Here is a 493,848-nt window from a genome sequence, read left to right on the forward strand (position 1 = left end):
TCAATAGGCCTTGAGGCAGTTAGCTAACTAATCCTTCCATTGCCCTCTGGCGACCCACCAAAAATCAGATTGGCAACCAACCAGTGGGTCCTGACCCACAGTTTGGGAACCACTGGGCTAATGTGTTTACATGTAACAGAGAGCTGGCTTAGGGCCCAATCCTATCCAATTTTCCAGTCCCAGTGCAGCTGTGCCAATGGGGCATGCACTGCATCTCGCGGTGGGGCAGCAGTCACAGAGGCCTCCTTAAAGTATGGAAACATTTGTTCCTTTACCTTGGGCTGCATTGCAGCTGCACCGGTGCTGGAAAATTGGATAGGATTGGGCTCTTAGCCACTGTTTCTTTTGTTCGAATCAGTGTGGCCACTTTCCCCCATGCGGCGATGGTCGAAAAGTTGATTTCTGAAAGACTTGCAGATGGTGCAATATAATAATTGCATCGTTCCAGACAAAGCATGAAATAGTAATGCTGCCCATCTGTGAGCAGCAACGTTAAGTAGGTAAGCACATCCACTGGAGACTAAGAAGCTGTTCATTAATTTGGTTTAATGTGTCCTTTCATTCTCTGCAAGAAAGAGTCGAGATTGTGTGGGGATTTGGCCTGCCCATCATTTATCAATGTTTTTTTCCCTGCCATTCTGGCTACCTTCCAAGCAGAGAAGTCATATTTTTTTTCCTAAGATATACACAAAGATAAAATCTTTGTGTGTAAAATTGGGTACAAAATTGTGATAAAATCTCACCGTTCTGTAAATGTACTACCCAATTGTAGATTTCTTTTTACCCAAAGAGGACTTTTGTTAAATAGTCTCTTTCATGACCCAAAGTAGCAGCGTGGTTGGGGCTTGCCCCACCCCAGGTGCTGCCCCCCCCACCCAGTAGCATTGGAAGTAATTGCAGTGACGTTATGACATCACCTCGGAGCTATGTTCTGCCTTCTCGGAAGAGGGCAGCATAGCTCCAAGCAACTGACTGCTGTGAAGGCGGTAGGCAGGTCTTACTGCCCACTGCTGCTGCATCCAGTGGCCAAGGGCTCTGTGGGATGAATCTCTGGGTGGGCAGTGGGCAGGAGGACCTGCCACCCCCCAGGGGAGATCCAAAGTGTTGCCTGGTACCATGTAGTATTGTGTGGCTCTATGGAGGTATGCTACTGTCCCAGGGAACTTGTCTGTGTTTTGAATGGTTATGGGTAGAGATAGGAAAAATTTTTATTTTTCGTTGCGGCTTTTGGTGTTTTCCAAAAGTTAGAAGTGCAGAATTATAATCATAATTATGAAGATTATAATTATAAATTATACTTTAAAAGTGTACTAAGTAGGTGATATAGGTGGTATAGAGCCAGCAGATGCAGCCACAGTCATTACCTATGCCACCCCCCCCATTAAATAATAAATAAAAACCTAATAAAATTGTTTTAATTTTTTTCACAGGTTTTGGTGTTTGTTTATTTGTTTTTACAAAAATGAGAAGCACAAAAAGCAGTGTTATGTATTTTTATTTTGTTATCACCATTTTCTCTCACCTCTAGTTAACAGGGAAACCATCTCAGGGTACAGTGAATTAGGCATCGTCCATGGTCTTCAGTCTACTGTGTTGTTATGATGGTGAAGAATGACCACTAGTGCTTACACATCAGGTTGCTGCCGTTTATCATGTATGTTTAAAAAAAACAAAAGAAAAAAAAAACCACTCATCTGTCATTTTAAGAACTCAGATGAGCTCATCGTCTTCTCTATGGCACCTTCTAGAAAAAGTTCTCCAGGGCCCACTCAAGTACACTGGCCAGACTGCGTGCATGGTGAACAAGACGGTTTTCAGAAAATCGTCATGGGAGAATGAAAAGGAAACCCATACATCTCCAAAAATGGGTCGTTAACAAGTCGAGCAGAAAGTTTGTTCCTTGGACGCTTCCCAGAACTAAAAAGATATTTTTCAAGGAAGGTCCTGGTTTTTACAGCATTGGAGGGCTCCTTGTGTTCACATCTGGGACTCTGTATTGGAAGTCGAAGAGCTGTAATCTGATCCATTGCCAAAGCCAGAAATATGGTAAAACTCAACACAAAAGCCTCGCTAGACAACATTAGCACCAAACTGGACAAATAGGCTTCCTTCACCTTAAATGTATGGGGGGGGGGGAATAAATATCCACATGATGAACTGCGTGTACACACACATGCTAGAATGGCTGATTTATCTTCTTCAAGGCCTTTATGTATATACCACAAAGCAATAAAAATTGATAGCATGTTCAGGAAATGTCTCGAGGTACTAAAAGCGTGACCCAGACTCACTTGTAAAAAGTTACAGCTTCGAATAAAGGAAGAGACAATTCCGTTTGCCTAACCTCTGTCGCCGCTACAGTATTTTTATTCAGCTTGAGCTAAATTTAGGGGTACGGAAACCAATAAGATTAGATCAGTGGTCTTCAACCTTTTTCATGTCACGACCCCAATCAATCAATAAAATAGGAGGCTGAGAATCCACTGTTGATGACACCCCCCTCCCAGTATCCTATCCACCCGCACTGTCACCGCCCATTCCGCGCCCCAATAACGCCCTCCCCACATTGTTCACTGTAATAAAATATTCTTATTAGAGAGAGCAGAAAAAAGTTACCATGAAGCCTAGTACTAGTGAAAGCTACGTCAGCACAATTGCTAAGAACCTGGACTAGGACACAATCTCCAGGTAGCTAACAATCTCCAGCTACCTCTTCCTTTACTTGGCGGTGCTCTGGTCTTCAACCTTTTATATTCCTGTAAGTTGCCGTGACCCCACAACAGAGGCTTCATGATTCCTTTGGGGTTGAAAGCACAAGGTTGAAGAACACTGGGTTAGATTATTGGGCATTTGTTTTGGCATGGGAAAGATGGGCTATCAATTCCTTAAATAAATAAATTAGCGAGCTTATCATCAAGTGGTCTAAATGGTTGGATAACACAGGAATCCATACAGCTCAATCTATTTCCCTATTGGCCCTAACCGAACCACAACCAGAAAGCCAACCAAAAGCCTAGCCTTTGATTCATTCTCCAAGCAGCACCAACGCTGTGGAAGAAACTTCAAGTTTTAAATTGTTGTCAAAATGATCTTGCGGAAGGAGGCGGCAAACAAGGGATTCAATCTGCTGAGCCAATTTAGCAACACGGATGATAGTTTTAAAAGCTTAGCTAGGAACAGCAAGAATATTCCCTTGCAGGGGAAGCATTTCTGCTGCTCCAGCTACATCCAACTCAGATGTTCTCTTTCAATCATGTTTTAGCTCTGATATATTTGGTGCATTTGAACAATGATGACTATATTCATTATTAAATGCTCTGCAATGCTTATTCCACACACTTACGGCTATGTGAGCCCACATTAAAAACCAAGCCAACATAAGACTTCATGATCTGAAGCAATAGTCTCTACAGACTCTGACGTAGCATTGCAACCAATACAACCATCGTGGGCACTGAAGTCCATTCAAAGTGCCACAATAGATCTTTGGCAATTACTCTTTAATTCAGATTAAATCCAATGTTGGCTGCCCTCCAGAGAATGAAGTACAAACATGTTTCCCGACAATAAGTTTTGTACGATGACAAGCTTGCCGTTATAAGCGCTGAACAATCCAAATCCTCCTGCGCAAAACCTCCGCCGCTGTCCAGAACACAGTGATGTCACTAGGTTTTCTGTCACCTGATGGTGGAGGCCAGCGTGTCACCCCCATGATGGGCCTCCTCCCATGCAGTGGGCGGGGCAATGCCTCAGTTGGTGAGCATGGTGATGTACCATTGGCCCGACACACTGGTTTTTTGCCTATAACATTTGATAGAACAGAGATATTTTAATATGGTTTGTTTCATTGCATTGTGCATGAAATTACACATCAAATGGTGTATAGTTAGTTGGCAACCTTCAGTCTCAAAAGACTATGGTATCGGGCTCTGAATGGTGGTTCTGGAACAGCGTCTAGTGTGGCTGAAAAGGCCAATTCGGGAGTGACAATCCCTTCCACACCGGGAGCAAGTGCAGTCTGTCCCTGGTCTGTCTCCCTGCCTATGGGCCTTCCTTCTTTGCCTCTTTGCCTCAGTCTGTTGGCCAAGTGTCTCTTCAAACTGGAGGAGGCAGGCCAAGTTTTGGCCAGTTGTGGTGTCTTCCTCTGTGTGCACCCCCCCTACACTCCCCTAATGATGCTACTGCCTGAACTGCAAACTTTTAATGTGTCAGGGTGAACGAATGCAACATTCGTAAGAAGTCACAACTTTAGCCCAAGTGAGTTGTGAATGACGGCTCCACGATTGCAACAGCATCGCATCCCCCAGTGATAACAACCAAGAGGAACGTACCTTAGGACCTGTATGGTGTACCATGTCTTAATGATATTTGTATGTCTCAAAAACTTCAATTAAGCTCGGAATGAATCACGCCGTGCTAATTCACTAATGAGTTCATTAGTACAGACTAATTTGCACAAGAGATGGGGCTCAACTGCTTTCTCCTCCTGGTGCCTTGCAAACAGCCCTCATATTCCTGACAGTAATTACACCGAGAATGCCATGGTTAAAGAATCTTAGAACGCTTGTTACAGGCAAATGGAGGATAATGCGTTTTCATTAGCAGCTTTGCACGTCCCACGCCGGCAGCTAATTAAAACCTAATTGAAGTAACAATAAGAAAAAACAAAAAAACATTTCATCCTAAGTTTAAATACTGTACTTTCCTCTTTATTATTACAACAGCGTTTCCCCCCCCCCCTTGAGCTTCAGTTGACTAAACTGTAGGCCATTAAACAGCGACATTTTAAACAGAAACATACTTCAGTCTCTCCAATCTCCATGATGCTTCCCCCACCCCTCCCCAACTCTAGGCTGGTTTTCTAATTTTCTCTTGTTTTATCAAAAGTTCCGTTTCCTAGGAATAGAAGCACCATGCACGAAAGAATAAAGAAAAGGCACATGAAAACTTCCAATAGGAAAGTACATGGCCAGCCTATCTACAAGGCCAATGGAGGTAGTTGAGCAGCAACTGTTACCCTGCACATGCCCGATCTCGTCTGATCTCAGAAGCTAAGCAGGGTCAGGCCTGGTTAGTACTTGGATGGGAGACCGCCTGGGAATACTAGGTGCTGTAGGCTTATACCATAGTCTTTCGAGACTGAAGGTTGCCAACCAACCAGATTGGAAGGGGGTGCCTACCTCTACTAGTGCTCCTCCATCTTGCTCTCTTTATTTGAAAATGATAAGAAGAAAAGGGCAAAACAGGAAGTGTGGAGAAGATAGCGGTGAGCTAGTCTTTGATGCTCTAGCCCAAAGGAGTCAAACCTGTTCCATGCAGTGGCGCCGAACAGCATTCATGATGCCTGCTAAGGTGCTATCAAGCAGGAAATGATGTCATTAAGCGGGTGATGACCAGAAATACACCCTTTTTTTTCTCACTTAGGAACTCATTTGCTGCAAATGACAGAAGAGAAAATATGCAAATCTTGATCATATTTTCATGATATGGGAGAGTCCAATTATCTTGCAGGCTGCTCTTTCAGCAGTGACACCTCAGCACAGCTCAGCAGCTCAGGGTGGTGCTGGGAGAGCCTGAAGGCTAAATAAAGACCTTCTGTGGACTGCATCCATCCCACGGGCTTATGTATGACACCCCTGTTCTAGCCCATAAACCATACTTACATTTTCTTTTTCTTTTTAGAATTCAGAGAATGGGAGGAGGGGGAATGGCAGTAATTGGTCACTACCAGGTAAGGGTGTGGCATGTGGCATATCACTTTGGGGGCTAGGATGACTTGGGTTGGGTCTGGAAGAACTAGATGCTTCTGCAAGAGAGGCTACACATTCTTTTAATGTCTGTAATGGAAATCTAGAGCACTGCAGAGGATTCTTGGCTGTTCAAGCAGGTGGGCTTCATCATTGTACCACATATAATCTAGATAGAATATGCTCCCCTACTTTCTGTGATGCCCAACTGCATGAGAAATCATAGTGGTGATCACAGCTTCTCTTTCAGGGAGCTGGTCTGCCATTGCTGATTGATTGATGTAGTTATTCTAGGATCCTCAGAACCCCCAATCCTCCTCCTCCTCTTCCTGCTCCTCAATAAAGTGTGAGATTGTTTTATTAGACAAATCACTCTTGCACAGTTGACCCAGATTTTTTGAGTTTGCAAAGAATTCTCATCCTAAAAAACTGTCCTGTCTAGCTCCAAACCAGAAGTTTCACATTGATGCCAGTCTAGAATCGTGAAGCAGTATTTGCCAGAAGGTCATCAAGGGGAGCCCCAGGTAGAATGCATCACAGTAGTCTAACTTTGGTATAACCAATGCAACCATACTTAAGTCTGATTGACATAGGAAATGATGTCGTTATCACATCAGCCTAAACCATGAGCCACAGCTTACATCTGGGAACAATGCTGGGTCCAGGATCACTCACAAACGATGAAGTGGGTCCTTCAAGTGGTGTGTAACCCCACCCAGAACAGGCTGATGATCCATCATGTGCTGAGGAGCAAGCCATTTTTTTTTGCTTCTGAAAAGCAACCCATTGTTCCTTAGGCAGTTCCCCAGGGAGCATCATTCAATGAATGAACAACTTTTGACATTAGCAGTAGTCACTGCAAAAATGAGGTCTGAGATTTATAGACACGGCCCTTTCTTGGGCTGCATAGTTGAGCAGCAATATATACTTCTGGATAGCATTGATCCGTTCTGATGATAAATATGCACCGTTTCCCAGGTTCCATCACAGGGGATTTGAGACTCAGCCTTCAGGCTTTTCTGGACACACTATTAAAAGAAAGAGGGATTATTTAAGAATAGTCAGAGCTCCAACATGTTAGCTTGGGTGTCATTCTAAACCAGACAGATTTATTTTTTTTAAATAATTCTCGCTTGCTCTCTCAGCCTCCCCCCCCAACTTCCTTCTTTTTAGCGCAAATTTGATCAGGCCCCATTTCAGCGCATAAAACACAACAAGAAAGGAAGGCAAAGCATCACAGCCAGAGAGATCTCAAAGCACAAAAACCACTGACTTGAGTTGATCAGACTTTGTTCCACTTCAAAGTGTTACAAAGCAGAGGTGGTCAGACGAGCGAATCCCAGGGAATTATTGCCGCAGTACGAAATGCATTGTGCAGCCACCACTTGAGAAAGCAGGTTGCCTGGTGTGTGTCAGATCTGACTTAGGATTGGCAACCTGTGACACCACTTGTGGCTCACCAATATGCTGCCGCACATTGGTTCAAAAATCGCTGCTCTAAACCACTGCACTGTACCAGGTAGTCAGCCCTTGTACATATTATATTTTCCTGATACATTATATTTTCTTTATATAGATGGAAAATATTTATTTTTCCACATTTTATACCACCTTCCTCTAAGGAGTTCAGGGTTGCATACATGGTATCCCCCCTTTGTCCCCACAACAACCCTGTGAGGTAGGTGAGAATGAGAGAGAGAGAGTGACTGGCCCAAGGTCATCCAGGAAGCTTCGTGGCTGAACAGGGATTTGAATATGGCTCTTCCAGGTTTAAGTCCAACTTCAGAACACCAATAACAGCCTGGCTCCCTCCATCATTAGAATAGCGGACGACCCTATCCTCCATAGCCATACACATACAGAGAGAGAGAGAGAACTCCTCAGCTTCTTTGTAAAACAAACTTCTTCCTTCTTTCTCTCACTCAGCTTGCAGAGAAACTCTTTCAGGACTGCAGATTTTCCCTAGAGAGTGAAGCACGTATGTCTCCTAGGGGGAAAAAGAGAAATCCATTTTCCCCCCTCCTCTGGTTTGCTCTTTGTTCAATGCTTCCATAAGTAATGGGTTCATTAAGACCTCATGAAACAGTGATTTTAGTATTCAAGGCCATTTTCCTTCATTTTAAACACCTACTGAATTTTGCCGAGCTCCACGGAAAATTTTTCCAACTGCTTATCTCAGAAATAATCATGCAATTTGGCATTTAAGTGGTAAGGAGGGTGGACGAGGGGATTCATATCATACTTTATGATATTAAATAGCCCAAATGCCATCACTGGAAGGGCTTGCTTGATGAAACTCAGAAGGCTCTGGGATTCTGTGACTCGGCAAAATGGATAACTTTACAGCAGCGTGTCTCAATCAGTGGTACTCGTGCCTCTGATGGTACTTGAGGTGATGTCTGGTTGTACATGCAGGACCCCCAGAAGCCAGATGCCTGGTAGTGAGACCAACACACAATGCAAGAAGCAGTGATAGTAGGAGGCTCGGCTCAGCAGGCAGAGCTTCTGTATTTGCTTTTCATGAAAAACTCCCCTGTCCGCCCTGAGCCTCTTACTGGTGTTGGATGAGTCGCATCTGGCCTCCCAACCCAGACGTCATTGCTGATGATGTCATCATCAGTTACTTCCAGCGGTACTTCCAATAAGTGGACCATGCAAGAGGACAAACGTTGAGCAACACTGTTTTACAGGGATGAAACTTTTCACTAGTAGCTGAACATATAAAACATATAGGTGGACATATAAACATATGTTTATATAGGTGGACATATAAAAACTGTGTTTCACAGGTGCATTTTTACCACACACAGGCCTTGAGAATGGGTGTTTCTTTGAGACAAATACTGTTCTTCTATGAGGGGACATTGAGGATCAAGCTAGACGTGACCATGAAAGTATAAATGTATTTCCTTACATTTATTTCTTCTTTTTTTTAAAATAGTAACTATAAGGGGATCTGGTCCACAATATGGGGAAAGGGGGCTGCCCATGCTGAGGTCCTGATCCATATTGGGCCCCAAAGCTGCTCTTTAGCCCAGGATGAAAGATAAAAGCTCAGGGCTGACTCACAAACATGCACTGCGCGAGGAGGTACATCAAGTGTTGCCCCTTCCTGGTGGCATGTCCACCACTGGTCTTCCTTATGCTCTCTGGATTTGAAAAGGAAGAAGAGAGTAGAGAGAAGAGGAGATGCGGAAAGGAGGAGTGCACTGTTACCCTGCACATGCGCAATCTCGCCTGATCTTGGAAGCTAAGCAGGGTCAGGCCTGGTTAGTACTTGGATGGGAGACCGCCTGGGAATACTGGGTGCTGTAGGCTTATACCATAGTCTTTTGAGACTGAAGGTTGCCAACCAGAAGTGGGCACCCCTGTCAACTCACTGCCGTCAGTCAACCGCATGCCGTAAATCACATTTGTACCCCCCAGGGAGGACACACTGCAGGTAGGGAGGCCTGCGCCACCACATGGAAGCCACAGTTGGAGACTGGGCTGCCGGCAGAGACCGAGTAAGCGCCAAGTGGCACGGGGATGTGGGAAGAGTGGTGGAAGGGTGTGGGGGAAGCATTCCTGGGGTGGAGGGTGGAACAGGGATGCGAAAGGCCTGGGAGGGCATGGGACTGGCGGAGGCCTCCATCACTGAATCCTATCACCTCTGTCAGGCTCAGAAGCCTGACACAGGGCTTTTCAAACCTGCACCAGCTAAATTATTGGCGCAGCTCCAAGAAGCCCCATTGGGCAGTCTCGTCCTTACTCTGAGAAGACCTCCAGCCTGCTCAGATTCAGTACAGGTTGCAGGGATAAGTTGTTTGGAACCGCTGTTCCTGTGCTGGATAAGACCGGGCTCTTAGTTATAGCAGTGACCGATAAAAAGAAATTATGGGCTAACTTGGTAGACATAAATAAGAATTTGAGCAGAGATGTGTCAAATGCTACTTTGTCAGCATTTGGACAATGCAATCCTGGACAATCGAAATGGACAAGTGTGTCCCACTGTCATAAATAAAACACATTTAGCCAGCACTATGATTAGCGGTGCTCTGGCCAAGAGAAAAATGCAATGTTTTTAAAAATTAGAAGATTGTCACTGGGGCGGTTACTACAGTAACAGATGACAGTCATTCAGTTGAAAGCCCAGGACTGACTCTAAACAACAGAAAAATCCCCGATAATGGACATTTGCAAACTCTCCATTCCAATCACCAAGAATGGTTTTATTGATCTCCTGGTGTCTCATTTTGGCTAAAATGTGATTGCTTGTGATTTTAAAGCTTTGTTTCTACCCTGCATGAGGACCAGTTAGCATTAGCAGTCTCTAGTTTAAAAAAGGATGGACTCATTTTGAATTTAAAAGGAGAGGCCATGGTCAATAACCAGTTGGTACATCAGTTGCAACAAAGAAAAAAAAAAGGGAGAGAAAAAGTTCTCAGACCTGAGTACGAAACTACTGTAGGATCTCCCTGCTATCTTTCCTAGAATAGCAAACTCAGCTCTTGTCTGCCACTATCAGACTATAGCCAAAATGGGATCACACACAAAGAAGTTGGGGTTTTCCAGTTGCTTCTCACACCCCAGAGGTTTGCAGAAATTTGAAACTTTAAAAAGCTTTCAAAGAGACAGCCAAAGGGGATAAAAAGCTCCAAATTTCTTTGCTTCCCGTGGAGTCAAAGGATTCAAGGGAGAAAGAATAAAGAGGGGTCATAAAGAAGCTCCATGTCTCCTGCTGGGAACAATGGCCGGGAGAAGGAAAGAACTTTCAGCTTAACTGAAGGAACTGCAGTTGAGTGAAGTAGAATTACAAAGTTGGAAGGGTCACGTGATGACATCACCACCAATGGCTTCTGAATTCAGAGCCGCTGAAGAGGTGGAGGAGAAGGTGGTGGGTGTGGTGGGGATTTTTGTTCTCCCTGCCACACTGTTCCAGCTTCTCCTCCAAATGAGAAGCCAGAACATCATGGCAGGGAGATTTTAAAAAGCTGCTGAAGCAGAGGCGGCGGTAGATGATGGCTGTAGTGGGGCTTTTCAAGGGCTACCAAAAATGACCTCACCAGCTTCATGCCGCCCATGGGCCTTGTGTTGGACCGCCCTGTCTGAAATCATCTCCAGCAGGTGTTTGTCAAGGCTCTGCTGGAAGATCTCCAGTGAAGGAAGGAAGGAAGGAAGGGTGTTGAGAGTTTGCAAAGTTTCCAAACAAGCCCTTGCAAAAACATGATCTGAATGCTTGCAAAGCTTCGTTGGTTGGCAACCTTCAGTCTCGAAAGACTATGGTATAAGCCTACAGCACCCGATATTCCCAGGTGGTCTCCCATTCTAGTACTAACCAGGCCTGACCCTGCTTACCTTCCAAGATCAGACAAAATCGGGCATGTGGGTGCTAACAATGTCTTGACCAAATTACTCACAAATGCTCAATGCACTCACCCTGGCCACTGAAATCTGAAACAATCCTCCCCCCCCCCCCCAATGCATAGAACATGTAGAGATAAAACCACTTAGGGTGAGGGTAAGAAGTAGGATGGTTGAAAGCCCATTAGTGTGGCATTAACTTAGATATCCTGTGTCTTTGTTTGGATCATCCTTCTCTAAAGAAAAAAAATTTCATCTGTGAGTCATCTAATGATTTCTCTGCATGTGTATTATGAGAGAGCAAGAGAGAGAGAGACAGAGAGAGAGAGACATTACAATGTTTCAGCTAATTGCATTTGCTTAGCTATGGACTCCTGCTTGAGTACAATAATTAATGTATCTTTCTCTGTTCATCATAGTAGAACAAGTCTTCAAAGCAGATCAGCAGGATTAAAAAGAGCCACAAACACATACACACAAACAACATTAGAACTTGGAGTACCACCCAAATTGAATTTGAGAGAGCCAGCCCAGAAGAGGCACACTTGTCTGTGGCTTTCCGAATGAAGTCGGCATTAGATTTGCCCTTCAGAAATTTAATTTCAAACTGCCAGGGAAAGCTGGAGGGATTTCAAATGGAGTTGTCTGTCTGTAGGCCCATTTCTACAGGACTGAGTTCATTAGGCAGTAGGAGATTCTGGCCAGGCACCACAAGCTTCAGTCCCCCCTCCAATTTTTTTCCCCATCATCGAAAACATCTGAACTGAAATGTCATGGGCCTTCCAGAAGACAATGAAAATATATTACATATTTTCACACATCACAAATGACCCTTATTTCAGCTTAAATTGATTTCTCTTTATCATAGTGCATGCATGCCTTTGTTTATATACAGCGCACGTTCAGATTGGCAAGGAAGTACATAATCCAGCTCCTGCAATACCAAGCAAGACATCAAAATTATTTTTAAAGGCTAGTTTCTATCCCTTATTGCCTGCAGAGCAACATGTGCCATTATATCAGCGAAACCACTGAAATTTCAGAAGCTAAAGGGAAGAAAATGTAGTCAGACACCAAGTTTCATTTCAGAAGAACTGATTTCACTGGGAAAATGACTAGAGTCAGGATTTATGGGAGTTAACTGTAGGTTGGTATGTTATGTTATTAGTGAATGAATCTTTAGATGTATGAAAGCATTTAATGATTTCTAAACTGTATGCCAATAAAGGTACTGAAACTGAAACTGACTAGAGACAGCCTATCCTTAAGACTGACTGAGGTAGTTGGTCTCAGGCAAATTGGTGTGGGCTGCTCTCCTCCATCTCCTCACCCACCTTCACTACCTTTTCTCCTCCTCCCGCTTCCTGGATTCAAAAAAGAAGAGGGGAATGGAGCAGAAGTTTGAATGAGATGATGGGCTAGAACTCTAGCTATGCTCTAGTTCACTATTCTATTGCCCTCCTTCTTTTCAAATCCCAGGAGTGGGAGGAAGACTCTAGAGGCAGCGGCTGGCATGCCATGGGGGGGGGGGTGGTGTTGGTTGGTTGGTCCATCATCTCAGGTGCCAGGAGTTCTTATTCTGATAGTTTTGGAGATGACACTCAACTCGTAACACACCCAAGCATCACAATTTGGGCAATGTCATATTATGAAGCCGATAATTACAAACTTCAACACCATCTTGACTTTTATTAGGGTTTAGTCATGCCTGTCTACCATATTGCCTTTGTTAAATTGCATGTCCCTAGTAGAGGAGTTATGTTCTGGACTATTCAGGAGGCACAAATGGAAAATTCTACTATACCGAAAACAGGAAAGAATCCATTTTAGGTTCTCAGGATGTACAATGTGAAACATTTTTGACGTTGAAGTTTTGGACAGAATTTCAGTTTGGGCAGAAATTCAGCGAAGTATTCTAAAGATAGGAAATTCAGAAACATTCCTCTATTTGGGGAATTTAATTAGTCTGCAAGTTAACTTACTTGCAGGCATCTCAACAGCATTTTTTTTTTAAAATCAGCCAAAAGACAGATGGTGAAGCTTTTGTATGTTCATTTTCCAAATTTAAGGATGCAAACCTGAAGCTAGATTTTTCTACAGTAGTTCCCCTACTGATTTCAGAAAGTCTCCTCTAGAGTAGCCAAGAAGAAGACTGAAGGTCAGGTGTGAACAAGTCCTTTAACCCCAGGGGTCCTACAGGTGGGCTTCACCATGTGCAGTGTTTACCTGCAGGAGCCCAGCATTCTGGGAGTTCAGGGGTATAATGGAATCATGTTTTCTCTGACCTTCTAGGCTGTCACATAGCTTTTAATGAGAAAAGCCCACCTCCAGACCTCCTCCATTTGGCAATCTTCAGCCTACTCTGGCCCCAGTCACTTCATCTTTCTCACTGGTGAGTGGCTGGGCCCAGAGCAGACCACAGATCGTAGAACTGAGGACTGGGTGGTGTCACCCTCTCCTGAGGGTGCACCACTCGCACCCTCACTATGGCACCACTGCCTTCAACATCACCAAGTGATAATCTTGCCCTCACCAAGGTACACAAATTCATTTCAGAGTTGCACTGCTTTAGATTGCAAGTTGAGGTTAAATACCCTTCTCTGAAAAATATCCTTCTCTGTGGAAAAGTAGCTTACCCTGACAGCTGCTGTCAGAGTGGGGAAAGGGCTGCCATGGGGGCAGGGATGGGCAGATCATGCCTGGGAGAGAGGGTGGCATCAGCAGTGCTACCCCTCTTTCCAGACCCAATTCATAAACATGGCGCAACGATGGAGCTAGTGCAGGTCCAAGTTGCTCCATTGCGGCTTCTGGGGCTTATCCTTGGGCAAGCAAACCAATGTCCCCTTACTCAGGGAGAACTCTTGCCTGCTAAATTCCCCCATGGGATGCAGCACAAGCCATGCCAGGGCTGTTGCATTGGCATGGGGGAAGTTGTGCAGGATTGGGCTGTAAGACTCTTTCAGATGATCATACGGGCAGGAGGTCTGGTCTAGAGGGTAGAGCCTCCGTTTGCCTGAAGATAACATCCGAAGGTCGCCAGTTCGAGGCCACCGGCACCGTGAACGGCGAGACCGTGAAGCAGCTGACAAGCCGAGTTATGCCGAGTTATTCCACCAGCTCTTTGGCCACTGTCAGTCTGTGTGGGAGCAAAATGGAGGCCAGAATGTGATACCAGATCATAAAAAGATCCATCTGAAATGTGGTTCTTGAAAGACAGAACCTTCTTCAATTGTAAAAATCCCTACGGGGGTTTAGAACAGCCTGCCTATGTAAACCGCCTTGAATTAAAGTCTGAGGAGAAATCTGACGACCAAGAGAGGTGGTATATAAATACCTGTATTATTATTATTATTATTATTATCTCTCGACTTTGATTACAACTTAATTAGGATCATTATCTATAAAAGGCCACACACACCCCCACCCCCCTACACATCAAATTGCAGTCCTTACCAGCAAATATTTCTCTTTTCATACATCCTGAAAGCATGTGTTTGGAGTCTCACAATGCAAGAGAAAGATGATATTCCATGTGAAATTACCAGAAAAACCAATCCCTTGATGCTCAGCTTTATGTTCAGGTATGCACAGTAGCATTGCTAGGAGGGGTGCAGGCCACACTGGCTGATGTGCACAGGGAGGGTGACACCACTACTGACCAAAATTTTTAAAATCCCAGTATTTTTGAATAATACTATCATGTCATACATCAATCAATGTGTAATTTCATGCAGAATGCAATAAAACAAACCACGTTGAAATATCTTTATTCTATTAAAAGTTATAGCCAAAAAACCATTGGGGGGCAAGGCAAGGGTACATCACCATGCGCACCACCTGGGGCGTTGCCCTGCGCACTGTATGGGATGAGGTCCATCATAGGTGCTGGCCTTCTGCAACGGGTGGCACAAACCCTCGTGACACCATTGAATATGCATAAGCAAACAGACAGAGAAGGAAGTTCTTAATTTAAGGTGTAACTTAGGTAATTATTAGACAAATCATCAGAGGGAAAGCCTGTGGCCCTGAGTAGACTAATTACTGCTATTGTATTTAAAAAGGAAAACTGTAATTACTGCAGCATGTCAGATCTTTCCCAGGCAGGTGCCTCATCCTTCCGTGTGACTTACACTTCATATTGCACCATGGAACAATAATTCTCATTTAGAGAGGGAAAAGAAAGACGAGCCGACTTTGTCATAAATGTAAATTCCTTAGCAGAGGAAGAACTCTTCAAATCACTCTACCGTAAATTGTGTTTTGGGGAGATTTCAGTTGTAATACTGTCAGAACGAACGCACGCGCTAGTGTAAAACTTAAAAGCTTTTTCCACGTGGGTAACCTTTATCGCATCAGAGGCACTTCTATCTGGGAATGTGATCGTGGTTTAGACATGATGTACCGTGTGAAGAAAGGGAACAGAGAGATTTTTTCATCCTCTCCCTTAACATTTGAAAGGCGGCGCAGACTTGCCTTACTGCACTTTTGTGGCACTCCTCGGCCAGCAAGGAACTTGTGCCAGCCAATTAAGCACTCAAGATTGCACACTTAAGTTGACTTCACCCTGAGCCCAGAGCACTCTCCTTTTTCAGCCTTGCTTGTAGCAATGCACGCCCAAAGTCTTCCTTAGAAAAGTCACTTCTAGGTCTCATGCGCAAAACCAAAACATCTGCCTTTGGTGCCAGAGGGGAAGCAGGAATCTCTAGATCGCTGAGTCAGGTTTTGATGTGCGGTTTCGCAAGTCACACCTCACCGTAGCATTAAGAATGTATGGAAAAACCCACATCACCCAATGCAGGAAGGGCATGTTCTCCTGAATGAGCTAATGAAAGAGACTTTAGGAACTCAATATACATTCACACTGATGTGTGTGACCTAATTAACTCGGAGTGAATCTTTTATGCTCGCTCAGGTTAAGCCTCAGTTCAAGTAAGAATGAAAATGTCAAGAGATGACCTCTGCCCATGAGGGCAGCATTCGATAGGTTGGTTCTATATTCCATTATTTTTCTTTAGAAATAAATTGGCAGATGTGCAACAGATGGCTCTTTGCCTGGGGAAGAAGAGACATCCATTGTACTAAGAGAGGAACCTAATGCAATGGACCCACCTTATCCATGCATCTGGCATCTATAGATTTTACTAATCACAGATGCCCCCATTAAAAAAACATTTTTTTTTAAAAAAGTAAGAAAATAGCCTTCCCTACCACTGCACTGCAAAATCATATCACTTGCAGGGCTGCAGGGCAGTCTTCTGTGCTCCTGTAAGCAACTTCCAGGTCACACCATGCATTCTAGGGCAAGCCAGGACCAACGGAAGGGCTCACACGACCCAGGACTGGCTTACAGGAGTGCAGAAGACTGCCCTGAAGCCTTGCAAATGTTACGATTTTGCAACAGTAAGCTTAATGGTGTTTACTTTTTTAAACATGTCTCAAAGGGACTCCAGTATCCGTGGATATCAGTATCCAAGTCCCCCACGGAACCAAACCCCTGTGGATGCGGAACTGTATTTGCAATTGTGTGTCCAGTTGATTTATAGAAGGTATAAGGCCATGGCAGCTAAACGGAACCTCCATGTACAAAGGCACGTTATCTTTGAATACAAAATACTTCAGGCCTGGACAGATTAAAAGCCCGGTCATGTCAATCCGCTTCTAGAGAGCAGATCTTCAGTTTCCTGTCACCGGGACCCTGAACAAATATGCCAGAACAACACTGACATCTTTTGGAATCCATTCTTTGTGCTCTCCCTTGTTAATTTGTTCATACATTGATGCGCTTTCCGACAAGGGAAACTGCAGAGCTGTAAAAAGAGCCATGTGGCCGCAACTCCTCCGTGCCACACCCCCACTCCCCAGCTTCCTGCCCTCCCGACAAGCTGTTATTTTGTTGATCTCCTGGGTTATTTGCTTTCAGAATAAGTCATGAGGACACGGGATCATTTTGCCATATCGGCCTCAGAGGAATCGGTGTGCTAATTCTCCAGTAGCAGCTGCCTGCTCTTGACATGTGGCGTGCTTTGATCCTTCTGTCTGAAACTGCCTCTCCAGACTGACTGGGTTGTGAGTTTGACTGCTGGGTTGTAAATTCCGCTCCAGGGTACTGGCATAGCTGCTACTTCAATTGGCTTTTGGAACCAGGCAGGAGGAAAGCGCAGTGAATATTCTCCACTTTTGAGTTATTTATTTATTTTTCCCTGTGCGGGAATGAGCCACATTGATGCGGTGGGACTACTGGGTGCACGATCAACGCGGCGCGCGACATGAAAACAAGTTGCACGCTGCGGGCACACGTTCCAAGCAAACAGCCGCTGGTGCTCGAACGTTCACAAACCTTCTGTTGCGCAGGCTTGAACGTGCCCATAAATGGTTGGAACACTGAGATCAACCATACGAGGCTTGCAAGGAGAAAGGACCTTTGCAAGCATCAGTGGACCGCACTGGGTGACGTGCACATGGGGGTGATAGCAACGCTGGCCAAATTATTTAAAATCTTGGTATTTTCAACTAATGCCATCACGTTATAGATATTGCTTGAATGGATGATGGACGGATCCCAAAGGATCTCCTCTATGGAGAACTCGTGCAAGGAAAGCGCCCTACAGGTAGACCACAGCTGCAATACAAGGACATCTGCAAGAAGGATCTGAAGGCCTTAAGAATGGACCTCAACAAGTGGGAAACCCTGGCCTCTGAGTGGCCCGCTTGGAGGCAGGCTGTGCAGCATGGCCTTTCCCAGTTTGAAGAGACACTTGGCCAACAGTCTGAGGCAAAGAGGCAAAGAAGGAAGGCCCATAGCCAAGGATACAGACTGCACTTGCTCCCAGTGTGGAAGGGATTGTCACTCACGGATTGGCCTTTTCAGCTACACTAGATGCTGTGCCAGAACCACCTTGCAGAGCGCGATACCATAGTCTTTCGAGACTGAAGGTTGCCAATACCAGTAATTTACTGCAGAATACCGTGAAACAACCCATGCTGAAATATCTCTATTCAATCAAAAGTTATAGCCAAAAAAACCAGTGAGGTGGGGCAATGCGTATCACCACATCCACTGCCCAGGGCATTGCCTTGCCCACTGCATGGGAAGAGGTCCATCACGAAGGTGATTTATACTGGTATTTATATACCACCTTTCTTTGGTCGTCAGATTTCTCCTCAGACTTTAATCCAAGGCGGTTTACATAGGCAGGCTGCTCTAAACCCCCGTAGGGATTTTTACAATTGAATAGTTCTACAATTGTCTTTCATAGAACTCCTCGTTCCAGCTGGATGCCTTCCCAGTCTGACCTCTCTCTGGCCCTTCATGGTGATGCACTAGTCTCCTGCACTGGGTGACGCCACTGGCAAGCATCCAGTTTGCTCACAGAAGTTCACGATTTGGCAGGCACATCTGTGCTCATCTTGCTTCTGTGTGCAAATATTTGAGCAGGGTGGTTTAATATCTCAAGCAACCATGATAGAATGCTTGCAACACCGCTCTACTAAAAGACAGGTTGAGCATCCCTTATCCTGAATTCGGAAGTCCAAAGTGTACTGTAAACCACAACTTTTGTTGTGTGCCAACACGACGCCACAAGTGGAAAATTCCACACCTGACCTCGTGTGACAAGTCACCCAATATGCACAAAATGATTCAAAATTATTTGAAAAGGTTATCTAACATTGCCTTCATGCTAAGTGTGTAAGGTGTACGTGAAACATAAATGAATTTCATGTTTAGATTTGGGCCCATTCACCAAAGAATCTCATTAGGTTTATGCAAATATGCCAAAATAGGGAGAAATCCAATATCCAAAATGCTTCTGGCCCCAAGCACTTTGGATAAGGGAGGCCCATCCTGAACTTAAATTGTGTCTCATCCCCTTTTTCAAAATCCCATGTTTTGAAACATGCTCCTATGTTGCTCTTTTCTCCTCTGGCTATTGATCGTTCCTTCTTCAGGTCCACCTTCCTAGAATGCAGATATAGTAATTGGATCAAACAGTGGGACCCCAACCTTATTAATTTGCACATCTGATCTGCATTAAGGGACATGTTTGCTCTCACCTGAGCACATTTTGCTCCAAATGCGACATTGGCCAAACTGGGGAGTGATGCTGTGCTCCTAAACTCTGGACAAAGTAATGCCGTTTTAACATCCGCACTGTGTCTGGTCATAAAATGCTTGTTAGAAAAAAAGCTGTGTTCCACCCCTCGCTTTTGTTATAGCGATAAGACAGCCTCAGGAACCAGTTTCCAAACCTTTAGCCTTCATGCCATCACTCAGTGCTCTTAGTCCCAGTTCCCCAGTACCTTGGTCCTTGAAGACCAGACAGAGCCTGTCTGTGTTATCTCGAAAAAGCAACAACAAACGGGAGGGTTAAAGGGGGTGTTTGAGTGAGGCAGGGATGGAAATTTACTGGACTTTTTGCCTGTTTAATGTATTGCTTTGAACTGAGTATAAAAGGCTGGCTGCGTCCAGCTGGCCCTTGCGCACGATCTGAGGCAACTGGCCTCCTTGCTACCTTGCTTTGGTAGCAGCAATAAATAAAATGTTTTCTGCCAGACCTTTCCTCAGTGTCCTCAAATTAGTGGATTGGGGCATGCTGGGTAACTAACCTCACACTGCCTTTGTGGGTTCAAGGGCAACGGGGGGGAGTTGAACTTGGAGGTGATTTCAAGAGTGGTAAAATTCTGGGGGGAAAAATGGGATAAAATTATGCAGGTTGGTCAATGGTAGGTAGGAAAAGTCTTCTGCCATTGACCGTAACAGAGGACTCTTTCCTAACAAAAGAAACCAGGCAACTCTCAAACTTTCCTCATTGCAAAGAAACCATTTACTAAAGCCCAAAGCACCCCCCCCCCAACCATCAGGATTTAAAGCTGCTTTCCTCTGCCATCTCTTAGCTGCCCTGATGCTGAATACCAAGCAAGGAAACAGGCAGAGACTGGAGACATACAGTGCCTCGACGCTCAACATCAAGGCATGTAGTGTGCCCGCATATGGGCTGAGCCACAATTTCATGTCATGTGATGTGAACAGATACAGAGTTCACAGCAAGAAACCAGCCAGAAGACCATAAGAACATTGGAAGAGCCCTGCTGGATCGGCCCCCCAGGCCCATCTAGTCTAACTTCCGGTATCCCACAGTGACCCACCAGATGCCTCAGGGAGTACACAAGGCGCTTGCATCTCTGTGACACCGGCATTCTATTTACCCTCGCACTCCCCCAATGATGACACCAGACTGCTGCTTATTTGGGCAACTTTATGACTTGATTCTGCTTAGTTAGGTACTGGCTGGAGAGCAACAGTTGTCACCAATGTCCCCCCCCCCCATAGTCATGTTGCCTTGGCAAACATGGGTTCAGTAAGTTAACGTATAATTGCGCCACCTTAAATTGATGGTGATTTGGAAAGCGTCACTTTATTGCACAATCCTATACGTGTCTACTCAGACTTGAGCCTCGTTGAAGTCAATGGGGTTGACTCCCAGGTAAGTGTGGAGAGGATTGCAGCCTCAATGGATGAATGAAAGCATTTCTAGTACACCTTTTTTTGGCCCAGCTGACTCTGCAAGGTTGTTAACAGATGAAAAACAATAAGTGAATAAAAACCACTTAGGAGGGGATGAGCTGTGCCAAAATCCTCCTGCTCTTTTCTTTGCAATTCTTGCAATCTCTTCTCTAGCTGTGGAAGAAAAACTGTGGAGTTCAGTTCCGTCTCTTAATGATGGTTTCACCTTCTCTTTTGCAGCAACTTTTGACAGCAAAACAATCCTCGGAGATGAAAAATAGCTGTATTTTTGTCGGTATGCAACAGTGACACCAAATGGCAGGAAAGTTATAGCAGCATGAAGTGTGTTCCGTGAAATATGGGATGGGGTTTTGTATGTGAGAAGATGTAAACACACACACACACACACACACACACACACACAGAGTGTTTTTTTGTGTGTGTGCGTCCGTGTCCCCAAAGGTCAATACCGTGACCAAATATTTACATTAGAAAGAAAATGGATTGTTTCTGTTTTGGAAGGACTGTGATTACTAAAGGGACTAAAGGACATTTTCCCCATTATTGAATGTCTTCCTTTACAGGATATGACAAGGACAGAGTTCGGGTGATTATTCATTGGTTCTCATTCCAGAACGTTCCATGATGGGTCTGTAGACAACCCAGATTCTAATATCAGCATTATATTATTGATGTTCAATTTGAATTGCTATTCAGATTAGAGTTTCCACTGAATGGCCCTCAGGTAATGCTTCAAGGTGAATGCAGAAGATCCTGGTTGGATTAGTTTTGAGGAGTGATAGCAATTTTCTAAAAGACAAGCAACCTATCTGAGGGGCAGTGCTGTAACTAGGGGGGGTGTAGGCCGCACCAGGTGACATGCACAGGGGAGTGGGTGACACCACTACTAGGCAAAAATTTTTAAATCTTGGTACTTTTGAATAATACCTTCATGTTATATATCATTCAATGTGTAATGTCATACAGAATTCAATGAAACAAACCATGCTGAAATATTATTAACAGTATTTATTATTAACAGTATTTATATACCGCTTTTCAACCAATTCCAGGAGGAGGATGGGATCCACTGGATCCTGAGCCCCATGTCAGGTCATGTGGCCCGACATGCTTCAGATTCCGACTCCTATCTCAGATTTTGCAACGGCTCCAGAACCATCACAGAATTGAGTAGCCCCATTGTGGGACTACTTCCCTTATCCGGGGGGAAGGGGATGGAAGTCCTCTTCCCCAAGGAGTCACCGTGAGCTGCCTGGTTGTGCACAGGATACCACAGCAGCCATTTTTGGCACTGCAGCAGTCTCATGCGCTGGGCAGCTCAGGATTGGGCTGCCCATCATTTGTACGATGGGTGGGGGGGATTTGCAAACCACTTCTTGTAGGGTTCGCTACTATCCACTGTTTCCAGTATCCATGTTGACAGTGGAATCAATCCGTAATATCGACACACACTTCCAACTTGTAGCGATTTCTTGGGGGAGAATTAAGTAGCTGCCAATATTTCTTCTGCTGGAATCAGTGAGACTTGAATATGTGAGTCATACGCAAAGTCGCTGGGAGATGAAATGGAAAGAGGAGCCACAGATCTAATCCGATGCACCGCTGTCCACATCTGAAATGAGCCAAAATCTATGGGAGAGACGACCATTTATGTAGGCATCAATGGAGCAGAGTTGAGTCCTCAGCAGTTTCCAAGGACAGGAATCCAATTATCTGCTTTCAGTTCAGCAAACAGCTGCATCCAACTCAAGCCCTATCAATTGTGTCACATGAAGAAAAAAACAAAACACAAAACCTCGAGACAAGGCCAAAGACTTGGGCTGTTTTGTGTGTGTGTGTGTGTGTGTTGTTGTTGTTTTTTAACCACAGCTTATTGGAAAGTAAAGATTACTGCTTTAAAATATGTGTTTCCAATGGCAAGGATAATTAAAAGAGAAGAAGTTGCAAAGCCGCAACCTGATGAAACTTTAACCAGAAGAAGTTGGGGCAATCAAAGCTGCGCCTCCGTTTTAGTGAACTATGGGGCTGTATCCTTGAGGCTGAGCAATTTCCATACAAATAGGGGAGCGACTGTCCTAGCTTGTGAATGGAAGTCTTGGAGTAAGCGACACCTTTTGTCCTCATTGGCCCCTTAAGTTTACGATCCTAGCTTGTCCTTCAAAAGGAGAAGTACTGCTCATCTCCCTGCAACTTTTAACTGAAGCAAACATGGAATGGTAGGACACCCGTATTTTAGCAGAGCTCAGAGAGTGAGGGACTCTTGTTAGGGGGGATGATGGGGTAATGTAGAAAGTTGGTAATAACTACATTTTTAAATGTTGTAATCTGTGCGCCATGCTTTGGTTCTCTAAGAGGCCAAGAGGGATCCATTTAAGAAATATCCAATTCAAAGGCATAACTTGAAGCCCCAGTGCCCGGGGTAGTGGTGTCACATCACATGATATTGTGACGCCATTTCCGGTTTTCCCCTGGAGGAGGAGGTGCTAGTGGCTTCACACCCCTTCATCTGTGAAGGCTCTCCTTTGAAGGGATACCATCTTCAAAGGGGAGCCTCCAAAGGAGAAGGTGCAAAGCTGCGACAGCAAGCACTCCCCACCTCCAGGAGAACCGTAAGCGGCACTAGGCAGTCATTTCTGGGTTCTTTCAGGAGGAGATGCTGGTGGCTTCATAACCCACGTGCGCCTGGATCATGTGCCCCTAGTTGCAGCTCTGACCCCATTTAAGGGATCACCAAGATGACTTAAAATTGTGGTCTTCAGCCTTTGTTGTGCTGTGACCCTGTTTTGCCAAATTCCCTTTCCAAACGGTCTAGAGAACTGATGCCCACTTTTAGCTAATTAGTTCCCCTCTTCATTCGAAAAAAGTCCTGATCCTGAAGGAAACACTGCTGGACCCCCACCACTAGGGTAGCTCACCTGTTCAACCTGTAGAGTTCCTCCACTCGCCCACCAGCAGCTTCTCCAGCAACACCTCGGTTCCCAACAGCTCTTGGGCGTGGCAGCCACACACCAATCTTCAGCATCTCCAGCAGTCTCTGTTCCAGCAATCTCCAGTAGTCTCCATTCAGACCATTTAGTCAGTCTGTCCTCTTTCCTCCAAGCTCCTTTCTTCTTTCTCACTTTCTCCAACCTCCTTCCTTCTACAACCATACACTTTTTCCTTCCTCCAGGTGCAACTTTTATCCCTGTCAACCTTTTTGCCTACAAGTGGCTACACAGTGAGTGAGTGAGTGAGTGAGTGACTAAATAAATAAATAAATAAATAAATAAAGCGACTGTGGACGCACCCTTGATCCCACCCCCTCCCAGGACCCAATCTGCCCACCCCTGCCGTCCACTCCCTGCCCCCCATAGGCCTCAATGGGGAAGGCTCTTTTTGAACTTAGCACAACCATTGTTGCTCATCAAGGTAATACATCCCCTTGGCTTTTATATCAGTGCCAGATAGACTACTGCAGAGTAATGTAGGATGGCATGCAGCAAACAGCAAAGTCTTACAGTGGAGCAAATCTCGGTGACAATCATATGTCTGCAAGCAGTGTGTAAATACTTTCCCATGTGGAATGTTTGTCCGTGTGCAAACCCCCCCCCCCATACTGCACCATACCACATCAGTGGCGTGATTGGCAGTCATTTTGGTTTCCCTAACTTGCCACGACCCCACAAATGTGACTTTGGGTCCCCATTGCAGGCACAACCCCAAGGTTGAAGAACACTGGCTTAAAATATCTAACACCAACTTAAAAACGAGTTAACTACAGAAAGAGCAAACAAAGCCAACCAGCAAATGTAAACCACTGCCACATCTTAAACACAGTGCCATATAGGTGTCCCTGGAGGAGGTGCCAGGCATAAGTAGAGGCAGCAAAGGGAGAAGAAGTAGACTTTAATTGAGCAGGAGATGGGAGATCAGCTGAGCATGCAAGAATGAGAAGCATGGAAAATAATGCAGAGATGTTTACTACCAATGCGGCTCAAAGACAACCATGTTGAGGCTTACACGCCTGTGTGAGAGGGAAAATGGATCATTTCATGTTTCATTTCACACTGAATTTATTGTCAGAATGTGGCAGAACAGGTCTTGTTTTTCCACACAAATGTGAAGCCTTGGAAACATTTGCACATCCAACATTATTGCATTGCATAGTGAGGCAGGAAAGGGGGGTGTGTGATGGTGGGTGCTTATTTTGTGTTGTTTTTTTTTTTTCCCTTTCAATTTTGTAAATGACCATGTAAAGGCTCTGGAACTGTCAGCTGTCCTGCCTGATTAATGAAACCATCATCTCGTTATTTCACGGGAGCTGGATTGTCTTTCTCCTTTATTTGTGCTCCCAAGAAAATTAAGGTAAGAGTTTTGTTTGGCTTCTACGCTCACGACCAAAAACTAATTACGCTTCATTATAGCTTTTGACCTAATGCAGTATTCCGAGTGAGTCAACAGTCAGGCTCTGTCTTCATTTCCATTCATTTCTGTACGAAGTGTGTGTGTGTGTGTGTGTGTGTGTGTGTGTGTGTGTGTGTGTGTGTGTGTGTGTGTGTGAGAGAGAGAGAGAGAGAGAGAGAGAGAGAGAGAGAGATGGTCTCCGGGGACACAATGAGAAGAACCATATCCCCCTTTGTGAATCTGGGCTTCTCCCCCACCCTGAGATCATGGCAATACCACACATATGTGTGTCTATCACTCTTGCCAGCTTTGGAAATTAAGGTCATGAGGCTCAATTCCAAGCAGCTGGAGGTCTACCTGCCCACCAACCACCCACACATTGAGTTTCCTAAAAGCCCCTATCACTAAAAGGGCTGGTTGGCAACCTTGTCCGTCATGCCTGGTTTTCTTACAAAGAAACTAATGTTGAACTTCAAAAGATCTCTCAGGATTCCAAGAAACACACTTCACACATCTGTTCTTTTGAAGAGAGGATCTCATGTGTGTTCTACCAATCAGATCCTCAATGGCATCCCTGGGGGTGGGGGGTGCGAACTGCAGCAGGTTATACACTTGGGAGGGTGACACATCTAATGGCAAAAATTGTGAAATCTTAATATTTTTGAATAATGCCATCATATATTATTCAATGCAGAATTTCATGCAGAACGCAATGAAACAACCCACAATGAAATATCTATATTCCATTCAAAGTTATGGCCAAATAACCAGAAAAGGAAAACACAGTTGCCTTATGTAACAAAAAGTGGATTTCCCTAACTCAAAACTGACCAATGATTGTTCCAAGAACCAATGAGCTGTTATTGTGACACAGCAGGAAACAAAGTAGGTGTTAGCATGAGTCAGTTCTCATTTCCATGTATCAGAGCTAATATGAAAACTCTTGTTCAGTCATGTGAGTCTCATCAAGTTGGCCACTGTTTTTTGGGGGAGTGACTAATTTGTTAGACAACCCATGTTGTCGTATTAATTAATTGTCTTATTCTTAATTGGAGGTGACACCAATCTTAGTGATGCCATTGCATTTATGTTGTGCGTATGATATTGTAATTTCTTCTGTATGGTCTGTTGTGGGGGGAGTTCCATTACGGGGGTGATGCAATTTGCTCTCACACTGGATGGCTCAAACTCTTGTGATGCCTCTACAGATCCTCACAATTTGTGGGTTTCATGTGCACACCTACACATGTGAAATTTCATGTTCATTTCCCCACACAGGAAACCTTTCATAGAAATAACAGATCATTGACTTTAACCTAATGCTAGCTAAGTCCCTTCTAAGGGCAAGAGGCACTTTTTCAAGTGGTACTCATCTTATATTTAGCAGGGGAGAGTAACTTCACTCAAGTGGAGTCTCTTTTTTTGGTGGTAGCTGCTGGTTTTTATTCTGCATCTTTTTAGCTTGTGAGCCCCTTTGGGTCATTTAATTCTTTGCTTTTGATTTTGTCTGTAAACCACTTTGTGAATCTTTTTGTTGAAAAGAGGCATATAAATATTCTTAAAATTCTTAATAATAAAAAACACTTTGAAGCAGAAGGAAAGAGCCCACGAACAGAATTACAGGTGCAAGAAAAGGTTTCAAAAGGATGAAAAAATTCCATAAAATCTTTTTTTCTGATTGGGAAAAAAAAACTCCCAATTTTCTTCTGTGCAAGTGAGAAGGGGGAAATTGATCTTTGATCACAACGTTGGATGAAAAATTGATCTTTTTTTGTGCAGGAATGAAAATTTCATGGTTAACCGTGTTTTACATGCACTTTCAAGTGTTTTGAGATCGTTTGGATGAAAGGCATAGTTCAGCCAAGGGGAATGCTGAAATGCTGCTTTCCTCGCTCTTCCCAACAAGTATTTCTTTAGCTCTAAAGAATTTCTAAGAACAGAAAGAGCTTCTGCACTAATTTGAAAGTGATCAGGAAATGGGCTTCCTGGAATCTACTTGGTTGGTTGGCAACCTTCAGTCTCGAAAGACCATGGTATAAGCCTACAGCACCCGGTATTCCCAGGCGGTCTCCCATCCAAGTACTAACCAGGCCTGACCCTGCTTAGCTTCCGAGATCAGATGAGATCAGGCATGTGCAGGTACTTGGACTGTTGTCATTGGGATCCACTAGGCATTCCCACCTCCAAGCCTGCAATACCTTCTCAACATATCACATCCAGGGCAGGGAAGTCATGATAAAAAAAATTAAATGATTAAAAAATATATATTTTTTTAAAAAAATATATTTTTAAAAATCTTCCACTGGCTTGATGTTCACACTTTTTTTTCCCCTTCAAAGTCCTCAAAAATGCCTCAAGACTTCTTCTTGAGTGTTCTTCAATTTTAAATCTTAACCACTGACAGCCCAATACTATCTTGCACCTCCACCAGCAGAGTAGTCCTTGAGCCAGTGGAAGGTGTCACAAAAGTGCCGTAAAGAACTCTGTGACACCCGGCAAGTGAGCAGGACCAGCAGGCCTGCCTGAGCCATGCCACCAGTGCATCATCCACATACACCCCTGGTAAGTTGTTGCAGCACTGTGCCACAATAGGTCCTGCGGATTTTGGTATCCGTGGGGGATCCTGGAACAGATTCACCGTGGATATCAAGGGCCCACTGTAGCTGTTGATTGCCTGCATTGGTAGGGATTGGGACTCAATGATCTTGTAACTCCCTTCCAACCCTGAATCTATGAGACCTGTGGCAGCAAGGAATGGGTACTCTGTACCACTTGCTTACCTGCTGCCAGTTCACTACCTGAGACCGCCACTTCACTGGGCTCCGTCAGCAGGCTGGCCCCGGTTCGCACACTATTAAAGTCATCAGGACTCGCGTCATTTTATAATTGCTTGAGTATCATCTTTCCAGCGGAATTGTGGGTGTGGTTCAGCTGTCGGCGTTTTGGATTCCATTCCTTGCTCTTTAGATGTTAACAAGCAAAATGCATTGAAGGATTTCCATACAGAAAAAACAAAATGAGAACAATATCTGGCACGAGGTCTTTACACAAGACCTTCCAGCTGACTGGGTAAAGTGCTCACCCTTTAGAAAACATTATGGGGAAATAGTCATAGAAGCCAACAGAGAAGGTTCTTACGCTGATTTCATTCAAAAATGTTGCTTTCTGCAGTTACCGATATGACTTTTGGGTTCCATGGAACTTTTCTTTACTGCCTCGTTAGGTTATACACAAATCACAGCCTATTTTAAAAAGCATCCATTGAGTCATATGACAGCAGCACCCCAAAACTCTTGATGCCAAGGTAATGAAATATTTTACTGAGTCTAAAATTTCCCTCTTTAGTCAATAGTTCTTTTCACTTTAGACCAGTTCTAAAATCTATTTGAATATATTGTTGGAATCAAACCTGCTCTGTTACACATACAATTCTATATGTATTTACTCGGAAATATCCCCTCTGAGTTCAATGGGACTTAGGGCCAAATTCTATCCAATTTTCCAGTGCTGGTGCAGCTGTACCAATTGGGTGTGTCCTGCATCCTGTGGTGGTGAGGACAGTCACAGAGACCTCCTCGAGATATGGAAACATTTGTTCCTTTACCTCAAGGTTGCACTGCAGCTACACAGGAGTTGGAAAGTTAATAAGAACATAAGAACAGCCCCACTGGATCAGGCCATAGGCCCATCTAGTCCAGCTTCCTGTATCTCACAGCGGCCCACCAAATGCCCCAGGGAGCACACCAGATAACAAGAGACCTCATCCTGGTGCCCTCCCTTGCATCTGGCATTCTGACATAACCCATTTCTAAAATCAGGAGGTTGCGCATACACATCATGGCTTGCACCCCATAATGAATTTTTCCTCCAGAAACTTGTCCAATCCCCTTTTAAAGGCGTCTAGGCTAGACGCCAGCACCACATCCTGTGGCAAGGAGTTCCACAGACCGACCACACGCTGAGTTGGATAGGATTGGGCCCTTACTCCCTTGTAAATGCGCTTAGGATTGCAGCTTCTAATTTATTTCTTGTGCTTACTCATATATGGAGAGCTAGTGTGGTGAAGCATGTAGAGCGGTGATTTTAAACCTTTTTTGTCTCACAGCACACTGGCACGGTGCTAAAATTGTCAAGGCGCATCATGCTGTTCATGGGGGGGGGCTCACATTCCCCAAAGGCCCTACTAATAAATGACCCTTCCCCCAAACTCCCACGGCACACCTGCAGACCATTTGTAGTACACCAGTGTGCCATGACACAATGGTTGAAGATGATTGATAGAGTGTTCAACCAAGACTGAAGAAATAGTCATCCAACTCTGAAACTTCACTGGGTGAACTGGAACAGCCATGTCCTCTTTCAGCTTAGACTAGGCTGTGGTAAGGATAAAATGGAAGACATATATGTCTCTCTGAGATACTTGGAGAAAAGGAAAAATATTAAAATTATAATAAAGAATAATTACATGTTACATATCGTTCTGACCATCCATGTGGCAAGGTGATGTGCCACAGCAGTGGATTTTGGGGAGTAGCAGATATAGGGTTCCCTTCGCCCTGAGTCTACTGCCACTGCCTCCTCCTCCTAGCCCACCATAGATGCCCGCCATAGATGTCCGCCATATTGATCTATTTTGTGTAAGAATGAAAATATCATTATTAACCTGATTTTACATGCACTTTCAAGTGTCTGAGACAGTAGTTATAGAAATACTCAAGTAGAAATTAAAAACTAAATCAAGTTTGGAAATTTGGAAAACACAGAGAGAGAGAGAGAGAGAGAGAGAGAGAGAGTGAGAGAGAGAGTGGTTAAATTAAGGTGAGAGTCACATACAATAAACTTCAGATGTTTGAGAGCAGCAAGACAGATGTTTGAGAGCTGCAGTATTAAAGAAGCATTTAAATTCTTAGATATATTTACTCAGCATGAACATTAAACTTGCGCTTTAATCTAGTGTACTGTCAATTTATACCTGGTGAATAATTTTAAAGTTTGAATTACCTTCTATATTAATTGTGGCAATTAATTGTGGCAAAAAGGAGCTCGACCAACATATTTTTGAGAGCCACACATTTATATGTCAAAGAGCTGCATGTGGTTCATGAGCCATGGTTTGGCCACCCCTGATATGTATATGAGAGGGAGAGAGATTATTAATTTTCTTTGCAATTTGCATGTTTAACAAGGTGTGACCTTAAGAATGCCGTTGGCGTTAAACACAGGGATTATTGCAGTGTGCGGGGCTCCCAGGCAGTTTAGCAGGGATGTATCTGAACTCATCAATGACAGTGACAATGTGCCAGCAGCTTACATGATGCAAAACGCCAACCCTGCAAGTGGTCCAAAAATGAAAATAGAAGCACTTGTGCTGTGACAAAGGTCACCTTTGGAAAGGTGGGTCAGTCCCCACCAACCTCTAAGGCCTTCACCTGGTTGCAAGGTAGGGGGAATCCGGTTGTGGCACAGACAAGATAAAGTCGTGGTGATGTTCCCGCTTGGTCAAACTCTACTAAGACTATACAGCAGCAACAATAGCATCACCTTTCAATGACTTTCTTAGGGTGTTTTCTTATCTTGCCATTTATTTAGACTTTGGAACATACTGAGTTCCTTCTTCATAAGAAGTGCATTTTATCCCAGACACTTGGAGTGGGCTATAGTAGTTTAAAACAAATGTATTAAAGGTAGAATTTTCAAAAAATCCCAGATAAATACAAAAAGTATATTATTAGAGCATGCAGTCCTTTGCATGTTTCCTCAGTGTCTTCAGGGGACCCTCATTCCCATTAAATCAACCCAGAGCCCAATCCTACGCCTGTCTACTCAGAAGTCCCATTATAGTCAATGGAACGTACTCCCAGGAAAGTGTGGATAGGATTGCAGCCCCACTCTCCTATTTGATCCAAGATTACCTTCTCCCCTCCTTCATCCATCTACCCATCTGCACCCCTTTATCTACACCTGAGAGCTGGGCACCCTGGTGCTTTTGACCCAGGGCTAATTTCTCAGTTTGCCCTCCTGCTGAGCTAAACACTTCTTCGCAGCTAACAGACTTTGACAACGGTTTCAGAGGCAGGAACATTCCTGCTGACGTAATCTATCTGAGAAAAGTATGGTGCCAGAGTCTTGCGGCCTATAAGTTAACTAGGCCACTTGTGAAGCAGCAACTTTCGCTAAACGGTCAACAGTGTTAGAGGTGCTTCTTGGCCTGCTTTATGCCCCATTCATTTACACTGAAAGTAAATGAAAGTCCCTTCTTGACAAGACATAATTCTAGGGCCACTACACAAAAGGTCCCCTTCCTGGTAGGGGAGTATCCTTCAATTGATCAGGTGACCAGTACTGCAAGTGCTTCAAACTGGAAAGTCAACCAGCATTACCCTACCCATTTTGAGGTTGGGAAACAGCAGCTGCTATGGGTCAACCTGGACCCATGCCAGCAATATTGCTGGCACAAGTCCAAGTTGATCCTTTTCGACAGATCAGACTGAGAAAGGAAAATAGGACAAGGTGTGACGCTGATCCCACCCCCTTCTGGGCCTGATCCACCCATTTCCCACCCCTGTCACCACCTGCCCTATTCTGCCCCTGTGCCAGACTTACCTGATCCAGTAGGCATCCCTGAAAATGCCAGCATGCACAAGAAGGATCTGGCTTTCCCATCAGCGTACCAGCTAGCACTTTGCTGCACTTGTGACAGCTCACACTGGTGATGCACCTCTCCACTAGAACACCAGCTCAATAGGATTGGGCTGTGAAACTTCAAGGGTAGCAACTCAGCTATGGCAAGAAATGACACACACATGACGCGCACATTTAGCTACAAAACACGCAAGGGAAGTGGTGTTTCTGTAATTTCTTTATTTCTTTCACAATAATAAAAAATAAATTAGTCATAAACAAAAATATCAAACTTTTTTCCCATTAGAGAATATGTATACAATATGAAAAAAGGATGCTGTACAGATCTGGTTCAGGTGCATTGCCGAGCATATATATTCCTGAACTAGTCCATAAGTATTTTAAATTTTGCATCTCCCATTAAAAAAAAAAAAATCCATTGGCAGAAGTGGATTATTAACCAGGAAATAAAGCAAACCATTAACTATGGATTTACAGTATGATACTTTATATAAGTCAATGTGGTATAAAAGAAACGCCAGGCCAAAGGCTGGTTAGCATTGCCAAAAGAACTGGACAGTAATGTAAATGGCATATATAAATAAATACATTTTTAAAGTCCCTTTTTTTTTTTTGTAAAAACAACAGCAAACATCTCATATTCTAAATAATAGAACTATTTTGATGCAGTGGCTTGTTCCATATAGACAGCTCAGAATACATATTTTCCTATAAACATCTTGTATTTACAAATATAAAAAAATAAGTTATAACAAAGTATATCCTTCCTTGTAATGAGTGAACTGGGTTAATATCTGGTGTATGGCATCAGGAGGTTATTCTACAACATGGGTGCATTGGCTTAGTTTTTTGCATCTTCATGGGCAAGTTCCTCTACACTCGACTCAGATGGGCTCAGAATAAACCAAGCTATTGCCCTGAAAAATGGGAGAGAGCTTAGAATATTCCCAGTCTGAAACAATTACAGAGCTGGGCAGGTGGGAGGGAGAAGGAGTGGAATTCTTTTCTTGGCTGGAATTAAAATCAGAGCCAGAGAAGAATTCAGGGGTGTCGTCATTTATTGCTGAGGTGAGCAATACGAGGCCACGAGACACAAGGCTCAGAGACGTACCACCCATAAAGACGTGCTTCTTTTGGTGCCTGTGTCAAACATCAAATGCAAGCATTGGGCACAACCATGTGGTGTTGGAGGAAGTACCTAAAATTCCTGCTTCCATTAGCCGCAGCACATCCCTAATTCGCCATCCTGTTCATCGTCACATGCTCTAGTTGTTTGGCAACCTTCAGTCTCGAAAGACTATGGTAGAAGCCCACAGCACTTGGTATTCCTGGGTGGTCTCCCATCCAAGTACTAACCAGGCCTGACCCTGCTTAGCTTCCGAGATCAGACAAGATCAAGCATGTGCAAGGTAACAGTTGCTTTAGATTTAAAAAGGAAGTGGGGAAACAAAAAAGAGAGGAAGTGTGGAGAAGCAATTGTGATCCTGGAGCCTGTGCCACCTGGGGCAGGACTGCAAAACACCTTCTTCCCCCCCCCAACCTAAAAACATCACTTTAGACCTTGTTCTTAGACCTTCTGAGGGCAGGAGAGGTCTAATAAGTTAACTTTTGATTTTCACTGAAAAACAAATGATGTTTTTCGCCTTCTGGAGGCCTCTGAGCATTTGCTCCTGAGCATGGCGCCCCTGAGCATTTATTTGCCCCCTGGACCCTCCAGGTACACCACTGTGGAGGAGAGAAGGATGGTGTGCTACAGCAACTCTAGCACTTTACAGCCTGATCCTACCCTTTTCTCTCCCCTGCTGACGCAGCGGTGCCAAAATGCTACCACTACTTCTATGGGGGGGGCTGTTGTGGAGGTCTCCTTTGAGTAAGAGAACAATTGTTCCCTACTCAGACCAGTTCTAGAACATCCCTGACACTCCTCACCCCATCCCACCCTCCCACCTCCCGTTGACTGACTTGCTCTGGTGGGCAGCGAGGGGTGAAGCGAAAACACAGATGGGAAAGTGCAAGCCTTCCTATGAGCATGTTGTGTAGTGCACCATCAGAGCTCCTTTTAGGACAGACACTGAATGCTTTGTAGCAGTCAGCAGCAGAAGAGGAGCACAGGCAGCAGGAGGAAAGTATAGTATCTAAGTCCATCATTCTCCTCTTTTCCTTTTCTGCTTAGTCCTCCTCTTCCTTTTCAAATCCAGGAGCCACAAGGACAAGTTGCAGTGGAGGCATGTGCCCCTATCAGTCAGCCACCTGCCAAAAGATGGGCTGGCACTGATAGGTATTGTCATGAAATACAAGCATGGTAATATTTGAACATTTTTATCCCCCTTATTAGAGGAGACTGGAAATGGTGAGTTAGATGCATGTATAGTTCAAGCCACTATTTCCAACATCGTCTAATAGCGGGAAACAGACGAGAATGAAAAGCAAGTCTGCTGGGCACAAATGGAAAATGGTAGGGTGGCTGATTCACACAGAAGGCTGTGAATGAAATAGGGAGACCATTAAAGTGTGACCGCTTCACTTTGCCACATCACTGAAGAAAGGAATGTAGTGATTCAGAATCAGAGCACTTAACCTACTTCTTCATTGACTACAAGTGGATTGAGGTAATTGAAAAATAAAATTCTGCAGAGCATTTTGGGGCCTGGGGAGTTCCTTTCCATGAAAATAGTCCTCTGCCACATGGTCCCAGAGATACTGGACTGCATCCTAAGTCTAGCCAATCATAGCTAGGGAAAGTTAGTCATGATTAAGACCCAGGGATTTCAATGAGGCATAGTCCTGAGAAACATCCTTAGTCATGACTAACGGTGCAATCCTAGGAATGTCTATTCAGCAGTAAGCCCCAGTGAGTTCAGTGGGATGTACGCCTAGGTAAGTGTGACCTGCAGCCTAACGAAACTAGGAACGTCTAACTCAGAAGTAAGCCCCCATTAGTATAGTAGAAACTTACTCCTAGATAAATGTGACTTGCAGCCTAACTAGGATGCAGCCCATTGTCTTTTAAGATACAAAGAATGATACATCAATTGCAGGTCCCGTCTCTGTATACGCGGCTTTGAGACCTGTGGTTTTTAACTAACCGTGGGTTCCAAACCCAAGGTGGTGGCTGGCCTGAGCTCCTGGATGCAACCTGAAGTGCTCTCCAGCTGCATCCAGGAGCCTTTCTGAACCCCATAAAGGCTGAACATGTTTAATAGGCACTTCCAGTTTCTGGCAAACCTCTACGGTCCCCTCTGGAGGTCCTATGAACTGGACCCGTAGATTTGTTTATCTGGAGGTTTCGGTATCCACAAGGGGTCCAAGAATGGATCCCTGCAGATACCAGTGTCCCATCTGTGTTCTGTTGGGAGCTAGATTGTGTGGTCAGAGGCTGACTTGGTCAAAGGGACTGAGGAATTGTCTGTACAACCTTGAGCTTGCCATGACTGGAGCTCAGTTACACATCCTTGCTGTCTAAATGTGCCCTGCCTGTAATGCTGTGATTTGCAGAGAATAAAAGAAAAGAAAAAAGATTATGTTTGCAAAATGATTATGTTCACACCCAAATAATAACTGTTATCTTTTGTGATCACAAAAAATCCCCCATCTTTGAAGGTTGTCCAATCAATGACGCTATTATGAATACAGCTGTATGCACATGTGTGACTTCCTGTTAAGTCAGAATAGATGGTGCTCAGTCACAGGGGTCACTGGTATTCTCCAAAGTCTAGTTCAGCAATTTTCAACCTTTTTCATCTCATGGCACACTTCGAAGGCACTAAAATGATCAGGGCACACCATCAGTCCTTTGACAACTGACAAGGCACACCATGCTGCTGGTAGGAGGCTCACATTCCCCCAATGGCCTTACTAATAAATGACCCTTCCCCAAACTCCTGGGGCACACCTGTAAACCATCTGCAGCACACCAATGTGCTGCGACACAGTGGTTGAAAATTGCTGGTCTGGTCCAAAACAGGGACTGTAACTAATAATTTTGAATAGGTCCCATTCAGAACTACAAAACAATGAGCTAGTTTGCAGGTGTCCCCAGAACCATTCCTCAAAATCAATACTACATACAAAAATAAAGGTGGGTGAATAGAGAAAGATACTGTTGGTGTAGAATTTGGTAGATAGCCCACAGCCCAATCCTAGCCACACTTTACTGGGAGTAAGCCCCATTGATCTAATGGGGCTTACTTCTGAGTAGACATGCATAGGATTGGGCTACCAATCTGCAATATAATACAGTCCAAGGTGGTCTTGTTAAGGTTGCAGCTCTGTTCACTCTGACTTGGGAATAAACCACATGGAACTTTTTGGGACTTATTGCTCATGAGATGTGCATACAATTGCAATGTCAATTTGTGGGGCAGTGCAAAAGATCTCAGGTTCCAGCAAAGTGTACAGGGAAGGGCTATGGCTTGTTGGAACAGAACCTGCTGTGCATTCAAAAAGTCACATATTCAAACCTTGGCGACAGCAGGTAGGGCTAGGAAAGACCCTCACCTGACACTGCCAGTCAGTGTCAACAATACTAGGGCTGCAACCCTAACCACAGTTTCCTGAGAGTAAGCCCCATTGGAAAAAAAAATAGGACTTACTCCTGAGTAGACCTGGTTAGGATTGTGCCCTAAGTTAGCTAAACTAAGGCAGTAATTCCCAAAACCTACCACTGCTGCAGCGTCATGACACGAGATCTTGTGAGAATACTGTGAGATCTCAGGAGATCTCAGCCTGGTGAACCAGGGGGAAAAGACCGTGTGACGCCGCTGAGAGTGCACCACGGCACACAATTTGGGAACCGCTGAACTAAGTGGGTGGCTTCGTATGAAGTAGCTTCCTACAGCAATTGCTACCCCCCCCGGCCGTTACATATGTTTCTAGTACAAATTAGAAATGGCTGGTTCCTTAGTAAGGCAGAGATCAGAACGAGTCTGAGGAAGAACTCAGTGAATCCCAAAAACTAGCTTGTTGCTTTAGGATTTTTCGATGGCATTTTGAAAAAGAAAATTAAAAAAAAAGATTTGTGATTGTCCCTAGATGGATTTTGTAAGGGGCAGCTCCCTATATCTCAAAAGACATATTACTGGTGTCTCAGTGGGTTGAGCCCCCAGACTGTCTAAAATGTGGTGGTATTACAGTGTACATTTCAAGAAGAGAGTTCCTATACAGTGTGTGTGTGTGTGTGTGTGTGTGTGTGTGTGTGTGTAAGTGATATAACACCAGGGTGCATTCATCACACCCTCAAGGCACTCCCCAGTACAGAAAGCCTCTCTTTGCAAAGGCAGAATCCGTTGCAGTCCAACCGTGCAGGAGTCCAGCGCCGGCAATGGAGCCGCTGTTATCTGCGTCCCAGAAACCCCGACTGCCTGTTGGCCACTCTCAAGCAGGACGCGCAGCAGGCCGTCTTGTAATAGGTGTAGACACAGAGCCGAGCCTGCACCACGACATTGCAGTTGTAGTACTTGTCCTTGCAGTTTTCATCTGGAAAGAAATACATGGACAAAAGCCTTCCTTACATTCTCCACATACGGAACAGAATAATTTCTCAACAGTCCATCGCTTGGGTGGAACCAAGACACTAGAGCCAGGAAGGGGCTAAACAGATGAAGGGGTGGTGCATATGCTGATGAAGGGGTAGAAAGGAGCAGGCTTGGGCTCATTGCCTAGCAGCAGCCAAGGGCAAGAAGCAGCATGAGCCTCCTTGATTGCCCTCAATGTACCCTTTCACTTTCTCCAGTGTAGATGAATGGCTTTCATTGATTTTGGAGGAGAAATAAAATATGGGGACAGTATTGCAGCAATGGCAAAAACCTCCCTTGGGCAAACTTTCCAAGTTAGCCTTCTGCATGAATGCAGTATCTGTGGAATTAACATAAGAACATAAGAAGAGCCCTGCTGAATCAGGTCAAAGGCCCATCTAGTCCAGCTTCCTGTATCTCACAGGGAGCAAGGTACCTGTATCCTGTGTACTCCCTCTTGCATCTGGCATTCAGTGATCGCCTACTACCAGAAGTTTGCATATACCCATCAAGTCTTGTAACCTGTGATAGAATTTTCCTCCATAGATCTGTTCAATCCCCTTTTAAAGGTATCTAGGCCTTCAGGTGTCATGACCACATCCTGTGGCAAGGAGTTCCATAGATTGAATATAAGTTGGTTGACCTTAAGAAGTTGTCTAAATCTGCTCCAAACAAAGCTTTGCCATAGTTAAGGTACGATATGAATTCTGGGGAGAAACAAGACCATGTGCTAAAGACCATGCAAACAAGACCATTCTTCCCAGCACTGAGCTATGCTTGGCGCATGGGACATAGTAGATTGGACATTGGGAGATCAGGATCAGATCTTAGGCATTTATTTTAATAAGGCAAACATGCTGCATTGCACTGGCCCCAGGTTGGTGAAGGCCTTAGGGCAATGGTCTGCACTTTTCAATCCTCTAGGAAATAGGGAAGGCAAGGGAAATTGGCAGTGGGTGGTGACAGTGGGTGGTGACTTCTCACACCTTCCCTATCAGCAAATGTGGGAATCTGTGGTGAGCTGTGTAGTGTTGGGGGCTTTGGGGGACAATCCAGTAAGGTAGACAGTCTGATGGGCATGGATCTGATGCTCCATGATGCACCTGTAGAAGGGAGGATTCAGGTTCAGACTATTGTGCTTGGGGAATAGAGGCTTAAACCCTGTGTCCTTATGGGGCAAATAGCTGTGGAGGGCAACTCTGGGGAAACTGATGCAGGAATAAACAGGTTAATTTTTCCTCCCCCAGTGCCACATTCCAAATCTGAATCCTTCCGATCTGTCATGGCTTCACCTGCCATTAAAAATAACAACCATGGGAGATCGAACTGTGGATTTCATACTGTCTCAGTTGGTTGAGCCCCAAATCTGCAGGTTTCAGTGGATCTATAAGATTCGTCTATCTTTACGCCACTAGATATAGTCAGATTTTGTTACAGAAACTTTGGAGGGGAGTGAAATGTCTAATGCCCAGATGAGTTTTTAACATTCACCGCGTTGGCTTTTATCCTTTTTTTTCTCATTTCGGCGCCTTGTGTTGTTTAAATAATACATCCGCCCAAGCCACATGGCTTGAATAATACATATGTCCAATCACTTCTGTACGAAGTCAAGTACAAATCAATTTCATTTTCCCCGATTCCCAAACGCAAGGTAGCATGCAGCTGTGTTTGACTGGCAGGCATTGGAGCCAAACATTAGTTGCTTTGTGAAATCCAGCTGTTAAAAGTGGAAGAGAAATTGTGTGCACGCACATACAGAGCCATCTCCAACAACTCCATTTATTATTCATGCTCGTCCAGGGTTTTGCAAACACCCTCGGTCTGTCAAATCCCGCATGGAAGGCACAGTCCTGAAACTGTGTAAATGTGTGTTTTCTTCCATTCAATCTCAAGGGAGCTTCTTAAATGGCTAAGGAATTGTGGGCTTGCACTAAACCTGATGGATGGGGGACAAGGGGGAAAAAAAGCATTGAAATTCTTCTTTGACTCTTGCTTTCTCAGCTGTCATTGAATAAATGGGTGAAGAAGCCTTACTGAAAACAATTCCTCTTATAGCTGCAGTCTATGGTTTCTTGTGGAACCTGTAAGGTGCATCACACCCTCAAGAACCTCAGGTTTTGTTTCAGAGCAGACTCCACCAAAGCAAACATTCAAGAAGGCAGAAAATTCTCATGAAAGCGACTCCAAAACAGGTGCAGACATGGCTATTTTGGCAGATGCTAATGATTCCTCAGATTTTCGGGCACTCCAAAGCAAACTTCATTTTTATCTAGCTCAATACAAATACTCTTAAGCCCCACTTTAAAAAAAAGTGCACTCTTCTTTAGAGATTTGTTTCACTATATTTTGTTTCAAACAACCGTTAGACAAATCGCATACACACACACAATTCTGACCTTTGATTACCTTCATGAGATCCATGGCCTGATACCCCTTTTCTCCACTAGATGGAGTACCATGGTTAGAATAATAAATTTCCTACCTATTTCGGGTATACAGTCCTGGGGGTTGCATTGCTCTTTTTCTTCTGGTTTAAGCTGGGCATCGCACTGGATACTGGGCATCATGTCATCAGACAGACATCGAACCTCTCGAACTCGGAAGCCACCTTCACAGGTTTTTGAGCACTGAAACACACATGCAAAAAATTGTGATTCACTACAGTAGGATCTGAAATGAAGAAAGCAGGACCACAGGAAGCACTGGACTTTGATGCCATTATTATTATTGCAGTTATGATTTTTGTGTATTTACCCCAAAACCCTAGGACGCTGCAGCTGCATTGCTCCAGGGAGGTCGTGGAAGTTTTATGCTCTGTATTTTAGTGACACCTTTTGATTCCCTAAAGCAGGGGTTCCAAAAGTGTGCATTGTAGCACTTCAGGGTGTTATGACACACTCACAAGGGTGCCACGGGATGTCCCCGGTGGCCCCTCCTACCTGTTTCTCTCGGGCACCGCCATCGTGGATCTTGCAAAATCCCACAAGATTTGGGCACCACCATCTTGGATCTCAAGCAATTTTGTGAGATTTCGGTGCCACCATTTTGGATCTCACCATGGGAACCCCTGCTTTAGGGAATCAAAAGAAGAGGCTGTGGGGTTATTGTGACCCAGGTAAGTTTGCGAACTACTGCCCTAAACATATTAGCAAACTTCCAAAACTACATAGGTTGTGTCATTTGCGCCAGTAGTAACATGATACCCAGTCTGGCTGACCTCAGATGCCACAAATGGTTGGCAACCTTCAGTCTCGAAAGACTATGGTATAAGCCTACAGCACCCGGTATTCCCAGGCGGTCTCCCATCCAAGTACTAACCAGGCCTGACCCTGCTTAGCTTCCGAGATCAGACGAGGTGAGATAGCAGACTGGGCAGTGTCAGATAATGTCATCGGGCGACCCCCTTCCCCAAGTTCCAGTATTATGAGAGGGCAGAACATTTTTGCCACTCACAGATGTGCATCATACCTAACATATCATCCTTTGGATTGTGAACCCTTTGGGGACAGGGAACCATTTAAATGGTTTATTTCTTGCGCTATGTAAACTGCTTTGTGAATGACTTTTTTTTTTTTTGCTGAAAAGCGGTATATAAATATTCTTATAAATAATAGTAATAATCTTTCAAAGCCACAATTGTAGATCCTGTCCATGTCAGGATGGTGCTCCAACATACTGATCATTCTGCTTGCTCTTTTAAATCTCTGTGATAGATAGATGAGAACTGGGCCCAATATTCCTGATTCTCAACCATGAAGAGGTAGGATCTGGGCTAATAATCTCACCCAAGATTAACAGGTTTTGCAAGGGTCCAAAGACTATCAACAGACAATAGTAATTTTGCCCTAGATCTATGCTTCTATTGAGGGGGAAAAAAAATGAATTTAGTGTACTGACACTGCAGAAAATTAGCCATGCCTTCAGCCAGGTTCACATAATTTCATTCCCTTTCCTAAAACAAGGGTGGCCAAAGTTATTAGCCTTTCCCCTAGGTTTTCTCAAAAAGCCATCCAGGAAGCAAAGTAATCAAACAGGGTGAGTCGAGGGGAAGCCAAAACAATTTCCACACGTAGCAGTCTGTGGGTGAAGAATCTCAGAAGGGATTTAGGGTCATATGACTTTAAATTGCTCGCGGCTCAGCAGGGGAGGTGAAGGTTGCAAAGAGCAAATCAGAAAAGAACGAGAGAGTGCGCCATATAGAGCCTTGTCACTCTGAATTTCTCAGTGGTACAGAGACATTTTTCCCAGTTAAACGAAATGATGCTGGGGAATGCTGAGAATCACTTGATGAAGAACAGTCCGCATTACTGGTACGTGAGAACATAAGGATTGCCCTGCTGGATCAGACCAAAGGTCCATATACGTAAAACACAGCATCCTGCTTCCCACAGTAAATAACCAGGTGCTTTTTGGGAAGTCCACAAAAAGACCATGAAGCCAAGGGCCCCCTCTCATCAATGCTTCCCTGCATGTCAGTTTCAGAGACCATGTGGTATGGAATCATCATCATGACTAGTCACAACTGATTGACTTGTCCTCCATGAATTTGTACTAGCACTTTCTCAAAGCCATCACCACTTCTTGTGGTACTGAATTCCACAGATTAATTACATGCTGACTGAAGGACTTCCATTTATTTCTCCAAAGTCTGCCAATCAGTTTCATTGGCTGACTGCTAGTTTTAGTGTTGCAAGAGCAAGAGGTGCGGGGGAGGGGGAGGAGTTTTTTCCATCCACGTTCTTCACACCATGCCTAATTTTATAAGTCTTGGTCAAATGCCTCTGTAGTCATCTTTTTGATGAACAAAACAAGGCACTCTTTCCTTGCAAGGAAGCTTTTCCAGCTCCCTGATCATTCTGAAAAATATCATTTTAGCAGATATCTCCAATTTCTAACATGAACATAATCATCTCCAATTTAAATTCACATGAACATAATATACTTACTGGTCTACAATCTCTATTTTCTTATCACTCTGCTTTCTGTGTGTGTTAACTATCAACAACCTGGTGAGTGTTAACATTCATTCATAATGTTTAAGATTTGAAGAGACCCAGACTGAATATAACTTCTTACTCCTACTAGGACACCCAACTGAATACATCCAGTAAATGTCCACATGTCACTTTCATTTTAATCATGTACAGGTTGGCCCTTTTTATCTGCCCTGGGTGGCTTCCCTGAGTCGGAGAGTGCCCTATTAGGGCATAAAAACATCATTTCCAGTCTGGCCGAGAAACCTGAAGTTGCATTTTTTTTGCTTGAAATCGAGGGTCGGGGAAGCCACACATAGTCTCCTGGCCTTCAGAACACCCTCTGGATGTGGGGTTTTTGTGGGGTTTTGGTGCCCTAATTAGTGGGTTTGATCCACTAGTGGGTTTGAGGGGGTTTGGTGCCCTTTGGGGTGTGGAGGTGGTGACCGAGTTTGATGCCTAATTCTAATGGGTTTCAGTGCCCTAATTAGTGGGTTTGATAAATAATAATAATATACAGTATTTATATACCGCCTTTCTTGGTCTTTATTCAAGACTTTATTCAAGGCGGTTTACACAGGCAGGCTTATTAAATCCACGCAGGGATTTTTACAAATTGAAAGAAGGTTCTCTCTTTCAAGAACCACCACATTCAAGGTGTTACACTCCGATCTGGTCTTAACATTCTGGCCTCCATCCTCCCACGCTCCGAGCAGATGGAACAGCTCAGCTGCAGCTTGTCAGCTGCTTCAAGGTCGCACGGTGCCGGTGGCCTCGCACTGGCGACCTTGTGGATGTTAATCTTCAGGCAAATGGAGGCTCTACCCTCTAGACCAGACCTCCTGCCCATCCACAGTTTTGATCATCCACAGTTTTCATCATCTGCAGATATTGGTATCTGGGGCGTTCTTGGAATGGAACCCTCGCAGATAATGAGGGCCCACTATATATGGGTGCACCTTTTGGGGCAAAAGCTGTACTTCTGTGGGCCCTGATATATCTTCTGAAAAGCATTAAGGATATTCTTCATTTTTCCTGCCTGTTCACAGCCTTTGTTCTATTGATTTGTTGCAACAGCAGTGCTATTTTTCTCCTTTTGCTGTGGCTTCATTTTTTCTCCTTCACTAAGTGATCCTAGCCAATCAGGGTTTACTGAGTGAACCTGAAGTTGTCATGAGGGTAATGCTTATTGGGTCAGTCACAGTATACATTTTATTAGGGTAAGTTATGTAGTGAAATTTGTATTAGTTAAAGAAATTTTTAAACGTTTCAGTTGCAATAGATTTTGATGTTTAGGTGTAAGTTATATTTGAACTTGTTTCCGTAGCTAATTTTGTACAGCAAAATTTTCCTAATAATTTGCTGGTGAAGGACATTTTCCATACTATGGATTTCCTTGAAAACCAAGTCTCATAATACTAATGCTCTTGATATTTGTTCTTTGGTCTCTTAAATTCTTAACAAAGACCAAACTTTAAGCAAACCTGTTGCACCCCTAAGCACTGTTGAACACTTTGTGACCCAAAGGTATTGTGTACCACAATGCGGTGGTGATGAGCTTGTTTCAAGGACTCACATGCTTTGGTTCAAATCAGGGCTCCTCTTGGAAGTTCCAGGAGGGTTGTCAAGGCTATGATAAAGTCCAGGGACCCATTCATGGAAAATCACCGCTGAGAAGAGCGGGCACCCTGGGTGAACAGGGTGCTCAAGACTTGGCCAGATGGGTTGCTTGCCTGAATAGGTTCTCAGTAGCTTCTGGGAACTAAGCTAACCAGACAGTTCCTGACTTGCCTTCCTGCAGTGTTAAATGTCACTGCGCAGATTATAGCATTAGGTCAGGTCCTGCACAATTTTTTGCTACACATTGAAAAACTTGTCAGGTCTAAAGGCCTGGAGGCAGGCAGGCAGATGGCCCAGCAAAGACAGCAGCAGGCGGATCAGTGAGGAATCAAGCAGGAAGTCCGTCTGGTAACTGCTCAGACTGTATCTGAATGATGAATTGCTCCAAATGGGAATTCAGGCCAGAGACACCAAATATATAGGGCCAGATTTCTTTCTTTCTTTTAAAATGGTAACATTCCACCAGGGTGTCTCTCCACCAGGAGAACGCTCTGGTGGGTTGTCAGAGCATTGCTTGTTAGGGCCAGTTCAAGACCTCCAGGCACCTGAGACAGAGAATCAAATAAGGCCATCAGCGCCCTTACTTAATGAGACACTAACCGCCACTGCCACTTCTCCCACTCACTGAATTCTACAATGAAAAGGGGAATAAAGTGGAAGAGGAAACGTAGAGAAGTGTGGTGGGTTAGAGCGTCCATGACATTCTAACCTGTCACTCTCCTCCAATCAGGGCCTGCTTTATTCCTTGGGAAACCAGAAGTAGCTTTCTTGAGGCCAAAATGGCTATTCTGAAGTCCGCAGAGGCTGTGGGCGGAAACACACAGCCTCTGCAGGGGTCAGAACACCCTCTGGCGGTGAGAAAGTGGACAGGTTTGAAGGGCTGGGGGATGTCCTTGGTTATCCGTTGCTGTGCATAACTGTGGGGGGTTCTGGAACGGAAGCCCTGCGGATAGCGGGACATGCCTGTACAGTATTGACACTGAGCACTATGAGGCGATGAAGCTGTGGATAGGAACCCTCCAGCATTTGGAAAGAACAGAAATCCTAACACTGATTGATTTATCATTTGTTAAATGAGGTCCTTTCCAGGGTAGCTTTCGAACCAGAGTACGTGACAGTGAAAAGTAAATCACAAGTCCCCTTTTATTACTTTGCCCTTTTTTCTCTGACCTTACAAGGAGTTATTTTTCCCAGATGTGCCTTAAAGACCAAATATTATTTTCATAGTTCCTTACTGGGGACTCCACCGGGTTGGCCATCTCGTAAAATTTCTGAGACACTTTAATTGAGAAATTTAGCTCTCAGATGTAACTGTTTTCTGTCCAACTAGAACTTCCCCCTTCTCCTAATCAAATTATGTATGAATATGAGTAAAGGCCATTGCCTTGGGGGAGAAGGTGGACCCCAAAAATATTTTTCTAAGGGCCAAATGACATTTCCAATCAAGCATGTTTAACTGTCAAATGGGTTCGATTTAAAACAACCCTGGACTGTAGATCAGCTTTAGGAATTGCCTAGGTCAAGACTGGTTCCAGGTTTGGGGAAGGACTGAATAGGGCTCAGTGGCTATTCTTCCCTTACCTTAGAGACATAGTGGGCTTACATATCTTTTCTATTATGAAGGCAGAAGTAGAAGCAACATCATCACTCTCAATCACCTTGCAATTGGCATGTCCCCCATTCATAGTGTCCCCCAACTGTTATAGTCCATCACCACCATATGGTAGAGGTCATTGTGGGGAAAATGGCTAGAACCAGTGGCAGACCTCCCATTCACTCTACGGGGCAAATGCGCCAGGTGCGGAGCCTCTCTGAGGCTCCCAACGGGGTCGGAAACTGTGCTTCTGTTTTTCTGGAAGCACAATTTAAAGCATCAGGGAACCTCAGAGAGGCTTCCCCAATGCATCCTGGAGTCGTGCGAGGCACTGTGCACTCCAGGTATGTGAGGGGTAGTAGATTCGCACATGGAGGAGTGGAAGTATCCTGTGGGGGGCACATCTTGGATCTTTGCCCTGGGGTTTGGGGCTGGCGAGGTCTACCACTGGCTAGGACAACATGGAAGCAGTATAAGAAATAATTTCTTTAAAGCGCCTATCATACCATCGAGATAAGGGAAGGAGGGATCCACACGGCTCTCAAATGCATGTTGCTGGCAGACCCATCCTAACCATGAGATGCCACCTTGTGATGGCAGTCCTGAATGATGTGTAGATAGTTAGCTGATTTGTGGAGGGATGCCAGGTTCAATCCTTGGCAGCATCTCTAGGCGGAGCTGGAGTGAAAAATCACTGCCTGGAACCCTGGAGAACTGTTAACTGTACTTTCAATCCTATCCTAGCCTATCATCAGGCTGCGCTACTAGAACTTGTGTTCCAGCTGTGCAGCCTGACTTACGGCACTGCAAAATGAAGCGCACTGTTGCACACTACCTGCTCCATGTAGGAAATGGCATGGGGAGTTAGCTATGCAGCGGCAGCCCTCCTAGATCCCCTGGCACTTGTAAGTCAGTGGCAGGAGCAGGCCATGAGAGGGGAAGGGGTGTTTTGGGGGAGGAAACTGGGATGGGGAGTGGGACGGAGGGTGTGGGTGAATCCAACCGCAATCATACATGCCAGATTTTATCCCTTCTTTTTAAAACCTCTCCACCCCTTTTCTCTCCTTGGACATATGCCACTAAAATGGGTGGTATATGTCCGAGGAGACCAGTAGGCAGCCTGAGGGCTTACATAGATGTGTTTAAAATCTCCTCTAGTTCCATCAATGGAAGGTCCTCTCCAGGGGCACTGCAGATGCAGCAATGACATGCTCAATGGGACTACCAACGCGAATGGCTGGCAACTGCACATTGCACTGGCCATTGGAATGCCCAGTTTTGCTGGATGAGGTACATTGATGGTCAGTGGGAGGGAGAGTGTTTAGGGCAAGGAAAGGGGACATTTTCAGGGGAGGGAGGGGTGCATCTAATAGCAGGTGCGGCTCTGGATCTTATCCCTCAATCCTCGGCATGCCCTGCCCTTTACACACTACTATATAGCTGGTGCAGGAGACCCATAGGCCATCAGGGCGCTTATTTTTCCTTATCTCTCATAGGCTTCCTGATTGCCGCCCTCTACCCAGCATAACATGCAGTAGGCACCTCCACAGTGGGCCTGCATGCTATAGTGTGGCGGGGGATAGGATTGGACACTAAATCTCATTTGAGGCTCTTAGCTGAAGCTGTGAGCATCAGTTTTAATACGTTGCAGAACTCTCCCTGTACTGACTACAAAGACAGCAAAGGCACAGGGTCCTTTCAGAGGAAAGGTGTGCGTTTCGTATAAAGAGTGGGAAGAAGGAAAAAGAAGACTTACTGTGCTCCATTCAGTGCTAAACCATTTAGCACCACAAGGCTTGAGGTAGCAGGTCTGCTGGCTGGGCGGCCTCTCCAAAAATGAACACTCGTAGGGATTCAACATGTCAAAGCCATCCTCAGTCTTTCTAATACAAATTACTTCTCTCTGCTGGGCTCCACTGCCGCATTCAACCGAGCACTGTATCAGATGGCAAAAAGCAAAGACGGATATGGAACAGCATAAAAAAGCCTTTACTATGTTTACGTTCTCCCTAATACACACAGATAACGGAATATGTGATACCTTGTATCATAATAGTTGAATTCTATTCAACTCACCCCAGCACTGTCTGTTTTAGTGGCTGTCTGCTGGTACTCATTTGCATCTTTTTAGATTGTGAGCCCTTTTGGGACAGGGAGCCATTTAGTTAGTTGATTTTTTCTCTGTAAACCGCTTTGTGAACTTTTAGTTGAAAAGCGGTATATAAATACGGTTAATAATAATAATTAATAATAATTCTGCTGTATGGATGTTCTTAGTAGAATGGGTCCTGATTTAACTGTATACACACATACCCACCCTGAGCCTCCCATGCATAAGAACTCTTCATGTGTCACATTGTACAGGCATGCCCCATATCCGTGGATCCAGTAACTGCGATATCACTCATCTGCGGTTCTCTGTGGGGTGGGCACCCATGCAGGCAGATGACATTCAGGCAGGAATGCTTAGACAGACACAGTCAGAATGTTAGCAAGAAGTAGAAATTGTCTTCCTGTTAACACGAGTCTCCTCCCTCTTGCAAGCAGGCTGCCTTTATGCCCCATTCTTCAGTTCAACAAGAAACGGTTCCTCTGTTAAGCGAGAAAATACATACTTCCACTGCTAGTAAAGAAAAGCAAAGGTAATGGGTGGGGTGTGTAGAGTACTGTACTTTATATACACATCTACGGTTTCCGTAACTATGGGGTGGTACGGAAACCCTATGGATATTGGTAACACCTGTTACCCTGCACATGCCCGATCTTGTCTGATCTCGGAAGCTAAGCAGGGTCAGGCCTGGTTAGTACTTGGATGGGAGACCACCTGGGAATACCGGGCGCTGTAGGCTTATACCATAGTCTTTCGAGACTGAAGGTTGCCAACCATTGTACACATGTCCACTTTTGTGTGTGAACAACTGTACATGTGTCTGTTCTTAGAAGTCGAGACAGGTCCAGATACTCTCAGTTGTGTGGAGTGCAGATTGCACATTCTGCTGTATGCAAACTGAACACACCATGTGCGAATAACTGAATGTACGTACAGATGAACCGCCGCATGTATATCGTAAACATATGGTATGCGTTTTTAACATGCTGTGTGAATGAGGTTATAGTTTCCCTATAGCTGCTGTTTTGGGCCAGGAACCATATCTACAGCAGCTATTTTCAAGTGTAATCATCCAGGTAGGATTCTCAGTTTCTAAGTGAAACTGTCCCAGTCTGGGTGAACATTTTTGCGTCGCCTCCAGCATTTGAGGTGAGACTTCAGCTTTGCACGCTTCCAAAATCCTCATTCTGTGTGATATTTGGGAAGGGTTTGAAATCCGCCAGGGTGTTCTTTTCATCTCCATCATGTGCTCCTGAGCAGGGGTGTTGGTTCCATTTCTGAAATGCTAATTTTGGCTCAGGGAGCCCTGGACTGCTTCCTTAAAAGGTTAAATACACACACACTATACTGTTCCTGGCACTTTGTAAAAAGGGTCTTTAGAAGACAAATCCAACAATATATTGGTTTCTATATCACTTAAAAGGATAGGCTCTCCAAAGGAGTTTTTACGCCCCACACAATTGGCTGTTATTTAAAAAGCGGGGATGCTTACACTTGGGGTAGAATTTTGTAATAGCTGAATCAATCTTTATCCTTCGCACTTGGGACAAGTACAATGTTCTAAGGAATATCAATGTATATTTTACCTAGGATATGCCTGGGGGCAACTAAATGACACAGCAGGAGACATGATTGGCTCACTTGGGCTTTTGCTAAATGGTAAATACAGCTGTATGGAGGATGAAATTCTGACCAGGACCATTGTACTGGGGAGTACACACACTACACATAACCTTTGATCCTGAACCATTTCCCTGACAAAAACTTCATCATCTCCTGAAGACACTATTTGCCCTGCAGGGCAAAACATTCATGAACTACGCTGTAGAGCTGTTGCAAATATTCCATTAGGGCGACTCAAAATATTGAACCCTCCCCCCCATTTGAACATTTGTAAGCAGAATCAAGGTGAATTGAGACAAATGTGCTGCAAAAGTTTGAACAGTTGCAAGCAAATAGACCATGAGCAAAAGTTTGTTTGAAGGCCTGTGAGCTGTGCAACTCACAAAGATTTGACCTTTGGTTGGCATATTCAAGCCCGTGCAAATGATGAAACCAGGGGTTCCCAGAGACCCAAGATTTTTGCGGATGTTTGATTGGAATGCATGCAAAAGCTCAATGTAATTTCAGGGTGAACATTGTAGTCATTCGTTCATCTCTTCAGCATGCTTGTGTTTTGCCCTATTTGGAAAATAGATGCTGCAGGGTAGATTTCAACTAAAAAAAGCCCACTCATAGTTGAAAGATATTTCTGAGCTATGAAGATTTATCTGTGGAATAAGTGCCTTTTTTTTGCATTGGTAAATCACTGCGTAAGAAATCAAGATGCAATTCTACAAGATTTTTTTCCCTACAGTGTTTTATCCATGCGTACTTGTGCATTTAGTGGGAGAGAGGGAAGGTGAGATGCAAATGAAATGAAGGAGCTAAAAACTAAGGTAAACAGTACATGCCCAGTATTTTTAATAAAATTCAATTTAAAAACAAAACAAAAAACAGAATATAGGGCACCCTTCGGTATCCATGGAGGTTCAATTTCTGGAACGCTCACAGATACCAAAATCTGTGGATGATTGAATCCACGAATTTCAGGCCCCCAAACCCTCCAAAACTCAACCAGAGGAACTTTGGAGGGCCAAGTTGGCTCCTTATCCCTGAGAAGGCCTTCTGAGGTCTCCAGAAAGCTGAAAATCACAGCTCCTGCATCCTCCAGAGGGTACAGATTAGACTCATCTACAGGTTCAGATGCTGTGGATGACTGAATGGAGAATTCCTAAAGTCACTTTGAAATTCACTTTACAAGACCAGAACTCAAAAATCCAAGAAGAAATTCAGATACAACGCTGAGAAACATGATTTTTTTTCAGTGAGTCGATGAAACTGCACTCAGTTGAAGAGCTTCTCTTCCAGCATTATTTATGACAAGGCAAGAGATGCCAAAACCTGCCCCACAGTTTGCCCAGTGCATCCTAATGAGGTGGTAAAAACCAGCACGGACACCCAGGTCATGTTTGGGAAATCACAAAACCTTTTGAAATGGAGATCTTGGAAGCAGACCCTTTCCAAGGACACTTCTGAACAGTTTCTGGGTTGGACTGTGTGTACTATGGCCAATCTCTTAACCAAAGCTAAAGAATCATTTTCTCAAAGAGTGCTGAAAATAACTGAAAGGGGGAGGCGTTCTTTGGCAATGTCAGAAATGTTCAATAAGCATAGTGAGAAGTTTTGGCTCACAACACTTATGGAGGATCACGACCAACTCAGTTAATTGCACCTGATGGCTTTCAGATCTGATACTATTCTATGGTTCTTGCTTCAGGTGAGTTATCCTTTATAAAGGAAAACCGGAGAAGAAAGTGTTTCCAAATGTAAGGACATCTTGGCTTTAAGGACACTTGCAATTCACTTCTGAAACCACAGCTCTTTCAAAAAAAAAATCTACATTTATGGAATCACATTTATGAAATCAGGCCACTACAAATTGAAGAACCATTTCTATGTTCTGAGGTGCTTGAAATAAACTGCCAAAGTCTAGAGACTAAAGTATCAAAGACTTTTCTCCTGTCTGAACCAGAGAGGTTTCAGGAACATTGTTCTCCTAGAGCTTCTGCCTTATACAAAGATTGAGGGTGTATATAATCTGTTGACAAACAGACCAGTGTTGCTCAAACAGTGGTACTCGTACCACCGGTGGTATTGGAGGTGGTATCCAGTAGTACATGTGGGACCCCAGATTCCTGCTGCCTGGCCACAAGACCAGCAGCACAATGCATCAAGCAGCAGTAGGAGGTTCAGCAGATGGGCAGAGTTCCAGCAGGTGCTTTTCCTGTGCTCAAAAAAGCCCATCTGCCCTGCGATTCTTACCAGTGCTTGTCATGTTGCAACTGGCCTCCCAATGTAGATGTAACTGGTGATGTCATCATTGCCAGTTACTTCCAGTAGCATTTCCAATAGGTGGACCATGCAAAGTGGTACAGCAGGGGACAAAGGTTGAGAAATGCTGAAATAGACCAACTCTCTGCTGGACTTTTAAAGAAGGGATGAAGAAATGAGAAGAAAGAAGCCATCAGTGGAATCTAAATGGATCTCAGTGGTGGAGGAACTCAGACTGTTGGCTTTGATGATCTGAGGCACTCTTGTTTCATAATCAACCAATACATGTGGCTGATTGTGCCAATTAACTCATTAGTCCAACAAAATGACTGATAAATTTCTAGGAGCCCTGAGCCTCATGCAATGAAACTTTTATGTCATTTTTTTTAAACTCCCGACACAGATTGTTGGGAAAGAGATCTAAATTAGATTAGCAATGAGTTATGCAAACAAAAGCAATCCAAGACAATAAAAACGCCAGCCGTGAATTTCACAGAAATCCAAGCTAGGAAACAATAATGAAATGCAGCATGTCTCATGTCTCCACCAGACCCCAAACTCTGAAGAGAAGCAGCCTCAATTTTAATGCCCTCTTCCCTGCAAATAAAACCCCCTTTATGATCTTAGAGCTCTGCTTGGTATTGAGATTATATTTGCGTTATAATAGAGTCTCAGTTCAAACCATCCTGATGCAGTTACTTCCAAAGATATATGTTCACGTTTGGGATTCGACCGTGCTTGCTACATTTACTACTATGCGGAAATCCTTTGTCAAATGAAAACAATTAAGGGCCCGATCCTATGGGCCACGGCGCCGGCGCTTCTCCGGCACCCCTGGCCCAACTGTTGCAAAAAGTGCCATAAGGCACTTCCACACCAGCAGTACTGGCACTGGGTCCAGCGGCAATCTGCACAGGGCTGTGGCACCAGAGGAAGAATTCCTAGGGCTCCCAGGGGTAAGTACTACCTCTGGCTGGCAGCAGGCTTTTCGGGGTGGGGGAAGGGCAGGAAGGGGGCAGAACTGGGCAGAAGGAAGAGAGGAGTAGGCCTGGGAGGGGGGCAGAGATGGTGGCAGGCTCTGCTGTCATATCCTAACGCCCCTCCTGGGCTGGGAAATCTAACACGGATCTCCTTGATTCTGTGCCCACTGAATAGCGGGTGCAGGTCCAAGAAGACGCATTGGGCTTGTCGGACCACTACATGGGGGAAAGGAACACTTCTTTCCTTACCCTGAGGAGACCTTGTTCTGCTTCCCAGCCCCACAGGATGCAGCGGCTGCCATATCAGCGCCACTGCAGCCCTGGGCACTAGGGAAGCATGGGATTGGGTTGCCCAAGGTCTTGTGGCACCTGGTCTAGCGGGACTGGATCACTGCATTTGAAACATGCAGCGGTTCAGGAGTCTGACTTAGACCTGGAAGATCCAGGTTCAAATCCCCGCTCAGCCATGAAGCTTCCTAGATGTTCTTGGGCATCTATCTCTCTGCCTTGCCTACTTCTCAGGGTTGTTGTGAGACCAAAAGGAGAGGAGGAAGTATACACACCACCCTGAGCTCCTGGGTGAATAAAAATGTGAAAGAAGAAATAAATACAACAGATGAAGACAAGCCTCTTGTAGGACCACACTGTCAATTACAACGAAACCGTGTGGGGAGGGCAGCAGGGCTGAAGCCAGTTCTTTTCTAAACACAGGCTTGCCATCACCACATCTGAGAGTCCCTAGGCAATGCTGAGCACCAAGTCCTTGTTCTTCTGGTGTGAACACCCTTCCAGCAATGCTCTCTAAATGACAACGGGCGAGCTGTGAATGGTGGAGCTGCTCCATGGTTTTGCTTTGTTAACTGGTATCCCAGGAGTTAATCTCCTCCAGGGCTAGCAATTTACAATGCTGTTAACAGGAATTATGTCTTGAACTCCCAGGCACCCACACAGAGTTTATCCATAAATCTATCATATTGCTTCAGGCTTCTAATTTATTTCTCTAAAGTAATAAAATTTTTTTTTGAGAATATGCACCCACAGACATTTTTAAACCCATAATACTTTAATTCTTCACTGGTCAGCTACAATATGCATCTACATGTATATCGTAGCTGACCAGCAGAGTCAAATCATTTAAACAATTTTAAAGATCTCTGTTTTGCTATTTGTATAATGCAGATGTGTAGAAACAAATACATGCATAAGAACATAAGAACAGCCCCACTGGATTAGGCCATAGGCCTATCTAGTCCAGCTTCCTGTATCTCACAGCGGCCCACCAAATGCCCCAGGGAGCACACCAGATAACAAGAGACCTCATCCTGGTGCCCTCCCTTGCATCTGGCATTCTGACATAACCCATTTCTAAAATCAGGAGGTTGCGCATACACATCATGGCTTGTACCCCGTAATGGATTTTTCCTCCAGAAACTTGTCCAATCCCCTTTTAAAGGTGTCCAGGCGAGTCACCATCACCACATCCTGTGGCAAGGAGTTCCACAGACCAACCACATGCTGAGTCAAGAAATATTTTCTTTTGTCTGTTCTAACTCTCCCAACACTCAATTTTAGGGGATGTCCCCTGGTTCTGGTGTTATGTGAGAGTGTAAAGAGCATCTCCTTATCCACTGCATAATGCAGTGTCCAGAGGGTACAATTAGTCCATCCCCTGCATAATTTTGTATGTCTCAATCATTTCCTCCTCAGGCGTCTCTTTTCTAGGTTGAAGAGGCCCAAACGCCGTAGCCTTTCCTCATAAGGAAGGTGCCCCAGCCCCATAATCATCTTAGTTGCTCTCTTTTGCACCTTTTCCATTTCCACTATGTCTTTTTTGAGATGCTGCGACCAGAATTGGACACAATACTCCAGGTGTGGCCTTACCATAGATTTGTACACTGGCATTATAATACTAGCCGTTTTGTTCTCAATACCCTTCCTAATGATCCCAAGCATAGAATTGGCCTTCTTCACTGCCACCGCACATTGGGTCGACACTTTCATCGACCTGTCCACCACCACCCCAAGATCTCTCTCCTGATCTGTCACAGACAGCTCAGAACCCATCAGCCTATATCTAAAGTTTTGATTTTTGCCCCAATGTGCATAACTTTACACTTACTGACATTGAAGCGCATCTGCCATTTTGTTGCCCATTCTGCCAGTCCAGAGTGATCCTTCTGGAGCTCCTCACAATCATTTCTGGTCTTCACCCCTCGGAAAAGTTTGGTGTCGTCTGCAAACTTTGCAACCTCACTGCTCAACCCTGTCTCCAGGTCATTTATGAAGAGGTTGAAAAGCACTGGTCCCAGGACAGATCCTTGGGGCACACCGCTTTTCACCTCTCTCCATTGTGAAAATTGCCCATTGACACCCAGTCTCTGTTTCCTGGCCTTCAACCAGTTCTCAATCCATGAGAGGACCTGTCCTCTAATTCCCTGACTGTGGAGTTTTTTCAGTAGCCTTTGGTGAGGGACCGTGTCAAATGCCTTCTCAAAGTCCAGATATATAATGTCCATGGGTTCTCCCACATCCACATGCCTGTTGACCTTTTCAAAGAATTCTATAAGGTTCGTGAGGCATAACATTGATTTGAACTGAAAATAGAAGCAATGCAGTTCAAGCAATTGAATTGGTAATCCGGTTTAAAGCAGATTGCCAGTGTCTTTTCACATTTGTTTTATCAAAAGTTCATACCGATGTCTAGCCATTCTTAGAAAATCTTTATTTCACAGTCTCCACAATATATACTAGTCTGCTTTCACAGATGTGGTTTGGTCAAGCATGAAGCCAAGATGGGCTCACTATTTCAGAGGTTGCCAAAGTGTCTATTGTGGCACCCAGGGGAGCTGCAGCATATTCATGGGGGTGCTGCAGAATGCCCCTGGTGGCCCCTCCTACCAGCTCTCCCAAACACCACCATCTTGGATCGCTCACAATTTTATGTGATCCAAGATGGTGATGCCCAAATCTTGCCAGATTGGATCACACAAGATCTTGTGAGATTTGGGTGCTACCATCTTGGATAGTGTGAGATTTTGTGCAACCCAAGACAGGAGTGCCTGGCTGAGCCAGGAAGAAGAGTTGGGGGGGTCACCATGACCCTGGTAAGCTTGGGAACCACTAGTCTCTGCCCCTCATGGAACCCACATCTGCACCAACCCAGCCCATATATCTGCTACAGCCTTTGCTCCCCTCAAGTCATTTGGTAAGGATCACATGGCTTACCAGGTGATGGGAGGAAGCTACAGCCACAGCCCCACCCCCACAAGCCTGGCACCCAGCTTGGCCACGTATCTGTCTTTCAGAGTAGCCATCATTTTGCCCCAGCTGAAACTTCAAGGATACTGGAGTGATTTCTACTTTGGTGAAACTTTTGAGCAATCTCGAAGGAAACCAGATGACTTTCTAATCTAACAAAACTACTCCAAAGGGTTCAACTTTGCCCCATTTTGGCAGAAAGTTTTGCCCTCTGTGAAGCTCAAGATGAATATGGAGGTTCCACCTCATGTAAGAAATCTGAAGACTTTTGAGTTATACTGAATGTGTGTTGATTAGAGTCTCTTGTAACCCAACTTTCATCTAAAGCAAAATTCCAAGAGCATTTGGAGGTGGTTTCTCCTTGTGCAACATCTGAGTAGTTTTGAAGGCAACTGAAAAGTTTTCAATACTCCTCACTTGCATAGGATACATTTGGCCTGAATTCTTTGACTTGGGGTCAGTCAGTTCATACACATCAATGTAAAGATACAGGAATATTCTCACAAGTCACTTCTCTGTGCATACACAAACTCTTCTTGACCCTCTACCAAGGTTCTCCCCATCAAAAATTGTACACAGAGTGCAGTTCACCCACAAAGAACATGGGGTCTCTTTGTGTTTGGGTAGATTACATTTGCTTTCACCCCTGTGCTTTGCAATGTGATGGAACTACAAACTCCATGGTCGGCCAGCAGGTTCACCTCTATTAGCTGAAGAGCATACTGGGTCAAGCAATATGCCTCCCAGCCTCAAGAGGCTACTAAAGAATTTGTGTAAAATGGGAGGTAATTCTTTGGACTCTAAATGACAGCAACTGAAATTCTTGCACCGCAGGGAGTTATATTTTTTTCAATTGGAATGAAAACAGGTGCTGAAAGGTTCGATAAAAGAGAAAAAGTCAACTCAGCAGAAGAGCCAGATATAAAAGCCATGGGTCCAGTGTTGTGTGCTGACTTTGCCAACTAAATTTAGTATCCACTTCTGGGAAACCCATTTTAAGCAGGACATTGAGAAACTGGGTTCAGAGGAGGACCACGACAAAGGCAGGAGAAGTGGAAACTAAGTTCTATAAGGAATGGTTAAAAGGGTGTGTTTAGCCTGTAAAAAAGACTAAAAAGAGGTGATAGCCTTCTTCAAATATCTGTAGGGAATATCTGTTGCACAGAAGAAGGGGAGGGCTAGCCCCTCTCTTTCTCAACCTCAAAGAGTTGATGTGAAGGTGAAAGTACATGGAGAAAAACAGGGCTTCTGAGAGGGGATGTAGGGGGTACCCGGAACCAGGGTCAAACGGGGTCCCAGGAGCCAAAGGGAGACTGAAAGGTGCCCAACAGCTAAATTCACATTTTAAAAGGAGAAAGGAAGGGGCCCAAAAGAAACTTTGTAAACCCTGATAAAAGTCCTCTCAGTGAAGACACATATGCATCACCCTGAACTCTTTGGAGAAAGGAAGGGGGCTTAAAATGTAACATTCCAGAATCTATTATTATTTATATACCAGTTTTCTAAAAGAAAATCTGCATATATGAGACAGGTTGTTGGACCACTTAACCTCTTATAGTCTACTCTGACCAGTGGTAACTCTCCAACAGAGGAACTTCTCGTCCCTTATAACATTAGCCTTTCAGCAGGGAAACATGAGCATCCTGGCATCTGACTTGAAATCAAATCAAGCTTTAGCACACATTACAAGTGAGTGCCAGCCAAAGCTTGAGCCTTCACAAACCATCAGTTTGATCTCTCACAGAGATGAGAGCATACTGCCCCCCCCCCCAAGAAAGTAGAATCTTTGCAAGCATCAACCACTTATAAAAATTTGCACGAAAAATGTGGCCATGGGGCGGATTGGCGCAGGAGGTTGCTGGAACATTCCTTCTGCCCTCAATCATATATTCACAGAATATGCTTGTAATGTCTGATTACAGTTATTCTGAGGGGGAGGGGATGTTGGACCATAGTTTATGTCAGCTGTTATCAGTTCTGATTACAACAGAGCCTCATATTGGTGAGAACTAAAAAAACACCTCCCATTTCTGGCTACCTTTTGACACTCATTTGAAACATATTTGTGCTGTTGCAACATTGTTTGGCAACACTTCCCCTCCCCCAAGTTGCTTCTTGGTCCCAGATGTTTTCTTGCTTATTTTCAAGCAATGCCTGCAGGCGCTTAAGCCCTCACTGCTACTGAATCCAATCAGCTGTTCAAGCAAGACCGGTTTATCTATAGAGGCTGCATTCTGTACCTTGGAAGAAATGCAGCTCTAGGTGTATAGGAACAAAGCAATGTTCTTTGAGTTGTCATGCACTTTTTCTTAGTAATGAAACACATAAGTACAAGGGACACTGAAAACAGATGGTGGAACTAGAATCATCCTGCAGAAAAAAATAAAGCCAAATGTTCTGAAACATAACAATTACCCCAAATACTTTCCCTTTATATTGGAAAAAAGGGGACTGTGATAGATACAATGGCAGTCCTTCAACAACGTCATGTATTGTGTATGTGATTGAGACCTACATCTTAGAGCAACATTTTTCAATGCTGCTCCCTTGATGCACCACTTGCTATTGTGCTGTCCTTGGAGGAACCACTGGAAGTAACTGGCAATGACGTCATCACCAGTTACTTCTGGGTTCAGAGGCTGTGATGGGAGCTTCCAAGGTCAGTAAGAGGCCCAGGGAGCTCAAAGACTGTGAGCTAGAGTTCTCCCCGTCAGCTCTGGCTTCCTATTGGAAGCTACGTTGGAACCTCTCGTTGCAATATCACTGCGAGGCGGTGGGTGCTCTGCGTACGACCCAACACTGACCAGTATACCACTGTTGTACATGTACCACCAGTTGAGAACCACTGTTTTAGAGGCATGAAGTGCAGTTTGGCAGAGGTGGCTGTAAAAGCTTTGTGAAGTCCAGCTGTTAAGGCTGCAATCCTAGTCACATTTACCAGAAATGAAATCTCACTGAACTTAATGGGACTTGCTTCTGGATAGCTATGTAGAAAGTTGCACTGTTAGAGAAAGGTGGAGTGGTGCCCATTTAAGGAGCCATATCCCCCATGAAGAACAGCTAATACCACAGCAGGCAATTGTCTTCTACTGAGTCAGAACTTTGGGCTGTCTGGATGAATGCTACCTTTGCTGGCTTGCTGGCAGCTCTCCAAGGTTTCATGTGGGGTCTTTCCTCATTCTACCTGGAGATATGAGGGACTAAACTTGGAACCTTCCTCAGGCAAAGCATGTGGCTTTACCATTAAGCTACAGCCCCACCTGCCTATCCATCTTCTGCCAGAAGACAACTTCGATTAACTATAATTTGGCTCTAATTCTGAAGTATTATTATTATTTAATTCTATATTGCTGTGTTTCTCAACCAGTGGTATGGGTACCATGAGTGGTACTTGAGGTGGTGTCTGGTGATACGCATGGGACCCCCAGACCCCTGCCGCCTAGCAACATGACTAGCAATCCAATGTGACAAGCAGGGGTAGGAGGCTCCAGCATGCACTTTTTCTGCATTTGAAAAAGCCCTCCCATCCACCCTGAGCCTCCTACAGGTGTTTCTCATGTTGCATCTGGCCTCCCAAACCAGAAGTAACTGGAGATAACTTCGTCACCAGTTACTTCCAGTGGTACTTCCAATAGGTGAACGATGTGAAGCGGTACAGCAGGAGGCAAACATTGAGAAACGCTGGGCTAGATCACTCCCAAACGTTCTCAAGAGGACACCTACCTGGCTCCAGCTCCCTGCAAACCATTCTGCTTTCCCCAAACATGGCCCGTTGTCACAAGGGGTGGTTTCTGGGGGCCTGTTATGCCCACAGCCCTCCAGTGGCAAGCTACTGATGTGGTTGGTCATGCATACGACAGAGCGTGTCCGGACACCAGAGCCACAATCTGCAGAACACTGTGAAAACAAGAGATGACAAAGGTATCCATTAGTGCCAAGGCTGTTTAGTGAAATAGAGGGGGGGGGGGACTGGGAAGAAGGTGGTATACAATCTTATGCCAAGTATACAATCACTTGGCATAAACAGAGAAATTCAGATTCTACATCTAGAAAGGCGACATCAGGGGTGTCAAACTCATTTCTTATATAGTTGGCTGAATAGCATTCGTGGAGCCTGCAGAAAGTTAGCGATGACATCATTAAGCAGGAAGTGATGCCATTAAGCAGGTGATGGCCAGAGAAAAGCATTTGGTTCTCACAAAGAAACTTATTACTGCAAGTGACAGAGGGGAAAATGTGCAAATTTTGATCATATTTTCAAGGTATGGCCGAGCCCAAGGAGCATGCCACCACAAATCACAGGAGACAAGGTAACCTGGAATAAAAATTGGGCAATGTTTATTGATTACAACAACCAATCAATTTGCAACCACAGCAGGTCCTATCGACAACACTCCACCCTTTTAAGTGCGAGCACCTACCCTTGAGGAGACACCATACCAGTCCAAACCCTCTTGGGTGAAACCATTCTGCCTCCAAACGGAGGTCGCCTCTCAATGACCACAGCTTCTCAATGCCAGCTCCCAGAATGGGGTCAAGGAATCCTTATTGATCCATCTACCCCAGTTAGACATTGCAATTCAAGCTCAAGGGATCACCAGTGTGCATCCCTGAGCCAGACAGTCCCTTGAAACCAGTCCATTCTATTTCTTACCTGAGGGTAGGCACTACTCCTGCAAGTCATGGCCACCCTGGCTCAGTTCACCTTAAGGAGAGACTGAAATACTTGGAAAAATTCCATTCCAAAAGTCAATCAGGAGTGAAGTGAGAAGCTCCTATTCTGCCCCAAATGGCGACCAGCTAATCTCAGACCGCCCTAACAGATGCTCACATGCGCCGCCAACCTCAGAATGCTAACAACAGAGGCTACAGAGAACCCAATGCACATTCCCTGGCCCTGCACTATGTGCTTCAGGCACCAATCAGGTGACCAGCCTCAGGAAGGTGAAGTTCCAACACAGAATGCCCTTATCCATAATGTTCGTATGGGCCCAATAGCAAAGGTGTCCTCGGCCAGTGCAAGTCTCTTGCACTGGCCAAAGAGTGTTGCAAAAGTGCCATAAGGCACCTGCAAAGGCCCAGGAGGAGGGAGGACGGCACATGGATGTGTGCCAGCCTCCACAAGCTGGCCCAAACCCCACAGCTTGGTGTAAAAGGTAAGCCCAAGCTGGCCAAGCCAGGAGGAAAAGTCCATCATGGGTTGCAAGTCATGATAGATGTGCAATCTCCTAATTTTAGAAGTAGGCTACCTCAGAATGCCAGATGCAGGGGAGAGCACCAGGATGCAGGTTGTGTCTTGTTCTCTTGTGTGCTCCCTGAAGCATTTGGTGGGCCACTGTGAGATACAGGAAGCTGGACTAGATGGGCCATTTTTTGACCTGATCCGGCAGGGCTCTTCTTATGTTCTTATAGCCCCACACACCTTGGCATTTATAAATCAGGCAGCCACCTCTAAGGAGACTAAAAAGCTTGGGAACCACTGAACTACACCAATGTTTGATCGATTACGTGGATGATCATTTTTAAAGTTCAAAAGCTGAATGCACACTGCTGACACCATGTTTGCCACGGGGAAGCACTAGTGTAACACTACCGTTTCCCCCTCTCTGAAGCAATTGCAAGGTGTGAAGCGAAAAATATTAGAGTATGCAAAAGAAATGTAGAAACTATATCGAACTGTATTCCAGCAATGGTCCACCAATTACACAATAGTCTTCAGTGGAGGCTCATCTGGAACACAATTGAGGCAACAGAGATAACAAGCTTTATTCTTTTATTCTCATCTTCTAATGACCTATTTTATCTTGTCATGTTGCTTGTGCACAGCTGTGGCATTTGCGACACTGCTGGAATTTGAAATGATCTGGTTCAGAATATGAGTTTTCCTTGCTAGTAACACTCGGAAACAGGATTAATAAAGGATTATTTTCCTCAAAGTTTTTTTAACCCCCAGTTTGAAATGGAATACAGCAAGTCTTCACTTCAAGTTGTTGTTAGGTTCTTGGAAACTGCAACCTTAAGCAAAACGACTTATAACGAAACCAATTTTCCTGTTGGCTAATTGATATATGTTAAGAAGAGTTACATTCCTACAGCGTATTTCTGGTCACAAAAACACCACCAAACTTCTCAATACAGACCCCAAATACTTCCAATATTAAAAACTGAAAGAAATGTGAGTTTTCTGGACCAGAGAAAAACCCCTGTGAATATGGGGAGAACATGTAAACACACAGTGGCCCTGGCTGGGAATCAATTTTTTTTCTCGTCAACTGTATAATGAAACGACTTTGAATGGAATGACTTTAAGCGACGACTGCATGAGATTCTGCACATGTGCAGAGAATTTTTTTCTTTAACTTGAGTCTAAGTCCTGGTTGCCAATCGCTGCTAGCGAAGAGCTAAGAAAATACCCCTCCTAGGGCAGTTTTTTAGACTCCAACTGTTCCCAAACCTTGGGGCCAAACAATCTGTGCACCCATCTAGTGCCCAGTTTAGTTATAGGAATTGAATTGAACATCACGGCCTCTGGGAGGAAGCCTTCTGCCATCACTCTAAGCTAAAGAGGTCAAAGAAACATAGACTAGGGGTAGGCAGACAAGTCTGTAATAAATGCCTTTTTTCTATAATTGCCTGGGAAAGCACAATTTTTAGTTAGCCAAGTTCCAGGGACTACAGATATTCTCTCCCCAGCCACTCCCAAGACTCAGAAACGCCCCTGGGCTTGCTTTCTGGTCCACTGAATCGTTCAAATCCCCCTTCAGGGTTTTTACTGAGCTCTGTTTGCGCCGAGATTAGTATCCCACACATGGACCAAAACCAAACAAAAAGAGATGAGATTTTAAGACAATTTAATCAAGTGCAATATTATTACGAGCCGCACAAAGCCAGATCATTGGTCGATCTGACTCAGTATTGGCAATGCCAAATGGCAGCGGATCTTTGGGGTTTCAGACAGGAATCTTCTCCTGTCGTACTTGGAGATGCAAGGGATTGAACGGAGGGCCTTTTGCATGCAAAACACAGCAATTTGGCCACTGCTAATTGATGCGGCGAGGTGCGGACCACATTGAGAAGCATTGCTAGCCTTTGCAAATGCCCTTTTTGCTTTGCTTTCAATTCCTCGGATGTTTTGCCTATTCAGGAACCTACCTCCACATGCAATGTTTGAAATCTGGTGGCTGCTCTAGAACTTGGGCCAGATGCTCTGATCCTTCCCTCTTTTGAAGTCTGTGAGAGCAGGGATTAAATGCACTGTGTTGGGTTTCAACCCTATGGCAACTTCCTAGAACTCAGCATGGTTCTCTTCAGAGTATAAATATGTTTAGTCTCACGCCGAGAGTTACTGGACACTAACACTTATAAAGCTGCATGAAAACAAATTTTAAAGTTTGTGAGCCCATTTGCTATTTCAGTGCCTGCATCTTTTACTGTCCTTCCAATGTTCTTGTTGGTGTTCTTTTCCCTCCAACAGCCTCTTGACAAAATCCTCATGCAAACTGTGAGCTAATCTGATGTGCATTCAACTCACTGGTGACCATCGCCACAATCCCCGACTATAAGTAGCTCCAGATCTGATGCTGAAAACATATGTACATTTTCCTGGGAGTAAGCCCCACTGAGCATAGTGGAAGTGGCATTGCTAAGGGGGTGCAGGGCACAGTGGGTGATGCACACAGGGGTGGGAGACAACACCACTCACAAAAATTTTTAATTCTTGGTATTTTCAAAAAATACCATCATGTAATACAGGGGTGCCCAAACCCCGGCCCTGGGGCCAATTGAGGCCCTCAAGGATTCTCAATGCGGCCCTCAGGGAGCCCCCAGTCTCCAATGAGACTCTGGCCCTCCGGAGATTCGTTGGAGCCCACTCTGGCCTGACACAACTGCTCTCACCGTGAGTGTGACTGTTTGACCTCTCATGTGAGCTGTGGGATGAGGGCTCCCTCCACTGCTTGTTGTTTCACATCTGTGATGCAGTAGTGGCAGCAAAGGAAAGGCCAGCCTTGCTTTGTGCAAGGCCTTTTATAGGCCTTGAGCTATTGCCAGACCTTCATTCATTCATATAAGTTCATCTTTAACATATTCATTTATGTAAACTTATGTAAATTTATTCAAATTTTAAATGTAAATTCATTCTTTTTTTTTCTCCCCGGCCCCCGACACAGTGTCAGAGAGATGATGTGGCCCTCCTGCCAAAAACTTTGGACACCCCTGATGTAATAGATCATTTGATGTGTAATTTCCTGCAGAATGCAATGAAACAAACCACGTTGAACTACCTCTATTCTATCAAACATTATAGCTAAAAAATCAGAGGGGGTGGGGAGATGGTGGATCATCATGCCCAACGCCTGGAGCATTGCCCCACCCGCTGCATGGGAGGAGGTCCATCATGGGGGCAACGAGTTGGCCTCCCACATCGGATGGCACAAACCCTGGTGACGCCACTGCATAGTGGGACTTACTTCGGAGGAGAGACATACAGTGGGCCTTCAGTATCCACAGGGGATCCATTCCAGGACCCCCTGCAGATATTGAATTCATTGAATAATGAAATGAGCGAGGGGGGGGATGCAGCACTCCTGGCCTCCTCCGCAATCTCCCAGATGCAGAAGTCCCCAGATGTGCCTTCTAGTCACTTCTGGGGGGTTCTCAGAGCCCTCCGATAACGGGTTCAGCATTCGCGTATATTCAAATCCACAGACACCTGGCCCATGGATATGGAGGGTTCCACTGCACAGGCTGGCACTGCATAGCTCTACACCAGGGGTGTCCAAACTTTTTGGCAGGAGGGCCACATCATCTCTCTGACACAGCGTTGGGGGCCAGGGAAAAAAGAATTAATTTACTTTTCAAATTTGAATAAATTTACATAAATGAATATATTAGAGATGGAACTGACGTGAATGAATGAATGAAGGTCTTGCAATAGCTCAAGGCCTTGCACAAAGCAAGACTGGCCTTTCCTTTGCTGCTGCATCACAAATGGGAAACAGCAAGCAGTGGGGGAAGCCCTCCTCCCACAGCTCACGTGAGAGGTTGAACAGTGAGCCATCATGCTGAGAGCAGTTGCATCAGGCCAGCAGGAGGGCCAGAGACTCATTGGGGCTCCCTGAGGGCTGGATAGGTCCACAACTGGCCCCAGGGCCGGGGTTTGGGCACCCCTGCTCTACACCACACCATTTTCTCAGGGTTGGGGAATGTTCTTTGTACGCTTCATGCCCTGTTCTGAAGCAACTTCGGCTCACGCAGAGCTGGCGCTCTACGCGCCGTCACCCACAAATATGCACTGGAGCCGCAGGGCACGTGAGTCTAGTAGGCTTCCCAAAAGCAGCGTTGCCAAAGACGTGATGGATGTGAAGAACAGGACCGACTTCCGTGTCGATCTCTCCCTGTGTGGTGGGAGAAAGTGGTCACGTGAGCACAGTTTGGAACTGTTCTCAAACAGGGGTGAAGAAAAGTCACTTTCGTACAGGCTCGTCCCAGTCCAAAACCCCAAATGCGATTCCATCGCCTGCCAAGTCTTTGAAACAAAACCAAACCCTGAAGAATGCTTCAATTTGGCATTTCATGCATCCTTGTCCCTATGCTTTGTTTTCTTTCTTCCTTGCCTTATTGCTTGGCTCACTTTCCCCCCCCCCACCCCACCCCCTTAGGCAGAATAAAAAAAAGCTGCAATTGATTTGGGGGTGATTATTAAAAATAAAGAAAAACCATGTGCTGACTGCTGAAAGATGTGTGCGTAATTGAATTTAAACAGTTACAAGTGGTTGTATTATATTTCACATGGAAAGAAAACCACAAATAAGCATTTGTTACATGGTATGAAACCTGTGCTGGATTGGGATTTCGCAATTACGTGAATTTTTTTTTTTTAATATGTAATTTTATTAGTAGCTGCGTAACGCTGCAAAAATATATATTATGGAACATTCTTCAGAGATGAATGGATGGCTCTGTACTAAGTACTGTTTCCTTTTGGGGCGGGGGAGTAGTGATTCAGAGAGGTGATAAAAGTATAGAACTAGCTCAGGGACTGAAATTTGCCCTGGGCCAGGAATGTTTAGGGACTCATCCAGATAATTCTGATATCTGGGATCAAGAGCTGGACAGATGAGAACTTTATTTGTCTATTTATTAAAAATGTCTATTTTATCCTTTCACCCCCACACAATGGTCACCAGGGCAGCTTACACCAAATACAATACTTGAAATAAGACAATGCAAGTAACATGATCATAAAAAAGCAATATTTATTACAGGTCTTAAAAAGCATATGAATCGTGTCAAATGCTAAACACAGGCAACCTTGTAAGCAGAAGCAGTGGTGCTGCCAAGGGCCCTGGTACCCTGGATGGTGATGTCATGCTATCATGCGACGCCATGATATCACTTCCAAGTTCTCCCTAAGCAGGGTCAGGCCTGGTTAGTACTTGGATGGGAGACCGCCTGGGAATACCAGGGGCTGTAGGCTTATACCATAGTCTTTCGAGACTGAAGGTTGCCAACCAACCAACCATTTCTCCTGAGTCAGAGCAGTGGGTGGAACATGGGTGCAGTCATAGTGGTGGCTTCAGCAAAATCCAGGCATCGCCAAAGCCGTTGCTGTGAGTATGTGTGTGCTTCACCCTCTGCTCTGACTCAGGCTGAGGAAGGAGGTGGAGCACATGCAAATGCACCCACTTCCGGTCCAGCACCTAGGTATACTACGCTACTGAGCAGAAGGCTAGCTGATACAGAAAGGTCTTTCACCTTTGTTTACAAGGTGCCAGAGAGGAAGCCATCTGTACCACCCAGCGAATGAGTTCCGTAATTAGGTGCTGCCACTGAAAAGGCCCTACTCCTCAATCACTTCAGTTGTGCTTCATTGAAAATTGGAACCCAAAGAACCACCTCAGATGGAGAACAAAGTGTGTGGGTAGCAGAGATGTGTGCTCTGGTAATTTGATGCCTGAAGCAGCCACTTCAGTTGACCTGAGTGAGAAAGAATCAAAGACACTGTCTTCCTAGTAGCTGCAGTGCAAGGCACACAGAGTTATCTGAGAGGGGGTCAGGGGCTGGAATGGACTCCAAGGGCGAGTGCAAGCTAAGAACTGAAGCCCCTGGAGGCATAGAACTACTCTCAGGAGAACTGATATAGCCTGCTGTTACTTGTAAGGAACACTCTGCAATCTACCTCCATCCCATGCTCAATCCGCACATGTGTAAATAAAGAAAATATGATGAAGACCCTACCAGCCTTGAGCATTCTCTCCCCAGGGAAACCAGAATCTCATCAGCAGTGAGATATTTCACCCCTCAAGGAAGTGGGGGATGGTGCATAATATTGTCTGGTAAGTTCCCACTTCACATCTTCAATAGGTAGAGGTGGCAGAAAATGGTTTTCTTTTTTTCGTGAATTTCAGTGTTTTCCAAAAATGTGAAGAAAGTGGTGTTATGTGTTTTTATTCCATTTGAATGAATGGATTTTCTATCCAGCAGGTAGATCTGGGCTCCAAGTCTGGACGGGAGCCCAGGTCTACCTGCCTGGAAGAGGTGGCTCCAGAGGGCAGTCAGAATGGGAACCCAGGTCTACTTGGCAGGTAGATCTGGGCTCCAAGTCCAGACGGGAGCTCAGGTCTACCTGTCCAGCAAACTTTGGCCACAGAGGCCAGAGTTTGACCAGGAGCCCAGGTCTACCTGCCTGGTTGACCTCGGCTCTAGAGTTGGTAGTGCTCATACACTCACAACACTAACACTGGATTCACCCCTGGTGTCACCCCTCCAAGGTGTCACCTTGCTAACACTTTATTGGTTCCATGCTGTGTCATAATAACATCTCATTGGCTCTTTGAAAAATCAGTCTCATTGATCTGTTCTGAGTTAAGGAAATTGTACTTTTTGTTACATAAGACAGCTGCATTTTGGCTTTCTGGTTTTTTTGGCCATAACTTTTGGTAGAATGGAGATATTTCACTTCAGTTTGCTTCATTGCATTCTGCTGTAAATTGCAAATCAAATGATAGATAACATGATGGCATGATTCCTAACAACCGCGATTTTAGTGATTTTGGTCACTAGTGGTGTCACAACCCTGAGGGTTGCACCTGAGGGGGACTGCCCCCTGCCCCGCTAGCTACACCACTGTACAGTTCAACCACTGGTTGAACTGTACAACTTTAAGTGAGGACTTACTGTACACAGATTCATCAAAAGAGCTGTGGGATTTCAAAAGACACTGAAAGTTTGGGAGTATGTCCATTGGTCTGCATTCTTCCTCTGTCAAAATTGCATGCATGGAATTAAATCCTTCACCATTTTTAGTGTAAGCTACTCTTTGACATTTCACAATCTTTACGCACCTGCTAAACATGGTAACCTGCCAACTTCTGAAAACATTAAATGCTTAACTGAACTCCCAAATTAATTATACTTCAAAACCTGACAAAGATAATATTTCATATGGGTATTCGGCAGGTTATATCCCTGGGGCTGGGGAGAGTGTAACAGCAATCCATTATTTTAGGATTTTGATCTTGCAAATAATTTTCTGCTTTCCAGGTAATTTCCATTTGAAGATCCAATTGGCTTTTTTGCTTCTCAAAAAAGAAAGAAAAAAATTGGGAGCAAGAGGACTTTTTTAAATGAAGTTAGCCAGAAATTCAAGTGTGTGATGTTTTAAACGGCTGCATGTGAGCTGAGCTGATACATCAAATTTCAAATCAAGTGCCAAAAATGAAAATCCAGGCCTGCCTCAACCTGCCTGGTGAGATTTCACAATAGATTTGTCACTTACAAAGGATTTTAAATGGCTTTAGTGGTGGACTTAAAGACAGAATTTTTTTAAGGACTTCTTCCCATCTTTTAAAATTAAAAGAATTTGGTGTGAAAACCAGGCCTCCAAGAGCACACGCCAACATTTAAATATGATCTGGGTGGAAATCTGAAGCCCCAGTTGGCTCTCTCAATCATTACTGTGGAACCGCCCCAACTATAACTCTCCTGTGGGACAAAATCCTAGTAAGAATCAATCTAGCAGGGCTGGTCTGTCCATGAGGTCAGCTGAAGCACTGGCCTCAGGAAACAGGTTGGTGGGGCTACATTTGTCTACGTCTACTGCTTCTCCTCCTCTCACTCACTTGAAAAGGAAGAGAGGAATAGGGTGGAAGAGAAGGTGCGGAGCAGAGAAGAGTGATCAAAGACAATCTAGTTCAGTGGTCTTCAACCTTTTTCATGCCATGACCCAGATAGATAGATAGATAGATAGATAGATAGATAGATAGATAGATAGATAGATACCGTATTTTTCGCTCCATAAGACACACTTCCCCCCCCCCAAAAAAAAAGTGGGGGGAAAAGTGTGTGCGTCTTATGGAGTGAATACTGGGGGCAAGGTCCGCACCGGGGGCAAGGTCCTCATTTGCACAGGCGCCACAGGGGGAGGGCAGGCGGAGAACAAAGGGGGCAAAGTCTGCACTGGGTGGGGCAAGGTCCTCATTTGCACAGGTGCCAGAGGGGGAGGGAAGGCGGAGAACAAAGGGGGCAAGGTCCGCACTGGGGGCAAGGTCCTTATTTGCGCAGGCGCCACAGGGGGAGGGCAGGCTTACTTTAAAAGTAAGTTTTCCTCCTCTAAAAACTAGGTGCGTCTTACGGTCAGGTGCATCTTATGGAGCGAAAAATACGGTATATAGATTTGACCAACCGCCAAACCTACCCCCTCCCAGGATCTGATCTGCCTACCCCTGTCCCATTTGCCCCATCTCCCCTCTGCTTGTGTTTTCACAACAACCCTGTGAGGTAGCAGCATAAGCAGGTCTAGCCCTAGGAGCTGTGGGGCAAGACAGCAAGAAGAGGCTGTGAGAGATTATATCAAGAACTCAGTTTTGATAAGGCAACAGATTCACGTTTTTGCTATGAAGGTTGGCACAACTCCCAAATGAGGCTTCACAACCCCACTGAGGTAGCAATGCACAGGTTGAAGAACACTGACCTAGCCCACCACCCCCTTCTCTTTGACATTTTCTCTTCCACTCCCTTCCTCTCTTTTAATAGAAGTCGAAGAGGCGAGGAATGACTAAGGCAGTGGCTGCTTCAGTGATGGGTAAGGGGTGGCAGTTGGTGCAGCAGAATGTCTTGGGCTGGCTCTAAAATCTAGTACAAGTGGGACCTTGATATCCACTGATTTGGCAACCACTGATTTGATTCACCACTGATACTGGGGTCCACCTTTAAATGCCTTGTAACAAGGGGGGGGGGAAAGCACCAAAATCTAATTTTCTACCTTTGGGCTGTTAAGCTACACCAGTTGCAAGCTTCTCAGGGTTAAAAATAGCTTCAAAGACCCACTTCCGAGTTTCTTGCTCTTCCCAAACTCTTCCCAAACTATGTATTGCGACACCCTGGGGGACAGTAATAGAGCTTCAAATAGCAGTACGTGGCTCAGCCTGGTGGGGTGAGCTCCAGCACGCAGTTTTCACGTAGTTTGGAAAGCCTTCCCACCTGCCCTGAGTCTCTTACCACTATTTTGAGACCTATCATAGGTCTCTAAACCCAGAAGTAACTGGCAATCATGTCATAGCTGGGAAGGGGTTTGTCATGGACTGAAGAAGATTGAGAAGGGCTGGGTTAAAGGATGCACAGCATAAAACCTGTTAATTCCCCACTGCCAGCTCCCAACCATAAAGGCAGCTGCTTCTTCTGGTTTATCACAAAGAAAGAGAAGAATACAAAAACATTCCAAAACAATATTCAAAATTCACAGCCTATCCCTTGGGCATACAGCAAAAATGCCTTAAAAGCCATTTCTCTAGCGTAAGAAAAAATGAAGCTGTATTTTTAAACCGGTGTGGGCACACTTGGAGCAAGAAAGAAGGATCAGCCCCAGCTAATCTCAATGTTCAAGTGGGTGGATTTACACCAGTCTTGGCTCTCATCCAGAATGCTTTAGTAGGTTTATTTATATTTCACTGTCTTGGAGGATAATTTTTTCTTGCTCCCGACACATAAAATATCACTCCAATAAATTTCTAAAGAGACATTCATTCCTATGTAAAAGAAAATAAATAAACACAAAAATACTTCACAAGTATACATTAGAAATGAGATGCTATTACAGGCAGATTCTTTGAGGCTCTGCCTTGGCAAACAAGCTTTGCGGAGCAGAAGATTCTGGCAAAACATTGCAAATTGGCTGGCAAGATTGAACTGAAAGACAACAGGGAACAGCTCCCCCCATTCCATAGGCAGGACCATCCACTCCCCCCCTTACGAACAACTGAGGCAATGCAGACCACAGGGTGTGTCCCATAAAGGGAGCAGGTGTACTGCAGGGAGCTGGGTGCAAAAACACATCTCTAGATTACTCAAGCAGATATCCAATGCGGAAACGTGAGCAGACCAAACAGCCACAAGGGATGGGGGCAAGTATTCAAAATAAAAGGGGAGGGAGGTTCAAAAAAGGGTGCACCATTTTGGATCAGATCCACACACATGCAAGCCTGGACTGGACTTGAAATGTGTCTTGCTCTCCTTTCTTCCTCTAAGCTGCCAATTCCCCCTTGCAATAAACCCCCTTACTTATGAGAAACTGAGGTTAACCAGTAACAGAAGGGTGAATTCACTCACAGGCGGGCTAGCCTGATCAACTCCACAGTCTGCAGTGATGTTCATTTTCTACCAGGATTATGGAATTATGTGTTTTCTGAAAGGGGAGGGGGAAACGGCAAGTCACGGAAACTGAAACAAAGGGGTCTTACTGCAAAGAGAGAGAATGTAGGAAGGAATGAAGACCATTGAGATTTTTCAAGCACAGGGCATTCCACATTATCTGCAGAGGTTCTGTTCCAGGACCACCCTGCAGATAACAAAATCCAGGGATGATAAAATCCGCAGGTCTCTGGACCCTCTAATTCCTCCAGAGGTGATGAGAGCTGTGCTCCCATTGTCTCTGGACAACGTTTTGAGGGCCAGAAAGGCAATTCACAGTCTCCCTGACCCTCAGAATGCCTTCTAAGGCCTTTAGGAGACTTTAGAAGGTCACTTCCAGTTTTCAGGGTGAAACCGGAAATGATATTTTAGGCCCTTCTAAGGCCTCCTGAGGCCTGGGGAAGCCTTGCTGGGCCTCAGAAGGCCTTATAAGAGCCTAAAACATCACTTCCAGTTTTCCCTTGGAAACCAGACCTTCTGAAGTTGCCCAAAGGCCTCAGAACACCCTCCATGTCAGGACAATCCCGTGGGTTTGGGACCCATGCATGATCAAATCCACAGGTCCTGAATCTGTGGGTAATGAGGGCAGCCTGTATTAATCAGAAATTCTATAAAAACCCTAATGGTTCTCAAGACATAGTGGGTAGTGTACAGCAAGTCCTCACTTAAAGTTGTCAGTAGGTTCTTGGAAACTGCAACTTTAAATGAAATGACTTATAATGAAACCAATTTTACTGTTGGCTAATTGATATACATAAACAAGAGTTATATTCTTGCAGCATAATTCTGGTCACACACAAAAAAAGTCACCAAACTTCTGAATAAAGAGCCAAAACTCTTCTCAACTTTGAAAAAAAAAAAAGTGAGTTTTCTGGGCCACAGACACACATATACACACATATAGAGACACACATATGGACACATTTCTGAACAATTGCCACAGAACTAGAAAAGGGTCAGAGTTTTCTGGGCCAGAGAAAACTCACACAGACATGGGGAGAATGTGCAAACTCCACATTGACAATGACCCCAGCCAGGAAACAACGTTTTTTCTCGTCAACTTGATAAGAAAATGACTTTGAACGAAATGACTTTAAGTGAAGACTTGCTGTACACCAGCCCTACCATTACAGATGAAAATGACGAAGAGTGAAAATTTCATCTTCTCAATTGTGGATAAGTATACTCAAATATAGACACATTTCTGAACAATTGCCACAGGACTAGAAAAGGGACAGAGATGAAGCCAATTACACGAAATGGAGAAAATGCACCAAAAATGGGTCCATCGGGAAATGGCAAAATGGTCAACTATTTCATTGGGGATTGATGAGCAAACCATTCTAGAACAAGTCAGCCAGCTACCTGAATGTGATCTGGCCCAGACTTCTCAGTGTGATCAGGAAGACAAAGGACACCTTACCCGATCACTCCATTCTGTGAGAAACCAGCTTTTGGCACAAGGTCCCATATCACAGTTCTCAATGTCGTTTGGTTGTAACTTCATGTTGCATTCCTCATTGTCCACCACATCGCCGAGGTTGCTGACACACTTCACGTCTCGGGTCCTCTGGCCCACTCCACATGGCACAGAACACTGAAAAAAAGAGCGACAAAAAACAGTTGGTGAGGGATGCTGCGTTGTGATGGACCTTCTAGAGGGGCTAATGCGTTCCATGCCAAGAAGATGAAATCTGCATTGAGACACCTGAAATGTGATCAGAATTGTGCACCTTAACCACCATGCGTCTATCTTCATCGGCTACACCCAGCAATATGCAACCATGCACATCTATGGTTCAAGATCACAGATAAAACAGAACCAATCTATCCATGAGGCAAACTGAGGTAGTCATCTCAGGGGGTGGACTGTACAGGGGGGAGGGGAGTACTTCTGTCCCACTTCCACTGTGCTTTCTCCTTCTCTTCCCTGGATTTGAAAAGGAAGAAGAAAGCAGAGAGGAAGAGCAGCGGCGTAGCTAAGGGGACCAGTGGGGTACATTGCCCCATGTGCCACACCTTGAGGTGGTACCAACCTGCATCCCAACAGCAGATCCCAAGGCAGGAGGCCCTCTTGAGGCCTTCTAAGGCCTCAGAGGGCCTCCTGCCTTGGAATCTGCTGTCAGCATTCAGGTTGGTATCCCCTCAAGGTATGGAACCTGGGGCAATGTACCTCAGAGGTCTCAGAAGTCCTCCAAAGTGTACTTCTGATTTTTGTCAAAAACTGGAAGTGTCTTTTGGATGCCTCCAGGAGGCATTAAGAGACCAGAGGTGGTGTATGTTGGGTATGGGGGTGCCAAGAGGAAGTGCAGTAGGCCATTCTCAACATTTTTTTGGCTACAGTTTGTTAAGAGCACTTCTTCAGTTCCAGCCCCCATCCCCCCCTCAAACAAGGATACAACACAAACAGATAAACATCAAATTCCCTTCTCACAATTTTCAGTATGTGGGCCCCTTCAAATGTGCCAGGTGTCCACCGGGGACCATATGGCCCCCATTAAGAATGGCTGGGAACATTGGAGACATTCTGCTTACCTGAAATAACTCTGCTTATATTCTCTTTCAAAGAGCTGATTAATAGAGTAGTATCATTGTGAGCCAGTTAAAATTAAGAACGCCATCTTCTTTCTTTGGAATCCAAGATCAAAGGGAATTCCATTGATAGCTTTTAATGCTGGAGAAAGTGTTCCCCAACCACATACATTTTTAACCCATGTGTTTGCTGTTACGGGCAGGAAAATACTTCCAAACTGGGGTCCTCCTTGAATTCCAAAAAGAACTTGAAAATCAATGTTCTCTTCAATAAGCAGAATGTTCCACTCCAATGTCCTCTCCCTTTTAATGTCATTTTTAATTTTTCCCCCCAAATTCCTCTTTGAAATGAAAGGTTTTCATTTCTCTATTTGTCCTGGGAATAATATTCTAATCACTGGGAATTACAGGGCTGGATGAACCTAAAGGACATCATGTTCACCCACTGATTTGAGAATGGCTCCCTCTCTTGAGACTTTTCGGCGAGGCCTGAAGACCTTTTTTGTTTAAACAAGCCTTCTGAGTTCATGGCCTTTTTAAACATCTTTTCTATATCTTTTAGTATTTTTACAGGCCTGATTCCTCTATGATTTGCTGCATTTTGCTCTTTTTATCTGACTTTTTATCTGACTACTGTTTTTATGGGTATCTGTTAATGTGTTTTAATATGTTTTTATTTATGGTTAAATTATGTTTTTAATCTGTTTTTAATATGTTGTAAGCCGCCCTGGGTCCCTTCAGGGAGAAGGGCGGGATATAAAGTTTATTATTATTATTATTATTATTATTATTATTATTATTATTATTATAGTCGCAAGGGAAAAAAACCCTCCAGACACAGTCCCACCTCTCTACCCATAGCCCCTAATACCAATTGGATGAGCTAACCCTCCAATTGACAACCAATTGACCTCCAAACCCTCATGCCACAAAGGGGCAGGGAAGGGTTGCGTACACAAAGTTATTGCTAGCAGTTCAAAAACAAAAGGCTATCATGCATTACATCTTTCCTGGATAGGTTCTGGATCCTCCCACTTTCAGAGGTGGCCATGTCTATATACGTATATATGTTTAAAACTCAGCTTTGGTGCAGAAATATTCTGGAAAGTTCTACCCTTCAATGCAGTGTACTGTTGTATTGATTTGCATTGTGTTTGCTTTCAACTTGTAAGAGTAAAACGCTCTTATGGGGCTGGCCCAAGTCCTTCCACTTCCAGAGGCAATATGTCAAAAGGCTGTGCCCACATGCCTGGTGATGTGCCAGCCTCTGCTCCTCCCACTCTCTAGACTGGAAAAGGGAGAGGAGAGTGGTGGCAGAGAGTGTCTCGACACTCTGGCCCACCACTCTCCTCTCCAGCTCCATCCTCCTCTTCCTTTTCCAATCCAGGGAATGTGAAGAGGAGCAGCAGGTGGATGTGGGTGGCCCTCACCAATCTGCTATCTGAAGCAACCACCTCGGTCGGCCTCATGGATGGGCCAGCCCTGCATTCTTGTAAGTTGTCAATCACTCTTAACGCATGAAGCAGGTTCCAGGTTCACTTCTCTGTGACTCCATATAGGACAGAGCTGCTGCTGGTCAGAGTTAACAATGCTAACCCAGGTGGACCAACAGTCGAACAGTAGAAGGAAGCCTCCTACGTTCCCCAGCCAGCCAGGTTAGGCCTCTGCAGCAAGCCGCCTTTGCCTAATCCTGGCCACTTGCCACACTATGGCTGCAGGGCTGGGCCTGTGCAGTGACAGCCCTCCTGGGAAGCCAGTGCCTACTGCTCCTGAAAAGAAGAAAGCTGTGGGTGTTGTGTTTCGAATTGTTCCTGTTTACCGATGTCCATTCTGTCCGAATTTGCCATTCGCTGCAGATCTTCAGCTGGCACGTACTTGTTGTCTCCGGTTTCTCCAGGTGGTGGCAGCGATGTTGCTGGACCGTCAGGGTCCGGTTGGCATAGATCTGACGACACAGGACTTGTCGATGCTGCATTCCCAGGCCACAGGTCTTGCTACACTCGGACCACTCCCCTATATCCCAGCTAAAAGAGAAAAGAGTGGGGGAAAAGAAATACCATTACGTTTCTCTCTCTCTCTCTCATCGTTCTATCTATGATAGATATCAAAATACCTGCCGTGTGTTCAATGCTTTTGGTAGTTCCCTTTCTCACCAAATGCCACTCCTTTACTCACCGTGCACCAGCCACTGCCTTTGCGTCTCCGTTTGCTCCCCCTTCTCCTTGGAGTTGAAAATGAAGAAGGGGAACAGAGGGGATGGGCAAGTGTGGAGGAGAGGAGAGTGGTGGGCTAGACTCCCTCTGACTTCCTATTCAATGCCAGGGAGCAGAAGGAGCACGTGTCACCCTATTAAAGACATCCCAGGGCACAATCCTACGCCTGCGTACCCAACGGTAAGTTCCACTGAGTTCAATAGGTCTTGCTCCCATGTAGGTGTGCATAGGATTGCAGCCACAGTGTATAAATCACAAGACATCTTACTTTGAGGAGGCCTCCGTGAGTGACACCCAACTGCAGGATGCAGCACACATCCCATTGGCACGACTATGCTAGTGCTGGAAAGTTGGTTAGGATTTGGACCTTATACAAGCATCTTACGTAGAGGCATTTCCTCCCATGAGTGAAAGAAGGGAAGACGCTTCTAAGATGACTCTGGTCATCTGCAATTTTCTCCTTTGTAATTAAACATAAATTTAAAAAATGTAAATCTGTTGCCTGATTAACTGGGAACATTTTCCAGTCGATTGTTTATCAATGGGCAGCTCAATCCTAACCTGCGCAGGAACAAGGAGGCCGGCTGGCCTGCCCCGTATCCAGAGCAGGATTGGGGCTGGTTGCAGCTCAGCCCAGGGCAAGGGGAATTATGTATCCGCACCCTGGATAAAGCCACAGCAACCCCAATGGGACCGCTCAGATCTGTGCCACTTCAAGAGGTGACGCAAATCCAAGCAGCCCGGAGCTGCTCCAGATCACCTGGGATCAGGGTTAGGATCTGGCACAAAGTGCCGGATCCTCACCCTGTTCATCACTCGCCCACGGGCCTGCCTGCAGCCCGCCCTACCCCCACCCCAAGAACACCTCCTTCCCACCCTCCCCACATATACCCCAGAGCCCCCACACTGGCATGCCTTAGCTGGTGCAGGCTTACCTTTGTGTTGGCCCTCAGAGAGGTTGTGCACCACCTCATGCCTCTCTGAAGCTCAAAAACCCACCTGGAGCAGTTGTAGTAGTAAACCTTTAATGGCATAAAACCTGGAGCAGTTTTTGGACAACTTTCAGTAAAGTTGTCCAAAAACTGCTCTGGCCACCATTCTGAGCCTCAAAGAGGCACACGGCCCCTCGTAGGCTCAGAATGGCTCTAGACACAACTGGAGCAAGGCTCCACTCACGTTCAGAGCAAAGGTGGACTCTGAAAACCACAGATTTAATTATCCGTGGTTTTCGGTATCCTCAGGGGGTCCAGGATCAGAACCCCTGCAGATAAAGAAGCTCTACCTGTAATTGTTTCAGCTCTGTTTTTCACCTTTTTTTTTTTTTTTTTTTTTAAACTCAAGGAAATGAGTTTAAGCTTTCAATAGTATCTTACAATGCTGGGCAAGGAAAGATGTTGCAGGCCTCTTCCTCCGGGGTGGGCTTGGTACTGACATCACAGTAACTCTCGGACACCTCCTCATGTGTATTTCTGTTCACACAGCGGAAGATGGGATACTGTGACCCTGGAGTGATAAAGAACAATTGAAATGGCAATGCAAAACCTATTTAACAACAGGTAGTGATCAACTGACTAAGCACAATCCATATACATGTCACTTCCACATATGGGTGAATCCAGGGGGACCATGGGTGCATGCCCCCCCAACTGTCACGTCCATGGGGAGCATAAGAACATAAGAACAGCCCCACTGGATCAGGCCATAGGCCCATCTAGTCCAGCTTCCTGTATCTCACAGCGGCCCACCAAATGCCCCAGGGATAAAGCCACAGCCACACCAGATAACAAGAGACCTCATCCTGGTGCCCTCCCTTGCATCTGGCAAAGGGATGCAAAGTCAGGCATCGGGGGAACACCCACTGGGTGGAACTGAGTTGGAATGGCAGCCCAGGTCTACCCAGCAGGTAGATCTGGGCTCCAAGTCCAGGCAGGAGTCCAGGTCTACATGCCCAGCAAATAGCCATGGAGGCCATAAGCTCAACTAGGAGCCCAAGTGTATCCGGGTGGTAGATCTGGCCTCCAAGTCCAGACAGGATCCCAGGTCTACCCACATGGTTGACCTAAGCTCTGGAGTTAAGGTAGTGCTCATACCACCACCACGCCCCAAACACAAACACTTGATCTGCACCTGCTTGCACAGCAGGTCTTTGCCCAAGAGGAGCTTACAATAAGTGTCAACGTGACAAGCATTGGGAAGCATCCAAGTTCAAATCCCTGCTCAGCCATGAAGCTAACTGAATAACATTGGGACATGTTGTTGATGTTGATGTTGCTGGTGGTGGTGATAGTAGTAATAGTCGTCGTCGTCGTCGTCGTCGTAGTAGTAGTAGTATGGAAAGGCAAGGCTATTTACCACTACTCTACACCACCTCTAACTAGCAACAGCACTGCACTGTGGGTTAAAAAAAAGAAAGATGGTGGCTGCCTCATCCCCTATGACAGCTAAGGAGGCCTGCAAAGACACTTGGCCCAGCGCCTCTACAAACCTGTCACCAGCACTGACTTGATTCATGCAAAGCATGTGCCCTACCACAGAGCTAGAGTCCCTACCTTTCACAGGTAGGCATCAGGAAGGATTATAGCTTGAGTCTCTCCATTACAGCCACAAAAACATTTTCCCCTCTGCATAATACATGCTCTGTTTGCCTCGGACGGGTGCACACCATACTTTAGAGTTCTTGTAATCCCTAATATATCCCTTTGCTCCCAGCAGATTTTGCCTGTGTTTGTTTTTCTCTCAGTCTGAGGGGAAGTCTACACCACTGCTAAGCCCTTTCCTACCCATGTTTTGCAGACCTGGCAGGCCGGGATTCTCCAGGGTGACATATATGTGTAACCGGCACACATAATCACAAATACGCACACACCACAAACCACTTACCTTTCCCACACGTGGTGGTGCACTCAGTCATCCCAATCTGTTTCCAGTTGTGCTCCCGGGTGCGTCTGGGCGGCTGACCAGCAGGCACCTGGTTATCAGGTTGATGAGAAGGGAATCTCCCTGGCTGGATAACTGGGAAGGTCCCCACAGGTTGTCCCATGTGAGTGCCTGTCTCCCTGCGCAAATCCTCTTCCTCATAATTCACGGTCTCTGTCACATCCAATTGGCCATTAAATGGCTCCCCTGGGAAAACAGAGACAAAAACAATCTCAAATAATGAGTGTTTCAGTGATGAGCCAAGCTGATGCAAATATCGCCAAAGCCCCACAATGACCTAGGAAGCTGTGCGAGTTTGGAAATGTGTCTAAGTAGCCATGCACAACACTGGAAAAGTTATTTGCCACTTACCCTCAAAAAGCAGCATGAGCCTTAGGTACAGGGCCAGCCTTAGGCCCTGCCGAAATTGGGTCAGAACCTCAGGGCGGGGGACCCTACACTGGGGCGGTGGGCAGTGTGCCCACAGCCACCCACAGCTGGCACCTTGCTCTACAGTTGACATTCCAGCATGGAATCTTCCAAGATGAGGCTTGGAAGAGTACAGCATAGTGAGAAGAGCACTGCTGCTAGATAGCCCTCCCTCTCTCCCAGCCCTGGATCCAACTGGCTTGAAATCCCTCCCCCCTCCTAAGCAGTTGGTGGTGCTGTCACTCATCTTGGTGAGTGGGGGGGGGGAGTGCAGGGGTGGAGGGCCCTACTAAAATGTTTAGCGATGGGCCCTATAGCTCCTAAGGCTGGCCCAGCTTACCAAGCAACAAATCTAAGAAACAGTGCTAGTCTTGAAGGAGTTAAACATCCTCTCAGTCCTTTCCTATACTCGCCCTTCTGTACTTCTCCATAAGCTGCCCTGCATGGATGACATGCTTTCAAATGTCACACGAGCAGTTGTAAAAGTGAAGCTGAATGTAAACACACACAGTGGGCGTGCTGTGTATTTACGTTCTAAAGTGCACAGCATGTGCTTTTGCGGTAATGTTTCCAAACAGTGCTGCTCGCTACGGGTTGATCTGATAGTACACAGAACTGTAATCTAACTCTCTCGTTTTAATATGGTATCCATACACAAGCATACCATAGACACTGAATAAAACCTATCAGGGTAATGGAAGACTCTCCCCCCTTTCCACAGATATAAACAATCCTTAATGCACTAATTTTCAAATCAAACAATCCCGTGTTTGGCTATAGAAGTCAACTTGATCCTATAAAAAGCACTGAGGCAGAGGTTTTGCAAAGCAAACAACCCGATTTTCACTCACAGAAGTTAATGGGATCCAACAGGAACAACCAGGCTATAGGGCCATTGTAAGGAAGGTAAGGGGCACTGGATTCAGGGTGGTGAAGTGGGAGAGGAGACGAGGCCCATCTGACTCCTTGGCAGTTCCTCCTGCTTCCTGGATTCAAAAGGGAAGAGGGGAACAGAGGGAAGGAAATGTGGAAAAGAAAGGTGTGGTCCACCACGCCCCTTTCCTCCGCACTTCCTGTTCCTCTCTGGTCCCCTCTTCCTTTTCAAGTCTAGGCAATGGAAACAAGAAGGAGAGCAAAGGGGGCTGTGGCTGGCACGCCACAGGTGAATGGCTGGCATTTGACGTCGCGAGGGGCAGTGCATAAGGAGAGGCATTTAAGAACATAAGAGCAGCCCCACTGGATCAGGCCATAGGCCCATCTACTCCAGCTTCCTGTATCTCACAGCGGCCCATAAAATGCCCCAGGATAAGTTAACCCCATTTGGTAACTGCTTTAGGTGATGGGATCATCTTAATCTGATTTTCTGTTCTGAGATTTGAAAACACAAGTCTAATAAGCAAGAAGCTGTGAAGTAGAAACATAATGCCCTGGGTTATTGGATACCCAAGATTTCTGCTATCCTGGAGTCAACTAACTGCGCAATCCTGATTAACTTCCCCACGCTGTGATACAGTGGAACCAGAATGGAAAAGGAGACTGCATAGGTCTCACCTCAAGGTAAGGGAACATTTGTCCCCTTGCCCCAGGATAAGCCCCAGCAACCATAATGGGGATACTCTGGCTTGTACCACCAAAATCACTGGTGGAAGTCCACACAGCATTATGACAGGAAATAAGGTCTGGGAAGGAGGAAAAGATACGGTGGGAGCTGGCCCTGGCCATCCCAGGACTTATTCTCCCTCCTTCCTGACTTCTCCCTGCCCCATAACACCCCTTCCCTGCCTTTGTTCCACCCTCCCCTTACCCCTCTGCCAGCCAATGTGAAGCTTACTTGTTCTGGTGTGTGTTGGTCTTCTGTGGGTGCTGGCAGGCTGGTGCAAGGCTTCCTGCCCGCATCACGCATGTCCGCGCCGCTGCAATGTGCTTTACAACATGTTTGCGACAGCACATGCACCCGGCTCACCAGCACTAGCATGTCATGGATTGGGTTGTAAGTTAATACCATCGCCCTTCTGACGTATCATGTTCACTGAACGAGGGGAGGTGGGCCATTAACTGCTGGCCCCGCCTCTGACATGTACAACTGTGCATTTAGCATTATGAACAAGGAAGCATTCCTACATGCTCCACCCTAAAGAGAACTCCAATGTCTGTGTCTATGCCTCTTTGCGCCAGATGTACACTGGAGTATGGCCAGTCCCATTCCCTTTCCCCACGTTCAATGATTTCAGGAAACACTTCTTCATGAGAAGAGGGCAGACAATTGTAAAAAATGCTTGTAACAAAACAGGCTGACTCACCTGGACGTCGATGAAGAGGCACCTGAGGACTAATGACGTTGGGTCCGGGAATGATGTACTCATAATGGATGCCTGGGTTGGGCTGCTGATGGATCATCTAGGACAGAAAACAGCTCCATGAGCATCTGGGGTGGGTCTGAAAGTTCTGCCTTCCACAGCAAATAAATGGATGAGGCACCTATGAAGCAGGCAGGGGAGCTGATTTTTTTCTTTTCTTTTTCAGTTATAAAGCAAAGGATTAAGAAATTCCAATGAAATCAGGGCTTGAGTGCATATTTAACTGCATAAGGCTGAAATTCTATGCACACTTTCCTGAGAGTAAGCCCTATTGAACACAATGGGGCTTACTTCTGAGTAGTCGTCATATGATTGTGCCCTTCAGCTCACTGATGTCAATGGCAGCAGAGTTGCATGTGACTTTTCATGAACCGTGCCTGGTATTAGAACCACTACATGGAAACAACCTAGAAAATTACACATGCTGTGGAATGTAAACTCAGGGCTAAACTTTTAGATTCTTGAGGAAGGATCTCCTGGCTATCCTGAAGCAGTGTCAGAGGCCAACCAGGTTGGGTGCTGGCTGATGGTTCATGTGCGTCTGACCTAACTGCCCTTCTGACCTAGTCAACTGTCAAAGGTTCTCCCCATCTGTGAATGTGGAGGTTAGAAGGAACTGCTGACTGCTGCCATTGCCCATCACCAATAAAGCATGAGGATTATGCTTCAGGACCTCCAGCAGTATGGGGGTCTCCTGCTCCAGTGCCGGATTATGCTCCAGGGCCTCCAGCGATATGGGGGTCTAAGGATATGATCCCATCCTTGACTTACCTCTGCCATATGAATAAACCAATTTATTATGAACGTCTGAGGGAGCCTCGGCCGTATGGGCTATCATTGGCAAGGCTCAGTTCATCTGCACATGGAGCAAGACTTTCTCTGTGACGGCTGCCTGGATGTGGAACTCCCTGCCTTATGAAAAAAGTCGGTCTCGTTATTTTTTAAAAGGCATGTAAGATGCACCTGTTCATATTTCCGAGTATACATTCACAAGGAATTGGGCTGCAATAAATGGTTGGCAACCTTCAGTCTCGAAAGACTATGGTATAAGCCTACAGCACCCGGTATTCCCAGGCAGTTTCCCATCCAAGTACTAACCAGGCCTGACCCTGCTTAGCTTCCAAGATCAGACGAGTTTGGGCATGTGCAGGGTAATGCACAATATTTATCCCACAATAGAATATGGTTTGTGTGCACTTAAATGTTAATGATGGTTCTCTTAGGCACCAGTACTATACATACTTACCTGGAAGTCAACCCCACTGAACATAGTGGGATTTACTTCAGCATAAACATGTATAGGATTGCAGTGTATGAAATGGATACAATGAACTTATGGTAACTCAACGGAAAAGTTTATATGTTGAATATTTGTATCTTACATAAACATCCAAGACTTCGTTGGTTGGGCCATCTGCCAAGAAGGATTCTCCAGCAGTACTTGAAATTTCATTGGGACGTTTGTATGTGAACATTGTTCCTCCTCCCTCGTATCTCCCAGGTCGATCGATTGCCCAGTTTCCATTGATAATGGATCGCCCTGATCTACTCCGCAGCGCTACAAGAAAAAACACAAGAGGTGACTTAGGGACAATTAGGAGTTTGAGAAGCTCCAATTCATAGGAGTAACCAGAGGGCTCAAGAATTATATGGAACGTATCCTTAGAAGGAGGTGGCGATAGTTGAAAAACACACTTCTGCAAATTCTACCACCTGAGATGACATATCACTCGCAGGGACCACGCATACCCCACCAACAACCAGTGGGATTCTTTCCTTTCTAGCATTCTCAAATGCCAGTTGATCCTTTCCAGAACTTTCTGCAGCTCCTGGCATCCTGCCTACATTGCCACACAGTATGCCGAGAAATAGACGTTCCCAGAGTTAAAGTGATACTATTTTAATTATAATAACTTTCCCAGAAAAGTGGTGTTTGAGCCACACACCACTCTATAACAATATTTCAGGTTGAATAGGCTGTTGACTGGAGCTGGAGCAACCCTGAAAGAGATCTGCTTGTTGCCCTTTGTAATGCATCCAGCTGTCCTGTGATCTGTCCATGGTCCTGCCACTTTGCCAGCCATTTCGCTCTCCATCCCTTTCAGCTGTTTGCTTAGACATTTTTCCTGCCTGTTGAGATAGGAATCCACCTATGAATAGTTATCTTCATGGTCGTACTCCACCACTAGGCAACAGCAGTTCCACAGGCATGGGACCTGAACAGGCCATCAACTGCTACAAGTCATTTGCCTTCCAGTCATCTGCCTTCCAGTCATTTGCATTGCACAATCTATATTTTATGCTCCAGAACTGCTAGCCAGTGTGACCTGACCCCAAGAGTGCAAGAGTGAACAAACACTGTGAACATGCCAGGAGGCTTATTTTTCTATTATGTTGGCTTCTGCCTTTGTCAACCAACAGAAGTTGCCTTCTGGCTCACACCGTATCCCCTATTCCACATACTGGGCTTGATCCACCAACATGGATCAATGTAGACTAGTGCCAGTTGGTGCAGGTCTGAGTTGACTCGTTGCACAGTGGCATAGCTAAGGGGGGCAGGAGGGTACATTGTCCCGGGTACCATACTTTGAGGGGGTGTCTTAGAGGTCCCCAAAAGGCACTTCTGGTTTTCAGCAAAAACCGGAAGTGCCTTTTGGAGGCCTCCAGGATGCCTGGAGAGGCTGTGTGCAGCCTCCCTGGGCCTCCAAATGTCTCTTAGAGTATGTGGCCTCCCTGGGCCTTAGACGTCTTTGAAAGGCACTTCTGGTTTCCAGCGAAAACTGGACATGCCTTTTGAAAGCCTCTAAGACATCCTATGGGAGGTGTTAAAAATTTTGGAAGGGGTATTAAGGGGGGAGGTATGGGGATGCTAAAAAATTTTGTGCCACAGGGTCCCAGATGTCTTAGCTAAGCCACTGCCATTGTGCCTGCTGGGGATTACCTGGGGAAGGAGACAAATGTCCTCTTACCCCAAGATGACCTCCAGGAGCCAAAAAACCTTAGCGGGAAGCAGCATAGACTAAGCTGGTGGGGGAATTGAGGTAGGATTGGGCTGTAAAATGGGAAGAGAACATCAACTGCATTCCTTGCTTTTTCAACTTTAAGATCCTCAAGTTGTTAAAAAAGAAAAACAGTAAACACAAGATTCGCCTGAGACAATCACTTACAGTCAGTATATTGTTGCTTCTATTCAGTCCAATTCCATTTGAACACCTGCCACGCAGTTCCCCTTTGCATGTTTTTTTTTTTGCTTGGAATGGATTTAAGATCATTTTAGCATGAAGTATTTAATTTTCTTTTTTCTTTTTTTCCTTTAATAGCCCCTAATACAGATTCTTATTTAAAATGATCAAGGATGCAGACATATGGAAAAATACTGGGAAAGATTAAATAGTTAATAATGAAATTTTTCAAGGTCTGCATTTGGAAACTGGTAAATCTACCAAACTCTCATTTGAATGAAGATTGCCAGTGGCTTGTAGCCCTTTTAATTAAACCAACATGATGGGAGAAATGTGCCTGCTTAAATGTTTATTTCATCTTGCGATGGGTTTCCACCAGGTGTTCCTCAAGGATTTTAGGGTATTCATATTTTTACTACAGATGGAACAGGTCTAGATTATGATATGCCCCATTAATGCAGACCAAAATGGAAAGACACAATGCAGAATGTCAGGGGTTGGACTTACTCAACCCAGGGACAGGGTGAGGAACAGACCAGGAGAGGCTAGAAAGGACTCAGCAGGGCAGGGTACAGGATGTAGGGTGGTGCATGACTGCACATGCTGGAGTAGATATGGAGTAGATGTGGAGCATGGCAAGGGTCTGCAGGAGACTTCTAGCCGCCCAGGAGAGGAGGCTTAGGACCGAGAAGACGACCAGACCAGGTGGGTGGACTGGATACTAGATGGAAGGGAGGCTCCAAAAACCTGTGAGGCTGGGGAAGGCCCCAAGGTTGAGTAGTGTGCTGTAAACCCTCTCTCTGCCTCTGCTCTGAGGTGGGGAGAGGAGTAAGAGGATGGAAGCCCCAAGAAGGCAAGCAAGGTGGGCATGGGCATGAAGGCGCAATATAGGCTGATGCCCCTACACAGGTAGGAACTCAGGTGATGGGCAGGAGCCCAAGATCCCCCTTCTCAGCACCACTAACACATAATCATGAAATTCATCAGGACACAATGCAATGATGGTTACAAAATGAAACTACACCGAGTGCAGTGGATTGATGGAAACCCCATGTTGCTTCTCTGCAAAGCTTCAGGGGTGGGTACGTTGTTTTCAGTGACATGGTGGGGAAGGAAATCTAACCCTCCCACCATTTTGTTCCAAGCAACCCAACCATCCCTTCTGATCTATGACTCTTCTGTCCTCCTGTTCTGCTCCGTCCCTTTTCCAGTCCAGGGAGGGGGAAGAGGACAGGCAGTGGGAGATGAGTGGGTAGATTGGGAGATGGGGGCTTCATCAGGCTACTGCATGACACAACCACTGAGCCAATGCGCCTCATGGATGAGTTGACCCTGTAGCCACCTTGCTGGTCATTTTTAGGATCCCGTGTGTACAGATTCTGTTCTATAGCAAGTTCAACTCCCTTTTGTCTTTTCCTCCCTCCCCTTTTCCTCCTGCTTCAGCCTTGGCCTTCAGAAGAGTGAATGAGCAGAAGAACACCTTGTAAGTTGCTTTCAGTTGCCAATACTGGGAATGCCAAATGGATTTCTTGGGAGATGCAAGTCCGTATGTTGGATTCTCCATAGGGAAGCTCTTCTGGAATGTATCATGTGTGTGTAGTTTGCAGTTGGACAGAGAAATGAAGAACTGGGGGGGGGGGAGGCTTGCTGTTGTTCGTTTCTTTATAAAAAATTTAAAGCATAATTCCCCCAACACACACACACACACACACACACACACACACACACACACAGAGTAACTTGCAGTACAAAAGCACCGTACCTTTTTCAGGTGCCAAGCTGCAACCAATTACATGTCTGCAACATTTAATAGCAAAGCTAATAAATCTAGCAGGGTGAAAGGGATTCCCATCTCATACGTTTAAAATTAAAATCTTGATGGGTTTCACATTGTGGAGAAGTGGTAAAGTTAAATTACTTATTTGCTCTCCACATTCCAATAAGAACTGCATATTGGATGAAAACTTGGCTGGCTTTCCAAGCTGGAAACCAGATCGAAAGTCAGACCAAAAAAAAAAAAAAATATAACAGGTAGAATCAGGCCCAAAGAAGTTAGAGCCCAAAGTTTATGTTTGTATCTATGGAAACTTAGAATATCTCACCATGCGTGCTTTCGAACTAAGATCTCACGCATGTATTAAAATCAAGAAGTCAGATCCCATTGGATGTGTTTCCGTATGTTACACGTATATACAGAAAAGAGTGCCAGCATTGCAATCATAGGGTAGAACTCTCTCATGGGGGGGGGGGGCTGGTTGTATGTAAGCATGGTGAGGGTGGGCAAGGTCAAAAAATACACAGGCATCAGGGCAGGACTTCACTGGGGGGTGGGTGAGCGTAAATAGAATGCTAGAATCAGGGAGGTGGCAGCAAGATGGCAGTGTCTTGTGTGTGCTCCCTGTGGCATCTGGTGGGCTGATGTGAGATACAGAAAGCTGTACTAGACGGGCTATGGGCCTGATCCAGTAGGGCTCTTCTTATGTTCTCATGGTTTTCCTTCATCTCCATAGGTCTACAGCGGGTCTTGCAATCTGCCACCCCTGGCCAGGGGAGCAAAAGTCATCCTACTATGCACACCAGTGCCGCTGGCACAAACAGCTGGAGACCCTTTGTGGGCAACATCGCCTCCCTGATTCCCTGTTGGAATAGGTGGGTAGGTTGGCAGAAGCGGTTCAGGGGAGGCTCACTCATGGAGACAGGGATTGGGACAGGCAGAGGGTGGGAAGGGGAAGATCTTGGTGGCACTAGTTCATCCCAAACATTGTATCCCCTTTTTAGAAGGCACTGAAATAATTCAATAATTGGGGGTGGGGTTGTTCAAAGTCAGAGGACATAATTTAGAGGGGTAAGGGTGAAAGGCATAGAAAACAGACCTACACATATTTTGTTTTCTTAAATGTTAGACCTATTTTGGGGTATATTTGGGGTACTGAATCCAAAAATGGCATCGGTTCTGTCTAAGTGGCTCTAGTTTGGGAAGTTACAGCATAGCCGCCTTATATGCCGATTCAAGCAGTTTCTTTGTGAGGAAGCCATGGTGCCAGCTTCCTCACAAAGAAGCTGCTTGAATCAGCATATATGCCGTACCCGCCAAATTAGAGCCAATCAAATGGCAAAATCAGTGCCATTTTTGGATTCAGCACCCCCAAAATATCCTAAATTCATTCAAACATCCTTGGCAACTAAAAAGAAGGGGGGGGTGGTAGGCCTATGAACTCAGTGAGAAATAATTGTGGGGGAGGGAATAGATCCACCCCAAAATGGACACAATCAAGCTCCCTTCTCAAAACTGGTAAGATCTTAGATTTGGCTATATGAAAAGGTGAGCGAAGCGGGGGCCTCCTGTTAGAAGGGGGGGGGGTGAAAGCCAGAATCAAAGTTCCAATGTTTCTTCCAATCATATTTACAGCTGAAAACTATTCTTTTGCAGAGCAGCCAATCTCTGGGGATTTACATATTTATGATAGGAATAGAGCTTACAAAGGCATATTTGTTTTCACAGAATCTCCTGCTAGAGAACAAAGCCACTCTAATCTTCAGCGTTGCACATAAACTGGCCCTGGAACAACTTAAGGGTGAGTTGCTTGATTTGGATTAGAGAGGCTCTCAGAGCCCAATTTAGTGTGTATCTATTTGGCTGCTAGATTAACAGTTCATACTTTGGCCAGGATCCATACCACAAGATCTGCAGGTACCTTCTTAAGCAAGGAGTAAATCCTGTAACATCTGGGGGATGTAAAATGCTGTCTATAAAATAGAAAAAAATGTTTAAAAAGAAAGAAAGAAATGAGCTATCCACAAAAGTGGACCACATAGGGATGCTAGAGTTATTAGCAATCTTCCACTTCTCAAGTGAAAAATCACATATTTCTGATTACAGATAAATGTCCTGCACACGCAACCAGTTTGTAAAAATGATTGGAAAAAGAAGTCAACTATCCATTTATTATGCAAAAACATTGGCAATGTGTTATAGCCCAATCCTACGCATCCCCCCCCCCACTGATACAGAGGTCCCCAAATGGCAACCACTGCATCCTATGGTGGTGCGGGAAGCAGTTACAAGGGTCTCCTGTGGGTAAGGGAACAATTATTCCCTTACCTGGGTATAAGCCTCCATGGCACAGAGAGTCTACTCAGATTGTACCAGTTAAGGAGCTTTCAGTCACATCCAGGAGGTCAAGTGAGGCCTTCAAGCATGGATTAGCACCCACAAGGAGTCAAATTCTTGGGTGCTAAGCCCATGGATAAGGATGGCCCACTGTACTTCAACCATCAATAGATTTAATCCATATACGAAGTGCACACACAAATTAACTAACAGCCCAATCCTAGCCTCCACCCCGAAGAGCAATGCACCAACACCAAAACAGCCTCCACTGCACCCTATACAGGATGGACGCTGCTAAAGATCTCACCGAGGGAACATTTGTCCCCTTCCCCCTGGGTAAGCCCCAGCACTTGCTCCTGGTAGCGTCTGGAGATCTGATGGCCCCTGCCCATGAATTTAATTATCAGCAGGTTTTGGTATCTGTGGGGGGGGGATCTGCAAACGAACCCCCCAAGGATACAAAGGGCGAACTTAACTTTTTGTCTTTTTCTAATAAAGCTAATGAACATTTGACCATTTTTGGATCTGTTAAATGCCCAGCTCTGCACTAGATTGATCAAAAAGGCTAGATTTCCACTGTCACAACGCAAGCAATATCCCTGTATTTGGGGGCATGAAGGAGCTATTGGTACCCATTTGAAGAGATTAATCTGCTTTGTCAGCACAATGAAGCTCAGTGTGCACTGATTTTTTTTTTTAACTTGTTCACTTACATTTATTTATTCGTTTACCAGGAGACCCTTTGCCAGAGAGGAACTGCGTCTTAGAAGATTTTAAAAACATAAAACCAAATCACTGGGAATGTTCATTTTTCACTTTTATGAAGTGTGCCTGCTAACTAGGGCCAGAAAAGGATTTGTGATGGAGATGACTGTGATCTTTTCGGAGGATGAGGGAAGATGGCTGGAGGCTGGCCTGCCTTTGTCATTAAGCCTGGCCTTGGCAGGTTCTATCATTAGGGGATCTGATTAGTGATTTCCTTGGCTGGAAGAATGTGTTTTCAGTGTAAGGTGTGCCTCTATAAAGATGTCTCACTACAGAGACAGGCAGCAGGTCTGCATAGGAATATGACATCATAAATCAGACTGCCCTCCCCCTTAGGATGAATGAGACACAGCAAATTGCATGAAATTGATTGTTCCAAGCCTTCCTTCAGAGCCTGCCAAGTTCATTTTTTTCCCCTGCTTAAGCAACTGGGAGAGACAAGACATAGGATTCACAGTGAGCATCTGCAGTATGGTTTAGGAATGATCTAGCACTACAGATACCTTGATAAAACAGACCTATTAATGAGTTCGCTAAACCAACCATTTAGATTACAGTAATTTTCAACCAGTGTACTGTGGCACATATGTGTGCCACAGATGGTCCATAGGTGTGCCACGGGAGTTTGGGAAAGGGTCAGTAGGCCCATTGGGGGATGTGATCATCCCCTCACTTGCAGTGCAGTGTGCCTTGTCAATGGTAAAAATCTGATGGTGTTGCCTTGACAATTATAGCACCTTGTCAGTGTGCCTTGAGATGAAAAAATTTAAGAACCTAGATTTAGAACATGGTCCCAAACTGTGACTTGACAGACTCATGGTTCAATCCTATGCTTTGGTTTATGGAAGCTGAACAGTGTGCTGCCACTGTAAATCGATCGCTGCTGATGCGTGGAGTGCACCAGCCATTTTTGCCATGCTGCCATGGCTGACAAACTGGTCCAGTGCAGGTAACCTGGCACGGGGGGGCATATTGTGGGCAGAGAGGAGAAAAGAGGAGTTCTGGGGCAATGGACTGAGACACTGGATTCTGTGCAAAAATTGTGACTACAAACAGATTGCTGCTGAAGACAATAGTCTCACCCCACCCGTGGTCCACAAGCCCCTGATTCACTGGCACGCCTTGTTAGTGAGCTCCAGTCCTTTCTTCCCTGTCCTTTGTACACTCTTTCTTCTGTCCTGACAACAGAGACTGGAAGTCTGTGGCACATTTGCACCACCCAGGGAAAAAGTGATGCCAGTGGGGAAGACTGTGCCACAGCAGGAGCCCCAGCCACTAGAGGGAAGCAGATAAGCGCTAAGTGTTATGGGGGCAGGGGTGGGTGTCAAAAGGGTGTGGGAGTTTCTGGGTAGGGGGAGGACGGAACAAGGGTGGGACAGGCCCAGGAGAGGGTGGAACCAACAGAGGCCACTTTCGCTGAATCTCTTGAGTCTGTGCCAGCAAAATAGCTGGCACAACTCAAGTAGCCCCATTGAGCAGGCTGGGGCTTTACTCAGGACAAAGGGATAGATGTCCCTTTACTCCAAGGAGAACTTCAGCCTTTTCAGTTCCAGTACAGAATGCAGCGGTAGCCATTTGGCACAGCCGCTCCTATGGTGGATAGCATTGGGCTGTGAAGCTGTTTCTGAGCATGAGGAAGCATATGGAGAGGCCTCTGACAACATCAAGCCAGAGGTGGCGGGGGGAATATGATCACCCCTGGATGCAGAAGCTGACAAATGATTTGAGATAGGAAAAAAAAAAAAAGAGATTTATCAGTTGGCCACGAAATCCCACTTTGAAAGTGGGTGCTGTGCTGGGATTGAGAGATTTGGCAGGTGTGCCTGTAACTGTGCAACATTTTTGTGGCTTGTCCTACAGCCCATAAAACTTTGCAAGTCCTGCGCATCTGTCATGCTGAATGGGAGTATTGTATCCATTCATAGAAAAGTGGCGATTTCTCCCACTGTCTTGTTCAGAAAGATCGGCTGTGACAGGATTTATACTCCCTTCTCTGTTGAAGTACAGAACTGATGGGCTCAAAACAAATGGACTGAGAATCAAGTCAGCCCTGAAAACCCATTCAGGGCCATTCAGCTAAGCTGCACGTTTGGATAAAAGCGGTATATCAATTTTCATCTCTCCTGTTACTTTGCATGCGCATCAATGAGCAGCTCATCAATGATGTTGGTTCGTCAATGATACTTCTTTGCATAGTAAGGTTTGGTCTACAGCAGGGGTTCCCAAAGTGTGCATTACAAAGCCTTAGGACATCACAGCACACTCACAGGGGCATCACGGGATGTTCCTGATGCCCTCTCCTAACTGTTCCCCCAGGTGCTGCCATCTTGGATGTCATGAAATCTCATGAGATTTGGGCACTGCCATCTTGGATCTCATAAGATTTTGCAAGGTCTGAGATGGCGGCAAGATCTAAGACAGCAGCACCCAGTTGAGCCACAAAGAAGAGGCCGCGGGGGCATCATGCCCCAGGTAGGTTTGGAAACCACTAATATACAGTGACAGGTATAAATCCACTGTTTGGACAAAGTGGCAGAGAGCATAGCAGCTTTGAGTGCCCACTTGGAAGATAAAGCGGGATATAAATTTGTAAGTAAATAAATAATAAATAACCTCAAGTATCATGCCAAGCCCAGTTCGGACCAATTCCAGGTCTAAGGGGGCCCTGGAAAAAGTGTTGTCCTAATCATTCCCCCTCCCCACAATTTGGAAGAGACCTGAGTGGGGAATTGCACTAACCCTTCTCATGGCATGTAGGCTGCTCCCTCAAAAGGCTGATCAAGCTTCCAAGTAATACTGCTTGGCACATTGGTTATTCCTGCCAGAGCTGTGCAATGACACATTCATAAGCTCAGTGTGTACTTGGCACCAACCCCGAATGCTGGATCAACACAACCAAATGGTTTCCTAATCCAACCACAGCATGGGCTATTTGTGTTAGCAAGCACAGAGGAGAGAGAGTTTGATGTTTAGAAAATGAATGGTGGAGGTAAAGGAGAAGAAAGATTTGGTATCAGCTAGAGACATGCAAACCCAACCACCCAGTATCAGGTTGTGCTCAGCAATCAATGGGTTCAGGCCCTTGCTTGCCTTTGTACTTCCAGGCTGGGGGGAGCCAATGAGCCCCCCTGAATGTCACCCCAGAGTCTTTCTTTCCCAGGAAACAACCTGACCTGTAGCACCAGTAGTTCATTTGTAGCAGCCCACATGCTCACAGGCTCTGGCCTTCACTTCAGTAGCTCCATACAGCCAGCCAAAGATTTCTCCCTAAGGCGAGCCCACCAGTCAGCCTTGATCTTACACATGTTGTTGCATTTTACTGGGTTAGTCCATAGGTCCTTCTAACTCAGTGATTTTGGCATTGATTGGTAGTGGCTTCTCAGGGTGTCAGACTAGGGTCTTCCCAACCTGAAAATACTGAGGACCAAACTGAGACCCTCTGCATGCAGATCATAGACCACCTCCAGCTTCAGTGACTAGTTGGTCTCCTAGGATAGACACCTAAAGGGGAATGTGCTCTGGCAGCCACAAAGAGAGATTTTTCCTCCTAATTTTTTTTTTTTTTTTAAAGACTGTGAGCACTTTTGGGACAGGGAGTCATTAGTTATTTGATTTTTCTTTGTAAACTGCTTTGTGGACTTTTAGTTGAAAAGCAGTATATAAATACTGTTAATAATTCTGTAGCTCAGCTGCAGGGAAGAGAATAACTCAAGTCCTGATCTCCTAAGAAAGGGAAGGGCTGGGAACACATCACAGGAACAGAGCAAGATAAATGCCTTTTGGGCTGATGTAGAAGGTGCAGGTGAGCTCTCATGAACTGGAGCCCAGGAAAAAGTGCCAAAGAACAACAGCTCCTATACAGGAAATACATCAAGCACCTTCTGATGACAACTTCCTGTGTTCCCAAGCTGTGGCCTGTCACACACAGTTAGAAATGTGTGCCAGGAAAACCAGTCACTAGGGATGCCCAAAACATCCCAATGTTTGACCTCTCATCAAATCAAACTTTTTTTGCATCTCTCTAGGGAACATTTGCAAAAGCTGAAGCCGTTGCAAGCCACCCAAGCATTGCAAAGGCTTGAATATTCCCACAAAAGGTCTAAAACAGTGATGTCCAACTTTTTCATCTCACAGCACAGTGACAAGTCACTAGAATTGTCAAGGTACACCATCAGCTTTTTGATAATTGGCAAGGTACACTGTGCTGCCAGTGCGGGAGGGATCACATCCCCCAATGGCCCTACAATAAATGACGGTTCCCCAAACTCCCGCAGCACCATTTGCAGCACATCAACAGGTCACAGCACACGGGTTGAAAATTGCTGGACTAAACCAGGGGACTCCAAACCCCAGCCTGCGGGCCAGATCCGGCACCCCCAAGTTACCCGATCCAGGCATAGCACTGCTGTGGCAAAGACTTTCCGTTCCACATCTCAGCCTCCACTTTTCATACCAGATCTCTGCAGCAACCCACACCAGGCAGCTGCTTCTGCTCCACATCACCCCAGAAGTCTCTGCACCCCAATTTCCAGGGGGAAGTAGCTGCCCGGCGCAAGTTGCTACAGAGATCTGGTGCGCAAAAAGGAGAGTGTGGCACAGAACAATAAAGCTTCGCCACTGCTACAGACGAGATTATTATCATGATACAATGCAGGCCTGAGCTTGGAGCCTCCTGGTCTAAACCCTTGCAAGGCCTGACCCCTCACAAAGCTCTGTATGAAGAAAGATCCTTTGTGGACCATCAAGCTGCTTGGTATATAAGCTGCTTGGGATAAATATCAAAACTGGCGGACAAATTCATCGTTGTCTCGATTTTGCTCTGCATCACTCAAGCCGAGGAGTCCAATATTTTGAGCTTCCCCGGCTGAATGCTTGTAGAATCTCTAGCAGGTGATTTTTCTTGGAGACACTTTTCCTTTGGGACTGCCTGTTCAATACACACTTGTCCTCCCAATGACTTCAGTTCGCTACATGTCATAGGATGCGCCCATCAGTCAGAGGGAAGGCAAGGCAGTAACAAACGGTTACTCTACAGCAGGGGACTGTAGGAAAATGAACCAAGCAGAACAGAAGTGAGTCAGGTCCCAGTGGCAGCAGTTGGCAAGGCCGAGTGGCCAAATCCAATTAAATGGAGCTCTATTTTTAATCTGTAATCAAGCCATTAATTAGCTAACCAAGGGATTTATTTAATTGAAGCCTTCATCCATAAAATGCTGTATTACATTTTTTTTTCTGCAGCATGCTTTCTTTTTTTCTTTTAAAGCCTCCCTTGATCTGAAATCCCTCTCCTTGTTTTGTTACACAACTCAGGTGAAGAGCTTAACAAAATTCAAAAGGAGGATTAAAGCATTTCTCCGGAGAATGGGAAGTTCCACAGTAGCACTGGACACGGTCAAAGAGAGATTTAGCATACAAATTAACCAAGTCACGCCATTAATGCTCTCCCCCAGAGCTCATTCCATCTCCCTCTGTACAGATGACAGAGGTCAGTGGACTTAAACTCCATCATTACTTTATGGCAGCAAATGTTGCTTGTCCTTCTTTGTACAGACATTGTATGGAAATCTCAGGCCAAGAAAGGGGCTGGCACAAGAGCCTTGTTATTCTAGAGATTGATTGTTTTGACCTTCAGGATTGTAGGATGGTACTGAGAGTTCCTTGCTGGAACAATACAAGAGAAAATTTGTGATCAGTTGACGGTATTCTGCCATTACAACACCTTGAAAACAAGGACCTCTGTGACAATGGAAATGGTGGTAACCACATGTATAGCCAGAAAAACCCTGGCCAGTCATGAATCTACTGACTCCCCTATACATAAGAACATGAACCTTGCTTGTTCAGGCCAAGGGCCCATCTAGCCCAGCTTCCTGTATTTCACAGTGGCCCACCAGATGCCTATGGGAGTGTATAAGACAACAAGATACTTATATTCTGTTGCTACTCCCTTGCATCAGAGATAGGGCCCCGGGAAGGACTTAAGCTGATGATAGAGCACAAGCTTTGAATGCAGAAGTTGCTGAGAATGACTCCTGTCTGAACCCCTGAAAAGTTTCTTCTAAGTGTAGGGGAGAGTGAGATGGACCAATTGGCTGATTCCACGGAAGGCAGCTACAATGGTTCACTCCCACAATGGGAATGAATGGGAGGGGTGGTCACTGAATGCCTGAACTGGACCTCATTCCCAGCACCCGATTGTCAGTACTGAGCATGTATCTAGCATCACCAAAGTGGTATTAAAGTCTGACGAACACAGTCTGCTTCCACTTTAATGGCATTTCTCTCATGCCACTATTTATCCATAAATATCAAGACGGATTAGCTACAGGGCACTGGGGCCTCTTTAAATCAAAACAAATGTGGGGTAATCTTTTGTCAGCGTTTGAGTCAATATTAGTTGTATGGTTCCGATTTCATTTGGAGAGCTGGAACTTCACTATTATCATCCTTGAGGGCTTGTATTGTGAATAGATGGGTTGAAGCACAATCACGTAGGCGTTAAACGAGCGATGCTTCTCTACACGCAAGATCTAACCCCAATTGCATGTTTTCATTGGGTCTCCTCCCCCCTTTTGGAATTCTAAGACAGAAAATAAGATTGTCATTAGAAACAAAAGCTGGGGTGGGGAGGTCAAAACTAACATCAACTAGCCAGGCATTATTAGCAAAGGGATAGAGACCACTGTTATATAGAGGTGGGAGAAAATGGTGATAATGAAATTTTTTAAGAAAATGTAACACTGCTTTCTGCACTTCTCACTTTTGTAAAAAAACAACAAAACAAATCTGCAAAAAAACACCCCTTTTTATTTGATTTTTATTTATTATTTAATGGGGGGGGGGTGCATAGCTAATGACTGTGGCCGCCTCTGCTGACTCTATACCACCAATATCACCTGCCTAGTACATGTTGAAAGTGATTTTAATTTATAACTATAATGTAAATTTTGAATAAAAACTCATAAGGCTGCTTTCTTCACTTCTAACTTTGGAAACACTGAAATCTGGAAAAAAAATAAAGCTGTTCTCTCCCAGCTCTACTGTTATATTAATAACAAGTTGGAATGGAAAGCATATTGTGTTAGAAACTGCCTTCGTAACAGGTGATGAAGGATGGATGGCTGTATCTAGATTTGGGTATTTTAGTGGCTAAGGTGATTGACAACGCAATCCTAGACATGCCTATTAAGAAAGAAGTCCTATTCATTGAGGCTTACTCCCAGGAAAGGGTGTATAGCGGTGGTCCCTGAACCTACTGCTTCTGTGACACCCCATCCTGCTGCCAGGGAAAAACTACCCAGAAACAGCCAGTGGTGTTGCATGATATGTGATGCAAGGATGTCACTGCCACTTCCAGGCTCAGTAATATAATGGGACCCTAAAAACAGTGGTAACAGGCTCAGGGAAGGCGGGTGTGCTGAAAACTGCACACAGGAGCTCTGCCCACCGAGCCAAGGTTCTTACCACTGTTTTCAGCATTGTGTCAGGAGTTCACGGTTGGGTGGCACCCGCAATGCCCCTGCATATTTGTTGCACTGCCCCAGGGAACCACACCTCACAGACTGGGGACCACTGGCGTATAGGATTGCAACTTCAGTTGTGAATCAGAACTTCCCCAGCTAAAATCTCACCTATACAATGAAGTCACTAGGTGGTCAAAAAGAAGCCACTCCCTCTCAGACTGAGCTCCCCTGCTGCTAAATGGGGACTGGAAAGGTTGTCATCATGGATTTGCCCGACTGGGCACTGCCAGAGAGTTCATGCCCGTCAGACAGGCAACCTAGTTGGGCTACCCCCTGAATCCTCATAACTGATGGCAATGGTTCAGCCCAGTTCACTATTAGGTTGGTAGGTTGCTAAGGACAAAGGGAGCCAACTGATTAAAAAAAAAAAAAATCCAACTTTGGTTCCAAAAGGGTTACATATATATGTATCAAGTATCAAGCATTTCTATAAAGAACTATGTAGAACCATGCATAATGAAATTATTTAGCAGTAAAACTACTGCTTTTCCCCTACCTATTCTTGAGATATGCCAACATACCACCACATACACATACACCACCTGTACAATCCTGCCACCCACCCACCAAGGAACTCACCAGGGATGCCAGCACAACATCAGAAAAACACTGCGCTGACATAGCTCAGGTGACAGTCAAACACCAGCGCAACTGTGTCAGTGGAGAGGCCTGAACAGGGAGGAGATTGGGGGCTGACATGGGAGGAATGGCGAAGAGCTGACGTCAAATCTTAACCCAGCAATTTTCAACCTTTTTCATCTCACAGCACACTGACACAGCACTAAAATTGTCAAGGCACACTCAGTTTTTTGAAAATTGACAAAGCACACCATGCTGCTGGTGGTGGTGGGGGGGGGGCTCATATCCCCCAGATGCCTACTAATAAATTTCCCTCCTCCAAATTCCCAACTTCTGGAGATTCAAGGCGACTTACAAGAGGAATGAAAAAATGCAATTAAAATATATTGCCAAATATTAGACTAGACAGAAACGTCTCTTTGTGATTATGATTCTGACTTGTTTTGTTCTGGAATATCAGCTGGTCTTTTCCTCCTGTTTTGTAATGATTTATATATCTATGGCAGTTGTTCCCAAACTGTGCATCTGGGACCCACCAGTGGATAACAGCCTAATTCTGGGTGGATCATGAAACTGACAAGGCAGATTAGACTATATGCATCAAGGGTTAAACAATCTGCTTCTTGGGGGGGGGGAGGGGAGCACTTCTGCCCAATTCCCATTGTAGTCACAGAGGCTTAGGCTGCTGGTATGTTGAAACTTTTTTTTAATGTACATCCAGATGCTAAAAAGTTTGGAAACCACTGATCTATGACATTGTTTGGTCTATAATTCGGATCAAAAGAGCAGATGAACCTTAAAAATAAAATTAAAAATATGGCTTCTGTTTTCTGCAAACGACTGCGCACGGGGCATTAACACCGTTTCCTCGTAGCTACTTTTGGGATGCTTTGAGACTATGCAATCATGGAAAAAAAAGGAACCACAGCTTTGTACGATCTCCTTAGTGAGATGTCTCAACTAAGTTGAATCCAACAATGGCCATTTGATTGTTCTATGTATTGATTCGGAACGTTCCATACTCAGGAGAGCATCGGTTTGAAGGTTCATCTGCTCTCTTGAACTGAATAACCATACAAACAAGACCCCAAACCTGTCAAAACCCAGGACAGAGATGATAAAATAAACTGAAACAGTCTTTCTTAAATTCTGCCATTTTTACAAGCAGCTCCACTAACCATGCTATTTATGACTCCTACCTGCTTAATTTCAACCACTAAATTGGAAGCATATGATACACCCATCCAACTGACTTATTTTTACTGAAAGAGCAAATGACAGAAACGGCTCAGTTGTTGGAAAGGGACCAGTGAAAACAAGTGCAGCACAGAAGGGAGGACCTGCACAATTTGCTCAGGGTCCTAGAGGAAGCCATATCTAAAGGCACATGGAACAGATTGCCAATAGCCCAGTGCAGGCATTCCAACACAAGAGACAAACAACCTGTGGAAGGAAGAAACAGAATCATATTCATGGACCTGCTTCCTCCGCCCGCTCCTGAGGCATGCACACATTGATTGTAGAGCTGCCGTCACGTAATAAGAGACGGAGCTGCAAAGGAAGACTTCACTTCTCTGCCACACACTCACTTGCCGGCCTTGGGCATGCCACTCCTCAGCCACAGCCGCATCTTGGGCATACAACTAACCTTAGAAGGCTGTTGTTAGGACCATTTCAATGATACAAATTAGCTACAAATTGTAAAGCCGCCTTGCGTCTGCTTCCCCAGAGGATTTATCTTTTCAGTTATTGATTTATTAGAGAAATGATTTATCATTTAAATAAATAAATAAACACACAAACATATGCAAAGAGTTCTCGATAGTCAGAAAGCACCATACAAATGAGAAGTAGGTGCTATTTATTCCTGGATATTTCTTTCTTGCTTTTCAATTAAAAAAAAAAAAAATTCAAAGCGGCTCGTGAAAGGTCTTTTACAATGGGTGAAAGGAACTTTCACAGCAATCTTAGGGACCAATCCTATCCAATTTTTCAGCGCCGGTGCAGCGGTGCCAATGGGGCATGCGCTGCATCCTGTGATGGGGAGTATACCTTAACTCCTTAAGGCAGGGGTGTCCAAAGTTTTTGGCAGGAGGGCCACATCGTCTATTTGACACTGTGTCAGGGGCTGGGGGGAAAGAAAGAATTAATTTACATTTAAAATTTGAATAAATTTACATAAGTTTACATAAATGAATATATGAAAGATGAACTTATATGAATGAATGAAGGTTTTTCAATAGCGCATGGCCTATAAAAGGTCTTGCACAAAGCAAGGCTGGCCTTCCTTTGCTGCCGCTACTGCATCACAGACGTGAAACAACAAGCAGTGGAGGGAGCCCTCATCCCACAGCTCACGTGAGAGGTCAAACAGTCGCCCTCACTCTGAGAGCAGTTGCGTCGGGCCAGTGTGGTCTCCAACAAAACTCCAGAGGGCCAGAGGCTCATTGGAGACTAGGGGTTCCCTGAGGGCTGCATTGAGAGGCCTCGAGGGCCACAAGTGGCCCCAGGGCTGGGGTTTGGACACCCCTGCCTTAAGGTATAGAAACATTTGCTCCCTTACCTTAGGGCTGCAATGCAGTTGCACCAGTGCTGTAAAACTGGATAGGACTGGGTCCTCAAGCATGTGTGCTCGGAGACACATTCCATTAATTTTAAATGGCACTTACTCCCAAATAAGTGTACATAGGATTGCAACTTTAAGCTAATGGTCTACGAGCCCAATCCTGAGCTCTTACCGCCAGTCCTCCACTGGTGCTGAGCATTGTAAACATGCCATAAGACACATCTGCGGCTCTCAGTGCTGGCCTGGTGCTGGGCTAGCGAAGGTGAAACACCAGTGCTCCGCTTCTCAACAGACGCGTGGGCTGCTGGGCGGCAGAGAGGTAGATGGGGACATGGGGGAGGAGGTGTTTCAGGGCAGGGGGAGGTGGGCAGAGGGCAGGGAGAGGGTGGGAAGGAGGTGCGCTGGGGGGGAGTGAGGCAGGAGGGAGTTGGGACCAGTGGAGCTCTGCTCCACCACATCCAGAGCCTCTGTGTCGGATCGCAGATCCAGCATGGAGGCTCTTAATTCTAAAGCAGCCCAAGGGCTGCCGCAGAACAGAGTAGCCCTACTGTGGGGCTACTTGCCTTCCCCCAAGGAGCTGCCCTGTTGTGCAAATGACACTGTGGCAGCTATTTCGGCACTGCAACAGTCCCGGCACAAAGGGCAGCTCAGAACTGGGCTGCCCCTCTGTATCTGGCAGCTGACTATGTCTTAAGCTGCGATCCATACACACTTTCCTACGAGGAAGCACCACTGAATATAACTGGACTTACTTCTGAGTAGACAAGCATAAGACTGGGCTGTTAATAGCTTTTCCCTTATAGAAGTGTTGAAGAGACATGATCTAGTATATTTTCCTATCATCCCACTAATCCCTATTCTCCCCACCCCCCACCCCCACTTTTCCTCTTCAGTTTTTCTTTCCTCCATTTGACATTTGTAAGCACCCAAAAATTCCTTAGGACAAGTCAGTCCCTACCCAATTCAGCCCAAGAAACGAAAACCAGCTGATGCAACAATAGTCACTTTCGCAGGCAAGCCAACGAAATCAGAGCGCACATCTGCAGCGAAAACCTCTCTTCTGCGCTTAACGCATTAAAGGAGAAGGGAAAAGGCCTGGACTACTACCTCACAGAGCTGCAGTATAAATAATGAGTTGGCTGAGCAGTGTACATAAGAGCTGTGAGTAGCAAATTAGATGCTGCCAAGAACCAGTGAAAGATCTCTGAAGCTCGCTCATGTTTTCCAACTAATCAGTTATCCAAGGTTCCTCCTCTCACCAGGGAGAAATGCAATACTCTGCTTCAACACACCCTATGCGCACATGCTTGCTTTGTTCTTCTTAGAGAACAATGGAAGAGTTTACTCCCCCCCACACACACACACACAGACACACACTTTTACAGGTAGCAATGCCTTCACAATATGAGGAGGGCATAAGAACGTAAGAAGAGCCCTGCTGGGTCAGGTAAAAGGCCCAACTAGTCCAGTTTCCTGAATCTCACAGTGGTCTACCACAGTGTTTCTCAGCCAGTGGTATGGGTACCATCAGTGGTACTTGAGGAAGTGTCTGGTGGCACTTGTAGGATCTCGGGACACCTGTCCCAGCAGTGAGACCAGGAATGCGACACAAAAACAGTAGTAACAGACTGGGGCACCTTCCTTATGAGGAAAGGCTATGGCGTTTGGGCCTCTTCAGCCTAGAAAAGAAACGCCTGAGGGGGGAAATGATTGAGACATACAAAATTATACAGGGGATGGACAGAGTGGATAGGGAGATGCTCTTTACACTCTCACATAATACCAGAACCAGGGGACATCCACTAAAATTGAGTGTTGGGCGGGTTAGGACAGACAAAAGAAAATATTTCTTTACTCAGCGTGTGGTCGGACTGTGGAACTCCTTGCCACAGGATGTGGTGCTGGTGTCTAGCCTAGACGCCTTTAAAAGGAGATTGGACAAGTTTCTGGAGGAAAAATCCATTATGGGGTACAAGCCATGATGTGTATGCGCAACCTCCTGATTTTAGAAATGGGCTATGTCAGAATGCCAGATGCAAGGGAGGGCACCAGGATGCGGTCTCTTGTTATCTGGTGTGCTCCCTGGGACATCTGGTGGGCTGCTGTGAGATACAGGAAGCTGGACTAGATGGGCCTATGGCCTGATCCAGTGGGGCTGTTCTTATGTTCTTAGTAGGAGGCTCAGCTCAGCGGGCAGAGCTCCAAAAAATGCTTTTCTGTGCTCAAAAAAGCCCTCCAGTCCACCTCCAGTCTCTCACTGGTGTTTGTTGCATCACATCTGGCCTCCCAAACCAGATGAAACTGGTGATGATGTCACTGCCAGTTATTTCCGGTGGTACTTCAAATATGTGGACCATGTGAAGTGGTACAGCGGAGGACAAACGCTGAGAAACACTGGTCTATCAGATGCTTCAGGGAGCACGCAAGAAAACAAGATACCTATATCCTGTTGCCACTCCCTTGCATCTGTCATTCAGTGATAGCCTACCTCATGGCTTGTACCCTGTTATGGACTTTTCATCCATAAATCTGTCCAATCCCCTTTTTAAAGGCATTTAGGGCAGATGCCATCACTGCATCCTGTGGCAAGGAGTTCCACAGATTAAGGTGAAGAAATAGGACAGCAATGACAACAAAGGGTTAAATCAATCTGTTAATTGTACACATTACCAACCATTGTAAGAGCACAAGACGATGCTCAAAGCCTTTCCTACGTAATTTCTGAGATGGTGGAATGACCAACATCAGTATACTCTTAATATTTTTGTATCAGTGGCTGCTGGATCTACAACCAGAAATCTGTATAGTTGCATGCTGTGGTTGCCTTGTGATAAGCCATCAGATTGGAGTATCTTTCTGGGCTGTGAAGGATTTATATGTACTAAAATGACTATCCAGGCTGAAAATGCTCACAGGTGCTTCAAGGTTCCTTCCTTGGAAGGAACTCGGAAATTCACTACAATTTTTTTTTTAAGTTCTGGTGCCAGCCAACCCTCATTAAATGGCTCTGACAGCCCAGTCCTAACCAGTTTTCCAGCACCAACACAGCCCTGCCAATGAGGTGCACACTGCATTTTACAGTGCAGAGGGGAGTCATGGAGACCTCCAAGTGAACACTTGTGCCCTGACCTCAAGGATGCATTGGTGCTGGAAAGTAGGTCAGGATTGATGTGTGAGTTCCCTCAGCCATGGCTAAAGTCCATTCATGAAGGTCAACCAACCGAAAAATGATATAAAGTAGCATGCAAAAGTTCAGATAATATCCTTCTTTCCATGACTGTGTAAACTGGGATCTTTCCTCCTTTAAAACAGGCCGTTAGTACCTTGTGTTTGCTCCTTCTTAAGGAGGAGTGGTGCCAAACTTGGAGAAACAGCAGTTAGATTTCACAAGGGAAGCTTGAGACCAAAGCTGACCTGGGGTCCCATCAAAAGTCTTGTGCCATTGTTTCATGCCAATTTATGCATAAGTGGGGGGAACTTTCTTGATCCTTATCTTGAAGTCATCTAATGCAACTTGAAGGCTAGAGTGGTTCTTCCAAAATGGGTGTTATTGCAGACTGATCCAGGCCTGACAAGCTGAATGATAGCACCACAAACCACCTGCCAGATATGAATTCAGACCATAAGGAAAGATAACCTCTGTCAATCAAGGACATTTTTTCAGATGACGTATGCCTTGTTGAAGAGCTCCAGGGCTTTGATGCGGTTCTCACAATTCCAAAACAAGATCCAAGTTCTTAGTTTCAGGTCCAATCAGATTACAAATTCTGCTGGGAAAGATCTCTGAACTCACAATGTGTTTATAGTACGGTCTGGTCAGTTCATTACTGACTCTACAAAATATATAAGATTAACTTCAGTACAAATGTCAACATTAGTGGATCTTGTTGGCACCCTTCAGTCTCGGAAGACTATGGTATCACGCTCTGAATGGTGGTTCTGGAACAGAGTGTCCTCTCCAGTGCGTGAAGCCTGGGTAAAGTAGGTATGGAGGATAGGCTGTTACCCATGCAGCAAATCCCCCCTCTCCACGTCGCTGAAATGGTCCAATGGAAAGGCAGAGGCCAATATGGTTGGTTCCAGTGGCGTCGCAGGAGTTGCCAGAACGTGACTGTGTTCAGCCATGAACTGCCTCAGGGACTCCGGCTCCGGATTTTGCCTCGAGGTTGACTCCTGAAGCCTTTTCCGTAACTGGATGTAGCCACAAGGCAGTGGAGGTTTGGGATCAGAGTTTTCCTTCTCTCAGATGAGCTGCCTTCCCAGGCTGACGAGTCCCATCTACCCGGTGGCTGTTTAGTCGCCTCTTACGACAAGTACAGCCAAACTGAGGGCCTATTCTTATCCCCAGCCCCCAGCGGAATTAGTGGATATGTTTTTAAATAGGCCTCATGTCTCAAAGTGAAAGACAAATAATCACAATCAGCTTAATCTTGAATTAGACACTAAAAATTAATCTGCCAGAGAGCTCATACAGGCTCTCTGTGAAAATATGTAATATATTGTAAAACCCGCATGACTTTCTTGCAGTGCAATCCTACAAATTGTCTCTTTTTCTACTAGCTCCTGCCGTACAATTTGTTACTACATACAGTTGCCCTAAAAACAGAGCTACAGAACCTGGAAGAATCTCCCGGAAGCCAGAAGTGTCATCACAAGAGGCAAAGACGATGGAAAAGACCATAGAGGTCAGTGCACTATGAGAAGAAAAGCACTGAAAATATGCTCCAAGGCAGGCTTTTTGCATTAAAAAATGCAAACTCTTGGCAACTTGGAAGTGTTGGTGATTCCGGGTGGCATTCCGCAACCCACCAGAAGTTGATTCTTGACCCACTTGTGTCCCACAACCCACAATTTGAGAAAAGCTGGCCTAGAGCATCACCTGGGATTTGTTCTCCCACACACTTCCTGTTTTTTAAAACCAGAGTAGCGGGAAGAGGAAGTGGCTATGGCAAGGGCTGTGTGCACACAAAACCAAGGAAAAGCAGGGTGGCTCCATTCATCTCAAGTGGCGGGGGCTGGCCCTGATCATCTGAGATCCTTCTGTCTCAGGGAAGGGTCTCAGATGATCAGGGAATAGTTGGGTCCTGTCAGAGAATAGGTGGGTTGAGTGTGAAGAAAGGGCTGTTTCTCTTGTGATTTCCCTACTTTAGAATGATCACAGGGAATCTTGCCTGGTCCCAATTTAATTTGCCTTAGGCACTAGGTTAAGATATTTTTCCCCCTTAATTTTCCCAAGAAGTTAGTGTTTTATAGCAAAGCATATATCCTTTTTATAATAAAAACCTAAATAAAACAATATGCAGCCCTGATAGGTACATAACCTATTACAGCCCAACTCATAAGCTGTTGTCCAAAGTATATTATGTAAAAATATGTTTTCCAATATCAGAATTTTTTAAAAAATAGTCCAAGGTGAAGAGTTTATTTTTTTTAAAAACAACACCAATTCCAATGATGAAAAGCACACTTTGATTTGAAATAGGTTTCATTTGGTTAGACTAGGAGATTGATTTAACATTTGGGGGGGGGGAATATGTTCCTGTATCTTAATGTTATGGTCTGTTCACAACTGATGAAGCATTAATTGAATGAGCGCCATGGTGTTGTCTCAGGTGTCCAATCAACCTTTGCTGTTAGACACGGAGAGTCATGCACAAAATGTATTAGATGTATAGTTGCCATGGGCAGGGAAGCAACTCTTATTGAGCTCTTTAGATATTTATCCCCCTCCACCCTTTAGGCAAGTTAGGGCATTTTATAAATCAACTGCCAACAAAAAATATAACCTACACATACCCTGAGATCAAACAAACCACAAAATCCCAATGGGATTAAAGTATCCCATCCAATCTCCTCCCACATGAAGGCACTTTTGGAATGCTAAAACCAAGGTTAATATTGCCTTTGGAGTCGCCACAGCCAGATTCGAAACGTCTTTCCAGTTTTGAAAGAGCAAACTATTACAGCCCTATCTAACTTTTGACCCACCAAGTCTGGGAGGGGAAGGGGCTGCAGCTAACATAAGAACATAAGAAGAGCCCCACTGGATCATCTAGTCCAGCTTCCTGTATCTCACAGTGGCCCACCAAATGCTTCAGGGAACACACTAGACAACAGACACAACCTGCGTCCTGGTGCCCTCCCCTGCATCTGGCAATCAGAGGCAGCCTACCTCTACCTTGCACATACCTACCATGACGTAACCTGTGATGAACTTTTCCTCCAGAAATTTGTCCAATCCCTCTTAAAGGCATCTGGGCAAGATGCCATCACTACTTCCTGTGGTAAGGAGTTCCACAGACTAATTACAACTCAGTAGCAAAGTCATTGCTTTGAATGCAGAAGGTCCCAAATGAGAGCCTGGATGGTGTAGTGGTTTGGGAGTTGGACTTAGACCTGGAAGATTCAGGTTTAAATCCCTGCTCAGCCATGAAGGAACCATGTACACCACCCTGAAGGAAGGGTGGCATAAATATGTGGAAAATAAATAAATAGATTCAATCCATGACAGCATCTCCAGATAAAATCCTTGGAAGTAATACTGAACTAGACGGACCAATGGCTAGCTAAGTAGAAGGAGTTTCCAATGTCTGCCCTTATCATGGCTATCCAGGTGATGCCAGTAGTCAGACTGGCCAAAAGCAGTGGCATTTCTCGGGGGTGTGGGCTGCACCAGGTGATGTACACGGGGGGGGGGTGATAGCACTACTCACTAGAATTTTTAAAATCTTGGTATTTTCAAATACCATCATGTTATTTATCAGTCAATGTGTAATTTCATGCAGAATGCAGTGAAACAAACTGTGTTGGAATAGCTCTATTCTATCAAAAGTTATAGCCCACTGCATGGGAGGAGGTCCATCATGGGGTGACACACGGGCCTCCCATACCGGGTGAACAAACCCTAGTGACGCCTCTGGCCAGAAATCAAACTTAGTCCTTTAAAGCAGGAGGGAGGGTGGAAATTCAGAAATGGTGTGGAAGTATGGCAGTTTATAGTAAAGGCTTGCTGACCAAAGAGAAGAGAGGGCTCCTGCAAAGGTCCTGCAGGTGATGGCCGCTAGCTTTCAGGGGCCATATTGAAGCCATGGTACTAGGGTACTTGCATCATGGATGACTGTGTCCTGGTCAAATGCTTTCCAGTCACTGGCGTCCCTGGACACTTGCATCTGTTTGTTTTTTTTGCTTTCGCATCCCAGTTATTTGCATCCTACTATCTGTTGGCATCCTTCAGTCTCGGAAGACTATGGTATCACGCTCTGAATGGTGGTTCTGGAACAGAGTGTCCTCTCCAGTGCGCGAAGCCTGGGTAAAGTAGGTATGGAGGATAGGCTGTTACCCATGCAGCAAATCCCCCCTCCACATCGCTGAAATGGTCCAATGGAAAGGCAGAGGCCAATACGGTTGGTTCCAGCGGCGTCGCAGGAGTTGCCAGAACGTGACTGTGTTTAGCCATGAACTGCCTCAGGGACTCCGGCTCCGGATTTTGCCTCGAGGTTGACTCCCGAAGCCTTTTCCATAACTGGATGTAGCCACAAGGCAGTGGAGGTTTGGGATCAGAGTTTTCCTTCTCTCAGATGAGCTGCCTTCCCAGGTTGACGAGTCCCATCTACCCGGTGGCTGTTTAGTTGCCTCTTACGACACGTACAGCCAAACTGAGGGCCTATTCTTATCCCCAGCCCCCAAGGGATATCCTACTATCCTACTATAACCAAGCAACAAACCTCATGTTATATATCCTAAGCCTCTCATCTCAGCCCTAACTGTATCCCTACCTTGGAGTTTTAAAAATAAAAAAGAACATCCAATATAAATGCTCATATATTGGAACACAAATGCCCAGGATACCAAAAAAAAACAAACCCAAAAAAACAACACAGAGGCAAATGTCCAATGCCAGGATGCCTTTGAGTTGGACACAGTTGTCCAGGATCCAGTGGTCCTGACACCCGAAGGAACTGTCTTCTTTTGGGCCTTTGTGAAACCTCTACAGCACAGGCCGTTCAGCAAGTGTACAGTTTCTGGACAGCGCTTCAGATTTCCAGACAAACTAATGGAAGAGGCCACTGCACAAGCACGAGCAAATTGCAGAAGGGCGGTTGTGGCTTATTTGGGTATTTTGTGGTTGTTTTCTTAATGAGATTAGCCTTGATGGGAATCTGCCATGGCATTTCAGAGAAGGAATGTTGCATCAAAATAGTCATGTTCCTGTTCGAAAAAGCATGCCCACTGGCATGTATGGGAAAAGCACCAGCCTCTAGTTTCCCAGGCCTGACACAATCCCTAGAGTTCTCACGGCTTTGCCTGTGCCAGCGCCAAGGTGGATGTTTTAAAAACCTGTCACACATCTGGTTCGTTTTAAAGTGGATGGTCTGGCTGTCAGGCCTCTCATTTCACTGAATCAATCTCCTCCCTGCTTCACCCCTCCTACACCAAAGGTTCTCATGGCTGCTGCTTCGTCCAGCCAAGGACCAGACTCTTTGCTTACCCCATCAAGGCAGGAGCATATTTCCTGTTTGCACAAGGGGGAATCAGTTGATGAACATCAGGTTTCACAGTGGCCACATCTGCATTTTGACTGCACTGTTGATTGAGACAGGGCTGGTTTACGGGATTGCCAAGAACCTAGGTTTTGGGGTTTGAACCACAAGTGCAATGCTGGTAAGACCCCAAAGAGCTTTCCATGTGCAGAAAAGAGGAGGGAATCATGTCCACTGTCAGGGCATTAAAGTAAGTCCCACTGTTTTCAATAGGATTTTCTTCCCAGGAAAGTATGCATAAGATTTCAGCCTTCATTTAGTTGTAATTTTTTTTTTTTTGGGGGGGGGGGAAGTGTTTTTGTTTGCTTTCATTCAATGCAAATATCTGAATGAATTTTCATTTGGTTGAACTGTGTGTTTTAGTGGAGGGATGCACAACTGACCCAGTTGTGGCTGAAACTCTAAGGCTGGCACAAAATAACTCTCTTCGGGCACAATCCTAACCCACTTTCCAGCACAGACGTAAGTGCAATGAAGTTCCAAGGTAAGGGAATAAACATTCCCTTACTTTGAGGAGGCCTTCATGAGTGCCACCCAGCTGCAGGATGCAGCACATGCCCCATTGGCACTGCCAGTGCTGGAAAGTTGGTTAGAATTTGGGCCTTTTTTTCCAAATGCCACTCAAAGCTTTTTTTAAATGGAAAAACAAGAGAGAGAGAGAGAGAGAGAGAGAGAGAGAGAGAGAGAGAGAGAGAGAGCAAGCTTTTGTTTATGTGAAACTTTGGTCGAACTCTTAACAGCAAGTTTCTTTTGGAAGGATTCACGCTTACCTAAGTAGTTGTTGCTTTTTGACATTTCTGTAATGTTGATCTTTGTGGCGCCCTCCGGAATTTCGACTATTTTGTGGTAGCCAAGATTGGTCAGGGTGTGCTTGAAGACTCCCGAGATGACTTTGCAAGCTGTGTTGTCCCCTCCACATATTCCGCATTTGTCCACCACCTTGTCTGAACCAAGAAAGTCATCGCAGCCAATGCTCTGTGAATAAAAACCACAACAGGAAAGCAATTACTTAAAAAAAAAAAATCTTAATATATGTTTTAATTTTGTTCAAGAAGACAAGAAAACCAGTGGGAAGGGCAGCATGTCACACAGGCTTTGAAGATCAACAGTAAGCCCACCCTCCAGCCATGTTATGTGCTACCTCCAAATGAGATGCGAACGATACAAAGAGTCTATAGCTCTGTTGTAGAATGCAAGGCTTGTATGCAGAAGGTCACAGGTTCAAACCTTGCTGTTTTCAAGTAAGACTGGGAAAGACCCCCATTGGAAACCCCAGAGAGCCATAGCCAACCAGTGTACACAATTCCGAGATGGCCTGACTCCAAAAGCGGCACCATGTGTAGAATTTTTATATACCAAACAGAGAATGGGTAGATTACAGGAAGTGGTGGCAGGGCCTTAAGCTGCATGCAGTTGGCTCTTTTTCATTTCAATGAGCCAGGATAGGAAAGGATGCGCTTGAGCTGAGTCTTGCAATCACTTCTGGGGCAGTGACCGCTGGCATACTGGAATCATGTGCTGATGCATTTGCAGAACTGCCCAGGGGTGCCATGCAGGCTGCTACCTGGGTTGGCACTTTTTCTCAGATGACAGCAAAGCTTAACCTCAGACCATTTGGGGGATTCTGCTGAGCTCTGCACTTTTACCACAAGGCTTCACCCCTTCACTGTTGGACCTTCTCCCTTTACTGCCAAGCTCCACCCTATAACAGCCAGACTCCAGCCCTTTACCATAGTACAGGGGTGCCCAAACCCCAGCCCGGGGGCCACATGCGGCCCTCGAGGCTTCTCAGTGCGGCCCTCAGGGAGCCCCCAGTCTCCAATGAGCCTCTGGCCCTCTGGAGATTTGCTGGAGCCTGCACTGGCCCGACTCAACTGCTCTCAGCGTGAGGGCAACTGTTTGACCTCTCGCATGAGCTGTGGGGTGAGGGCTCCCTCCACTGCTTGCTGTTTCATGTCTGTGATGCAGCAGAGGCAGCAAAGGAAAGGCCAGCCTTGCTTTGTGCAAGGCCTTTTATAGGCCTTGAGCTATTGAAAGACCTTCATTCATTCATATAAGTTCATCTTTAATATATTCATTTATGTAAACTTATACAAATTTATTCAAATTTTAAATGTAAATTAATTGTTTTTCCCCCCGGCCCCTGACACAGTGTCAGGAGAGATGATGTGGCCCTCCAGCCAAAAACTTTGGACACCCCTGCCATAGTATCACAGAATGCTAAGGTTGGAAGGCGATGTAGTCCATTAGAGGCATTACCTTAGAGGCAATCTAGTCCAATCTCCTGCTCAGTGCAGAGAACTACAGCAGTATCTCTCCAACAAAGGGAGGGGCATTACTGTACTACTGCAAACTGTCCCAGGGCCAGACAGCTCTTACAGAAAGGATACACCTTCTCATGTCTAGCTCAAATATACTCTCATGTAGTTTCAGCTCATTGGTTATAGTCCTGCCCTCATGAACCACAGAGAATAAGACCTCCTCCCCTACTGCATGACAGCCCATCAGATAGCTGAAGATGGTTATCATCTCTCCCTTTAATCTACTCCAGAGCTATACACACCAAACCTTTTAAATTGTTCTTCACAGAATGGTTTCTGCTAGGCTCTGTCCCTCTACCAAATTCTAGCCAATTTCAAGCAGGAGGTATGCATGCAAAAGAGATACAGTCAGTTCTCTTTATATGCTAATTTGCAATCTACAAATGGCAGAATTGCCACCTATTTCTTGTTATCTGCTACTCGGTTCTCGTTATCCGCTAATGCTGTGCCAGTGCTAGCTAAAAGTTGTCTGGATTGGGTTAATTTTTTCATATCGAATTGACCCATGGAGAATTGCTGGACATATTTGTGTCCGCTTCCAGACTTGCCTGACCATCTTGGACAGCATCACAGGGACTCCAGGTAAACCTTCACAACCCTAGTGATGATAAGAGGCCAATGATGAGAAATCTGCGGAAGGCTACCTGGGGGCTGCCCTGGGGTTGGCTCAGGAAAGGAGTCAAGAGACAGGTGGAGCTCACTGCTGAACTCTGAGGTCTTGTTATTGGGCCAGCAACCCTCAATGAGTTGAGTCACAGCATGGAGAAATCACCATCACCATAACCTTCAGTGCATCAAGGGATATCCAGCATGGAGGAGGAAGCATAAGATGTTGGAGATATTGATGAGCCCTCGATATCACCCATCCCCATAGACTCAGGTTCAGATTCATAAAGTTCATAGAGTGTATGGTGAAGTGGGTTCCCTGGAACCCAACCCTATTTTCCTCATAGGTTCAATGATTCAGCATCTGCTAATTTGGTATCCACTAGGTTTTCTAGGAAACTAACCTTAGCGGCTAAAAGAAATGATTGTAGGGGAAAATCTGTGTAGCTAAGAAGCAAGGAAACCCAATGAATGGTTTTTCTAGAATTCACAGTGCTGTGCTACGAAAAGAACGACCTGAATGCAGTTCTTCAGAACATCTTCAGGGTGGGGGGGGGGATGGGGAAAAGTGTCAGCAAAGTATCAAAATTCTGTCATTCTAAAAAGAAATCATTTGACTTCTTGTTCAAAGTAATCTGCTTTAAATCTTCTACATACATATGCATTCAGAGACACAGAGAGAGGGGGGAGGCACAGAAAAACATTACAAAAATACAGAAAATTCTCTCATAATTTATTGCTTGTATTTATGGAGCTTGTTCTTGGCGCAATGCAGAGCACTGGCATTGACCTGGAACATTCTAAGTCACTTTTGGCCCTTCTCTTCCAAGAAGGCTTCCTCCACTGAAATGCATGTCCCAGTTTAACCTCCAGATTAGCCGAGGACCACCCCTTAGCTATACTGCGAGCCAAATCAGTATTCCAAAGGCAAATGAGGAGTTGGTCTCAAGAGCTTTCAGAAATTATTGGCACTCTCAGCCTTGGGAGATGGGATCCCACAGAGCCACAGTCAGAGGGCGGCTTTGGCAATGGCGAGAGGCAGAAGTAACAGCGTCCACTGTTTCCTTTCACCCTTCCTTTCACTGCCATGGCACATCTGAAGCTCCTATGATAGAGGCCTCTTTTTCTTTTAGAAAGGGAAGGCAGAATAGCACTGACTTAATAAAAAAAGAAATAAATTATGAGTTGTATCTTAAAATCTTATACTGAGATAGCACAAAACTACATATGATAAATGATAGGAAACGCATCAGGTGGGAGGGTGGTTCACAAGGCTTAAGCTCTGTGGTGATGAAAGGCATCTTATATAAAAAGATCCATACAGGTTCTTCATAAATGACCTGGAGACAGGGGTGAGCAGTGAGGTGGCTAAGTTTGCGGACAACACCAAATTTTTCCGAGTGGTGAAGACCAGAAGTGATTGTGAGGAGCTCCAGAAGGATCTCTCCAAACTGGCAGAATGGGCAGCAAAATGGCAGATGCGCTTCAATGTCAGTAAGTGTAAGGTCATGCACATTAGGGCAAAAAATCAAAACTTTACATATAGGCTGATGGGTTCTGAGCTGTCTGTGACAAACCAGGAGAGAGATCTTGGGGGTGGGGGTGGGGGTGGACAGGTCGATGAAAGTGTTGACCCAGTGTGCCGTGGCAATAAAGAAGGCCAATTCTATGCTTGAGATCATTAGAAAAGGTATTGAGAACAAAACGGCTAATATTATAATGCCGTTATTCAAATCGATGGTAAGGCCACACCTGGAGTATCTCAAAAAAGTCATAGTGGAAATGGAAAAGGTGCAAAAGAGAGCAACTGATGATTACGGGGCTGGGGCACCTTCCTTATGAGGAAAGGCTACGGCGTTTGGGCCTCTTCAGCCTAGAAAAGAGACGCCTGAGGGGGGACATGATTGAGACATACAAAATTATGCAGGGGATGGACAGAGTGGATAGGGAGATGCTCTTTACACCCTTTACACTCTTTACACTCTCACATGACACCAGAACCAGGGGACATCCACTAAAATTGAGTGTTGGGAGTGTTAGGACAGACAAAAGAAAATATTTCTTTACTCAGTGTGTGGTTGGTCTGTGGAACTCCTTGCCGCAAAATGCGGTGACAGCATCTGGTCTGGCTGCCTTTAAAAGGAGATTGGACAAATTTCTGGAGGAAAAATCCATTACGGGTTTGTATTGGAATCGCGGAAGATCTGTCGAGGAGGCAGATGTGGTGTCAGCAGTGGCCCCTTTAAGGGTAAGGCCTGGGCATCCAGCAGATTGTGCTGCACAGCTGCAGCCACTTGAAGCCAATAGGGCCCTTAGGGATGTAAGGAGCACCTGAGGCAGAAAGGGTTTGTGGGCAGCAGAAGGAGGAAAGCTTGAGGAAGGGGGAGACTGGACTAAGGAATTGATCGCTATTGGACTGCTGATGGACTGATTGGTGAATGGACTTTGGAGACTGCTGGAGACACTGGAGTTTGGTGTGTGGCTGCTGTGACCAAGACCTGCTGAGGACCAAGGGGCTGCTATAGTGGTAGGAGGCTGCTGGCACGAAGGAGGACCTCTGTGGGTTAAACAGGCGAGCTACCCTGGTGGTGGGGTCCAGCAATACTGCAGGGCAGAACCAGGGTCATTCTTGGGTAAAAAAAGGGGTGCTAATTAGCTAAATGTGGGCATAATTCTCCAGGCAGAGCTTGGATTGGGATTTGGCAGAACAGGGTTACAAGCCATGATGTGTATGTGCAACCTCCTGATTTTAGAAATGGGCTATGTCAGATGCAAGGGAGGGCACCAGGATGAGGTCTCTTGTTATCAGGTGTGCTCCCTGGGGCATTTGGTGGGGCCCCTGTGAGATATAGGAAGCTGGACTAAAAGGGCCTATGGCCTGATCCAGTGGGGCTGTTCTTATGTTCTTACATGGGTTAACCCTGAAAAGTCTTAACTCCTGCTTGGACATGGAATATTTGAAATTCTGTTCATACAGGACATAAAATAATGACATAAAATAATAAAATTTATAAAACTTCTGGTTTAGTCATTCTCCTTGAAAGATAAAACTTGTGTGTATGGTTTTCTGATACGGCAATGGCCCAAACCCTCTTGTACCATCCAGTTCATGTTGGATTCAGTCAAGCCTTCCAACAAAGCACCTTTTTCCAGTCTTGGCTCAGTCAATGAGAGATTAGCTCTCCAATGACCACGCAAGATGAATATGTGAGTGAAAGGGCCACTTTAATTAATGGTAATGTACAGAGAGGGACAGCTTGAAATTGGCAGCAGTTAAGCTAAGACTGACTAGTACAGATGTAATTTGGTGAAGGGGAGTACAATGGTAGTCCAACCCCAGGTGGGCATTCCCCAGCCTGACTTCAAGCTGTACCCCCTTGCCAGGGGCAAGGGAGTGCATCATAGTCAAACCCATAAGGCGCAGAGTCTGTCAAACCACAAGAGCCTGGTCCATGCTGTGAGAATTTGAGGTGATTCAGGCCAGGGACTTCCTGGCCAGCCCCTTGCTTGGGGGGGGGGGCAACTGAGGAGTGGGAGATTAGTCATGCCCTGCCTTCACTGACATCAGGTGCACACCAAGATCAGTAAAACAGCATGCAATTCCATCACAAGCAGAATGGGCTTCCTTGGGAGGTACAGCTGGCTAGGTATGCCCAGACCCCACCTCCCATGGCCACCAATAAAATCACAGGTTGGCAACTCTCACATTATGGAGAGACCAATTAGAGCTGATCCTCATGCAGGAGGCCGCAAGAATTAACCAGAGTTGCTGCCATCTCCCACAGAAGTGGCTTCTGAATCCAGGTGGGAACCACTGCTGCTGTCCTAGACAGAGGCAGACAGTAGACCATCTTCTACAGAAGTGGCTTCTGAATCCCAGTGGGAACCACTGCTGCTCTCCCAGACAGAGGCAGACAGTAGACCTCTGTATTCTGTGGGATTACTGGGACCTCCCCCCGTTCTTAGCGCGTGAAGCACATATTTATAACACTGATGAGTTATGGCATATTGGACCAGACACCTGTAATTGGTCCAAAACACAGTATTACTGGTCTTGGGCCAAAACAATTTTAGGAGTGAAGAAGAAAGCATCTTTTTCTGGCAGGCAGAGTTTTTGGTGTGTGTTTGTTTTAAAGGCAGCTGCTTCAAACTGCTCAATGCTTTGGAATGTTCAGCGACACGGAGGAAGGAAAGAGTTGGTTTACTAAAGCTCAATGGGGGAAGGTGAGTTACCCTTAAAGGAAGGACTGGCAGAGCAAGCCTGTGCCCGACTGTTCTGTTTCTCTCTTGATCGGGATAAATGGTGACCAGGTGATTAGAAACATGAGAGACAAACAACAGGAAAAGGATGCCAGGGAACGACAAGAAAAAGGCAGGAGAAGAATATACAATGTTCTTTGCATTGCATACAATGCTTCAGATGGTTCAAGATGCTTTTGTACACATGCTTCTAGGTTGGGTTAACATAAGGACATAAAAGAACCTTGCTGGATCAGATCAAGGGCCCACCTAGAACAGCTCCTTGTATCTCACAGTGGCTCACCAGATGCCTCAGGGAGCACACAAGACAAGAGACCTGCATCCTGGCATCTGGCATTCTGGGCACCCTACTTCTAAAACCAGGAGGTTGCATATACCCATGATGACTTGTAACCTGTGATGGACTTTTTCCTCCACAAATCCATCCCATCCCCTTTTAAAGGCATCGAGGAGAGATGCCATAACTACATCCTGTGGCAAGGAGTTCCACAGACTACTTACATGCTGGGTAAAGAAATATGCAGCATTGTTGATCCTGCAGAATCTACTGCAGTGGTCTAGACTGCAAGTGAGCCATAGGGCTACTGAATGGTTCCCCATGGAACATACTCCCTTCCTGAAAATAGAAAACTACCACACCAGACTAATGAGGTTCTAGCCCAGAATTCTGCCTGCTGTGCAAGAATAGGGGAACATTCTATAATATGGAGCAATCTGCAGTGTGGTGTGGTTCATAAGGACTGCACCGCCTCATTCTGCTACATATGGGGACCAGGACTTTATAACATTTCAAAGTGCTTTTTTTTTTTTTTTAGTTCTCCAGCTTGTGGGACTCCATACCCCCCTTATAGTTTGGTGGTTTCCACCCTCGTGGGAGTTACACTGAGTTACATGTTCAATATTTTAATTCAAGGTGCGCAGGAGACATGCATATAAACATGTGGACTTAGCACCTGGTGCTTACCTGGAGAGCAAGGGACACATCAATAATGTGGACTGACATCAAGTGGCCACAGATCCATAGACTAGGAAGACCACACCTTTGCTTGAACCAGATTACCATCACCCTCCCCTTCCTTAACTGATGCATGGAGCCTAATGCTGCAAACTGGAATGAAGACTTGTCTACTTATTAAATTTAAATGGAGTTTTCACGCTTCCAAAATTCAGACAAAGCTTTCCAGCTCCAAATTCTGCTGGAAGCGCGTATTTGGGGTCCTGTGTCTACAGCCACCTGCCTAGACTCCTTACTTGGGAAAAGAAACAACTTTTGTAAAACAAAGAAATATTTTCACACTTCCAGTGGTCCTCAACAACGCTGCGATTCAGCTCAAACTAGGAAAATCTGCTATAGTTCTAGGAAAGTATACATAGGATGGCAGCCTTAGGCTTAGTTTAAGGGAGAGGTTGAGAGACGGGCAGCCCAATCCTGAGTTGCCTGGTTGATGCGGTGCCAAAAATGGCTGCTGCGGTATCCTGTGTATCCTGAGCTGCCAGCGGCCCAACAGGCATATGCCACATGGCCCAACATGGGACTCTGGATCAGGCACAACTTAGCTCCGCCGGTCCTGCACCTCCTAATCCACTCCCTCCCCTGCCACGCCTTCTCCCTGCCTCCACCACCCTGTCTTACCTCTCCGCCACCAGGAGTTTTGAAAAGAGTGTCTGGCAGCAGATCACCAGCCACCCACCAGCACTGTCCAGGCACAGGCTCGCGCTGGGCCAGCTCTGGCTCTCAGCCAGTGCTAACCCCCGCAAACATGCTTTACGACACATTTGCGACAGCGTGCGTTAGCAGTAAGCCGGCATGCGAAGCACAGTTTCAGGCCCTAAGGCCGTGCTTTACCTCCGTCACGACACCCGGAAGTAAGTGATGATGACACAATGGCCTGATGATGTCACTGCCACTTACTTCATGGTTGGGAGACCAGATACAACCCTACAAACCATGGTAAGAGGTTCAGGGCAGGCAGATGGGCTTTTCCAAAACTATGTGCACTGAGCTCTGTCTGCCAAGCCAATATTCTGCTCTGAGGTCTTCAGTGTCATGTCTGGTCTTGCTGCCAGGCAGAGAGACTCCCGCAACACCCCTGGGTGATCACCGCACCACCCCTGGGAGCCATGATGTCCACTTTGGGAACTACTGGACTGACGGGTTGTGCCAAGGATAAGAAAGTGGGTTTTGAAGAAAGACTTGAAAGAAGAAAGGCAGCATAACAAAGATGTTCAAGGAGGCAGGTGTGGTATGGAAAATGACAAAGGAGAAAAGGACAAGGTGAGCTCTTTGGAGTCAACAGAAAAATTTCATCAGGAGAAATGAAAGTCACTGGCTGGGACATATCTGGATAAGAGAACAGAGAGATCAGTGAAGGCCATGGAGGGTTAAGAAGGTACAGTCAATACAGCTACACATGCTCCAACTTCTTTTCAGTTGTGGATGAGCAATGAGGGGCTGTGTGTCCTGGGCAAGGTGTATTTGGAGGAAGGAATCTGAAAGGACCACATGTGTTCCATGTGGGATCCCAAGTCTGTGGGATAAGAAGAGAGAATAAGCAGAGTCACTGAAGAGAGGAAAAGATCTTTAGAAGACTGATGGTGCTAGGAGAATAAAAATTTACATGCAGAGAGACATTGAGATATATTGAGACAAAATGTCACATTCATTCATTCATTCATTCATTCATTCATTCATTCACTCATTCATTCATTCCACTTTTCAGTCCAATATTGCGACCTGAAGCTCCTCATAGCAAGTGAAAGCCTGACAGAGATAATTCAATCCCAGAGCTGGTCCCGACACAATGAACTGGTAAATGGGAGTCTGCTATTTATCTCATTTCCCTCTGATGACCTGAGAGACAGCTTTTGCTCAGCAGACTGGAGGGTGGGGAGCCAAGGTTTGGTTGGCATTAGCTTTCCCTCCCTCTGACATACATTCTTAGCAATGACAGTTGTGGGATGGGGAAGAGGGGTGCATGCATTCATGTACAATGGAGGGGTGCCAGGTTGCCACCTTCTCTCTTTTTTTGATTAAAGCAGAATTTGATGACTCTTAACTGGTCTATAAGATATTCGAAAATTTGACTTTAATTCATCTTTCAGTTTGGACTTTACAGTTCCAGAATTCATTCTCTCTCTCTCTCTCTCTCTCTCTCTCTCTCTCTCTCTCTCTCTCTCTCTCTCTGTGTGTGTGTGTGTGTGTGTGTGTGTGTGTCATACTCCACGCCAAGCATCTTCTGGATCCACAAATATACCCTTCAACACATTTCCAAAAACTTCACATGCTGCGTGTTCCCCACTGGAGAGATGGTTCAAGACTTACACCCAATTGAGTGCAAATTTAATTTCAATAAAACCCCTTGAGAAAAACAAGGAGCGGTCTGGATGAAACTTACAGTTGTGGACTTGACAGGGATTTAAAGGCAATGTACACAATGGAATGGGGCCGGTGCCAGGGCATTCAAAGAGATGAAGTGCTGATTCTCCAAATGGAAAACAGATGTTAGCGTTTCACTTGCTAAGTGAATACATTACACCAGTGCGGCTTCGGTGGTACACATAATACAAAGTGACGATCATTGGCGTTCACTGATGTAGTGGCACTGGATTGGGAGCAATGATAAGAAGAATTATGGGTTGATCCCAGTTCGGAAGTGCCAGGATTGGCCTGGCAGCTGCGGAAAAACTACAAGCAACAGCTCATTGAGAGATGGACATGCCAAGGACTAGCAATCAGGGTAGCAGAGCTTCACAGTGGCTAGAGTAGAGTAAATGCAAGCACTCAGATGGGGAGTCTGAAATATTGCTCAAATGTTTGCAAGCAGAGTCAAGGCGACCAGGACTGTGACCACAACCACTCGAGCCTTTGCAAGTGAGCATCTTTTTGCTCAGGAAGGTTCTTTTTCATTCAAACCCTCTGTAAGTGGGTGATACAAAGGTTCGATGATTTATGGGCACATTTGGGCATTTGCAGAGCTCAAATGAATGGCTTGCAAGGGTTTGAGAATGTGTGCGAAAACATGACTCAGTTTCAGGTCTAACAGTGGGATGTTTGGGCATTTCTAAGCTGGTGTTTTAGACAACCCAAGTTCAAATCTAAGGCTAGCCCCCCAAAGAGGTGATAATTGGATGCGGGTAGAGGAGTACATGAGCATATGTGAAAGCACCTCTGCTTTGTTCATGTTTGGACAGTGATTTGGAAAGGGAAAGAGGGTAACAGGCTAGAATGGTTAGGAGCCATTGTAATGCATCTCCCCCTTTATACATCTCCCTTCATTATGTAGAAATATATCATGAGCTAAATACTATAAATACTAATGAATACATAATGAAAGACATTATTTCATGTAAAATTGGAAATAATAGAAGCCCCCTGGACATGTGCACACACAGACACACACAGTCTGCCTTTCAGACATGACAGCTTGAATTGCTGCTGAACTTTGCCATAACTTTAACGTGAACTTACAGCCCAATCCTATTGGGCAACTCTGCTAGCGGCAGGCAGGTGAAGCCCTGTGTATGGTTTCTGCTCCACGAAGGCCCACCAATCCAGGTAAGTCTGCAGGGGACGAAGGACGCGGTGCAGGAGGATGAAATGGGGCGGAGACAGGGATGGGAAAGAGGGCGGATTGGGCCCAGGAAGGGGAGTAGGCCCTTATGCACCTTGGAGACTTACTCCCAAGTAAGGAAACAAATGTTCCCTTGCCCAGAGGAGACCTCTAGGACCTTCCCCTGCCCCGCAGGATGCAGCACAAGTAGTTTTGATGCGCTGGCATCAGTGAGGGAGCAAAGCATAGGCCTGGGTTGTTAGAGGCAAAAGACAGTTTTGCTAAGAGGATCACAATGGCTCAGCAATGATAAACAATCCATTCATTCTCCTTGTTTCTCCATGGCCACATAATGTCCCACAGAAACCAGGGAGTATCAATATAACAGTTCAGGCATTTTGCAAAGTGGTGATTGCAGTGATGGTAAAGATACAAAGGGAAGGAAACAGCTGTCTCAAAAGTCATCCCACCCGACCCTCAAATAACCTCAAAAGTGGATCCATCTTTAGTATTGTCTCCTGCAGTGGAACTGCGTCCATCATCACGTCACAATAGCTGTGAACAACATATTTTCATTGTTTCCTAGTGACGCCTCCTTTCCCCTGACATGCCCACATGTTCTTTGTACATTTTGTAAAAGAGGATTTAGACCTTTTGTTCTGTGTTTACCCAGATCCTAGTACAAAAGCACTTGACCCCAGAGTTAGGGTTTCCTGAAGACTATTACAGCAAGCACATTAAATCAAAGCCATATTTCAATCTAATACTTTATAGAAAACAGGACTATATTCTGAAAGACAACTTGGGGCAGTGGTGCTAGTGATGGTGGGAAAGTTGGATCTATACTATGGCATGAAAGTTTGTGGATAATGGCTACAGCAGCGGTTTCCAAACTGTGGGTCCGTGGCGCACCAATGGGTCATGAACTAATTTTTGGTCGGTCACGAAACTGACAAGGCAGATTAGACTATGTGCATTAAGGGTTAAACAGCCTGCTACTTGGGAGTGGGGAGAACACTGCTGTCTAATCACCATTATAGACACAGAGGCTTGAGTGGCTCATAAAGTGAACTTATTTTTTAGATAGATCCCGATGCTAAAATGTTTGGGACTACGGGCCTATAACATTCCCTGTTAACTGGACTCAGTTACAATCCTTACCTGCAGGTGTAGCAAAGGTGTTGCAAAAGTGCCTTAAGGCACTTTCATGCCATCATGCGAGGTGGGAAGCCAGCGCATGAACTTGCGCCAGCCTCCAGAGGCTGAAACAAACTTCACAGCAGCGATGGAACAGTATGGCCACACTGACTGAAACAGGCTGGTGCAGGGCTTGAGGAGGGCAGGAGAAGGGCAGGTCCATAGGCAGGCCATGGCCAAGTTGGGGGGGGTGGGACAACCCAATTTATGACTGCAGAACCAAGTTCCGCTGTAATAAAATGGCTGCCAACAGAGCACACGGTGCTCCCTTGCTAGCCATTTTTGCGCACAGCTGCAAGAAGCAGCAGTGCTCCAACCCCACCAACAGACCCTGCCTTGCCTGACGGAGAAGGTAAAGCAATAGTGGGTGGGGGTAGTAGGGAGGCAGAGAGACTGGGCGGGGAGTGGGAGGAACGGGGTGAGGAGGCTGCGAAAGGGGTGGATCCGGCAGCTATGACATGCTCCAGATCCTATCCCCTCTTTAAACAGCTTTGCGCAGACCTACGCCAGCTAAAGAGCTGGCATGGGTCCAAGGAGAGCCATTGGCAATCAGGAAGCTTATGGAGAGGTAAGGGAAAATATTTTCCCAAGCCTTCTGATCCTCAAGTTATTGAGTTCTTCTCATCTTCTTTTCTAAAGACAAAACATAATACTACAATTACTAAATTGACTTGCTCCTTTGTGTTCACAGCGATGCAAATGAGCGCTTGCTGCTTTTTGCCTTTGGCCATTACCTCTCTCTGTGGTCAGCCAGTGATGTTGCTTCATTGAACCAACTAGAGCTAGGACCTAGGAGCAGCTGTCATTGGGCTCCGGATGGAGTTGGGAGCAGTCATAGTGGTAAAGAGACTGGAAGCGAAGGAGAACATAGCCAGAACAAACTGAGATTGGGACAGACGGATAAAAGAGTTAGAAACTGAGAGGGTGCCAGGGTTGAGTCAGAGCTCTGTCCTGCCTGCATGGCTGGAGGAGGGTCATCAACTAGCCAGACAAGGGTGCTATAGACCCCCTTGTACTTTGAAGCATCCTCCTTCCTTTCCATAAATTCCTGGTTCTTGGCAGGGAATTGTTTGCAGCCAGGCTGCAATTGGTGATCTCTGTTTTGTTTGCACTTGGTGTCCAAAGTACTGGGCATCAATACAAAACAGTAGACACGACCAAAGGAATTTCTCCTAATTTCCAGGGCATTGTAACCATTTCACTTTAACCATTGACCAATAAATAGTGCGGAAAGGGCAGGGCTGGCTTGTGTCATTGAATTCAAGGTGATGCCTACCAGATGTGATGTGATGTGATGTTGTGCATTTGTGATGAATGATGTCAAAAAGGTCAGGGGCTGAACGAGTGTAGGAAGTGTCATTTATCTCTCATCTGACACCAAGGGTGGTGTGGAATTCCAGGTTTCTTTCTTAATTGGATATAGGCACTCCATATGTATCTGTAAGATCAGCGTGATGGAATTCCTTGTTTAGTTAATCTGGATGCCGTGAAAGCTGTCCATATGTAGCCACAGGTTTCTGTACGTGGATTGCTTTTGCCAGGGTCTGGAAATACACCAGGTTGCTGTACTGGGAAGAAATCCCTGCATAGTTGGGATTCCATATCCCTACCCTAGGGTAAGAAATTGCTACCATAGTGGTCTGAACATAGTCTCTCTGAGCCCTCATCAACTCACAGATCCAGTGGGGTAGCAAGAGCAAGGCGGGGGGGGGGGAGACCACTCCAGGTACCAGCCCTAAGGGGGGAGCTGTGTGGCCCCACCACCTCCTCCTCTTTGTGTTTCAGTGGCTTCACAGCCTGGTTGCCATCCCCTTCCTTCTCCATCTAGTCCAGCTTCCTGTATCTCACAGCGGCCCACCAAATGCCCCAGGAAGCACACCAGATAGCAAGAGACCTGCATCCTGGTGCCCTCCCTTGCATCTGACATAGCCCATTTCTAAAATCAGGAGGCTGCACATACACATCATGGCTTGTAACCCATAATGGATTTTTCCTCCAGAAACTTGTCCAATCCCCTTTTAAAGGCATCCAGGCCAGATGCCGTCACCACATCCTGTGGCAAGGAGTTCCAGAGACCAACCACACGCTGAGTAAAGAAATATTTTTTCTCAAGCAGCAGACTGCAGAGGAACAGGATATGGTGTCATCAAAGTGATCTTTGTTATATCAGTGCTGTGAGAAGCCCCAAGACCAAGAAAGGCCAGATGTTTACTCAAGAGATACTAGTAGCTCTGGCTGTGACCTAAAGTCACTCCTGGACTGTCTGCCAATCCCATGCCTGTGTGACTTGTATGGTTTTCTCATGTCCTTCCCATTGCTCAGAAACCCAGATTCAGATCTCAGCCCAGGCTTGTTTGGAACATGACAGGAATATCGAGCAGAGAGCAATCGGAGGGTTGACAGTGGCCTTGCAGGTCAGAATACATTGCTGGTGAGTTACTTGGCTCAACACATCACAAGTGGTGCAGACCAATTGTCTGTTTCCAGCCCTGTGCTTCAAACAACCTTCCGAGTTAGTCGAGGCTCCGACACAAGGAAGAGAATATTTATGGGCTGTCTCTACACTCTTTTATAACACACACGGATGAGTCAATCACAGAAAGGATGGAATGGTTTTTCACAATAAGGCTGGCTATCAAGTGGTTCCAATCAGACGTCTTGGAAAAGGAATCTTTGTTTTATCCTTTAAAATTGTTTTCCATTTGGCTGCACGGATGTGCCAATCGCAGGATCTTCTCATCATCTCCATTTTATCCCCTCTTTGTCAGTTTTATGAGGTGAAGGCTTTGTAGGGTAGATAGGGAACTTGATTAAAACTGGATAATGCTAGATAGGCAGCTCTATGCCGCTAAATGTTGTTTGGGGGGGGTCAGAGGAACCCAACCTCCAATCCTCCTGTGGGGGGGAGGGGTTTAATTCATTTTTCTAGTTGGGTCAGAGACCGTCAATAACTTAAACCAAAACAAATGCACATGGAACAGCAAAGTACCCTTGTTTCCATTGGGTTAATCAGGCAAAACTCTCTCTCTCTCTCTCTCTCTCTCTCTCTCTCACACACACACACACACACACACACACACACACACACACACACACCTACCTCTTTTCTCTATTCCAGAATCTGATTTAATGGTCAAGGAAGTACCATTCCTGAGAACATCCACTGAAAAACTTGTCATGACTGTATAACCTTCCTTTCTTCTCATGTCAGAACTCAAGAGGGTATAGTCTCCCACCCTAGCATGGACTGGTGCATAGTTTGTTTCAGTATGGCCCGCTTGGAGGCAGGCTGTGCAGCATGGCCTTTCCCAGTTTGAAGAGACACTTGGCCAACAGTCTGAGGCAAAGAGGCAAAGAAGGAAGGCCCATAGCCAGGGAGACAGACCAGGGACAGACTGCACTTGCTCCCGGTGTGGAAGGGATTGTCACTCCCGGATTGGCCTTTTCAGCCACACTAGACGCTGTGCCAGAACCACCTTTCAGAGCGCGATACCATAGTCTTTCGAGACTGAAGGTTGCCAATACAATACAGGCAGCTCACCATATACCTTTGGACCACACACCTTCTTGTACAGTATCTGACATTTTGAACATAAGCAGCTTTCTTAGGTCACATCAGACTTTCACTTTGATCAAACATCCTCCATCTGGAGCACATGTACAATTGCTAGTTGGCTGATTTTTGAAATCTCTGCACATGAATCTTGTGTTTTATGGCTAGGTGGGGTGGTGGTGAGGAATAAGATGTAACAGAAAATGACAGTCCGAGTTCATGTAGTTCAATCCAACAGATTGGAGATTAAACACCACACAAGTGGTGTGTTTTAAGAGCATGCTGGAGTTATTTTTTATTCCTTGTCACACCTAGTGGGCATGCTATTTCATATTGGGAAAGGTGGGCTTGAAATGCAAAACCCTCCCTGCTCCCAAAATCTAGGCCTTGTTTAGAATGGTGTCCAGTCACGTCCCCCCATCCCCCACATCAAGCAGCTGGCTATGGTGGCTACACTGCTCTCCCTTGCCAGTTCTCTCCCTCTCCCACAAGCAAAAACCAGTCTTACTTTGAAGGAGGAGGAGATTAAAAGAGGGGGAAATCACCTTAAAGATGGAACAGTTTATTTCAACATAAGCTTTTGGGTACTTTGGTCCACTATATCAGATGCATGAAACATCCTTAGTTGCCAGGCTGGGAGGACTCACTTTGCCATAGGAGAAGATCTTCGAGGTCCCCCTTTAGCTGAAAATGGCATGCAGCGTGTCAGGGGCTTACAGTTTTTTTTAACAGAAGCTTCTTGAATACAATAAATGCTTCCTCATGGTGAACACTTTGAAAACTGGACACCCTGTTTTTCCTCAACAGCAACTGACACAGCCTCAAAAGAAACACAAATTACAAATAACTGATCCTCTGCCAACTGAGGAGAGGAGTTGGGAGACTTTCCATCTGTGGAAGTGAGCCCTCCCAACCACCTGTTATCCCCTCTTCTTTCTCCAAGAAACCGTTGAGCCATTTCTGCCCAACGTTGCATATACGCAACAGGGACCAATCGTGTACACCTGTGGGCCAGGCAAAAATGGGTTAGGTCTGCTTTGGGAAGGGGATAGAGAAGATAGAGAAGAGAGTCCAGCAATAGGACTCCTTTGAATTTCTATTCAATGCTAGAGTGACCCAATTCATATTTAGGGAGAGCCAGAGGAGTATGGAAGATTCCTCCGCTGCTAGATTAAACGGAGCATGCTACTCACTTAAGCAGAGCAAAGCTATCAATCTAGGTCAAACATTTAACTACCACTAGCAATAGCTATTCAGAGTGTAGAACCAATAAACAGATCAAGAATACAGCCATTCCAGAATCACGTGTATTCTGGACCACAAGGAGAGAGAGTGACTGCCCTCTCACTTCCTTTAATGGTGGCCTTGGACACAAGGGCTGGCCCATCTATGGTGCCATATGGGACAGTTGCCTCAGGTAGTGAATTGGCAGATGCAGCCACGTCTATCTGCCACACTCTCTCCACCACTCTTCTTCCCACTTGCTGGATTGGAAAAGGAAATGAGAAACAGAGCAAAGGAAGTGCGGAGGAAAGCCCACCATTCTCCTCTCTTTTGCATGTCTTCTGCTCTGTTCCCCTCTTCCTTTTCCAATCCAAGGAGGTGGTGGCATCGGTTACTTGGTGCATCACAACACAAGGGGGTAACATTGGGCATACCAGTTGCAGTAAGGTCTCTTTGGACACTGTTGTCCACTGACGGACTTGTTGGTCACTGTTGTCCAGCATCTCGTTGGACACTGTTGGACAATGAATTTGAGCTGCAATATTCCTGCATCAGATCAACGATAATCAATACTTTCTCAGGCATCCGTCTCCTGCTTCACCTCTCTTGCAGAGTTGCAATTAATGGGCAATTTATGCTGGTGAAAGCATAGCAGGAGCTACTGCTACACCTATCAAGACCCGTCTGATTAATTTTACTACATTTCTACATGCCTAACAAATGGCTCTGGCTTAGTTACGAGGCTTCTTCTGATAGTGCTGCGAATTCCACCTGTAACTTGTTGGAGAGGAAGGGAGAATCTGAATGGTTTTAAGCATTTATTAAACTGTATATATCTGGAAAATATCGTTTAAAAACCTGTGTGTAATAAGGTCCTGGGAGAATGGATTTACGCTCTGCTCTCCTGATTTTTAAAAGGAAGTAGCAGATCACAGTTCTAGCCTAGTAAATGTGATTCAAGCACAGTTTAAAGTTTGTCCAGAACCCTAGGTATTAACGGAGGCTTGCAGGAAAGAGAATCCCGAAGGGCGAAAACCACTAAAATGAGGGATGCGTTTGATTTTTGACAGTTCTTTCTTTATCGTTACAGCCAGCAGGACCAAAAAGTGTCACTACCTCACATTCAAACGAATTCCAATTTGCTTTGATCAGGATCACTTTGGATAATGATCATGTCATTTACACGGCCCCTGTCACTGTTAAGTCAACTACTAAGAAACAGGGATATAGAGACCGCTGTATAAATGTTGCAGAGCTTTACGTTCACTGGCTTGGACAAGGAAGCATCTGGGAAGAATTTTTTTCTCACTAGAAGTAAAAAAAAAAAAAAAATCCAGACATTGTAAATGATTGAAAAGGTAAACAACCCTGTTCAAACAACTGGTTGGCAACCTTCAGTCTCGAAAGACTATGGTATAAGCCTACAGCACCCGGTATTCCCAGGCGGTCTCCCATCCAAGTACTAACCAGGCCTGACCCTGCTTAGCTTCCAAGATCAGACAAGATTGGGCATCTGCAGGGTAACAGTTGAGCTACATCAAACAACTGATGTTCAGGCATGTTCAGGTGTCTCCCTCCCCCCATATCCGTTGGGATCCCTTTCAGCCCCCCTCCACAGCTACAGAAACTATGGATGGGGGAACCCTATTTCTGTAGCCTCCCCCCCTCGCTGCCATTAATGTTGTTTAGGTGCTTACTGCAAAGAAAATGCTTCTTCCTTTTGCAGGTTGCTATAAGCATGCAGGGTTATAGTGCATCGTGGTGGCAGGCAGCCTGAATGGTTTAAAAGACTGGATTGAACACCTACAGGAAGCAGGAAGTTAACTGCTTCTGGTTTTCTCAAGCATTTGGGTGGCTTGCAGACTGCCACCATGTTGAGCTATAAGCTTGCATGCTTATAGTGACCTGTAAAAGGAATTAGCATTTTCTTTCAGGAAGCAACTTTAATGGGCACAGAAGGATGCACCCCCAGACTTTGGATATGTGAAACTGCGACAGCAGATCTGTAGATACAGGGGACCGCTTGCATGTTCAAATTTAAAAGCACTCACCACCATTGTAGATGTACCTTGCTTGTTTTCCTTCCCACAAAGCAAAGTGCTTACCTTTGGAACGGGGAAGGGGATGGCAGGTTCTCCCAAGGCTCCAGCAGCATCTTTTCCCAGTGGGAACTGGGATTGGGAATATCAGTCCCAAAATTCAGTGCAGAGACTGATGCTACTTGAATTGTTTCCAACTGGGAGAAGGCTCTCCAAGACCCTTCTTCTGAGTGAAAATATAAAAAAAATAGCATGAGTGTTGCACCAGATATTCTTGAACCAGGAGTACTTAGAAGTCACCTAAGTACTTTGCTTTAGAGGTCAGTGGAACAGAGACTCAGAGGTTGTAGTACTGGTGGGTGGGTGCATTAGGTATGCCCATTCCATTCAATATTCATTCATTTGGAAAGGAAGACCTACAGGGACAGGATGAATCAAATGGGATATATGGGCCGTTCAGTTCACTTGTGATACAAGTGACAGTCAACACTCTTAAGAAACTCTGACAACATAGAGTGTGGTAACCTGTAGGGTGAATCTCCATTTCCCCGCCCAGTCGCTACCAGCGGCACAGGACAACCAACTGCTTGCCAACTGATCATCTCCAATACAGAACATAAAATGTTGGAATGTGCCTTACCTAGAAAAAGGGCAACTGGGCAGTAAATCTGCAACATCACATTGGGAACCTCTTTTCAGTGAAAAGTAGTATATAAATATTTGTTACAACAACATGAAATGGAGACTATCATAATGCCTAAGAATTAATTTGGGTCAGGTTATGGAACACATCCAGCAGCATTGGCAGACTAAGGGCACAATCCTAACCCCTTACACCAGTGCTTTCCAGCACTGACATAAGGGCAATGCAGCTCTAAGGTAAGGGAACAAACATTCCCTTACTTTGAGGCGGCCTTTGTGAGTGACACCCAACTGCAGGATGCAGCACATGTCCCATTGGCACTGCTATGCCAGTGCTGGAAAGCACTGACATAAGGGGTTAGGATTGCACCCTAAGAGCCCAATCCTATCCAGTTTTCCTATGCTGGTGCAGCTGTGCCAATGGGGCATGTGCTGCATCCTGTGGTGGGGAAGCAGTCACAGAGGCTCCTCAAAGACTGCATTGCGGCTGCACCAGTACAGAAAAGTTGAATAGGATTGGGCCATATGACATCTGTTTTGCAGTTGATGTTTTTCAGAATGTTGGTACCAATCCTCCTTTGGAGATGGCTTTATCTACCATTGTTGACTTTCTTATTGGGAGACTCTTAATGTGCTTCTAAGGAACCCTAGAGTTTCCTGGAACAAGTTGAAATGAATTGTTCTGAGAAATAGAAAAATATGTGCCACATCCTCCAGACTTAGACAGTATCATGTCATAATGTGTTTTTTTCCAGATGAATAATTAGTGAATGCTTAGAAAATCTTATGCATCAAGACACCTGTTTCCCTTTTATTTTGACCTTCCAAAGCTCTTCTTTCAAAATATTAAGTAAACATGACCCAATAGTTGTTAAAAAAAAAAAAAAAGGAAACTTAAGTCATTCTTAATTAAACATCTATAGCATTCTGAAGTTCGGTTGGAAGTTCAAGGATCTTGGTGGCTGCAACAAGTCCATTTGTTCACCACATGTTTGACGGAAACCAGACACATTGTTTTCAAGATTTAATTAGCAATGGACTTAGGGCCCAATGCTATCCAACTTTCCAGCACTGGTGCTGCTGCAATGCAGCCTCAAGGTAAGGGAACAAATGTTCCCATATGTTGAGGAAGCCTCTGTGACTCCCTCCCCACCACAGGATGCAGCACATGCCCCATTGGCACAGCTGCACCAGCATAGGAAAACTGGATAGGATTGGGCTCTTAGGGTGCAATCCTAACCCCTTATGTCAGTGCTTTCCAGCACTGGCATAGCAGTGCCAATGGGACATGTGCTGCATCCTGCAGTTGGGTGTCACTCACAGAGGCCGCCACAAAGTAAGGGAATGTTTGTTCCCTTACCTCAGAGCTGCATTGCCCTTATGTCAGTGCTGGAAAGCACTGGTGTAAGGGGTTAGGATTGTGCCCTTAGTCTGCCAACGCTGCTGGATGTGTTCCATAACCTGACCCAAATTAATTCTTAGGCATTATGATAGTCTCCATTTCATGTTGTTGTTACAAATATTTATATACCTCTTTTCACTGAAAAGAGGTTCCCAATGTGATGTTACATGCCTCATTAGCATGGTTGCACCAGCACTGGAAAATTGGATAGGATTGGGCCCATAGTTCTTCCAAGGAAGAACATCTGAGAAGGTTCAAGAACAACTGAGAAGATGAAAGCAAAGCCAAATCAGTTTCTATGAGAAAATTCTTGGGGGGGAGGGTGATTGATACACTGATCTCTCTCTCTCTCTCTCTCTCTCTCTCTCTCTCTCTCTCTCTCTCTCTCTCTCTCATTTTTCACATTTTTATACCACCCTTCCTCCAAGGGGCTCAGGGCAGTTCAGGGCGTCCATGGTTCCCTCCTTTCATCCTTTCAACAACCCTGTGAGGTACGTGAGGCGGAGAGATAGTGACTGGCCCAAGGTCACCCAGGAAGCTTCATGGCTGAACAGGTATTTGAACCTGAACCTTCCATGTCTAAGTCCACTCCCAAACCACTACATCATCCTGGCTCTCGATTAAACCTGTATCAGATCTGTCAATATCAAATCTGTAGTGCAGTCCAATTCCTGAATCACAACACCATCATTTACTAGAAACTTGAGTCATTCATTCACTACAGACCAAAGGATCCACTTCTTCACACCACGTAATTAATTTGTGGAATTCACTGCCACAAAATGTAGCGATGGCTACGAGCTTAGATAACTTTAAAGGGGGTTTAGACATATTTGTGGAGGAGGAGAAATCTATCAGTGGTGAAGAGTCATACTGGCTAGATGTCCAGAGGGTCTAGGTTCAAAGGCAACATACCACTGAATACCAGTTCATAGGGAGCAACAGTGAAGGGAGGCCATTTTCAGGACATTGGAATAGGAGAAAGGGGAAAGTAGCAGTGCTGGATATTTTGTGGGCAGTCTTGTGAGTGGTTGACAACTGCTCACAAAACATCAAAGATTTGGTGTGTTCCACTGGAACTCACACCAATCTCTCCACTTCAAGTTGGATTGCTGGGTGATCATGGAATGATCACCCCACACACACACAGTGCACCAGGCCATTGGCGCATCTGCTCTAACTCCACAGCCCTTTTACCATACATCTCCTGCTTTTCCATGTCACAATATCAACCTTTGCAAACAACCAGACTGGAAGAAATTTCATGAAGGGCAAAAGTGCTGATTTGCTCATTTAATGAGTTACAAATCACATTTTTAAATAGCATCAACAGTCCTTCCAAAAAAGAACTTTTTTTTTTTTTTTTTTTTTTTTGCAAAAGCCCAGAAGAAGAGTTGGGGCATGAAAATAACAAGGGAAAAGATGCATCCAGCTAAACCTATTTTGACCAAGACTTTCCAGCCTTTTGTAGAAGATGTCCAAGATGGCTCACAACACATTCAAAGAACACAATGAAATAAGATAAACTATTTTCAAACCACTAGTAATTTGTCTCTTATATCTCTGCTTATTACCAGGTATGGTAAAGAACCACAAGCGCTTTTGAAATACATGCTGTTTGGTCTTAACTTAGCCTGAGGATCTTGCCCTCCTCCCTCAAAGCTTTCCACCTCCATCCCCTGGGCTACTAACAGCTCAATCCAAAGGTTCCCGGTGTCCGCTGGAGCAGCAGTGCCAAAACGGCCACTGCTGTATCCAGTAGGCACCAGGAAGCAGCTGGAGGTCTCCTCACAGGAGGGGGTCTTTCATCCCCTTCCCCATGGGAAAGCCCCAGGCCCTGCAATGGGGCTTCTTGAGTCTGCACTGGCTATTTTGCTGGTGAAGACTTGAGAGCTTCCATGTCGGGCCAGAAAGACTGACACAGAGGTCTAAATACAGTGGAGCAGACCTCTGTTTATCTTGGCCCCCTGCCGCCCTGGTTCTTTCACCCTTCTTCTGCCCTCCTCCCACCCCCCAGAGGCCACATCGTCACCCGATGCTTGAACTTACCCCCAAGCGATGGCATGTCCTTTTCCTGCCGGCACTAGGCCCAGTGCCAGTGCTCCTTACTCACCAGGTGCCATGAATGTGCTTTGTGGCACATTTACAGCACCTAGTGCAAGAACTGGTAAGGTTCAGGATTGGGCCCTAATACCTGAACTGGCACCTCTGACTATCACAGTACAGGAGTTTGTAGTATTAAGTCATTAATCAGTTCAAACTGAGCATTTCAGTTTGGTGAGCTTGCCAACTGGGCGCTCAGCCTCCTTAATACAAACAACTAAGTTTTCCGAGAGCCCTTGCACACATCACTCTCCTGCTGACTTCCAATTCTCAGGCTCCGAATGATCGCTTAGCTTATTGTAGCACTCATTGCCCAGCAAAAAAAAAAAAAAAAAAAGAATGTCTCTTTTAATGCAAACAGACCCACAGACCCACATTTCACGCTGTGCGCCAGAAATGTTCATTGCGGGACCCTTTCAAAGTGAGCCCGTGTTTCTCGGTATGGTACATTTCAGCCATAAAACTTTTAAGAATGTTCCTGTTCCTGCAGAAAGTTGAGTTGATGGGTCTTCATCAACTCCATTCCCACTCTGTCACCTCACAAATGTTTAACAAATGATAGCACTTCCCTCATCTCCTAGTTAACAGCTGTGGCGAACACCATATCAACTTCACCCAGATGTTGACCATCTGTAAAATATACATGTGTGGACATGCACACAAAAAAGCAAACAGGATTTTTCTCGTGTTAACAAATTAACACGCGTGGGCCTAACCCAGAGAAATGATTTCAGCTCTCTCACATCTAAGGGATAGTTTACTTTTGGATCTCTTGGAATGACTAGAAACCCTTTTTTATTTGGCCACCTATTCAACAGAAGAAAAGGGGGAAGGAGGTGACCAACAGGGGTCACTCATCAAGGATGCTTAGCTGAATCTGGTACTCATTTAGCCTTTGAAAGCCAATCACAACCAAAGTACATCCATTGCTTTCCTTTTCAAAAGCTCTTGATTCCCTTTCAGGGCCGATGACAAAGCCACCACAAAAGGAATTTCTCATTAGGGACCCCCTTTCTCAAAGATGCACCAATATTACTAGCCATTATGAACTTGATGCCATTCTTCCCGGAACCTTTGAGCCCTGCCCTCTTATTTCCTCGGCATCACCCTGAAAGGCAGGTGGCCTCCAATGAGCTTCAGATGAGCTCACACGCCTCGCAGCCACACAATGGCCGCTAAGTCTTCATTGGCTTAAAATTCTTCCCTCCTCGGAAACATACAATGGCGTGGCAGTTGGACCTTTCAGAGTTATTGATGCAGGCAGAGATCCGGTTGCATTTCAAGTGTGTCTGAGGGCAGGACAAGAGGCTGCATTGCTAGGCGCCCAGATATGTCTGCTGGAAACTCTCTGTCGATAAATGACACTCCACGCTCCCGCTGCCTTTCTCTTTTTTCGTTATTGCTTGAAAATGGACTACCCCTAAACTTATTATGGACGTGTAGGAACTCCCTAAGACATTTCACGAGACTGATTGTTTCCCTTGAAATTAAAAGGGAGAAGGGAAGGGGCCCCAAAGAAACTTCGTACCCCCTGATAAAATTCCTCTCAGTGTCTCTGTGGCCATGTGTGAAAGAGTAGGTTGAACACATGGCACCTCTCTCTCTCTCTCTCTCTCTCTCTCTCTCTCTCTCTCTCTCTCTCAGTGTGTATATAAAGTTGGCCCTCAATATCTGCAGAGGATCCATTCCTGGACTCCCCACAGATACTGAAACCTGTGGATAATGAAATTCATGGGTTGGGGCCATCAGAGGACCTCTGGTTGTGACAGGAAGTACCTTCCTGTCATGTTCAGTGAGGCCCCTCCTGATGTGTGTCAGGCCCCATGTTGGGTCAAATCCGTGGGTCCCAATCCCACGGATAAGGAGGGCACAAGGTATATGCACATACACTAGAGAACAAACATCCACTCCCCACTGTTACATTTCTGTTGTAGCACCTCAAGGGAGGAAGCTGAACCGTAACTTCCTTGACACCTTGACAAAATAACACCTTGAGGAACTCACATGTAACATTTTCACAAGGACAGAAGATGGGGACAAAATAAGGGCCCGGACAACTACCAGAATATGGAGACTGCAAGAACATATGCTAATATAGTGTTAAAAATAAAACCAAGGGGGTTCCCCCCCCCCCATCATCTGGAAAGGCTCTTACTCCCAAAGGTTTTAAAAGTGCTAAAATCACAGGGTAGCAAAATCCAGTCACCAAGCATCAAACTTAACTGCTGGCTTTGACATTTTTGCGAGCAGATTAATAGGTGCCGTAAAGTGGAGACATTCACCTTCCATGGTTATTACCACTTCAGCCCATGGGGAAGAAACAGTGGCAGCAAATCAAGGGGGGAAAAGCAACGGAAAAAAAAAAATGACTGCCATACACGAACAAAGATGGACACAAACAATAATTCTGGGTGGCTTAATGAGTTCCAGATCCATCTGCTGAATGTCAAGGTTCAGCACTGGAACCCACAAACTGAGAGCAAAACAGGAAGTGCACTTGGGCATGGGTGGAAGAACCACACCTGTCTCAGACACCCAGAATTTGAGGGCCAATCTAGTAAATCAGCAATTAGAAGTTCTAGGTAGGCTTGAACTCTACCCACCTCCTTCATCGAAATTAACTGCAGTGATGTCATTGTAATTGCTATTCTGTAAAAACAGGCAAGAGGAACATGACAACATTGTACGGAGTCTGACCAGGGATCCAGCTAGATCAGTATAGCCTACGTCAGCGTTCTCAAACTTTCAGGGAGAGTTTGAGCTACAGTAAATGTGTGCAGGGGCGGGGGGAAGGCAGTGACACAACCCGCAGGATCAGGCAGCTTTGGAAGGGTGCCACTTACAAGAGCCTGCAGCAGCCTCCTGGGGGTGCGGGAAGCCCCTGCGCCAGCCTCCACAGGGCTCCCCAACTTGTGGAGACCCTCAAAATCGCAATCACAACCGCTTCTGGTTTTGCATTTTTCCGCCCATAGGAATACAACAGGTAGTGGTGTTTAAACAAGCGAGCCATGTGGTAGACCTTCCATGGTTAGAGGCAGTAAACCTCAGAGTATCAGATGCCAAGAACCAACCACAGGCTGGCTGTTGCCGTCATGCCTAGCTGGTGAACTTCCAAGGGTCACCTTTTTGACCACTAGTGGAAACAGGATGATAGACTCAGGCTGCAATCCTAACCACACTTTCCTGAGAGTAAGCCCCATTGAACAAAATAGGACTTACTTCTGAGTATACCTGGTTAGGATTGCGCCCTCAGGGCGTCACTAGGATATGCTTCACCCGGTACAGGAGGCCAGCACATCACTTCCATGATGGACCTCCTCCCATGCAGGGGGAAGGACAATGTCCCTGGGCAGCAGGCATGGCAATGCACCTTTGCCCCGCCCTGATGCGTTTTTGGCTATAACTTTAGATAGAATAGAAATATTTCAGTGCAGTCCATTTCACTGCATTCTGCAGGAGATTATGCAGCGATTGAAATATAACGTGATGGTATTATTTGAAAATACAAAGATTTTAAAAATTTTGGTCAGTGGTAGTGTCACCCCCCCCCCGTGCGTGACACCCAGTGTGGCCCACACACCCCTAGCAACACCAATGGATAGACTAGATAGATCTATGCTTAGAGTAGCACAGAAATTATTGCCAGCAAAGTACAGCGTGAGGATATGCTTATTTTACCTAGACTTTTATTTTTTTTTTTATCTCCTAAAGAGCTGTGATGTGGAAATACTCATCTAGTCTTCTGCATCCGGCTCCTGTTGAGATGATCAACACTTGCAGTTGATTTACCAACAAAATCCAGTATCCAGACAATAGCAACAAAACAGGAGAGAATTCCAGAGCAAAAACCTGAAACCTTGACATCATCCAGAATATCTTTTGAAACTGTGGATTTTATGCACCCCTAGACCGGTGTCACCCAACAGCAGGTCTTAACTCACCAGTGGGCCACAAGCTGATTTTTGGTGGGTTGTGAAAAGTTTTTGATATGTGATTTTCTTTTTTCATGTGCACTTGCGTGTACACACACCGGGAGCAAAACCAATGAGAAAAATGCAGTTAAAAAGAAAAAGATGTGTTTCACCACAGCAGTGCTTTCACTAAGGTTTATGTCACCCAGTGTGGGAGGCCGGTACGTCCCCCCCCATAATGGACCTCCTCCCATGCAGTGGGTGGGGAAATGCCCTGGGCAGTGGGCTTGGTACTGCATCATTGCCCCACCCCACTGGGTTTTTTGGCTATAATTTTCGATAGAATAGAGATATTCCAGTGTGATTTGTTCCACTGCATTCTGCAAGAAATTACACATCAAATGATATATAACATGATGGTATTATTTTTAAAAAAAACTAAGATTTAAAAAATGTTGGCCAGTAGTGGTATCATTTGCCTGTGCGTGTCACCTGGTGTTACCTACTCCCACCTGCAACACCACCGCAACACAGTAAAGCTCCAATACCAACAAACATTGGACACCTGTGGTCAACTGTCTTCCAGGTTTGATCCCATCCACTCAGACAATGTCTGCTTTTGGCCCCTTTGAGGCATTCCCACCTCCGGTTTTCAGAGGTAGCTTCCGGATTGTCTCCGAAAAGCAGAAGTGGCTTTCAGAAGTTTCTGTGATGTACTCTGAGGCCTATGGACAGTAGTAGAGTGAGCTGATAGCCTGGCACAACACAGAAGATGCCTCCTGGGCACCGCCAGGAGATGTGACCCGCTGCAGAGGTCAAGGTGGGTTAGGGCACCAATAAGGTTGAGAACCACTGTTCCATTTGATTTCTCTTCCTATCATTTTTACTGTTAGATCATGTCTTTAAAAAGCAACGATCTCACAAAATCTTTTCAGCAAGAAAAGGATGACATGTCATCAGGCTATTTATGATCAAGTGTGAAGAAAGGAAGGAGGTAGACTTGTGGGGAGGTCTCTCTCTCTCTCTCTCTCTCTCTCTCTCTCTCTCTCGCTATCTCTCATACACCATGGTTGGTTGGTCTTTCCAAACCAGCCCAGAAAGAAAATTCAACGTGAAAAATGGCAGGCGCACATTTGGAGAGCAGATGTCAGGCAACAATTAAAAAAAGAAAAAAGCGGAGTAGGCTGAAGCTGAAGAAACCCCTTGTTGTCATTCCAGTACAATCCCACAGATGGATGTTTAAAGGGCTAGGCATCTGCACTTTTTTCTGGCTGCAAATATTTAGATTAACATCATGTAAAATCAGAAAGTAACATCAAAGAATGAATTGGGATACTATCCGGTTTCGGAGTCCCCCGTTTCTCCTCGCGATGGAAAGCCCAAAGGATTTGGTGGGCCGCTGTGAGATACAGGAAGCTGAACTAGATGGGCCTATGGCCTGATCCAGTGGGGCTGTTCTTATGTTCTTATGTTGTTATGTAAAATGTTTGAATTGGTAATGCCAAGTTGAAATCTTGGCATTACCAATTCAAACATTTTACATAACAACATAAGAACAGCCCCACTGGATCAGGCCATAGGCCCATCTAGTTCAGCTTCCTGTATCTCACAGCGGCCCACCAAATGCCCCAAGGAGCACACCAGATAACACGAGACCTCATCCTGGTGCCCTCCCCTGCATCTGGCATTCTGACTTAACCCATTTCTAAAATCAGGAGGTTGCGCATACACATCATGGCTTGTACCCCATAATGGATTTTTCCTCCAGAAACTTGTCCAATCCCCTTTTAAAGGCGTCTAAGCTAGACGCCAGCACCACATCCTGTGGCAAGGAGTTCCACAGACCGACAACACGCTGCACACAACAATTTTCTTTTTGGATGGGTGTTAAAAATATTTCACTTGACTTGGGGTGTTTTGAACTTACGTTATTGATGCCACAAGAGGGTATGCACAAGAAAACGTCACATTGTGGCTATGAAATTCTTCTTCATTTTTTTTTTAATTCCTGCATATGCTCCTGTTGTCTTTATCAGGAACAGACCCTACTTTCTAACTTATCCTAACCCATATTTTCTATTTTACCTGTCCACAGAAAATTGCTATGCATATCATGGAGAGGGCGGGGATGAAAAATGCTGGGGGAGGGAGCGGGGTGGGAGGGAGGTGGAACCGGTGGAGCTTTACTCCACCAGATCCTGAGCCGCTGTGTCAGGCTGCCTGCCCGACATGGAGGTTTTTAATTCTATGCCAACCTTTGGGTCACCATAGAATCAAGTAGCCCTATTGCAGGGCTACTTGCCTTACCCAGGGGAAGGGGACAAAAGAGGCAGCGGCGGCTGCCTGGGGTACACTGGATGCAACGGCAGCCATTTTCGGTGCCACTGCAGCCCGCACACCGGGCAGCTCAGGATTGGAGAACACACACTATAACAGGATCACACAAAACTATTAAAATTACATCCTGTTAAATAGTGGGTCCATGCAAATAAAGGAAAGCATAGAGATAACAGCTCAACACATCTACTTCATCTTCAGAACAGAACCTGGCAATGAATGCACAAGGCAAACACCCCTGGCTTTATACCCCTTAGCTCTGCCCAGATTCCCCACGATTGGTGCTGCTGAAACTCTAAACTAGAGGACCAATTGGACGATAGGATTTCGATCCACCACCTGATTGGTCAGACATAAGACTGGGCCAAATGGTTCTGCAGGATTTTGATCCTGCATAGCTTGCATACATAACACATCCCATTAAAAAAATCCAGCCTATAATGTCAGTCAAATACCTTCCTAAATAAAAGGCCTGGAGGCCCCATCAGAAAGGTCTCCAAAGAGGGAGCCATTCCTAATTCCAGGGGGTGGGAATTTCACAACCAGAGCCACCACCTCTGCTGGTGGCATCACAGTCAGAGGGTACTGTGAGAGGATGGGTACGATTGTATGGAAGGTGGCAGCCCCTCAAATAGCTCTATGTCCCTATAGCTCCCTCTTCACCATAGCTAAATACATGGGCCGTATTTCATCTTCATTTTTAGGGAAAAGTTCAGTGCCTCTATATTGAACAGAGGCCAGCCGAGACAGGGCTTTCAAGAGACTTGTGGTTAATATATGACCCACTAGGAAAGCCCAGTCTGGATCCAACCTTACTTGTATATTTTACCCACTTCGGCCACTCCACTCAGTCATTTTTCAGTTGACACCAGTATTTGCTCCTGCCTCCGGCTATATAAACAGTTGTTCCCCTTTTAATCCCAAGCACAATAAAAGGTTGTTTTAGGCTTGGAAACTTGACATCTGGCTTCTTTTGCCAGTGATGGCAAGCGACAAATATGTTCGTTAATTAATTCTTGCTTTCCTGGCACGAGCTCATCCGAGGCGTAAGCCAACTTATAACGCCATGCGAGGCAAGTTCCAAGCCTGATCATTTCCACGCACATGCACCCATTCACCCCCAGCGCACAAGGGCACAAAAGGAACAAGAGAAATGGAGCACTCTGGAGCATTAATGCAAATGAAGTGAGGAACTCAGAACCTGCACTGGCTTGTTAAGTCAAGATTTCTCAAAGGGGGGAAAAAAGTAAGGAATTAAAATAAATCCCACCCACGAAGCACCGCATCTTTGGAACCTTAATGGATTATTGCATAAGAAACCACTGCAGGGCATTGGAGATGTACCTGTCAAAATTAAGTGATGCTTGAATGCGGGATGATAGACTCCAATTTTAAGGCGTCCTCCCCTCTAAAAAGCCAGCTCAGCCTTCTGTTCTGAAAGTCACGTTAATTTTATGAACTCATCTTTCTGACCTTCCAGCCTTTGGGTACACAGTATAAAAATATATTGAAAAGAAATAGGAATAACCCCCTGGGCTTCTTTCTTCCCTTCACATGAGAAGCGAGAGGGCACACAAACTCCTACAGCATTGCTATAACCTCCAGGACCACACAGAAAGTTAACTGATTATATAGTTATTACACGTGAGTAGTCAGATATCAAAAGTCCATGGGTAATTTTGCACATTTTAAATGAATGAATGAATGAATGAATGAATGAATGAATGAATGAACAGGTGCAGGTCTGCCAATTCACACCTGGCTCCACCTATTAGTTTCTTTCCCTCTCTCACAATGCTAGCATTAGAAGTCATCCAATGAAAGTGATTGCCAGGAGATTTAGGGCAGTCAAAAGGAAGTCCTTCTACACAGTGTGCATGGTTAATCTATGGAAAGTGCCTCCATAAGATGTGGTGATGGCCACTGCTGTAGATGGCTTGAACAGGGGCCTAGATGACTTCATGGAGGACAAGTCTCTCAGGGTGCAATCCTGACCGGCAGATGGGATGGCGCAAGACCCGTACACTGGCCCAAGACACTTGCACTGGCCCATCACTTTTGTAAAAGTGCCAACTTGGGAGCAAGGATGCTGGTGCATGGATGTGCGCTGGCCTGCGGATACCGGCACAAACTCCATTGGGCAGGTGCATTAGAGGGCCAACCGGGTAAGGCCAAACCCTTGAATTTTCAGAAGGCTTCGAAGCACCCTATGTGCCATCAGGGGACATGTGGGGTAACTCATGGGGGGCTCAATGCACCACTTTCCTCCAGGACTCCCAGCAACCTGGCAATGGAAGTAGGGGCAGGCAAGGGGCAATGGAAGGAGTCTAGAACCACTGTCCACTGTGGACTCGAGCTACCAGTTACAATTTCACCAGTCTTTATATAGTCGCTAACAATAATGGGTCAGTTCTGTTTGTGACAGGATTGGCCTGTAAATTTGGTTGATTACGGGAGAGTCGAATGGCTTTGGTAGATGGCTTTTCTGGGGTAATTTGAGCTTGATCATGAAAACTAAAGCAAGGCATTCAAAATTAGACCGAGTTATCACAGCAAACCCAAAGCAGCTTGAAGTAGCTGTAATCTCATCATTGTGGCGTGTGTCTAATCTTTTAATTTGTCCTGCATTGAGATTCCTGTTTACAGTAAACACTGGCGGGACTTTGCGGCTAGTGTTTCAATGGAGTAAGAATTGCAATGCACATTGGGAACATCTCTTGCCATTCTGTCGGTCCCGTCTGCTTTAAATCTCTAATATATCGTTTCAAGGTTTAAGAGCTTAGCATTATGAAAACAAAATGTTGATTTCTTCTGATTATCGCATGTAGAGCAGAGTTGGGGTTACTTCAATCTCATATGGCCTGACTGCCTGCCTGCCTTCCTTCTTTCCTTATCTAGGAACTCTGTGGTTCACCAATATGGTTTAAATCTAGAAGGCAAGGTTTATTATTTATTTTAAAATATGTGCATTCCTCCCAGCGGTGCCCCTAGGGTCTGTGTCACCCAGTTTGGGAGGCCAGTGCATCACACCCGTGATGCACCTCCTCCCATGCAATGGGCAGTGCAGCACCCTAGGCAGTGGTTGTGGTGATGCATGATTGACCCACCCCACTGGTTTTCTGGCTAAAGCTTTTGATAAAATAGAGATATTTCAGTGTGGTGTGTTTCATTGCATTCTGCATTAAATTATATAACATTAAGCGATATATAACATGGTGGTATGATTTGAAAGTAACAAGATTTAAAAAATTCTGACCAGTAGTGGTGTCACCCTCCTGTGTGTGTCACCCAGTGTGGCTGCACCCCCCCCCAGCAACACCACTGATTCCTCCTTCACTGGGCTCAACATGGTTTACATAGAAATGTATTATAAAATTACATTTAACAGGGATGGCATCAAATGTTGGTCAGGCCAGGAATTGGCCAAGGCCCTCATTGGAAGGCCCAGCCAGCCAGGCAGAGCTGTGAACCCATCACTACTGGGGACACCAGTGACACATGTCCTCTGGGAGACACGCTGCCACTGCATTCAACAGCCCTATGTACAATGGGCATGTCTCCTCAAGTCATTGCATCATCACACCGCCTCTAGAGAATGCTCCCATTGGTGACAAAGCAAGGGCAGGAGAAACCATCATCTATTGAGTACAGTCAGCAAGCTTGAAGGGGTGTGGGGGCCCAATCAGCCATGGGGGGCCCACTATAGGGCTGTGACTCTGGGTCTCAAAACAAACTAAACTCCACAAGATTAAAAAAAAAAACAACTCAGCAAAAAGACTCAACAGTGCATGTGCAAGATCAGAGCTGCACCAGGCGCTGGGTCTTCAGTTCAACAATGTTGAAATATCTCTATTCTATCAGAAGTTATAGTTAAAAAAACAACAGTGCATCACCACTGCAGGGAGGTGGTCCATCGTGGGAGTGACATGCTGGCCTCCAGCACCAGGTGTGTGTCCCCTAAGCAGTGATTAGGACTTTGATCCAGAGAGAGAGAGAGAGAGAGAGAGAGAGAGAGAGAGAGAGAGAGAGAGAGAGAGATCTTTCAACCTCAAAGTGCTTTCAACTAACTCTCAGTTCTCTTTCTGCCCTTCGCCTGCCTGTTTCAAAATGCAGACTACAGTTTCTCTCCTCCCCACCACACACACCGCTTCTAACTTACTGATGAACCATCACCATGTTGACATCAGCAGCCTCAGAGGTGGTAACTTGGAGCCTTGCTCAAACAGTACTTGTAAGGTCCATTTGTGTTTAGGGCAGGACCATTAATGTGAAATAAACCATTATCTTTATTGAGAAATTGAGTACCTAGAATTGAAAGCCCCCCCCACCTCAAAAATGCACTTTGACCCCAAAGCCATTTCTGCCCAATGTTGCATATACGCAACAGGGATCAAATACTGGCCTGAGCAGAAATGGGTTAACCAACCAACTGCCAAACAAATCATTGGCTGTCACAGTACAAATAATGGCCACCCACCTTTATTGGTAGACCATTCATTGCACCTTCACAGCCCAGTGATGAGACATTTGGACACAACATGAACTGGACATATTCAATGTGCCTCTACCGTCCCAACACCTCCCCCCCCCCCAAATCCTAGCACAAGTCAGGTGGGAAATCTTGCCACTGCCAATAAACTGGTCCCAACTTGATTTATATCAGAGTTCTGTTTATTCAAGTGTTCTCCTTTATGAAGAAAACACTTGGCTCCCTTTCAAGGCAAGGGGGGGGGGAGCCCTTCAAGCGGTAAAACATTTTAAAGGACAGATGTTGAATCTTGTAATAGCAGCTAACATAACATGAATATATCCATGCTATAAACACTATGTGTATCGGGGGCTTTCTTAAACAGTTACAATTTCTCTCCATGCGTGCAGTGTTAGAGTGGTCAAGTGGTTCAACTAGAATGAGCTACTGGGAAAACTCAATTCATGTCACACTGTACCTTCCTTCCCCCCCCCCCAAAAAAATAACCCCATTCTCCTCCAACACAAATCCCCCATAGCACTCCCTACTCTTCTCAGTTTCTACAAGAGAAATGGAAAGAAATGGGAAAAGCATGCATTGGTTTCTGGTGAAGCGATCAGGGTTTCCTATGTTCCTTCCAAAATGGTGGGCAGCAGAGATGCATGGTGAGGTCAGTGGCTGGAGAGGAACTTGCTGAGGCACGACAAGGCATTCTGGGGCACTGTCTCTATTCTCACATGAAGCTTTCCCTTGATATTGAAAGCACCAGTTCCTTGAAGGAAGTTGACCCAGAGACTGCTTGAATTCCCAGGTAGCTTGTGTGTAGGGGGGAATCCTGACATCTGGCAGGAGCTGGCCACTGAGATCTTCAGCTCCTCTTGCTGTCAAAGAGGCGATAGAACAAATTTTAAAAGGCAAAAACATACCGCCTATGAGCACTAAGCCACAACCAAAAGCTTTTGTAGAATTTCTCAAGCTCCCACCCCTGAAATCAACTCTAGTTCAGCCTCCTCCACCCAGGTTCAGCCCAACTGAAATATTCTCTATGAGAACTTTCAGTTCAGCCCTACAAAAGAAAATATTTGCAGTTTGAGATAGTAATACAAGCCCTGGGTGAAATGATTAGGGAACGAGTCACCAAAAATTCCCACTGCCTCTGATTTTCAACATCCTGAGATCTAGCTTTGTCTGAGCCATTAACAGCGCCATTAGACGTACAAACTGCAAAAGGATTTCTGTCTGCCTAATGTGGACCCAACTGTCACTCAGAAAACAAATGATCCAAATTCTCTGGAGTTCAGCCAGGCACCTTGGAAAGCTGCCCTCTTGGGCAACAATCGTTCTGCATTGCTCTGACTTCAAGTCATCTCCGTTTGAAAGCCTGGGATCAAATGAGACTTGTCCATCTTCCCATCGAGGGTGAAACCACAATATTCTGGGAACTTGTCTGCAGGGAAGCCCCCACAGCATGCGGTATAGTAGATAACGCCCTGGCCCTGAAGTCCTAATCAGATTCTAAATTGATGACTAATGTTTATCAATGACATCAATGACTTTGAGTTATTACTTAAACGATAATGCCAACTCCATGAATCAAAATCAGTAAGTTGGAAGAGGCAAGAATGTGGTGGATTGGACGAGCAGAAACTGGCAACATAGACTATCAACACAATCCTATGCATGTTTACTCAGAAGTAGACGCATTGAAGATGCTCTAGCCCAGTGATGGCAAATCTTTTGGGCTTGGCATGTCAAAAATTCAGAAAATGCCTAACTTGGCTCTGCTGGTAGGTTCCCCCCCCCCCAACAAAAGAGAAACAGTTCTTTACAGATTCATAAGAAACATAAGAAAGCCCTGCTAGATCAGGTCAAAGGCCCATCTAGTCCAGCTTCCTGTATCTCACAGGTAGGTAGGTATTTATTGTTACGGAAAAAGACCAGCAAAAGCAAACACACAATATCATCCTACAACAGGCGGAATTTAAGATTTCAACATTAAAATACATTCAGCGTTAAAATGGAACATTAAAATACAATAAAATAGCCATCAAACAAACAGGGGTAGCAATTAATTTTTCCTCTCATTATTAATAATGCCCATCCGGGTTTTGTAAGCAGCAGCCAAAAAACTTGCAGTTGGTCTTAAAAGCTGAGAATTAGCCCCTGAAAGAAGTTTCTTGGCCATTTCTGTTTGTGACAAGCCCAAGAATTTTCTGCTATGGGGAATAATAAATTTATCTCGCATCCCCTGATAAAATGGGCAACAGAACATGACATATTCAAGTGTCTCAACTTCCCCTGAACCACAGGGACACAGTCTTTCAGAATGCGGATCTTTCTGAAACAGCCCTCGACAAAGGCCGAAGGAAGAGCTCTCCACCTAGCTAGGAAGAAAGCTCTCCTCTGCCCAGGAAGCTCTAACAGTGAAAGATAAGTGGCTGGGGCAGCTATATATCTTGTGTTGTCAGAGGCAAGAAAATCTGGAGATCTGCTGAAGATCTTCTTGTCATTCGATGTGCCTCAGTCTCTGTTTTATAGTCACTCTTGCCTGAATCAGATCCACTGCAAGAACAATCTCTGGTGAAAACCCAAAATGTCTCAGCTTCATGTGTACCGCCTTGAGCCAGGTAGACTGCAAATTATCAATTAGAACCAAAGATGTTAGGCCTTGGGCATTAAAATTTAGACTGAGCCACAAATAAATGGATGCTAAGGCAATCCTGGCCTCGACCTTTAGCAGGCCGGAAGCAAGACGTAAGCTTGCATTAGACACTTCAACTTCAACAAAGAAGTTGATACTCCTGGTGGTTCTGGAGACCCCTCCCAACCTAGTGACCAACTCTACAAACCACTGCAGGCCTTAGAATGACCCTCAGAAGCTTCTTTAAGCCATTTCCAGTTCTTGGAAGCCAATTCTGGTTCTCGGAAGCAAACTGGAAATAGCTTCTGAAAACTGGAAGTGGCTTCCGGAGGCTTCTGAGGCCCATACTGAGACCGGCAGAGTGAGTTGCTGGCAGGATGATCAAACATCCTCTTTTTCCAGGACCTGTCCTCTTTTTTAGCCTAGTGTCCTGGAAAAGAACTTAAATGCCCTCCTTTTCCCTGCCAGCGGGCCCTTGAAGGCAGTGCAGAGCATTCTTGTTAATTCGTAAATTATAAATAAAATTATATGCCATATATAATTATTAAATTATATAATTGTATAAATACATTGTATTTATATAAATTATAACTGTAATTAGATTTAATTATATAACTGTAATTATATAACTAATAGCAATTAGATGAATTATTAAATTATATAAATTATATACAAATATATAATTGTAATGATATAAATATATAAATTGTAAATATTATATCATTATAGTTATACAATTATAATTGTAATAAATTATAAGTAAATTATATGTCATATATAGTTTTAAATTTAGTAGTAAGTAATATAGCGTTTAAATTAACCACATGAAATCAAAATATGAGTGATTTTAGCTTTTATTTTGTCATGTTCTGTATTTTTCTTAGGCATCCTACATTTTGGGGTGCCTTATCCTCTTTTACAGTTATGACATCTGGTCACCCTGGTTGATGGGCCAGGAGAGGTCTTCAGAGGCTCTGACAAGTAATGAGGCATTCCAAATTGCATCTGCGCAAGGATGGGTGGGAGGGCCCAGATTGCAACCCACTGTGCTTGAGCTCATGACCCACAGTTTGGGAAGCACTGGAGTAGCTGATTTAGGGCTGAATCCTAAGTTTTGCACACTGGCTCACCACCAGTGTGCACTGTTGGAAACACGCCATAAGGCAAGTTTGTGGACCCTAGCACCGGTGCTACACCAACGCTGAGCTAGTACCAGTGGAGCAGCGGAGAGGTAGGTGGGGGCGTGAGGGAAGGCGAGGAAGAGGTGTTCCGGGACAGGAGGAGGTGGCGGGAGAGTGGAGAGAGGGTGGGGAGGAAGAGTTCGGGGGGGAGAGCAGGGAGGGAGAGAGGGAGGCAGGACTCCACTGGAACCAGAGCCTCTGTGTTAGGTCAAAGTAGAATCCAGTAGCCCCATTGCAGGGCTACCCGCTTTACTTAGGGGAAGGGGACAAAAGTCCCCTTCTCCAGAGGAGGTTGCTGCCTGGAGGGTGCTGGATGCAACAGCAGCCATTTTTGGTGCCGCTGCAGCCCCGCATGCTGGGCAGCTCAGGGTTGGGCTGTTAATTCCTATATCCCTAAAGTCCTTCTCATGAGGTCATTCTTGTTTCCTAAATCTAATGGTTTCTTTGACTAGAGTTGACATGGACTCTTGCCCTTGCATTTCATAACCACTTAATAAATAACTCATGTAAATAGAGACTGCTGCTCAAACATCTACCCACACTAATGCGTATAAGCAAAGGGAGGAGGAAAAAAAAGTCCTGAGTCATTTCCTCTTTTCAGCTCTACCATGTGCCCATAATAACTTGGCAAAACAAAAAGCAGCAATTTAAGCTCTGTTTTTCTCTAGCGCAGAGTGGGACGAAATAAGCAACCAAAACAAAGTTCAGATTTATTGCAGGGTGGCTATAAATTTTTCCCAGCACGGCTAGGATTTGGAGGGGGGGAAGAGGTTTTTTTTCTTTTTTCTTAAGTGCAAAAAAATAGCCGAAGGGTATAAGAAAACAGCCAGAAAACTATCCATTGGCTGGTCTGGTAAAATCCAATTTAAGAAATAGACTATTAATCTCCCGACTTGAAGATGGGGGGGGGGGGGAGACAATTTCTGCAGCACTTTAATAATTTTAGTGCCAAATGCTCAGTTCTGAGTAGCTACATTGGGTGGTGTATCAGGTTACTGTGCCTACAAAGTCAACCTATAAATACTGTACTTGTACAACTTTACATCCTTCAAGCAAGTTTTTTTTTTTTTTTATGTATACTCACCAACATACATGGAATTTTACAGAGTAATACACACAATGTATGTATTTTTTTATGGGCTCCTCTTCTTTGTTTGCCAAACACAAAGAGGAGGACACTGCCTCCTGGAGAACCCAGAAGTGACATGATGTGACATCACAACATTGCTGCCCAGGTGTCGTGGCCCCTGGTTACACCATTGAACACACACACTCACAGAGGGATAGCCAAAGATCTCCAAGTGCTTGAGACAACGAACCAAATGGTGCCCCTCTTAACTGATGCACACCAAGCTGTTGCCTCTGCCACCCCTCCTTTTCTTGCTCCCTAGATTAAAAAAGGAGCGGGACAAAGCAGAAGAGGACGTAAGAAGGACAGTGGTGGAATGAAGCATCAATTTCAGATAAAGTTACTTGAAGAAGTCCTACTCAAGGTGGTCCATCAATAAAGGAGAGTGAGGCCACTATGTCAAGCAGGACATTAGCAGTGGTGTCAGGTTTGGGGTGGGAGCTCTGCCCTTGAACCTGTCCTGCTAGCTTCCTTCACTCACCTCATCTCCACCAGCCACCTTTGTCTCCACCTGGTAACACCCCCAGCAACTGCCAGCCCCAGCTACCCAACTGGATCAGCACTAAGGCAGCTTTGGCTATAAGTGAACCGTCACTTATTGATAACCGCTTATCACAGGCAATCCAGGTCTTCCCCAGTCTCCTTGTGGGGTTGGCTGTGTTCAGCTGTGATCATAATGTTTGCTTAGAATCAAGATGGGAATGTTCATGAGGGAACTGCTGCCTCCCCCAAGAAAAGAAAAGGGGGGTTGAGTGGCAGGATACTTAGGGATTCTGCAAGTCCCAAAACTGGGGCCATTTAAAACTCAGTCCTGATCATCTTGTGCATTATTTTGAGGGGTGTGTGCAAAAGCAAGCATGGCATGAATATATGTGACGTATTTTGAACACTGGAAAGCACCATACACATGCAAACTATTATTCAGGAGTAGGCTAGTACATTTGTTTTTCCCGGTCCATAACGTATGGGAGCTTAACAACAAAGCTGCTCTGTAAACAGTCAGTAGCTAATAAAGCAATCCTGTTTAACCCTGGTGAAAAACGGGTAGGAAAGCACTTTTGCACTAGGCAGGCTCAAGACCTACAAGTCCAGACCTCCAAGTCAATTCTCAAAATAAAAAAGAAATTATGTTCCACATTTTTATACTACCCTTCCTCCAAGGAGCTCAGGGTGGTGCATATAGTTCCCTCCTTTGGTCCTCACTTCTGCCTGCTGCAAAAATGTCCATTGACAAGTGCCTGGAACTGGAGTGTGGATGGACACGGACACGGACACACATATACACCCCCCCACACACACACACACACACACACTTGTCCTGGACTTCAGGCAGCAAAATGTCTCAGGCCAGCCCTGATCCGAACAAACTCAGTGTTCTGTGTTTCTGAATAAATATGCAGAGGTCTGTGTTGTGAGGTTCTCAGAAAGACCCCTTAGCTTTCCCCCAGAGGTAGTTTCAAAGAGATGGGGGGAAAGCCAGTTTCTTCATCATCTCCTTTCACCGTTGACTGTGTTCATTGCTCTCAAACCCTCACTTGATATATAAGGGCAGCCAACTCTGTATTGAATAAGTACAGGGATTCCAAAGGCGGTGATTCTTTGTCCTGCAGAATACTAGCTTTGTTTTTAGTTTTTATTTGAAAAAACACACAATTTGAAATTTATGACAATGCAGGAAAGATGCCCAAATGTTCCATCATCTGCCAAGTTCTGCAGAAATCATGCTGCAATGCCTGCTTCTCTCACACATACGCCCACACTCTTGCTTCGGTCTCAAGGAACAGATGGGAAAAGAAGAGAAAGCTTTGAAGTAGCTCTTGGTGCATGAAAATGAGATTGGCTGTATTCACTGTCTGTAAAGGGAGGGTGCAACTTGCAAAGGAAAGAGGAGACAGGAGGAGAAACTTGCAAGGAGCTTAAAGCCATTAAATTGCACCTCCCCATCAGGGCTGCAACCAGTTGCTGGGGACACTGGCATCACTAGGGGGGTGCAGGGGTGTGGGCCGCACCGGGTGACGCGCTGGGGGGGTGATGCGCCCTGGGGGGAGGATGCGCTAACTTCCCGACATTAGGAGCTACCACATCATGCCATAAACCGTTGGATGCGGAATGGCCAGCGGAGTGCAGTGTAGAAAACAGAATTGAAATCGCTCCTTTTGTTAAAATGTTATGGCCAAAAAAACCGGAAGGAAAAAATGCATGGAGCCCTATGGAAAGTGAAAGTGAGCCGTATCGCGCGTTTACTCATGGGTAGGTGTACTTGCCATAATCCGTTGGAAAGGGCAGGCTGAGAGGAATCCAACAACACCACAATGGTCCCGATCCAATGAATGCAGCCCCTAAAAACACCCGAGAAGCTCCCCCCTCCCAGCTGCGAGTCTGAGCCAGAAACAAAGCCATGTGGTCACGTTTACTTGCAAGCAGGCTGACTTGCCTTAGTCAAGGCAGGTTGAGAGGACTCCAAAGCGGTCAGAATGGTCCTGATCCAATGAATGCAACCCCCAAAAACACAGAGAAGGAGGTCCCCCCTCCCAGCTGCGAGTCTGTGGAGCTCTATGCAAAGTGAAGCAGCCTCCCATCATGTTTTCTTGCGAGTAGGCAGATGTGTCTTGGCTGGTGGTCAGGCCAGGCAAAGGGGAATGTGAGGACACTGGAATGGTCCCAATCCATGGAGCTGGAGCGCAACAAATGCTCCAGAAGGCAGCCTCCCCCCCCCACACACACACACACTAAAAAGGACAAAAATGTGGCTTGAACAGGTAAGGGGAGGTTTTCTATTTTGCACTTGTGAAGCCAGGTGGGTCTTTATCTTGATATGCCTGAAATAGAAGAACTTTAAACTGGGCACTGGGGAGGACTGGAAATCTCACTGATTCTTTTTGGGGGGTTGCTATTGCAGGCAGGCTACAGAGTAAGCGCCATTGACCACTATGGGACTTACTTCAGAGTAGATTCACTTGGTGGAACAGGACTGGCTCCACTGACTCGAATCCTAGTGATGCCACTGGCTGGGGGTCCTGAGGCAAGTCCTAAACAGAGTCCCCCATGGGGTACCCTGCACCCCCATAGCATATTGGACATTATTATAGCTACTGTCATGATACTGAGGATTCAGGGATTGGCCCAGTCACTTATGTGGTGATGCCTCTCTGCTCCTCCCAATCCTTAGATTAGAAGAAGAGGATGGGAATGGAGTGGAAAAGGAAGTGTGGGGGTGAAGAGAGTGACGGATGGTGTGGTCTTTGAGGAAGATTCTGCGATCCAAAATATCTTTTATAGACTAGCCCAGGGGCTCTCAAACTCCTTACCTAGGTGACCCACTGTGTCATCCATGATGGATCTGGGTCCCACCGAGGCCAGAAAGCTGCAGGGTAAAATGATGCATGACCTGAAAGTTGCTTCTGGGTCACGTTGATGCACAATCTGCTTCACTGGCTATGTTGTGCTGCATTTCTCAAACAGTGTGTCATGACTCACTGGTGGGTTGCGATTTTTGGACCAGGAAGCTGCAAAGCATTCAGGGGAACAATGTGGCCAATGAAGTAGGCCATGCACAACATGACCCAGAAGCAACTTCTGAGTTGTGCACCATTTTACCCGGCAGCTTCCTGGTTGCAGCAGGCCCATGACCCACCAAAAATCGGGTTGCTACTCACAGTTTGAGAAACACAGGATTAGTTTTATGAACAAAAACTGAAAGATGCATCTGTTTATATGAACAACCGAAGTGATGCATGAAAAAACATCCCCAGCTTTAGAGGAACTTTTTTCCAGCAACTGCAGTGAATCACCACATTTTGAGCATCAGCTCTCAAATATAGCAGATGAGAACCCTACTCCAGAGAAAGAGGGCAAGCTTGCCATAAATGTCCACTTGATTTACATACACCAACACAGCTGGAATCATGTAGGAGTGGCAGCAGCAGGGGTAAAGCCTCTCATATATCAATCATTCATCACCACTAAAGTGTCTCAGAATGGAGAATGATCCAAACTAAAAATTGTGCTTGTGGGTGGGATTGGAGGAGGAGAGTTTATGGCCTCCCTGACAGCACTAGCTGTGTGTCACGACACTGGTTGTTGACCATGGTGAAAAGGTTAGAGGGCCCATCAATAACAGAATATTCAAACATGGCAAGATCCAGTTATATAGCACAATTCTATGCATATGTGCTCAGAAGTCAGTCCTGTTGTGTTCAGTGGGGCTTACTCCCATGAAAGTATGCATAGGATTACAGATTTAGGACTATCCAATCCTATCCAATTTTCCAGGGCCAGTGCAGCGATATCAATGGGGTGTGTGCTGCATCATGTGGTGGAGGGACAATCGCATAGGCCTCCTCAAGGTATGGGAACATTTGTTCCCTTACCTCGGGACTGCATTACGGCTGCCCTGGAGCTGGAAAGTTGGATAGGATTGAGCTCTTAGGGCACAATCCTAACCAACTTTCCCACACTGACATAACTGTGCCAATGGGGCATATGCTGCATCCTGCAGTTGGGGGACAGTCAAGGAAGCTTCCTCAACATAAGGCAATGTGTGTTCCCTTACCTTAAAGCTGCATTGCCCTTACCTCAGTGCTGGAAAGTGGGTTAGGATTGTGCCCTTACTGATATTTCTCTTCCAAAATACAAAGACCTTGAAAACAAGAGACATACCTGCAGGCTACAGACCTGCACACAATTTGACTGTGCTTAAATCCTGTTATTGTCAATTGATTTAGGCAGGCTGAAGCTCAAGAGAGAAAGGTCTTCCATTTCATCTTTCTGTTTCCCTCTCCCGGAACATAATTAAAGGATAATAATTTCTCCCAGAACATAATTAAACTCTATGCAAGTTGAATGTCCCAAAAGAAAAAAAAGGACAATAATCAATAAAAGATAAGTTTAAGTAATAAAGAGGAGCTGGCAACTTTCTCCTTTGCTCACATATGTGACAAGACCTCAAACTTTCATTTTTAAAAGTTATTTTAAAAAATAAATATAGTCATTATGAGTACATAATATCCTATGAGTGTATCATAAGTACAGTTATGCCACAGTTTTAAAAAATCACCATCGTTCTCAACCAGGGTAACCAGGGTAACCTCTTCTTCCAGGACATGACCTCTTTTTTAGTCTCGTGTCCTGGAAAAGAACTTCAGCGTCCTCCTTTTCCACGTGAGCAGGCCCCTGCAGGCAGCACATAGCCTTCTTGTAATTAATAAATTACATGTAATAAATTATATGTAATATAGTTTAAAATTTAATAAGCATTATAGTATTTAAATTAACCACATGAAGTCCATATACATGCATGTTTTTAGCTTGTATTTTGTCATGTTGTAATGGAAGATCAGAAGATCATCAGGTGGATGATGTGGTGTTGACAGTGATCCCATGTTTTGACAGCTGTTTGACAGCTCTGGGAAGGGCAGGGCTGGCTCCACAGCTGTAATCAATCAAGGCCAATGGAGACTCTGATGAACACTTGAGCTTCATTTGACCTTGATGAGACTTTGAATGGACGTGGACTCATGGACTGAAGAGATGGCTCAGCTGGCTAACTTGGACTTAACAAGGTAGCTCACAGCTGAGCTGAATTTGGACTTAACAAGGGGCTGCAGGATAAAAGGCAGCTTCAGAAGGCACAAAGGGCTGGCCAAGCAGGACGCTGACCCAGATGGAAGCTGACCAAGAGGGCTACCTGACCCAGACCTACAGGAAGAGAGGACTGCCAGGACCCTGCTGGAGGAGACACACTGCTGGAGAGGAGGAACTCTACTGCAGAAGACTGGACTGTGTTTTGGAGACCGGATTGGACTTGGACTTGGACTGGAGGCTTCAGACGTTACCCCCAGAGTTAAGTGGAGTTTTGGGGCGGGAAAGCCTCTGGACAAGAGGACTTGCAGGGAATGTCTGTGTTTGTAGCAATAAATTCTTGTTAATTGCTATAGATAAGAAGTTCTGTGTTTATTCCTTTGCACACCACAGCTGTGCTTCTTGGAAAAGGGGGTGTTAATTAGCCAAAAAGTGGGCATTAGAAGGGAGTTGGGATATTTGGCAGAACACATGTCTTACATTTTTTCTTGGATGTCCTAACATTTTGGGGTGCCTTGTCCTCTTTTGTGGTTATAACATCTGGTCACCCTGTTATCAACATTATCATATCAAAAATTCTCTATGATTATACAAAAAACCCAAAACAGATGAACATGATTTATTATGTTAGTCTGAATGGAATTTCGCCAATGTAACATCTATATATAGAAGCTACATGTTATATAGACTGTTGGGACAGTAACTACCTAAAATAGGAGTTGATCCTGGTATCCCTCCCAAAGCGCAATCTTATGCAAGTCTACTCAGAAATAAGCCTCACTGAATTTAGTGGTGCTTATTTTCAGTTGAGTGTGTTTAGGATTTCAACTTCTGATTCAAACAAGCTCTGAGTTGCACAGCTACATAGCTTAGAGAGAATGTTACCAGCATCCCTACCTAGAATTGTTCTCTGAGATCTTCTGATCATTTTGAGTGTGAGATCATTCGATTCCCTGCATTCATTTCAGATTTGTTAGTTTTTGAAACATTGGTAATTATAGCTAAACGAAGAGAAATTCACCATTTTCAGCTTTCCTCCAAGCTTTCCTCTAAGTTGGCTTCCTTGGGACTATCAAAGGAACACACCCTGAATTTTTAGCTTTTTGTTCTACATGTCTACGTTTGGCTCCAAATAACTGCACAGGACCTACAACCATATCAGTGTCTTTCACAGAGTGAAAAGCCAGGTTTCTGCTATTGCAAGTTGCCGCTCAAAAGGCAGCAGTAAAAACAGCTGGTCTCTCTTTTGAAACTGCTATCTTGAGCACAACTGCTTGAACGGCTACCAAGTCAACAACAAAGCAGCTCTGACGATGCCAGCAAAGTCAGATTGGGTCAGCCGCTAAACTTGCAATCAGTCTGTGGAAATCTGGCCGTCACCGCCATTGAGTTTTAACTCTGGACTATACTGCCAGGGGAGGAACTTTAAACCATTCGGATGAGTGATGGATTCAAATACATTTGTGAAGCTAGATGTTCAAGAAAGTCAGACACCTGGGATTTATCTTTAATAACCCATCCTGGTGCTGTGTTAGCAAGGGCCATTCAGAATCTGTCTTGCCGAGGACCAAACTACACGTTAATTCAAGTGTGTCATTGACCTTAGTGAGCTTAGTAGGTTGATCCCCCTCCCTCCAAATTGCAGTCATGTCGGGAGGCGATCCCAAAGCTGCCTGGCACCTGGAAATGCATGCCAAATAGTCCCCTTACCCAGTAGCTCATCAGCTACCATCACTTCCACCACTCCTCCTTCTCCTCTTTCAGCTCCCGGCATTCAAGAGGGAAGGATTAAAAAAGGAAGCAGGGAACAAAGATGACTCAAGGTCTAATCCTATCCAACTTTCCAGTGCTGATACAGCTGCAATGCAGTCCCTGGGTGAACAAAATGTTCTTTACCATACGGAGACCTCCATAACTACCTTCCCACTCCAGGATGCAGCACACACTCTATTGGCACAGCTACACCAGGGCTGGAAAGTTGAATAGGATTTGGCCCTCAATAATTACTGTACCCAGTGGTGTAAACAGCATGGGTGCCACCTGGGGAGGGTGTCACCTCCCTGTGCTATGTGACACCACCTGCCATATTCACCAGAAGTGGGCATGTGTGCATCTAGCAGTGGTTCCGCAGTGATGTGATGATGTCATTGCATTATTGTGTGCATCGCCAAATTGCTTCGAAGACAACCATTTCTGGCCATTCAGAGCTGGACGAAGGATCCATTTGCTGCCAAACATGACACAGGCCTTCACTAGGCAGGAGCTTGGGTGGTGTGCCTGTCACCCCCCCAGGTGCTTCATCCAACGTGAACCACCCCCACCCCCGCTTGCTATGCTACTGACTGTACCACAGTTTTTAGAAAATATAAAACTTAACAGCTTATTTTATTCCATCTCTAGCACTAATGAAAGCACACAGCACCTTCTAAGACAGATAATAGAAGGTGGGGAAAAGCAGTTAATTTTCTGTTTTGCAAAACTAGAGTTTAACGTAGATGTTTCATTAGTAGAGGGAATTTAGAAGCCACATTGGCAGTATTTCCTAATTGTTGGAGGGCATTCCATTCTAAAAAAAAAAAACCCATTCTCTAAAAAGTGTCAAAATCTTCCTTTTTGGGAAGTGCAGTGTCTGATCTCAGCATGGCCTCACTGATCTTAAAATTAAAAATTCCCCAATTATATCTATTGTTCCTTGGGCACGGCATAAATAGTTCTAAGGGCTGGATCCAAACCCACTGAATTTTGCTGAATGACGCCAATGGGCTCTGGAAAAGACCCGTAGTCAGTTCAGCTTCTCATGTGTTTTATATTATCCTAAAGTTTCAAGGCTTGCAAAATAGCCCCAAAATGTTTGTCCTCCTTCACAGAAGAAATATATCCCCATGTTCCACTGGGGTGGGGGGCGGGGGGTGAGACTTGAATTACCCATCTTAATTCCTTCCTGACTCCCTCTCTCTTGTCATAAAGATTGGCTCTGAAGATTTTAAAATATTACTTTGAAGGAACATGCGCCTGAGTTTAACTAGATGGGTGAAGTACAATCGACCTTCAAAACTGATACGCTGGTCTAGGGTGGAGTGGGGACGAAAAAGGAAACCACTGCTGATTCTTGGTCTCTGGGAAACACATCTCTATTGTCCATAATAAATTCTGCCCTACTGCCAGTTGTGGGTGCATTCATTTCAGCCTGTACCAGTCATCTTCCTCAATGCAGACAAAAACCACATTAAAACATTTCAACCACTGAAAGCAACTAGATAGATAAGATCAGCACAAAAATGGCCAACGTCGACAATAAAAACCAGCAAAGTTGTAGCAATCAAGCCTGCTTCAACCTAACCTTATCCAAAAGCTTTTGGAAATTTTTTAAAAAAGGGTAGCCCTCTAAAATTAGCAGCAAGTGGTCTGCTTAAAATTCCATGGGGAGTGAGCCACTTCCTTTATTGAGAGAACTTTGCTTCCTGTAGCAAAACTGCAAAAGAACATGGGGAGAGCTCATTTGCAGGCATTCAGAAACCGACTTGCCTGCTTGCCCAAATAGAGATATTTCAAAGAGGTTTGTTTCTTTGTGTTCTGCATGAAATCTCTGCATGAAATCTCCCTGCATGAAATCACACATCGAATGATACATAACGGGTCTCTAAACTGTTCGGCCAAAGGGACGCATCCAATATCTGGCACAGTGTCGAGGGCCGGGGGAAAAAAAATTAAATATAAAATTTAAATAAATACATTAGAGATGTAACTTAGATGAATGAATAAATGAATGGACTCAAATGTCCAGGACTTCTCCAAGCACGAACACAGCCCAAGAAATAAAACACACACTTAAATGGACCCCCATTCGCCCACCCCACAAGCACAACTCTGGTTGTGTTTGGTCAACTGGGCCAGAGGCTCTCAGAGGATCAGAGGCTGGCCGTGGGCCGGACAGAGGCTGGCTATGGGCCGCGGGCCACATCTGGCCCCTGGGCCGGGGTTTGGAGACCCCTGATATATAACATGATGGTATTATTCAGAAATACCAGGTTTTAAAAATTTTGGCCAATGGTGGTGTCACCCCCTCTGTGCACATGACCTGGTGCAGCCTGCCTGTCCCCACACCTGCTAGCGACAGCATTGCCAAGGATAGTGTAATCCTATGTAGAGATATCAGGTAACCTGATTACCCACAGACTGCATCATTAACATGTCTTATGTGTTTCTCAGACTGTGGGTCAGAACCCAATAGGTGGGTCGTGAGCCACTTTCAGGTGGGTGTATTTATTTTTAATATATTAGACTTGATGCTACCATCATGTGTTACCGCATTTGGGGAAAATTGACAGATCTGTACTTTTAACAAGCTACTGTGTATATTATTTTAACAATGACAGTCAATGGGGCTTACTCCCAGGTAAGAGTGGATAGAATTGTAGCCTTTGGGATGTTTGGGGAATTTTTTTTTAAGCAGATCAGCAACTGCTTGGAAGAGTTAGGAGGGTTCTTCTCTATTTTAAATAATTTTTTAATTTATTGTCAACTTAGGGCAGCCCGATCCTAACTTGCACTGGTACAGGCAGGCTGGTGGGCCTGAATTGTATTCAGTGCAAGTTTCAGGATGCCAGCCAGGGGCAAGGGAAAACTTTTCCCCTTACCCCGGGGAGAACCACTGCAGCCCCAATGGGGCTACTTGGATCTGCGCCACCACAGGAGGTGGCGCATATCTGAACAGCCTGGGACTGCCCAGGTTGCCTGGGAACATAGTTCAGATGCGGCATAACTGCCAGATCCTGGCCCCACCTCCTGCTCCCCATTCGTCCCTGGGATTGCCTGCCGCTCGCCCTTCCCCCACCACAATACGCCTCCCTCCTGCCTCCTCCCCGCCTTCCCCACACACCCCCAGACCCCTGCACCAGCCAAGTTTGGCCGACACAATCTCACCATCCCTGGAGCTCATGTTGGCGCGGGAAGACCAGCTCAAGTCTGTGCACTGGCCTTTCTTTCCCCTGAGTGGCACAAAAGCGCTTGATGGCACTTTTGCGACACTCCTGAGCCTGCGCAAGGGACGTGCGTTGGCCCAAGGCACAGTCTGGATTGCGCCCTAATTTACTTACTTATTTACAGATTTGATTTGATTTTGTCATATGGGGGCTGTTAAAATTTTACTGCTTGATAATAATATCACCTTCAGCTATGGCATCACTCGCAGGTTAATGACATCGCTCCCAGTGGGTTCCAACAGACTGTCATTCTAAAACACCCAGTTCTGAAAAGTTTGAGAAGTTTGACATGAGAACATAAGGTAAGCCTCGCTGGATCAGTCCAAACGCCCATCTAGTTCGGTTTCCTGTTATCTCACAGTGGCCAACCTGATGCAAATTAACTATCCGAAAGTCTTATGGCTTTTGACTGACCCATCGGGCAGCCAAGATTTCCCTGCAGAACACAACAAAAGCTACACAGTGTTCCAAACCAAATTTTGAGAGAGCAGGCTGGATTGGTTTGAATGTGTCCAAAGTTGTCCATGGTATGCTTTCACTTACAGCTGCTTCATCAGTTCTCTGATGCTTTAAATGCAGTGAAGGCTTTGATCACATCTGCTCACAGTCAAATCTAAGAGAGCATAAAGTGGAGCTTGGCTGAAACAGCAAACTTCACTTTCAAGGGCAAACCAGAATTGCTCTTACATTTTTCCCCCCAATCTCTCTTTTTTTTATTAACATTTTTGTTTGCTTCATTTTAGAACAACCATAACATATACAATCGCTACTAGAATTAACTGTGGTTCTCCCACAATGTCATTAACTCTCTGTTCCCCTCCATAAGCTTTCCCCCCCCCCCATTTCTTCATATTGACATCTTCCACATGCACATGGAAACTTATTGGAACTCACTTCATAGAACATATAACTCCATTACCTACCATTTGTCTTTGGACCCAGTTCAAAGTGCTGCATTAACTGTTAAAACCCTGAATGATTTTCAGATGTCTGAAAGACTGGCTCATCCTGCATGTACTCAAGTAATGCCCGTCATCATACAATCAGGTCAACATCTGATGCGACATTCATCATGTTGTTTGGACTAGCACAGGGGTGTCCAAAGTTTTTTGGCAGGAGGGCCACATCAGCTCTCTGACAATGTGTCGGGGGGGGGGGGGCTGGGAAAAAATGAATTAATTTACATTTAAAATTTGAAAAAATATACATAAGTTTATTATTATTATTATTATTATTATTATTATTATTAATAATAATAATAATAATAATAATAATAATAATAATAATAATAATAATAATAATAATAATAATAATAACAGTATTTATATACCGCTTTTCAACTAAAAGTTCACAAAGCGGTTTACAGAGAAAAATCAAATAACTAAATGGCTCCCTGTCCCAAAAGGGCTCACAATCTAAAAAGATGCAAAAAGAACACCAGCAGACAGCCACTAGAACAGACAGTGCTGGGGTGAGGTGGGCCAGTTACTCTCCCCCTGCTAAAGAAAGGAGCACCCACTTGAAAAAGTGCCTCTTACCCAATTAGCAGGGGTGAGTTAAGTTTACATAAATGAATATATTATAGATGAACTTGTATGAATGAATGAAAGTCTTGCGATAGCTCAAGGCCTATAAAAGACCTTGCACAAAGCAAGGCTGGCCTTTCCTTTGCTGCCGCTACTGCATCACAGACATGAAACAGCAAGCAGCAGAAGTAGCCCTCACCCCACAGCTCATGTGAGAGGTCAAGCAGTAACCCTCATGCTGAGATCAGTTGCATTGGGCCAGAGCGGGCTCCAACAAATATCGGGAGGGCCAGAGGCTCATTGAAGACTGGGGGCTCCCCGAGGGCCGCATTGAGAGACCTCGAGGGCTGCAAGTGGTCCCAGGGCTGGGGTTTGGGCACCCCTGGACTAGCATACAGTAGCTCCCACCCATATCTGCAGAGGATGCATTTCAAGACCTACCGTGCATGTCTGAAACCATGAGTGGTAGTAGTAAGCTGTACAGTATAATAGCATACAGAACAATATTTGTAGACAGCAGGCTCTAAGACCCAGAGGTATCCTGTCTGAGAGATGGGCTAGTTGCCTGCTTCCATGTTGGCAACCAACTGAAGCATCTCTGGGTTGGAGGGAGCCGTCAAGTGAGGCGCTGTGAGAGGCGGAGGGGGAAGCATGGCAGGCTGGGAAGGAAGGAACGACATTCTGTAATTTTGTTTTCATATTTTTGATCCACGGATAACTGAACCCATGGATATGGGACCCATGGATATGGGGGATACTATATTTGCATTTAAATGTAAATACCAGCTACACATATCCATATCTGAACCATGGCATAGTGAGAGGGGCCTTTAACTCTGTTCCCAGGCTGTGGTCCCAACCTGGATTAGGGCTCCTGTGGCTGCTATTTCTCTGGGTTGGAGATATGCCATTGGCACCTCACTACTTTAAAATGATATACAGGTGTGCGTCCCTTAACAACCTTCCAGCCAGCGACAGGTTGCACATGCGATGGCCGCTGCTGGTCAGGAGGTCGCACCCTACAAGCCTCCCAGAGACAGCGCACCTCTGCTTGCTGCCTCTGCGAGGCTCAGAATGCCCCAGTCACACGAGAGATGCTATTTCCAGTTTCCCAGAGGAAACCGGAAATTGTGTCTCTTGAGTGATTCCGGCATTCTAAGCCTTGCAGGGACAGCAAGAGGATGTGCGCTGCCTCTGGGAGGGTCAGAAAAGCCTCCGGAGGCGAGGGGAGTGGAGCTTCCCCTCACTTTTGGAAGCATCGCATAGCGTCAAGCCCTACTTGATCCGGTCCACATCACTGTTGTTAAGCTGCGCACAACTGTAGTAAAGTCTCTGCCTGAGCAAACTGGAACATGGCAAGGAATCAGCTCTTGGTCAGCATGTTTAAAAACTATTATTTGGTTCTCCGCTCGCCTTTTTTGACCTCTCAAATTGCCTTAAGGGAAAATTCCAAAAGGATTAGAAAAGTCTTCACGTCACCCGAGAAGGTGAAGCTAATCAACAGTGACACAATTAGGATTCATCTAATGAGTGATGCCACAACTGGTGAGTCTGGAAGTCAGGATGAATGACAAACTGACCATTCCCTTGATGTCTCTTGTCATGAGTCATTTAAAACTGCGTGAGATGATATCACAACCTGGAATGTTCTTGGTTGAGTCTCAGAACGTGAATGAACATGGAATTGATGGCAGACAGCATCAATATGATAGGACTGGGATGCGCCTGAGGACAACTGTACCCAATTCCAGACCACAAGGTTCTCTAACCCACGATCCTTGAATTCAGGTGTGAGATAAGACTAGGAACTAGAGGCAGAGCCAGAAGTGTAGTAGGGACTGCTCTACAGACCAAGGTCATTTGGCACCCAAGGTCCATACCTTTTTGGTACCCCCATGACAAAATTATTTTCAGTAATGTGAAATCAGCATCATCAAGTTTTTGGAAGAAGAAGAAGATCACTACAAGTATTTAGGCCAGCCATTTTCAACCACTGCGCCGTGGCACACTGGTGTGCTGCGAGTGGTCCACAGGTGTGTCACAGGAATTTGGGGGGAAGGTCATTTATTAGTAGGGCCAATGGGAGATGTGACCCCCCCCCAATTGGCAGCATGGTGTGCCTTGTCAATTGTCAAAAACCTGATGGTGTGCCTTGACCATTTTATTGCCTTGTCAGTGTGCCCTGAGATGGAAAAGGTTGAAAATCACTGATTTAGGCATTGGTCAGGCAGAAACCATTAAACATGCAGAAATTAAAAGGAGGATTAGTAATGAATATATTAGGAGGGTGAAGAAGGTCTTGAAATCCAGACTCAATGCAGGAAACTCCATCAGAACAATAAACACACAGGCAACTCCAGTCATACGATACACAGCTGGCTCAGTAGACTGGACCCAGGCTGAGAAGGCAGGGCTAGACAGGAAGATCATGACAATGATCAAGACAGGAAGATAATGACAATGAATCATGCCCTACATCCATACAGTGACGTTGATAGACTTTATTTGCGCAGAAGCTTAGGTGGGTGAGAGATGTTACAAGTACACCAAATTGTACAAGAAGAGAAAAGGGCATTGCAAGAATCTGTAAAGGATAGTGAAGATGATGCATTGAAGCTGGTTTATCAAGGAAACTGGGGAATACTGGGAACGGTGATACAACAACAACAAAGCCGGCTTATAAAAAAGATCAAAGAAGATCAGGAAAGAAAAATGGCAAAGCAAAGAGCTCCATGGCCAGTTCCCTTTTCCAATCCAATTTCAAGAGGGTGACATTTTGGGCTTATCGCCTTAGATGCCAGAAGCACTCAAGCCAGGTTCATAAAAACATGAAATGCAAGATCATAAAGAAATATGCTGTTTGGTATTGAAGGACTGGGATCAGTATCAGAATGACTGGAAGCAATGCCCAGAAGTTGTGACCAGAGGCTATAGGGCAGGGAATGGGATACTCCTCCCACTGAAAAATATCACAGTTTTATGGAAACCACATTTATTTCATCCTGTTATATAAGATGCTAAAATGCTCAGGAAACATTTTCAGTTGAATAGCCTGGAGTAGAAAATCTGTCTTATGTATGCTATTGAAATGTACGGCTTAGCTGGGGAGCAGCCATTTGTTGGCCACATTGAAAATATGATTACAGTACTTGGAGAACGACAGCTACATTTTCATATTTTAGGCACACAGGCTGAGTCTTTCATTTGCACAAGCCAAAAAAGATCCAACTCATGGAGACACTGGAAAAAATGTTACTTACTCGAGATCGGCCCAGAGACGTGGACAGATGCGCAGCTCAGAGAAATCTCATCCCGAAATGGATAGCCATTGGCAAGACAGAAGCATTCTTCCCATTATGTTTGCTTGGGCTTCACTTTCATACCGTACAATATGTCACAGGTGCAAAAAGCACAAGCTTGTAACACCCCTATTGCCAAGAGGCTCTGCCTGAGCCAACCCCTTCCCCACTCTTATTGCTAAAACTATTTACAGATTCTTTTCTCATATTGCCTAATCATCCTGCAATGTGTTTATTAATCTGTATCAGTCCACTTGTTGAAATGGTCTCCTCCTCCTCTTCCACTTCATGCCACCCTCATTGCATTCCACTTGGTCCCCAGGTGGGCAGAGAGTGGAACAAGGAGGAATTAATCTGTGGAACCCCTTGCCACATCATCAGGTGATGATGGCACCTGAAGGCCTAGATGCCTTTAAAAGGGGATGGGGATAGATTGGGGGGGGGGGGGAGTCCATCACAGGTTACAAGCCACAATGGGTATTCACATACACCTGGTTTTAGAAGTAGGCTGTCTTTGAATGTCAGATGCAAGGGAGTGGCAACAGGATACATCTTGTTGTGTTGTGCACCTGGTGGGCCATGGTAAAATACAGGAAGCTGGACTAGATGGGCTTTTGGCCTGACCTAGCAGGGCTCTTCCTGTGTTCTTAAGAGATGGTAGCAACTGCTGCTCCAAGAATCCATTGGCTTCCAACTTGACTGAAAGCCAATTGACTCTTGGGTGGAGAGTGGTCAGTTCTTGGCCTGAGAATCAAATACTTTCAGGCTGGCCAAGAGTAGGCTGGCACTGGAGGTTGAGGGCAGGTGCATGGTACGCATGGGATACGTATCACCAATCTGTCGTTTCCTGCTACCCCAACACCTGAGACAGCTGCTTTATGCCACATCATGGGCAGGCTGACCCTAGCAGATGTGAGTGCGTAAAACCTGCATTCCCATGGGGAAGGAGTAAGGCATGCTGAGCCAGGCAATGTCACATCCAAGCAACAGAAGTGCCAACAGCTTGCCTAAGACACAGCTGCTGGTCCCTCTCTATTCTTGGACAGCGTAAATACCTGCATTCCTCAGGTGCGAGGAAGGGACAATATGCTGCCCCAGAGTAATGTCATGTGTTAGAGGAGGTAGAAACAACAGCAAGATTATTGTATATGGTACTCCCCCCTCCGTATCCATATACAGGGAGCTTCCATATTTGCAGATCCCATATTTGCAGATTAAGTTATCTGTGGATCAGGTCGCTGGGCCACCCCTACAACCCTCTGCACCCCCCTGCCCATGCCCCCTTTGGGGGGAGGGGAGGCCCTGGGGCCTGGGGCAGTGACATCATGGCAAAACTTCCAGGTTCTCCCTGGAGGGGGCGTTACTACAGTGATTTTGCATGCTGTGTTCCTTCTCTTGTGAAGGCTTGGGGCAGTCATGTGCCCCTGTTTGGCATGGCACCCAAGGCAGGGGCCTCTCAGGCCCCTGGTTCGATCAGGTCCCTGGTTCAGGTCCCTAGTTATGGTTTTGGTTCACTGCTATCCACGGTTTGGGGTATCTGCAGCGACCACGGGAATATATCCCCCATGGATAAGGGGTGGGTGGTTGGGTAGGACTACTGTAATTTTATGTAAGCAGCTTGGGGACTCCCTTCTGAGATATAAATCAGATGAACAATCCAATGGTAGTGTAAGATTTAACTTTTAGAGGTGCAGGGGAGAAAACAGGAACTTGAAGAACAAAGAACAGAATTCACCTTAATACTGCTTTTAAATAGCATCCCTAAAATCTCTCCAAAGATGGGGATTGACAAGAGTCAGGGAGCAGAACAAAGAGCCTGTCCTTCATAAATAGGGTCAGCAGGAGCACATGTCTCTCTCCAGGGCTGCTTCCTCCTGTGGCAGTACTTTCCCATGACCACAAGGCTGTGGGCTGATGTGACAAGCATGGCTTGTGTGTGTGAGAAAGGCATGTCCCATAGAGAGGAGCATAGCTTTCACTTCCTTGCCCTCAAACCGCCATTAGCAACTGTGGGTGGTGTGTGCGGCAGGGGAAATGTTTGCATAGCATGTAGCATGTGTCATTCACAACCGCAATCAGTGATTAATGGTGAAGTGGCAGCAGAGTGAGCACTGGGGAGCATTTGCGGTTGCAATGTGGCATCCAATTCAGAGCAGTCATCAGATCAAGAGAAGGAAACCCCTAAAATCCCTGTAGGGCTGTTACTCTTCAGTGTAAATCTTCCTGTAGCATTTATCATGTGTCATCCGCAACCACATCCAGCTGTTTCATACCCAACTAACCCACAGTAACCAGGCATAAAACATTCCTTTAAACAAATAGTTTGGCTAAGCATCCCGACTACAGTTGTGCCTCCGTCAGAGTGGCGGCAAGGAAGAGATTGCAGAATCTCCATAGCCGAAGTAGACTTTCCTTTATCCAATCAGTCAATACATGCGTTTCTGATAGTCAGGCTATTGCAATTTGTATGTGAAAAACATTTGTGGGCATCTTTTTTTCTCTTCAAAGCATGGGTCAGTAATTACGACGCTAGATGATCACCCACGTTAACACTAAGAACATAAGAAGAACCCCACTGGATCAGTCCAAAGGCCCATCTAGTCCAGCTTCCTGTATCTCACAGTGGCTCACCAGATGGCTCGGGGAGCACAGAAAGACCCGAGTCCTGGTGCCACTCCCTTGCACCTGGCATTCTGAGACAGCCTATTTCTAAAACCAGGAGATTGCATATACCCATCACGGCTTGTAATCCGTGATGGACTTTTCCTCCCTAAATCGGTCCCATCCCCTTTTAGGCCTTCAGGTGCCGTCAGCCCATCTTGCGCAAAGGAGTCACACAGATTATCAGTAGTCACTTGCTATTGTTTGAACTATAGTATAGTTATGTTTCCAATGATTATCCAAAACCACACAATTTACAGAGCTAATTACCGGCAGTAACATATTATGTCTATATAATATGAGATGTCAGTGTTGGCTGGGCAAGAGTTCTCTTACAGTTGAAAGGCTTGTTTTGCTATCCTGAAAATAAAGTGTCCTCCAGATCTGCACAGCTGGCTGTAGCAACTGTGCTCTTTGAGATGGCAGCACAGAGTGTAGTGGAGACATTCAGTAAAATATTGCCCCCTCCTCATTAAAAGGAACTGGTTTTCGCCTGACTTGCCATTTGTATGAAATCATTATGAAATGGGAATTCCTTGGATTGAATATTATTTTGTGTTTATTTTTTTTTATTTTAATTGTATAAATTGACAAGGCAAATATGACTGTAGGTTGCACAGTTTTCTCTTGTACTGAATTTGGAGAAAAGCAAGCTGCACTGAAGATTTGAGTTTCAGATGTCTACTGCAGTTGGCCTATAACAAGTAAGGCCACAATCCTATTCACACTTTCCTGGGAGCAAGCCCCACTGAACATAACGTGGCTTATTTTTGAGTAGACCCAGCTAGGATTGGGCTGTAACTGCTTTTTATCACTCATACAGCCCAATCCGAACCTTCCCTGGAGCACTGTGGGGGCTGCCCACAGTGTAGCCTGGGGCAAGGAGAATTCAGTGCCCTTACCCTGGATAATGCTGGAGCAGCCCCAATGGGACTACTTGGATCTGCACCACCTAAAGATTGGCACAGATCAGGACAGCCCAGAGCTGCTCCAGGCTACCCAGGACTGGGGTTAGGATCTGGAACAAGTGCCGGAACCTGCCCCCCCCCCACTCAACCACAGCAGGCCCATGGACTCGTCTACCGCCCACCCCAGAACACTTTCTTTCCACCTGACCCCTGCGCCAGCCTAATTTGGCAGGAGCAGGTTTACTTTTTGCGCCAGCCCCATAGGGCATGGGTTGGCTTCCCTCCTCACTCGGTGATTCAAATGTGCCTTATGGCATGTTTGTGACACCTCTGGGCCAGCTCCTTTTTTGGACTGCACCCATAATCTTACTAGGTGACATCAGCAGGCACGGTCCACAGATGCAGCCAGATGGAGTGGCAGGTTGCTGGATGAACTGTGTACATCCTGTGCCTGCCCCACCCATGCCTGGGTGTTTACCTGGGCACTTCCATGGCTGCCTGCCTGCCTGCCTGCTGCTCACCTATTTTTGTGGCCTGGTGCTAGACTTCCTCTTCCTTATCCCACTGCCGAAGAGGGAAGTAAAGAGGAGGTGACTTAGAGCCCAATCCTATGCCCCCTCCAGATCATAGCATGCAGCACAGTCAGCAGATTGTGCTGCATGCAATGGGGGGGGGGTGACTAGGTGACCTGGTAAGTTAAATAATTTTACTTACCAATGGGTCTTTTTCTTTAAACAATTACCCACCAGGCCAGCAGTGGTGGAGGCATTCCAACAGTGGAAGATGGAAGTCTCTCCATCTTCTCTGTGTGACATTGATAGCGTCCCCCCCCCATGACAAAGGCCCTGGTGGCTCTGGGAAAGTGCAGTTCCCAAGGGCCCCTAACATTGCAACAAGCCAGGACAGTCTGCAGTACCTCCTCCTCCACCACCCTCTGAGGGTGGGAAGGAGATGAACTGCCCAGATGAATATCCCAGGGTCTGGTGCAATCTGGGATTGGTCTTGCTCTTACCTTCAGATAGGAATTATGCTAGCCAGAAAGAAAGAAAGAAAGAAAGAAAGAAAGAAAGAAAGAAAGAAAGAAAGAAAGAAAGAAAGAAAGAAAGAAAGAAAGAAAGAAAGAAAGGCAATCAGCAATCTTCTCTTGTGGTATCTATCTATACTCATTAGAATTCTCCAACTAGTTGTCTTTTCATAAGCAATTCTTCTTATCATGCTCAGTGATATTGAGAGAAACCTTTAAAAAGCACTCATGAATAAAAGCCACACTTTGTCTACAGGAGCAGAACCAGAAATTAGGACTGGGATCCAGCTCCTCTGGCAAAATTGTTCCCTTGTTCCAAGGAAAATACAGAATTTTGTACTGCTGATATAGGAAGGGGGAGTGAAGGACTATGAACTTTCAAATAGCTTCAGTGTTCTGCGTACAAACAGAGCTGTTTTCAATTGCTCAGAGGCACTGAACCAAGAATCCTATTCTCGTTTGCTCGGACCAGGCCATTTCAGCCTCCAGAAGACCAACACAATCATTGTGTATGCACATTGCCATCCATCTCGGGTTCTTAGCTTCAGAGAGAACAACATGGCATGCTTTAGCCTGTGCTCAGTTAAATTAAAACACACACGTGCTTTAGGCTACTGACGGTATAATCCTCTTTATATTTAATCAGAAATAAGTCCCACTGGGTTGAATGTGGCTTACTTTCAGGGATTTCGAGTTGCAGCCTAATCTGCCCCCCCCCAAAAAAAGAAGGAGGTGTGTAAAAAAAGTGGAAAACATAGTGAACCACCTTGCCAACTCAGAGGTGTCCTAGCCCAGTGGTTGAGCACCTGCTTTGTGGGCAGAAGGTCCAAGGCAGGACATTTCCAGGTGAGGCTGGAAAAGATCCAGTGCTGAAACTCTGACACCCGGAAAGCCACTATCTGTGTTGATGCTATCGACCTAGATGGACCAATGGCTTTATTGGTAGCCGAATCCTCCTCAGCGTGTGGTTTGGTGCACTGCACTGGAGCTGGCCATCACAAAAGTGCCATAAAGCACTTCACGATGGCATAGCAGTTGCCAGCACAAGGGACCATGCCATCCCATACACAGCTGCAAAAGCAGTGGCACACGCTGCATCAGGTTGGATCTGAGCTGAATAGTGCAAAGGCAGCATGGGGAGGGGAGAGCATGTAACAGGTCAAGGGAGGGTGGGGATGGGGCAGGGGAGTGGGCTTGGTGGCAGCTATGCACACTATATCCTATTCCATGTTCATCAACATGGATCCACTTGGACTTGGCACCAGCTACTTAGCTCACACAAGTAGACCTATTGAGCAGGCTGGGGTTTGCCCCAGCACAAGGGGACAAATGTCTTCTTACCTCAAGAAGACATCCAGCCTTTCAATTCCCCCCCCCCCATACAATGCAGTGTGGTCCATGCTGGCCCCGCTGCATCAGCTCAGGGGTGGTGGTGGATAGGACGGAGCCGTCAATCTAAGGCATGGACTGGATCCGGTGTTTGGAGATAGCCTTCCCCCATGTGAGCAGAGCTTACAGTTCTGCCACACTGCTGCTGCTCCTGGCACCCAATCTCGTCACAAGGATGCTCTAGGCCAGGGGTGTCCAAAGTTTTTGGCAGGAGGGCCACATCATCTTTCTGACACTGTGTCGGGGGCCGGTGAAAAAAAGAATTAATTTACATTTAAAATTGGATAAATTTACATAAGTTTACATAAATGAATATATTAAAGATGAACTTATATGAATGAATGAAGGTCTTGCAATAGCTCAAGGCCTATAAAAGGCCTGGCACTAAGCAAGGCCAGCCTCTCCTTCACTGCCACTGTTGCATCACAGACGTGAAACACCAAACAGTGGAGGGAGCCCTCATCCCACAGGTCACACAAGAGGTCAAACAGTCACCCTCACGCTGAAAGCAGTTGTGCGGGGCCTGTGTGGGCTCCAACAAATCTTCGGAGGGCCAGAGGCTCATTGGAGACTGGGGGCTCCCTGAGGGCCGCATTGGGAGTCCTCGAGGGCTGCAAGTGGCCCCAGGGCCAGGGTTTGGGCACCCCTGCTCTAGGCAGTCGCGTCTGCCCAGACATCTTGCCGCAAAGCTTACTGGGACTGTTGGAAATAAATGTGACCGCCTAGGGCATCCTTGTGATGAGATTGGATGCCAGGAGAGCAGCAGTGTGGTGGAACTGTAAGGGCTGGCTGGGATGGGTTTTCAATTGCACAGAGGTCTCCAGTTTGGAGACTGCTGGTCTAAGGCGATTCTAGTTACTGCTATACAAAAACTTATCAACAAACAGTCCAAAAAGCAGTTTCCACAGCAAAATTAATGAAAAGTTCCCCCAACTCATTGGCACAGTTAAGTGATTATTAGCTAAAATGTATTTATCTTGCCTTCCTGGCTCAAAGAGATCTGAAATAGGGAACCCATCCCTTGTACCCCAATCGTCTAGCTGACTCCAAGGGTTAACCCACTTAATTGTCTGTTGCATCTTCATGGGAGAAAGGGAGTGAGCACATTTGTTGGTTTTTTGCTTGGGGCATCTCATGTCCTCATATATTGCCTTTTAAGCCAGGCAAAGAAAACTTGCTTTCAGAATTCTCCCTCACTACTAATTCCCCCCTACCCATGAACCACAAGGGCTGTGGTCTACAGCTCAGCGAGCACTGCCAGTAATCTAGCTCTAGCTTCTTCTTCTTCAAGCCATATTCAGTTGGAACAGACCCTAAAGGAAAGTTTACAGCCAGGGCTGGTCTTAGGGCAATTTGACCAAATTGGGCCCTGTATCCGGAGGGGCCCCGCACTGTGGTGACTAGTGGAACCCCTGCAGCCACAGCTGGCACCTCACTCCATAGCTGACCCTCTGGTATGGAATCTTCCATGCCCAGGCATTGCGAGGAAAGCGTGGTGAGTGGAGCATTGTGACCTGGACAGCCTTCCCTGCAGCCTGCCATTTTGTCCAACTGGCTTGAAATTGCCTCCCCCCCAAGCAGTTGACGGTGACGCTGCTATCTGATGCCTCGCCACTGCCGTTTATCCTGGTGAGTAGGGGGGGGCACGGGGTGGAGGGCACCACAAAAACGTTTTGCATTGGACCCCACAGCTCCTAAGGCCGGCCCTGCTTATAGCAAAACTAGCATCTTGATACTAACAACAAGTTCATACAGTTCCTTAGCAGGCCGTCCGTATTCATTCAAGTTAAGTACTCTAGAGGGTGTCTTCTTCTTTTTGTGGTTTTAAAAAAAATGTCTGCCATATGAATTTCCAGAAACAAATGCCCGTAGACTTAAAAAAAAAAAAAAAAAAAGAGTTGGAAAAGGGGGAGCACATTTTTAAACACTGGATCCTTTGGAAATGGTGCAGGGGATAAATTGGAGTGTGCTTCTTCAGTTCCACTGCTGATGGGCTGAAGTAGTGTGGAGTGGCTTGTCAAAAGAAAACACACTTGATGTGTGTTGTCTCAGAGATGCTGCGATGCAGGCATTCTTTAAGCTGAACAGTTGTTTTAGAGGTCACCCCTGGGGGCTGGGGGATAAGAATAGGCCCTCAGTTTGCCTGTACTTGTCCTAAGAGGCGACTGAACAACCACACGGTAGATGGGACTCTTTAGCCTGGGAAGGCAGCTCATTTGAGAGAAGGAAAACTCTGATCCTAAACCTCCACTGCCTTGTGGCTACATCCGGTTATGGAAAAGGCTTCAGGAGTCAACCTCGAGGCAAAATCAGGAGCTGGAATCCCTGAGGCAGTTCATGGCTGAACACAGTCATGTTCTTGCAACTCCTGTGATGCCGCTGGAACCAACCGTATTGGCGTCAACCTTTCCATTGGACCATTTCAGTGACATGGAAAGGGGGGATTTGCTGCATGGGAAACAGTCTATCCTCTGTATCTACTTTACCCAGGCTTTGTGCACTGGAGAGGACACTCTGTTCCAGAACCACCATTCAGAGCGTGATACCATAGTCTTCTGAGACTGAAGGATGCCAATGCTATGTCCGTACGCATAGCAGAACCCATTTCCAGATGGGGTTTTGGTAGCAGAACGCAGAAGTCTGCTGTTAATGTATTCCTCTCTCCCAGAACGGCACACATTTAATAGCACACAAAAGAAGGTGAGGCACAGCGATAAAACCCAAACTTATTATAAAGTTAACCTGTTAAGGGGATGGGAGAGGGGAGTTTCTGAATGGGAAACAGTCGGATTTTAATTAAAATATTTTATGGGACTTGAGAAATGTTTGCATGCCTCATTATGTCCTAGGATGTCCCATCACCTCCTGCAGAGCCGACTTTGTTGCAAATGAGAATTGCTTTCAGCAGGGCTGGAAAAATAGTTCACATTTCTATGTACTTAGATCAATTTTTTAGGGGCAGTTCACATACAGGACTGCACGACACATTTAGATACTGTCTCGGTGTCTAGATGCCCACGCAGCTGGAAAAACTCCAGCCTTGATTTCAGTAGGCCATAACTACAGCTAGCTGCTCCTTGGGTCTTTCTTAAGCTATTTCTGCCCAACGTTGCATATATGCAACAGGGATCAAATGTGTGGGCTGGGCAGAAATGGGTTAAGCCAGGCAGGAAGTTCCCAGTACAAAAATCTCCGGGAACTGCAGTCCATCAGCAATCTCATGTCCTTCAGAAGGAAGATACATTTTGCAGAAAGAGTTTATCAGCTCAGAAGAGGCTGAACTTCTTTCTGTGTAGAGTTATACTGTGGCAAAGATTTCACAAAGGATGCAATTTCTATGGCATCTTTTCCGCCCCCGCCCCTTTGGAACTCAGCAATAATCGCTACACTTAGGAGAGTGTTGAAAAAGTGCATTTGAAAATTTGGAGCCTAAGAGCACAATCCCAACTAGGTCTACTCAGAAGTAAGTCCTATTTAGTTCAGTGGGGCTTACTCTCAGGAAACTGTGGTTAGAATTGCAACCTAAGAGTACAATCCAATGCACAATTCTTTGGGAGTAAGCCCCATTGAACTCAATGGGACTTACTTCCAAGGAAATGTGCATAAACTTGTACTGCACATGTTGCACTGAAAAAGCAAAGGGGTTATGAGAAAACCAAAGCTTGAAGATACAAGTGTACTCCCGGTATCTGAGGATTCAGCATCCACGGATTTAACTTACTGCGGATGTTTTGGATGCTAGGAGAAAGCCACTTCCAGTTTGCTGGTCAAACCAGAAGTGGGTTGCAAATTTGCATATCCCTGGCTTCATGTATCTGCGGGGGATTCTGGAACGGATTCCTGCAGATACTGTGCATCCATAGGTCAGTTGGTTCCAGAGAGGAGGGAAGCCCTCACATCCCATGTACTTCTGTCTAGAAAAAGGAAGGAAGTTCCACCCTGCAGGTTGCTGGTTCAGGTGTTTCAGTGTTCAGGTGTCTTTGAAATTAAGCAAAGGAGAAAGATCCAAACCATAACCTCAGTGTGTGATGGTGAGTACCTAGCCATCTATTAAGATCAGAACACATGTTTAATATGGAAGGTTGTCTGCAAGTAAAATTCTATTCATGTCTACTCAAAAGAGAGCTCCATTGAGTTTTATGGAATTTACTTCTGGGTAAGTGTGTTTAGGGTTGCAGCTTTACAGAGCTACTTTGGAAGGCCCCTCATTCACTGTCATCCAGTTGTTCTCCTTCCATATATTTTACTGCTTTTTGTGTGACTTGGAAGTATTATTTTGACGAATAGAGTTGCTTGAGGGCAGTGGCATATCCAAGGGTGGCAGCGGTCCCCGGGGCAGTGGCATCACAATGTCACATGGTGTCGTGACGTCACATGACACTTTGATGTCACTTCCCGGTTTGGAGGATGGTGTTTCACAATGCGACTGCTGTCCCAGTTCCCACTGCAGCAGTTTCCCCACCAGCTTTTGTCTTCTGCCAAGCTGTGGCAGATCTCTAAGCCCAGTGCTGAGCTTGGAGGTCTGCCATGGCTCGGCAGAAGATGAAACTCAGCCGAGAAGCTGCTGTAGTGGCAGCTCCATTCAAGTGGTGCCCAGGGCATGTATTTAGCTTGATGGCTAAATTGGCAGCAGCAGCTCCAGCACCAAACTGGAAGGTAGGTGAGTCAGCCCCTCCCAATCATTACCTAACTTAGACAGCTCTATCTGTGCTGTTGCTCCTGTCTTCACCAGAGTATGCCCAGAGCAACCTGGTGGGAAGCAGAGGAGAGTGAAAGACTTTCTAAAGTAGTAGTTTAATGGACTAGTGGGGGAGCAAGTGTTCAGATTGTACGGCATTAGTGGGAACCCCTTCCCCCCTTAAACTGAGGGTTCACTATAATCAAGGGTTCACTATAATATAAGGTTCACCCCTTAATCAAACTGAGGGTTCACTATAAGCAAGAATGAGTATGTTTTTGAAGACTAAGGATCCCAAAATGTCTGTAGATGTGGGTTAAAGCAAATGGATATAAATGCAGTGAAGAATGGAAGGTAACACTGATCCGGTCAAATTTGGATGGAGAAAATCAGGTTTTCAAAGAAATTTGCTGCTTGGACAGTGGAATTTCTCAGTTTTATCTCTGCTTGAGGGTGTGGTTCTCTTTGCTATTAGAAAAAGCTTCTAATAGCATTTCTAAGAGTAAAAATATTTCCAGTTGAACAATGCTTCTTGTGGCTTGATAATGTCACTCTCACGGAGCATTCAAAGACACAATTTGGGTGATTTTTATTTTTCAAATTTTTATAGCACCATTCCTCCAAGAAAATCAGGAAGGTATACATGGTTCCTCCTCTCCTTTTGTCCTCACAACGACCCTGTGAGGTAGGTGAGGCTGAGAGAGAGAGAGAGAGAGAGACTGGTCCAAGGTCACCCAGGAAAATTCATGGTTGAGCAGAGATTTGAACCTGGATCTTCCAGGTCCAATTCCCAAACCACTTCACCATCCTATCTCTGTATTCTGTGGCTTGAGTGACATATGTCACTGAGGCTGCCAGTTCGAAACAACCGGAAGTACCCGAGAACTGATGACACGATGATATACTGATGAGCTGACCCTCAGTGGCAGAGAGGAGTTGCCATCAAGTGGAGCGTGGGAGGCAAAGGGCCAGAGAGAAGCCACTGCTTGCTGTTTCACATCTGTGCAGCAGTGTGATATGATGTGATGTTTCACATCACATAGCAGCAGCAGTGAAGGAAAGGCCGGCCTTGCTTTATACAAGGTCTTTTATAGGCCTTAAACTATTGCAAGACCTTCATTCATTCATATAAGTTCCATCTCCAATATATTCATTTATGTAAATTTAGGTAAATCTATTCAAATTCAAAATGCAAATTAATTCTTTTTTCCCCCACCCCTGACACAGTGTCAGAGAGATGATGTGGCCCTCCTGCCAAAAAGTTTGGACACCCCTGCATCAGAACAATGGTGTTTAACACTGGGATCCACTTTTTAGAATGGCAATAGGTCAGGACACACCAGAAGTCTGGTTATTAACCTAAAAATGATGTCATGGTCCGAAGTGACATCATGAAGTAGGAAAAATTTTAACATAACCCATGATCAAATCAAATCAATCAAGGGCCCAATCCTATCAGGCCCGTACCAGCCCAGCACCGGTGCTCAGTGTTGCAAACGTGCTGTGAGGTATGACTGCGACACTTACCGCCAGGCTGGCATCAGAGATGGTTCAGCGCAAGCCTGCACTGGGCCAGCACTGGGCAGAGGTTGGCCGAATGCTGCCTGGAGCTTCAGGTGAGCACTTGGCAGAAGAACGGTAAGTCAGGAATTCTGGGGTGGGGGGAGGTGGGGAAGGTGGGAGAAGGCAGGGCAGGGGGTGGGAGTGGGGTGGGAGGGGCAGAGATGGTAGCAGGTCCTGCTGCCATATCTTAACCCCCCTCCCAACCCAGGACACCCAACATGGGTCTCCCCAAATCTGTGTCTGCCCAATAGTGGGCGCAGATCCATGGAGACCCATTGGGGCACCTTGACCACTACACGGGATAAGGGAGCAGAAGTTCCCTTACCCTGCGTAAACCTGATGGTGCTTCCCAGCACCATGGGCTGTGGTGGTCACCATTTTAGCACCGCTGCAGCCCTGGGCAATGAGAAGCACAGGATTAGAAGCACAAATTAAACTTTTACAATAGGCTAAAGTAAAATTTTACAATAGGCACAAGTTTAAACAATTATTTAAAATATAGAAAAGCCCTCATAAGCCTCCCAAGCAGGGAGGGGTTAAAAAAAGGGAGGGGTTGCTGATTTGTTAAAAAAAAAAAAATCCCCAAACATTCAAAAGGCTACAAGCCTATCCACACTTACCTGGGACTAAGCCCAATTGACTATCATTGTTAAAAGCATAGACATAGCAGCCTGTTAAAAGTAAGATCTGTCACAATTTCCCCCAAATGCAGTCACAGACCATGGGAGCATCGAGTCTAATATATTAAAAATATAATACACATTGAAAAGAATAGGGAACCACCTGAAATTGGTTGGCGTATCAACTGGTGGGTCCTGACCCACAGTTTGAGAAACACTGCTTAGAATGAACATTCAAATGCGCATCGCAATTTGGCCAGCATTAGTCACTGCAGAGAACTGGCAGGAGTGCCGGATCATGAGCCTCTTTGCCTTGGCAATGGAGCTATGCTCCTTCTTGCCTTGGACACCCGCAAGAATGCTGCTGAATCAGATCTTAGGTTCACCTCCTAGTCCAGTGTCCTGTTCTCAGCAATGGCTAATCAGCTGCCTCTAGAACGTCCTTAAGCAGGAGAAACCTCTCGTGTCATTCTACTGTATACTGCCTCTGAACCTGAAGGTGGAGTCTGGGTTGGACTTAACATCCTCAGTCTGTCCAGTGAGACCAGGGCCAGGTACATGCCAGAAGGGCCTCAGTTGGGCAGGACGTTGGCTATCGGGCAACTGAGCAGAGTTCACCTGCCCACCCTGCTAGTATCTGTAGTAGCCTTCCATGATAAGTACTGGCAGGAGCCTTCCCGTTCCCAGAAAGAGTAGGCATAGGACCCAGAGGGTGACCTGGCAGGGAGCAAGGAGGGGCCATCCAAGGCAGGAGAATATAAGGAGTAAGACAGGGATGAGAAGAGGATGGATGAGGGTTGGAGACTAACCAAAAGAGAGACCCTGGGATGCTGAAGAAGGCCCTGAAGTTGAGGAGGTGTAGGGTGCTACTTAGCCCCCTCTGTGCCTTTGCTCTGAAGTTGAGGGAAAGAAGAGAGTCAAGCCAGGTGGGCATGGCTGGGGAAGCCCTGCACAAACTGCTGAGCCTATACTGGCAGGGACCCCAGTGGCATGCAGGAGCTCAGGACTCCCCCTTCTCCAGGCCCCTGGCAGACAGCATGTTGACCTCAGGAGTAGTAGCCATTGATAGGCTTGTCCTTGATGGGTTTGTCTAATCCCCTTTCAAAGCCACCTGAACTCGTGGCCATTGCCACAGCTTGTGGCCATAAAATCCTGGATTCATTATGCAGCCATAATGTGCACTGAGGCCGTCTTATATACTTATTTGTTCAGTTTTTCCCTCTGTTCTTTTCAAGCGGGCTCAAAGCGGCTTACAGCCTTTGTTCCTGCTACATGTTAATGGTCCTGTCTCCAAGGGGCTCGATGTCTTTAAAAAAAAGAAAGAAGAAGAACCTTTCACTAAGTGGACAAAAAAAAAAAAATACCCAACAGGGGAGGCATGCTCTCGGCGGGCATGCACCCCCCTTTTCGCTCAGTAATACACTACAAGTTATGTGACTTTCAACATGAGGCATGTATGCCCTGAGCAAAGCAGAAATGTTTCCTTTTGAGAATAAAACAGTACATGCCGGTGTTCTCTGTCCAGCGTGCGGCTCTGGGCCAAATAATGAAATAGCTTGGAGAAAGTCAAAAGCATGTGACAGCCGGATTACAGCATGAAAACATCCCATGTTGCACCGCTGACTTTGGCAACTTGTTTCCAGGTAAGAATGCAAACCTAATTTACGGGCTAATCGGGGTAATTGGCAGCCGTTGCCGCCGCTGTTCTGGGTTTGAGTTTTATATGGTTTTTTCAAGACCACGTGTGCATTCAGTGGTGACAGAAATACTTTCCATATGAGCTGCTAGGCTAAGCAAGGTAAGTTCATCTGTCATTCTCTTTTGCTGAGTAACAGGCAACACAAACATTTAAAAAAAAATTGGGACTGGGGCTACAACTAGGGGCAAAAACCAGCTTCAGGGCAAGGAGATCACCAACACAAGAGTTTAGTTCAGGCTAAGAAGATCGGTGCTTATGCTCTGAGATGATCTGTGCTTTGGTTTAATGACATCAGCCGCAGCTTTTCCCAGACCAGAATGACTTCCAGCAGCCAGCTTTTGTTTCAGAAATGGTCTGACGGACTAAATCCCGCATCCCCTGGAAAACCCAATCACGGTCCATCTCGCAAAGCGAAAGTGATTGGCAGCATCAGTCCAGCAGCTGGAGGCTCAGATGTGATCTCAACTTGCTCCAGCAGCAGGGAAAGTCATTGCAGGGAATCCTATAAAGCTGTTGGAAACTTCTGTCAAGACTAACAAAACTCTTGGCTTGGAAACAGTATCTCTGCTATTCTAAAGAATAGAATGTGGGTCTTTTTGGGGGGGGGGCTTAAAAAAAGGTCTTTCGCAAACAGGCAGACTCTTTGCACTAACCACCATAAGCAAGCACAAATGTTTCGCATTTTCGCAAAATTCGCATGTTTCGCAAAATTCACAAAAAAGTAAAACAAAAGCAAGTATTAATGGAGAAAAAAAAAATTATCAGCATCTTCATGGAACTTCATGGTTACTCTTCATGGAAGCAGCTTTGGAATTAAGCCATTTTATATACAAGTGAGTTATTCTGAATCTATTTCAATCCACATACAGGATATCTTCGATTTGGGGGTTAACTATCACAGAGAGCATAGCTGATCTCGAACATGGGAAACGTAGACCTTACACACACATGCACCAAAGTTAAGTCCCACCGATTTCAAATTAGCAAGCCTTGAAAGAACCATGGTCAGCCTTAAGCATCAGCATTCCTGAAATGGACCACAAATTCTTGTGCCCGGCCTCAAACCATGCATTCCAACACTAATGTAACAAAGCACATTCTGCCTGAAACCACAGACATTCCAAAACACAGGCACACTCCTTATCCTTGCGCATTGCAAGGCATGTGGGCGATGCCTGCTTCTAGCCAGCAGAATTGGGGCATTTTCCACTTTCCAAAGCACGGCAAAAAGTCTCAGAAAGAGCGCCCGTCTCACATTGTCCTAAAAGAACTACCAACCCAACATGACAAAAGATCACCGACAGCCCATTGCGCACACTGGAGTAAGCAGTTCACTATCGGAAAGCAATTCCCAGTTACTCCTATTTCACGGAAAACACAACACGGCTCCAAACCAATTTTTCAACAGTTCGTGCTTTCGCTCGCGTTAACGTCAATGGTATTTAGCACATTTGGGTCCGCTGCATATTAAAAGTACAGAGCAAAGAATAATCTCTTGCCTCTGACAGGTAGAGGCAGATAGAGCACCACTACTGCGAAGGAGACAATTGCTGACAAGGTGTTCCACGCCGCTTACCTCTTCCCCAGGTCTTGCTAACATTGCTCCTTGAAAGTAGAGCAAAGCCAAGAACAGGTAGCTGGCCGGCATCATTACCCAACCTGACAAGTACCCTGGAGGTGGGATCCCTTTGCCAAGTGCTAACAGTTAACAGATGCACTGGTGTCTCAGAGTATCACAGTCCCGGGCTTCTGCTCTGCAAAAAGTCTCTTGCTCTCTCGCACTGACTGTGCAAACTACCGGGAGCTTCTGAGCTCAGCCACTCCGCTCCGAAGACAACTGGTAAGCTGATCTTTTCATGTAATGACTTTTCCCTGCTCAGGGAGGGGGCTCATGACAGCAAGGAGCTGGGGAAAGAGAGGTGTGTGTGTGTGTGTGTGTGTGTGGTTAGTTAGTATTAAGCAAAGAAGGGGAGGGACTGAAAATGGGCAACGACAAGTCCGGCATCTGCTCTGATTTATGAAATTGCATCTGCTCTGATTTTCTTACCGTGGTACTGCAACTTTTTCTGGAAAGGAGTCTCGCCAGTGCCTGATTAACTTAGGCAAGCATGACTGGAGAATCACAGGCTGAAGGTGCCTCTGGACAATTAAACAGAGCAGGCTTTTAAGCTCCAGCCTCGCTACCCCTGTTGTTTCCAGGAAAACATCCAGCATCAGTGCACTGAGGGCAACGCAGACAAACTTGTTTGCTTACAGAGAGCCCACTAACATCATCTAACAGAATCCTGCAAGATACCTTCCTAATTCTGTCAAGAGGCAGCAGGCCCATGCTGAAAACTTGGGTGAGGAGGGTGAGCAATTGGTGAAATCTGGTCCAGTTGTCCAAGGTTGGCCCCAAATGTCCTGGAGCCCAAGGTGATGCACCAAACATACACACCACTTCCTCACCTCCTTTCCCCACAGAAGAGATCAAAAAGGGAAGTATGGGGGAGAGGAGAGTGGTAGGCTAGAATCTTTCTGATGTTCTACCTCAGCCATTTTTCAACCACTGTGCCGTGGCACACTGATGTGCCATGGATGGTCTGCGGGTGTGCCCCAGAAGTTTGGGGAAGGATCATTTGTTAGCAGGGCAAATGTGAGCCCCTTCTGTCAGTGCAGTACGCCTTGTCCACGGTCATAAAACCAATGGTGTGGCTTGATAATTTTAGTGCCTTGTCAGTGTGCCATGAGATGGAAAAGGTTGAAAATTGCTGCTCTACCTTGTCACTCACCTCTTTTCCTCCACTCTTCCACTCTGTTCCTTTCCCATTTGTTTTCTAATCCAGGGAGTAAGACAAAGACTGGCAACAGTGGGCAGGTTGAGGCAGGTGCTCCACGCCACCTGAGGCAACTGTCCTAGTTGGGCTTATTGCTGAGCCAGCCCTTCAGCTGCCATCTGTCTCCCACCCACCCCCTCTGTTGGCTCCAAGAATCAAAAGAGAGCTGTGGATGAGAAACCTCTGTAGACAATGAATTTATCTGTAGACTATTGTGGAGGCACAAGAGAGTCTTGAGCAAACATTCTGATTCCCTACTCAAACTGGCTCTGAAGCTCATCTTTACTCATTTGTTGATCAGAGCTGTACATTCACAAAGGGGCACCATCAAACACCTAGATCAGGGGTACCCAAACCCTGGCCTGGGGGCCACTTGCGGCCCTCAAGGTCTCTTAATGCGGCCCTCAAGGAGCCCCCAGTCTCCAATGAGCCTCTGGCCCTGGAGATTTGTTGAAGCCCACACTGGCCCAATGCAACTTCTCTCAGAGTGACGGCAACTGTTTGACCTCTCATATGAGCTGTGGGATGAGGGCTCCCTCCACTGCTTGCTCTTTCACATCTGTGATGCAGCAGCGGCAGCAAAGGAAAGGCCAGCCTTGCTTTGTGCAAGGCCTTTTATAGGCCTCGAGCTATTGCAAGATCTTCATTCATTCATATAAGTTCATCTTTAATATATTCATTTATGTAAACTTATGTAAATTTATTCAAATTTTAAATGTAAATAATTCTTTTTTTCCCCCAGCCCCCGACACAGTGTCAGAGAGCTGATGTGGCTCTCCTGCCAAAAACTTTGGACACCCCTGACCTAGATGGTCAATTATTCTGTAATACTCAGCCACAGAACTTCCCTCTATCAGTGGGATTGCTAGGTGAGGTGGGGGGGGGGTGCAGGCCACAGCAGGTAATGTGTACCGGGTGTGTGTGTGTGTAACACCACTACCAGTCAAAATTGTGAAAATCTTGGTATTTATGATGTTATATATCATTCGGTGTGTGATTTAATGCAGAATACAATGAAACAAACCACGTTGAAATAGCTGTATTCTATCAAAAGTTATCGCCAAAAAAACAGCGGGGGGGGGGTTGATGGTACTTCCCAGGGCGGTGCCCTGCCCACTGTATGGGAGGAGGTTCATTATGGGGATGATGCACTGGCCTCCCTTACCAGGTGATGCAAACCCTACTGACACCACTGTTTCCAATTGGTTGCTGGTAAAACTTGCCTCACCACATATGGCTAGATGCTGCAGACAATCTGTGCCCCCCCATGGGTGCAGCTTCTCTATAGTGAGTTTACAAGTACCCTCAGTAAGGTGCCACATAAGGGGTTGTGACCATTGTGGGCCAGCATTTCAAGTTGGTGAAATTCCAAGAAAATTTCAGGGTTCCTTCTAAATATCTCTAAATGTATGTTCAAGGGAAGCAAAACAAGTTCCTATAAGGCAAGTGAATTTTCTGGGAGGGGGGGGTCTACTCACCCTTCCTCTTGAACTGGAGCCCATCTCCCTTCCCTCCTCCTTTGGAAACCAGAGAGCAGGAGATCGAGGAGCAGTGTGGGTGGTGGGAGAAAATGGGGGCAACCACGCAGTCAACTTCGTAAATGGATCGGACTTGAATTCTTATTTTCTCCTATAGTCTTTTCAATTTAATAATGAAATTCTCCAGCGTGAACTTCCAAGAACAGATTCTCACTCATGGGTTTGTCACACGCTGCATTGTGTGCACACTGAAGCAGTTCAGCACACATAGAACATAATGTGTGAACACTCTAACACCAGAACCAGGGGACATCCACTAAAATTGAGTGTTGGGAGAGTTAGAACAGACAAAAGAAAATATTTCTTTAATCAGCTTGTGGTTGGTCTGTGGAACTCCTTGCCATAGGATGTGGTGATGGCGTCTGGCCTGGATGCCTTTAAAAGGGGATTGGACAAGTTTCTGGAGGAAAAATCCATTACGGGTTACAAGCCATGATGTGTTTGTGCAACCTCTGAATTTAGAAATGGGCTATGTCAGAATGCCAGATGCAAGGGAGGGCACCAGAATGAGGTCTCTTGTTATCTGGTGTGCTCCCTGGGGCATTTGGTGGGCAGCTGTGAGATACAGGAAGCTGGACTAGATGGGCCTATGGCCTGATCCAGTGGGGTTGTTCTTATGTTCTTAACAGTATGCTACAAATAAGCAAACGACAAAGTAATGTGCATTGAGTCTTCCTTCTAAATTGTTCTTTTAAAAAAGATGGTGTGATATGCAGCAGTGTGGTTAACCTTTTCTTCTCAGGCCATTTTCTCAACCTCAGTCCACACACACACACACACACACACACACACACACACACACACACACACACCCCAAAGTATTTGCTCCATTGTATTTAGCCTTTTTAAAAACTATGGGAGCAAGTTTAACCCAAGACATTCTGGTGCCAGAGGAGGTGACTTCCCCCGTATCAAATCTACAGTTGTTTGACAGTGTGTCAGATACAGCTGCCACCAGACCTCCAAATCTTCCTGTTCCCTGGAGGCCCAGAAAGGAATAGGAGAATGAAGCAGAAGAGGAAGTGAGGAGGAGAGGCATGGGCTAGAATGTCAGAGACACTCTAGAGCACCACTCTCTTATCTTTCACACTCCCTATCCCACTTCATGCCCCTCTTTTCAACTCCAAGGAGGACAGTGTGAGGAAGCCACAGGAGGCAACCAACTCAGTTGGAAACATGGAGGGATGGCCCTGCATGTGAAATCCAAAGACAGATCTCCCACCTTCTAATTGGGCCCTTGCCATATCCCATGCCAAGGAACCCCCCATCACTTTATTCTCCTAGGGATGAAGAAATAATTTCATCTGACACCCACTGCCTATCCATTTCACCAGTTCCACAAACCACAGAACTTTTCTTCACTGAGGTATACTTCTCTCTACGTTCATCCAACACCGTTCTGCGTGCTGCCGTACCCCCTACCACCGCCGTGCGGTCATTCTTCTAAGTTTAGAACATTCTAATCTTTCCACAATTAGATCCTTGCCAGCAACCTTTTTCCCTGAACGATTAGCACTACTTGTTAAGCGGTTCTTAAAATACTTCCCCAAATTACTGAACTAGAGAGGGAAATTATTTTGTTGGGGTTTTGCTTTCCTCCCTTGTTCCTACAACACTTTACGGTGAGTGAGAGAGAGAGTTCTGTCAGCACGCTTCACCAGAAAGCACTTCACAGCAGATGGCCAGGGAAAGTTCCAGACATCTCCCTGGATACACACTGATGTTTACCCTCTTCCTTTCCCTAGAGGTAAGGGATCGCTTAGAGGTAAGGGAACATTTGTTCCCTTACTCCACGCCGAGTCCTAGCAACAACCATGGGTCTACTTGAACCCACACCAGCTCATAGAATCATAGAATTGGAAGGGACCTAATAGGTCATCTAGTCCAACCCCCTGCCTTAAGCAGGAAATCCTCTTAGAGCATCTCCAATAGGTGCTTGTCGAGCCTCTGCTTGAATATCTCGAGTGAGGAAGAGTTCACCACAGACTCTGGCACAAAACCGACTAGCTCTGTGTAGGGCTTTCAGACCAAGAACAGGATCTGGCGACAGCCTCTGTCACTGTCCCCACCTCACTGGTGGACCTGAACCATCCTCCTCCCTGCTCCCCCCTCACCCAGTTTCACCCCCTCCCCACCTTCCCTCTGCTCCGTTATGCCTCCTTGCCACCCAGCACTTCACTTACCCCATCAGCAGCCAGTCCCTCTTCCATGGCACAGGAGGCCATTCACCCGCACAGGCCTCAGTACCGGCGGCAACTACCAGTGGGCCATTGCGAAGTGCTTTACGGTACTTTCACAATGGCTGTCTCCTGGGCAGCGCGCTGCGGGAGCACAGGACTGGGCCATTAGAATGCACACTTTTAAGGGTGAAGTTGACTTATAATATCTATATAATGAAAGTCTTCTTTAACCAGATTACCTTTCCTTTTCTTGTAAATTCAGATTACACTCCAAGGGAATAACTACAGGTGTGCACCACTTAATAATGGGGATACGTTCTCCAAACCTCCGTTGTTATGCAATTCAGTCATTAAATAAACATTCAGTTCAATCTACTGCCTTTGTTGTGTAAACAGACACTTCTAGCCACACACTAGCTGGCTGCACAGGCTACTGGAGATAGATTGCTGCCTCTTACATTAAGAGCCTGTCTGTTGTGTAAACAGACACTCTGCTGCAGGCTATGGGAGATGCGATTGCCTCATTAAGAGTATCTTTATTGTGCTTTGACCACCGTCATACATGTGGTCCGTCGTTAAGCAAACCACTGTTAAGCGATGGACGCCTGAACTTTATATTTTTTTTCTTGCACCCTTCCATGATAAGCACAAAAAAGTTCCTATGAACTACCCTCCTGATGAATTGGCTCTAGCCATTTCATGATCATTTTTTATTCTGAAGTCTCTCACACCCTCTGATCCACCCTCTAAATTTTTGCTGTGCTGTATAAACATTTAATCCAGAGTATCTGGTGACCAAAACGGTACCATAAGGACAGGCAGGTGGCAAAGAAGACCTCCTACTGACTTATGCTCCTCCCACCCACACCTCCTGAGGAACAATGAATGCAAGATGACCTGTCATGAGAATATCTAAAAAGCACAATTGTGACCAGTGGCATAGCTAATGATCATGTAGCCCGGTGCCAAGCTCAACGTGTTGTCCCGGAAGTGATGTCACAACCGGAAGTGACATCACACCTGGGCTTTTTTAAAAAGTGAAAATTAGGAGGAACCCACCTCCTCCCCACAGCAGCTCACCACCCACTTGCTCTGCTGCCTCCCCCAGTTAGTGGCATAGCTAAGGCATCTATCTACAAATATCTGTCAAAGAAGATTTTGTAGCCCCCCCCCGCATGACAAAATCAAATTTAATTAAGTAAATAAATAAAAAGTTATGGGTTCCATGCTGAATCATAATAACATCTCATTGGCACTCAGAACAAACAGTCTCATAGGTCAGTTTGGAGTTAAGCAAATCTACTTTTTGTTCCAGAAGTCAGCTGTGTTTTCATTTTCTGGTTAATTGGCCATAACTTTTGATAGAAAATGGATATTCCAGTGCTGTTTGTTTCTCTGCATTCTGCATTAAATTACCTTTCCAATGATATATAACATGATGGTATCATTCATACATACCAAGATTTTCACAATTTTGGTCATGAGTGACAAGCTCAGCTTGTTGCTCCCCTAAAGCTTGATGCCCAGTGCAACTGCTACCCCTGCACCCCCTTAGCTACGCCACTGATTGTGACCCACTTTTGGTTTCCGGGAGACTGGCATTGCCCCGGTAAGTTCCAAAAAAATCCTTTCTTCCCCGGCAGTGGCGCGATCCTGGCAACCACATCAATATCTTCACTCCTCCCTGCCCTTTAAGGGAGCAGTGACAGGGCTTTCCCTGGCTGATGGGTCGTGACCCACCAGTTTGGGAATCACTGCTCTAGGCCATCACTCACCTCTTCTCCACACTTGTGCTTCTGCTCCATGCCTCTCTTCTTTTCCGAATGCAGGGAGAAGGAGTAGTGAAGGTAGGTGGACTCCACTAATCCACCAACCCAGTCAACCACCTCAGTTGGACACATGAATGGACTAGCCCTTCATGTTTTTTATAATGTGCCATTAAGTCCCAAGGTAGAGGGGTACAGCAGAATACCATTATATAGATGGTGCATTGAACACAATGGGATTTCATGAGGTTACCCAAAGTCCATCTGTAGAGAAACAAAGTCCAGAGTCCTGAGAACATTAGACAGAAAGGAAGAAGGCCAAGCTTCCCCCACCCCCCGCGGAAAAAGCCATATTGATTTTTAATAATCTCTGTTCGTTGCCTCGAGCCCTTATTAGCACAGTTTAAACAAACAAAGAGCCTGGTTCAATAGTTAAAAGATTGTAATCGGCATCATGTCATTTCCATTCTTATTTCATTAACATCTCACCCTCTTTGGCAAAATGGTCAGGTGTGGACAACAGTATGCAACAGTCCCAAGAATGTGCGGGCAGGCGGGGGGGGAAGGGGGCCACTGGGGCTTTCCTTGTCTCAACCCATTTCAGTTTCAGTTTACTCCAGGAAATCCAAGGGTGAGGGAGCTTAGTAAATGGATTACTCATGCTCTTAAAAGGGGTGCATGTGTTTAAGTGCTTTCCTGGATCCCGGGCCAGCTGAAGACTGGAGACATCTTCCTGTTCCAAGGAATTCCCAAGTATTCCCCGCATCTAGGGCCTCACAGTATCTAATATGGACCTGATGGTTATTTTGCTATCCAGTTCCAAAACTAATTTTCTGCACCTTTCTGCTCTGCAGACTTGTAATCCCTCCAATTTGCAAAACAGAACTCTTTGGCTCCTGTCATTGGTTGGAGGCAACTGTCTCGCTTAGCAAGAGGTTCATTTCCCGGGTTTCAAGGCCACATTCACCAAGTCTGGATTTTAATCCATTGTTTCGCCCTATACTCTGAGAGCAGCATTTCTCAACGTTTATCCCCATCCGTACCACTTCGCATGATCCAGCTAATGGAAGTAACACCAGAAGTAACTGGTGATGATGTCATTTACTTCTGGGTTGAAAGGCCAGATGTGACAAACACCAGTAAGAGACTCAGGGTGGACAGGAGGACTATTTAGAGTGTGTGAAAAGCATGCTTTGGAGCTCTGCCCACTGAGCCAAGCCTCCTACCAATGTTTGTCATGTCATGTTGCTCATCTCGCTGCTGGACAGCAGATGTCTGGAGATCCCACAAGTACCACCAGATACCACCTCAAGTACTGCTGGTAGTACCCATACCACTGGTTGAGAAACACTGCTGTAGAGCATTGTCTAAGGACTAAAAATAGAATAAAAACTGAGCTAACACCTAAGAAATACTAAAACTAACTAGGAGCAGGGATGTTAAAGCTCCATTAAGTGCAAACAAAAAACTGAAACAAATATGCATGTTAGAAGTTCAATAGAACCGTAAGCCTGGAAAATTGCAATCTGTCTTCTGCAAAGCCCACTCCCATCTGAGTGTCAGGAGAAGACAAGGGTATTTATAGAGGCTCAGCCATACTTGGATCCCAGAAATCAGAAACAGAATTTTAAAATTCAATAGAGAGCAGGATGAAATATCAGGTGCCTTTAAGAAGAAAGGAACTGAACAATAAGTGAATGGAACAGGAGTGATAAGGTGATTAAGGGTAGGACCAGGTCAATTAGGAAATTGAGTAGCTGTGATTTTTTGGATCAGAAAAGCCTAGCTATAAAAACTCTTGTCTTGTCCTGACACTCAGATGGGAGTGGGCTTTGCAGAAGTCAGATGTGCTGTGGCACACTGGTGTGCCATGAATGGTCTGCAGGTGTGCCGTGGGAGTTTGGGGGAGGGTCATTCATTAGTAGAGCCATTGGGGGGTGTGAGCCCCCCACCAACAGCATGTTGTGCCTTGCCAATTGTCAAAAAACTGATGGTGTGCCTTGACAATTTTAGTACCTTGTCAGTGTGCCATGAGACTCAAAAGATTGAAAATCATTACTCTACAGAGTATAGGGAAAAACGTCGGCTTATAAGTCTAGATTTGATGAATGTGGCTGTGAAACCCAGGAAATGAACCTCTCACTATGTGATAGTTGTGGCCACAGAATCCTTCGTTCCTAAATTGTCTCGCTGTTTCAACTTTTTCACAGCAGTGCTTGGATATTGTGTGTGTAGAATTTGTTCAAACCAGCTTACTTATTTATTGAATACATTTATATTCTTGCCTTTCTATATTGTCTTTGCAAGGTAGCTATCAACATTAAAGCTGTACTAGAAACAATTACACCCAAAATAATAATTGAAATATTTCACAGCAATACAATACAAATGTATCTATGTGACAGATCAGAGACTGTCACCGAACATTTGAATGAAGAGCAGAGTCTTCAGTAGGCATTTGAAGGTAGACAAGAAGGGGGAACTTGATGGACATTTGCAGGAAGGCGGTGGTGCTGAGAAAGCTCTGATATCCAACCTTACAAACTTTAGCTGCAGACAGAAAGTAGAACTTGTGAAGCAGATGTTAATTCTCAGGTAGGTACATTTGGGTGAATGCAATCCTGGAGATAACACAGGCCAACACACATTTCGCTTCCTTAAACGTTACACCAATTCCTAGGTATATTTGGGGTGCCAATTCCAAAAATGGCATCCGTTTTGCCCTATTACCCTGCACATGCCCAATCTCGTCTGATCTCGGAAGCTAAGCAGGGTCAGGCCTGGTTAGTACTTGGATGGGAGACCGCCTGGGAATACCGGGTGCTGTAGGCTTGTACCATAGTCTTTCGAGGCTGAAGGTTGCCAACCTTTGCCCTATCACGTCTAGTTTTGGAGACACAGCATAGCCTCTTTAGTGAATGAGGAAGCTGCTTGAACCATTCACTAATGAGGCTATACTATATCTCCAAAACTAGATGTGATGGGGCAAAACAGATGCCATTTTTGGAATCGGCACCCCAAATTCATATCAAACCACCATAAAGTTTGGGAAAAACTTTTCTGACCCTCAATTTTTTAGGCCTGTGTAATCTGCTCCCAGGCCCTTCAAGAGCTTTGTCATTCAACACCACCATTTTGAAGTGTATCCAGAAACATGCTGGTGAGCAATGGAACTAGAACAACATTGGGATAATTTGTGATGTCACTGGTACCCTTGCTAACAATCTATCAGCTGCCATTGGGATCAACGGAAGTGTTCAAACTGTCTTCATGGAGAACCCCATGTACAGCATATTGCAGTATTCTAACCTGGATGTGATTAGTGCATACGCAATCATTTCTTTAGCTCAATCTTCTGCCTTTCCATCCAGTTTAAAGAACCCTCAAGGCAGCTCTAGGTTAGATGATATTCCCACTTGAGCTGATGACTAAGCATGCGTGAGGTAGAATATTCGTGTCTGGGCTGAACCACTGCAGGTAGGGACCAAAAGAATGGAAAGTCAGTCAGCAGCTGAAGGAGGGAACTGTTGGATTCTAACTGCTCCACCATCCCAGAGTAGAGAGGCCAGGGAAAGGGGGGCCATTGGGGAAACCCCCCTCCCAAGACAGCACAAAACCCCAGGGATTCTTATTCAAAATCAAAACCACAGTAGCATCTGTTAAAGCAATCAGATGTGACAACCCACTGAATTATCTGTGAATGTGGACTGGATAGGCAAGAGTTGAAAGATAACTAGCTTATTATAAAAAGCTTATTAAAAGAAGAAAAAAAGTGATCAGATTGATACACTAAACAGAAACCGAGATGCTACTTGAGAGCAAGGCATACAGACTCCCCAAAAAGCTCCTAGTGAATTTTGCAAGCTGGCTTGGAGTGAAAAGAAAACAAAGAAAACAAAGCAAAATAAATAATTCCCTGACATGTCTAGCTAGGATTACAGTCCCTATAGCTAAGCTACTTACATTGTCCTGCTCTCTACATCTATTGTCGAGTAAATGGATGTGCCTTCTATGAACCGACATTGGATATTATAGTAGACCAACAAAAACACACACAGGCATCTTTGTGCTTGATCTTAAGTAATCTTGGTTTGATGATGTCCTACCAGACCGGAGGAGTGGAACCCACCTGACCTCTCCATCCCACCACTCCATCTAAATGGACAGGTTTAGCTTCCCACTCAGTCAACTCCAATGGAGGGTTCACTACTTCAGATACGAAGGAGGACTCTAAATCCACAAAAGTGCATGGCTGGCTGATAATGCCATTTCACCCAAAGGACAAAGGATGTCTCAGCAGTTTTTTTAAAGAAAGTTGGACCTGCATAGGAGCTTCTGGGGCATTAGAAGTGTCTAAAATAAGGCAGATAATAGGGAGAAAAACAGGGCATTCATCACAGCACCCAGTTTAGAAGTTGGCCTTCTTCCTTACCCAAGGCTGCTTTTGCTCTGCTTGTTTGCTTCTAAAATGTTGCAAACTCTCTTCATTGACTTTTCATTGGGCAAAAAACAAACAAAAAAAAAACAAACCCAAAATCATTACCTTATTTTTTTTTTTAACCTGGTAGAGCAGAGATGTTATGAGGAGCATGTAAGAGGTCCTCAGTTGTCACCTGCCCAGACTTGAGTTGGAACGTTTATTTTGCCTGGACATATTCCAGTCTTCTATATTCTGATGACAGATTCCTGGTTTCTATCCCAGGTTCCCCCCACCCCCCCAAAAAATCTCCCCCTTTCCTGACAGCAGTGAAGCAGCTCATGACGAACAAAAGTCCATTTATAAGACACTTGCCACCCCCTCCCCACCCCAGCTCCCCAATTTGACTTCAAACAAAGGACAACCTCACTTTGAGTTAACTTTTCATGTTATCAAGAAAAAAACCATCACAAGGACTAATGTTTTCAGAGCTCTATCTTTTGAACCCATCTCTTCTCAAAACAAACCATTACAATTTTTAGCATGCTTCTTTTGCCTTTACAGTTATTCTAAGGATATCCCTTACTCTTCTTACTATTTTCTCATTGCGTCAGCCATTGCCTCATGGACTATGGCTGGGCTTTTTTTATGGGCCTCATAAAAAAGATATCCATTGCATCTAGCTCTGAAGTTAGTTTTCTGGAAAATTCTGAAATAGGACATTTTCACAAAATTTTCTGAAATTTTTTTTCTGATATCATGCATAGGGATTGGTTGGCAACCTTCAGTCTCGAAAGACTATGGTACAAGCCTACAGCACCCAGTATTCCCAGACAGTCTCCCATCCAAGTACTAACCAGGCCTGACCCTGCTTAGCTTCTGAGATCAGACAAGATCAGGCATGTGCAGGGTAACAGTTGCTGCATAGGGATTGGTTTCCGAGTTAGCATGTTTGACCTACTTTAGGAAACAAAACTTTTTAAAAAAGCACCACGTTAAAGGCACACGCTATGTACATCTCAATTAGGCTGAGATCCTAACCACACTTTCTTGAGAGTAAGCCACACTGAACAAAATAGGACTTGCTTCTGAGCAGACCTGGTTAGGATTGTACCCTCAGATTACTATCACAGGCTCTACCTCCTTGAAGATGCCCTAGAAACTGCCGTTAGTGCAGACCTGAAGAGCAGATGTGGCAACTTCACTGGCTGCCAGTTCATTTCTGGGCCCAACTCAAAATGCTGGGTTAACCTTTAGGTAGATCAGGATACCTGAGGGTCAGTCTCTTCTGTACATTCCAGCCTGCCTCTTAGGTTAGCTGAGCAGTCCTTCCTTTGGGTGCTGCCCATCAGATGTTGGGGATAGCAGTTGAAAGGAAGGCCTTCTCAGTGGTGGCACCATAGCTATGGAACTTACTCCCTGAAGAGGGGACAGCAATCCCCTCCCTTGATGTGCTCCAACAGGGATTAAAACATTTTGTTTGTTTTGTCTGGCCTTTTTTATTTATTAATGTCATTTTGACTCTGCTTTTATAGCTCCTGCCTTCATTTCCCCTTTTAAAAGCATCTAAACCAGGTGCCTTCATATCACCCTGTGGTAAGGAGTATGAGATATTATAGTACCCTACAGTGTAGGATACCATATAGCCCAGTGGTTCTCAAACTTTTAGCACCAGGACCCACTTTTCAGGATGAAAATCTATCAGGACCCATCAGAAGTGATGTCATGACCAGAAGTGACATCATCAAGCAGGAAAATTTTTAACAATCCTACCCACACTTACCCAGGAGTAAGTCTCATTTACTATCATTGTTCAAAGCATATACATAGTAGCTTTTTCAGAGTACAGAGCTGTAACATTTTCCTAAATGCAGTCACATCCCCTGGTAGCATCAAGTCTAATATATGAAAAATATAACATTGAAATGAATGGGGACCCACCTGAAATTGGTTCGTGACCCACCCAGTGGGTCCCTACCCACAGTTTGAGAAACACTGATCTAGCATTTTGGCATTTTGTTCCCACGGGGGGAACAGGGATACATTTGCTCCCTTATACACTGATTGCGGGAGAGGTTTCTTCCGATCCAACACAAAAAAGCTATAGTGGGAAGAGTGTCTGTGCTCTTTTCTGACAATTGGATTTTCTATTGCAAAATCACTTCAACTATATAAAGAACATGCTACAGAGTTTAAAGTTTGGATGCATTTAGCTATCCATTTATTGAAGAAAGATCGGATTTGAGGGTCCCATGATTGTTAATGCTGCCAAGAGGACTACGGTACTGCAACCTAATGGCCAAATAAAGCATTTGGCTGAAAATCACGACTGAACTGAAACCAAGATCAAAACACACTGGATTAAACATTCCACAGCTGGTGTAAGTGAAAACCAAGGCTCCTCCATCCCAAGAAGAAACATTAAAAATAAAACCAACAACAAAGCAAATTCCACAGGCATTCTCCACACTGCAAAGAACTGAAAGAGTCTAAGGAGAACTGATCCTGATCTTATATTACTGATTGGTTGGACAACATCTATAGCTCTTTGCCACCTCTTGTATAGAAATCTTGGAATCACAAAAAAAGAGGTTATGGGCATCCACAGTGCTTCCAGGTTCTGATCTTTTCAATGGGTGAAAATCCAGAGGACACTTAATACATAGTATGGCCCACTAAAATCAATGGGTTTTCAGAAGGGCTTCCCTAGAAAGGTAGGGCAAGGGGTAACAACCTGGTTGTACTAATGATTGAGACACCACTCCAGTCCTGTCTGTAGGCCAACAATGCCAAGAATGTGGCATTGCAACAAATCCTGCTACCTCTAAGGACATGTGCAGCCAGTACGAGTGACCTGCCATGCTCTATTTCAGGACCACAATGGGGAAACCCAAGAAGAAGACCAAGCAACAGAGGGCTGAGAGTTTAGACAGACCACAGCCCCTGCTGGAGGACACTCAGAGGAGGAAATGGTGGCAGACAACCCCTTCCTCCTCCATTTTCAAAGCCACAGGGAGGCTGTCTCAAAACACTTTAAGAAGCATGAAAAGCTTGATAAATTGATAAACTCGTTGGATCTTATTCAACAGAAGCAGTTATGGTCAGAGCTAGCACAGAAGCCATAGTATATCAGATGTAAGCTATCTTGTGTCTAGGCCGCTGGCATTGGGCTCAGGACAAGATGCCTGACTGGGACTCATCCTCCCTTTCCTAAATGCATTGGGAAAACAGAAATGCACTGAAACTGGATTAAAGCTGTAGTGGAAATGCAGCCCTGGATAGGCTGAGATTGAGGTAACCAAATGCATTTCGTAAAAGAAAAAGAAAAAATAAAAAAAGTTTTGTACAGTATAATTTGTTTTGTCATGGCCCAGACCCCCTAGAAGCCCAGGCCCTAGGGATTTTGCACCCCCTGCTTGCCCTCTCCTCCAGCCTGCTTGTGTCAGGTAGTTAGGAATCCAAGTACAATTAATTACTGCACTTGAGTAAAATACAGCATGGACACAATGAGCTCTGACAGCCAGGTCAAGGAAATAAGAAGGCACAACAGATCCATTACAAGTCTGGTGCAAATTGCACTTCCAACTCAAATGGGAGAAGAAAATGACCCTTTTCTTAATTAATGGAAAATTAAGAAAAAGGAAATGGAGACATGAAAACAAAAGTTTGGAAAACACTTGACCTCAGGCCACCTAGTTGGATGGTTTATCAACAAGAGGGAGTGGGTGGGATTTTTCCCCTCTGTCCTTCCAAACAATTGCCATATGAAAAGTCTGTTGCCCAGCAAAAATACATGGGTGTGGGGTTTAAGGGCAGATTTCAAGGACCCAACACTCAAAGAAATCCTAGCTGCTAATTATATGAGTTTTAGTGGATTGGATGGATTAATCTGCATATGAGTAAAAGGCACCATTTGAATGAGGTATTGTCTCTGAAGAGGGACACCCTCCACAGTAACAATGCCTCAGGCAGACCTTCAACAGGTGCCTACATAGCCAGTGATAATAGATTACTACTTACATAGCATGAATTTTAAGGTGACCACCTTAACATTTGTGAGCTCTTGTGAAAATGGTAGCTCAGTGGTAGAGCACATGCTTTGCATGTAGAAGGTCCCAGGTTCAATCCCTGGAATCTCCAAAGAGAGGTGGAAAAGATTACTGCTTTGATTGCTGTAGAGTGGTTTTCAAACTTTTAGCATCAGGACCCACTTTTTAGAATGAAACTCTGTCAGAACCCACCGGAAGTGACATCATCAAGCAGGAAAATTTTTAACAATCCTAGGCTGTAATCCTACCCACACTTACCCAGGAGTAAGCCCCATTTACCATCATTGGGTGCAATCCTAACCCATTTTCCTGCACAGGCATAAGGGCAATGCAGCTACTAGGTAAGGAAACAAACATTCCCTTATTTTGAGGAGGCCTCCGTGAATGCCACCCAACTGCAGAATGCAGCAGACATCCCACTGGCACAGCTATGCCAGTGCTGGAAAGTGGGTTAGGATTGTGCCCATTTTTAAAAGCATACACACAATAGCAGCCTGTTAAAAGTACAGATCTGTAACATATCCCCAAATACAGTCACATCCCGTGGTAGCATCGCATCTACTATATCAAAAATAAAATATCGAAATGAATGGGGACCCACCTGAAATTGGCTCACAACCCACCTAGTGTGTCCCCACCCACAGTCTGAGAAACACTGCATAGAGTATGCAGATTTTCCTCCAGCAAAAGAAACAAATAAAGATATGTTACCAAGGAGAAGGAGGAGGAACTAGAAGGTATTTGTAAGTTAAACATATGTAGATTACAACCTAACATAACAGGCAAATTACTCACAGGAAATCAAGTCCCAACACATTCTTGTCAGAGGTCTCCCATGAGTGTGAGGCTCACACACACACTGAAATCTTAAATTGACTCAACATCTACTCAGCTGGGGCAGCTTTTCTCAGAAACATCTGCACTGCGTCCCCTAATAACCCAGGTAAATCTCTGCAAGGGATATAGAGTGTTCCAAATTATTTACAGCTTTGCAAGTGTACAAAAACCAGAATGGCCCCTTAAAACGTGAGGCTTTCCTCCCAGGTTGCCCACACAAGTTGCTTTTGAAATGGCCTGAAGAGGTAGATTTACAAGGCTAGACGGGACCTTCTATACAATGCCTTAAACATCTGTTAGATGTCTACGCATCTAGAGTCAAGTCTGTGACTGTACTCAGTTTCACAGGGACTTTTTTTTTTACCGTAACAAGATAGGTAATTTTGTTTTCTGAGCTGCTTAAAGGTAAGACTGATCTGCCTTATCTGTCCCCCACCCCTTCCCCCAGGGACCAACAGAATCAATGGGATCAGGAACAGTGGCATAGCTGGAGGGGGTGGAGCACTCAGTCTGGCAGGGAAGCCTCAGCATGGCGGGCAAGTGGCCCCTAACTTCAGAACCATTCCTGGCGGGGGGAGCAAAACAGAGCCACATGGCTCCAAAGGGAGGGGCCGCCTGCCCGCCACACTGAGGCTCCCTGCTCCGCCCCCCTGTAGCTATGCCACAGATCAGGACAAATGAAGACCGCAACTTTATTATTTCCTGAACGACTCCTATATGAACCTGCTTGGGCACGGCACTCTGATCTTCTCCAAGTGCTCTTCTCCAGGAGACTCTTTTCCAAGTGCTCTGTCCTTCCGAGGTTAGGTAGGTGGTGACCAAGCAGAAGACCTTCTGCTAACAGCACCGCATTTATGAACTCTCAGATTGTGTTCTTTGTAACAATTTAAGCAGGGAGTCAAGCCATTAAAGTTTTGAGTGCAAGTCCAGTTCAGGTTCATCAGTATTATCAGTTCTCTGTTTTTGTTCTGGTTTAGAGGCAAGTTCTTAAATATCAATGAGGATGTAACCACCCCCCCACCCCCGCCGGGAAAAATCATCTTCCCTAATTTCTCCACATTTTTCTTCCCTATTTATTTAACATTGTTTTTGGAGGATGCCCTCTGAAAAAACTGTTAGGGTGAACTTCTGAGAGTTGTCAACCATCAGGGTTCCGTTCCCTCTCCAGAGCCTGTAGAAGTCTAAACCCGCAGGTAGAACATCTTGTGTCCAGTACACATGCATGTAAATAGTTGCGCATGATCGCTTAAGGCACCACACACAGTGCACAGCATGTCATTTTGTACCCTGCAGCTGCCGAGGTCTATTGGGTGAACTATTGAGAACCGTTTGGAGGAAACATTTGTTTTTCTAGTATATCATTAACCCATGGACAATCCTTCCCCTGGCTTTTAAATCTGTGGAGGACCAGCTACTGCAGAACAAACAAACACAGCGCATATAGAACCCAATGAAAGGGAGTGTGTGCATTCAGGCAGTAGGAGTTAAGTACAGTTTAACTCTTAACTCACTAGACTTAATAACTGTTCCTTCTTGGCTTTTGTTTCAGAGGGGGGTAAACACTTTGTTTAGGCTGGTTTTTCATTAATTTGTTCCCTTCCTGCTGTGTACATATGGTTGGCAACCTTCAGTCTCGAAAGACTATGGTATAAAACTACAGCACCCAGTATTCCCAGGCGGTCTCCCATCCAAGTACTAACCAGGCCTGGCCCTGCTTAGCTTCCAAGATCAGACGAGATCGGGCATGTGCAGGATAACAGTTGCTGTCAGAATATGGTTGTTTTAATTATTTCTGGTTTTATACTTACTGATAGTTTTATAGAAGCGGGGCCTCCGTATCAATGGATTCTGATCCATGCATCTGGGTCAACACAGGTCCCCCGACCCACAGTGAACAAGACTTGGCCCAACCTGAGCCCTCCAAAGGGAACTGGATTTCCAGATTGTCTGTGGTGCGTGATCACACGTCACAGCTCTTTGCCCTTCCCCCCTCCTGCATGCTTGGTAGAGATGAGAAAAGCTTGGTTGGGCCACTCTGGGAATGGGGCAGGCTACCTGCTGTGGGGAAGCATACTTTCTGCTCTCCGTTCAGCTCTATTGGGCAAGCCGCATCCTCTCTCCCTCTGTTCCGTCTGCGATTAGCTGGTTGCCCTTCATGGGAGCCGTATACTCCTTCCTTCCTTCCTTCCTTCCTTCCTTCCTTCCTTCCTTCCTTCCTCAGGAATGTATTGTACTGTACATGGAAAGCAGTGCAATCCAGCTGCCTCAACCCTTTGGGGTTGACCTGATAAGCTCTCTCTGTCTCTGATGGAGAGTAGCATGGAGTCAAGTTGGCAATGGCCATTGATTACTTGGGGGAACCAAACTGTTATCTGACGCAGTGGCCCACACACTTAGGGTTTGGAGTTAGGTTTGCCTGTTGCAGTTTTCAATGAAGTGGCTGGTTTAACCCAAGCCTCTGTTTCCCGTGCTTATTGGGGGGTGCACTGGTAATGTTCTGTCCAGAAAACACCAGTCTCCCTAACTCAAACCCCAGTCCTGGCCCCAAAGCTACAAATCTTTGGAGAAGTTGGGATTGATTAAAAAAAACAACTGCCAGACAAAATCAGCCCACACATCTGCATCATTTTTCCTACACTCAGATTTTGAGTTCAGTGCAGGTGTTGTGCAGCCCCAATATCGATAGTCCTGGCAAGTTGTGTGAGTTCATCATTATCTCTGGGTTTTAGCAGATATTGAGGAATTTGTGTGAGAAAAATCTTCTCTATCTGGGATTAATTACACGGATGTCTTGGGGCCCTTTTCAAGCTCTGTTTATTCTCAAATATTAGCTAGTTTTTTTTGGCTGATCTTTTCCAAAAAGAGTATTTTGGCAGCCCGTCCAGCCTTTGATTGGCTGAAAATATATGGTACTCTTGCTGACACCAGATCTGTGCAAGCGTTGGACACACGCGGGAATCTGGCAAATTCAAACAAGATTGCGGAGATTGCTATTAAACTCATAAGACAAACAGGCTGCTTGACTGAACACAAACTTTTCCAGTCGTGTACTGTATCTTGAGTATCTGAAGGTGAAGCACCCACATCTGAATACTGAAGCATCGTTCCATCTACCTTGCCATTGCCTGCACTAAGTGGAACTGGCTCTCTGATGATTCAGGTAAGAATTTTTGCCATGTCAAGCTTATACTGGGGATCAGTGGTGTCACTAGGGATTGCATCACCAGGTGCAAGAGGCTAGCTTACCAGCCCCCATGATGGACCTCCTCCCATGCACTGGGTGAGACAACGCCCTGGCCAGCGGGCATGGTGATGCACCTTCACCTTGCCCCTGCTGGTTTTTTGGCTCTATCTTTTGATAGAATAGAGGTATTTCAACATGGTTTGTTCCATTGCATTCTGCATGAAATTACGCATCGAATAATATATAACATGATGGTATTATTCAAAAACAACAAGATTTTTAAAAAAATGGTTCCGTAATGGTGTCACCCCCTGTGCATGTGGCCCACACTCTCTGCACTCCCTAGCGATCCCTCTGCTGGAGATAGAACCTGAGACCAATTGCATGAAAAAGCAGGTGACCTGCCATTGAGCATCACTTTTTCCCCTGCCACTCGATTCTGAATGTAGGGTGTCTGGGGTAGCGATCATAGCAAAGCGACTAACAATATAGGTATGAAACCAATGAAAGAAACAATAAGAACAGCAAACAGCAAAAGCAGCAATAAGTGAAAATCCAACAACAGAATAGCCTGATGCAGTGGTTAGATCTCAGAAGCTAAGCAGGGTCAGGCCTGGTTAGTACTTGGATGGGAGACCGCCTGGGAATACCGGGTGCTGTAGGCTTATACCATAGTCTTTCGAGACTGAAGGTTGCCAACCAGTGGTCCCCAAACTGTAAAGTAAATGGACGCCATGGGATGGCCTCAGTGGCCCCTCCAACCGCATCTCCTGGGTACCACCATCTTTCCTGGAGAAAGCTGTTTGCTTCTCTTTAATGTTAAAGCAAGTTTCTAGATTTCACAGTCAAGAGCGCGGCTCTCCAAAATCTGGCCCGTGGGTCGGATACGGCACCCTTCCTAATCCCTCCCCTCCCATGAGCGGCACTTAGCATTCTGCACTCCGTGGCTGTACAGGGACATTCTGGGCAGTCACATCTGCCTGGACTTCCTGTTGCCCAGCCTGCTGGGACACTAGGCAGTAGAAACAACTGCCTAGAGTGTCCCTGTGCAGCAATGGAGTGCAATAAGATGCGACACCGGCAGAAAGGTAAGCACTGGCCAGGACAGGGAGGGTTTTTCCGGGATGTAGCGGTCTCCAGTTTGGAGACTGCTGGTCGAGAAGATACATCACATGATGCAGGGAAAGTGGCCACCTGAGATTCTAGCACTAAGAGACTGGAGCTTGCATGCCCTGTGTGACAATCAACCATTCATTCCTTCTTGTCTTTATTTATGTATCCATCCGTCTATTCTAAAATGCAAGAGACATAGTCAATGACCGAATGATGCAGCCAGTCAAGACACAATCCACACAAGGCCTTGAGTTCTACATTCCTTGGGTAAGCTGTTCCAGTACATGATAAATGGCTTCCAGATGCTCAACGTGAAACTGCTCCACTGGTCTCTCTTCTCGCAGATGCAGCGTACATGTGACTGTTTCAATCATGCTCTTGTACCTGCCTTCATGCCCTTATTCTCCTTTCCTTGCTTATACCTTGCCATCTTGCCATGCTGATGGTGGTTGTTCAAATAATGAACAAACAATGATTGTGCAAAGCCTCTGACTCTTTTGGGTGGGTTTTTTGAGCATGTCAACTCTGCACATTTATGCAAAGCAAGAAAATCTGCAAACGTGTACTTGAGTTACATAATTCTGGATCAGTGGCATTGCACAGAGGGTGTGGGAGGTGTGGGCCACACTGGGTGATGTGCTTGGGGGGGGGAGGTGACACCACTACTTGCCAAAATTTTTAAAATCTTGCTTTTTTCATATAATACCATCATGTTATATATCAATCAATGTGTAATTTCATGCAGAATGCAATGAAACAAACTGTGTTGAAATATCTCTATTGTAGCAAAAGTTATAACCAAAACACTAGCAGGGGGTACATAACCATGCCCACTGCCAGAGCATTGCCCCATCCACTGCATGGGAAGAGGTCCAACATAGGGGTGATGTGCTGGCCTCCCTCACCGGGTGATGCAAACCTTACTGAAGCCACTGTTCTGGATAAGCACAGATACCTCAATAGGCTCAGAATGCGGTGAGTTTGCAAAAAAGTTTTCTTTCCCAGCAAAGCTACACAGAGCATCCCACATGTATTACTCACTGACTCAACTGGTTGCCAACATACGTCTAATTCTAAGTCTTGCCTTGGGCTTTGAATACTCCAAAAGGCCTATGATAGATCAACCATAGGGCCTCCTGCCCTATGAACTTGGTCATTCTTTAAGGCAGGGCTTTTCAAAATGGGGCATCGTGACACCCCAGCCAGAGAGCCCTGGCCACTTTCCCCTTAAGGACCAGGGGCAGGGGGGAGGCAGTGATGTAATCCCCAGGATCGTGTTGCTATTGTGTCGGGGCTGCAGGGACTGGGATGCACTCACCAGTCCCTGCAGCAGCCTGTTGGGGGTGTGAAGTCCTGCACAACTTTTTGCAGGGCTCCCCAAGTGAAAGCGCAGCAATCGCACTCCACTTCTGGTTTTACAACCTCCCTGAGAGTTTGAAAACCGCTGCTTTAAGATCTACAGCAGGGAAGCACTTCTCTCTCTGGCCCACCATTAAATGAGCAGGCAGGGAGAGTCACACGCTATTAAGACTACTGAACAGCAAAAATCAGCATTACATTTCTTCATTCAATTGTTGTCTTCTCCTGTCACCTCTTCCTATTAGGAAACTCATTAGATCCCATTTCAAGATGCAGCTCATTTCATGCAGCTCTTAGAGTGGATTATAATTGTTTAAGACAAATATATAAACATTGAAAAATGAGACTTTAAAAATCCCAGATAAATATAAATGTGCTAGTCTCACTTGGGTACCTTCAGGAGAAAGGTTGGATCTAAACAAACTATGCATATTTACTCAGAAAAATGTTCACTAAGACTGACTTCCAGCTAAATTGACATAGGATTGTAACCTTAATGTAGCATGAGCCACATACTGTCTTTCAGACAACCTTGGGGAAGATGGTGGCCTAGATATCAACATATGCCCCTAGGTTTTCTCAGTTTGCCTCCTGGTAATGCTTCTTCTCAGTTAATTCCCTGGATACCTGCTGGAGAGCACCTGTGTTTGTTACTATCTACTGAAGATCCCCAACTTGCAGGCGTTCAAATTACAAACATCTGACTTATGAATGGCCTTGGTTGTGGCTTAGAACGGGCACAGTTGTGAAGACATTTGCAAGAGAAACAAGGCGAGTGGCATGGAGACAACTGGAGCAAGCTTAATAACTTTGAAAATAGCAACCCCTTGTTGTCGCAGCGGGGAAAAACAGCAGCTCAGTAAAACTGGAGAGGGTCAGAAAGTTGAGGATTCCCAGTGGGCAGGACAAGAAGACGGAAGCAGACAGCATGGCCAATGCTGATGGACACAGGGAGAGCTGAGACACTGTGAGCCACAGGGGAGCATAAATACTGCATGAGGAGAAAGTGGGTTCTGAATGGAGGCGACTCTAAAACAGAATAGCAAAACACAGCCAGTGGAATAGCTAAAGGCAGGAAGCAATTGCCCCAGGCTCCACGCTTGGGTGGGCATCGCGGGGTGTGCCTTCCCAAGGCCTGCCAGAGGCCTTAGAAATGCATTTCCAGTTTGCGAAAACCCGAAGTGTGTTTCTAAGGCCCCCAGCAGGCATGGAAGACACAGTAAAAATTCTGCCCCAGATGCCAGATGGCATAGGTACGCCACTGATTTTTTTTACCACTACCGAGTAGGAAAGGAAACGGGTGAGGATTAAGACTGAACTTGATCCAGGCCACCTGAGCTTGATCCAGCTGTCATCTCCTTTCTTTAAAAAGCAAACACAAAGAAAAATCTTACAGCCTTATCTTATATTTTAATTATAATTGCTCTCTTGCAAATATTTTATTCTTTAATTGCCCTTTTTTAAAGTTTATAAGCTGCTTTGGCATGCCTGTGATGGAAAGATACATATAAATGGAGTAAATATAGAACTGCAAATGCCCCATATGGATGTCTGTGGATGGGAAACAGGTCTCAGCTAGGGAGGCAGATGTGCTCATGCTCCCTTCCACATAAATGGACAGGATGGGGAACAGGAATTGACAAATCTGGTCCACTGTCCTTGTAAAAAAAAAAATTTTTAAGGCAGATTCTACTGAGTTGGCAACTGACTATGAAAAGAGGAAGCAGAAAGTTGTCCCGGGAAATATAGTTGAAATATATGATGTGTGACTAAACTGACTGGCTAAGGCTGCAATCCTATCCACACTTTCCTGGGACTAAGCCCCACTGACTATATTGGGACTTACTTCTCAGTAGACATGTATAAGATTGGGCTCTAAATGGCTGCTTAGTCCTGTCTTTTAAAACTGATAGGTTTAGCAGCTATTCTAAGAGTTGTTTGCTTCCCTGAAGGCTTGTAGAACCAAGATGAACCATCAGAGCTATAGTACACACAGAACTGCTATATACCACTATATATAGACACCCAATTAAAAAAAAAATTACAGATCCCATTGGCCTCACACAGCAGTGCAACAATTCATAGGTAGAAATGCCAGAGACTATATTTTGAGAATTGTATAGTTTTTTCCAGTCTTCTTTCTTAGCAAGCATATTAAAGTCAAGAGGCAGGAAAACAACATAAACTAATTTTATTAACTGGGGGAGTTCATCATTAGCATGGGAGACCTGATGCCTACTGCACACTTTTGAAGTCCCTTTGATGCATGTCTCTCAGCAGTGCATTCAAACTTGTTTTTCCGCATTGTGCATTACAGCTGTTCTGCCTGGCCACCAGCTGATCATGTAAAGTCAAGTTTTGTATTCAGACACTGTGTTCTGAGTGCATGGTTGGCAACCTTCAGTCTCGAAAGACTATGGTATAAGCCTACAGCACCCGATATTCCCAGGCTGTCTTCCATCCAAGTACTAACCAGGCCTGACCCTGCTTAGCTTCCAAGATCAGACAAGATCGGGCATGTGCAGGGTAACATGGGTGCTTAAGGAAGAAACAAATGTTCGTTCCACAGTTTGTGAAGAAGACAGAACTGTTTAAGAGAGTATAAGATAACTCTCCTAGGGTGAAGATGGACCAGTGGCATCACTAGGGGATGAAGGGGGTGTGGGCCATATAAGGTGACACGCATGGGGGTGTGACACCACTGATGGCCAAAAAATTTTAAATTTCGGTTTTTAGGAATAATACCTTCATGTTATATATCATTCAATGCGTAATTTACAGTGGAATGCAATGAAACAAACAGGGTTGAAATATCTCTATTCTATCAAAAGTTATAGCCAAAAGTTTAGTGACGGCAGAGCAATGATGCATTGCCATGCCCAGCACCCAGGGTGTTGCCACGCCCACTGCATGGGAGGAGGTCCATCACAGGGATGACGTGCTGGCCTCCTACACTGGGTGATGCAAACCCACCACTGAAATGGATCCTGGTTGCAAGGACCATCCAAGATGGAAATCCCTGAGACCACTCTCCTGAAGGACCAGCGTCATCCATGGCTGGGGCCCTCACACCCTTGCATTGTCAATGGTGGTAGTGATCCAGGAGGGATTTGCGGAAAAGGAAGAAGTCATGGCTCCAGGCCAGTGGACTGCCCTTTTCAAATATTACTCTCTCTACAAACAGCAGGGGTCGAAGGAGTCTGTACCACAGGTCTCTGAAGGCCCCAGTTAGCTCTCGGATGGTGTTGGATGAAAGCGCTCCCTGTGATTTTGGAGTGGTGGTCTAGCCCAGCGGTTCCCAAACTTACCCTGGTAACAGTGCCCTGTTCTTTCATGGCGCCCTGTCTTGGCCGTGCTGTATCATGGGAGGACAAGATGGCCACCAGTACTCCCCCATGATTGCATAGGAAATTGTGGGAGATTGTTGGGTGATCACAGGTGATCTCATGCAATTTCAGCCTGGCCAAGATGGCGGCACCCGGAGACCTGATGCCCATGTGAGTCTGCCACCGCATCCTGTGGCACTGTGGTGCACAGTTTAGGAAAACACTATCCTCCATCATTCCTTGTGAAGTTCTACTTGGGGCAGGTACAATATTATCAGGGTTTGCCCTCTGCCAGGCCATCACCAGAGGCAACCACCTCCAATACCCTGGAAGGCCTGCTGGAGGGCAGGAAAACCTAATTTATTTATTGGAGCGCTCATAGGCTCTCCAAGCGTTTTATAATAAGCTATTCACACAAATATAATCACACTCAAGACTCGTTTCAAGAACAGAAATAGCATGGTTTCCACCATGGTGCCGAGATTATTCAGCAGAATTTTCTGCCCTAAACCTTTGTCTTCCTCGGTTACCATCTTTTTGCTCTTCTGAAAAATGGTGACCTTCTTTCCCCCCCTTCTGGTAAATCAGCTGTCTGAAATGTGTGTAACTGCCACAAACGGACTACATTATACACATTTTCCTAAAGTTAACAGAATCAACATTGTACCTAACAATTAACACACGCCACTACTTTCCCTATTTTGGTATGGACTACTGGGGAGAAAGTAATCGTTGCAAACTTAATTAGACATACAGACTCCCTCCAGAAGATGAAACCCAAGTATTTTGCTAGTGACTTTCATTGTGTCAGGAAATATTTATGGTGGGTTTAGATGGTCTAATTTAAGAGACAGACTGTGGAAACAATTCAAAAACTCCCTTAATTACCCCGTGCCTTGAAAGAAAGAAATATCTGCCTTGCTGCTAGGGCAGTGAAAGCTGATTAGATCACACCTAATTAAAATGGTAAATTTTGATTAGCTCATGGCCAACTTCGGGCTCCCAATAACATTCCCACTGTTTAAGAGTTCCATTAAAAATATTTGGGAATATTTTACATTTTTGCACTCTGGCTCGGCTTCCAGGGGAAGCAATAACAGCAGATGTGGGGTCTGAATCCATTTATAATGTTATTTCCTATTATATTTGCCTCCTCCCCACTGCTTTTCCTGCCTGGGCTCTGCCTCTGTGGCACTGACATTTTAATTAAACCACAGCCAGTGTGATACAACTACATCACTGTGAGCTTGCTAAGCAGCTGAATGCCATAGGAGGTTTGGTGTAAGCGGTGCAAAAAATATGTGGCTTGAACAAGAACTCAAAGGGAAGGGAGGTAGGGACTAGCAAAATCCAAAAATCAAGCAATTAGAATTGGTTTTTGAATAGCCTTGGGGTTTGAGGAAGTTATCTGATCCTTTGGCGACCCACCAAAAATCAGGTTGCGACTCACCAGTGGGTCCTGACCCACAGAACCACTTCTGACTTACATAGGATTGTGCTCTGAGTGTCCCAATTTTCAGCAAGTTCCTTATTCATTAGAACAAGCTTGATGAAAATATAAAAGGTGCTTCATATTCTCATTCAAGCACTATGTGGAACACAGAAGCCCTACCTAGAGTTGGTGATGAACAAGACAAAGAGGAAACGGTAGGGGACCGATATGATGGACCAGTGGTAAGCAAAAGAGAGGATAGTGAGAATTCAAAACTGGTTTTAAATTTCTTTTTTTTATTATTTTGAGCCCAATTCTGAATTCAGAAAACCGTTGCACTTCTAATATTTTTGGGATTGTGATGGGTGAACATCTTCCCTTCTACAGTCTCCCAACCCCCCATGAACCCCTTTCCATAACAACCTTTTCACTTTCCTTTATTCACCTGGAACCTGGGCAGCTGTGGTAAGGCTTCTCCGAAGACTTCTTCCAAAGCTTCTGTCCCTTAAGCCTAGAATACAAAACAGTAGCACCCCGGGAGACAAGTGACCTGGGGAATAGTGGTTGTAATAGACTTGAGCACCCTCAAAAACTTTGCTTCTCTGGGGTCCTTGCACTCAGGACATTGCTGTCACGTACAGGCCGCGGGAAAGATGGGAGGATTTAGACAAAGAAATCTTACCGGTGCTGCCCTGTCACTCCTGTCACTGCTAAACAGTGGTTCCCAAACATTTGAGCGCCAGGACCCACTTTTAAAAACAACGTTCTATCAGGACCCACCTAGGTTTACCAGACTTTTAAAAAAGGAGATCTAGAAAGAAGTAATATTTTATGTATTTAAAGTAATAACCAGAAAAAGACCCTCAAGCTTTTAAAACATGCATTTAAAACACGCTTGCAAACTGCAGAAGCTCAGCTCCTTGCAAGGTAATTAGCAGCCACAGTATCTGATTTTTGAGTAGCTTCAGGGCTTGAGGTAATTATCTGATCTTTCCATCACCCTTTGGCAACCCATCAAAAATCAGGTCACAACCCAGCAGTGTGGCCCGACCCACAGTTTGGGTACCACTGCACTAGACAGAAAGGGCAAAGTAAGGAGAGCCGGCCTAGCTAGCAGCAGTGACAGGACAAACCTCAATATAAGACAGTTGCAAAGTTTGAAGGGTCTGGGTTTAGTATGTATTGTTGTCAGGCTTATTGAACAGAGGGTGTTCAGTTCATATGCCAACTTCTAAATTTTGAATTCACTCCTACATCGGGGAAATAAAATACGGTCAAACTACGCAAGCTGTAACACATAAAACCAAATGCATCAGCTGTTACCTGTAGAATGCCAACTGGTTAAGCAATTGGATACAGTTTGGTAGGTCACAACTTATACAGGTCTGATCTAACAAAAGCTTTGTTTGTTTTTTAAAGTGAGCCTCAAAGGGGAATTGGGCTAATGAACAAGGAAGTCAAGACACTTCGGGCATGGAGAGGCAACAATGACAGTAAAAGCAGAGACATTAATGGCAGAAAATAAAGGTTATAGGTTTCTCCAAGTAGAAACTAGGTCTTCTCTGGCTCAGACTGAAATCTGAGTCAGATAAAATATAATTCAGCTCCTCTCTCTCTCCCTCTCCCAAACCCCTTCCCTACTCTCCCCTATTCACTTGCTTGCCTTGCTGGCACTCTGGCAGTGAGAAAGAGAGAGGTATATCTCCCCTGCCCTTTGTGCTAATGGTTGGCAGTACTATGAAACTGCTGGGAAATGCAGTTTCCCTAGTGCTTCTGATGGATGTTGGGAGCCATAGGAAAATTACATTTCCCAGAGCTCCTGGTGCCTGACTCATTACTGGCTGCATTTTTTTTTTCACTAGAAAAAATGCAAAAGTGACATTTCCAGCATGTTACTAGCATCCTTCCAGCATGTCTATTTTAAAAAAACAACAAAATGGTGCCCCATGATTAAAATCAATTCGATGGAGGTTACCATGTTGTCACCATAAGCTGCAGACACCATGGAGGCCACTGTGTTCTTGACAGGTTCCTGCATTTGTTTTCATAGAAAAGAGGTAGAAGTGAGGTAAGAATGGTGGCACCATCTTTTCTAGCTTCAAGATCACTCAGAAAAATTCTAGCACGGCCAGCGTGCTAGAACCTGAAAAAAAATAGAACGTGCCTCTAGCATGCTAGCAGCTTTAAAAAAACAGCTCTCTGGTGCTAGAAGCTGAAAAAAAGTATGCAACCACTGTAACAGCACCAGGTGCTGGGGTGCAAGTGAGATCTTCCTCTTTCCTAGCACAATCAGGAGAATGGCATCAGCAACAAGGTAAGCAGGTGGTTTCAGTGGCGTCACTAGGGTTTGCGTCACCCGGTGCGGAATACCAGTGCGTCACCCCCACGCAGTAGGCAGGGCAACACCCCAGGTAGTGGGCATGGTGATGTACCATCACTCCGCCCCCACTGGTTTTTTGGCCGTACCTTTTGACAGAACAAAGATAGAACACATTCTGCATGAAATTACGCATTGATTGATACATAACATGCTGGTATTATTCCTCCAAACTGTGATTTTAGTGATTTTGGTCACTAGTGGTGTCACACACACACACACACACACACACACACACACACACACACACACACACCTGGGTGTCAACTTACTAACACCTTATTGCAGCAGTTCTCAAACTTTTAGCACTGGGACCTACTTTTTAGAATGACAATCTGTTCAAGACCCACCAGAAGTGATGTCACGGTGGGACAGCATCAGGCAAATTAAAATAAATAAGTATAAATAATTAAAGTAAAACAAATAATTAAATAAGCAGAAGCCAGCCCTGGTCCACCAAGTGAATTTCCTCTGTAGCCTGCCTGCAATAACAACACTGCCCTCTAAAACCAGTAAGGTTTTCAGCCCTACCCAGTGCCCAGTTCAATTTAAGAACTTCTATTTAAACTAGATCACTGTCAGGATCCACCTGGTTTTGCAAGTCTCAAAAAAGTTCAACTTATCAGCTGAAGCCTCTGTTTTGATCCTTTTTAGTGTGTGTGTGTGTGGGGGGGGAGGCTGACATCTGGACTTGTTTAGCTCCAGGTACATAGGATCAGGACCATTCTGGTAGCCTTGCACTCTCCTTCACCTGATCTTCCACACCAGCCAAGGCACATTTGCTTACTCGCGAATAAACTCAACCCTGAGGCTTAGTTTCGCTCAATACATTCATCTGCTTGCAGGGAGGGACTTCCTTCTCAGGTGTTTTTGGGGGCTGCATTCATTGGATCAGGACCATTCTGGTGTTGTTGGACTCCTCTCAGCCTGCCCTTTCTGAGGCACTAAGGCAAGTTCACCTACTCGCAAGTAAATGCGCGATACGGCTCACTTTCACTTTCCATAGGGATCCATGCATTTTTTGTTCTCCAGTTTTTTGGCCATAACTTTTGATAGAAGGAAAATATTTCACTCTGGTGTTTTGCATTGCATTCTGCTTGAAATTCCACATCCAACGGTATATAACATGATGGGGCTACTCCTAACCACTGTGATTTTAGCATGTCATCCCTCAGTGCGTGTCACCCCCTGTGCGCGTCACCTGGTGTGGTCCACACACCCCCAGCCCCTTAGCGACGCCACTGGGTGGTTAAGTAGAAAAATGGAAGGGGTTTGAATTAAGGAGGGTGCAATTAAGGAGGGGAATTATAGGCACACTGAAGGTTGAAGAGGAATTGGGCCCATTTGTTTTGAATTGACTAATAAAAAGCTAGCCAATTTCCCAATCTTTCCCAAATACGGCTCAGCTTATTCCAAGCCAATGTAAAGTGAACTGGGAAGGGGGACTTCACCCATCACTAACTACTACTCCTACAGATGTTCTGGAAATCAGAGTTACTATTGTATTACCCTAGTAAAAAAGGGCAAGGAGAGAGTCTCATTACAGAATAAAAGATATTCTATACTTTAATAGCTGTTCACTTATATTTCACAGGCCTGGATGAATTTTCTTAAGCGTTTGGTCGTGGAGCTTGGAAATTCTGCTCTCTCACAAAGCAAATTCTGAGCAAAGCAGAAAAAAGGACCTCGTTCAGCAGCTTTCGCTGAATGGAAACCCAACAAATTACCTTGTGTGTTTATCCAAGGGGAAGTATCACCCCTCTCTCATTATAATTAAAGCCTTCACTTGAACAAAAACACACATGAGAACTGAGGTCATCTTGTGAAAAGGGGACTTGGGGGGGGTGTCTTCTTCTTGGTTATAACCTCAGTTCCTTAAGAGACCACCCAAGGTAATAAGAAAAAGCAACACTTTCTTCACATCCATTCTTTATATAAATAAAAGGGTGTGAAAATCAGGTTATGAGCAACCTTTTTTTTAAAAAAAAAAAAGTGTACTCTCCAATGCTTTCACACTAGCCATTTTCACTTGTTGACCTACTTTGTTCAATGACTTTGCAGAGAATCCAGATGTCTTCACAGCCAGATCTTTTTTTATTCTAGTGCTTTCTCTCTTGTCCTCGTACCCTTTTCCAGATCTGATTTGTAGCCTTGTTTTGGTCAGTAAAATGGAATTGCAGTGCCAGCTGGTTCAGAGCGGACTAGCAAAATGCACTATGGATGCTTCCAAGAACTACTGTGCCTTTCATTAAACACTTCCTCGAAGCTTCTGTCCCTTCTATCACTTTTTGTTCATTGTGGCTGGGAGATTAATGATGGAGTGCCCTGAATGAGTTAGCTTCTGTTCTTTGCAGAGTAAAAGGCTTAAACTACTGATTTTCTCTTGCTTTTTTTTTTTTTTTTTAATAAGGAAGGGTTCTTTTCTGCTGACGTTTTGAAATGTCCTTCCTTGGGGGTTGAGGGTGTTCTCTGGCACCTTCCCTGGTTTTTCAAAGACAGGTCATGATCTTCCTTTTCTGAGAAGCTTCTGAGTTAGATAGCCTTGCTGTTCATTTTTTTGTACTGATGATGTTAACTGCTTTGAAATGGTCATATGTATTTTAAAATTCTTAGCTCTGTGTAGTACTATGGATTTTTATTTATGAAAAGCAGTACAAACATTTAAAAAAACACACATACTGATGGCATTACAGATTTGATGGATGGTGTAGTGCAGTGTTTCTCAAACTGTGGGTCGGGACCCACTAGGTGGGTCGTGAGCCAATTTAAGGTGGGTCCCCATTCATTTCAATATTTTATTTTTAATATATTACACTTGATTCTGCCATGGCATGTGACTACATTGGGGAAATGTTACAGATCTGTACTTTTAACAGGCTACTCTGTATATGCTTTTAACAAGGACAGTCAATAGAACTTCCTCCTGGGTAAGTGTGGGTAGGATTGCAGCCTAGGATTGTCAAAAATTTCCTGCGTGATGACGTAACTTCCGGTCATGACATCACTTCCGGTGGGTCCTGATAGATTCTCATTCTAAAAAGTGGGTCCCGGTGCTAAAAAGCTTGAGAACCACTGGTGTAGTGGTTCTGGTATTGGTCTTAGACCCGGAAGATCCAGATTCAAATCCCCACTCAGCCACAAAGCTTCCTGGGGGACCTTGGGCAGTCACTCTCTCTCAGTCTCACCTACCACACAGAGCTGTTGTGAGGAAATAAAAAGGAGGATAGGAACTATGTACATCATCCTGAGCTCCTTGGAGGAAGGGTGGTACAAAGATGTGAAAAATAAATAATAAACAGCCTTGATAGCTTGTGTGGGTTTACATGCAGTAGGGGCTGAATTCATTCTGATGCCTTTCAGAAGAAATTGATCTGAGAAGAGTGCAATATTTCATGTGCTCTTCATTTAGTTTTGTCATGACATCTCTAATTCTGAGTCAGACTGATCTGAGATTCTTGGGAAGGGGGGTTCCCATCACTAGGCCAGGAAAAGTCTCTCATCTGTTTGATCATTCATCTCAAGCTGTGAATCTCAGGGTTAGGGAAGCGTGCCAAGTACAGTAGGCTGTTGCTAACCCAAGGATGAGGCAGAGAATCTCCATGCTCTTGGTATGCAAACTTCTTGCTTTCTGCAACTGGGTGGTGGTACGTAGGGGGAATCTCTCATTGTTCCTGAATCAGCAGGTAATTGATCCCATACTCTGGTGCCTGGCAGCAACACTAATTTTCTCCTACAGTTTTTCTTCATTCTGGCATGGACCAGTTTCAGAGCTCTAGAATATGCTGGTCTTTATGTGACATGGTAGACAATTTTATTCTTTGGTTAACTGTATTCTTTGATATAGAAAGATATTCAGTGGAGAGCAAAGCCAGACGTCTTAAATAAGAGACAGATGATAAAATCATTTTACACAAATCTGATGGGGATTACCAGAAAAAATGTACAACATTTCAGCAGGCTGCAAATTTTAATTCGGTTTATGGGTAGATTCATCAAAACAGTGGTTTAGATCAATTATCAAGGACTCCTGTTATTTACTGACTCTTGAGAAATTATGTTCTGCTTTTCTTGAGTAAGCCAAGATGGCTTACAAAACAAGTATACAAATATAAAAACAACAATAAAATAACCATCAATTAACAGAGCAACAAGCAGCAGAATTTCAGGTGGTGAAGTACTTGGACTGCAATCCTATTCTCACTTTCCTGGTTGGTTGGTTGGCAACCTTCAGTCTCAAAAGACTATGGTAGAAGCCTACAGCACCCGGTATTCCCAGGCAGTCTCCCATCCAAGTACTAACCAGGCCTGACCCTGCTTAGCTTCCAAGATCAGACAAGATCAGGCATCTGCAGGGTAAGGAGTAATTGATTTTAATGGGATTTGCTTCTGAGTAGACATGCATAAGACTGGGCACTTGGACCCCTCCCTGAACACATGTTGTATGGCATGAGAAAGAGAAAACTCAAGATGGCTGTTCCTTCTGAAAGGTAGGGCCAACTATACTCTGATTGGACTGATTTGGTGCAACTGGATTCTGCACCGGGGGAGGGGCATGTGCTGTGGTGGAGAGCAGATGCCTGCAGCCACAACCAGCACTTTGCATGGAGTTAAGCCCCATGCAGAAGCAGGCACGGTGAGCACAGCTCACGCGGGACCCTTGTACCTGCCCCTGCTACTGATTGGCCCGAATCTGGGCTATTCTGGAAGCAGTTGGCTCTGATGGGATTACACCACCAATCTACTTTCGGGTGCCACGCTGGCACCCCATTGCCACAGCTGGCTCAGGCCACCGCTGCGGTAAGCGGGGTTTAGCTGTGGGGCCCCTGCACAGACCTCATGGAATTGGGCCCCACACTTCCAAAGGCCAGCCATGCAAAAGGACTGGGCTCCAAGAAACCAAAGGACTCTTTAACACTCCCATCCAAGATACACATTGTCTCCTGTAATTCCTATTGATTATGCTGGAGTTAACTCATGTACACATATTTAGAATTGTAGTGGTCTTTTAATCTCTGGTCTGTGGTTCAGCAATATGGGCCTGAGGGGAGCTACTTTTTGGGGGCAGGGAAACATTTCCCCCCTGTTTAATCTCCCCTCCGGCACTGTCTGTGCCTGGTTTGGGCTTCAGACTTAAGAAGTGACGAAATTAAGCATGAAGGGTGAGATTCCACAAGTCCAGAGAATACAGCACAGTACATAGACATAGTACTACCATTGACTTGCCATTGTGAAGAAGGAACTGAAAGTTCCAATCTTAAATATAAGCAGCCTTTTGAACACTTATGACCATGGCCTTAATAGTCCTTCAATGTAACGTTTGTCTACAAACTTCACCCCTGTTTCAGTTTTCTTAAAAGGGTATAGTTTACTCTGGAGTTGGATCTCAACCAATCCAAACCTACTGGAACTGTAGGAAAGAGTTGGTGAACTGGACTGGAAACAAAGATTGCTGTAGTAGTCTGGAAATCTACACAGCAGCTACCAATGGAGCTTCCTGTAATCAAGCGAGGACCTGATTGGGGCTTAAGACAGCTTTTGAATCACTGGGACACATTCCTGAATCGCTGTGTGTGGTGGAGGGAAGGAGGCAAGCTCTGAATGGTCCCACTGACTAGGACTTGGTGGCCTTGATGGGGGCATGTGGGGTCTACCAGTATGCTTGCAACTGTTCTCAGATCAAATCAAGACAGCAGTGAAGGCATGTTGAAACAGCCCAGATAGCCATTTAGTTCAGCATCTTATGCCCAGCCAGAAACTAGAGAGGGAAAATATTGCCACCTCATTGTGTGTCAGGCCAAGGGCCCCTCTAGTCCAGCTTCCTGTATCTCACAGTGGTCCATCAGATGTCTTTGGGATCACACAAGACAACAAGATACCCGCAACCTGTTGCCACTCCCTTGCACTTGGCATTCAGAGAGAGACTACTTCTAAAACCCAGGGGCTGCGTATGGTCATCATGGCATTTGATAAGGAAAGCCTTGGGCAGGTTAAGTGAGTGAGTGAGTGAGTGAGTGAGTGAGTGAGTGAGTGAGTGAGTGAGTGAGTGACGAACCAACCCACCACGATATAAGGCTTTAAATTAATGCAACCATTCCCAAACTGTGGGTGCATGGCCACAAGTGGGTCAAGACCCAATTTTTGGTGGATCACAAAATTGACAAGGCATTAGGTCTGTGGTTCTCAAACTGGTGGGTTGTGATCCACCAGGGAACCAGAATAAGGTCATTTCCCCTTAAGGGGAGCAGCCAAGAAATTGGCAGCAGCACAATTGCCACAATCATGCTGCTGGCAGGAAGGAAAGGGGTTTTTCCACTTATCTAGGGGTTGCTACGGCTCTCTGGAGAGTCCAGGGAGCCTGTGACCCCCTCGGCAGCCTTCACCGCACTTCCAAAGTACTTCCAAAGTTCCAAAGCAACAGGAAGTGGGGTTTTCTGGTAAACTACTTGCAGTATTTTGGAGGCACAAGGAGAGCTCCAGAGAGGGGGTTGCAGGCTCTGTGAACCCTCCTGAGAGCCATAGTGACCCCCAGGTAAGTTTACAAAAAAAACAAAACACCCTCTCCTTCCCAGCAGCAGTGCTATTGTGGTGATTGTATTGCTGACAACTCCTCTCCCCTGCAAATATTTACTGGTTCTCAAACTCTCCCTGAGAGTTTGGGTACCACTTTCTTAGGCTATGTGCATCAAGGGTTAAACAACCTGCTACATGCGGGGAGCATGCTGTCCCTTCACCATTATAGCCACAGAGGCTTGAGTGACTGGTTAAGGGAAACTTTTTTTTTAAGGTGAGTCCCAATGCTAAAAAGCTTGGGAACCACTGAGTTAATGTACTAAAAGAAATTTGGCTGTCAAAATCATGTTGGCACGCTGGAGATTTCTCAGGGCAATTGAGTTGGAAGTGGCATAACCAATCTACAAACCTGATGAAATTCTGCTACCTAAAGTTTTGGAGTGGTATGTAGTCCAAAACTGTGAGCAGGTGGGATTCAATTGCATTGAGAGTATTATGTTGAGGTCTTGTAGTACAATATACTTTTTTTAGAGGGCATTTTTCTGCAGAGAGAAGAATATGCCGACTTCTCTCTCGCAACAAGACCCTGTTGCTTTTCAACCCGTGAGATGCAAAGAAGCAAAGTCTTTGGTTGCCATTGACATTATATTTTCCTCCCATCTGCTCTCAACTGAGCGGGAAAAGATGGGCTGTGTTTTTGTCCTGTCTTTGAAAGGGCTGATTTGCATGGGGTGGGAACTGATTACCCTCATTGGCTGCTGGGAATCTCCGGGCCCTTTGCGACATGTTTGAAGATATGATTTGCTGCAGACATCGCGTGAATGCCAAACCCAGGACAACAAAAGCCCTCGTGGAAAGTTTCAGACCCAGGCGGGCAGATTGCAAAGCCCCGGCTTGTTACAGAAGGACGTTAGACAATTGTCTGCCTTTATAAATGTGTGTGGGAAAACAAACATGGTTTAATTATTCTCAGATTAGCACGCTGTTCTGATGAGTTGGATGGCAGCTGCTGAATCTCCCTGATTTTGCCTCCTTGATGAAGAAGGACCCTTTTCATGAAAGATGGAGGGGGAAGTATGCAGCGGGCCGATCGACTCCGTTGCAACTGTCGTCGCTGAAACTGGTTAGGGTCAAGCAGCCTGTACTACTACTGCTTTTTTTTTTTTTAAAGCCAGCTTTCAGAAATCGGTGTTGTTGCCGAAGCTCTCAGACGTCCCAAAACCAGATTTGCAAGACTGATTATGTCTTTTCTTTTGCTGGGGAAAACCGTCCTCAATGAGTTTTGACCAGAATTGTTCAGACTGAAAAGTAACTAATTATCCTGAATGCGTTCATTAATGATGGCATCATTGGAGGTTTCATTAGGCAGGAAGTGTTATGGCTAAGCACCTTACCCTGGGAAGGCTTGCTGTCTCAATGGCGTGTGGGAATATTGGACGACTGTTGTACAGTATATGTGTGAGAATGTTTGGAGATGGGAATGAGCTGTAACTTTTTTGTCTGCATACAACAGGTGTCCCGCGACTCCAATTTGCTGAAAAACAATGGACTGCTTTGCACACAGACATTTGTGTAACTCTTCAAGGCTGCTTTGTGCCTTGGAGTTCTTTGAGAACTCCAAAGAGAGAAAGTGGAATCAGGCTGTGTGTTCCTTCTTGGCCTGCATGTAATGAGTTCTCCACTTTTGGCCACTGTGCCTAGTGCAGGAGAGTCAGCAGTATTGATCTAATGTTAGCTGGAGGGAACGAGAGGAGGAATGGTGGAGGAAAGTGACCCGAGTCCTGCTCATAAGAACGTAAGAAGAGCCCTACTGGATCAGGCCAAAAGCCCATCTAGTCCAGTATCCCACAGCATCCCCAGATGCCTCAAGACAACAAGATATTTGTGTCCTCTTGCCACTGCCTTACATCTATCATTCTAAGGTAGCCTACTTTTAAAACCAGGAGGTTGCATAACCTATGATGGACTTTTCCTCCAGAAATCTGTCCAATCTGCTTTAAAGGCATCTAAGCCAGATGTGAATCTGGTGGCAAGGAGTTCCACAGGTTAATTACATGCCAGCTAAATAATTTTTTTTCTTTTCTCTGCTTGGTAAGGGGAGACATCTGGTGCACCATGTCAGGTACCAGAAGGCCTTGGTCTGTCCCTAAGTACTTGCCTCTACTTGTGTTCAGAGGGTAGGAGAACCAGGCCTTAGCGCTGGGCCTTTACAGTTATAAGGGATCACTTACAATGCCAGAGGAGAGGAGGGTCTAACTCTGAAAATTCAGGGTCAAATATCCAAGTCACATATACCTTTCCCTTTTCTCCCTGGAATGTGACCTCCCACTCAGTTTACCCACAAAAATAGTGCTAAACTGGATTTTCTATTCTCTTATACAATAAGTGCCAATGGAACCACCCTGTGTCCAGATATTATCATACAACAGACCTTTATTAGGCATATAGTTTTACAACTAATATTTCTAGACAGTCATGTATGAAAGTATATGTTAAAGGAGAGATGATGATGATGATGATGATGATGATGATGATGATTAATAATAATAATAATAATAAGAGGCCACAATTGCTGAACCATTCTTCCTTCGGGGCATTTCTAAACCTACCAAGTAGGTCTTTAGAAGGCAACACAGTTGCATCGGGCCAATGTAAAAGCCCTCCTTGCAAAGGGGCACTCTAAGAAGGTCAGGTACTTTGGTTGTTGGCCAAAGATATTGTTAAGATAATAATAATAATAATAATAATAATAATAATAATAATAATAATAATAATAATAATAATAATAATAATAATCGGTAAAGCGCATTGGTAAAGTAGCTACCACATTTTCCAGACTCACAAAGAGAGTCTGGTCCAACAAGAAACTGACGGAACATACCAAGATCCAGGACTACAGAGCTTGCGTCCTGAGTACACTTCTGTACTGCAGCGAGTCATGGACTCTTCGCTCACAACAGGAGAGGAAACTGAGCGCTTTCCACATGCGCTGCCTCCGACGCATCCTCGGCATCACCTGGCAGGACAAAGTTCCAAACAACACAGTCCTGGAACATGCTGGAATCCCTAGCATGTATTCACTGCTGAAACAGAGACGCCTGCGTTGGCTTGGTCATGTCGTGAGAATGGATGATGGCCGGATCCCAAAGGATCTCCTCTATGGAGAACTCGTGCAAGGAAAGCGCCCTACAGGTAGACCACAGCTGCGATACAAGGACATCTGCAAGAGGGATCTGAAGGCCTTAGGGATGGACCTCAACAAGTGGGAAACCCTGGCCTCTGAGCGGCCCGCTTGGAGGCAGGCTGTGCAGCATGGCCTTTCCCAGTTTGAAGAGACACTTGGCCAACAGTCTGAGGCTAAGAGGCAAAGAAGGAAGGCCCATAGCCAGGGAGACAGACCAGGGACAGACTGCACTTGCTCCCGGTGTGGAAGGGATTGTCACTCCCGGATTGGCCTTTTCAGCCACACTAGACGCTGTGCCAGAACCACCTTTCAGAGCGCGATACCATAGTCTTTCGAGACTGAAGGTTGCCAATACTGTAATAATAATAATAATAATAATAATAATAATAATAATAATAATAATAATAATAATAATAATAATAGTACAGGTATTTATATACCACCTCTCTTGGTCTTTATTCAAGACTTTATTCAAGGCGGTTTACATAGGCAAGATGAAAATTTAGGGGCGAACATTTTTTTTTGTGCTGCTGCCAAAATCTCTTGCCTTTCTATATTGGTTAGTCTTGTTATCAGGAGCCTAATAGAAACCTCAAGTGTAGCAGCTCCTTTTAAATCTTTCTCGAGACCCATTTGTCTGATTTTCTTATTGAAAAGAACTAAGCAAGGAGATAACAGCGAGTCAGTCAATAACCCCTTTAACAATGGGTTTTGGTCAGCCGTGAAGCACACTTTGGCCCAGTATTTTAAGAAACTGGACCATGCTAGGAACTCCAGCCTATATTGGCCTGTCTCCAGGCAAAGTGCCGCAAAAGGAATGCAATGCGGTACACCTAAGATCTTGTATAAAAAATTTGAATGGATCTTTTCAATCAGGTCATTTAATGCTGGCATCCAAACAGGAATGCCATACAAAATTTGAGGTGTAACTTTGGTATTAAAAGCCTGGAGAGCAGCTGGAATGAATGAGTTACCCCAAGAGAAGAAAAAGCAAGTTATAGCCTGAACAGCTATGTAGTTTGGATGAATTGATTACTGTAAGACAATGGGAAGACCAGAAATGCCGGTAATGAAACCAGAGACCAAGATACTGAAATTCCTTGACTTCTTGTATTGATTTACCATTGAAAAACCAAGACTGTGGTTTCCAAGAATGCCCAAACACCACAATCTTGGACTTTTCATAGTTTAGCTGCAGGGCATTGTTGGTAAGATATTCTATGCAGGCATTAACCAGTCTCCTTAATCCTATTTTAGTTCGTGATATCAGGGCCATGTCATCAGCATACAAAAGTAGAGGGATATCCACTGGGGGAAAGCGTATTGAAGTTTGCTAGATAGAGAGCCAGATCTTTGATGAAGAGATTGAACAGGGTGAGAGCAAAAACGCACACCTGCTTGACCCCCTTGTTGATTGGAATTGGGCCCCAGAGGTCGCCCCTCAGAGATAATTTCACTTGGCATGAGGTGTTTAAATGAAGGGCACGAATTAATATTAATAGCCTTTTGTCCACTCCCATCTTTTCAAATTTATCCCAGAGTCTATCTCTATCAATGGAATCAAAGGCCAACTTTAAATCTAAAAAGGCCACATACAGTCGGGATTTATTCTGAGTCCTTTGTTTGGAGATTAGGTGGGATAGTACCACACACTGATCAATTGCGGACTTATTTGGCCTAAAACCCACTTGCTCTGGGCCTATGATGTTATGATCAGAAATCCAGGCTGAAAGTTTCTTCAGTAGATGGGAGGCATACATTTTCCCTGCTAGGTCTAAAAGGCTGATTGGCCTGTAGCTGGGGGGAAGTTTTTTATCCCCTTTTTTGAAGATGGGAACCAAGATAGATCTAGTCCAAGTATCTGGAAGTACCCCAAATTTATCAATTCTGGTGAATAGTTCTGCGATTATTAGGGCCCACCACTCTGGTGCTTCTTTATAAATATCAGGAGGAACTGAGTCTGGTCCCGCTGCTTTGCCCAGCTTTAACTGATTAATGAGTGAAAGAGCTTCATCCACTGAGACTGCAGGCCAATCTGGGAGATCTAACGGGAGTGGCATATTAATGATGGGGATAGGTTTAGATTCATCAAAGAAGATTGATTTAAAATGTCCAGATATTATCCTTCTCTCTCAATCTCTCCCTCCCCCTGCAAAAAAAAAAAAAAAAATTGGCAATCAGGACTCACAACATGCATTCTTAGGACTATAGCTTTTCACACAGTGTAATGTTCATTCACCATTGGCGTTGCTAGGGGTGTGTGGGCTGCACCGGATGATGCACATGGAGGGGTGATACCACTACCAGCTGAAATGTTTAAAATCTTGGTGTTTTTGAATAATACCATTTTGTTATATATCATTCAATGTGAAATTTCACAAAGAATGCAATGAAATAAACTATGTTAAAATATCTCTATTCCATCAAAAGCTCTAGTAGGGGCAGGGAGATGGGGCAACACCACACCCACCACCTGGGGTGTTGCCCCACCCACTGCATGGGAGGAGGGCCATCATGGGGGTGACACACTGGCCTCCTGCACCAGGAGTTGCAAACCCTAGTAACGCCACTGCCATTCACAAGTCCATTTGAATGAAATAGCCACACCCCTGGGGGCTCTCTTTCAAATTAAAAATGACAGTTTTCTACATGTATTCTTTACGATCCCTGTTCCAAGGTTACAGCTCAGCACATCCATCAGGAGGGATAAAAAGCACACATTATATGCTGATTTTTGAGAACTTTGACTGTAGATCATAGATCGGCTTCCAGGGACACAGTTTTCCTTCATGAATATAATGTGATTGCTTATGAAATGTCATTTAGATTTTAATAGGTTGGAAATTAAAATGATCCTGGGGAATGGCAAGGGTAACGAAACTCATTATTCACTTGGCTTTTCATTCAGCTCCGAGACAATATTCCAGGTCAGCAGCTTAGTGGAGGGCACAGCCCTGCTGCAACTGCCTTTGAAAGGAAGAACATTAATAAGCATGGTTTCTTTTCATCTCTCCTGATAAGGATCATTTTGGAAGGAGTATCTTAATCAGCTTTAAAAAAAAAATGATTCTGTGACGAAGATGTCAAGTTGGTGTTAAGCAATGGCAAAGCCAGAAAGAATAATGAAATGAAACTAGAAACTTTGCCTAACTTTGCTGGTGTTGTCAACTTCTAAGCAGAGACTTTCCAAGATGGTAGAATTTATGAAAAGGATAAATTTAGAATTAGAAGCAGGAGGACATTAGTGGATTATCTTGAAATTACTTGACACCCATTTGCAGGGGTGGTATCAGGGACTGGCCAATTTGGGCACTGGCTGAAGACCATCAGAGGGTCCCATTTAGTCAAGCCAACTCCTGAGCCCTCTATATCAATGGCAGTGGTAAGGCCCAATACACTGTCAATAACATAGAGATGATCAAGAATATCCTAGAACAGCAGTTCCCAAACTGTGGATCCAGGACCCACCTTAAGGGTTGTGACCTATTTTTTTTGTTGGGTCTTGAAACTGACAGGGCAAATTAAACAGTGGTTTTCAAACTCAAAAGTTTAACCCTAAAGCAGGGCTGCCCAAACCCCGGCCCCCAGGCCACTTGCGGCCCGTTGAGGGCCCCAATCTGGCCACCCAGGGAGCCCCCCATCTCCAATGGGCACTTGGCCCGCTGGAGACCTGCCAGAGCCCTCACTGCCTGATGCGACTGCTTTTCACAGTGACAGCAAGGAAAAGGCTAAGCACTCACAGGAGAGCAGGAGCCCCACCCATCTGCAACCCTCCCATTAGGTTGGGGAGGCTGCAGCTGAGTGCAGGTGTCAGATGGGGGTGAGAAGTCCTGGGTCTGTTTGTCCTGCTTGAGTTTGGCTTGGGGGGGGGCAGGTACTGAGGAGGGAGGGGAAACTGTGGGTCTATTTGTGCTGCTTGCGTGTGCTGGGGAGAGGGTGCTGCAAGGGAGAAATCACGGGATGCTTGAATGCAGCTGGAGAGCATGTCTACTTGGCAGTAAGTCCCATAGAGTCAGTGGGACTTACTCCCAGGAAAGTGTGGATCCGATTGAGCTGTGAGTGCTCGGTGTTGGAGGCGGGGAAGAACTCATGGGGAGGAAATCTACTGCTTTTGCTTGTTGGGGTTAATGGCAGAGAGGGAGGATGGTGAATGGGGAAATACACACAGCTCTCTGCCTGTTTATTTGGTGCTGGGTGCAGGCTGGGGGAGGGACTGAGAGAGTGAGACAGGCAGCTCCCTTCTCTGTGTGAATGAGGAGACACTAACTCCTGTCCTGAGGGGGCAGGTGCCCACCAGCTCCCTGACTGATTGTGTTCCTTTGCTGCTGTTTGTTGCCAGGATTGGGGGGAGTGAGAGTAAAAACATGCTCCTGCATGGGGGGAAGGAGCCCACTCTGACTCCTCTTAAGTTTGTTCTGTACTTTTCCCTAGGAAGAGGTGTGTTATATGTGTCAGGAATTATTTTAACAACCCCCCTTTTCTGGATCTCATGTGTATTACAAAAAAGCTCAGTAAAATTCATTCATTCATATAAGTTCAGTCTCTAATATATTCATTTATGTAAATTTATTCAAATTTGAAATGTAAATTTCCCCCAGCCCCTCCCCCTGACACAGTGTCAGAGAGATGATGTGGCCCCTCCTGCCAAAAACTTTGGACACCCATGCCCTAGAGGTTGCTGCCAGATTTATAAATGCCAAGAGGTGTGGCTATAAGGGTGATTGGGTAGCAGTGCCCCCCCGCCCGGTAGCAGCTTGTGTAACCATTGATGCACATTGCGTAATCTGCCCTGTCAGTTTTGCAAACCACCAAAAATTGGGTCGCGACCCACTGGTGGATTCCACAGTTGGAGAACCACTGGATTAGGCTATGTGCATCAAGGGTCAAAGAAGCTGCTACTTGAGGAGGGAGCACTGCTGCCCAATCACCATTATAGCCACACCCCTTGACGTTTATAAATCAGGCAGCAGCTTGTAGGGCTTCTAAAAAGTTTGATAGTAAGATAGTAATAATACTATCCTAGAATGCTAAGTATTGGTTGCTCAATGCAGTTATATACATGGTTTCTTTAATGTTATCGTTATATTTCACACTTGTATACCACCCTTACTACTGCCCAGTGCAGTGTATATGATTCCTTGTTTGCTCTCAACAACCCTGTGAGGTAGGTTAGGCTGAGAGATAGCTGAGTGAATGCTATTCACTGCTGGCCCATTGGACTGACAACCCTGGAGACCCTGAAACTTGACTGTCTGAGAGCCAGTCTGGGTACATAAATAGAAGAATATACAGTAGATACTCACATATAGTACCTGAAATTTTTGCCAAGTATTCAAGTTCCATCACTTCACCTTATCTCCGGGTCAATCAGAGGGTCGAGCTTTCCACTCTGAACAGTTTTGTTTTTCTGCTCAGCTCAGCAAAGCTCAGGCAGGCACCTCATTAGCTGCTACAGTTACTTTCCAGGGACATTCCAGCCAAAGTTAACCTTTTATTCTCTTTCCTTCTGTTGCAGCATGGTTTGGGTTCTGCTTGGCAAATGCTTGCAAAGCAGGTCTGTTCTTGGAAACACCAGGATGGGACCCTCCTTCCCAGGCTACAATTCAGTGCACCATGACTTCAGAAGAACACCCATGAAAAGCAGTGGGTCTACTTCTGAGTAAAAAGGGTTGCAAATATCTCATCTCTCTGCTGTGAATTGAATTGCACACTCTCAGTTATGTGTTATGGGTTGTATGTTGTATGTAAAGCTTCTGGCTTAACACACCAGACACCTTAAAGGTGTCTTTGATTCATGGTTCTCCTCATATCCACCTTAAAGGTGGATTTGATTCATGGATCTCCTGCAGTGGTTCCCAATCTTTTTCATTTGCACATCCCTTGGCAGCCCATTTCCATAAATTGTACCCTTCATATTAGCAAAATGTTTGTAATTAATAATACAAGCCTTCATCTCCTCCATATGAAAGTCCAGACTTCATGTATTCATCACATATTTTAGCTTTTCATCTGTTTGAAGAACAGAAGACTCTGCCTTTGCACTGTTTTGCACCAGAAGTGTGCTGAGAAATTCTGGGTGATTGATCACTTTTCATATTATGTTTCAGCTTTTTTACTGTGCTGGTTTTCAAACACTGGTTCATAGATGAATTGATGACCAAAAACTAGCTATTGGTGGGGCTTTCACAGCCAACTAGCTACCTCCCTTCCTGCCTTGCTGGTCCTTGCAAGGCATTCTGGAGCATGGTCTGCCTTTTTCTGCCATTATTTCATTCTTTTTCAATTACCCCTAAAGGTCCTGTTGAGTGTCCCTGGGAGTACGTGAATACCAGACTGGGAACCACTGTTTTACTGGTATGTAGTTTACAGTGCACTTACTCTGATAGTGTTTACAAAAAGGTGATGAAGACCAGAATTTAAAAAAGAATAAAAATGTATCTTATGATCTTTTACTATGTTTTTAATAAATTAGAGACTACAGTTCTTAGGTAACAATTAGTGGTAGATTATTTTTCAGGATCTGGCCTCGGGTAAAATCAGACAAAACTATAGTCAGACACCCCCCTAAGTTTAACCCCCGACTTATCCGAGGGTCACAGAAAATTCCATGATTGCTGGCTCAAAACCTGCACTTGACTTATCTGTGGGGCCGACTTATGGACAAGTGTCTGCGGTGGTTGGTCCATGGAATCCACAGGGGATCCGTTTCTGGATGCCCAGAGATCCCAAGACCTGCGCATAATTAAATCTGCAAGTGCAAGCCATCAGAGGACCTCCAGATGCAATGGTAAGGTGGTTCTGGTCATGTCCATGAGGTCAAACAAGGCCATTCAGCATGGATCAGCACTCGCATTGAGTTAAATCTGCAGGCACCAAATCCACAAATAAGAAGGGCCCACTGTATTTCAAACCTATCATAATAAAGTGACAAGTCCCCTTTATTACTGGGGAGTTCCAAGGAGTATTTCGTCACTCAGTGCAGGGGACCTTGGGAACTTCCTCCTGCTGTGCTGTGACTCCAGCTTGCTCCAAAAATTAGCAAGCTGAAAAAAAGCCATTGGTTGCTGACAAATTAGATGTCAAAATTCCACAACTCCATATTAAATGAATGGGTTAATTTATACGTAGTGAAAAGAGATTCTGCCATCCCTTGGTTTTGTGTGTATGTCTCTGTATCTGTATGCAAGAGAGAGAGAGAGAGAGAGAGATGGGTGTTTTGTTTCAAAAAAAAATCTCATGCTGGCATGCAGCCACCTGCTCTTTTATTTTTTTTCAAACTGCAGCCCTTTCTCAATATGTGCCATGAGAAACCCAGACGTTCATTTGGCTTCAGAGTGAAACTGAATAAAATTACTGACTTGTCACAAGGCAGCCAAGCACAACTCTTGCTGTATGTCCCAGAAGAGCCGAAACTCCAGCCCGCCTGTTTTGAGTTTGGAATTTTATTCTACTTTATTTTTATTTTTTTAATGAACTGCTTCATTTCAAGACATTTACAACTGCAAACCTCTGAAACCGGCAGTCCGACAAAGTTCATAATCCAAGGGGTTGCAGGCAATAATCTTAGTGTCGTCCCCATCCTGTCCCGCCCTCCCCCCAAATAAAATTGTGGGACATGGGCCAATATGGATGCCTTCCATGTTGAACACACAAACTCCTCTAGAGCTTTATTTAAATCCAGAAATTTCACACATTCCTCCGGTGCAGAGGTCTCAATTATACCTTGCATAAAACCTTGCCTCCGCCATTTATCCACTGCATTCCCTCTAAAAAGACTAGTTATGTGGTCAGAGAGTACATCCGAATCCGATACCTATCCATGTGGTCTTTTTACCCCCATCTGATCCATGTTTACTCAAAAGTAAGTTCACAGAGTTCATTGGACCTACTTCCAGGTAAGTGTTAAAAGATTGCAGCCTGAGGTTGCAATCCTATATACATTTACTTGGGACAAGGGCTGTAATCCTATGCAAACCTTCCTGAGAGTAAATGCCATTGAAGACAATGGGACTTGCTTCTGAGTAGACAGGCACAGGTTTGTGCTCTAAATCCACTGAACTCTACAGAACTTGCTTCTCTGTAGACGTTCAGAGACATACTCTGTAGACATACAGAATAACTTATGATAACTCAAGGCATATAAAAGACCTTGCGCAAAGCAAGGCCAGCCTTTCCTTTGCTGCCACTTCTGCTTCACAGATGTGAAACAGCAAGCAGTGGAGGAAGCCCTCAGCCCACAGCTCACACAAGAGGTCAAATAGTCAGCCTCCACGCCTAAGAGTAGTCATGTTGGGACAGCATGAGCTCCAGCGATCTCTGGAGGGCCAGAGGTTCATTGGCAACTGGGGGCTCCCCGCAGGCCAGATTAGGGGTCCCCAAGGGCTGCAAATCACCCCCAGGCCGGGGTTTGGGCACCCCTGATGTAGATGGACCTGACTGTCCCCACAGCATCTAGAATCCTGTACAGGAAGTATCCCTGATTGAATATATACAGCCGATGTATGCACACATGGTTGGATGTACATAGGTTACGTCTGACCCTTGACTGAAAGCACAGAGAGGCCAGGGGCAAGGACTACATGTGAGATCCTGTCCCACCTCCATGTTTTCAGAATGTGGGTATGTCATGGATAATGTTCTTCTTCAGACGAGCCTTCTGATTTTATTATGGTTATTTAAATACTGGATGTACTGAGGGTTTTATGGGGATGTTTTATTGCAGATTGTATTTTGCTGGCCTTGCCTGTCTTAGAAAAAGGTGACTGCTGCTGGTTTGCGTTTTATTTGTGATGTTTTAATGTTTAATTTAATGAATTGCAATTTTTAAAAGAATTTTCTAATGTTATGGCTCTGCGACCCACTTTGGGTGCCCTTTAGTGAAAAGCAGGGAACAAATCTAATGCATGAATCAATGAAAAGATCCACGGGTTCCTTGCCCTCAGCCAGGGGTTTCCAGAGGAATGAGGGATGGATGTTGAAATGATAACAGCCATAGATCCAGGTTTTCTGCTTGGAGTCTGAATCTTGAGCATCACATCCTCTTCCTCAGGGTGAAGCTCAGTGGTGGTGCCAGATTCATGTTCTTATGTTCTTATTCATGAGGGGCCTTTGGCCAAATTCCCCTTTCTGTGTGATGCAAGGCCCTAATCTTGCCATTATGTTCCGCGATACAAGGGCAGACGTGGGGCACTGCATTAAATATTTTGAAAAAGAGAGTGGCTGCAAGCACCACTTCTAAAAAGTGCTTTGCAAATGCTAAGTTAAGCCCCAAATCGATTTGGGGGAGGCTTACTCAGGTGGTAGCAGCAGTAACAGTAAGGAGCAGCTTTTTCTATGAAGGCTTCAGGAGGCCGCCATGATGGGCCTTTGGCCTTGTGCACTGGGTCAATGGCTAACACTAACCATGCTCAATCTTCCTCCAACTGGCTTGAGAAACTTGGGGTCCTGGATTCAGAACCTGATAAACTAAAACTGTGTAGATTCTCCTAGTGACAGAGTTACTAGGCAGTGGTTCCCACTGCCCTATACAATACATAAGATTGTAACCCTAATGGGGAGCCATGGCCAGTGGCCCAGTTGGTCAAGGGAGCCGCCGGTCAGAAGTTTAGGAACCGTTTGATCTAAGGAGTCAGGAGACCAGGGCACAAAATGGCCTGCCTGAACCACACCCCAGGAAAAACCCTGGAGCTCTGTCTCAAAGACAGACGCATTTAATCCAGCCCTCCCCAAAGTGGCACATGGTGAACACTGTCTAGATTGTGTCTACTTTTCATTGAACTGACAGCCTAACGTATCTTCAGTGAACAGCCACGGCCGGCTGAGATGTAGAGAAACCTATTCATCAAGCACAGATGGTGGCCAGGGTTTGTCAGACTTGAGAGACAGAGAGGGAGAAAGATAGCCTGAAGAGGACTCTTTTATCCTCACAGCTAACAGTTCACAATAAAATTCTTTAGAGATAATCTGGAGAGCTTCAGCTTGTAAGCATGTCCCGTCCAGTCTGTGGCAGCAGCTGTCAGGCAATTATCCCAACACTTGAGAAACATTAAGCCTGCTTCAAGCCAACGTAGCTCATCCAACTCTGTCCGTGTTAAAGGAGAATACATTGAACTTGACATGGGTTAATTCCATGTTTAGTCTGAAGTGGACATCCCTTGCTCAAGCGGTTTTCCTGGGGAATCCAGCTGGTGTCATTGGCCAGCAGTTGTATCCAGGTGTTCCTCCAGGTTTCTTCTGGTCATTTTTTCAGACCTGATTTGTGCAATTTATGCAATTTATGCAATTTGTGCAATTTATGCAATTGCTAAATCAGCCTGTTTGGGGGGAAGAGGCTGTTCAGGGGGGAAGGGGCTGTTCAGTGGAAGGGGCTTTTGAGCTGGGCCAGTCTAAGTTCTCTCAGCATTAAATGCTGCCTCCCTTACCTGGCAGCATACCAAGTGCCCCTCCTCCCATTCCATTATGGTTGGTTGGCAACCTTCAGTCTCGAAAGATTATGGTATAAGCCTACAGCACCCAGTATTCCCAGGCGGTCTCCCATCCAAGTACTAACCAGGCCTGACCCTGCTTAGCTTCCAAGATCAGACGAGATTGGGCATGTGCAGGGTAACAGAGCCCATTCCATTAGTGGCATAAATAAAGCATCTGGTACCTAGGGGCACAAACACCTGTCATACCCCCATAATACTCCCATATTTTAACACCCCTCATGCGACACCTTAAAGGCCTCTGAAAGGTACTTCCAGTTTTTGCTGAAAACCAGAAGTGCCTTTTGGAGGCCTCTAAGACACCCCCTCAAGGTGTGATACCTAGGGAAATATATCCCCCTGCCCCCCCAGCTATGCCACTGCCTTCCATAGATACAAACAAAGGAATGGAACAAAGGAAAAAATGTGGAGAGGAGAAGAGGAGAATGGTGGACTGAGGCACAATTTTTTATGTAAAGTGGGAAGAGGATCTGCAGAGGGAAGCCCCCCTCCGCAATCTGCTGTCTGAGGTGACTGTGTCAGTTGGCCTCATGGATGGGCCTGCTCAACTACTGAAGCTTTGAAGGGCTACTGTCACTTGCCTTAATAGCTTCCTGTTCACACATTCATGAATTTCTCTTAATCAATTCCTACTCTGTCAGAGAGAGTGTTGGATGGTCGTCTTTAATTACTAGTTTCCTGTTTGCAGTTGGAGCAACTGCTGATTAATTTATTTCATTTCATATGTGCCCAGTTTCACAACTTGCAGTTACTGGGCAAAGCAGGAGCTGTGCTAAACAGGAATAACTTCTGGGCAAATATATCATGGGCAAAGATGGTGGGCAGTGATGAATTTTAATGCGGAAAATATTACTGTATTAAGTAGCACAGAGAACCATTCTGCTGCCCAGAAAGCACTTCTGCCCAGAAAGCATGATCTCAGCCCTGAGATCTGTTTGGGCAAAGCAGAGGGCAGGAAGCCTGGAGACAATATTACCTGAGCTCTAACCCACCACTGCAAGGAAGATGCCTATCCATTGTTCAAGGTGGGGCTGGCACATCCATCATGCCAATGGAGGCAGTGATCACAGATCGTGGAGTGTCAGGGCCCCACCTGCTGCCTGTGTCTGCCTGCTTTCTCCCACCCCCTGGGTTTGAAAAGAGGAGAACAAGGTGGAAAAAAGGAAGTATAGAGGAGAAGAGTTGTGAGCTAGAGTGTTTCTGGCACTCTAGCCTACCATTCTCCTTTTTTCCTTGCTTCCTCTTCTTTCCCCTTCTTTTCAAATCCAGGGAGTGGGGGGGGGAGAGGGATGGTGGAGGCAGGGATTGATCTGACATAGAGTAAGGAGTAGCATTTGGCACACTACGTCTCGGGTCAACCCTAGTACAAGGAGCTGATTGTTACAATATACTTCTTGAGTCGGACAGTGAAGTTCCCTTTCAGTGTTAAAGAAGGGCATCAAGGAACAGTGCCCTGGGTATAAAAAGTTTGGGGGGACCCTATTCTAGAGGCTTTGGTTCAGGGCAAGCTCAAGACCTCTGGATGCCTGAGGCAGCATAAGTGCTGCCCCCTTACCCAATAATATGCCAGCCTCTGATCAAGGTTCTCCAAGGTTCTAGCTCCTCTCTTTCTCATTTCTGTATTCCATCTTCCTCTCTCTTCCCTTCTTCCATTTCCAATCCACTCTAAAGTAGCATTATAAATAAAATTTGAAGCTAATATGGAGGTGAGGAAGCCAAAGGAATTTTCATACACCTACTGAAATTTCTCAGGAGATGTGTTCAGGACCAAGCCAAATGAGGCAGTCGCCTGGAGATACAAACAACTACTCTCCTTCCATCCATTCCCTGGATTTGAAAAGAAAGACAAACACCTTCCCGCCAATCTTCTGCCTGAGGCAACTACTTCAGCTGACCTCATGGATGGCCTAGCCCTGTACCAGTTAGTTGTCATTCCTCCATGCTTACATTAAGAAGAAAGTGTCAAACCCAAACAAGAGCAGACCAGGTTTTGTTTAGGTTAATATGGTGAGCCAGAGATAAATAAACCCATACCACATGAATTATTTTTAAAATGCACCATGGTTTCCTATAAAACATAGTCTTTGGTTTTATTAGGTGTAAATCTTAATTCTCCCTAAATTACATTGAGAGTGTGGATAGATAGATGTGGTGACGTATGTGAGGAAATTGGCTTTGCAGTGTGAAAAAGTGCCAGTATATTTGATTCTGACTATTGGTCTCCAAGATGTATTTAGAGTTGTTTTCACAAGTGACGCTTAGAAGACCCTTGTGTCTCTAATGCAATTTAAAAAAAACAACAACTTGTTAATATAGTTTAATGAGCCGTATAATGTAGAAAACATTAACTGTTGTTTTTGTTTGAATGAGAGCCTTAAAGAGGCCGTCTTTAAAATCAGACTCTGCACCATCACGATCATATAGAAGGAACAGAACTCTCAATGGCCTCTTGGCAGAAGTGGCACTTGAGAAGCGGCTGGGGATTGTCCCATCTCCCATTCCATTCATGATATTTAGAACAGTGAATGGTAGAAACAGGACCCTTTGTGAATGTCAAGGAAGGATAGAAAATCTCCAGCTGCTGGTAGCTGTTAGATACTTATAAGACTAAGTGCGCAATCCCAACCCCTTATGTCAGTGCTTTCCAGCACTGGCATAGCAGTGCCAATGGGACATGTGCTGCATCCTGCAGTTGGGTGTCACTCACAGAGGCCTCCTCAAAGCAAGGGAATGTTTGTTCCCTTACCTCAGAGCTGTACTGCCTTTATTGTCAGTGTTGGAAAGCACTGACATAAGGGGTTAGGATTGCGCCCTAGATCATCTCCACACATGTGGCTGCTCCAGACAGTGGCATTGCTAGGTGGTGCAGGGCATGTGGGCCTCACCAGGTTGGCCAAAATTGGCCAAGATTTTTAAAATCAAACCACATTGAAATATCTCTATTGTATAAAAAATTATAGCCAAAACACCAGTGGGGCAGGACAATGGTGCATCACCACTTCCACCGCCTGGCGCATTGCCATGCCCACTGCATGGGGATGACCCAAACGCTAATGAAGCCACTGGCTCCACCATTGCCACACACTGAGGCCACATTTATGGAGAAGATTTAGTCTTAAATAAATCTCTAAAAAGTATCTGCTACATTTACTGTTTTCACAGATTGTGTGTTTCCAAAGTTATAAGTGCAGAAAGTGGTGTTATGTGTTTTTATTCAAAATTTACATTATAATTAATGTAATAAATATGGCAGCAACTGTTACCCTGCACATGCCTGATCTCGTTTGATCTCGGAAGCTAAGCAGGGTCAGGCCTGGTTAGTACATGGATGGGAAACCGCCAGGGATACCGGGTGCTGTAGGCTTATACCATAGTCTTTCGAGACTGAAGGTTGCCAAACTATATATAAACAATCACTTTCAAAGTGTACTAGGCAGGTGATATTGGTGGTATAGTGTCAGCAGATGCTGTCACAGTCATTACCCATGCACCCCATGCATTAAATAATAAATAATAACCAAATAAAATGGTTCTACTTTTTTGCCCCTTTGGGGCTTTTTTGTTTGTTTTAACAAAATGAGTGTAAAAAGTGTTATGTGTTTTTATTTCATTATCACTGTTTTCTCCCACTAATATTCAAAGAGAAAAGAATTTGACCCTCACAACACAGAGCATCTGTCAGGGAAAACTCAGTACTTGCATAGGAACACAACTTATGCCTTGTACTGCATATGTCAGAACATTGATTAAACTAGCTCAGTATTGTTTACACAGACTGGTAGTGGTTTCTCTTGAGGTTTCAGAAACGAATTTTTCTCTGTCCTACCTGAAAATGCCAGGGAGTAAACTTAAGGCCTTCTGAAGGCAAAGTATATGTTCAACCACTGTTCCATCATCAAAAGACCAGCAAGCCCAGAAGGCACGGTTCTTGTTAACACCAGATGTAGCCCTGCTAGACCCTAATTAACCAATATTCAACATAACTGATGCCTATGAAGCATTATTAAATAAGGCTGAAGTTTAAAAGGCTAAACTTCCTCTTTAAAACTTGTAATGTTGGAAAGGAGCTATAAAGGATCAAGAAAGTCTATTACGTATGTTTTCTGTCCCCCCAGATTGTCCCCACCCCCAGGGCCAAATCAGGCACTCGGTCTCCAATTGTTGAGGTTTCTCCCTTCATTTTTCAGAAAGCCTCTCCCTCTTCATTTCAGAGAGTCTGCCAGTATCCATCAATGAAGGATGTAAGCTCCACCTCAAACAACTGGGAGGTATTGGTTTCCGTTAAAGACAAATGAGACATCCCCATTTCTGATCCGCCAAAATGGGAAATCTGGTATCAGTAAGCCCGATAGATGAGAGCATGTATGCCACAAAGTGAACATATTTGTTGAAAGAGTAATCATTCAGGGGAAGTAAATGTGACGGGCTGTTTGGTTTTAATTACTCCTAAATGATGCTACTCAGGATTTTATAGCAACACAGCACTCTCAAATGTTGGTGGTAGCAGAATATGAATCAAGGCCAAATTTTGCTTGTGTTAAGTCATAAGATCGTACAAAATACACTGATGGTGGGGTTAGGAGGGGGGAGCCATATAGGAAGATGTCAACTTGAAAGAAAAAAAGGATTCCAATTTCTTTTTTTAAATGCCATGACTTATTAGTTGTGAAAAAAGGTTTAAGAAAAGCTTCGTGCAGTGAGATTAAAACCCTGTTTTAACTCCAAAATTAGATGTGGCAGTAATACCTTTCCCAAATCCCTGATCTCAGTTTTGAGGTTTTACACCTGGTTCTGCCTAATTAATGCACCAACACACAGGAACTTCCTTCCTCTTGTTGGTTGAAGAAGGGGAACCAGGGGCTGCCCCCCCACCGAGAGTATTACTGAGGCAGTTGCCTCAGGCAGCAGGTTGGTTTAGGTCCCCCTAAACTTACCTCCATCCAGTGGTGTACTGAAGCCACCAGGAATCCAGGGCAGAGTCACCTGGGGGAACCCAGCAGCAACGTCATGACATCATTTCCAGTTCTGCCCGAAAGATAAGGTGGCAGCTTTGCAATGTGCCCACTAACCCCTTCCTCCCCTACTTGAGGCTTGAACTTCCAGAGAAGGAAGGTGACAGCAGGCACAGCATGAATCAGAAGAATGTGGCAGCAGGGATGATAAGACTGGATGCATGATCCAATTGCTGCCACCACATTCTTCCGGTTTGCAGTGTGCCTGCCACTGCCTTCCTCCACAGTAGCGGAGAGCTCTGTGGTGACAGCTGCAAGCAGCATGAAGGCAGTATCTTCCTGGTGTGTACATAGCCAGTACCTCCTCCTTTGGGGACAGCCTGGAGGTGACAGTCTTCACACCACAAACAGCACAAAGGCAGTTTCTTCCAGGCTTTCACTGGAGGAGGGGTGGGCGCTGCAGCCACTTGCGTGCACCATTGCTTCAACGATGGATTGAGGCACAGGAAGCAGACGTAGCACCTGCTTGTTGGCAACCTTCAGTCTCAAAAGACTATGGTATCGTGCTCTGAATGGTGGTTCTGTCACAGCGTCTAGTGTGGCTGAAAAGGCCAATTCGGGAGTGACAATCCCTTCCACACTGGGAGCAAGTGCAGTCTGTCCCTGGTCTGTCTCCCTGGCTATGGGCCTTCCTTCTTTGCCTCTTAGCCTCAGTCTGTTGGCCAAGTGTCTCTTCCTCTTTCATAACTAGGGCAGAGTCTGGGGTAGTCTTGTGCACGCCCTTGGAGGAACAACCAGGGTGGGGGTCCCTCAGGCTCCACCCTAGTTACGGTTATTACGATGACGACAACTACTACTACTAAGAATATTTACAAACTGCTTTTCAACAAGATTAGTCCACAAAGCAGTTTACATAGTAAAATAACAATAACAATAACAATAACAACAACAACAACAACAACAGGTATTTATATACCGCCTTTCTTAGTCTTTATTCAAGACTTTATTCAAGGCGGTTTACATAGGCAGGCTTTATTAAATCCCTATTAAATAGGGATTTTTACAATTTGAAAGAAGGTTCTTTCTTTCAAGAACGACTACATTCAAGTTGTTTCATTCCGATCTGGCTTCACATCCTGGCCTCCATCCTCCCACGCTCAGAGCAGATGGAATTGCTCGGCTTCGGCTTGTCAGCTGCTTCAAGGTCGCACGGTGCCAGTGGCCTCGAACTGGCGACCTTGTGGATGTTATCTTCAGGCAGACGGAGGCTCTACCCTCTAGACTAGACCTCCTGCCCCCTACTAGCAGGGGACAGTTGCAGGGCTCCTCTTCTTCTGGTTCACAGATGCACGAGTAAATTAATATTAATTTGTATCTAACAGTTTCATATAAGAAACTTTCATATAAGTTTCATATAAGTTAAGAACATAAGAGCATAAGAACAGCCCCACTGGATCAGGCCATAGGCCCATCTAGTCCAGCTTCCTGTATCTCACAGCAGCCCACCAAATGCTCCAGGGAACACACCTGATAACAAGAGACCTGCATCCTGGTGTCCTCCCTTGCATCTGACATAACCCATTTCAAAAATCAGGAGGTCGCACATACACATCATGGCTTGTAACCCGTAATGGATTTTTCCTCCAGAAACTTGTCCAATCCCCTTTTAAAGGCATCCAGGCCAGACGCCATCACCACATCCTGTGGCAAGGAGTTCCACAGACCAACCACATGCTGAGTAAAGAAATATTTTCTTTTGTCTGTCCTAACTCTCCCAACACTCAATTTTAGTGGATGTCCCCTGGTTCTGGTGTTATGAGAGAGTGTAAAGAGCATCTCTTTATCCACTTTATCCTTCCCCTGCATAATTTTGTATGTCTCAATCATGTCCCTCTCAGGCGTCTCTTTTCTAGGCTGAAGAGGCCCTAACGCCGTAGCCTTTCCTCATAAGGAAGGTGCCCCAGCACCGTAATCATCTTAGTCGCCCTCTTTTGCACCTTTTCCATTTCCACTATGTCCTTTTTGTGATGTGGCGATCAGACCTGGACACAATACTCCAGGTGTGGCCTTACCAAAGATTTGTACAACGGCATTATAATATTAGCCGTTTTGTTCTCAATACCTTTTCTAATGATCTCAAGCATAGAATTGGCCTTCTTTACTGCCGCCGCACATTGGGTTGACACTTTCATCAACCTGTCCACCACCACCCCAAGATCTCTCTCCTGATCTGTCACAGACAGCTCAGAACCCATCAGCCTATATCTAAAGTTTTGATTTTTTGCCCCAATGTGCATGACTTTACACTTACTGACATTGAAGCGCATCTGCCATTTTACAGCCCATTCTGCCAGTTTGGAGAGTTCCTTCTGGAGCTCCTCACAATCACATCTGGTCTTCACCACTCAGAAAAGTTTCATATAAGAAACCTTATACATACATTCTAGGTAGAGCTGTTCCTTGGGTAGGGCAAGTAGGGTGGCCGCCCTGGACCGCACACTTTCATGATAAATATATGGCCTTGCTAGTGAGCCCCCAGCACTAGTTGGTTGCCCCAGGGCCACACCCTGCCTCACCCTTCTAGGCATGGCTCTGGGGCTTGCCCACAAATAGCTACATGCTGCAGTTACATTGTCTAACTCAGCATTTCTCAACTAGTGGTACTTGTACCACCAGTGGTACTTGAGGTGATGTCTGGTGGTACCCACAAGACCCTCAAACTCCTGTCGCCTGGCAGCAAGATCAACAATGCAATGGGACAAGCAGTGGTAGGAGACCAAGTTTGGCAGGCAGAGCTCCAGTGTTCATTTTTTGCGCACTCGAGAAAGCCCTCCTGTCTCCCCTGAGCCTCTTACCTGTGTTTATCATGTTGCATCTGGTCTCCCAATCTCGAAATAACTGGCAATGACATCATAACCAGTCACTTCCAGTTGTACTTCCAACAGGTGGAACGTGTAAAGTGGTATGGTGAGGGACAAACATTGAGAAATGTTGGTCTAACTCAAAATGGTGCATAGGACTACTTTTATCTCAAGTTAGAATTCTACTGCTGACGGTGGCCAATAAGTTGCCTCTAGGAAGCCCCCAAGCAAAGCACAAAGGTCACAACCTTCACCAACCACTGCTCCCCTGTAGTTGGTATGCTAAAATCTTCTTGAAGACATTATATAGTTAATGGCTACTAGTCATGAAGCAGTACTCCAATGCCTCTGAGTAGCAGTTGCCAGGAGCATGGGTGGTAGGGGGGTGTGCCTCTATCTCCTGAGAGTAGTTTTCTCAGAGGAATCTGATTGACTGTTGTGGGAAACTGGGTGGTGGAGTAGGCAGACCTTTAGCCAAATCCAATAAAGGTTCTTCTATACGTGATATTGGCAGGATCCGCTGACATTTAAATGGTTTCTGCTTTCAAAGAATCTCATCTTTTCTCCTTCATGAAAGACGAACACACATTCACCTTCTCTTTCCCTACACGGACCCCCATCTCAAGAGCTTGTGCCAAAGCCTTGTTTGTCTAGACTCGGCTATGTATAAACTGTACATGATTTACATACATGCTGTGAATGGAACTGAGGTATTTTTAATTTTTTTTTTAAACACGGCACATGGTCTCCATTTCTCGTTTGGCACTGGAACCAAAATACTGTATGCGTTGCCTATACGCCAACCTTCACATAAGGTATCCATTCTCCAAATGGACTAACTGAGGAAATGGGTCTCAAAGCAACATGACAAAAATTAAATGTTCCACAAGCTCTTTTCCCACCCTCTGACCCAGTATGGTTTTGGTTTCCACAGGTCTGTGTAGAAGACGATCATGGAATTCATCTGCTCCCCCCCCCTCACCCCCAGAACAAATCCTCTTAAGGACGCAACCGGCACCTCCACTGGACTCAAATCCGCTCCCTGCAGTCAGGTTGGAGCGAAGAAGCCGTGTTAATATTTAGGAAACATTGTCTGTTCCAACTTGGCTTCCTTCACCATGAAGAGATTTACTGCGAGTCTCACACAGATGCAGCAGAAACCTGTGATAGTACAAAGAGGACATATGGTAGAGTGTAGGGCTGTCTTGTTTTTTTGTTTTGTTTTGTTTTTCCCCTTCTGGAAGAGTTTAGATTCTAAATGATCAGGAGGCATTTTGCAGAGGAAATGCTAATTAAAACAATGGCACTACATGGGAAGAGTAGGTGATGGTTTAACAGCTCAAAGAGTTAAGAGTAGGCAACAACAGGCTTCTCAATCCTAGGGATAAGTCTTTCTCTCCTGCTTGTAGGCTTCCCAGAAGGCAGCTTAGTTGGACACTGTGGGGAATGGGATGCTGGACTAGATAGGCTTTAGGTTCTGGTTTTCACAGAAAATGGAGGGACACCAGAGTGGGGATCTGGTTGTTACAGTGCAAGGTCTCAAGGCAGAATCTGTTCATTTGCTAAAGTCATATACAGGTTGGTATCCACAGGGAATCAACTCCCAGACACTCCCCCCCCCCCGGATACCAAACCCATGGATATGAATATACATGGGGCCCCTCAGAGGACCTTTAGACGCAAACTGAAGGCAACTGGAAGGTGCATGGCATCCGCACACCTCAGAACAACTCCTGGATGCAAATGGTCATGTCACTTAGGGTCATGCCTGGGAGGTTTGGTGAGACCTTCCAGACATGGGTCTGGATCCATGTTAAATTCAAATCCACAGATCCTGAACCTGCAAATAAGGAAGGCAAACCTGTACTGTCTTTCCACCAGTGGACTCTGGGGGTTCACCATTTAAAATAATAGCTCACAATGTCACAGACATGATTCAAGAGGAGGAAAAGAACAGGGAAAGCAGTTAACGGTAAGAAAAATGCAAGTAGCATGTATGCTATAGGACACAGTTTTAGGAGGAGAAGAATCAAACAGAAGTTGCTCCCAGTAGAGGGGATGAAGTGAGCCCTGCTGCCTCACCTCCTCCTCTTCAACCAGGAGAGGCGAGTCTCTGCTTAGGACCAGCCTGAGACCTCCCAGTTCCTGAGGTGGACTCTACCTGATAGCAGAATTTGCTGCCCCTGCTGTTCCTTCCAAGCCCTGGATTCAAAAAGTCCCTGTTGCCCAGCAATTTTCAACCTTTTTTTTTTAAATCTCACAGCACACCAACAAGGCATTTGAATGGTCAAGGCACACCATCAGTTTATTGACAAATGACAAGGCACACTGCATTACCTGCAGGGGGCTCACATTCCTTAATGGACTGACTAATAAGCGAACCTCCCCCAAATTCCCACAGCATACCTGCCGACCATTTGGGGCACACCAATATGCTGCGGCAAAGTGGTTGAAAATGGCTGCCCTGGTCCAACGCTTCTCCTCTTCTGTTTCATTCAAATCTAGGAAGCGGGAGGAGAAGGCACAATGGAGGATGATGGTTCTCACTGATCTGCTATCCAAAGCAACTGCCTCAGTTGATCACAAGGACAGATCAGACTTGGGGTGATGGAAGAGGATCAAACCAGAGAGAATCACCTCAAATCTCTCTATGCGAGGCCTGGAAAGGTCTAGAGCCTGCCCTCATGACAATGATAAAGCATGGAAGATGCCAGTACTCACGTGCTGTAGCATCTGAAAGACTGGTGTCATCTGGAAAACTCATTCCCGTTTCTCTCTCACACTTAGGTGGGAATGCCTCTTCTAGATGGGTGGTTGCCACCTAGTGGTATTGTACAACAATGTACACATGTTGCAGTCTTTTAGACATTAGCTCTGGTGTGAGACAGAACGGACAATGCCTCTCCAAGATCTGTGCCTCATGCCCACAGTTTTTGTGAGATTGTGCATTTCTTAAAAGATAAAAAAAGCACAGCAGAGTCCTGTTGATTGATCAAAATATGGTTAATCACTCTCTTGTTGGCATCCTTCAGTCTCGGAAGACTATGGTATTGCACTCTGAATAGTGTTCTGGAACAGAGTGTCCTCTCCAGTGCGCGAAGCCTGGGTAGAGTAGATATGGAGGATAGGCTGTTACCCATGCAGCAAATCCCCCCTCTCCACATTGCTGAAATGGTCCAATGGAAAGGCAGAGGCCAATACGGTTGGTTCCAGCGACGTCGCAGGAGTTGCCAGAACGTGACTGTGTTCAGCCATGAACTGCCTCAGGGACTCCGGCTCCGGATTTTGCCTTGAGGTTGACTCCTGAAGCCTTTTCCATAACTGGATGTAGCCACAAGGCAGTGGAGGTTTGGGATCAGAGTTTTCCTTCTCTCAGATGAGCTGCCTTCCCAGGCTAACGAGTCCCATCTACCCAGTGGCTGTTCAGTCGCCTCTTAGGACAAGCACAGCCAAACTGAGGGCCTATTCTTATCCCCAGCCCTCAAGGTTTATTAATCACTCTCACTGATTAATAAACTAAACCAGCTTTCCTCAAGCTTCAAACCGCCGCAGCCCACCTAGTCCTCCACACTGGGTTGCAACCCGATGCTCCCTGTCACATGAAAAAGTATTACTAGGGGCCAATGGAGGCCACTTCAGGTTTTGACAGGCCCACAACCCAATCTATTGGCTTTTGCGGGCCCCAGAATGCCTTAGAGAAGCATGCCAGAAGTCGCAGAAGCAAACTGGAAGTTGTGGAAGCACATCAGAAGTTGCTTCTGGTCACTTCCTCAAGGTATTCTGAGGCCCACAGAGGCCAATGAGGTGGGTTGAGGGTCCAGCACAACCTGGAAGCAACTTCCAGAGGCTCCAAGTCATGATTTGTGGCATGACAGGGAGCATTGTATTGTGACCCAGTGCATATCAGGTTGCAATCCACCAGTGGGTCTTGACCCACAGTTCGAGAAATACTGAACTAAACATTCCAGTTAAGGTCTTATCAGTTTTTGACCCTTCTCTGGACACTGCCCATACAGTTATGCATGAGCATAAGGATGCTTTGTGTGCTTGCACTGAAATTGTGTGTGCCAAACTGCACAGCTCCGCCAACGACATCACCCATCCATCCCAGCCGCTGTATCAGTCCTCTTGCCCAGTGAACCCTGGTTTGTGATCTCTTGGCAGGACACCAAAGCCAGCTTTTGGAGAATTTTGGCTCCCTTAACCAGCTATTATCCAAAAGAAGGGTTCATCATCCAAGTTTATAGCACTGCTGCTCAGCTTGCCTCTGGCCCTCTAACAATAAAAACTCAAAGAGGAAAAAAAGAGGTTCTGGCAAGAGATTTCTCCAACAAAAACCCAGAACAATAGGATGTATCTGTTACACTGCAAATGCCCTGTGTTGATGCTCTTTGACTCCAGCATAGTTTTGGTTTAGAAGAATGGTGTACATTCTTTTAAACTATGGAAGATGTTATCCAAACGGATCTGATCAGGGAAATATTAACCCTGTCATCACCATCCTGTGGCAATACCATTCAATAAGGCAGTACAAAATGACTGGTCGGCAAGTTGCTTTTCGCCTGTTTTGTAAACAACTCACCACTAAACCAGGAACATGGGGAATTACAGCATAGTAATTGCCACAAGAAATGTGAATTATTAGTTTTTAAAACTGACTGTCCATGTCTTCATACGGTTTGACAGCTGCCAAAATGAAAATTAAAAGGAGCTGCTTGTTCCCTGAAGATATATGAACATAGGAAGCTGCTTCATACAGACCCGATCACTGCTCCAACTAGCTTAGTATGACCTCCACTGACAGGTAGTAGCTTTCCAGGGTCTTGGGGAGAAGTCAGTGGCATACTAAGGTCATTTGGCACCTGAGGCCCATATATTTTTGGTACCCCCATGACAAAATTATTTTCAGTAATAGTCATGACATGAAATGAATAACAGTGGCTAGCAAATAAGTGCAGTTAACAATTTCTTGTATTGAACTTTGTTTACATACAATATATATACACCAACTTTGTAAGTTTGTATATTTATATACAACTTTGCTACTCAAATCGCTACTCAAACCACCAAACCAAACCATGTTTGAAACCAAACTACATCTTACCAGTGACATGGGCATGCTGCCAAAGGCCAGATCCCTTATTGCAGTGGTTTCCAAACTGTGAGCTGTGGGAGCCATTGAAACCAGACAGGAGAGCCACGGAATCCTTGTGAAAAACCCACCGCTCTATACAATGTATAGGATTATAGCCCCAATGGAGAGGTGTCAATGTGGCCAATGTCCCAGTAGTTCAAGGGCGCTGCCAATCAATAAAGTTTGGGAGCCACTGCCTAACTGTGTTCTCCCCCAATTTTCAATAATGGTTCTGTCCATAAGATGGGGGTTAAGGTCTGCTGGGACTAGACCACAGACATACAGGATTGGTGGAAAGCACCGGAGTGAAGATCTGCAGGAGACCTAATGAACCTCACCTCATATCTTCAAGGGCCAAGTACTCTCTTGGAGATTAGCACTCCTTCAAGGTATTATGACTTCTTGGAAAGTTTTTGGATGCCTCAGTGGGTGGGGCAGTTGGGGAAGGCAGTTCCTCGGACAGCTCCAGCCACTTGCTCAAGACAGCTGGCTAATAGGCTCTTGGTTTTGTATCTAATAGTGCTATTTCATATCTATCTGAGCTGGACGTGTTGCCAGGGCTATGTGGACCTTCTAAAGCCATATCTGATTTTTGCCAGGATCAAGGTAATGCCCAGTTCCTGCACCAGTTGATCTTTACAACATGACTTCCACATGCAAAATCCACCTATTTTGATTATTCTTCAAAACTCCCTTTATTCTGAATCAGACAATTGGCTCAGCTGGGTCAGTAATGACTACACCAACTGCAGCGACAGCTCCCCAAGGTTTCAGTTTGAGATTGTTTTCCATCCTACCTCAAGATTGCCATTGATCCATGGCTACTCTGATTCTTATGCACACCTCATTTGTCCCTTTCGGCTATACATTCCAAGTGCAGCACTTGGGTTTAGCTTCCATTGGGGATGAAAGCACTCTAGAGCAGTGGTTCTCAAACATTTTAGCACCGGGACCCACTTTTTATAATGACAATCTGTTGGGTCCCACCAGAAGTGATGTCATTGACCTGGAAGTAATGACATGGCCAGAAGTGACATTATCAAGCAGGAAAAGGTTTTAACACCCCCATAGGACAAAATCAAGTCTAATTAAGTTAATTAAAAGTTTAAAAATTTGATTAAAATAAAAAAGAATCCTCCCAAGCAGTTGCTGATCTGTTAAAAAATATTCCCTAAATATCCCAAAGGCTGCAATCCTATCCACATTTTACCCAGGAGTAAGCCCCATTGACTAACATCGTTAAAAACATATACACAGTATTCTGTTCAAAGTACAGATCTGTAACATTTTCCCAAATGCAGTCACATGCCATGGTAGCATCAAGTCTAATATATTAAAAAGAAAATTGAAATGAATGGGAACCCACCGGAAATTGGCCTGTGACCCACCTGATGGATCCCAACCCAATGTTTACAAAACACTGCTCTAGAGAATGATGGCATTTTTACAGCAGTTTTGTACAAATACACACAGAGCATGGAAATGTTTTACAAAGCACAAACTTGGTCACTCTGAGTTGAGAAAATCCAAGGCCCAGTTTCCTCTCCCACTACCCAGGCATACCCTCTGATGCCTGACACTCAATACTGCTATAAATTTTAGCCTGTGCTAAACTTTAATCTCCCTTTACTACTGAATAAAGGAAGCATCAGGAACCTTTAAGGCATGACAGAAATATCAGGCTTCATTTACACATTTTACACTCAGGCAGGGGGAAAAAAATTGCTACCTCCAGACATTTCTTCCTTTTGGCTCTACTGCAATGATATTTGAGGTTTTGAGCACCTATTTCTCCAATAAAGTTTATGGACTTAAGCAGCTGCCTCTGGTAAGAGCAGTGACCTAATCCTGAATGCTTAGGGGACATTTGGGGTGAAGACAGATATCACAATGGTCAAGCAGCAAGACCATCTCATAAACACCTTTGGTGCCTTGATCAATATATACCTTTTACTCTTCAGGGCCAAGCTCTGAAAAAGTACAGTTCTGCAAGCTGCCAGCAAAAGCCAGAAGTGGAAGACCCGAATTGGCTAGTGCCTCTGATGTCACCAAGAAAACCCCCCTGCCGTCCCAGAAGCCATTTTTATACAGTTAGATTTTATTGGTAATAAAGGTGATGAACCTATAAATGGGGAAAACAGATGTGTGATATTTTTAAAAGTTACAAAGCCAAGTATTCCATCTCTTTATGAGGCACAGTGGGAGGGCCAAGAATAAAGGCTGCTCAAAAGAATACCTGCCTGTCATGCATGTTACAGAGTCAGGAGAGGAAAAACACCAGGGGGAGACACACCGGCAGAGCCCTGCTCTGCCATATCCAATGCTCTATGGACTGAAAAGCCCAACATGGAGCTCATCCAGTCTGCAATGGCAAAACAGCCTGCAGGAGACCCATTGTGAGACCTGCGCCCACCACCTTTACTCCCCTCTCATGAGCCCTGGGCAGGGGAGTGAAGATAGCAGTTGATGCTTTGCTGGGCAAGAAGTGGAGGCATTTGGAGCCCTGCCTCGGTACGTCTTGGGCCATCCCCGGCTGCAGAGATCCAAGAGAAGTGTTACTGATCATTTTAACTGCAGTTATTTCCCTCAATGGTCCATTCGATCACCAAGCTGCAGCCATTTAAAAAAAAAAAATGCACATCTGACCCATTCAAAATGAGTCGGAATGGGCCCCCTTCCCCCAAAGATGAAAAACAGCATGACCTGGATGAAAAGCAGAATTTATGAAAGAGAGCAGCCAACCAAAGTCCAGGGAAACCTCTGGCAACTTTCCTATTAAACTACTTTCTCTGTCGTGAACGAGCTGTTGCCAATTAGGTAGGTATATATCGACTGCGCTCAGATTGCAGACGCTCAGGATCTAACTTGGCAAGCCTTCCTCGAATGCTACGGTCTGGAACAATCAGGTGAGAAAGCCTCAAACAGTGCCTCAGTGTTTCCTAATAAAGGAGAACTTTTCATAAGGTTGCCGGCCTTATGAAAGGCCTGTCCTTTGTCCGTTGTCTGGAGTCAGGATGCTACACAAACAAGCCCTTGGAGGGCATACCCTCCAAAGGCTGACAGGCAGAAAAAGAAACATACTTCCATCAACCACCAGTTTACACTACCATGCTGGCGTCTATTGATTTTCTACCCAGTGTCTCAACGTAAACTGATCTCCAGCTTTGCTAATACAAAGGCTACAATGCTTCTCTTTTACTTATCTTCTCTGACTGACAAGATGGAGTTAGTAGTGGGGTTTGGAAAAGAGTTAACTGCTTTCTGAACACGGGCAAGTGACCATTACTGTCCCTCCATTGCCCGGATCCAAAAGGAAGAGGGAAATGGATCAAAAGAGCAAGTGTGTGGAGGAGAGGAGAATGGTGGACTAGAGCAGGGTTTTCCAAACCATGGCCCGGGAGCCAGATTCAGGGTCTGGGAAAAGCCTTTCACTTTTGTGTTTCGCTTTCACTTACTGTTCCCACCTCCGCGCTGCATGACTACCATGTAGATCTGGGCATAAGGATGCCCTGGGCAGCCACATCCACCCGGACATCGTGTTGCACAGCCTCCTGGGATGCAGGGCAACAGATGCAACTGCCCAGAGCATCTCTGTGCCCAGATCTACAGGGCAGTCACACAGTTCAGAGGCTGAATGGTAAGCTCCGATCTGAACGGGGACTGGTTTTGCAGTGAGTAGCTGTTACTAGTTAGGCCACCACTGGGATAGAGCATCTCTCATCAGGGACACAAAGAATTAGCCTGATAGTTTCCTGCAGTAATGTGCAAGGCCAGTTCAAGACCTCCTGGAGCCTGAGGCAGCATGCCAAATGCTGGCCCCACTCCACCTTGTGATGCACCAAACTCTACTCCTCCCACCCCCATGAATGGAAAAAGAAGAGGGGGCAGTATGTATGGAGGAGAGTGGTGGGCTAGAGTGACCCAGGCCACCACTGTCTCTAATCCACTGTTCCATTCTGTACTCTTCTTCCTTTTCCAATCCAGGGAATGAGAGGGCAAGGAAGTGAGTGGGTACCTCCCATCAATCTTCTGCTGGAGGCAACCCCCTCAGCCAGCCTCATGGATGACCCAGGCCAGGTGCTGTGTCCCTCCAAGTGAGCAAATGCAGCAAATCAGGCAGTACTACAGAACTGGCTCTCTGAAGTCCCTTGACTCCCAGGGCAGGAAGACTCTGATCCCAGCTTGATCTCTCCTAGCAGCCCTGTTGGCACAGGACAGAGACAACCTGTGCCTGACTCAAGCGGTTCTGTACCTTACAGCGTCCAAGCAATTCAGTGACGCTGAGCACATAGCAGAATATTTTTTCCAGAAGCCTCCAGTGGGCGGGCAGGTGTATTATTCCAGGAATCCCATCATTTCTAAAAGGTGCATTTCACACTAACTGTTAAGGATACTTCTGGGTTAAAGTTCATGATGTATCTACACCAGATGTTTTCCTGCTCTTTCAGTCACCATTGTTTGTGTAGATGAGATGCTACTGTTTAGCTATCTACCTCTGGGAATTTTACTCTGAGCATCTAGTGCATCTAGCACATTTGTTACAGTGGGAAGTCTCCTAAATAACCACAATAAAACTGGCCTAAGTTCACCCCAAAGGCCAAGTTACAGATATGTTTTACACATTGCAGTAGCTCAGTAATTGGAGAGAATCAAATTACAGTGGAGAAGGAAATGCTCTGGCTGCAGGTAAAACATCTGTTGAGTGCAGCCCACTTCAAGCCCCCCCCCCGGCTCTTGAGACCAAGATCTGATGTTGTCCTGCTGCTGCTGACCTTACAGTACTTCTGTCCCCAGATCCTCCCCAGTGACCCTGCTTAACTTTTCCCTCTGCCATCACCATCACTGCCCTTCCTCTTCCTTTTCCTTGCTATTTGAAAAGCTAAAGATGGCTGGGAAGGGAAAGAGGAAGTGAGTAGACCGGAGACCCAGAGTGTCTCCTTCTCACTTTCTCCTTCCATCCCTCGTCCTCTCTGCCTTTTCCAACAGTAGGGAGGAGAAACATGGTAGGACAATCGCAGCAGCAGTTCCTTGATCATCATACCACCCTTCCGAGGTCAGAGCAGCCAGGTAGCCTTGCTAATATGCTGCCAGGGACCCATGGTTTCACTGGAGAGCATCAGAAGGCTGGTCCTGGTTGAATGGCAAAGTTTGCTCGCCCACTAGCCCTTGTCTCTGGAATTTCCAACTTCCCAGAAAAAATTCTATCCCCAACCAGTTTATACCATGCAGCTATGCCGATGAACGGCACGCTGCATCCAATAGTGGGAAGGCAACCAGATGGTCCATGAGAGGTTAGTAAAAATATTATTTACTCACCTTTCTTACACTCTCACCTGTAGGCTGCTGGGACTTCAATGGGTCTTCTTGGACCTACGCCAGCTGTTTTGCTGGCATATGTCCAGTCCAGGAGGCATACGAGGGTATGCTGCTGCTGAGATCCTCTCCCTACCACCCTGGAACCACCAACTGCCTCCCTGTTCCTCCCCCAGCCTTCACCTGCCACCACTATAACTGCTGTGATGGAAGTCCAGGCATGCAGAGCCTCTGGTCATTTGGTCTGGTGGCTCCAATGCACATGACAGCAGTGCACCTTTTGCGCCACCGTACCAGAAATGACAGCAAACTGTGAGATCAGTTGCCATAGTCCCTTCACTGGATTGGGCCATGAGATGAAAGTGAATAGAAAAGTGGTAGGAGTATATGTTTATAAACACAGGTCATAAAAGTTCGTTTTCTTAATATTGTGTTTCAATATCTCCTTAATAATAACCCCCATACTCTTAAGAACACGGTGCCAGTTGGTCTTTCCATTTGTCCTATGCTTAACTAAATAGTACCTACCTCTGTTTACTATATTTAGTAATATATTTAGTAATTTAATAATATATTTAGTGTTAGAAATAAAATATATTGCCCTTTAGGGGAAAAGCCCAATGAGTTTCACAGAGGCAAAAGACAAAGTGGCAGGTAAGAGAACTGCAGGACACTAGCTGATGTCAGCTGTAGAGGGACAAGGGGAGCGCGACAGTGAAGATCCAGACAGTTCCAGATTCATGGCAAGTAGTATTTTTTTAGCCACTTGTACCACTGCCAGCCCCTCCCAGCTGCTACTCTTAATTTCAGTGTCTACGTGAGGTCTACCTTAAGAGAAAATTCCACTCTAGGAAAGTACATTAGCATTCAGGCTAAGTGACCAGAACACAAGTAACATAAGGAGCACTGTCTCGATCAGATATTTACGAGACAGATGTTTCAGGAGGAACCAGAAGTAAGTTTACAAAAAGGCTGGATAACCTCTGGAGAATTCCGTCTCCCAGTTTTCCATTTCTGCTGGAAGGTTCAGGACCATGGTGATAATTTGCCAGGTACTGTGTATGTTGTGAGTATAGAACAGGGGTAGTGCAAAATGTCACTCTCCCCACCCCACCCCCTTCAAAGTTCACAAGCAGGATCAGGGAAAATAGAAACCTGACTGCAAAGCAAGTGAGCCCAAGAGATCAGAGCTGTGTTTGTCGGATCCTGCAAGCACCCTGTAGGTATCCATTCTGGCTGGACAGGGAGATCACAGGAAGATGAGAAGGCAACCCTGATCTGCTACCAATCCCCCTGACAAATCTAAAAAGGTATTTCCTGGGAGAGTGCTGCCCATCCCTTATTTGTTAGCCTGCACATGCCTGATCTTGTCTGATCTCGGAAGCTAAGCAGGGTCAGGCCTGGTTAGTACTTGGATGGGAGACCGCCTGGGAATATCGGGTGCTGTAGCCTTATACCATAGTCTTTCAAGACTGAAGGTTGCCAACCATTCCCTTTCCCAATATGATTTCACAAAAGCAGAAGATGGAGAGAGGGGGGAAGTTTACATGGTAGCTCAACGGCAGCTCAAATGCTTTGCATACAGAAGGTCCCAAGTTCAGCTCTTCAACGTAAATGGGCCGTTGGGCTGGGGAAAACATCTTGCTCTGCCTTAGGCCTAAGAAAGCTACGTGCAGTATACTATACTGCAGGACCAGCTCAAGACAACCTGATGCCTGAGTCAATATGCCAATATTGCCCTCCCTTCCCCAATGATATGCCAGCCTCTGCCCCTCCCACTCTTCAATGCTCTAGCTCAGCACTCTGAATAGAAGTCTCTCTTGGTCTCTCTCTCACTCTCTAATCTAGGGAGAAGTAATAAGAGTGGCTGGGGGAAAGGTGCAAAGGAGAGCAACCAAAATGATTACTGGGCTGGGCCACTGCCCTTATGAGGACAGCTACAATGTCTGGGGCTCTTTAGTCTAGCAAAAAGGCACCTGAAGGGGAACATATTGAGACATACAAAATCATGCAAGGGATGGATCGTGTGGATAGAGGGACGTTCTTTACACTTTCACACAACACCAGAACCAGAGGACATCTGCTCAAATTGAGTGTTGAGAGGTTTAGAACAGGCAAAAGAAAATATATATATATTTTTTTTTTACCCAGGGTGTAATTAGCCTATGGGACTCCTTGCCACAGGGTGTGGCAATGGCGTCTGGCCATTAGATGCCTTTGAAAGGGGACTGAACATATCTCTAGAAGAAAAATCCATCACTGGTTACTGACTGTGATGGTTATGTGCAACCCTCTGAAGCAGAAGAAGGCTACCTCAGAATGACAGATACAAGGGAACTGCAACAGGATACAAGCGTCTTGTGTGCTCCCTGAGGCATTTGGTGGGCCACTGTGAGATATAGAAAGCTGTACTAAATGGGCCTTTGGCCTGATCGAGCAGGGCACTTTTTATGTTCTTAAGAGATAATGGCCAGTATGCCACCAGATAAGATGGGGCATTTGTCTCAAAGCCTGAAGCACTGGGAGACGCTTAATGTGTTCAACACAATTCCATTCATGGAAAAAAAAACAACCGTATTGTGATGATAAAATATATTTTTTTCCAAGTAACAAAAAGACTGGGGGGGGGGGTGAAGAACCACAATACTTGGAGGAATGGACAAGAACCAAATTAAATAAAGCTGGTGCCCACATCTTGCATAGGGCTTTCCCCCCCTCTAATGCCACAATTATTTCTTTCAACTCATGCCTGTTCATGAGTAATCAAGAGAGATCTCTCAAATTTGGGTTTTATTGTCCCAATAACAATTGTCTGAAAAATTTATTCAACTGTAACCCTAACCGATATGGAGTTTTTGCTTCCTTCCAATGAAATGTTCAGGCTATTTTGGAATCACTACAGAAGCTTTGTGAAATAGAGCCATTTTTGTCTTGGTCCGCCAAGAGTCCCAAATTGTAACTACCTACACATGTTTTGAACTCTGAGGGCCATTTGATGAATAATGAAGCATGTTAAATAGTGGAAAAAGTACACATCACTGATTCATAGGCTTGAAAGATAGGCTTGAAAGATATTCCCCCCATATCATGGCATCCAGGAATCCTAAAACTTTGCCAGAAGGTCAAACCTTTCCCAAGGGCCTCGTATGCACTGCTGGACACAACTTTTTCTTGAGTTGGATGAAAATATTACATGGAATGAGATTTAGCTCCACAACACACAGTTATCTTAAAGTCTATTTTATCTTTCACTTGAATTTTTGCTTAGAAATAGACCCAAGTATCAGGGATGGTAACTCGAGTCAGGTCGGAGTCATGAGAATCATTTTTTTTTGGCCAACTCGTTTACCCTCGAGTCACATGCATGGAAGACTCAGCAAAACGCTCAAGTCAAGGGCCCCCTGACTCGGCACCTGTCCCCACACATGAAGACTTGAGTCTGCCTGTGTCTGGGTGCTCTTGCTTACTGTTTTCATGGCATGAAAAACTTCATGGAGCCATCATTCAAACTGAGTGAGCAGCAGGAAAGTTCTAGCCAGGAGGCAGGGAAGGGTTAATGTTTTCCTTTTGGGTGGGGGGGGAGATGGGTCCGAGCTCTTTTGGCCATCTCTAACAAGAAGGAAGGAACCAACGATGGACAAAGGACAGGCGTTCTGACATTTTCTTTGGCTCAGGTAGGACAGGAGGAGGAGTCCAAGGGAGTTTTTGCCTAACGATTGGCTGGGAGGGAGAGGAGGCAGGGAAGGGGAGAGGTAGTTCATAGCAATCATGCTTTCCACCACATGAAAGTTGGGGAGGGGGAACCCTCACTGAATGACTGGTTGAAGTGGGAGTATTTCTGAATAGAGCTGCAAAGGATCAGGATGTCCTGGTAAGCCTTGCAGCTACTACAGGTGACCCTCCACCCTCTTGCCACTTCTGTCCCTGCTCTCACACAGTCCCTCCCAGCCCCTCCTGCCTTGTTTACAGATGGGCAGGGCAAGGACACTCCTTCCCTCCGCCCCCCAGCCCTACCTCCTCGAACTAACCTACCCACCATGTCTGCTGCTGCCCTCCTTCTGAATACTGGCTTTTGGATTGCCCACTATGTCTTTGGCATGATGCATAAGCGGCAAAAAATAGAAGCACGCCCACACAAAAAGTGAGTCCAAAGAAGGTGGGGGCAGCCAGGACAAAGGGGAGGGGGCTCTCTTGGCAATCTCAGAATGCTTCCCTGATGGTCTGTGGTGTGCTGCTTGGTGCTCCTTCTGAAGTGGAATCAGGAGTTGTGATGTGAATTACTGGGGTTCATATGGAACCAATCATTTTTCTGCACTGCTACACTCAACCGAATAACAACACAACTTTTGTTTACATTAATGAAATGAAAATGGTGGTTGAAGTGAAGGAGTTCAACACATCTCTGACTGCAAGATGGGATGGGAGCATCAGGGGAGTGTTATGAGAAATCCAGCACTCCCCACCCCACTGGCACCTCCATTTTTTTCTGTGGAGTTGCACCTGACTCGTGCCTTGACTCATCTCTCATAAGGACTCACAACTCAAGTCAAAATGACTCTATAAGCAGCTTGGGTCGAGCCTCGACTGCCGCCTGTTACGCTTCGTGAGTCGAGTCGATTCAGGGGCTTGGCAACTCGGGCGCAATGATTCCAGCTAATCCCTGCTGCCAATGGGGATCACACTCAGAAACCTAGATGTTTACAAGTCCTTTCAGAAAAACCGGTGCAAAATGCAGAATTACGAGGTTGAAAAATGAACAAATGCACAATCAGTTGTGCTGCCAGGAGCCAAAGTAGGAAAATTTGCTTTTAAAAGGAAGGACAAGAAAAAGAAACTCTCAGCTAGTACATTAATTCATTCCCTTTTCTCTTACATGTTAACCCTGGAGCTCTCCTAATTAACTTCGGAGTATGCAGGTCAAGCAACAAACTGGAGTTGAAATTTGGCAGGAAAACAAATTCAGAAAGAATGCACCTGAATCCTGTGATGTTGCCATACCAGCACGGCTGCAGATATCTCCCCCATACCCAAAAAGATTCATAAGACAGGCATGCTGGATTTCAGTGATTGCGGCCCAAATAAGATGAAATGCGGAGGGACCTGTGATCAAATCTCCTGCAGAGACTTTTCTTCCTTGCAGTTCAAAGCAACTGCAGGGAGACATGGATCAGAGGAATATGACTGGAGAGGAGTGAGTGCTCACCTTCCACACACACCCCGTCTCACATCCCGCTTAAATCCCACCTCCACACTCCCTAACTGATATTTGCCCTGACATACAGTGTCCTGTATGTTTTTGCCCCACGAAAGGCTTGGGGCCAGATGTGCAACAAATAAACAGTCCAAGGGAAGGGATTGAACACTCACTTCTGCAATGCAGCTTCTCAGACTTTATGATAAGCTATCAAAAACATCTGATGTTTGCCCCATGCTAACTGGGCTAAGACTGCAATCCTGTGCACACTTACCTGGGAGTAAGTCCCACTGAACTGAACAGGGCTCACTTCTGAGTAGACATGCATAGGATTTTGCTGTGTAAGACACATTTTGGTTCTTTTATACTTAGGAGGGAGAGATCAACTGTCACTATTTACCCCAGCATGGTTTTTTTTTCTGCCAAACCTCTTTGCTGGTGCCTCTTTTGCACAGAACAACAATATAATTATGAATATGAAAAAAGAATGTTCGCCCTATGGGACAGAGTCCCATTTTTTCCCCCATTTCTTTTATTCTGTACCACTTGGTGAGCTTTTTTCCTGGAAAGCGGAACATAAATATTTCTGCTTTATTAATGATAATTCGCCAAACCGCTAACTAAAAACTACCAGCTTTTGTTTGTTTCTTAATTGAAAATTGAGGGGGGAAGATGCGTTGACATTTTCATCTATGGTTCTCATAACACCAATAGTGTAGCTATGGAGGTAGCTACTGTTAACACCAGTAGTGTAGCTATATGTAGCAGTGTACATATTGTGTAGTATAAAGCCACTTACACAATGTTAAGTACTGCATAGGATTTTGCAGTAGTTGCTTGCTGTGGGACAGGCCACTTAGGTCTAAAAGAAAAAAAACTCTTCAAAATCAGTAAACACGTTTGTTGTAAGCCATCATGGAAATATTTAAAATAAACACACCCAGAGAACCAGAAAGATCTGTCACTGGAAAGAACACGGCCATGAAACAGGGCTCTCAAGCAGCCTGGATAGCCATGGGTCCACACATTAAAACTTTCCACGATGATTCCCATCTCATTTGACTATCTTCTAATTCTGGGAGCAAATATGACATGCAGAGGGTCAAATTACTAGCTGGGTTGCTTTTTTTTTTTTTTAATCACAAACTCCTATCCTTCCCCACATCCATTCTCTACTTATCAGAAAGGCATTTTTCATACAAAATTTTCCATCCTTTTTTTTTTCACGTGAGGAAATCGGCCTTCAGAATTAACATCCCAAAAAGTCCCTCCGGGAACACCACCTGTTCAAGTATTTACCCATAACTCATGTGCAGACTAAACTCTACTGGATCGAAGGGATTAAAAAAAGTATATCCTCTCTAGACTATAAAGAACAGACCTCTACTGTCAACGGAACTGTCTGTAAGACCTAATAATCTTTCTTTGCCATCTCTAATTTCTATTATTTTAACAGCCTGCCAACCTGCAGCTATCATTACAAATACTGGCATGCTCCCGAGGAGGAAAAGTCAGACATCTGGGCAAACATTTTTCCATTCAGAGTATAACACAAAGCAGATCTTGGGTTCAAGCCCATCCTTGCCTTCCTATGAGAGAGAAGGAAACATACTATGAATGTATGTTTCCAATTAATGCCACACAGGAGTCTGTAAAAACTACAGACAAGCCTAATTAAAATAAAATACTGGCAGGGTGCAATTGAGGCTGCCAGCCGTGGGCACAGTATGATTTCTGACATACTGGTCAATTTTCATGTGCTATGAAGTACAGGGTGTGCATGGTTTTACACATACTCCGTGCTATTTTGCCTGAAACTACAAGGCAGCCAGTTTAGTGAAAGAGTTAACAGGGTGTCACAGCTCTCAGAAAATACTACATGAAATTGAGTACTACATCTGCGCAAGGCTGATTTTTACTAGAGGCATATTTCCAGAGGATCAAATGTTGTCTTCTTCAAAACAAAAGACAATTGCTCCTTGGCACAACCAAGCCTTTTTAAAAGATTCCATCATGGAATCCAACTTGTACCAGGTTTAAGTCACTGTCAAGGCAGAACTACTTGGTAATGATCCCAGTGGTGGCACAGGGAGGGGCAGGATTCAGATATGGTGCCATGTCGGGGTCACCTTTAAAAACACAGAAACATGCAAATTAACAAGCTGGTGGTTAGTTGCTGCCACCAGGAGAGTGAGGTTAGATGAGGTTCCTGGTCAGGAATTACCCATTAGTCAACAGACTTCCGTGCTGGGTTGTCTATGGAAAAAAGAGAGCAGGTGGGGACACATCTCAGATCTGACATTCCATACTCTTTCTATTTACTCCACACACCGGCATAGCTGGGTCTTCTTGCACCCTGAGCTGTGATGCTGAACTTTGCAACCCCACTCAGAAGTAATTTGTGGTGACGTGGTAAAGATACTGTGGTGGTGAGGAGGCCTTCTCGCTGCCACAGCACCTTCTCCAGCCAATACCTCGCTCCCCTCGCAGGCGCTCACTTGTAAACCATTGAGTGGCCAATGGCTTTTTCCAGTTTGTTTTTCCTTGTAAAAAAAGGGGGGGGGAGCTGTTGGCTGCTCAGAGGCTTGCAACTGCTCCAAGCAAGTACCGGCGAGGGGGACGCTGGAGTTGATGACATCCCTCCAGGCATACCAATCGGGGCCCAGTACCCCTTTGCCCCCCCTTAGCTATGCAAACGGCACATACACACACCATTCTTGGGTAGCATTGGTTGGAGAATTCTTAAGGAGGTGGGAGGCACTTGTTCTCTCTCACTCTTTCTCTGGTTGAAAAGATTAGGCAGGTTGTTTATTCAAAAGCAGGAAAGGTTTATTGGAACAAAAAAAGGGAAAATGGAAAACAGAAGACAACCAGCTAAATTCAGTACTTGAGACTGAAGCAGAGTTGAAAAGAAAAATAAACCAGTTTCTAACTAAACACCCCAAGCTCGCGTCTTCACTTATGATCAAGACGACTCAGCTTGTAGCCCTCGCCTGAAACGGGAAAGGGGTAAGATGCTTTGGGAATTAACCCTGTCTTTGTTGCTACAGTACCAGACTTCTTCCTGACCTGCCAGAATCTTCTTGCGCCGGTGGCCAGCTACTTTTAAACATGGATCAATGACCAGGTGTAAACTAAACTCACTGGGATCAGAAGGATTGCAGTCAGGAGCCTTTGCTTCCCTCTTGATTGCAGACAGGCTGCGGCTCTCTCTATACATCCTAAGTCTGCCTTTAGTATCTGCCGCAGAGCACTGGCAGAATGGTGAAGGTGACAGGCTGAATTTTAGAAGTGAAATTTCTTAAAAGGTTGAAAAATCAAAACAAGGGATGGAAAATGCAAGGAATAAAAGCAAGGTCCTGATCAGCTGACCATAGGAGAAAAGGGGAGGTCACAAAGGAAGGCAAGAATGTTAAAAGGAAATAAGACAAAAACTCTGGAGTAACAAACTAGGTATGTTCCCTACCCTACTTATTCAAACTGTTCCAGGATCCAGGTTCCAACTACTTGCCCTGCAGCAAGGCAAGTAGTTGAGCTGAGAAGCATCAGATGTTTCCAACTTCAGACTTGGGCAAATAAACAGAGGGATGTGTCAATGCCCCCACTTATAGCCTGTGGGCATTAACCATTGTTTTCCTATAGGATTGGTTATGGCTGGATGAGCTCCTGTTGTTCCTACCCTTGGGAATCAGGTGAGCTTCATCATTCAAATAAGCCAAATTCATTGTTCACCAGCTGGTGGGGGAAGAAGGAGGTCAACAACAACTAATGGCTACTGCAGCTGAGTGTCTCAGTAGCCTCTCCAGAGTGCTAAAGCATCACAAGAGCCCCTGGGGAGTTAGAAAGGTCCAAAACAGGGAATAAACACCTGACCAGTTCATAAACACACATGGTCCTTATTGTGTAGGACTGGTCAGGAGATAGAAGTATCTTCCAAACTGGTACACAGAAAGTCTGAGTAACAGAGTTGGAAAGTAGAAGCAAAAATGTTGCCTTCTACAAAGAGAATAAGGGTTGATCTGCTGGCTCAGAACCAAGTCATTCAAGCCCAGATTCCAATCACAGCCAACCAAAGGTCAATCTAGATTTGGCCTAACGCCTGATAAAGGAAGAAAGTGGTGATCAGAGGCCTTGTATAATTTATATTTGAGCCTTTGAAGCAGGTACTGGAACCCTACAGATTCTTCTTCCACTAAACAAAGTGAAATAGAGTCACTTCCTAGTCACTACATTAGGTTTTCAGGCCCAAGGTTGCTTACTTCATAAAAATGATTGTCCTGAGCCAGTGACGTCTACTCTGAATTCCTAAAAACCCACAGTTATTTTCCTGGCTGCCATTTATTTATGTAAACTAGCAAATCTCTCATTTTACACTAAGGATGCATTACCCGGCTCCGTTGACATGACATTGGATGTGGAGTGCCTTATACAAGCAGCCTCTGTATCTATGGTTTACTGAATTTCCTTCACCATAAATTCCTGTTGGAATTTCAGGATTTGATATACGGTTTTCCTCTGCATTAAGGGGTCTTGTTTTGTTTTTGCAAAAGGCAGTAAAGTTGAAATGGCTGCGTTCTCACTGAGGGCTCTTTCTTTAGCAAAAATTAAGTTATAGGCCAAGAGGGGAGCGGAGCAGCTCGGTTACACACCAAGGCAGAAACAACACAACGTTGACTGAAAGTGTCTGCATGAAACAGTGTTCAGAGAGGCAAGCAGGATCTCATGCTAATAAAGTTCATTTCATATACACTTAGGTAGCTTGCGAAGCCAGGTGACCCCTTTAGCAGATGCTAGTATGGGTGACTGGTGGGGTGGGGGTGGGAAGACAACCAGACCTAAGCCCTGGGCACAGTTCATTTGTGCAATCTCCACTGAAACAAACCAAAGATGTGAAAGACTTCTCATGCTTCTCTTGTACATTTCAGTGAGGTTTATATAAGAGATCTTCCCCCTGAATCCTTTCCCTGACAGAGGAAAGGGGTGGCATTTTCCATTACCATCGGAGATATGAAGGGTGTGTATGCTAGAAGGACCTTTCTGGTGTTGGCACCAGTATGCTGAAATGCCCTCCTTGCTGAGATCCACTAGGGTACTTCTCCTTCCTGTGATCAGACAACCCTCTCAACTAAGGGCCAAATCCTATCCAATTTTCCAGTGCCAGTGTGGCCATATCAGTGGGGCATGTGCTCCATCCTGCAGTGGGGAGGCAGTCACAGAGGCCTCCTCAAGGTATGGGAACATTTGTTCCCTTACCTCGGGGCTACATTGTGGCTACACCGGTGCTGGAAAGTTGGATAGGATTGGGCCCTAAGTTATCAAAGTAAGAATTTAATGGCTGGCTGCTTTTGAAGAACAATTTATACTCTTCCATTCCAAATTATCTATTTTCTAGAATTTTATATTGCAGGCATTATAATTGTGTGTGTTTTTTTTTAACCATTTCTTGTACTGAACTGTTGACATTTTGATATGCTATGAGCCACTTTGGATGGAAAATATGTACAGAAATGATGGATGAAAATTGATTAAATAAAACAAACCCAGTTTTACTCCTTACCAAAAATATTACCAGCCCAACTTCCAAGAGGTCTTTAAAACTGCTGAGAGTCAGTAAGATCTAAACACTCCTTCTGGAGTTCCACACACAATACAGACTTCATTCTTTAGTGCAGTGCGCCACTGTGTGGTCATACAATTGGCAGGCATACACACTTTAAAAAAAATCTATGCAGGAAAGATACCTTCTTAAGGCTGCTTTTACAATGCTTACACCAGCTGCCCATTCTGTCTGCGTTCGGTGGACGACATCACACTAACCTGGACAGAAGCAAAAGTCTTTCTTCATGCACCATGAATGTCCCATTGCTTGCTGCCACAAGATGTGGCAATGGTTTCTCAGTTTCCTCAATCACATGGGAGGTAGCGGTGGTTTGGATAAAGTGCCCCCCCATGCAATTAAGAAAATTCACATGGAAGGGGAGAAACAGGCCATGCACGTACAATTTCATGAGGCCAGTTCCAGTCCAACAGCTCAATCCTGAGCTTCCCGGAGCCTGCTGGGGCAGTGGCGTCAAAGCGGCTACCACCGTATCTAGAGGGCACTGGGAAGCAGCTGGAGATCTCCTCAGGGGAAGGAGACTTTCCCCCAGGGAAAGCCCCAAGCCCTGCAATGGGGCTTCTCAAGTCTGTGCCGGCTATTTAAGGTCTGTGTCAGGCCTTCCAGCCCAACATGGAGTTCAGGATATATTGGAGCAGAGCTCTGCCAATCCCATTCACCCCAGCTCCTCCCCCTGCCCCACCCCCAGAGGCTGCATTTCTGCCAGGCGGTCTCACTTACCCCTGTCCTCTTCCTGCTGGCGCTGGGCCTAGCACCTGATTGGCCCTGACCCTGTGCCAATGCTCCTTTCTCAGTGGGTGCCATAAATGTGCTTCATGGCATGTTTACAGCACCCAGTGCTGTGCTAGGTTTCAGCACCAGCTGAGCTTATAATTGAGACCTAAAAAAGTATCATCTAAATCAACCCACAGAAAGAGGAACAAATGTTTGCAGAAGCTGTTTCTCTATATGCAGTTCTTTATAAGCTGCTTCTCTATATGTCGCCAGAGACAATGGCGCAGGGGCAGTGATTTCATGAGATCACTTCCAGGTTCTCCCAATGACATCATTTTCAGGTTCTCCCAGAAGAGAAGGCAAAGGCAGTGGGGTAGCTTTGCCTTGAAAAGGTGAACGAATGGGGCAGCACCAAGATCACAAAGCCACCAAAAGAGGAGGCGGAGGCAGCTGCCTCTGCGTTCATGTGATCACACTGGTGGTATTGCTGCTTCTCTTGCCATCACCATCTTGTCTGGGCCTTGTATGCACCCCCTTCCAGAAAGGCACCCAGGGTGCGCGCACACACACCCCCACATGCCAAGCCACTGTCTATATGTGTGCTATGTGGAAGGTTTTGTTTTAATGAGTTTTGTGAACAGTTACTGTATATATTTGAGAGTGTGGTAGTGGGAGTGTATCAGGTCAAACGGAATCATGAAGATAAGCACCTCATAAAGATTATCTATGCCAACCTGAGGACAACAACAAAAAAAGGCATGCCATACAGTCACTAAAAACAGTTGCAACATCCACCAGTTGCAACTGGTGCCCTGGTGTTCTTTGTTAGCCTAGTTTAATGACATATCCACCAGATGGCACCAAATGCCAATTAACTATCCATGAAACCACTTTCTTGGAAATCCAGAAAATTGCAGACTGTAACACTATAAACTTTACAGTTCCACTGACCAATTTCAACTGCAGGCAACAGCTCTGTAATCCGGGAGCCTGTGACGGCAATAAAATTATGATTTAGTCTTCTGATTGTCATTTATAATGCAACTAAGGCTCTCGGGGCATCTCAGGTGAAGCTCCAGCTTTGGCCATATTGAGTCCACGCACAGCTGGCGCTCCAAGTCATAAACATCAGGACTGAACATGTTTCCGGGAGATGCCTTTAAATCATGCTTTACAGAGGAAGAGATATGTGTCTTTGGAAAGTCCACTACTCTATTCCAATAGCATCATTGACTCAGGCACTTTCCTTGAAACATCACAGCATCCTAGTTTTTGACGCCACTGATTCTTGGGGGGTATAGTGTTATAGTACTGCTAAGTTCACTGGCAGCCTGGCAGCTGGGTGGTGTGCCACACTCCCTACACAAGCAATCGCTTCTGCCATGCTCCCTGTATGCAGAAAGGAAGAAGGGGTGGAGCAGAAGATGAAGTCAGGAGGAGAGGAGCAGCAAGCTAGAATCTACTGAAAGTCAACTGATGCTTTGTTGAAAACAATAAATAGCACACCACAGGCATGCACAATAGGGATAACTAACCATGGAGGGGATATAATGTTCACCCCATTCATTCATGGAGGACATCAATGGCTATTAGTCACAATGACTACATGCTACCTCTAGGTTCGGAATCATCACCCTGACGACCAACTTCTGCAGGCAAAGGCTGCTTGCCTACATGACTTACTTCTGGGCTTCCCAGAGGCAACTCTCTGGTTACTGTGGGAAATACAATGTTCAGCTTGAAGAATCTTTGGCCTTTGACATGTTTTCCTCAGCATTTTGGCTTCTATTCAATGCATATTTAGAATGAAACACATACGGCACACAATACGGCCCCAACACCACCTTTTCTCCTGAATTTGTTGGATTGCTTTCCTCAGCTTGTGACCAAATCACATTCAGAGTTGACCTACTGGCAGATGCCATTAAAATAGGAGAGGTGGCAAGGAAACACAGACTATGATGATATCATGCCACAGGATGAAGAATCCTACATGACAGTGAGGGGGGGAAAGTGGGGAAGCGTGAGGGTGCCAGTTTTGGTGGCTTCCCCACATCGGGGAAGCATATTGTGCTGCCTTTAAGCTGCTTAAATCCCATTGAATTCAGTTATATGTAAGGCTCATTACTGCTACAGAGCATCTGATCAACACTAGATGTCCCTCTACACTGCTTCAGGTTGATGGTGGGAAAATACATACTCAGCATACATACAGACATATCCAGTCTAAGTTATAGGATCATTTTAGAAGGCCTTTTGCATTTTGGTACAAATGACCCAGTACAACATTCATAAATAGTAGTTGGCAACCTTCAGTCTCGAAAGTCTATGGTATCGCGCTCTGAATGGTGGTTCTGGAACAGCGTCTAGTGTGGCTGAAAAGGCCGATTCGGGAGTGACAATCCCTTCCACACTGGGAGCAAGTGCAGTCTGTCCCTGGTCTGTCTCCCTGGCTATGGCCTTCCTTCTTTGCCTCTTTGCCTCAGTCTGTTGTCCAAGTGTCTCTTCAAACTGGAAGAGGCCATGCTGCACAGCCTGCCTCCAAGCGGGCCGCTCAGAGGCCAGGGTTTCCCACCTGTTGAGGTCCACACCTAAGGCCTTCAGAAATGATGGAGTTGGAAGGGACCAAGACCATGTAGTCCAAATCTCCCGCCTATAGCAGAAATTCCTCCTAGAGCACTCTAGCAGGTGCCTATCAACCTCTGCCTGAAGATCTTCAGTGTGAGAGAATCCAACATCTTCCTCAGCAATCTGTTCCACTCCTGAACCGCCTTGTCCATCAAGAATTTCTTCCTGATGTTCAATAGGAATCTCCAATCTTGTCATTTGTACCCATGGATTCAGATGCATATCTATAAATTACAGTTTTTCCCAGAACCAGCCCATCCATGAAGTGAAAAATATTTGTACAAGCCTCAATCACATCCTGCCTTGATTTAGTGTCTGTTCTCTGCCCCCCTCCCCCCCCAAGGTGATATGGCCTGAATGCTGTAGCTTTTTGCTGTCAGGAAGCTGCTCCAGTTCTCTGATCATTTTGGTTGCCCTCATTTGCATCTTTTCCAGCTCTACAACATCCTTCCTGAGATGTGGCAAAGATAAATATAAAAAGCTGGCATTTTAGTCTATTAATAGCTGCAAAAAGTGTTTTGTTTGTTACTGGAAGAAATCAGTTTCACATCCTGTGACAGAATACGTTTTTATAGAATTTGGGATAATGCCATTATAGCCAAGATCATATTATCAGGGGCAACATCAGGGTTTGGCCAGGTCATACACTAAGAGCTCACACCCATCACAGCTGCCATCCAATGAGGACTATCCCTGAACTCTCAATGTATGTACCAGTGGAAGTGCCAAGTGCATTATTCAGAGGGTGGGTAAGGGTGCCATGGGGCACGAGTCACCTGGAGCCAGCAGTGTGTATTCTAATCTAGACAATTCCTTGAAGAATCACTGTCAAAAATGGTTCATAGATAAATGGGTAATGGGATGTGGAGAGTAAAGATGTTGCAAGCATTCCACCTGGGGTACATAAAACATTGTTCAAACATTTGTGACCAAATCAAGACAAGCATGAATGTGCCCACAAAGGGTTAAACCGCTCACAAAAGTTCATTTTTGTTCAACCTTTGCAAACCTTTGAGAGCAGCAAGTGGCATCACGATAGAGGTGCAGGAGGTGCAGACCACACCAGGTGACACCATGGGGGGGTGACACCAAAAGCTCCAGAGCCCAAGTCAGCTCAGAGCCAGGCAGACCTGGCCTCAGCCTGCTGGTAGTTGGTCAAGCCCGCTTCCAAAAAGGGCCAAAATTAAGCCTAGGAAGGGTGTGACTGTGGGAAGGTCAAGGTTTATTCCATACCAGCTACAGCCAGAAAAGTCTCTGAAGCTCTGGTTTACCAGACTTCCCCGGGCACAGTCCAGGTCTACCTGCTCCATAGCTGCCTGTCCAGCCTCCATCTTTTGCTCTCCATGAGGCCAAATCTACTTGATGGGAGGGAAGGAGATGGCTGGCCAGGCAGAACAGGTGCACCCAGAGCTCTGGGGGTGGATTTGGTCCATGGGGTTGATACCATTACCACACTGGATAACACTAACTTTACTGGTGCCATTAGGAGCAGCTGATGCTTATATAATTCCCCAGAAGTTGAACCCAAACCACCTGCCTTCTCAGAATCACAACCAAAGTGGGCTTCTATTCCCAACATTTTTCGATCCTCTGTGGGTACACTGGGGCTTTTTCAAGATCTCACATGAATGATTCACAACGGCTTGAGCATTTACTGACATCCATGTGGGACATGGGCAAAAGCTTGATTCAATTTCTCATGCAGCTGAGCCATAATGCGGAGTGAGTCAATTTGCAGGTACAAATAAGATGCCTGCCCACTGGTTTATAGCTTCACTATAAGGGTAAAGTTGCTAGTTTTAATCCAAGGTTTCCAATTCTACTCCCGAGGGATCAAAATTTCAGGAAACGCTGCCTTAACCAGTTAAACATTGGCCTTGAAACCATCTGGAAAAATGCAGAATAGACAAGCTCTAAATGCCTACCTAAAGTCTATTGCTGTCATTTTCCACCGTTGGTTTTACTACTCAGTCCTTTGGGATTTCCCCCATCCCATCCCATCCCTCCCACCCACTCACCCACCTCCACCCCACAGCAGTTCAATGTGCTCAATTCAGTTTTGATCTCGGGAGACCTACATCCTATTGTCGACATTCTGCTGCATTCCATCTCATCCCTGCCTCAACAAAACAAGTGGAAAAAAGAGTTACAACCCTCAAGGGAAAACTCTTGGATGCCCCTTTGCAGCAGAGTTCTGTTGGCAGGCTCTCCTCGTAGCTTTCAACTCCATTCAGAAGCTGTTTCCTGCACCCACCAAAGGCCAACACGCCTCTGTTTGGAAACAAAAAGTGTGATCTCTGCTGAAAGTATCCGGTCCTTGTTCAATCACATCTACAGTCCCCATGAGCAATCACAGGATAGCTGGATTGGCTAGCACCCATTTTGTCAAAACCCTACCACTGAACATTCAGTGGGGAAACACTGAGGTTTAGTTCATTTCTCCCCCTACTTTTTTAATAGTTAGAAAATTGATGGGCATAGGAAGTGAATTAAAAAATGGTTTATACATTGTCGTTTAAAAGAAACTTATTAAACAAAAGTTGACTATCTTAATCCAGGAAAAAAAAAGACAAGTATAGAGATTCCTTTCCTGTCAGAGTCCAAGCCAAACAGGTTGAAAGAAATCCAGTGGATTAGGCCATTTTGACAGAGACAGAATAAAGAATAACCTAGAGCCAAACTATACATTATGTTAAATGCATAGCTTAGTCCTGTGTGTGTGTTTTTCCTTTTGTAAAAAACTGCTGCAAGAGGGACTGATCAGGACTGGGGCCAAAGCATAATGTAAAAGGGTATTTAAACCCTTTCCCCTTGAGCCACAACATCCATTTCTTCCTCCAATTCCCTCCATGGGAATATTGGCCATTAGCTGCAGGGATTAGCCAGGTGGGGGATGGTTGAGAGCTCTCCTAACCAGGCCAGACTCTGTGCCTTCAATGCTGGTGGCTGTGGTAGCATTCAGTGCACCACTAGAGAGCAGAGGGTAGCACCATAGGGTGCCCAAGACCCACCAGAAATTGGGTCACTACCCACACTACCCACAGGGAAATGCTATCTTACCCAATCGGCTCAGCGGGCTGGAGGAAGGTAGCAGGCAGACACAGGGTGGGGGACATCCCTTGTCAGTTCATTACTCCTCACCAAGTCGCTGCTCAGAGTGCTTCTGTCAGTCTCTTTTTCTAAAAGTGGGCAAAGTTTGGGGTAGGTCTCTTTCCTCCCTACCTCTCTTTCTTAGACATGACGTCGACAGATCCCCTTTCAGCAAACTATCCACAGGGTGTACTGATGCTCCACAGTTTTCTGCTTCAGCTACAGAACAGTGTCGTAGCTAGTGGGGGGCTGGGGCGGTCTGCCCCAGGTACCACCCTTGGGGGGGGTGACACCACAAATGCCCCAATATTGCTAACATCACAAAGGTTAGGAGTAACCCCATCATGCCATATACCGTTGGATGTGGAATTTCCAGCAGAATGCAATGCAAAACACCAGAGTGAAATGTCTCCTTTCCATCAAAAGTTATGGCCAAAAAACTGGAAACCCAAAAATGCATGGAGTCCTATGGAAAGTGAAACCAAGCCATATCGTGCATTTACTCGCAAGTAGGCAGACTTGCCTTAGAAAGGGCAGGCTGAGAGGAATCCAAAGATACCAGAATGGTTCCTGTCCAATGAAAGCAGCCCCCAAAAAACACCCAAGAAGGAAGTCCCTCCCCAAGCAGACAAATGTATTGAGCCCTATAGAAAGCGAAAGGAAGCCACGTGGTCGTGTTTACTCGTGAGTAGGCAAACGTGCCTTGGCTCCTGGTCAAGTTGGGCACAGGGGAGTGCAAGGCTAGCTGCATGGTCCCGATCTGATGAAAGTGGAGCTCAACAAATGCTCCAGAATGCAGCCCCTCCCCCAAAGAATAAAACAGAGGCTTCAGCTGTAAGGTGAATTTTTACTTGTTTTTAGACTTGCAAAGCTGGGTGAGTCCTGATAGTAATATGCTTACTCTCCCCCCCCCAGCCTATATCCCCCACAATCTCCCTTTCTCCCCCCCTCCAAGCCTGGATCCCCCACAATCTCCCTTTCTTCTCCCCTCCAAGCCTGGATCTCCCAAAATCTTCCTAGCGACCAAAATTCTGGAAATTGTGGCTTTTAGGAATAATACCATCCTATTATATACCATTTTATGCAGAATTCCATCCATTGCTTGGGGGAAAATATTCACTGCATTTATTTTCTGGCCATTATTGTTATTCATTTCATGCCATGACTAATAGTAACTCTGTCTCACATACCTCACAGGGTTGTTGTGAGGACAAAATAAGGGGAGGAACCACGTACACCACCCTGAGCTGCTTAGAGGAAGGGTGGTATAAAAATGTAGATTAATTATAAATAAATAAATAAATAAATAAATAAATAAATAAGTCATATAGGGTGACACAATTTTATGGGCCCTGGGTGTCAAATGACCTAGCTATGCCTCTGCTACAGAACAAGAGACCCATAACTGAGCTCCACACATATCTATCATTTACAAAGAACATTCAAAGCTTCTAACTATGCTCTGAATTGCCAAAAATAAAGCTGAAGAACATGTGTGATATTGTCCAGATGTGGACAAGTGGGAAGCAGAGGAGAAAGCTGGGATGAGAGGAAAACTGGGCCTCTATCCAAAAGATAGAAATATGTCTTCTGGCATGGCAAAACAGTTGAAAGTGCAGGCCATACGGTCAAGCAGCAGATCAGCAGTGGGTATCAGATGACCTGCACAGGCCCCTGATCTGACCATTGCCTCAGCTTCCCCCCTCCACAAGTTACGGCTCCTCCTCTTATTCTCTGTACCCTTCCCACTTTAAAATGCAGAGCCTGGGGAGGAGATGAGGAACTGTGTGCAATAGATAAATGAGCTAGAGTGTCTCCCAAGAGAAACATGTCCCAAGAGACACTCTAGGCTACCACTCTCATCCTCTTGACACAATTCCCCTGAAGGCTTTTCCCTTTTTAAAAGAGAAGAGCAGGAAGAGAAGGGAAGGAAGCCAAAGGAGTAAAAACAGCAAAAAGGGGGCAGCAGCTACTCACTGTTGACTCCAATGAGGGGGAGCAGGGAGGTCTTGAGTTCATCCTGCCCCATCCCCCAGATCAGTTTTCCAAAGTGAAAAACAAAATAATGTTCACGTGCTTGAATAAGCCCCATTATTCTGCTTGGTGATGGTAAATTTCTATGCACTTAACGAGATAATAAGAACTCCAAGAGAGATTTTCCACTCACCAAAAGAATCAGCTATACTATAGCAAAGATGCTAATAAGAATCTTATTATAGGAGATGAAGGTTCATTTTGGGAAGGTGGGACATCAACCACTTTGGCCCCAGATCGCTTACTGATGCTCAGAAGAAAGCATCAGGGGCAAAATCTTGAAACAGCTTTCCCCTGAGGTGTACCCATCAGCCACATGGAAAAATCATTTTACCTGGGAACCTAGATACTACAGCAATACCAAATGTCATGTTCTTGCCATTAGGTCTCAATATGCAAATTTGGAAAGAGTAGCAGAGAGCACCAAACATTTGAGAAGTAGCCAGATATTTCCAAACATTCCCTGGCGTCATCAAGAGTTGCACAGCCATATCTGAGTCAGGTCTACTTTGACATTAAACTCACTGTGTTCTGTGGGGCTCACTCCCAAGTAACTCTGCACAGGACCAAAGCCTCCATTTGCATATTCTTGGTGCTAGGTCATAAAATTCCACACTGTGTCCATGTAAAACAACTCACAACAATTACTGTCTAATTCCCAAACTGGAAACAGCTGCTGCAGAACAGTATCCAAGAGGATGAGATACAGAACAGGAAAGCCCCCAGTTCAAATCTCATCTCTGCCATTTAGTCACGAGGGGGACTGTATGCCAGTCATTCAATCGGCCCCCTTCCCCACAATAAGGGTACCTCCCTTAAAGAGTTGCTGTAAGGATTGCAAAATGGATAGCGTCTGTGGCATGCTTTGAACACTTTAAGAGCTACAAAAATGGGATGCATTTTTTATTGAGGGTAAGGATCAAAAGAGATGTAACATCAAAAGCACATTTGCTTCCCTATCTCATGGTTGTTTTTTTTCCCCAGTCACATATGCCTTTTTTCCCCTTCTCCATCAGATGCACAAAGTTTCAGCCACACAACTGGTTTCCCTGTCAATTTTCCAATCAGCTCTCAGTCAAAATTAACACATAACCATAAAGACAACTGAAGTGCATGCCCAGAACTCGGGGGCTACAACAATCTTGGTGGAGGTAAAGCGGTGAATACGGGATTATCCAAGACGAACAACAGGGCACACAAACAGAGAAGATCATGGATGAGAATTCACAAAAGAAGAGGCACATGTTATGAGAGAACCAGATAGCTGTTCACTTAAGCGGGACCCCAAAAGTAGAGATGTAATTAACAACACATCTGTTTGAATGCAAAGACTGGCATGTTGGTTTTTTGAATCGCATAATTTAAAAAAAAAAAAAGGGAAAAAAAGAAATATGAAATATCCAGAAGAAAAACCACTTTTCACCCTGGGCAAACCCATTCGTAAAAACCAGTCACATAGATGAGAACACACAACGTCTTGAGTTTGACATGCCATTTTTCAGGGGAGGCCAGCATTCCTCTTACCTTGCACTGCCCGGACACACAGATAGATGTTCCATTTTGGTCACAGGGTGTCCCATCAATGACCTTCTCTGCTTGCCTCACATAGAATCGGTAGCCAACCGCTCTGCAGTTAAGTTCACATTTCTGACTGCCCTTAACTGAAAGAAAGAAAGAAAAAGCCATGAGCAGGAATAGGGTGGGCTGCAAATATGAACAAAGTATATGATTCATAACATAGACAATCTCAAAGACAGGCTTGGGTGGAAGAAAGCCAACAAGAGAAAGGAAATAAGAGTTCCTCTTCTCCATGAGAAGTTTGCCTCCCTTCATATTTGTTACTTTTGGGGAGCTAACCTGCAGCTTCTGCTTTCTTTTGTGGAGAGGTTTATGAGACACATTCTGGTATCCCACTGAGCTCCACTGATCTGGAGCTACAGATCAAACAGTTTCTCAAAATTTAGGAAACCTCCACCAGAACACACACAGTACATCAGTTTGCACACATGCATTTTATAACTGCAGCATATCACAGGATCTTGAAGTTCAGGTGATGATCTGGGTTAAGAATGAGTGAGATAAATATAGAGCAGATTCACATACGTTGTGGCAAATTTCTGTACAATTGCTTGCTCAACGATTCCTAATAAAATTCTAAGATTCCATACCTGGCAGTCTTGGGTCACCAGGGGCAGTCTAAGACCTGCTAGCATCTTGAATCAATGTGCTAAATGCCTCTTCCCATACCTGGTGGTGCATTAGCAAAGAGATACCACCAGGGTCCTTCTCCCCCGCTCTCGTTCCTCTTTCCATGCTCCGTGAATATGAAAACGACAAGAGGGGAGTGGAAGCAGTGGCGTCACTAGGGTTCGCATCACCTGGTGCAGGATGCCAGTGCATCACTCCCCATGCAGTGGGTGGGGCAACACCCCAGGTGGTGGGCGTGGCGATGTACCATCACTCCGCCCCCACTGGTTTTTTGGCTATTCCTTTTGATAGAACAAAGATAGAATAGAGGATGGGGAGGTTAGAGAACAAGACAAAGGCAGGGTAGGAGAAGAAATTGGCAAAGGTAGCGTGATGGGATGTGATAGACGGTTTGGCACAATGAGAGGATGCGGGGACAAAGGAGCGAATAAGCAGCCCATCCTAGGGCATTCCTTGTACAAATGCTTTTATGCGAATGCCCGAAGTCTACGAGCAAAGGTGGAAGAACTGGAATGTCTGATGACAAGGGAAAACATTGACATGGTGGGCATAACGGAAACCTGGTGGAATGCGGAGAATCAGTGGGATACCGCAATCCCGGGCTATAAACTACAGGAGGGACAGGCAGGGTGTTGGAGGTGGGGTGGCCCTTTATGTTAAGGAAGGGATAGAATCCAGCAAAGTAGAGATTGAAGGTGGGTCCGACTCCACTGTAGAATCTCTGTGGATTAAATTACCAGGCTTGTGCAGCGATGTAATACTGGGGGCGTGCTATCGTCCTCCAGACCAGAAATCGGATGGGGACTTTGAAATGAGGAAACAGGAGGTGACAAGGAGGGACAGGGTTGTAATCATGGGGGACTTCAATTATCCTCATATTGACTGGGTCAATTTGTGTTCTGGTCACGATAAGGAAACCAGATTTCTTGACGTGCTAAATGACTGTGACTTAGAGCAGCTAGTCACGGAGCCCACCAGAGGACAGGTGACTCTGGATTTAATATTGTGCGGTATGCAGGACCTGGTTAGAGATTTAAACGTTACTGAGCCATTGGGGAACAGTGATCATGCTGCGATCCGTTTTGACATGCATGTTGGGGGAAGAATACCAGGCAAATCTCTAACAAAAACCCTTGACTTCCAACGGGAAGACTTCCCCCAAATGAGGAGGCTGGTTAGAAGGAGGTTGAAAGGGAGGGTAAAAAGAGTCCAATCTCTCCAGAGTGCATGGAGGCTGCTTAAAACAACAGTAATAGAGGCCCAGGAGAGGTGTATACCGCAAAGAAAGAAGGGTTCCACTAAATCCAGGAGAGTGCCCGCATGGCTAACCAGCCAAGTTAGAGAGGCTGTGAAGGGCAAGGAAGCTTCCTTCTGTAAATGGAAGTCTTGCCCTAATGAGGAGAATAAAAAGGAACATAAATTGTGGCAAAAGAAATGTAAGAAGGTGATATGGGAGGCCAAGCGAGACTATGAGGAATGCATGGCCAGCAACATTAAGGGGAATAATAAAAGCTTCTTCAAATATGTTAAAAGCAGGAAACCCGCCAGACAAGCGGTTGGCCCTCTGGATGGTGAGGGAGGAAAAGGGGAGATAAAAGGAGACTTAGAGATGGCAGAGAAATTAAATCTTTGCATCTGTCTTCACAGCAGAAGACCTCGGGCAGATACCGCTGCCCGAACGGCCCCTACTGACCGAGGAGTTAAGTCAGATAGAGGTTAAAAGAGAAGATGTTTCAGTCCTCATTGATAAATTAAAGATCAATAAGTCACCGGGCCCTGATGGCATCCACCCAAGAGTTATTAAGGAATTGAAGAATGAAGTTGCAGATCTCTTGACTAAGGTATGCAACTTGTCCCTCAAAACGGCCACGGTGCCAGAAGATTGGAGGATAGCAAATGTCACGCCTATTTTTAAAAAGGGAAAGAGGGGGGACCCGGGAAACTATAGGCCGGTCAGCCTAACATCCATACCGGGAAAGATGGTAGAATGCCTCATCAAAGATAGGATCTCAAAACACATAGATGAACAGGCCTTGCTGAGGGAGAGTCAGCATGGCTTCTGTAAGGGTAAGTCTTGCCTCACAAACCTTATAGAATTCTTTGAAAAGGTCAACAGGCATGTGGATGTGGGAGAACCCGTGGACATTATATATCTGGACTTTCAGAAGGCGTTTGACATGGTCCCTCACCAAAGGCTACTGAAAAAACTCCACAGTCAGGGAATTAGAGGACAGGTCCTCTCGTGGATTGAGAACTGGTTGGAGGCCAGGAAGCAGAGAGTGGGTGTCAATGGGCAATTTTCACAATGGAGAGAGGTGAAAAGCGGTGTGCCCCAAGGATCTGTCCTGGGACCGGTGCTTTTCAACCTCTTCATAAATGACCTGGAGACAGGGTTGAGCAGTGAAGTGGCTAAGTTTGCAGACGACACCAAACTTTTCCGAGTGGTGAAGACCAGAAGTGATTGTGAGGAGCTCCAGAAGGATCTCTCCAGACTGGCAGAATGGGCAGCAAAATGGCAGATGCGCTTCAATGTCAGTAAGTGTAAAGTCATGCACATTGGGGCAAAAAATCAAAACTTGAGATATAGGCTGATGGGTTCTGAGCTGTCTGTGACAGATCAGGAGAGAGATCTTGGGGTAGTGGTGGACAGGTCGATGAAAGTGTCGACCCAATGTGCGGCGGCAGTGAAGAAGGCCAATTCTATGCTTGGGATCATTAGGAAGGGTATTGAGAACAAAACGGCTAGTATTATAATGCCGTTGTACAAATCTATGGTAAGGCCACACCTGGAGTATTGTGTCCAGCTCTGGTCGCCGCATCTCAAAAAAGACATAGTGGAAATGAAAAAGGTGTAAAAGAGAGCGACTAAGATGATTACGGGGCTGGGGCACCTTCCTTATGAGGAAAGGCTACGGCGTTTGGGCCTCTTCAGCCTAGAAAAGAGACGCCTGAGGGGGGACATGATTGAGACATACAAAATTATGCAGGGGATGGACAGAGTGGATAGGGAGATGCTCTTTACACTCTCACATAATACCAGAACCAGGGGACATCCACTAAAATTGAGTGTTGGGCGGGTTAGGACAGACAAAAGAAAATATTTCTTTACTCAGCGTGTGGTCGGTCTGTGGAACTCCTTGCCACAGGATGTGGTGCTGGCGTCTACCCTAGACGCCTTTAAAAGGGGATTGTACAAGTTTCTGGAGGAAAAATCCATTACGGGGTACAAGCCATGATGTGTATGCGCAACCTCCTGATTTTAGAAATGGATTATGTCAGAATGCCAGATGCAAGGGAGGGCACCAGGATGAGGTCTCTTGTTATCTGGTGTGCTCCCTGGGGCATTTGGTGGGCCGCTGTGAGATACAGGAAGCTGGACTAGATGGGCCTATGGCCTGATCCAGTGGGGCTGTTCTTATGTTCTTATGTTCTTAACACATTCTGCATGAAATTACCCATTTATTGACATATAACATGATGGTATTATTCCTCCAAACTGTGATTTTAGTGATTTTGGTCACTAGTGGTGTCACCCCCCCCAGGTGACAACTTACTAACACCTTATTGCAGCAGTTCTCAAACTTTTAGCACTGGGACCCACTTTTTAGAATGGCAATCTGTCCAAGACCCACCAGAAGTGATGTCACGGTAGAAGTAGAAGTGACACCATCAGGCAAATTATGTATAAATAAAGTAAAACAAATAATTAAATAAGCAGAAGCCAGCCCTGTTCCACAAAGTGAATTTCCTCTGTAGCCTGCCTGCAATAACACCCCCCTCTCCAAAACCAGTAAGGTTTTCAGCTCTACCCAGTGCCCAGTTCAATTTAAGAACTTCTTTTTAAACCAGATCACTGTCAGGATCCACCTGGCTTTGCAAGTCTCAAAAAGGTTCACCTTATCAGCTGAAGCCTCTGTTTTGATCCTTTTTAGTGGGGGGGGGGGAGGCTGCCTTCTGGAGAATTTGTTGAGCTCCAGTTCCATCAGATCAGGACCATTCTGGTGGCTTCACATTCCCCTTTGCCTGGCCTGACCACCAGCCAAGGCACGTTTGTTTACTCGCAAGTAAACGCGACTGTGAGGCTTAGTTTCGCTTTCCATAGGGCTCAATACATTCGTCTGCTTGGAGGGAGGGACTTCCTTCTCAGGTGTTTTTTTGGGCTGCATTCATTGGATCAGGACCACTCTGGTGTCTTTGGATTCCTCTCAGCCTGCCCCTTCCGACAGACTAAGGCAAGTTCGCCTATTAATGAGTAAACGCGCGATGCGGCTCGGTTTCACTTTCCATAGGGATCCATGCATATTTTGTTCTCCAGTTTTTTTGGCCATAACTCTTGATAGAAAGGAGATATTTCACTTTGGTTTTCTTGACTGCATTCTGCTGGAAATTCCGCATCCAACGGTATATAGCATGATAGGGTTACTCCTAACCATCGCGATTTTAGCGTGTCAACCCCCCAGTGCACGTCACCCTCCCTGTGCGCGTCACCCAGTGCAGCCCGCACCACCCGCACCTCCTAGCGACACCACTGAGTGGAAGACAATGTGTGGAGAAGTGAACAGAAACTTCCTCTGTTGTTTCCCTTGCGTCGACCTAGATTGTAAGCTCTTTGGGCGCAGGGATCTATTCTCTCATTTTATAAAGGGTCATAAAACATTGCCAGCACCAAATCATAACTGCGTGATCAGATCAACTTGGCCCACATGGAAATAGCCATGATGCAGAAGAATTTCTACTCAGGAGTTTCAGCTCCTTGTATTAATTTTTTTTTTATGCTGTCCTGAGTCTTCTCAGGAAAACTATCTAGTCTTCAAAGCCAAGCACAAGCTCTCAGCTTGGATTAATACTGATTACTGGCTGTGGAGCTCACAGAATTAACAGGACCATCAGAGAAAATCTGGTCCTTGTCAGAACTTGCTCAGAAGCAGCTGGGCTGCGGCTCACTCAGCTGCCTTTATGAGCGTATTTGTGATTGATTATACAGTGGTCAGAGTTCTAATGAAGAAAGAATGGGGAGGGGGAGGAAGTACGAACAGGTAACTCTTTAATTAACTCTGTAAGAGAACAATAACTCTTTAATAGCACCTTTTTAACAGGCCTTCTTCTACCCTCAAAGACAGAATCCACTGGCTGTTGTTGTTGTTAACACAGGCGCTGGGGTGGTGCGGTCTGAGTAGGACTGGGGAGCTCTGGGTTCAAATCCTTACTCTTTCAATGAGTCTACTGGGTGACCCTAGGTTACTCACAATCTCTCAGCCTAGCCTACCTCACAAGGCTGTTGTGAGGGTGAAAGCTTTTCCTCCACACTTCCTCTTTTGCTTTGTTCCCCTTGTCCTTTTGTTAAATCCAGAGAGTGTGAAAGGAAATTGAGCAGCAGGATGGTGGCAACAGAAATGGTGAAGGTTTGAGCTTTGGTGCACCACTAGAGAAAGAGAGGTAGCATTTGACACCCCTTCTCAAGCGCAGCCAGATCTCAGGTCACAGGCATAGGCTGGGTTTTGACTAAGGGTGCAATCCTAACCCCTTATATCAGTGCTTTCCAGCACTGGCATAGCGGTGCCAATGGGACGTGTGCTTCATCCTGCAGTTGGGTGTCACTCACAGAGGCCTCCTCAAAGTCAGGGAATGTTTGTTCCCTTGCCTCAGAGCTGCACTGCCCTTATGTCCGTGCTGGAAAGCACGGACATAAGGGGTTAGGACTGCACCCTAAGAGAGACAAGACAACACCAAATAAATCTGACCTAAGATGAACACTATTCTGAAAGATCAGATTAGGCTTCGGGTTGAGAACGCATGCTACCAAAACGCTTATACAATTCTCTTTTCTCACTCTGTTTGCAAGCGTAAGCCTTTGTGCCTAAGAACTAAAGCCTTTCATTTCATTTCCCTGACACTTGAATCCTCCTTGAAAATGTGGTCTTAAGAGAATGCAATGAGAAGGAATCAATTCCCTTTAAAGGATTATTGTATTTCACAACCCTCCTGTTGAGGTGGCAGCAGCTTTACCAGAATTAACCGGAGCACTGAGAATGGAAGCACCTGGTGAATTTTTTTTTCCCCAGACATCACATCCTAAATCTCAGAGGGCTTAATGCTTTGGGGGTTTCTCAAGGGTGCATTTAAAAGATTTTCTTTTAGAATGTCCTTAATGGCCTGCAAAAGCTTTGCAAGGGGTGATGGCCAAGCAGTTGTGTGTTTCTGTAAGTTGGAGATTTAAAATTCTAGGTTGCTGTTTGATCCCTTACCAATTTTTTTTCCCTAAAAAAAGTTGCATAGTTGTTGTTTTTTTCCCTAAAAATGTTGCATAGTTACAGCAGCTTACTTCTCATGGGTCTTTCAATTGCAAAAGAAGAGGACATCTTATTTGATTTAAACTTACTCTGCAAATGAAAGACTACCTTCTATTAACGCAGGGCCACTAAATCGAACTGGAAGTCCTACACTTCCAAAGCTGGAGCACAAAAAAGCGGCAGGTGAACTACTTTCTGCTCACTTTTAGCAGGTGGAAAGCAAATCTGTTGGGGTTTGCATCCACGGCAGGCTGGAGGGCAGCAGTGGCAAACTCGGGGTGAAGGGCACCCCAAATCCACTGTGCTCTTGCCACACACACACACCCCCACAATCTACTGCTGATGAAACCTCCATCATGTTGCCTAATGGATAGGTTGCCCCTGTCTGACAGAATCCTTCCCAGATGGACTTCCGTTACTCATACCTGAGTGTCGTCGTCGTCCCGTTCCGTTCCCCCCCCCCCAAAAAAAAGAAGCAACTGAGAGCCAGCCATTACAATAGAAAAGGGCGCCAATGCTTCCATTTTCCACATACTGGAGTTAGACACAGATCCCCTTGTCCAAGCCTTTGCTAATGAGTCAGTGAGCAAAGTCAATGTCTGTTGGTCAGTTCATAAAAAAGTACAAAATGGTTGCTGCACGGAGCTGTGAAGGATTGAGTTTCCAAGCTATCAAGCCTGCCTACACCCTGATCCAATTGTCATCTTCCAAAATAGTTTGTTTTGCTTGGATTTCACATGTTATTCTGCCTTTCTTGGCCAAGTGGCTTGTAACATAGTAGCTATCGTGGATAATTGGAAACTTCCTTCTCCTTTGGCACTGGACTTTCTTTGTTTCCTGCAGAGCTAGAGATGAAAGCACAATGACCTCAGCAGCAGCAGTGTAACTTGGAGCTAAATAGGGTGGGGAGGTGGAGGCTGGAATGGATGCCAGCTCCATTGTCCTCCTGACCCTGAAAGGGAAGACCACACCTCTGGAGCAAAAGCTCCCCTCTCAGTTTGCCAGGTACACTTCCCAGAGAAGCCACCCTAAAAACACTGTTAGTGATGTAGGGAGCTCTCAAGCAGGAATGCTTGAAAAAGTGAACACCCCTGTGGCATGCTTGCAAGAATAACGGAGACAGAGGCCACCAGAATTTCAGGGCCCTAGCAGCCAGGGTGATCAGACATTCTCTTTTCCCAGGACATGTCCTCTTTTTGAGCCTCATGTCTTGGAAAAGAACTTAAATGTCCTCCTTTTCCCTGTGAGCAGGCAGCACATAGCCTTCTTGTAAATTAATAAATTAAACATAATAAATTATATGCAATAGGGTTTTAAATTTAATAAGTAATATAGTGTTTAAATTAACCACATGAAATCAATATATGAGTGTTTTTAGCTTTTATTTTGTCATGTCCTACATTTTTCTTGGATGCACTACATTTTGGGGTCCCTTGTCCTCTTTTGGGTTATGACATCTAGTTATCCTGACTAGTAGCATATTTTCCTTGGGAAACTAGGACCAGGACTCCCAGTTCCAGCATTCCCAGCAATTATTATCTGCACAATTTCCACCTAGGAGAGGGCGCTCAGAGGTTCTTCTCCTGGGCTGAAATGAGAAAAGTTGCATTTTTAAAATTTAATTTTTATTTATTTATGTCTCCAAACTCAGAAGTTTGATGCCATTGCCAATCACTTCTGGGAGCCACGCACAGAGAACACAGTGCGCAGAGCCTCACGGGTTCCAACACTTTGGGAACCGTTGCCTTGGGCCATTCTAGGGCCACCACTACGCTCTGCTCTGGTGCTGGATTTTTTCATCCCACTTTTCACTGTTCTAGAGCAGCAGCATCCAAAGTCGTGACCACTGTGCTCAGAAAATGCAGTCCCAGTCAGAACCACAGCTTTTCGTTCCACCTCCACGCAGCTCCTCTCCTGGGTAGATTTGGGTTCTGGGACACACTCAGCAGCTACGTTGGTTGCCCAGCATCCCGGAAGGCTGCACAACAGGACGTCTGGGCAGACACGACTCCCAGTGCCAATATCAAAGCAGGAGATATCCCACTCAGAGGCAGGTCTGCTCACCAGGCAGACAGATCTTCCTCCAAGCCTGGGTTTGCATGGCCCTGTTCTACAGTACTGGCTAAGAATGTGAATCAACAGCAGGCCTCTACACAAGAGCTTCTCTACACCAATGCTTCAGTACATCAGTTTTGAAACAATGATGTTGGAATTTGGATGGTGTCACCCTGGGAAGGCACCCACAGTGATGCCCCCCACCAGATGTGGGGAAGAACAAGAGGAACGAGGAGGTTAGCCAGGTTCCTCACCAGGGGTCTCCTTGTAAGGCAGAGACACGGGCAGGCCGGGGAGGCCTTGCCCACTGCCTGAGGAGCCCCTGGAGTGGCTGCAGAGGAGAGGGGTCAGCAGAGCCAGCCGCCCTGAACCCAGCACCGAGCCCCGGTGCAGGGTTCATGCCCACGGGGCAGGGCGCTGGCTGAGTCGGCCACCCACCAGTTGCTCCACACCACAGCACAACTGGCATTGTGGGAGACTGGGCTAGCTGGAGGCCTGGGATCTCAGGCTGAGCTCCTGGCCGGAAGGGGCAGGGCTACCCTGGCCACCCAGGAGGCTCATGTGGAGCCCCACAGCTGGCAAGGGAGGTTGCACTTCCTGGGGAAGCAAGGGTGACTCTGGACTCTTCCCTCAGCCCATCCTGGGCCTGGAGCAGGCCCCCAGGCCCTGCCCCCAAAGGAAGAGGTGCCCTGCTGGGGCCGGTCAGTCGTCACCTTCCCCTCAAGCAGCGCCCACAACTGGCCAGTGAACAATACCAACTTTGTTGCTCTCAGGAAGGGCCCTGTTGGGCTGCTGTCTTGAGGACCTCCTGGCCAGACCCCACAGCACCCCCTGCAGACCGGTGTGCCAGAACTCAGCTGCAGCGCAGCTCCATACGAAGGACTTTTCTGTGGGCTTTCTTTAGCTTAACATTAATGTGCCAGGGGTCCTTGTGATGTGAAACAAGACCCTTAAGGAATCTAAAGAACCCAACTGATTAAACCGCCTGGCGAAACTCATCCTCTGGGACCTCGTGTGTGTGTTCTCCTAGGGGTAAGTCGCCTGCCAAACCCGCTACCCGTGTTCCACACACACACCCCCGCGCCCACCAGGGGGATGGACATCACAGATGGCCACGATCATCAGCTGACCCACTCTGACAGCCTAATCTGCTTTAAGACAGAAAAAGATGTCACTTCTTTTTCAGTATTATTTCTTGTGCCACATATTGCAGTTAAGCACAGTGGTGGTGGCCTGCTCCCAGGCTCCTTCCTCTTGACCTAAGCCATGCTTCAGCCATTTTCCATAACAAAGGGAAGAGAGAGGATTCCAAACCAAATATATGACAGCATTCAAACCGGCCCTTCCAACTCTTAACCCAAAAAGTTAATTTAATGCTGTCCTTTCATCAAAACAAACCATAAGCATAGAACGATGAATCTCTCAAGCAATAGGACTCTGATTTTGGGGGGATTCCTACAGAACAAAAAGAAGAACCCAACTCTGAAAGCAATGGGCAGGAGAGTTGCCAAGCTGGCTGAAATAAAAAATGCAGCACTGCTGATCTTCAGAGTAAAAGCTAGGAACGAAATAGAAATGATTATTGAAAAGAGAGTAAGGGAAGCATCAGATCTTGACCAGGTTGGGTGAAGAGGACACCAGTTGAGGGCCTATGACCAACAGAGGGCCCATCTTACTGAACCAACCGCTCCTGAACCCTCCAGTATTGATGGCAGAAATTAGACAATAGCTTCTTGATACTGTTCCCTCAGGAAGCCCTGTCTACAAATATGAGCACCCCCCCCCCAGAGGCCCCTGCATCATCATGGAGCCTCTAGAACAGGGTGTCGAACATAAGGCCCGGGGGCTGAATGCGGCCCGCGGAAGCTTTTTATCCGGCCCTCAGGCTCTCAGTTGCTGAGCAGTGCTGAGGTGTTACCGCTGAAACAGCAGCCCACACAGAAATTTGGCTCGCCCATATCTTGAATATGATCAAGATATGTATATTTTCTCTTCTGTCATTTGCAGCTAATGAGTTCCCAAGTAAGAAAAAGTGCTTATTTTTGGTCATGAACTGTTTAATGACATCACTTCCTGCCAAATGACATCACTTTCGGCCCTCAGCAGGCAACATGAATGCTATTCGGCCCTCTGCATGAAATGTGTTTGATACCCCTGCTCTAGAAGATGATCCTAGTGGTCAGAGGGGAGGATTACACAAGCCTTCTAGGGTACAGGGGCTATTAGGAGAAAGCTCACTAGATGATGTAGTGTAGCAGTTTTCAATCTTTTGCATTTCATGGCACACTGAGAAGGCACTAAAATTGTCAAGGCAGGCCATCAGTTTTTTGACAATTGACAAGGTACACCATGCTCCCAGCCAGGGACTCACATTCCCCTACTAACATATGACCCTCTCCCAAACTCCTGGGGCATACCTGCAGACCATCCCTGCTCAGCCATGAAACTACATGGGTGTCCTTGGGCCAGTCACTATCTCTCAGTCTCATCTATCTTGCAGGGTTGTTGTCCACAGCAGTGAAAGCTCCTTCCTCTTACTCTATGCAAGCCATTCTCAACCTCTTTCTTTCTTTCTTTCTTTCTTTCTTTCTTTCTTTCGGTCCCTTAGAAGCTCTTCTCAGGTTCCACACCCCTGCCCCATCAAACATGGGTACCACGCAAAGAAGTAAGCATCAAATCTGCTTCTCACAGTTTCTGGTCTGTGGTCCCCTTCAAATGTGCCAGGGCTCCCCAGGGGGGCATTTGGCTCCCACTGAGAATGGCTGCCTGTGCCATCATTTCTAGTCTAATCCCCCTTTCTTGTTGAGTTCAAGTATGCAGGCTGGCAGACAGGAAGCAAAGGAGCAGCTTTTCACTCACTTTGCAGCCTGCCACCATCATTATTAGGAAAGGGCAGCCAGGAGGGAGGAAAATGCAGAAAGCAGGCCGGGGGGGGGGTGTGTGTGCAAAGGAGGCAGAAAGGCAAGCAGGCAACTAGGAGGGTGCCTCACCTTCGGCACCCCAAAGTCTTGGGCCACCACTGAGAACATTTGTTTCAAACTATGTCAACATGAATGTTGTGAAACAACCATGTCTTGGTTTTGTTCTGCTGAAATGGAGAGAGAGATCCTTGGCCATTTCCATCACACCCTGGAGATGTATGTTTGTATTTTATGGAGGGGAAAAAAACTATAATTTCCCAGCAGGACTGCAGAGCAAAAGCAGCATCTCAGAGGAAGTGAAGGCACCATACTGTGCCCCATTAATTAGCCTATTCAATAAGGAGAGAGCTAAGGTTCACATGGGCTTTTACGAAGTCTTTCTTTTGCTCTCTGGTACATTCTGTGCGCGCATCTCAAGAAAAATGTGCATGCCCCAGGGATAAGAAAAGAGGGGGGAAGCTGCCTGAAAACCATTATTTATCAAAATGACACAGCCAGCCACGTTCACTTTTAAATGTAAGAGAAGTTGGCGGAGGTGGTGTGAGGAGAGAGAGAGATGCATGAACCTGATTATTCTCTCCAGCGAATTAACCAAATGAATCAGCACCTCACTTACAATAGATACATTTGGCTTCCAAAAGAGAAGGGATTTCTATAGCTAGGCGTGAAAAGGGAAAAGCTAGCGTACAGCTCCAACACATTGCTTTAAACAAGCAAAGACAAGAAGGGGGGATTAATCTCACAAGCACTATAAAGAGCACTATGAGATCATCTTCCTCTCCACAGTCAGAACAGGCATGCATCTCTGAACACTGGATCCTGGGAACAAGCCACTGAGGATGGGCCTCCTCTTTCTATCGTACTTTGAGTAAGGATGTTCTATCCATCCAGTTGACTGAGGCAACAGCCTCAAGTGGCAGATACAAGCAGCACCATTTCTGCTGCTTCTCCCTAGTCCCTGGGTTGAAAAATACACAGAATGGAAAAGGAAGTGCAATAGAGAGGAGAGTAGTAGGCTAGAGAGTACACTGGACAGTCTAGCTCACCTCCTCCACACTTTCTCTTCCATTCCAGTCCTCTCATCCTTTTGGAATGTAGGGAGCGGGAGAAAAGGAGGAGTGGTGGAGGCACTGGTTTGGCACACTGGTGGCATTTAACGCAGCAAGGCACAATGCAAGGGAGGTGGTATCTGGTGCACCACCTCCAGCACCTGGAGGTCTAGAGCTGATCTACTTGTGAGCTTCCAAATGCATTTGTTTGGTTCTTATTGGAGACAAAATATGAGATGAGGTGCTTGACTTGATTCAGCAAGACAATGTTTATACAAGCATAGTGGTCTCTGGATCTTAGCCACTCTACAAGCTCCACTTGACCCACATCAGTTTTGGAGCACTCAGAAGAAAATCATGTAGGTCAGCTACAACCATCAAACAAACCGAATGTGACTGCATCCATTCCAATGGTCCCTTTCACCAGGGAGAGTCTCCATTTTCTGATACCTGTCTGGAATAAATCATTGTCCTCGTCCCCTTTCTTGGCCACTTGAGAATGCCTTGCTTCACGTTTTTAGAATGTGAATTGCTAATGTCATCCATTCCCACCCTGAAGCTCACCAGTTAAATCTCACTAGTGGGGAATGAATTATTTTGACTCTGGTACAGTGATTCCCCAACTGTGGGTCAGGACTCACTGGTAGGTGGTGACTTGATTTTTGATGGATCCCATAGCAGCTGAGCAAGCCTTGCTTATTTTCAGCAAGCTGAGCTGAAAATAAGGGTGATGGAAAGATCAGAGGACTAATTGCCTCAAGCCCTGAGGCTATTCAAAAATCAGATAGCTGCTAATTGCCCTGCAAAGAGCTCAGTTCCTTGCAAACTGAGCTCCTGCAGTTTGCAAGAATGTGTAAATATAGTGAGATAAGCATCTGAGAATCTTTTTTGGGTTATTATTACTGGTAAATAAATAAATAATGTCTTTCTAGATCTTTTTTTAAAGTTGTAAACTTAGGTGGGTCCTGATAGAATGTCACTTTAAAAAGCAGGTCCTGGTGCTAAAAAGTTTGGGGACTACTGCTCTAGCACTCACTGCAGATCCTGGACATGAACACGAATGTAACACTCAGTTTGCCTTTCATGCATGGCAGCTGTAACAGTATATTTTGAACTGTGCATAACCAACGGTAGGACAGACATGCTTTTTTTGGTTGATGTTTATATTTAAAAAGTGCAAACATCCTTTTGGCTAAATGTATTTTAGAGAGGCATACTTAAAACTAGAAGTGCCTCTTATCAATCAAGCAGCAGCAAAGGGAAGGTTAACTCTTTCCCGTAGTGCTGCTTGACACAGCAAAGACATCATAAAGCCCGGCATGGGTTAAAACAGACATAGCAGCATTCTGAACTTGGAAGAGTCTCCTGGAAGTGACATCACAAGAGGCAAGTCCATAGAGGAGACCATACAGGTCAGTGTGCAGTGAGAAGTAAAATGTTGAAAATTGCTGATCTAAATGTGGAACAGGTTTCACTTTCATCCATAAGTCCTTGGAAGACTCATCTCTTTGGAGATAGCAACAAAGCTGTATGTCAGCTCCCCTTTTTGAAGACATTTCTACTTGTCCTGATTCTTGCAAACGAAATACACTGGCCAGCTGCAGACCTCCGCAGCCACGCACCCGGGGTAAAGCTCCGCAATGGTGCCCCCCACGGGCTATCGCCACCCCCCGTGCAGAAATCCCCCCCCCACTCACCAGAGGCTCACAGAGCCTCGCGCAACCTCCTACTGCATGGGGAAAACCTCTGTGATGTTCCCTGACGCTTTAAACTGTGCTACTGGAAATCCGGAAGCACAGTTTCTGCTCCAGTTGGGAGCCCCAGAGAGGCTTCCGCGGGGTCCTAGCGGCTGATGCCTGGGGCTTTTGCCCCAGAGAAGTCTATGGAAGGTATGCAACTGACACTGGCAGAGGAAGAGGGACAATTTGTTACTACAGAAAGTTGCCCTAGAAACACAGGATCCTGAAGAGTTTTTCAGTTATTTTCAACCACTCAAATCTCCCACAGCACACCTGCAGATCTTTTGCGGCACACCAATGTGCTGTGACACACCAACCGAAAATTGCTGCTTTTGCTGCTTTAGATCAGGGCTCCTCCAAACCCCAGCCCTGGGCCAGATTTGGTTTTTGGAGACAGCCTTCCACTCCATGAGTGGAGCTTACCATTCTGCCTCTGCGTGGCTTGTCTGCTGAGTAGATCTGGGCACTGGGACACTCTGGGCAGTTGCATCTGCCCAGACATCCTATTGCACAGCCTTTTGGGATGCCAGGCAACAGACACTACTGCCCAGAACATCCCAGTGCCCAGATCTACTCAATAGATGAGCCGTGCAGAGGCGAAACATTAAGCTGTGGTCCTAACAGAGACCGCATCTTCAGTACACGGCGGTCATGAGTTTGGTGACCACTGCTTTATATGAACAGACTTTATGAGTTCCTATGTATTTAGGGACCCTCCAGATCCTCTTAGCCCTCTAGATGCTCTTCTCAAAGTCTCCTCCATTGTCTGCTTCTATCTCCAACTCTCCTTTTCCAGCCATGGGTTCCATCGCGAGTTCCAACTGTGGGTTCCATCCGCGTTCTACAGCCTGAGCTGCCCGCCAAGTTCAAAATCAGGTAAAAAGCCACTGATATACACACCCCTTGACAATGCTACATCTCCCTTCTTTGCCCACTGATGGTGATGCTATTAGAATGAAAGCATTAGGCTCATTACATCCTTACACTTCAGAAGCCAGCTGGACAGGGATTGCAGTGTTTTCTGCAAGCATCTGCAAGCAGTTTAGTCCTGTCTTTAAGTTGAAAACATTCATTCCGGTTAATCATTGGCACATATGCTGTAAGCTTTGCAGTTCACTCAAGGCACTTGCCAGCTTCCATTGTCAGTTTTAAGTTCCTCGTTTTAACTAAATACATCACAGCATTGGCAGCAATTCAGCTTTTCCACCTTTTCTCTTCTTTTCCCTTGTCTCATTTTCTCTAAGAAAGAAATCATAATCTTTTAAATGATGGGTTCTGCCTTGAATAATTTTGTAAAATGAGAGTACGTTCATGACACTATAATTTAATTTTCTTTTATTACTATATTGTCTCGAAGCAAAATTCCTCTCTTTCTATTCACTGTCAGTCAAATCATTACAATAATACCCAGTCAGTTCCAGTTTTTCTTTAATTATTCCAAATTGCAGAGAAGAACAAGGGGGTGGAGGAATGATTGACCTGTTTTCTTAAAATCTCACTAGTTTGTCCCTGTGAGAGTTTCCTGGCTATCATATATGCAGTAGCAGTGGGTCAGAAAGTCAACCACCCACTCAATACAAACCAACACATACACAGTTTCTATTGGCTGAAAGCACCGCACAGACACCTGTACCATTCCACACTGAACTTTGGAATGGTTTTATTAATTTTAACAGCCTTATTTGTTATTATAATACTGTAAATACAGGCATGCCTCCATATCCATGTATCCTGGGGGGATATCCATAAAAACATAAGAACAGCCTCACTGGATGAGGCCATAGGCCCATCTAGTCCAGCTTCCTGTATCTCACAGCGGCCCGCCAAATGCCGCAGGGAGCACATCAGACAACAAGAGACCTCATCCTGGTGCCCTCCCTTGCATCTGACATAGCCCATTTCTAAAATCAGGAGGTTGCACATACACATAATGGCATGTAACCCGTAATGGATTTTTTCCTCCAGAAACTTCTCCAATCCCCTTTTAAAGGCATCCAGGCCAGATGCCATCACCATATCCTGGGGGGGGGGCATGAGTATCCAACGATCCCTGTGAATATGGAAACTGCAGATATGGGGGATGCCTGTATTAACAGTGGCCCCCAGGTATGCCTCCTCCCCCACCCCCATGAGCCCATTAACATTCCTTAAGGGCTTTCTGAAAACGTTTCTTGCTTTAAACAGGTCGCTTTAAGCATTCAAGCTTGTAGCACATTGGGAGCAGGCTGCCAGCAGCCTGAATGCTTGATGAAACTAGACCTAATGCTAAACAGGAAGTGGAAGTTAACTCTTCCTGGTTAGCACTGGGTCTCATTTGATCAGGCAATGAGGCTGCAGGCAACCTGCTCTTGCTGCACTATAAGCTTGAATGCTTATAGTGACCTGTTTAAAGCAAGAAACACTTCCCAGTAAGCCTGTAAAGAAAATTAGTGGGTGTGGGGAGCACCTCCACTTGGATCCGTGGAAACCGTAGATAGATACCAGATCCGCAGATATGGGGGCCCACCTATATTGTGTGCTGGACAAAGAGCATTATCCCAAAACAGTGTTACGGGAGGTATCACTATTGCCTTTGTATAGCGATTTCTGAGTATACAAAGCACATCAGATTTGTCATGTTGATGCAGCTCTTGCAATAATCCTGCAAGATAAGTGTTCTCCTTCTTGCCCTGTTACAGCTGAGAGGATGTGAGTTCACAATTGAGGTGAGAATCAAACTAGGGAAGTCCTAATGTACAGCTCAATCTCCCAGTTACCAATGGTTTCACTAGGGTTTGCATCACTTGGTGCAGGAAGCCATATAGTGGGTGAAGCAATGCCTCAGGCAGCGTGCGTGGTGATGGACTATTTCCCTGCCCCCTCTGGTTTTGGGGCTATAACTTTTGATAGAATAGAAATATTTCAGTGTGGTTTGTTTCATTGCATTCTGCATGAAATCACACATTGACTGATATATAACATGATGGTATTATTAAAAAATACCAAGATTTTACAAAATTTGGCCAGTAGTGGTGTCACCCCCCCCTTTGTGTGCATCACCTGGTATGGCCTGCACCTCCCTAGCAATGCCACTGGCCATTACACTACACTAGTGCTAGTTGCCTTCAGGGCTCTTTGGCATGGCAACTTAACCCATTTCTGCCCTGCCCACAGGTGTAAACATTTGATCCCTGTTGCATATATGCAACATTGGGCAGAAATGGCTTAAGGGCAGAGCTGCAAACAGAACTAGTGCTTGATAGAACAAGGAGACTTTTTCCATTCTGTTTGGGAAAGCACTAGGTCTGGCGGAAGAGCTGGTGCAGCATACTGGCTACAAGGCAGAACTGTGACTCCGGGTTTCCCAGGTTCAGATCTCATTTTTGCTGTGAAGTCACTAGGTGGTCTCAGGCAACCTCTCAGACAATACGGAGATAAGGCCACTGACTCAACTGGCGGGGTTGTTGTAAGGCTTACAATCAAGTTAATGCAATGGAAATCCAATATAAATGGCAAGGATTGTTCTGCTTCCTTAAGACTGAAAACAAGCCTTCTTTCTAGACAAGACATTTGCCTTTGTTCTGTCTTTCTTTTTTTCCAAATGAAAGCTGAGATTCCCAAGATTTGAGGAGACGCAGCTGGATTCCACATTCGATATCATGTTCCATAACTCCAAGGCGTAACCGCGCCTTGCCTTGGCTTGTTGGGAGAAGCCAACCCGACATAACCCGACCCATCAGAAAGAGAAGAACAAAAAGAGTCTGTGCATCAGGCCCCACAGCACCAAGGGCTGCTGGGTCATTTGCACTGTGTGAGAGGCCTCCCTGTCAGTGTTATTACTGAAATTACCAATGACCTGGTGCAGATGATGAATCCGTGAGGCTTGTCCAGCTCATCTGTGCTTTGCGGTTAGCATCATTGCCTTGAGAAAATCGTTGACACCTCGCCGTCTAACATTAAATCTGGCACACTGGCAGCCCAATCCTATCTAAATCCCCATGTGGAGATGCAGTGGCACCAGGTCAGGCTATGTAGCATTCCGTGGGGGAATTTTTGGCTGCTGGAGGTCTCCTCGGGATAAGAAGTCATAAGCCCTAGCAGCCACAACAGGTCAACAAGGACCTGCACCAGGGATTCTTAATGATGTTGCTTCCTGCTTAATGGTATCACTTCCAGCCCACAGCTGCTTAATGGCATCACTTCCGGCCCACAGTCGCTTAATGACATCATTTCTGGCCCACAGCAGGCACAAGAAATGTTATTTGGTCTGATGTATGAAACAAGTTTGACACCTCTGACTCTGAGCATTTCTGCAGGGTATGAGGAAGACTGAAGTAGTTGCTCCAAGAGATGATTAGGGTGTGGCATTGAACCATCCCTCCCCCCCTCCTCCTCCTCTCTCCTTGGATACAAAAAGGAAGAGGTATTGGAGTGGAAGTATGAAAGAAAGGAGATCGGGGAGCTAGAATCCAAGAAGTGGAAGCTGCAGAGGATCTGGCATAAAGATAAGTTGGCATGCCACTGGAGTAAGGGGGGCAGCATGTGGAGTGAAACCCCACAAAGGGTAGCTTAGCGGAAAAAAATGTTTCATGTTCTTTAAAAAAAAATACATTGTCCAATAGTACTAATAACACAGGCCAGCACACATTTTGCTGTCTTAAAAGTTAGACCTATTCCTGGGTGTATTTGGGGTACTGATTCTAAAACTGGCATCATTTTTGCCCTGTCAGGTCTAGTTTCAGAGTCACGGCATAGCCTCAGTAATGAACGAGCTTCCTTGTGAAGAAGTCTATGCCATGGCTTCCTCACGAGGAAGATGCTTGAACCATTCATCTAATGAGGCTATGCCGTATCTCTGAAACTAGACATGGTAGGGCAAAACTGATACCATTTTTGGAATCAACACCCCAAATTTATTAAAGAAAACCACCATAATTTTTTTTTTTTTTTTGGGGGGGGGGAAGGTTTTCTGACCCACAATTTTGCAGGCCTGTGCAATTGCTAAGCCAATCTCAAACTGAAAAGAAGAAGCAGTCAGTGATGCTGTACATGACATCATCACATTCTGCTGCCTTTCCAGCTAGGATTGGGCCCCTCTTGCCCTGAGGTCAGCAGAACCATTAATTGCCTTGTGGAGGAAAGAAGAAGCTGTCATCAAGGCAAGGAGAAGAAAAACCCCCACATTTTTATCGTGTTAATGATTTGTTATTTTTCTTGATTTTATGCAAGTTGCTTTTGGCAGGATGAGAGCCAAGGAGTGGGGTTAAAATGTGTTAAACAGTGAAAGCGCCCAGTGGCTCTGCCAAACCTTCCTCCCAGTGGCAAGGTCTTTACCAATCAAGAAGCTCTGCTGCTCCTCAAAGAACACAAGGGGCAACCATGGTTGGAAACTGCAGTACTGGTGCTCTGGCAACAGGGGTGCCCCATCAAGACCTGGAGACCCAGATGTCCCATTGGAGGAGAGAATGGAGTGGCATTTGTGTCATGCTTGTCAACTCTTCTAATGAAGAGTTCTCCTAATGGTTGGTAACATGAGATGGTGCGAATCAGATCTCTCCTAATGGATGGTACCCTTCCTTCTCAGATGGTCAAAATGGACTGTAGATCAGTAATGGAGCTTCTACTTTGTATGCGCTCTATGGCAGTGGTCTTCAACCTTTTCAAATCGCGACCGCCCCATAAATAAATAAAGTATGAGACTGGGGACCCCCCACTGATTCTGTCCCAGGACTCAATCCACCACTCTGCCCGTTGATGCTCACCCCTGCCCCCACCTTCCCTATTCCCTCCTACCTCTTGTGTTTTCACAATGTTTCACAATGCTACCCTGTGAGGTAGCATTCTGAGCAGGAACAACCTTAGGAGCTGGGGTGCAAGACTGCGAGATGAGGCTGTGCAGGATTGTATCAACAACTCAGTTTTGGCAGTACCATAAGGCAATACCATGATTGGATTGGATCCAAGCGCTCTCTTGCGCAGGCTTTGAAAGGTTGCCACAACCCCCCAAATGAGGCTTTATGACCCCATTGGGGTCATGACCCACAGGTTGAAGAACACTGTTGTAGGCAGAAACCCAGATTCACTCCCCAGAGTCCCCAGGTACAGCTGGAAAGGATCAAATCTATGGAGAGCTACAGCCAATCACCATGAACAGTACCATGCTTGATGGACCAATGACAGTTTCCTATCCTTTCAAAAGAAGGAGCAAGGTCCACAAGTGGACCATGACTCTAGATCCTCCCACCTGTCTATTCATTATGCCTGCTGTTTGGAAAACAACTTCTTATTTACTTTGGGCAACTGGGTAGCAACTCTCCATCTGTCAACCACTCTTTTGTCCCCATAACATATCACATAATCGGTAACCATGTTTTACCCCTGGTCACCTATTAAAAGTTTATGGGAATGACCCTAATGGAATGCCACTTGTTTACTCCAAAAAAATAGTTCTGCTTCAAACCGATTCCACTCATAAAATGTACTCTTTACACTCCTTTCCAAAATAGATGTTCAAACTGGTCACGTAACTGTTCTTGCATATGCTAGCAGAAAGGACCCCACCGCTTTGAGTTCTGCTCTATTTTTATGTCATAGCATTTAGATATTTTGCCCTTATTAGGTTTGAAGATGAATTCTATTTGCTTTGAGAGCAAATCATTTGAGATTGTTTGAAAACAAGCCATTGTGGGGGGAGTGTGCCTCTCATTCTATTTTTTCCCCCTTCTGGCAAACATTTCTTCCTCTTCGTTGAGTTTTCAAACTACGTGTGTGGGTCTGTGGGCGTCTCACATATGTACTTAATAAAAAGTTCAAAGCCTTAACATAATCCTGCTGAAAGCAATGGCTATTAGAAGATTAGCATAGTGGCCAAGCAAATGCCATTACCTATATTATTATTAGGAACATAAGATGAGCCCTGCTGGATCAAACCAAAGGCCCATCTAATCCAGCATCCGGTGAGCAGACCCAGGAGCAAGGCAGGATGGGTACTGGCCAAGGGCCTATGTGCATCAAAGGGCTCACCTGATCAGGCTGACCTTTTGAACTCCCTAGGTCTGGTGGCAGGAGTGGTTCAAGTTGGTCTCAAGAGGCTGATGGTTCCTGCTGTGTCTGGCGTCTGCAAATGGAAGCATTCCCCACAGTTGCAGGGTCTCCAGGGGATGCCCCACTGGCTGGTAGAGAGAGACAGAGCTGCCCCCCCATCACTTCTGGTAAGCTTGGGAAGCCTAATACAGGGCTTTGCTCCAAGACAGCAACCTGGAACTGATACTGTATCCCATCGCATCCAGACAAAGGGAGCCCACACTCTTTTCCCGGCTGTTGCTCCCTAGAAGTGGGGATTCTCTGGCATACTGTCTCTGAACAAGAAGGTTTCCTATTGCTATAATAACTAATATATTTGCTTCTACAAATAAAAGAATTACCAGTTCAGACCACCTTGGTGAATAATGCTGAACATTATTTATTATTAAATTTCTGGCCATGCGCCATCCCTCCCATGACCACACTGCATACTGCTTTCCACAGAGGAGAGGATCTCCATAGGATACTTGGGATCCCCTCCTCTGTGGCTCTTGGCTGTTTTCTAGTAAGAAAGATAATTGACGTTCATCGTTACTTGAATGTAAATCAGAAATTTAAGCCTGATGAAGCCTACAAAAGTATTAAATTATGAAAAATAATTGTCAAACTGCTGATCACAGGTCTTTGGATTATCCGACTATCTAGAAACAAAACATAAGTTGCAATCCTATATACATTTACCTGCGCATAAGTTCCATTGAACTTAATAGAGCTTACTTCTGAGTAAACATGCATAGGATTGCACAGATAGTCAAATCCCATAGCACCTAAGCATTTGTAAAGCACTTTACATATTTAGTTGATACAACCTTTAAAACAAATAAATTGAGTACGCTTTGTAATATTACTTATATTAGTATGCTAATATGAAAAGCATTAGTATTTCCAAGGTGACTGGGGAAACAAGGAGGACAGACTGGGGCTGGATTTGGCTGCAGCGGCATCCAAAGCCCCTTCTTGGCATTGATCCCCCGATCCGGGTCCACACAGACCTGTGCAAGCTATAGAGCTGGCACAGGTCCAAGTAAACTCAGCAACCTGGCAACAATTGTTCCTTTACACCAAGGAGACCTCCAAAGGCAGACACTGCGGGTTATAGCAGGCATTACTCTGGCACCGCTGCATGACCGCTCAGAGATAGGATTGGGCTGTGAGTGTCTTGGCTAAGTCCACCTACAGCACAATCTTAATGTATGTTTACTTAGAGGTGAGGCTTATTTTGTTCAATGGGGCTCACTCCCAGGAAAGTGAGTATAGAATTGCTAGTGTGTTCATAGTAGAGGCAAGATCTGAACTGGGCAAGTCCTGATTCACAGCTCAGTCTCTTAGCCTGTGCTCTCCCCCATGTTTTCCACTTCATAGCAGGTAACTTCACAAAACACCATTCAGGGGCTCTTTCCAGGACCCATAACACCATAACACCACATAACACCAGAACCAGGGGACATCCACTAAAATTGAGTGTTGGGAGAGTTAGAACAGACAAAAGAAAATATTTCTTTACTCAGCGTGTGGTTGGTCTGTGGAACTCCTTGCCACAGGATGTGGTGATGGCGTCTAGCCTGGATGCCTTTAAAAGGGGATTGGACAAGTTTCTGGAGGAAAAATCCATTACGGGGTACAAGCCATGATGTGTATGCGCAACCTCCTGATTTTAGAAATGGGTTATGTCAGAATGCCAGATACAAGGGAGGGCACCAGGATGAGGTCTCTTGTTATCTGTTGTGCTCCCTGGGGCATTTGGTGGGCCGCTGTGAAATACAGGAAGCTGGACTAGATGGGCCTATGGCCTGATCCAGTGGGGCTGTTCTTATGTTCTTATGACCGCAATGCTTCTGTACCCGAGGAGGTTCTCATGGGCTTCAATGCTTATTTAGTTACAGATTCTGTAGCCAAGGGCAGGGAACAGGTTGATCTTTCACTTGTCACAGTGTTCATCCAGAGAGGCAGGGGGTGTGACGTACTAGAGCCCAGAGGATGCCTCTATTTTAGTTCTCCTGTTCCTGGGCAACTGGTAGTTGGAGCAGAGAATTTGTCAGGCAGGGATAGAGAGGCAAACTCCTTACAGCTGCCTCATTTCTTTGCTGATAGTGGGGGATTTTAAACACATAATAATAGCCCTGCTCTGTACCCAGCCATGATCGTCATTATCATATATGCACAAGAACACAGAGCTGAACCAAACGTTCCTGGTAGAACTTTTGGGTTGAATTTCAGGAAGTCAGAGTGAAAGTTTTCCTGAAATTGCCCTTCCAGTTTTTCCACTGCTACCATGCATGGTAGACCAGAGTGGTTCCCCCCACACCTTACCCAGGGATGAGCTAGCTCCCTCTTATACCAGCTACTCCAACCCACAACTCTCCTCTCCTACACACTTCTACTCTATTCCTTCTTCCTTTTGGAATTTGAGATGCAGGGGAGACAATCTACTGCCTGAGGCAGTTTTCTCAGATGGGCTCATGGGTGGGCCGACCCTAAAGCCTCTATTCAGCTTGACACACAACAATCTAATGGGTGAAAGGGGAGGAAGTTGGCAGCATTAAACACCATGGAAGAGGTTGAGGCATCATGCCAGGTGACAGATTCAGGGGTGCTATTATTTTGTTCTACCAGCATTGCACGGGTGAGCGGCTCAATTTTGAATTTCTGCCTTGGGCACCAAAACACTTTGGGCCATCTTGAAGTCATGGAAAAGAAAAAGAAAAAGGATAAATGTTCATAACAGATGAACAAGCATGGAACAGAAATGAACAGAGGAAAAGTAGGTTATATAGAAAAAGACAAGTGCAAGATCATTCATGAGCAAGACAAGGTTTTGCCATTTGGGTCACTGACCACTAGGTGTCTCCACTGTTCCACACAGACGCAAGGCGATGGGCACATCTCTCAGGGCAAATATGAATTTCATAAAAGCATTATTTGTTTTAGTTTTATTTCTCATTATACTCTTATGTAACTTACTTCTGCCACAGTTTATGGGAAGGGAAAACCAGTCTCATCCTCCCACTCTTTTTAAGCACATTCCTCATGCTAATAGCGCCACGTGGAACACATCTTTACCAATTAGCACTGATTAGCAGCCCAGCCCTGCGCACACGCAGTCCGATTGAAGTGCTTCAGTGTGAACAGGTCTTTGAAGGAAAGCACACTGTGCTTCTTGCCCCACATTACCCACCCAGATAGCCAAAAAAGCCTGTCACTCAAGCGCATAATTCTCATAAAATGTGCCACAAGACTGGAACGTAAGAACTCTTCTAAGAACAGGGATGCTGCAGATTGCTGTTCAATGAGCAATCAGCACCTAAAGGATAGGTCTATCAATGGTCTATCAATGACTACTAGTCCTCATGACTATGCACTATCTTCAGGTTCAGTAGAAGAATGCCTTTATCTTCCAGCACAGTGGTTCCCAAACTCCTACAGGGAAGTTGGGAACCAGATAAATGTTTGTTTGGGTGGGGAGGGGGATAGTGACGTTGCCACAGCGATTCCGGTGCTGCCACTGCGAAGAGTTGTTTTTTTTACTTACCTGGGGGGCAGCACTGGTCTCTGCAGAGTCCTGGAGGCTCTCAGTTCCCCTCTGATCTCCTCCACAGCTGCTATAAAAAGCCCTTATCTCCTATCTAAAGCCACTTCTAGTTTTGGAGGAAAACCGAAAGTAGATTTAGATAGAAGATAAGGGCTTTTTTACAGCAGCTGCAGAAGAGAACAGAGGGGGCTGTGAGCCTCCAGGACCCTGCAGGAAGCCAGTGCTGCCCCCCAGGTAAGTAAAAAAAAACAACCCTGGCAGTGGCCATAATCACTGTGGCGCCATCGTTGCCATTGGAGCAGGACCACTCCTCTCAAGGGGGAATGCCCTGCTTCCAGTTCCCCTGGTGGCTTGTGACCCACCAATCTGGGAACCACTGTCCTAGCAAATGTGTAACCGAAACAGCAAACATGATTTTTTTTGTTTTTAAAGTGGTGCAGGACCAATTCTTGAAAAGGAAATTAATGAATACAGCAGGCAGAGCAAAACCGTCATGCTACGTGTAAGGAACAGGTAGTGGTGTAGAGGTTAATTCTATAGTGCAAGAGCTCATCCTGACACCACCACCACCCCTATAGCCACAGCCCATTAAGACTACAACACACGCAAAAATCAGTGTTAAATTTCTTCATCAGAGTGCTTTCTTCTCCTGCCATGTAGTTCTGCTTTGAAAGTTATTGTACACTATCTAAACACATCGAGCTCATCCCAAACTCATGGACCGCAATAGTGTAAACATAAATTTATACAACTGGGAACAGATGATGCAAAAATATTCTACATAAATATGTAAGGTATATTAGAGTGCAATCCTAAGCAAAAGATCTGCCAGCACAGAAAGGCACATTGCAATACCTGGAGAGTAAGCAACACCTGGGCTGTATCCCAGCTTTCCAATGGGCAGCACAGGTAAGGTTGTGCCATACTGTGGAAGAGTGGCAAGAAGGTGGTTTGGTGGTGGTGGGCATTTTGGAGCAGGGGGAGAACAGGGCAGATTAGGTCCAGAAGGGGGTGGGATTGGCAGAAAAGGCCTCTGCTGTATCCTAACCTCCTTGCCAGTCTTGCCGGTGTTAAACCAGGCTGCTCGAACTTGTGCCAGCTATTTAGCAGGCACAGATCTGAGCAGGGTAGACTGAGGTATTACTCGAGGAAAATATCCCCTTACCCAGATGTGACCTCCAACCTACGCTACGTTGGATGTAGAGGTGGCCCTGCTGCACCAGTGCAGTTTAGGAATGGGCTGCCCAAGTGCTAAGCTATACATGTTTACTCACAAGTAAGCCCCAAGTACTCAATAGGACTTACTCCCAGATAAAGCTCTGATTCTGTGTCTGATTCTTGGTCTGAGGATAGGTGTATTATAAGCATATGACTATTTTCAGTGGTGGAATTTTAGAGGTTACATTTGTCATGGTTTCTCATGGGGTTGCCAACCTCCTGCTCCTTCTCCGCCATGAAATTCTTTCATTCCTCAAAAAAATCAGAACTCAAAGATGTGGAACTCATGCCCTTAAACTTCTGCCATCACCTGGCATCAACCTTTTGGATGACATGAAATCCAAACTTCAATCTTAATCTGGAATTTGATGCGTCAGTCCTTGTCTAATGAATACTAAGCAAGCAGCCAATAGAAAAACACCAAAGGCAATGCAGAAATTGCACCTATTATACTCTTGGAAGATGTGCCAACGTGGCCTCACTTTACCTTCCCTTGCAGTTTGTAATCTTCCCTGAAAGACTGACAGATTAGGTAGAGTCATCTGCTCTCTGTAATATGAGGAGATGGGCCTTGCCCGCCTCCAACCTTGGACTCTATACCACCTAAGAAACTGCACCTGCACATGCTGTCAGAAGGACCGACATACTCCTTTCCTATATTACTCTCTTTTCCTCTTTAACTAATTGCCTACTGCTTTGTATGTCACCTTATGCTGATCTGTGCCTCACTACTACGTGTGAACAACCCACCCAGAAGCCAGACATGCCGGCGACAACCGTGGAGGCCACCCACGGAGGACCCCCTGGATCCAGGACCCGCGACTGAAGGCTGCCCTCGGCGGAAGAAGCCTGGCCTGGCACTGCTGGCCATGTGCAAGGCGGGAGTGAGCGTATCTTGCTCTAGCCTTGAATATAGTGACTTATGGACTTCCAGCTCACCCCATGTAACCCCCTGGAACGGACCTACATACCAGACTTGAATGCTCTGTGTTTGTGACTGACAATACTCTCTCACTGTATGTAACCGTGTTCTGGGATCTTATATTTGCTATCCAGTTGTTTTTTCTGTTCATGAAACTGAAACATTTTCTAATAAAAAGTTAATCTGCTCTCTTTTGATACACAACTCCACAAGGACATTCATGCCACATCAGGGGAGAGCAAGGGTGGGGTGGAGAAGGAGGAGGAAGAAAGCAAAATCAAGTTTCAGCTTGTAGAACATTCCAAGCAATGATTCAAGAGGGATGTTTATGTCCACAAAAGTCAAAAAAGTGTGTACGTTTCACTCCAGCTGAAAATGGGGATAAAAACCATGAAACACACAAAAAGCTCACAAGGCAATCTGTGTCATAGCTTAAAAAAAATAAAAAAGATTGAAATGAGTAATGTGCCTAAATCTCTGGAAATCCATAAAAGCTCTTCAAAGTGAACATATACACAAGGCTAACTTTTGTGTACCTTTTCCAGGTTGCTCTCAGTTCATTTAAGAAATATATTGTTTTCTAGATAATGCATGAGTCTGGCCTTTAATTAACCAAAAGAGAGGGATTGTGTCTGTGCTTGTGCAGGAGAGTGAGTCTTAAAGATCAAATATATTTGTTTATATTGCTTTGCTCGCAGGATTTTGGAAGGATTTCATGCAATTATATTGTACTTTTTTTTTTTGCACTAAATATGACAAGTCTACCATTATTATCAGTGTAGCATTTGAGAAAAACAAAACAAAACTAGGCACTAGACAAAACAAATGAGAAAGTCAAGCTCTGCCCCAAAGAGCTTACAGTCTAAATAAAATCTAAAAGCTCAGCAAAACTGGAAAAGAAAGCAAAACACCCCCCCCCCCCAAAGATAGACATGTCCATGCAATAAATGACTTCTAAGACTTTTTTTTTTGTTTCAAAGGAGAACAATTATTTAGAGCCCAATCCTAGGTATGTCTACTCAGAAGTAAATCCCATTAGAGTCAATGGGGTTTACTCCCAGGTGAATGTGGATAGGATTGCAGCCTTAAACAAATTGGCTAAGAGTTTCACAGATAAGGAGAAATAAGAGATTAAAAGGTTGAAGATAAAACTTACAGGAGATGATAACAGGTTTAACAAGCAAGCAAGAATCCATCGAAGTCAGAGGAAGAGACAATAATGAAATCAGGGGTGAAAGATAAGCAGGAACTAGAATATAATTGAAAGTAACAGAATCTTAGACTGAACACCGAACAGTCTTCCAGTGGAAAGGAATCAAATGCAGAGTAATATCACCATAATAAAAAATGAAGATAGGCAGCAAAATGCTAAAGAGACAAGATGCTTTAGAGTCGAATGGGGAAGACTAACTGAATAATATTTAAATAATTCAACCCAGACATCTATATACCAGTTTATGAGGGTTCAAAATGCTTCATATAATCTCAGTAATTATTACAAGAGCCTATTAAGGTAGTTCATGATCACGGAGACTTGAGACCAAGAAAAAAAGACTTGCCTAAAAGCATGTGCCATTTTCACGGCAAAATCAGAATTTGGACTGGGGACTTACTGATTCAGACCTCAAATCAGAGCAATGTTATTGAACAGCATGATTCTCTTGCAGGATAATGTGCAAGCCCAAACACATCCACTAAGGTACAATATCACAGACAAAAGCAATCTGGAAGCTTCTACCAAAAAAAAAAAAAAGCACAGATCATTTTAAAATTAAATAGAGTGGGCCACAGTATCTGTGGAGGATCCAATCCCAGACCCCCTGTGGATACTGATTTCCGAGGATAATCAAATTCACAGGGAGGGCCTCAAATACCTCCTGGACATGACTGGAAGTTTCTTCCGGTCATATTGGGATGTTTTCTGAAGCGCAGGGAGTTTGGATGCAAACTCTCCATGCCTCAGAACACCTCCCAGACACGACAGGAAGACCCTTCTAGTTACATCCAAGAGGTCCTTGAGGCCCTCCAGATATGGAGTCAGCACCTGTGTTGAGCCAAATCCACCTGTGAATAAGGAGGGTCCACTAACTATCATGCTTGTATTAATCATGTCCACGGGGATCAATTGATGATTACTCAAGATTTGCAGACCCTCTGCGCTTACCCTCTGAAAACAAAGGGTCCAATCCTATCCAAATCTCTAGCACCGATGCAACCACAATGCAGCCCAAAGGTAAGGGAACAAATGTTCCCTTATCTTGAGGAGGCCTCTTTGACTGCCCTCCACTGCAGGATGCAGTGCACACTGCATTGACATGGCTGCATCAGAGCTGGAAAGTTGGATAGGATTAGACCTAAATTTATTTAAAAATCATGCACTTGATACAGAACCTCTTTGGAACCCCCCATCACTCACAGATAGGAAAAGTGGAGGGAGAATTGGGGGGATTTTCAGGGGTGAGAGGTGAATCTTGTGGTGGGGTAGGTGAAGCTCACTATCAAAGAGCACTTTTTCCATTAATCACAATAGCAGCTGGCATTTTTTTTCCCCAGAAGCCCCTAGGATGACACTTCTGCTTTTAACTCCTGAGTCCCCAAACTTCAGGGAGGAAGTTCTCAATCAAAACCTTAGCCACTTGCTCTCCTTCTGCAGAGAATCAAAAGAAAACGAAACCAGAAGGCAGGATCATCTGGAGACATATCAGAAATGGGCAGAGCTACCTGATACTGAGACAGACCATTGGTTCACCTTGGCTCTCCAGGGTTTTGGATAGGAGCCCCCCACCCCACCCCCAGCCCTTCCTGGAGACATCAGATTGTCATGATACATAATGACACCCAGCTAATGCCACCAACTGCTTATTTAGAGGTATAATAATTGCAATTCAATAAGTGGTTCCTTCTTATTCACAGCTCAGAATCCGCAATTTTAGGTCACATCCAGGAGGTCCTCTGAAGGCCCCTTGCAGATTTAATTATCCACAGAATTTGATATCCACAGGCATGGAACTCCCATGGATACCGAGGCTCCACTGTAGCAATTTTTACTGAGAAATTTTTTTTTTAAGAAAATATTTTAGAACTGGAATGTTATGAAGAATAAAGCATTTTGTTCTCTTCAACTTTAAAGCACAGGGGGTCAGTAGAGTAGGCTGTATCATTTGTGACCCACCTTCAACAAAGGATCGAACACAGAACTACCAACGGTACCTTTTCTGCCCCCAACAAGCCATTATGTAAGCAACCAGATCGCTGAAAGGTCGCTACTGACAGTTAAATTGCCTGAATATAATCACCAGCAATGACTTTTTAACTCCCCACTGCAAATTTCCTCCAGGCATTGCTGGTGCATATTAATCTTATAATGGAATTGTTACAAGGTTTTAGCATTTTCCAGCTCACTGTTCCTAAACAATTAATGGGGATTTTTCTCCCTGTCGACTTGCATGAAATTTACAGTGTTTTAATCAGTCTGACCTTTAAGGTCCTTAAGAAGTACCTCCGGTTAGAAAGAGATAACCGAAAGCAGGGCTTTATTTTCAAGGCAAATGGCAACCACTGCACCAAGGACAAAGTGCATTCTTCACATGTTTCTCCTGCCACAGCAAGCAGCCAGATCTCGGGTATCCATGAATCACATGAAGATACGTGAGCAGGTATGAGATGTGGCCGCACAGCATTAGAGGCATGGAAGCAACGTGGGCATGAAGAAAGATAATGCAGCTTCTTCCAAATTGGGACTGAGAACCATGGAAGATTGCATGATGACAAGGTTGTTGCTGCTGCTGTGATGGTGATGATTTGCCTTCTTCTGAAGCCAGGGCCAGCCTTAGGAGCTGCGGGCCCAATGCGACACCATTTTTGTTGGGGGCCCACCCCGTTGCGGGCCCCCCACTCACCAGGACGAGTGGCAGGCATACCCAGGCCCGATGGTACAAAGCACTGCACCCAGAAGTAGGTGGTGGTACCACGATGACCATGGGGTGGGTGGGAGGGACAACAGGTAGAGATGCTCTGCTTTCCACATTGGCTTCATGAGAGTCAGCTGACGAGCAAGGTGCCAGTTGCAGCAGCGAGACATCTGCGCACTGCCCCAGTGTGGGGAGCCCTCATGCATGGGGTCGAATTGAGTACAATCACCACAATCACCCTAGGGCCAGCCCTATCTGAGGCATTGGAACAGGCGAACTAAATAAATAACCACTATACAGGACACTAATCCAGACCAATACGTGGTCTAAACTCTACTGCTTTGGGCACAGTCGTGAGTGGCCTGGCAGCACAAGGGAACTAAAGATACAATGTGAGTTCAGTCAAGTGTGCAAGCTTCCAATGATTCAGCCATTTCTCATGAATACCAAGAGTCAGGACCATAGACAGCTCCAAGGGAAAACACCAGCCAGGTCCAACATTCAAGGGGGATTCAGATGTTGTTCCAGCAAGGGTGAAGTTTTTTTCTAAGGGTTTATATAGCTGCTGAAGTGTTTAAAGTAGCCAGCTCCACCCCTCCTTCTAAGAACCCTTTTGCGGCTTCAAGGGCACTTGCCCTGATTTATCAAATGTTCACTTCCCAAGGCACAGTTTCCCTTGTAGGTTTATCCAAGGAGCCAAGTGAATCTGAGGAAAGGGGCAGGACTGTGGCCATGGAGACTAATTCCTGAACAAGGGGTTCTAGAGAAGGTGCAGCCTGGATCTGTAACCAGGAAATTCTAGACTTGGCTTTTGAAGATTAATCATTTCCTCAGTTGTAGTGAGTCTGTTCCTAGGATCATGACAAAAACTCACCACAACAGTGTTCAGAAAATGATGACACTACCTCATACAGAGTCAGACCATTGATCCATCTCAGTCCTGTCAACATACTGATCGGCAGTGCCTCTCCAAAGCCACTCCATAGATAGGGGTCTTTCCCAGCCTCACCTGGAGATGCTAAGGGTTGAGTCTGGGATCCTCTGCACGCAAAGCATGGGCTCGACCTCTCAGCTATGCCTCCCTCATTATAATAAAAGACACCAAAGCAAAAACAGTAATGCAAATTACAGCACTAAGCAAATCTCAGCAGCAACTTTACCTTATAAGGGTAGATTAAGATCCCGGGGTGAATTTCAACAAAATGGTAGCATTGCTTAAACTAACAGTGAGACAGCCTACAGCCATCTGTAGGGAGGCTATTAGGGAGGCTATTCCACAACAGCAGCACCACTGCAAAACAGTCTCTACCCCAGGGTCCTTTCAATATTACCTCCATGAAGCAAGATATCCAAACAGAGCCACCTGCAGGTCAAGTCTTCAGAGATCAGAGATGCGAGTTCTCATAGGAGATGGGAGCTTTTCAGCAAGCTGGTCCCCATCTATACTCTAAACCAGTTGTTCTCACATATCACCCACTAGTGGGTGGCAGTTCAATTTTATAAGGGTGGTGAAACTGTTGGCTGACAAGGAAAATGTCTCGTAAGACCAGATGGATCCTGACAGAATGTCATTTTAAAAGTAGATTGCGAAATAGTCTGGGAACCAACCACTATACTAAACTATGACATGCATAAACTTAGACGTGAGAGCTAATGTAAGATTGTATTCAGAAGCAGTAAGCCACTGAATACCAATTGCCGGGGGGGGGCCAACAGTGGGAGAGAGCTCTTGTATTTATGGCCTGCTTTCTTGAGATCCTGAAAGCAACTGGATGATCAACGTGGAAGCAGGAAGCTGGACTAGTTGAATCTTCCGGTCTGATTCAACAGGTCTTATAGTTTCAGAAGATTGCAATCCTGCACACACTTACCTGGGAGTAAGCCCCACAGAACACAGTGAGACTTACTTGTGAATTAGCATGTATAGGATTGCACTGTTACTCTTTCATTAAAATCTAAAAGCAAGAATACTTTTACTTACTTACTTACTTACTTACTAACTAACTAACTAACTAAATTTCTAACTCCCCAAAGGGCATTCAAAGCAGCTTACAACATAAAATCACAGTAAAAACAGTTTAAAAAAAGTAACATTGATTTATGATGGATCATTCACTCCTGTAGTTCCGCATTCCCCAGTTGAAAAACTGAGCCCTTTCACATAAGAAGTCATTGAAAAGTGACTGCACTGTAGACAGTGTAAGGACTTCGTAGAGCTGTGAAAAATTCAACATTTCAACCTAATAAGTATAAATTGGTTTTCCATTGTCAGTGGAAATCTTATCAGAGCCATGAGATTATAAAAGAGTGTTGGACAAATGACTAGGTACAGTATACGTATCAGTGAAGTGGAGGTCAATTAGTCAATGAATAATTTTCTTATTCACAGAGTAGATACTTCAAGACTGTTGAGTATTTCCTTTGAAAGTAACACATAACTGCTTGTCCAGGTTGGTCAATATTATCCTAGACTGTTCTTTGCAGAGGAGGTTTTGGATTTCCATGGCAGTCACTCCAAACAGACATTTTGGAGCCATTCCAAACCTCTCAAGTAGCACTTCTCCAAAACGTCACAATTCAGATTTGATGAATATGTCAACAAAAGAATTGCAAACTCAATAGTCTTTATCAGGGGTGCTCACACTTTTTTGGCTCGAGAGCTACTTTGAAACCCAGCAAGGCCCAGAGATCTACCAAGGGAGAAGGAAGCGTCTGACAGAAACCCCCTTTGATGTATGGAGCCCCTGCTGGACCAGGTCAGAGGAGGCCCACCAAGTCCAGCTTCCTGTGCCCCACAGTGGCCCACCAGATGCTTCAGGAAGCACACTGGAGGCCTCTCCTCTCTCCCCACCCCACATACTGGGGGCAGCCACAGGTCCCCCCAAGAGGCACATGCCCAGCCTTGCTGCACTATGGGGGGGAGGAGCTCAGTTTCATCAGTTTTGTTGCTGCATGCCTGAAGAGCAGCTAAAGTGTCAGTTTCAGTGTCAGTTTAGTGTCAGCTAAATATGTCAGTTTCATCTAGTCACTAGACGAAACTGACATATTAACAGTTTGGAGAGACAGGGCTCCGTGATCTACTCATTTTGCCTCGCGATCTACCGGTAGATCGCGATCCACCTATTGAGCACCCCTGGTCTTTATGGTCACAGTGTCACTGAGTTAGGAAGGTCCTACAAGATCATCAAATCCAACCCCTGCCAGTGCAGGCAGTCCACATCTACAACAACAGTATACAAGCCCAACACATGTACAGGTAGTGGAGCACCTGCTTTGCACACAGAGGATCCCAGGATCAAATTTTAACCTAAAGCAGTGATTCCCAAACGTCTTAGCACCCAGTTCTGTTTTTTAAAACAATATTGTATCGGGACCCACCTAGGTTTACCAGACTATTAAAAAAGGGAGATCTAGAAAGAAAGAAAAAATATTTTATATATTTATAATAATTACCACAAAAAAGACCCTCAAACTTTATCTCTCTATATTTACACATGTTTGCAAACTGCAGGAGCTCAGCACTTTGCAGGGTCATTAGCCACTACAGTATCTGATTTTTCAATAGTGCTTGAGGCAATTAGTCATCTGATCTTTCCATTACACTTCAGCAACCCACCAAAAATCAGGTCACAACTCACCAGTGGGTCCCAACCCACAGTTTGGAAACCACTGACCAAAAAAGACCTTGTTTAAAACCCCGGAGAGTTGATGATAGTAAGTGTACACAAGATGGATCACTGGTTTGATTCAGTACCAGGCAACCACAGATGTTCACAGAAGGGAAATGGAAGCATGGGTTTCCATCTTCCCCTGAAAATATGAAGAAGAAACCTCTTGGACTTGTGTCCTCAAAAAGCCCAAGTAAACCAGCTTTTAAAAACGCAGAATGAGAAATCCCTGATTTTGGTTTCATTGGACATAGTTCACCCATCCCTAAGAATCAGAGCAAGTAAGAGTATCTAATTATTCTGCCCTATCGCATCCTGTCCCTACCCACCAAACACTAGTGAATAAAAACATCTTCCCCCACATCTGGAAGACACACAGGCTTAGACTTTGCTGAGCCTCCAGGGGAAGACAATTCCAAAGCTGAGAAATGGTTCCAGGTCTGGTCCATTCATAAGGCCAATGGAGGTGGTTGTCTGAAGCAGCAGATTGTTGAGGGCACCCACCTCCAGCTGCCCATTGGCCTCCATTGGTCCTCCTCTTCCTTCTCCCACCTCCAATATTGGAAAAAGAAGGAAGGAAACAGAAGAAAAAGTATGGAAGGGGGAGAGCAGTGGGCTAGAGCAGGGGTGCCTAAACCCCAGCCCTGGGGCCACTTGCAGCCCTTGAGGCCTCTCAATGCGGCCCTCAGGAAGCCCCCAGTCTCCAATGAGCCTCTGGCCCTCCTGAGATTTGTTGGCGCCCACTCTGGCCCAACGCAACTGATCTCAGCGTGAGGGCGACTGTTTGACCTCTTGTGTGAGCTGTGGGATGAGGGCTCCCTCCACTGCTTGTTATTTCATGTCCGTGATGCAGTAGTGGCAGCAAACGAAAGGCCAGCCTTGCTTTGTGCCAGGCCTTTTATAGGCCTTGAGCTATCGCAAGACCCTCATTCATTCATATAAGTTTATCATTAATATATTCATTCATGTAAACTTATGTAAATTTATTCAAATTCTAAATGTAAATTAATTCTTTTTTTCCCCCCGGCCCCCAACACAGTGTCAGAGTGATATGGCCCTCCTGCCAAAAACTTTGGACACCCCTGGGCTAGAGCATCAGAGAGATTGTATCACGCCACTCTCTTCTCCTTCACATTTCCACTCTGCCTTTTCCAATCTGAGGAACTGGAGAGAGGCAGACAATGGCACTTCACCAGGTAATGCGGGAAAGCATCTGACACACAGCCTTAGGCTTTGGGCCAACCCTTAGGAGCCCCACCCCACTCCAGAAATGACTTGCCCTTGAAGACTTGATTTGGTACACATACAGTGTACTTAAGGAAGCATTCCTAGTTGGTATTAAAGGCGGTGATTGAACATCAGGGTGCAGCCCTACCCCAGTAACATCACAATCCTACACATGTTTACTTAGAAGTAAGTCCCATTGTGTTCAGTGGGACTTACTTCCATGAAACTGAGCATAGAATTGCAGCCAACATGCTTGATAATTTATTAGCAGCATTTTTAACTGAGTCCAGAGAGAGATCATGGAGCAGTATTTGCACTAATATAATGTACTTCTCATTATTCCTCCCCTTCAAAAGCCATGGCGCTTTGCCCCAGCAACAGCCTCTGGACTTCTGGACAAACCTATGCAAAACACAATAGTCTAGCTGTGGTTATTACAGCATTCCTGATGGTTGCTTCCATCTGGAAGAAAAGAAGCAACTGTCTTAGAGGAGTTGGTAGAAAGAAGGTGTTTCTCATAAACAGTGCAATCCAAGGGCTCAGCAATGAATCCACCTCAAGGCTTCTGGACAGGGAGCCAACCTCATCAGTGATGGAAGTCAGAATCCCTCTCCAAGGCCTTGCTGACCATCATTACTTGCAACTTCGTATGGATTCAATTTCCGCTGGCTTATCCACGACCAGACCTCAACCACAGCCAGACACTGGGGCAGCACCCAGCCTGCCAGGCCTGAAGAAGATCAAAAGGAGAGCTTTTAAGTCTTGCAAAGATGCGAGGGTGAGAACTACAAGAACTTCCTCAAGAGCTATTTTGTAATGCGCACAATTTGCACTTTCCCCCCTGCCGTATTCTATTAGTCTGCATTTTTAATTTTGTTTTATTGCTAGAACACAGAAGAACTGTAAAGGATCAGAACAAAGTTCCATCTTCTTTATTTATCCGTTTTTCACATTTTTATATCTTAGTCCAGCATCCTGATTCCCAAAGCGAACCTATCTTATTTATTTATTCCACTATTTATATACCGCCTTTCTCAAAGACTCAGGGTCCAATCCTATCCAACTTTCCAGCTCCGGTGCAGCCGCAATGAAGCCCCGGGGTAAGGGAATTGATGTCCCCATACCTTGAGGAGGCCTCTGTGATTGCCTCCCCACCACAGGATGCATGACCCACTGGCACAGCTGCACTGGCACTGGAAAATTGCATAGGATTTGGCCCTCAAGGTGGTTTACATAGGCAGGCTGACCATAACCCCCTCCCCTTTTCTTTCAAATGGAGTTTTTACAAGTATTATTCTATGCGATATAGAATGGTCCATTTCTCCAGATGTCTCCCCTTCACAGCGTGATTGTCGTTCTGGCTGCATGCACTGTCTAAGCTCCCACAGGCTGCCTGGTCAAATCATGCTTCAGACTTGTTCTCAAGATGTTATCCATTTCTTGCCAACTGACTGCTCCACATTCCACACTCCTCCACATTCCTCCATGAGGATCTGTCAGTGGCTTCCTGTCACCCAGTCAAGGCAAAACCAAAACTGATCCTGCTTTGCTTTTTCAGGCAGAGTGACAGCTTAGCCCCCTGCTCAGACCACTGAGACAGACCTAGTGGTCCATCAAGCCCAGTGTTGTCTAAGACCACTGAGACAGACCTAGTGGTCCATCAAGCCCAGTGTTGTCTAAATGGACCAGTAGGAGCTCTCCACAGTTTCAGAGAAAGGACCTTCTCAAGTCTTTAGAGGGAAATACTACAGAATGAACCTGGAATCTTTTGTATGCAAAGTAAGTGCTCTATTACTGAGTTCTAGCCTCATCCTCAGTGGTCAACCAGATGCTTCCAGGAAGTCCAAAAATGGAGCAACAGCCCTTTTCTGTGGTTATACTCCAGCAACTGGTATTCACTGGCATGGATCTTTTGAAGATGGCATTCCCATGTAGCCATCATGGCAAATAGCCATTTGATCAGCCATGTCTTCCATGAATTTTTCTCATCAGAATCTGAATTTGAACCTGAATAAGAACCTGATCTAAGGTGTATGTCTTGGTTTCCTCCCTCCTACTCATTAGTATCCCTTTTGGTCAATGCCAAGCAGGTGCTTCATTGATCTTGCTGACTTGAGTTCAAAGGCACCACTGCTCTTAGAGTCTTGGGGATGATGGAGAGGGCTTTGGGTGTAAAAACAGAAGCCTGGGTTTTGAGGCACTAGATCCCTGAGCTCCTAGCCATCAAAGAAGGGTCTTCTACAGAGGAAATGGGATCTGGCTCCTCGGGGCTCTTTCACCTGATGAGAATTCTCATCAGAAGTTATCTGTTGGGACTGATCCCCAGGAAACTCTGGGGATCCCCAAGAAGCTCTGCTGGGGACTGATCTTCCTCCTTCCCAGAGGAGGCCTTGTTGGAGTCTGTATCTTTCTGGGGTCCAAACATCCCTACAACTCCTTCATCCAGGGGTGACATCAGTATTTGACGAAGCCAGGCACTGGTTGAGGGCTCATCTAGCTCCTAAACCATCAGCACCGGCGGCAGTAATAACATCCAACAACCCATCAGGGGTCAAGGAGGAGAGGCCATGGGAAACCCAGTGCAGGGATTTGCCCTGGCCCCCAGCATTCTGATGCTGGCACTATTTTCACCCAAGCCAGAAAGAGCACCTGAGCACTCTTGTGACTGTGTCCACAGCCTGTAAAGTCGATCCTAGATATGGAAAGTGTGGAGGAGAAGAGGTGACTTTACTACTTGGAACTTTTCCAAGAGGGAAAAGAAGGGTGGAGAAACCTTCACAGAATTCTTTGCAAATAGTAATGCACTTGCAAGCTGTCGGCTATAAAACTGTTCATCTATTTGCCAAAGAGCGGCTTTTCACAAAAGGCTGATGTTATCCATTATCCACTCTCCATTGCAGCCATTCCACACTGGCTGAGCTCCTTAAAAACATATTAAACACACACACACACACACACACACACACACCCCCAGGCTTTCAGCAGCTCCCTCCAGTCATCTCCTGAATTACTGTCTGTTGTGGTGTAGAAAGTCAACTGGTAATAGTGCTACAGTTAATATGATGCCCAAGCTGCCTGGAATATTTAAGGATGTGACGAGTACCAGACCTACTTGCTCAGTAAGGTAGATTAAGAAGGCGGGAGGTTAGAGCTTTCAATGTCTCAGCAGAAGAAAAGCATTAAATATTTGGGATGGAATTATATCTCTGGTTTTCCAATCCCAACACACACAAAAAATCACAGGAAGGGATAAATGGCCCAAATAATTCAACAGACTTCTGAACAGTTATTGCAGAGCTGTGAACAAGACCGGCCCATCCACAAGGCCAGTTGAGGCAGGTAGCTCAGGTACAAGATTGGTGGAGGTGGAGGGGCATGCATCCATTTCAGGCACCCTTCCTTCTGCCTGGATTCAGAAAAGAAGAGGGGAGCAGAGCAAAAGAGGAGAGGAGATTGGTGGGTTCGAGGGGGAGATGATCTCACTGACCACTCCCTTCCACACTTCTTCTGTTTTGTTACCCTCTTCCTTTCCAAATCCAGGAAGTGGGAAGAGCCAAAGCAGGAGATGGCAGCTGATGAACTGCTAAGCAAAGGCAGTGGCGTCACTAGGGGGGCAGGGAGTGCGGGCCACACTGGGTGATGCGCACAGAGCGGTGACACCGGCACTGGCCAAAACTTTTAAAATCTTGGTATTTTTGAATAATACCATCATATTGTATATCATTTGATGCATTATTTCATGCAGAAGGCAATGGAACAAACCACACTGAAATATCTCTATTCTATCAAAAGTTACAGCCAAAAGACCAGTGGGGCGGGGCAATGGGGCACCACCACACCCACTCCCCAGGGCATTGCCCCACCCACTGCATGGGAGGAGGTCCATCATGGGGGTGACGTGCTGGTCTCCTACACTGGGTGGCAGAAATCCTAGTTACGCCACTGGCAACGGGGTGGGCATTTGGCATCTGACAGGAGGTCTTGAGCTGGCCCTACTTTGGGTAGGGGGGAGAAAGAAAGGGGGGGAAAAGCAGTAATATATTGTATAAGATGTTTGCAATTAAAGTTACTGGACAAATGAGAGAGGACTGCAATAGTCTGGCTCTTTGAGAAATGGCCTAGCACCCACTGAAATAGCATACCAGCACATGCCCGATCTCGTCTGATCTCAGAAGCTAAGCAGGGTCAGGCCTGGTTAGTACTTGGATGGGAGACCGCCTGGGAATACCGGGTGCTGTAGGCTTATACCATAGTCTTTTGAGACTGAAGGTTGCCAACCAGTAGATAGGGAACACGGCTACCTGGTTGGCATAGGACAGGGGTGTCCAAACATTTTGGCAGGAGGGCCACATAATCTCTCTGACACTGTGTCAGGGGCCAGGAAAAAAAGGAATTAATTTACATATAAAATTTGAATAAATTTAGATAAATGAATTTATTAGAGATGGAACTTATATGAATGAATGAAGGTCTTGCAGTAGCTCAAGGCCTATAAAAGGTCTTGCATAAAGCAAGGCCAGCCTTTCCTTCGCTGCCACTGCTGCAACACAGATGTGAAACAGCAAGTAGTGGAGGGAGCCCTCATCCCACAGCTCAGATGAGAGGTTGAACAGTCATCCTCACACTGAGAGCAGTTGCTTTGGGCCAGCACAGGCTCCAGCAAGTCTCTGGAGGGCCAGAGGCTCATTGAAGACTGGGGACTCCCCGCGGGCCGGATTGGGAGCCCCTGAGGGCCGCAAGTGGCCCCCGGGCCAGGGTTTGGGCACCCCTGGCATAGGACATAATGATCAGCCCAACACCTGGCAACCTAGGTGCCTCTTCTTCAATGATGACAAGAGGCTGTCCCCAAAACAACCCCAGCCAAAACAACCCCAAGTTGTCATCGTGAAGTCTTGCAATGCAAATGGAGGATGGATGAGAACTAAATCAAATTCATATCCCTGCCCTGATTCCCCTGCCACTTTCTCACAACTTTCTCACTGACTGAAGGCCCAATCCTAAAGTGTCAGCGATGGGTTCCAGTACCAGTGCTGGTTGATGTAAAAGTGTCATAAAGCATGTTTACGGCACCCATGGAGTAGAGAGTGCTGGTGTCAGACCAGGGTCAGTCAGCACTGGGTTTGCGCTGGGTGGAGGACGTGTGGGCCTCCCATAGGTAAGTGGGACCATTGGGCAGCAATGCAGCCTTACAGGGTGGGGGGAGGCATTCCAGAGTGGGGGGAGGGATGAGTAGGGGATGGGCCAGGGCGGGAGGGGGTGGAACCAGCAGAGGCCTCTTCTGCCTGATCATATCCTCCATGTCAGGCTGAAAAGCCCAACAGAAAGGTTTTCAAGTCTGTGCCGGCAAATTAGCCAGAGCAGACATGACAAGCTCCATTGTGGGGCTTGGGGTTTTCCTTGGGGGAAGGGGACAAAATTGCCTTTCCCCCAAGGAAACCACCAGCAGCTACCTGCTGCCCACAGGATACAGCGGCTGTCATTTTGGTGCAGCTGTTCCTCTGAGCACCAGGAAGGGTAGGATCGGGCTGTGAGAGAGCAAGTTATCAACTGCAGTTTGCAATAAATACTGAAGCCAGAATGAAGTAATTTAAAAGATGGGGAAAAAATGGCATCAAATTGATCTCACTAGAATTTTTTTTTTTTTTTTAAGTTTGGAGGAAACAGACGACCAAGGTGGCAAACATTTATTTTCTTCCTTCCAAATTCTAAAATTTCACTAATAACAGGAAAAGGAAAGCACCCCGAGTTTACTCTACGCACACCTACATTTGCTGAAGGTTAGATTATTCTAACCTGTAATGAACTTTTCCTCCATAAATCTGTTCAATCCCCATTAAGGCATCCAGGCCAGGTGCCATTACCACATCCTGTGGCAAAGGGTTCCACAGATTAATCACACACTGGGTAAAGAAATATTTTCTTTCGTCGAACTTTCCCAACACTCAATTTTATTGGATGTCCCGTGGTTCTGATATTGTGTGAGAGGGGAAAGAACATCCCTCTATCCACCCCCTGCATAATTTTATACATCTCAATCATGTACCCCTCCTTTTTTCTACACCAAAGAGCCCCAAATGCTGCAACTTCATAAGGGAGGTGACTTGGAACAGTAATAATTTTGGTTGGTCTCTTCTGCACCTTCTCTAATCTCTTCTGCAATCCAAAGATCTGGTTTTTAGTGACCCCTGAAAAGGACCTTCCAAAATCACATTGCCAGAGCCCTTTCCATTCCACACAGCAGAAGCAATTTCCATTTTCTCCACGCAGCTGTTTAGGCAGGGGGGGGAAAAGTAAAGCTAAGAGTTTCAAATCATTATCACAGTGTGCAATCTGACCTCGAGTCAGACTGAATTCTATCCAGTGTTTCTAACAATGCCCCAAGGGCAACTGATCCAGGATAACTTTTAAAGCAATTTCCATGCAGCAGATCCAACATATTTCAAATAATTTCTCTGCTTTCCCAATGACTAATAAACCATGTTTTCATTCTGATAAGTGCTTCTTTAAAAACAAAAACAAAAAAACAACCAACCATTGTACTGTTAGCATTTGTTTTCCCTGAACATTCTGTCCTTGTTTTTGCCCTCTGCCTGCTACCAAAATATCCCATGATTCAATGAAGGCCTTTCTGGGGTTAAAAAAAACCCAAAAGGAAGACATGATAAGAGTTTTATAACATTATGCATAATATGGAGAGAGTGGACTGAAAGAAATACCTCTTTCAAAACACTAGAACTAATGGTTGCTCTATGAAACTGGTCTTGGGTGGAATTTGTCCATGCGCACTAGAATGAAGACACATAACACAAAATGGAATTAAACAAGGCTGCAACTTTAACGCAGTGGTGCTCAACCTTGGGGTTGTGAGCCCAATGGGGTCGCCAAGCTTCAGTTGTGGGGTCGTGGCAACTTACGGGAATGAAAAAGGTTGAAAACCACTGGACTAAAGCACCACCAGGTAAAGGGGGAGGCATCTGGCTTACCCCATCAGGTACCAGGGGATTGTGTCCCAGTCCTGCTCAGATTCTTAAGCAATTATGCTAAAATAGCTTTCACCAGAGTCAGGCTTCATGGCAACTCTTTCTGCTCGTCTGATCTTGGAAGCTAAGCAGGGTCAGGCCTGGTTAGTACTTGGATGGGAGACTTCCTGGGAATATCGGGTGCTGTAGGCTTATTCCATAGTCTTTCGAGACTGAAGGTTGCCAACCATTTTCTGCTCTCTTTAATTACAGTGAACGGTGGAGAGAGGGTGTTATGGGAGCGGGGAATGGGTGGTGACGGGAATGGGGGTGGGAGGAATCAATGGTGGTTCCCCAGTCTCATACTTACTTACTTACTTACTTACACAGAGCCCAATCCTATGCATATCTACTCAGAAGTAAGTCCTATTCAGTTCAATGGGGCTTGCTCTCACGTAAGTATGATTAGGATTGCAGCCTTACTTATTGGAGACATTAGCATGAAAAAGGTTAAAATTTGTATTCACTTGGGTGCCAACCCTGCCATCAACATTACTGTCATTTATATCATGCTAGCAACATACGTGAAACTTCACACAGAACCAGAGGATGGGACTGTGCCCCAAAAGGCCTTACAGACATCCAAGCAGACTGTACCTTTCGAGAACCCTGGTACAAGTGTTTCTGAGAAGGCCCTGAAATCCGTACAGTAATACCTTGACTTTCATCCACTTGCCTTTCATCACTTTGCTCGTTCAACAGTTTTCAATTGTGTCCATTTTAAATTTCACCCACCTGCTTTCCTCTTTCATCCAATTTCATCCAAACTTCCATGAAGTTCATTGATATTCTTATGCTATTTTTCTTTTATTTCTGCTTATTTAGGTTTTGCATGCATTCTCATGTGCTATATAGTCAGTTATTGACGTTTTTTGCCAGTCAAAAAAAAAAATATGCAAGTTCAATAAGGCTGTACTTGGACATTCATCCATTCTGAACTTTTGGACTTGCTCTGGTCTCTAAACAGATGAAAGTGCAAGATACTGCTGTATTTCTGGGTATTCATTTCCTAACATTCTTCCCTTATTCCCCTTTGGGAACTGAGAGACAACCCTATATAAACTTTCTTTACATCCCCCACCCTCCAAAAAGTGACTTTTTTTCTGTTTTTCCAGAAAATTTAATCTAGCCACCACCCTAAATTTAAAAAGAAAAAAAGACCCTGAAAGATGCCTTGAGGACTTCCCATTAAACTGCCTGTAACAATCTGGAAACCACTGCGGATCTTAGCTTCCTGAGGAGCTACTTGCCAAAGAAAGGTTCAAGTACTCCATAATGTGTATATATGTGCATGCGTGTGTATTATTATTATTATATTATTAAAATGAAAAAACCTGCATGTCATCAACTCCTCTCCCCCCCCCCCCCAAGGAAAAGCAAAGCCTGCAAAAGAATTTGATCATTCCCATTTCAGCAGCAGGGAACCATCACCTTGGAATGTGTCCTAACTTTCTCTGAAAGAACGATCTACCTGGCTATTGGTTTCAAAACTCCTAGAGGCTGGAAGACCTGAAAGAAAATTTCTCCCTATGATGACCCAAAATATTACATTTCAGCAAAATGCTGAGTTTTATTATTTTAAGCGAGCATCTGTTTATGTTTAGGATTGTCATCTGATTGTATTCAACAACAGCAGCAAAGGAAGGGCGAGAAGTTCCCTGTCTCTGCTCTCCACCCTCTTAAAAAAAAAAAAAAAGTGTAGTGAAACTGGAAGGCATGATGTATAAAATTAAAAGGGTAAAATTAAGCAGCAACGAATTGAGTCAAGAGGAGACTCTGGGCAATCCTGCAACTTGCACTAAATGTATGTTTAGATTAGGGCTAGTCAGAGGCGTCATGAAGGTTTCATTGCGTCCTCCCCATGATGGACCTCCTCCTGTATCAGACCCTACAAAATAAATTACAATATCATATGTGCAACCTAAATGCAGTGGCATCACTGGGGTAGGTGTCACCCCCCGTTAACTTTATTTATCTAAATATATAACAGTACAGGTCACCCAACAAATCAGTAACCAACAAAAAAAACCAGTGGCCAACTTGATGACACTCACACAACTGAAGTTCTAGTATTAGCTCTGATACATGGAAATGAGAGCTGACTCCTACTAACACCTTATTGTAGAATTAGTGCAGAATGCGGTGGCTCGAGTGGTTACAGGGGCCAGGCGTTTTGACTCGGCCGGACCATTGCTTCAACAGCAATGACTACCCATTCGCTGCCAGAACGGAGCATAATTTTAGGGGTCTAATGCTTGCTGAGATTCATATTTCCAGTCCAGAAAATACAAAGCTGGACAAGATTGCTACCTTTCCCTCCAAGTCTTGAGTGTATCTGGGCTTGCCCATTTGGTTCCAGGAGACAAGGGAATGGTTGAAGGTAGCGGAGCCAGATGAATGGAGGTCACAGGCAGGGATGTAGCCGGATGTAGCAGTTGAGAGGCAGGGCGGAACAAGGCGATGGAGTGCTTCAAATGTAAGGACTGTGGTTTGTGCTGGATCTGAGAGTGGGCAGGAGGCCAGTGAAGAAATGCAAGGAGGACTGAGATATGATCAACGCAACTGGCAGAAACACCCTAGCAGAAGAGTGCTGAACTGTACGGATGGGACTAGGATGAACTAACGAAAGGCCGGTAAGCAGGAGATTTCAGCAGTCAAGGCAAGAACCGACCAGGTCATGAACTAGAATTTTTGCCAAGGAGGGAGGAAAGCCTGAATTCTTGTAATATTGAGAAGTGAGAAACGACATGACTTGGCAACCGGCTGAATGTGGGGAGCAAAGGAGAGAGAGAGAGAGAGAGAGAGGAGCCAAAGATAAAGCCAAGACTTGGGGCCTGTTTTACAGGGTGGATGGTGACATTGTCAGCAGATAAGGAGAAAATGGAGAGAGAAAGGAGGGGTAGGGGGGAGAGATAAGATGTTCAGGGTTGGACACACAGAGCCTGAGATGATGATGAAGCATCCAGACTGGAAATGCCAGACATACAATATGAGAGGCAGAGTGTCAACCGGGGCTGGTTTTAAGCCAATTAGACCAATTTCTCCCAACTGAGCCCCACGACTAAGGGGCCCACACACCCCTCAAAAAAACCAAAATTAATATTTTTACTAAATCATTTCAGTCACTAAAACAAGTGGCTTTGTGACTATTTACAGTACTTTTCAAAGGTAATTACACACTGTGTTTATGTAGGCTCACATGCATGAAATTTTATATGAAATTGTGCTTAAGATTCAAGCCCCGCAGCTCCTAAGGCTGCCCTGGTGTCAACCACTGGTGTACCTGAGGGTGGTCAGGGGGCACAAATACCCCTGGGTGCCACTCGGGGCAGCACCATGACAGCCCCCTAGTCCTTTTCGTTTTTTACAGGCCTTTCCAAAATGCCACCCTGCATGATGCCCCACACCCCTCACTCGGCACGCCTGGAGGCCTTCTGAGGGCCAAAAAGGCCGTGGCTCAGAAAGCCTTCCGAGTCCTCTGGACAGTGTTCTGAGGCCTCCAGAAGGCCTAAAAATGTTACTTTTGGTTTTCGCCAAAAACCGGAAGAGGCTTTTTTTGGGTCTTCCAGAGGCCTCAGAAGGCCTTCTGGGGGCCAGGGAGGCCACCTGCAGTCTCTGTAGCCCTCCGAAGGCTTTCAGACCCACGCGATCGGGGAAGGGGTGGCATATGGGGCAGCATTATGTGGTCCTGGACCTGGGCGGCATAGGGGCCAGAACTGCAATTGGTGTCAACCTTAAGACAATGGTTTTAATAATACCTATCTTGTAGAAAAGTCAATAGAATGTCAAGGCAGTTTTGGGGGGGGAGGGACAATCAGGAAAAAAAGACATCTAAAAACAAAACAGGAACCACACACATCAGTCTGGAAATGCATTTTTCGAGGCTGTTCAGAAAGCGCACACTAGGGAAACCGTTCTGGTTTGTGTTAGCCTTTCTCATTTTACGATGCAAGCCAGTCACCTTTTTAATGAGCCCAACCCTAAAGACATAAAACCCTTCTGCAAGAATTTATGGCCAAAGGCCACAATTAACGCCGAGGATACCTTGTTGTGAGGTTCACATGAACTTCTGCAATTGGCAGAGGAAACCATTTTATATGTTTTTGCTCCTCATCTTAGGGCTGCTGGGTTTTTACTGCAGCAGTGAATGGTGATAGTATATTTTTAACGTGGGGGGGGGGGAAGGTTAAAATTCTGAAAGAGGACAATGCTGTCGACAGAATCCTTGAAGTTCCATTTGACCTCAGCAGTTTAGCTTTGGGTACGTATGATCTTACTTATTGCAGGATTACTAAGAAAGTGAGGGATGTGCAAAAAGCTTCCCTATTATTTCAGCAGATATCACTGCCCCACTGAAAAAAGCAGAAGACAACGCTAGGTGGTAACTCTAACCAGCAGTGGCATAACTAGAACCCCAGGGCCCAGAGCAGTGATATCAAAAAAACATTGTGATGTCACTTCCAGATTCTCCCCAGAGGGCTGGTGACTTTATTCCCCCCATTTCTTCTCCATCAAAGGAGAGCCTGCACAGGAGAAAGAACAGGGACACAAAGCCATTGTGGCGAGTACCCCATCCTCCAAGAGAACCGTAAGTAGCACAAGGCAGTTACTCTCAGATTCTCCCTGAAGGAGGTGGCGTTGGAGGTTTTGTGCCCAACTTGGCATAGCACCTTGGGCAGGTGTCCCTCAGGCTCCACCCTAGATACACCTCTGTTAGCCAGGGCCAGCCCAAGATATCCCTTCATCTAAAATCCCATAATCTAGCCCAGTGGTTCCCAAACAGTGTGCTGCAGTGCCTTAGCTCACAGGGTCACCACAAAATGTCCCCGCTGACTCCTCCTACTGGCTCTCCCATGTGTTACCATCTTGGAACGTGCAAGAACTCATGAGATTTGGGTACCACCATTTTGAATCAATATTTTCTGCTATACCCCAAATCTTTGCTTTTCACTCTGCACGTCCCAACACTCTCAAAACTACAAGGAGCCGATCGTTTGTATAATTTCAAGCACAAAATCAGAGAAAGGCATTCTTTTTGATAGTTATTTCAGAGAACCCTTCAAAACGCGTAATTTGATGATCACTCCATATATATTTGCTCCACCCTAATTATCCAAACAGAGGAGTTGGAGGATAACTAAAAAACCAAGGGAACCCAAATAAATCAAAGGATGACATAAGAATCCATTTATCGGAGGAAATTCTCTACCCATATTAAACACAGGCTTCAGCAGAGGTAATCCTTTTTCCACATCGCTTACAGATTTTTTTCGTAGTTTTCTCTAAGGAAGACTGAAAAAAATGAAAATTAATACTGAAGTATTGCTTCAAAGTTGTTTTTTTGGAGAATCTATTTAATAGGGAAAGAAACCAAATTGCAACTTAAGCAAACTACAGTGGTCTCTTGGCATCCACAGGGGGATCCATTCCAGGGCCCCCTGCAGATATCGAATTCCACGGATAATGAAAACTGGTGGGGGGGGTGAGAGGGCTCACAAACCGGAATTGTCTTTTAGAAGCATCTGGGAGGCCTTCTGAGGCTCAGGGAGGCCGTGCCCTCAAAATGCCTCCTGGACACTTCTGAAAGGCACTTCCAGTTTTTCAGCAAACCAGAAGTGCCTTCCAGAAGGGGCCGGGAGGCCTTCTGTGGCACAGGGAGGTCGCTCACAACCTCCCCGAGCCTCAGATTGCCTCCCGGATGATTCAAAAAGGCAGTTCCAATTGTGTCTGGGAGGTCCTCTAAGGCCCTCCAGCCATGGGTTCAGAGTCTACAAATATTCAGACTTGTGGATGCAGAGCCCGCGGATAAAGAGGGCCCACTGCACTTCCCCTTCTTCCTAAACATGAGAGCTAGCATGGAAGTTAAATTGTTTCCATACAGGTCTGCTATTAACAAACAATGATAAACTTATTTGAATCAGATATGAAGGAATTACATTCTAATCAGTTGCAAATAAGTATATTACAATCCCTCTGAGAGAGAGAGAGAGAGAGAGAGAGAGAGAGAGAGAGAGAGAGAGAGAGAGAGAGAGAGAGAGATCAAACTTTTAAATCATTAGAAAGTGTTGAGTACTTTTTTTTTTTTAAAGCAGTACCTTCCCTTTCATGTTTCTCAATATTAAATACCCATCATTTCTTCTGACTCTTTTGCTGGAATCAATAAAATACCAAGAAAAAAATGGAGATGTACTAACTGTTATCAAACTAGAAGAGCTATTTGAACAGATAAGAACATAACAAAGTTCTAGTTCACCTGGTTTAACTTTGGAAAACAGTAAAATCACTCCTATGCCAAATCAGAAGGGTTCTTACGTGTTCAGGCTATGGAAAAATACTTCTGTCGTTTTAGAAATAGCTTCTGGGAGGTACTGTAAGGAGAGGGGAAGGTAGCTGGTTTACACATGTGAGTCAGTCAAATTAAATTTCTTTAGGTCTACTTTTTAAGTAACTGAATCATAATATTAATAAAGAGTTGGATGGTGCTTCCAAGTTTTGAACTGCTTCATATCTTCACAACAGCCTTGAAAGGTCAAAACTATTACCCCCACATTACAAATATTGTCCAAAATGGTTATATACCATTGTCCTCCCAACTGCTGCAGATGAGTCTGAGGCTTAGAGGGAGTGGCCTGAAATGGAATTTCCTGCTGTGCAATGGAGAAGGCACAAGAGTCCTGTTTGAAGACAACAGGGCAAGGAGCTGTCAAAAGGAATTTGGATAGCTGTGTTGAGAGAGACCCAGGATGAGACAGCTGCATTCACTGTCAGATGCTGCTGGGGCCAGAAATGGAAAGCCTTGCTGGAGACGACCAGTACGAAAGCCTTCTCTGTAGTGGTGCCGTAGTTACAGTGTGTTTAGTACTGGGGGTGTTATGTTTTGCATTTTATTACATCCTAGGCATGTCTACTCAGAAGTAAGTGTCATTCAAGACAGTGGGACTAACTCCCAGGAAACTGTGTATAGGCCTGCAGCCTCAGACACCTTGCTCACAAGGGAAGAGGAGGAACATAAATGTTTTAAGAGTGTGTGTGCATATTCGGCTGTCCCATACGGTGTGCCACCAACTCTACAGGCTGAAGAATTTTCCTGGGAAGTGAGAGGTACCCAGGAAGTGGAGCAACACCACCCACCCAGACTTTCCTGGTGGATACCAAGGCCCACTTGTATACATATATCGAGATATGAATGTACAGGTTACAAAAAAAAAATGGACACAAATGTTCAAAACTGGGATGCATTTGACCAAGGCACAATTGTCCAGGATACAATGGTTCTGCAACTACACAGAGCAAACCCAGAGAGGTTATGCATGTTAAGCACCTATTTACTTGCAACGTTGTCCTTTCAAAGTCCATGATTTCTTCTTTTTCATGACTTTTCTGATTAATAAGCAGCTCCTGCTTACAGTCCATTTGCTTGTAAAAGGGAGAACTCAGTGGAACCTTTAAGAGATTAAGTTATAACTGAAAAATGTGCATTTACCCATTAGAACCATTAAGGTGCTTTACTGGAAATATGTGTTTGCTAGTCGGACATGTCAGAGTAATAAAGTTGCCTATGAAATTACTTTAACAAGTAACTACTTGTTCAGGCACAGTAGCTACACCTTGAAACTTCAAATTTTCAGTGTGCTCTGGTTTTATATTCAAAGTACTGCGCCCCAGTGACTGTGCTACAAAAACAGATGATACTTTCCATTGTTCAAAACCAGCTGTGCGCAGAGAAGCAGGCACATTGCGCAAGCTCGATGATATGGTTAACATAAGAAGAGGTTAACCAGACTTTTGCTTCACTCATTAGCTAAATGGGCACTGGTGGAGACTGCACTCATTGCCCTTTCTATGAGTGCAGTTGTCAAGAGGTGTTGAAGGTGGCACATAAATGGACACTGTCAGTCTGCTAGTGTGCACATTTGAGCAACCATATACATATTGTTGCATGCTCCCTGCTTTGCCAAATGGTTAGAAATTCAGGCTCTACAGGGCTTATCTTCTTTGGATGAAAGAGCACTGGATCTCTGTACATCAGTGGGTTTGGAATCCACAGATTTGACCCACCATGGGTTCCAAACCTGTGCCTGGAGGGCCCACAGAAGACCTCCAAACATGACCGGAACTGCAACCCTTAGTGAACCCTCAGTGAAATTTGCCACCTTCACCACTGTGGCACAATGTGTCAGCATTTGCACTGAGAAATCCATCACCGTCTCAAAGTCCCCTTTATTTTTATTTATTTTCCACATTTTGATATTGCCCTTCCTCCAAGGAGATAAGGGTGGTTTACATGGTTCCAACCCTCCTCTTGTCCTCACAACAACCCTGTGAGGTAGATGAGACTGAGAGAGAGAGAGAGAGAGAGAGAGAGAGAGAGAGAGACAGACAGACAGACAGACAGACAGACAGACAGACAGACAGACAGGATCCTGGATCTTCTAGGTCTGTCCAACTCCAAACTGCTACACCCTCCTGGCACCCTGGTTCATCACAGACAGCTCAGATCCCACAAGTGCACATCAAATCGAGATTCTTTCGCCCCAATGTGTGCAGCTTTGCACCTACTGATAGCGAACTACATTTACTCTCTGGCACTTGAGGGCTGTCCAATTCCCACGTTTTGAGGGGTATCACATTCCAAAAGCAAGACAGTAATTCTCATTGCATTCCATGTTGATTCCACCAGTCCCATAAGCTGGAAGCAGCCAAGGACAAACTCTGACATCAATTCCTCATATATCAGTATAAAGGTCAAAAATTATCATCTTGGTGCCAGAACATACTGACATAAAGGCTCCCAGCACTGAGATACATCAAACCCACACAGCCTCCAGTGCCTGCAACATTAAGGCACATCTGAATGGTTTCCATTAGAATTCTCTCATGTCTGTGGAATTTATTTAACTCATGGGACTTTTGTACCAAAAATAGAATTGCCAGCAGTTCTCTGGATTGTGGTAAGGTTATCGGAGCAGAAAGCCTCAGTGTTACCAATTGCCTAAGATGTGCTCTAAGAGAAAGCAAGGCTATGGGATCTTTATAAGAACCTGGATGGTCTAGTGGTTTGGGAGTTGGACGTAAACTTGGAAGATCCAGGTTCAAATCCTTGCTCAGTCATGAAGCTTCCTGGGTAACCTTGAGCTACTTACTATTGCTCAGCCTCACCTACCTCACAGGGTTGTGGTGAGAACAAAGTGGTGGGGGGGGAGAAACCATGTACACCACCCTGAACTCCTTGCAGGAAGGGTGGTATAATGTGAAAAATAATTTAAAAAATATGTCTGAGATAGAAGGGACCTGCCCTTCGAGAAGCCATATCTCAGAGATGAGGCAGTGGCATTCAGTGCAGGTGAGTTCCATCCCCAGCATCTTCCACTCAGAAAGGGTCTCAGATAGGAGGGCTGACAAAGACGACGGCTCGAGAGTTTGGAGACCCACTGTAAGTCAAAGTAAACAATACTGTGCATGATGGATCAATTATGTGACTCAGGCTGCAATCCTATCCACGCTTTCCTGGGAGTAAGCTCCACCGACTATAATGGGACTTACTTCTGAGTAGACAGGCATAGGATTGGGCACCCAGTTGCTTCATGAGCAACTTCTTTTATAATCACAAGCGCAAAGGTCCCCTTCGCACACAGTCAGCCCTCCAAATCCGCAGATTTCGCATCTGCAGATTCAACCCATCGCGGGTCAAAAATATGGTAGTCGCCAAACAAGGGTGCAAGCAAAGAGCGGTGGGACCAGGTTGGAGATGTCACCCATTCCAGCCTGGCTGACTACATTTAATACTGGGAAGGATGACACAATTATATTGTGTTCTACTTTTCAGCCATCAAATAGATGGCTTTATATAAGGGACTTGAGCATCGGTGGATTTTGGAATCTGCAGTGGGTCCTGGAACCAATCCCCCATGGATATCAAGGGATGCCTGTACCTTTATTAGTGTTGCTGCTGCTGGCTCCATGGTTGTTCCCATGTGGTTTGAGGTAGATGCAAGGTCTTCCTCCCACATGCGTCATCCTGAACATGCAATGTGATGACTTTCAGACAGATATGTATTTCATTGGTTGTGAAAAATATTTAGCCCGCCCAATTGCAATCCTGGCCCCTGTGCCACCTGGGGTCAGGACCACGAAAGGCCACCGTCCCATGCTGGCCTGGAGGTCTAAAAAACATCACGTCTGGTTTTCAGAGAAGGCCTTCTAAGGTCCTGTAGAAGGGCGTGAAGAGGGGGAAAAAACACAAAAACAAGGTGGAAAGGGAGGGGATTGCAGCAGCATTCCCCACTGGGGGTGCCCCAGGGCATTTGTCCCCCTGAACCCACCCCCAGGTATGCCAGTCAACCCACCTCTCCTGCTCCCGGCAACTCAAGGCAGCTTATAATCCAACGTAAAACATAATAGCAACAACCACAAAATAATAAACAAAGCAAATTAAACTAGTAAGGCAGAAAAAAAAACCATGCCAAAATCCACTCTTATGAATGCTACACTATTACCTAACACAGTACCACCCACTGCCAGACATCACTACCCTCCAAAAACATAACAGAATAGGCCAGAATTTTACAAATCCCCTGAAGAAGTGCAAGGTATCAGGTTTCTTCTGAGTGCTCCAAAAGACATCTGGTGGGCCACTTTGAGATACAGGAAGCAGGATTAGACGGGCCTTTGGCCTGATCCAGCAGTGCTCTTCTTAAGGTAAGGGCCGGGTCTCTATAGGGAGTGTGTTCCAAAAACTCAGTGCCACTACTAAAAAGGTTCTGTTCCTGGTGGATGGCCCATTGTATCTCATAAGGCAAAGGCACCCAGAGCAAGGCTGCCAATTATGACTAGAGCATATGGAAAGACATGAATCAGAGGCCTGGTGTAAACATCCTCCATACCCCCAGACCCCTTCTCTCGGGCCAACACAAAGAAATCCTTTGGCTGTGCCCCAGTTGGCATGGCCCACCAACTTCAACTTACCACTTAACGTAGACCTCAACTTTAAATTTGCAGAAGCAGAACCTGAGGTTGGAAAGCATTTTCATCCCATTTCCTGCAGGCTGTTCCATCCTGATGTGGCTTCTCACAGCCCAATCCTGAGCTGCCCAAGGCACATGGCTGCCACCACATCCTGCACACCTTGGGCGGCACCTTGGGAGAAGAGAACTTTCGTCCCCTTCTCCCGGGTAAGGAAAGCAGCCCTGCAATGGGGCTACTCGTTTCACCGCTGACCAAAAGGTCAGCAGCGAGGGAAGAGCATTCATGTCAGGCGGTAAGCCCTTCCTCACCTCTCTTCCCGCCCCCACTTTCCTCTCCGTGGCTCGGCGGTCCGTGAAACCGCTGAGTGGCAGAGGCCATGCGCCTGCCAAGCACTAGCCCAGCGCCAACCAGTGCTGGGCTAGCACGGGTGGTAGCCCAGCAGTAAGCCTTGCAAACGTGCCTTATTGCATGTTTACAACAGTGTGCTCCAGTGGAAAGCTGGAGCACAGAGCTCCGGATTGGGCCCTCAGGCTCCAACAGGAGCTACAACAGCAGTGAACTAAAAGTCGAACTTTTTTTTTCTGGCCTTACCCTATCCCATTTCTGGACGGGGTTTAATCATGGTTCACAACAAACCATGGGAGAAATAAAAAGGGAGAAATAAAATAAGACAAAAATAAGGGCAATGATATACTGGCAAGCCTAAGGGGAGGAGGGGCAGGGGGCAAAATCCCCAGGGTCCAAGCCTCCAGGGGTGCCAGGCCATGACAAAACAAACTATACCATGCAAAACTAAGTTATTACAAAATAAATTTGTACCTCAATCTCAGTCTGTCCAGGACTGCATTTCCACTACAGCTTTAATCAATTTTCAATGCACTTCTATTACCCTGATGCATTTAGGAAGCAGGGGGCAACCAGGCATCTTGCCCCAAGCCCAAATCCAGCTATCAGAGGCCCTGTGTACCTGAGACAGTAAGTACCAGAAAGCAGGGCCTGTCCCTGATGAATAGGGCAGTTGAAGGGTGTATCCAGCCCATCAGTCATATATTGTGATCCAGCAAGTGCATGACAACCATGAGGTTTTACAATCCCAGACAAGAGGTTACATACTACATAACTGTATGTAGCAGAACATACTTAAAGCCATGATGAAGGGTCCCTTCCAATGACTCTTTTCCTTGTCACCTTTCTAAACCACATTAGAAAGTACTTACAAAGCAGCCAAAGGTGCCTATCTAACATGAACCACAAGTATGAAATCTGGGTTACACCCAGGGCTGACGCATCCAATCAAAGCGCATAACCCTCCCAACCACAAGGAAGCATGCATGCTTTTGGTCGTGTTCCTGCAATGCATTCTTAAAACCAACATGAGGGCAAGTGTCCTAAAAGCAGCCCAAAGAATGTTAATGTAATGAAACACTTGCAGGGTCAAAGATCAGAACAAATATTGACAAGAAGATTCAGAAGAGGAATCACCAGAGGAATGATATCTGTAGCCAAGAAAGGAAGATGCTTTCCAATGTTTGCATTGAGGAACCACCATAATCTTTGCCCTGCTGGCATGACTGTCAACACTGCATGCATCGACACATACCCTGAATAGTTTGCATTCTTCCTCCACCCTGACACACATACAGGCAGGTTTCCAATCTGTGACTTCACGCAAGCAAAAGAGTACTTAGTTTCTAATGCACTTCAGGAGCAAAGAGTACAAGTGTAGCCCTCCCTTTGCAGTTACAAGAACAGCTTTAATCCACTCCAGTTTGAACACACTTTCTTACAGAGCAGTGTTTCTCAACCATTAGTTTGGGTACCACCAGTGGTACTTGAGGTGGCGTCTAGTGGTACAAGGCACCTAGACCCCTGCTGCCCGGCAGCGAGACCAGGAACGCAACACAATAAATGTGCTAGGCTTCGCAGGCAGAGCTCTAAAGCATGCTTTTCCTCACGCAAAATAACCCCCGCCTTCCACCTTGAGCCTTTTACTGGTGTTTGTCACATCATATCTGTCCTCCCAACCCAGAAGTAACTCGGATGACAAACCAGATGTCATCACCAGTTATTGATGGTGGTACTTCAAATAGGTGGACCATGTGGTACAGCGGAGGACAAACCTTCAGAAACATAGTTATAGAGAAATGACTTTGAATTCAAATTCAGGGTTCTAAGAATTCACCCAGACTGAAGAAGTATGGAGATTATTCATACTAGTCCAGAAGGATACCCTGTCTCCTGACATGATCAGATTATTAGGGAGCCAACATCTTCCAAATACGCACAGGGGTAGCATGTTAAGGAGACCAAGTGAAGCAATTGCTTGATATGGATGGAAAAGGCACTCTGTGTCCACCCCACCTCAGAACAAGTTGACTCCACAGGGGTTCTGTTCTCAGACTCTCTGTGGATACCAAAAACTGTGGATGTTGGAATCCAGGATCCAGTTACTTACCTGAGGCCTCCAAAGGCTACTGCAGGCCCCTGCCAAGCCCATGAGGTGCTCCCATCCCAAAACCAGAAGACACTTCCAGAGGCCTCCACAAGGCATTCTGAGGTCTGGGAACACAAGGGAGTGCCTCACGGGCCCAGCATGGATTTGGAACAGCCTCCAGAGGTCTCAGGTAAGCACAGTAATTGCATGAAGTGGACCCTCTGCTTTCGGGGTCCTGTGTCTGCGATGAGTCAAATCTGCAGATGCGGAACCCATAGATGTGGAAGGTCCACTGTAATAATAGAAACAATACTAATGTCCAGTTCCCCCATTGCCACCAATGAAGGCACATCAAAATGGTTCAAAGCTGTATACTGTGGGGGGGGGGGGGCAGTCCAGGAGGTCTCTTCTGGGTAAGGGAACATTCATACCCATACCCAGGGATAAACCTCTGCAGTGTGAAGGGGCTAGCAAAATCACTGGTGCAGGTCCGTGTGGGCCCAGGCCGTGAGATCAGGTCCAGGAAAGGGGGGTTGGATTTGGTACCCATCACTGCCGTTAAACCTGCCCTGTTCCTGGACTTCTCGCCCTCCTCCCCACTCCTGTCACCACCCCATTCTGCCACCCCCACACCCTGTCCCATCTCCCCCAGCAAATGACCTGTGTCAGTGAGTAGTTCGTCCTCAGTCACCATGCACAAGGCCACTCTGGCATTCCTGCTGATATTCCAGCAGTGTGTGGCTTCAGTGTGTGGCTTCACTGGATGATGGAGCTACTTTTGTGACTGCCATAAGGCAGTCAGTACTGGCAGAACTCTAGCCAGCGATAGAGTCCAATAGGATTGGCTGTAAATTCATGAAGTGGTTTTCATATCAAAGGCTGAAATCCTGTACACACTCACATGGGAGTATGTCCCATTAAACTTAAACTTCTCAGTAGACACGGATAAGATTGCACTGAAAGCACATGAAAGGAAAAGATGGGTCGCTGTCCCAAAGGGCTCAAAACCACCCCAACACTCAGAAGAGACAGCAACAGCCACTTGGAGGAACATTGTGCTACAGTGAATAGGGACAGTTGCTCTCAGTTGCTAAATATAAGAGAGCCACCCCTTAAAGCCATTAGCAGGGTTTCATTGTATGCAGGCATGTGTTTTGCAGGCAAACCTACACTTCCTAAAAGATCCTTAAACCAGTGTTTCCACATAGAGGTCTGACCTTCATATCTGTGAATTCTGGGGCAGTAGATGTAATTCCCTACAGGTTCTCACACTGCAGTGGAAGGCTGGACCTGAGATCCCAGAGGCGAACAGTCTTTTCCAGTTGCATTCAGAGGCCTTTTTGAGGCCTATGGAGACCATGGCCTCAGAATGATTCTGAACTCTACTGGAACAATGTTCTGGACACGTCTGGGGGCCCTACTGGATCGCAACCCGCAGACTTAGTTATCCGTGGGGTTCGATATCTATCTATATATGAAATCAGCTAATTTGACATTTATTTTTATTGGTGTCCACACAACAGATCTGTTTGGTAAAGAATGGGACTGGCAGTGCAATCGTATGCATGTCTACTCAGAAGTAAGCCTCATTACAGTCAATGGGGCTTACTTTCGGGTCAGCGAGCATCAGATCTCAGCCCTAAATCTCCCTTTTTGCAGTGATATTATGCTATGTTCCAACACCAGTCCAAAAATATCCTGAAACCGATCCAGCTTGCAAGGAATTTGCCCCAAACCAATACAAACAGTCATGCCAGTACAACTGTCAGCCTTAACAACATTCCCCCTAGTTTCAGGTGAAAGCACAAAGAATTCATCTGGCGCCGCTGCCAGGAAGGTACCCAGAGTACCATGAATAATTTTGTAGGGATGTCCCAACCAGGGTGCAGCTTTGCACTACTGACTGATCCATAAAGGAACATGGTAACCAGTAAAAACACAAAGCATGGGTGGAATTTGCAGATCTGAAGCAACAAGCCTGAGAGCATCTTTGTTGTAACTTGTATGCCTGGCACTTAGACAGCTTCTACCCTAGGAATACCCTCTTCTTGAGACCTTTTAATATAAAAAAATAAAATAAAAAATACAGTTGAACAGAAATGCACCATCATCCTTTGCTTAGTCTCTGGCAGAGATCACAATATTTCTGACGAAGCTTAGAACAAGCTTGGGCTAAGCCCATGCCCCGTTCCAGTTTATATTGAGATGCACCAATGTTAATGGAGTAGACCACTGCATCTTATGTTGTGGGTGTGTGTGCAACCAAATGGCCTGGGGGGAGTAAGTAAAAATATTTTTAACTTACATCCCCATCAGGGCTGGCCTTAGGAGTTGTGGGGTCCAACTGGAAACGTTTTTGCAGGGCCCAGGTTACAGCCAAGGTCTGTAGAATGTCAGAGATAAGAGTTCAGAAGAAAATGAAAGTTAAATCGTTGCTGCTATCTACACAACCTGCCGTGCGGTGTTAAGTATCCATTGCAATGTGTTGTCATGTGTATTTGACAAGACTAGTGTAGATTACCTTAGCATGCGGACCCCTTAGGCACAGGGTGCAATTGGTCCAATTGGTTTAAAGCTGGCCCAGATCCCCATAAGCCACCTGGCCACCAATAGGTCTCCTCAGACCTACACCAGCTATTTAGTTAGCATATGTCTCAGCCTCAGGGGGCATGTTGGATCTGGAAAAGGAGGATAGGTTTAGGGATTGAGCCCTAGAGGGGGTGAGAATGGCAGCAGTGGTTACCACCATATCCTATCCCCCAGCTCCTGGACCTGATCCACTGACACAAAGCTGCTTGAACTTGCACCAGTTATTTTTCTGGCACAAGCCCAGGTAGCCCCATAACAGCTGCTGTGGCTTTCCCTGAGGCAAGGGTAAAAATGTCCCCTTTCCTTAGATAGACCACCAGTGGCCTCTTTTCCTGCACTGGATACAACAGAGGTTATTCCACTGCAGTGCTGGAAGTTAGGATTGGGGAATAAGCTACATTTCAGAACAGTAACCATGGAAGCCTGGCTTCAAATGCACATTTACCCTAAGGCCATTCTTGAATTTTTTTACATTCCTCATAAGGCATGACAATGCACACTCACAGCTGTCTTTTCCCTTACCAGGTATGGGAATGTCACTTTGGAATGGAACAGTATATGTGCGTTAATGGAAAAGGACGGTAATGACTTTACAGGACCAGGGTACTTTGCCGTGCTATGTTATCTGTGCCTCATATTAGGACAAAGAGGATATGCACATCAGAGGGCCTAGCCACACATGATATGGCAGAAAACCCAGCTTTGTCACTAAGAGAACGTTTGACAGGGAGTCGCAGCAAAACCTGGCAATCTGACGGACATACATGCATGACACACATTTCCAAAGGTGTGCTCATCTCAGCCACACATTATACTTATAGCTGTACACCTAATAGTATCATAAATGACAGTGGACGCTTGCATCTGCTAGTCCCATAACTTCAGATTTAACCAATTATTTCCCAGGAGGCTCTCTTTGGTTGCGCTGAGCCTGCACTCACTCTATTGGCCTCTGTGGGTCTCAGGATGGCCCACAGAACCCTCTGGAAGCTACTTCTCGTTCTAGAAAGACAACTTCCATTTTGCTTCCGAAAACCGGAAATAGCTACGAGGGTTCTGCAGGCCATTTGGAGGCCCGCAAAGGCCAATAGAGTGGGTCGCTGGCCTGGTGTAACTCAGGAGAGGCCTCCAGAGGCTCTAGGTAAGTAATTGAACAAGCTTTGGGAGTGGACCCCAGCATTCACAAAATGCCTTATGGGGGGGAGGCTGGAACCATGAAAAGGAAAATAAGGACGGCCACTGTAATGTAATTAACAAACTAATTGCTACTATTTGCATAACAGAAAAGATTCATATAGTAAAAGGAATAAGGAAATAGTTCCCCGATCCAAAGGGATGCATGACTTTAAAAAAGACCCCAGGAAAGACCTGGGGGAGGAAAACACTGTCCTGAAATTCCAACTGGACATGCTCAGGCACATCAAAGAGACAACCAAGGGTTAATTTGAGTGGAAATCCTTTCAATTAATAAAGGGTTGAGAACACCTCCCTCTTTAGGCTTTCACTTTAGATTTTAGCCTCCCTGGCTCCATGGTGTAAAATTAGAAAACCTCAGGGAAATCTTATACACAATTCATCATCATGTCTAGTTTGGCTCTAAGAGCCAAATGACGGCAACTGTCTTCTACCACAACTTTATTACTGAATGAGAACACCCCCATAACAATAACACTTTGAAAATGTAATTTAAACAACTGAAATACAGAAGAATAAATAAGGAACAAAGTTTATCTGATGGGCAGATTTGTTTATCCCCCATTTTAGCCCACCCACAGTACTATCCAGTAAATGCTTCCTTACAACAAGGAGAATCCTTCCCCCCTTTTTAATGCAACAGCTAAATTTGAAACTCAGTAACCCAAAGGAAGTTTAATTCAGTAGTTGACACACTGAACTGTTCCATGTTTTTGCTCCCATTCCAAAGCTATGTTTAGCTTACAGTTTTAAACTCCTGAGTCAAACTCCTGGGAGAAACTTCAGTATAAATGTTTGCATCGCAGTCACATCTGCAAATAGACCTTTTCACACACGACGACTACGATTACTAAACACATATATGGGAGGTCAGAGTGCTATTGCTGGTCATAAACCCCCCCCCCCCCCGTAGGTGCAATCAGCATAACTTCTCTACATGGCCTACCCAGACTGGCACTGAAATTTCACACAAAGTGAAATCCAGTGTGAATTTGAAGGTGGAACTTCATTCTAGAGCAGTGTTTCTCAACTACTGCTATGGGTACTACCAGTGGTACTTGAGGTGGTCCAGTGGTACTCAAAGGATTCCTGGACACCTGCCTGGCAGCAAGACCAGGAATGTGACACAGCAAACATCAGTAGGAGGCTTGGCTCAGCAGGCAGCGCTCCAAAGATGCTTTTCCATGATGGAAAAGTCCTCCTGTCCACCCTGAGCCTCTTACTGGCATTTGTCATATTTGCATCTGGCCTCCCAATCCAGAAGTAACTGGTGATGACACAATTGCCAGTTAATCCCAGTGGTACTTTGAATAGTGGTACCTCCACTGCCTTGTGGCTACATCCAGTTATGGAAAAGGCTTCAGGAGTCAATCTCGAGGCAAAATCCAGAGCCGGAGTCCCTGAGGCAGTTCATGGCTGAACACAGTCACGTTCTGGCAACTCCTGCGATGCTGCTGGAACCAACCGTATTGGCTTCTGCCTTTCCATTGGACCATTTCAACGACGTGGAGAGGGGGGATTTGCTGCATGGGTAACAGTCTGTCCTCCGTATCTACTTTACCCAGGCTTCGTGCACTGGAGAGGACACTCTGTTCCAAAACACTATTCAGAGTGCGATACCATAGTCTTCCGAGACTGAAGGATGCCAACAAGACCTTTGAATAGGTGGAACAATTGACGTGGTGCACTGGAGGACAAACATTGAGAAGCACTGCTCTAGTGGAGCCAACTTTCAAGAGTATCCATAAGACAAATGAAATTCTGTACATCAGCAGTTCCCAAACTGTGACAGACCACCAGAGACATTACGGGACGTGCACCGGCTGAGCTGGATGGTAGTGCAACCACGGTGCGATGCAACAGTGTCATGAATATGTACAGTTTAGGCCTAGGTTAGCATGTGAAGCCTGAACCAAACTAAGTCAGTAATGGAGAAGTGGCTAGCAGTTCCTAGCTGCAAGAATGTGAGTAAACAAAAAAGATTGTTGTCTCTCCTTTGCTGGCCAGAAAGGACAGACAACAAGAATTACAACCCATTGGAATGTTTAACACCTCAGTAGGCTGAGAAGTGCCTGATCAAGCAGAATGGAATGCAGCTATGGATCTCCAGTTGGGAGGGGTAAGAACTAGGAAGGCTAGCAACCAGACCCACTCCAAGAAGGTTCTGTCCTCAGAAGTTTCTGATTGGACAGTCTAAATAAGTATGAAGTCACCTCAGCACTATTAGCATAAGAAGTATAATAATGAGTGCCCCAAGGGGTGTGTCCGGTTCTTCTTGGGCAGAGTTTTTGGGTGCAACATCCTGCATGCTGTGAGCTCCATTGTCCACCATGGGCATCTGGCCTCACAGGTAGCCTGGAGCTAAGAGATCTACAAGAGTAACTGACCCAGGTGAGAGATAGGTATTAATAGAGATAGCCAGCTAGCTTTATTATTTTATTGCTGATATGTTTCCTAGATGTTTATGCCTCTAGCATTTGCTGACTTATGTAACCTTATGTACTTAATAAACTAAAATCTCTTTCACCAAGTTGTTTCATTGTCTTTTGGGGACAAAGTTTCCGAATCCTGCCTAGCCGTTCAGCAAGCTACCAAGTGCTCACTGAGGTCTAGTAACTTGAGGACTGAAGCTTTAACTGGAGAAAGAGCTCAGTGCCTGCAAGGGATAGAGTTAAGCCTAGAGGGTCTCAGTGTCCCTGGACTGAGACACTGGCACGTACAGGGTGGTGGCAATACTACTGGACAGGGGGGCCTTGAGGGCTTTAGGGTTTGAGAACCAAGAACTCTGAGCACCCCAAACCCCCCTAAGTTTGTGACAAACAGAACATGGAGCAGAGGATCTGCTCTGGGAGCACACATCATGCACAGCATTTGGGGGGGGCTTTGGGGGGCACTCCCACTGTCTGTATCTTCACCTTTCCTTTTAGGGTCACTTCCTGGTCATGAAACCTGGAAGTGACGATGATGTCATCACATTGCACAGCATCGACACTTATTTCTAGTTTCTGGAACGGTTCTGGAGCTTCGTACCATTTTGATTTGGTTCATGTTCAAATGCAAATACAATGTTGCCATCTGTACAACAACTTCCATTCCATTGAGCTGCCTTGCCTTGATGCGCAACATACTTGGAAATTGTATGTGACCTCTTTTGCTTGCATGCCCTATAAACACTGAATACATTCTACACATTCATGTAGTAGTGTGCTCATTTCTCATTTGTCCTCCATGCAGCCACTGAGGAAGCATCAATCTTGTCATGTACATGTGCTGAATAAAGGATTTAAGTGGGATCTTAAACATCTCAAAATGTGGATTTTTGCCAAATCATGAAGGGCAAGATCCCTATTGCAAAAGGAGAAAATGAGGGTATGTTTCACTTGGGAAGAAAAATGGCCATAAACACTATTCTTTAAAGTAAGTTTTAGAGTCCAATCCTATGTATGTCTACTCAGAAGTAAATCCCATTAGAGTCAATGGGGCTTACTCCCAGGAAAGTGTGGATAAGATTGGGCTGTTACTCTACTAAAATTCAGCAACTCTAAATGGATTTTTCTGAATTCTGGCCAGATCATGCCTTTCAGCAAGTAGATATGCCAAAATATCCTACTAGTAGGACAAATTTTCTTGACAATAATTTTTAGGGTTATAAAGGTGTAAAATTGGAAAAGCTCCCTGCCTTAAATATACAGTCAATTCCTTGTTATCTGCGGGGGTTGGGTTCCTGGAAATCCCAGCAGATAGCAAAGCATTGATCCTATGAGGGGGAGTTAGGGGGAGAATCAAATTGGGCAACCCCAGGGAATGATCAGAATATGGACAGTACCTTCAAAATGGCCACCCATAACTTCAAAATGATGACCCCCCCTAGCCCCAGGAAATTATCAGAATACCTTCAAATGGCTGCTGACAGTGGCATAACTAGCAGAGTGCAGGGGTGCGAACTGCATGAGGTGATGTGCACGAAGGGGGGGGTGACACCATTACTGGCCAAAACTTTTAAATCTTGGTATTTTAGAATAATACCCTCATGTTATATATCATTTGGTGCATAATTTCACGCAGAATGCAATTTCGTACAAACTCTGGGTGACGTACTGGGTGACACCAATGGCTGCCGCTATCTTCAAAATGACCAGCAAGGATTTGGAATGGACTCAGATGACACGGATAGCGGAGAACAGACAGCGAATGGCGTGAGGTAAGTCACTCTCTAGTTCCTGCGGATAAGAGAATCCGTGGGAACAGAGTGCACAGATACGGAGGATTTGACTGTACAAACACACCCTGATCAAGCTCCAGCCATATATAGGTAGGCATGACTTGTTACCTTGCTTGTGGATTGGCAGTGCGGATCATTCAACGCCCCCTCTTTCCACCTGTTTTCCCCCTCTCTGCCTTACCCATATAAGAGTTTGAGCATCTGGTTGCTGATTCTCTTCTGGAAAGTGAATTAGATAGTACAGCACAGAAAGGAAGGTTCAGGATAACTGTCCGCACCAGTGGAACCATAATATCTGTGCTGCAATTGAAAGCCAGCAGCTCGCCGCACAGCATCCTTTACACAGCTAGGGTGAACTCACTGCAAAATGTGAAAGATGTCTCAAATGCAAGGTTTAGGGACAGAGCCAAGGTGAACACATATGGAATTATAGCAGGCTTACTCCCAGATGCCCGTAAATCAACTCGAGAGAAAAAAACGAAGAAATTGAGGCCAAACGATACAACAAATTTCATTCTCTCTCACTCTATTTTTTACAAGTGCTTTGGAAGGTGGTGGTGATTAAAAAGTAATTCCCACCAATCTTTTATTGAACAGAACGTAAACCAACGACATCTTTCTCGTCTTGCAATGCAGGTTTAATCTGCTTGGAGTCCAACTCCCATTCTTTTGAAATCATTGGCAGGGCGTGCCAAGAAACCTCTGGAAACTTCTGAGGATCAGGAAACCCAATCTTGGATTATTTATATACAGGGTGAACCAAAAGTATGTGAACAGTAAATGATAACATTTATTTTGAGATTACATATACAGTTATATTTTGAGATTATATATACAGTTATATTTACTAATACAATTAAATATAATTTAATACAATATAACACAAACGCCATAGTTATAACGAACACCATCATAGTATAACCCTAACACAAACCCTATTCTACCTACTGTCCACCTACTTTTGGTTCACCCTGTATTGTATGGAACCTCAATGCCGAGGAGTCCTGAAGCTACATCCCAATGCCCAGCATCCATGAACACAACAAGAAATCTCAGCTTGCTACCCCGGGCTTCTCACGTACTTCGGTTCTTTTGAAATATACACACTCGGGAGTTCCATGTGCATCTGGTTATCACTGATGATGATGAGATGTCTCTGCAAGCCAGTGTCAGGGCCAACCCATATTCAGACTCTGAGGACGTGTCTTTGGAGGTCAGGAGAAGCCAACTGCTGCAGAAAGTTTAGGTACTTAACCAAGATTCTGTGGTGACCCCCCCCCCAGTCACCAGAGCTTGCACCTCCTCCTCCTGTTCCACCCAAACAGCTTGAGATCTTGAAGAATCCAATGCCCCACATCTGGAACCTTAGATTCATTCCAGACCTTCTTCCATTGCCCCCAGAAGTCCAAAAATAGCTGTGGTTCCAGATTAGGGCCAAGACCCAGAATCAATGGGGTAGTGCCTGCCTGCCTACCTGCCTGTGAATTTCCAATAGGATTATCAGGAGAAGGAGGAAGCAGGACCAAGCCCTAGAATGGGACCCACCTAGAGCCAGGAAGGGGTGGAACTTCCTGTCCTTATAAGCTTCTCAGTATCAGCTGGACACATGCTGGAACAACAGCTCAACCTTGAGATTACATCTTGAATCAGCTCCAGTGCTGGCAGCGAAGCGAAGGGGATCCTGGAACAAAGCCCCGACTCATGACATCCCTAGCCACCTCCTGATGGTGCATTTGATGCTGCCACTGAAATTGGTACTAATAACTCAGGGGTCAGCCTGGCCTGGGGGGAACTCTGATGGGCTTGGGTCATTGAGCAGTGCTCCATCTAGTCATTGTCTGACACCACCCCACACTTCTGCCTTGCTTTCATGTTCTTACTTCCCATTCCAGCCTTTTACTACTGCCTTTTGTTCCAGTTCTGTGCTCCTGCTCTTCAGCTCCCCTCCATCTCATTGGTGACAAAAAATACAATTTCTCTTATACACAGATGAGGTCTCAGCTGTCGGGGACAAACCAGGAAAAGATTTTGGGGTGATGGAGAGCTCAATGAACATCATCCCAATGTGCAGCAATAGCAAAGGAGGTTAATTCCATGCTTGTGGGGGGGGGCACTGAGAGATGGAGCAAGAATAAGATTGTGAATATTATATTTATTTTCACATTTTTATACCACCCTTCCTCCAAGGAGCTCAAGGTGGTGTCCATAGTTCCCTCCTTTTGTCTTCACAGCAGCCCGTGAGGTCAGTGAGGCTGAGAGAGAGCCCAAGATCACCCAGGAAGCTTCCTGGCTGAGCAAGGATTTGAACCTGGATCTTCCAGGTCTCCATTCAATTTCCAAACCACTACACCATCCTGGCTCATATTGCTCCATATAAACACGTGGTATGGCCACACTTGGAATACCATAAGGTTCCCAAGCCTCATATATGATATTATAGAGTTGATGAAGGTGCAAAAGAGGGTTGGAACACTTTTTTTTACAAGCAATGTCTACTCCAGTGTTTGGTGCTTTTGCCTTGGGGGAGAGGAAGCAATTAAGGGTGGGGGGAGATTGAGAAACTGATGCAGGTAAGGAAACACTCTACAGGTGCGCGCCACTTAACGATGAGGATACGTTCTCTAATCCCCGTTGTTATGTGATTAGGTCGTTAAGTGAAAATTCAGTCCAATATATTGCCTTTGTTGTGTAAACAGACACTCCCTGCCAGACACTAGCTGGCTGCACAGGCTACTGGAGATAGATTGCCTCTATGTTGCATTAAGACCCTCTCTGTTGTGTAAACAGACACTCTGCAGTAGGCTACGGGAGACACGATTGCCACATTAAGAGCATCTTTACTGTGCTTTGACCACCGTCATATATGCAGTCCATCATTAAGCGAACCGTTGTTAAGTGGCGGGCACCTGTAATTGACATTTAAAGTTGATGCTTGTTATTGCTATATAATCTTTGTAGAGCATGGCGATGGAGGTGCTGAGCTCCTGCCCTTCAGAATTTATCACTGTGGTTAAGCCATTTTGGCACCACTGCTTCAAAAGTTTGGACTCAACAGATGCTTCATCACATCGCCAGAGCCTTGTTTAGCGGTAATATTTGGGAGCGTATTTGAAAGTAACGCATTCTGCATGCCCGGGCGCTGCCTCCTTATCAAGGATAATGATACAAAGGAATACAGTAAAAACCCAATATGATTTCCAAGATTGATGATGTCATCAGCCTTGAAAGCCTTCCTCTGTGCAAAACTCCGGCCCCCGTCTCTTTGAGGTCTGGTTTTGTACTTGATATCTAAAGCGGAGACCCAAATGCAGCCAAACAGTTCCTTGTGATCCTTTTCCAGCCCTGTCACTGTATTGTTTCACCAGCAATTATGGTACAATCCGATTCCCATAACTTTTTCTGGCCCTTCAGAGTTCTGCTGCCCAGTAAGCAATCGCCTTCACGCCCGACACAGACATGCAAAAACCGACACAATTCCCCATCCTTTCATATGTTAAGTTATGAACAAGCAGGATCTGTGGTTTTATTTCTTGCCTTGGGTGTAATCTGAAAAGCACATGAATCGATTCATAAAACAACAAGCCTATGGAAATGCAAGATGTGCACCATCTTGGCTCACAAAATCCCTTAAAAAAAAAAAATTCCTCTTAGCAGAACTCATCATCCTCCCCCCTTTTCCTGGCTAAATGGCCTCAGAAGTTCAGCCTGGACATTCAGAGGCATTACTAGAAGCCCTGGTACCTGAAGCAATGACATCATGACGTCTTGTGACATAGTGACATCACTTCTGGGTTCTTCCCAGAGGAAGAGGTGCTGGGAGCTTCGCGGTCTCATTCCTTCACCTGTGGAGGCTCCCCTTTGAAGGAATGGGGGCGGAAAGCTGCCAGCACCTCTTCTCAAAAGAGAATCTAGGGGTGGCTGCCTTGCACTCCCCCCCCCTTGGTGTAGCACACAGGGCAGATGTCCTTCAGGCTCCGCCCTAGCTACACCTCTGAGGACATTTGTTATATCCTGACGCATACAGACGTTCTAAGATGCCTCAGGCTACAGTGCTTAACCATGTCTACAGATGCTCACCTCGTTAGTATTGTTCCAGACACATTGGTGCAATTAAGCAAAAGCTCCAGTTCACACCTGCCCAGCCAGTTCCACGTAAGTTGCACACTCACCCTAGCAAACCTGTATTGTGTCATGGGTGCGGTTTCATTGCACATCAGATTTGAGCAAATCATTCATGTGACTTTCATTCAGGGTTGAAATAACAATCACCTGACCACCTTTGACCAGGCTACAATGTTTATGGCACTTCCTTCTTAAAAAAAAGGTGTCAGAGGAGGAACATGACTTATACAATTATGTATGGAATGGATAGATACAGAGAAGTTCACTTCCCTCTTGCACAACACCAGAACCAGGAAGCACCCTCTAAAATTGGCTGCTGGGAGAGTCAGAACAGACAAAAGGAAATATTTCTTTACCCAGCATGCAATTAAATCTGTGAAACTCCTTGCCACAGGATGTGCTGATGGCACCTGGCCTAGGTGGTGTTAAAAGGGGATTGGACAGATTTATGGAGGGAATGCCACAGGTTTCAAGTCATGATGACTGAACCTCCAGTTTTTAGAGATAGCCGCTCTCTGAAAGCCAGATGTAAGGGGGTGGCAACAAGAAACAGGCATCTTGCTGTCTTTGTGCTGTGAAAGGCATCTGGTGGGCCACTGTGAGATACAGGAAGCTGGACTAGATGGGCCCTTTATGGCCTGATCCAGCTGGGCTCCTTCTTATGTTAGGGGTTTATTATGAATTTAGATGGGTAATTCTATGTATGCCACCCTCTACCCTTTGGAGGAAGGGTGGGATATAAATTCGAGAAGTCAATCCATCTGTCAATAAAGTCATCCAATATTTAACAACACTGGCCAACCTCTGCATATTGAATCATCCCATCATGATAGTTTTCTAAGATGAATGGCTTTCCAAGCATCTGTTGATTTCAACATGAAATTCCACGCACCGTTCCCTTCAGAGAGAAACCAAGCTGAATGCTAAAACAACCTCATACTATAGGTTCAGAGAGATATGCACAGCTGGTTCTTTTTGGCTGGCTTTTTTATAAACAATTTCTCCGTCCACAAAATGGTGCAAAGCTCCAAGAGTCACAATCCGCTGCAGTTTTCAGTACAAACCCATAGTGAGCACATCTGGAGAATAGGACAGAAAGACTGAAGCACTGTAGTCATTTTACCATATGTGTGCATTGACATGTGGGAATTCTTAACAAACAAGGAAGCAATTAAGCCAAAGGTGATCAGCATATGTTTTGGGATGGTCCTCACTGTCCGATTCATAGAACACTATATTTCAGTGACAGCACAATCCTATGCATGTCTACTCAGAAGTACGTCCCATTACAGTCAATGAGGCTTGCTCCCAGGTAAGTGTGGATAGGATTGCAGTCTGAATTTATTCTTGACCATAGGTAGATATATGATAAGTCTTTCACAAATGCCGTATTTGTGAGCCTGGATGGTGTAGTGGTTCAGGAGTTGGATGCACAGCACAAGTCTATACCTGTATAGAAGTAAGTCCCTCTAAATTCAATGATGCTTACTCTCAAGTAACAGCACAATCCTAACTGCACGTTAGGCTGCCGCAAGTACCTTGCGTGCCATAAAGCATGTTTGTGCCTCTTCATGAGCAAGCCACGCCAGCACACAGAGATACGCTGGCACACTGAGGCTGAATTCAGCCTCCATAACGGCTTGCAGGACGAACCTTGCATCAGCTCAGCTGGGCTGACGCAAGGCTCTAGCGTAGGCGGGGAGGAGGCTGGAGGGAGGCGTTCCACGGCAGGCGGGCGGGTAGCGGGAGGCAGGTCTGGGACCTGGCAGTTATGCTGGATCCCAACCCCCATTTCTGGGGAGCTTGAAGAGGCTTCAAGCTGCTCCACTCTCCTCGGACTTGTACCATCTCAGGAGGTGGTGCAAATCCAAGGAGTCCCATTGGGTCCAGGGTGGCTTACCTGGAGGTAAGGGGAAATGTTTCCCCTTACCTCTGGCTGAGCCACCTATTCTGCACTGGATACAGTGCAAGCCTCTTGGCTTGCCTCTTCCGGCACAGAGTCGGATTGCACCCTGTTTATAAGATTGCAGCCTTAGATCTGGAAAATGGGTTTAAATTCCTGCTCAGCCATGAAGCTTCCTGTGTGACCTTGGGCCAGTCCCTATCTCTCAGGGTCACCTACCTCACAGGGTTGTTGTGAGGATGGAAGGAGGGAAGGAACTATGGACACCACCCTGAGTTCCTTGGAGGACGGGCAGTATAAAGTTGTGAAAAATATATAGAACAAAACATTGGGCAATCATGTTCTTGTCTGAATTGGCATGGTTTGTTCTGTCTCACAGCCAAATTTGATTGTGATGATTTCACTGTGGATAGGTTGACAAAGGGACATTTTGAATGGGTAGGCTCCGAATGGGGCACTTTGGCTAGTTTGGGAGGGAGGCCTAAAACACCCCCATCTGTTCAGGGGTTACTGCACCTCACGCTTATACACAAAGCATCTGACAGGACAAGAAAGGTGTGTCAAAATGGGAGGAAGCCTTTCAGGGGTTCTCACATTTTTCTTTATTTGGATTGAAATATTTCTATCCCACCCAGGGTCAACATAAGGTGTTAGCCAACTTGGCTTCAGGTTGAGGGCCCAGGACCATTAAAGGGTCCTGTTTAGCTTCTTGAGCCCCTGCTGCAGTGGTTTTCAACTTTTTTCATCTCATGGCACACCGAAAAGGTACTAAAATTGTCAAGGCACACCATCAGTTTTTTGACAATTGACAAGGCACACCATACTGTTGGTAGGGGGGTTCGCATTCCCCAATGGCCCTACTTATAAATGACCCTCCCCCAAACTCCCACAGCACACCTACAGACCATTCGCAGCACACCAGTGCGCCCACGGCAGAGTGATTGAAAATGACTGCTCCAGTGGAAAAAAGATAGTGGCCACAAAAATGGTTGTCAAGAAGCTCTTCCAGCCACTGTCACTACCACTGATGGAGGCCTCTACCAAACCCTTATGGGGACCTCCCCAGGGTTACTTCAAGATTTTTCCACCCGTAAGACTGCATGCAAAATACTGCCCCTCCCCCTTGGCTGGTGATGTGCCAGCCTCTGGTCCTCCAACTCCCTAAATTGGAAAAGGACAAGAGGGACAGAATGTAAGAGGAAGTGAAGTGAAGAGTAGTGGGCTAGAGCATCTCTGATGTCACAGGGGAAGGGAGTAGTTGGATGGACATGGGCAAAACAAAATCAGCAACAACATTGTCCCAGGCTGGGACTTACTTCTGAGTAGCCATGCCTAGCATTGGGCTGTCATTAACGGAGGAAAACAGCACTGATCATAACCCCTTTCAAAAAGACAGCGGAGTTGGAGGCTGATGAACAAACAGAGGAAGGGTGTCGCAGAGGCGAGGCTCCCTGAGTGAAAAAGGCCCTCCCTGCTCTGGCTCAGGATTTGTGTTAAAAGTAAAACACTGAACCCTTGATCCGCTGCCTTCAAACATCTCATTGTTTAGCCACTGTAAACATTTGTCCAGCATCACATTCACCCAGCTCACAATAATTACTTAATTGTTTGTGAAATTTGACTTCATGTCAAGCAGCGACTAGGCCGCAAGGAAGGCTTTGCCTCCACGGGACTTCTGAGCAGGGAAATTGGCTTAAGATGTACAGGGGCAGCCAGGGGCAGGGGATCTGCATTACAGATTTTTGTCAGTTTCTGAAGTCTGAAGGCTCCAAGAAAGCCGATTCCAAGGGCTGAACGAGGCAGGTTTGTTAGGACTTAAAAACAGTTTATTGTTTCTATTTTTATAAAGTGATTTGATAGTGTGAAGAGGTGTGCCAGTAAATCTTGGCAACAGAAGAGAGGCAGAGTTAAATTACTTCAGAAAAACAGGTACTGACTTTCTCCTCTTCTCCCTTCACTTTGTGCGGACACATCTCCTAGCACTACACTGTTAATGGATTATTCATTCACATGTTAATGTGCTTTCAAAAAATCGCTGTTTTCCTCTGTTCATCCTGATCTTATCACTGAAACTGGATCCATCTTTTAGTCTGTTTCCAGAAACTGTTTAGCCAACAGCTTCTCATCCTTAGGTTTCACTTCTGCGGAATATTCTTCTCCCCGTACCCTGAATACAACATCCATTTTGATATGCTCCTAAGGGTCACTCTAATAAATGGATAGTAGTCATTTGCGGGGGGGGGGGGGTACAGATGTCTTTTTCTCAGGCGCGTAGAAAGTTGGTGTTAAATTCACTTACAGAAGCTGAGAACCTAACAGTGACTAAGAAGGAGATAATTAAAAGCTTTTTCTACAAAGAATGCTCAGCCCATGTTTCTGCAGTAGTAGAAATTGTAATGCCCTTGCACGCCCAAACTTATAGTCCAATCCAGTGTAATTCCCCAAGTAGTGATGCAGCTGCACCAATGGGGCACTCACTGTATCCCATGGGGGAGTGTTGGGCCCTGGAGGCCTCCTTGGGGTAAGGGAACATTCATTACCTTGCCCCAAAGTAAGCCCACACCAGCCCACAATGTCTACTTAGACCTGTGGCAGTGATTTTGTGCCAGCTGGTGTGGACCCAGGTTAGGGGATTAAGGCCTGGAAGGAAGATATCAGTGGCACCACTGATGCCGATATAGCCCCCTTCCCAACCTCAATCCGCACTCCTTCCACCCTGTCTCTTCCCTATTTCTCTCCCTCCCTGGCTCCTTCCCATCCCCTGCTTTGACTTACCAACACCAATCGGTGTCCTCCATTTGCTGGTGTATGAACCCGGCCATCATCATTTGCAACAATGGCCAGGCCACATTGACAGGCATGTCTCATTTTGCTGCAGCCATAAAGGGCCTTACATTACTTGTTCCAGCAGTATAACACTCTTATAGGATTGAACTGTTACTCTCTCCAGCTTTTGGCTTTTTCCCCTAGGCAGAAAAGTAGAAGCATTAATCTCAGGATGTTGCTGGGTTGCTGAGCTCCATCATTTTAGTTCTGTACCCTGCCAGCGTCTTCCTTGGCAGGTTTCCTGCTTTACAGGTATCTAAAAGAAGTTCTTGTTGTTTGTCTTAAAACTTTTAGCCATGCACACCATTTCATAAGGTCAGTTGAGATGATCAGTTGGGTGCCAGCTTGGCCAAGGTGGCATGCCTCCATCCAACTACCTAGTCTCCCTATCCATCTCATTGGTAACAAAAAATACCTGCTCTCCTGCTCTCTAGCTTCAAAAAGGAAGAGAGTAATGGAATAGATGTGTGGAGGAGAGGAGAGTGGCAGGTTAGAACATCATTTTTATCTTTAGTTAAATTTAAAAAGTTACTAATATGCTGAGACCCAAACATCCACCCCAGACCTCTCAACACTTGAGGTGGCATGCCAAATATTTCCATTAGCCTCACAGAAGGGCTGGCCCAGTGCATATCTAGGCAGTTCTCTGAACATATAGAAATCAGGACCTTACTACAGGAGTGGAAACTGAACGCTTTCCACATGCACTGCCTCCGACGCATTCTCGGCATCACCTGGCAGGACAAAGTTCCAAACAACACAGTCCTGGAATGTGCTGGAATTCCTAGCATGCATGCACTGCTGAAACAGAGACGCCTGCATTGGCTCGGTCATGTCGTGAGAATGGATGATGGCCGGATCCCAAAGGATCTCCTCTATGGAGAACTCGTGCAAGGAAAGTGCCCTACAGGTAGACCACAGCTGCGATACAAGGACATCTGCAAGAGGGATCTGAAGGCCTTAGGAGTGGACCTCAACAAGTGGGAAACCCTGGCCTCTGAGCGGTCCGCTTGGAGGCAGGCTATGCAGCATGGCCTTTCCCAGTTTGAAGAGACACTTGGCCAACAGTCTGAGGCTAAGAGGCAAAGAAGGACGGCCCATAGCCAGGGAGACAGGCCAGGGACAGACTGCACCTGCTCCCAGAGTGGAAGGGATTGTCACTCCCGAATTGGCCTGTTCAGCCACACTAGACGCTGTTCCAGAACCACCTTTCAGAGCGCGATACCAGAGTCTTTCGAGACTGGAGGTTGCCAACCTACCTACTTGGGGGAGGCCCCCATCTGGCTTGGAATTTGATCAGCACTCAAGCAATCTGAGCTCTCAATGAGTATAGAATACATGGGATGAGGCTGACCTCTGTTGCAAAACTGTTGTACAAATTACTGGGGTCTTAAATGGGACTTGTTTTGAACTCTCAAAAGTGGTACACAAATGCGAAACATGGTTCACACTTCTCACCTTACAGAACAACTGGTTTGAGTTAAGAAGCTCCACCCAAGATTAACAACCTAAGCCTGGAGCATTACCTTTGTTATTGCAGTTATACACACAACACTGGCTGCACGGTGTTGTAATGTACTTAAACTGGAGTGAAGAGCTCACTCTGTTTCTCATGAAACTGTGGCTTGTAGCCCAAGCTAATTGCCACAACATATATCAAAAAAACCAGCCAGCCCCATAACTTGTCACTGTTTTACATTCTTCAGCATGGAAAATGGACAGCACCCTTGGGTGCCAAGGAAACTTTCTTCAAAAGTTGAGTTTGGACTTAGGATTTAATAACTTTGCACTGGAGAAAAAAAATTATGTTCAGATCTGCCAGAGCAGCTTACTCTCTCTTAGGTATATAACCTCACTTGTTCAGCAGCCATATACCATATTTTTCGCTCCATAAGACACACTTTTTTCCCCCCAAAAAGTGGGGGGAGAAGTGTGTGCGTCTTATGGAGCGAAGACTACAAAGCTGCAGGCGTTCTCAGGGCAGCAGAGCCTCCTTGGCAGGTGCTTCTGCCCCTGACCAGGGTCCTGCCTGCCTGCTCAATGGTAATGCAAATGCAAATGCAATGGTAATGCAAATGCAAACTGTAATGCAAATGCAGGCTCTCAATGGTAATGCAAATGTAATGCTTAGTGACAATGCACTTGCAGAAAAATACTACAGTACCTCATTCTACCAGTGCAAGGATGATAAAGCAGAAAAGGCTAGCATATAAAATTCCTTTTAAACTAGAGGTAGTAAAATATGCTAAGGAGCATGGAAACAGAGCAGCGGAGAGACATATTTTATTACACTATTTGGTTCAGAATATTTTTTTCCCTGTTTTCCTCCTCTAAAAACTAGGTGCGTCTTATGGTCAGGTGCGTCTTATAGAGCGAAAAATACGGTATATGAATCTGCATAGAACACATTGTAAAAACCTCACTGAAAAACAGTGGTTTAGACTAGCCTGTCAATATAAACCACTTTGAATGCTGTCTAATAGAGAAAAGTGTTATAAAAATACCTACGTATTTATAGGTATGTATGCAAGTAGCCAGTTACATTATCACGTGACGTGTTTTGCATCTTTGACATTTATTTCTGGGTTCCAACACTGAGTAAGGGCATCACGGACTGGGTATGTTTGGGAAGTGCTGCTGTAAAGCTACACAGTATTCAGAAATAATTTGGAAAATAGGTGTTGCGCCACACATGGGGTCTTGCAAGGCACACATGCCCACAGCCACACAAGGGCCCACAGAGGAATGATCAATTGTGGAAACAATTAAAAAAAACAGTTTAAAAAATTGTAGAATCAATTGTGGAGCTGCAGTTAAAAAATACACACTGTCACCCTTTCCTTGCTCTATGCATACCACAATGCACACAGCAGCCAATAAGTTTGTTCCCAAAACCCCTTGTAATAACACACAGGGCACGAGGAGAATGTTCAATTGACTGACAGTTAGGTGGACGTGCCCAGATCTTTCCACTGGCCAATCTGGCTTGCTCCCAGGCAGTGGCCTAATTGGAGGTGATTTCAGTGAAATATGCAAAAACGGCAAAACCAAGAAGTTTGGTTAAGAGGTTCCGTTGTTTAACTCGAACCTGTGAGTTGCTTCTGATCCAAAGCAAAGATTTATCTGCAGCTCACTTTCAAATTCCATGCTCTAGCCAGCAGTTTCCCTATCAATAATATTCCGCTGTCAATAATATCCTGTTTGCTTCTAGGGTTACTTCCATGTCACGTCCAAAATATAACTGGCAGCATCTGAATCAATTCAGTTAAGTCCTTGTTTTGTCACGGCACAAAGTCGGACCTCCAGCATTTCATGAATGGTTAATGAAACCTTCAAACAGGATCCCCCTCCCCCTTACACAAACCTACAAATCACTTACAGAGATGAATGATAATTGGCCTGTGCTGATGCATGGCAGTGGTTGCTCTGTGGCCAAAGGCGCTCATTCAGAGCCGAGAAGGTTCACTTCAAAAGCGCCTTTAAAAAGGGAGAAAGAGAAGCCATTGTATAAGAAAAGGCAGGGATCGTGTTGACAGGTGGTTGAACTCTATCACAAGTGCCCAAGGTACTTTACAGTGACATTTCTCAGGACCTTCTCTCAGAACTCAGGGAAATCTCAGATAGGGGCTTAGAGGGTCCATTATCAGACGTATTGAGAACAGAAAGATACTCCATGCCGTGGAAGCAAGAATAGAAGACAAGGCCAGTGGTATAACTAGGGTTTGCATCACCTGGTGTGGAAGGTCAGCGCATCATCCCTATAATGGACACCCTCCCATGCAGTGGGTGGGGCAATGCCCCAGGCAGTGGATGTAGTAATGTACCATTGCCTTGCCCTCACTGGTTTTTGGGCTATAACATTTGATAGAATACAGATATTTAAAAGTGTTTTGTTTGGTTGCATTCTGCATGAAGTTATGCATTGATTTATAACACGATGGTATTATTCGAAAATACCAAGATTTAAAAAATTTTGGTGAGTAGTGGTGTCACGCTCCCCCCACCATGCACATCACCCAGTGTGTCCTGCACCCCCCACACCCACCTTGTGACGCCACTGGGCAAGCCTAAATTGATAATGTCACTTCCAGCCATGACATCACTTCCAGGTTGATATCATTTCTGGTGGGTCCTGACAAATTGGGTCCTGACAAATCTGGTGGGTCCTGACATTCTAAAAAGTGGGTCCTGTTGCTAAACTGTTTGAGAACCACTGGGTTAGATGATTTTGGATGGCAGACCAAATCTGGCCCACAGGCCATAGGTTGCCTACTTCTGCCTTAGGGTAACGCAGTCCCTTTCATGCCCTACCTGTGAATCATCTGGCTGGTTACTGTTGGTCTAGAGCAGGGGTGCTCAAACTTTCAACTTTAGGGATGTTGGACCTTTAACAAGTGTATAGAAGAGAGAATTTCAGCAGATGCAACTTGTCATCCCACAGATGACGAGCTGCACCTGCTGAAATTATCTCTTCTATACACTTGTTAAAGGTCCAGCATCCCTAAAGTTGAAAGTTTGAGCACCCCTGGTCTAGAGAGATCTTTGGTTCAATCCAGCAGGGCAGTCCTTCTATCATGACTCCGAGAAAGTTCTGATTGGCAGCACTGCTGAGCTCAACCAGGCTGCTCCCTTGTGTGGGACAACCAAAGCCAGTCAGCTTATTACTTTTAATTGATTTCATTTGCGTAGCATAGCTCTGCAGACAATCTAGTGAGCCAGAAAGTCAAGAATCCCAGACGGCAGAAGCTGTATAAGCAACATTTTACTTTGCTGGTGAATGTATGCCAGACATACCATATTTGTCAGGATCCAGGTATTTTGAGGAAGCTTGATGCAGTTTAGCACCACTGAAATGGGAACACTTCAAAGGTGACATGTTCATGTTCTCGGTTTGTTATGTAACTCTGTTTTGTTTTGGAGGCAGTTATGACATGGTCTGACATTGCCGAGTACCTAAGCTGGGCAGTGTTCTTTCGGATAGATGTTATCAAGAAGCTAGCATGAAGTCCTAGCAGTGTAGTGTCAGCTTTCAGGCAAAAGCCCTGCAGAAGCCCACCTACATTGGCACAACCTGACCAGGTATATGAAACTGCGTTATACTGAATCAGACCATGTAGGTCAGATTGGCAGGGGCTCTCCAGAGTTTCAGACAGAAATATTTGTTTGTCCTACTTAGAGATACAGCGAGACTGACCTAGGAATCAACCCATCACTGTCCAGGCCTCTGAGTCACATATCACATATACTCTCTCCCTCCTTATATTGCAATCTCATGATTATGTGGTCTCTTCAGGGAAAAAAACAACCTTTGCTGAGACCTTCCTGGATCCCTACTGGGCTTAGGTTGCTCCTAGTCATTAGTCCAGTTCACTTCCCTGACTCAGAAGCGGGAATTGTGAATGTCCAGTTCAAATCAGCCTCTCAAAGCCTGGGGAAGAGGCTAGTCTCCCCAAAACAGAGAACAGATCAACTACAAAAGAGCACTTGCATTAGGCTGCAAAATGCAAGATGATGGAAGCTGTGATGCTGCCCATTAGGAAAGGATTTACAGTGGTGCCTCGCATAAGGAAATTAATTCGTTCCGTGAGTCCTTTCGTTATGCGAGTTTTTCGTTTTGCGAAGCGCGTTTTCCCATAGGAATGCATTGAAATTTAATTAATGTGTTCCTATGGGCAAGAAAAGTCAGAACAAAGTCAAATTTGGTTTACAAAGTGTTTATTAAGTGCTCTTTAAAGGCATACATACTGTACTGAGGATTTCAAAAACGGGGGGATGCTGAGTGGGGAGCTTGAAGGCTGTAATCCTGTGCACACTTTCCTGGGAGCAAGCACAATGGGACTTACTTCTGAGGAGACATGCACAGGATTGTGCTCTAAGCTGGGGAGGAGGACAGAGCAGCTGCACTCAATTGCTTGCTTTTGCCGTGATCATGGGGGGAAATGGGGCAGTAAGAGGGTGAATGAGCAATGGGGGGGATGCTGAGTGGGGAGTTTGAAGGCTGTAATCCTGTGCACACTTTCCTGGGAGCAAGCACAATGGGACTTACTTACATAAATTGACATGAAGATCCTCCCCTTACTAGGGTGGATGGGATCATAAACTGACATGAAGATCCCCCCGTATTAGGGTGAACGGGATCATAAACTGGCATGAAGATCCCCCATTATTAGGGTGAATGGGATCAGGCTTGCGGGGGGGTGGGGAGGCTCCGATGGCAGGTTGCTGGGGGGGGCTTACATTCAAATGCTGGATGAGGTGAGTGAAGGCACCCCTCCCCTGCTGTGTGAGTGGGGGGGCAGAGCATCTGTGTGTGTAAGAGAAGGGGGCAGCATGTGTGTGTGAGAGAGGGGGGAAAGTGTTTGTGTTGCAGAGAAGTTGTGATGCTCCAGGCTTGGGGTGGGGGTAAAGAGAGGCTGGGATGCTCCAGGCTTGCGGGGAGGGGGAGAGAGAGGCTGCGATGCTCCAGGCTTGCAGGGGGCACAAAAACGGGCAGGAGCAAGAACGTGCAACCCCTGACAGGCACACAGAAGCCTGGCCCTGTGAGTGAGTGAGTGAGTGAGTGAGGGGTGGTGAAGTGAGCGTAAGTGTGTGTGTGAGAGGGAGGGAGGGATGCTGACTGACCCGCTGCTGCTCGAGGAAACCCCAAGAACTCATCATCCTTCCTTAGGGTGAACTGCATAAACTGGCATGACGATCCTCCCCCTTCCTTAGGGTGAATGTGAGCATAAACTGGCATGAAGATCCCCCTCCTTAAAACAAACCAAAACAAAACAAAATTCGTCTTGCGAAGCACGGGTCATAAAAATTCGTTGTGCAATTCACCAAAAATCGCAAAACGCTTTCATTCTGCGAGTTTTTCGGTGCACGAGGCATTCGTTATGCGAGGCACCACTGTATTCTTAAAAAAATTCACTCTCTCCAGTGCCAAAAGGATGCTGTTAAGTGAAGTGTGTTTTTTTAAATTATTATTTTTTAAAAAAATTTCCTTTCAGGAAGTATTTTAGTTAGAATCTGTTTATTTTGATCTTACATATAGCATCTGCTTGTCTGTTTATCCTTTACACCAGCAGTTCTCAAACTTTTCACTGCCGTGACCCACTTCATTGGCCACAGTGGTTGCAGCGCACCCCAGAATGCATTAGGGCAGGGGTGTTAAACTCATTTCACACAGCAGGCCAAAACAGCATTCATGATGCCTGCTGAGGGCCGGAAGTGACATCATTAAGCAAGTCATGACCAGAAATAAGCACTTTTTTCTCACTCATCAACTGCAAATGACAGAAAATTTGCAAATCTCAACCATATTTTCAAGATACAGGAGAGCCCAATTATCATGTGGGCTGCCCTGTAAGCAGTGATATCTCAACCAACAGCTGATGGTAGTGCTGAGAGAGCCGGAGGGTTGAATAAAGAGCTTCCGTGGGCAGCATCTGGTTCCCAGGACTTTATGCTTGACACCCCTGTTTTAGAGCTTCCAGTTAGTGTTCAGAATGCAAGGAATTCCGGGGACTGACATGATGTGAAAGGGCCAATGAACCGGGTTGTGCACTGGTGCCACCTGGAAGCCATACATGCTTAGAATCGTATTTAACATCCTGATCCAGGGAACATCTTGTGAGGAAAATGGTACTTGATTTATAATACAGCTGAGCATTACAAGCTGAACATATTCATACACAGGTAGCCCAATCCTACTCAGTGCTGGTGCAGCAGGACCGCAGGGTCAGCACCATATCCAGCACTGAAACTGAGCAGGCTAGAGGTTTCCTCGGGGTAAGGAAACAAAAATTTGTTCCCTTACCCCAGTCTGCCCAATGGGGCTACTCAGATCTGCACCAGCTAAATTGGTACAAGTCTGAGAAGACCCATGTAGGGCTTTCAGGCCTGGGACAGGGATTAGGATATGGCAGTGGCCTCTTCTGCCATCCCCGTCTCCCTCCCTGTTCTGAAGAGCCCTATTCCCTGCCCTCCCCTGCCCTGGAACACCCTCTTGCTGACTACATTCTGCCCTCCCCCTGCCCTTGCACCAAACAAAGCAGCTCTTGGTTGGCAAACCTTCAGTCTCGAAAGACTATGGTATAAGCCTACAGCACCTGGTATTCCCATGCGGTCTCCCATCCAAGTACTAACCAGGCCTAACCCTGCTTAGCTTCCGAGATCAGGCATGTGCAGGGTAACAGTTGCTGTTCAAAGCAGCTCTTACCTGCTCTAGTAGCCATAGTTCCAGATTCTGCACCGAGCAGACCTTCCCACCAATTCTGCTTACTCTAAAGTAACTGGGAAATGCTTTACAGCATTTTTACGATGGCTAAAGCCGGCTCAGCAGTCACTGAGCTGGTGCTAGTGGATCATAGGATTGGGCCATGAATCTGATAGTTATGGATGATAATGGCATCTCCAGGTACATTCAATAAAAGTAAGAGCAAGGCACTAACAAGCTTCAAAGGTTCCTTTGACCGACTCAAGCTTTCCAGAAGCTAAGCTGTGTTTAAAAAATAAACCTATAATATTAGGTAAGATGATTTAACTATTTCCATCTATCCATTCTGATCACATCATTAAACATTAATTAAAAAGAACAATAAGTATGTTCATTGCATACCAATATATTTTAAGACTGGACAACAGATGTTAGTCGATTTAGTTCTGCCCCCATTGTAAAGATTACTCTTAGCTGACTTTCTTAATGGTCTGATTAGTAGAACGGTTTAGCTTGCTTACAAGGATCCTATGCATATCCATGATTTTCCATTCCCATGTGCCAAGAAAGGAGCACAAAGGGCAAATTGTAATCAACGTTGCATCAGTGTGCTCTTTCCAAGGAAGGAGACCCTGTGACCTAGACGCAATAGAATATTATGTCAAAGTGGTGGGCCCTGCCCCAGTGAGAGTATCCCATTCTTTGCACTTCCACAATTTAATTCATACTCTCTGCTGGCGTCTCAAGCATCAGGAAAATAAATTAAGTATTGCAGCAGGGCTCAGCCTGGGGGGCCCTTCCAACATCCATAGGTCCCTGGCAGTTTCCCAATGTTGGCAGGTGTAGAAGCCAACCAGGAGATGAACATGGAGTTCTGAATGAAGGCTTTTAACCAAAACACTTCTGCAATTAGGGAATTGCAACACCTCTTGCTAGAGCTGTCAATAAACCTGCATCCCCCAAACTCCTTCAATCACCCCCTTTCTTTATTTTGTTATATTTACCCTTCAACGAATCTGCCTCCACAACAGGAGTTCACCTAAAGTGGAATTATCAAAAACTGGTTTATGGCACTGAAACTGAACGCAATTAAAATAGAAGTTTAAAGAATTTTTTAAAGGAAACAGAATAAACAGAAAGCCTTTAACAGGTGGAGCCAAAGTGTTGGGGGAGGCAGGGAAAAGGGGGGGGTTTCAATTGCTATGAGGAAAAAAGCTTGAAAGCAACTGGTATGTTGGAAGTAATATCTTGCAGCTGGATGAAATACAGAACAGCTGGATCACTTCTTCAGATAAGCATGTATATTGTCCAAACTTCTGCCAGGCCACCAACCCAAATTAGTTTATTCAAGGTACATTGTAACTAACGGGGAGCAGATCATTCATAATTGGACCCACAAAATCAAGCAATTGAGGCTGTGTCACTTTGGCATAAATCAAGGGATGAGTATCAACATGTCACTAAGCAAATGCTTGTGGCAGCCAAGAGGACATCAGTTTTTGTTTCAGATTTGCCTTCCTTGTCTGAGCCAAGAATTTACAAGCCCAGAGGAAGCATAGATCATGAATTACCTTACTGTATCTTCTCTACAGATGTAGGGAGTTCTTCGAATTGCAACATGGCCAATTCACTGGCCCATCTGAAACGTGTCCGTTTGCTTCCCGTTCTGAAGGATAAGTGTCTGGGGACAGCACTGACATCATTTATTCCAGTCTAGGCAAAAAAAAAGCTATAAAAGGCCTCTTTGACTTTGGGCCCACAGGAAAAATGTTGCTTATATATCTATGTCCCAACCTCATTCCCTCCACTCCATACAACCAACCCGACTCCATGGTGTCCCCATCCCTACATCTCCAGTTAACCATAGAGGACATAGTGAATGTTGCCTCCCCTTGCCCATCAGCTTGCTGACATCACCCCTAGATTCAGAAAGAGAAATGGAGAGGAACAGGAAGTACAAGGTAGAAGAGAGCGACCTGTCATTCTCCTCCTCACTTCTTCTACTCTGGTCCCTTCATCCTTTTCCAAATTCAGAGGACCCATGGAGGCAGGCCCCATGGAGACATATGGGCAGAGGAGGGTGTCCCATAGCAGTCCACCACCTGAAGTGACCACCTCAGTCAGCCTCATGGGTAGACCAGCCCTGATACAGGGCTGATACAGGTGATACACCTGATACAGGTGTGTCCCCCATATCCGCCAGTGATACGTTCCATGACCTACCGCAGATACCCAAAACTGTGGATAGTAGTGAACCCATAAGTGAACAGTATTTGCAGATTCCAAGCTTTAAGACCCAGAGACAGCTGGCCTGAGTGATGGGCTAGTTGGCTACTCCCATATTGACAGCTGCTGAAGTGTCACTGGGCTGGAGGGAGCCACCCGGTGAGGTGCTACAAAAGGGAAGCACAGCACCTGAGTGTGGTGCCAATCATTGAAATGAGCCAGACCCAACCATCACACATGGTGCACTTCAAGCGTAATGCTGGCAGGCCGGGGAGGAGGGAGGAATGAGGAAGCAGGGGGCACCACTTCAGCATTTTCAAGAACATTCTGGATTTTTATTTTCGATTCATGGTTGGTTGAAACCATGGATAGAGGACCCGCGGATACGGAGGGCCCACTTTAATCATACGATACTGTTTTGTAGGGAAGACAGACATCCAGAGTGGAGAGGAAACTTACTGAATTTTCATAGCCCCCCCTGACAAAAATCCCTGTGGTTAAAAAAGTGAGGCTATCAGAGGAAAGGGTCTGCCTTACCCTCTCTTTGACCTACCTCAGTACAGTTGTCACAGACACACTGAACTGTTTGGTACAAAAAAAAAAGCACTATAGCTGAAAATTCTCCATTTATAACACTCAGATTAATCCCTGTGGTGTACTGAAACTGCCAATATAGACAAAGCCCAAAACCTAGGATCTATACTTCTGATGCATTTTTTTGAATGTATTTCTTAATATGTATGAACATTCTATTTGCCAATTCCCAACACTCAAAAGAAAAGAAAGAAGAAAGAACACAGTTGTGGGAACCACACTACAGCACAGGTGAGGTATTCATTTCTGTCTTATGTTAGTATGTAAAGGGCTATATTTGCAATGACAGCACTGGGAGTAAACGCTGACTCAGGTGCCTTCTAAATGTTCTCTTGGTGAGACACGTTTCACCTAAACCAGGGATGCCCAAACGTTTTGGCAGGAGGGCCACATCAACTCTCTGACACTGTGTTGGCAGCCAGGAAAAAAAGAATTATATTACATTTCAAATTTGAATCAATTTGAATAAATTGACATACATGAATATATTAGAGATGGAACTTACATGAACGAATGAAGGTCATGCAATAGCTCAAGGTCTATATAAGTGGTCTTTCCTTTGTGGCTGCTGCTGCATCACAGACGTGAAACAGGAAGCAGTGGAGGGAGCTCTCGTCCCACAGCTCACGAGAGGTTGAACAGTTGCCCTCATGCTGAGAGCAGTTGTGCTGGGCCAACACAGGCTCCGGCAAGTCTCTGGAGGGCAAGAGGCTCATTGGAGACCAGGGACTCCCCGCGGGCCAAATTGGGAGTCCCTGAGGGCTGCAAATGGCCCCTGGGCCACGGTTTGGCAGCTCCTGACCTAAACAATCAAATTGCCTTATTTCACACACTGCTTCCCAAATGTTTGCTACCCAAGACAGTCTTCTTCTGGATTAAACCCAGAGACGCACTTCACCCATGCACTCCACAAGATGTAACTCTTTTTATTTTTTATCATTCAACCTGCAGAATAACACAGGCCTACAACAATGAGGGTCAGAAAAGTTTTTCCCAAACTTTATGGTGGTTTGATATGAATTTGGGGTGCCGATTCCAAAAATGGCATCTGTTTTGACCTATCATGTCTAATTTTGGAGTTATAGTATAGCCTCATTAGTGAATGGTTCAAGCAGCTTCCTCATGAGGAAGCCATGGTGTAGTCTTCCTCATGAGGAAGCCGCTTGAACCATTCACTAAAGAGGCTATGCCATGTCTCCAAAACAAGACGTGATAGGGCAAAACAGATGCCATTTTTGGAATCGGCACCCCAAATATATTCAGGAATTGGTGTAATGTTTAAGGAAGCAAAATGTGTGTTGGCCTGCGTAATCGGGCCAACATCTTTATAGGTTAAGTTCATATTACCTCTAGAGGTCCTGCCCTCAGCTTTGCCCACTCAGGGATTCGACCTTACACTAAACCAATGATTTTCAACCTTTTTCACCCTATTCAACCTTTTTACCTCATGGCACACTGACAAAGCGCTAAAATTGTCAAGGCACACCATCGGTTTTTTGACAATTGACAAGGCACACTGCGCTGCCGGTGGGGAGCTGACATCCCCCAAGCGACCTACTAACAAATTCCACTAACCTCTTGTGGACTACTGGTAGCATAGCAATGTGGTTGCAAAATCACTGCACTAAATCTTTAAACAACGTCAACAAAGTTCTCCTGGAATGGGTTGGATATGAAACATGGTGGCTCTGGGAAAAAAAATCCTCCTAAGGAAGGCTAAACTTCATAGCATCTGAGACACGTATCCGAACTAAGAGCTCAGAAAAGTCCACTCTTTCCCACTAGCCCTCTAAATAATCATCCATCCCTCATCCCTCCAGCGGTAGACGATGGCAAGCAGCAGATGATAGTGAAGGTGTGGACATCCCTCCTCCCCCCCCCAACCTGCACCAGTTTGTGAAGAAACATTTTTCCTCCTTGCTTTCTCCCTTCTTCTCCCAACCACCATTCTCCTCTACGCCACACTTCCTCTTCCCCTCCATTCCCTTCAAATCTGGGGAATGGGAAGAGCCTCAACAGAGGCAGCAGCTGGTATGACGTTGGGTATTTGGCATGGCAAGACATCGTGCAGGGAGGTGATGGCATTTGGTGTGCCACATCAGTCACTTGGGAGGTCTTGAGCCAAACCGTGACTGGAAAGGACCAAGCTCTCTTTCTCTCCTGCCTCCTCTGACTTTCAATAAATCTTGAGGTTCCACTATTCCAATAATCCTGTTCCAACATAAGATTTTTAATTACAAATTCTAAATTGATAGAGTTTGCAATCTCTTCAATGTGGCCTTTTCTTTAATGAAGACAAATGTTTGTGTTGGAGCAGAAGTAGTTAAAAATGGTTAAAACTGCAGCTGCACCGTACTGAACAAGGGAGAAATAAAACTGCATGCATCTCTCTCTCTCTCTCTCTCTCTCTCTCTCTCTCTCTCACACACACACACACACACACACACACACACAGTCACACACTTTTTCCCAAGGTGGTAAAAATTATTCTTCGCTCCATCATTAGGGGTTTGCTGTAAATAGCTCCAATCCAAACATGAGGTGTAAAAGTCAGCTCTTCCCACAAAGGACTGTGTTGTGCCCGCGAAATGGTAGTAGCTGTGAGTCAAAGCCCGTGAGCGTTCTCTGTTGGCACCACAGAGAATGAGTCATGGCTGTGGGATTGTGGGAAGGAGGAGGTTTCTGAAGTAGCAAAGACACAATTATGGCTTGAAGGAGCGGCTGCACACTCTGCCCTGGGTATGGAACCAATTATCATCTGCACATAATTACCACATGGCCTAAGTTAGTGTTCCCTTGAGCGATCTTTCTCAGCCAAGAAGTTGATGTGCTCACTCACTGTTCCAATGTGTGTACAGATAGACAGTTGCGATGTGCTGTAGTGTGAAAGACAGTGGCCTGAGGAAAGTAAAATCTCTCTGTGGAAGGCCCAAGGTCCTTTTCATCACTCCTGTGGTCTCAGATTTGAACAGGAGTGGGGTTAACTTCCCTGTGTGATTCCCTTTCTCTGCCGAACTCTCTCTGGGACACCTTTCTGGGGAGCAAGGCCACCTGTCACCTGTCATCACTGGCTCCCATCCCATAAGTGACTATATAGCGTACCATAATTAGTGCATGTGGAAGCAATACAGAATTTCCTTAAGATACATTTAAGATGTCCCAAGATTGGAATAGTCAAGTCATCACTCCAGCAACTACACCCATCTTAGCACCAGGTCACACTCAGTGACTTTTCTTCAACCAGCCATAGTATAGTATGCCTTTGGTATTTGTGGGGATCTGTTCCAGAACATCCCATGGATATCTAATTCCATGGATAATTTAATCCATGATGGGCTGGCACAATGCCACAACAACTTACCTGAATGGGGCATACCCAACCCTCCGAAGGTTATGGCTCCTGGCCTGCTCAGAAGGCTTCCCAGACACAAGTGAAAGACTTCCAATTTGCTGGCAAACTGGAAGTGCCTTCCAGTAATGCCCAAGAGGTTTTCTGAGGTCCTCCAGAAGCAAACTCAGCATCCACAGATATTCACATCCATGGATGCCAAGCCTGTGGATAAGGAGGACTCACTGTAGTTGGTTGTATGCTGGAGTGGCCAAGACAGCCATCACCCACCCAGCAAGGCCCGAGCTCACTACAAGGGCATATCTCTCACCCTACTGTGGCAAGTGAAGGCACCCCACGACAGTTCCTTTACACAGGGCTTGTGCCCAACTAATGTTTTCAAACCCTACAAATATCCAAAGGGAAACTGATTTCTTTTAAAAAATTAACTGTACAGCACACTCTAGTTTGAGGGCAGGTAAAGGTAATTGGGTAAAATATAAAAAAAGCCATTAGAGCAACTGAAATATGAAAACCTCAGCCCTCCATCACATTAACCCAAATCCAACCCATATAGGGCCAAATTACAAAAACATGCAGTTTGACCCTTCATATTAGTTTCCCCCCTTTGTAAACAGCAGCCATGGGGGAGGCAGTTCAGGAGCCTTGCTATGACACATGAAAGGATTAACTCTTTACTCTCACACTGCCACTGATGAAAGTCTCAACACTGGCACATTTTTTTAGATACATAATGTACAGTTGGATAGCTTACAATTTCAAAAACAAAAGTGCCCCACACATTGCTAGAGGAAAAGGTCAGTTTTCATATTTTCTTTTACATTCTCTGTTGCACTGAAATATTGTCACCTCCAAAAAAATTGCATGCATGCTCTTAACTTGCAGGCTCAAACCTGCCCACATCTATTGAGTTTGACCCCTGCATGGAATTTTCCCCTAATCACCTAAAGCTTCAGTCCATCAACCTCCCATGCTCTAACTCACTAACCCCCTCTCCTCTACACTTCCTCCTCCACTTCATCCCCCCTCTTCCTGTTTGACTCTAGGGAGCGGGAGAAAGAAGAGCCATGGAGACAAGCACTTCCTGCCTCTCCACTGCCAAAAAACCCACCTCAGCTGGTCTCGTGGATGGTTTGGCCTTGGTCAGGGGAATCTCCCTGGAGGGAATTCTACAGAGAGGGCACCATCCCTGCAAAGGCCCTGTTATCAATACCCACCAATCAGATTTCTGTCAGTGATGGCCCAGAAACCATTCAACAACGATGCACTGTCACCATTCATTGATCCAGGCATAATAGTGCTCTTCAAATACCTGAAGCACTGTCAGATGGAAGAAGGAATAAGAGAGTAGAACCACCGCACATACTTGCCTATAGGTAAAAAAAAGTATGCCTGAGATCCTGGGTCGACTTATACCCGGGTCAATGCAGTTGATGGGGCGGGATCCTCTGGAAGCTTCTGGGAAGCTTATGGAAGCTCAGCAACCGTCTGATGAAGTTGGGGGGGCCTGGAAATGGACTGAGAAGCAGGAAGCAGGCGGAGAAAAAGAAGTATTTTTACCAGTATTTACGGTATTCAGAGGCAGCCTCTTCTTCAGACAGGAAGAGAAGTGAAGGCGCTTCTGGGAACTGTAATCTGTATGGGCTGCTGCTATGGAATGCAGTACATGCTCCCACAAAGCTTCCCCACAATTCCCAGAAGCCCCTTTGTCTCCCTTCCAGTTTGGAGAAAGGAAAATGCCTCCCTCTTTTGCTGCTGCCTCTGAACATTCCTAGCAAGTCGTTTGCAAAGAATTTCACCCCCCCCTCCCAAGTTTAGGGGTGTGGTTTTTAAGACCCCAGGATGTGATCCTCATTTCCAACTGAAACAAGGTCCCAGGCTGCAATGCACCAGTACTTAAGAGTAACACCCATGGAAAGCACTGGGTCTGCTTCTGACTCAATAGGGTTGCAACAGTGTGCAGCTCAGTCCTTGTTGCTTGCCTCCCTGCTGTGAACTGAACTGCACACTCCCAATTGCATGTTTTATGTTGCATGTTCTATGTAGAGCCTCTGGCTTCACACACCAGGCACTTTCAAGAAGGATTTGACTGATGGTTCTGCTGGTATGTTGTTTACAAGCACTTACTCTGACACTGTTTACACAAATGTTGTGAAGACCAGAATTTTAAAAAGTTAATGAACAGAAATGCATCTTATGATCTTTTATTGTATTTTTAATAAATTAGAAACTGTACAGTTTTTTAGGTAACAATTACTGGAAAGTTATTTTTCAGGATCTGGCTTCAGGTAAAATCAGAGAAAATTATAGTCAGACCCCCCTAAGTTTAACCCCTGACTTATCCAAGGGTCATAGAAAATTCCATGATTTGGGGCTCAAAACCTGCCCTCGACTTATCTGTGAGATCGACTTATAGGCGGGTGTCTGCGGTAGATCCAATTGGTGGGAACTGCAAGAGACAAGATTCTGGTTGGACATCAAGAAGAAATTCTTAACTGTAAGAGTGGTTCAAGCAGTGGAACAGATTGCTGAGGGAGGTGGCAGATTCTCTCTCAGTGGAAATCTTCAAACAGAGACTCAACAGCCACCTGCTGGAGGTGCTCTAGGAGACTTTATGCTACAAGAAGGGGGTTGGACTAGATGACCTTGTGGATCCCTTCCAACTCTATGATTCTATGATATGTGTGGTGCCACACTGCAGTAGAGGGCAGACTGATAACTTCACTCTGTCTGGGAGCCACTGTAGTGACATGAGAATTAAGGTGTCTGAGCCCTAATTCCAGAGGTTCTAGTTCAAGACCTCAGGCTGAAAGTCCACAGGCATCCAGCTATGGCCCCTACACACATTCATTCTGCACACTCAGAACATCTGTAAATTGCAATCATCTCCCTAGTGGGGACCAAGAAGTTTCACAACTGGAGGCAATCACCAAAAACATCTCCCTTGTGACCTGAGGACAGAGGAATAACTAGAAGCTCTAGTTCCCAGGGCAATGATGTCACTATGTCACATGACATCATGACGTCGGTTTTGAGTTCTCCCTTGAGGAGGAGGCACTGGAGGTTTTGCACCCCCTGTTCCTTCACCTGTAGAGGTTGCTTCCACAGAAGAGGAAAGGGGGGGTTTGAAGCCTCCAGCACCTTCTCCCCTGGGAAAACTGTAAGCAGCACAAGGCAGTCACTTCTTGGTTCTCCCCAGAGGAGGAGGTGCTGGCAGCTTCATGCACCCTTGGCGTAGCACCTGGGGCAGGTGTCCCTCAGGTTCCACCCTCATTATGCCTCTGACTGAGGAGCCCTGATTTGGCACATGGATGATTTACTTAAGAAGTTGGTCAGTCTGTGAGGGCATGATGGGGTGCCTCGTTTTCCTCTTGGTTGATCTGCCAGAGCATGAGGGGCTGTGCTGCTTCTCTTCAACACAGATCTACTTCATAAGAGAATATGGAAGGCAGAAGGCCTTCGCAGTATAAGAGTGTCCTTATTACATGCAAGACAAAAGAGAAATTTTTTGACTAATAAAAAAACACACACAAGAGACGACTTATGAAAACCTGCAGTTAATCTGTTCTCCCTCTGCTCCTTGTAAGCACAAGCGGAGAAGGGCCCCTACTGACCTACTCTGCTGGAGAGAGGAAAACTCACTTCCGGCCTCTTAATAGATGGCTGGCCGATTTGTAATCCTTGTCAGCGGGTCTCTAATGTTCACCTGCAAGTGTTTTTACACATTCTTGGAGGAAATCTAGAACAATACGTCACCACGGGGGCTTTCGGAATGGACACTGACACCCTGCCAATGCTTGGGGGGAAAAGTAAATAATCAACAGCAGCATCGTGTCTTATCGTTAAATTCTTTCCTAAGCAAAAGGGCCAGGCATGCAGTTTTCATAGCACCCCGTCCTAAACTCATTCATTACCAACATTTGCTTTTCGAACCCAGGACAAAAGAGCAACGGTTTTGCAAGAAGGGTAATCAAGCAGCCGGGATTTCACTGCACACATTTTCAATCACAACGGTGCAAACGTGTCCCCAAAAAAGTCAGATAATGGTTTAGAAAACCCGTTTCCCCCCAAATCTTAGAAAACAGCTTGACTTAAGCCTAAGCTCCATTCCAAGACAAATTAAACCCTAGGGTGCTTCTGAAGTCATTTGGAATGCAATGGGATCTATTCTGTGCAGAAGAGGAAAAGATGTTGCTTTAAAAACAAGCCACTATTCTGTGCTGTGTACAAACTCAGAGAAGGACTTCACTGAGAAGGCAATCAGAAGCAAGTTCCATTTAGTTCAAGAGAAGTTGCCCCCAGGTAAGAATGTACAGGATTGCAAGCTTATCTGGGAGATATATATTGGATTGCACTGCCAGTAAACTAACTAGAATGAGACAAGGCAGGATATCGAACCGTGCTTTGATCTCAACACAATAACCACGCTTGTTTCCAAGTCCCTTACAGTCCAATCTTATCATTAAACTCAATGGAACTTAATTGTGAGTGTGTGTGTGTGTGTGTGTGTGTGTGTGTATTGGATTGCACTGCCAGTAAACTAACTAGAATGAGACAAGGCAGGATATCAAACCATGCTTTGATCTCAACACAATAACCACGCTTGTTCTAAGTCCCTTACAGTCCAATCTTATCCTTCCCCCTCCCTGCCAGTGCAGCCACACCAAAACCAGGTGTGCAGTATCTTGTGGATCGGGAAATTTTGGAGGAGAAAGGAGATTTAAATATCCTAATACCTCCATAAGCCTCCCTCTCCACAATGGAGAGGACCGTGGACCTGCACCAGCTCTATTGCTGGCACAAGTCCAAGGAGAGAAAGGGGGCAGGGAGGCTGTCCATGGAGGGGATAGGATCTGGCATATGCCATCACCACTGGATCCACCCCCTCCCACCACTTCTCCCCCCCCCACTATTCCCTTTCCCTTTCTAAAGAGCAAAGTTTTGCCCTTTCCCGCCCCATCCACCCTTCCCCTACCTCCCCCGACATCCTATCTGCCTCAGTGGGTTCAGCGTACTCCCCCAGCAGGTGTGGGATGGCTCTGGCTTCCCCCCCCCAGTACTTCTGCAGTGCACTACTTTGCTCACTGCTAGAGAGCCCTTTGTTGCCACCAGTGGAACACCCATTCTGTTGGCAGCTGAGTCCAATAGAAGGCTGTTACAATACATTGTTACGCCCATCTACTCAGAAATAAGTCCCATTGTCTTCAGTGGGCTTACTCTCAGGAAAGCATGCATAGGATCGCAGCCTTGGTTAACAAACTGCAGTTCTCCAAGTTTGCACATGATAGGAACTGTGACATTTTATTCAACAAGCTTTCATTGTCCTCCCTTTGTATGGGGAGCAGGAAGAGAGGAGAAGGGGAGTGTGTAAATACAAGCTCATTATAGCTCATTCACAAATATTGATACTTTCAATGCCTGAAGTAGGCCAACATCTCCCCAAAAAAGTTCCTTCCATTAAAACACATTAAAAACACAACAGGTGTTCCCTTACCTTCCACAAAAGGTTCCCAATCATAAAATCGACCCATAAAAGGCTTGTTGTTGTATGATGCACATTGGACTTCCCTGATGCTTCGGTTTTCGGGGCATGCCTGGTACATAAATTAAAGGAATATTACATCAGAAACACAAATCAAGTCAGTATTGCTTGCCTTCTCTTATGTAGTATCACCAGATCTCATCCTAACAAACTAGTGGAGAAAATGCAAACTAAGCAGGGACTTCTGTAAGAAGTGTTACCTCACTCAAGGGCAGTACTCGGTTTCTAAGGTACTATTATGTAACTCAAGGTAATTGGGTAGAGAGCCAGAATGGTGTAGTGGTTTGGGAGTCGGACTTGAAGATCCATGTTCAAATCCCTGCTCTGGGTGCAGGAAAGCTTTCTGGGTGACCTTGGGCCAGTTCCTATCTCAGCCTCACCTACCTCACAGGTTTGTTGTGGGGATAGCAGCAAGGGAGGAACTATGTACACCACCCTGAGCTCCTTTGAGGAAGGGTGGAATAAAAATGTGAACATAAATAAAATAAATAATTATCGTAAACATCTGCTTTCATTCAAAGAAATTTTCCAGTTCTCAAGGCTAGGGAGATAAGTTTGCAAAGGCTAGGGAGATAAGCTTGCATTAATTTTAATGTCAAGATATTCCATTTTATTGTCAACACTGTTGCTGGGCGACACTAATGTCCAGGATGTTTACCCAATGGCTACCTTGAGCAACAGGCAGCAAGCCACAGGAACACCAGGAGGACTAGGAAAAGCCCAGTCCTTCTACTGGCTGCTACATTGCCACTGACAACCAGAAACCAAGAGCAGCCATGGTCTTTCCAGCTGCAGTGGAAATGCGGAAGATATTGTGAGGAGATAGGATGTGGTGTCAGCAGTGGCCCTTTGCTCTGGTGAATCTAGGAAACATGGGGTGAAAACCAAGGCTTTTAGCAGTGAATGTGCAGCTAAAACCACTAGAGGCAACAAGGTCTTCAAGGATAAAAGCAGCACCTGAAGGAAGGAAAGTGTGTGGGTTGCAGATGGAGGACAGGTTTGGAGGAAGGAGAGAGAATTGACTATTTGACTGGCTGGCTTACAGACCTGCTGACTGGCTAACTGTTTAACAGAACTGCTGACATTAATTGACTGACTGACTGACAAATTGGAGAATGGACAACTGCAGACTAGTGGAACCATGATGGCTGGAGACTGCTGGATGGTGGAGAACTGGGGGAGCTAGTTAGCTTAAAGGTGAACCTAACTTCTCTGGAGAGATTGGAGAGTGGACTTGGGCAAAACACCAGCTGCCCCAGGTCTAGTAACTGAAGGAAGGGAGGAGACTAGAATGGTGACACCCACCTGTCCAAGCTGTCCTAATACTTCCCCATCCCTCATAAACGTGCAAGACATTATATTTTAACCCACAGGTAGCTCTATGCATAGTTGCGTGTGGGAGCTGCTGGGAAGCTGCTCAAGACAGCAGCCAGTGACGTGTGTGGAAGCACTGCTGAAGGAAGGAACAAAATGCCAATAAAGATACCTCGAGCCAGAGTTAGCACAAGACCTCTGCCATATGTGCGGCCTGCCATATGTGACTCCTTGCATTGCACAATACCTTGCCATGCCAACTGCTGTCCACACGTTATGCACCAAGTCTTCTGCCCCATTTATGGGGACTTTAAGGTGGCTACATCTCACATCAAAATAACCATGAATACCATCTGAAGCAAAATCATACAGCAGCAATTGGCGGAAATTTGAACAGCAGCCGTTAAGAGCACATTTCCAAATTGTATGCATTACTTTAAGTGAAAGCACAACTTTAAAAAAACCAAAAAAAAAACCCACAATTTTGACCTGATGCCAGAGGTACAGATCAGATCAGCTGGGTTTCCCTGGGCCAGGAATTCCACAGCCTAGGCCTGCATACAAAAAGAGGCATAGAAAAGCATAGGTGCTGCTATAGGGCCTCCTAGGGCCCTATAGGAACTGCTCAGCATCCTGCTCTCTCTTCATCCAAGGAGTAGGATTGTGATCACTGTATATTTGAATAAGATTCTTCTAATCTAAACTAATAGACATCTAATAGCAAGAGCAGGCTCCCTTCTGAATGTAAAACAAAATCTCATGAAAGGCCAGATTTTTCTCAAGTGATGCCTCAGTTAGTGTTTCTCCCTCGTCATTCTTGTGTTTCGTTTCCAAAAATATTGACTTAATTAGCAATAAACCAGTGAACCATCTCTGACCTGGGGGAATCCAGTAGGGCTGAAGTGACTAGGAAAAAATATTGGTTGCCAAATCCAACAGGTCATACAAGCTGAACTGTTCCAAATTCTTAGTCAAGACTCTAATTGCTTTTTGGGCTGGTTTCAGTAACAAAGTGACCCCCGCCGACACTTTCTCAAAAGTACGTCATCTTGGCGCAGTTTCTGGAAACAGTTGGGCTAATTTTACAGGTATTTGCCCAGGTTGAACGTACAAAGCATCCAAGGGAGTGATGGCATTTTTAGCCAAGAGCTCCTAAAACTGAGAGGTCCACAAACGAGAATTTCAAGACACATTCCAATGACTTATGTTGAAGCGAAGGGCTAGGCTGGGAGATGTCCAGGAGTTCCTATCCCTTTTCCCCTGTGAGGGGGAAAGCAGCTGGGAAGAGAAAATTTAGCAGACAAACAGCAGGAGGGGGAGAGTTAAGCAGCTCACAAACATGCTATGGTGTCATGCCACCTCCCTGAACATCACCTTGGATTCCGATCTTAACAAGCAAGGACCAGCTACACCTGTCACCCAAGAGACCCTCGTATGGTTGCCCCTGGAAATAGCACGTCTAAAGCCTGTGCCCCCTTCATCTCCTCCCCATTGATACCAAGAACTACACTCCCTTGTACCTGCACATCAACACCAGCAATGGGCCAACAAGTAATTCATAGATCGAAGTTTGAGGCTCCAGGCAAGAAGGCCCCTTTCAGACTGTACTGTCTAAGCAAAGGGGGTGGAGCCTGAGAACAGTCACCTTGGTCTAGGTCATCCATTTTCAACCACTGTGCAGTGGCACACTGGTGTGCTGTGAGTAGTCCACAGGTGTGCCACAGGAATTTGGGGGAAGGTCATTTATTAATAGGGCCAATGGGAGATGTGAGCCCCCACTGGCAGCATGGTGTGCCTTGTCAATTGTCAGAAATCTGGTGGTGTGCCTTGACCATTTTAGTGCCTTGTCAGTGTGCTATGAGATGAAAAAGGTTGAAAATCACTGGTCTAGGGCCATTTAAGACCTTATTGAACTTTATTGGTGGGAGTTGCTCACTTGGAGCTATCTGAGGTCCCGGAACTCTGTTTTGCTTTTACTGCCAACCATGTCTCCTGGGTTCCTACTCATGGTCAGAACTGGACCTAATGCACTTGAGTGCCAGTTTCCAAACAAAAGACACACAGGGCTCTGTGTCATATCCAGTCTGGTCCTCAGGATCATCATCACCACCAACTGGACTGCCTTAAAGTGTCTTATTGTTTCAAATAATGGCATGAATACGATCACATTGCAGTGCTAAAGGTGGCATCTTTGTGTGACTCTTTGCATCTTTTTAGATTGTGAGCCCTTTTGGGACAGGGAGCCATTTAGTTATTTGATTTTTTTCTCTGTAAACCTCTTTGTGAACTTTTAGTTGAAAAGCGGTATATAAATACTGTTAATAAATAATAATAATACTTTCTGGCTTTGGATGACCTGAGTAATTTGGCTTCCTTGTTCCCCTTTCCAGGGACTGGTGGAGAAAACCAGAGGTTCGCATGAGTCAACCTCTGGTTGGAACCAGAATGCTAATGCCCAATGGAAGACATGAACAGTTGCATTTGTCTCCCTCTGGGCAGGGGCCTGCAACAACAGGGGGAGAAGCTCCCTAGTTTAGAATCTGCTGCAGAAGTTGATGTCTACTGTGTAATCAATAAAGTGTATTGTGTAATCAATCCCCCCCCCCCATTTATACCAAAGCATAATTTTGTGGTGAGTGCTCAGGCAACTATCTTTTTCATCTCAAATATTCTAAAATCCATCCCTTTCTTAGAGATTTGAATACTTTTCTGTTCAGGAACTCAAGACAACCAACTCCAAACCTCTCCTCTTTCCAAGATTACGATGCATGCTCTTTCCTTTCAAGCCATCTGCTACCTTTCTAAGCTCCTAAGATTTACTGAACATGATTCAAGAAGAACTGCAATTTCTCTTATGAATTCTTCAAAAAAAGAGAAAGAAAAACCCAAGGGTGAACCTCATTCAGCCTTGCTGAATTCTGTTTGAGGTTGTCTTGGTACCTGTCCCTCCCACCATCTCCTTGGAGTTAACCCTCTCTTTTTTTTTCCTCAGTCACTTGTCAATTACATAAAGGCTATCCACACTTTCCTGGGAGTAAGTCCCATTGACTATAATGAGACATACTTCTGAGTAGACATGCACAGGATTGGGCTCTAAGTTGCCTGAATTTTTCAGAGCTCAAATGCTATTAGCAGAGCAAGACTTATGGTTGTATGGCAACAATGCAGTAAATGCCTAGGTAGAGAGACTGAACTTTAGGAAGTGCAGCAGGAACCAAACATTTTTGTTCTCTTTTCAGCTCTGCCCCTGCCATCACACTGTTCAAGTGGCTCTAATCTCAGCACTGCTGAGAGAGGGCTAGAAAGGGGGCTCTCCACAGATGACTGTAGCAGCTGTCAAAAGCTCTAGCTGCTACAGTCACCCAGACTCTCCTCCCAACCCAAAACCTCATTCATTTATTCTGTATATTCTCAGTCACTGGAGCAGTACTGAATGTGATCCGCTAGAATCATTATCTGAAGATTTGGTTCCAGAATATATATATTCTGATATCAACCAAACACTCCCCTTGGACAATGAGAATTAAAAAACAACAACCAGGAAAGTTATTAATCTAACCCAGGGGTGCCCAAAGTTTTTGGCAGGAGGGCCACATCATCTCTCTGACACTGTGTCGGGGGCCAGGGGAAAAAAGAATTAATTTACATTTAAAATTTGAATAAATTTACATAAGTTTACATAAATGAATATATTAAAGATGAACTTATATGAACGAATGAAGCTCTTGCAATAGCTCAAGGCCTATAAAAGGCCTTTCCTTTTGCTGCCTCTGCTGGATCACAGATGTGAAATTGCAAGCAGTGGCAGGAGTCCTCATCCCACAGCTCACACAAGAGGTCAAACAGTTGCCCTCACGCTAAGAGCAGCTGTGTTGGGCCAGTGGGGGCTCCAACAAATCTCCAGAGGGCCAGAGGCTCATTGGAGACTGGGGGCTCCCTGAGGGCCACATTGAGAGTCCTCAAGGGCTGCAAGTGGCCCCAGGGCTGTGGTTTGGGCACCCCTGATATAACCTAGGCAACCCTACCAGATGCAACCACAAACACATTTGTTGGGACATATATGCCTTTCCTGAAAACAATCTTTCTTGAAGATGCATAGTTCAATTCAATGAATGGAGATAAAGAATTGCAATACATTTTCATTCTATGGGGATCATCGTGGGAGTAAGAAACTGTAGCTTACTGAGAGCCCAATCCTATGCAGTGCGCACTGGCTCGCTGCCGGCATGCGCTGTCACAAAGGTGCCATAAAGCATATTTGCGGGGCTTAGCACTGGCCAAGCATTGGAGCTAGCCCAGTGCTAGCAGGCACCAGGGGATAGACAGTGCTCTGCAGCTCAGTGGTCACCTGAACTGCCGGATGGCAGAGAGGTAGGAGGGGGCATGAGGGAGGTGGGGAGGAAGCGTTCCGAGGTGGGGAGAGACGGGCGGAGGGTGGGGAGGAGGTGTGACAGGGGAGGGTGGAACTGGTGGAACTCAGCTCCACTGGATCCTGAGCTCCACATTGGGCTGCGAGCTCTTTGATTCTGTGCCAGCCCAAGGATTGCTGCAGAAACAAGTAGCCCCATTGCAGGGCTACTTTGCTTACCTGGGGGAAAGGGACAATGTCCCCTTCTCCCAAGGAGCCACTGGCAGCTGCCTGGTTGCGATCAGAATGCTGCGGCAGTCATTTTGTGCACCATGGCAGCCCTGCACTCCAGGCAGCTCGGGATTGGGTTGCGAGTCCTCAAAAAGTCTGTTTCTGCACCATGTACAAGTGTTAATGCAGCCCAAACACTTTGTACAATGTTTGCAAGCCGACCAAGAAATAATGGATTTGTCTCCTTTACCACAGATTCAGGGCTAACAGATTCTAACATTATAAACTAAGGCTACAATCCTATACACATTTCCTGGGTGTAAGCCCTACTGAATACAATGGGACTTACATCTGAGTAGACACGCCTAGGATTGTGCTCTAACTCATTTGTCCAACAGAGTGGCATCAAACAATGAGCAGTTGGGCACTGAGGACCCATACCCAGCTGATCCCACCCCTGAGCGCCCTCCCAAAGGAGAGGCAGTAGCAAAGCAAGTCAGCCAAGAGCAACCACTGCACCCTAATCTAACACATTCTTCAGAGGAGATCTGGTTGTGTCATTACTGCACCTCCAACAGATGCTCCCTCGGTGTGGGTGGGATGAGTGACTAACATTGCCACCATCACTGACCAATGGCATGTTGGAGAGTATGGGAAGGTGTGGGGTTTCCACTCACTATGGGACCCAGTGCAAAGGTTTACCCAGGGGTCTTGGCACCAGCACTGGTCATTCACACTCCAGGGCTGCAGTCACTAGTGGTTCCCAAACGATGTGCTATGGTGCCTGAGGGCATTGTGGCAAACGCACAGGACTGCCACAGGATGTCCCCAGAGGCCTCTTCATCCCAGCTCTCCCAGGTACCACCATCCTGGATCACATGAAATTTCATGTGATCCAAAAACGGTGGCACCCAGGAGAGCTGGGAAGAAGAGACTGCCACAAAAGAAGGGCATCATGATCAGTCTAGAAACTGCTGCTATACACACTTACCTGGGAGTATGTCCCACTGAACTCAGTGGCGCTGGTTTCTGAGTAGACATGCTTAGGATTGCACTGCAGGTGACCCTTAACTAAGAATACTCCTTTATATATTTCAAGACAGCGTGGTCAGCTGACCTTGGCCAGTCTGCCTTGAATCCTTCAAGGCCAATAGCTGAAAGTGAATTGACTCAAATACATTTGGAAAACGGCAAAAAAATGTTCTAAAAGTTGCTTCTCCAAGTTTCTGTTGGAGCCCACACTGCAGTGAGATTCAGAAGCAATGACGTCTTAGGCCCTGACTGTCCAAGGGATCTTCTCTGAGTGATCCCAGCCAGGCATCAAGGCCACGGCTATTTCAAGTCAATCCTTTAACTGCAGTCACACACTTGGCTGCTCTCCTTTTCAACTACAGCCTTACTTTTTTATATACTGAAAAAACCCATCCAAAAATCCGTTTGCCTAGGAAGTCTTATTTATAGAAAATGTGTGTAATGCAAGAGGCACTTGGTTAAAAAAGAAACCAATGAAAAGTTATTTCCATTTGACAAAAACTGGCTGACAATCCAATGGCTGTCTAGGTACTAAACACCTTCTGGCTTCTCTGCTGGCTGCGTGACGTGATGAATCTTTTTTCAAAGGAATTTATATATTGAGCTTTGCCATCTCCTCTTTCTAAAGGGTTTTGTGCGGATACCAACTCTTGCAAAGATAAAGAGAGGCAGTGCCTCATTCCAAAAATCATGCTTTTGCGTTTTCCTGCTCACAATTGGCCCTGCAGAAATGTCCAGGCAGAGCTCTTGGATATCAGCAATGGAGGGGAACAAAGGTTGAGTGGGTGGGGCTCAAGGTTCTCAGCAAGGTTTAAAGCAGGGTGTCAAGCTCATTTCATACTGTGGGTTGAATCGCAGACTACTGAGGGCCAAAGTGATGTCATTGAGCAGCAAATGATGTCATTACCAAAAAATAAGCACGTTTGTCTCACTTAGAAACTCTTTAACTGAAAATGACAAAGAAAATATGCAATTCTTGATCATATTTTCAAGATATCATAGAGTTGGAAGGGGTCTAATAAGTCACCTAGTCCAGGGGTGTCCAAAGTTTTTGGTAGGAGGGCCACATCATGTCTCTGACACTGTGTCAGGGGCCAGGGAAAAAAAGAATTAATTTACATTTAAAATTTGAATAAATTTACATAAATGAATATATTAAAGATGAACTTATAAGAATGAATGAAGGTCTTGCAATAGCTCAAGGCCTATAAAAGGCCTTGCACAAAGCAAGGCTGGCCTTTCCTTTGCTGCTGCTGCTGCATCACAGATGTGAAACAGCAAGCAGTGGAGGGAGCCCTTGTTCCACAGCTCACGCAAGAGGTCAAACTGTTGCCCTCAAGCTGAGAGCAGTTGTGTCGGGCCAGTGAGGGCTCCAACAAATCTCCAGAGAGCGAGAGGCTCATTGGAGACTGGGGGCTCCCTGAGGGCCACATTGAGAGGCCTCGAGGGACGCAAGTGGCCCCAGGGCCGGGGTTTGGGCACCCCTGATCTAGTCCAACCCCCTGCCTTAGGCAGGAAATCTTCTTAGAGCATCTCCAACAGGTGCTTGTCGAGCCTCTGCTTGAATATCACTAGTGAGGGAGAGTCCACCACCTCTCTCGGCAATCTGTTGCACTGCCAAACCGCCCAGACTGTCAGGAACCTTTTCCTGATGTCTAACTGAAATCTCCTCTCTTGCAGTTTGTACCCATTGGTCCTAGTTCTAATATGGGACAGCCCAACTATCACATAGCCACCCTATCAGCAGTGACGCCTGCAAGCCTTATGTTTGACACCCCTGGGTTAACAGGTTGGATAGATTTAGGGATCATTCTGAAATTCTCCTTGGATTTTAAAATTACCCAATTTGGGGCGCAATCCTAACCCACTTTCCAGCACTGACCTAAGGGCAATGCAGCTCCAAGGTAAGAGAGCAAACATTCCCTTGTTTTGAGGGGGCCTCCATGAATTCCACCCAACTACAGGATGCAGCACATGCTCCATTGGCACAGCTGCATCAGTGTAGGAAAGTTGGTTAGGACTGCAGCCACCCGCAAGAAAAGCATGGGGCCCGGGTGGTGCCAAATTAACTTGGTACGCCACTGGAAGAGCCATTATTATTCCTTTGTCCCAGCAGACTCCTGTGAACCTAAAATCTTTTGCAGCAAGCGGAGACTAATCTAATTCAATCTTCATCGTACCTCTTGCACTCTGTTCCCCAGATGCTCTCACAAATCTTGAAGCTTCGACACCACATTGGGCTTGTCTGCCCCCGCCCCGCCCCCCAGCACTTGTCACATTATTCAGCATTCAGCCAGATGAAGAGCTTTGGCTTGCTTACAACTGTGCCATTTTGGTAAGTTCTACAACCTAGTAGCAGGGAGGCAGAGCCAAGTAACTACTGATCTGTTGATCCAAAGAAAATCATTTCTGTACTGCGGCTTTGGGATTCTATTTTCCTAATAGTTCAACACCCATGCATATTTTTCCACAATTGTGGATTTTTACAGCCACAGAAAATGCCCCTCCCCATTTGCCCAGAGTTCTCTGCAGGTGGCAGCCAGCTTGCTTATCTTGAGAAAACCATAGCGCAAACCAGGGACAGACACAGGGAACAAACAGGAGAAAGAAAATACATTCCTTGGCTGAGAATCTTCAGAGACTCAAAAGCCAGGGACACAGGCAGTTGGCAAGAAACATAGCTTTGGCTTCTTCCTGCCTGCACATCAATCAACGTCCAGCGTGCTTGGTGATGACAGAAACTACTGTTGCCCTGAGTGAGTTCATCAACCCCCAACATGCACATCTCCAGTAATGTAAGGAATTTGGCAATTGCTTCCTTGTCGTGGGGAGGTTAGTGCAGAGAAGGAAAGCCACAGCTATCTCAACTAGGGCAGCTGTGTATATGTGCTTGTGAACAAGCTCTCTCTCTCTCTCTGGCAGACAGTATTTTTAAAGAAACTTTCAGATGATATCAGAGGACCACATTTCCTATGGTGTACACATTCATTTCTTTTGTCCCACTGTGGCCATCTCTGGACAAACAGATCTTGCAAGTGTTTTAAAGTTCTAATTCACCATTCTTGTGAACAGACATAATAGTGGAGTAAGTATACATATCACAAGCAATTATCAAACTATTGCTGTGTAACACCAAAATTGTTTGTGTTTCATGTTTCTTGTTCAGTTCAGATGAGCTGATTCTAATAGTAATCTTAGTGTTTTGTGTATCATCAAAATATTTTAAATTATTTTAAATTTTGTGTTTTTATCTATCCCAGCAGGCACCAAAACCCGGCCCACAGGCCGGATCCAGCATCCATGACATCCCTTCCCCCAGCTTACTATTGTTGCTTACTATTGTTGCAGTTGGTGCAACTTACTATTGCACCTTACTATTGCAGCTTACTATTGTTGGAGTCAACTCCGTCTGCTGTCCAGAAGGGGCAGGATAATGTCCAGAAAGGGTCGAGCTATGGCCCAGTGAATCTGACCGTTCTACCTGTTCTCTCTGTGATCCTTGTGGGGTGTGGCCCTAACCCTTTATCCTTTCCTTCTCCTCTGAGCACTTCCTCTTGTCCTCTGACCACCGACCTGTTAAAATGGTGCACACCAGGGCTCTGATGCCCAGGCCATCTTGAGCACATGGCATGCAGGGCAAGGCTGCTCTAAAGCCTTGCTATCTAAGTGTTAGCTGAACCTCTGATCCTAATCAGATGCTATAAATATACACTCAATGGAACTGAAGGTAAATAACTTCTTTTTGCAACTTTAACAAGCCATTGCCTCTTTGTCTTTTTTTTTTTATTGATTAGCAGTCAGCCAGGTAAGGGAGGTTCCCTGGGGTGATACCCAAAAGGGGGGGGGGGTCTGCTGCTTAAGCTACACTGCTTCCCCCCAAAGAGGAAACTATTTTTAATTTCCTCCAACAACTATTCCACAAGGCAGTCTCCTATCTTAGTTTTTTTGTATCATCAAAACATGTTTAATTATCTTAAATTTCTTAAGATATCTTAAGATACCTTAAATTAACATAAGATAAATTTTAAATTGTGTGTTTTTATCTGTCCCCAGTAGGTGCCAAACTCCAGCCCACAGGCAGGATCTGGGGCCCATGACAACCTTTCCCCCATGTGAATGGAGCTTACTGATCCACCAAACAACCTCCTATCTGTGCCTCTAATTGCTCCCAAACTTTGTGCCAGCCAACCACTTCCATGTTCAATCACCCCAGCAGGCTTTGCGCCCAGATTTCAGGCACGCGCGGCTCACTGGTGCAAAGTTTGGGGCTGATTGGCGGCACAGATAGGAGAGTTTCCGGCAGAACGGTAAGCTCCGTTCATGCCACGAAACGGTTCTAGGCATGCAGCAGTCTCCAGTTTGGAGACCACTGATCTATCCTATTTCCTAATGCATTATAATACATGTCGTATTATGCAACTGCATAGCATAAAATGTGGCTAAATTATTGGTGCTTTTCCAAAAACAGCGGCATGTTTTTTAAATACTTGAACCAAAATTAATTTAAAAAAATCTTCAAAATATTCAGATAAACAGGAAGTTGTTCAAACTTTGTTACACAGTGTAATGTTTACTTGCTAGGATTTTTTTTATACTGCCTTTCCTCTCAGAGAGCGCCTAGAATAAAAAAATATACTAGACAAGAAAATCAATAATAAAACAGTAGGGAGTTCCTTCTTGAAGTTCCTTCTCCTACAAAGAATCAGCAGAAACAAATGTAGGATAGTACAGGAGAACCTTGACCACTGCAAAAGGCAGCCAAAAGAACTTATTTTGAACACTCCTACAGAATAATAAAAACTAGTTTAGAAAACTAGCAGAGTTCAAAAAAAGCAGTCAGCTTAACCTTCTCTCTTATTGTATTGGCAACTTTCAGTCTTGAAAGACTATGGTATTGCGCTCTGAAAGGTGGTTCTGGCACAGTGTTTTCCTATGTGTTAGGAGGGATCTGAATTCTGGGAGACAGTCAAGCATGTAACCCCCATCTTCAGCCAATAATCTGCCACTATGGCAGGGCCAAGATTGGTCTACGCCACTATCATCACAAAAACATGGCCAGGCAGGGAGAGACCATCCTCAGGACTCTCCTTCACAGTGACACAGAGAATTTCCCTCAAACCTAATTAATAGCATGTAGCCCTCAGTCAAGGAGGACCAAGGCAAGGCTCTGATTGAGTTCAGCCAACCACTGATTGAGTTAAAACATCAATAGACTGTATTAAACATGTAAGGTATGGGTGGATAATGTATGGAGAATACAAAAAGCAGGCTTGGAACATGGCTTGGGTGTTGGCAGTGCCCAGAAGGGGATCTCAGCAAAAACAGAAACAAACATTTACAGGCAAAGTTAAAAGTAACAATACTTTTGTTACTTAATACTGTTAAATCTCACTTTCTCTTAATTGTACTTATTCTGAGGTCAGCTTGAAGAGCCTATAGCACCCCTCTGATCTCCAGGGAGTTGGTGGGGAGGACACTTGGCCCACACTCAGATGCAATCTGTGCAGGAGCCAAGCCAAAACCTATACAAGCATCCTTGAAAGCTTGACCTAAAGACACCTGGGGCTGATTATGTCACTGGCCCAGACAGGATTGTTTATAGCCACCTGGGCATCCTTATTTGCCCCCTGATCAGGTCAGGTGGGCATGGATGCGCAATCAGCTGGTACACACCAATAGCTAGAGCTAGTTTCCTGGCTGAACCACAGTAAAGACAACTAATCTACGAAACAACCTACCTGCCAGGCCACGCAATCAATCTGCAACAGCACTGATTTCGAAGTGTCTCAGGGAAGCCTCTTTCCTATTGAACCTTACCTAGAGGCTTTCCTTAGGGCAATGGTTTCGAAACTTACCTGAGTCGTGATGCCCCAGGTTGCAATGCCCTAAGCCCACAGTTTCTTCTTCCCAGTTGAGCTGGGCACCACCATGTTGAATCTTGCAAAATATCACAAGAGCCAAGATGGTGGTGACTAAGGGCGCAATCCTAACCACCTTTCCAGCACTGGCATAGCTGTACCAGTGGGGCATGTGCTGTATCCTGCAGTTGGGGGGGGGCAGTCACGGAGGCCTCCTCTAGGTAAGGCAATATTTGTTCCCTTACCTCAGAGTTGCATTGCCCTTACCTCGGTGCTGGCAAGTTGGTTAGGATTGAGCCCCAAATCTCATGAGATTTCATGAGATCCAAGATGGTGGCACTCAAATCTCGTGAGATTTGGGCACACCATCTTGGATCTCCGAAATCTTGCAAGATCCAGGATGACAGCACCCAGGAGAACAGGGAGGAGGAGTGACCAAGGACATCCTATGGAAGTCCTGTGAGTATGCTGCAATGCTCTAAGGCAGCAGTCTCCAAAGTTACTGTTCCTTAGGGGAGCCTCCACAAAGCGCCTCCATGTGCCCCCATTCTTCATCGTGTTCAGTTGCTTCTGCCCAGAAATCAGGTGCAAAGCCTGTTGGGGCATCAGAGGCCAGAAGCTACTGGACACAACAAAGAACGGGGGGTATACAGAGGCAGGCACTTAGCAGAGGTGGAAAGGTAAGCACCGATCATGTGAGGCAGGGCTTAGGAAGGGTGCGGGATCTGGGATGTCACAGTGCACACTTTGGAGCACTTAAGGGGAATAGATGAGGGAGCGAGAAGGGAGTCAACACACTTGCTACAAAACTTTCTTTTTAAGTCAGCGCCTGCCTAACCCTGCAGGCTGATGCTTCAGATCACGTTCTTCTAATTATCCGTCATTCTCTTTAAATAGCATGTATTAATTTGGCACTGATGCAACAATGCATGGATAATATAGAACTAATTTAAGCATTGCCACCCATCCCCTGCCAGCTTTGCATTTCAAACCCTTTTCAAACGAGCCATGCTAAGCCAGGGTTCAGCAGATGCATTTTCTCCCTTCCACAAAAGCCACAAGAGCGTCTTCCCAAGCCAACTACTGGCAGCGCTACTGTTGTTACGATCCATTAAGCAAACTTCAACCCTTCCCAAGGACCTGCCTGGCTAAGGGCCCGTATAGTCATCACTCCCTGCCTGGGTTGCCACTGAAAACCTCTTCTCTTTGCAGGCAGTCCACAAGCCGGACAGCATCATTAAACACCCCTGGCACGAACCTTGGTCTGGATACATGCAGTGCTTCCATGAGCGCATTCGCCACGCCTTCAAAGCAGCACATGTGGAATTTCCCCAGTTCATCCCGCCTGCTATGTCTAGCCACAACTCTGGGTCCAATAGTTCCTGTCTTCACAAAATCAAATCCCACAGTCTTAGCCAGTCTACATAAGCAGTTCTCCAGAAATCACAAGCAAGCTAGTGACATGCCAGTAATGTTATTTTAGGCTGAGAGCACGCGCTGAAGCTTCCAAGCTGCAGAAGCTCAGTTCAGCTCTCCAGCAACCAGGACCTGCTCACATATTCTCCCAGCTGTGCTAATATTAATGGGAAGAGCACCTGCTTTTCAAGGGTTACCAGGTGCAAAATGTGTGAATCAAGATTAATCATGCTTAGCATTTTTTACAGCATTTTCTTCATGTGACACCACATTTATATCTTGATGTTGTCTTACAACAAGCCTTCAAGGTTACATTATATTATCCCCATATTACAGATTGAGAAGACTGAGGCTAAGAGGGAGTGACCTGCCTGAGGCCACCTAGTGAGTTCATGGCAGAGTCCAAACTGAGGAAGCCCTGATTTGAAGTACAGTCTCTCAGTCACCAAGCAACACCAGATTGGTTCGTAGCAGCTATTCTTTGACACAAGACATGCTACATGTTACATTGTGGCCACATATAACAAAGGAACTGGAGAAATGACCCAACACCAGTTCAGACCATTGGTTCATCTGGCCCGGTATTTTCTGTTCTAACTGGCACAGGTTCTCCAGAGTTGCAGACAAGGGTCCTTCCCGGTCCTACCTGGAGATGCCACAGATGGACCCTGGAATCTTCTGCATGTAAGGCATGGGCACTGCCACTTATCTGTGATCCTTCCCAAACAAAGCCTCAGCAGCCTCTTGTCCCTTGGAATTTGCACTGAGGAATGTGCTACCACATGTCCTCTGAGACATTTGTGCTAGCAATGCAAACACACATGGTCAGGGATCTTTGAGCTATTTCCCAACCTGGTACCCAAGAAAAAGGATGCCAAACCCTAGATGAAAAGAAAATGGATACATAGTTTACAGTGCTATCCTATACATGATTACTCAAAAGTGAGTCCCAGTGGGGTTCCCTCACCAAGAAAAAGTAGGGGGTCATTTACAACAACAAGGAAAGGGAAAGGTCATGTAAAGCAATTGCTGAAATTGACTAGTATGCTGGGGCCACACAGGACAAGGATCGGTGGGGGAAATTAGTAAGGGGTCACTGTCTCCATGACCATGCATATATACTGAGTGCTGGATTTCCTAGGATTCCAAGGGTCATAAAAAAAATTTTAAAAAAGGATTCCAAGGGTCATAGGGGAATAACAAGCTCTAGGGGCAAGAGTTAGAGGAAACTTCTAGATAGGCACAGGGAAAACAGAACGTTGGTTGAGAAATGTAGCATTACATCTATAACAAACAGTTGGCAACCAAAACTTGCAGTGAGAAGCTTACTCCTACTCTCAAGTAGAACTTTGGTCTCTGAGTGAGATGGGAGTGCAGCCAAACATGGATTCAAAACAGATCTAGGAATCAGACCAAAGATGAAATCAGAAGGACCTTGGAGTCTTTGTTGGATCAGTTAAGAGAACCAGATTCAAGGGAGCCTAGAGGCAGATCTCTGGGCTCCCGCCCAAACTAGTTAAAAATAGACTCAACACAAAGGGAGAGATGGAGACAGGTTCAAAATGCACAAAACATTTTTGAAAGTGCCAAGGAGGAGATAGGAAGAGAGGGGTCTGAGGTCAAGTGCACTGGCATGCCCTTGTTCCAGAGCTCTATTCCCCCCACCTCCAAGGGTCTTCCAATTGACATTAGATGCGAGCAGGCCTTCCTTCTCCCAGAATTCCCTCTCAGACACTTATCTTTGCCAAGGGTTTGGCTTTGCTTTGGCCAGTCTTCTTTGGCAGTTCATGCTAGAGGAACGACACAGAGACTAAGTGGGGATGACTGGAAATGAATAAATAGGCTTAGTCCTCACCCTTAGTCCTTACAAGCTTACCTTGTAAGCTCACAAGCATCCTGAACCCATGTTTACAATTTTTGCTGCATAAAATTCCTTTTCAGAAGGCTTTGTTATGCATGGCTACAGTATAATCTGTCCTCCTCTATTCTGGAAATTGAATCTCATAGCACTGATCATTCTTTTTGAAATGAATTTTATTTTGTGTTGAGCATAATTCCTGCTGATCTCATCAAAGCACCATGAAGACTAGCAACCTATTCTCTAAGGTGGCCAACTAGATGCCTCTAGGAAGGCCACATGTGGACATGAAGCGAAAGCCCTGCCGTTTCGGTACACTGACTGTGAGCATGGAGGTTCTCCAGTGCTCTAGGGTGGCGATACTCAACATTTGTCCCCTGCTGTACCACTTTTAACGATCTACCTAATTGAAATACCACCGGAAGCAACTGGCAATGATGCCATTGCCAATTACTTCCAGATTGGGAAGCCAGACACAATGCAGCAAACACCAGTAAGAGGCGCAGGATGAATGGGAGGTCTTTTCTGAGTGCACAAAAGTGCACCCTGCACCCAAGCCTCCTACCACTGCTTGTCGTGTTGCATTGCTGGTCTCACTGCCAGGTGGCAGGGTTCTGGGAGTCCCACACATACCACCAGAAACCACCTCAGGCGGCACAAGTACCATTGGTTGAGAAATGGTGCTCTAGAGCACCATTCTCTTCTTCTCCACGCTTCCTTTTCCTTTCCATTCTGGTCTTCCTTTTTGAATCCAGGCAGCAGGAGGAAGAGGAGTGGTAGAGATGGGTTGGTGGAGGTGGGAGCCAACCTCATGGGGGCAATAAGCCCGCACATAACTAGACCGCAGAGGCTTCAAGAACAGAAGTTCTACTTCTTGCAATTCCCACAGTTACCTCCATCTGGAAATGCACCACTGGAATCTCAGACAAAATCATTTAAAAATAGAGGGGGGAAATCAAGCTCTTGCCCACCACAAGAACATAAGTGAATTCCCCCTGTGCTCAACCACACAGACATTCCAGTCCAGTTCTGTTAGCACACACAATTTTAACTTTTGAACACTGTGTTATTTGGAGGGGGGGGGGAGATATTTTACGGCATTTGCTTGAATTCATATACAATATATATGAATGAGGCTTCCAGGAGACACTAACTTCCACAGCCTTCCTCAAGCCTGCATGCAATTAAACCAACCTAAGATATTTTAACACAAAAACTCTTTCAATGGAAAGGTATACTTGACCATTATGCACCAGACAGCCAGACAAATTCTCTTAAAGGAACTGACTAAAGAATCAAAGACAGGCTGGAATGCTTTCACACACTTTCTAAACCAACATTTGTGTGCGCAAAATAAACCAGCCAAGACTCTGATCTACAGGTGATTATTAAAGACACATCAAAATATATGTGTCAGAAATATATATGTGTCAGGGTATGCCAAGGGCAGATCGACTTTATTTCTTTCAACTATGTGAGATCTACATGGAACTGGGGGCAATCCACGCAACCTAGAATTTACCAGGAGAATTCACCTCCCCAAGAATACTGGAGATGGCCATGTGGTCACCTGACGTTTCCACCTTGCAGCCAATCTTCAGCATGTGATGAGGCTGTAGTTCTTTTCTAGACATTTCACTGAGCACTGAACAGTGATTTGGCTGTGCGATGGAACAGCAAGATGGCCACTTTGCTGTGTGGGCAGCCATGACCTGTGTTGGACTGTGCGCACCTCATACCTCTGTAAGTAAAGGAGGTAAATAAAGCCTTCCTTTTAATTGAAGTGGAAAAGTTAGGGATCTTGAACACCTTTGAATGGCCAAACCCATGAAGGCAGTCTCATGGCTATCACTCTGAAATAATCTGAAATCATCAGTTTTGTGCAATCCACCCAACATGTCATTTGGCAAACACACAGTCCTCATTTGATGAACAAAGGAAGGGGAGGCAGCGGCCAGGCATCCTTCCATCATGCCTTTATGCAGCTCCAGCTGAGACCCTTCCTCCCACTAGCTGTCAACTGTCATCACTGATGCAATCAGAGTTTTGAGAGGCAGCAGACCTGCTGAGAAAGACACCCTCATTCCCCAAGCAGCATGCTATATTATGTTTTAATTGACATGAGCTGATTTCTGGCTGAAGTTGTCTTACAAAAAAAAAGTCCATCATCAGTATGTTGAACTTTTATGTTTATAATAAACATTTATTTTTTATTAAAAACATAGAAAAAGCACAACATCAAATAAAGAAAGAAAGACGGTCAAGTTTGCCCACTGTACAGCTGCAAAGTCAGGTGCAAATTATCAGGTGGGAAGGGAACAAGGTTCAGCAGTGAAGCCTCTACTGTGCAAAAGGTCCCAGATTGAATCTCTGTCATCTCCAGTTAAAGACAGTGCCATCTCCATCACAAATCTCAGGCAATAAGACTGGGAAAGATTTAGGACTGTGATGTGGTGCTATGTATTATATTTAAAAAGTCAAATAATTACAAAAATAAATTTTTGTTCCGTTTCTTTGGTAACTCATAGCCCAATCCTGAGCTGCCTGTTGCGGTGGGACTGCCACGGTGCTGGAACAGCTGCTGCGGCATCCTGCGTGCAACATGGCAGCCGCTGCTGGCTCCCCAGGGAAGTAGCCCCGCAACAGGGCTACCCGATTCTGCGGCAGCCCGTGGCAACCTGCTTTCATCTTTAAAATCTGCTACCAGACATAAAAACAACAATGCCATACTCCAAAACCATGAAGAAGCCAGGTATTATCATGGGTGGGGGGGAAGGTTAATTCAGATGGAGCATTTGGTGTAGTCATCCCCACGATTCAATTTTCAGTATTGAGACAGTTACTTGGACTGGATGTTACAACCTTCAGTTCATGATGTGATTGACGTATGCTTTCCGTTCATTTAAAGTCTGCTCTTTAAGGCAATTCCAGTGACTGAATTAGTTGGCTGAAAAGTTCTGCAAACAAACATTTCTAGCCATTGGACATGGATTTTGGTTTTTGATTTTGAGCCATTCATTTAAAAATAAGTCAGCCATTCATCTATTCCACCATTTCCAGACATCCAGCTTGTCAGTCCTTGATGGAATCAGATCCCTCCCAGCCTACACAGGAAATTGACCAGATAATCACTAGCTAGATGGCAATTTGTGAGTTTTGTATCTGGGGTTGAGTGACCAATGGCACAATCCTAAATGGGCCAGCCAGCATTGGAGCGCCTCTTCCACTGGTGCTGACTACTGTAAAGCCCAATTGGGAGCAATTGGCTGAAATTGGGGGAGGCTTTTATCTAAGCATTAGCCAAAAGATACATTCAGTTATAGCTCCCTTAATAAGCCAGCTAGAGCATTAGAAGCACAGCCTTCTCAACAAACTTCCTATTTGGCTATATATAGAAGAGTACTACTGGCACAAGAAATGGGAATATAACTGAATTGGATCAAGTCTGTTTACCACAATGGTGTATATCATCTCCCCCATCAGCATTTAATTTAAATGAAAGCACAAGGTAAGGCAACACCAAAAGTGTTAACTTTCACCACTTCTTAAAAAGGGAGGGGATTGGCTTTTTCTTCTTCTATCAATCTGGAAGAGAGTTCAACTCTACTACTTTATATTTTCCCTTGCAAAGCTCGCAAGGGGGGAAAACAGCTATTAGTCTCTCACCAAAGGTCCCCGTTGCAGCGTGTGCTCATAGCAGGGCTTGAATGCAACATGGATTAGACACATTTTGAAGCAATGATTTGTAATTGAAACCTCCTGACTTTGCAAAAAAGAACTGGAGGAGTAGGAAGACAAAAATGTCAGGATGTATGTAGATCTGGCCACAAACTCAAGTCTCCTCCACCAAAAAGAGGGAGCGAGAGGGAGAGAATGTTGAGTTTCAATGACTTTCATCATCGCACGGAGGCCAGAGGCATATTTTGGGGTGCTTGGAATAGAAATCTGAGAGTCCGTGCCATTTGCAACACACCCAGAAGACATGCAAGACACACTATGTGGGAATTTGTAGGCTGGGAGCCTGGAAGGTTGAACCTGAGGAAAGACCGAAAGAGCTAAATCGGTCCGTGTTGGCTAATCCGTAAGCAAGGAAGACATGGAAATACCAAGCAAGGGTGAGACATTATGAGTGGAGGGAATTTATACCTCGGAGAAATAAGAGTAATGAGGTGAAAACCAAGACAAAAGAGGAACCTGGAGTGAAGACCAGGAAAAATGTCTGGGATTTCAATGGAATTGGTCAGGGGGGTTCGCAAAGAAAGGGGGGAGAAAAGAATGGAATTTGATCTGGTCACACTTCATTTAGTTTTTAAAAGCACAGATTCTTTGGAGCGCCGTTAGATTTTAATTTTCATTTCTGAGCAACCAGGGAGGGAAAGCAGCTGTTAGGAGGACACGTTTGCCACGTTCAATTGCAAACACCTCCGCTCTGGCCAAGGTAGTAACTAGGAGATGATTTAGTGCGGCTTTTATGTATCCTGATTTCAATAACACTTTAGCAACCGGTCACGCCATTTCGTGTGCGTAGGAGTAAGCCCAAGGGTGTTTTTTTTAAGCATATGCACACACCTTAAAATGTAATGTGAGAACGAGACAAACATGGGTATCACACAGGATGCTTTGAATTCTACTGCAGCTGCCTGTCTACTATCAACATGGTCCAAAGAAAATAACACACCGGCATCACTGCCATGTCATGTGTGAAATGGTTCTTCAGCGGTGGCGTTGCTAGAGGTTGTGGGCCAAACCGGATGATGCTCACTGGGGGGGGGGGGTGACACCACTACTCACCAATAAAAAATTTTAAGTCTTTGTATTTTTGAATGATGATAATTTAATTGATAATATATATCAATCAATGAACAATTTCACATAGAATACAACGAGCAAACCGCATTGAAATATCTCTGTTCTATCAAAAGTTATAGCCAATAAACCAATGGGTTGGGGCGATGGTACATCACCACACCCAGCCTCGGGGCATTGCTATGGCCACAGAATGGGAGGGGGTCCATCATAAGAGTGACGCACTGGCCTTCCGCTCTGCGAGATGCAAACCCTAGTGACACCACTGCTCTTTAGTGGACACCTATTTATTTATCCCGACAATGTGCCTTATGGATTAGATCCATTGTTCAATTACTACTGTGTATATTCTATCTACTGGGAAATCCACCACCCCATATGCATTCCTCAGAGGAAGGCTATATCAAAAAAAAAAAACATTTATTTTGCTTGCCGACAGCCAGGACGGAGAGACTGTACTGTATACAACAGTGCATAGAGCAAACATTGGCCTCTGTCTAAACAAGATCAGGCATTCCTACTTCCCACTGAAATGAACAGGACTTACAGCCCAATTCTATCTGAGGGTGGAAGTGAAAGGATGCCTGCAGAAGTGACGTTCCACCAGAAAGCACAGTAAGGAAGCCAGGCCAATGGCTAGTGGCCGTGGTGCCAGTGAGCTGGTGGTTGGGGCAGGCAGTGGGAGAAAAAAGGGCAATTCTGGGCAGGGAGGAGGGAGGAACCAGTGACAGGAAGGGATGGGGAGGGGACGGATACGGCAGCAATGATACACTCCAGACAGTGGCATCACTAGTGGGGTGCAAAAGGTTCCGGCTACTAGGTTCTGCTACTGCAAAAGGTTCTGCTACTACTGCACACGGAGGGTGGGTGGCACCACTACTTGCCAAAATTTTTAAAACCTAAAATAATTTTGAATAATACCATCATGTCATATATCAATCAATGCATAATTTCACGTGGAATGCAATGAAACAAACTGCATTGAAATATCTCCTGTTCTATCAAAAGTCATACCCAAAAACCCAGCTGGGGCAGAGCGATGATACGTCACCACACCCACCGCCCAGGGCATTGCCCCATCTACTGCATGGGAGAAGGTCCATCATGGAGGTGATGCACTGGCCTCCGGCATCTCATGATGCAAGGCCGAGTGACACCACTGACTCTGGATCTTATTCTCTCTCTTAAAAACCTCCTCAACCCTTCCCCCTCATCTGACATACGCCAGCAAATAGGTGCTGTATGAACATGGAGACCCATAGGCAGCCTAAGGGTTTACTTGAGAGGTAAGTATAAATTTTTTTAACTTAGCCCCAATTTGCCTGCAGGCTGTCCCATACCATAGGAAGCACCATGCACCTTTTTGGCACAGCTGCATCAACACTGGTGGTGGGGGAAAGGATTGGGTCGTCAACCTGGCCACAACAAATTTGTCCTACCAATTTCAATGGGACTTAAGCATGACTATTTTTCTTTGCACTGGAAACAATATATCCATTTTGAAGCACTGCAGGACAGGAAAAAATAAAAGTACTTCTTCACACAATGTGTAATTCGCCTATGGGATTCACCACCACAAGATGGGGCAATGGCCACAAGCTTAGATGCTTTGAGAAGGGGTTTGGACCAATTCATGGAGGATCAGATCAATTAACAGTGTTAGCCATGATGGCTAAATTGAATCTTTTTGCTAAGTGACAGTGTACCTCTAGCTAATAGACAAGGATGGGTGACTTGACGTGTAAGACTCAAACTTGAGTCACCAAACATGTTTTCCCAAACTCCTGTGGACTTGTCACACGTGTTTTGAAACTAGAAGTAACTCGGGAGTTTTTCTTGGGAACAAATGGTTGCTGGGGTTCATAAGAAACTGATTGGGACTTTCTGCACCCATTAAAGGCTACCCATTAAGACTCGTGCACAAGTCAAGTCAAAGGGAGTAAAGACTCAGAACTTGACTCGAGTCTCACCACTGTGGATCAGCACATCCCTGCAACTAGATGCTTGGGGAAGGACTATTGCTTTTCATGCAAACTTTTCTATAATTTTGCAAAAGCACCTTTTGCTGGAAACAGAATTCTAGACTAGGTGGACACTTGAGCTGACTTAGCAGAACTCTCCATAAAGAAAGCTGGAAAAGTATTGTCAGAAACCACAATATTATACAGTATGTGGTTAGTTACCAGGGACTAGCTAATACTAGTTGGAAATCACATGGAATGTTCTGAGCACAGGTGGTTCCTCAGTATCGACTGATTTGGCATCCACTGATTTGACTCACCACTGATATTGGAATCCACATTTAAATGCCTTGTAACAAGGAAAAAGAAACACCAAAATCCAATTTCCCACCTTTGTGCTGTTAAATTGCTCCAGTTGCAAGCTTCTTGGGGTTAAAGATAGATTTAAAGACTCTTCTCCGGGTTTCTTGCTCCTCCATTCTTGACCCATAATGCACTATACCGCATTCAACCACTAGGATGGGTGAATAATAGCATCTCATGGAATGAAATTATTCTATTAACAGCAATGGAGGAGCAAGAAACCTGGAAATGGGTCTTTAAAGCTACTTTTCCACTGATTTGGTATCCAATGATTTTTTTTAATCCACTGGGGATTCCAGAACGAAAGTCCGGTGGGTAACAAGCCACAACTTGTACATTCTTCTGCTCCCAACAGCAATCTGTTGCCCAAGCAGTTTCTTTCTACATTAGTGGTCCAATTAAAATTGTTTTAATCATTTTAATTATTCCTTTCCCTCATTCATTTCTGACCCTTTTGCATCTTGTCTTTATAGTATCAGCAATCAGCAGGAATTAGCTTTGAGGATTGTTTGTTTGTTTGTTCATTTTAAACCTGCACTGTGCTTTGCATCATCACAAGCACTTTGAAACATTTAAAAATAATAATAATAACGAACTGCAAACGGTGCGACTAAACATGTACCAGCCTTTTTTAGGATTTCACAAACCAAAGTGTGCAAGTTTAAACTTCACACGATCCAAGATGTCAGTCATGAGAAAATGAGTCCTGCCATAAATGAAAAAAACAATAAAAATATAATGACAAGGAAATGACCTAATGGACCAAGGCAGATTGAGTTAATTTGTTATTAATTAACTGCCCCAAGCAGAATCCATACGGGGAAGTGACCCAACACCAGGATTCTAATTAACAGAGTTCTTTCCCCCTGGTAAATTATATTAACCTCATGGAATGTTTCAAATGAAAGAAAAGCTCAGAGTTCCTCGGTTGCCAGCAGGGGCCCTCAAAACATTTCAGCTAATAAATTAAATTACTGCCCAAATGTATGTACCGGGAGATCATGCAGAACATGGAGAAACACTATAGACTTTGCAGGAACTAATGCTAGCCCAGTTTCCTACTGTTATTATTGGCTTTTAATCCGTATATCGAAGGCAGCATTTTCTAAACTGTGGGGCGTGACCCCCTGGTGGGACACAACCTGATTTTCAGGGGGGTGCCATCTGTGACCCAGAAGTCGCTTCTGGATGCACCAGCACACGACCCATGTGATTGGTGGCGGTGTGCCATGTCGCACCCCAGAATGCTTTGTGGAAGCTCTGGGGCACAACACAGCCAATCACATGGGTCACAGGCTAGCACAACCAGAAGCGACTTCCGGGACATGCCTGCAGCTTCCTAGCTGCAGCAGCCCAGGACCCATTGAGGACGACAAAGTGGATCACGGAGGTAAGAAGTTTGGGAACCGCTGATCTAGGGCATTAGTGAGTTCACACCTCATCCCAGAGCGAGATGCATCACCATTACTTTCTTCAAGCGTTTTAAGAGAAGAAAACAGAAAAGTTGGAAGCAGACACAATAAACAATCTGAAGTAGTTCCTACATTGCATGCTGGGATCAAACAGGGCCCAAATCTTGAACGGTTTGAAAACAGGTAAGAGAAGGCAAAGTTCCAGAGATGTTATGAGCATTATTTTAGGAAGCTCCAAACATCTAAGGGCCCAATCCTACCCAATTTTCCAGCACTGGGGCAGCCATGCCAGTGGGGTGCATGTTGCGTCCTGTGGTGGAGGGACAGTCACAGAGGCCTTCTAAAGGGAAGAGAACATTTATTCCCTTACATTGGGACTGCACTGCAACTACGTCAGCACTGGAAAGTTGGATAGGATTGGGCCCTAACTCCCCTGCTTGAATACTTGAAAGCAGAATCAAAATAGGCACAAATGTGACTGCTGAACAAAACAAGCCCTCACAAAAGTGACATTCAAACTTTTGAGAACCTGCTCGCAAAGTATGGACCTTTTATGAGCAAACTCAAGTCTTTGCAGGACAGCAAACCAAGCATTTGAAAAGGCTTCAACTTTTACAGGGCTTCAAACATGCAAAAAAAAAAAAAAGTTCAGCTGGATTACAGGTCAAACATGGGGTTGCTTCTGCACCCACTAAGGTTTGCAAATGTTTTGGTGACGGAACAATCATCTGTGAAATCTGTCTACTCCTATTTCAAGCTATCTAATAGTACAGGGCTTTTCACACTAGGGCGTCATAACACCCCAGCCACAGAGCCCTGGCCACTTTCCCCTTAAGGGGTGGGAGCGGGGGGGAGGCAGCAACGCAATACCTGGGATTGTGTCGCTAAGGGGGCTGCAGGGACTGGGATGCACTCACCAATCCCTGCAGCAGCCTGACAGAGGTGCAGGGAGCCCTGCGCAACCTTTGGCAGGGCTCCCCGCAGCTTAAAAAGAGAAAGTGCTGCGATTGCGCTTCGCTTCCAGTTTTGCAGACAACTTTTTAAGCTGTGGGGAGCACTGAAGACACTCACACAGGGCTCCACGCACCCCCAACAGGCTGCTGCAGGGACTAGTGAGTGCATCCCAGTTCCTGCAGCACCCTTAGTGATGTGGTTGGTCCTGGGGATCGTGTCGCTGCCTCCTCCTCCCCCCCCCCCCGCAATAACTTACTGAAGTTCAAACTCTCCCTGAGAGTTTGAAAACCGCTGTAAAAGGATGTGGTGAGGTCCATTTACTTAGATCAGGGCTCTCCAAACCCTGGCCCGGGGGCCAGATGCGGCCCGTGGCAAGCCTCTATCCGGCCCGCAGCCAGCCTCTTGTCTCCTGAAAGCCTCTGGCCCACTTGGCCAAACATGACTGGAACTATGCTCTGGTTGCATCTGGAGGGTGTTCAAGGGCCAGAGAGGTTGAATGAATGAGCCCATTCATTCATTTATTCACTCATCTAAGTTCCATCTCTAATTTATTTAAATAAATTTGATATTTAAATTTTTTTCCCGGCCCTCAACACCATGCCAGATATTTGATGTGGCCCTCTGGCCAAAAGGTTTGGAGACCCCTGACTTAGATGCTTCTGTCATTTCACAGCCCAATCCTAACAAAAGTCCTGGGCTGAGATGCAGCAGTGCCGGTGTAGGCTTTGCAGCATTCAGCACGGGAATTGTAGCTGCTGGAGGTCTCCACGGGATAAGGAGACATTTGGGTAAAGCCCCAGCAGCTGTAACAGGACTACTTGGATGTGCAACAGTGATATAACTGGGGCAAATCCAAGATGCTCTGTGTAGGGCTTCCAAGCCAGGGAAGGGGGAAAGGATACAGTGGTCACCATGGCCACCATTCCCACCTCCTCCCAGGTCTGATCTGCCCTTTCCCTGCCCTCCCTGTCCTGTAATGCCTTCCCCTTGCCCACAATCCGCCTTTCCCCACCCCCACCCCACCAATGTCCAGCAGAGCACCTACCTTTTCTGGCAGGCGCAGGCCTCCGACTGGGGGTGGCAGGCTGGTGCCAGCTTTACTACCTGTGCAATGATCCTTTGCACTGACACAGTGTGCATTATGGCACATCTGCGATAATGCGTGTGTCCCTCCCACTGGTGGAGGCTGGTATAGGAACAGACTGCCAGTCTATCAGGGGCTTTTCATTTTATGCAAATTAAATACAAGTCTATCATAGACTAGCCATGATACCAAAAGGGTCGCTTGCTGAACCAAAGCAGTATATTTCTGAATATCAGATGCTCAAAAACAGAAAACAGGGGAAGATGCAGGGGAGGGCACCAGTGCATAGGTTGTGTCTTTCTGTCTTATGTGCTCCCTAAAGTACTTGATGGGCCACTGTGAAGCCAGACTGGAAACTGGGCTAGATGGGCCTCTGGCCTGATCTAGTGGAGCTCTTCTTAGATTCATTCTTTGATATCCAGTGGAGCAATGCAGTTCTGTTCTCAAAGTTCATACAGTTTTCTGAATCCCAGCTCACCTGCCTGCCCCTTCCCCCAATCACTGCTAATAAAAGTGAAGGAGACGACTTACATTTGTGTTGCAGAGTTTGTACTGCTTATAGGCTCCAGTGCACACGATTGCCGCGGTCCTCTGAGAAGGAGACTGGCTTTGGACTGGTTGCTGGGATACCGGAACGTGAACACTCAAGTCCGGACTGTGGAACAAACTTTGAGATGCGGGGAAAGATGGCAAATGGGGTACAGTCTGCTGATAGAAGGTACTGCTTCCAACTTGAGGCCTGGACTGAGCTCTATGATCTTCTTGGTATAAATGTCCGTGGTGCTGGGCAGGGGTGACTGGATGACCAAATGGGTTTCCAACACTGACACTCTGTTGGCTTGAGGTAACCCGTGTTGACTGTCGCTGTCTTCGTGGTTTTTGTGGTGACTGCCCTGTGTCAGCCTGCAGCGGTAGTATATAGGGCACTTTTCCATAACCATATTTTCCAGGTCCAATGGGGTTTTTATTCCTGCCTCTGAGAAAAGGGGGAAAAATGTGAAAAAGTTCAGCAAGAATATTTTATTTATTTATCACATTTTTATACCACCCTGTCACCAAAGAGCTGAGGGCGGTGTACATAGTTCCTCCCCGCCTTTTGTCCTCATAGCAACCCTGAGAGGTAGGTGAGGCTGAGAGAGAGTGACTGGCCCAAGGTCATCCAGGAACCTTCATGGCTGAGCAGAGATTTGAACCTGGTTCATCCAGGTCTCAGTCCAACTCCCAAACCACTACACCAACCTCAGTGAGACCACAAGACAGCTGGCCCCAGAGCAGACCAAAGATTATTGAATGGAAGCTCAGGCAGTGTGGCATCACCCCACCCAGGGGTGACACCTGTTGTGGCCCATACCCGCCACACTCCCATGTGACGCTACTGGTTGATTTGATCTAACACAATGAGAGAGCTTGCAGTGGAAACTAAGGGAAGGAGCTAAAAGTTAGCAGAACTTTTAGGGTACAGAAATACCTGAAGATCTACCTCCACCCACTGCTCAAATTTTATAAAGGAAGCAAATACTACAAAGACACCATGAGCCTCCAGTGAGTTCTCCTCCAAAGGACATCAGAATTCAGTCACTACTGCCCCTGAAACGTCTTGCCGCTTGGGGAATGAAGCACTTCGAAAGTTTGTTCAGCAAGGAAATCACAGAGACCAGGCTCCAGTCATCAGATCAAAGACACCATCCAAATTCCTTACGCCTGTGTTTATTTTCTTCCTCGCCTGCTTCCATTGTCTCTGGGGATCTTGTTCCACGGACATCTTTGAAAGTCATTTACTTAACTTTTCGACATTTGTGGCCTCCCAGGGTTTAGAATCAATCAACACGCTTTAAACATGTGTGAACCAGAGTGTTGATTTAACATGCCACATGAGGAGCTGCCTCTTTCTTTGGAACCTACTTGCATGGTGTCACCTGTTCCCTGACAACAATGGCTGCTGAATCAAGACAAGCAGCAGTGGACCTGAAAAGGTTGGAACATTTGAACATTGAAACTGACTGCTCACAATGGCTCTTCTCTATTCAGACCTTAATGATTCTTTGTGAGAAGTTGATGCTTGCACAGGTTGGATACTTTGTGGGCACTGGGGTTGCTACTCCCCCCCCATGACTCCATTTCTCTAGCTTTTTGCTTCTTTCTCAGGTGACAAAGGTTAACCTCATGCCAATTTTGGGCTGTTGCTCAGCCCCGTCCTTAAGATGCACCCTGCCCTTTAACCCTTGAGATTCATCCCAAAATCAGATCCTGATTTTGCACAGATTGGCAGCTTTGCGAAAACACCAGGCCCTATTTCAAAAACCTCAGGGTTTGGGATCCATGGGATCTGCAACCTCAGTGAGCACTTTTGAGCCTTTGCAAAAATCCAATTGATGGTTCACAAAGGTTCAAGCTTCTGCAACATTTGCCTGGAGCATGTGCAAAAGCCTGCCTCAGATTCAAGTCGTGCCCTGGGGTTACACACACATCCATAATCAGCGACCGGTCCAACTTCTGTAATATGGCATACTTCACAGACTGTTTTCACTGGGGCACTGAATCAGCACCTGGGCCCATGACAGAGAACGAAGGCTTCATTACAAGCGTACTTTAATCCACACTGACAAAACAAAACGTCTGCCCTTATTGGAAGCAATCCCCTATGAAAATAAGAATCGGAAGATCTCTTTATTTTTAAAAATGGGCTGTTTAAAACACTTGAAGAAGGTGGGGTGGGACATATTGTGAAGGCTGTGAATTAGTGGCAATTAAAAACAGGCTGTTGCAAAGTGGATATTATGATCTGGGAAATGTCTGTTCTGCTCTGAACGATGTTTAATCGTTTCATTCCTTTATCGTTTTCAAACAAGATCCTGCCAGTCAATGGGTTAAGCCTGCCCTGGCAACTTGGCATAAAAAATGTCAAAGCTAAGCTCTTTATTATCCCACATAGTGCCTGTTATTATAACAAAAACATTAATTTGCAGGAGGCTTAAGACACATGGGATGGGGGGAGGAAGTAAATGTTCGTTGATCAAAATTATTTTCTAATATACGGAGAGGTTATGACATAACTTTCATAGACATAAGGGCCAGATATATCACCTCTGTCTTCAATATTTTCAAATCTAGCCTTTGGTCCTCACATTACAATGTAAATATGGTCCCATCAGGGAACAGATTACAATTGATGATCTAATGGTCAGGCTGTAATTGATACTTTAAAGCACACTTGCTTGGAGGTGGGCTTGCCTCATCAATGGTAGAGTACCCCAGATTTGCACCACCAAAGGGGTCCCATGCCCTGAGCAGCAAGCAACAGCAATGGCCAAAGGAGGCACAGCTACAAAGAATGGAGGCTGAAGCACCAGGCTGCAAGGGCAACCGTCAAGATGATGTCATGGAATCAGCTCATAGTGTACGCAAGCATCTCGCAAGAACTGTTCTGAAGGCCGGATGCACCAACACCAAGGCTGTATTTAAGAAGTTAAGAGAAGAGTCCAAAGATGATAGACAGTAGCTATAAGTCCCAGGAGAAGGGGTAACTGACTTGAGGTTAGAGAGACAAGGAAAGGGGTGATACTACTAATCTCCCCCCTCGAAGTCTGGGGCCAGGGGGGCAGTGGTCTGGGACCCCATTATTCACAGCATCTGAAGCTGCTAACAACAACGTTATAGATTCATTTTCAAGGATGCAAAGTGTGTCACCGGAGTTAGTGTAGCATGGGCAGGAGGTCTGGCTCAGTTGGTATTGCTGCCGCCTTGTATGCCTGAAGATCTGAGGCTGCCAGTTCGAAACAACCGGAAGTACCCAAGAACTGAGGACACGCTGATATACTGATGAGCTGACCCTCGGAGGCAGAGAGGAGTTGCCGTCAAGTGGAGCGTGGGAGGCGAAGGGCCAGAGAGAGGCCAGACCAGGAAGGAATCCAGCTGGAACGAGGAGTTCTACGAAAGACTAGAACTATTCAATTGTAAAAATCCCTACGGGGGTTTAGAACAGCCACCTTGGATTAAGGTCTGAGGAGAAATATGACGACCAAAGAAAGGTGGTATATAAATACCTGTATAAATAAGTAGTGGCAAAAGAATTGTACAGAGAATCAGGACTTCACCTGTTCAATTCTCTGTCGGCTTCAGCCTGAGGTGAATTCCCTTCTCATAGAGAAACACTAGTTGCCCTTTGAGGAGGAGGAGGACAAGGAGAAGGAAAAGCCAGCAATGTCAAAGGTCACCACCACCACTTCTTCCTGCTTGTCCTCCTGTGTCACAGAGAAACCCCTATGAGGAGGAGCAGGAAAAGCCAAAGAGGCACACCCCTCCGATTTACTTCTGGATCCTACCATACATACATACATACATACATACATACATACATACATACATACATGCTACCCTTCCTCCAAGGAGCTCAGGGTGTTGTGCATGGTTCCTCCCCTGCTTTTGTCCTCTCAACAACTCTGGGATATAGGTGAAGCTGAGAGATGGTGACTTGCCCAAGGTCATCCAGGAAGCTTCATGGCTGAGCAGGAATTTGAATCTGGCTTTTCCAGGTTTACATCCAACTGCATGCATAGGATTGCATAAGATTGCGCTACAAAACCATCAGGGATAATCATGCTTTGAACATCACATGCATTTGACCCTACTTTGTCACAGCCTCAGTGGAGGATGGGTTGATCACATCTACTTGCTTCTCTCTGAAAATGAGAACGTTATTCTCCCGTCCCTTCCCCCCCCCCCCCCAAAAAAAAAGTCAGGAAAAGGTTTAGGGATGCCAATTACCTCAGACATATGGGAATTTCTTTGGAAGAATGCTTATAGTAACTTAATCGCTTCACATTTGGGGAAGCTTTTTTAAAAAAAATGTATTTTATTTGCATTTCATAAACTATGAACAAAATCATACTCTTTAGAGAGAGTTGTAATCCAATCCAGTCAAGAGGGGAGAAAGTTTGTTCTGGGAACTCTTGCAAGGAGAAAAGTGTATCAGAGAAGTGTTTTGAGATGTAGCCATCATCTCAGATTACTGGTTCTGATACACCAATGGGACCTAGTGAATTTTTGATTAAGTTATCTTCACCAAGTGATAGATGAAGAGGATTAGGAAATCATGAGGGATTGGTTGATAGCAGCTAAGATGGGGGTTGCTTATTATTGGAAGAATGTTTGCCCTGATTAAATTAAAGTTGGTTTGAAAGAACATGGAATATAGGAGGTCTGGCCCACCCCAGAGGGAGACTGAGGCAGTCACAAGAGATGGCTAACAGGAGAGGGCACCTCTACCACTACTATTCCTGCTCTGTGCATTCCAAAAGTACAAGAGGGAATGAAGTGAAACAAGAAGTGGGGGAGAGAAGAGGGGTGGCCTAGAGCATCAGCGATTTCAATAGGTCAAAGGCTGTGCAGTTCAGAAGACATTGTAGCCTTTGGGCAGGGGCTGCAGCTCCACTATAGAGCAAGTGTTTGGCATTCAGAAGATTCCAAGTTCAGTCCTAAGCATCTCCAGGTAGGGCTAACTGAATCCCTTGAGAATGGCTGCCTGTCAGAGGAGGTTGTTCTGAGATAGATGAACCAACAACTTTCTATGTTTGTGCTCAGTTTTGTGATCCTTAAACACAAGAATATGTTCACCTTGCATGGCAGAAAATGTCACACTTCTTTCATCCTACAAGCATCTGGAAGCAAAGGCTTGACTCACAATTTGTAATTAAGCGAACGGTTTAGATGGAACACACTGACGGGTTTTATTTTGCCTTCAAGGACTTTGCATTCACCCTTGTCAACAGTAAATTAGGAAAGTAGTTTGTTGCTTTGAGATACGCAATTATGTACTCAATTCAAAAGCAAAAAAATAATAGTATCTTGGATGAAACAAGTTTGGATTTTTTTTCGGAGGAGTTTCAGGCAGCAGGCACAAAATCATGCAAGGGATGTTATCAGGACATGCCAGGGTGGGGACTCACTGCCTGGTGAGCCAACAAGGCAACAGGTTGGAGAATCTTCCTGAACAGTGGAAGGTTCCTTGATACTAGAATGACTGCACCCACCCAGGCTAGCCATTGGCTCTCCTCAAAAGGACCATGACTGCTTCATGTTCAAGCAGTCTGGGACTTTGGCTGTGCAATGATGATCTTTCCGAGCTCTTGGTATATTTTCAGGTTCTGATCTCCTGGCTCTTACTCAGTGGTTGCCTGCCTAGGGCTCAGCTCTGGCAGCCATCAAAATTGCTGCATGTGAAGAAATCCATCTAAGTAACTGATACCCATAATTTGCTTAGGGATTTCTACTCTTGCTCAATTTTGTGCAATCCTTTATCGAAAGTAGCATATGGATCTGATGCAAATTAAAAAAAAAATCAAATATCAGTATGACAGTCACAGAACAATAATGTTAAAAACAACACCACTGCATCAAACGCCAATCTGAAAAATCAGGTGAAAAAGCCACCAATGAAGACGTGTTTGGGACATCGGAAGCTCATTCCACAAATCTGGGACAACACAAATAAACACTTTGTCAAAGTAGTTGATCTCGAAAGAAAGACTAAACTGAATGGGAGAGTGAAGTATTTTCATCAGCATCAGAAGGCATCTTCCCTTCCTGACTGTTTTATTTTTGAGAATTGCTGCAAACAGGGATGAAAGTATCCATTTAGAAAGTATACACTGTGTTTGTCCTCAGCGATACAGCTATATCAGTGTATATATATACAGTATATATATATATATATATATACAGTGGCTATACAGCACTGCTTTCCAACCTATGGTTCATGGACCATAGGTGGTCCTATAGACCCTGAGAAGAGGTCCACGAGGCCTCAGGAAAAAAAATCACATTTGATCACTTCCAGCGTCTTACCTAGCAAGCGCTTGCTCACAGACAACCAGAGAGGGTGGAGAGCAGACGGTCCACAGCTGGCACTGAAGTACTGCCTGTGGGCGATCCATTCCGTACTCTCTCTGGTAGTTCGTGGGGGAGTGCTCACTTGGGACATGCTGCCCCACAGGCTACTAGAGAAGATGGAGACATTGAAGGCTGCAGCTGTGAGCGGTCCGTACACCACCCTCTCTGGTGGTTCATGGGGGAGTGCTTACTTGGGAGATGCTGCCCCCTGGACCACCAGAGAGGAGGGAGAACAGATCACCCACAGCATGTGGTGCATGACAATTCCAATTTTTGCCTCACTGAAAAAAGGAGAAGAGGGCCAGCCTTAGTTGCTGTGGGGCCCAATGCAAAACATTTTTGCAGAGGGAGAGCCTACTTATTAGAATGAGCAACAGCATCTAGCCCAGGGTCTGTGGGGCCCTGAGCAAAGCATGGCACCTGAAAGTAAGTGGCAGTGATGATGTCACCACCATATGCCTCCAGGGGGGGCCAATTTCAAGCCAATCAGATGCATGGGCAGGTGGGAAGGCCATCAAGTAGCAACATTCCACTTGCTGCACTCTTCTCACAATGCCTCAGGGCCCAATCCTATCCAACTTTCCAGCTTCAGTGCAGCTGCAATGCAACCCAGAGGTAAGGGAACACATGCTCCCATACCTTGAGGAGGTCTATGTGACTGCCCCCCCCCACTGCAGGATGCAGTGCACACCCCATTGATATTGCTGCACTGGCCCTGGAAAATTGGATAGGATTGGGCTCTCAGAACGGAAGATTCCATGCCGGAGCGCCAGCTACAGAGCGAGGTGCTAGCAGCGGGCACTCCACTCTCTGCCCCAGCTTGGGGCTCCTCCAAGCACTGGGCTCGATTTGGCCAAAGTGATCAAATCACCTAAGGCCGGCAGCTGGCTCTGGGGCCAGGGAGGGCAGCTGTACTTTGCTTGGTCCTGGCAGCATCTCTTCTGCCGGCTTGGCAAGGCACTGCTTGGAAGTGATCTCTCTGATGCAGGTAAATAAATGCTGGCCTAAATAAATGGGGACCCCGTTAGGAGCAGGGCCCAGTTTAGCCAAATTCATCAAATTGGCCTAAAGCCAGCCCTGAAGGGGAGCATTCTAATTTATTAAGGGATCTTGGAAAATAAGCTCTCCCCGCCCCTCTAAAAGCACTACTCTTATACCAGAAACTGAAACAAACCATCATTCAGTGCAATCTCGGTGAAAAGGGGTCTCAGAAGATAGGAAGTTTGGATTAAAAGCCCCAGCACAAGATTACTTTCTTAATATCAGTGTAAACCATCTCCTGCTGCAAGAGAAAGTCTCCATAGCCTGACTATATCACAAGGCACAGATTGTTTGTAAAACGGTTTGCTAGAATTTCCTCTTCGAAACACAAAAAGAGAAGTAAGATGCCATTTGAATTCATTTTGTTTTCATTAGCATAAAACAATTCTGGCCCATTTTGGAAATGAAAGCAAGGGAGATACTGGTTAATGGAGTTTAGATTGTCCTGGAGAACTGCCTAGATTGCTTTATGATCCCACGATAACCCTGCACGCTATCCCTTGGGGAAGAAAAGTGCTCGCCCTGGGAAAGAAAACTTTGCTCTGTTATTGCCACTGATGATCTTGTTTTACAAGCAGAGTTTTATACCCAATGTGAAAGCAGTCTAGGTTTAAGCTTAAGTCAAATGCTCTGCCAGGAACCCCCTAAGATATGTATGGGTTGCAGAGATGTGCAGTGCACATGCTCCACCCAGTTTATGATTGGTTGCATGATCACAGGGCAAGCTGAGCTGCCACAAGTTATGGTCTCTCCAAGAGACCCTCCGAGACTGTCCAAGTCTTTCTGAAAGACTAGAGCTAAGGCATCAGCACCTCAGCCTCCGCTATGATTGCGCAGGCGCCGGGACTTACAGATAGCCCCCAAAATGCCTTGCAGTATGATACCATCCAGGATGCTCTGTGCCTCCCCAGGTTTAGACCTCACCACAGATCACTGATAGGTTGGATGTGTGTATTATACAGAGAGAAGGGCATTCTCTTCTTTGTAGCAGGGCACTACCCCATCAGCCTTCCTGATTCTCTACCCATCCACTGCTACCATTCATACATGCCACCCACTTACCCCGCTCTGGTCACCTCTTCTGACTCTCTTTCCCCCCAGGCATGCTTCCTAAAGCCACTGCTTGTTCACTGAATGGTTCCCCGATTTGCTCCCACTTTTTCAATTAAAAAAAAAAAAAGATTTTCCAGGTTATTCCAAATCTGATCCAAGGATGGGAGAGGTGTATCCCTTGACATTACTAGTATCAAACAATCCGTGCTATGCACAGCTGATTTCAGTTTTCCTTGTGTTGACCTCTAGGAGGGAAAAAGGCTATTCACTTAAAAGAGATGCAGTGAATAGTGTAAAGATGAATCCACCATTCAAATAATGTTATGTCTCTACACTTTTACAGTTTGGTGAGAGCACTGAGAATTCCCTGCTAAGAGATCCCCATTCCTTTGCTCAGAACTACAGTTCCCAAGGTCCCTTAGGGAAATACCAGTAAACCAGTCAAATTCAGAATGGCTATGCCTTATGTATTCATTCTGTGATGTCTTATCACCCCAAGGTTGGACAGTCTTGCTCCTTAGCCTTGCTTTAAATCAGGGAAAGGAACGGGAATGGACAAAATATGCAGAAGCTAAAAAAAGAAGCAAAACAGGAAAGGAATGTAAATGCCATATAGACAAAGATCAAAAGATGCACTGTCATAAAATGTTGGAGGATTTGGAGCTTGAAATGTCAGGCAGCCATTTTTCCTCTGCCAACAGATTTTAATGGTCTAATAAAAAAAATTTATTTGCTTAGCATAGTATTCTTTATGAGCAGTTGCCTCCTGAAATTTTAGTCATTTCTCCCCTCATTCCAGAAGGCACTTCTAAGTCAAAAAGGAAAACAAAATGTATATTTTAAGCACAGCAGATAGACAAACGGGGATGCGAGTTAAAAATTATTCACGTTTGGGTGGTTTTTGAAAAGGTGAGGGAGTGTTCTCCCCTTTTCGCCAAGGAGTTGGGTTCAGAGGGGGAAGGATATAAAAGAGAAATGTGGAGGACAAAACTGAAAAAGTGGGGTCGGGTAGTGGTTCTCACACTTTCAGGGACCCACTTTTAAGAATGAGAATCTGTCAAGACCCATCAGAAGTGATGTCATGACCAGAAGTGACATCATCAAGCAGGGAAATTTTTAACAATCCTAGGCTGTCATCCTACCCATACTCACCCAGGAGTAAGTCCCATTGCCTATCATTGTTAAAAGCATATACATAGTAGCCTGTTCAAAGTACAGATCTATAACATTTCCCCAAATGCAGTCACATACCATGGCAGTGTCAAGTCTAATCTATTAAAAAAAATATTGAAATGAATGGGGACCCACCTGAAATTGGCTCACAACCTACCTAGTGGATCCCAACCCACAATATGAGGAACACTGGGGTAAGGGATACATACCTTCCCGTGACTGAGCTTTGCTGGTGGTGGCAGGATTCTTGTCCAGGAGTTTTTATATTTTATGATAAAATGACAAAGCTTGACGTGCTGACCCTCTTCCCAATCTTCCTGAATCTTAGAGGCAGAACTACTTCTCTCCAGTGGCCTTGCTGATACATTGCACACCCAGGGAGGACATCTCACTCCACGAAAGATCACCACCACCCTGCAGTGTGTCACCACCCCCACATATGATGACGAGGGGCAGACCTGGGGTCAATGGCGCCTGGTGTGCAGGTGCAAAGTGCAGCACCCAGAAATAGGTTGGCGGTGATGTGATGGCATGGTGGCATCTCCACCAACTGCTTCCAAAGTGCCCCTTTTCAGAGACAACTGCAGGCAGGGGCAGGAGGGAGGGCCCTCCAACCTCAAAGCTCTGCTCACCATTCTGGGCCTCATCGCTGACAATGCAAAGAGGGGCAAAGACATGTTGGCAATGGTGCCACCCCTGGGCTGTGCCACACACACACACAACCCCAGAATGCCAAACCTGGGACAGGCTGCACAGGCCTTACGACACCTCTCTGTCCTCTTTCTCCACACCATGCATGATTTTACAAATCTCCAGCTTGTCTCTCTGCAGTTGACTTTTTTCTAAACTAAAAAGCCTTCATCTTGCAACCGTGAAATATACACACGGAGTGGGATGTCGGTTAACAAGAACGAGAAGGACAAACAAAAATTTCACGGACTCTCTTCAAAACATCTCCACTCATCTTTCCCTTTTATAGTTACGAAACACCTTTCACACACTCGTTCAACGGCAGTAATAAAATTCTAGATCGGTTCCAGAAAGCTCGGGTAGCCCAGCCTCCCGGAACCCCTCCTTGCTGTAGCCTGCTGGTCTTTCCTGATAACGCGACCGGCCTCAGCAATGCCACTGACTGCTTCAAAGGCTTGTTCAACAATTGGAAGTTTGGCAAAGTTTAATCCCCGAGTTCCCATCACCCTACTCGCCCCCAGCCTCCAGCAGCCTGAAATAAAACACCTTTTATTGCCTCAATCTGTGTTTTTCCCTCCCTCCCCAGCAGATTTTGAGCTCCCAGCACTTTTTTTTTTTTACTTATCGTACTCTTTTATGAGACTTTGCCTTCTGTAATTTCAGTCACTTCCCTTTTAAAATATCAAATCGATATTTCAAACATATATCACAATGAATAAAACTCGAGGGCCGCTGCAGAGTTCTAACAGGCAGCCTGCTGGAGTCGGGTTTCTAGTAATCCATTATGTCAACCCAAGGGATGAATTTAGACTCCAACCGTTCAAAGAGAATAGCATTTGGAAGATGTGGTTGGGAGGGTAGTGTGGATGAAACATATGCTGGAGGTGCTGGGGATTAGGTCAGCTATGGGACTAGTCACGTTACTGAATACGTGAGCATTTTCAAGTTCAGTGCCTTTTTATTCATTGTTCTGGGTAGGGACGCCAGGCTGGATGCATCCAAAAACTAGAGCATTCTGGGTTGGAGTCTGGTGATGGCACAAGATGGGACCTAGTGATGTCACATGTTGGAGCCTGGTGATGTCACACAACGACCAACTCTTGAAAAATGGGGAAAACCTCGGTAGCAGAGGTCAGGGTGTCACCAAGCAATAAAAGGGTAGGAACCAGTAGTGACCTAAAAATGGCCTTCAGTTTATCTCTGCCACCCATCTGCCTCAGAAAGAAAAAAAACAAACCTGGAGGAACAGGACCATTCTCACCCATAGCTGCCAGTCAGGTTCATACCTCAGAGGGCTCTAATGTAATTTGACAAACAGCTTGTGCTGACTGGATGATGCAGGAGACTTCAGTGCCATCTCCTCACAAAGGAAAAAGAAAAAGAGGCGTCTGAAGAGCCAGGTGGATTTATAGCCTTGTCTCAAGCAAAGCCACCCATATATCACCTTTCAGTACTGTATTGCCCCACTGTGCAGATTAACATTCCAGCACTCACGTTTCACTGTCAGGTTTTTCAAGCCAAATTGGAAGGGGGTGTTTAAATGCAAGCCATACTCTACATGGAAACAGGCTATCACACCCCCCTCCCCCATTGGAACCTCCGTGGAAGATCACTACAAGATCATTGCAGGGATAGCAACCACAGAGTCTGGTCAACAATGCACACACAATGCCCATGCACGTAAAACCTTCTCCTTGTACGAGAATGTTTGAGAAATAAATTTTGGTGAACAATCTTCGCACAGAAAACTAATCAGGGACATGGCAGGAGAATGCTCAGTTTTCTGCAGACACAGTAGGGGCTTCGTCATTTTGGATCAAAGGTGGAGTTCAGCAATTGCTCCTCCTTAAATGATGAATTTAATTAACAGCCTAATCCTAAACTGTGCCACATGGCCTATGCTGCATCCAATGTAACTCAGGAGGTCGCTGGACATCTCCTCAGGGTAAGGGGATATATTTCCCTTTACCCTGAGTAATGGCCCGGCTGTCCCTATGGGGCTTCTCAGATCAGTACCAGCTATATGAAGCCCCATGTAGGGCTGCCTGGCCCAGGAAGGAGATTAGGATATCACAGGATATCACAGAGGCCTCTGCTGATCCTGCCCCCCTCCTGAGCCCAATCCTTCCCTCATTTTGCCCTCCCTCTGCCCAGAAATCCCTGTCTCCAAAATGCCCTCCCAACACTTTGAGATGCATAATGAAGCATAATAAAGCATACCTTGAAATATACCCCATAAAGACAGTATAGAGTCCATCAGAGCAATAAAATCTGAAAGCTGGGAGTGATTTCATGGTTGACGGTAGAAGCTACCTTTCTGGATCAAACCATCTATTCCAGCATTCAGTTTCCAACAGCTGGCTGCTAGATGGCTGAGGATGCTGACAAGCAGGGCATCAGTGCTCATGCCAGGTCTGAATGGGTCCTCAATGGTACATTGGGACTGTGCCCTCCTCAGTGGTGGACTGTGAGTGATTTACCAGTGGTGGATTGTGAGTGATGGTGGCTTCTTCCACACTCCCCACTGAAAAAATAAGAGCATCCCTCGGATCATTGATTTTCAACATTTTTCTTCTCATGGCACATTGATCTCTATGGTCTTCTCTATGGTTTTTTTCAATCATAGAGATTCTGAACATTTTTCTTCTCATGGCACACTGATCCCTATGGTCTTCTTTATGGTCTTTGCCTCTTGTGATGTTATTTCCAGCTTACTACAGGCAGTTGCCCTAGGAACAGAGCCACAGAACCCAGAGGAGATTTTCAGCAATTTTCAACCGTCATGCTCCAAATTCCCACGGCACACTGGTTGAAAATCACTGCCTTAGATGATGACTTTTGAGGAAAGTCATCCTTATGAGGAAAGGCTATGGCATTTGGGCCTCTTCAGCCTAGAAAAGAGACGCCTGAGGGGGGACATGATTGAGACATACAAAATTATGCAGAGGATGGACAGAGTGGATAGGGAGATGCTCTTTACACTCTCACATAACACCAGAACCAGGGGACATCCACTAAAATTGAGTGTTGGGAGAGTTAGGACAGACAAAAGAAAATGTTTCTTTACTCAGTGTGTGGTTGGTCTGTGGAACTCCTTGCCAGAGGATGTGGTGATGGCGACTGGCCTGGACGCCTTTAAAAGGGGATTGGACAAGTTTCTGGAGGAAAAATCCATTACAGGGTACAAGCCATGATGTGTATGCGCAACCTCCTGATTTTAGAAATGGGCTATGTCAGAATGCCAGATGCAAGGGAGGGCACCAGGATGAGGTCTCTTGTTATCTGGTGTGCTCCCTGGGGCATTTGGTGGGCCGCTGTGAGATACAGGAAGCTGGACTAGATGGGCCTATGGCCTGATCCAGTGGGGCTGTTCTTATGTTCTTATGACTCTGGAATACTGCGGGGGGGGGGGGGGTGAATCCCTTTTAGAGGTGGAATGCCAGATTCTGCTGCAGCAAACGTCAGTTGACTCACATCACTGTTGCCACTGGTACCAGGGGGTTCAGAGGGCAGCCTGGCCAGGTGGGTCCTTAGCAGCGACATGTGGTGCAGGGGGGCAGGTGAGGCCCCCCTGCCCCAACATAGTCCATGGAAAAGCACTGCAGCTGCCCTGCCCACTTACACCTGAGGAGGTTCTCCTTATAACAGAGAAAGCAGGTGTAAGCAGAGCCTCCTCGGGAGCAAGGAGAACCTCCTCAGGGAAAAGCAACTGTGGTGCTTCTCTGCGGAAAACAACAGTTCTGCCTCACCTGCCACCCCTGCACTGCACATCCCTGGCCCTTAAGTCAGTGACCAACATGACCAGCATCTGCCATTGCATTTGGTACTCAGAGGTTTATTTCCTCCGTCCACACAGTTTCCACCTAGCTATCAATTTATGCATTTATTTGGAGATTTATATTACACCTTCTGGTGCCCGAAGGTGTCCCCCCCAATGCTTCAAATACAAAAATAAAACCAAACTAATCTTTTTATAATCATCACTGTCAACATTAAAAAAAACAACAACAAGGAAGCAAGAAGCAAGGAAGCAAGAAATCCTGACCATCTTAGCCATTAATTTTGCGAAGTTGCTTCGGCTTTTTCATAAAGCCAGGAGCCACCATCACCACTTTTGTGGTGTTGATCATGGCTGGCTTCACTGAGCTCAGTCTCAACCACACCAAGGCCAACTTTCCGCTGAACTAGAAGGGAACTACTGTATAATGTGTCTGCAGTATTTTTTCTAAAGACATGCCTAATTAACATTTCTTAAACCAAAACGACTGTGCTATTTCTTCAAGTGTCTTGAGAACCCAGTGAAATAAAGCCAGGGTTGTACAAACCCAGCAGTGGTCTTTAGAGCAATGGTTCCTGCAGAGATATGAATCAGTCCTGAACAAGGTATATCTTCCCTGCGATACCGCAGGAGTAAGGTAAGCTGAAGGAACTCTATCACAGGGATGTCAGACACAAGGCCCACAGATAGTTGGGCTCTCCCAGCACCACCATCAGCTGCTGTCATCTGCTGAGCTGTGCCGAGGTGTCACTGCTGAAAGGGCAGCCTGTGTGATAATTGGGCTCTCCCATGTCTTGAAAAGATGATGAAGATTTATGAATTTTCTGTTATTTGCAGCTAATGAGTTGCTAAGTGAGAAAAAGGGCTTATTTCTGGTCCTCACTTGCTTAATGACATCACCTTCTGCTTAGTCACATCACTTCCGGCCCTCAGCAGGCACCAGGAATGCTATTTGGCCCACTGTATGAAACGGGTTTGACAATGCTTGTTTACCACATAAAAAACGTCAACAGGCTTGAATCAGGGGACAGTCTAGCCCACCGTGTTCTTCTTGTCCACATTTTCTCTTCTGCTTTGTTCCCTCTTTTTCAGATCCAAGGAGGAGGAGGAGCATGGGAGGGAGGTAGCAGCCCCCCACACCAGTTCTCCGCCTGAGGCGGCCACCTCAATCGGCCTCATGGATGGGCCAGCCCTGACACGGGTGCCAGCTCTCCAGCGACCATATCAACGCCCTTCAATATCAGCCTCCACGCCGTTACGATTTGTTTCCTGCTACTCACTACAACACCTTTCAATTTCCTGCTGCATTATTCCAGTAATGCCTGACCTTGGCTATAAACCGCAACCAGAAGTAGTATTTGGGATAAAATCGGCAAAACAGGTTTTTCCTCCCCTGCTGGCATCGGAAAAAGGGAAACCGTGTTGCAGCAATGCAAGATGCTGATGATTTCTGGATTCTTTCCTCAGTACAAAACCTTCCTCCAGCTGTCCCCTCCCTCCCCCTTCCGCATATAAAAATGTCTTTGAGAAACCCTCACGCCCTCTCCCCATTAATATTTTGACAAAACTGCAAGCAAGGTCAATGTTTTTCATTAGCGTGGGGGAGACATAATTCCTTTCAACTCCCACTGTTTGTTTAAGCCTCGGCTACCCACCCACCTCATCAGCCTCTCATAAATCTAATTGACAATTACCATTTTTCCCCCTTCCGCAAAGGAAAGTATATAAAATGTTTGATTCAGACCGGAGCCCACACCAACTTCCTTCAGCAGAAGCCCTGGCACAGAGCTCCTATAATCACTGAAAGCCATGTATTCGTACCTCTTTCTAAGGAGAGGGTAAACAGGGGTCAGACATTCTCCACGACAGACATTCTGACGCAGAAGTCCTCGCGCCTTGATGTGGTAGAAGGGACAGTGTCAGGGACTGACCAAGAGCACAGTGTTCATCAGAGGGCCCACCTTGGTGGGTTGACCCCTGAACCTTCCATATTCCCCATCCAAATTTCTTCCTGGATTTTAGAACACTGAATTATCCAGAATTGCTTCCAAAAGGTAACCGATACTAAAAGAGTCCTCCGTTGTTTCATTTTTGAGACTGCTGCTTGTCCATATTTATGTGTGGGCAGGGCTAACTTGTGATGTCCGTCCCCCCACCATACACATGGTGGGTTTGCATGACCAGGATTGGTTGTATGCAAACAGGCAGGTACACCTTTAAGGGCCCTGCGGTCTCCTCCAGTTTAGGTGCCCGCACATCTGAGGGCGACCATCTGGGCAATATGTACAAACAAACACATTAATGTACTGATAACCAATAAACATGGCCATTAGGAGGTTGTCCATGACTTTGTGTACCTTGGTTCAACAATCTCCGACACTCTTTCTGTCAATACCGAGCTAAACAAACGCGTCGGTAAAGCAGCTACCACGTTTTCCAGACTCACAAAGAGAGTCTGGTCCAACAAGAAGCTGACGGAACATACCAAGATCCAGGTCTACAGAGCTTGCGTCCTGAGTACACTTCTGTACTGCAGCGAGTCATGGACTCTTCGCTCACAACAGGAGAGGAAACTGAACGCTTTCCACATGCACTGCCTCTGACACATTCTTGGCATCACCTGGCAGGACAAAGTTCCTAACAACACAGTCCTGGAACGTGCTGGAATCCCTAGCATGTATGCACTGCTGAAACAGAGACGCCTGCGTTGGCTCGGTCATGTCGTGAGAATGGATGATGGCCGGATCCCAAAGGATCTCCTCTATGGAGAACTCATGCAAGGAAAGCGCCCTACAGGTAGACCACAGCTGCGATACAAGGACATCTGCAAGAGGGATCTGAAGGCCTTAGGAGTGGACCTCAACAGGTGGGAAACCCTGGCCTCTGAGCGGCCCGCTTGGAGGCAGGCTGTGCAACATGGCCTTTCCCAGTTTGAAGAGACACTTGGCCAACAGACCAAGGCAAAGAGGCAAAGAAGGAAGGCCCATAGCCATGGAGACAGACCAGGGACAGACTGCACTTGCTCCCAGTGTGGAAGGGATTGTCACTCCCGAATTGGCCTTTTCAGCCATACTAGACGCTGTTCCAGAACCACCATTCAGAGCACGATACCATAGTCTCTCGAGACTGAAGGTTGCCAACAACAATGGCCATTAATTTTTTTCAAGATCTGTGCTTATTGTGGGGAGTACCACCGCAATGAAAAATGATCAGTTAAGCTCAGCAATTGAGGCCCTTTGCCCAGTTTCTCTATCATGGAAATCCCTTGGGTGGCTACTGAAAAGAAAATGTTTTGTATGGTGGCACCTCCGCTTATGAATTCCTTTCCTAAGGAAGTTTGCTGGTGACCATTGGGGACATGCAGACATTTCCCACCCATGCACAAATCAAATGTATGGTAGAAGTGGGGCTATACCTGCTGATCATGCCCCAGATGGCCACATCCTTGTAGTTGCCCTATCTGAAGGGTGTCAAGGACTGAAGCTGGGACATTCCGTATGCAAGGAAATTGCTCTACCAATAAGTCTTCCCCCATTTGCTCATGCCTTTGCTGGTCACAAACACCCCAGCATCTGTACAGTCAGAATTTGTGTGTAAGGAGTACAGCTGGGCAATCAGGGTTCCTGACTTCATGGAGAAGCCCTACATGTAGATAGCTGAGCATGGGTAGGGCTCTTGAACACAAATGCTGTGAGGTCACCAGGGGCATGGCCTATAAGTGCTTCAAGGACACATCCAGCAGACATGTTGAGGTCCCTCCAGGTGAGAGGACACAGTGGCAGAGTACATGCTTTGCATGCAGAAGGTCCCACATGCAGTCTCCAGGTAGGGATGGGAAAGAACCTGGTTGAAAACCAGGTGGACAGTGTGGCCACCAGGGGCATGACCTATAAGGACTTCAAGAACACATCCAGCAGACATGTTGTTGTCCCTCCATGTAAGGGGGCTCAGTGGCAGAGTACATGCTTTGCATGCAGAAGGGAACATACAATCTGCAGGTAGGGCTGAGAAAGAACCTGGCTGAAAACCCTGGAGACGCTTCTGCCCATCAGTATAGATAACACCAAGCTTCAAAGACCCATGGCTTTCTATGTTCCATTTCCTCCCCACAATAGTTGTGGGAGGGGAAACATCTGCATGCCCCTAATATTACTGTCATTTAGAAGTTGGATCATCAATTTTCCCCAAACTTTTAATGAACCACAGTGCATTTTATATCCTCTTAATGCTTTATTGTTTTATTTATTGTTTTATTTTGTTTTATTGTTTTAATGTTTTATTTGTTGCTTTATTGTCATCTTGGTCTGTTTTTCAACTGTTTACTGCTATGAACTGTCGTAAGATACCATGATTTTTAATAGACATAAATGAAAAAGTGGGATGCACATTTCTTAATAAATATTAACCTGGTGACAAATGGGTTCAAACAGAGCATGATCCCCCAGCCCACCCCCAGCCCTGCTTGAAGTGTACAAAACTGACTTCCTAAGAAATCTGTGAGCTTCAGAACAGTTTTGATCAAGTATCCAGGATCTGCTGGGGAGAACTCCAACCAGGTGTGTTACTCATTCCAAAAAGTCATGTGTTACTCATGAAGATGTGGGAGCGGCTGACAGGAGTCGTGTTATGTCTGAAAAATATAATGTGGGAAGCCACCCCGGAGGCATATTTATCAGAGGAGCAAAAAAAAAAAAAAAGGCACCTTCCGCTCAGTCCTCCACTATAGCTGTTTTATTGCAATTCTGCACATGTGCAAATGGGGAAATCCTAAATCAAAGCAGCTAAAGATAGCACCTTAAATGTTAATTTAAAACTTGCCTAAAGAAGCAGAATCCCCATTTCCAATCTGCCCAAAATAAAGTCTGTAGAAAATCAGAAGCAGAGCCAGCACATTCATAAGGCCAACTAAAGCACCCACAGAAGGTTTTGCTGATGCGCTTGTCTGTGCAGAAGATTAATTTCTTTTTCCTGCTCTTTAATTCTTTTTCCCCGTGAGATTCCTCGTGATGCATTTCCTGATGGATGTAACCGTGCAAACTTCAAGAAACAGAGCTTCAGAACTTGCAGGCTCTGCAATCTAATCAAGTGCAGGGCCATCCCATCCATGAGGTCAACTGAGGTGGCCTCCTCAGTTGGGAGACTGTAGCAGGTGCCTGCTGCTGTCACTCACCCATCTCCATCACTCCTCCTCCTCCTGATACCTGGATTCAAAATGGAAGAGAATGGAGCAGAAGAGGAAGCATGGAGGTTAGGCAAGTGGTAGCCTAGAGTGTCTCCATAAGAACATAAGAACAGCCCCACTGGATCAGGCCATAGGCCCAACTAGTCCAGCTTCCTGTATCTCACAGCAGCCCACCAAATGCCCCAGGGAGCACACCAGATAACAAGAGACCTCATCCTGGTGCCCTCCCTTGCATCTGGCATTCTGACATAATCCTTAAGCCTACCACTCTTTTTCATTCTTCCCCTCCATTCCCCCTCCATTCCCCTCTTTCATATCAAAGCCAGGGAGTAAGAGGAGGCAAAGAAGGAGCTAGTGTGCTGTGCTGACCAGTACAGAGAGGAGGCATGTTGCATCAGAAACCAGAAGGTATTAGTTAAATTGTTTAATATATTCTAATTTTATAGAACTGCCTTGAAACTATTTATGTCGTTCTGCAGTTTTCTAGTTTGATCATGTCAGGGAACCAGGTCCAGATGCTAGCAAGGTCCTTATTAAACACCGTGGAGGACCTTAAACCATTTTGCCCAGCCCACAGGTGTACACATTTGGTCCCTGTTGCATATATCCAACACTGGGCAGAAATAGCTTAAACTAGCAGTCCCAGTAGTCAAGCACTGAACCTGCAGTCAGCTGACCCCCAAGGGCCAATCCCTGCCCACCAGGCTTTATTAAATCAGAATGTACTCCTCAGAGAGAGCAATTCATCTCTACTGTGATAACTCCACTGCCCAAGCTCAGTTCCCTTGCCCCGATTCCTACACTGGGAGTGCAATAGGAGACCATACAATAATGAGTTGTCCAGAAAAAGAGGGCAGCAGAATTTCGAGTATTGTTGGAAGCAGTAATGCAGGATTGGCTCCCTGGAATCTGAGGACAAGACTGGTTCCATTAGGTGGTATCTTGACTTGGACTGCAGGCACTTTGCCAAGCGGAAGTCTAGGCAGGGGAGGGACTAGGGGATCAATGCTGACCTGCAGATTCAAGCTCATCATTTGATTGCCTTTGTTGAGTTCTTAGTTTTTCCAGTCTGCAGTCTGAAGACTTCTCTACTTTCCTCCACGTGATACAAATGTTAGATTTTTTTTAGGCTTCCACAGCTCTTGAAGCCCTATTTGGTTTGGATCCTGTCCCATTTCATACGTTCACCGCTGCAAGCTCATCTCGGCCACAAATCATAATCCCTCGTTTATTGTTCTATAGATGTCTGCTCTCAGTCTCAGAAAACAGCACATTTTCCACCTTGCAGATATTCCAAAAGTTCTCCATCAACACAATCCATTATTACAACGCACACTTCCTGAAAGTGCTGCAGATGTTTACATATTCCCCACAGTCAATCCGCGTGACCTGATTTCACGTTCATTTTCAGTACATCAAAAATTCAACCCACTCCCCTCACAATGCACATTTGACCTTTGGAACCCCTGGCAAAATTAAGAAAACATATTAGGCTTATCGTGCTAAGCCATTTCATTTTAAATTTATCTTTTCCACCCTCCTAAAGCTCTCTCTGTAGCTGCCAGTAAAACATCTGAATTTCATTCCGTGTAGGAGTGTCAGAAAGCCACAAAGGACCTGTTGCAAAATGCAGTTTCTTAATTCATAACTGAGATCTATTTATTTTTCACATTTATATACTATCTTTCCTTAATGAAGTTCAGGGGGGAGTGAATGTGGCTGCTCAGACTGCTTTCATCTTTGCAACAATCCTGGGAGATAAGATGGACCAGTCATTATACCTCAGCTGAAGGTCATGTAGTACGTTTCATGTCCAAGAAGGGATTCGAACCCAGGACTTTGCAGTCAATCAGCCCAATCCTACCTTCTCCAACTGTTGTCAGCATGATTCTTCCCTTAAAGCAGCCAGGCAATTAAAGGCAACTTAAAGCATACCAGGGTGGCTTTGGCAGCATGTACAGTGCCCTCTTTTTCTTTAGTTGCCTGGTTGGCAACCTTCAGTCTCAAAAGACTATGGTATTAGCCTACAGCACCCGGTATTCCCTAGCGGTCTCCCATCCAAGTACTAACCAGGCCTGAACCTGCTTAGCTTCTGAGATCAGATGAGATTGGGCATGTGCAGGGTAACAGTCTAAGTTGCCTAATAAATAATAAAACAGCATGAACATCCTTATGATGATATGCCAAATATACCATACCTTCTTTCTGGTTTAGGGCTCCGCCTCCGAGACTGCCGGCCCCCTCTTGGCGTTCCTCTGCCCAAGCGGCTGTCGTTACGGCCTTCTGAGTAGACTCCAACCCGGAGGCCAGCTCTGGACTGCTCCTCGTTCCTGTGCAGGGGCACTGATGTTCGGATGGCGGAGATGACGTGCCCAGAGTAAGGATTCAGTGGGTCCTGCTGGTGGCGGGGCTGCTGAGGAAGCATCCTTTCAGAAGCAGAGAACTGTCCTGGTCTATGGTAGCTCCTATCATAATAATATCCTGGAAGGCAGGGCCTTGTTTGCTCCATCACTCCACCACTGCAGCTTCTAGAGCAGGCCGACCAGGGCCCCCAGCTGCCCCATACACCTGGGATTCCTGTATTGTCTTCTTCTGTGGCAGCATTTTGCTCTTCTATCCTCTGTGGAACCTAAGAACATTTGGAGCAGACGTGTTAGGGTGGCAAGCTGTCCCCTTCCCACAGTCTCTGAAAGTAATGCTGCATCTATTAGGGAGCTCATGTGAAGAACTGGTCAAAGACCTCCTGGCATCCAGAGCAGAAAACCAAAGATTGTCCCCCTTCATCTGGCAGCACATCAGCCACAAACTCCAGAAATCCTGTTCCTCCTTTTGCTCTGTGGCGTCACTTAGGGGATGCAGACCACATCAGTGACACCATCAGGGAGTGACACCAAAAGCTCACACATACACATACACATACACATACACATACACATACACAGAGAGAGAGAGAGAGAGAGAGAGAGAGAGAGAGACGAGACAGACAGATCTATCTGGAACCAGGCAAGGCCGCAAAATCTCTGGAGCCCAGGTCTACCAGACTCCCTGAGACAAAGCCCAGGTCTACCCACCTAATAGTCCTGGCCTCCCAGTCAGCCCAGCCTCCATCTTTCACTCTACATGAAGTCAGGTTTACTGTGCACATAGACCTGAGCTCTGCCTCGGGAAGTCTGGTAGACCTGTGCTCCAGTGACTTTTCCGGCCATGGGAGAAGGTCTATAGGAGTGACACTATCAACACCATGACTTACCACACTGGATGACACTAACCCTGGTGATACCAATGATTCTGCTCCCTAAATTTGAAAAGGAAGAAAGGAATGATGTGGAAGTGTGGAAAAGAACAGTGTGCTTGAGTGCCTCCAATGCTCTAGCTCACTGCTCTCCCACACTTCTGCTTTTACTCCATTTCTCTCTTCCTTTTCAAATCAAGGAAGAAGAAAGAGAAGCAGCAGCAAAGGCAAAAGCAGCAAAAGGCAAAAGCATTCCCCATCAATCCTACAGCTCAGGTTCTGATGTGTTTTTGCTATCTGCCCAGTCTTAGTTTTCAACATGGGAAAGCACTGCCTACTTCGATCCTCCTAGAACTTATCAAAATCCGGAGCCAAACGCAATTCCTCAGGGTAAGTCCCCAACCTGAAATCAGTGATGGTCAGCAGTGGCATCATTAGGTGGCACCATTAGGTGGCATTAGTGGCATTCAGTGCAGGAGGCCAGCACATAACCCCTACAATAAACCTCCTCCCGTGCAGTGGGCGGAGCAACGCCCCAGGTGGTGGACATGGGGATTTACCATTGCCCCGCCCCACTGGTTTCTTGGCTATAACTTTTGATAGAATAGAGATATTTCAGTGCGGTTTGTTTCATAGCATTCTGCATAAAATTACACATCGATTGATATATAATATGATGGTAATATTCAAAAATACCAAGATTTAAAAAATTTTGGCCAGTGGTGGTGTCACCACCCTCATGCATGTTACCTGGTTGGCAACCTTCAGTCTCGAAAGACTATGGTATCAGCCTCCAGCACCCAGTATTCCCAGGCGGTCTCCCATCCAAGTACTAACCAGGCCTGACCCTGCTTAGCTTCCAAGATCAGACAAGATCAGGCATCTGCAGGGTAACAGTTGCTGCTGTGGCCTGAATCCCCTTAGTGACACCATTACTGGTCAGTGCTGAGTCAAGCCTCTTTCCCCAAACAGGTGGTTAGCAGGAATGTGTAACATTAGCATCAGAGATGTGCAATATCATTAGAAGGCAGTATGAAGCCTCTGAATTAGGTAGGCCTAGTATAAATACTATACTAGTCTAGCCTTCTGTGTTTTCCTGACCAGCATCTTCTGTATGTTTCATTCCTGGTTGCAGTTTCTCCAGTCAAGGCAGTCACCTCAAATCATTCCCTGAGCTAGAGAACCCACTTTCTAGGTTTTGCAGGTGTGGTCTGACCCTGAAAGGCACCTATAGCTGCAGCGATCTAATTGATCAAGTGTAAGAACAGAGGGAACATCTTTATCCACTGCTAGATCAAAGGTTCAGGCAGTGGCGTCACGACCTGTTCATCAACCCGGGGCGGTAACTCACGGCGTCACCCCACCACGTGCACAGACATGGAAGTAATTGGTGGTGACATGATGACATGACCATGTCACTGCCAGTTATTTCTGGTGTGTGAGCTGACCAGGCCATTGCAGAACTGGAGTAAAGAAGCAGCCACTCCAAATTTGGCCAAATGCTTCTTCATGTTCTCATGAGCGTAGGGCAGCCAAAGACTGCCAAGTCTGAGCAAGGGGACATCCGTCACAAGGAGGTGTTGCCTTTCTTCGGCCTCAGCTGTGTTTGGCCCTTCTGAGCCCACCTGACTCAGCCCAAAGCACTTCTCTCTGCTTCAGAGCTGCCATTTTCGCTGGGCCTCACACAACATCCCTTTCTGGCATGGCACACAGGGTGGACCAACCCCCACCCCCTCACTTGCTGTGCTATTGGGTTCAAAGAAGGACAGTGTCACAGTGGTAGAACATTGGCTTTGCACACAGAAGGTCTCAGGTTCCATCAAAGGCATCTCCAACTAGGATAGAGAAAATGTCCCAATCTGGAACCCTGGAGAGTTGCTAGTCTGATTCAGTACATACCAGTTCCCTATGAGCCCTGGATAGCACTCAAAACCTGCAAAATGCCACTTAGGTGACCAGCATCACAGAGCCATGATACTCCCCCACAAGAGTCCACAAGGTTGCAGTTTTAATTACATTGTGGGTAAGACCCACTGAACTCAGCAGGTCTCACTTTGGTGTCAGCCCTTGATTGAATTGCAAGAATAAGCATCCCATAAACACATGCGAGGATCTTTTGGTGACATTTTGCCTCCTACTCATCTATGTACAAATATGGAGCTTATTTTATGTCTCAAGGCACCTACTGTATGCACACTAATCTCTAACATATACAATTGTTCCGGGTCACTTTCTTTGCAAGACGGAAAACCTCCAACATGCAGGTCTGTCATTTGACATGCTCGCTCCTAGCATCCCGGAGTCGTTCAGATTAAGATCTAAATGCATTACCTGCAGTCACTGTTTAGGAAGGAGCTCCCAACCAACTCAGCCAGCTCAGAATGCATCGCTGAGCAGCCAATGACAAGGAAATCAGAGGCTTTGGCAGGAGGCCGATTGCAAACAATATCACTTGCTAGGCGCTCTGCAAACCAGGCTGGGTTTTGCGGTGGGCTATGTAATAGTCAGCTGCGGTTTACCATAATCTGAATAATTCCACCCCTTAAATGTGCTTTCACTCTTTCATCACCAGCCCTCCCTTTTTTTAAAAAGGACTTACACTGAATTATAACTAGTAAATAATGACAAGTACCTGCATTGGTGGGTATTTTCCCATGTTTCAGTGCAGTTGCTCAAAACAAACTGCATTCCTCATTTGTATAGATGTTTGGGGAGGCAGGGGATTCCGTTCGGCCTCTGCCTTGTAAGGTAGCCTACTGCTTAGGGTTCATGGAATCTCTACAGCACACCTGGAACACCTGGTGTAAACATGGCTCGGCTGGAAATGACGTGGGTTGTCAACACCTGGAATCCGGCAGCCCCAGGGCGCACGTGAGACCTGTCTTTCAAGGAAGTACAACCCGTTTCGAAGTAGACAGAAGCAGCAGGAGGAGAAAAATTCTAAAGAAAGTTTGCTTTTGTTCCTTCTTCTCCTTCTCGAGCAGGTCAACCTCTCAGCCAATACGGTACTATAGGTGCTGCTGGAGTCTGTGTACCATTCATAATACATTTCCACTTTAAGTGATCATAGGCTTTGAGAGAGGTTCTTTTCCTCTCACACAACTCCAGAACGAGGGTGACATCCACTCAAACTTGAGTGTTGGGAAAGTTAGAACAGACAAAAGAAAATATTTTTTTCTTTACCCAGTGTGCCATTAGTCTGTGGAACTCCCTGCCACAGGATGTGAAAGCATCTGGCCTGGATGCTTTTAGAAGAACAGATTTCTGGAGGAAAAATCCATCACATGTTACAAGCCATGATGGGCAAGTGCAACCTCCTGATTTTAGAAGTAGGCTACCTCAGAATGACAGTGCAAAGGAGCTGCAACAGTATGCAGGTCTCTTGCTGTTTTGTGTGCACCCAGAGGTATCTGGTGGGCCTCTGAGAGATACAAAAAGTAGGACTAGATGGGCCTTGGCCTGATCCAGCAGAGCTCTTCTTCCTAGCAATATTTCTAGCCTTTCAATTGGTTTGTGTGTCCTGCCAGGTTCCTGAACTTCCAAACTAACCACTACACCACAGGACGTATGGGAGGAGGTGCTCCAGGTTGTATAAGTCCTCAGTCATTGAGGATCTTAAAAGTTCAGACCCAGCACCTTGAAGAGGCATAATTATATTATATAAAATTATAGAACGTGAAAATCGGAAGGATCCTTGGAGGTCCCTGGAGTTAAAGGGGAGGGGGAGGAAGCAGGAAATAATGAGAAGAGGAAAGTGCTTCTGTTCCATTTTCCTTTTTGAGTCCAGAAAGTAGAAAGAGGAACGTAGCAGATGTGGAATGCCGTCTCAGAAATTAGGCAGTAGTGCGCCAGACACAAAGAGCACATGTATTGCAACAGCCACGATCACTGAAGTGTTTGCCGTTTTTCCATAACCCAAACCTAAGTTTGAGGATTCCATAAGCCCCAAACAAACCCTTCTGTGGCTAATATTAAACTGGAACCAGCCAACTCACAACGAGCTTTAATCTTCCCTATTACACATACGGATCCTCTCACCAACGCACCACTGTTATCAGAGCCTGATCAAATTTCATTTGCTGAGCCTGTTTCGACGGCACTATATAGCCATCAATGGCACCTCTTGCTAAAACCACAAGGCCTCCCTCAGATTGCCAGCAGCTCCAAACCCACCACTTAAAATCATTCCCGTTACATGAAAGGGAGGAAAAGAGAGAAACCGATAAGTGACAAGTGCTGACCTGTCACAGCAGGGGGGGGGACCCCTTCCAGCTGTTTAGACCTGAAAACAGCCAGAGAAGTTGGGAAATAAAGAGGGTACTTTGCAAGAACTCAAAAAGCTACCATTTTGTGCCTGTTAATCCCCGGCACTCAAGTCCCGCTAGACGTAGCGCTGCAGGCATAATTCTAGGTATTAACTTCAAGGGTGACAAGCAAAGTGAAATAGATTTGATCTGGGGGACACTCTCACAAGAAGAAAGGCTAGGCGTGTTGCAGATATCCACAGGGAATATTCAGGTGTAGGAGTTGCCACCAGATTTCAGCTGCAGTGAAATTTTAAGGCAAATTTTGCTTTGATTAACCAGATAGTTGCGTTAGCAGATGTTAAACCTGTAAGCAAGTAAGAGCCCAATCATTTGCATGTCTACTCATAAGTAAGTCCCATTATAGTCAATGGGACTTACTCCCAGGAAAGTGTGGATAGGATTGTAGCCTAAGAGGCCCAATATAAGTAGTGGTTCTCTTCTATTTTGCAAGGGGTCCCTATTCATCCTAACGTAGCATTCTCTTCTCTTTCAAACTGTTTGCCCCTTTGGGGACAGGATCTTCTTATTCCTTGCTAGGTAAACCAGAGCCAGGATGGTGTAGTGATGTTGGAATCATCACCTAGAAATGGATAGATCCAGGCTTCAGGATCAGGGCAAAGAGGCCAATATATACTTCTGTAACTGCTAGGAGGACCCAAAATCACCTGCTGCTTTTTGTGAACATCCTTTCCAAGGTGGGACCTGGCTCTAACAATCCCTAGATGATGATAATGATGAGTGCCTAACACTGAGTTCAAAGGACTCCAGACTGGCCCAAGATCTTCCAACACCTGAGACAACACACTAAATGTTGCCCCACCACCACCTTTATTCTGCATCATGCCAGCCACCACTGTCTCACAATCTCCTCCTACTCCCTGGATTAAAAGAAGAAGAAGAAGAAGAGATTGGAGCAGAAAAGGAAGTGTGGAGGAGAGGACGGTGGTAGGTGACAGCATCAGAGACACACTGTCCCACCACTCTCCTCTCCACTTCCTCTACCATTTCCATTTTCCTTTTCAAATTCAAAGAGGGGGAGGAAGGGCAACAGAACTGGACAGAGGCAGGTGGCAGGCAGTCATGCCTATCTGTTACCTAAACGGACTGTCAGGCAGCCCAATCCTATGCTGCCTGGAGCTCAGGGATGCCAGGGCACCAAAAACGGCTACCACGGCATCCTGAGTGCTAAGTGGGGAGCACTGGTGGCACCTCGGGACAAGGGGACTTTTGTCCCCTTTCCCCGGGTAAGGTGAGCAGCCCCACAATGAACATAAGAACATAAGAACATAAGAACAGCCCCACTGGATCAGGCCATAGGCCCATCTAGTCCAGCTTCCTGTATCTCACAGTGGCCCACCAAATGCCCCAGGGAGCACACCAGATAACAAGAGACCTCATCCTGGTGCCCTCCCTTGCATCTGGCATTCTGACATAAATGAGGCCACTTGATTCTACAGCAACCCTTGGGTTGCCATAGAAGCAAGAGTCTTTGTGTCGGGCGGTGGACCCAACACAGAGGCTCAGGATCCAGTAGAGCAGAGCTCCACTGGTCCCACCTCCCTCCCGCCCTGCTCCCTCCCAAGGCACACCCCCTCCCCGCCCTCTCCCCACCCTGGAACACCTCCTCCCTGCCTCCCCCCACACCCACCTCTCTGCCATCTGGCGGTCCACGTGACCACCAAGTGGCGGAGCATCAGTGATCAGCTGTCATTAGGGCCTCGCAAACATGCTTTAGAGCACATTTGCGACAGTGTGCACCAGCAGTAAGCCAGCGCACACTGTTTAGGATTGGGCCCTCAGTCATGCTCACAGATGGGTCTGCTCTGAAAGGAGAGGTAATGAAAAAGATGGCAGTTACCCATGGTTATTTAGCAATACAGGATAGCATAAAGGGAAAAAATCTTTGGTCCAGTGCAAGACTAATAGTGAAGATGGTTTCAAAATTTAATGCAGACTGTGACTGCAATCTATCCACACTTACTTGGAAGTAAGCTCCATTGACTATAATGAGACGTACGACTGAGCAGACATGCCCATGACTGGGCTCTGCATGCGTTCATATTGTTGGTTGGCAACCTTCAGTCTCGAAAGACTATGATATAAGCCTACAGCACATGGCATTCCCAGGCGGTCTCCCATCCAAGTACTAACCAGGCCTGACCCTGCTTAGCTTCTGAGATCAGACAAGATCGGGCATGTGCAGAGTAACAGTTGCTGCCAAGGTTATAAGGGGGGATATGACAATGACAAAGGGTTTGACTTCCGTAAAACCTGATGGACAAATTACTCAAACAGCCAATATGTTTACCACTATGGGAAGTGGTATTCTCATAATATTATGTGGTATTATACCACATAAGACCATCTCTCCCACCAGGAGCCTGGGAAGGCAGCTCATCTGAGAGAAGGAAAATTCTGATCCCAAACCTCCACTGCCTTGTGGCTACATCCAGTTATGGAAAAGGCTTCAGGAGTCAACCTTGAGGCAAAATCTGGAGCCGGAGTCCCTGAGGCAGTTCACGGCTGAACACAGTCATGTTCTGGCAATTCCTGCGATGCCACTGGAACCAACCATATTGGCTTCTGCCTTCCCATTGGACCATTTCAGTGACGTGGAGAGGAGGGATTTGCTGCTTGGGAAACAGTCCATCCTCCATATCTACTTTACCCAGGCTTCACGCACTGGAGAGGACATTCTGTTCCAGAACCGCCATTCAGAGCACGATACCATAGTCTTCCGAGACTGAAGGATGCCAACAACAATTCTCATAAACTCACATTACAGGTAGCATTCTATGTGCAACATTTTTGGCCAACAGACACCATGACTGATGCCGCATGTATCCAAGCATTTGGGGACAGTTTTAAGACTGCTGGCCATTTAATCTTTCAGCTCTTACGAAACCATTTCTTCAGTACACAATTAGTCAATGGTGCAGGTTGAAAGGAATTTGCTGGCTTCTCTGCCAGAGCTGGCGCAGATTTAGAAAGCAAAAAAATTAATACCTTTGGAATCAAAGATGCCAAAATGTGGGAAAACAAGGTGTTTGACCTCTATTTGGCAGTAACTTGAAACCATGCTGCTACCATCATGGCAATAACTGCAGCTGTGCTCACACATGGCAATAACAGCAGCTGTACGCCCCCACACCCCCCATAGAACTGCTGATTCACACAGGCTACATCTCCCAAAGGAATCATACAAAGGGGACACTACATTGACAGTCTTACAGTGCAAGCCCATGCATGTCTACTTAGATGTAAACCCCATCGTAGTCAATTTGCTTACTCCCAGGAAAGTGTGTATAGCCTTGAAGCCTTAATTAGATTAATTATTGTGCAATAAGAGCAATAAAGATACATTCATGCAGCGATTTTCAACCTGTGGGCCTCGGCACATTGGTGTGCCACAAATGGCCGGCCGATGTGCTGCAGGAGTTTGGGGGAGGGTCACTTATTAATAGGGCCATTAGGGGATGTGAGCCTCGACCCACCAGCAGTGCAGTGTCAATTGTCAAAAAACCGATGGTGTGCCTTGACCATTTTAGCACCTTGTCAGTGCGCTGTGAGCTGAAAAATGTTGAAAATCACTGTGGTAATGTATTACTGACATTAGACCTCGTAGGACCACCCTTCTCAAAGTGCTATGTCTATCTCAGTCAATCCATGAGGTACTTGATGGTGTGTGGGAAGGTCAGGCACAGGGGCTATGTGCTTCGCTCTCCATGATGCCTTGTGCCTTGCTCTCAATGATGGGTTGTGGCTACTTCATCAGATCACCAGAAGAACTTCTTGATGTGGGCCCCTCTGATATACACCTCTCTTCTCTTGGAGGTGCAATAGGCACGCTCTTTGCAGATCTTTTGCTACCAGTTGAAGACCTGAGGTCTTCCCAGATCTGCTATAAATAGCCAGGTTGTTTCTTGCTATATTACTGTTTTACTATAGTTGTACAAGTCTCTCTCTCTCTCTAACGTAGCTCTTATTCAGTAGTGTAGCTAAGGGGGGCAAAACAGTAGGCACCACAACACAGCATGTAAGTGGCCCTTCCCACTCACTTTTAGAGCCATTATGGGCAGCAATGGCAATGCACGGGCACTCACTGAACCAAACAGTGTCTCCTGCACATTGCCATTTGTAGTGGAAACACACAAGATCTCTCAAGGAGACAAGATGTGGTGTCAACAGTGGCCCCATGCTCCGACAGGTCTGGGAAGCATGGGGTTAACACCAGGGTGTTAGATTATAGTGAGTGTTGAGGTAACAAGGACCTCAAGGATAAAAGCAGTACCTGGAGGAGGAAAAGTTTGTGGGTAGCAGGAGGAAGGAGAGAGGACTGACTAACGGACTGAGGGACTAGTGGACAGGCGAATGGACTACTGAGGATTGCTGGAATGGGGGTGGATGGAGGAGAGCTAAGGGGGTGCTGCTGTACCCAGAAGGGCTGTTGCTTTGAGAACCAGGAGGAGGGACCCTGCAGCCCCACAGACAAGCTACCTACTGCTTATGTTCCCTTTAGTGCTGAGGGTCAATAGTAGTTTTATACACCACTAGAATGAGCCCGGTTTGAACCAAAGGAACTAATTAACTTAAAGTGGACATAAGTTAAAGCCTGGTAAGGTAAAGCCTAGAACAGGAATTTGGCAAAACACCACTGCTGTCCAGAATGGGTCCAACAGCGAAGGGGAGAGGCCACTTACAGGGAACATTGTGGCTCCTCCGGTACTTACAATTCCCCCTCAAGCTACACTACCGCTCTTATTTTTTTTGTATGTTTTAATTTTTGTTTGTAAGCCAACCAACTATTTGTGAGAAGGGAATGCTATAATTTTAAAATAAACAAACGAGTTATCTGGCTAATCTAATTATCTGGCAGAGTGTTGATGTGCGGGGGAATCTTGCCTTGTCATGACTGTAGGACATCGTGTTGTTACACAATAACGAGCCTTATCTCCCTCGTTTTGATTTTGGAGAGGCATTCCGTGCCAAATGCAATGAAATGCTGCTAGCCGAATAATTGGCAGGGAGGTTCCTTTGGAGTTAGATTGTTAAGGGTGCGGGCAGGGACTTACCACACAAAAATTTGAAGGTTAGGATGCGATACGGGGTTGGTGTGGAATGCTGCGTGTCCTTAACAGCAGGAGTTTGGGATGGGTGCATTACTCACAACTGAGCAATGTAAATTGCCACAAATTATGAAAGTCTCTCCTCCTGCCACAGTGTGCTGACCTGGGTCTTGCCTCCAGCAACTCCCCTGTCAGACACATGATCTATTGCTGCTACTACACACCTTCTCCATGTAGCAGACTGTAGAGTACTACAGGAGAGAAGGGGACAGACTGCATTGCTTGATTTCTGGACAAGTGGGTAAGCTTAGCTGCAGTTGATCCTTTCTAGGAATGCCATTAATATCAGGGCCGGCCCATTTATGAGGCCAACTGAGGTAGTCACCTCAGGTAGTGGGGAGTGCCCACATTCATTTGCCCACTCTGTTCCACTATTATGTCTCCTCCTTTTTCCTAAAGTAAAAGAGGGAAACCAAGCAGAAGCCTGAAGGAGAATAGTGGGTTAGGTCAATGACTCTTCTCTCAACATTTTCTCTTCCATTATGTTCCCCTCTTCAAATCCAGGTAGCAGGAGAAGGAGAGCGGTGTGCTAGAATGTCAACAACTTTCCTCTCCTCCACACTTGTGGCCCTTTTCCTCTTCAGTTCCAGGAAGCAGGATCTGAGATGGTAAGTACTTGAACAGAGAAATGCACCACCCACCAATCCACCATCTGAGGCCACCACCTCTGGTGGCCTTGTACACTGACTAGTCTTGATTTTGATAATATCTCCTGCTTCCATTAACTGCTCTGATAATTCCCAGATACTTGAGGGTTGGCATTTGCTGGGAAGGAGAGATAAGAAAAGGGGATTACTCATACATGAAAAAAGCAGACCTAGGGAAACTGAATTCCTTTGTAGATGCTGAGTAGACCTCAATTAATTCAACAACGGGCGCAATCCTAACCCCTAACCAGCCTAACATCCATACCGGGTAAGATGGTGGAATGCCTCATCAAAGATAGGATCTCAAAACACATAGATGAACAGGCCTTGCTGAGGGAGAGTCAGCATGGCTTCTGTAAGGGTAAGTCTTGCCTCACAAACCTTATAAAATTCTTTGAAAAGGTCAACAGGCATGTGGATGTGGGAGAACCCGTGGACATTATCTATCTGGACTTTCAGAAGGCGTTCGACACGGTCCCTCACCAAAGGCTACTGAAAAAACTCCACAGTCAGGGAATTAGAGGACAGGTCCTCTCATGGATTGAGAACTGGTTGGAGGCCAGGAAGAAGAGAGTGGGTGTCAATGGGCAATTTTCACAATGGAGAGAAGTGAAAAGCGGTGTGCCCCAAGGATCTGTCCTGGGACCGGTGCTTTTCAACATCTTCATAAATGACCTGGAGACAGGGTTGAGCAATGAGGTGGCTAAGTTTGCAGTCGACACCAAACTTTTCTGAGTGGTGAAGACCAGAAGTGATTGTGAGGAGCTCCAGAAAGATCTCTCCAGACTGGCTGAATGGGCAGCAAAATGGCAGATGCGCTTCAATGTCAGTAAGTGTAAAGTCATGCACATTGGGGCAAAAAATCAAAACTTCACATATAGGCTGATGGGTTCTGAGCTGTCTGTGACAGATCAGGAGAGAGATCTTGGGGTGGTGGTGGACAGGTCGATGAAAGTGTCGACCCAATGTGCGGCGGCAGTGAAGAAGGCCAATTCTATGCTTGGGATCATTAGGAAGGGTATTGAGAACAAAATGGCTAGTATTATAATGCCGTTGTACAAATCGATGGTAAGGCCACACCTGGAGTATTGTGTCCAGTTCTGGTCGCCGCATCTCAAAAAAGACATAGTGGAAATGGAAAAGGTGCAAAAGAGAACGACTAAGATTATTACAGGGCTGGGGCACCTTCCTTATGAGGAAAGGCTACGGCATTTGGGCCTCTTCAGCCTAGAAAAGAGACGCCTGAGGGGGGACATGATTGAGACATACAAAATTATGCAGGGGATGGACAGAGTGGATAGGGAGATGCTCTTTACACTCTCTTACACTGCTCTTTACACTCTCTTACATAATACCAGAACGAGGGTACATCCACTAAAATTGAGTGTTGGGCGGGTCAGGACAGACAAAAGAAAATATTTCTTTACTCAGCGTGTGGTCGGTCTGTGGAACTCCTTGCCGCAGGATGTGGTGCTGGCGTCTAGCCTAGACGCCTTTAAAAGGGGATTAGACAAGTTTCTGGAGGAAAAATCCATTACGGGGTACAAGCCATGATGTGTATGCGCAACCTCCTGATTTTAGAAATGGGTTATGTCAGAATGCCAGATGCAAGGGAGGGCACCAGGATGAGGTCTCTTGTTATCTGGTGTGCTCCCTGGGGCATTTGGTGGGCCACTGTGAGATACAGGAAGCTGGACTAGATGGGCCTATGGCCTGATCCAGTGGGGCTGTTCTTATGTTCTTATGTCAGTGCTTTCCAGCACTGGCGTAGCGGTGCCAATGGGACATGTGCTGCATCGTGCAGTTGGGTGTCACTCACAGAGGCCTCCTCAAAGTCAGCGAATGTTTCCTCCCTTACTTCAGAGCTGCATTGCCCTTATGTCAGTGCTGGAAAGCACTGACATAAGGGGTTAGGATTGCACCCATTGCCTATTTATTTTCCAGTTTTGTGTGTTCATACATGAAAAACCTCTTGCAGCCAAAGATTATGCTGATGGTCACTCCACAGAGGTATGCATATCATTCCTTGGTATGTTTTTGAAATATACTCTTGCTAGGTTGACTTAAGAGGCATGCAAAATAGGAAATCAGAAATAAATAACTTTTCAAGGCAGTCTTCTATTTACCCCTTAAACATGCACATGGCCTTCATTCAAACATTCCACTGAATGCGGCCATTCAGAAGCGATTTAAATTGCTGTATAAATTCTAACGCTGCTTCCAGTAGACAAGGAGGAAACAAGATCTACGCCTTGGGATTTGGTCTAGAGTTGTTGAAACTTCACCATGCATGAACGCCCCTGAGGAGGAAATATCACTGGAATTAGAAGCCACAATTATTCCAAAACTAACTGGTTGGACAAGAATCGGAATATGTAATAAGGGTTCCAAGATGCTAATTTTCCAACATGGTGTTGTACTTGATCAAGGAACAGAGAGGAGGGTATGGATATGTTTCCTTGAAGATTTGGACAAGTTTAGCTTTTGCATATTAGGATACTGGTCACACATCATCATCTCCAAGCAAATGCATCAGCCATGCAGTATATGGAGTAGAATTTGAGCATGCGACCTTAAGAAACCCAGGGATTCCAGGTGAAATCTTATTGCAGGTCTATTTTTAAATAGGCACATCCTTGTTCCTTTCTCTACATTCGGAAGATGAAGACTGGGTAATGCACTGCCTATACACTTCCAGGCAGAATACATGAAAAACAAGAAATATATCAAGCTGTGGATGTGATCTAGGAAGTTGTAGACCTGACGTGGGGAGAACAGCTGTGAAGGAAAGTCGTTCCAATTCTAGGTTTGTAAGAGAGCGACTAAGATGATTTACCCCTGGGGGCTGGGGATAAGAATAGGCCCTCAGTTTGGCTGTACTTGTCGTAAGAGGCAACTAAACAGCCACCGGGTAGATGGGACTCATCAGCCTGGGAAGGCAGCTCATCTGAGAGAAGGAAAACTCTGATCCCAAACCTCCACTGCCTTGTGGCTACATCCAGTTATGGAAAAGGCTTCAGGAGTCAACCTCGAGGCAAAATCCGGAGCCGGAGTCCCTGAGGCAGTTCATGGCTGAACACAGTGATGTTCTGGCAACTCCTGCGACGCCGCTGGAACCAACCGTATTGGCCTCTGCCTTTCCATTGGACCATTTCAGCGACGTGGAGAGGGGGGATTTGCTGCATGGGTAACAGCCTATCCTCCATACCTACTTTACCCAGGCTTCGCGCATTGGAGAGGACACTCTGTTCCAGAACCACCATTCAGAGCGTGACACCATAGTCTTCCGAGACTGAAGGATGCCAACAGATGAAGGATGCCAACAGAAGATGATTACGGGGCTGGGGCACCTTCCTTATGAGGAAAGGCTACGGCGTTTGGGCCTCTTTAGCCTAGAAAAGAGACGCCTGAGGGGGGGCATGATTGAGACATACAAAATTATGCAGGGGATGGACAGAGTGGATAGGGAGATGCTCTTTACACTCTCACATAACACCAGAACCAGGGGACATCCACTAAAATTGAGTGTTGGGAGAGTTAGAACAGACAAAAGAAAATATTTCTTTACTCAGCGTGTGGTCGGTCTGTGGAACTCTTTGCCACAGGATGTGGTGATGGCAACTGGCCTGGGTGCCTTTAAAAGGGGATTGGACAAGTTTCTGGAGGAAAAATCCACTACGGGGTACAAGCCATGATGTGTATGCGCAACCTCCTGATTTTAGAAATGGGCTATGTCAGAATGCTGGATGCAAGGGGGGGCACCAGGATGCAGGTCTCTTGTTATCTGGTGTGCTCCTGGGGCATTTGGTGGGCTGCTGTGAGATACAGGAAGCTGGACCAGATGGGCCTATGGCCTGATCCAGTGGGGCTGTTCTTATGTTCTTAACTACATATAGAGGCCATCCTAAACATACAAGGCCATAATATAGAGACCATACAAGGCTGCCTGATGGTATCACAACATTGATGCCACTCTCTCCTATTCCCCAAATTCAGGTCTATAACCAAATCATGTCATTTATCCTTTCGCAGTATTGCTTGAATCTGGCTCTCCTCTTCTGGCCCCTAGGAAGAGCATGTTTGAAGCTGGCCAGAACTATTAACTATGGCATCTAGGGAGGATTTCTTTAGCAATAGTGTTACAATAGCTTCTTTCAAAATAGTGGAAACCACCCCACCTCTGAGAGGAGTGCTCACACGCACCACCACGGAATTGACCAGTCTCACCCCTCTCCCCTCGGGCTGCCTCAAGTTGCCAGGGTGGGTAAGGATCAAGTGGGCACAATAACATAAGAAGAGCCCTACTGGATCAGACCAAGATCCCATCTAGTCCTGCTTCCTGTGACTCACAGTGACGCACCAGATGCCTCTGGGAGCACTGGAGCACTCAGTGAGCACATGGTGGCCCAGACTCTCATGCAACCTGTTCACATTCTCAGACTGAACAAACTGGAACATATCCATCAAAACTGGACAAGCAACTGTCAAAGAAACATCCAGGGCTCTGTTCAATGTGGTGTTCAAGTCAGAACAGATGCAAGTCACTTTATCAGCCAAGTGTCTTGCCAATTGGTCACAGTGGGCCACCGACATCTCCTCTTCCTTCCCATGGGGACCAGCATGTAATAAATCCTTCAGTACATGGAAAACTTTCTCAGAATGCTACTGTACTGATGCAATGGTAGCAAAGAAATTTTGGAAGCCACTTCAAGGATCACTCCATTAAAAAGTAGAGCATACATCTTCCAAACTCATAGTTAAATCAGGACCCAATCCTATCCAACCTTCAATGGAGCCCCAAAGAAGAGAAACAAAGGAGGTCTCCATGACTGCCCCACTCACCACAGGATGCAGCATGTGTCCCATTGGCACAGTTGCATTAGCACTGGAAAGATGGATAGGACTGGGCTCTTACTGCCCCTTTCCTCCCTATTTTGCCCAGAAAGGCATACATTCTCCAACTGCCTCTATTTACCAGAAACAGTCCCTGTTTTCTGGTATCCTTCTCTGGTACAGTGGGCCCTCCTTATCCACGGGGGTTCGAGACACACATACACACACCGTGGATAAGAAAATCCGCAGATTCTGGGGTCCACTCCCATAGCTTACCAGTTTGACAACCTTAAGCCTCCACAGACCTCAGAATGGCCCTCAGAAGACAGAAGCTACTTCCAGTCAAACCGGAAACTGTCTCAGAAAACTGGAACGCCATTCTGAGGCCCACAGAGGCCAATGAAGTGGGTTGCTGGTCCAGCACAACCCTGGAGATGCCTCTGGAGGCTCCAGGGACGTAATTGCCACGAGCCTCCAGAGGCACCTATGTAAACCCTCTGCATCCCTCTGATGGTTAAATCCACTGAAATTGTACCTGCAAGTGCTGAGGGTTCGCTATGCAGTATTGTACTTTTTAGCTTCTATGTTTGCCTCTTAGAGATGCCTTATTAAAATATCCTGAATCATTTGAACTGTCTAAAGGTAGACACGAACATAGCTAAAGATAGGCCTGATCTGGATGGAAGACCACTAACAATGGATGCTGACCTGCTTGCCAGTGTACATACCAGTAAGCCCAGTGTCGCCTTGCTCCCCTCAGCCCACTGATTCAATGACAACCAATCTGCTGCCCAATTGACTCAAAATGATTCTTGTAGAACATCAGACCTGAAACCCCACCCAGATCAGTGGGCACAGTTTGGGAACTCATGCACAGGAAGAGGGTGGATGGAATGTGGACTGTATTTTATGGGTTGCAAAGTTTCAACAAGAAGAAGCAAGGAAGGGCAATGAAAGTTGATGGCTCGAAGGGTTAAGAAGAGTGAATGACACTCACAAATGTTTCCTGTACATGAGAATCATCTCTTCATGGGAAGGGATCTGACATGTTAACAGAGAGAAACCCCCTGATAAACCAGGGGGGGCCTCCAGGGGTGATTTCTCCCTTAGGATAAAGTATTAGTAACGGAGTTCGAAGAAAAGACCTTTTTCCTCCTATGAACATTAAAATGCTTCTGCTGAATGAATAAGAGGGATGCGTATACGAGACAGAGAGTTTGAAAGAAAATATGCAAGCTCAAAAGAACATGAGAAGCTCACAAGAGTTATGTTAACCATTGTTTAAGAAGAAAGTCAGAGGACTGTTCTCTGAGAGATCTCTTAATCATAGCGCCACAGCTCAGGAAACAAGCCCTGTCGTTCTCTTGTAATTGTTGAAATCTAACTTATTTTTTTTAATTGTCCAAATACAGTAAAATGAGTGACATTGGCTATACTGCAGCAATTTCCAGCCACTGTGCTGAAGCAGAACGGTGTGCTGTGAATGGCCTGCAGGTACGCCTTAGGAGTTTGGGGGAGGGTACTTTATTAGTAGGGCCACTGGGGGATGTGAGATCCCCCACCAACAGTGCAGTGTACCTTGTCAATTGTCAAAAACTGATGGTGTGCATATTCAGCCCAGTAATGTGTGCACTGCCCAGAGCAGGTCTCCAAGGCCTTTTGGCAGCCCAGATTCCTAAGATTCCTTTAAACCAGTTATGCCAGGGACCTTCCATATAGGCAAACACGTTACCAGCCACCGAGTGTGAACCCGTCAGCTTGCAGCTGCAAGCACGAAGAAAGCAGCCAACTTCATTTCTGTGCTTTTCAGCGTTTAACACTCCCCAGCCTCCCTCCGGGTTTAAATTTTTCCTATCAAATTAACACAGGCTATCAGATCCAGGGTCTGTTTGCACGTGCACGTGCATTACAGAGTAATAGAAGCCACAAAGTCCCTGTGGGGTTTGCAGATGCTGAATCACTCCCTATCTCTTTGCTCCCCGCAAGGATTTCTTAAGAGTAGAACAAGAGCAAAATTGCACTTCATTCTACCCCAATGTTCTAAAAAGTCATAGTTGTCTAGAAAGGCCCAAAAAGGTCACAGCTGCATTATAGGCACCCAGGGATGGCAATCAAATTGGATTCTCATCTCTTACATTGCCAATTCCTGTGTTTTCGCTTCCTCTTCCAGTAAAGTTTTGCAGCAAGGAAATATTGAACTATTTACAAATATCTTAATGGAACATGCACTCGACTCTCCAAGCCTCAGAGTCCGATTATATTTCCTGTGCTTACCTTTCAGAGCAAAACCAGATGTGCAAGGTGCACACAGAGGAATCCTAGAATTTCCTTCACCAAAAGCTGAACTCTCTGATCCTTAAGAACTTACATACGTGCCTCGCTTTAAGCTTAAGAGAAAGCACATGTGTTGCTGTTGGGGAGGGGGAGAGAGCACTGAGAGAAAGTGAAGCTGGTTTAGCTCAAATCCATTTGGCTAAACGTGTGCTGAAGGCTCTGTTAGGTAATGCTGATCCTGGTACAGTTTAATTACAAAACTTTCTGAATTTGTTATTTTTAAGGTTTCTACACATCAGTTTTGCCAATTTAAAACTGTTTTGGTGTTACGATTGTAAGGAATCTCATTGTCAAGGTAGAAGACATGGGTTCTGTTGATTGATTTATGTACAATGCCCTCCCTGTAGTGGAGGGATAAAATTATTGGTGAGGAATGCTAGTGTTAATTTAAACCTGGGGGAAACAAACACTGATCTAGTCCCAAAAACACAGAGGGGAAGTACCAGGGATGGGAACTTGAGTCAGGTGACTCGAGTCCAAGTCACAAAAATGCGTGTTTTTCACTGACCTCTTTTACACTCTAGTCATGTGCGGGGAAGATTCAGCAAAACAATCAAGTCAAGGGCCCCTTGATTCGGCACTCATCCCCACGCATGCAGACTCAAGTCTGTCTGCATCTGGGTGTGCTTGCTTACAGTTTTTGTGGCATGAAAAACCTTGTGGAGCCATCATTCAGACCGGGCAAGCAGCAGGGAGGTTCCAGCCAGGAGACAGGGAAGGGTTTGCTTTTGCATCCCAGCAGGAGTGGGGAGATGAGAGCGGGCTCTCTTGCCTGTCTCTTATAGGAAGGAACCAATGAACATTGGATGAAGGATGGGCAGTCTGGTTTGTTTCTTTGGATGAGGAAGGGGAGGGGGAGGAGTCCATGGGAGTCCTTGCTTTAGGATTGGTTGGAGAAACCCAGGGAAAAAGGAGGCAGGGAAGTGGGGAAGGAGATTTGTAGCAATCATGCTTTCCAATCACGTGGCTGCTGTGAGCTCCACTGTTACTTGGGGGGAGAGGAGAAAGCCCCATTGACTGACTGACTGACTGACTGCTTCCGCGTAGATTTGCAAAGGATTAGGTTGTCCCAGTAAGCCTCACAGCTGCTGCATGTGACCCTCCTCCCTCTTGCTACTTCTGTCTCTGCTCTCTGTCTCTGCTCTCTCACAGTCCCCCTCACCCCCTCCTGTTTTGCAGAAGGGTACGGACAGCAAGGGAGTGATTAAAGAGAACTCAAACACACACACAGCCCAGCAGCAGGCCCCTATTTTTCCCCCCGCACCTGACACGTGTATCAAAAAGACTCGTGACTCAAGTCTTTTCAAGTCATGATCAGGTGACTTGGTGACTCGGAGAGCGCCCCTGTTATGACTTGTTTCCAAGGTGAGTCGTGGGGGGGAGACTCGTGACTCAAGTCAAGTCAAGTCAAAGCCATGCTAGATTTACCCATTCCTGGGAAGTACACGTTACCCGACAGTACACAGCTACCAATGAAACATGCAAATACCATTCTCCCATACAATACAACTTGCCATGTTCGAGTATATAATGAGGTTGTGCACACCCCTCCCAGCCAACCTCTTCATACATCACTGCACTAAAGAATTAATGGAGAGGGGCAAGGACAAGATAAATGTGTAATACGCAGCTCCATTATAGAACCAAGATGAGTTCAATTAACGTATCTTGGACTGATCTTGGACCCTTCAAGACAATAGTTACACCTCTGACCAACAAAGGTGTCCAAAGCTGTAATCCTAGCCACAGTTTCCTGAGAGTAAGCCCCATTGAACAAAATAGGACTTATTTCTGAGTAGACCTGGTTAGGGTTGTGCCCCAAATCTCCCAAGCAGCGCAGAATACTCATTTGCATGGAATTTACACTTCTGCAGGAGCCATGAGAGAAGGGTGCAGGGGGTAAATTGTACCCAGGCCCAGGGTCAAAAAGAGGGCCCAGGAGCCAAAGGAGGGGAGCTGGAAATTTCTTCTGATCTCAGAAAACATTTGCATACATTGTGTGAAGGTTGGCATTCATATTGTGAGTAAGCATCTATCTTTTTAATATCATAATTCATAGAAACTATGATCCAATGATCATATGAAATGGTGATCAGGTGAAATTATGATCCAATGGAGACAGGAGGGACCCAAAAGAAACTTTGTGTCCCAAAAGGGGCCTAAAAGAAATGTTGCATCCCCTGATAAAAATTCCTCTCTGAAGCCCTGAACTTCCGTAAACAGAAGTCTGACCTAGCCCTGGAAAGAAAGAGTGACTTGGTGGTCTCAGCACTGACGAGGGGGCGTCTCACAAAGTTTAATGAGTGTGCATCTCTATCAGAAAGGTCTTCTCAGCATGAATAGAATCTTGTCCTATAACGTAAATTCCCAGAATGATCCTCCACGCTTCTGTCGCCAGAGCAAGGCGCTCTTTTGGAGAACTCAGAGCATCTCTTGTTTCCAACAAAATAGGTTACTTCAAGATGGTCGCCAACGGCACTTCCGAGGAGCTGAAAAAATGCCTCCTTGTGCCAGGCTTTTTAAGCAAATGCAGAGGGTGCCTCTGACTTGCCATTGATTTTTAATCTGACCCACCCAAAGAAAGAGTTTCATTTTATTGCACCATCTTCCCGGAGTTTCAAATGAGGTTATTGTTGCTCTCACTTATCCTCTTCCCTTTAACAGCCTGGGGTTTGTTTGTTTGTTTGTTTAATGTCTCATTTAGGAGCATTAAATTAACACCACTTCCTCATTGAGGAAGGCCAGGATAAATAAAGCCTTCAGAACTGAAAGGCAAGCATTGCATACCTTTGACCAAATAATGCAATTATTTAAATGACAACATACTCCGAGAGAGACCCTGGGCATCAAGTTAGCAGCTTTCAGCCAGCCAGCCTGGTGTGAAAGAGAGCAAGTCAGGACTGTACACGTTTGGGAAATCTAAGCTGTTAAGTTGCTAGTGACCCTGTTTAACCTAACCTGGGCACCATGGTGTGACAGCTGCATTCTTTACGAACAATGGAACTGCCAGTCCAAAGCATGGGGGCCTCCCAGGGGACATGCTACATTTCTCAGAAGTTAGCACATGGTTATGGCATTTCTCTTCCCCCAACAGAGATTAAAGTCGTTGTGGATCTCGCTGTGCCTTGAGGACAAAATGCCTTTTTGCTTGGCCACAATAGATGAATTCTTCAGGATGAAGAGTACATTCATTTCTGGGGATTAACGTCCAGATCAGGGTGTTATTGATCATGGCTGATCCTTGAGCCAAAAAGATCAAACTAAAATGGAATTTCTGCCAAAGATTTTTTGCAAGTTGGTCTTCAGGTCGCTTAAGAGATGGTGTTCATACAGAGTTGGGCTTGGTTCTGCAGGGCTGGGACCACCATTCTCACTTCTGCAATGGGTTCTCTGTTTGCTGCATCATATATGTCACTGAAAAATATCAAGCCCGCTTTTCCTTATCCCAACAGGAAACCCAAAGTGGCTTACAACAATGTCTAAGAGCAAAATTCAGATAATGTACTCGGCCGGTGCATGGCCCTGAACCAATCCAGGAGTGTTGCAAATGTGGCATTAAGCACATGACTACTCCAGAGGAGGCTGGGCAGGCGCAAGGATGTGCACCTGCCTCCCTATGCCAGATCCAGACCGGCAGAGAGTGGCCAATGTTGGCCAAGTTGCGCCACAGCCACCTCCTCTCTTGTGCTGGATATAGAGCGGGCCAGTTAGCCTGCGCCTTCCAGTGCAGGTTAGGATTGGGCTGTAAATAAAACAATAAAGTCAAGCAACAACGCTGTACAATATTTAAAACAACCATGGTGCAAATCAATCGGCAATGCAGAAGACCTTTGAAATAGAGCCCAAATGCCACATCACAGCAAAACAACAACACAAGAGACCCAAACCAACAGAAGCATTTAAAGCAGGGGTGCCCAAACTTTTGGGCAGGAGGGCCACATCATCTCTCTGACACTGTGTTGGGGGCCAGGAAAAAAAAGAATTAATTTACTTTTTAAAATTGAATAAATTTACAAAAATGAATATATTCAAGATGGAACTTATATGAATGAATGAAGGTCTTGCAATAGCTCAAGGCCTATAAAATGACTTGCACAAAGCAAGGCCAGCCTTTCCTTTGCTGCCACTGTTGCATCACAGATGTGAAACAGCAAGCAGTGGAGGAAACCCTCGTCCCACAGCTCAGGTGAGAGGTCGAACAGCTGACCGTCATGCTGAAAGCAGTTGCATTAAGCCAGCTCGGGCTCCAGCAAGTCTCCAGAGGGCCAGAGGCTCATTAGAGATCGGGGGCTCCCTGAGGACCGAATTGGGAGTCCTCAAGGGCCGCGAGGGGCTTGGGCACCCCTGATTTAAAGCATCTCAATGCCAATAACAAAGGACAAGTCCACTTAAAGTAACAGAACAGAAAAGTTTCAGACCCTTGCAGAACGCTAACAGGATGGGACAGTTCTGATCTCATGCGGAGGGAAGTTCCACAAGCTGGGGCATAGAACAAAAAATGCACTGTCACAGGTTGCAGCCAAGGTCTGCATTTCCAGAGGTGACATCACCCTGCAGCAAGACCTCCATAGATGTCCTCCAGGGAAGACATTCACAAGGAGAAGGGATGGGCCAGCAAGTTTCATTCACTCATTTGATTTCTGCTCCACTTTTCTCCCAAAAGGGTACCCAAAGTGGCTTACAATCAACTATTAAAATACATAAAATGCAGAGAAATAAAGGTATCATCAAAAATACAAGTTAAAAACACCCAGCCAGCAGTCACCAGTACAAAAAAGAAAAGAAAAGAGAGCTCTAAGCACCTGAGCTACAAAGTCTCCAGATTCCGGGCTTCAGTTCCCCACCCACGGAATTCAAATTCTAGCGATCTCCATAAGTGGATGATTGTCAGAGCAAAGCAGAACTCCAAAAGCACCTGTCTGTTGCTCAAACCAGGTGTGATGCAGGAAATCCATAATTAGGGCTGCATTCCTACGCACACTTTCTTGGAAGTTTAACTCAAGGGGACTTACTTCCATGAAGGCATGCTTAAGATTGTGCTGTGGGATATCCTGCAGCTTTTGATTTGCTAGCATTAGCATTTGCTGTCCCACATTAGGCATCAGTGCTTTTCTATACAGCTTGTTGCCCGGCAAGGTTATTCCTGGCATACCACTCCAGGCAGAAGGAATCAATGATTAACTGCTTCCCACTGAAAATCCCCGCACCTAGAAAACTAGCATGCGAGGGGGGGGAAGGGCTTGGCTACATCCTTTCTCTCTGATGTCTAGTTTATCTTTCAGAGGAAATTTTTTTTCTAATGGGAAAGGATTCAGGTATGCATTCTCTCAGCTGCATTCTGAAGTGGTACAGCCAAAAGAACATTTTCACTTAGATTTGGTCTAGAGCAGGGCTTTTTAATCTTCCTGAAATTGGACTGCAGAAGTGTGGGGGGGAGGACTTTGAACCCTTTGCCTCTTCTATTAGTGCTGGATCAGCAAAGCCCCTTTCCCCATACCAGGATCCTGACATAGATCAAGGGCTCCCTGCCACTGCTGCTATGTAGCATTGAAACACAAGCCCTAAACGCATGCTTGTCACAGCACATCATTTCACCCAGACTCTTTAGACCCCTTCAGATCCTCTTTGTAAAGGAACATGTACTGCTCCCCACCCTCCCTGTGATCAGCATTTGCCTGTAATCACAAACCCTGAGAGTGAGGAGAGGACCCCTTCTGACTGCCACCCTAGAATACGCGAATTAAACTCCCAGAGCACAATTCTATCCAACTTTCCAGCACCAATGAAGCCACTGTGCAGACCTGAGGTAAGGGAACAAATATTCCCTTACCTTGAGGAGGCCTCCATGACTGCCCCCAACTGCAGGATGCAGCACATGCCCCATTGGCACAGCTATGTCCAAGCTGGAAAGTTGGTTAGGATTTGGGACCCACACCCATAATTATGTGGGGAAAAGGGGCAGTGGTCCTTGCCTTTGCGTCACTCCCCAAAGTAGCAGTACCAAGGGAACTTCCTTCTTTGTCAACTTTGCTGTAAATGACCCACCATTCGCATCAGACCTGGATCCACCCAGAAATGGCCTCTAGCACCAGTTGTCTCAAATCCCCCCTGGAAGCAGCAACCTGTGCTTACTGTGACGTGTAAAACTGTAGAGCAGCCTTTCCCAAAGTGTGGGTTGCAAGATCGTGCAAGGTGGTTTGCAGGCCGGGCTCTCTCACCAGCCCTTGCATCCAAATTGGAACCATTCCGTAAGCATTGGGCAGTCCTGGAGGCTTCTTTTGCATGGTGCCAGTTCGGTGACCCATTCTACTGGCCTCCATGGGTCTCAGAATGGCCCACAGAAACCTCCAAAAGCCACTTTCTTCTGATTTGTCTCCAAAAATTGGAGGTGGCTTTTGGAGACTTCTGTGGGCCATTTCTGAGGCCACAAAGGTCAGTAGAGTCAGCCGCCAACCCAGCAAGAGCCCGAAAAATCCTGCCTGACGTGACCAGGAGCATCACGATCCACTGCGGAGGACAAGGTGGGTCGCTTCGCCGCTAAGATTGGGAACTGCTGCTGTAGAAGTGATATGGCTTGAGCCGCAGTTATTGTGAGTATCTGGCACTCCAGAAAAAAACAAAACCAACCTGCCCAGGGTGTGTTCTTTGTGGCACTTACTTTTCTGTGTTCAATGGAGGGCTGTGGAATGACCAGCTGGAATCCAAGCACCACGATGGAACTGAGAAGCCTGCAAAACAAAAAGACATTTCATCTCAGCCACATGCTTCAAGCAAAAAACCACAAGCGACGTCTCGTTGCAGATCATGTGAGCGGCGTGGTTACGTTTTTCAAACCTCTAGGCAACCACAGACTACACATCTGGGCCTCAAGGTCAGAGGCAGCAACTTCTGGGCAGGCTGGAATGCTTCCCACTCCTCCATTTGGAAATTAGCCATCCATTGTCAGAGAAAAGGCAGCAAGTCATTTATGGCTGGGATATCTTCAGAGGAGCATGAATGTCTAAAGCAAACCAAACGGCATAATATGGATTGCATCTCCCTCTCTCAGATGCAACAGCTAGTTGTTGTTTTTTTAATTTATTTATACATAAGAACATAAGAACAGCCCCACTGGATCAGGCCATAGGCCTAGTCCAGCTTCTTGTATCTCACATGGTGGTTGGCAACCTTCAGTCTCGAAAGACTATGGTATAAGCCTACAGCACCCAGTATTCCCAGGCGGTCTCCCATCCAAGTACTAACCAGGCCTGACCCTGCTTAGCTTCCCACAGCAGCCCACCAAATGCCCCAAGGAGCACACCAGATAACAAGAGACCTGCATCCTGGTGCCCTTCCTTGCATTGGTGTTCTGACATAGCCCATTTCTAAAATCAGGAGGTTGCGCATACACATCATGGTTTGTAACCCATAATGGATTTTTCCTCCAGAAACTTGTCCAATCCCCTTTTAAAGCCATCCAGGCCAGATGCCATCACCACATCCTGTGGCAAGGAGTTCCACAGACCAACCACACGCTGAGTAAAGAAATATTTTCTTTTGTCTGTCCTAACCCACCCAACACTCAATTTTAGTGGATGTCCCCTGGTTCTGGTGTTATGTGAGAGTGTAAAGAGCATCTCTCTATCCACTCTGTCCATCCTGTGCATAATTTTGTATGTCTCAATGTCCTGCCAGATTCCCACTCCAAGCCTCACTTAGGGAACTTATGCCCACTCTAAGCTAATTATCTCTCCTTTCGTTCCCCAACAATGGCCCCAGTTCTCTACAGCAGCACTGCTAGACTCTACCACCAGGGTAGCTTGCCTGTTTAAACTGCAGGGAACCAGTTCCTAAGGCAGCAGTCCTTCCCAGTATAGCAGCACACCTCAGCTCTCCACAGCCTGTTTGAGTAGTCCGTTAATCACAAAGTCAGTCAGAGTATCCAAGTCAAAGTCCAAAGTCCATAAGCCAAGTCACAGTCAGATTCCAAAATCAATAAGCCAAGTCAGTCAGTCTCCTCTCCTACCTCCAACCTGCACTCCTTCAAAACCCACAAACCCTTTCTGCCTCAGGTGCCCCTTATATGCCTAAGGGCCCTATTGCCTTCAAGTGGCTGCAGCTGTGCAGCACACTCTGCTGGATGCCCAGGCCTTACCCTTAAAGGGGCCACTGCCGACACCACATCTACCTCCTCGCCAGATCTTCCGCAATTCCAATACACTCAATCATGTCCCCCCTCAGGCATCTCTTTTCTAGGCTGAAGAGGCCCAAACACCATAGCCTTTCCTCATAAGGAAGGTGCTCCAGCCCAGTAATCATCTTAGTTGCTCTCTTTTGCACCTTTTCCATTTCTACTATGTCCTTTTTGAGATGTGGTGACCAGAACTGGAAACAATACTCCAGGTGTGGCCTTACCATCAATTTGTACAATGGCATTATAATTTTAGCCGTCTTGTTCGCAATACCTTTTCTAATGATCCCAAGCATAGAATTGGCCTTCTTCACTGCTGCCGCACATTGGGTCGACACTTTCATCTACCTGTCCACCACCACCCCAAGATCTCTCTCCTGATCTGTCACAGACAGCTCAGAACCCATTAGCCTATATGTGAATTTTTGATTTAATATTATAATATAATATTCCAATTCCCTATTGTGATATACCCCATAATACATTTCATTTGTCTTATAGAAATTTATCTGGCTTTCCTTGAAAATTCTCAAATGCTTCTCCTTGGGAGGAACTCTGAAGTTCACTTAGAATTTCACTTTTTTCCAAAAATGTCCGCATCAACCTTAGAGAGTATATGCACAGAGGTAGTGTGGTACAGTGGTTAAAGAGATGGGTCTTGATTTCAAAAGACTTTCCCAGCTCACATCTGCCATGAAGTCATTTGGTGGCCTTGGGCAAGCCACTCCCTCTCACCCTCAGGTCTTCCCCAGTAACAGTATGGGGATAATAATACTCCACCTTACAGAGTTGTGTAAGAACTCTATCAGGGTGGTAGGTGCAAAGACCTCTGCATCCTCCATGAATGCAATATAAATGTTAAGTATCACTGTCACATATTCACACAGAGATAGGAAGAGACAAGGCCTGACATTAAGAGACAAGTGTAAAAATTGAAGGATTTTTTGGGTTTTTTTGCACTAAAAAGCAGCTGGGAATGATGATGACAACTGAGATCATGGTTTGTGGGGAGGGGGGCTCCCTTCCAACAAATGCGACATGTAATTTTGGTCATAGAGGAAGGACAGGTTTCAGAGTGATTGCTTGTGCATGTGCACTCTCTCTCTCCCCCCCCCCCCCCCACACACACACACACTAAGATATACACATACCCTGAGAGACAGAGAAAAAGGAAAGATGCATGTACACAGACATGGGGGGATTCACATAAAGAGACAGAAATATGGAAAGACACAAGCCCTATTTGCACATTACATGTAGCGTATATGCTATGAGTTCATTCAGCAAACCATGGTATAAGAAAAAAGGTGTGATGCCCATGTTTTCATCTGTGAAGCATTGCAGGTCAGATGACCTGTTACTTCAGAAGACCAAGCATTCCCTTCTTCGAGTAGACCAGCTCATATCCATGAAGGCCACTGAGGTGGCCAGCTCAGCCAATGAACTGGCAGAGGTACCAGCCTTCCTCTACTTCTCCTACTCCTTGGATTCAAAAAGGAAGAGTGGAAGTAGTGGAAGAGGAAGCATAGAGAAGAGGAGTGTGGTGGGCTAGCATGTCGGAAACAGTCTGCCCCACCTCTCTCTTCTCCTCTACACTTCCTCTTCCGCTCTGTTCCCTTTTTCCTGTTGGAATTCAAGGAGCAGAAGCAGAAGCCCCAAAGAGGATAGATGGCATGCTGCCAGGTAAAGGGGGGTGGCATTTGGCATACTGCCTCAGATGCAGGGAGGTCTTGGACTGACCCTGGCTCAATGTTCTTTTGAACTTGCATATTTTCCCTCAAACTCTCTCTCTCTCATGTACACATCCCTCTTATTCATTCAGCAGAAGCATTTCAACGTTCATAGAAGGAAAAAGGTCTTTTCTTTGAACTGCAAGTCGTAAAGAAAGCCACTTCCTAATCTTTGTGCAACTTTGCGCCTTCCTATGAATACATTCTCTGGAGAGAGAAAAAATCCCACTGGAGGGCAGCCAGTCTGAAGCGAACACAGAGGCCCTAATCTTCAAAGCAAATTACTTAACAGATTAAAAGTTCTCACTCGAGAGCTAAAACTCCTTAGGATTTGGGTGATTAAGCCTTGCAGAGCTTATCCCAATGGGTTTTCCAAAGAGAACATTATCATCATGGCGTGGATGGAAACCCAGCAGGACAATTGAGCCAGTTTCTCATTCCCTGCATACGCATCTGGTAGACTCAAAGCGCAGTGGCTGTTATCAACCTTCTGCTTTTGAGCCCAGAGGAAATCTGGCAGGAATGTTTCAGTCCTTCCTGAGGCAAACCTCCCATTTTGATTCAGTGTGTTATTATTTTTTTTAAAAAATCACATATATAAATTTTGTTTTACACTATTTTAAGTGATCGTTTGCTTTGGCTGTCTTCTTGGCCTCTTGCAATGCTGTCTTTGCCATGCTTGAATTTAAAAAAAAAAAAAAACCTGGGTTTTCTGCCCAGCCTTACAAAAACAGATCCTTCCTATTCCGCAGAGGTTTGCTACAGGCTGGCGATCTTCACATGCAAAGACAGCCATAAAGTGACGCCAAGTAAAACGGGCGGGAGGGGGATAAAATCAGCTCGGCACCACTTCTGGAATGGAATGTGGATGGGTCTCACAGCCAAGACTGGGACTGTTTTCACAAATGACACTCATGGCACAATCCAAAGCTCAATTGTGCTGGCAGACTGCGCACTGCGCCAGCACAAGTTGTCACAAAAGTGCCGTAGGAGTTTGTGACGCTGACAGGAAGGCCTATGCCAGCCGACCAGTGCCAGTGTAAGGAACACTGCGCACTAGAGCAGGTAAGACCCATGCCAGGTAACAGAGGGGGAGGGGGAGCTTGGGGAGGGGGTGCAACAGGGCGGGGAGGATAGCAACAGGGGCAGACTGGGTCCAGGAGGGGGCAGGATTGGCAACACTGGCACATGGCATTTCCTATCCCCCATCCCAGGCCAGATCTGCCAAAACAGGTCTACCCAGACTTGCACCAGCAAATTAGCAGGCGCAGGTCCAAAAAGACCCCTTGCTGCAGGTGAGGCTTTCCCCAGAGCAAGGGGAGAAATGTCCCCTTACCTCAAGGAGGCCTCCAAAATTTTAAATTGCCCCCACAGGATGCAGCACAAGCCGCACTGGTGCAGCTCCATCCATGCAGGGGAATTTCCATAGGATTGGGCTGCCCACAGTTCACCTGGAATGTGTCACTTGTGAATGTTATACATGCAGGACATAAAGTGGGGGGGGGGGGAAAAAACACTTTTTAAAATAGGATTTGTTTAAAATACTTACATACCACTTTTCTAAAGCTTTTAGGGGGTCATCAGGACCACTTAAAGCGCTTGGTTAACAGCATGAGCCTATGCACATTTCCTCAGAAGTAAGTTGCCACTTATTCCCAAGTGAAGTAATGGGGCTTACTCCCAAGAAAATGAGTGTAGGATTGCAGCCAAAAACAATCTGACCACAGAAAAACCCCAAATAATTGAAGGAAGCCATATACCAAAAAGGCAGAACAGACAACCGTAATTTAAACACAGTGAACCAAAACTCAGGAAAACGTCAAATGTTTTCACTCCCTACTTAAAAATGGGCAGTGCAGGGGCTAGCTGCTGACACTGAAAAAAACCCTGTTGCACATCTATATCATCTATATCATCAAAATCTGTATCAATCTATATCAATCAAAATTTACACTGACCCAATGCAGCCTGTTCATTCCATGTGCTGATCCCCAGATTACATATATACAGAAGTACATGTCACTTGCTAATTGGCTTAAGTATGGAGGTGGGAAGAATGGGGAGGGGGTTAAGTGACACTCTAGCCCACCACTCTTCTCTCCTCCACAATTGCTCATCTGCATCTTTCTCTTTTCCTTTTGAAGATCTAAGGTTGGGATTTTCAACCAGTGTGCCACGTACATCGGTCTGCCACTAACGGTTTGCAGGTGTGCCGCAGGAGTTTGGGGGAGGGTCATTTATTTGTAGGGCCATTGGGGGAACTGAGCCCTCCACCCAAGTGCAGTATGCCTTGTCAATTGTTTAAAACAAAAAACTGATGGTATACCTTGACAATTTCAGCACCTTGTCAGTGTGCCATGAGATTTAAAAGTTTGAAAATCACTGCTCTAAGGACTAGAAAGGGAACAATCAATGGCAGCGTTAGTGCTCTACTAGGGTGGGGAAAAGAAAGGGTGCATGCTACCAAGTAAGGTAAGGGGAGCACATGCTGGCATCTGGCATTTAAAAAAGTGCTGCAATACTGGAGAGGTAGTTGGGTCAGCCTTCTGACCCAACACACAGCAATACACAGCAACTGACCCAACTGACCCAACTGACCCAACTGACAGCAATACACAGTCGAACCTCACTTTCCAACATGGAGTTTCTGTGCTTTTGAAAGTCAGTTCAAATGCCTGAATGAAGTTCAACATACATTGTAGTCTAGGGTTCCCTAAGCCAGACGTAACAGCAAAGATAAATACCAAGTCAACACTCACCTTAAGGAGCCTTTAAAATTGTCTAGCATGGTTCTTGACCTTCAGTGCAATGTTTTCAGGAGTGAACAGGTGCCTTCCAGTGTGTTAAAATTTCTGGTTGGATTTTAGAAAAATCCTGAGAGGAAAAAACAAGGAAAAAAAAAATAGAAGGGATCACTCATCAGTACACATCAAGCAATACTTTCCATTGTATCTACAAAACTGAAGCTTGGGTGGAAGCCAGCTGCTAAGGAGTGAGTTCCCATGTTTGTCAGTTAGAGATTGCCAACTCTCATGACTTGCGCATAAGAAAATAAATAATCATCACAGGCAGGTTAGTCCAAGACCTCCCAGCATCTCAGGGTACTCCAAATGCTGCCCTCCTCTTAGTCGGTGTCACATCAGCCTCGGTTGGTCCTAGAACAGTATTTCTCAAACTGTGGGTCCGGACTTACTAGGTGGGTCGCGAGTCAATTTCAGGTGGGTCCCCATTCATTTCAATATTTTAATTTTTAATATATTAGAATTGATGCTCCCATGGTATGTGACTGCATTTGGGGAAATGTTACAGATTTGTACTTTCAACAGGCTACTACATAAATGCTTTTAACAATGATAGTAAATGGGACTTGCTTCTAGGTAAGTGTGGGTAGGATTGCAACCTAGGATTGCTAAAAATTTTCCTGCTTGATGATCTCACTTCCGGTCATGACATCACTTCCGGTGCGTTCCGACGGAGTCTCATTCTAAAAAGTGGGTCCTGGTGCTAAAAGTTTGAGAACCACTGTTCTAGAACATTGGTACCACAAACAGCTATGAGCTGTGAACCTGAAAAAGTCTCTAGTAGACATCTCACCTCTGCCACAAAGTCACCAGGCAGTTTTCCGCATGCCACTCTTGCTCGAGTTCAGCTCCTAATCGGCAATATGAGAACAGGTCTATCTGATAGGGTCCTGCCCAAACTACTGGGAATATACACACACACACACACACACACACACACACACACACACACACACACACACACTCTACTGAGAATATATATATAACTACTGAGAAAATAAATAGATAGATAGATAGATAGATAGATAGATAGATAGATAGATAGATAGATAGATAGATATAAACAAACTACTGAGAACATATATATATATATATACATATATATATATATATATATATATATATATATATATATATATATATATATGTTTATATATAAACATGCTAAAGTGCTCTATAACTGCTCTGAATTCTTCTTAACAGAATGTAGTGAGGAACAGTCTAAAATAAGTAACTTCTTCTGTACTAAATATATGCATGTGATATGAGTTCTTTACTGAACAGTTTGGCATTTTTCAACCGGTGGTACGTGTACCACAAGCGGTACTTGAAGACAGGGGACACCTTCCACCCGGCAGCAAGACCACGATGCAAAAGTACAAACAGAAGCAGGAGACTCACTTGGCCAGCAGAGTTGCAGCACATAGTTTGCGCACACTTGAATGAAAACCAACCTCTTGCCTCTGTAGCATATCTGGCTTCCTGACCCAGAAGTCACTAGCGATGATGGCTCAGGGTTGGCTAGGTCGGACTGCATCCAATGGCCCATTTTGTCAGACTGATCCCTGAATGTTCAGTACTACTTGCTCTCACCCTGCTGCCTGACTGGGCTTCACAAGAAAAACATGATGATGTGGAGAGGGGTACAACATCCTTTGCATGCACAAACTGACCTTGACCATTGAAAGATGCTATCTCATCTCATGCATGGACAGAATCAACCACTGCTTAACAGCTGTCGGTACCTTGCCGTTTACAACTCACAGAACACAGAAGTTAAACACTGTAGCATTGTTCCTGGTAGATAAGGCATTATCCGTTCCTGTCAACCAATCGGATAACTGAAAGATGGCCGGGGAACGGCAGAGCTTATCTTGTAAGCCACCGTGTGCTCGGTTTGGGCCCCGGCGACGCTGACAACAGTAGCGCAACCTGTTCATTGTAGAAACCTGGCCTTATCTGCTAGATAGCAAAAGCCAGTGTGATCTCCCCAGGGCAAATAGGTCTTGTAATGTCCTAAAAACAGCAAAGCAGCTTTTGAAGACTCTCTTAACTCAAGAGGGTATCAGGGCTCTGCCTGTTGGCAGAAATTCACCCTCCGCCAAGAAAGTTCTAATTCTGAACCTTGAATAAGTTATCTGTTTGCAGACCAATCTTCTGAAAGGTGACTTCCCCACTTGGGCCTTTGAGCACTGCTGTCTAGCAGTCAATTGAAAGCAGAATTAAAATGAGGTCTTCACACAGTGCCCAATTGTTACCCATCAATACACTGCCCGATGGTACAGTAAGCTTTGTTCAGCAAAAGTCTCTTGCAATGTTAATTAAAAGTTTCCCCCTTCAAGCTTCCCCACCTGTTATTGATTCTCCTTCCACAACAGCTGATGAGCTGTAAGCCTAAGGGCTGCAATCCTAACCACACTTTCCTGAGAGTAAGCCCTATTGAACAAAATAGGACTTCCTTCTGAGTAGACCTAGTTAGGATTGCGCCCTTAATTAGATAGCTTCTTTTTTCATAGCAGGGGTTGCAACTACTGACACCCTTTCTTCCTTGTCTTTTTTTATCTCCTGTCTCTTACAGGAGATAAAGCACTAGTTTCCTATACACATGAAAGAGAAAATAATGAAAGCAAACCAGTAATTAATGCTTCCCACCAACACATGGGGAACAGGAACGGTATTTAAAAGCTGATAAGCAATTCTATAAATGGAGGGGGGGCCGTATCCATGGATCTCATATCCATAGTTTCAGTTAAGAGCTTGCCCAGGCCTCAGAATATCATATAAGGCAATAAAAAATCACTTACAGTTTTATGATCAAAACGGATGTAACTTTTTCTTACTTTAACAGTTATTCTGAGCCCGCAGAGGCCGCGGACCCTGCACGTGCCTGATCTTGTCTGATCTCAGAAGCTAAGCAGGGTCAGGCCTGGTTAGTACTTGGATGGGAGACCGCTTGGGAATACCAGGTGCTGTAGGCTTATACCATAGTCTTTCGAGACTGAAGGTTGCTAACCAATCAGAAGGTGGCTGCAGGTGGAAGACCCTCTGGAGGTGAGGGGAGCACAGCTGCCCTTCCCACCATAGAGTGGGGGCATTCCCCCATATCTGCGGATTTAGCTATCCCAGGCAGTTCTGGAATGGAACCCCCAAAGATACAGGCAAGCCTGTAATTCTTATAGTCATATAATAGCAACTGACTAATTAAGGGGGAACTGATTACTAATCCCACAGTCACACTGAACTCTGAATTGTTTTATATAATTTCCCACATTTCACAGATGAAACTAGGGACATGTCTGCTGTAATGACCCAATTTCAATATTCGGGATAATTGTTTGAGTTCCTCCCAGCCATAGACACACACTACTATGGGCTCTCTTCCATCAGCCCGTATCCTGTCTCCGTTGACTTTGCAACAGCCTGTCATCCACTGATCTCAGAGCCAAGAGGGTGCTTTTTTTTTTGGTTAATGATATACTAGAAAAACACAAATCATCCAATAGCATGTCATCATATGCTGCCATGTGATAGAACTGCCACATGATAATGTTATAGATTTAGGCAACAGGTTTGGGCCTTATGATTTCCTTATTATATTAGCTGCTCTTGCATGCTGGAAGGCTAGATGGTCAGCTCTTCTCATTAAGCGAGGACTCCAGCAGGTCAGTGGGTAATGGCTACAAGAAGGCCAAGCTGTTGCTAAGCTGATCATTCAGGAAGCTCAAAGATGCTACTCTGAAACATGATGACAGCTCCAGCAGTTGCAATCCTGGCCGCTGAGCTGCCTGGAGCCAGAACCACAAAATGCCACCCCCCCCCCAACCAGGTGCGTCTAGAGGATTTCAGAGGGCCAAAAACTGGAAGTGACATTTTTAGGCCTTCTGGAGGCCTCGGAAGTCCTGGGGGGGGGGAGGCAGCAGGCAGTCTGTCCAGCCCTCAAAAGGTCTTGGGAAGGTCTTTAAAAAATAAACAGCTGGCAGGGGGAGGGTCTTGCGGTGACATCCCTCAGGTGGCGCCCCGGGCATTTGCCCCTCTGACCCCCCACCTAGGTATGCCAATGAGCTCCAGGTCACTCACTCTAACAAAACATAAACAAAGCTGCCCCCAAAGGCAAAAATAGGGACAAAATAGGAAAAGTGATTCTCCAGAGACAGATTTTACAAAGATGTCTCTTTAGTAAATTGGGAGGGTTGTTGGAGGGTCATGCTTTTACATATCGTATGCACTTTTTCATCACATAATTCTCCAATACAACACTCTTACAAAGACTAGCAGCTTGCAGTTTTTTATTGATGGTGTGTGCATGAAAGCAACATAAAGCAGAGAGGCAAAAAAACCCAATAAATTTAAAATTGCTAGGAAAAGAAAAGGGAGCTTTAGAGAAGCACACACACACAAAACCGAGCTAGTTAACCTACACATTCCTTCTAAGCAAATGCTTCTAAAATAACCAAGAAGCCAACTGGTAATTTTATTTATTTATTTTATTTTCCAAAACCTTTTTGATTGCTCTGCTGGGATTCTGAGACTCTCCCTTTGGTTGATTGTGAACAGACGGAATTTCACTTTCACAAACTCCCAGGCGACATCAGCAAAGCCTTCAGAAACATTTTCATCTATCATGTGATGCAATCTTGAAACTATTTTTTTTCTCTCTTCCTTTGGCCCCTCTTTTAATCTAGATATGCAAACATGTAACAAGGAAGCCCAGCTCCAAGTTTTTAACCTGGAGCGATTGTACTTCATCGAGATTTATATCCCAAACTCACTCAAGCGCAGAATAGGCCTGTGCTATGTAATCTATTTTGCCTTGTTGACTTAAATATATGGCAAGCCAAACTAAATTTCCCTTGGTATTTATCTTTCTGCTTAGCTTGCTTGTCTTGCCAGCTGCTACTGACAATTCTGGTGGAAGTAGCTAGGAAACTTCAGGGTTGTTGTTTTTTTTTTTTTCCAGAGGACTATTTCCATTGATTTATAACCCTGATTCTTTTGTTTAAGTTCAACAGTCAATAAGGTCAAGCAAGTGGCTTTTTCAGAAAAAAAAATAAGACTCCTTTTAACAAGAAGGGGTATGTGTGCATGGCATTCATCCATATTCAAAATATGATTGGTCATATGAGGGTTGGAGAGACTGCCTGTGGCCTCCCAGACCCCAGAAGAGCTTCCCAGGCCTCAAGAAGCCTAAAATTGTCAGCCCTCAGAAGTCCTCCGGATGCACATGGTTAATGTGTCAATGCTAAGATTCCCAGGTAATTAATGTGTCAATGCCAAGAATCCCAGATAAACATCTGTAGCATAATACTTTTACTGAATTCTCTTAAAACATTACAATGACCAATGTTCCAGCGCCAGTGCAGTACTTCCAACGGGGCACATTCTGCATCCTGTGGTATGGAGGACAGTCATGGAGGCTTATTCAAGGTGAAGGAATGCTTTTTCCCTTGCTTTGGGGGTCCACTGTGGCTGCATCAGTGCAAGAAAGGTGGGTAGGATTGGGTTCACAATCTCCTGGTAACTTTATGAATGCCTCCCCTCCCCAATAAGGGAGAGTGTTGAAGACAGATGGAACAGCACTATACCAGAACCAGGGGACAACAACTAAAACTGAGTGGCAGGAAAGTTAGCACAGACAAAAGAAAATATTTCTTTAGCCATCATGTCATTAACCCAGGGGTGCTCAATAGGTGGATCGCGATCTACCGGTAGATCGCGAGGCAAAATGAGTAGATCGCAGAGTGCCGACCTCCCCCCTTTCAGGTGCCTCTGGGAGGAAATGCCAGGAGTAAGGCCCATTGTTCTCAATGGGGCTTACTCCCAGGTAAGTGTGGCTAGGATTGCAGCCTCACAGCCTAATCCTAGGCATGTCTACTCAGGAGTAAGTCCTGTTATACTCAGTGGGGCTCAAGGTACACCAACATACATTGTACACATAAATGTTATATGTTATGATGGCGCGAACATTGTAAAAAAAACTGGTAGATCTCCGGGCCTTGCTGGGTTTCAAAGCAGCTCTCGAGCCAAAAAAGTGTGAGCACCCCTGCATTAACCTGTGGAAGTCCTTGCTGCAGGATGTGGTGATGGCACCTGAAGGCCTAGCTGCCTTTAAAAGGGGATTGGACAGATTTATGGAAGAAAAGTTCATCATAGGTTACAAGCCACCTCCTGGTATATGCAACCTCCTGGTTTTTAAAATAGGCTATCTCTGAATGCCAGATGCAAGGGAGTGGCAAGAATATATTCTATCATGGAAGGCATAGAATATCCCCAGAAGGACCCAGTGACTTGACAGGTTGGCAAGCATTGCTGAAACTAAACAGATAAGACTGATCAGCCCCTGGATGGAAGACCTTTCGTAAGCCCATGTAAGAACAAAATACGTGTGTAATTATTTTTTTTTTAAGGCATGTCCAGAAATATTTGATCACAGGAAGTCTGGAGAGCTGAGGTTCTAATGTATATACACATGCCTTTATGTATGATAAATTAGCCCTGCTGCCTGCTGAAAAATAGTGGTGTGAACACAGTGAATGGGAGGCAGTCCAAAGGGACACGTTGTACATCAGTTAATGAAAGGGACTATTCCAAGACCAGCTTTGCTCTACAAGAGTGCCAATGAAGTGGAATGTGGTCCAAAACATATACCCCAGATTCTCTGCAAAGTTGCACATGATGCAACCTTCAGATCATGAGCTGTCAGAGGTTATCCAAGAGCTGCACTCCAGGATCTGTTTTGCCATTGTAAGAGGTTCAAAGGCACACTTCTCCGAGTATGCAGTGCATTAGGGTCCGCAAAATGTCTTGGGACAGACTCACATTCTACAATGTGTTCTTGTCTGTCCAAAATGTGGTGGTGCTTGACACATGTGTGCTGATGACCTCCATGCACATGCAGCGAACGCCTGAACATGCCAAGATAGGCCAGTGGTTGTTGGCTGTCACTCAGTGCAATTGTCCTCCTTCAGCAAGCAAGTTGAGAAGAGGCACAATCCCCCAGACATTTTCCTGCAAGGCGTATGATCAAAGCCATTCAACCAAAAGGATAGATACAAACACAAAATTTAAGAGGAGTAAAATGACTATAGACTAGATGACTATATGGGACAGCTCTGGCCCCTGACGTTCATTTCAATGGCAGTATGCTTAGCACAGCTTCCAAAATCTCTTATACACACTCCATTAGAATGAATGAAAGGACAGCTGGACGCTGCTTTGAAATGATATGGTAGGTTTAAAACATAGCGGGTGCATTCCCAACAGCGCCCTGGGCCAACACAAGCCCAAGATGGTAGCGAAAGCTGTAAAGCACTTTCACATCAACTTAAGAGGAAGGAGGCTGGTGCACGAACATGCACCAGCCTTCAGAGACCGACACAAGCTCCAATCCACCAGGGCAACAGGTAAGTCTGTGCTGGCCAAGCTCAGCTGACGTAGGGGTCTAGGAGGACATGGGGAGGGGGTTAGGAGATGTTCCTGGGGCAGGCAGCAGGCAGACCCATGGGCAGGCAGCAGGAGAGCGGGGTGGGGGTGAGGCTTGAATCTGGCACTTATGCCAGATCCTGACCCCGTTCCCTGGCAGCCTGGGGCAGCTCTGGGCTGCTCAGATCTGTGCCACTCAGATCTGAATAGACCCATTGGGGCCGCAGCAGCTCTCCCTGGGGTAAGAGAAAGCGATTCCCCTTGCCCTGGGCTGAGCCACTTTCAGCCTCAACCTCACACTGGATACAGGGCAGGCCTGCCAACCTCCGCGTTCCAGCACAAGTTAGGATTGCACTGTAAATAAAATAAATGGCTGAGCAAAACTTTGGAACCAGAGCTCCCTATTCATAACGTCAACACTTCATCCACTACACCAAATTGGTCAAGCACTGGGTTATTAGTACAGTCAAGATACCTTAGAACGAAGCTGTGCAGAAAACATTGGATTCATACAACAGCAATTAGGAAGCATCACGTTTCATATGATCCAATGAAATACACAAACACCAGCTGACCCAGAATATTTACATGCATTCATGTACAAGCGTGTCCTAATGACTATCCGCAAGACTTTAGCTGTAATCTCCATTTCATAGTTGTCTGAAAGAAGACAAAGTGCATAGCAACTGGGAGAAATACTTGGGAGTATAGAGATCAGAGGCTTAGTCAAGCTTTTTTATTGGCCAGTGTAGCATTTATAAAAATAAAAGAATACATGATTTAGCATTTTGATTACTTCTAATCAAAAGAACATAAGAACAGCCCCACTGGATCAGGCCATAGGCCCATCTAGTCCAGCTTCCTGTATCTCACAGCGGCCCACCAAATGCCCCAGGGAGCACACCAGATAACAAGAGACCTCATCCTGGTGCCCTCCCTTGCATCTGGCATTCTGACATAGCCCATTTCTAAAATCTGGAGGTTGCACATACACATCATGGCTTGTAACCCATAATCCACCAAGGCAGAATCTATCAGAATAAATAGGGTATTCTTCCAAAAACCCAATCCTATCTAAACCCCCCTGCCAATGCAGCTGTGCCACCAGAGTACATGTTGCATCCTGAATGGGGGCAGTACCCAGTAAGACTTCTCCAGGTAAAGGAACATAAGAAGAAGAGCCCTGCTGGATCAGGCCAAAGGCCCATCTAATCCAGCTTCCTGCATCTCACAGGTGCCCACCAGATGCCTCACTGCTGAGATGATTGTACATAAATCTGTGCCAGCAATTTTGCTGGCACAAGTCCAAGAGAACCTAGGAAGGTGGATAGGATAAGGAAGGTGGATAGGATATCAGCAGCACTGCTTCCACTGATACTGCCTCCTTTCTGGCCTTGACACATCCTTCCCAAAGTCTTATATGCTACAAGAGTCTTGAAAGTCTGAAACTGAAAACTGTAGTATCTAGTCCTATAAGGGCCATCTCAGAAGAGCACTATCAACAAAAAAACCTTGCATGGATTTTAAGATTGAGACTGCTGTTCTGTCCACACCTACCTAGGAGTAAGCCCCATTGATTATAATGGGACTTACCTCTAAGTAGACCTGCATAGGATTGGGCTCTAAGTTTCTTCATCTAGAACCGGGGTGTCCAACTCAGTTCACGTAGTGGGCCAAATAGTATTCATAGTGCCTGCTGAGGGCCGGAAGTGACATCATTAAGCAGATGACAGAAATCAGCATTCAGTTCTCACACAGAAATTCATGAGCTGCAAATGACAGAAGAGAAAATATGCAAATTTGTTCATAATTTCAAAATATGAGAGAGCCCAATTATAATGCTGGGAGAACCCAAATATAAAGGGGGCTGGATAAACTGCTTCCAGGGGCTGCATTTGGCCCGCAGCCTTATGTTTGACACCCTTGATCTAGAAGTTAACATGCTACGTGGACAAATGACAAAGATCCCAATGAAGAATTGGGGAATATCAACACCAAAGTCTAAGTCCTGGCTTCAACTCAATTCAATTCAGATTCCAGTTGCAAAGTTCCAGGTGTGATCCGGTTGGTAAATAAAACCAGGTAAATCAAAACATCTTTATATGGCACCTAAAATCACCAGGATATTAGATGCTAGTTTTGCTACTCATCTAACCTCAAAAGGTAATGAGCTGACAATATGCAAATTGAACTACAGCAGTGGTTCCCAAACTATTTTGACTGGCAGATTCCTTGACCTACTGGGCCATTGGCCATGGCTTTCCATTAGGCCCTAGGGCTACAATCCTATACATTGTATAGGACAGGGGATTTTTGTGAAGATTCTACAGCTCCCTTGGCTGCTTTCCACAGCTCCCTGAGAAGCCACGGCTCACTGTCTGGCAACCACTGAACTACACGTTCTAGAAGGAGAGAAAGGAGATCTTGATCCCAGGGCTACCATTTTCCGTGGCAGCTCTGTTTTTAAACTGTGCTTCTCCCCCTCAGCTCTCCCTGAAAAATTTAAATAATGTAAACCACCCATGAAGTTGTTAGGTAAAAAGGACCTTCTCTTACCAACTCAGCCTTTAACATCAAGGTGGGATATAAGATGAGAAAAAAGCTTTCATTCTTCAAGACATATGGCAGGGGAAAAAAATTAATTGGTGAAGAAGGCTCTGAAATGTGCTTGAAACCTTGCATTATTTCGTGAAGCTTGACAAAAAGGAGCTGGAAGCGCATCAGACAAGGGAGCGCTGGAGTCTAGAAGTGAGACAACCAAAGCCCTGATAGAAGATTTATTATAAAGGCTGTCTTTCGACAATAATGGCACTTTGTTTCTATGTCACTTGCCAAGGCAGGAATAAGAGGAGCTCATTGCAAAGCACTGCCTGAAAAGTTAGAAACGGTGTCAGATTCCAGGTTTCTTCAGGAAGGATTTCACAGCAGTTCAGTAAACTTTCAAAATCATCTGGACAAACATTCAAGCATCTGCTGTCTATCTGCCTTCCAAATTTTTCATACAGAAGGCACAGATCCTTTTGTTTCTTTAGTTGAACCTGGGGCATCCTTCACATTCAAACACGTGCATTAGATGTTCTCTCAATCCCATGTTTGGATCATTCTGTATGGAGAGTAGATGACTCAGGAGTGTGTATTCCTTTATGAAAGAATGAAAAATAGGGTTGGAATCAGACCCATTTGGGTCCTTTTTTCATTCATTATGAACGGGGTCAACCCAACCAAAAGTCTGACTGAGGAGGTTGCTTCAGGCAGCCTTTGGGACTTCCAGGACTTGAAAGGAAGAGGTGAATTAGGCTTGTCAACTTGGACTGAAGTTCAGTTGGGTGTGTCCCCCACCCCAACAATACAATGTCCAGGACAACCACATGCTAGATTCACTCTGCTGCACAGAACCTGGCAGCCACTCAGAAGGGTAAGAACATATGAAGAACCCTGCTGGATTCGGAACAAAAAGTCCATGTAGCCCAGCATCCTGTTTCCAACAGCAGTCATCCAGGCCCCTCTGGCAAGTTCATAAGCTGGACATGAAGCCAATAGTCCTCTTCCCTTGTTGCTTCCCAGCTACCGATATTGACAAGTGGCTATCTCTGAACCTGGAGGTTCCATAGAGCCATCATGACTCGTAGACATAGCCAGGCATCTTCCATAAATGCAATACAGGTTCCCTTGTAGTTTTCCCTTGGTTCAAATCAAGTTGTAAACAAGCCTTTTCAAAGCCTTTTAGGTTTGAGCATTGGCTGAAGAGAGGAAAAAGAACTGAACTGGAGGCAGAAAAGCGCACAAAATATAGCTTGAACTTCACATTCTGAAAGGGGAGAAGTGAGAATCTTGACCACCATAGACAAGATACGGCTATGACTCTAAAATGAGGAATAGGTTGTATAGGCAACCTGCACCCTCAACTTCCTTTCATTCATTCTAATATCAAGGTTATCTAATTTTAAAATAAAAGAGGGGGGAAATCAGGCATTTTGGTCCTTTTTCTGGTTATTATTACTTATAAATAATTAAAATATTATTTCTTTCTATCTTTTTAAAAAAAAAAAAGTCTGGTAAACCTTTTTACCAGATAGAGTCCCGATCGAGTGTTATTTTAAAAGTGGGTCCTGGTGCTAAAAAAGGTTTGGGAACCACTGGTCTAAGCTTGTCCTTGGTGGATGAATTAAATACTACTTTAATTGCACATTGAGGGGCAGTCCCATATGATTGTGCAGCAAGACAGCATACCAGGCTTGGGGGGGGGATTGCACGCACATGCCTCTCCAATGTAATGTGTCACATAGGCCAGCGGATGCATCATCCAGTCTGGCCCTCTCTGTCTTGGCGGTGTGAGAGCTGAGTCACAGACAACCAAGAGAGCAGGAAGCAAAAGCTTAGGAAGGGGAAGAGAGGTCTGGGACGGAGAACAAGCCAGAGCCAAAACAAACTACCTTTGCTCAGGCAAAGTCCCAGCATGAACAGGAAGTCTTTGAAGTGCACCGAGTCACTCCAATACCTGGGAAATCCTTTACTGCCTAGGAAGGTCCTTCAACCTATAGGCTTGCCCCTCAAGGCAGCTGTGCACAAAGTCAAGTCTACCTGAATCTAGCCATAGCAGCTCCTACCAGATGCTTAAAATTTGTCCCAGGAAATCAGTGAACAGTTATGTAGCTCAATCATATGAATGCTTTCTCAAAATGAAGTTCCACTGTGTCTAATGGAGAGAGCCAGGGTGGTGTAGTGGTTTGGGAGGTGGACTTTGACCTGGATGATCCAGGTTCAAATCCCCCCTCAGCCACAAAGCTTCCTGGGTGACCTTGGGCCAGTCACTTTCTCTCAGCCTCACCTACCTCACAAAGCTGTTGTGAGGACAAGAAGGAGGGGAGGAGCAGCTGTGTAAACCGCTCTGAGCTCTTTCAAGGAAAGAAAATGTGAAAAATAAATAAATAATGGGGCTTAGGCCAGAGGGTGGGCGACCAATGCCTAGAGCTCTGTGGGAGTGCCAGGCAGTGGAGAGGGTGGGGGTATGGGGGAAGCAGGGTGGAGGCGTTCCAGGGTGGGGGGAAGGTGTGGCGAGGAAAGGAGCAGGGCAGGAGAGGGTGGGACCGGCAGAGCTCAGCTCCACCATAACTGCGTCAAGCCTTTCAGCCCAACACGGGATTCCATTACACTGCACCAGCTAAATAGCCCGCATAGAGTCGAGTAGCAGGGGAATGGACAGATGCCACGGCAGCCATTTTAGCGCCACGGCAACCCAGCATGCTAGCTGCTCAGGATTGGATTGCCCATCCCTAGCGGTTGTGTTGAGGATTGCAGCCTGACAGCACAATCCTAACCTGCACTGGTACAGCCAGATCACAATGGCCTGAGCTGTATCCAACACAGGGTAGGAGGCTACTGGAGGTTACCTTGGGGTAAAGGGATATTTTTCCCCTTACCCCATGTAACACCACAGCCTGCCCTATGAGGCTACTTGGATCTGCGACAGCTATTTAGATTGGCACAAAACCAAGCAGTCCATGTTGGGCTCCAAGACCTGGAAGCTGAATTTAGGATACAGCATGCACTGCCACCACTGATCCTACCACATGCTGGGTTCAATCCTCCCCTTGTTCTGCTCTCCCCCCCCACCCTGAAACACTTCCTCCCCACGTCTGGGACACCCTTTTGCCACCCTCTCCCACCCCCTGCACCTTCTGGCACAATCCTACCTATGTCAGCCAGTGCAGCTGCAGGATTTGGTGCCAGCAGGCTGGCACATGCTCTTGTGTCAGTGCTGCCGGTTTTTGGGTCGGCGCAAACATGCCAACACTTGAGAGCCAGCACAGGGGGCCTGCACCGGCTCAAGTCAACATTGGGTTCTGGCTGTGGGTTTAAATCTACCAATGAAAAAGAGATCCAAGTGTCCAATCCTTAAACATGCCTACATTCAAAACTCTTTCTATCAATTACATGGGTGCATCCAGGCAGGAAGTTCAACAGGTCTCCCAGCTGAACCCTTCCCCTTCTTTCAGAGGCCATCTGAAGCTGTGTATTTTCATCAGCGGGAGTCTTTCCGGAACCCGAGTTTGCCAACAGCAATATGAAGATATCCCCAAGCAAATTACCTTTCTCCGAGGACTTGTGGTTCAACTACCGCATTAGTATTCCGGATAGGACTGCGGCCCTGCACCCTAGCCTCTCTTAAAAGTTTATGATCCGTCTTATTAGCAAGTTCTTAGGAAACAATAAATACTGCCCTGCAGCTAATTGCGAGCATGTGTCCACAGAGATTAAAGTAAAGAGAATGTCAGACATATATATCACCGTCCCAGCGCCCAGTGAAAAATGATGATGTGGTCAAAGTGTACATCCGTACAGTACGATGGGAAAAAAAAAGTATAGCAGGAAACATTATTCTCCAGCTGCTCCCAGTTAATGAAAATTACTGTCTGAGATGCAACAAGCAGCGAGCTTCTCGGTTCCAAGCAAGCCGTTTGTGTCAATCAGACTGCATAATAGCTTTCCCTTGAAATGGGAAAGCCCTGCTCTCTTTGAATCAAGATAATGCACCCATTTGTAGTGGCAGCCTGAGACTGGACAGAGAATTAAGTGGGAAAGAGGGAGACAGACGCCTGGGTTACACCCTTTTGAACGCTGTCCAGTTTGGCAGAGGCTGCACATAGCTATCAGGTGACCGAAGAGAAACATCTCACTTCCAAGGTGGTCTGTCTTCAGCTCCGAGAGGGGCAGCATCCAAAACTCAAGAGTTTTTTTTGCAACAGGATTATCGGGTGACATGAGCGGCAAATGAGAGCTGGAACAGATTTCAGCATCCCAATAGGAGGGACTTAGGGGACCCTCAGGAACTAGAAGGCTAAAAATGCCTAGTTCTTGATGTGGTCTAGGGAGCAGAACCAAGCAGGTTTGGCCCAGGGTCAGCTCTTGAATGAAGCTGATCAGGGATGTAGTCCACAGAGGGCAGGGGTAACACAGCTCTAGGAATTTTCATATAGCAGAAGCCGTGATGTCATCAGCAGGAGCACTGAGTTGTTGGCATTGAAACTTTCTGCAAATGACATTAGTGAAGAAGAAACATCCGGTTCAGAAGGAAGCAAACAAAAGTTTGCCAGGGGGCATATGTTAATGTCTAGGCTGGTAGTTCCCAAACGTTTTTGACTATCGGCTCCTTTAAAATACTGGGCCATTAGCCACAGCTACCCATTAGGGCTATAGTCCTATACATTGTCTAGGGTGGTAGGTTTTTTATGAGGATTTCACGGCTCCCCTAGTTGGTTTCCACGGTTCCCCAGGGAGCCACATCTCACAGTTTGGAAACCTCTGGTCTAGGCCAGGGGTCTCCAAACCCCAGCCCAGGGGCCAGATGCAGCCCACAGCAAGCCTCTTTCCGGCCCACGGCCAACCTCTTGTCCCCTGAAAGCCTCTGGCCCACTCAATTGAACATGACCAGAACTGTGCTCTGATAGTGTCTGGAAGGTGTTCTGAGAGCCAGAGAGGTTAAATGAATGAGCCCATGCATTCATTTATTCACTCACCTAAGTTCAATCTCTAATTTATATATTTAAATTTTATATTTAAAAAATTTTTCCGGCCCTCCACACCACGCCAGATATTTGATGCAGCCCTCTGACCAAAAAGTTTGGAGACCCTGGTCTAGGCCATTGTCTTTCCTAAGGGTTGCACAGTATGTAGCTCATGTTAGGTAAAGGCTGTGGTCCTATGCAAATTTACCTGGAAGTAAATCCTATTGAACATAGTGGGGCTTCTGAGTACACAGAGGCTAGCATCCTAATATACCTTTTACGTACAAGTGATGTCATGACCTGTCATCTTTTCTTTAAATTCCATTTTACAATTTTTATACAATTGTTTTACGTTCTTGCAACCAGCTTCAAGAATTTGGTATGGAATGAGCTAAATCAGTGGTTCTCAAGTGTTCAGCACTGGGACCCACTTTTTAGAATGAGAATCTGTCGGGACCCACCAGAAGTGATGTCATGACCAGAACTGACATTATCAAGCAGGACAATTGTTAAAAATTCTAGGCTGGAATTCTACCCACACTTACCCAGGAGTCACTCTCATTGTTAAAAGCATATACATAGTAGCCTGTTAAAAGTACAGATCTGTAACATTTTTCCAAATGCAGTCACATACCAGTCTAATATATTAAAAATAAGATATTGAAATGAATGGGGACCCACGTGAAATCAACTTGCGACCCACCTAGTGGGTCCTGACCCACAGTTTGAGAAACACTGAGGTAAATCATTAAACAAAGCATAGTGCAGTGTTTCTCAACCAGTGATACTCATACCACCGGTGGTACTTGAGGTGGTGTCCTTTGGTATTTGCAGGACCCCCAGACCCCCACCACCTGGCAGCGAGACCAACAATGCAATGTGACAAATAGCAGTAGGAGGCTCAGATGGGCAACCAGAGCTTTAGCATGCACTTTTCGTGTGCTCGAAAAAGCCCTCATGTCTGCCCTGAGCCTCTTACCAGTGTTTCTCATGCTGCATCTGGCCTCCCAATCTGGAAGTAAGTGGTGATGACATCATCGCCAGTTACTTCCGGTGGTAATTCCAATAGGTAGAGCATGTGAAGTGGTACAGTAGGGGACAAATATTGAGAAATGCTGGCGTAGTGAATTTCAGTCTAGGAATAAGGGGTAAGGGAAGAAAACACTTTAATGAAGACATTTAAAGTTAGGGTTGCTTGTTGTTTAGTCTTAGTGAGGCATGGCTATTGCTGGTGCATGTTGTGATAACACACTTCAAAATTTACCACTACCCTACTTAGGTAGTTGCCTCCAATAGTAGATTGGCAGGTGCACCCAGCTCTACCAGTACTCCCACTCCCTGAATTTGAAAAGGAAGAAGGAAACAGAACAGATGAGGAAGACAGTCTAGCCCACCACTCTTTGATATCTGCATCGCCCTCACAGTCTCTATAATACTGCTGGATAGCTGAAGTCAATACTTGCTAACTCTGTACTACTCTCAATGGGATGCACATTGTCATATACAACTAGAGCAGTAGTTCCCAAAGTGTGGGTTGTAACCCACCATAGGGAACAAAAACTGGGCCATTCCCCCTTTTGGGAGTGGCCCAGTAATAGGGCCACAGCTATTGCAGTGCTGTGGGAACCCAAGACAAAACCAGAAGTGCACTCTGATGGAGCAAATTCAAACACTGGGGGGGACCTCACAGGGGGCTATGGGTCTCCTGGACCTTCCCTCAGTCCAGTACAACCTCCCCCCAGGTAAGGGGGAAAGCTTCTGGGTGTCCACGGTGCCATGATCACTGTGACACTGTCAGGCCTTCGCCACTCCCGCCAAGACTTAGAGCATTCCCAACTTCCTTGCAAGTGTTTGGGAAATGCTGACCTAGCTGCCACATCTGCACATTAGCCCACCATTACAGCACTCATAAATGCACAATGCAAACAGAAGACCCTCTCACACAGTTATTCAGAAAAGCAAAGAGACTATATGGACTTTCTGTGACAAAGCCAAAATCTCCAGGCAATTAAAAGAGCAGATTTCACTTATTCCAAGCGCAAAAGAAAATGAACATTCTGGACATGCTGTGCAAGTACAAACGACTGATGCTTTTACCATAGAGCAGGGGTGCCCAAAAACCCCACTTGCGGCTCTTGAGAACTCCCAATGCAGCCCGTGTGGAGCCCCCAGTCTCCAATGAGCTTCTGGCCCTCTGGAGACTTGCTGGAACCTGTGCTGGCCCAACACAACTGCTCTCAGCTTGAGGGTGACTGGTCAACCTCTTGCGTGAGCTATGGGACAAGGGCTCCCTCCACTGCTTGCTGTTTCGTGTGCATGATGCAGCAGCGAAGGAAAGGCTGGCCATGCTTTCTGCAAGGCCTTTGACAGGTCTTGAACTATTGCAAGAACTTCATTCATTCATACAATTTCCATCTCTGATATAGTCATTTGTGTAAATTTATGTAAATTTACTCCAATTTTAAATGTAAATTAATTCTTTTTTTCCTGGCCCTTGACACAGTGTCAGAAAGATGATGTGGCCCTCCTGCCAAAAAGTTTGGAAACCCCTGCCATAGAGTGTCGTGCTCACCAAAGTCCTAGACAGGGTGGTTTCTCCTGCATTCTAGAACAGCTTTGAGGAAGTTCTACAGAGGCCAGTTTTGTTGCTCTACATACTTTTTTTTTGGCACTGAAAGAATCTCCTATTGGGAGGCGGTAGGAATCATTATGGACTGGCCACCGCAAGAATGACAATTGCAGATTTTGGAAGGAATAGCACCACCTTCTATGATGCTCGGGTTACAGAAGGTATGGGAGCTAGCCGAAGCGGTGAAAACAACATAGTGAGGGAAAGCTGAAGAAGGGAGGGAGCAAATGGATATAGATTTTAAAATAGGTGGAGGAGTTCCAGTGGCCTCAAGAAATACTTCCCTTTGGTTTCATGACAACAACTAGTGCGGCAACTAGGTTCTTCTAAATACCATGAGGTTATACTGCATCAGGTTTTGATATGCATTTTTAATACTGTATTCCCCTTGTAAAGTACCCTGCTATTGAGCAAACAGGCACCTTGTAAAATGATGTCCTCTTAGTACGGGGACAGCAACTGTCCCTCTTGCCCTCAGAATGGCTTCTTTTCCAGTGGCTGCTGCCTATGCTGTACTTTTTGTATCTATTCTGTATTTTTTTTAATAGATTGTGAGTCCTTGGGGACAGGGAACTATGTATAGGTGTGCACCACTTAACAACGTTCTCTGATACATTGTTAAGGGACACATTCTCTGATCCCTGTTGTTATGTGATTAGGTTGTTAAGCAAACATTCAGCCCAATCTAGTGCCTTTGTTATGTAAACAGACACTTCCTGCCAGCCACTACCTGGCTGCATAGGCTACTGGAGACAGACTGCCTCTTCTTTGCATTAAGAGCCTCTCTGTTGTGTAACCAGACATTTCGCTGCAGGCTATGGGAGTCCTGACTGCCTCATTAAGAGCCTCTTTTTTGTGCTTTGACCACCATCATATTTGCGGTCCATCGTTAAACAGACGGTTGTTAAGCAATGCGCGCCTGTACTGATTTATTTTGCTGTGTAAATTGGTGCACTTTCCATGCCCAGAACTTGTTGCATGGTGCTTTGGATCCCAGCTGGCATTTATAGCAACATCCAAGAAACCTGAATCTCAGCATACAAGGTTTGGACCACTGTGACTCAATGACACAATATATCATAGATCCTCAATTTCCTGTACTCGGTCTAATGGAGAGGAGTGTGGGCAAGCATCCCGGGACAACTCATCAAATCTCATTCCGCAAGTTGTAGGCCAGAAAAGAATGCTTATCAGGACCATTTGTGCCCCAGCCAACATTCAGAAACCATGACCAGAGGCTCAAGTGGTTAACATTAAAATTTGGGGGGCGCCAGTTTCCTTTCCCAGCAGTCAGTAAACTCAATTGCTTTATTTTGGCAAAAAAGGAACCAATTTCTTCCTTTTCAAATCTCTCTTGTATCCAGCCCCACTTAATCTAAATTAACTGGGACTGCACAGATGCAGCTGTAACGCAAGTATCCCAAAACACATGCGCATTTGAGCAAGCACAGACAGACACACACACACAGAGGAGTTTAGTCACAGAAGAATTAATTACCCAGTAAATCCAGGGCATACCTGTTGTCAGAGCTAGGAGAGGATATTGTGTCTTAAAAGAGCAGTTCTCAAACTTTTGGATCTCTAGAACCTTTACACTCTTAAATGGAGTCTTGGTGAGTCTCGCCAGCACATGTGCAGAGCCTCAGGGAGCCTCAGATCATCAGTGCATGCACAGAGAGCCTCAGTGCTGAGCAGATGGCAGGAACTTATGGTGTGCTCAGGGAGTCCCAGAAGGGGCCTCAGGGAGCCCCAGGGTACCTTGCAACATACTTTGAGAAACTCTGCAGGAAAACATTCAACACATTTCCTTTATATCCAAAACTCCCTACAAGTAGAAAGCTAACCTAGCAGGGAGAGAGCTGAACTAGAGCAATCGTTCCTGGTGAACTAGCTTTCTTCTTGCAATATTTTGTTTCTTTTTACATGGAAGAACATTAGAAATGATACCTTCCCCCCCTCCACTGCTCTCCAAAGTGGTACAATCAAGACTTTTACCACTCATTCATTCACATATGTAGATCTAACCTAGGAAATTGGCAGCCATGCTTCTCCATGTGACACAGGCCTGAGTTATACAGTCAAGATTTAAGGTCAAACTAGGCGTTACCTAAAACTCATAACAAGACCCTAAACAAGTGTGCCAGTGTAGTGGTGAAACTGCGGCTGGGGGTAAGGGGACTTTTCCTCCATCATGGTTCTGATTCCAACACTTTGCCCCCTGTATGCTACATTAATTAGAAAAATCTTCCAGTGGCTTTCAATATAAGACTTTTTTCCCCAAATAGGAAGACCCAATTAGAATCACAATCCCCATTAGAGTTTCACACCCTTTCAGTCTCCCCATTGAATTACGTCCATCACATACACATAAGGTCACATTTTGTGATGCAGATCATGTCCAATTTGACTCTCAGAGATGGTTAATCTCTTAACCCAAGAGCTGAAGTAGCCGTTTTAAAAAATGATAATGTGGTACAGTCCGACCAGGACTGTCCCACTTTTAGCAAGCAGCTGGGAAAGGCTCATGATCAAAGCTCCACAACATCAAATTTACCCTCCTTATTGTGCACTAGCACAACAACTGCTCAACAATTTCAACATCAATGCCCAATGGAAAGCAAAATGGGCAGTTGAACACACAGAAACAAGTAGATATATAGACGATCCTACACTTAAGGTGCCAGGCTTCGACTTACCTCACCAGCATTGGAAAACTTTGAATAGGATCCGTACCCTACAAGGTGTTTGCCAGGACTCAATGTTTAAATGGGGACTAGTATCTACCCCTCAGTGTGACTGCGGGTTCTCCCACCAAACCATGTACCACATTGTGTCTGGCTGCAAACTGAGGGCATATACTGGCCCACGGTCTGACTTTTTCTTTGAAGCTAACTCTGTCCTTGAATGGCTGCATGAACTGGTCATTGAAATTTGATCCAGTCTAACTGATATATAAGTCAATGTATTATATGCCATACACTAAATAAATAAAATACCCTCCTTATGGAAAGCTACTTGATGAAGACAGGCTGTATCGGTACACGTAGGGTCAACAAAGGTTCCATTGAAGCCCTGGCATCACTTCCCTATCCTGGACTTTGCTCAAATACATCTGTTTGTGTACTTTGTCACATGGTACTGAGATGCTGACCCTCTGGTTGAGTCCTTTCCAAATCCTGTGCTATGTTGCCTTGCAAGTGGGCCCCAAGTACCATTGTGATGGTCACAGAAGCCATTCCAGGCTTCAACAGCCCCGCACGGAGATGATCCCAGTTCTGTACCAAATCTCTACCCTGACGCCAACATGGTCCAGTGAAGCCACACCAACCACAAGCACATTTTCTGCAACAACAAATGCTGTCCTTTAAGATGGGTCCTCTTCATGACTGAGAACACTGAACACCAGTATTCCCTATCATGGGAGAGGATCTCCCTCCAAGTACACGGGGGGAATGACGGATATGAGGCTCTAAGAGTGCATTCTCATGGACATTGTACCTGGGCACATTTTGTACCAGCACCTACATTTTAATAATGTCTCACTGTGGCTCCTCTTTCTTTCTTTCCCCACAGTTTTCCTATGGCTAGTTCTCCTTTTGGAAAAGAGAGATTTTAGGATTGGGCTTATTACCAAGGAATTATGGGAAAGAAACTTTTGTTCTTGAAAAGACAAGGTGGGCTTGCAACTATTTTCCCAGGAGGATTATATTAGATCAGTGGTTCTCAAACGTTTTAGCGCTGGGACCTGCTATTTAAAATGACACCCAATTGGGACCCACCTAGCTTTACGAGACTTTTTAAAAAAAAGGTGATATAGAAAGAAATTTATTAGTAATATTTTTATTTACTTATTTGCAAAAAAACTCAATCCCTTTCTTGTAATGAGGCAGCCCTAATGAATAGCCTCAAGGCTTGAGGGGCTTAGTTAAGTGACCCAGCTTTCACCTGCCCCCACTACCTGTCATTGATGGACTTGGAAAAAAAACATACCCAGAAAAAAGACGCTCAAACATTAATCTCCCTATATGTATTTACATAAGTTTGTAAACTGCAGGAACTCAGTTCCTTGCAGGGTAGTTAGCAGCTATCTGATTTTTGACTAGCCTCAGGGCTTGAGGCAATTAGTTATCTGATCTTTCCATCAACCATGTTTTCATTGGAGGCTCTGAGGGACCCGCCAGAAATCAGGTCACAACCCACCAAGTGGGTCCTGACTCACAGTTTGAGAAATGCTGCATTAGATAGATATGAGAGAGAAAGAGAAAGTCTTTGCAGATATCAACTCAAAGGGTGCTAGTATAGGCTGCAACAGGATGGGGGGAAGGCAGCAAGAGGGGTAGGGGTGGATGCGTCGGACCTGGGAAGGGGTGGGATCCACGGCATCAACAAGTCTCATATCATATCCCCCCTCCTGGTCCTGATCCACCTACAGGGGTGTATGCAGAGTTGCGCAAGCCATATGGCTCGTGGAGATCCAAGCAGACCCATTGTGCAGTCTGGGACTTTCCCCAGGGCAAGGGGGCATATTTTCCTTAACCCTGAAGAGAACTCCCACCTGTTCTAAATTCTCCTGCAGGATACAGCACAGCCCACACTGGCCCCGCTGTATTGGCGCAGGGGAATTTTCCCTGGATTGGGTTGCCCATCAGCCTCACGGATGGGCTGATTGTCACCCCTGCCGCCACTGGGCCATGACCTTCCAAAACAAACATCAGCATCGGAACCAAATGCAGCAGTCAAGCATATCGTCATAGGTTGTTTTGCATCTTTTATTCTGCACATTGTTTAAAGCCCCCTCAGCATCCTTGGATTCCATCACTTTTTCTTTTTTAGCTTATAATAACAACCAGCCTTGCACGCCACCCCTCCTCTCCAGTGATTAATGGCTTTCGCTGTCGATTAAGCCGCATCAGGTCAACCACTGGGATGAATGCAATTACACAACAATAAGAATTATGTTTCTTTTTAAAGAGAGTTTGCATGACCTTCTTAACATCTGGTCACGCATACAATAGAAGCCAGCTTTTAACCGCCTGCATATTTGCTGGCCTGGCTGAACGTCTGGGTGTGTCCCTTTCACGGAGACAACAGTTTCAGTTCCTTTGCAAGGACACAGCGCACAAAAGGAACTCTCGTGTTTCATGTGCATCCAAACTCTTCTGCAGTGAACAAGAGGTGGGAAGAGACCGCTATTCCCAGACCGAATGTCTCGTGTCGTTTGAACAGGCACTTTCAGCTAGAAATGCACTCGTAGGGTAGCGAGTTCAAATTCCACCCAAGGGCCAGGTTTTACTTATTTATTTATTAAAGCATTTATAGCCCATTTTTCTGCTTCTGGGAAGGGGTCTCCCAAGGCAGTTGACATGTAAAACACTTTCACAAATGCTGACAGTTAAGAACAAATCTGTTATTTGTTAGTTAAGGACAAATCCACTAAAACAAAGTAACAACTACAGGCGTGACTCCTGAAAGCACAGTAAACAAACAGCACAGCACAAAAAACAGCAGCCAGAAGAACCCATGAGACATGAGACACCCGGAGATTTTTAAGCTGAGATATATTTTTAGAAAGTAAATTTCTAGTCCTTTCACCTGTGCAGTTAGAAAGAAATACCTGTAGCCAGTATTCTGCCCAATTGCTCGTTAAAAAGTAACACAAATAAATGTTAGACATATTAAGTTAAGTTAGACATACTCCTCCTCCTTCCAGTCTTCCTTTGAAAAGGAAGAGGGGAATGGAGCAGAAGAAGAAATGGGGAGGGGACACGCTAGCCCACCACTCTACTTCCTCTGCACCTCCTCTTCTGCTCTATTCGCGTCTTCCTTTTCAAGTCCAGGTTGTATGATGAATAGCGGAGATAAGGGCAGTAGTATTTAACATGCCACCTCAGGGACTAGAAGTCATTGGGGCCACCCTGATACTAAATACACTTAAGTAAACAGGAACCCCATTGTCAAAGCCATGGCAAAACAAAAATACATTTACCAGTCTCTGAAAGGAGGGAAATATTGGGGCCAAACAGTATTGGGACATTTGTGGATGGAACCACACAGAAAAAGGCCTTGCTCCTAAGCAGGCTCTTACATCCACACAACATATACCCTGAGCAAGATCTCACTAACAGATCTTAAAGCCCCAAAGGGGTTCAATATGGGAGAAATCTGCCAGTCCAAATTATTCAGATCTGTAATAAACCTTGTTGAAGTGATTCTTTGGAGCCTTTACAGATCTTATGAACCAAATACCAGCTATACAGGAGAAAGTCTTTCCCGGTCATCACAATAAACACAACATTTCAATTTTGTTTTTAAAGAATGCTGTTTAGTTTACAGTTGTATTCAACAATTGCAGGTCAGCTACGGACACTGTGGTTCAAAAACAATCCATCAGGCTTTGGATCCTGGAAACAGCATCAGAAATATCTTTTAGGGGCTGTCCCTGCCTCTGGCTATTCAAAACTGCCACACTGAAAGGGCTTGATTTATGTTTATCAACCAAATCTATGCCCCAAGTCGGTTCTCAGACAGAGCTTTGTTGTGTCTGCGGCAATCAGATCCAAGCTTGCTGGATGTTAATTTTCCAGCGCGGTGGTCTCCAACTTCCCAAGTGCTGGGACCCTCCTCAAATTCCTACCTGCAGCATCAGATCTACCTTCAAAAGACTATCCACTACGCTCAGTGGTCAAGAGTGGAGTCCTTGCACACAGGGGCTGAGCATATAGGTTGGTGCTGAGATTTTAAGACCTGGTGTGCCTCAGTTTACTAATCAAGCATGTCAGCAAGTGCCAAGGAACACCGCTTCTGCAAGAAACACCCGCCTAGTTCAGGCATACACAAAAGTTCACACATTAAACTCTACCTGGGTAAAAATGCATAATCATTTTTTGTACCCAAGTGCTGTTCATCACATATTCCATTCAATGCAGGTGCGCAATGCAAGCTTCCCAGAGTTGTTTTATCTGAACAATTTAGCACATATAGGGCACAATCCTATGCATGTCTACTCAGAAGTAAATCCCATTGCATTCAATAGGGCTTACTACCAGGAAAGTGTGCATAAGAGTTCAGCCATATTGCACATTACAAAAGTGCCATCACTTTTGCAGCCATTTCTCTCTACCAAGCAGGTGGCCCTACAGTCAACATTTAACCGTCATCACCTGAACGGTGAGAATTAAATTAGATAGAAGAGCCTCTCATGAGGATGTAACACATTTGACCAAAAAAAAAGGGCAATAATGGTAGATTATATCCAATGGTTTTGCAAGTAGTACCACCATCATTTTCCACTCATCTTAACTCTTACACCCCCATCAAATGATTTTCAGCGTCCCAAATATTTGATAACTCCAGCCATGATTATTCAGCCCAGGAAACATTTTTTGCAGCACTGAAGATGAAAAATACCACCGATATAACAGCCTGTAACCTTTTTCTTTAGATTCTACCTCTAAGCCCTAGTGGTTCTCAAACTATGGGTCTGTGTCCCACCAGTGGGTCACAACCTAATTTTGGGTGGTTCACCAAACTGACAGGGCAGATCAGGCTATGCACATCAAGGGTTAAACAACCTGCAACTTGGGGGAAGTGCTCCTGCCCAATCACTATTATAGCCACAGAGGCTTGAGTGGCTGGTAAAGTGAAACTTTTTGTTTTTTAAGGTGTAAACCCAGTGCTTCCAGGAAGGCATAATGTCCAACATAAAAACACACACACACACCGTGGATCACCAGTCATTTGAATTTTCAAATCTCTATTCTACTTCTTTTTATCTGCAGTCTCAAGATTTTTTAGTATGCTGATACAATTTAGATAGCCACCTTTCCATTCTCCTCTTCTTATCACATATCTGAAAATGTACAGGGATGCAAATTAGATGCGTGATTCTGCTATATTGTGCAATCTCTTATTGTATAATCAGCTAAAATTCATATAATTAATTGACTGAAAGTTTCTTTAAGAGGCAGAAGCCTTAAGATAGTCAACTCTGAATCCCAAAACTGGAATCTTCTGGCAGAGAAAAGGCGTCGGAATCACTAACAAATTTCACAGACATCCCTCCGAGGTTGCAGCAAGCTCACTTCCACACACACACAAAAGTGTGCTTGGCACCACTAGCTGAACACCCAGCAACCAACGGTGGCAAAGGCCATCACAACTGTAGCATCACTTCCTAAAGCAGTTCCAGCATTAACTCTAACATTCACCACTTTGTGCTTTGGGGAAAGTGGCACGTAAATCTTTTAAATAAATAAATAAAATTTACCATGGGGTGAATTGAGACAGTTGCTGCCCCTCTGCTAAACATAAAAAAAGCCACTACTTTCAAAAGTGCCTCTTCGAGCACTTTAACAAAGAGGGTGAAATAGCATGATTGAAACTGTAAACCCCCTTGAGCGCATTGGCAAAAAGGTGATATGTAAATACAACCATGTGCATTTGTTACGGTACTTTCTGAGGATGTGAAGTGCTTTGCTCATGTTAGCTTGATTTCTTACAACAACCTTGTAAATAAGTATTATTGTTCACTATGTTGAGCTGGTGTTGATTGGATGGATGGATGGATGGATGGATGGATGGATGGATGGATGCTCTTTCTGGCTCTTGCAAAATCACTCTGAAGCCACATTCCAATGTAATCTTTTTCACGTGCACTTGCTTGCACATGATCCACAAAGAAAGAAACAACCCCACCAAAATTGATTCCCAGGTCTTCTTTCCACCCCCTGCACATTTTCCCTGGAACAACCTCCTTGGCCCAACATACATCTTGCCAAAGTAGGGAAAACTGGAGTAATTAATTCTGCATGTTCTTTAAAAGCAGACATTTTCCTTGCGTGCTGTCTGGAACCAGTTCCCCCCCATTATCTCTTCCTCTCATGAGAGACTTCCAAAGTTGTCTGTGGACCAAGGCCAAGAGAAGACACTTCCCCGCAAACTGACCCCCACCACCCGCCATTTCAACACACGCATTTGTATCTTGTTCTGTGCTTCATGTGCTGGGGCAAAAGGGAAAGTGATCACTTTTAGAAAAAGAAGAAAAGACACATAAGGGGGGGGGCCAGGAGACTCCCAGGGAGAAAGGGCATCAGGGACCCAGATCAGAAAGTCCTGCAGCAACAAAACAGAGAGCAGCGGAAGACTCTTCTTTCAAGATCTGTGAACCTCGCAACAGGTGTCCTACCTTGGAACCATGCTGCTGGAAAACACCGAGCACAATCTAGCACAAAGTAAAAAAAAAAAAAGATGCATTTTGGAAAGCTGCAATTCTGAATGCATGAATGAGGGAGTTGATTCCACTGAATGCAGTGGGACTCCTGCACTTGGGGTGTCCCCTTGCTTTCACAAGGCGAGTGAAGCACATGGTCGAAATCCACAAGGTTCAGCAGTGCTGGGTTGTGGCTGGATGGAGCCCCACAGGGCTCAGCAGTGCTGGGTTGTGGCCCAACAGGGCCCAACAGTGCTGGTTGTGGCTGAATGGAGTCCCACAGGACTCAGCAGTGCTGAGTTGTGGCTGTGTGGCTAGATGGCACCCCTCCCACCCACCCAACCCCACACAGGCAAGCATCCAGCCAGGCAGTTAAGTTTGAAAAGCTTCCTGCAACTGCAAATTTTTGTTTTAAGAAATGTGGCTGTACCTCCCTCCCCCCCTCCCCAAAGTTTCAAAGTGGTGGTGTTTTATAGGCATCTCTTCCTAGATCAAGACATCAAGATTTGGGGGGCGGGGGGGGGGAGAGAGAGAGAGAGAGAGAGAGACTTGCACTCCAAAACCTGGACAGCAGCAGGATTCCCCAGGGGCCATCTCCAGAAACCAGCCTCCCCAGGTAAGGAGACAAGGAGGAGGTTGCACAGCCTTGGAAAGTGCAGCAAAAGTTTACCTTGTCAATTTCACTTGGGTCTGCGGGAGATCTCCACGCTGAAGCTGCTACACCACCAGCCAGCCACATGGGATGCCAAGAGGTTCCCTCTCCCAGAGGTAATTCCCAAAAGCCAAGGGCAGGCAAAGCCTTGCAGGATCTCGCAAGGCTTCTTTCCCTCCACGCTTCCCAAAGGAAAGCTCCTCTTCCCGGGCGCGCTCACTCAATCCTTCTCCTAACCTTCTGCTTAATGGGGAAAGCAGTGCGCTGTCAACAGGCAGAGAGATGCGCTCTCGATGCTGCTTCCAGCTGCCACCTGGTGGCCATTGCGAGAACAGCACATTAAAACACCATACACAGTTGCCAAATCTATACTCTCTCTGCTTCCTTGGTGTTGTTGGGGAACTGGCCTAACTGAATGGCCTATACCAGTGGTTCTCAAACTGTGAGCCATGGCTCCCCGGGGAGCCACAGAAACTAGCCAGGGGAGCCATGGAATCCACACAAAAAAACCCTTTGTTCTATACAATGTATAGGATTGTTGCCTTAATGGGGATTCACAGCTTATGGCCCAGTAGGTCAAGGGAGCCATCAGTTGAAACCGCTTGGGAGCCACTGGCTTAAGCACTGCCGGCAATCTCATCAAACCGCCCCGTGATTCTTTGACGGATGCCCTAACAGTTCAGACGCAACAGCACAGTTACTTTGCGGGAATTCACCCTCACAAGAGCTGATGACGGTTACTTGTTTTTTACATTGGCTTCTTAAAAGGACTCTACAAATGCACGGAGGGCAATGGGCCTATCCACAGATCTTAAGATGGCTAAGTGGAGCTTCCATGAACAAAGGCAGTCTATCGCTGTCGCCAGTCATGGGGGCACCACAGTGGAGGACTGGATGCTGCCTTCGTGATCTCTTTGTGTGCTTCCTGGATCTGTTAGCTGATCCTCAGAGCAGGAACAGTATTGAATGAGGTGTGTCTTTGTTCTGATCTGGAGAGACTCCCCATATTCAAAGAGAGATGCATTTATATTCATAGTGTAGATATACCCTTATGATCTATTCTCAGTCTCCTTTGCAGTCATGTTATACATATCGTACAAACCATGTCTCTGGATAACAAGAAGTGGATGTCAGTAAACAAAACTGCGCATGAGCAAAAATTCAGGGCAAGGTTAATATCTTGCTCACTATAAGCACATCCCTTTGAAAGAGATAACCCAGTTATTTTCAAGCAAAAAAATCATCATCATTCCTAACATCCTTGGCCTTCTTTGGGTGGCTAGATCAGATCACTCATTACTTTCGTCTTGCACAATTCACTTACTACCAAGCAAATATGCTTTATGCCAGCCTAAGTAATACCTCCAGAGAACCTTTCCTCTGGGAGTGGGCAGAGCTGGAATGCCTCTCCTCCCTACAGAGATATCACTGTAGGTGTTTGTGCAAGTCCATTAGTTTATCTAGGATGATCTTACTGAATGACAACAGGAATTTTGTAAGCACATCCATGTAATCACATTAAATGTGCCATAGGCTGATGGAAAGCACAGGGGGAATGGATTTGGGTATGGGTTTCCAATCTGACTGCCCACTCCTAAACCTCAAGTGCCTGGGCTGCCCAAAAAAATGCCACACACATTTCTTTGTTACATTACTTGTTTGCTTGGCCCACAGGTGTACACTTTTGGTCCTTGTTGTGTATATGCAATGTTGGGCAGAAATGGTATATTGTTCAAGAGGTAGGTCTGGCCCTTCCATGAGGCCAACTGAAGCAGTTTCCTCAGGTGGCAAATTGGCAGGGTGTACCTATTACCTACTTGCTTTCACAGCTCTTCCTTCCCCATCCACTTCTTGGATTAGAAAAGGAAGAGGGAGATAGAGAGGAAGAGGAAATGTGGAGAGAAGGAGTGTACTGGGTTAGAACACTGAAGAGTGGAGGAACAGAGGCTGACACATCATTAGGTAAGGGGGTAGCACTGAGCATGCCGCCTCAGGCATCTGGAGGCCTTGGGCCAGCCCTGTCAAGAAAGGTCATGGCTCAGAGATAGAGTGCTTGCTTTGCATACAGACCCAGACCCTGTCAACTCTAAATATGGCTGAAAGACTCCTAGCTGAAAGCCAGCACAAAACACTGACCTAGATGTTATGATTCAAGAAAAGGCAACTTCCTGTATCTCGTCTGATCTCAGAAGCTAAGCAGGGTCAGGCCTGGTTAGTACTTGGATGGGAGACCACCTGGGAATACCGGGTGCTGTTAGGCTTATACCATAGTCTTTCGAGACTGAAGGTTGCCAACCAAGTTTTGTAAGTTCCTGCATCATGGTTTTTATACCTTGCATCTTCAGCCTTAAGACAAACCTTCAAAGCATCTAAGAAAACAATTTGCAGTAGAGCTACCAATAACCAAGAAAATTAAAGATGTTGACAGAATATCAGGGAAAATGCATTGAAGCCATGCTATTTTAACTTGATTCACAAAAGGAAGGAGGGCTTTCCAGACCTCCCTGGGTACGAAAGCACAGGCTCGAACCATTTAGGGTGCGATCTGCAGAGGTGTACTCAGGGCCTGTAGTCCCCAAGGCAGCAACGTTGTGACGTCATGATATCACAACTGGGTTCTCCAGCCGCTTCCTGAGTCAGGAAGCGGCTGGAGATTGTAGACACGCACAGCAGCAGCTGGGGAATGTACATTCTTAGTGGCAGCTGGGGCAAAATCGCCAGACCACAGTTTGAGAGCACTGCTGAGTGCTGGAGTGCACTGCTGGAGTATAGGTGCTGCTGCCTGCCTCCAAGTGGCACCCAGGACACTTGTCCTGTCATGGTACACTCTAGTTACGCCCCTGGCAGTCTGTTACCCTGCACATGCCCGATCTCGTCTGATCTCGGAAGCTAAGCAGGGTCAGGCCTGGTTAGTATTTGGATGGGAGACCGCTTGGGAATACCGGGTGCTGTAGGCTTATACCATAGTCTTTCGAGACTGAAGGTTGCCAACCTTGGGCAGTCTGAAACACACTTCTCTCCCTGTGCTCTCCTACACCCTCTTGCCGCCTCTTTGCTGACTTTCCCTTCTATTATGTATGACAGTCTATTAAGTTCTACAGCTATTTTCCAAAAAGAAAAGGGAGTATTTCTCAAACAACCCCATCTTTTCCTCCCTTCTCTTGATACACCAGACCAGCCATCCTGATGTGGAGCAGACTGCGCCCTCCACCATCGAAGCAAGTCATTTTCCCATTAGAAAAAGCCTTGTACGTGTTGTCATCATAAATATATAACAGGAGACAATGTTTGAATTATACGGCATTATTAAAAAACACAATACAGAGAGTGCAGACCTAAAACAGCACCCTTGGGATATTGGCTGCCTGCTGTAGGTCTGTAATACTGCTACAAATTAAGAGAGAGAAGAAAGGCAGATGTGAACATGACTAAGCCAAAAGAAGATTGTGCATTAATATGAGCACAAAATGCCAAAGAGTTTCCTTGAAATGTTGTGTAAAGGGGGACTGACCATGCCAGGCCTAGAGGCCCTTCTAGAAGGACCATCAGCTGCATCGGGAGCCTGTCATTAATGATAATTGCTTTCATCCCATTACCAGCTCCAGGCCAATAGGAAAGGCACTCAGTTAAATCAAGGCAGCATCTCAATAGCAATTGGCCAGAACAAGTAATGTGGCACTCCCTTGGCCCTTATAAAGTTCAAGTCAGGCGTTCATTTTGGAATAACAAGGAAGCACCACTGTGTTCTGTGTGACAGACCACCTTTTCATGGTCTTCACCTCCACACCCTTCCCTCTGGAGATGGGTGACCTTGTGCTCGTTCTAGCACTCCAGGTGGTTTCAGGGGATACACCTTGGGCTGCTGAAAGAAGGTGCCCCCATATCAAAGTCTCTCTTTGTCCAAGTCAGTTGCACCTTGAGGCCTCATCAGATCCTCTAGTACCATGGCAACTCAGGGAAGCCATGACAGGCCTACGGCACCATCACAGCAGAAGGCCTCCATTGAAAGACTCGGAACTGTTGACGCTGGGATAAACCCTTTGTCAGGATTTTCATCTTTTCCCCTCTCTGACAAGCAAACAAGCAAATCTCCACAGCTAATCCGCCCGGGGCATGAATCGTTACACAAGAACGGGCTTTTTGAATAGGGACATGACGACAGTGTCATTAAAGGAAGAAGACCACAGTTTGATGGAAAGCCCAGCGTAATCCAGATTTTTTGCCAGGCTATGGCTGCATGCCAGCACATGTCAGAACAATCCATATTTAAGTGTCATAGTATATGTGAGTGTGTGTACATTTTAATCCCCCAATATTAAACCTCATTATTTACTTTGCCCCCAACTCCTTGTAAAATAGTCATGCACTTTAAAAACTTTCAGGAACATTTGCTTTAAATTTTGATCTCACTCTTCCGCCAAAAAGTTCATGACTTTCAACACGCCTCCTCTTTTTTATTCCCACAACAACCCTGTGAGGTGGGCTAGGTCAAGAGTGATGAACTGACCCAAGGTCACCATGGGAACTGCTAAGTGGGGAGCTGAACCTTCTACTCTCTAACTGCTAACCCACATGGGTGCGCTTGTGGTGTCGCCTCCTTTGCAGAGATGCAAGAACTCTCCTGCAAATATGCAAATCTTGATCGTATTTTCAAGATATGGAAGAGCCCAATTATCCCACAGGCCAGCAGTGCCACTTCTGCCAAGGTGTCACTTTGCGGTTCAGCCATTATGCTCTGTAAAGTGACGCCTTAGCAGAAACAGCATAGCTGAAAGGGTGGCCTGCATGAGAATTGGGGTTCTCCCAGTGCTACCCTCTCAGCAGTGCCACCTCAGCTGATGTGTCACTTTACAGCTGATGATGGTGTTGGGAGAGCCCAGTTATCATGTGGGTCAGATAAAGAGCTTCTACAGTCCGGATATGGCCTGCAGACCTTATGTTTGACACTCCTGCACTAGTATGTTTATTATTAGCATATATTGATAGCCTGATTTGAACAATCACAAAACTTAAGAACTTTAACAACCATAATAATTAATGAAAATAGAGAAACTCAAAACTTCTCAAGAACCAGTCAACCCATCAGAGCAGAAAATATGAAACGATGGATCCCAAAAGAGCCTCCTCTGGGAGCCCTAAGAACAAATGAATTTTACATTTCCTTCTGAAGGCCAGGAGAGACCTAACTAGCCAAACTTCTTCTGGACCATTGTTCCACAACTTTAGGGCTGCAGCTGTAAAGGGAAAAGCTGGCCTGCCACCAAGTTTGTGGGAGGTCCTCAGCTCTGGCAGGTCACCTCAAGAGTGATGCAGAGGTGCTGCTGGTTGCCTTTTTTTAACCTTTAATGTAATATAGCTGCAATATTGGCTTCCACCAATGTTACTGCCAATTCCCCAGGAGTTGGTGCATTCAGGAAAAGACATTCTCAACAGTAAGGACAATTCGGCAGTGGAACAGATTCTCCCTCATTGGAAATCTTCAAGCAGAGGTCCTACAGGCACCTGCTGGAGATATTCTAGGACAGGGGTGCTCACACTTTTTTGGCTCGAGAGCTACTTTGAAACCCAGCAAGGCCCGGAGATCTACCAGAGCTTTTTTTACAATGTTCACACCATCATAACATATAACATTTATGTGTACAATGTATGTTGGTGTACCTTGAGCCCCACTGAGTATAACAGGACTTACTCCTGAGTAGACATGCCTAGGATTAGGCTGTGAGGCTGCAATCCTAGCCACACTTACCTGGGAGTAAGCCCCACTGAGTACAATGGGCCTTACTCCCGGCATTTCCTCCCAGAGGCACCTGAAGGGGGGGATCAGCACTCCGCGATCTACTCATTTTGCCTCGCGATCTACCGGTAGGTCGCGATCCACCTATTGAGCACCCCTGTTCTAGGAGGATTTCCTACTATAGGTGGGGGGTTGGACATTGCAGGTCCCTACCAACTATGACTTTATGAATTTTAGGCAAACAAAGATATGGGCAATGACACAATAGCTCTCCACTCTCCTCTCCTTTACGTGTTCTTTTCTATTCTTTTCCTCTCTTCCTTTTCAAATCCAGGGAGCAGAAGGAGGAGTGGAAGAGGGTGGTAATGACCCTGGGTAAGACACAAAACTGTCAAAGGCAGCTTTTGTCACAGCAAAGTAGTATGCAAGGGAGAACATTGATATTTGGTGGCACCAAACACCAGGATGTCTTGGGCCACTTTGGGATTCAGCTCCACCTAGATACTGTGCAATGGACCAATTCACAACCCTTCTGTTGTTTATCAGGATATTTGCACGCGTCCCCCAGGCAGCCTGTTTAAAAAAGCAATGCTCTTTTTTTTTTTTTTTTTGGCTGCTCAGCCAGCATATTTATCTGAAGCAGATCTACCCATTTGCATACAGTATCAAAACAAAAGTCAGAGATCAGAATGTCTCTGGCTGCAGAAGGAGTAGCATGAAAATCTGCACTTTGGCTGCCTGTTTCTTTCCCTTCCCCATCCACCAAAAACCCCACAATCTTCTCCCAGGTAAGCAGATTTGCACCATCCATACAAAATGTAATTTGCTATGTAGATCTGGTAATGGCCACTGGCATGGGTTTAAAAAGAGATTAGCCCAATTTATACAACTGATCTTGTCAATGGATATAAGCCGGGGTGGGCAAACTTTCAGCTTTAAGGCTCTGGACCTTTAATAATTGTAGAGAAGAGGGAATTTCAGCAGGTACAGCTTGTCATCTCACTAACAAGCTGCCCCTGCTGAAATTCCCTCCTCTACACAACTGTTAAATGTCCAAGAGCCCTAAAGCTGAAAGTTTGCCCACCCCGATATAAGCAGTGATAGTCAGTGGAACCTCCATGTTCAAGAGCAGTCAACCACAGAGAAAGAGCTGTTGGCTGGTCACTTTTGGAAATAGATGCTGGATTAGATAGACCTTTGGCCTGTTCCAGCAGGGCTGTTGTCAGGTCTGCTTGTTCAATCCTATGCACACGTTTGACATTTACCTTAATTAACTGACAAAGAAAACAGGAAGGTCTAAGAAGCAACTCTTTTTCAATCTACATCTCAGGTTTTTCCCAAGCTTATTGCATTTTCCCCAGCAAAATGGGCTATTTCCATGCTGAGAAAATAATTGTTTCTGGGTTACAGTCTCACAGTGACTGCATAGCAACTGCACACTCCTTATACTATAGAATAGTCAGCTGGGCAATCCTTAATTCTTCAAGCATCAGCTTGCTTCCGACACTTTTCCTTCCATCATAAAATGAACACATGTTAACATATAGCAGAGCCAAAGAGAAGGAGGGGGAGAAAATAGATGTGTTGAGTGTCACATGCGTTCTGTTGACATCTCACTCCAAACTGCAACATGGCTCTTTGACCCTTGCAGAATCTCCCACTGCAGACACTCTTGCAGCAACTGTTACCCTGCACAAGATCTTGTCTGATCTTGGAAGCTAAGCAAGGTCAGGCCTGGTTAGTACTTAGATGGGAGACCGCCTGGGAATACTGGGTGCTGTAGGCTTATACCATAGTCTTTCAAGACTGAAGGTTGCCAGTCAGATACTCTTGACCACAAGGTATGCCTGATCTGCCATTCTGGCAACACGGATATTTTAAAACATTTATTGTTGGGCTCTCCAACAACTCTGTAATTGGTGTGTTTGTAGCCAAGAAGTTTCAGATGGTGTGAACTGGGTGCAATATCCAACAGATGTTCCCCCACCACGACAGAAACTGGAATTTAAAACACACAAATATGGAACCCCCTTAAAAAGAAAAGAAATGGTAAGAAAACATATTTATAATGTCATTTTTAGAGGCAGCGTGGTGTAGTGGTTAGTGTTGGTCATGGGATATAATTCAATTCTCCACTCAGCCATGTAGATTTCTGGGTGATCTTGGGTCAGTCACCACCTCTCAGCCTAACCCACTTCACAAAGTAGCTCTGAGGATAAAAAGGAGGAGAAGGAGCTCTGAACACTGCCCTGAGCAGCTTGGAGGTGCCCAAATATGGAAAATACATCCTTGGTGGTATGTAAATGGAAAAAATAAACATACCATTTAGGAATGCCACCCAGGTAAAGAAATCTTAGGCAATTAATCAAACAAGTTTCAATTGATAAAATCTGCCCCAAATGTGCATAAGACCAAGATGGTGTAATAGTTTGGGAATCAGAGGTAGACCTGAAAGATTCAAGTTCAAATTCCCCGCTCAGCCATGAAGCTTCCTGGGTGACCTTGGGCCAGTTCACACACTCTCTCAGCCTCACCTACCTCACAGGGTTGTTGTGAGGACAAAAGGTGAGGAAGAACTATGTACGCAAACCCTGAGCTCCTTGGCAGAAAAGCAATATAAAAAAAATGTGAAAAATAAGAGTAAAAATCATTTTGATGAAAAGGGCATGCTTCGTTTGTTTTTCGGCAGCTCTCAATTGATCTAGCATGCCATCCTATTCCAACTACTGTCCTTGGTGGAAGTTAGGCTGCCACCCACTAAGAGCAGCCCAGAGATGTGAGCATGTCTCTGTGGTCACATCCTTCCCCATGAGACCTGCTAGGCTGTGTCTATTTTAACCCTTACAATAGAAAGCTAAGATTTTATTCAGGGAACTGAGAGAGGTTGGAACTGTATCTGCTTCTTTCTGCTGCCATTTCTTTTAGGATTATGTAGACTTTTTTAATGTAATTACCCCAGCTAAATGGGCAAAGAGGCAGTTTTTAAACTGGTGTCCTCTATGCCTGATCTCATCTGAACTCAGAAGCCAAGCAGGGTCAGGCCTGGTTAGTACTTGGATGGGAGACCGCCTGGGAATACCGGGTACTGTAGGCTTATACCAGAGTCTTTCGAGACTGAAGGTTGCCAACCAGCAGGGGGAAAGCAACTGTCCCTTTTCACCCCAGCAGGGCATCTTTTCCAGTGGCTGCTGCTGGTGTCTCTTCCCCATCTCCTTTTAGACTGTGAGCCCTTCAGGGGCAGGGAGGTTCAAGAGTTCTACAGCAGGAACAATGATTTCATCAGTGGGCACTTTCAGGTGCTGCCTTTGAAACTGCATTCAAAGGACCTTAGCTAAGCAGAAGCAGCTGGTTCAGCAAGAGGTAAACTGAGAAATTTTCCTAAGACCCTATGTCAAGGCCACTGCCTTTATATATTACATTAACCCATTTCCGTCCAGCCCACAGATGTACACATTTGATCCCCGTTGCATATATGCAACATTGGGCAGAAATGGTTTAAGGGCTGTGCTCTGTAAATTTACCAGGGAGTAAGCCCTAATAAATACAGTGGGACTTATGTATGAGTAAACAAACATGCGTAGGCTAGAACTCTATTCTACTTTGCACATGTATCTGGGATTTCTTTTTTTTTTAATTCCATTTACTGGAACCCACTCTCAAGAATTTAAGGGAACAATCCTAACCCCTTATGTCAGTACTTTCCAGCACTGGCAAAGCAGTACCAATGGGACATGTGCTGCATCCTGCAGTTGGATGTCACCCACAGAGACTTCTTCAAAGTAAGGGAATGTTTGTTCCCTTACCTCAGAGCTGCATTGCCCTTATGTCAGTGCTGGAAAGCACTGACATAGGACTTTGCACTAAGAAACTCAATCTTTACATGAAGCATAGTGTTACAGTAGGAGTAAGTGGCAGGAGAAGAAAGCAATTTACTGAAATTTGTACTTGATTTCTGTAGTCTTAGTGGGGCATGGCAATGGAGGAGTGATGTGGGGGGCGTTTCAAAACTTACGCTTCATTTACAGAACACGCATCTGAATTTCCCACGACACCACTGAGAGCAGGAATCGAACCTGGAACTTTCAGGCACAGAAAGCAGGTGCTGTGCTATTGAATGACAGCCTCTGAGGGCCTCTTTGAGCTGAAATGTAGGTTCATTTATAATTAAGTTGATAATATGTGCGTATTGTGGGAATTCAATACATAGCCAGTCCTTTAGAAAACGTAAACCTCTGCATTTAATACCCACATTCTCTCTTTTACACACACACACACACACACACACACACACACACAGCCCCCAAGAGGCAATCTATTTCCTCAGTCTCCAAAGGATTAACAAAAGGTTAATTACTTCATAGGCCTTTGGAATGGAAGGAAAGTGACAAAGATTTCAGGGGTGTGTGAAAATGACGTTTGTTCAACGACTCCATTTTCTACATGGATCATAAAAGCCAAAGGTGCCTTCTCCCAGGGCTGCCTGTGGCTGCACAGCCAAAGGAGGAAGTGGCTCATGGCTTTGATCAGAGAGGGTCTTCTAGAATATTCCAAAGAGAAGCTGCCACCTCCAGGCTTCACAGCAACAGCTCCAACCGGGACACTGTACCTTTCCAAGTTTCCTGCTCCCAGGGCGTGCAGCTCTCTCAGTGCGGTTAATTAAAACCCCATTACAAAACTAAACGAGCACAAGGGGGGCATGGGAGAGGACCTTTCACAGTAACGGCATTTACCTCATCAAGCAACCCCTGCCAAGTACACATGTAGGCACATCTCCAGAGAGGTTGCACTCTGAGCCAAAATATACCTATTAAAATGCAGGCTATGATAATAATGATTTCTTTGGGTAGGAGGCTTTGCACACTGTTAGGTGTGGCATGGAGAAATTTTGCAATGACAAAAACAGTAAATTATAAATTGCTGCACTTCTTGTCAAGCCTAGGTGTTCAGGAGGAGTTCTCAAGGTAAACAAGACCTCGTACCATTTTTGTGGGCAGAGACTGTAATTAGGCTGTACATCATTCACTGAAGAGTCCTAAAACACTCACAGTGGGCCGTCCTCATCCATGCATCTCATGGTGGGCCGTCCGCAGCTGGTGAGCCACAGAGTAACTCCCAGACATGACAGGAAATAGTACCCAGCCTCCTCAGTAGGCCTCCTAGACACAACTGGAAGCCACTTCCAATCCATACAGCCAAATTTGGGTCACATCAGGAGGTGTTCTGAGGCAGGGGGAGGCCGCGCATGACCTCCAGAGGGTCGAGCATGGCCCCTATATCAGTTACTGTGGTGCTGCTCCTGTGCCCCCATGGATTTAATTATCCCCAGCTTTCTATATTCTCAGGGGTGATGCTCCTGGAACGGACTCCCCATGATACAGAGATTCCACTGTTTTTATAGCATTGTCCAAACCTCTGGACATCCTCCCCCCAACTTCCAAACGGACTGGAAAAATTTGGGAATGGGGTCAGCCCATCCATGATGGGATGGAGCTCCAATGTGGAAGCAACCACCAGTGCTCCTCTTCATCTTCCCATCCCCTGCTTTCAAAAAGAAAAAAGAGCACAGAGAGGAAGTGGAAGTGTGGGAAAAGCTGTGGGTTTGAACATCTCTAACAGTTTAGCCTTCCATGGACCTCTCCTCCACATTTGTTTTCCCACCCTGTTCATCTCTTCCTTTTAGAATTCCAGAGTTTAAGGGTTCAGGCATACTATAAAATTAAGGGGAAGCATATCTGGATAACACCTCAGGTAGTGGGAAGTTTTGGATTGACTCTGTATGGGAAATGATGTATACACCCCATAAGAAGAGTGACACAGGGAACAGAGAGCTGAGAGCTGTCATTAACCGCTAGGCACTGCTGCCATTCTACCCTCTATCTTCCTACACCCAAAGCATACCAATGTAAAGAAAGATGGAAACAGATGTAAGAGGTACAGCATCAAAACTGCAAACAGGTGAAGTCACAGCATCAGAAACATGAAGAGGCACTACCTGGTCAGTGACAAGGAGAGTCTGTCTCACCCTCATTCTAATTTGTGACTCCTGAAGCAATACTCTCTAAGTTCCTATAAGGGTGGGATCTCATGCTATATGAATGCACAAGCTCACTCAATTTCAAAAGGCACATTTTCTATCTTTAAAGACAGATGTGATGGCTTCATTGTTCCCCTTCCTAATCTAGGTGGAAGCATTCCCAGCCTCAGATCAAATCCTTGAAAAACTGAGGCACATATATTAACTTTGGCTGCCCTCATTGCCATACAATACAAACAAGATCCTTTCTAGTGGACTTCAACCCCCAATCTATACATTAGCTTCCACACCAGATTGGCTGCATGTATCTCCAGGGATCCACCCAGGAATCCTCTTTGGCCCTTTGGGGCTTTATACAAACTTAAAGATTAATCAGAAAACCAGATAAAGGGTTGAAACAAATGAAAGTGACTAACTCAGTGATTTTCAACCTTTTTCATCTCACGGCACACTGGCAAGGCACTAAAATGGTCAAGGCACACCATCAACTTTTTGACAATTGACAAGGCACACTGTGCTGTCAATGGGGGCTCACACCCCCCAATGATCCTATTGATAAATGACCCTCTCCCAAATTCCTGCTGCACACCTGGGGACCATTCGTGGCACACCAGTGTGCCATGGCACAGTGGTTGAAAATGGCTGGACTAACTGGTCTCCCGTGATTTCAGTAATGCTCAGTCACTTTCTTGGGTCACAATACAGTCCTTCAGCAATTAAAAAATCTCTCAATCAGCTTGTATAGCCCGAGGCAGAAGGCAGTTTACGTATTAAATAGAGCACAGCTGGAAAGCATAGCAATGCTGTCTAATTGGTGTAATCACAAAACTCCAGGCACAGAGGTGGAGTATTTAGTTTAGCATTTCCCAGCCCTTCCACTATCAGTTTAGTGCCCACCCATAACTTAAAAGCAAGGTTTCACCTGGATCAAGATTCCATATTTAAGGTCCTGTCCATCAAAGTGGTGAAATGCAAACAGAGAAAGGAATGTGAAGATTCTCAGCAGTGTTAGGTAACCCCAAGCCCCAAAGCTTCTCAACATTCAGTCCTGTAACTTGTGAGAATTTTCAGAGAAACAATGTTTAAAAAAAAAAGTCCAGATAGAGAATGCAAAGGAAATGTGGTCAGTTTGGAGACATTTCCTTTTAATATGATAGCTAAATGTTAACTGTAGATTCAGGGGATGAAGACTTTAGGATATAGGAAGAACCCTGTAGGACCAGACTAAAGGGCCATCTTGTCCAGTAGCTTGGTTCCCCAGCCAGGTGCCCTCAGGAAACTTGCAGGGAAGGCATGAAACTAAACGCTCTTTCCCATATTGTCTTCCAGTAACTGGTATGCAGAGGCATGCCACTGGGGCTGGCCCACCCATGAGGCCAACTGAAGCAGTTGCCCTAGGTAGTACATTGGTGTGGGGCATCCACTGCTCCTCTTCCTCCTTCCACTCTCTGGACTGGAAAAGGAATAGGGGGGAGAGAGGAAGAGGAAATGTGGATGGGAGGAGTGTGCTGAGCTAGAACATAGGAGAGTGGGGGGGGGGGAGCAGAGGCTGGTACATCATTAGTTAGTGGGGCAGTGTTTGGCATGCCACCTTATGTGACAGAAGGTCTTGGGCCAGTTCTGCATGTCACAACCAAACATGAGACCATCATGGCTACCAGCAATTGACAGACCTCTCCACCTTCATAGACAGCCCGAGACTTCCCAATCCCTGAGGCAGTACATAAAATGCTATTTACCTATATGCCAGTATGTCTCTTTTCAAATCCAGGGAGTAGTGGAAATGGGCAGACAGATGGAAACAGGTGACCCTTCCAATCAATTACCTGAGGCAAACAGACTGGACCTGCATGCATCACCAAATAAGCCAATGCTGTCACCCTCATGCTGCTGTCCCTTCTAGTCTTGCTCCAGTCCTGTCCTCTTGTAAGAACAGAACTGGTTTTGCAGACCAGCCACTCACCACAGCACCTCCAGACCAGCCAGTTTGCCGCACAAGCCATGTTGGTGTCACCCCCCCAGTGGTGTCACCCAGTGCAGTCTGCACCCCCCCCAATTCCTCTAGTGACACCACTACTACATGGTACTTGTCTCCTCCATGTTAAACTCACCTAAGCAATCACTGAATCTTGCAGAAGCAGATTTCATAAGTTAATTATGTGTTGTAGGAAGAGATCCTTGCTGTTGTCTCACCTGGTTTTGAGTTTTTATTATTATGGGAGAGGCAGAAAAATGTGTTCTTATAATAGTGCTCAACTTCCCAAGAGAGGGAAGGAAGCAAGAGTCTAAACAAGACCATTGCCTACACAACAGACCATTAACCCACCTTGAAGCATTTAGAAGCAGGCCAGGACACACCAATGGGCTGTTGGTGGTGGAGCCATGTTGGACTTCAATGACTTTCCCTCTCTAGCCTACAAGGGCATATTCCAAGAGGTATCAGCAAACAGCACCTGAGGTTTCTACTTCAAGCCCCAATGGATTCTGGCAGTTCCAGGCATGTAAAACTTCTCGTGAAATTATCCCAAGTCCAGTGATGGCCCATCCATGAGGCTAGCACATCAACAAGTAAGAGAAGGAAGCATTTGGCACGCTGCCTCAAGCATCTTGGGCCAGGTCCTGGTATAGGCCTTGAAGAGCTGAAGCTCACCCTGCGACCCTTCACCCTTGCTTGAAAGGGACTGCCCTGCATCCCAAAAAGCGAGATGCAACTTCTTCACAAGCTTAAGGACATTCCAAAGGTTTAAAGAATGTAAATAGCTGCCAAGGCGGCGGTGACAACTACTGCTCAGCCTACTTAGCTGCTGAGAAAGACCTCGTAAAAATATTTTAAATGAGCAAATCTTGATGAGATCTGAGGCAGAGCCATGGAAATGCAATAAATTTTGTCTGTTTTGCCATGTACTGCTGTAGTGCAGACAATGGAGCTGGCGTAAGCCACAAAACTGCAGCCAATGGTAGGGTGCTTGACGCTCTCCTCCTCTTGATTCCTCTGGGTGGTTTAGTGGGTGTGTTTTTTTATTTTGGCCCCGACATACCATCCCAGGAGGGTCAAAAGAAAACCCACCAACAAGCAAAGTCATTTTTTTTTAATTTAGCATATTTACAATCCACTTTAAAGAAAACATTCTCAGGCAGGTTTCCATAGCATAGTTCTCTGTCCCATGGGGACCTGCAGTACAAAAAGAGACACAGAGAAAACAACAAGGGAAGAGGGAGGGAAGTGGAGGCAGAGGAAGAATACCATGGGCTCTCAGTATCCGTGGCGGATTCATTCCAGGTCCCCCTGTAGATACTAAAATCCGTGGATAATTAAATCCGCAGGGGGGAGGCAGTGCCACAATAACATCCTTAGAATGCCTCCTGGATGCGGCCGGAAGTCATTTCTGGTTTGCACCAGTGACTTCCTGTCAGATCTGGGTGGTCCTCTGAGGCCCTCCAACCATAGGCTCGGCATCTGCAGATGCCAAGCCCATGGATAAGGAGGACCTTCTGAATGCAATTCTGTTATGTACATGTGCTTAAGCATTCATTCAGTATCGTACTAGTCTGTGCCAGGCCAACAGAGGGGGCCTTACTGTCCTTCTCCCTTTGCTATAGCCAGTTTGGTCAGCAAGCTGGTTTGTTAATTGCCAGAATAAAGAAGTCTTTACTTAGAGACTTTCTGTCTTCCTCTAGTCAATACAAAATGATAGCACACAAAGAGGTAGAACCTGCCTTGTGGAAATTAGAGGAAGGGTTTTGCCAGATTCCCGGTCCAAGTTTCACTTAGAGAACTTATGCCCACTTTAATTAGCTCCCCAACAATGGTCCCAGTCTTGCACTGCTGGACCCCACCACCAGGGTAGCTCGCCTGTTCAACCTGCAGAGGTCCTCCTTCCTCCTCTCTCCTGCCAGTAGCTTCTCCAGCCACTACAGCAAAACCTTGATCCTCAGCAGGTCTTGGGCATGGCAGCCACATATCAATCTCCAGTGTCTCCAGCAGGCTCCAAAGTCTATTCACCCATCAGTCATTTAGTCAGTTAGTCCATCAGCCATTAATTCCTCAGTCCATTAATCCAACAGTTCAGTTTGTTCCTTCCACTACCCACAAATTCTCCCTCCATCAGGTGCTGCTTTTATCCCTTAAAGACCTGGTTGCCTCTAGTGGCTGCAGCTGTGTAGTTAGAGCCGTGGGATTAACCCTATGCTTGCCTGCCAGACCAGTGTGGGGCCAATGTTGACACCAGACCCTATCTCCTTGTGGGATCTGGCACATTTCCATTACAGGAGGGAAGAAAGGAAGACCACTGAACATGGAGGTTGCATCTAATCTTCATGGTTAATACTCATTCATAGACTTCTCTTTTTCCATTACTTTGCTGGAAGTCATCTTTTAAAACCATCACATACCAGCACAGGAAACCCAGTGCTGATTCATCTTGTTGTCTTGGTACAGTAGCTCATAGGACAGTGGGGATTTGAATGTGCCATCTGCCCACTCCTGGTCCAGTATAACAGAACATCATGCTGGATTTTATCACAACTACAGTGGGCCCCTCTTATTTGTGGGTTCGGCATCCATTGGTTTTCAGTATCCACAAATGCCAAACCCACAAACAGAGGGCCTCTGAAGACCTCTCGGACACATAAGAACATAAGAGCATAAGAATCCCCACTCAGCTGTGAGGCCAAGTGGTTAACTTTAGGCTAGTTGATCTTGTTTGGCCTACCTCACAGGATGGTTGTGAGGATAAGAGAGTCTTAGATAGCCATGTATGCTACCCTGAGCTCCTTAGAGAGAGGATAGGATAGAAATGAGCTACTGCTCATAAATGGAGAACACAAGCAGAATAAGGAAGGTTCAAAGATACCGGTACAGAAGTACCTACATCAGCAATACACTTTGTCAGTACCTTTGGGGGGGGGGGGACCTTAGCTTGCTCGTAGAGCTCATGCATCCAGGAAGTGTTCTGAGATACACGGAGGAACTTCCAGTTCGCACTGGTCACTTCTGGTTGTGCCCCTCCCCCCATGAATTCAATTATCCATGGAATTCTGTATGGGCAGGGGTTCCAGGAATGTATCCTCTGCGGGTACCAAGGGCCCACTGTACTCATTAGATCAGGCCTTTTTAAAAGCTAGCAACACTTGCTTCTAACCCAAACAGCAAAGCAACCTTTAAGCTGCTCCTTTGCAACCCATTCCTACATAACAGCCTTTGGAAAATGTCAAAACCTTTTTGTACCTGGTTACACCAGGCATGCATGAAAGGGGCTCTTGGATAATCAATCAACCTCCTCCCACTGCCAAGGCATGCAGGCTGAGCCAGATACAATGCGCTGAAAGCCTCCCTTTGGCTTCTGTTTCAGCCTTGGCAAGACAGAGCATGTAGGAACGCATGCTCATAAATTACAAAGCACACACAGACAAGGGTGAAATTCAGAAGACTGATCCTGTGGAAGAGAACTTTTCTAAATCCTTGACCAATAGGAACATGACTTACCATATGGAGGGGAGTTAACATGACAGAGGCATAAGCACCCCTGAGGACAACAATACTGAACATTTGAACATCACTTGCTAAGTATTCAGTGTACTTCACATGTTTTACCGGGATGGCATCCTTAGAAGGTATCATGATCCCCCAAAGCAGCTGGTAATACAATATTTACTGACAACAAATATTTACACCCCACCTTTCCCCTTCCAACAGGAGGCACTCCAAGCAACTGACAATATCCTAAAAACAATGACAAAATTCAGGGTTAGCCCACAGCAGCAGATTGGGGGGGGGGCGCAGATCTCCATCTGCCCAGTCATCTCCACCTTCCACTCCTTTGATTGGAAGAAGAGGATAGAGTGGAAAAGAAAGTACAGAGGAGAGAAGAGTGGTGAGCTCGGAGAGGGACAGAGCAAGAGAGAGAGTGCCTAGGAGTGGAGGGTGGAGGTCCAAAGCGCCAGAGACACTCTAGCCCACCACTCTCCTCTTCTCTGCACTTTTTCTTCCACTCTGTCCCCCTCTTCTAATTCAGGGAGTGAGAGGAGCAGAGACTGGCACATTGCTAGGTAAAGAGGGCAACATTGGTCATACCATGTCAGGTGCCAGATCTTGGGCCAGCCCTGACTACATTAATTCTGCCTAGTCCACAGGTGTAGATATTTGATCCTGTTGCGTATATGCAACATTAGGCAGAAATGGCTTAACCAAATTATTGGTCATTGACAACCACTGATCTCTAGCAGCAAAGCAGACCCTTTTGTAGTTTCTCTGCAAACCTATCAATCTTGAGCTTGGAAAACAACATGTAAACTAAGAGTAACAAAGCAAGGGCACCTTCTTCACTGGTCATCTTTCCTCTCAATGGTCTTTCAGTCCCAGAAGCTTTTTTTTTATCAAGCAGGGTTCCAGGTGAATGTTGCCAAGGGTAAATATGTACCTAGAACTCCTAATGGGGAGAAAAGCAGCAGGGGTGGGAACCTGGAACAGAAAAATTGCAGGGAGAGCTGAGCTCTTTTTTTCCCAGCCATTACCACCACCTAGTGGCAAATGCATGTCATAACATGTAACCATCATTATGATGGAGAGCCCAGAGTGATGGAGTTCTCAGAGTCCTATCACTCAGCTAGACCCACACGATTCAACGAGACTGTCCAAGTGAGTCAGTAGTCAAAGACTGCTCATCTTCACTAAGAGGCGGTTGTACAAGTACTCCCAGGTCTGGACTGGAACTACCCAGGTCCAGTCAGCTAAAGAGCAGAAGGTGTGATCTGGAGATTGAGCCGTCACCTTGCCTGAAAAAGCTAAGCAGGATCAACTTGGGTCTCACCTTGGATGGATGACTGGAAGCCACTGGCTAGGGATGAAGGAATGTAGAGAAGTCAACTGGCAAGAAATGGACAGCATCCTGAGATTCAAACTCAGGCATGTTTTACAGCTGCCTGTGGAACTTTGGAAAGTGCAAGGGTTGTGCAGCCAGGATGATGATTACACTATGAAAGAAAATACCTGGAGAAATTGAGGATTCTATGAGTTCTCTCATAGAATAATTCTTGTAAAAAAAAAAAACTAATTTAAAAAAAAAACAGGTTCATGGTCAGCCTGTCTGTGTAAACCACCTTGAGTCTACAACTCTTTGAGAAAAGTGATATATAAATATTGTAATTAAAAAAACCAATGCATGCCAGTCAGGCTCAGGAAATACTGTAATGCTAAATTGTTTAAGTGCTCTGCTGATCACACAAGAGGGAGGATTAGACCATCCAATACTAAGATTCAAAATGGCATCCAGACTCTCTCAAGCCCTCATTTCACCACAAAGGTATGTGTGAGTGAAGATCAGTGCCAGAAGTTTCTGGGAGATGCTCTCATTTGTAGATGGGGTGATGGCCACAGCAGCACTGCTTCTTGGTCAGCCTACTCATGCCACTTGCTGCCTTTGGTACTAGGGGCATGTGGAAACCAGCCTGAGTAGGTGGGCCCTCTGCTGGGCATGTGCCCTTGGCCAAGCGCTGACTCAACACAGAATTCCTGGGTGGTTTTCCTTGCTTCATATGACATGAATTGCAAACCCCTGGAGATGTTTGGATCAATCCATTGAAGCTTTCAGGAAGAAACTGACTTTACAAAAGGTACGGCAGATGCGATCTGACCTCCATCACACTGGGTAGTCCAAGTGGGATCAACGCTGAGATCCACAAGCAGAGTGAATGTAAGAAAGGCAGAGCAAGACAATATTGTCTCACACTCCCTAATTCCCCAATCAATAGTAAACGTCAGCGGCAGCCTTGTACAACGTTGGCTTCCTTGTGAAAAGAGAGTCATGGAGATGAGTGACATCTACGTGTCACCTGTTTAGTTCCAAATATACAAGACTGAATGTCAACGGCACACTTCTTGCAGTCCCTATCACATCCCCATACCAACAGTAACAACTGAGATTGCTCTTATGCTCACTCCACTTCAAAGCTGTTTCTCCTCCGCCACTACCCAAGCAGGTGGGTAAACATGGTTATTAGTCACCAGCCTTCCTCACTCAGCTGACCTTCATTCTGGAATCAAAGGTAGCAATTGCTGCCAGCACAAAAAATAAAACCAGACATGGGGGGGGGGGAAGCATCACGGATATCTTCACTCCCAGATGTCCAAACAATGGCCTCTGAGAGTAGAATTAGATCAAATGGATCAAACTGCAAGAGAGGAGGTTCCAGTTGGACATCAGGAAGAAATTCTTGACAGCAAGGGCAATTCGGCAGTGGAACAGATTACCAAAGGAGGTGGTGGATTCTCCCTCATTGGAGTTCTTCAGGCAGAGGCTCCACAGACACCTGCTGGAAATGCTCTAAGAGCACTGCCTGCTACAGGCAAGGGGGTTGACTAGATGACCTTGTGGGTTCCTGTCAACTCTATAATATGGTAGGAGCTCCAGATTTGTAGAGGTCCCCCCAAAAAGATGCAGTAGCATAGGGTTAGCAGTTGTAGGCACAAGGCAACACATCTTTAACCTGCCTGGGCGCCGTGGCGTATCTGGGGTGTCCAAGGGTGCAAGTGGTCCTGGGTGACAGGGCTGGGGGCAGAGGTGCCCCCCCAAGTTGTGCTCCCCCAGGGGCCACCCACGCCCAGTGCCTTCACAACCGGAGGTGTTCTAAGGGCCAGAGAGGTCATGTATGGCCTCCCTGGCCCTTAGAAGGCCTTCTAAGGTCTCTTTAAGGCCTGAAAACATCACTTCCAGTTTTCTCCGAGAAACCGAAGGTGATGTTTTGAGGCCTTCTGGAGGCCTCAGATAGCCTCCAGACACAACAATTGGGGGGCGGCATTTTCCTTGGCAGGGGGTGGCATTTTGTGGTCCTAGCCCTGGGTGGCACAGGGACAAGGATCACCACTGCTTAGAGGCCCAATCCTATCCAACATTTCAGCGCCAATGCAGCTACAGTGCAACCCCAAGGTAAGGAAACAAACATTCCTTTCATTGAGAAGTTCTCCATGACTGCCAACCCCCACCACAGAATGCAGCAGATGCCCTATTAGCATGGCTATATCAGCGCTGGAATTTTGGATAGGATTGGGCCCTGGATTGGTTAACTCAGCAGAAGCATAGAGGTGGAGACCAACATGCCACCAAATCGGTGGAGGAGCACACCCTTCCACCAGTTCTGCCCAGCAGAGTGGAAGGATCCTTGGCCAAAATCCTGAAGAGCTGCTGCCAGTCTGTGAGAGATCATACCAGTCTGTGAAAGATCATACTGAGCCAGGTGGGCCCATGGGCTTGATTCCGAATAGGACAATTCCATAAGCACCAAGCATCAAGTATGCTTGATATGCGGAAGGTCCCAGGTTCAATCCCTGACTTCTCCAAGTAGAATAGAAAAAAAAAAAAATCTCTGTATGTACTGCTGGAGAGCTGAACCAATCAGGGCAGGCAATGCCGAATCAAGATCAGTGAGCTGAACTTTCGCAGCTTGCAGTCTTAATGCATTGGCTCTGCAGGAGGGCTGACTACTTTAACCAGAGATCAACGCTGAGCCTCCAGAAGCACCACTGTCAAATCCTTCCTTCCTCCCTTTTGCAGAGGAACCGTCTTGCTCATTGCTCCAGGCAGAGAATTTCTCTCAGCAGCGAGATCAAGGGCGCCCACTGCTTCATGCCCAACCAATGCCCTTCGGCGGTACAAGCCGAAGATGCGCGCTCACATTCCTCAAATGACACGCCTGTCACTCGCCAGGCTAATCCTTTGACTAAACAGCATTTCCTCTGGCATCTCTTCATGTCGGCTTGTGTCGAGAGACGTCAAAAGGAATCGCCGCCCCAGCTATACCAAAGGGAAAGGTGGGACTTGCTCTGGGAATGACATCTCTCCACTTTGAGGCCTGACAACCCTGCACCTGAAAGGAAGGCTGTACAGATGAATCCAAGCCTTTCCCTTGGATCATTTTGCATTGATGTCATCGCATGCAAGCAGCCTTTCACAAGCAAGGCGGAGCAGTGACAGATTTTCTGTGACGGCGATACAGGGAGAGGCAATGGTTGCCCCAGAGTGGGCAAGGGGGGGCAAGTCAGCCCCCACAAACAGCTTACCCCCCGTCCACCTTCTCTCATTGTTGGAGGCCTGCAGTAACTTGAAGTAGTTTTCACTTTTCACATCCTCAGGGGGCTTTTTTTGTTGTCATCACTCAAAAAGAGAGCACGTGCACCTCCCAGGCCTGCTTCCATTTATGTTTACCATTGGAGCAGTGGTTCAAAAAAACAGTGGTTCAAAAAACTATGCACTGCAGCAAACTCACAGGGAACCTTGGGATGTCCCTTGCGGCCTCTTCCTCCCAGCTCTCTAAGGCAGTAGCACCTTTAGCACCGGGACCCACTTTTTAGAATGAGAATTTGTCAGGACCCTCCAGAAGTGATGTCATGACCAGAAGTGACATCATCAAGCAGGAACATTTTTAACAATCCTAGGCTGCAATTCTACCCACACGTACCTAGGAGTAAGCCCCACTGACTGTCATTGTTAAAAGCATGTACAGAGTAACCTGTTAAGAGTATCGATCTGTAGCATTTCCCCAAATGTAGTCACATACCATGGTAGCATCAAGTCTAATATATTAAAAATAAAACATTGAAATGAATGGGACCCACCTGAAATTGGTTCACGACCCACCTAGTGGGTCCCAAACCACAGTTCTAGAAACACTGCTCTAAGGCACTGTTGACTAGAATCACACACAAACTCACACAATTCAATATGGTGTCACCTGGAACAACTGGGCAATGGTGCCTCCACAACAAGGCACCATGACCCCAGTAAGTTTTGAGTATCACTAGGTTGGGATGACAAACAGGGATTATCCCAAGAATGCCCCTAAGCTTCATGGCTGAGTGGGGATTTGAACCTGGGATCTCCTTAGTCCCCATCTAGTACTCTGACAATACCCTATGCTCTCTCTCCTCATTTACTATATACCAGCCAAAGCTAAGCTTTGAACAAGCTTGAGTTATTAGCAGGCTGAAAGGGGGTGGGGGGGGAGGTAGAAAACACTGGAACTTGTCAAACACTTAGTTTGTCTGAATGTCGTCAGCCTATAGAACTGCCTCCTCAATGCACACCAGGCAATTCTGTGGAGAGAGCCTCTAATGTCAGGCACTGAAAAAAATTAGCACATCAATATCAGAACACACAGGCAGGAAGGAGAGTTGCCAAGTTCGCTGCCTCATTGAAATTCCTTGCAGCTGCTCGGTGACAAATAGGGGAGAACACACCACACAAACAACATGACACAGTCTGCGATAACACAATCACGGGTGCTGTTTCTGGCATGAGGTAAAAGAATCTTTTCTCTCAGTAGATGCCGGCTTCCAAGAATCTGTCACACGGGAGAATGACCAAGAGAAGCCATTTTTAAGATGTTCAGCAACACCTTTACCTTATATAATGTGGAGAATGTAAATGCAGAGGTGTTCTCTCTTTCTCTCAATACAATTGCTCAAGTTACACAACTATACCTTCAGGGATCTGCAGCAGCTCTGAGTGATTTCTGGCAAGAAAAAGGTGTGACAAAAGGTTAAACTCAGCCTGACTTCTACTACTTAGACCTCCAGTGGCATCGCTAGGGAAGTGCAGGGGGTGTGGGCCACACCAGGTGATGCACACCGAGGGGGGGGCGGTGACACCACTACTGGCCAAAAAATTTTTAATCTTGAGATCTTTGAATTATACCATCATGTTATTTATCATTCAATGTGTGATTTTATGCAGAATGCAAGAAAACAAATCACATTTAAATATCTCTATTCCACCAAAAGTTATAACCCAAAAAACCAGCAGGGGCATCACCACACACATCGCCTGGGGCATTGCCCTGCCCACTGCAAGGAAGGTGGCCTATCCTGGGGGTGATGCACTGGTCTCCTGCAGTGGGTGATGGAAACCCTCATGATGTCACTGCTTGGATCTGATCTTGATTGAGGTGTTATTTTGAAATATACCCCCCAAACTAGACAACGATGTGTTTAATGTCATGTGTAATGAATTAATTTGTTATCAGACATCTATTACAGTATAATTATCACCGTCAGTAGAACACTTCCCTGTCTGTTCCTTCAAGTTTGCGTGCTTACAAATTCTTATCCTTTTGAGCAGTTGGAACGTTCCTTATCATAACTGGAGCTGAAGTTTATTTCTGTAGATTAATAGCCATACTTTTACAGTCAATCACTAGGAAGGGTCTTTGGAGATTTCTCACTGTGATTTTTTTTTTTTTTTGTCTGATATATCTGATTTGGGGACAAATTAGAAGACACGAGCCTCATCTTCAAATCTACATGTTTGTAGCTTTAATTTGATTCAATTTGTAATTTCATGCAGAATGCAACAAAACAAATCTTTCATCAATCTATCGACAACTATAGTAAGCGCCCCAACAGATATCCAAAGCTCATTTGGCCTTGCAAAGAAATTTATAGGTACACACATCAAGATCCAAGAATATCACTGAGCAAAAGGCAGTACATCCTCCTCATCTACCACCGCTTCTGTGCTGCCTCCTTCACCTCTTCCCACTAAAAATGACTAAAAATGACTAGCACAGAGAAAGAGAGAGAGAGCACCAGAAGAGACAAGCATGGGATGCATGCAAGGCACCCTCTGACATTCTGCTACCTACTACCAATTTGCCACCCAAGTAGAGTTGCCAGGTCTGATGCATCCATTAGAACATAAGAACAGCCTCCTGAGTACACTTCTGTACTGCAGCGAGTCATGGACTCTTCGCTCACAACAGGAGAGGAAACTGAGCGCTTTCCACATGCGCTGCCTCCGACGCATCCTCGGCATCACCTGGCAGGACAAAGTTCCAAACAACACAGTCCTGGAACGAGCTGGAATCCCTAGCATGTATGCACTGCTGAAACAGAGACGCCTGCGTTGGCTCGGTCATGTTGTGAGAATGGATAATGGCCGGATCCCAAAGGATCTCCTCTATGGAGAACTCGTGCAAGGAAAGCGCCCTACAGGTAGACCACAGCTGCGATACAAGGACATCTGCAAGAGGGATCTGAAGGCCTTAGGGATGGACCTCAACAAGGGGGAAAACCTGGCCTCTGAGCGGCCCACTTGGAGGCAGGCTGTGCAGCATGGCCTTTCCCAGTTTGAAGAGACACTTGGCCAACAGTCTGAGGCAAAGAGGCAAAGAAGGAAGGCCCATAGCCAGGGAGACAGGGACAGACTGCACTTGCTCCCGGTGTGGAAGGGATTGTCATTCCCGAACTGGCCTTTTCAGCCACACTAGACGCTGTTCCAGAACCACCATACAGAGAGCGATACCATAGTCTTTCGAGACTGAAGGTTGCCAACATGAAGAACAGCCTCACTGGATCAGGCCATAGGCCCATCTAGTCCAGCTTCCTGTATCCCACAGTGGCCCACCAAATGCCCCAGGGAGCACACCAGATAACAAGAGACCTGCATCCTGGTACCCTCCCTTGCAAATCCTCTAGGCAAATCCAAAACCTCATATTTCTCAGGTGGGTCC

At 45.6% G+C, this 493,848-nt stretch overlaps 1 protein-coding gene and 8 pseudogenes across 2 annotated transcripts; 4 read left to right on the forward strand and 5 right to left on the reverse strand.

The window, feature by feature from the left end:
* The first annotated feature begins 4,999 nt into the window (after nt 1-4,999).
* LOC136659723 (5S ribosomal RNA) lies at nt 5,000-5,119 on the forward strand (annotated as a pseudogene).
* Nucleotides 5,120-27,034: 21,915 nt separating this feature from the next.
* Nucleotides 27,035-27,152, reverse strand: LOC136659494 (5S ribosomal RNA; annotated as a pseudogene).
* Nucleotides 27,153-36,294: 9,142 nt separating this feature from the next.
* THSD4 (thrombospondin type 1 domain containing 4) lies at nt 36,295-468,675 on the reverse strand. Of its 2 annotated transcripts, XM_066635874.1 has the most exons (18): nt 468,599-468,675; nt 441,126-441,240; nt 435,125-435,194; nt 410,186-410,616; nt 388,714-389,158; nt 361,498-361,597; nt 268,086-268,222; nt 109,730-109,934; nt 83,076-83,251; nt 81,637-81,733; nt 78,872-79,114; nt 77,365-77,494; nt 75,598-75,802; nt 72,670-72,843; nt 59,283-59,456; nt 47,095-47,274; nt 39,634-39,778; nt 36,295-37,113 (listed from the first exon to the last, which is right to left on the reverse strand). In XM_066635874.1, exons 2-18 carry the CDS (start codon nt 441,152-441,154, stop codon nt 36,971-36,973), a joined length of 3,084 nt encoding a protein of 1,027 aa, XP_066491971.1. In that variant the 5' UTR covers nt 441,155-441,240; nt 468,599-468,675; the 3' UTR covers nt 36,295-36,970. The 2 variants fall into 2 exon arrangements, with proteins under 2 accessions (XP_066491971.1, XP_066491972.1); XM_066635875.1 differs by lacking the exons at nt 388,714-389,158; nt 410,186-410,616; nt 435,125-435,194; nt 441,126-441,240; nt 468,599-468,675 and adding an exon at nt 375,587-375,671.
* On the forward strand, nt 48,071-48,187 carry LOC136659649 (5S ribosomal RNA; annotated as a pseudogene).
* LOC136659822 (5S ribosomal RNA) lies at nt 128,089-128,210 on the reverse strand (annotated as a pseudogene).
* On the forward strand, nt 189,466-189,584 carry LOC136659875 (5S ribosomal RNA; annotated as a pseudogene).
* Nucleotides 197,707-197,823, reverse strand: LOC136659728 (5S ribosomal RNA; annotated as a pseudogene).
* Nucleotides 229,041-229,159, reverse strand: LOC136659567 (5S ribosomal RNA; annotated as a pseudogene).
* A 2,744-nt stretch (nt 468,676-471,419) lies between the features above and the next one.
* On the forward strand, nt 471,420-471,537 carry LOC136659523 (5S ribosomal RNA; annotated as a pseudogene).
* Nucleotides 471,538-493,848: the final 22,311 nt, after the last annotated feature.

Source organism: Tiliqua scincoides, chromosome 8 (genome assembly GCF_035046505.1).
Source record: "Tiliqua scincoides isolate rTilSci1 chromosome 8, rTilSci1.hap2, whole genome shotgun sequence".
NCBI lineage: Eukaryota > Metazoa > Chordata > Lepidosauria > Squamata > Scincidae > Tiliqua > Tiliqua scincoides.

Bases quoted from the DNA above. Each gene is read 5' to 3' on its own strand.
- THSD4 (XM_066635874.1), bottom strand. From the start codon at position 441,154: ATGCTAGACAATTTTAAAGGCTCCTTAAG. The intron at 268,223-361,497 runs GTAAGGGAACAC...TCTTTCTTTCAG, and splicing joins TTGGGAACCTTTTGTGGAAG to TTAAGGGCAGTCAGAAATGT. The intron at 81,734-83,075 runs GTAAGATACAAA...TTTCTGTCCTAG, and splicing joins ACGAAGTCTTGGATGTTTAT to ATGATCCATCAGCAGCCCAA.